Source organism: Ptychodera flava, chromosome 18 (genome assembly GCF_041260155.1).
Source record: "Ptychodera flava strain L36383 chromosome 18, AS_Pfla_20210202, whole genome shotgun sequence".
Classification (NCBI taxonomy): domain Eukaryota; kingdom Metazoa; phylum Hemichordata; class Enteropneusta; family Ptychoderidae; genus Ptychodera; species Ptychodera flava.
Window position 1 is genome coordinate 3,022,774 of NC_091945.1, and position 576,716 is coordinate 3,599,489.

Below are 576,716 nucleotides of genomic sequence, written 5' to 3' on the forward strand. Positions count from 1 at the left end.
TAAGTCCCCGCCGGACTTCGTCCGCGGGGACTAAAAATAAGATTTTTCGTAAATTGAAAATAGAGAAAACGAAAATAATGAATTGTTGGAAACAAAGTTTGTCAAAGGGACATTTGGATTGTTGCAAAGTGCCATCCTCATAAATTCATGACATCATTCGGCCAACCATTTTTTCACCCTGAAATAAAAATGGAAGTCGATATATGGGCAGATTTTTGTGATTTCATGTGTTCATAATTTTGTTTCTACTTCTTATGCTGTATGTGTGTTTTTTTCTAACATTTACAGATTCAGTGATATGTATCTTGCATTCAAGATCTATTACCTCGAGCATGTACAATTACAAAGTACGATTTTAAATTCCTGAAAATAAGCACAACTTAGTACTGTGAATTAAAGAGTAACTTAAAGAGTAACTCCATGAGAGAACACAGGTTAATGATACTTGAAAAGATATTTAGCAAAATGTATAAATGTACAGTTATGGCAATATTTTTTTTTCAACAGATATTCCAAATACTACTTCAATGGAGTTCACAGGAACGTCAATGCCGTAAGTATATATTAGCAGCCAATATGATTCAGAGTACGAAGTTGTCTCCCTCATCAATTTAGCTAGTAACATATCATCTTTCTCACTAGCACTGATGATACAAAGTCGCATGAATCCAACATGAGAATTTAGTAAAAGTGAATAGTAAAAGATTGATCAAAGCTTATAACTCTTTACAGTGTATGGCACAGTCACAAAACTTAACAAGAACTTGTCGCGTCGCATCAAAGCTTTCATCAGATTTCATATTTTATAGGAAAAAGGTATTTGCCAGGGGAACCAGAAGAACAATGGAAACTCCGTTGCGCTTTTACTGCATGAAAATCCAATAATACTTACTGTATTAGCATGGATATTGTCTGTATTTTAGCTGAATTTTAGCTGAATAGTGCATATACAGATAAATACAGTCAAGAATCCATTGCTTGTATTCAGCAAGTGTGTTATTCATGTGAATTCATGTGAATTCACGTGTATTATTCTATAATACAGGTAACTCATTAGTGTGAATTTATCTGTATTATTCAGTTTTCATGCAGTGTTTTATAAATGATGTTTGATTCAGTTGTACAAATTTTCACCTTAAATATATAGATTTAACATCTTGCTGCCAATCAATAAGATTAATCATTAACTAAGCTGTAGAGAGCTGTTTATCTCTTTTACCTACATACCAAATTTAGTTCATAGATCCCCTGTAATGACTGCTTTCTTATCTTGTTTGATTTTTTGAATGAGATGATATTTTTAGTCTCGTAAATTTTAGGGCAGATTTTTAAAATTTAGTTAACACGTAAATATAGCACATGTTTCAGTTATATTACACTGATTATATCCCGGATGGCATCACTGACTTGTATTAAGTTGTATCGTTGTATTTTTTGAAAAATTGCTAATTGCATTCCACACTCCCTGTCTTGAACCATCAGTACTATATCGCGTTGGCTCATAAAAGTAAATTTAAAATTAATAAGGACTGTATAGATAAACAAAAAAGGCTTTTCTTTATGTACTTTCTTTATACCACACAAGATTTCGAATTAGGTGACAAATCAAAGGTAGCTGACTCCCGTCAAATATCTCTCCTACCATTAGTCTGTAAACCTTTTTAGAAATTAGCTTATATCCACCAATACTACACAATCCAAGCATGGCCTTATGAAAGATCGACCCACTCAAACCAACTTAGTAAGTTATGTTGATTTTATTACAGATGTTAAGGATAAGAATTAAATGCACATAGCACATACAGATTTCAAAGCTTCCGACACTTTGTCTCAAACTTTATACTCACATAGACTAAGTGCATATTACCGGCAATGTTTTGTCCTGCCTTTAATTGTACCTCCAAAATAGGTCACAACTTGTAGTTTTAATGATCACGTGTCATCACCATGTGATGTCACGTCAGCTGTACTTCAGGGCTCACTAATTTGGCTCACTTTTGTTTAACCAATACGAAAATGACTTACTATATGTTGTCCACTGGCAGGGATCATTATTGCGTAGATTGTTTGCCGATGATGCCAAAATATATCGCATAATTACAACAAAACATGATCGTATTTTCTTTAAAGCTGACATAGATAATGTCTAAAAATGGTGCGATACATGAAAATGAAAGCCTCGTGTATGGAAATGCAACTACACTTACGAACAAAATTAATCTACTGACTTACAATTATAGCACTGATGACGGACCGCTATCCATTGTTCATTTTATCAAAGATCATGACATTTTACTCCATCAGACCATGATTACCACTCCAATATATATATATATATATATATATATATATATATATATATATATATATATATATATATATATATATATATATATATATATATATATATATTATATGTATATATATATGTATCCAAACGGACTTAATGACTATGAGCCATCAGGCATCCAAAATTAGCATTGTCATGTGACTTTTATGATTTGCTATGCAGACATGCGCATTACACCATGCTTTGTTCTGGTTTTATTATCATCAGTGCTTGAAAAAGGTGTGCTAGTCATACCGAAACGTCGCCGTCAATCAAATGTTGGGATTGGAAATAAGGTAGACTTTGAACATCTCATCAGTTCGTTAGTCACTACAAGTATATATATATATATATATATATATATATATATATATATATATATATATATATATATATATATATATATATATATATATATATATAAATAATATATATAAAATAAATTATAAATAAATAAATAACCCCTTTCGTTATATCGTTATATTATTTGATCGGATGCCACATTTTCATGATATGTCGTTTGCCCCTCCCCCTGTGTAACATAGAATTAGATAAACCAAGCTCAAGTAAGTTTATCATTGAGTTGTTTAGAAGATTATAAAATTACAAACATTTTGGTTATTATTGCTTTCAAAAATGGTAGTCCATTGGTGCAACTCGGGACGAAGACTGAAAATTATGAACAAGTTACGCCTGAAAAGGATGAAAGATTTCTGACCCTCGTTCAAAACAGTGACTATGCAGAGGTTGAGAAAATGCTGTCCATGTCATGCGTAAGTAGTTTTATAATATATGTCATTTCAATCTTCATGGTTAAAATATCACATGCATTTAGAAACCGATCACATTCAAAAATCTTAAATCTCAAGGTAGTTTCTCCAGAAAAATCATGATAAAATGAAATGGCAACTTACTACGTTTTCTGCACTAAAGGTGAAGAATTACGGATATTAAAACCTTAATCAGTCAAATGGTGAAGTTTAGTCATTGGATGTGGTTTACACCGTACGAAGAATTCAACTAATATGGCATGCTACATAAACAACATGTTTCAAAAGAGTCGATCCACATTGCGATGATGTACAATGGTTGAAGCTTGTTCTATATGTTTAACAGCTTATATCACAGCACTTACTATTCACTAACTGGATTGTGTTATACACTCACGGCTGGGTGACAGCAGACTTGAACGCCCCTAACGGTGTACGTCGAGGTTAACTTCGAGCACGCCGAAGCTACTCTTATGGATAATAGCATCTTTCGTTCGGGTGTTTCAGTACGAATCAAGCGGAAACCAGGGATTATTGAGACAGGGTATTTAGTTGGTGCGTACTATAACATCAATTTGAGTGAAAAGCCGGTTATCAAATGACTGGAAGTGCAAGTGAGACGTCGCGACATATTACACTCAGCCACAGCTACCATGCGGAATGAGTTGTTATTTTGTCAATATTCGAACATCATTTAAAGAATTCAGCTCTGCAAAATTTGTATGAAATTTTCTAAATTACCATTCAATATCTTTTACAAATTTATCAATTGTAGGTTTAATATTTTACGATTAAAATGATATTGTTTAAATATAATGAAGAACGGTGTTCGGATCTAGTTATGAAAGCGGTACGACTATAAGAGCAACGAATGTCTTGAAAGTCAGACGACAGAAGTTTAACAACAAGGTAAAATTCAGAAAACGTGATGCATAAATGAAACTGCATTTCTTCTGACATGTCTAAGTCCGGAGAAGAATCGTCGCTGCTGTCAGAAATAATAAGCGTTCGTTGATTCCGCGGCTCAACTTCTTGACTGTCACGGCAGTGTTTATCTTGATGTGTTTGCAACCCTCCAATGTTGCTCCAGAAAACATCCCTGCTGCTACAGCAGTCACTGAAAATAATCGCACTCATACCAATCCGTAATCTGATAACAGGAGGTCAAAACTCGTAATACAAATTCATGAAAGAAAGATACATGGACCTCTGGCCAAAAGACCAAGAAGTGATGTCGGGTGTTTCGAAAATAGAAGGCGCATCCTGCCCCATATGTGGCACCCACCATATATCAATCTGTAAGTCAGATGGGTAGTCTTGTCTTGGGTTATCGTCTATGCTTATCATGTTGCTGGTGTACATCGACGGAGCCTCTTTTGACGGGATAGACAAAGAATACAACCGCATAGTTCGACGGGGAATAAAAGAAACACGATCAGAATTGCAAAGTCAAATAAAATGGTAATAGCAAAAAAGTCCGAATCGACACTATTCTCACCAAAAGTTAACCTACCCCGACACCTACCACAACGCGATCACTCAATAAAAAAGAACATTCCTCTGTCTAAAAAAGTACTTAAACACACTCACTCCACACTAAAAAGAAGAAATTACCACCGAAATCTGCCAGAAGCAAACAGAAATCGTTCATCATGATTCATCATGCTCACATAAGCTTTCAGTATATATAAGGATGAATGCCCAACAGTTCTAGGCATGGGAATCTACACATGCCCTGATGTTTGACAAGATATTTGAAGCATATCTGTACCTATTGTTTGTGCTGATTCATATGAAATAGAATAGCATTTGCTTCTTATTGTGTCCTTTTCTTACAGGTAGACATTAATTTAAAAGGCAGACTTGATGGAATTGAAACCACAGCTCTAGAGACTGCCAGTGTAAATAATGACTTTTACATGGTGAAATTGCTTCTGGATCATGGTGCGGAGGCATTGGAAGATAAACCACCAAAAGGTATATTTTGAACTTCAGAAAGCGATAGAAACCGATCACTGATATATATGTCGCTTATCCTGTCGTGCATTAATGCTACTTCATCCTTTGAAATGATACGACAATAGGGCTAAGCAAATGGGCTCGTGAAGCTGCGAAAAGGACCTGTGCTATTCAATTGAATGGGACATTTCACTTTTAAGTTTCAAGTAGATAGTTTTTCGACAAAAATAGGTTTAAGCAAGTAAGTCTTCTTCCTTGCAGATGTTCTCAGCCTAGCTAACCATAAGTCAGGTAGCTGCCCAAGCCCTGCTACTGAAAATATTTTTTCGCTTTGACAGTGACTCTTGACAGAAGTCATGACAGCTGCTATCGGAATTTTATCTTATCGTATTTAAGCTATGCATGTTTATCCATGAGCATCTTGCGGCTACATTTGGCGACAACCTGTGTGAGCTATTAACGCTTTTGGTGCTGAAATTTTTCCCACGAAAATTTCAGTGAAACATTTTACCAATCTTTATGAATTTCTGTAATTTTTTGATAATTACGGACCAAATGGACGTAATATTTCGATATCTGCAATTTTTGACCTAAATTTTGGAAAAAATATGAAAAAAACTTTTCTAGATCTGAAAAAAGTTGCTGGCTATGTCATATTCTATAAAGGCAACAAAAATGACTTTGGCAGTCAAAGGGTTAAATACAGGTACTTTCCAATACCCACAAAAGTTAGCACACATCTTATGAAACAGCTGCTGTCACTTTGTTGAATAGTAGTAAAACAAACATAATCATCTAGATTAAAGTAAGACCTTTCCTCTTGTGCTGAATATTTTGGAATTATGTTTGAAGCTTACATACAATAATTGGCATTATTCTCCAGCACAGAAATAAAACCATAGGTTTTTGTTAAATTTGATAGTCCAAAGAGTACCATTTGCTACAGATAGACCATGTTGGATCCCCTTATATACGTTCACAATGGACGACAATTTAAGAGGCTGTAAATCATAAAAGCTGAGATGCACTAGAAACAAATTCCTTGATGGAGAGAGGATTGGGTAGACTCCCATTGTTTTGCGTGCTTCAAAATCACAATCTGGATTTTTTCAGTAACAAAAAATCAAAAACCTCAAAACCACAAAGCCATAAACGAATCGTTCCTCATGAAATTGCTACAAGTGATGACCCTAGTAATGAAATACCTATTGCAAAATTAGGAAAAGTACCTCTATTAACACTGATCGATACATTTGTATGAAATATATCATGTTGGATTTACATTTTTGGAACCATCTCCCATGGTTCTCGCGTTCTGTGTCAGGCAATGAATAAAATAACATCCGCGTTGGTATTCTTCATACATAATAAACAACACTGTATTCCTGAATTCAATTTCATATTAAGGAGTTTAGTACTGAGGGAAGGAGGTCTAGCCCCAAACCTGGGGAATTAAGTCTCTAGTTTTTATGACCGATGACCCCTAACTTTATGTGGAACAGTATACACAAATTGGCTTTCTCTGAAGTATCAATCCAACATACACTTCACTTTGTGCCAAGGTCACCAGAAGCATTTCTCTAGTATGGTCTCAAAATAAATGACTTTATGAGACCAATAGTGAGAGACCAAATTCAATCAAGAAAATTATGATTGTATTGTCGATCACTTGGTAACGTGTCTGGGCAGGCAAGGCTGGTATTCCGATGTCGAAGGGGTTCAAGGAAGATAAAATGCAAATACTACTGAGTCTAAAAGAAAATACATAACAATAAACTACTGTCTAAGTCGGGTACAGCAACCTGGGCAAACACCATTACCATAAGGGTTTAAAATTTAACAAATATGCATCTCAAATAACAGTGTACATCAGGTCGCTACATCCCTTTCACTACATCATTCATGCACTTTCACACACTACCGTTCGTCCGAGCTCCACAATCGCGACAATGCGTCTGCATTTATTGTTTCCGCTGCCCTTTCTATACTCAATATGATGCTTTTGCAGTATCAAAGCCCATTGCAATAACCTACGATTTTTACTAGACATTTCATCAAACCAAACCAATGGATCGTGATCTGTTTGAACTGTAAATTCCCTCCTGTACAAGTAAGGGTTCAAGGTTACCACGGCCAAAACAATGGCCAAACACTCTCTTTCTATGGTTGGGTAATTTCTCTCCCTCGGGAGGAGCTTCCTACTGATATACTTAACTGGTTGTTCTTCCCCTTTGTCATCAAACCGACTCAAAACTGCACCAATTCTATGATTAGATGCGTCTGTCTGCACCATAAACGGATAATAATAATGGGTTCTTATATAGCGCACATATCCACAAGTACATGTGCTCAAGGCGCTTTACAATTATTCTCTCTTTTGGCCTCTAATATTGGATAATTGACAACGACATCGACCCTATATGCCGTAGGTATTATTTGTCCACTTCTAGCACCATAATTATAAAAAATTTCACTGCCACCAAGACAGCATTTGATAGGTCTATCTTTCAGTATACAACTACGTAACCTATCAAACATGCTACGCAGAAGTTTGACTTGATTTTCCCATGAATAATCATGCAGACCCAAGTCATCCTTATATGTTTTCTCTCTCTCTTTTTTCTTTCTACGGTTCTTGTTCGTACTTTTTTTCTTACTCACGTTTTTTCTCTCTCTTGCTCGCGTTCCTGTTTGCACTTTTCCTTTTCCGCATTTAAATGTAATAGTTCAAATTCTAAACGCTGCACATGATTTGCCTGCTTTTATCTATACAACTACAATTTGAGCTTAATAATTTCTGTTTGGTGCGAGAGACTTTCCTCTTTTAATTCCCTTTCACTTGAACCACCAACGGCGTCATAATCATCATTAGGCCTTTGCTTAATTTCCAGTTCATTTTTGACTTCTTATACCGTACTGCGAAAATTTATGACACTGTCAGCGTCAGACATGTGATCATTCATCCGATAGCACACTCACACACGGCTGTGTAGTAACTCATACATAACTCACCTGTTTGTACTATCTCCAATAGAATGTAATGGTATCAACGACCTGTTTCGTGGACTGCACTTAAACTGGCAGTGAATGAAATAATTATAACAGCTGATTTCTCAATCAAATGCGAGTATTCCCCACGGCTTCCTTGACTTTGTGGTAGCCGAAAATTCAAAGATACACAATTGCACATTTACAAAAATTCAAAAGGAATGCAAATTTTCAGTTGTGCGGTTGACAAAGATACTTAATCAAGAGGTGTTCACCCAAGAAAAACAAGCTATCTTTGAATCTTTGAGGCTTTGTTCCAACAAGTGTTAAGAATACTTACAGTATTCCTCTGCAGCAACAGGATGTATGTTCTCGTGCAAAATGAAAGATTAATAATGACACCAAAAGGATTGTGAAAATTTTCCGCTCACAGAAAACTTTCCAGACATTCAAGAGTCATATAAAGTCACTGAGTTCTTAAGTATACTTTAATCGCATAACGCTGGCGTATTTGCTGAGAACACTGATCATTTGCAATCTGGCCTCTCCATTTCCCTTGCGAACGCCTTAATCTGTACAAGGTGTGCCTGTCATTCTTAATCTATCTTCGTCATAAGATAATAACGGCTGATTGTAATACATCAGAGCGGGCTGTGCAATATATATGTTATAGGTGGTGGTAACCAAACTTTAACTACGTGCTTATTATACCTGTCAATGATTTGGGCCATTGTATATGGGCAAAATCATGTGCTTGAATACTTGCAGGGGTGTTTACCATTATGGGCTCACCAGTCCTGCTTTCTATCCAGATGATGATGACTATACATCTTTTAATACCTGCGTCTGCCATACTTATATGGCAACTGGGAGGTTATATGGTGTAAAAATGTATGTATGTATGTATGTATGTATGTATGTATGTATGTATGTATGTATGTATGTATGTATGTATGTATGTATGTATGTATGTATGCATCTTTGTATGTTGTACTTATTCATATACTTCCTTTTCTTTCTTTCTTTCTTTCATTCTTCATTTATTTATAATTGATTTATTTTTGTGTACACAGATAATGAAGAGAGAACGAAGATCCAGCATTACTCTGCCTTGTCCAGTCCAGCATACATATCTTTGTCCTATTTAAGAGATAAGCGCAATGCGGAAAACAAGAAGAATTGTTTGGAAGTGGCATTTGAATTGGAACATAAATTGTCTATCATTGTCAATGAAGAAGCTTCACAAACATTGAAGGTGCTGTACATAATCTTCATCAAATTTAATGCATGATAATTTTAAGTTTCGTTACTGGAATATCATTATATAATCTTTATAAACATTTAAAAGATACAATTAGGTGAAAAGTTAAAACAATCGCAAGTATGAAGGTAACTCATCGATATCGAAAGAAAATTCCCGCGGGATACTCTAATGTAATTTAGGTTAGTGGACCGCCCTTGCTATGAAAGTTTCACCACCTATCCCTCAAAATGATTTACTTTCCCCATTTACTACAATTCATAATACTTTTACGAATGTATTTTATTTAATGCGTGGAAATCCACTTATGGATGCATTAACTTTGAGTAGTAAAGTAACAAAGTTACAAATTACATTTACTCAATAACTTTCACTTTCTTTTTTGAATGACGCATTATCTAGCGATACAAATAACTTCTGACTCCAAATACTTTTAAATTATTGCTCCTGCAAAATTATATTGATTGACCAAATTTTCATGCCTACATAGGGCCTTTATGACACATTGTAAAATGTCAACCGAGGAAAAGACTTGTTGAAATGGCTCATACCACTTTATAGCTCACGTGTTCACACACGTGAGCTAATGTAGCGATGTCTGTCTTTTTGTCCGTTTGTGTGTCTTTCTGTCTGTCTGTCTGTCTGTTTACACCATAACTGAAAAATGACTGAACGGATTCAAGTCAGATTCGGTATACAGGTATTATACGCTAATGGCAAGAAGTGATTAGATTTTGGTTAGTGTGGCTTGCATATCAATGAAGTTGTAAACTATCATTTTTCATATAATGGTTTCCTATGGAGACAGTAATGACAGTGTCAACATGTATTAAGAAATACTGCACACAATTTCATTAAACTTTTCTCAGATGACAATCTCAACAGAGTATGATGATACTGTGAGTGTCATGTCAAATATCTGCTCATTTTCATATTTAATATACATTTGTAATTAGTGGTATAACTCCGAAATTTTTACTATTACTCTGAAATAACTGCAACAAATTTGATGAAATCTCCTGCAGATACTGATCGGACAGATATCTGACTGTGTTGAGAAGCATTCAGTTGTGTGAAGGAAATTGAGGTTTCATTTACATATTAAATGAACTTTTTTAATGAGTGATATAACTCTGAAAACTGCTACAGATATTGATCTAATAAATATCTAATTGTCGCTTAAAGCACTGAGCAGTGTCAACTTAATTATTAGCTCATTTGCATATTTAATGAAGATTTGTAATTAGTCATATACCTCCGAAATAGCTACACCAAATTTGATGAAATCTGCTGCAGATGCAGATTCGACGGATATCTAACTGTGTTGTGAAGCATTTAGTAGTGTGAAGTTGATTAAAGGTTCATTTGCATATTTAATGAACTTTGGAATTAGTGATTTAACCCGGAAATTATGGCACCAAATTTGGTGCAACTTCCACATAGAGCCGTCCGTACGACTAAACCGGAGCGGTAGCCGCAACGACATCCCATTCTGTTCTTTGGAATAGCTACTAAAGCTTCAGCGACTCGAAATTTTGTTGGACATGCCTTCCATGTTTCGATGTCTGAATTCATCGCATCACCTTTTCTTAAAATTGTCATGAAAGCACGGCATCGATCGCGACAGATCGATCTGTGCACGCAAGCGTCAGCGTGCAGTGAAGGAAAAAAGTTCGGTAGATGACATAGAACATGGGTAATTCGGATCTTTTGTCCGTCCTGTGATTCGGACCATTTCATGTGATAAATGTACATGTATGTATGAATATCCACAGCAAAGACTTTAGAACAGCTGCCCAGGTCAAACTGATTTTGGGGTTATTAAAGTAATGTCATAGGTAATGTAGATGTGACATTCTTCAAATGACCATGTCAGCACCGAAAAAGTTGCCAATATTGGCTGTTTCCCTTTTTTAATGAATTTTTCCTCTATTGTTGCATTTGTTGGTATTTTTTTTTCAAACTATGATTCATCAAAATTATGGTGAAATTTGCTTAATATTTTTATTTTGAGTCATTTTGTCCTTTTTCCATCAAAAAATCTTCTTAGAAATCGTATATCCCATCACTTTCAAATTATGTTCCCAGGTCATTATGAGGTGAAGCATTTCATATCAACCGGTATATAAGATTGATTTGAGGTAGAATTTTCTTAGTAACTATTCTGTAGGAAATTGTATCTTCTATGGGAAGTGAAAAACAAAAATTTGATTCAAATTGAAGAAAACTTGACTTGCTGTGCATCATCTACATGCACGGCACAAAATTATATCAGCAAGTCAGTAGTTTTAAGTATAGTGCCTTCTATCATCGTATGCCTTTCTTGATTCCTCATACTTTCCCGTAAGTCTGCGAGAACAATGAAACAACAATGGCGGCGTCTTTCCCATCGATCGAACGCCAAGACAAGATACATGTAGTATCGCCGCAGAGACTTATAGAAATGACGTATTTAGAAATGTTTGACAAACACCTACAGGGAAACATGTTATCTGATTGAATTATGAACTCACTTAGCATTTCTTAGTATTGGCAGGTTTTATTCGCAGTTGCGTCAGTTAGGAATCAATAATACTTGTATTTCAATAAGTCAGGCAGGTTTACCCTGCTTCATGACGCGTCAAATCAGCTTAGCGGGCATACTGGATGCAATGTTATATGTGAACTAGTACTGAGTATTTCTGTTAAGTGGGAGCACAGTGTCAATGAACAATTTTATTATTATTATTATTATTATTATATTATTATATTGCTTACCAATAGGAAGAGTATGAAAAACTTCAACAGCAATTGCAAGCATTCACGCTCGAACTACTGAACTGCTGTCGTGATGAAAAAGAAATACCATTACTGTTGCGAGGCCACAACAACACTGAAGAAAAGCAAAAGCGTAGATTGAATTTTTATTGAATTTTACTTATGACTACTATTCAGAGTTGACTATTGCAAAATTGGCCATTGAAACACAACAGAAAGAGGTACGTCCCTTGTAATAGTATGGTTATCAATAATATTTGACATAGTAATGCATTAGGAACCGAAGACTTCCACACTTGAAAATCGGGAATCACACGATGGTATATGTTTGACGGATCTTTCTAATCCAGTGTAAAAAATAATTACGTTGCTATGTAGTTAATTCTAACATTGCTCGCAAAACGTTTGTAAACAAAGCAATTTATTGCACTTAAATTGACAGCCGTCTTTCCCCAATAACGAGAACACAAGGGTTTTTGCGTGAAGTGTATAATATATTCTAAGAATGCAATGCACATGTAAGATTTAATCCATTTCACCCCTATGATGCTTACCTAGTCATACCTTAATCAATACAAAATTTTGTCTCAATAACGATAAATGTTTTCTTACAGTTCATTACACACAACAAATGTCAGGCCTTTCTCAACGACGAATGGTTAAGTGGGCAACCAGCGTGGACGAATAGGAAGGGGAGAGGATGGGCATTCCTTTATGCAGTGTTTTCATTTTTTGCTTATGGCATTTTACCCATAATTATCCCAATTCACCTGTTTCTTTCTGTAAAACACACCACCAAGAAATGTCTGTACCACAGTCCTATATCGTCTTTTTTGAGTTACTATTTCACCTATTTCTTTTTTCTTGCTTTCATGTTCATCTATGAGGTGGAGGTGGATGTGACTGTGGAGGGTTCTGCTGTTACTCTGATTTCAGATGACAATTACTTGCCAATACTTTGCCTGTCGATAATCTTCTTTGCTACTCTGTCTATGATAGAATTGAGTCAGCTGCTATCTCAAGGCTATACTCGTTATTTACAGAATCACTGGAATAAATTGGATCTGTATATTCTTCTGTCATTTTTCCTAAGTACAATTTTCGTAAACCCTTTGATAATAGGACAGCTATACGGTTCTCCGCACATATATGTTTTGTGTAGTAAACTCACAACCATCACTTTCGTATGTGCGATACTACGTTTTGCTGAGCCGATTTACCTTACCCGCTATTTAGGCCCTATGTTGATTGTGGTTACGAAAGTGGTAAACAGCGTTATTCGGTTTCTTTTGATTTTTTGGCTCGTTGTTGTTGCATATGCCCTTGCACTCTACCATTTGTACGCAGACGTTGGTACATCACATGAGGGATTATCAGAGTAAGTATGACCTTTCTTGACCCAAAACGTACTTCCTATACATTTGTCGATCGTGCATTGTGCAAAAACGTCTATCACTTGAAGGGTTGTGCCTAACGCATTTGAATAACAGTTGTAGGTACTACAATATCCAAGCAAGGTGATAATTTTATTTTTACAGGACATCTACAGCTATTGATATGAAACTTTATGAATTTCTTACAAACAGTTAGCTGACAATTCAACCATCCGTTGAACGCATGATACTTTAACAATTTTGCCAAAAGTACACAGTTCACGCTCACCTTCCTCAAAATTACAACAATATATTATCTGCGTCTTAATGGTCCATTTGCGGTTGATTTCTCTTGTGATCATATAATCTTTCATGAATATGGCGAACCACGATGATGTACTTAAAAAATTGTAAATCCTTTTCATATTTTAAAAGTAATATTGGAGACCGATGGTCGTATTTACATTGTCTCTTTTTAGGATACAACTTGTCAACCGTATTCGATCAATAAGTCCTATGTCTCATGCATCGCATCTTTGAGGGAACGGGCACAATTAACCGCACTGGGCGCAAGGGAACATAGGGGCACAAAAACAACATTAACTGTTCAAGGGCCTTTTAAAATTCCAGAGTACCATGAGGGGGCCCTTACTCAATATGAGTCTGATAAATCACTCTTAACGGGCCTGAAAAAAATCCATTTCATAAACCAGTTTTCCGAGGTATTCTAACGAAACTGTTGTGTGTCTATGACTGATCATCAAAAGGAGTCTATGTTTGTGAACACTTTGATGCCGACCGTCAAAGTGTTGGAATCAGAATGACAGCAACAGTTGACCATCAAGGTAGACTTAAAAGGCAGACAGTGGGCAGGAAAAAAAGTTCAGGCAAATTAATCAATTAAACCATTGATCCTCGAGAAAGTTTATCGACGATGATTAAACAGATATATTTAGGTATATATTTAGGTTTATATTGAATGGTTTACATGCTTACTAGTAGTTTGCCAGGTATACTCATATATACGATACATTGCTATCTTTTGATCACAGTCCATAGAGGGACTGTGTTTTGATGAAATTTAATATCATATTTGTTGAATATCTAAGCACTTCTTATCACCTAATTCTATTGAATTAAACTTAGGTCAATTATCAAACGTATACGTATACAAATGCACTATTAAGGGAGACAAATTGTTCATAGTCTGTGCCATAGTCTAAAATGTATATTGAAAATGACACTTCAATTTCAAATTCCAAACTCTAATTTTTGTATACAAATGCCCTTCTAATCACCATCAGCTTGTCAAGTATTCTAATTCATACCTTGAGCCATGGACAACCATGTATAGTGAAATTGCGCGTTTTGGTGAAAATCAAAAGCAAAGTTCTTTTACACAAATACACTTCTAGTCAACATATTCTAGCGAAGCACATTTATATCAATTGTCAAACATACATAAATGTAAATATATATCTAGTTTTGAACGGGGAAAAGGTTGTTCATAGTTTGCGTCCAAAGCCGTATTCTATATCAGAGTGTATAGTCTCACGAGATTCTGAAAATTATTTCTAATGTTGAGGGAAGGGGGACTGCAAAGTAAATAAATTAATAAAATCTTTCCTCTTCCACCCGTTTCTGTTAACTGTGCTCGTTTCCTTATATTACTCAGCGGAAAATGGTGATGCCAAATCAATGTGTTCAATAGTAATCCCTCAAATTCTTTCTCCCATAAAGGCTTTTGACATCAATATGGGTATTATTAATAACCATATTCGGTGGAGACGGTTCTGAACTTCTGTACACGGATGACTGGATGTCGATGAATGTGACTGGTATCCAAAGCAGCTACACAAGCTTTACGTCACCCTATTACAGTTTTGTTGCCTATACTTTATACTCGTTGTTCGGGATCTTAGTGCTCATTATATTGCTGAACCTATGCATTGCAATGATGTCATACGATTATGAAAAAGTTCGGGTACGTTATTAGAACAATTCCATTTAGCTCGTATATTCTATCACGTGAGCTCCTGTCGCACCGATGTCTGTGTGCCTATTTGTGTGTGTGTGTGTCTGTCTGTTGGCATGATTGATTGTTGATTATAAAAGCGCTCATGAAGATTCAAATTCGTGGCAGTGATGTCAGAGAAAAGTGTAACTTTACAGACTACTGCAACATATACTGAAAGACGGGATCATTTTCAGGTCATCCATGGTTGATTCAGCTAATTAGCAGCAAAATCCACTTCCCCCTCAACCTCGCTTTAGAGATTTAGGTTTCCTTTGAGTGTCTTCTGCTTGTCAAGATCATCAGTTTGAAAAGTATAGTTACTGGTCCTCTTTCTGTATTAGACAATTTTAGATAAATAGCATAAAAGGAAATCGCCGTAAAGATATCGCAATTTTCAAAGGAAGCAATACAAATAATCTTACTATGCAACTCAGACAATTGGCATGGCAGTTAAAGCTACTATATTCTGTAGTTTTTCAAAGAGCATTTACAGTGAAATAGATGGGATTTTAATTTTTCAAATGTTAACGATAATATCTCCCGCATATAATTCTCAAGCATAACACGTATCGGACTAGAAATGCTGGCTATCGGCACACACCGACATACCTTTGCTCATTAATCGATAAGGTGCTTGATCTTTCAATAGCTGCGTGCAAGATTTCTAAATTTACTTCATTCTGTTCGATACTTATATTGTCACGTAAATTAACTAGATTGCATTTTCATACATCAAAGTGAAGGGTTGAATTTCAGCGTAAAAAATCGCAAACATTGACCAAGTAGGGTTTTCCTTTCGGATAGATACCTACTCAAGTTGATCATGAAAGCCATAGCAAATTTTCATTATGTAACATCCGAAATCAAATTTTCTTTTCAATGTTCCTAGAAAGCGATCACAATTGAAAGAACATTTGGGAGGCGTTAGTAGATCTGACCTCGATTTATAGTATAAAGCCTTGCATAGTTTCACAATGAAGGTAGTTTTCATGCTTGTTCACACAAGTTTTCCTGTTCTTAATTTGGCAGGACAAGATGGAATTAGAATGGAAATTTAATCGATCAGGAGTATGGATAGAGTACATAAATGCAAAACCTGTGAATGTTAATCTGTTGTCTCTGGTGATAGACATCGTTATTAGTACGACGATTCGCTTAGCTGGTGTAAAAGTAAGTTTAAGATTATGTTCAATATCGTTAACTTGTAAAATAATATAAATTATACTATAACCCAAACGGGATTCGAACCCCCACACACTCACGGCAACATCGCCTAGCTGCTAGGCCTCACACAAAACCAGTAATAAGGATCTTCTAAATCAGTCACTGCCAATATTACTTTGCATTGTTATTTTGCTTGCTGTTATGCATTAATTTTTCATCAACTGTGATAGCGAAACATTTGTCATAAATAGGTCCGCTTTACACAGGCATATCCATGGTACGCAATCAATGACACCACACCTGGCTTTATTTTGAAAATACATCAAAGAAACTGAATGTACAAAAATTCTTACAAACAGTTCTTCCCTTTGTAGTTATCATTAGTACTTTATTAGACAAGTTCCCGTTTCTTCATCTTCAAAACAGTTCTAAAATTACTGAATACAATATAATTACACAAATTAAATGTGTAATTCTCATGTCTATGTCTTTCATCTGCAGAACGGTAACAGTAAGGGAACACAGACTACCAACAAGTTTGAACTCGAGGTGAGTTGCGATTTAGATATATCATAAGAATGTTGACTATCATAACATAATGCTCCGTTATGTGAAATTGTGTGAATTCATCCTAACGCTCTAGCATTGTTTTAGCTCTTTCAAAGCAGAACGAAAGCAAAATTATGATTTTTTAACAGATAAGTTAAACGTATAGTTGTAAATGAGCCTGATTCTAAACGTATTCATCTGAAGTCTGTTGCACGATTATACTGTTCTGAGATTTTTCTATAAAACAGGTACAAAATGGCAAATCCATACAAGAAGAAAAACCCTCTGATAGCGGACAGATCGGCGTTAATATCTTTGAAGGTGGAAATTATGATTCCAGAACACACATTGCGCAAAATGAAGATGCTCAAGGAAATGGAGATCGGAAGGACATACTCAATACAGTAAAGGTAAAATAAAATGAATGAACCAAATTTCTCTCTTCTCAATTAATGTTTATTGCCAACTTTACTTCCATCGCCGTACCAAGTAATGTTTATGAAATCAAAAAAAATTATACCAAGGCACGTAACGCTCAAAAATGTGACATTCCTTGCCAAAAAAAGGCAAAAGGGTAAGAATTTCCAATACTTCCAATGTTTCATAATTAATGTTGACGGTACTGAAGAGTTTTTTATTCCATAGCAAATGCAACATTGTTCATTTTAACTGTCTGTCGGTTGGCATTTTATCCGAATCAGATTTTGTCAAGAGCTATGCAGCCAGTGCACCATGTTATGCGACTTGGCTTCTTCTTTGAATTGTTAGATATTGTATCATTCAGTTATATTATATTTAAGCTGAGAAGTAAATTAAAACAACTAATATATTTCTGCTTTATGTCATACGCAGACTGAAGATTTAAGCTTTCATGAGGTACGTACTTATACCTAGCAACGATCTCAGGTTGACGGTTATTTTAAAAAGGAATACTTAGTTGATGCACAGAGTCTTTGAAAGTGAATGCAAGTTAAAATTAAAGTAAGTTGAAGAAAACGTCCGAAAGATTACGAAATCATTGATGATGCAAACTATTTATAGACAAAACTCATGTTTTGCTCGCCTTATATGTCAGTCTGTGTCATGATCCGACACAAACAAACTCTGTGGCTTCAATATCTTCCTGAAGGTTATGATTCGTAATGACCGTGTCACAACAAGTACAAGACGAGTGATGAAATGGCCCAGTAGAACATGTCTGAATGACACCGTTGACTCGAACAGAGAATCCCATAATTGTATTTCCAAAGTCAGAGCAATATTGTTACGAATTTTACAATAAAACAATGTAGAAGAGGAAAATGACATTAAATAATTATTCGTTGACATTTATGTTACTAAATTTCATCCATTATTTCGTTAAATGAATCAATTTGTTACTAATTGCGCTTTTCAATCTAATTGATCGCATAGACTACATGATGTCACTGAAGTGAACACAACGGAAAATTACCACTAGAGGTAATTCTATCACAAGAAAAAGCTGTGTTCCCTCTCGAGAAAGCATAACATGTGTTAATAATATCGTTACAACAAAACATTATAATACTTTCATTCTGATTAATGTTTTCAGCTTTTGAAAGTCTTGTTGAAGAGATATACTGACAAACATGCAAAGCCGCTTACGGCTGAGAAAACTGGAAAGTAAGAAACAGGGGTAATAAGGACCAAGATTTGAAGACATCGCAAGACAATAGAAACTTTAAACCACGCGAATTTGCCCCAATGAAGTGAATGGAAAGCATATCACTGACAATTTTGAATGATGGGCATAATATCAAGCACATGTTTTAGTGCAGAACCGATTTATCGACCGAGCCCTTTCTGTTTTACAAAGGCAGATACCCATCTTATTTGAGTGTATCATCATGCGCAACATTGACCAAATTTCCCTCAAGCAGATAAAGCTTATCAGATCACGTTATGGCCTAAGGTTTGAAAAAAGCTACAGGCTCTAGATTCAATGTCGCAATTATTCATGCATACAATTGTTGTGGTTACCTTTACGTCATAGTACCTTTCGTCATTGTTACCATTCTGTTAGAGTCTGATATCGTTTTTATCAAGTACTTATTTGTTTTATAAAGGCTAAGTTTAATGAGGTTAATTTTTTCTTTGATTAAAGTTAGACTCGTATGTTAGAAAAGAGCAGACAAGGGAGAACTAGATGTAGTTCACATTTTCTAAAGTTTCCTAGAGAAAGCTAGTGTGCAGTACATTTTGACGTGTTATGAAGGTCATTTCATACTGCAATTATATTCACACAAACGTAGATGTAATTTGTTGCTAAAATCATGCTCGTTCAATCCTTGCTAAGCCTGATGTATTGTCCGAAACGTTCTTTTGGTCAACCTTCTGCTAAGAAACAAAGGCGTAGCTCAGATGCTTATCAGTGATAGCCATTTTTTGAAATAGGTTTTACACTCTATATTAACAATAATAGAATAAGGATAATCATGATACTAATTATCAACATTATAAACTACAAGTCATAATGTGTTTACTAATTGCCTGCCTAGTTTTTAAGATTAAGGCTAAGTGCTTGTGATTATATAAATAACTGTTTCATACACTATTAACCAAAATTATAAGATATCACTACATTTCTCGCATATCGAACGTTGCGCACTCGTGAGGAATTCAGTGGTAACTCCTCGATGACATCGCTTGCCCTACAGTCATCACTTGACTGTAAGAGAACCGGATCTACTTTCAGCTTGACAACTTTGGCATTGTAAAATGATCAAATTATATGTTTGATATAGAAAATCCCACGTTTTAAAAAACTTATGCATGAAAATTGATAAAACCCATAATATTGATTAAAGTATATCAATGCACCATTCGACGATAAAAAATGTTGTATTTTTAACGGATTTTTGTCTAACAAGGAAATAAAGCATACGACTGTTATTTACAAATAATGCAAAATATTTGGAGATGGGAAACAGAGGCGGGTAATAAAAACGTTATAGCCCAAACGGGTGACTATGTACCCTCGAGGCAGAGACCATTTGCCCCCCTGACGTCACATGTCCGTTGTTTCGGCTAATATATTGTTACATGACGTTTATTTCATATTTAGAGTTTTCTGAGTCAGTAAAGCTGAACAATGTTTCAAACAATGAATTATTCGACCGGCCATGAATATTATCGATAGGTACAATTTTATGAGATTATCTTTGAAACTATTATTGTGTATCAGTCTGAGTTTTTTTCACGTTTTAATGACTTTAATCACCACCAGCTTTTATGTATGTATTTTTTTAAAATATATCATATTGACATTATATATAATAATAAGCTGTATACAACAGTATAAACTGCACTTTCATTCAATATTTTGCATGGAAGTTTACTCACCTCGCTCTTGCTAAAATCTGTCGTGTATTTAATATTTGTAATAAAGGGAAAGTGGCTTCACACATCGTCCATGTTTTCTTTTGTATGGTTAAATGTGTTTTGTGTCGACATCGTAGTAGTGTAAATAAGCCATGGCGAGACGTGGACGTAGTCGAGCTAGTCTGAGACAACGGTGACTCTTTGACCCGTCGTTTCAAAATAATCAACGGTTTCTTCCTCAATCACCTACCGATACAAGTAGATATCTCTTTCTTATGTTATATTGTATTATGTTGTTGATCTCTTGTTCTACTGGTAGGGAAGCTAAAATATTAATGTTCGGATCGTTTTGTGTTTGTTTTTTTTTGCCTTGTTCCTAATGCAGTGAACTTCAGCATTTATCAATGTATCGCTGATGTTTGGATTTCTTTTGTATGCGATGATCGGTTTCGGGGAAATAAATTCCTGAATGTTTCGTCCTTTTCTATCTGTTCCAAGTTTTCACACAGCTTTTATAGCCTGTGTTTTTGTAAATGTGATCATTGTGAACACCAGTATGTTCTTTTCTTTTGTCGTTTTTGCTGGTGTTAGAGATTTCCTGTTGATTGTAGCCACGTTCGATTAATCATGCATTAAGTCTATTGACTCTATGGATAAAGTCATTTTCATTTTTGCAAGTTCTGACCTATCTTAGTGTTTCGCCTTTGATCAGGCTTTTAAAGGTATATTTCGTATGGCATGATGTTCTATGTAGGAACTGAAATGTGTCGGCGGCTTTCGTGTGGATTTTATGTACAGTAAGTTTGGCTGTAGTACCGTTGACCTTTGTATACCACTAGGTCAAGGTATGTTATCTCATGTGTCGAGCATTCAAAAGAAAATGTGAAAGTAGGGTGCGTTTGGTTAATTCCTTATTTGAATTCGTTTAGTTCGTGTTTTATTCCACTTAGTCTGGCAAAGACCCTGCGATTCGCGTTCTTCCCAGTTAGAACAGGCGCGCGCCCTCAGAGACGCGACGCGAATCCCAGGGTCTGGACGTTCTTACAAGCGATCGGTCGGATTTCTGCCTGATCCGGATACTTTATAGAACTCCACACATCCGTTAATCAAACAAAAATGACAAGTACCATAGCCAAATAAAATGAAAAATGAAAAATAAAAACAAACAGCGTATATAGGTCTACCAGCTACTGGTATATATTCTCTCTGCCCAGTGAGATAGGTGTTTCTTTTGACGTCACTACCCTTATGAATATTCATATAATTGCAAAAACCCGACAGTAGCTGTGTCTGGCAGCGCGTGCTCACAGCTGCACAGCATAGCCTCCGAATGCAGGTTCATCGAGGGCGCGCACAAAACAAGGCACAGCGACTGTGGAGAGTTAATGTTCCACTAAATATCACGAAAATGTAGTCTCGTATTATTTTCATTTCCGTTTCACGGAATGTATGTCGGCATTTTCTTGTGCGACTGGAGATCCTATGCTGCAACCATAAATCAATCTGTAGAATTCGTTGTTGAATACAATGTGTTGGTTTTCAGAATTAGGGTTAGCATGGATAACGCGACTTCAGTTAGGATATGATCGACGAATTCGGATATGTGGAATGTTGGGCACGAGTATCAACCTATGATAGGGCGACCTGCATAATATTGTAAACTACAAATCACGTTACTTCTTTATTCGAAACAAATCGGATTGTTCGTCATAAGTATGTGCGAGACAAGATTCATGAAATTTTAATAGACAAAAGTTGAAATTGAGTTTCTCATTACCACTATTATCATGGAAATTATGACGTTCACTAACAAAACTTGCATCTCTTGTAATAACAAGCTTAAGTATGAAAGGCTTATGCGAATGCTATCATAATAATAAATCTTTTGGACTCTTTAATAAAGAGAATGTTTATGTTTACTTCACAAAATCCATGTTTGAAGTCCATTAAAAGAATAAAACAACATGACAGCAAACTATCTTTCACTTATGTCTTGTTAAATGAAGATTTAACAAATGGATGCGGATGGTTATATTAGGTAATGTAATATTTCCTTGTTAATGCAATGTGTTTAAAAGTGGTAAACAGTTTCTGTGAAAGCAAGATTAAAAACAAACTTTAAATTCAGTCACCTATTAAACAGTTGTTTTATGTATTTGTCATTTTCTAGTAGGTTCTTAAAACTTACATGTATTTTTATTTACGTTGAACGGTCTAATTACTGGACATATTGTAAGTAAGATTGCTTCATTGTTATATAGACGGAGGAAAAATTGCAAACTAATACATTTTAATACGTATCTGGCCACCACGACACAAGTAAAAGTGAAAGATTGATTAATATATACACTTGTCGCATTTTCCGGTGAACTACCAGATAAAATCATTTACAAGCAAAAAATAATATGTCGTTACAGAGTGTTTTCTAGAAAAACTTAGTCGATTATTTCATGATACAGTGGTTTGACGTCACCACTTTGGTAAGGTATTTGCAGTTATCTGTTTGAGTTCCTCAACGAGTGTTTTGAAGTCAGGTCTGTCGCCTAGATAACCACGCCAGCATTGAAATATAAGTCCGTACCTACAATGTGAAGATAGATATGTGAAATGTCATCAAGTGGATATCTGAAACGGGAAACGAGTCTTAAAATTTGAAAAGTATCTGTAATATTTTAATATTTTTTTCCGTCTTCTATATTAGAACTTTTCAAGTGTTAATTAGCTTAGTTATTAGAGATATTAAACTGAAGGTATTAAACGTATTTAATAGATACAGCCATTGAAGGAGGGCGAAAGCAAGGCTGAACTACGGACTACACCCTTCGCTTCACTGTGTGTTTGGTGTGCTATTCTAGGTCGTTTAAGGATAATTTGCGGGCTGTTTCAGGCCTTAAAAGGTCACATAACATCCAAAGAGCTGTACCGAAGTGTTAATAGATAGAAATCTCCGACAGTTGGCAAAATACGGTAAAAAAACTATTGCACTGGAAGGTTCGAGCCAGTAACAGAGACAATGGCAGCCCGTTACGTAAATGTTTACGGGGAAGAGTGCAGAGGGTAACTTTGAGGAATGTAACGTGGAATTGGTCAACCCCGTCTTCCTGAAGCATTTCGATATAGTGCCACAGAAGGCAACTATACTACCTGGGCCAGAAATATAAAAAATGATGGCAGAACTGATGGAATTACGATTCTCCAGAGCATTAATTGTGTGTGGAGGGTATACGTACAGGAGAATGCCGACGGGATAATTTTGCTAACAGGTGGCATTAATATACGTGGCAAGTGTGTAACTCTCTTTGACGAAAACCCGACCGCTTGAGAAGAGAGTGTTGAAGCGAAGTAGTGTGTCGGCAGTGTGGAAAAGTCGGACATATTCTGGTGAATTGCCAAGAAAAGATTCAGGTTCACTTGAGAAGCGAAAGTAAGGCGGCAACTGCTAGGCAGGGGGAGCCTGAAAAAGAGAGATTAGATACGGTTGAAAAATTCTGTTGCCATAATGTCGCATAACAACTGCAAGAGAGCGTTGGAGGCAGTAGTGATAGGACAAAAGCAGTCAGCACCGTTCAACAGGAAATCACCAGTTTCACCAACGGACAGCGACAGCAACACGTGGAAATAAGTGTCGCAGATCCGAAAAGAAAACGCGCTAGCACATCTACTGATGTATCGTATCTGCATGGTGAGGAACTCTCTTCTGCCGATGGAGGAGACGTAGCATTCGAATCGAGAGCAAGTATGAGACAAAGTGCGAAGAAAAGTCAGAGAAGAAAAGGGAAGAGAAGAAACAAAAACAGTAAAGAGATAAGTTGTATTAGGCTAGGATAGATCTGTCTATCTTTACACTACACTAATCGCGGAATATACATCAGATAATGATCAAATATGTGTGTAGATTTACTTAAATGTTCAGGGAAAGGCCATAAGGTTTGAGTCTTATGGCAAATAGAAACGAGAAAATCCCTAACGTTAGACGGATTACCTGTTGAATTTTATAGAGTTGTCTGGGATGAGCTTGAGGAACTTGTCGATAATTCGATTTATGAAGGTTATTGTAATGTTGTTGGTCTTATTACCTTGATCCATATAAAGACACGAGGACAAACTTGCAAAACTGGAGGCCGATCTCGCTTCTAAACCACGACTATAAAATCTTTGTGTGTGTGTTGGCAATTAGAATTTAAAAAAGTTAAAAGGTCCTTCCAAATTTGTAGTGGACTGGTCGGATGTTTAAGGGCGCTTCGTGAGACAAAATGTTCGTTTCATAGAAGGCGTCATTAGTAGTATACAACTGATATTGATTTTGCAGAAATGTAGAAAAGAGAAGCAGCTATTTTGTTTTTAAATTGTTAAAGGCATTCAATTCTGTAGAACACAATTTCATGTTATTGGCACTGAAGAAATTTGTTTTTTTGGTCTTTTATTAGATGGATCGAAACACTTTACAGCGATTGTAGCTGCGCCGTAATAATCAATGGATGTATTTTAGAAAGTTTGGAGTACAGAGGGGTTTTGGGCAGGATTGTACACTGGCAGCTCTGTTTTCTTCGTTGTTGTTGAAGTTTTAGGACATGTAATTAGAAAAGAGCCAGAGTTGGAAGGACTCATCATTAAAACAGGAAAGACAATTTTTTTTTTAAATCTCACAGCTTGCTGACGATACACAATATATATTACTAGGGTAAAGTCGCTAGCAAGGATCCTTAATTTTATTGACGTGTCATTAAATATGCAGGTTTAACACTCAATAAAGATAAAACTAAACTCAATGTATTAAGTTGTGTAACTGGAAAAGAGAAAAGATACAAGGATGATTTCATGCCGATCAAAGCCTTTGGCATTTACTTTAGATATGACAAAGATGAGCTAAAAATGAACTGGGAAATTAATGTAGAAAGTAAAATGCTTGATAAATGGGAAAAGCACACCTCTTCGATATTAGGGGAAATTGCCACACTAAAATGTTAAGCTGCAGCAAACGCAGTCAGAAAAATGTAACAACTTAGCCCGGTTATTGAACCACTCTTTTTTGAGAGTGGGGATTTGGCCGAGCGGTTCTATCTTTTGCCTCTCCGTTAGGCGACTGGATGCCGTATGTTGTGAGTTCGAACCCGATTGATAAAAAGTAGCCGTATTTTATACTGTGCCTCATTATAGACATGTGTGACAGGATATTAGTAAGCTTTCCTATGATTATTTTATGCAAGTGGAAAAGTTAATAGAGCTATTGTGATAAACAAACTAGAAAAATGGGATTGATGATGATTGATGTACAATCTATGGTTAAAATCCTCAAGCGTAGATGGGTATCAGGAATCATTAATAGTCAGAATGAAATTAGGGCTTTATATAATGGCGAAGATTTTACCAACTTTTTATAAAACAATTATCACTAAATGGTTCGTGGGAAGAAACAAAAAAACGGATAATATGAAGTTAAGACCAAACAAAAAAGGGGAGCTGCAGATAATAAAGGGAAATAAGCTTATTAAATGTTAAAGCAAGGTTCTGTTTTTCAAATAAGTTATGGATTCTGAACTACTTTACATAGCATATGTATTTAGGAATTGAAACATTATCTCGCCTATAAGCTTTTTTGAGGTTTTGAAATGTAATAGAATGTTATTTTTCACAATTAAAAGTGTTGAGAATAACTATTCCAAAGCCTTGCTTTGCGTTGATGGAAAAAGTATAGAGAAAGATGCATGTAAAAAGACAAGAATAGACATGTCGATGAGATATGATGACGGCAAATACAGAATATGTTACATTGCTCTTGTAAAGAGTTTCTATGACAACTTTGCCATGGCCAAATCAGAAAAATCATATGCTTGTAGAATTTGGCAACGACCATGTACGAGAGACGCGTATATGGGAAAAAATATGGTGTTTTAAGCTGCAGGTGATGTATATAAAGACAGTGCCCAGTTAAGTTATTTTATGTTACATGATACTGTGAGCATTCCCTGTTTTGAGTGTATCACTACAATGCGTTTCTGGCAAAAAGTGAATGCTACTTTTAATATGGTGTGGAAAACGAAGTTTAAAATACTGTGGAAACGTGGTTTATTGATATATGTTAGATTTTGATAGGTGTGAGAAGATGAATATTGTTGTAAATATAGCTACGTTTGCAGCATACGAGACAAATATATTGAATGGAAAATGTACTGTACATTTTCTAAAAGAAGAACTAGTGTATTTGAAAATGACAAATAGAGTGGATACCTTGAACAAGTGTAAACTGTTTATAGTGGAATAGTTTTGTGAATGTCATATTTTTGTGGTATTGTTTGGCAAATTGTTATTTTTATTTCTTTTCCGAAAAGAATTGTTTGGAGAAATTATGTAGAGATATTTTGGGATGCACTACCTCTCTGGGCTGGTTTTTGATTTACACCTACCGCGAAAAATGGCGAAAAATGGTTAGGGGTAGGAGGTATTATATCCTCCCCTAGATTAAGTAAACCAACATGAAACAACATAAACCTTAAATTTCTTCTTTTTTTATAAATGTACGTTTAAAATATTTCTATAATATAATTTTGATAAGACTTATTTGAAAAATTTTCTATGCCTCCTTGTCCTGATGATACAGCAAGCATCACTATTGATCTATTAGGCCATGGGCTAAAGGGGGTCTACATGCACCTCCCTGCAGATCCTAAAGAACACAAAATACCTCTGTATTTGGTTTATTGAGGGATGCACGGCGGGCCCCTCCAGCCCACGGACTACATCTACTTCGAATACCGTTTCTGCTATTTAGGTTTGCCGTACTAAGACTTCAATGTTTTACCAGTGTATTAAGATTATATGTATCTCGAAAGTAAAAGACTCAAGCTTTGCTTAAACTTTCCTCAATGAAATTTTCAAACACTCTCTTACCAGGTCAAGAATAAATGTTGGGGTTCACTGTGCAAAATAATTGGTATTGGAGAAACAAACTACCAAGCACTTCCCGGTATTTGGAAATTCAAAATGGCCGCATTCCCTATGCTAACTCGATGGTGAAAAATACAAATTTCGATTTTCGAAACACTCAGACGATGACATTTTTCTTACTCTGACAGCTTAAAATCAACCTAACAAGCAGTGGACCTGAAAATTATTGAAAACATTTGCCAGTACAACAAAATGAATCTCCGAGTCGCACAATAAGTGTAACTTGGTAAGAAATAAAACACAGCAAAACCTGTCCTATCTCAACTTTGCCTAAATAGAACAGTAAAACTTTAAAGGTTTTTAAATTCGTTGCCCGTCAGCACAATGACAAATATTCCTCAATATACCAAACCCTTTTCGAAGATTTCCAGTCGAAGTGGAGTTAGACAGGGTTTTACTATATATGGAAAAAAAATTAAAAAGTAGAGGACTTTAAAGTTAGAAAGTGCTGATGCAAACAAACCCAAACATCTGATTCCAAAACATAGTGTCAATGACACTATCACTCAAATGTAAATAAGGTCATTGCCAGTGACAAGAATACATCAAGGCTGTCAAATGAGTTGTTATGAAGAATAATTTTTTTTCACTCAAAATTGCAAACATTGCTTCAATGACATTTAGCTCACATTTGGTTTGATGTGGCAGGCCAGAGTGAGTACGCTTAACTAAGTTTACCCCTTTGTATACAAAGTTTCAAGGCAATTGGATGAGCAAATTCAGAGATAATAATATTTTTAACCAAAAATGGGAAAATTGCCCAAAAATACAATATAAGAAAATTTTATCAAAAATTTGAAGACACTCAAATAAAGTTGTCCCAAGGTACATGCATATCAAGTTTCAAAGCAATCAGAATGGTTAATTCAGAGAAAATAATTTTTGACCAATTTGCTGGATTTTCCCCTTTTAACCTTATTTACATATTTTTGACACTGACATATTCATTTGAACAAATTCACATCTCTACCCATGGGTCTACCTGTACACCAAATACTAAGATGATATGTGCTGCCGTTTGAGATTTTTGATGTGGACGTACATACACTTCACTTACAGACATAGACACCGCCACCAAATAAGCTCTCTTTGGTATATATACATAAAAATAAACCAAATGTAGGCACAAAACCTGCCCAAGAAATACAAACATGCAAATCTCACCACAATCTTTAAACAAGCGACCTAGCAGCCGATGGAGCTCCACTGTATTGTGTAGAGACTTAACTATTTGTGGCATATTATTATTATTATTATTATTATTATTATTATTATTATATCTTTATTTCGGACTTGAGCGTCCATATAAATAGTCAAATAAGGCAATAGTATGAAAATTCAGTTACAAAATTAAATTACGGTTGAAAACATAGAAAAATTGATTATATCTACATACATAATCCAATGGGTTTCTTTTTAAACAGACATTTAAACAAAAAGTAACTTATTCCAGTGTTTTACCATCTCTGAGTTGAAATACAATGGTTTACATACATTCCGTACAATTGCATTGCTACTTTTCAAAAGTCTTTGTCTCATGCTGTTAATCTGATTTCTCAGAAGAGCATCAAAGTTGCTTATTCTGTTAGATACAAACATTAGACTCGCGCTGCTCCGTTTCTCATAACCCAATAACAGTCGTGCAGCATTATTGTAAGCAACTTTCAATTTTCTCAAGACATTTGCAGAATAGCTATTCCATATTGGTCCCCCATACAACTGATAACAATAGGCTTTAAATAGAATGCATTTAACATGAAAAGTACACATGTGGAATTTTCTCATTAGCATATTCGCTACTACGTAAAAATATCTCGTCTGCCGCTCAATGTCATCATCATCTCTGAAATGGTCAGTTAACATGAACCCTAGATGTTTTTTCTTAACAACAAAGGTTAATTTAACCCCGTTCAGATACACACATGGAATGCGCCGAATCTTACTGTGATTCGCAAAAACGCACATACAGTTAGTCTTTTTACTGTTGAAAATGATGTCGTGAGTATCACTATAATGAGTACAGAGATCTATTAACTTTTGTGTACCTTTGACAGAAGGACTAATCAAGCAGATATCATCCGCGTACATTAAGTGATTAACAAAAATGCCACCAATATTACAGCCAGTATTCAAGTTTGATAAGAGAACACTCAAATTATCAATATAGATATTAAAGAGCTTTGGTGATAAATACCACCTTGCTTTACACCGTTAGTGACAGTAAAATCCTCAGATAAACAGGTACCCCAACGAATAATAATAATTTGAGTTCGATACCATTTGACAAGAAATCTGACAAGGTAAATGGGAATTTTACGTTGAATTTCTTGAAAAGCGTCCAATGGTTCACTCTGTCAAAAGCCTTAGAGGCGTCCATAAATGTAATAAATACATTACTACCATGTTGTCTATAATAATTGATAATTTCCTTCAAAATAAAGACGCACATATCAGTGGAATGTCCTGACTTAAAACCAAATTGGTTATCAGTCGTTCCCAGATAAGAATCAATGTGACGCAATAAAACAAGTTCAATTATTTTAGAAGCAATAGTGGAAAGTGCAACAGGACGATAATTGTTTTTATCTGTAATATCACTATTTTTGTCTTTGATAATTGGAACTAGGATAGTGTTAGAAAGTCGTCTAGGGCAAACTACATGAACAAGCATTGTTTTGAAGAACGTGGAAATCTTTCATGGGACATGGGACTCATTAGGATGAAAGGCCAAGAACCTCTGCTCAGGCTGAGTGGCAGGAAGGATGACACTTTTCTGACCGACTTTGACATTGATTAAGATTCCCTAAGAAATTTCTACCAATATCAAGCTATAAGACAAGCGTTTTTAAAAGCAAAGTTTTTTGACAAAAATTGAACTAGAAATACAAAATTGCAGATTTCAGCATGATTTCAGTATATTACATTTAGATAATCACTGGGAACCTCCTTAATAAATATCAAAGCTATCACACAAGTAATTATTGAAAACCAATTTTTCTGATAAAAATTGCATCCTGAATACAAAATTACAGATTTCATGATAATTTAGATAAACATCACATTAAGATAACCCTTGGTATCTGTATAATTAATATCAAGGCTATCAGATAAGCACTTGTGAGGAAAAATTGACCCAAAATGGCTAAAATTACCCCTAAAATACAAATTGTAGATTTCATAACACAAATTCAATATATGGTACACATTTTGATCATCCCTATGAACCCTGTATGAAAAGTATCAAAGCTATCACAAAAGCGGTTTGGTAAAAGAAATTTTTGACCAAAAATAGCAAAATTAGCCACAAAAATAGACTTATTTCATCACAATTTGAACAAAAATGTATTAAATACTAAATGAATCCCACTGGCTGTTTTGAAGAGGAAGCTTGGAGTGTAAAACCTTGAAAAACGCTAGTCGAAAGACAACGCTACATATCCTAAAGCGTTGCATCACTAACAGAATAGCAAAAAAAACGAGGTCACCCCAAGGAATCTAAATGTCAAGTTTCAAACTAATCAGACTAGCTGATGAATAGAAAAAGGATTATTTTTACCAGAAACTGGAAAACTTCCCCAAAACACCTTTATACAAATTTCAATAACAATAATTAATGATAACAAATAAGTAAATAAATTCTAACGCAACTACGTAGCCTCTTGCACTCCTAGAATGCTACAAAACATAACTGAAAACAATATAACAAGCTACATATAAAAAAATTAACACTTGAAGCCAATAGTGAGAAAATATAACAAACAATGTAAATGTACATTTGTGAATTTCATCACCATTCTGAATCTTCAGTAAATTATTTTATTTAAGGAAAACCAACATTTCAGCGACAGGAATTCCTTTATCAGTGTTATTACGCTGGAAAAGGCGACTTGTGTGTCGCCGAAACGTTTGTGTTCTTTAAACAAGCGACCTATCTACCAATACAGCTCAACTATGTTATGTAGAGACTAAAAAATTTTGAGCAATGTGTTGATGAAGCTGGAAATCTTTGGCAGCTTATTTTAGGATTGCATGACAAATTATTTCAAACTGGCTTCAAAATTACACAATTAAAGATTTTATCACAATTTGAAAATATGTCATAAAAATTATTCCTAGAAACATGTCTACCAAAATATCGAATTATCAGACAAGTAGTATTGGAGAAACAATTTTTTTAACAAAAAACGGTAAATATTATCCCAAGAATACAAAATTGCAGATTGCATGATAATTTAAATACATAATATGAGGATAATACCCGGAAACCTGTATACCAAATTTCAAAGCTATCAGACAAGCGATTATAGTAAAGAACTTTTTTGACCAAAAATGATGAATAATGCGTCAAAACACAAATTGCATATTTCTTCACAATTTGATCAAATATCCTTAAGGACCTGTACTCAAAAGTTAAAGGAATTGGACAAGTTCTTTTGAAGACGCGACTTGAAAGTTAAAAGTTGACAAACACCTGGACATATTTTATACATGATTTCAACAGTACACGGGCAGCATATTGGGTTGGGCTTTGGCCAGGCATCTTTATTTTCTGTTGTTTGCTTTTGATTTTTCTGGCATTACTTCTGTCACCCTACATATTTACCAATCTTTCCATTCTCTTTCTCAATGTGTGATGTTTACTTTTTCCATGTCACTCGAATCTGTTCGGTCAAAAACTCTCCTTTGGTCCATCCTCGTCAAGGGATGCAATGCAGGGATAAACTCTAATAAAGTCACGGGCAATGGCATCATGCTCTGGCTTAAAAGGCTTTCTCTGCTGTTCCACCTGGATGAAAGATTGAGTACTTCTGCATACTTGTAGTTGTGCTTTCCAGGGCAGGTCTCTGGTAGTTTTCCTCTTCAAGAGCGCATCCAAGTGATCTTGCAATTTTGGATTGTGGAAAACTTGAAAGTCGCTTTTCCACATGGTTGGCATTGATCTTTTGCTTTTCTTTGATGGTTATTCTAACAGTAGTAGTGTTTATGGCAGGACTTGTGTCGATTTGGGGATGTGCATTCGTCTCGTTTGACAACATAGCGCACAGTACAATACATTACCAACAATGCTGTTTGATTTGCAACAATGACGTTAGTTTTCTTATAAATTTGTTAGTTCTGTATAAAAGCAATAATGTGAAGTCTCACGATAATTGATAGATTATATTTATTAAAAGTACGTTGAAATATTGTAGTATAAATTTCAAAGAAACCATTAAATAACCATAAAAGTCACATTCTGCAGGTACTACAAATGTCAGAGTTTTGGTAAGCAAGTTATGACCAACTGAAGGGTCATTCTCTGAAAAAAAGTTAGGATGTAAATTTTGTTTTGTCTTTTCTATTTGGAAAAAAATCAATATCCTTTTGTTTCATAAAACAGGTGCAACTGGTCTCCCTACTTTCATCACTTATTTTGTTTGGCTGAGGACACAATCGGTGGAAAATTTACAAAAATCCTTTCTCGTCTTTCAATCAAGCACAATTTTCTTAATCCTTTAAAATGGGAATTGAGAAGAAAGTTGTCCTTAAAAGTACGTTTTCAGAATAATTACAACTAGTCCAGGAATTTGTCTACACATAGGAGACATGGTAGACTTCACGGGGAATCTGCGTTGGTACAAATAATGATGTATTATGGGAAAGCTCTCGTGCTGTGTAGCGTGAGCAGTATTACGTTGGCGTAAAGTTACACGGTCACCGTAAATTTGCATATTCTATATATGGTAAAGGGAGCGGGGCTTAGCGTACGTACCGTCGACTGATTGTGTCAAAGAACGCCATTTTCTTCACCGGGAAGTTCAAATTATTTTCGTCGATACGATGGACCGGCTGTAACCCTATGTAGTGCAATTGGAGCCGGTACATCGAAGTAAATGAGGGTGTAAGGTGAGTGACCAAACTGTCGCAGAAACCCAGTCAACTTGTAGCTGCAAGGGAGCAGTCGGTCCTCCATATTGATACGTCAAAGGTTATACAGACGACTCTGCTAAGTATGCCATGACTTGTCGTGTGGGTGCCCTTTTGAAAAAGTGGCCACCCGCGTAAAATCTGTGATTGGCTGTTACAAACAGGTGACCGAATACCTTTAAAATGTGGAACTTTCTTGAATTGTTGTCGTCGCATTGTAGGAAAGGTTCTTTTGCGATGTAACAGGCAGGCTTGAATTCATATTCCTATCATAATACCCCTTTGCGATGAGTGCATGATGTTTGATGTGTGGGTTTCCCGAGGTAGAATTCATATGTGACAGTTAGAGTTCTCTTGATTATTAATTGCAAGAAAACCTGCATTCATGCACGCACGCGCGCGCGCGCACATACATACATACATACATACATACATCATACACATACATACAACATACATACATACATACATACATACATACATACATATTGAGAGAAGCAAATGTGCGAATTCAAGTGTCAAGTACTTTGTTGCAGAAAGAAACTTTTTCTGATACGTTGGCAGAAAACATGCTGTGTAGGTTCCCTAAGAATTCCGGTGTCAACCATTAGTCAAACAGACATTACAAGTGTTTCAAATAAAGAAATGGAAATACAATCGAAGGGAGTGCAAACATGACGCTCCTGACATCAGATCAATAGATTAAAGGTTTACAAAAGTAGCGCCTATATTGTGTTAATTGCATTTTACTATAACGTTTAAAATGCTATTGGAACCAGTTCCTCGAAAAGAAAGTTTGAAAGCAATTCCTTTTATAGTCACTATCTTCATTATTTGTGATATTAATTTATGCTGCAATAAATAATTCTAGATCAGAGCCATATGACTAATTTCAATTCGTAAAGAGTCGTTATCTTCTGATTTGCAAGCAATAGTCTTTAACGGATTTAACATAATAAACGTCAGTGAATGCTAATGGGCCACATCGGTAGAATTGGCTACTTCATTGGCTTCTGACTCATGATACAGATGACTGATATACAGAGTTAAAGTTTTAAATATTAGACACAAAAACGTCAGTCCTTGCCTAGCGATAGGAACAAGAAGTATAAGGTTTGAGTTTATTACTCCATTGGAAGAGGCGTATTTAATTGAAATATACCGACAGGATTTTTTACACTTTTCTTCATGTTGCACAATGATTTGACACTATGCTGATCGTAGCCAGCCATATATTTAGTTTTCTCTGTTTCCCCCCCCCGGGCTATCGCTGACGCTTTCTTTCCGACAAGTTGCAAGTTTGCTCGATATTATATTTAGAGTACTAGTATATGCAACTAATTAATCTGTGATCATATTTTATTTGGGTTTTGTAATAGCATTCTAAATTCCAGACATGCTGTATAGTTGTAAATTTACACTGACAAGTCAGACAAGTACTTGAAAGTACTTGAATAGTCTCACTCCTGGCGAATAAGTACAATAGTTTCGTTAAAGCGGATAAGAAATCGCATCAGCTGTACGGAAGTCGGCCACATCAGAATAAACAGAATAAACATTAATGAATGCTAATGGGCCACGTTGATAGAATTGGATACTTCATTGGCTACTAAGTCATGATACAGATGAGTGATATACAGAGGTAAAGTGCCCACTCTGGCCCCTGGTATTAAATACTAGGGGTCAGTTTGATGCTATTTATACGGATCTGATGCTATTTACATGGATTTTACAAAGCTTTTGATTTATAAATTGAAACATTATGGTGTGAGTGGCACAGTTTTAAACTGGTTGAACTCGTACTTGACCAATAGATTTCAACAGGTTCTTGTGCATGGATGTTCGTCGTCATGGAGCCCGGTAACTTCTGGTGTTCCCCGGGGGTCACTACTTGATCCCTTGCTCTTTGTAATTTTTATTAATGATATGGGTTCAGTTTGTAGACATTCTATATGTTATATGTACGCTGATGATGCCAAAATTTACATAATAATTAATTCAAGGGATGACTGCACGCTGTTAGCAGAGGATATTACACGACTAAATGAATAACACTAAATGTTCAATCATCTCGTTTACTAGAAAGAAAAACCCTCAGTTACCTTTCACTACTCATTAGATAATACTCACCTAGAAAGAGTTAATAAAATTAAGGATCTGGGGTAATCTTTTCTTATTAGCGATTTGAGTTTTTCTGCGCATGTCTCATTCATTATTGGTAAAGCTTTTCGCATGCTAGGTTTTATTAAGCGGAGTTGTAATACATTTTCTAACATCAACTCCCTCAATTCACTGTAAACACCTTATGTAAGGAGTATTTAGAATATGCGTCTGTACTATGGTCTCCTTGGCAAAAACAAAAACAGGAAAAAATAGAGCGAGTGCAAATGAAATACATTTAATTCCTTTGTTTCTAAACAAGGCATTCTTACAACCGAAATAATTATGAAGAATTGTGCCAGCGTTTTAACCTTTCGCCTCTTTATCATCGGAGACGATTTTAGATACTATATTTGTATACAAATGTGTTAATAACATGTATGATTGTCCCCAAATTATTTTTTGTATTAATTTTAATGTTCCCCAGAGAACTACAAGATCTCACATTGTTTTTAGACTCGCAGTTAGTAAACTAAATGTTTGTAAATACTCGGCTCTTCAAAGATGTATGGCTGCTTTAAATGAATTGTTCATTTCTAACCCTACCATTGATATAAGTTCATCTTATCGAAATTTCAGACACCTAGTCAGAATTTTATGTTTAAATTTGTAGATATTTTAATGTTATATTTTTGTCGTCTGTGTGTTGCTTATCGTTTTATCGTTTATTGTACTTTATGAATTTTTTTAATTCATATATTATGGAGCCTGTAAATGGGATTTGTTCCGGTGGGCTTCCGTGAAATAAAGACTCTCAGGTATTTTCAGGTTTTAATTTTGAACAACTTATAAATTGTTCAACTAGAGTTTTCAAAACCTTCGTCAACAATTATAGATCATATGTACACAAATGTTACAGGTAACAAATCACTGCAGTACAGTACTTCCAGATATTTCAGATCATTTACAAATTTTCGCCTTTTTACAAGAAATTTCAGTTACAAGCCTTTGTTGATGAGATAAAAGTTGAAGGATGGAAAGAAGTTCTAAATTCCCAGGATATTAAGTTGGCTTACTTTTATTTCGTCAGTATTTTTCTCGCCATTTGCAATAAACATGCTCCTTTAGTACAGAGAAAAGGAAAGTTTGAGAAGAAAGCAGGATACACCCTGGATGACAAGTGCAATAAAAATGGCGACTAGGAAAAAACATAGGCTACTTCAGAAATTGCACAAAAAATCGTTCAATGAGCATACATCTACTCATTACAAAAGATACAGAACATCCTGACGAGTGTTCTTAGAAAGGCTAAAAGCAGTACTAGCAGATTACTTACAGAATGTAAAGAAATGTGAAAGAGACCTGGGAAGTTAATAAACGATTTACTTGGGAAGCTACACGCAAAAGATCGGTACTTTCAGACCACTTGGAAGTTGATATTAGCTGTAAAAAAGAGGTTCATTCAGACATTGCAGAAGATTTTATTCTTTCTTAGTTGACGTTGGAAAAAATTAGCTAGTAAAATTTCTCCTACAAAAAATGTTACTTTTCACTTTTTCTGAAAAATAGGTCCGCAAATATTATTTATTACACCAAGTGTCAAGAATTTAAATTGAAAATTTGATTTCTGTCTTAGATGTTCGCAAAGCAACAGGCTGGGATGATATTCCCTCTACACTTGCACAAGCAGCGAACACTTACATCTCTAATCCACTGTGTCATATTTTTAATCTTTCCTTCACTACGGGTAAATTTCCAGACCCCATGATGGTTGCACGTCTATTGCCTTTGTACAAAAATGGAAATGTTATGGCATTGGTAACTATAGGCCTATATCTTTTATCAGTTCTATGTAATTCTTTGAAAAGATGTAAACACACGCATTGTAAATTATTTACACAAACACAACATTCTGTATTAGAATCAGTGTGGTTGTAGGGAGAACATAGTTGTAGAATCTCTCTAATAAGTCTCATACAGTGTTTGTTGGATGGTATGGATAATGGTAACCTGTCTCTTGGTATGTTTATAGATTTTTCTAAAGCGTTCGACACTGTGAACCATGACATTTTATTATCTAAATTAGAACATTATGGAGTAAGAGGGTACCTTTATTGTGGTTCAAAAGCTATCTAAAATCAAGAAGCCAGTTCGTCAGCCAGTGACAACACTGAATCGCTGAAGCAGGAGATTAAGTGTGGTGTTCCGCAGGGCTCAATACTTGGCCCTACACTTTTCCTAATTCATATTAATGACATACTTCCAAACTCATCTGTCTTTTTCAACTTTAGACTTTTGCAGATGATTCTAATCTGTTCCATTCTTTCCACAACAATTCAATTAGTATTCCTCTTGCTGATCTACATGTAGAATTTCAGAAGGTTGTTAAGTGGTGTGACTGTAACAAATTAACCATAAAGGCTGACAAGACAGTTTATATGGTGAGTGGAGGCAAGAAAACTCTACGAAAAATCGAAGGATCACTTTATCTGAAGGGCATTGCCTTAAATGAAGTTGATTGTACATTTTGTGTTGGGGTCAAATTGACAACAAACTGCGTTGGAAACAGCATGTTGTTGATGTGAAAAAAATAGGTTTTTGTAGATTTACCGGTATATTTTTTAAATGGAGATTTAAAGTTAATTGTTGTACACAATATCAAATAATCTCAAAAAATAGTTAATTGTTGTACAAAATATCAATAATCTCAAAAAATAGTTTTGACCAGTGCACAAACTGTATTTTATGTTGATAGTATTGACAGCTATTACTATAGATTTAACGGGCGACGCGCTGACCATGAGTGTTTAATGACGGGCAAGGGCAAAAGGAAAACCAAACATTAACGGGCGATTTTGGCTTTCCTCGAGCGTTAACGGTCAGGGCGGAGTCTGTTATTTCCATTATATTATCAATAAACCCCCAAAACAGTCAAATTTACGAAAATTTCCCACGCGAACGACACCGGGCCCGAGAACTTGTCAGCGAGTAGTGCATGCGCTGTAAAAATTTTGCAAATTCAGAGATTTTTTCAAAAAACACTTTCTTAAGTTGAGCACAAGTGTTCCATTTTATTTTGTGATTGATTATGATCTTTGTTCAAATTACAATTTACGTTTTAGCTGAAAGTTACGATGTTTACGATATTATTCATATTCACGGGTACATAAACAAACCATAATTGCGTATTTGTGGTCGGTTTAATCGTTTAGCTCGACCAATTAAATGCGACGGACAGGACATGGTAATTTAATGTAAATACTTACCTATCTGATGTATAATTTGAAAAGCAACTAATACAGTATTTTTAGGTCACAGTACCTTCCGTGACACATGCGGGAAGAAAGTCAGTTTCGCTATTTCAAGTGCTGGTTACTATTATTATGAAAGGCGGGACTGAAAATGTTATGTCGTGTAGAATCGTTTGCGTTGAAAACAATTATTTCAGAACTGCAGCTTTTATTTAAGAGAAGTAGTCGGGAATATCTCTTTTGTTTAAATTTTAGCCAAGTTCAGTATATTTTGGTTAACTCATTTGGTGAATGAATTTCAAAAAGTTGTTCGGTTTCCCAAATTTAAGGAGACTACAGAAAATTGGACCGCGGAGGTTAGTTGGTGTCTTTTAGAACTGCAGTTCATCACGTAAATATGTAAGCTAACGTATTTGCTTTAAGTCTAAATGGTCCTACAGTGTACTGACATGCCATAAAAAGGACTTTGAAACTGCACCTTACGTCGAGTGTTTGTAACGTATATAGCATTTTCATGATGAGGTTTGGTCAGTTAAAGTGTCTGTTTTAAAAGTAAGATGATCGAGGACAAGTTTTGGAACTGGCGTTATGATTCTAATTGCGTCGTCATTGGCTACGCATGGCCCGTCACGCTGAGAAACCATAGTTGTGTAAAAACAGAAAGTGATCTGTTTCTCTTCGCCAAACTCTGTTAGTATTTGTACAGGATTTTCATGACTAGAGTGCCAGACGTTGTACATCCAATGCCAGAACTGTTGCATTTTCCACCTGCACCAGCGGTTTCGCCTGCGATGCTTGGTGAAGGGACGTGCATTGTATAAATCAGAAAAAAATCATATGATCCGTAATGGATTACCAAAAACAGATGTTCCGGTTTCGATGGATCGTATCATGATAACTGGTTCTCTGTGAAACATGTCCGTCATTTACATGTCTCTCTAATTGACCTCAAAGTCAATAAGCAAAACAGTTAATTGAGAGTTTTTTAATGCACATCGTACTTTGTGTCCGAAATCTACTTCAATTGCAAACGTAAATTTGCCTTTTTCATCCTGATAAAGTCTCCTTTAATCGACGGTGACATCATAATTACAATACCACAGTATGTAGACTCCTTCTCTCATTACAAAATAATTCACGGCGTCTTTGTCACCCCATCCTTAATCAGCATTTGTGTTTGTTATTTATTATAGCACATGTTACAGCCATGTCTACCATTATAATTATTGATGCAATCAACCATCTGGCCACACTCACCTTAACACGTCAACTTTGTACATTTGAAAACCAGTGAGCCATGTTTTATTGTCTGATCCCTAGAATAAGAAATAGGATATAGGTATATACTTGTCGGTATGATGAATGTTGATAACATGATTTCACCTGTTTCATCGTTACTAAAGCCAATGGTTTTGGTGTCATATTTAGCAATACAGAATAGGGGTTGGCTTTCATGGACATTGTAGCTGCTAAACAATTCACTGCGGTTTCAACCTTGAAACTCGTTTTGTGTATCTTCTATAAAAATTCCTATTGGCGGTTTGCGTTTCAAATGCGACGGAATTTCAATAAACTTCAGCTTTGGGTTTGGTGGTGAAAGAATCCTCTGACGCAATCTTATACTTCCTCCCAGTGCTGTTGTAATATAATACATAAGGAATATAAGGAACAAAAGTGTCTCACAGTAAGTCATGTTACCCATAATTGTCCATTGTTTTGTTCCCTAGGACATTGTTTGCTAAAGGCAAATTCAATTTTATCATTTCCAAACAATTTGAAAATGGTAATAAATTAATTCAAGATAATTTGTTAAAAACATGCTCAAAGATTGTTATGTTTAAATTCAAAGAGTAAATTGAATAAGAAGGCGATGGGGTAGGTGCTAAATTGTTCACTTGTCAAGATAAAGTATAGCAGCAGAGATGGTCTAATGATACCATCTGTTAGACATGTAAATATGTTCTGTAATGAACATTGAAAAAATCAATAACATTTCTTTTGCCAACACAGATGCAATTTCTTCCCTTAGTTTCCGTGGAAATATCGTGTAGGCCTACGGCTGTCAAAATATATGTTGACAAAACTACAAAAATGCTATCTCCTTCGTGGAAAGGGGTCGATCTCCACATTGTTCAAAGTGGGAAATAAGAAAATTATGATTATCAAAAAATGTTGTCAGAATTTTGAAATATGGACCGAGCTGTTCTTTGTACTGAAGTAATTTGCTTCAGTTTAATGTAGTGTGCGACTCGAAAGTGAAAAGACTTAGACTTTTGCTCAAACTTTCCTGAATAAAACTTTCAACCATTCTGTTTCTAAATTAACAAGAAAAATCGGGGTCACCGTGCAAATTTCGGAACTAGCGAAACAAATTACCCTACAATGGCGATATTTCAAATTTAAAATGGCCGCCATCCCAGTGTTAACTGTACGGGGAACATTAAATTTGGATTTTTGAGAAATAAGACTGTGTGTAAGTTTTTCTTTCTCCAAGAGCTTTGAAATGAGCACCAACAAGTGGTAGATCAGAAAAGAATTGTAGAAATTTTAGAATCCGACTATCTATCCCCGATTCGCGTTCTACCTTAATGAATGATCTCCGTGTGTACGGATTATCGATCATTGTGGGTAAGTTCACGTACTGTGCATACGGCTGAGCCAACTTGCAGCATCTCTGGTTGGTTGTTGGTAATGTTGTGGTGTAGAAATTGTTGTTGCCCCTGGTTAGTGGAGTCAGAACGGGTTGGATCATTGCTTACCTCAATTTCACAATTGGTAGCTCAGTCTTCTAGTTCCCGCAGGCGGATGTTCATGATTAGTTTGCATACTATTCTGGAAAAAATTCCAAAACGGTGGCTAAACGGTAACTTCTATCATACTGAAGATTAATAATTATACTTAGGAAACGTTTTATAAATTTTGCGAAACAAGTCGGTGACTGTAAACATTCTTACAAATTCATGGAAAGACACGTGAAGACTTTCAGGTTTAAAATTTAATATAATAGTATCGAAAACCAACGGAAAACATTTGCATATCAATCTAACATAAGTCTACTAAATAGTTATCAATAAATGTTTAACACCTCAACTTAGACTCAGGAGATTAACTATAAAACTATAAGGACAGCGAATGAATATACAGTTTATCACTCTGATATAACTACATGGGAATCAAAAGCTACATTTTGTTAAGAATTATAATAAAAGCCGTTTATGAAAGATCCCAAAAATAAGAAACAAAAGAAAATAAGTCAACATGAAAAGCCACATTTGTTGAGAATAAAATAAAAGCCGTTTATCAAAGATCCCAAAACGAAAACTTAAGGAAAAAAGCAAATATTCTTTTCACAAATAATCTTATAAATTTACTATAAACATCGATCTTTCTCTTCGTCGTTTGAAATATTTGTTTTCAATTTACTCAACTTTGATAACACATGAACCGATGCTTTATAGTCTATAAAACTGTCACTAATGCAACCATTCAGCGGAAAACTCTCTCATTTGACTATACACAACAACAACAACAACTGGATGTATATATGATTTTTCATAGGTATTATGATATATATAATGATAGAATCAGTCATCTAGAATTTCACGCTTTTCGAACGTTGAGTAACGTTTCATGAAATCTTTTCAAGAATAACAATTGCCAACGATCATCTGAGTAACGCATTACTTGCCAAAGAGGTAGAAAACTGGAGAATATTTTGAAGAATGCATTCAGTTTTCACAAGCATGGCAACATCACAGAATATCTTTCACATATATCACATCCACAGTCGTATGAATAACATTACCATAATTAGAAATGATGTTCTCATTACAAATACATTCCTACTTGTTTACAAAAAGAACCTTTAAAGGATCTTTTTGTAAACAAGTAGAAATTACAGCCAGTTTTTCGTCGTTTGTCAGTTTGTGACAAACGAACATAAACTTCCCAAAAAAGAGAAACAACTTTTAAAATTACAGCACTGTCGCCAAATGAAACTATAGATATAACACGAATAATGTTGCCAATATCACATTTTACCCAAATTGGGAATTGCGTTGCGATTGGCTTTCTGAAACAAGCACGGAAAAGCCAACCTTCGAATCGACAACGCAACATTGAAGCACAACTGAGACACAGCTCATTGGCATCAAAATTACTGAGACAAGGATACACGACAAAAAGACTCTTTAGACTTTGAAAAAGTTCTACGGTCGATATGACGACATTGTGGCCAAATATGACACCTCGGTCACTCAAATGATTAACAACAGCATTCCCGACTTTGCCGTATTACAGTGATTCATATCCTGTATCATTGCATACAATATTTAGACAATTTTGGGACCAACCCTGACTGTGTGTAGCATGCTAGCAGTGTACGCTTACCCATTCCGGACACCTGGTACCACCGCTAAACTATCAGTGGTTCAGGATGGTCCTACTTAAATTTGTAAATCACAAATATCCTATGGACCTGGTAATGTATTACCTTGAATGGAAATGATTATTGGACCAGTTTAATGTCATATTGCTAAATAGGAATATATATCTGGATTGGCTTGATCAAAATTGACGAAACTTGCTATGTACAGCAGGGATATTATGTTAAAGCATTCATAAAAGTTGTGTTAGCATTTATAAATAAACTAGTAACTCAATTGCATAGAGCCTAACAGACTTGATCAAAGTTGACAAAAAATGTTATGTACATTAAAGATACCATGAAAAATATAACTAAAAGCGTTCAGTATTGTTACACCAGTTTTTTTACTAATTTGCTTCCAAAGTTAGGCTATAAGACTGGCAGGGCGCTAAAAAACTTTATGAAACTTAATATGTATATTGATGAGACATGTATATTGTATTAGTGAACGATATTTTACAATTCGTGTCAGCTAATTTACAATTTGCGTATCTAATGAGCTTTCACATAGCTACAATAACAGAAGTTAAAGAACTTTAGTATTTTATTTCAAGTAATTACGACCTTTGGAATTAATCGCTGTTGGATATAGTTCGTGATGTTGATTATAACAGTTTCAATTAAGTTGCAATCTAGTCGCTAAAGTTTCAATTTACAGACAACTGCAATATATACCGTATCACGTGAGCATTTTTAATAAATATCTGGTTACTAAATTGTGGTACGTAGAGTGTGAACGAGTGAAGTCTACCGGTACAAAATGTCGGCTCTACAGGGGTTTTCAAGCATTGAACATATTGTGCCTGAAAATGACTCTAAGTTCGCACTTTCACGTACTCTAAAGTTGTGATGGTATTATTTGACTTGGTACTCTATTTTCCCCAGTATCACTAAGCATAAGCATTATCTACTGTTGCTCCGGTTTTCAAAGTCTTACGCAATGCTGCTTTCTTGTGAGCAATTCTCTTTGACAGAGTTTCCAAAAGCTGCCAAATATCAGTATCATCTTCATTCCAGGGCTCACGCGGTTTTGCATGTTCTTGTGTGTATCTAAATAACAAGACTTGCAATAGCTGAAAATGTTAAGCAGAAGAAAAGTAACATATTATTTCGTTAAAAGTAAAGATATTGGTTCATCACGTGTGCTATGAAGTGAGCATTAACAGCAAATTCATCCTACGTTGCAATATTTTCTTATCTTGTTATAACTGTCATTGGTATTTCTTTTGACTAATTGAACCAATAAAAGTGCGATATAATTATTATTTCGTCAGGTGTAGGTGCTCTCCAAGCTTGTTGCATAAGCTTAGGCCAAATTTAAAAAATGTAGTATTTCCTTATGTCCAACCTGCAGAAACCCGACACCATTTTTTTTCTCGCGTTTTCAAGCAAAAAACAGTGAATACGTTTAATTGTTCTGCATGTTATGGGTCTCAGCCGACAAAAATAAAAAAGTACTCCAACCCACTACCCGAGTATAGGAGGCATGTTACGGAAAACAAGCATTTGTTTTTATTAGGACTAAGTTCCAAAAAGGCAAGTGCAGAGTATTTGAGTTCAATGCGGAACATTCCTTATCTTAACAAATTGCCGCGCATGCACTTCACATGGATGGTAGAAGTGTCAACTGCAATTCAAGTCAAATAAGACAGTATTCTTGTAGAAATAAATTGTGCGTACACGGTAAAAGCTAGATATCATGTGTCTTTTTTTCCTTAAAAATATTTAAAACATTTAAATATGGTTCTCGAAAAATGGAACTGTTGATAGCTTAAGTCTCACGTTTTTCATATTTTCAATTACCTTTTTAATCTAACAATTTTCTAATGGTTAAGAAGCTCAGAACCCCCGCAAAGTGTACATATTCTGAAAGCCTAAATGTAGGAAAACATTTTGGTAACCACAGTGTCACCATTGTTTACATAACTATCACATGACAGGTAATTTGCATCACCTTTCAAAAAGCGGGTTTCCCTATGTTTTGTCTCAATACTTCAAAACATCTGACTCAAACTACCTGGAATGCTAGTTGTCACAACGCTCTTCCAAAGCATGTCTCAGATTTTTTATATCTTGCTTAGTTTTTTTTGTACACAATTTTAAAGAAATCAACTACGGTTAAATTAACCGCTCCGGAAGTGTTTCTGGCATAAAAATTGTTTAAGAAGGTTTAAAAAATTCTAAAACACGCATTGTAAGATCCTTAGAACAGCTTGCACTCACACAAATTTCAGCCACATATCTCAAAGCACTGAAACAAAACACATAAAACCGATTTTCGAAAGGTTATGCAAATTACCTGTCACGCGATAGTTATGTTAACAATGATGACACTATGGTAACCAAAATGTTCCCTATATCAAGCTTTTGGAAAATATATAATTTAAGATTTAAGGGGTTCTGAGCTTTAAAAAGGTTTAAAAAGGTCCATTTCTTGTCTTGGAACCTTAACATTATAGAAACTATGGGGCAAGGCCTGTGAGAAAGGGACCATCCCTGTGTCGTTTAGCGAATATAAAACTGAATATGACACCCCTTATGATGGAGAATTAAAAATAAAGGCAATAGCTGAAACTATGTTATATTGAAGAGTAATTAATGAGGAGCATATGCGAGTGGACATTTCCTTCTGGAACAGCAATTAAAAAAATAGTCACAATGTCACTGTTCGCTCCCATATAGTTATCAAATCAAGCCAACAATTGTATGAAACATGGACATAATACAGGCAGACTGACATACAAAGACTGGTACAGAGTGATGACATTGGCCCTCAAGTGTGCCTTGGCCGGGGAGAGTGATAAAGATATAACAAACAGGTGAATGTAATAATAAGACTAGTTAAATATTGACAAACAGGCACTCAGGGTGAATATGTAACAGCAATTTGATTAGTTTCTTTTCCTTTTCTACTTCTGTGATAATTTTTAAGACAATCAATCTGCAAGGCAGTTTATATATTGACAAATATGTTATCTTTCACAAGCACACAGCAATTGTTCTTGATTTTTCATTTACAATATTTGACAAAGACTTAAATACATAACATGCAACCAATGTTTACATTTTGCCCTTACACCAGTGCATTGAGAGATTTCAACATACAATCATTAACGGGGAAAAGTAAAATTGTTTTCGCCAAGAATAACTGGTGCATCCACATCCGGGACAATTTACAAACTGAACCAATTACACATGGATGATGACACAAGAGATAATGTTCAGAAATTTAACTGTGGTGAACTTGACTATTCCTTTCAAATCCTTACCTAACTTAAACTAATATACACTGCATGGTTAATTGCCAGCAAAATACATCAGGGGTGGACCATTTGATAAAGGGGGGGATGGAAGATTGATGAGGTACATTATCTTTTTAGCCGATCCATTGTACATTCTTTTTCCCGCTCCCCCATCTTTTCTTTTGTCATACCTTCTCTGGCTGATTTCTTTCTTGACATTTGTTTGGATTTTTAAAATATCCCTGTAAAATTGACAGTTTCGCAAAGTTGCCCCAAAAATTCAAAATTCCAGATTTCAATCTTATTTCAATATATCATATTAACATAAATCCTTGGAACCTGTTTACTAAATATCAAAGCAATCAGACTGGTAAATATTGAGAAACAAATTTTTGACCAAAAATGACAAAAATTGCCACCCGAAATACAAAATTGCAGATTTCATCCCAATTTCAATATATCTGAACAACATAAACCCTAGGAACCTGTACACTAAATATCAAAGCTACTTGGTCAGCAGTTATAGGAGAAAAAAATGTTTTACCAAAAACGGCAAAAATTGCCCCAAAAATAAAAAATTGCAAGTTTCAACCTAACTTCAAAACATTTTATCGAGATAAATCTTAGATACCTGTATAGCAAATATCAAACCTATCAGACCAGTACTTTTGGATAAAAAAACTTTTTGACCAAAATTGGGGAAAATGCCCCAAAATTACAAACTTGATAATATCAATACAATTTGTACAAACTTGACTGAGGTCACTCAGAGGAACGTGAATATTAACTTTAAGAATGATCAGACGACCGATTTCAGAGAGCATGATTTTTTGACTAAAACGGACAAAAATACCCTAAAAGTACGACGTGCAAATTTCACCTCAATTTGTGCACATATAATTTAGGATACCTAAAGGAATCTGCATACTAAGTTTCAACCCAATCTGACCAATGTTTACTGAGTTTTAGCCATTTGCAGGATTTTTCCATTTCCCCCTCATTTGCATATTTGTGGCATTGACATGTTCATTAGAACAAATTCACATCTCCACCCCTAGTGTGCACCTGTACATCAAATACTAAGACGGCAGCCGTTGCGGTTTAGGAGTTTTTGACGCCATTTTGCCACCTTATAAGAATACCTCCAATTTGCATATAGACATTCTGCATACACAGGAGCTAAAAGAGTGTTGATGCCCTTTGCAATGTAGAAGAAAATGGATGTAACCTTTTCTGTTTACAGAATGTAAGGGGTGTAATTTCTGCTTTAGGAAACATAGTATGAGAGGATGTATCTCCCCTCTTATACTTGAGAAATTTAATCAATTTTGATGCCCTTTGGTACGGACGTAGAATGTCTTAAGAACTGTTGTAAATATGATCTGTTTTTAAAATCATACAGATGAAACTTACAGGGGAAGAGTACAAGAGAAAGAGCGTTCCCGTGTCCTATGACAATCGAAAAAAAAGTTGCGATGGTCCTGTTGTATATATATTTGAATATAATATTTGATTCGGTCGCGACATTTTGAAATCAACTCAGAGCGTTTGTTTAACAGTGTAGATTTGTCAGCATTGATAATATGCAGCTTTTCTGATATTCAAAGATTGCATCGCTTGCTTATGTTAGAGTAACTCGATGCCTCGTCAATATGAGACTTGTCCTTGTCTTTTAAGTTCCATACATATTCTGACAATTTTGTGCTATTGCTGTATTTGTCTTTACGGGACGATTGCATGTGGTTAGTGTAGCGCGTCTTGAAGGTGTTATTAGTGAGGCCGATGTAAACCTCTGCGTTGTCCTCCGTTATAACCTTGGCCTTGTAAACCGCGCCTTTGACTTGACAATCACCCTTCAAGGGGCATATAGACTTGTTCGGCAATTACGATCAGCTGGTTTATCCTTAATACGCTGATCTCCGTTCATTACCCTCTTATTATGAGATTTGATTATACTAGCCATATTCTTCATACAGCTGTACTCTTGTTCTCAGCTCGACACTTAATAATATGGTCAGGACGTACCATTTATTTGTAGCTGGTATAAAGATTTGATATAATTTTTTTGTTTTGGTGGCGATATTTTGAAACCAATCCAGAGCGTTTGTTTAAACAGCGTAGATTTGGCAGCATTGATGATGTGCAGCTTTTCTAATATACAGGGATTACATCGCTTGCATATGTTAGAGTTTGTTCCTATCGAAGATCTTGTGAAGTTCAGAACTCTTTGGAAAGTGTTTGTCGACAAGTTGAAGAAATTTCTTATCGATATTAGTTTCCACGTTCTTGCTCAAAGGGGGTGGAACCACGTAATGTTACGTTTCCTGTTATTGCTTCTCCTCGCTGATTAGTTGGTCTTAACATATTCAATTTGTTTGTTGTATCCGCTTGTCTTCAGCGCCGTATTGTAGTGACCTTTGTATTTATCAAAGATGCTCTTATCACTGGATATGTTGAGTCTGACATAACGTGGTCAATTATTGACAATGCATCGAGTTACTCTAACATATGCAAGCTCTAACATACTCTAACATATGCATCGCCGATACGCTGCAATGTCCTCGTGCATCCTTTGCGGTATTTTCGTAATGACCTTATTATTATACATCTTACATTCGTGACTTGGGCGTCAAATTGTCAGAGTAGTGACCGTTTTCGTGCAATGTCAAAAATTTTTCTTCCGATTTATAGCGCTAGTGTACATGTTGAATGTATCTCGGACGCGCTTCTGCAAGGTCTGGATAGTGCGTATACACTACAGAGCGCGCGCGAGATATATTCTTGCACTCGTCCAATGGGTCCCTTGAAACCGTTCAACAGTGAACGCGCAGATACACCGACAGGGAATGGGGCGTCTTGAAACCGTACATGTTACGGAACTTGCGTTCCGTACGGCTTTTTAGCGCACGCAGAATTCTATTGTCGTCGTGGTAGATTTTATAATATATATATATATATATATATATATATATATATATATATATATAATATATATATGTATATATATAATCCCTGTCGTAATAACTAATATGTACGAATGTATGTATTTACGTATATATGAGTATTCAAGTGTCTATGTAAATATGTATGTATGTATGTATGTATGTATGTATGTATGTATGTATGTATGTATGTACGTGTACATATGTATTTCCAGGTTAAAAATTTTTGGCCGAAAACGTTATGGACTTACTGATAAGTAACAGATGTGACACAAAAAGTCATCGGTAAGAATGGTATTCCATGTCATATTGAAAAAGCTTCACATATTTAGTTCTGACGCGTTCTCGCCGTTCAACAATGTGAGAGCAAACTGACGCTCTAGACATCCAGGAATTTTGTATTTCAAACGTTTACGATGAGTTTACACATTTGCTTTCAAAAGTACGTACCTCATCAAACGTTAGATCTGGTTGTTTTTTCTCAGACTGACACACCTGAAAAAAATAATCAGTTCATCTTTTAAGCCATATTTTGAAACTTTACGATTTGATTTCTTAATATACAAGTGTTTATAGTTTTGCTGATAAATATAATGGCATTTGCGGCTTATCTTTGTGCTTAACAGTAAAGTACCAAACACGATTGCAATATCTTGTTGGGGTGATAAGCAAAAGTGACTAAAGATAACAAAAAGAACGGAGAACGTTTCCTTTGCTTTGTGATGATAAATCTTCAGAATCATCTATTTATCTTATCTAACCATGAAATCGAAGGAAAATAATTGCCCTATTGCCTCCTTTCATTGGCAACATCAAATATTTGCCTGTTAGGTGCATATGTCCTACCATTTGTTTACTTCTTAAGCAATACATCATAAAGCAAATGAAGCCTTTTGGCGATTAGAAAGCTCTTATTTTGCTCATTTTGGTATTCACTTACATCCTGTTTCTTCTTCCTTTCATCGGTAAGCTGTTTTTCCAGATCGTTCAGGATCTGCGACAGATTCATCTTCACCCTCCCCAGCTTCATTCATTTCGACTGTGACTTCTTCATTTGCAGCAACTTGTTCTTCTCGTACATCTTCGCCATTTTTCACCTGTGAAAGTTTGTGAATATTTTATCCCGAAAATACTGTAAAATATTGTAGCTGAAAGCGTTTGAAGTATGATATATGTGTGTGTATATATGTAATCGTTAAAGAAGTTAAATTTATTATAGTTACGTCACGTTTCACCGTCAAAGAGGTTTATCAAATTATATCGGGATAAAATTCGTAGAAAATTGTTCACGTCGTTATCTGGACTTTTTCTAGATTAAAACAGTTTGCTTGGCAGACAGCCTGATGGCCTAGAATGAATGAACTTGGACCAGAAGCTTGCAGCAAGGATTAGGTCAAGTGCCGTGCGCAAGAAAGATGGTAGCTAGATAGCAGATGCTAAGTTGTCTACGTCAGCAGATGAGTAGATAGATAACCAGTAAAAGATGTCTACGTCAGCAATGCAAAGTGACTTCAGGACATGTTGTTCTGCAGGCAGCCTAGCTCCGTGGACTTACAAACTGGATTTGTGTTAACACACAATTCCTTATTTTGTAAGCACACACCGCTACACAGGATATGGTGTTAAAAGAATTTAATAAGCGACAGTGGACAAATACAAAGCAGTGATAACCTAACTACGGAAAAATACAATGTCAAGCAAAACTACGAAAGTAAAATCTAGGCAAAAACCATTTCAAAACTAAGCACAAAATAACTCAAAGATTGGAAGAGGGTCTCCGCCAGTCTGCTTCCTGGCAAAGGTTTGGGTTGCAAAGTTGTGTTTGCAGACCTTTGGAAAGCCGAAAGTGAAAGTGGTTCCACCGGGCCGGTGGAGACCACCTTCTTGAGTGGGGGTACATGCAATGGACGGCCCAAGCGGAGGACAGTCAAACAGACTGGACGGAGAGACCCCCATGAAAGTGTATGTATGAGTGTATGTTTGTAGGAAGTATGGATTGGTGACGCTCGAACCAAGTTGACTCGCTTGGTTGGAGATGAAAGTATGGGACTCGCGGCCCAAGGGGCAACAGCACGGCTCGGGGGGAGTTGTGGGCTCACGGCCCGAGGGGCTGCAGCACGGCTCGGGGGGAGTTGTGATCTGGGGGGACAGGTGCCCCTGTGCGGCCCCAGCATGAGGGTGCAATGATGTTTGGTGCTTGTGCAATGGGGGTGACGCTCGAGACCAAGTTGACTCGCTTGGTTCGAGATGAGAGTATGGGATAAGAGCCCCGAGGGGCGGCAGCACGGCTCGGGGGGAGTTATGGGCTCACGGCCCGAGGGGCTGCAGCTGGGGGACAGGTGCCCCTGTGCGGCCCCAGCATGAGGGGTGCAATGGCGGCTGGTGCGTGTGTAATGAAAGTATGGGATACGAGCCCCGAGGGGCGGCAGCACGGATCGGGGGGAGCTATGGGCTCCCGGCTTAAGGAGCTGCAGCTGGGGGAACAGGTGCCCCTGTGCGGCCCCAGCATGAGGGGTGAAATGTGGGTGAAGCTCAATGGACTCTGGTCCCGAGGGGCTGGCAGCACGGCTCGGGGGGAGCAATGATCTGGGGGGACAGGTGCCCCTGTGCGGCCCCAGCATGAAGTGGTGATGTGGGTGGCAGGTGGCCCTCCATGGGATGGAGGTTGAAGGTGGCCCTGCGCGGTCCCGACAGGTCCGAAATGTGGTGTACGTGCGAGACCGAAAAGAAAGTGGCTACCGAGTGGCTAGTGTCTCTACAAAAGGCCCTATGGCATAGTCATTGATTGAGATGCGTGACGCAGAAGGCTTTCTGGTGTCCGAATATAAGTACGGTAACAGTCACTGGACCACCTGCCGAGAGTTTGGATAAGGTGGTCTGGAAGGTGGGCGTGTGCGGCCGTGGTGGCTGCCCCAATGCGAAATGAATGTCCAGCGTACAGGTGGGGCTGGAAGCCAAGGCGCGAAAGTAAGGAACGAAGCAGCGCAGTGAATGTCTCGCGGTTTAGCGGTACTCTTTCTGGAAGGATGAAGAGGGGTTCCTGAGGCGAAGAACACATTTGTCGGCGGACTCTGAGGAAAGGATGGATTGTTGTGACTGGGCATATCATTGACTTGGTGGCGAATAGATGAAGCTTAAAGCCATGGCGCATTTGATCTGTCTTGGATGCCTTAATGTTCATGGAAAGAGCATCCGGATAGCCCTGAGTGTCGGTTTGGACGTTGAGGTCCCGAACACACAGGTTATATGCAGGGTTAAAGGAGCGTCCAGAGCAGGTGAATTCGCTACAGCGGAGAAAACCAAAGAAGGCTAAGACGAACGCAGATTCCAGCAGGAGGTCTAGATATGGTCCATACACAGTCGAGCGGAGCAGCGAGCACAGTTGTCGCAGGATATCAAATGTTATGGGTAGCCGGGGGCGTGACGATGGTCCTTGCAGCCGTTGAATTCCCCGTAAGGTGTACTGGAGACGAAGCGAGGAACCGAAGAAGGCTAAAAGGAACGCAGATTCTAGCAGGTCTAAATATGGTCAGTACGCGGTCGAGCGGAGCAGCAGGCACAGATGTCGCAGAAGATCAAATGAAATTGGTAGCCGAGAGCGTGACGATGGACCTTGCAGACGTTGAATTCCCCGTAGCAGATTCCTGGACGAGGTCTATGTATGGTCCGTACATTGTCGAGCGGAACAGCAGGCACGGTCGGCGCAGAAGATCAAATGTAATGGGTAGCCGTTGGCATGACAATGGTCCTGCAGCCGTAGAATTCCCCGTAAGGTGTACTGGAGATGAAGATGGGGCTGGTTGTTAGTTGAGGTGAGTGGATTTGGCAGACCAGCCATTATGCAGTGATGACGGGTGATAGTTAGATAAACTTTGATGGTGGAGTACTTTAGGTGAAAGTAAGTATGCAGTGGAGGACGAAGAGAATCGCAGGTCTTCGGAGATGGGCGGATAATGAGGTGTCTGTACGTGTGCTGTACACTGCAGAGAATTGTAACCAGGATCGTACTCGAGTTGCGTAAGATCAATTGTCCGGGTGCCCAGTGCAGCAGAGGGAGCTGCTTGGCAAAAGTGTGTCATGCTAAGGTATATGGTAGAGGTGAAAGGAGCTGCGGTGAGTTGTAGTGCTTCCTGGACGGTGCATATGTAGTTCTAGCTGAAAGGAGCAATGGTGCCTGTCGTGTGTAGACTGAAGCTCAGCTGCAATGGGTTGTAGGGCTTCATGATATGGCATCTGTAAATGAAACAACAACGGAAAACAAAAACAGATTTATTAATGTACCTGCCCTGTGGGGGTGCAAATACACCGGGTCACGTCTAAGGTGTACGCTTGTGAAAAACAAATGCTCGGAAGAACACTCTTTGCAAGGTGGCCAAAATAACGGACTGAAAGAAACACGGTAGTGCAATAAAAAGGTAACATGAGCAGCAAACGAAGGCACCAACGAATGGGTAGCCAGTAGACGGTTTTGAACTCGAGATAATTCATGTGCAACGCTGTAGACTGTTGACATGTAAGCATGAGGAAAATGACGGTTTCCAATGACAAGTCCGCCATAATAGACAAAAACCCGATAAAAACAAAAACATGTCACCAAGGTGTGAAACGACAGTAGATATGGGACAGAGAACAAATGACTGTTCTTGATCTCTTGCTGTAGATCATCTTTATACTCCACTGAGACCACAACACCTGGAGTTTGCAACAGGGAAAATTCGTAGAGTGGCATCCAGTGGTTGCAATTGGTCCAGTAACAACAAATTTCTTGTCAGGATGGTTTGACAGTTCGGCTTCTGCCCAGCACATTGAATGGCGATGAGGTAATCGATGCTGGATACTTCGTCGTTGTCATGAGGGGATGGTAAGTCGACGATTAGATGCTTTTTAGTTGGCATATTGTGGTGTAATGAACGCCCGGTCAGAGAGCCTTTGTAGTTTGGAAACAATTGCTGTGACGTGAAATCTGGATCCTGTTGGGCCAAAGATGATTACTACTGATGAGCGGTGAATGAGGTCGATGATGTGAGCAGGTATTCCAACAAATCCTTGTCGGGGTGGTTTGAAAGTCCGGCAACGAGAGTGTCAATATTAAGTGGTGTTGATGGAGCCATAGCATCGATTAAACTGGGCGTTGATGGGGTATCATGCAGTAAAGCTCATTTAGCTTGGTCTTTCGGTTGTCATTTTCCTTGTACTGATGAGTGTTCGGATGAGTGGCACGTTAGACACACATAGGAAAAAACTGCAGTCTTTTCTTTGGCAGCCTGCCTGGGAATTAGCGCTGTTGCACATTTCTATAACCTGGTAGATGACGCGTTTTCACCGCTTCTACGGACGATCGATGAAGGTGATTGAAATCTAAGAAGTTGCTGTCAGGTTTCTTACTCTCATGATGAGGGCAGACTTCAGTAGTGTGGGTTATGCTATTGCATATGTTGCATACGTTGGCCTTGAGATCGGAGAGTGATGACGTGTATATGAGCGTATCGCGAACCGACAAGTTCACTTTGATGCCATGATTTATCAAGAGTGCAGCTGCCTTGGCTGAAAATGCGATAGTGTTCGTAGAGAGGGGAACCGCTGAATGCGTTTCGACATGCCGACAATGTCCTTAACGTATGCATGCAGTTCTGCTCGACGATTAGGGAATGACTCACATACGACGTTTTATAAACGGGGAAAGCTTGAATAAATGGGAATAGTGAGAGGTCTATTTACCCTGCTATCCTGGAGGGGTTTGCGACAGAGTTTCATTGCGGATGATAATATGCCGTTCGCCATCATTATAATCGTAGCCGAGTATAAGCATTTTTACATCCATGGTATAAGTAAGCCGGCGAGATCTCACAGTGACGTCCTTGCCTGCAAGAATATCCCAGCGAATGGCAGGAGAAATCCGTTCGACGTTTGGCAGCTTTCGGAGGGTACGCCGCGGCCATGAAGGAGGTTGTTACCAGTAAAGTTCGAGGCAGGCGGAACCGTGTTTTCCCCTGGAAGCGTCGTTTGGACGGTTGTACGTTGCACGGGCGCCGCCATCTTGGCTCTGCTTGGCTGTTGTTGCCGGAAGTAGAGGCTTGTCCAAGGAGGTCAGTGAGAGGGCGCTGCTGTAGTAGATTTGCTATGTTGAACCAATGGTCGGACTATGACGGCCATGTCGGCCATCGAAGTCTGCGGGGTGGACAACGTTTGGGCAGGATGCGCTTACTATTTTCGAAACACCTGACATCACTTCTTGGTCTTCTGGCCAGAGGTCCATATATCTTTCTTTCATATTATGACTTTGTTTGTGTACCGTCTATTTACTGTCTGTTCTGTCCTGTTTTGTGTCTATGTTTACAAGTATTGTCTTGCGAATTCTAACCTACTGTCATTGGATTATGGATTGGTATGATTGCGATTATTTTTCCAACGTCACGGCTCCAGTTTGAGAGAATGCTTCGTTGGTTGATAATGCAGTTCCGTCCCATGGCGCTGTAACGGCGACTGAAAGAGGGTGTGTTAGACCGAGAGCAGCATTACTACGCTACGGTGGCCAATGAAGATGGGTTTGTGGCGGCGAGACGGTCAAGTGTGGTAGACGCCCCTTTGCTTTGCGTCGATCTTGAACGGGTCACTATAGGCGGACGTACAGTGTTACGCGTGGTGCAGACTTCTTGCGCGTTTTCGAGGAGGCATTGTCGACGTTGGTATGTGGTAAGATAGAATACGGCAGTGAATGGAAGGCTGGATAACGAAAGGACGAGCGGCAGGGAGTATTGTAATAGCTTGGCAGACAGCCTGATGGCCTAGAATGAATGAACTTGGACCAGAAGCTTGCAGCAAGGATTAGGTCAAGTGCCGTGCGCAAGAAAGATGGTAGCTAGATAGCAGATGCTAAGTGTCTACGTCAGTAGATGAGTAGATAGATAACCAGTAAAAGATGTCTACGTCAGCAATGCAAAGTGACTTCAGGACATGTTGTTCTGCAGGCAGCCTAGCTCCGTGGACTTACAAACTGGATTTGTGTTAACACACAATTCCTTATTTATTTCCATTAATTAGAGTATGAATTTTACTCCACCGATTAAAATATCAACTCACCTCAAGTTGTAAGTCGTCCGAAGTTTGTGTTTCAACCTCATTGTCCTGCAATTAAACGACATATGGATCGTTTAAATTCTTAATAATTATGTGTTCAGAATTTTAACGCCTTTGCTGTGAAATTATGGGATCAGTAGAAATTCCCATTAAGTATTTGTGAGATTAGTAGAATCAGTAGATGTTCTTATTAAGTATGAGTGAGAAAGAAATATAATTCAAAGACACTTCAGTCTTTATCCTGCTTTCGTGTTCTTGCAAATGTCTTTTGGGATTAATTCGAATAAACCAGAAACTAGGCAAACTCTTGATGAATACTGAGAATCGCTCTCATGCACTATTATTTATTGGCGGCGTTGTTGATCGTCAGCCCATTTTAACCGTCTCTGTCGATTTTATCCTTTTTACAGTTTTGCCAGTCCATTTCTTAGCAAACTTTATGCCGTACAGGCTTTATATTATTTTCTCCCTTTTATTCAACAAAACTTGGAGGTTTACCATGTTTGTAAGTTGTGTTCATTCGTTTGATGTTTGGCAGTGCCTTGGTGCAAGCAGAAGATCTTTCAATATGGCGGAAGGTATCTCCTTATCCAGCAGTGCCGACTAAGTTGTTTTGTTGACCACGCAAGCATCAAAACCCAAGGTATTCAATTCGATTTCAACAAAGTAAGCAAACACAGTGCTACAAGGATTAAACATAATCTTTCACAGGCAAGATTTCTCTTTCATTCCAGTTTTTTTACAAAGAAAATCATACAATAATAACTCAACGGCCATTCAAATTGTACTCAGCACTGGTTCGCGCAAGCAAATGGACACAAACGAAACTCCGTACTTGCCAAAATCAAAAGGGCATCTTGCTGCCACAACAAACTGCATTTGAACGCTGCTCTGTGGAATGCACTTTCTCTTTTCGGTAAAATGGGGCAATTTCATCTACCTGCTTGAAGGGAATCTGACATCTAATTGTCTGTGACTAAGACCTGGCACTATGACTCCGTCATTGATGAATTCGACTCTGCAATCAGCGGATATTACTTTAATCATCGGTCCCGGTCTTAGCCCAGAGGAGGAGTTCAACCCTAAGATTTGTGGAAAAAACGAATCACGGTTTCCCAGTCCTTCGAATCATTAGACATGAGATTTAGCTCTGCCAGTCAGTTTATACCCATCATAGCTGTCTACTCTCCTCTGAACTCAACGAAAAAAAAATTACAATCGATTACTTTATTTCAGAATTTTTGGCCCTTATGGAAGCATCCGTACTTTCCCGAGCGATCTTTTTATAACGTAAGGCTTTAACTTTTCATGTGATGACGCTAATTCATCTGACACTAGCAAGTTGATGAACTCTCTTCGCCCAGTTGGCTTAAAGTAGCATGTTAAGATATTAATATTTAGGAAAGGTTCTATATTTGATTTGTTTATGACGCGATCATCACTCTGTCACTCTATCATATACGATGATTCACTCAACTCTGATCATAGCCTCTTACATTTTAGGCTAAATGTCCAATGACCACCCAACACAAGGTAACAATTTGACACGGGGACCTACGTACAATGAACATTGACAGTCTGGCATTTTATCAGCCAAAATCAGTCATCCTCGTAATACCAAACCAGACGATTTGCATAATAATTTCCAAAGGTTTGTTACCCAAACTTATGCAAAATGTTGTTTCCACCGAACGTTGAAACTACATTACACTGAAAAATAATCTGTTTAACTTACTTGTATTTCATCACGGCAGCAAAGGCAGCCAAGCACAAACAAACTGGGATGCATAATACAACACAATGGGTACTATCATCGACAGAGCATTCAAATTTGAACCATTTGCACCTATGTAGTCCATCCAAATTTCCGACCGCTTAAATTTCCATTCTAAATCCATCGAAGCCTGCCAAATTAAACACAACATATCTTTTATGCAGGCAGGCATGAAACTTCTAAACTGTAATGATATACAAGGCCGCTATTTATCTTGCTAAAGCTACCTTTACCATATTTACCAAGGTAAGATCTTCCAAAGACATTCTTGAGGGGTCTTTGGAAACCTTGCTAATCATCTCATCTCTCTCTTGTCACACAACCGATATTAAACTAGCCTACGGGTTCACACACCGATTCTAGTAATAAGTACGGTTTCGAGATAAAACTTACATATGTAGTGTTTGCAAGTTTTTATCATGCAATTCATTATTTCACAATGTGATGTATAAAAAAGAGTGTTGATTTCTGTTCAAGTATACCCATTGAACGATATATTGCGAAGTATCGATACTCTAGGTACAGTGTTTAAATAGTTCGGCAAATTTCCAGTTGAAAGGTACAGACTTCAGGTTTGGTTGGCCTCGAACATTCCCGTCTAATCCATTTTTTTAACGTTTCTGTTATTTTGAGGGAATATCGCCACGAAATACCATCTTTAACGTTTTAAAAAATTCAAATCGACCTTTTTACAGATACTTTTTAGATGTTGAGTGCATTAAATGAAATATTTGAACGATAACTACTTCATTGGAAAATATCAGAAAGCAATAGGGCAGTTATATATATGTCTCGTGTTAAACTGCGTCGATACCATATGCACTAAGTTACGCTGGCTAACATACCTGAAGTCGTTCATATCTGTATGTCATAACTGCAATGCATAGATTCAGCAACATAATGAGTACGATGATCCCGAACAGACAGTATAAAACGTAGCCCATAGCAGTGTAGTAGGGTGCAGTGACAATTGTAAAGCTGTTATGATTACCAGACATGTTCACCTGTCCCATTTCACCCGTTTCTAGATGTTCTGAACCATCTCCTCCAAATATAGTTGTCAATAAGATTGTTAATGACGATGAAAACCTATGTCGAAGGAAGAGTTTAGGAAATACACATGAAAATGTTGAACGGGTATTTATAGTTTTCGATCGAAACACAGTAATAAGGTAGGGTTATGTTTGTCAACATCACATTTTTGACAGTACATGATAGTTTACAGCTAAAGGCATGTGACCACTTGCCCGATGGCAGGTGGTCCTACCGCGAGACAGGTACACTAAAATTATTGGTAGAAAATTATAAACTGTCTTTATAAACTGAAACCCTCGAATCTATTTCGCTATCATAAATTGCACACAAAAGTGACATATGTTATGACATTCATCAAAGCCTACAAAGAAAAATTAAGGTTATCTGAAAATTAGATATATTTTTTCGACTTCACAGAGATATTCAATGCAGTTCTATGAACTATATCAACATATCATAAGTACACTCTTAAGCTCGTGTTAAAACAAGCAGTCCTATGAGAAGAGTATGATACATTTTAACACCTGCGCAATATCGTTATAGTGTCATGTACTCTGAGGAATGTTTGAGCTGTCGACGCATTGTTTGTAAGTATAATTACATTTCTCAACTAATAGAGGCGACACATTATCGTTACACATGCACCGGTTATGACTAACGTTTTTAGGAGAGTTGCATAGTGTGTCACTGTACGTAAAATTTTACTGTTCTAGGCTCGGGACTGAAAACACGGGAACGTGATGAACATGTTCTCTAAAGCAAGACGGAAAATGCATAGTCGAGGAATGTACAGTTGTTCATCATGGTCATACTTACTCTGCAAATCCGGTATTTTCTGTCCCAACATCAGCATAGAAATAATACATAGCAAGGGCATACGCAACAACAACGTAAGCAAAAATAAACAGAAAACGAAGAACGTCGTGTCTCATTTCAGTGAATGCAAGCAAAGTTGGACCGAAAAATCGGGAAAGGTATAACGGCTCAATAAACCGTAGTAATGCGCCAACGAAAGTGATGGTTGTGAGCTTACTAAACATAACATAAACATGTGGATTGCCGTACAGCTGTCCTACTATCACTGGGTTTGCAAGTATTACGCTGAAAAAAAAGACAGAAGAATGATTAGATCTAGAATATTCCAGTAATTCCCAAAATAACGAGTAGGGCCTTGAAATAGTAGCTGACCTAATTCTATCATGAACAGAGTGACAAACCAAATAATCGACAGACAAAGTACTGGAATATAATTAATATCTGAAGTAAGTATAACCATAGAACCCTCGACAGTACATCCACATGTATTTCATAGAGAAATACAAAAAGAAGAAAGAGAGCATAGTGAAAATAGTGACTCATGAAAGATGATTTGGGGCTACCATAAAGTCGGTGTAGGCTAGTATCTTCGCAAAAAAACAAGTGAATTGGGATAGATTTGGTGTAAAATGCAAAACATAAAAATGCAAAAACAGCGTTAAGGAATGCCCATGCTATTCCTTTATTCCTCGTCCACTTTGGTTGCTCACGGAGCCATTCTGTCTTGAGAAAATGCTGGCATTTGTCTTGTGCGATGAACTGTAAGAGAATATTCATCATTATGAGTGACATCATTACAACTGTAAAAATAGGTTGCTTAAGTGAAATGTATAATAATTACCATTAAAGTACTTAACAAAGGGATTGTTTTCGTTGTCGAGATTTGTTACATCTTACATGGGTACTGTATTCTTAAAACTGATATTTTACATAGCACCAAAGTTGATTTGAAATCGGAATAAAATACTTTGCGTCCTTAACTTAAATAGAATATTTCTTTACTGACACACATAAGAGAAACAAAAAAACACTAGCGTAGAATTGTAACTATTCGTTTCATTTGACAAGATCGCATTAGCCAGTGTATGATTCAAGATTTCCGTGTTGAAACTAGAGACTTATGATGCTTTTGAAACCCGTTACATGCCTTGACACAGAGTAATATCAGACAGAGTGGCAACAGCTATTGTTTAAGGCGTGAAGCGGCTACGTAAGCAATCCATGTTTGCCTCGCCTCACGAAGCTCTTGGCTCTCTTTCCGAAGAGTGCCGACCATGCACCCTTCGGTAATTTTCGGATTTCACCAATTGTTAAGCGAAAGTATGTTTGACAAAGCTTGTGTTGTAGTTGTCGTGTGGTGCTGATCGGAATTGATGTGCTGGCGAAAACGCGAGTGTTTTGAGCTTCAGGAAAGTGGGTTTTACCGTTTTAAAAATTCCTCTCATATTTTTATGAATATATAATGAGTGTGTTTGAACCAAATTTGAAAGTCTTTTATCGATACTGTCTGGTTTTACTCAATGGTTTACGGTCAGTCACACCGTCTTTTACACGTGCCCAAGAAAGGACATGGTTTATGAAACTGCTGGCGTGTTATGTTTTGATTGGCGTGAGGCAGTGTTTCTGGCCTGAGAGCTCACAAAGTAACTATGGTTGCTACGCGACTGGCAGTACGATGCCATCTCGTCGTATGTTTCGCATAATCTCGTGTAATTATCAACCACAAACCAAGCCTCCAAAAAGTTTAACACCTTTGAAGCTCATTTTAATATGAAAAGCCAATAGTCTACCGAGACGACCATGGAACAAAAGGCATGCAAGTGTTGCCACTCTGTCTATGATATTACTCTGTGCCATTGATAACCTTTTCTAAGCTAGGGTACTTGCCTCTTTCTGGCCTGTTTCAATTGCATTTTCAGCGATTATCAACTCTTAGGACTGCGATCGAAAGTAAACATCGATTTCCAGGTTTCATCTTTATCGGTGTCATAATTGTGACCCCGCAATAGTAATGATACATATCTGCTCGGACAGTAGTTTAATAATTCAACCGTAAAATCTTTCAGTCTTGTTCGAAGGGTTTCATACTTTTCCTGTTTAAAAGTAAAGATTGCAAGTAAATAATAATGATAACAACAACAACAGCAACAACAACAACAACGACAACAATTATAGTAGTATTAGTGATAGTATTAATAACAACAACAGCAACAAAAACAACAACAACAACAACAACAATAATAATCATCATCATCATCATCATCATCCATTCATCATCATTATTATTATTATTATTATTATTATTATTATTATTACAAGTTTAGGGGCTATAAGTATTATATAGAAATCTAATAATAGTTCATTGAGGCTGTGTGGGAATTCTGATAAAGAGGTGTTATATATTTTAATTTTGTCAATAGGGGTGACTTCCCATTGATGTACGTGCAGCGCAGTTTTCTTCCATCAAAAGTCACGACTATGAACAAGATTTCCAATATAAATTAACTCTCTCTCTCTCTCTCTCTCTCTCTCTCCTATGAAAAAGATTTCCAATAGGCCTATAAATTAACACTCTCTCTCTCTCTCTCTCTCTCTCTGCAGTGAAATTGCTATGCTGCGACCACCGAACGAATATTTTCCATACATTAGGAATAACATTAAAAGTTCATTATATAAATCTAACCAGTGTAGTCTGGCGTTCTTCGCGTTCTTCTCTGTTGGAACACGCGCGCGCCCTTCAGAGGGACGACGCGATTCCCAGAGCATGCGCAATTGAGAGTGCGTGGCGTGACATTTAGAACGTCTCCGATCTCGTGCTATCGTGTCGTTAGCCTTAAAAATGATGGAATGTCAACAGAAACTGGAATTACTGCAGAGAATACTTTTCAGGATATCACATGTGAGTGTCTAAGGTACCAAGTAGGACGTTTAGGAAATCCTTTCAGAAACTTCACGCCGCCTGTGGCCATTTTGTTGAGTATAAGCTTATGTAACTGCAGCGTAACAGTATTTCTACTGTATATATTGCCGGAACATATGCGATGGAAATGTTTGCGTTTCACGTCTTTCAATTATTCAGATGGAAATGCCGCCCTCTACTCAAAACTTTGAAAAAAATGGTGACAGACTTTAGAAGGCTAACTCTTGTATAACAATGACGTAATTTTATGGGAAGACATTTGTATTCGAGCACGGCTACAGTAGAGTTTTTGATTCGAGAACTCTCATCATGTCGGATTCACTGAAACAGTCAGTTGTATGCTCAACAATCCAGAGGGTGAGTCGAACTTTTTCCTATGTCCATGTAGAACTTGTACATACTCAGCTGTGCAAAAATAAGCGAATCCACAGGCCTTTGGCGAATCAATAAATGCGTTTTTCACCAAGCTAAAAGGTGGAAAGATTTATTTTTTGTAGCACGTCAGTAGTTTGATATGACTAACGCCTTTCACAATAATACTGGCTATTCCATTGAGCATCGTGCTACAGGTCAAAATCTTATTCCTCAGGTTGATATACATATGTAGAGATTTTTATAGAAACTATTCCATAGCTATTTACATTTCTTTATCACTTTTTGCGGTTTTGCGGTTTCCTGTTTTTTGTTAGCCGATTAGCCGGCACACGCCAAAACGACTAGTCTTTGCGGTTTTCTATAATTTTGGCACGCGCCAAAACGATTAGTCTATTGCGCTCGTATGGGCACGTTTAGTCTCACTGTTTACCTCCGGTTGGTTAGCAACCACAGTTTAATTGACAGCCGATTCTTTATATTTAGGGTAAATTGTTGCAATAAGTGTTTCCTACGACGTTCGCACAAGTGAGAGCCCTATACTATGTCAAGTAGGGCAGTATTAAGGTGAAGTACTACGAATTACGTCAAAATTAAGTTGTGGTGTCATTTTCTTGAAACTTTGCACAAATATCCTTGGAAGTTGTGCAAGTGCAAAACTGAAATAAAAAATGGGGGTCACCACGCTTGTTTCCATGGAAACGGACGTTAAAATGGCGTCGTTGGAAATGAATAAAAATGATATAATTCACTTAAACTAAAGAAAGCAATCATAAAACGCTTAGCGAATGAGTTAATTTTAATGAATAACAAGACTTAAGATCCATATCTATCGAATGTATAGTTTTCATGATGTTTGTGAAGAAATTTTGACATAAGTATCGATTACAAAATGACGATATCGAAATTATATCACTACATAATTTTCGAACTTTCTTCCTGTCGCTTTGAATGGTGTCATTTTGACCAAACTTGGCGAATAAACTCCTGACATAATACCATTTAGTTTACACTTTTAATAAAAGGGTGTCACCACGCTACTTTTTACAATATCTCCAGGTGAATGGGTAATTTGCGCCATATAAATGGGAGAGAAATGTTAATTTTTCGCTCATATTGAATAAAAACAAGCTTCCTAGGGGTTCAAAATATGACAAGGTTATAGGTCACATGTATTTCTAAGACACTTGGTCAAAAAATTAGGTAAAAGCGCAATTTCAACAATGACAGGTGATGTTAAATACATGCGCTACAAAATAACCCATTTGCGGCAGGCTGGAGTTAAATCTGCGCAGAAACGTTCTAAAGCGTGTGCGCGTCCGAATTCGTCGCCCTTTACCTTAAACGTGATATCTTGTAAAATTTCCCCCTTATCTTGGCCTGCTGGGTTTTTAAAAAGTGTTTAAAGGTATACAGGCACCATGTTCAAATTAAGCCGTTGCTACCATGGAAAGGGATCTAGCTAGACATAGAGTTTATGGGGTCACGCCAGGTCACACTTAAATAATGCCCACTACATGGTCATAATTTTACTATAGTTAAACAATCAGAAATAATTTGTCTTCATTACTCTTCCTGGAATGGGACGAAGAAATTATTAATTGTCAATCCATAAAATAAATAAGTACCAGTGAATCTTGAGTGCTAAGGGGAATTGGGTTCACAAAATTAATTTGAGATACTAGTAGAATTAATTTTATCACATAAAATTAATTTGAAGGCATAGACTTAATTCGATGAATGCGAAGTTAGTAATATACTACATAATACTTATTTGAGATGACTGCATGAAACAAAATTAAAAATGCTTGAAAAATTATTTCTGGTCTATATAAAATTAATGTTAACACACTAAAATTAACGGAAAACATAATTTTGACCAGAATGGCCCCAATATACATTATCTTTATCATTATACACCTGCGTCTGCAATCTTTGGAGTTTTCTTCGTACAGTAAATTTCGGTATCAGAGGACGCAGAGTCCAATACCTTTGCCGCGGAGTACAATAACTTTTGGTGTTATTGGACGCTATTTACCTTTGACCTCAATGCGGGGAAATACTTCTAAATATTGGGTACTTCACGACGTTAGTAGTGGTGAATCATAAGCCTGTGAATTCGGGTGAAATTATGCTGCTGGCCTACAATTTCTCACACGTACACTGCGCTGCGCGGGTTTGAAATTTCGTTCTGTGCGCCTAGCGGACGCGCTTAACGCGTTCTCAGTTTGCTCGCGATCGCTCAGTGCAGTGTGGACGGTCATCCCCAAAAAAGCTTTAATTTTGATTTTTTCGAGGTAAAATTGGATTAAAAAAGGTGTATAATAATGAGGTTATTCCCAAATACCGGGATTTATGTCCGAGTACATTTTAAATAGAAATAAGGGAAAAAGGAACATTTTCAATGCCAAAATAGTTACCATGGCAACTCGAAACATTAAAATAAGTCTGGTTTTTGTGTTCTCTGACCCGAATTCCCCTACTAGATAATTGTCATATCAATCAAAGTAACTTTTCTATGGATATTAGAAAAATTGATATTTTCAACCCCTAAAATGGTTACCATGGAAACATGGGGCAGTGAAATCGATATCATATTTGGTCTTTTCGACCCAAAATACCCTACTTGTGAAATTTTCACGGGAATTGAACCTATTATTATTCGCGTTATTATTATTGCATATGCACCACAGTTTACTTGCATCGAAGCGCGCGTACTACCGTATTTGCACTGCAGGGCAATACCAAAAACGTATGCCATTTATTTACGTTAATGAGTATTTACCATTTTTAACCTGGAAACTATTTTCGCTTGTAATTACAAAAATTGTCATCCACAAGATTTCATTTCTTTTTGATTAGGTGCTCTTCATCGTAAATGGATGACATTACCATAAAAATTATGACAGAAAAAATTGCATGTACTTATCGCAGTGTGAGGATGATTTTTATTTATTTGGAAGAGCACTTTGTTGTCAGTGAAGCGAAAAGACAACGGGCGACGTCGGTGCAGCCACAGTTACGTGTGGTTCGATTCACGGTGGGCTCAGTGGCCATGCATGGCCACGGCGGCCATTGTGTAACGAACCACTAAACTGTGGGCGCAGCAGAGAAACACTTACATCTTCAGCGCCGGGCGCAGAGACTTTTTTGCCAGTAGTTTTCTCACCGAACATTCCCTGTTACCAATCTTTACGAATATTTAGAACGTCATTTCTTCCTGTGAAGTTTACTCTGTGTTTGCATGGAGGTAGCTACTACGTCCATTGTGTTTGTGTGTCTTACACGCTATCGATAACCAGTGAGCGCTTGTGTGCGTGGCGAAGACAGAAATTTGATCGTTTGACAAGTTGCGTTTGCCGTACCTTAGGCCACAAAATATAATTTGTTTCTGGTCATCGCGCGCATCATTTCAAAAAGTGCACGTCAACTCTTTCTTTCCCTGTTTTTCATTTGTCCCTATGGAAAAAGGGGAAAACGTATCAAATTCCACCAAAATTAAAAAAAATTGAAGACAAAAACCGCGTCGCCGCATCATTTTTTGCCACATTTCAAAGACCAGAAACAATTTTTTTTTTGCCTTACTCTTACAATTTCCATAAAAATCTTTAAAGTGCTATTTGTATCGGATTATTTAGAAGAATTTCAAGCTCAAAATGTTCAAAGTTCTCTTCCTTTGACTATCTATGGCAGGGCTTGAAATTAACCGTAGTCCCGCATCCACACACTACCAACCTTTCTCTGGAGCTGCCAAAATCTATGACATGGTAGCCCACACGGACTATCAAAGCCTTGGGCCTGAAATTCAGTCAGTACTTAGCATGCCATGTCCTGTCCGTCACTTTGGGACGAGCTAGCTTTCAATCGGCTACGAACTCACAATATACGGCATCTAAATACAGTCATACCCAGCTTGACACAGAAAGTCCATACTATGACTATGTTAATCAAATTACGAAGACGACCAGCTATGCGACGGAATTTTACAACAAAGTTTCAATATCTGAACTGACGGACTTGAATTATAGACACAGGAAATGATGGCAATAGAAACACATTTTCGTTGCATTTTGATCATAATGTATCAATCACAATTACACGGAAATTGTGCCTCCTCCCTACAGAAAGCCAACGGTCTACTTTTAGCCCTGCTACAGTATGTCTCAGTGCTGAGAAGGTCTTGTCGTAGTCATGACGACTATTAAAATTTGCATACAACTCAGAGTGAAACGAGTTGTCAAATAGGTCATCAAACTTTTAATTATCACTATCGTTTAACAAACTTTTAAGTATCACTATCGTCTGTTGTACCTGTTTCCTTTGGGATGTACAATATTCACATCAAATGACTGGAAAATTCACTCCATCGGCAGAATCTTGAAAAATAGCCTTTTCGTGTCGGTGAACGAAAAAAGATATCCCTGAACTAAAATTTGCATGGGCTAACAGCCATTGTCACTGGGCTAGCTACTTCAGAAAAAGGTAGGCCAAGTGGACTACCAAGGAAAAAAGTTAATTTCGAGCCCTGTATGGCTTATGTAAAGTTGAGACGTATGTGTGAGCGATCACGAGCAGAATTAGAGCTCTCCGAATCAAAATAGAGGGAATGGCGGCGTTGATCAATCAAAAATGAAAGCTGATTCGATGCCTCATTACAGTGATGTCACTCTGCAGGGGTGCGCTGAAGCTTATGCAGTCGCGTTAAAGGTTTCGACAAACAAGTAGTACGCACGACTAATCGTTAATTCTCTCGCTGAATGATGGAAATAAAGATATAACATATGTAATAATAACACAACCCCATGACCTCTGAGTGCAAGCGCGGCGTACTAGCGGTATTTGCACGAGTGCTGCGGTGTATTCGGCTGTCCTTTCACTCGTCTCTCGCTCGTTACAAACTGCCGCCAAATACACCGCAGCACTTGTGCAAATACCGCTAGTACGGCGCGCTTGCACTTACAGGTCATCGGATTCTGTCATATTATTATTATTATTATTATTATTATTATTGCCTATGTAGTCTAAGTCAGAACCACACCCGAAGAGTAGGACTTGTTGAATTCGAAATTATATACGCTTGTGTCAGGGAAAATAAGCATGTTAAAAACCATGACTTTTTCGTTTTATTCTTTTTTAAAATATTCAACAATGTTATATATAATGAAACAAAATAACATAAGCCCGATAACGAAAATCAATGTTCCTTGGCTGCTGTCTGTTAGTCATAATAAGATTATAAGATTTATAATTTTTATAAAATGCATTGTGATCATTCCAGGCAGAAACAATTAGCTCAAAAATATAATTGCGCCATAAAATATATACCAGGCGCCAAATGTAAAAAATCTATTTACACAATCACTCTTATTTAAGAGATAGAATAGAAAATGTATTTCAATGTATAAGTAATATATATATATATATATATATATATATATATATATATATATAAATATATATATATTATGAGATACCTATATACATATACATACGTATAGTGTATATATATATATATATATATATATATATATATATATATGTATATAATATATACATACGAACATACATCATACCTAAACACGTACGCACATACAAGCATATACAGATGTATACATACATACAGACAGACAAACAGACAGACAAACAGACAGACAGACAGACAGACATATGTAGGGAATATTGAACATGTTAAAAACCATGACTTTTCTGCTGCATATCTGGATATTTTCCTTGAATTTAGCTCTAATGGCCTATGGTCACCCTACTACTAGGCTTTAGTATTATCAATTTCCCACAACTCAACAGTAATGTTCCGATCTCAACAGCTTATGGGGTATACATTTCCCAGCTTATTCGATAACCATGCGCCACTATGTGTTGTTGCATTGTTTTGTCGCCCTCTCGCGTCGGCTCTTTACTCTTCACTTAGTTGTTATGCGCATGCGTTTCTCTCTCTCTCTCTCTCTCTCTCTCTCTCTCTCTCTCTCTCCGCATCGCCATGTTGTAGTTGTGTTAGTCTTGTACCAGTCGTAATAAAGGTCGACGTTTATCTCCGACATCCTGTGTCTGGTTGTGGTCTTGACCTGATGGTTAAACGGGGATTGTCTCCTCACTGGCGTGGCGGCAGCGATTTACGGACCTACACGCCATTTACGAAATAATGAAGCTTTTCGAACCGACCTTTCCCGTACCAGCAGCCGTCTAGACTTCACGCATAGGTGGACAACCAGTCAGTAACCATAATATTACTGGGTAACGCGGACGTTCGGACACTCTCAAGCTACACTCGACATGGCGAACCTCCACCGCGCTCCAAGGCAGTGGTGCCTGAGTAAGTCAGAAAGATGGCGCCAAAATCTCAGCTACACCTTGCACTGTTCTTGGGAGAGAGCACCACTTGGAAAGCCAAAACCAAGTCTTCTCCTCTTAGAGGATTTAGCGACGACGATGACGAAGACACCCCTGCTGCTTCACGTCGTACAACACTACAAAAGGTCAAGGCCATTGAACTCATGCTGGGTCAGATCGCTAACTATTGCCCCATCATCTCTCGTAACACAATAGTCAGAAAGTCAACATCAGTGGACCATATCTGGCAAATCGTACGTCTTCACTACGGAATTCAATCCACCGGAGCACATCTTCTGGACTTTTGCGACATTCATCTTCAGCCTGACGGGCGGCCAGGAGACCCCCTTTTTCAACGCTTGACAGCATTTGTCGAGGACAACCTGCTTCATAAGGACTGTGGCATTTCTCATTATGAAGACGACAGATCCAACTCCTTGCTCATCAGAGCCAGCCTGTACCGACAATGTTCCATGACCACGTGCACTTTCAGGTTTCAGTCCCTTTCTTGACACCTCCAATGATGCCAAGGACTGTCAGATGATCTTCACGCCAATACAAGCTCCCATGACACTTAAGTGACTTGACCCTTGACTTTGAGTTGTTTTGCGGCAAAGTTCTACGCGTTTCCCCCTTGTGTCTTGAGGCAGGACCGTAGTTTGTAGTTCCTTTTTATTTTTCTTTCAGGCGTGCTGACTTGTTTTGTAGTAAAAAAGTGGTCACGCCACTATGTGTTGTTGCTTTGTTATGTCGCCCTCTCGCATCGGCTCTTTACTCTTTATTTAGTTGCTATGCGCATGCATTTCTCTCTCTCTCTCTCTCTCTCTCTCTCTCTCTCTCTCTCTCTCTCTCTCTCTCTCTCTCCGCACCGCCATGTTGTAGTTGTGTTAGTCTTGTACAGGTCGTAATAAAGGTCGACGTTTATCTCCGACATCCTGTGTCTTGTTGTGGTCTTGACCTGATGGTTAAACGAGGATTGTCTCCTCACTGGCGATGAGCATGGAGTTCATATATTGATTTTGTAGAGAGGCATAGCCATCTCTCTTACAAACTGTTAAGGTAGTGACTCAGGTTCGTGGACACATATTTTCAATCAAGCGTTTCACATAAAAAACGGGGTCTCACACCCAACATGTAGTACATTTCCGTTAGGTCTATATTTGAAGAAGGTAAACATTTTGTTTAGTTGTCAAAACATGCATTCTTATGTTTGTTTAAGTCAAAAACGTGTAATTATGAGTTTTTTTACTTAAAAAAGTATAAGTAAGAATTGGGTGATCTGTTAACGGCGCTAGACAGCTGGATATACTTGGGGGAAAAGCGTCTTTTGGATTTTCGAAATTCGCTTTTGTTTCTGCACAGTGAGCCTTCGAAGTGTGAACTGTCGGATTTTCGCATAAATTATCGGCTTTTGTTCTCGTTTGTCAAGTTATCGTCACTTCGGGGGGGGGGGTTATCAAAAATCTAAAACACGGTTTTTCAGGTCTAATCATGAAATGTTAGCATGCGAAGAATTGGGGAAATCTGCCCACGCGTCGCCAACTTACACTCATTTGAAGGTGCGAATACATAGCAAAAATCGGAACTGAGAAAATCGACGATTTGGGTAAATGTCCCATTTTTCACACAAAATCGCCGAAAACGTCAGATTTTTGTGTGTTTAAAAAAATTCATTCGATCTGGGTCTAGGTTAAATATTGGGCATCAGATTGGAGAATTTCTGACAAGTCCTGAACACTAGTTCCCCTAAAATGATGAAAATTGTGCGTAGAAACGTGAGGCTGGTCAGCGTAACCGGTGGGTACTATTTACACGATAAACACTAGAAAGATAATTCAGGGCACAATCTGTTTGTCAAATACGTATCTAGCTTATTATTATATTAACTGTACACTGTTTGGTAACGGTTAGAGTCTGGTTACAAGACTAGAAAAGTTTAAAAAAATAAAGCGGGAATGGTTTACAGGTCTGCGTTCTGCCGACGACACAAGGGCTCGCTTACTCGCAAGCGCTCGACTTCCGGTCTCATAGCCCGTAATTTGTGCATGTACATACCAAGTGTGAAATGGTTGCCCAGTTCATTTTAGCGCCGATTTTTTGTGTATCTATAGTACAGGACGTCACTTGCTTGCTTGCTTTCGAAGATGGCACGACCAACTCTCGATGCTCTAAAAAATTCTGTAGTTGAGAAGTTCAAGGAATGCCGATAAGTCGCACTTGTTTTTGTAGTTTTCACATGTGATCTGCTGCAGTCTTTTGGCTCACCATCAGGAATGATACCATGTTTTTCTTCGACAAATGATCGCTGATGGCATCAGTGAAACTTGACCTTAGTTGGTGACCACTATCTATTTGACTTTAAGATTGATATATGGCGGGTGCCACATGTTGGGCAGGATGCGATTACTATTTTCGAATCACCTGACACAACTTCTTGGCCTTTCGCCTAGAGGTCCATTCATCATTCTTTTGTGAAATTGACTTTGTTGCTTGTACCGGTGCTTTACTGTCTGTTCTGTGCTGTTTTGTGTCTATGTTTATAACAAGTGTATTATGAATTTTGACCTAGTGTTATGGATTACTGATAGGTATGATTACGATTTGTATACATACATACATACATACATACATACATACATACATACATACATACATACATACATAATGCGTCGACTTTGATAAAGCTCGAAAATTTACGTTCAACCTTGCTTTCGCGACAGCTGCAAACATTTATATTTCGCCTTGATCTGACACAGCTTCAAAATTATATATATATATATATATATATATATATATATATATATATATATATATAATATATATATATATATATATATATATATATATTAGAGATGTACAGATAGCTCCAAATGTTGTTCGTAGCACGTGGTTTGGTAATAGCGGATGAATAAAATTGCACACGTCTACTGATCTGCTTGTATATTTTCTGTTTTTCTGTTGGTAATTACGGATAGGTATGATAAACAGAAAATATACAAGCAGATCAGTAGACGTGTGCAATTTTATTCATCCGAGATATATATATATATATATATATATATATATATATATATATATATATATATATATATATATATATATATATATATATATATATATATATATATAATCTGACACAGCTGGAAAATTAGGCCTCGTTTTAATATGGCTGCAAAATTTTATGTATATAGAGCCTCCTTCTGATACAGCTGCAAATATATTAAATATATGGCCTTGATCTGATACAACTGCGAAACTTTCAATACAGACTCGTTCTGGAGAAACAGGTAGCTGGCAAGTTGTACATACACACTCCTCTTGGATTGAGAGTCACATACGAATCAAGATTTGATCAGTTTGGTGTTTTAGTTTTGCATGGTTAACATTCACATTGGCTAGTGAAGAAGCTGTAAAGTACTTCGCAGCAAACATTAACCTAGTGTAGGAAAAGTGTCAACAGTCCGAGTTCTGAAAGAGTTGTTGCTACACGCAAAAACGTTCGCTCACTGAAACTAATGCAGTCAGCTGTGCAACGACCTTTCGCGATATACAGAGTTTAGAAAATAAAGACAGATATTTAATACTAAAAGTTGGTACAATAAACCCATGCACAATGATAGATGAAAGTCAATTTGGATAAAAAGACAGCAATTATTGATCTTGGGCATTCCTGAGACATTCGCAGAAGGAGCATGGGTACTACAGTTGAGTTTACAGGGAATTAGATTGATCGAAAATTCCAATTTACCTGTCAATCAGAGACACTCAGCCGACAGAGTACATGAGATCCATTGAAGACAGCATTTAGGTAGAAAGAGATCTCTTACTACCTCCATTACTGTTTATACATCGAAAGTGAATGCTCGCTCACCGACGGACATTGACGAAAATCACTGATCATTTTTTATTCTCAAAACTCGAAACGTTATCAGGAATGTCGTGCGTCGTCACACTCAGCCAGTGTCTGGACTCGCCCATTGTGACCGGTGTAGCCCTGTTCTCTCTGGGCTAATGCTGCCTGCCACACTGGCTTCGGAAGCGCGAGGCTTCACCAACTCAGCCGGCACAATTCAAGTTGCTGAGCCAGGCCATACAAATGTGCAGCCAGTGAGGGGCTTTGAGAGAGTCCCAGCTACTAGAAAGGTTAAATGCACTTGTAAAGCACAAGCACCAACATTTTGCATGTTTAGTGTTAGTCATGCAATGGTCCCTCTATGGTCTTATGAAACACACAAGCGCTGCTGTATATGCAGTGTTGTGAGCGAAACGTTTGGTATGTAAATCCAGTTGCAACCCACATTACAGTAACATTGGAAGTTAGTATCTAGTTTCAAAAACGATTATATATATATATATATAATATATATATATATATATATATATATATATATATATATATATATATATATATATATATATATAATTTTCTAGTCCCAACTGTCTCCAGAACGAGTCTTTATATAAAACGTTTGAGATCGAGGCCCCATATATAAGACATTTTCGGGTTTCCGAGACCAAGCTGTCTCCAGAACGAGTCTCTGTATCATAGTTTGCAGATGTAGCTTAACCAGGTAGAAGCCGTATATATATACAATTTTTGCAGTGGTAGCTGTAACCAGGTCGAGACTCAATGTAAAATTTTGCGGCTATATCAAATCGAGGCTCAATGTAAACGTTTCGAGGCTGTATGTATGTATAACATACACATACAAATATATATATTTATTGTTTTATATGGATATATTTATATATATTCCATCTGTTCTATCTTTTGAATAAGCGTGATTTTGATTAATATGTTAACATTTGGTGCCTTGTAAATATATTTGACATCAACACTTTACGGTACCTTCCATGTTGAGGAACTCTCATCGTGTACAAGGTTGGATATTTATGTTCTAACTCAAATGCTACTTGCAAGCAATTCTTCGTTTCTTTTTCATTGCCGCCATTTTCGTGGTCCTTAGATCGTAAATAGGACAAAGATATGTACGCTGGACTTGACTTAGCGGTGTAAAATTGAATCTTCTCTTCAGGACTAACATCATCTATGGTGTAAACACACAAACATACTTCTGTGATTACCTGCTCTTTATGCGATTAACTATAATTGCCATATTCTTAATGCAGCCGTAACTGAAGTTAATTATGTTGTTATTGAAGATCTAGTGACGTTTTTCATTTTACTAAGGATACTCCATTAAAATTAACAGATTGTTTGTATAAGCAAACCGTTTGACTGTTTTACATTAATGATTACAAAACATTAATCATTTTATGCATTTCTTCTGTACAGATTCCGTCTTAAAGGCGGAGCATCCTTTGAAAGGATGCAAAGTTATGGCGGCATTCATTGTGTAAGTGGACACCAAACAGGCAACACGCGGGCACACGCTCCAGAAAATGCAACTTTTTAGTTTTCCCCGGCCACAAAAACACAGACAGACTGCCAAGCGGTGAGCGTGAAGTTGCTGCCGATCGGACTCTGTGGTTATATTTAAAGTCTAAAGCAACTGGAAGACAATTCTTTAGGAAATTCAAGCGTTTGTGGTGGGGAATCAATGACCGTTGGCGATTTGAACCAACCGTCAATCTAAAGCTTGGCAAGCATAAACTCTGTTTGCAGGATTAGCAAAATGTGACAAAAGGTTGAGATCAGTTTGTGTAATCAATGTTATAGAAATCAAACATCGTACAGGCCAAGTGTTTGACTTGGAGGAGAACTCCACTAATGCGAATACCTGGGATTGAAAAGTGCGGCTTTTTATACTTGAATTTTATACTTAAATCTGAGAATCATATCGTTCTTTAAAAAAACACTTTCAGGGATTTTGAAATCTGTCGCCCAATATTTGTAGATTGACCACTTGCCAGATCTAGTGAAGTTTGGACCTCTTTGGAAACAGCATTTCCAGCACCCTTGTATCATTTATAATTTGGCCAAATATTGTATTCTCCACTGAACGAAAGCAAAAACGTTGAAGAGTACTGAAGAACTCACTCAACTCGACGTTTCAACAAATATTTACATTGCTTGGTGGTCCATATTTTATACATGAAAAGGTTGGTATAAATTCGGAAGGATATGTCACAGTCAATAACAAAAAAGTTGTACACTGGTATTGGCACGATCTCTCTTTTAATCAACGTGACTGAAAAACGCATATTTTATTGTCAAACAAGTTTAAGAATATGTACATTTTTGTTCTAAAGTAGAAATTCCAAGATTGTCCTCGATTACCATCTACTGCTTTCCGACAATGGGCTACTGGGTCAGGTCTGTCACTGACACCGTCCATTGTCTCGTTTCACTGTAATAAGTAAGTGGTGGAATCTTGGTTGAATTTTCCAATTTTAAAGGTTTTTGGAGATGATCTACTGATACAAGCATTAATAAGATGTGTAACATGAAAGTAAGATCATGTAAAGTAACATACAGTAGTACAGTCAAAACATGGTCATCTGTGGTCCTGGATCAATCACATTTTTATGCTTAAACTTTTTTTTTCCAAAAATGAAATACGTGCGATTTTTTATCATTGTGTCATAAAGATATCATAACCAAAGTCCTTTGCGTGATTGCTGCAATACCCCTTCAATTTCAAATGGGTATTCTGAAAATATCTTCTTTCACACTGCCTATCGATGTCTCGGCTTAGTCCTAATGGTGGTTTAGAATCCATTAGATCATAGTGCAGTGCAATAAATTGTTGAGTAACGCATGTCGAAGTCCAAATACACATAGCTGAAAATAACATACAATCAAATAATAATTTCTATAACAAACTTCGATCTCCTTTTGAACTCTGAAACTCTGATCTCCTCTATAAGGTAAAATTAGCAGAAAAATAGGTTATCTTTGCTAGTTTGCAGTGGCGGTAAATTCTCACATATCAACGATAGAAGCTCACTAATAGTATCACATGACACAATTTAGCGATCACCACTTGTTGACTATTACCAACACTGACGAAAGACTGCATTCAATGTAACCAGGTCAGTGTTGCATTAGCAGCCTGGCACTCGGATCTCATATCGTCTGAGTATGTTCGTCGTAATTTTCAAATAATTTTCAAGGAGGCAACAACATGAACAGCATATGTTGAAATTTATATTGACAAGTTCAAAATATGCTATTCGATGTTTTTGCGGGAGTAGGGGAGCACACAGGGAGTGTAAAAGGCCATTTATTAAGACGAAAGCGGTGTTTGTAACATGAGGGTTAAAATAGTGCACTCGCCTTTTCTGCTGATATTAATAGAAATCTGCTTTGCCACAAGGGATTGGTGAGTAGAGGGAGGGCATAGGTCCATATCCCTCCCTCCATTCCCTTAGTATCGACTCAATGCTAATCCCAAGCCTTCTTGGGTGGTGCACGACGACAGATCAGCCACAGACTCACCAAAGAGGTTCGGGACCTGGGGAGTCTGAAGTTCCGGTTGGCACTGAGGGTCCACCTTAGGCTAGACAAGACAAGATAGTAACTCAGATCACTAAGAGCCTGTGCTCCACAACATGCAAGAGGTACTCCTACAGGCCAAGGAGATTGGTGAGGCGCTAGACGAAGTTTTCCAAACTCTCCTGGATTTCTTGGAAAAGTTGAAACAGAGGGGCTCAGGCTAGGTGGTTAATAGAGTTACCGCCCTCTGGACATTGCTCAATACCAGCCCCTGAGAGATGGCTCTTACATCCCACTACCAGCAGCTCTAAGAAACAAGATGGCAATCATGAACAATATCCTTGACATGGTGAAATTACTACACGAGTGAGAGGAAGAAGATTTGCCGTGTTTCGTTGCCAAGGATTTATGGAGACTCCCTCCGGTAGATGTTACTCATGTAGATGTTTCCGTTCTTCTCGGTGACCTAAGAACCTTGAGAGGGGAAGTAAATCAACTAAGAGAGGTGATTAGTCGACCAGAATCAAGTGGCTTTGTGAGTGAAATTGAGTCTTTGCGGTTAGAAATTTCTCAGTTGAGAAATTGCATGGAGAAATCACGGGTGACACGTGCCAGAGATGTCGAGTCGACATGGGAAGAACGCCCCGCGTCAACAGGTGGCAACGTGCCCGAACAGCTGGGTGATTGCGCTGAGGAGGCGATAATATGTCATGCTGACGTGCCTAACCCTGAACGGCCTAAAATGGTTTCCTATGCTGAGGTGGTGACTACAAGTATGCCCCCTACAATTCATGGTAAAACGACCAGTCGACGTTCGACAACTACAAACAGGGAGACTCCTGGCAACAGAGGTACGGATAATTCTGGTTTTACAACAGTCATGCGTCGCCGTAATAGAAAGCGTTCGAACGCTACGGTCGGCACGGCTAAGGTAGGGGATTATTGTGTAATCAAGGTAGCGAACACTGTTTCACCTTTTAAAGTTTTGTGTCGCGGTTGGCGCCGTCGACTTCCAGTGAAGAAGTAGCAGTGTCTTGTGAACATTTGAAAACGAAGTTTAATACGTACTCTTCCTTTGTGATTGAGACAACACGCGAATCTGCGGACACTATTCTTGACCCGTCACTGTGGCCACCATGGTGTTTTGGTTCGGAAGTATTATTGACATTTTCTATAGTACTGTATGGTGGTAAATTTAATTTCATATAATTGTCGAGGATTTCAATCATCCATTGACGTTATTCAAACTATGTGTGGAAGTAATGACATTATTTTGCTGCAAAAACACTGGCTTAAGAAATCTTAACTTAGTTTAATTTCTAATGTACACCGAGACTTTGAGGCATATGGTGTATTCGCTATGAACGATGAACTTGGCATACGAATCGGTCGACCATATGGCGGGGTTGCGGTTATGTGGAGAAAGTCGCTAGGAAAAAGCATCAAGACAAAAGATTTGAATGACAATATAGACTCATTGGAATTGAGTTAACTACGGACTCTGCTACTTTATTTATAGTTTGTGTCTATCTGCCGACATGCTCTAATGAGAACTTTGATGAATATTTGCGTTATTTTGCCAAGATTAACTGTATCATTAAGGAAAATGAAACCGCTAACACAGTTGTGCTTGGGGATTTTAATGTCGATTTGGGGTCAATGTTTGGGAATGAATTAGAGCAACATTGTAAGGATAATAATTTGTTTATTTCTGACTTCGATATTTTGGGTAGGAATGGAAACAATTTTACGTTTTATAGCGAAGCTCATGGGAATACACATTGGTTGGACCATTGTGTTAGTACTCACTCTGTGCATAGGGCAATTAGTAATTTAGATATTTTGTATGACTTTATTTCTTCTGATCATTTTCCTATCCGTGTTAGTATTGAAATGTCGGGTATAACATGTTTCAACTCCGATTCTCGTAATGGCATCAACGCTAAGCCAAATTGGCACAAAGCTAAGTATGAAAATTTGACGAGTTATCAGACTCTTACAGGAGAATTACTCCGCGACATACGCATTCCGTATAATACCCTAGAATGTAGAGATTCAAATTGCAGTAACAGTGACCACCTTGCGGATTTGCATTTGTTTTATTCACAAGTGGTTAGTGCTTTGAAACAGGCTGCGGATATTAGCATTCCACGTACAAATATGACTAACTTTAGAGAAGTATCGGGGTGGACCTGCATGACAGTGCACGGGATGCTTTCAAAATATGGGTGGGAAATGGTAAACCCCATTTCGATCCCCTATGGGAGCTTATGCGTACAACACGTGCCAAATTCAAACTAGTTTTTAGGGCTTGTAAACGGAGCGAGAAAACTGCTAGGGCAGATGCAATGGCTCACAATCTTGCACAGGGTAATTCTAGGAAATTTTGGAATTCTGTTAGGGCTTGTTCTGGTGCAACTAACTGTTCTTTACCTAGTAGTGTTTGGGTTGTATTGGGCATAGAGAAATTGCTAATATGTGGAAAACACACTACGAGAGATTACTTAACTCGGTCACTAACAGTCAGAATAAGGAATTTGTTCAGTCAACTCTGTCAAATATCGAGTTTCATGACGGAATGATTGTTACACCCAATGAAGTAAAAGAGGCAGCTCTAAATTTGGAAAAGGAAAAAGCTATGGGAAGGGATGGGATTACATCTGAACATTTCATATACGCAAATCCTGTTGTGTTCGTTTTACTCAATATGTGTTTCACGGCGTTCTTTGTTCATGGATGGCTTCCGAATAATTTATGGATGCCACAATTGTGCCAATAGTAAAGGATAAAGCCAAGGATCTCTCTTCGGTAGATAATTATAGGCCGGTAGCCATAGTTACAGCAGCCTCTAAATTATTTGAGATGTGTATCTTGAGTCGCATTGAGAAGTACATATGGACTAGTGACTTTCAATTTGGGTTTAAAAAGAACCATTCCACTGACATGTGTATTTCGTACTTAAAGAGATTGTTGATTTTTATAAAAGACACAATTCTCCAGTTTTCTCCTGCTTTTTAGATGCAAGAAAGGCATTTGATAGGGTAAATCACTGGACGCTATTTAGGAAATTGATTGATAAGAAAACACCTATATTTATTGTTCGTATCCTGCAGTTTTGGTATTATACTCAACTGTTTTTTGTACGCTTGGGCTCAACAGACTCCAATCATTTTAATGTCATTAATGGGGTACGTCAAGGTAGCATAATTTCCCCAAAGTTATTTGTACTTTACATTGAAAACCTTAGCCATAGGCTTAAGTTGGCAGGAGTTGGGTGTCACATAGCTGGAAGGATTTTGAATCACTTGTTTTATGCGGATGACATTGTATTGATCTGTCCTTCGATTAAGTCGTTGCAGAAATTACTTAAGATATGTGAACAGTATAGAGATAAACATGACATTCTCTTCCACACAACTAAAACAGAATGTATGTCGTTTTTCCCCGGCAGTGGAAACCTGTTAGAACGCCTTGTGTATATTTATATGGTCAGCAACTGAACTTTGTCACAGCTAAAAATACCTTGGATACATAGTGACTTCCACGGGTTGTGATGAAACAGATATGCAGAGACAATTAAGAGTTATGTATGCTAGGGCAAATTTCATTGTTAGGAATTTTACAAATTGTTCAGAGCGTGTGAAATGTACAATTTTCAGAAGTTTTTTATATAGTGTTTATTGTTTACAAGTTTGGTGTAATTATAGTACCAAGATGATGCACAAGCTTCAGGTGGCATATAATAATACGTTGCGAATAGTATTTGGCCTAAGAGGGCCAGTAAGCATAAGTAACAATTGTGTCAAGAGAAATATTTTTAACTTTACGTCATTACAACGTAACCTGCTGTTCAAGTTTGGTAAACGGCTACAGGAAAGCAACAATGGAATAATTGAGACGTGCATTTATTCCGATACTTTTTTTATGTCCAGTTTTGGAAAAACTATCGTCTTTTATTATATAATTAGTTTTATTTTAGTGTTTTCTTTTGTGTGTGTATATGGGACTTTTGTTGGCCTGAAATAAAGACATAATAATAATAATAATAATAATAATAATAATAATAATAATAATAATAATAATAATAATTAATGTGATCCATGCTGACTTTTAGTTCCTGATCACCAAGATGGAGGGCTCTGAGCTTAACCCGTGGCTGGTAATACCCTGGTGACCAAGCATCATGAGCCCTGCAGCTCCTACTACATGGTCGTGCACTGTTATGGCATTACAACCCCCAACTGTGGAGTACAGAGGGCCCAGCCCGGCAGAGCATTTCCTCAGAGCTGTCCAGCAGAGGAACGTCGGAGCAAAGAAATCCTTGGCAACCCAAAAGACTTGCAGATTACTCTAGGCGACCCTAGAGGACTACAAGGCCCATCGCCCTGACATGTCCTGCCACTTTAGCCAGAAGCTTCTCGCCAGAGACTCAGTCCACGACTTCTACCACATACTGTGGTGTCGCCCACAATGCTTGCAACCTCAAGCAGTGGCTGAGCCCCCAAACCACGGCCATACCAGTTGTCTTCCACAACCTGTGGGGCTATGACTCCATTTCGTATTGCAGGCCATCTCGAAAGTACAAGGCAAGATCACCTGCATCCCTAACAACACAGACAAAAATATCTCTTTCTGCCTTGGACAGCTCTGGTTCATCGACAGCGCCCAGTTCTTGTTGACCTCCTTAGACAAGCTTTAGGAAGCCAACCCGCCTGAGGCCTTCTGCATAACAGTGAAGTACAAGCCCTGCAAAGATTGATGCACCTTCTTGCATCACAAATGCATCTACTCGTGCGAGTATAACTAGGAATGAACGACTAGAAAATTTACTTCTTTGGCATAATTATGAAAAATAGGTCTAACTACCAGTGGGTAAGGTTAATTTTCGAGCGGACCTACTGGCCTGCCAGTCACCGCCCGTAAGAAAAATTAACTTCCCAATCACTATATCGGTCGATATTTCAATACCAAGTCCACTACTATTTACATAAACCTACAAAAGAAAAGATCTTACATTCACCAGTGCCGGGATCCTGAGAGCTGCCATTAATAGTTCTTTAGTTAACAATATGTCATATGACAAAAGAAAAGATCTTGCATTCACCAGTGCCTGAGTCCTAAGAGCTGTCATCAATAGTTCTTTAGTTAACAATATGTCATATGACGGTACCATGGTAAATGAGAGTGCCATGATAGGACGTGTACGTATGATGAAAGGTATCTACTTTCACATTAGGGCGTTGTTTTTATACCTATTTTAAAACCAAATACAAAGACTTAGTGCCAACGATGGATACTGATTGTCCTTGCAATATAAGAGTGGGAAATCCCCTATATTGACTTTGCACGCTAATGGCCTTGAGCACAGGAAAATAGTTCCAAATAGTATGTCCATATTAACTAGTCATTTTGCAATTTGTGATGTTTCATCAAATGTAATTTTACTCTAAAAATATTTCCTATCACTGTAAGTGATCAGATGCATCAATACCCGTTTATGGTCAGAAATTCATCACTTCTAATATGCATGTAGAAGTCTTACGCACTGTGATATATATATATATATATATATATATATATATATATATATATATATATATATATATATATATATATATATATATATAATCTGAGAGACATATTTCAGGGGGATCACACCATAGACAAAATGCAGTGAGCATCGCGATTTTTGGGCTGCTGATTTTAGCTGATTTTGGACATTAGTGAGTTGCAGCTCGGAACCGAACAGCTACTAGGGTTGAAGTGTGTATGTCATCCTGTTGTAAGAACATTCCTGTGAAGTTTTAATTAGAGTTGGTGAATTTGTGGACCTCTGAAGTCAGATTTTGTGCCTTGAATGTGCTAACCACGGACACGTGTATGTTCAGAAATTGCTGTCCCATTCAAAGGTATGATTATGCGATCATGAAGTCCACGTACAGGTGGTGAGACTGTGCTGTTGGCAAAACAACCCATGCAAATTAGTCGCTGTGTTTGAGAAACCCTTTACTTGAATTAAGAAATTGGACAGCCAGAGTGTGAGTCCCTGACCAGTGCCTAACAAAGAGTGTATGGTCTGAAGTTATTTCCTGCCACGTGTGTGTAATGTATGTTGAATCTACAGCGGTGCACCTGTTTCAACCTGTTTAATGAAGAGAAGTTGAGAGAGAAGAGAAGTTGACCCTACTGCATTGAGAGACTGTGTTGGGAAGCAAATGACAGTGTAACTGTATTGTCGTGTGTACATAAATTATTTGATTATAATATAGAGATGATTATTACAGGAAACTTGTGTGATTCTTCAGCCACTACAATATTTATCAGAGTCTATAGTATAGTTTTCTGTAAATTGTTTCGTTGTTTGCATAATTTCATTGGTTTATAAGATTACTGAACGCGTACCACATTTATTCAGAGATTGAGAGAGATTGTAGATACATTTGAGTTTTTGTACTCATTACACAAATTGTAATTTAGCAAATAGCCGAGTGTTTACAATTGTGTATTTTGAGTTCCTTGAAAGCAAGTTGATCCAGTGACACATTTACTAGTATAGTACGTACAATTTAGTGATACATAGCGAGTTCATGCTGACAAACAGTTGCCCGTTTTGCAAATCATTACAAATCATTCTGTAATATCTGTAAATGATTCTAGTCAGCTGTATTGAACGCTGCACTTATCTGATGTATTATTTATTTGCTGCAAAATTTGCTGTGAAGTGATTTTACTGTACTGAATAGAGTTTTGGGAGATAATATATTCACATTTAGGTATTATACATCTTCGCTTGTCCTGTCTACCCCTTCCTGATTCTGAACAACCGTAAGTTATATAGCTCGGTACGTATCAACAATTAAATTCCGGCCCAGATGCCCCGGAGAATAAAAATTCTTTATCTAATTTATGCTGGTTTCGAGTTATTCCAGCAGAAATTGGTTACACATGAAAAAAACGTCATCAGGAAATTTTTACATTGTAACACTTTCAATAAATTGGGAACAGAACAGTGAAGTACACAGATAATCTGTGATTTAATCTTGTGCATTACACTTGCCGGAGCAAAACGGGTTTTAAGGTCAACGATCGACTCTGATCTGTTGACAATGGCATGCCCGTGTCTTGACACATTTCTATATGTTAACGCAGACAGTATAATCAACGTTGGTAGCGATACTGCGTTTTCGCTTCCGATAAACTGAGTGCTACGACCAGCATCGAAACAAATGTATATATATATATATATATATATATATATATATATATATATATATATATATATATATATATAATTATATATAATATATATATATATATAGTGCTCATAGTTGAACTAGAGCTATAGGTAGATGAAAGTCCGGAGCTGGATTATTAGATTAAAACATTTATTCGCTACTCAGAGTTTCGTGCATCTTGCGATGCAGTCATCAGGCAACTGCCAAATACAAACAAATACATTCTAGAGTAATGAGGTCAGATTGGTCAGATGACGATTTCTTCTCCCATGGTATGTCGGTTTCGAATAACATATAACATCATAACATCATGCAGGCCAGGCGCTCATTGTTATTCGAAACCAACATACCATGGGAGAAGAAATCGTCATTTGACCAATTCGACGTGACCATGGGTTCATTCGACGGAGCGGAAATATGTGAATTGGTCGGTTGCTTTATACTATCTCTACTCATTGAAAAGTACGGCCAAAATGTCGGACTTTATAGGGACGACGGGTTAGCAGCTTTCAAGGGAAAACCACAAGAGATTGAAAACATCAAGAAAGGAATCTGCGAAATCTTCCGCAACACGGTGAAACCGGGTAATGTCCATTGTATGTACACCGCAAATCTAATCATCCACCATCCATCCTGAAAAATATCCCTGAATCGATCAACAGGAGACTGTCTAAAATATCATCAGACAAAGAATCTTTCGACAACACCAAATCTGCATACCAGGATGCCTTGGATAAGAGTGGATACCATTACTATCTTACATACAAAGAAGAACCACCTAAAAGGAAAAGAAATAGACAAAGAAACATTACGTTATACAACCCCCTTACAGCAAAAGCGTGTATACTAATATAGGAAAATGCTTCCTTAGTCTGATCGATAAGCATTTCACCAAATCAAATCCTTTGCACAAAATCTTTTCGAGAAATACACTAAAATTAGTTATAGTTGCATGAGTAATATTGGTACAATAATAACAAACAACAAGAAGGCTAAATTAAACAACTTAAACCCCAGGGAAGAGAATAAGACAAACTGCAACTGCAATAATAAATGCCCGATGAATGGTAGTTGCAATGATGAACACATAGTATACCAAGCGGAAGCCATTACATCGGACACAAAACAAACTTACATCGGACTATGTGATACAACATTTAAATTTAGATATGAACACGATTGGAAATATTTTGGGTTTATAGGATTTTGAAAAGTTTGTCAAAAAGTATTGAAAAATAAGGCACCAGACCATAATTTGTTGCTACAGACTAAGGTAAATTTCTTAATTTTGTTCAATCTACTTGGCAACAAAGTTAAGTTAACTGCTTTTACTAAATCTAGTCAAATTTGCTTTTTTTTTCAAATGTAAATACAGTGAAATAACAAAAAATTGCAAACTGTACTTATCATATAATTCTGCAGAATGTTTTGAATCTTACAAATTTTGATCCTTTGCCTGTTTTTGTTACATCACGGTTGTCAAATTGCGATTTTTCGAACATTATAACCATTACTTTGTTTGACTGCTGATAGTACATTGTAAACTCTCCTATTTTGTAAACTGTCATTTTCATTGTGTGGTGGATGTTCAGAAAATTAAGGTATTTCATACTTTTGATGTTAGTACCTCAATAAGGCAAAGTAAAATAGTTAAAATTGTATTTTTTTATTCTATCTACTTAAAAAATACGAGGAGTTCAATTAGCTGGTGAAATATTTGTATTAAAAAGATATTTTGAAATTGAAATGTTGAAAATGTCTAAAAATTGTTCATGACAACACTACCTTATATTTTCAAGGCCACCTTGAACGTGACCCTCTATTTTTCAAGGCCACCTTGGACATAACCCTCTATTTTTCAGGGCCACCTTGGACATGACCCTCTATTTTTCAAGGCCACCTTGGACAGGACCCTCTATTTTCAGGGCCACCTTGGACATGACCCTCTATTTTTCAGGGCCACCTTGGACATGACTCTCTATTGTTCAAGGCCACCTTGGACATGACTCTCTATTTTCTCAAATTACCAAAACTTGGGGAATGGACAAAACAATAATGACAATTTCAAAGAAAACAATAGGATCTTTCGAAATGGTAGAAATCTATTTATTGTGCAAATTTATCAAAAGTGTCGGACACCCTATAGCTGAAAGTTACAATATTACAGATTACCCTTAAAAACATGTGAATTGCAAAAACAGAAGAGTAGATGGGCTTAAGTTTACTGAATAAACAATATTACTACAATATCCTATTATCCCAAAATATTTCCAATCGTGTGTATAGAAACCATATTTGCTCGTTCAAAAACCAACGCTATAAAAATGCAACTGAGTTAAGTAAATATATTTGGAGCTTAAAGACCCGAAATTGAGTATGAAATCAAATGGAGAAAGGTAAAACAAGCTAAGCCATACTCCAATACCAACAAGAAGTGCAACTTGTGTTTGTGCGAAAAGTTTTTTATCATATGTAGACCAACCATGGCAACGCTCAACAAAAGAAATGAGTTAATTTCGTGCTGCAGGCACTCTAAAATATTTCTGCTATCCCACATACATTAAACACGTATACGCGCGCGTAAATACGCGCATCACGATATGTTCCTTTCAGAATGCCTTTGTTCTATTTTCTCATTACTCTAGAATGTATTGGTTTGTATTTGGCAGTTGCCTGATGACTGCATCGCAAGATGCACGAAACTCTGAGTAGCGAATAAATGTTTTAATCTAATAATCCAGCTCCGGACTTTCATCTATATATATATATATATATATATATATATATATATATATATATATATATATATATATATATATATATATATATATTATATATAATCCCATGGTATTTTTCTCTGTTTGACGTCATCGTATACGAGTGTTTTTCGCGGAGCCGTACAACTTCGAGCCGAAGGCGAGAAGTTGTGCGGCTCCGCGAAAAACACGAGTATACGATGACGTCAAACAGAGAAAATTCCATGGGATTATATATTTATCACATGAACAGTCTTCTTATTTTTCTTTGATGTGGATGGATCAAAATTATTGTAACAAATTGCATGATTTTTATCGCGATTTTGTTTTATTTACGCGGATTACTTACATTTAATGAGTAAAGCGGTCCGTCACCCAGGAGATGTGCAAATGTTTACAGGTATACTTTCATTCATAAATCCCATTAAGCTAAAAATTTGATACATGGAATGGTATCTCCACCAATCAGACATACGGATTCGGTCACGTGCGCGTGTCAATCATTGTCTCGCGCTGGAGCGATGCCAAGGCAAGTCTGCCATCGGCGGACATAGCTTTCACCGCGCTGGCGACGGATAACGATAGTATTTTGAGTTATTTAGAATATTTACAATTATATTTATAAAGCGAATGCAACGGCACGATCGAAACAGTAGTTATCATTCTTAGAAATGCTGTGGCTTTTAAAATATCAAAAGTTTATGGCCTTGGCGAGCCCGAAAGTTTCAGATCGATGACACAGTACACACACAGTGTACGCTTGTAGGCCTACAGTGGGCACTGCGCGTCACCGCCTCCGCCGGTGGCCATCTCAGTCGTCAATGTTTTCGTCATACGGACTTTGATATTTGCTGTGACACATATATCCCCCGTAGGTACTTCCCAATTTTGTTACTTGACGGGAACTCTGTTCTGTTGTGAGTGTTGTCAGAGTCAACTTTCGAAATGCATCGGATTCTACAGCGCTGCACTGCAGGGTTTACGCTACAGGTTGACAGCTCAGGTTTGATTCCGATCGAGAAACAACGGAATAATTTGTGTGATGAAGGAAATTTATCGTTGTTCGTCGATATTTGTGCCTTCTATGTCGCTTTCCCGAAGTTTATACGGAATTCATTTATTAAGTTGAACTTTCGTTGAGGTGTGTCTTTCGAGTTTATCGCCAACCGGGATCGCCAGGTACGACTTCGCTTGGCGATCGCCAGGTATAGTACGACGCGACGACGTCCACGTCCACATTGAGCCTTGCGACTGGAGCCGTGACGTTACTGAGCCAAACGATCGACGGTATCCTCATTCGATTCTTTGGGATAGCTAAAGCTTTAGCGACTCGAAATTTCGTTGGGCATGCCTTCTATGTTTCCGTATCTGGATTTGTCGGGTCACCTTTTTGTCAAAATGTCATGAGAGCACGGTATCGATCACGACAAATCGGTCTGTGTCGCGACGTGCACGTACGAACGGTACCATTGCAGGAAAAAAGTTCCGGTTGATGACGTACAACAGCAGTAATATGGATTTCTTATCCGTGCTGGTGTACGTCACACAGGTGGAGATACGGGCCAGTTCATGTGATATATATATATATATATATATATATATATATATATATATATATATATATATATATATATATATATATATATATATATATATATATATATATAATATATATATATATATATATATATATATATATATATATATATATATATATATATATGAAAACACTGCATAAGTTTTATTTCTACGATCGAGTTTGGCTCCTGTCAGCATTTTCCAAATTTGGAGTGAACCTACTGAAGTATATCCTGACCCTTTACCAGCAGATGACAGTGAGTACACTGCAACGAGATTACGGTAGAGAAGACACCTGTCTGGTGATACAAATTGTTGTCCCAAACAAGAAATGCATCGCCAGTAAGTTCCAAGAAATGAAATTTCTAATTCTAATATTTACAGCACTATAGGCTGCCATACAAAAATCTATTCGGAGGGAAATAAAGAAAATTTTCTCCTTTTTGCTATTCCAGTTACTGAAACAAACATTGACAAAATATTCCCTTAGACTCAATACTTTTGACCTCCAAAACTTTCAAGCTGCTGTTCCAACTGATAATAACTTTGAAGTCTGAAAACATTATGTGGGCAGGCCGCATATTCCCAGATTTTTATGAGATGCAAAACCACTCGCTTTTTGTCGCCTGAAAATAGTTCTCAGACATGTATAAACGTAAAAGAAGAGTAATGTATAATTACCCTAAAATCTACAAGATGTTAACTTCTGTGAAGTTACATATGGTGTTACAATGTTACATCATAACATACAAAAGTAAACGTACGAGACTCATTTTTAACAAAAACAAAGGTGACATACATACATTAACTTATTTCCAAAGTTTCTGTAGTAGCCTACCTTTTCGTAGTTCTTCTTCGAGCGCCTTCGCACCATGATCCATCAGTAATTTCACCATGTAAAAGTCATTATTTAAGCTGGCTATCTCCAAAGCTGTGGTTTTTATTCCATCACGTGTTCCTTTACGATTAATGTTGCATTCCTAAAAAGCAACTTAAATGACTCAAATGACATTTATTTTTCTTTATTTTTTATTAGTCACCATAGAACATAGGAAAATAGAGATAGAACAATATAAACAAAACAATACGCATACTAGTAAAGGCGACGACGATAGGAACGCAGAATAGAGCTCAAATAATCTCTGATTCGAAGATATTTAAAGAAGCAAAATAGGAATGCTTTCCAAATCGAGTTTTCTTCTCCATCATAAATTTTTTTCGTCAAAACATTTTGCTCTGGTCTCCATTAAAGTACATAGAAAGGGAATATTTTACTTGTCATAAACATCTATACAGGAACTGTCTCTTCGATAATATTACAATAATTGAAAAATAATGCCGACATCAAATTAACAGAAGTGACCCTTTTTACATGTTTAATTATGCCAGGATGTTTTGCCGGTCTAAAATAACTGAAACTGTTTACAGATCATAACAGGTATGATTGTGCCAAAAGAATTTTGTGGTAAACAAGTTATGAGTGTGTGAGTGTGTGTGTGTATGTGTGTCTGTCTATCTCTCTGTTTACACGATAACTCAAAAAGGCCTGAACAGATTCAGGTCAGATTTGGTACACAGGTACTGTATGCAAATGGTAAGAACCGGTTTGGTTTTGCTTAGTGTGGCTTGCATATTGATGAAGTTATGCAATATCTTTTTTTTCATATAATTGTTTCTTATGGAGACGGTAATGGCAGTGTCGACATATATCGAGAAATATTGCAATAAATTACATGAAACTTTTGACAGATGACAATATTAGAACATTATGACGATACTGTGAGCGTCATTTCAATTTTCTGCTCATTTACATATTTAATGAACTTTTGTTATTAGTGAAATTTGATGATACCCGCTACAAATATTGATCTGATAGATATCTAGCTGTACTTAGAAGCATTTGGCAGTGTCAAGTTAATAGGTAGCTCATTTGCATATTTTATGAAGTTATGTAATTAGTCATATTACTTCGAAATAAATCCACCACTTTGATGAAATGTAATGCAGATACTGAACCAACAGATATCTGACTGTGTCGAGAAGCATTAAGTAGTGTGAAGTTAATAGGCGGTTAATTTGTATATTTTATGAAATTTGCAATAAGTGATATAACTCTAAAATTAAAGCACATAATTTGATGAAATCTGCTACAGATATTGATCTGATAAATATCTAATTGTTGCGTGAAGCACTGGGCAGTGTCAAGTTAATGAATAGCTCATTTGCATATTTTATGAATTTTTGTAATTAGTCATATAACTTCGAAATAACTCCACCAAATTTGATGAAATCTGCTGCAGATACTGATCCGACAGATATCTGACTGTGTTGAGAAGTAATAAGTAGTGTGAAGTTAACTGGAGGTTTATTTGCGTACTTAATGAACTTTGCAATTAGCGATATAACTCTGAAATTAAAGTACCAAATTTAATGAAATCTGCTACAGATATTGATCTGATAAATATCTAATTGTCGCGTGAAGCACTGGGCAGTGTCAACTTAATAAATAGCTCATTTGCATATTTTAGGAAGTTTTGTAATAAGTCATAAAACTTTGAAATAACTTCATCAAATTTGATGAAATCTGCTGCAGATACTGATCCGACAGATATCTCTGACTGTGTCTAGAAGCATTTAGTAGTTTGAAGTTAATTATAAGACTTTATTTGCATATTTAATGAACTTTGTAATTAGTGATATAACTCTGAAATTATGGCACCAAATTTTTGTAAAACCTGGTACAGATATTGATCCGATAAATATCTAATTGTCGCGTGAAGCACTGGGCAGTGTCAAGTTAATAAATAGCTCATTTGCATATTTTATGAATTTTTGTAATTAGTCATATAACTTCGAAATAACTCCACCAAATTTGATGAAATCTGCTGCAGATACTGATCCAAGAGATATCTGACTGTGTTGAGAAGCATTTAGTAGTGTGAAGTTAATAGGCGGTTAATTTGCATAATTTATGAAATTTGCAATTAGTGATATAACTCCGAAATTCCTACTTCAAATTTGATGATACCTGCTACAAATATTGATCTGAGAGACATCTAATTGTACTGAGAAGCATTGGGCAGTGTCAAGTTAATAAGTTGCTCATTAGCATATTTAATGAAATTTTGTAACTAGTCATATAACTCGGTAATAACTTCACCAAATTTGATGAAACCTGTTGCAGATACTAATCCGACAGATATCTGACTGTATTGAGAAGCATTTAGCGGTGTGAAGTTAATTGAGGGTTCATTTGCATATTCAATGAACTTTGCAGAGCACTGAAAGTTAATTAAGGCATGATTTGCATATTTAATGAATTTTTTAATTATTGATAATACTCTAAAATTACAGCATTAAATTTCATGAAACGTGCTGTAGATGTTGATCTAATAGATATTTAATTGTCCCATGAAGCATTGAGCAGTGTCAAGTTAATAAACACCTCATTTGCATATTAAATGAAGTTTTGTAATTCGTGATTAAACTCCGAGAGTACTGTGCGAAAGTTGATGAAACCTGCTACATATAATGATCTGACAGATATCTGGTTTTTTTTGTGAAGCGTACCACTGTATGTAATGAAGCTTTTGTAAACCACGTGAGCACATTCAGTTCACATCTGTTCAAGATTGTCAGTGCAAGGAGTATTCTTCGTTTTACAGTCACGTAACTAAATGCTTTTCCTTTGTCGATGGCAAAAAAGTATAAAATGTTTTTTCTTTCAATTTATGATAAGGTAGTCATAAGATAAGGGAGTCAATCGCCTTCTTAAAATGTAGGCTTTAGGTCATAAGAACGTTTTTGAAATGTTCATAATTTGAATTACTTTCAGTAGATTTTCGATCGGATTCGAACTCACAACGTACGGCACCCAGTCATCGAACGAAGGCATAACAGTCAAATCTCTTCCCTTTAAAGTGTGTTCAATAACCGAGTTAAGTTGGTACAATTTTCTGACTGCGACCCTCATACGCTACATACGTCATGAAGCACTCGCACTCACATTCTCGCTATGACTCATCCCACACAAACATTATCATAGCAACGACTAAATCGCTTTACTGGGCAAAAGACAGCTTTGGGGAATGTTCTGTCCGTCAGCAAAGCTATCAATCCGGGTAGAAAATTCAGTAGCATGACCGGCATAATAGCCGGTCATTATCAATCAATGACATCAACAGTCTTAAATTAAACTATAACATAGTCATCCGACTTCAGAGAAAACAAGTTTTCCATTGTCATCATACAAATGTGGCATCAATTAAATCAAGATAATCAAGATTACACAATGACTGACCCTGAATTGCAATATTTAAGCTGCATTACCATCGCTCTTATGTCTAGTTACACTAATTCTGAAAATAAGTAACGGGAGAGTATGGAATACTTAACGCTCGAGTAGAGAGATTGAAGACACTGTGAGTTAAGATATTTATATTATTTAATTCTCTCAAGGACATAGAAAAATGCTATCTACGTTGATAGGATCGGACATTTTAACCACGGAATATTCTTCCATTTTTAAACTTCTACTACTGACAGTCCGTTGTTTTGGGATAACAAAATTATATATAATTAGAACCCTGAACTGTTTAACTGGGATAAATGATTTAATAGTTATATAATTCAACAATGAAACCATAGTATCTGTTCTTTTTTTCCCTAAAATTTGCATCTTCTGTAGGGCTTTGTAGCACTCTCCGAGAAAAAATTACCTTGACGTTTACAGTTCGTTTACTGAACAGGTGACAGAAAAGAAGGTCCAAAGTGAGCAAATATACTTTTTCTTGAGGAAAACAATGTACATTCTGTAACAAATTAGTTTCTTAGAGAAATATACAGAGCTGCATCGTCATTTCACTTCAGCACGTTACTTAATTCCGCATATTTTTGACCACAGTAATATCACCCAAACTATTTGAATTGCATAGATGTCTTGTTATATTTTCTCCATTTAGTTTCTTTACAGAACCTTATTTAATTTTGGCGTCCTCTTTTTCCATCAGCTGATCATATTCCGTATACTAGAGTTGAGTGTTTTTCATTATTTTAGGAAAAGGTATCATTGAAAGAATTTTCTCTTAAAAGGATACCACACATTATTTGCACACACGTTGAATATATATTAAATAGACCTATGCAGATGTTATTTTCATGGACCTTGCATTGGTCTAATCAATATTATATCTGTAATAACACGAAATTTAGCTGAGATGAGTTCCCATAAATAATTTTGACACATAAAGTCATCAACATAAGATAGCACTAATCCTGTGCACTTTCTGCCCTCCCTCCTTCTATCAAATACCTATGCTACTTAGCTACATGGGTACTGCATAACGGTCGAAACATATGCCATCAAGCTTAGAAACAATGTACATAGATTTCGTTTTGGATAAGCTTTCATGGCATGTAGAGTGTGACATTAAAATATTTCCACCTTGACCTAAATTTATGAAAAACACTTCACATCAACAACAAATCGTAGGACTGATTAAATAGAAGTCCATAATTTTGCATTCCCACAGCAACTGCGGGCGTTCATGCAAGCCTCTCGCATAAGGCTATTTGTCATACAGAACACATACACATCCGTTACATTCAACAAGTGACATCCTAACTGCGTCAGCATTATGAGAGACATCCCGTCCACTCAAAGTATTCATCATATGTTAGTGTGCAATCATGATGCCAACATTTATTTCACAGAATGTGGACATGAATTTTGGATTTCGGACGATGATAGTATCAAGGGATACAAGACAGACACATCCGAAGAACAGTGTGATTGTCGGATTGAACTGAACTGGTCATTTAACATGTCTGTGCAACAAAGTTCGAAAGATTCTACAACAATTTAAGACAATATCCCATTTTTTGTCATTGTAAACTAACCTTTGAATGTTTTAGTAGAAATTCAAAGTATGCGTTACAATATTTTCGGAAGCACAAATCTGATGTTAAAATTATTTCACTGTCTTCAGTGTTTATCTATCCAATGCAACAATATCAGTGAGTGACCTTTGTGTGATCTTTGACAACACCACTCTTGCCTCTGTTTATAAAGGATTGGTTGAGTAAATCAGCCCTGATCGCCAGCCGACATGGAAAGATCTGCCTAGTTATTCATAACATCAAAGTCATTAGTGCTGAAGGGACTCATTGGAATAAATTAAATACGAAATCGTGCTCCCATATACCATATTGGAACCTTGCCATCATAAATTACAGTCTTGCCACAATACTACTATGATTATATTCCAAACGAAAGACTTTTCATGCATCCATCGATTAATAGTAGTCGGTATTAAAATCAACTCAAATGATAGCTTGTATTAATCTCCTTTTCCCCACTGTAACTTATCTTAAATGTAATAGCTCCATCCATAGCATCCTTGGCATTCAAATATCCTTCCTTTAAATCATCATTGGTGTCTTATATTCTATATAATACATAAATAATACTATGGAAATAACGGGTGACGCGCTGATCATTAACGTTTATTTGTGGGCAAGGGCGAGAGGAAAGTTGCAAACATTTTCTACAGAAACGTCATCATGGTCGATACCAGCACGCAAAAGAATAAGTTCAGACTCAGTGACAAGAGTTTTAGACTGACAAACTCTTCTGAGATGTGCAGTGATGTCTCGAGTACACAATTCAAGGGCTGTTAGCGATCCATGGCATTCACTTCATTCCAACTTTTCCCCACACAGAAACTGGGCAGTTTGGATTATTCATACCTATCTTAATCCTACTGTTCGTAATGTTTATGTCGTAAACACATCTATCGCACACTTTTAACACCTTTCCCGGGTTCTTGAACCCGGTTGGTCAAAATTGGCTGTTCTGGCCTTTTGATCACCCCTCTTAAATGCTTGGATAGTTGACTTGGAAAACAATTAAAATTAAAAGTTTCATTAGCAATTAAGCCAAACACCGGAAAACACAGAAAACATGGCTCATTACGCGTTCTCAGTAGGTGAAAAAGTTGAGGCCCTCGATGACTGTTTGGTCAGAATGCCTTCCAATAAAGTTATCCTCCGTGGTCTACTGGCAGTCGGCATGCGTCACTATCGCAGTGGGCGATCCTCGGTATCGGTGAAGTGTTTGAACTCACCAGAGATGCGGCCTGTATGTACGACAGGAATGCGGTGTCCATAACATTAGGCGGCATTAAAGTTGCCAGCCTAAAAAGAGACGCTGCCAAGCTGTTGGCCAAAATAATGGATGCGCACTTGCAAAATGGCAAGATATTTTTAAAGGTGAAGAAGAAGGCGTACTTCCATTCCAGAAGAAGTGGCGTTGCGCAAGAGTGCAACGTTGGGTTCTATGCCGACGAAAGGGTGGTTGGAGTGGTTGAAAATATCCTCAGTGGTTCACCATTCCAATACGCCATCCTTTAATAGGCATAGGCACAAACAAAACGGCCCTTTTCCGACATCAATGCCGACATCGCAACCCACAGCTATGACAGAGATATCCATTTCATGACAACAGGTAGATCTGAAATTATTGTGAATTGAGAATTAAAAAAAATACGTTTCTAATGATTATTTGCTTGTACCTCTCTCAGACACTTGTACACACTCGCCTATTTCGAATCATGAACGGCTAAGCTGTCATACGAAGCATTTGATAATGTGATGCGTTGGTAGGTCTAATCATTCGACACTCAGGGCATTGCTAGCCAGGGTTTGCCCTACTGCCTCAATGTTTCCAGGTAAACCGTAAAGTGATTGCTGATAATGTCACAGCAATGCAAGATAGCAGTACATTGCTAGGATTCATCAAGTCATCAAGCTGAAATATGACATTGACTGACATTGACTCATATTTTGATAAATAAACATCCAGTCAACACACCGAGATCGCTATCACCAATTTAAAATTCCCGCTGTTTCAACCGATGCAGGTTGCCTGGATTTTATCACTGAATTTCACTTCCGGAGTTTGTAAAACTAAAGAAACAAAACTGTTTGGTGTGTCGAATTTATTTTCATTGATAATATCATGGATAAAAATGCCAATACTCACCAATTTTCTCGGAGTGCACGGCGGCTGCTTCCGGATTGCGGCAAGCGTGTTGCAGTATGGTTACATACCTTTGACCTTTGACCCCAATGCTACTTCAAGCTTACAAGGAAATGTGTGATCGTATTTTGTTTAGTTTGGAGTTTAAATTGTTCAAAATTTTTTTGTGTGTGTGTTAAATGTCATATTCCATTTTTTCGAAAGTAAACTGTTAGCAATAAACCGATGATGAAAATAATAACAAAGAAATTAATTTATGAATTCGTCACCCTTATACCCGGAGTATATGTATTCGTATGGTACAAATAAAACGTGTCACGAAGTTGCTACTTGTGTTGTTGTTGTTATTCTTCTTGTTTGTAAATTTGAAAATATGTTTTTGGGTTTATTTTTTTCAATGGTATAGAAAACAAACTTGTTGATAAATGATTAAGACAGGCTTTAGCAAAAATCAAAATAAGAAGTAGCAATATTTCATAACTTTTCATGACAGCATAACATAAAAAAATAGCTGTTTGCCCGCAAGTTTTAAAAGTGATTCACTATATATTAGTCATGTTATGTAACATGATGTATATGTCACTACAGGATCTCGCACAAGGCTTACCATTTTTAATTTTAAAAATTGGAAGTTTTTAATGCTGAAATTTGCTCAGATTTCACTCCTCCGGCATTAGAGCGCCCTCTACGGCAGAGAAGGGTCAAAGGTGAATATAAGGTTACGGACGTACTGAGGGGACCTTACTCATGACAAATATATATACTTATACCATCACTTTTTTTTAGTCAAAAATCTACAATATAGTGAATATGTTGCATTTTTACAGAATTTTCAACTTTTTAAAGGGGAAAACATAAGGAAATATTAGGCCCTCACCATATCACGTGACATGGCCTGTAACATCAAAATGAGTCCGTTTAAACAAAAATTAAAATTAATTCCTTCTTAGTTAAACTATGGCCTATCATATGTGATATGTTTCGTCTTAATTGAAAATTTGACCTTGGCCACCTTTAGCAGGTTTTTACAGACAGTGCCTCTTCAAAGCATTGACGAAGGAACCATTAAAGCTTAATGTCTGGGTCCCAAGAACACAGCTCAGTTCAATCCAACTAGCCCATACTTTCACCTCCAACATTGAATTGCTGAATACAAGCGCCGCTTGGTTTTTGTAAGTCTGGGGTCTTTCAACTCGTTGAAAATTTCGTCAAGAGAAACTGCTAGTCAAGTTCAATATATTAACATAATGCCACAAAGTTACTGCTTCTAATAAAGATTTTTCTAGAAGGTACTATCTGCGGATTAAAAATTTCATCCATCGCCATCTTGTTATACTCTTTTGTTCCATAAAGTACAATATGCCTGGTGACAATTTCATCGCTAATTCACTGTTTCTGAAAAACAAATTAGCGTCATGCTGTACTCTTTTGTTCCAGAACTTACAATAGTCATGCAATTTTTCAGGTGTGTCTGTCTTGTATCCTTTGATAATACCATTGTCTGAAATCCAAAATTCATGTCTACATTCTGTGAAATAAGCATTTTCATCATGATTGCACACTTACATATGACGATGACTTTGAGTGAACAGGGTGTAACTCATAACACTGACACATTTAGCGTGTTGTCGCTTGTTGCATGTACCTGATGCGTACGTGATTGTGTTTGATAATAGGCTTAAACGTGAGCCATATGAGCAGCCTCTGTTTTTTTATGGGAATGCACACTTTTCGACCTCTATTTTTGCAGTATTGGGTAAACCTGAAGTACATATTTTCTTGACATTTGCTACTCCCGAGAGTGCCAAACATATATACTATTACCATTAACTAAATAATATACGTTTACTATAAACTAAATTTCATTTATAAATGATCCATGTTGTCGCATTTTCTTTGCATGAAAGTAGGCTAACATGCTATTGTCATTTAAAACTTATTAATTAGATTGCTATCAAAAATGTAAGTCATGATATAAATTGAAATAGCGTACATAATAATGATACTTACACCTTGATGGGACAGTGCTTCTGAAACTCCTTTGTAATCACTTTTTTCAACGCTGGTCAGAAACCTTAGGTTGTCTTGGGATGTGTCTTGTTCTAGGTAAATTCGACTTCGATTACTAAGTGGCACCAATTGTAGATTACTGTGTTTGATCATTCGTTTTGAAAAAGACAATGTGATATTATCGTCAGCACACTTTTATTCTGTATATCTCATTTAAGTATTATAAATTTTGAATCAGCGATAATAATTATCCATAGTACAATAAATTATGATATTGAGCTATATTTCTGTACTGATGCATTGATAAAAGTGTAATAGTTCTGTAGGATTTATATGGGAATCCGATGTACAGGTCATATAGGACTGCTTGAGGATTTTTATAGTAAATCCTACAAAGTCCTTGTGGAACCATATAGGAATCCCTCATTCATGTATTTAGGACTCCTGTAGGGTTCTTGTAGGGAACACTGTAAAAGCCATGTAGGGTTAATACTAGGTTTATTTATTTATTTATTTATTTATTTATTTATTTATTCAGATCCAACAGGCGAAAGGCCCACTTATAGGTCTGACAATAAGAGCAAGGATAAAAATCTGATACAAACATACACGTATACGAACCTATTACACACAAACATTATCTGTACAAAATGTCTTTGATGGTCCGACGAAAGGCAGACCTAGTAGTAAAAATGTCAACAGTATTATATTTACATACTAAATCGTTATAAGCGGACATGGATCTTGGGAAAAAGGAATACTTCCTAACGTTTAGCCGAGATCTCGCGGGTTTTAGAGACTCAGAGTGACGAAGTGTCCTCATTGGAAAGTTGTAATTAACCTGTTCTACAAGATAGGGTGAGTCGACCTCGGAATGAACGCACTTGTGTAAAAAGTTAAGATCAGCGGCCTTGCGACGAGAGAATAGCTGGGGAGGTGAAAATATTTACATGTCTGTTCATGTTGTTCTGATACATAGGAAATGTTTCGTTTAAAACAGAGAAATTTAATAAATTTCAACTGAACAGTTTCAAGTCTTTCGACGAGATATTTTTGGTTCAGAGACCAAACAGTAGAAGCATATTCAAGATTTGATCGAACTAAGGAAATGTACAAAGTCCGCAAAGCCTGTATATTGGTGATAGATTTACAGGTGTGCTTAAGAAAACCTAGCATTTTGTAAGATTTACTGAAAATGGAGTTAATATGAGTTTTAAAGTTTAAGTCGGATGTCAGGGTTATACCTAAATCTTTAACTGAAGACACCCGTTGCAGCATAGAGCCGTTCAGTGAATAATCAGCGACTATTTTGTTTCTTTTGTTGGTGAATGATATAATACAGCATTTAGAAACATTAAGATTCAGTTACCATTTTGCACACCAATTTGATATATTGTTTAAATCTTGCTGAAGAAATATACAGTCGTCAGCTGAGTCCAGACATTTGAACAATTTTGTATCGTCTGCATAAATAGACAAGGTTGAATGAGAAATAACAGTAGACACATCGTTCACATAAAGAATAAAAAGAAGAGGGCCAATTAAAGAGCCCTGGGGAACATGAGAAAGAACTGGCTTCCAGGAAGACTGTTTACCGTTTAAAACTACTCTTTGAGATCTACCTGAGAGATAGGATTTCAGCCACATTAGCAATGAACCTGAAAATCCATAATATTTCATTTTATGAGTTAAAAATTCGTGAGACACAGAGTCAAAGGCCTTTCTAAGATCCAGATAAATGGAATCGACTTGTTGCATAGAGTCAAAAGCTTTAGACAAATGGTCAACATATGAAATGAGGTTAGAAACGGTGTCTCTGTTCTTAATGAAACCGTGTTGCTCAGAGATGAGAGGTAAATATATGTATTTTCTTGAGGGACGTGTGTTCAAAAGCACTTGTAGGGCACAAGCACTAGCACTATGCGTGTATTAGCGTTAGCCTTGCCAGGGTCTAGCTGCAAAATTTGAAGCTCATGGGCAGTGCACAGTTTGTTTCCGACCTGTTGACTGTGCAGTGCCGGTCTGCATCTCTTTTTTTCGTATCTGATCCACTGTTTAATTTTTTTTCACTTTCTGATTACTGGTAACTTTTTTTCTCGCACTCCTCATTTGAATACTGTTTTTTTCCAACAACAAATGTACAATCCTATACTGTTTGGGGAGTAAAATGTTGTACATTAGATAATCAGTTGGAACACAATACTTGTACATATATTTACCAGTTGCTCTTATGCGCGAAACAAAATCGAATATTGCAATTTGATACAGAGCCCCTCATTTTGGATATACGATTTTCGACATTGGTTTGGACCCGACAATGTTTACATTTACTATATCGGAAAATTTGAAATCAAGATCTGTTTCAAAAATAACATCTGCTAAAACTTTCGATTTTTCCACATTGTATATCACAATACCACACGATAAATTGATAGAACGCTTGAAAAACATCATCAACCAAACATTTTTCTACAAAAACGGTTCACGCCGTTACAAATATGTAGTTTATTTCAAGCATGTTGTAAAGTGATGGTATTTGCATCTTCTCACTTATTTCAGGTGAACAATGCATAGGTGCTGGATTCGAGCCAATACGCATTCAGTTCTTTTATATAATCATCAAATATAAGCTGGCCCCGTAATGCAAGGCGTTACATGTAAGATTCGATGTTGGATATGCCAACTGTAAAACGACAATCGCGTGTAAAGAAATATGACGATATTTCAGAATTGCTTCTTCGACTCTGACATAAAGGTCAGTTAGCATAAAAATGCCACAGATTCGTCCCAATCATATAAATCGTATAAACAAGACTGTTTGGCTAGGAATCCTTTCACCTGTGTCTGAGGATCGCAGGATGCATACGAAAGAACAAGTGTTTGACAGATATTGTTCTTCTTAGAAAGTTGACAACAATCATGAAAAAATACATTAACTCATTTAAATTGATGAATTTGAAGGTTTCTATAGTGACATAAGAGCATTTATAAAAGGTGAAGGGCACATCATATCAGGTTACCGCATGTATGGCAGATTATTATTCATTGACTCAGAAAATCTCGTTAGTAAACAAATCATGCCAATCCTTTTCCGAACGAAACAGAGTAGGAAAATTTAGTCTCTCTGTTCCGTTAAGCATTAGACCCTAATAATATCAATGGTGTATGTAATACATTTTCTGATATTAGATTAATATTAGATTTAATTTTTATTGCAACTATTCATTCACGATGGTTAACGAACATTTTCGTGTGATATACCCTGTGTTGACCCTGTCAAAATATTAAGAAATATCAAAGCTTCCCAGTCTATTTTGTGGGCAGGTACTCTGCCATTTCAGAAAGCCATTTTCAGTCGCCAAACATTATCATTAAGGGAAGATTCTTTTGATTATCCTCCTGTTCGACTCCATAATATAGATTTGTCTTCGAACTATGTTTCAGACACTGTGACCTTAGGTATAATACTCTGTTCCTGTGAAGGGATCCACCTTTACTTGGAAACGACCTTGCCGGGGACACAGTGATTTAAAATTCAATTGTAGCTGATAAGCCTTGTCAACATCAAGATCCAGTTTTAATGGCAGGCTTTCGAGTTACGCAGTTTCTGCTACCTTGATGCAAGATGGTGCCCTTGCATAATGTTCAATTGGCGTTGGTGGAACAACCCTCTTTTGTGCATAATAAGCACAGACAATAAAATTTGACCTGACCTCTGAAATCTCTAATGTAGATAATGACCATAGCTTTCACCGATATGAAGGACAGTGAGATGATAGGTTACTTTGAAGACATACGAATCTCTGCTGGTGACCAAAGGAAAGCACAGTTGGTCAGTTTGGCGCAGAAAGTAGCAAGTATGCACTTGCCGGTTAAGTGTACACCCGACGATTTTGGGCAGTCAATGAAGCGTTGGCGGATCGACAAAGTGGACTATGACACTACTCTTGAACTTCCTGATATTCGCGTTCTATCAAAAACGACTGGAGTAGTGAAATTTAACATTTACCATTAATTCAGCTTGTGGATGTGTTAGTTTATTTGAGTTCCGTTTGCCTTTCTAATATCGCTCGCCTCCGAAAATTAATGTCGGAAGATGGATACCAGTTGTTTGCCTTGAGACACGTAACAGCTGTGCATATTTATTCGCACTGGTAGCACATGATTATTATTGTAACGTAGCCATATATATGCTTAGAATTTAACCTTTGAATTTGACTGTAATGACCGACAGTAACCCTGCACGTTATCTCCCGTGTTCGTTTTCGTGACCTTTTATCGTTTCAACTCCTGAAGTTATCATCAATGCCTGGACGACCTTTACCTTGTTTGACATTGTACTTAACCAACAGCGATTTGACTTTGCCGATTGTTTTTAGTTAATTATAGACCCATGACTTTGCAGTTTCTGAAAGCCAATATAAACTGTGCATTTTGACTTGTTAGACGCACTTTACCGACGACGCCCCGAGACGACGTTCAACCGTGACCCTGACGACTAGTGTAGGTCATAGAAGTTTTACCGTGTAACTTATGTTACTCAGCTGAATAAAGTGCTACGACTTAGAATATATTTCGGTGTATCGTGCCGTCTCTTATACGTCTACTGCCCACGCTACGTGACATATTTGGTGTGCAGCGGTTTGGATCGACTCAAGCCAGCGCCTTCTGCTCGACGTGATATTTTGGTGCCGCTCATCGTTCAAAGGATTGGTACGTACATTTCTGTTGCTCGAACATTGCTAGTATTATAATGCCAGGCCGTAGACAACGATCAATCGACACTCCTGCTTCAAGATATCCTGATATGGCCGGATATACCGAAGCCCGAACTGTTGTAACTCCATCAAGATTTTATGGAAGACTTGGTGACGACGTTGAAACTTTTCTGAAAGAGTTTGATCGAGCTGCCAGGGCTAATAGGTGGTCAGACGAACGCAAGGCCGAGATTTTGCCCGCCTATCTACGAGAATTTGCAGCCGACTTTTGGAACGACTTAGACGATCAAATCCAGTACGACTATGACTGTGTTACTGAGGCCCTGAGAGAAAATTTCCTGCCAAAGAAACTCAGAGACTTTTCTACAACGAACTGTATAATCGCAATCAGAAACCCGGTGAGCCTGTGGAGGAATTCGCTAGAATTATACAGCGACTGACTCTGCGCGCTCACATGGATATGCCCCGTGAGTTTCAGTCTGAGCTCATGAGAGAACATTTCATCCGTGGATTGCGCCATCTCTGAAGCGAATGGTGATGTCAAAAGACCCTGCTACATTTGAAAAGGCCGTACGTGTCGCAAAAGCCGAAGAATGCAATGAAGAACTTGTCAACGGTAAGAGTGATGTTTTGTTATTCTCCACATTAGACCCCTTCAGTGCTAAATCAGCCAGCCAAGAAGACACGACCGTGGCTGCTGTACAACCGCCCACTTCCGACAATATAATGCAATCGATGTTAGAGACTTTGATGAAGAAAATGGAGTCAGTGATAGACGAAAAGATGGAGAAATTTAATGCCCCGTTAGAAAAGAATTCTGACTCTGCTGATAAATCTGCCCCAGCTAACCGCACAGCCAATCGAGATAGACGTTTTTCAACATAATAGAGGTGCGCCCGGCAGAAACCAGCGAACCACCGATGGGTTGCCGATCTGTAATATTTGCCACCGTGTTGGGCATGTGCAGCGTCATTGTCCTGATCGCCAACATCAGCGACAACAGCCGCAAATGTCCCAGCAAATGCAGCCGACCTCTGGATATCCATTTATTCAGCCACAGCAGCCTGCACAATTCAACCCACCGACTTGGTTCCCGCCACAGCAGCAAGCAAGTCAATTTCAACCACGACAACAGCAGAATTTGTCAAACTAGAAACTGCCGTCGGACGAGGGGATACCCGGATGGCAGATGTTAAATTTGATGATGTCCCCGGATTAATAGATACAAAGAAGTAGACACTGACTGATGATGATAATGAGGACGAAATACGGACTTATGTTATTGGAACAATTAATCATAGCTGTAGTATTGACGGAAAGATTGGTGATGATGATGTCAAGATGTTAACGGACACTGGATCCGGAACTACGATAATAAGTGAAAAGTTACGTCAAACTTTGCCTAGTTTGAGGAATAAACCGCTGTTGCAGACATCTGGAATTTGTGTGAAAACATTGGAAGGAAACAAACTAAACATCGTGGGAAGAATAGAAGTCGACTTCGAGATTGCCGGTAAGAAATTTCCCTATCCTGCTTATGTTATTGCAAATTCCATGTATGACTGTTTGATCGGAGCTGATTTAATGAATGATATCGGACTTGACATCATGTTCACTAAACAACAAGCCACCATAGAGGGATGTGATACCCCACTGAAAGTTAATGGTGGCCGTAGTAAAAGTCGTGTGAAAGACTGTTCGGTAGTCGCCTTAGAAACTTTAGTAGTTCCTGCCCGTTCACAAAAGAGGTTCATGGCAGCCATAGATGTAGACGATGGACATTGTGGCTTTGTGGAAGCGCGCCCAGGGGATCATGTTAAGTTGGGCGTTGGCTTGGCAAGGGCCTTCATGACTGTAAATAATGGCGTGCCCCTGTTCTAGTTGTAAACCCAAGAGATAAGCCTGTGAAGATGTACAGATGTACGAACCTTGGTGTGTTTGAAACTGCTGACGACGATAATGTTATTGCGTGTATAGCAAATATGGGTGCTGAAAATGACGACGAGTGTAATAATGATGATCACCCAGTGAATGCCGGTTCTAGGCAGACGTGCCTTGAAGAGGACCGAGGAAATTGCGACCCAGGCGAATTACTGGCAACTGGCCCGGATGAGGTGTTGCCCGATGGTGGTAATTCGAGGAGCCGCGTGAATCTGTGCGAGACGACAGATTTTCTGCCGAGCAGACAAGACAGCTGGACGAGCTGTTATTGGAATATGACGATGTATTTGCGAAGAATGACAACGATTTGGGAAAGACAAATATTGTACAACATCGTATTGACACTGGTGAGCATCCTCTGATTAAGCAACGCCCATATCGCGTTCCCACCAGTCAACGACCTGTTGTACGAGAACATATTAAGTCTATGTTGGACAATGACATTATTCGACCTTCGACGAGCCCATGGTTGGCCCCCGATTCTTCTTGTTTCCAAGGCGGACCAATCACAACGTTTCTGCGTTGATTTTAGGAAGATTAACAATGTTACGAAGAAGGATGTTTACCCGCTGCCGCGCATCGACGATAGTCTGGATGCCCTCGGGCAAGCACGTTATTTTTCGACTATGGATTTAGCATCAGGATATTGGCAAATTGAGGTCGCGCCGGAAGATAGAGAAAAGACCGCCTTTGTTTCATACAACGGACTCTATGAATTTAATGTTATGCCCTTTGGATTATGTAACGCGCCAAGTACCTTTCAACGCTTAATGGAATTAATACTTGCTGGACTTCAATGGGAAATATGCCTGATTTACCTTGATGACGTCATTGTGTTTTCGAAAACATTCGATGAGCATCTCCGCCATTTGCGTGAGGTCTTCGATCGATTTCGAAAAGCCGGACTGATATTGAAACGTAGGAAATGTCATTTCTGTAAGACTGAAATCGAGTACTTGGGACATGTTGTGATCCGAGATGGAATTAAACCGAATCCGAAGAAGATTGATGCAGTAAAGAACTATCCGCGCCCAAAGGATGTTCGTCAACTACGAAGTTTCCTTGGATTAGCATCATATTATCGACGATTTGTGCAGAACTTTGCCAAAGTGACGTCACCGCTAAACAAACTGTTGATGAAGGACAATGTGTTAATTGGAGTACCGAATGTGAAGACGCTTTCTGCACTTTGAAGTTAGCGCTTATTTCAACACCAATACTCAGATACCCTGATTTTGATGAACCCTTTGTTCTGCATACAGATGCGTGTGACACTGGCGTTGGATCTTGCTTAGTACAGGTACGTGATAAGAAAGAAGTTGTTATTTCTTATGCTAGCCGAACTTTAACAAAACATGAGAAACACTATTTGATGATTGACAAAGAAGCTCTAGCAATAATTTGTCGATTATGCATCAGTCCATACCTATATGGTAGGCGCTTCACTATTATTACTGAAAGTACAGCCCGCTGCAATGGTTAATGACTATTAATGAGCCTGCAGGACGACTCACTTGCTGGTCATTGACCTTGCAAGAATATGACTTTGAAATTCAATGACGCCCAAGGATAAAGTATAGAAATGCAGATGGACTTTCCAGACGACCGCAAGACGATGATGAAGACAAAAGTGCACGTGACTTCATCATCGCGGCGACAGACAGCCCTGGACTTCAATTAGACCGAGTTAGAGACTTGCAAAGACGTGATTTGACTTTGCAACCGCTTATATCGTACTTGATCGATGATGAACTTCCCACCGATACGAAGACAGCTAGGAAAGTTGTTTTATATGCTGACCAGTATGTTATCGACGATGGTGTACTGTATCATCTGTGGATGCCCGCCCCAGGGAGACAGCGAAGAGACGTGCGTAAACAGCTTGTCATTCCTCGCGCCCTGCAGGACAAAGTGATGACGGATCTCTTCAAGTATGCTGCCACGGAACTACCCGGCGGACTGTACCATTATTTTTTAGGGGTGGCCGACTGTTGTGAGGGGCTGAATACATTGGCAGGAGTGGCCGAATAAATTAACTACTAATTGAAGGGCGGGACTATGCAGGAGGATTAAAAATGGTCCTGAAAAGGACCATTTGGTTTGGTTTGGTATATCTCTTTTCAACTTATCCCTTTAGTGGATACTGCTCTGCAATATTCTTCAAAATATTGCGAACAGCATCCTCATCTGTCCTACCGTACCGCTCTCGCCACATATACTCATCCAGGTAACCAGGAAGCATCTCCTTCGATACACCATTCATCCTCTTCAACTTCGCCTTGGCTCGGTTCCAGTAGCTCTCGATGGCCTGGGTGTGCACACCGGTACCAGGGTCAACGAAGTGGCGGCTATGATTGACCGCGGCATACGTGAACCTATCATCAGTTGATAAATGCTTGTACGCGGCCCATTGATCCGAATGGATAATGGACCCCGGTACAACTTTATCTTCGATGATAGGCAGTAATGTCGCTGCATCACGCCTTTCCACAAGTCGCATGTACCCAACCGCCGGTTCGTAGAAACGGTCAACCATTCCAAACACCAATCTCTCTTCTGCCTCAGCTCGTCCTCGATGATGCTTGCACTTGTGGCAAAAAAGACTTTCGTCAATCTCAACCACAGTGCCCGGGCCGCCCAGATGGATGTCTTCAGTCAGTAGTTTGGTACTGCATACCTCTCGCAGGAAATTGCAGTAATCGACTAGCGATTGCTGCGACACTCCGGTCTCAGTAGCCATCTTTCGCAGTGGATAATCCATAGCCCATGTTAGAATTATTTTAAAAAGAACGTCCAAACGTAAACGAGACTTGGAAAAAAAAGATCCATGTCTTATTGAAAGTCTGTTCCGAAATTTTGTGCAGTCCTTTTCCTGACAACGCCATGTATACCCATCAGAGATATTTTTAGCAGGTTTCCAAACCATAGGCTTGTCACAAGAAAGACAATTTTGAGAAGATGCCAAAAGCCCATGCTCTTTCAGAAAGGCAATGGTGTCGTCTACACCCAGGACTGCAATGGCTTGCGCTTGCCGATAAAATGCCATTCCGAAACTAAATTGATGTCTAATTTGGAATAAAACCAAAAGTTTTGTGTTTTAGGAATATGTTTAGAATGATTTAGAAAAAAAGTCCAAACGTATGTATTCAGAAAGATTCCAAACGAAGCAGAACTTGAGTCAAAATGACAGAATTTAACGGAACAGGGAAGAGCGTGAGGAGTACCACTATCGCTGAAGGCCAGGAGACCAGTGACCAAAAGTCGAAAAGTAAGCCATATTTAAACCCGATGGTGTGAAAGACATATTCATCCAATGCAAAGTTTACCCACTAACATTATGTCTTTGTCGGGAATATATACAAAAACTGTCGGCATGTTACAGATTCTGGGACAAGTTTGTCGTTTTTGACACCCCACTTCGCACATTCTAACCGCACAGAACACTTTGTTTAAAAAGCTGTCGGCATGTTGCAGGTACTGCGACAAGCTTGTCGTTTTGGCACCCCACTTCACACATTCTATTACTGCGGCATCTTTTTGATAGTGTAGTTGAACATGCATAGTTGAGAAAGTTGAACTTGTCCGCAGTTTAACTTTGCAAATGCATCCGAACAACGTGCATGAATTTCCACCAAAAAAAGGGCGACCGGCTTTACATGTAATAACTTGTTTGTGTGTATTATTTGAACTAAGACGTGGATGAAGTGGAATAGACAGAACAAATGATTTATTGAAAAAGCTTATTTGGGTTGAAGAGACGGAACGGTACTAATGGTGTATGCACCGATTTATTGAATTGGACTGGAACTCGACTAATCGAGAAAAACTGAGAAAGAACGTACGTACGATTAATTACCTGAGCTTGTATGGTTTTTTCGCCGATTTATAGCGCCATGTTCGCTCAAGAACTGAAAACTAGAACTGGCCTGTGCGTAGGTGATCTTGGGTGAAGAGATAAAACGTCTTGAAGAGATCCCCCAAGGGATGAGACAAAACGTTTGCTAATTTCGCAGATTTGTAGAACAAAAACTTAAAACTGGAAATAGAACTGAAAACTAGAATTGAACTTGGGAAGTTGGGACTTTACGTAGCTGATCTAGGTTGAACGTTGTACGTTTATGCAAGAGGCAGAACGTACGTTTTACGTTTATTCGGTTTGTTTTTTCGCCGATTTATAGAACAAGAACTGAAAACTGGAAATAGAACTAAAAACCAGGATTTAACTTGGGCAGTTAGGACTTTACGTAGCTGATCTGGGTTGAACATTTGTACGTTTATGCAACGTGAGGCAGAACGTACGTTGTACGTTTATGCAACGCTCAGGCTATAAATAACTCGTTGCCATGTAGATTCCCGTGGGGAATTGTGGCGTTTGTCGGCGACCGAAAGCGTTATCGTTTTAATTCATGTCGGCTATTTCTTCTGTTTCATTTGTCGGTTCTTTCCAATTTTAATGCATGTACGCTATTTTTTTCTAGTTTCATTTGTCGGCTACCGAAAAAGGATACCGTGTTATAGTCGTGACAATCACCCGCCCTTTTGTCCCTCCTACAAAGAAACCCAATTAGCGCGCCAATGTATTCAGCCCCTCACAACAGTCGGCCACCCCTAAAAAATAATGGTACAGTCCGCCGGGTAGTTCCGTGGCAGCATACTTGAAGAGATCCGTGATGACGTCATGCCATGACGAGGTCACCTCAGGTCATCTAGGGTTCCACAAGACGTACAGTAAGATACAAGAACGATTCTATTGGTTGGGAATGTTTAAAGACATTGAACACTGGTGGAAATCGTGTGTTGACTGCTCTACGAAAAAGACTCCAAAGAATTTACCAGTTGCACCGTTACAGCCTATACCCGTTGATGGCCCCTTTGATCGTGTAGCTGTCGACGTATTAGGACCACTTCCAACTACTGAACGAGGTAATCGCTTTATATTGTGTTTTTCGGATTATCTTACACGTTGGCCTGAAGCCTTTGCCGTTGAAAAGACAACTGCGGATGTTGTTGCCCGACTGTTAGTCGATGAGATTATTGCCCGACATTCTGCGCCTCGGACATTGTTGTCTGATCGTGGTAGAAACTTCCTGTCGACATTGGTGCAAAAGACTTGTGAATTAATGAGCACGAGAAAGGTAAACACATTGGCTTATCACCGGAATGTGACAGATTAGTTGAAAAGTTTAATGGAGTCTTATTAACGATATTAAGTATGTACGTCAATCATAATCAGACTGATTGGGATCTATATTTGCCAATGGCATTGTTTTCGTACCGGACATGTAAGCAGGAATCGACTAAGGAGTCGCCTTTCTATACATTGTACGGAAGAGAACCGAGATTACCAATTGATGTTACCCTCACTAAGCCGACAACGACCTTTACTGACCCTAAGGACTATGGTGAGACAGTGGTTCAACGATTGTGTGAAATTCAGCCACTTGTCCACGATAATATTCAGTTAGCGCAGCAAAAGCAGAAGATGCAGTATGACAAGCGCGCTAAGGACATTAACTATGACATTTGAGATAAAATAAGGTTGTATACACCCATTAGGAAACGAGGATTATCACCGAAGTTACTTCACCCATGGCATGGTCCTTATCGTGTTGTTGAAAAAGTAACACCTGTGAACTATCGCCTCGCCACGTGTGATCTGTGACACAAGCAACAAGTTGTGCATGTGAATCCAATGAAACCATATACGGACCCTAACAATAGACCACATGAATTGCCGGACACTGACAATGGAAATATCGATACTGACTCTGTAAGTGACCCTACGGAAAATAATAACACTGTAACAGACACTAATGACATTATTGACCGTGATAATGTTAATGAGAATCCCATACTTGATACTACCGGAAGTAATGGCGATGACAACGAAACTGATGATGTGTATCAGGCCTTGAGAATTGTCGATCACCGAACTGTAACTAATTCGGACGGTCGTCATGAAACCCGCTATCGTGTCAGATGGAAGGGTTACCGCCCTAAAGATGACACGTGGGAACCGCCTGATAATATACTGGACAAAGGACTGATTACTGATTATGAATCTCGGACATAACGAACTCTAGACTAGTGAACTTAGAACTTTGCATCGTTTTCCATAAGAACTTTTACTATGATATATGATTTGATTTTTAGATCAAGCGAGGATGCTTTTCGATCTTGGTTGGGAGGTGTAACGTAGCCATATATATGCTTAGAATTTAACCTTTGAATTTGACTGTAATGACCGACAGTAACCCTGCACGTTATCTCCCGTGTTCGTTTTCGTGACCTTTTATTGTTTCAACTCCTGAAGTTATTATCAATGCCTGGACGACCTTTACCCCTGTTTGACATTGTACTTAACCAAGAGCGATTTGACTTTGCCGATTGTTCTTAGTTGATTATAGACCCATGACTTTGCAGTTTCTGAAAGCCAATATAAACTGTGCATTTTGACTTGTTAGACGCACTTTACCGACGACGCCCCGAGACGACATTCAACCGTGACCCTGACGACTAGTGTAGGTCATAGAAGTTTACCGTGTAACTAGAGTTACTCAGCTGAATAAAGTACTACGACTTAGAATATATTTCGGTGTATCGTGCCGTCTCTTATACGTCTACTGCCCACGCTACGTGACATATTTGGTGTGCAGCGGTTTGGATCGACTCAAGCCAGCGCCTTCTGCTCGACGTGATATTTTGGTGCCGCTCATCGTTCAAAGGATTGGTACGTACATTTCTGTTGCTCGAACATTGCTAGTATTATAATGCCAGGCCGTAGACAACGATCAATCGACACTCCTGCTTCAAGATATCCTGATATGGCCGGATATACCGAAGCCCGAACTGTTGTAATCTCTAATGTAGATAATGACCATAGCTTTCGACGATATGAAGGACAGTGAGATGATAGGTTACTTTGAAGACATACGAATCTCTGCTGGTGACCAAAGGAAAGCACAGTTGGTCAGTTTGGCGCAGAAAGTAGCAAGTATGCACTTGCCGGTTAAGTGTACACCCGACGATTTTGGGCAGTCAATGAAGCGTTGGCGGATCGACAAAGTGGACTATGACACTACTCTTGAACTTCCTGATATTCGCATTCTATCAAAAAACGACTGGAGTAGTAAAATTTCCCATTTACCATTAATTCAGCTTGTGGATGTGTTAGTTTATTTGAGTTCCGTTTGCCTTTCTAATATCGCTCGCCTCCGAAAATTAATGTCTGAAGATGGATACCAGTTGTTTGCCTTGAGACACGTAACAGCTGTGCATATTTATTCGCACTGGTAGCACATGATTATTATTGTAACGTAGCCATATATATGCTTAGAATTTAACCTTTGAATTTGACTGTAATGACCGACAGTAACCCTGCACGTTATCTCCCGTGTTCGTTTTCGTGACCTTTTATCGTTTCAACTCCTGAAGTTATCATCAATGCCTGGACGACCTTTACCCTTGTTTGACATTGTACTTAACCAACAGCGATTTGACTTTGCCGATTGTTTTTAGTTAATTATAGACCCATGACTTTGCAGTTTCTGAAAGCCAATATAAACTGTGCATTTTGACTTGTTAGACGCACTTTACCGACGACGCCCCGAGACGACGTTCAACCGTGACCCTGATGACTAGTGTAGGTCATAGAAGTTTACCGTGTAACTAGAGTTACTCAGCTGAATAAAGTACTACGACTTAGAATATATTTCGGTGTATCGTGCCATCTCTTATACGTCTACTGCCCACGCTACGTGACATATTTGGTGTGCAGCGGTTTGGATCGACTCAAGCCAGCGCCTTCTGCTCGACGTGATATTTTGGTGCCGCTCATCGTTCAAAGGATTGTACGTACATTTCTGTTGCTCGAACATTGCTAGTATTATAATGCCAGGCCGTAGACAACGATCAATCGACACTCCTGCTTCAAGATATCCTGATATGGCCGGATATACCGAAGCCCGAACTGTTGTAACTCCATCAAGATTTTATGGAAGACTTGGTGACGACGTTGAAACTTTTCTGAAAGAGTTTGATCGAGCTGCCAGGACTAATAGGTGGTCAGACGAACGCAAAGCCGATATTTTGCCCGCCTATCTACGAGAATTTGCAGCCGACTTTTGGAACGACTTAGACGATCAAATCCAGTACGACTATGACCGTGTTACTGAGGCCCTGAGAGAAAATTTCCTGCCAAAAGAAACTCAGAGACTTTTCTACAACGAACTGTATAATCGCAATCAGAAACCCGGTGAGCCTGTGGAGGAATTCGCTACAATTATACAGCGACTGACTCTGCGCGCTCACATGGATATGCCCCGTGAGTTTCAGTCTGAGCTCATGAGAGAACATTTCATCCGTGGATTGCGCCCGTCTCTGAAGCGAATGGTGATGTCAAAAGACCCTGCTACATTTGAAAAGGCCGTACGTGTCGCAAAAGCCGAAGAATGCAATGAAGAACTTGTCAACGGTAAGAGTGATGTTTTGTTATTCTCCACATTAGACCCCTTCAGTGCTAAATCAGCCAGCCAAGAAGACACGACCGTGGCTGCTGTACAACCGCCCACTTCCGACAATATAATGCAATCGATGTTAGAGACTTTGATGAAGAAAATGGAGTCAGTGATAGACGAAAAGATGGAGAAATTTAATGCCCCGTTAGAAAAGAATTCTGACTCTGCTGATAAATCTGCCCCAGCTAACCGCACAGCCAATCGAGATAGACGTTTTCAACATAATAGAGGTGCGCCCGGCAGAAACCAGCGAACCACCGATGGGTTGCCGATCTGTAATATTTGCCACCGTGTTGGGCATGTGCAGCGTCATTGTCCTGATCGCCAACATCAGCGACAACAGCCGCAAATGTCCAGCAAATGCAGCCGACCTCTGGATATCCATTTATTCAGCCACAGCAGCCTGCACAATTCAACCCACCGACTTGGTTCCCGCCACAGCAGCAAGCAAGTCAATTTCAACCACGACAACAGCAGAATTTGTCAAACTAGAACTGCCGTCGGACGAGGGGATACCCGGATGGCAGATGTTAAATTTGATGATGTCCCCGGATTAATAGATACAAAAGAAGTAGACACTGATGATGATAATGAGGACGAAATACGGACTTATGTTATTGGAACAATTAATCATAGCTGTAGTATTGACGGAAAGATTGGTGATGATGATGTCAAGATGTTAACGGACACTGGATCCGGAACTACGATAATAAGTGAAAAGTTACGTCAAACTTTGCCTAGTTTGAGGAATAAACCGCTGTTGCAGACATCTGGAATTTGTGTGAAAACATTGGAAGGAACAAACTAAACATCGTGGGAAGAATAGAAGTCGACTTCGAGATTGCCGGTAAGAAATTTCCCTATCCTGCTTATGTTATTGCAAATTCCATGTATGACTGTTTGATCAGAGCTGATTTAATGAATGATATCAGACTTGACATCATGTTCACTAACAACAAGCCACCATAGAGGGATGTGATACCCCGCTGGAAGTTAATGGTGGCCGTAGTAAAAGTCGTGTGAAAGACTGTTCGGTAGTCGCCTTAGAAACTTTAGTAGTTCCTGCCCGTTCACAAAAGAGGTTCATGGCAGCCATAGATGTAGACGATGGACATTGTGGCCTTGTGGAAGCGCGCCCAGGGGATCATGTTAAGTTGGGCGTTGGCTTGGCAAGGCCTTCGTGACTGTAAATAATGGGCGTGCCCCTGTTCTAGTTGTAAACCCAAGAGATAAGCCTGTGAAGATATACAGATGTACGAACCTTGGTGTGTTTGAAACTGCTGACGACGATAATGTTATTGCGTGTATAGCAAATATGGGTGCTGAAAATGACGACGAGTGTAATAATGATGATCACCCAGTAAATGCCGGTTGTAGGCAGACGTGCCTTGAAGAGGACCGAGGAAATGCGACCCAGGCGAATTACTGGCAACTGGCCCGGATGAGGTGTTGCCCGATGGTGGTAATTCGAGGAGCCGCGTGAATCTGTGCGAGACGACAGATTTGTCTGCCGAGCAGACAAGACAGCTGGACGAGCTGTTATTGGAATATGACGATGTATTTGCGAAGAATGACAACGATTTGGGAAAGACAAATATTGTACAAATCGTATTGACACTGGTGAGCATCCTCTGATTAAGCAACGCCCATATCGCGTTCCCGCCAGTCAACGACCTGTTGTACGAGAACATATTAAGTCTATGTTGGACAATGACATTATTCGACCTTCGACGAGCCCATGGTCGGCCCCGATTCTTCTTGTCTCCAAGGCGGACCAATCACAACGTTTCTGCGTTGATTTTAGGAAGATTAACAATGTACGAAGAAGGATGTTTACCCGCTGCCGCGCATCGACGATAGTCTGGATGCCCTCGGGCAAGCACGTTATTTTTCGACTATGGATTTAGCATCAGGATATTGGCAAATTGAGGTCGAACCGAAGATAGAGAAAAGACCGCCTTTGTTTCATACAACGGACTCTATGAATTTAATGTTATGCCCTTTGGATTATGTAACGCGCCAAGTACCTTTCAACGCGTAATGGAATTAATACTTGCTGGACTTCAATGGGAAATATGCCTGATTTACCTTGATGACGTCATTGTGTTTCGAAAACATTCGATGAGCATCTCCGCCATTTGCGTGAGGTCTTCGATCGATTTCGAAAAGCCGGACTGAATTGAAACGTAGGAAATGTCATTTCTGTAAGACTGAAATCGAGTACTTGGGACATGTTGTGATCCGAGATGGAATTAAACCAAATCCGAAGAAGATTGATGCAGTAAAGAACTATCCGCGCCCAAAGGATGTTCGTCAACTACGAAGTTTCCTTGGATTAGCATCATATTATCGACGATTTGTGCAGAACTTTGCCAAAGTGACGTCACCGCTAAACAAACTGTTGATGAAGGACAATGTTTAATTGGAGTACCGAATGTGAAGACGCTTTCTGCACTTTGAAGTTAGCGCTTATTTCAACACCAATACTCGGATACCCTGATTTTGATGAACCCTTTGTTCTGCATACAGATGCGTGTGACACTGGCGTTGGATCTTGCTTAGTACAGGTACGTGATAAGAAAGAAGTTGTTATTTCTTATGCTAGCCGAACTTTGACAAAACATGAGAAACACTATTCGACGATCGAGAAAGAAGCTCTAGCCATAATTTGGTCGATTAAGCATTTCCGACCATACTTATATGGTAGAAGCTTCACTGTTATTACTGACCACAACCCACTGAAATGGTTAATGACTATTAAGGAGCCTACAGGACGACTCGCCCGCTGGTCATTGACCTTGCAAGAATATGACTTTGAAATTCAACACCGCCCAGGGACAAAACATGGCAATGCAGATGGACTTTCCAGACGACCGCAAGACGATGATGAAGACAAAAGTGCATGTGACTTCATCATCGCAGCGACAGACAGCCCTGGACTTCAATTAGACCGAGTTAGAGACTTGCAAAGACGTGATTTGACTTTGCAACCGCTTATATCGTACTTGATCGATGATGAACTTCCCACCGATACGAAGACGGCTAGGAAAGTTGTTTTATATGCTGACCAGTATGTTATCGACGATGGTGTACTTTATCATCTGTGGATGCCCGCCCCAGGGAGACGGCGAAGAGACGTGCGTAAACAGCTTGTCATTCCTCGCGCCCTGCAGGACGAAGTGATAATGTCATGCCATGATGAGGTCACCTCAGGTCATCTAGGGTTCCATAAGACGTACATTAAGATACAAGAAAGATTCTATTGGTTGGGAATGTTTAAAGATATTGAACACTGGTGTAAATCGTGTGTTGACTGCTCTACGAAAAAGACTCCAAAGAATTTACCAGTTGCACCGTTACAGCCTATACCCGTTGATGGCCCCTTTGATCGTGTAGCTGTCGACGTATTAGGACCACTTCCAACTACTGAACGAGGTAATCGCTTTATTATGTGTTTTTGGATTATCTTACACGTTGGCCTGAAGCCTTTGCCGTTGAAAAGACAACTGCGGATGTTGTTGCCCGACTGTTAGTCGATGAGATTATTGCCCGACATTCTGCGCCTCGGACATTGTTGTCTGATCGTGGTAGAAACTTCCTGTCGACATTGGTGCAAAAGACTTGTGAATTAATGAGCACGAGAAAGGTAAACACATCGGCTTATCACCCGGAATGTGACAGATTAGTTGAAAAGTTTAATGGAGTCTTATTAACGATATTAAGTATGTGCGTCAATCATAATCAGACTGATTGGGATCTATATTTGCCAATGGCATTGTTTTCGTACCGGACATGTAAGCAGGAATCGACTAAGGAGTCGCCTTTCTATACATTGTACGGAAGAGAACCGAGATTACCAATTGATGTTACCCTCACTAAGCCGACAATGACCTTCACTGACCCTAAGGACTATGGTGAGACAGTGGTTCAATGATTGTGTGAAATTCAGCCACTTGTCCACGATAATATTCAGTTAGCGCAGCAAAAGCAGAAGATGCAGTATGACAAGCGCGCTAAGGACATTAACTATGACATTTGAGATAACATATGGTTGTATACACCTGTTAGAAACGAGGATTATCACCGAAGTTACTTCACCCATGGCATGGTCCTTATCGTGTTGTGGAAAAAGTAACACCTGTGAACTATCGCCTCGCCACGTGTGATCCGCGACGCAAGCAACAAGTTGTGCATGTGAATCGAATGAAACCATATACGGACCCTAACAATAGACCACATGAATTGCCGGACACTGACAATGGAAATATCGATACTGACTCTGTAAGTGACCCTACGGAAAATAATGACACTGTAACAGACACTAATGACATTATTGACCGCGATAATGTTAATGAGAATCCCATACTTGATACTACCGGAAGTAATGGCGATGACAACGAAACTGATGATGTGTATCAGGCCTTGAGAATTGTCGATCACCGAACTGTAACTAATTCGGACGGTCGTCATGAAACCCGCTATCGTGTCAGATGGAAAGGTTACCGCCCTAAAGATGACACGTGGGAACCGCCTGATAATATACTGGACAAAGGACTGATTACTGATTATGAATCTCGGACATAACGAACTCTAGACTAGTGAACTTAGAACTTTGCATCGTTTTCCATAAGAACTTTTACTATGATATATGATTTGATTTTTAGATCGAGCGAGGACGCTTTTCGATCTTGGTTGGGAGGTGTAACGTAGCCATACATATGCTTAGAATTTAACCTTTGAATTTGACTGTAATGACCGACAGTAACCCTGCACGTTATCTCCCGTGTTCGTTTTCGTGACCTTTTATTGTTTCAACTCCTGAAGTTATCATCAATGCCTGGACAACCTTTACCCTTGTTTGACATTGTACTTAACCAAGAGCGATTTGACTTTGCCGATTGTTCGTAGTTAATTATAGACCCATGACTTTGCAGTTTCTGAAAGCCAATATAAACTGTGCATTTTGACTTGTTAGACGCACTTTAGCGACGACGCCCCGAGACGACGTTCAACCGTGATCCTGACGACTAGTGTAGGTCATAGAAGTTTTACCGTGTAATTTTATGTTACTCAGCTGAATAAAGTGCTACGACTTAGAATATATTTCGGTGTATCGTGCCGTCTCTTATACGTCTACTGCCCACGCTACGTGACATATTTGGTGTGCAGCGGTTTGGATCGACTCAAGCCAGCGCCTTCTGCTCGACGTGATATTTTGGTGCCGCTCATCGTTCAAAGGATTGGTACGTACATTTCTGTTGCTCGAACATTGCTAGTATTATAATGCCAGGCCGTAGACAACGATCAATCGACACTCCTGCTTCAAGATATCCTGATATGGCCGGATATACCGAAGCCCGAACTGTTGTAACTCCATCAAGATTTTATGGAAGACTTGGTGACGACGTTGAAACCTTTCTGAAAGAGTTTGATCGAGCTGCCAGGACTAATAGGTGGTCAGACGAACGCAAGGCCGATATTTTGCCCGCCTATCTACGAGAATTTGCAGCCGACTTTTGGAACGACTTAGACGATCAAATCCAGTACGACTATGACCGTGTTACTGAGGCCCTGAGAGAAAATTTCCTGCCAAAAGAAACTCAGAGACTTTTCTACAACGAACTGTATAATCGCAATCAGAAACCAGGTGAGCCTGTGGAGGAATTCGCTACAATTATACAGCGACTGACTCTGCGCGCTCACATGGATATGCCCCGTGAGTTTCAGTCTGAGCTCATGAGAGAACATTTCATCCGTGGATTGCGCCCGTCTCTGAAGCGAATGGTGATGTCAAAAGACCCTGCTACATTTGAAAAGGCCGTACGTGTCGCAAAAGCCGAAGAATGCAATGAAGAACTTGTCAACGGTAAGAGTGATGTTTTGTTATTCTCCACATTAGACCCCTTCAGTGCTAAATCAGCCAGCCAAGAAGACACGACCGTGGCTGCTGTACAACCGCCCACTTCCGACAATATAATGCAATCGATGTTAGAGACTTTGATGAAGAAAATGGAGTCAGTGATAGACGAAAAGATGGAGAAATTTAATGCCCCGTTAGAAAAGAATTCTGACTCTGCTGATAAATCTGCCCCAGCTAACCGCACAGCCAATCGAGATAGACGTTTTCAACATAATACAGGTGCACCCGGCAGAAACCAGCGAACCACCGATGGGTTGCCGATCTGTAATATTTGCCACCGTGTTGGGCATGTGCAGCGTCATTGTCCTGATCGCCAACATCAGCGACAACAGCCGCAAATGTCCCAGCAAATGCAGCCGACCGCTGGATATCCATTTATTCAGCCACAGCAGCCTGCACAATTCAACCCACCGACTTGGTTCCCGCCACAGCAGCAAGCAAGTCAATTTCAACCACGACAACAGCAGAATTTGTCAAACTAGAACTGCCGTCGGACGAGGGGATACCCGGATGGCAGATGTTAAATTTGATGATGTCCCCGGATTAATAGATACAAAAGAAGTAGACACTGATGATGATAATGAGGACGAAATACGGACTTATGTTATTGGAACAATTAATCATAGCTGTAGTATTGACGGAAAGATTGGTGATGATGATGTCAAGATGTTAACGGACACTGGATCCGGAACTACGATAATAAGTGAAAGTTACGTCAAACTTTGCCTAGTTTGAGGAATAAACCGCTGTTGCAGACATCTGGAATTTGTGTGAAAACATTGGAAGGAAACAAACTAAACATCGTGGGAAGAATAGAAGTCGACTTCGAGATTGCCGGTAAGAAATTTCCCTATCCTGCTTATGTTATTGCAAATTCCATGTATGACTGTTTGATCAGAGCTGATTTAATGAATGATATCAGACTTGACATCATGTTCACTAAACAACAAGCCACCATAGAGGGATGTGATACCCCGCTGGAAGTTAATGGTGGCCGTAGTAAAAGTCGTGTGAAAGACTGTTCGGTAGTCGCCTTAGAAACTTTAGTAGTTCCTGCCCGTTCACAAAAGAGGTTCATGGCAGCCATAGATGTAGACGATGGACATTGTGGCTTTGTGGAAGCGCGCCCAGGGGATCATGTTAAGTTGGGCGTTGGCTTGGCAAGGGCCTTCATGACTGTAAATAATGGGCGTGTCCCTGTTCTAGTTGTAAACCCGAGAGATAAGCCTATGAAGATATACAGACGTACGAACCTTGATGTGTTTGAAACTGCTGGCGACGCTAATGTTATTGCATGTATAGCGAATATGGGTGCTGAAAATGATGACGCGCGTAATAATGATGATCACCAAGAATACCGGTTCTAGGCAGACGTGCGTTGACGGAGGAAATTGCGACCAAGGGGAACTACTGGCAACTTGCTCTGATGAGGTGTTGCCTAAAGGTGGTAATTCGAGGAGCCGTGTGAATCTGTGCGAGACGACAGATTTGTCTACCGAGCAGAAAAGACAGCTGGACGAGCAATCAATGGAATATGACGACATATTTGTGAAGAATGTCAATGATTTGGGAAAGACAAATATTTTACAACATCGTATTGATACTGGTGAGCATCTTCCAATTAAGCAACGCCCGTATCGCGTTCCCGCCAGTCAACGACCTGTTGTACGAGAACATATTAAGTCTATGTTGGACAATGACATTATTCGACCTTCGACGAGCCCATGGTCGGCCCCGATTCTTCTTGTCTCCAAGGCGGACCAATCACAACCGTTTCTGCGTTGATTTTAGGAAGATTAACAATGTTACGAAGAAGGATGTTTACCCGCTGCCGCGCATCGACGATAGTCTGGATGCCCTTGGGCAAGCACGTTATTTTTCGACTATGGATTTAGCATCAGGATATTGGCAAATTGAGGTCGCGCCGGAAGATAGAGAAAAGACCGCCTTTGTTTCATACAACGGACTCTATGAATTAATGTTATGCCCTTTGGATTATGTAACGCGCCAAGTACCTTTCAACGCGTAATGGAATTAATACTTGCTGGACTTCAATGGGAAATATGCCTGATTTACCTTGATGACGTCATTGTGTTTTCGAAAACATTCGATGAGCATCTCTGCCATTTGCGTGAGGTCTTCGATCGATTTCGAAAAGCCGGACTGATATTGAAACGTAGGAAATGTCATTTCTGTAAGACTGAAATCGAGTACTTGGGACATGTTGTGATCCGAGATGGAATTAAACCAAATCCGAAGAAGATTGATGCAGTAAAGAACTATCCGCGCCCAAAGGATGTTCGTCAACTACGAAGTTTCCTTGGATTAGCATCATATTATCGACGATTTGTGCAGAACTTTGCCAAAGTGACGTCACCGCTAAACAAACTGTTGATGAAGGACAATGTGTTTAATTGGCGTACCGAATGTGAAGACGCTTTCTGCACTTTGAAGTTAGCGCTTATTTCAACACCAATACTCGGATACCCTGATTTTGATGAACCCTTTGTTCTGCATACAGATGCGTGTGACACTGGCGTTGGATCTTGCTTAGTACAGGTACGTGATAAGAAAGAAGTTGTTATTTCTTATGCTAGCCGAACTTTGACAAAACATGAGAAACACTATTCGACGATCGAGAAAGAAGCTCTAGCCATAATTTGGTCGATTAAGCATTTCCGACCATACTTATATGGTAGACGCTTCACTGTTATTACTGACCACACCCACTGAAATGGTTAATGACTATTAAGGAGCCTACAGGACGACTCGCCCGCTGGTCATTGACCTTGCAAGAATCTCAAAAAGATTAGTTCAATAACCGAGCTAAGATGTTACAATTTTTCTGACTGCGACTTCTCCACAAGCTGTAGAGTTCGTGAATCACTCACGCTCGCACGCTCATTCTCACACATTGCAGACAAACTTTATTGAAGCGAAGCAATGAATACATCAGGGTAGAAAATACGATGGTTTCAAACGGGTTCGAACTCACTACGTACGGCACCCAGTCGTATATATAAGTTTACTAAGTGTTACCCTAGTTTTATTTTGGTGTAGTTCACAGGCTAGCTGTGTAGGAGCATACTCAACAAGGGCAATCACCAAATTCGTTCGATTTCGTGTGAGTTGGGTCATGGAATTTGTGTCAAATGCAGTTGCAATGTGGGTAGGGATATACCAAGACGAGTGTAGGAAATGGACAAATGACGCCGACTCTTTAAGGTGAAGTACTACGAAATATGTCAAAATTAGGTTGTGGTGTCATTTTCTTGAAATTTTGCACAAATATTCTTGGAAGTTGTGCAATTGCAAAATGAAATAAAAAACGGGGGTCACCACGCTCGTTTCCATGGTAACTGATGTTAAAATGGCGCCGTTAGAAATAAATGATTAAATGATATAATTCACTTAAACTAAAGAAAGCAATTATTAAATGCTTAGAAAATGAGTTAATTTTAATAAATACCAAGACTTTAGATCCATATCTATCGATATATAGTTTTCATGATGTTTGCATAGAAATTTTAGCATAAGTATCGATTACAAAATGACGATCTCGAAATTATATCACTACATAATTTTCAAACTTTCTTCCTGTCACTTTTAATGGTGTCATTTTGACCAAACTTGGCGAATAAAATCCTGACATAATACCATTTAGTTTACACTTTTAATAAAATGGTGTCACCACGCTTCTTTTTACAATATCTCCAGGTGAATGGGTAATATGCGCCATGTAAATGGGAGAGAAATGTTAATTTTATCGCTCATATTGAATAAAACCAGCTTCCTAGGGGTCAAAATATGACAAGGTTATAGGTCACATGTATTTCTTAGAGACTGCGTCAAAAATTAGGTAAAAGCGCAATTTCAACAATGACAGGGGATGTTAAATACATGCGCTAAAAATAACCCATTTGCGGCAGGCTGGAGTTAAATCTGCACAGAAACGTTCTAAAGCGTGTGCGCGTCCGAATTCGTCGCACTTTACTTTAAGTGAAATAAATGAATAAACTATAATGAACAATAATTCCATAATATTCATATTTACCGCTACAGAGTAAAAGTGTCGATTTACAATCTCGTTAACAAAAACTTACTATTCCTAAATCAAACATGCTCACTTCTGCACTCAATATGTCGAAGTATTATAAAATAAAAGATATTGATTCAAAAGTGCAAAATGATCCAAAACCTGGTACGTTGAGAACAAGTAGCACCTATAGTATCAATGTTCAGTTGTAACTACTCGCTGCTTTTCACTTGTCAAACAAATCAGATCAAAGGTTCTAAGGCTGTTACACAAACAGTAAAGTTTTATGGTAATAGTTCTTTGAATGCCTATATAGTAACGTTTATAACATAGGGACACATTAGCATTTCTTCAAGGGTATACGATTTTTACAGGAAATGGACCTAGTTTCGCCTGCCAAAAGTCACTCCAGGCGTCGTTCAAAACAAACGTGAGAAACAATATCGAGTTTCACCGATGAGGGTGTTGTCTAAAAAACAAGTCACGTCAATGTGCTTCCAAAATCAAACGGAAGGAGTTTCGAGTATCAATGAGAAAAACTATAACAGTATCTGCAATTATTCTGCGTCGATTTAGAAAGTATCGTCCATCTCAGTTAGTATGTGTTTCATGGGAGTAAAGTCGGAAAAACGTGTCTCAGCGTTAACCCAAAGACATTACACGTGGTTCGCTACGTATGAGTTTAACTGGGAAATTCGCTAGTGGTTGATGCTCAAATTCGTTCAAATGTAAAGTAAAGCTCGAAACTAAAACGTTGCTCAGTTATATGAATGAAAATCACTTAAATGGTCGAGTGGTTATGCTCGTAAAATGATCCGTCCTCAGTTTAGAAGTTGTTGTAGAGTTATGCGGCCTGTTGCATTCACGTTAACTCCACTGGAAAATGGCCATAATAAAATCTTTTCATTTTCAAGTTTTGCTCACCGTATTACACCAAACCTTCATAAAATACGCGCACGTCCACTGGGCAAAATGCTTGATATACAACAATATATACACATATACTGATTCTGTACATGTGTCAAATACGTTCAGTATACAGTACGTATGCTAATAAAATGCAAAACTACAGTGTACACTTAGTGTGCAAAGATCTGCATTACGTATACTCATGATCTGCATAGAAATACGCTACGCATATCACGTATTGGAATATTCCATATACATCAATATACGTAAATATGCTAAGCACATATCAAGCATTTTGTCTAGTGGTCTGCCTTGACTGAACTGATTTTACGTCTTGAGCAGCAAAAAGTCAATAGATAACAATAAAAGAGTTTTCATACAGAAATCACAGAACCCGAGGTTCAACACCACATAAGAATACAATCAAAACCTGTGGATTACTTTAATTCCACAATAAAAGCAAAAGTCAGTACTTAGAACTGTTCATATCAAATGTACGTTGGGTCATCTATGAGCCACTATGTCTTGAGGGGGATCGTATCCTATTACATCACACTCCCCAAAGTAAGCTTAAGGACGATTTACTATGCTTACTTCAAATGGTTTTAAGCAAAAGATCGAACATTGGAAAACCAAAGCAAGTTCAGGAAAATATCGAATTGCATAGGATATGAAACACAGAACACAAACACAAACATAAAAATAAACATTACATCAACGAGACTCAACTTTGAAACGTTCTCGTTGGCAAAGGCATGGTGCCTTAAAACTGAGTGTCTCAAGTCATCTCTGATGCACTTTCGATGAAACAACCGCCACTTTCCTGTCATAGCAGTAGGGGTAGAGTCTCGATCCATGATCTTGAAAGAGGATTCTGAAAAGATAAGTACGCAGAGGCCACTTGGCAACACAAGATTTGCAGGACCCAAGAGACATGGCTAAATCAAATAGCAAGTCTGCAAAGATGCACAAAGCAACTGTCGGTACACACCACCACTTACCTTGCATCAATCGCTACTGGTACTCAAGACCAACTTACCTGTAACATCATTGATGGTATCAGTATACACAAATTGGGCATAGTTAAAGTGTAGCTATGTTAACTAACTGTATACTCATATGCATCCACATTCATTGGTACTTACATATACATTCCATTGGCCAAGATTTCAAGTATTTTCATGGTTACGTCGTGGTCAGTTTTTCCTTGAGAAACTTCATCTCCATTATTAATCCGCATTATCACTTTTGCCTTGATCAATTGCAAACACCAACCATAGTACTTGGGTGGTCTCCGAGCTCTAGTTGATCGACACGGAGGGTGAACCTGCTCTCTCCTTCTTTGGCATTCGATGATTTCTCATCAGCATCTGAGCAATTACCATGGGTATCAGCTGGATCACTACAAGTGATCGCTGTTTGCTTCACCCCTATAGCCTCATTTCCAGTTTTTTACAGTTCCTCTATCAGTGGATGTGTCTGCGACATTCACAACTACATCACTCGATGGAATGCTCTGTTGTGCCACAGCTTCTCAGCAATTCCATCGGACCTCTCGTTAGATATTACTTCCATACTATCTTCATGCATGCTTGTCGCAGTGTTATCTTAGCCTCGTATATGGTCAGAAGAATAACTCACTACATGGCTGATTGGTTAGGAGAATCTTGCTAAATGACCACACACTCGTTTAGGTCATTTCTGTCCATACATTCAGCAGTGGCTTCACTTCAACCTTCTAAGCTTACAGGTCTAACACTCCTAGGTCTAAAGGGTGGCGATTCAGGGCTCAGCTTATAGTCTTGTTCACTTTCTGTGGATGAACTTCCTTCAACTTCAGTAGTCTCTAGGATAATCTTATCCTGGAGGTGTTCATTCATCTTGTCTTTGGTATAACTCGACAATGGTCGATCACAGCAACGTTTCACCAGATTTCTATGAACCGTTTGTGTTTTCGAAGTTTTTGTTGACCATATAAAATATACTGGCAGATCAGGACTGAGTCTTCTCTCAAAAACATATGGAGCTTCCTCCCACCGATCGGCGATTTTATGTTGACCTCGTACATCTACATTTATGTGTAATACTCGATCACCTTCTTTTAGCATAACCTCTCGAACTCTTACGTCATATCATTCTTTCCCTGTTTGAGCTCACTTCTCTGCAGCTTTTTTCTCTATCTGGAATACATTGTCCATTCTGGATCTCAAGTTGGCAATTCATTTTGTTGGCGTTGTACACCTGTTTCAGGTGATATTCCAAATCATACATCCAAGTTATCTTTGCTTGCCTTCCGAACAACAGGTTATATGGCATGAAACCTATTGTGTCATGACCGTGCAGTTGTACACATGTACCAATGGCTTGACATAGTCCTTCCAGTTGGGTTTTTGTTCATTTTAGATTGTACTCATCATATTAAGGAGCATACGATTGAATCTTTCAGTCTGTGCATTCCCTTAGCGATGATAAGGCTTGGTACGTGACTTTTGATGTTCAACAATAGACACAATTCCTGTATTACTCGTATCTCAAAGTTCCGACATTGATCAGAATGAAGTCGTTCCGGCATCCGTATGGTAGCATAGTCTTCCATAAGTCTTGGCTGTTGTTTTAACTGTCTGGTTGCATGTAGGTATTGCTACAGCAAACTTTGAGAAATGATCAGAATTATCAGCAGGTCCTTTATCCCTCCTTTACATTCTTCAAGGCTCAAGAAGTCCATGCAGACAAGTTCTAGCGGTAGTGAAGTTTCAATATTCACCATCAGAGTATGTGAGAGGGGGAATTTGGCCGAGCGGTTCTGTCTGTTGCCTCTGCGCTAGGTGACTGAGTGCCATATGTTGTGGGTTCGAACCCCGAATGAAAACACTGTCTTCAGCCCTCCTTCGTCCTTCCTTCGACTACATCTTTTACATGTGCGACTGCATTTCTGTATATTGGCTGACATAAGGGACTAGTAAAACCTAGGTCTAAATTCATCAATTGCTCGATCCTGTCCCAGGTGGCTACAGTCATCATGCACTTATTTCATGGCTTCCTGGTGTAATTTATGAGGTAGCACCAAATGGTAGTAGACTTCTCCATTGGATTACGTCCTGGCTCTATACAAAACATCATCAAGGAAGCGGAACTTATTCCAATCCCTCAGTGCTATTCTTACTTCTTGCAATTTGTTTGCTGGCTGCTTCCTAGTCATCTTTTCTTTCCATCAGTTGGGTCCCTGTCCTGTAACTTTGTCCACTGGCTTGACGTAATCATAGACAATGTCGCCTCTCCTGGCATCTCCGGTGGTTCAGCAATTTCCTTGGGTATTGCTCATTCTGAGGGCAGTTACGGCTTCAACCCATTGTGTATCTTCATCACCATCAGTCAGAAGTGGCTCCCCGCTGCTTAGCACTAGGTCAGGAGTCATTGCTATAGTTTTCTGGTAACTCATCTCTGACTTGTCAAATCCGTAGCTGTGCTATCAGGTCGTCATGACAGTCCGTCAGCATCACCATTCCTTAGATCAGGTTGGTAGTCAATCTTCAATTTACATTGAGACAAAGCATTCCACCATCGTTGTCCTGTTGCATCCAGTTTTGCAGTACACGCTATGTACATTGATGGATTATTATCGGTCAATACAGTGTATCATTGCAGAATCAGTGGTCGTGAAACTTTCTGTAACAGCCCATTTCAATGCGTGGAATTCCATTTTGTGAGCAGGGTAGTTATTCTCGTTGGCGGTCAAACTCCTACTCGTATATGCTACTTGGTTGCAATTGTTTCTGTCCATCTGTATTTTTGACAGTTTGGTACAAAGCAGCTCCTAGTCCCATCAAGCTTGCATCTGTGTGAAACTCAAAGGTTGCATATATTCAGGGTAGGCCAAAACTGGATCCGTAGAAAGCTTGTCTATGATCAGCTCAAAGGCGTCTTGGCACTCAGCTATCCATTCATATGGGGGTGGTCATTTTCTTTCTCCCCATTCTTCCTTTTAGTTGGATGCCCTGCATCAAAGCATGCAATGGACGGGCGATTGATGAATATCCCTGAAAAAATCTACAATAATAGCCAGCAAATCTTAGGAATGTCCTCAGTTCTTTTATGTTGGTGGGGATTTGCCATGCCTTAGTCTTGTCAGGGTCTGTCTCAACTCCATTTGAAGATACAACATGTCCCAAATACTTTTCTTCTCGCAAAAGAGCTGACACTTAGCATGCTTAATCTTCAGGTCACATTGTCTGAGCCGTTTGAGAATCTTATCAACTTGGTCCAGATGTTTCTCAAACGTATCTGAAAAGACGATCACATCATTCATGTACACCCCACAAATCACACTGTTAAACAACACGCTGACATGTAGCAGCAGTGTTCATAAGTCCAAATGGAATGCCAACAAATTCGTAGAAACCAAACAGGGTTTCAAATGCTGTCTTAGGGATGTCCTTCTCAGACATCGCTATTGCTAAAATCCACTTTTCAAGTCAACGATGTGAACAATTTCGCACCTCGTAACAAATCTAGTCTTTCCACGATTTGAGGCAGAGCGTACGCATCTGGAGTCGTCTGTGCTTTTAAACGTCTATCACTTACACAAAAAGGGGCAGGTCCGTCTTTTGGCTACAAGGACGAGAGGAGAAGGCCAGAGACTTTTACACTGTCTCATTACTCTGTTGTCCAACATTCCTCTTATCTGCGCTAAGATTTCCTCATACAAGGCTGGTGGTATTCAACGATAAGGTTGTTTACTGAACGTCCGCAATTATTCTCCATCGATAAGAAAATATCGCCCATCTCAGTCGTGTATTTCATGGGCATAAAGTCAGAAAAACATGTCTCAGCGATAACTAATAGACATTACACGTGATTCGCTACATATGAGTTCCATTGGGAAATTCGCTTGTGGACGTTGCTCAGAGTCTGTTTAAACGTGAAGTAAAGCTCAACACCAAAGCATTGATCAGTTGTGTAAATACAATATTACTTAAATGGTCAAGTGATCATCGTCAAGAAATGCTTCGTCCTCAGTTTAGACGTTGGCGATAAGTTATGCGGCTCATTGCATTCATCACGCCAGGTTCAGAGAACTTCCAATAGCCGTAGCTTCATCAAATTTATCCCGATTTTCATGCGACTTGCATCAATCGAATTGCATTTACATCAGCTGCCGATACGTGAAGCATAAGCATTGAGAAGCCTGTGCGAGCATCCCTAAGCATCGGATCTCGGCAATCGGTGTCTCCAAAATGTGGTCGATTTCGGCAATCACCCACGCTCATATAATTACAGCTGACTTGACATTGAAAAGTGTCAATGAAACATTACTTCACATGCAGAGCACTTACAAAGGCCAGCTGAAATAATTTCAGTTAACATCCAGCTCCCTCGTGTCTCTTTTGAATTCCATTTGATCACATGATTCTGCTGATGCTTTGAATTTTGTGGAGACTTCCACTCATATTAACTCCACCGGACATGGCCATAATATAAGTCTTTTCATTGCCAAGTTTGCCTCACCGTATTACACCCGCAAAACCTTGCCTTTTTTCACTGACCAAAAGCTTTCAGACCAAGCAGTCCTTTCTTGCCGAAGCATAGGTTTTTATCGGCTTACCAAATGATGAAAATTATGTACACTGTTTCATCGGAAGTTCACAACTGGTTTTTTTTACCCATGCTTACATCCATGAACCATTGTCGGACAGTGACTATATCATCGATTGAGTCTCCAGTACTGCACTATAAAATCCTTAGTGAATATGAGTATTTTGGATATCGTTTTAGTGCTGCAATTAATCAATAGCAAGTTGTAGATATGAGTCTGTTTTCATAATTTCAGACCACGGTACCCCACTACTCAAGTCATTTCGTTGTTTGCTTAATCACAATCAGTTGATTTATTTTCATCCGTAGACCCAATAATTTATAGCGGTGTTAAAAGGTCAGCGAGTCGCTCAAGATAAGCTTAGATCGGCCAAATAGTACAAACAGATATGCATCTTCAAGAGTATAGAGTATTGTTTACCACAAGAAATCCGTGACTCGTGTATGCTTGCATCCCAGAAAAGTGAAAGCAGATTATCAAAGATAGGAAATTGCCATCCATTACTCCAGTATTTAAATGTTTCAGTACGCATGAATGACAATCCTTTTCTGCTTTTCGTTAATGAATCTCTTGTATCAAATGAAGTCAAAATTCACGTCGCTGATGTGCATTTTATATCAATGACGTCATCCTGTGGTCAGGATACTCGCCGTCTCTTCTGTATGCCATTTGGCCAGCGTTGGTTGACCTTAGCATAGTCTGCCCACTTGCGGTACGTCGTCGGATGCGGACACAGCCAGCACTATCTATGTTGCCGAAATTTTGGCAAAAATGTATTTTATGCATACATTAATTGTAGCAACTAAACTTGGTAAACTATGACTGCCTCATTCAGTAGTATAAAAGCTATTTTTCCATTTGATGCTCTCACTCGCAGCTAGGCTAATGTTGAAGGGAATTTGCTACGGTTCCCCAAGCTAGGAATTATTGTGTTCAGTGGTGACTGCTATTCTACCCGTGAAGACAAATCCCAAGGTTGGCTGTTTGCATTATATTTAGACAGTAAGTAATAACTGAATGCTCATACTTCCTGGTGCGTAACAGATAGTGTTTACATCCTAATAAACCATCGCTTCACGAGAATAAAAAAATCCCGTCCACTGTATACAAATGACCTGTGTCATTAGGTAATTCCCCATCGTCCACCCAAAGTCCTGTATATTTCCGTTTAAGGTCTTGTTTACTGAGAGTGGATATAGTTTTTGAAGTCTAGCTAGCAAATCAAAATATGTGTTTTAGAAGATGTGATAGCACTTTAAATAAAATTTCTTAGTCTAATTATGTCTGGAAGTTTCCTATAAGTAAATGGCAGCAAAGTTATTTATTTAGACTCGGGGATTGTCACTCTGGTATCGACTTCGAGACTTTCACTCTGTACACTTCATGCTTATCCAATTTAGTACTCTGTTCAACAGAATTTCAATATTGCCTTTACTCTGAAAAGGACGCATTTTCCTAAACAACAGTGTCGGTCTGAACTCAATTTCCTCGAGATTCTTTTAAAAAAGTGACAGTTATTACTGGTAACAATGTATTTTATAAGAAAATCGCTGGCTTTACCATCTTCTTCTGTAACAGACTAGCTAAATGTACCTTGTATTGTTTCAGGGATGCAATATTTTGATACGTTCGTACATAAACAACAAGCTCGTAGCTTCATGAGAAATAAATATTACCTGCAAAGTTGACCACAACAATAAGCCTACTACAGATATGTTGTTGAGATAATCACCTTCGTATCCCTTTTACGTTTGTCGCTAAAATGAAAACTGTCAATCTAGTCATAGTCTTTTCACACGATTATAAATACTAACCAAAGGATACCAGAACTTTGAAGTCCAGATATTTATGTAGTAACAACTATTAGATTCATTTCAAAAATTAATCAAGTGCGAATAATTTGTTATCCTCAATACACTTCTGCGATGCCTTTGTCAACGAATGCTGCTAATTTGAGTCCAGATACCTATTTCTCAAAAAGCAAAATAAAATAGAAATACACATATTTTGCAAGACAATACCGATTCCATGAATTCAACACAAGCATTTATACCGATAACTTCAATAAACGAAACTTCTGTTAGCATAACTTTCTATAACTGGACGTTCAAGCTAGCATAAAGTGGAATACATCTCAAACCAGATGGTTACAATGTGAAAAACTGATGGCAACTGAGGCAAACAAATGCCATATAATATCAACTACATGAAAATAAAGCCCATGGTAAATCATAAGCTCGCGAGAATTTCTAAGTCAAATCAAGAGAGCTTTTAATTGTTTTGAAGGTCATTATCCCTATCCAAGACCTAAGTTTAATCATTGACCCTCGAGACAAACAGGACAGGCTGGGGTAAAGATCAAAGGGACTTTAGATTAGCAGAGTACGATCCTTCTTGGAATAATTCAAATGTGATACTGGGTCTTGGACGGAATGGTGCTTGACACGATAGACTGCACGACGTCCGGTTCATAGACGCTACATGTGCGTAAACGGTAATAATGTTTTACGATTACAAATTATTTAGGATTACCCGTAAGTCCATTTTTAGAAGGAAAAGTGTTACAAATATTTGAGAAGAATTCATTAAAAAGGTTTAAAGTATTTTAAATATTAGTAGCGAGATTCGATGCAAATAGAAGTCTACAGGTAGTCAGTATGTTGCTGTAAAGTGACAAAGTTTAGCATAAAAATCCAAAACACATATCACTGCAGTTTCAGACTTAACAGCAGTTGACATCACAGAGTTGTTTTCATTCTGCAATCGTCCGTGTTTCTCAAAATCTTCCCTCAATTTTGCAGTTTTTTAATGGTCGCTGTGCGAGGAGTGCTCCATGATCGGTAAAGTTTGCATGATAACTACTGAATAGTTGTTGTTTGAAACTGTGAACAAATTTGCTAGAAAAACGTTTAGCTACGTGTAAATGCTTGTCTACCTTACCGCTTCTGATTCCATCAACCATTGTTGAGTCCCGATTTATTGCAAGGTTTCGCCTGACAGCGAAAGACATTGTTATAAATGTTTTTTTTTCTAGTACTTTGTGATTGTAAACATATGTAGCATATCCGAAATTTGGTATTACCTGAGGCTACAGTGTTATAAATGTTTTTCTAGTACTTTCTGAGTGTAAACATATGTAGCATATCCGAACTTTGGTATTACTTGAGGCTAAAACAGTTCCAAAACGTTAGAGGTCGCGTACATGACCTCCGATGGAGTAGTCATTTTTGTATACCCTGATTTTCGTCAAATTTTGCGTGACAGATGAAATAAAGGTCAGATCTTCATTTCTCAGGACTGGGGAAGTGTAGACTTGTCTAACTTGTAAAGGTTTGTTGTTATCAGAGATTTTTCTGGTCGGGAATGTAAACTTTTGATGCCGATACCTAGCAAGAGTTGTCAGATCTTCATTTGTCAGGACTGGGGGAGTGTAGACTTGTCTAACTTGTAAAGGTTTGTTGTTATCGGAGATTTTCTGGTAGGGAATGTAAACTTTAGATGTCGATACCTAGCAAGAGTTTTCTGTAGCGTCTATGGCTAAATGTACACTGCTTTTATCATCTGGTGTTTTCCTGTTGGCTTCGGCTAGAATCCAAAACGTGATCTTCATCGTTATCAGAACATTCACCATGACTGGTATCAAAAAACCCTCAAAAATCTCTGTGTCATTACTCGGAACGTGCCATGCAAGAGCAAACTGTACATATGCACAACGTCAGTTTGATCGTTAATGAGATTAAATGTACGTACGAAGTATTGTTGTCGGGGACCGCTTGGCAAATAAACTTACAATATTCTAAGATAGATCGTTCAAAGAACAACAGCAGTTGCCTGTCCCGTTTTTATCGGACATTCTTCATGGGAAAACATGCAGCCAGGAATTGTCTGGTTTCGCAGGCTCGTTATGCATTCAAATATATGGCATAAAATCAGCATGATGAGGCGTTAGCTGATGACGTAGGACTATCAAGTACGGTTTCCCTGGATTAGTGTAGGAGAACTTTGATGAGGTGCTAAATAGCCTCGTTAATTGGGATTAGTTGATGAACAAAAGCGCGCTCCAGATCCATGACGCTCTTTTGTACTCTTTGTATAAACACAACTGCTACTTCAGTCGACTGAACGATGGTAAAATTGTAGTTCTTATTCCATTATTCTCTGTGACAGCGAATTCTCGAGTTCAACGTTTATGCTGTATAAGAATTAACAAAAATCGTAAAACACAACAAAAAAATACAACATTAAATAACAAAAACAAAATGATAAAACACCGTAACAGACAAAATGGCCGTGGAAATAAATCAGCTATCTTCCAAAGAAAAGCCGACAACAACATGAAATTCATCAAGAACCTTCCATCGCTCAAACTAACAAACACCGAAATAATAGCACTAGGCAAAGGCCTAAAATTCATTCCGATACCAACAAAAACAAGCAGATAAAACTGCTTCAGGATATAGTCGCAAAGTGAGACTGCGCTACATCATGAGACACAAACAATCGCAACAACACCAATTCAAGGAAAAATCAAGCTGGACTCCCGGAACAACAAAAACACAGAACTTGAAAGCTATTTGAAGATGCTGAACTGCACTTCTAGAGATATCCTTTCAAACAAGGAAACAAGAAATGTCGCGTGCCCAAAGAATCGCGATAAACCAGCTTGCAAACAATAGACAAATTACCATAAAAACGTACACGAATGCGAAAAGCAATTACGCAACACTCAGTATGATACTCAACTAGACAGTGACGACACAAAACAAACAGTAAACAAAATACACAAAATGTTTAACGAAATGTACGACAAGCAACACATCGACCATGATACCTATAAGTATCTTGATTAACAAAAAAACCATAAAAATCCGTACCCCGCAGTGGTACTTATTGCCTAAAAGTTCACAAACCGCCGCAAAAAAAGACACACTAGTCTAAACAAAATTTACAAAAGTAAAGAAACATAGAACAAACGAACCGAACCACCAAACGGACTCACAACGAGACCCAAACATTAATATACTTGCCTCGCTACTCGAAGAGTAACACCACTAAAATGCATTAAAATAAATTTTCAGAAACACAAACTGAGGAAAGAATCTACACTGCGACTGATGAGAAACCACACTCGGGTTTCGAAATGCAAGCGTCAAAGGGCCACTCTATCAACATTGTAACACCATAGGCCCGGCTGTGTCACGCCATAAACTTTCCCCACACAAACAAAACATTACCGTACACACTAATCCAAACTTCCCTACAAATATCCGTAGCGAAACAAACATTTCATTAACACAAACAATCGGATAAGAATGTAGGAACATATTTTCGAAATGAATCAAACACAAACTCAACACAATAAACATTTTGGATAGTTAGGTGGGGAGCCTCTTTCAAATTTTTACATACGAAAGGTTTGGATTTTTTGCTTCACTCAAGGATTGACACTGATACTTGACTTCTTTTGTCACCAAAGTAAACAATCACTGTCTTGAGCGACAGCTTACGCTCTGCATATATGCATAGAAAATGACACGTCATGGCTAATCCATGCATAAATGCTGTCAATTAAGCGGGTTCCCCATGATTTTCACGGGTTGAAGGGGTTTGAAACCGGACACTTCCTGGCGGTAGTACTTGGCATGTAAGGTCATTCTTCTCCATGACCTTGATTCAATCAGTCATGCTTAGAACTATCTGGAAAGTCGATTCGTCGTGTTTACTACAGGTGAAGATATTTTAGAACGGTAATTAGCATATCAATAGAAGATCTAGATTGCCCTTATGCTCTCTTGGTAGAATCATTTAGTGTAATAGAGGACGGCACAGTTTTTCAATCAAACATTTGGGATCGTGTCATCAATGTGTCTACTTCAAGATTTTTGATCGCTCGGGCAGTCTTAATATCACTATTTTTCAAGACCTTCACAGCCACACTGGATTTATTCTGCTGACTTTGCGCGGGCAGCCCTCAAGCCTGCAAGCCGAAGGATTTCTCACTCATCAGTCTGTCTTACTCTACTCTAGAGCTTTGTACCGTCCCAGCTTAGATAAGTAGCCAGTAAACTTTTACAGTTTGTACTATCCCTTGGCTTAGTGATTAGATAAGTTTTTTAATAAATGTTATTTTAAAGAAAATCGCTGACTTCACCATGTTTCCTAAGTCACTTACATTTGGGCTCATCCGAAAGCTGAACATTTCACCAGCCTTTACCAAACTACTGTCTATTGTGAACTCAGCACATTTTCATCATGTCACATTCAAGTCCGACGAATTGGAGGACCTTGATCAGGACACATTTAATTCCCTCAGAAAGATGACCTAATTACACTAGCTAATTTTCTTTAAGTGCAAGTAAAAAGATGTATGCGCAAGAAGGAAACTCAGTACAACATGGCAAATATTTAGTCTGTTTAGGTAAATTTGACGAATCAACCTTAAATGATTATGTGCCTGAATCCAACATAGAATTCAAGAAATTACAATTAGAAATGCAGACAAATTCGGAGCTTCAGAATCATAAATTAGGAATGAGAGAGAAAGAATTACAAATGGAAGAAGGATACCAAGAGAATAAAGAGAGGAAAAAAGAAAGGAACGACAGGGCAAAATAGAAGAGCATCGACTACTAATGTATGCAAATTTCCATTGAGACTCCACCACGTGTCAATATCGTTAAACAAAGGCGGTATTGTTAAGGATCCATTTCCGAAGATAACATACCGTATCTTGACTTCATCAGCCTAGTACAACCACCTGGAGATTGTAGACAGCCTTTGCTGACTATACGAAACAAATTTGAAGTGTGAATGTAAACTGGTTGATACTTGTAAAAATAGTAAGATACATATACATATATATATATATATATATATTATATATATATATATATATATATATATATATATAATATAAATTACTTCAAGTACAAAGTAATAATGTCTGTTACTTAAGTTTTAGGCATGCTGCAATCTTCAGACAAAAGTGAAAGGATTCTTAGCCACACTCGCATTTTATGTTTGGGACGTATCATTGTATTAGCAGGTGGTGTTAACATTTGATTATATTTGTTTTGGTGGCGAAATTTTGAAACCAACTCAGAACCTTTGATTAGCAGCGTAGATTTGTCTGTGGCCTCTCCGCTAGGCGACTGATGCCGTATGTTGTGGGTTCGAACCCGATTGAAAACTAGCCGTATTGATAATGTGCATCTTTTCTGATATACAAAGATTACATCGCTTGCTCATGTTAGAGTATCTCGATGCTTTGTCAATAATTGACCACAAAATGGCAAAGATTTGGTCCTTACTTTTTAAGTTCCATACATACTTTGACAACTTAGAACTGTTCTTATATTTCTCGTATCGAAATGATTGCATGTGGTTAGCGAAGCGCGTCTTGAAGGTGTTATCAGTGAGGCCGATGTAAACCTTCTCTGTGTTGTCCTCCGTTGATACTTTGGACTTGTAAACCACGCCTTTGACTTGACAGTTACCCTTCAAGAGGTATGCAGACTAGACCTGGCGATTACAATTAGCTTGCTGATCCTTACGCTGCGATTTGATAATACTTACCATATTCATCATACAGCTATAACTCACTTTAATTGTGTTCCTATTGAAGATCTTGTGAAGTTTAGACCTCTTTATATATATATATATATATATATATATATATATATATATATATATATATATATATATATATATATATATATATATATATTTGTGTGTGTGTGTGTCTGTCTGTGTGTCTGTGTCTGTGTCTGTCTGTCTATCTGTCTGTGTCTGTGTTTCTGCCTGTGTTGTGTGTGTTTGTGTTTGTGTGTGTGATGATATTGCGCGCAAGGGTGATGAATTAGTGAGTTCCAGGTCAACGCTTATGTGCTTTGATTTGAAATGATACATGTAAAATTACTGGGAACCTGACGCTTGAACAAGTTGTTTATGGAATACGATGATGTATTTATGGACACTTACGAAGATAAAGAGGACGGACATTGTGGAACATTTCATGGACAATAGGATTCACTGACGCTTTCTAATGTGTGATTATGTGCTCTCCAGTGACCTGATAGACGAGAATACCTCCCTAATGTGATAGATAATGGCATTTAAAGCCCCATAGCTGCGAATTTTATGCATTATTTTCATGGTTTTATTTTCAAACCAAAGTTGGTTCATGTAAATGTGCCAACTGAAGAACATGTATAGACGTATCACTACTCGTTGGTTTGACCCATGCATACGCGTGTTAGCAGGTTAAACCGGTGTCATACAGACATATAAAATGGCACCCAGCGGAAAAGAACAAAAATGTAGTATTTCTTGAATACACATTGTGTTCATAAAGGAAACAATCATGCTCCCATATACTTAAATGTACAACATACGATGGCCAACATTTTGTTGTTGTAATCTATATTTTCTTTATCACATGATTTTGTATTTGAAATAGCGGGAAATCTTATATTATGCTAAAATGTTTGAATTTACATGCCACTTAAGACACTGATATCAGTGTATACACTTTTTCAGTCTATAACGGGTCGTATTCAAATAAACATATTGGGGGATATTTGGAGATTTGTTTATTAAACATTCGCAGGTATTTGAGTTTTAACGAACAATAAAAAGATGACGGAAATTTCAATGATGTAACCAAAGTTTTCGTTGTATAAATAAGATAATTTACGGTAATGTGAGCTTACAAAAGTGTTTTAATTTTATACACTACCGATGGTTCAATGGTGACTATGGTGGAGACGACCGGCGACAATGACCTGCATGAGGCACCTCGTCATAGAAGTTGTACCGCATAACTTTTGTTCTGCACAGTAATAAAATAAGACGACCCAAGAGTATTTCCGTTGTATCTGGGCCTATCTATTCCGGTCCGAAAGTCTACTACAGAGTGTAAGTACTAGACAATAGCCACACTCGGCAACATGACAGTTTTTTTACCGAAACTATACATGCATAAACATAATATACATTTATTTGTTTTAAACGTTTGCCAGATACGTGGATAGGCATAGTTGCATTGATAAAGAGATAGAGTGATAAATACGTCTGACACCAATATTTATCGGGATGGTTTAATACTTACTCGATTATCATTCCCGTAAACGCCCTTGAAGTAGCTTCAGAAATACCTGTTGAAAAAATTGCCATTTTAAATGTCATCTTTACATTCAACACCTATGGTTTAAAGTCTGTACATCTGTGGCATTTTTGAACAATGTATAATTTGTTATCGGATTCGAAGGATATGATACCTATTTGTTATCCTCATTTTTGTAATATTTCATGTTAACATACATCTACCAACGATAAAAATAAAACGAAATTGCGTGAGATAAGCAGATGTTACGGAAGGCCAGCTCAGTAAGATTTACCGTTTCCAGGCAACCCCACCCTGCGGCTGTATATCTGTGCGTTCATTGTTGAACGGTTTCAAAGGACCCATTGGTCGAGAGCCAGACTACATATCGCACTCTGTACGTGTAGTGCAAACGCTATCCAGAAGCCCCTTTGACAATAGCATTCCAAACTGCATTTGATAAAGATAATATAAGAAAAATCATCGACATTGCACGAAAACGGTCATACTCGGCCCATTCGATGCCCCAGTCACAAATGTAAGATGTATAATAATAATGTCATCAAGAGAATGCCGCAAAGCATACATTTGACCATTTGTGCCATGCATAACACTTTGCTTCGTGTCAGGCGAATACTGCACCAGTGTACTCGTGCATTGCTTGCGGTATTTTGTACTAGCAATTGTGAACGTTTTTCAAGTCATGTAAGAACTAAAAACAACATTGGTCCTTGTTAAGTACGATTAATAATGTGTTATGTAGGTCATTCTTCTAAATGCCCAATTAGCCTAGAACATTCTGATGGTCATGTTTACTAGAAAAACAAACAAATTAAAAGTGCAATTGGTATATCAATGGAAACTTCACACATCGTCCCTACCTTTGTTAATGATGCGGTATAGTGAGTCGATCAATGTGGTGTCATGACAATGACAAATATGGCAAGACACCGGTGAATCAATAGTGCTTTGGTGCTGGTCATGTGATACGGATCCCTGGGAAAACCGGTTGTATGTTAGAGTGATTCGTCTTAACGGTGTTTCGAAACCAAAGTACGGTTCATTCATCAGTAGCTGGAATTGTTTTGTTTTCCGACATGTTCGTTTGATGGTAGTGATTATTCATAAGAGATAAATGCTAGTATGGTTATTTTGTGGTCTGAATTTTGAGTGATTTGTTGGTCAGACTGTTCAAGGTCATTTGGGTACTCTCATGTTTGAGTTTTGCCTGAACGAGGTTTTCTTTTTATGTTTTTATTCCTTTTACATGCTATAATAGCTTTTTCTCGGAAAGTTAGGCCATTGTTTGATCGGCCTTGATTATTTTAAAGCTTTATTTAAACATTGTTGATTGGGCCAGTTTGGATGAAAGGACTGAAGGTCGTTTGGTATAAGGCTTTGTTGTTACGTCTTTCCTCTATTGTTATCAATGATGTATGCTGATGCTTTGTTATTGTTAACTTCTTGTCTGATACGAGATATTTATGTTTTTCTGTTATCTCAATGTTGAAGTTTTCGTATGAAAAAGTTGGTCTTTTCATGAAGTCCATGTTGTTGTTGCATGTGCGAGCATATTGGAGGAGTTCACCTTTAATGAAGACTTTGAGAGTATTGCGTGACGCGAATTTATCAATAAACATTGGAACGTGTCGTTTTTTGTGTATGTTGGTTTTGAAATGAAGTCTTCTCTCTCAGTTATATCTCTGACCTTTGGAGACCGTTTAGCCAATGTATGAAATTTTGTCGATAGAATGTTCAAACGTGAATTTGAACGTGCGCTCCTCAACAAACGTTTGAAGTTAATATTCTTTTCCTGTGTAATTCATTAAAAATGTCGCCTCTCAAACGTTTCCATGGGAAAATTTGATCGGACTCAAGATATAAAGTACCTTTTTCCGTTTCATGGAATGTGATGTCAGCTATTTCTGGCAAGGGTAGTGAGCCCATGCTGCATCCACAGTTTGTTTATAGATTCTCCTATTAATCCAAATATGTTGTGTTTCAGAGTAATCCACATTAGGGTTTGCATGTAGCTACTAGGTGGTTTTTTGATATCACATGTGTTTGCTTTACAGTTTCTGAGTCCAGCATTATGGTCACTGCGTTAATGGCTTCATTTTTGTGGCATGTTTTGTAACTGACAATTACTTTTTTTAAATGCAATATGTCGTATCCATGATTTCTATTCCTCTTTCTTTATCAAAGCGCTTTATTGTGATTTGGTTGTTTGTCAGTCAACAGACTGTTCAGCGAGTCATGTTATTTTTGATTTTGGTATTGACAGAAATTTACGCTATCTCAATTATGGTTGCCTGAGATAGTTCTATGGTTTCCAAGTATCCGTTGTTAGTGGTGTCCACGTGGACCTATCTATGAACGGATGTCTTATTGATTGCTTGTTTCTCATAACGTAAGGCAATCTCATGATGCGAATAAATTTGTTTATGTCTCGGACATGACTTTAGCTATCCGGGCATTTTTGGGTGGAATAAATTTCAAGCCTTTGCGTAATGCTTTAATTATAACATTTGTTAGGGTGTGATCTGAAAGGTTTTTAATTAATCCGAGATTCCTAATGAGTTCTTGTTTTTGTTTGAGTTTTCTTTTCTTTTTACGATTCTGACTTCTCGCTTTTTTTGCTTGAGAAACTTTTTCGTTTGTCGAATTTTTCTGCCTGTTTTTATGTCTTGGTGTGTGCAGTTACGGACATGTGGTTTTGACTCAACTGTAGTTCTCTTTTAGGAGGATGTGGTGACCTTGAAAAACGCCGTTTGGTTTTATGAAAATTTTTTTATATTTCTTGCCTTTGGAAGCTTGCTTAGCTTGCCTTTTGGAACTTCCGTGAATTTTGTGAAAAGCTCCTTTGCATTTTGTTTCTCGCCTCGTTTTGCTTTTTCATCGATTTTCTCGTTTTTGGCCATGTTTTGGTTTTGTTTTCATGTTTGACTTTGTGAATTGGCAAGTATTTCAAGACCAGTTTGGCAAACTTGCACTGCATCTTTGTTGTTTCTGCCATTCATTAAAGAATTCAGCATAAGTTTAAGTCCAGGCAGTTTTGATTTAATACTGATTTTCAGGCCCTTCCGATTTTCTTCTTGGACTCAAAGTAGCCTTTCAGACACTTCATGTCGGTCGATATTAAACATAGTAGTATACAGATTCACCAATTTAGATTTCGCTCGTATTGATGTAGTCCAGGTTGTAATCGATTTTTTTAAAGGTGGATTTACCTGCGTTTGTTGAGTGGTTTCTTTCCCTTCAAAGTAGAATACCGTTTTCGTTATCCTTGCCTTCAGTCTCGATTTTGAGAGTTGGTATGGTGTTGGGTGATCGTCGTCACAAGAGCTGCCACAGACAGACAGTATGGCATCATATGTGATCTCGTTTGTTAGATAGACCATCTTCAGTATATTCTGATTGCAGGCATGAGACTCCCTTACTTTAGGACGAGGCCGGGTGCTTTTATTTGAAGTAGCTTCTGTAGATACCGTTATTTATGTTTTTTATACTTGGTTGAAAGCTAGTCTGTTAAGTTAGTTTAAAAATGTTGAAAGCAGTAAGCTGTTGATGAAGTTTCATCTATACTTTGTTTTCGCTAGAGGCATGATTATTTTACGATAAAAATCAGATTATTTATTTTTATTGTGGTTGATAAACGTGGTTTTGTATAAAACGTTCACTGAGGTAGTAGATTGAAACACCGAAGAGTATTCTCATGGCATCATGCTTGCTAGCCCTTGACTCAGATCACACACGGTATTTTAATAAAATTGAGTGTCCGTTCTTGTAACGAGACCTAAGAAAGCAATGAATATAAAGCAAGATGGAGGCAACTTTACACATTGTTTCTACCTTTGTTAATGATGCGGTATATTAGTCGACTACTGTGGTTTCATGATAATAAGAAACATGGCGAGACACCGGTGAATCAATAGTATTTTGACTTTGGTCATGTGATTTGGGTCCTCAGGAAACCGGTTAAATGTTAGAGTGATTCGTCTTAAAGATGTATCAGAACCACAGTGCAGTTCTTTCAGCAGTCGCTCGAAATCTTTTGTTTTCCACATGTTAGCTTGACGGTAGCGATTGTACATCTAAAAGAGACGCTAGTGTGGTTATGTTGTGGTCTGAACTTTGAGTGGTTTGTTGTTCGGACCCTTCGAGTTCATTTGTATTCTCGTGTTTGATCTTTGCTTCAACGAGGATGTCTTTTATGTTTTATTCCTTATATATGATATAATAGTTTTCTTGAAAAACTTTGGCCGGTGTTCATAGCCTTTATTATTTTCCATTTTATTTTTAACATTTTTGATTAGGCTGGCTTGGATGAAATCCTGGTGACAGTAGTTTTGTAAGAGTTTATATTGTATGTTATTAATACATTTTGGTGTTAAATAAAGCATCGTGGTCAAAAAGTATTGCTGTGGAAAGAGTGCAATTCTTCGCAACAGTTGGTTGGTTGATTTGGTGCAACAGCTCAATATCGATCTTAAGATTGTGTACTGCACTTGACAACTTTCTTATGAAGTTATTATCTGAACACCTTGTGAAGAACTACCGTCTAGCTTCAGTCCTGAGGTAGAATTCTTATGATTTCCTGTGACATGCCCTACGCTCTCCGCACATGCTGTGTGTGAAGTCAAAGCCTATTGATCTCGACATTGTGATAAACAGCCACGATAGACTCGGATTGGCTAAGTCCGTCATCCACTCCTAGTAAAGAAATTAGGCTGAAGTATTTTTAAATTATCGATAATCTTCCTGTGGCGAAACTCAGATCGTTCTCCAAGCGGAGAATCTCCCCTCACCAAAATTGTGACAACACAGATAAAGTATATTTCAAGAAAACTGGTTTCTACGAGTGCCCATACTTCTATAAACTCAAAAAATTCTCCGCCTTTCTTCCCATGTCGGGAGCTGGAAAAAAAAGACTTAAGAGGAAAGCTCCAGAATCTCCTGTCAAAATATCTAGTAATGCTTTACATTGCGTTCCATCTTGCAAACACAAACTATGAGGAAGGTGATATGAGTCGCTGTAGTTTGTTCTGGCAATGGTTTTACCTTGACCACCTGGACATCAAAGACGAAGAAGCTGACATATACCTTTGGCTATGCCCTGAATGTCGGTCGTTATTATAAAGCGACTGTAATGTATGTCATTTTCGATCTGCGAGGGGGACACAGTAATATTAACGCTGCAATATATGATGAAACTTAACGTTTGCAAGATGAATGTAAAACACTTCGCGAAAAAGGTATTGTTGCAGAAGTAAAAAATGTGACATCTCCTAATAAGCCAACAGATGTCTCTCAGAAGAACGCTGGTTTTTCGCAAACTGTATATTCAACTACAAGTGCTGAAAATCACGGTATTCGAACGACTACAGATACCAGATTATCTACGTAGATTAACACCAGCGATAACATTGATCCATCATCATCACCAACCGTTCACATTTTAATTAATAGGGATTCTATTGTTCATGTCATTCGAAAAGCCCAGTCCAATTCTACAGTGGTTTGCTTGCCTGGCATCACAATCGACCAGTTACATCTGCATCAACTTGCTACTCTACTGGTGTTATTCAGCCTCGGGAGATAATCGTCGAAGTTGGGACAAATATTTGTGTATGAATAAACATCGCAATCACATTCTGGCGGATTCTAAAATGCCACTGAAAGAAGTAAAACAGATTTCGCATTTTTACTGTGACGATTTCGAAAGTACTTACGTACCAACACTCCACGTGGCAATTTTTCAGGACAAACAAGATATTTGTACGCGGTCCCTTTGGCGAGTATATGGAAAGATGTGTATGAATTTTACTTAGGGTCGAGCACTTTACATTCCGTATCGATGTTGAACGCTGATTTCACGTAATGCGGTGACTTGATATGGAGTAGTTTCGGGGAGACAATCGACTGATAAAGATATTAGTCTGGTTTGACTGATCCACTCAAAGAATAGGGCAATTAGACATGATAGATGTTCCGATAACCGTTTTACGACATAATTGTTTTTCTTTGTCACTACAGTAAACGAATCATTTTCCGTGAATGCATTTTGACTATGTCGCTTAGTTTTCACATCATCAGCAAGCGATTTGGCTGTTGGTACATCATCAGCTGTCGATTGTACTTAATGCTTGTTCTTGGTGGCAGGTTTTCCCGCTGGCTGCACGACAACATCAGTTGACTAACATGGTTTCCACTACCCTGTTTGTATCTTCGATGTTTATGGACGGAGTGATTTTTTGCTGATTTCTTCGGATGTGGGGTGTAAGTAGTGCAGTCACCTTTGCCAAAAACTGTCAGAACTTGGGTTTCATCTTTATCCATACGTGGCAACATTGAACTATCAAAGTATCAAATACTGGTTTCAACTAAATTATGGCTTTTGCGTGTTAAAATGCCCGTTGTGAAACGCTCTTGTGCTTGACGGATAGAACAAAGTTCTGACATCTGTTCCGTACGCAGATCAGTAGATAACTTGGTTGAATCTTTAATGGACGCTATTTCTGATTTGATCAAAAAACAGTTGCTGAATAATAACTGAGATGTCAACGTGATTTTGAGTTAAGGGTGGCAGGTTGTCCAGATCATGTGCTGTGAAAGTGGGTATCGAACTAGGGTCAACTTCTTGCAAGAGGACCCCTATTGGTTTCATGTGGTGTTTTTCTTTCTTCTTCTTTCTTCTTCTTCCGTCAATCTTTGCCAGTCTAGATCTGGAAAACCGCTGCAGTTACACTTTTCAAACTTGGCTCATTGATCAGGGCCAATGAGAAGTGGTGCACCTAGCCCTTGGTTTTTAAATTAGTCACGTGATCTGGCGGCCATATTGGATTTCATGAAAATCTACAATCACTACTTCTCAAACACCACATGGCAATCATCTCCAAATTTTGTGTGTGGCATGTTTGCATTTGGCCCTTTAAAAATTGACCAATAAAACTCTAAGCGGTCGAGTGACCTTGGCCTTCATATTGGATCATCGAAAAATACAATTTTAATCTTTAACAAGTCATTGACAATGACATAGTCCCCACTTGTAATAGGAGTATTAGTCTTGATGGGGCAGGGAAATGTGGTCATTAAGAAGTATCACTGGAGTGTATATGTTGAGATCTATGGGCACATAGGTCTATGTCGTTGTTCCCAATTTGAAACACATGAGGCATGTCTAAGTTATGGTTCTAAATCGGGAAAAAAGATCAGACCTCTAGCTGTATTGGCCAGCCATGAAATACATATGCGCATAATAAATGAGGTACATCTTAAGGTCTAATATCCTATCAAAATTGGAGGGTATAGAACTTGTGATTACAGACTTATGCATATATATGTAAAATCAAGGTCAAAGGTCATCGAGGTCACGTGACTTTTGAAAAAAAATTGTATATCTAAATAATTCCTATATGCCAAAAATCAGACCTCTAGCTCTATTCGCTTGCCCAGAATTAGATATGTGTCATAAGGTCTCCCATCCAACTAAATATAAAGGACATAGGACTTGTGGTTACTTATTTATTGACATAAACATATATTTTAGGTAAAAGGTCATCGAGGTCACATGACATTTTGTCAAAAAATTTCTATCCTATAGTTATCCCTATATACCAAAAATCAGACTTGGCTTGCTCAGAATTAGATATGTGCATAATTAATGAAGTACAGTATGTGGCGTCATAAGATCTCCCATCACATGAAATATGAAGGGTGTACCACTTGTGGTTACTGAGTTATGGACAAATATGTATATTTGAGGTCAAGGTCATTGAGGTCACGTGACATTTTGTCAAAAAATTGTATTGCTAAGTTATCCCTATATACCAGAAATCAGACCTCTAGCTCTATTGGCTTGCTTAAAATTAGTTATGCGCATAATTAATGAGGTACAATATGTGGCTTCATAAGGTGTCCCATCATACCATACATGAAGGGTGTAGCACTTGTGGTTACTGAGTAATGGATAAATATGTATATTAGAGGTCAAAGTTCACCATGGTCATGTGACATTTTGTCAAAAAAAATTGTATTGCTAACTCATCCCTATATACCAAAAGTCAGACCTGTAGCTCTATCGGCTTGCTCAAAATTAGATATGCACATATTAATGAGGTACAATATGTCGCATCATAAGGTGTCCCATCATACCATATATGAAGGGTGTAGCACTTGTGGTTACTGAGTCATGGACAAATATGTATATTTTAGGTCAAAGGTCACCGAGGTCACTTGACATTTTGTCAAAATATCTGAGATATCTGCGTGAACTGATGGATGAACGGATGGACGAATGGACGGACATGACCCAATCTATAAGCCCTCTGGACTTCATCCATGGGACTAAAAACTGTGTCACTGCATCCTATTTGCAATATGAATACGATGAGAAACTAAATTTTTATTTTGCTTGGCCTAATACATGGGAGTCTATGGAGAACTGCCTTATACATGGAGTCTATAAGGTGTAAATTAAAAGTCCTCTTACACGGCCAAATTTGATCGCATTGTGGAAACAAATCGACGTGCATCAGTATGGGGTAGGGTACTATCCTTGTGCAAAGTTTGAAAGAAATTGACCTGGGCATGTCTGAGATATCTGCGTATACGGACGCACGGACGCACGCACGGACGCATGCACGCACGCACGGACACACGCATGCACGAATATGACCAAACCTATAAGTCCCCCCCGGATGGTGTCCGTGGGGACTAAAAATCTTCTTCTCCAACTAACCAATCGAACTGAAATTTTACATGTAACATCTGAAGTTTGACTCCTTTAAAGTTTGCGAAAGTTATTTGATCGGTCACATGGTTTGGCCGCTATATTGGATTTTCTAAAAATCGCAATTTAATGTTTAAAATCTTCTTCTCACGAACAAACTCACCGATTCAACTGAAATTTTACCTGTATCTCCTATAGTGTGATCTCTTTCAAGTTTGTGAAAGGCATTTGGATCGGTAACGTGGGTTGGCCGCCATGTGGATTTTTGAAAAAAAAAAATTAATCTTGAAAAATCTTCTTCTCCAGAACCAACACACTGATTCAACTGAAATTTTACATACATTATCTAAAGTGTGATCTATGTCAAGTTTGCGAAGGGCATTTGGATCGGTCACGTGGTTTGGCCGCCATATTGGATTTTGCGAAAATCGTGATTTAATCTTTAAAAATCTTCTTCTCCAGAACAAAACACCGATTGAGCTGAAATTTAACATATATCATCTAAAGTGTGACCTCTTTTAAGTTTGCAAAGGGCATTTGGATCGGTCACGTGGTTTGGCCGCCATATTGGATTTTGCAAAATCATGATTAAATATTTAAAAGTCTTCTTCTCCTGCACCAACACACCGATTCAACTGAAATTTTACACATATCATCTAAAGTGAGATCTCTTTAAGTTTGCAAAAGGCGTTTTGAAAGGTCACATGGTTTAGCCGCCATATTAGATTTTCGAAAAATTGCAAATTAATATTGAAAAATCTTCTTCTCCAGAACCAACAAACCGATTCAACTGAAATTTGACATGTACCATCTATAGTGTGATCTCTTTTAAGTTTGTGAAAGACATTTTGGATATGTCACACGGTTTGGCCGCAGTATTGGATATGGCGAAAATCGAAATTTAATCTTTAAAAATCTTCTTCTCTAGAACCAAAACACTGATTGAACTGAAATTTTACTTGTATTGTCCTCAGTGTTAGCACTTTAAAGTTTGCAAGAGGCATTTCGATCAGTCACTTGGTTTGGCCGCCATATTGGAATTTGCGAAAATCGCGATTTAATCTTTAAAAATCTTCTACTCCAGAACAAAAACACCGATTGAGCTGAAATTTACATATATCATCTAAAGTGTGACCTCTTTTAAGTTTGCAAAGGGCATTTGGATCGGTCACGTGGTTTGGCCGCCATATTGGATTTTGCAAAAATCGTGATCTAATCTTTAAAAATCTTCTTCTCCAGAACCAACACACCGATTCAACTGAAATTTTACATAAATCATCTAAAGTGTGATCTCTTTTAAGTTTGCAAAATGCGTTTGGATAGGTCACGTGGTTTGGCCGCCTTATTGGATTTTCAAAAAATCGCAAATTAATATTGAAAAATCTTCTTCTCCAGAACCAACAAACCGATTCAACTGAAATTTGACATGTATCATCTAGTGTGTGATCTCTTTAAAGTTTGTGAAAGACATTTAGATAGGTCACGGTTAGGCCGCCATATTGGATATTGCGAAAATCATAATTTAACCTTTAAAAATCTCTCTTTGGATTGGTCTCCGTGTTTGGCCACCATATTGGATTTTGCAAAAATCGTGATTACATCTTTAAAAATCTTCTTCTCCACCAACCACAACCGATTCAACTGAAATTTGACATGTACCATCTTTAGTGTGATCTCTTTAAGGTTTGTGAAAGACATTTGGATAGGTCACACAGTTTATTGGATATGGCGAAAATCGTAATTTAATATTTAAAAATCTTCTTCTTAGAACCAAAACACTAATTGAACTGAAATTTTACTTGTATTGTCCTCAGTGTAAGCACTTTAAGGTTTGCAAGAGGCATTTAGATCAGTCACTTGATTTGGCCGCCATATTGGATTTTGCGAAAATCGCAATTCTTCTTCTCCAGAGCCGAAACACCGATGGAACTGAAATTTTAGCTTTACTATCATTTCATTCATCTTTGACCTAATTCAGCATATTTTAGACGGCGCAACATGAAAACACCTTGACTTATCTGCATGTCTACTTGTACTTTTAAATTGCTGATCGCTTGGGCCCCGCCAAGGCTGCTTGCAGCTTTGATTTTGTCTTTACCTTTGCTGTGAAACGAGAAGTTATTGACGAGAGCACAATCAAAGAATTCTTTTTTAGCGTTTTCAATTTGAAGATCATCATAGAATTCTGCGCAGACTTTCAACATTATATCGTTGGGCATCACATCCATTTTATTTACAACAAACACAAGACTTCATTGATTATTATGGCAGGGTTACTGGAAGTTTCAGTCGGCCTCAGTGATGATGACATTGAAATACAGTCATCATCCTCGTACCATACATGGAATTGTAGGTGTTACTACCAAATGTTTCTTGTTACATTTTTGACAAAGATAACCTATCACGTCCAATTAAGGCAAAAATTTGACAGAAGTGACGTGGCCGCATGCTACGTATGCTAATGGTTTATCTATCTATCTATCTATCTATCTATCTATCTATCTATCTATCTATCTATCTATCTATCTATCTATCTATATATATATAATATATATATATATATATATATATATATATATATATATATATATATTGTGTTTTTGGTATAAATATCTTCTTCTCTGAAACCACTTGTCCGATTGCTTTGAAATTTGATATGCAGTTTACTGAGGGTGACTCTAGTCAGATTTGTTCAAATTGTGGTACAATTTGCATATATGTCATTTTTGGTTAAAAAATCTTTTAACATCTTCTTCTTCAAAACTACCAGTCAGACAGCTTTGATATTTGGTACATATGTCCCTAGGGATTATCTATTTCAGATTTGTTCAAATTGTGCAGAAATATGCAAATTTGCATTTTAAGGCAATTTTTGCCATTTTTGGTCAAAAAATGTGTTTCTAAAAAAGTAATGGTCTGATAGCTTTGAAATTTGATATACAGGTTTCTATGGATGAACTAAGTATCTGATGAAATCTGGAATTTTGTATTTTGGGGGCAATTTTGCCATTTTTGGTCAGAAAATGTGTATTTCCAAAACTACTGATTTGATAGCTTTGAAATTTAGTATACAGGTTCCTACAGATGAACTAAATGATATGTATTGAAATTATGATGAAATCTGCAATTTTGTATTTTTGGGGTATTTTTTTCCATGTTTGGTCAAAAAATGTCTACTTCCAAAACTACTCATCTGATAGCTTTGCAATTAGGTATATAGGTTCCTACAGATCACCTAAATGATATTTATTGAAATTATGATGAAATCTGCAATTTTGTAATTTTGGGCTTAGGTCAAGAATGCGTTTCTCAAAAAGTACGGGTCTAACAGCTTTAAAATTTATTGTACAGGTTTCTACAGATGAACTTAGTAATATATGTTGATTCTCTGATGAACTCTGTAATTTTGTATTTTGGGGGCAATTTTTGCCATTTTTGGTCAAAAAATGTGTACTTCCAAAACTACTCATCTGATAGCTTTGAATTTGGTATACAGGTTCCTACAGATGAACTAAATGATAGTTTTGAAATTATGATGAAATCTGCAATTTTGAATTTTTGGGGCAATTTTTTCCATTTTTTGGTCAATAAGTGTGTTTCTCAAAAGTACTGGTCTAACAGCTTTGAAATTTTGTATGCAGGTTTCTATAGATAAACTAAGTAATGTATATTGAATTTCTGATGAAATATGTAATTTTGTATTTTGGCGGATATTTTTGCCATTTTTGGTCAAAAAATGTGTATTTCAAAACTACTCATCTGATAGCTTTGAAATGTGGTATACAGGTTCCAATAGATGAACTAAATGATATTTATTGAAATAATGAGGAAAACTGCAATTTCGCATTTTTGCAATTGGGGCAATTTTAACATTTTTGGTCAAAACATGTGTTACTAGAAAAGTACTGGTCTGATAGCTTTGAAATTCGATATGCAGGTTTCTACAGATGAACTAAATTTGAGCTTTTGAAATTATGATGAAATCTGCAATTTTGTAATTTTGGGCTTTCGTCAAAGAATGCGTTTCTCAAAAAGTACGGGTCTAACAGCTTTAAAATTTATTGTACAGGTTTCTACAGATGAACTTAGTAATATATGTTGATTCTCTGATGAACTCTGTAATTTTGTATGTTGGGGCAATTTTTGCCATTTTTGGTCAAAAAATGTGTACTTCCAAAACTACTCATCTGATAGCTTGAAATTTGGTATACAGGTTCCTACAGATGAACTAAATGATAGTTATTGAAATTATGATGAAATCTGCAATTTTGAACTTTTGGGGCCATTTTTCCATTTTGGTCAATAGTGTGTTTCTCAAAAAGTACTGGTCTAACAGCTTTGAAATTTTGTATGCAGGTTTCTATAGATAAACTAAGTAATGTATATTGAATTTCTGATGAAATATGTAATTTTGTATTTTGGCGGATATTTTTGCCATTTTTGGTCAAAAAATGTGTATTTCAAAAACTACTCATCTGATAGCTTTGAAATGTGGTATACATGTTCCAATAGATGAACTAAATGATATTTATTGAAATAATGAGGAAATCTGCAATTTCGTATTTTTGCAATTGGGGCAATTTTAACATTTTTGGCCAAAACATGTGTTACTAGAAAAGTACTGGTCTGATAGCTTTGAAATTCGATATGCAGGTTTCTACAGATGAACTGAATTTGATCTTTTGAAATTATGATGAAATCTGCAATTTTTATTTTTGGGGGCAATGGTTACCATTTTGGTCAGAAAATTTTAGATAGCTTTGGTTGACATGTTCTTAGGGATGATCCGATGCGATATATTCAAAGTATGATGAAATCTTCAATTGTGTATTTTTGCAGCTATTTTGGCCACTTTTTTCTCGCCACTGGATTGAGCCATCAAAGATTTCCACCTCCTTCATCAACATGTGTTTAAAAATAATTATTCTCTACATAACACAGAGAAGCTATATCGGCCGCTAGGTCGCTTGTTTAAAACATTCAGCGGCATGAATCCTCTTAACAGGTATTATGTCAATGCCAACTTGACAACTGATGAATTTTTCGTGTGGGCAAGTCCACAGGAATTTTGAGATGAAAATAGCGCCTTAGTGGTGTTTTTGACAAAATTTAGGTTTATTGTTATGATTTATATGGGCCCTAGAACTCATATAAATGAATGCTTCAGCCATTATTCACAACAGTCTGCATTTTGATTCACGCAGAAAAATATCTTAACAAAATGCTTGACATTAAAGTTCAAACTAAACATGCATCTATGCAGGTATCAAAACTTCAAAGTTTCACTATTTTTCTTCCGAACTATCTCCGTGAAATAAATTAGTGGTCTTACTACCTAACTGTGCACGACCATATTATTTACGTCCTCAGCAAAGTGTGCCGGGAGAAATGCCCAGATGATGCGGTAAAGCTTTGGGGTTTGGTGCATTGGCTAGCGGGTCCGATTTCGGACGTCTCCTCAGATATAATAGTTCACAGTATTACGGAGTAACTATTACGGATGTACCAATAATCTTGAGCGAGATTTCGATTAGGCATTCTGCATGATTCGAAACCCTAAGTGAAAAAGCCTCTACAATTGTTGCCGGTAAGGTTGGCATTGACATAAGTTTTCAGAACTTAGTACAGTGCAAGTTTTTGCGTATGCGAAGACCATTTGAAGAGAAGGACTACGTCGGCAGTTGGACGATCCATAATCATATAGTGATTAGGAAAAGACTTCAAGATGATGCTGCACCACAAAACTACACTGGAAGCAAATGCATCCGTGAAAAGAAGATATCAAGGACGATTGAGAGAGACACTGTCCGTAACAAAACAGAGATTTATAGTTTAAAATATTTATGATTTTTCTGTACCACCGGAGAGCTTTGCTTTGATCAACTCCTCACAAAAAGTTTACTTACCTTCTTACTTACTTGTCATCCTTGTTATTCTGATGATATCGCATTGGTATTTTAAAACATTATAAAGTTCGCTTGATCAACTGAAATCAGAAACTTTTCCATTTGCTCGGTCATGTTTAACCGCATCAACGCAACTAGCGTCCACGTATCACAACACCGGAAACGAACCATATGTTGAAATGCGTTATCTGAATCCAAGACATGCTGCCAAAGAATTCGGGTAAAAAATCAATCAAATAATTTCTTGTGCATCCGAGTCACTGAGACATTTTGTCTGTAGCGTGCTATTGCTAGTGCTACATCATAAACTTTGCATAGATGACAAATTTCATTGATCTCGGGAAAATTTCTGACATAAACATATATGAAGTCTTTTCTTCCTTTTAGAAAAAATATAGGCACCTCAAAGTTAACTTTATTATCAGGCCTTTGTGTTGTAGGTTGAATTTTTTTCTACGATACCACAGCGCATGTAGCGTCGAAAAAATACCGAGAGATTTCGCCGATGAATTGTATAATAAACAAGTAGCAGTAAGTGAAGTTCATTACTTCGTTACCGGTGCGGAATTACAAGAAATTTCCAGAAACACTGTTAACTAATCACATTTATTTCAATACTTGGCCCAAAATGAACCAATGTTTTATATGAGCACACTTCACGAAGACCGGTTGTACAACCATGCCATGTTTGAAGTGAAAACGAGGCTCTCTGCAGCAAGGGTTAAGGTGTCAAGGAATTTCCATAGGTAGAGATCAGTGCATTATTGTAATTACAACTCGTCAATCAAGTGCAGCAGCACATAAAGTCATTGATGAGCTAAAGGCTGGGAACTTTAAGTTCAAGGGTGTAAAAATTAAATCAGAAACTCAATATATGTGATCGAAGATTTTTAGTTTGTCTCTCCTCAGTCAGATTGATTATTTTCAAGGCTGCTTTCTCTCCACATTGCTATATATAGTACGTGGATTTTAAATTTTGCCATATTGTCTCTCCTGATCCGTCGAACGGTAGTTTATTTCATTCTTTTTTCCTATAATTTCTACTCACGACCGATCGCAAGGTCGTGGCTGTAGTGTTGGATTTTGCCGACACTTTTCTGCAAGACCGGTTGTGAAGAAGTGGCTTTCAGTTTTATGACTTTTTTCATTATTTTTTTCTCCAACACCGCTCGTGAGGTCGTGATTTTGAGGTTTCGATTTTTTCAGTATTTTTTCTCCATGACCGGTCACCAGGTCACGGCTTTCAGCTTTTTTAACTTTTTTCTCTTTTTTCTTTCCACGACCGGTCGCCCAGTAGTAACTATAAGTGTTGAATTTTTCCAGTCATTTTCTTAATGACAGGTTGTGAGATCGTGGCTTTCAGCTGTTCGACGTTTTTTCTGTATTTTCTTTCCACGACTGGTCGACAGCTCGTAATGGCTGTAAAGTGAAGAATTTTTCCCGACTTTTTTCCACGACCGCTGGTGAGGTAATGGCTTTCAGCAGCAGCAGTTGATAGCAGACAAACGACGACAAAATCCAAGCGCGCGATCACTCTTTTTCTACCTCCATGGTGGTTTCTAAGTATCGGTAGCTCGCGACCAGGTGAATGAAATTGTAAGTGAAGGAAAATTTAGTGTAAGTAATGTGACTGCACGTTGATAGGATAAATTGAAATTTCGTCTTAGTGCCTCGAGAAACACTACAGTGTGAACGGTGCTCGAAATTACTTCGTCACATTAGGGGAAGACTGCATTAACTTGCATGGTACCTGAAACCCGAGTCCTTGCCTGACCAACACGGGTGACAAACAGAAGACTTTTAATCCCTCGAGGTGTGATTGTTCCATTGTTATATTTATCTAATCCAGCTGGTGCCATTGTAGTGCCATTGTAGGAAAGGCAGGTCTGTGAAATTGATCCTCATAGAGAAGGAGGGTATTCGTAAGTTATGGAGCCTTCCCGTAATGATTCGTTCACTTCTTTATGTAGTTATTTATATAAACTGAAAATTAGCACTTTGGATTAGCATTGTTTGATAAACGTTCTTTGTTATAAAAAGATTTGTCAACATTTTGAACCAGCGTTGCAATGGCCATGGCGCCAGCTCCATGCAATGGCTAACAGGTGGAGCAATTTCGTCATCCAATTCTCTTCGGGCGTTCGAAAACCAACATCGTTTGTTGTCAAGTCACAATAGCTAGCTTGCAATGCTGATCGAAATGCACCAATTTGGGTAAGTTAGAGTTTGTTTCGTCACCAGGCGATATCGAAAATATGTAATAAAATAAACATGGCCTCCTGTCACGTTGTAACAGCTTGTGCAGCTTCCTACGGTAACAGGTGGAGGCACGTTCCTTTGTTTTACTTGCGATTATGACGATATGTCCGTGTATTCATTGGAAACACCAGGTTGGAAATCCTGGAGTTAAAAATCGCTGAATTCTGGTTCAAAGTTATAAGGTTAAAGGCCTGGTGTATCCATAGCTATAGTGCAGCAGCTCAATACAAATGTATGGTAGATCAGACGCCCTAGCGATACCCGCTAACTTCCTCAACAAAACATGAAAACTTTACGTCATCAACGGTGAAGCCCTTCTGTGGAATTCCGATAGGTTGTGCTTCCATACCGTGAAAATGGCGTCACGTACAGCAGTTAAAAAACATTAATTTCTAGGAGATGAAATAGCCATTTCTTGTCTTTTCATCATAAATGTTACAAAATAGTCTTCTTAAACTTTTAAAGGCAGGTTGACATTTGGGTTGACTATTTCTTTAGGAGAAGCCTTCCACTCATTATGCAAGCACGGTCACATTAGCGCACTCACCTGCAATATTTCTCTTTGAACTTCTTTTTCTGCATTAGCCATCGCTCAAATGTAATGTTTGCAGTTTGCTTTCCAACGTGCACATAAAGTTTGAGTAGATATTTTGTCAGACGTATCACAGAGCCCTATTTATATGATTTCTTCTCACCATTGGGTCAATTTAAGTGATCTGTTGTGGAAATCAGAAAAGTCATCTGAAGATCATGGGTTACAATACAAATTACTTTGTTAGATAGAAAGTGGCAACAGAAGCAAAATGACACTTGAATAATCAAAAGCGCTTGGGAATTTAAAGGATATTGATCTTCAATGTATTAGTTAAACTTTACGGATTTTCTTCCGCCCCTTTTTTATCTTAAGAAAACGCATATTTTCGAAATCCAATTTATGATTTTGAAAAGGATGATGGCACTTGTGTCATTTGTTTTCTCTTGTCATATAGAAGTATTGCTTGACAAATGATTATTTTTAATGACTGTCACTCACAACACTGATTTCTTTGAACTGCGCAAAGTCTCAATCATTGCAAAGAGATACCGTCATCGTAAAATAACTAAGTTATTATATTATCATATAGGCATATTTCATGTATGTACCAGTTTCTGTTCCTTCTTTACACCATAAAAATTGCTTTTAACAGGTTTCACAGGGTGCAACATTACATCAAGATATCACAATTATTCTAGAATAACACAAATCGATATAATTTGAGCTCCCACGTGCAATACGGTAATTACAATAACACGAAACCAGATATGGTGTTATGACCGCTCTCGAAGTTCAAAAATGATCTCTCACGGTACTTTCTTAATGTAAACGCATGATATTGCCACTTTTTAGAAATAAATTGAGGTTGTCTTTTTTCTTGTTTGTGTGCTGCATCCGATCTAAAACCAATGGAAAACGTTTTCATAACTGTCAAATTAGTGTTATACGGCTATTTATAACCATCACAGGGCTTTTATCCAAATGCAGGAATAATTTACCTTTCCAATGAGGGGTCATATGTCTCAAGAAAGTGTCACTATAAGTTTAGAATTAAAATCTATTTAGGGTTTCTGAGAACAGCCATTTTTTGCATTCACTTAATGAGACAAATAATGATTTTAAGTTCTTAATCTCCATACGTGTAGTTCTCTTGCATACGACGTGTACACTATCAAATATTTGTATTATAAGGAGTCAAATGGTTCAATGATCAATAACATGAAGGCATTATTCCTAGAGATATGGCTTCTTTAAGATTCGCCATTTGCTCTATGAACTCAAATCTATTGGAAGACTGACATCACTACCGTAAATATGTCATAATAATTTATAACACAGGACTATCTGTAGGCCAGTTTGTTGTCTTTGTTCTACCTCTGATGCTTATTGTGAGCAACTCTAATTTCTATGACATTGCTTTCAATGTATCGTTTCAACCACAAACTAAATAGTGGACGTAACTTGTGCAAGTAAGTAGTTTGGTGTGATTAAGGAATTGCAAAATGAGCATTAAAGGTTAATAAAGAGGGTATGATTTCAAAGGCTGCCAGATACAGTGGAAGAAAGTAGTTATACACTACCAGTTCAGGCGCAATTAACTGATTCTAGCTTTAATTTTAAATATAAGCCCACCATCGCTATTTAGATGATGAGGAAGGGGTCTGACCCTACCTCTACTTCCCAAGCCATTCTGGCAAGGCAAACTTCTATTGATTTGCAGAATATTTTTAACAGTTAGGTATATGATCGATGAAGGGTCTACTTTATGCGATAAAAACATGTGCAAGTGGCTGCTGGTGGGCTCTTGCAGCAGTGCGGCTGGAGCTGCATGAACGAGAAATGTAGGATCCACCTTGCTAGGGTATGACAGTAAAAAATGAAAGCCTTGCAGAGGAAAGGAAGTGGTGTGATGAGGCAGAGAAAACAGGATATGATAGTTTGGAAGAACGAGTTGGCGTTTTGGGCGACTCATGGTGCTTCCTAGCCCCCGACTTAATTTGAATTATATATTAAAAAAACCCTACAAATTATATATTACGTATAATTGTGCACAATAGCTATGGCTTATAACTTTGGGTCTGGTCTTGGAGATGACCTTACTTTCTACCACACATGTCATGCTTGTCGAGAGGCATCATATTGGAGCTGAATCCCGAGCCTTCTTTGGTGGCTTTACGACCGCAGATCAGCCAGGGATTCATCAATCGAAGTTCGGTACCTGGGAAGCCTGAAGCTCCAGTTGGTGCTAAGGGTCTGTCTTATGGTAGACAAACCAGATGGTAACCAAGATCACCCAGAGTCTGTTTAATGTAACAGGCAAAATGTACGCCTACAGGCCAGTGAGATGCATGAAGCACTAGACAAGGTCTTCTCAGCTCTCCTGGAGATGTTGGAAAAGTGGACACAGAGAGGCTAAGGCGAGGTGATTGATAGAGTTACCACCCTCTGGCCGGACATCACTTAATACCAGCCTCTGGGAGGCGGTTCTTACATCCTACTAACAGCAGCCATTATAGACAAGAAGGCAATTGTTAATGTGAAAAACAAAGACGACAACACCTTTACAGGACATTTTGCTAGCTTTGTTTCCTGTGGGAGAAGATCCTCAAAGGCCGACCAAATACCCTTTAATATTAAAGACAAACTGGGTCAAGCCTTCCGAGGGGTAGTTGCCTGTCCCACTTCTCCAAAATAGGTAAAGTAGAGAGACAGGGAGGCCCGTCCATCAATATCTTTGGCTGGGACAGAGGCATCATCGTCCTTCGTATCAAAGAGCAGCCAAGGGGAATTAAAGGTCCTATGACATGCCCATACAACCAGATGTAAAATCACTCTTTGGGTCTTGAAGTTAGCTTACGTCACTGCCTTGCATTACGTAACGCCCCATGTGTTCAGATAAAACGCAAGTAAAAGTTACGGGTGGGCGTGTACCCCTAGCCCAACTCGTTTGACTTTTCTCGGCTTTTCGAAGTTCAGCGACGACATATCTTAATACAGGCAAACAGCCTTTCACACCTTCGCAAATCTCATGTCCGTAAGGGTGTGAGGCAAGGGCTTCCTTAATATGAGGTCACATAACTTGTAAAATGTTATCATTACGGAGTGAAGTGAGTACGACGAACAGCATACGATTGAATGTCCGAAAACTGAGGTCGTCCGAAAACTGTCTCTGTGGCGGAGTCCAGTTACTTTTATATCCGCTAAGTTCCAACCACTCCAAGAAATAACCACCCTCAGTTGCTTTAGTTTAGGATAGGTTTATTCAAGAAGAGGTGAAAACTAGATAAATAAAGAGATTAAAATACAAGGTCATTCATTGTCTACGCCGGAGAGTCGAGGTATATCAAGTCCAAAGTAAATGGAAGCAAAGAACTAAATTCTACTAAATTATCTAACCACTGAATTCAAATGGTCATCGAAATAATTGGAAGGCCATGAAAGGAAACGACTTACATCATTGCGCCTAAGGTCCTACTTTTGGCCGGAGTGTTTGTTAGATCCATGTGGCATGTCTACTTGCTTTAAGACAGTGCAGAAAAATGTGTCTGCGTAGGTGTAATTTAATCTGTAACCTTTTAATTGTTTTGCCAAGGAGTTTCTTAACCTTTCTGTCAGAGGGCCTTAAGATTGATAGAGGGCGATCTTCTGAAAATAAAGTTAGGGTCATGAAAGGTCAATCCAACAGTCACACTGAGTGTACTGTACTGCAGCTACAACATGCAATACTTTGAACCGAAACACTCAGGGGTGGGATCGCTCCACTCTTTATAAAATAAAATCAACCGTGAAAAGTTAAAACTGAGACTGATACTGTCTTATTTCATACAAAGAAATGAAATGTACCTAGTCGTACTTTCCAATCCGTCCCGAGCATTATAATTGCTTGTCCACTCGCGCTATGTCTTTCAGAGTCAGAATCTGACTCTGATTTGGAACCACTCGTCCCACATGCCTTGGGTTGCCTATGCGCCTTCAGGCTAATTCCCCTCAAAATCACTTTCTGAATTCTGGTCCTCGCTGGAAGCAACTTGACAAGTCCCTGCAGCTGGACTACCGGAACGGCTTCCTTGCCAGTGTTTACTGGGCATTTGTGAGCACTATTTAGCTGATTTTGTTTGTGGTCCAATTTATGCAAGGACCGCTAAATACTCTTTCGTGTCAATAGCGTTGTACAAATGACGTTAATTGAACCTGTTGGTTAATATGCAAATACTGCTGCCTGGCGTGGGTGAGAAAAGGGCCCTGATCACCAGGCATGAAAATGGAGTCAAATTTCGCCATTCGCGCACGTCTTTCCGAACTGACACAATATGCAATCCATAGACAGGTCCCCTAGCTGACTTGTGTGCTTTGATCTCAGAGCATTCCCCACCCTCCCTCCCTACCCTAATAGCTGGCAATTGATTGATTTTTTTTCTCTCTCTCTCTTTTCTTTTTCCTTTCGGCTTTGTTGTCTTTAGAACATGTATCTTATTACGCCTATAGTGGCGGAAATCGGCTCATAGCCGGTCAACATCAGAATAAAGTTGTTGACCTTGACCTCCAACACTTGTGTCTGTCTGTATATTGTCAGTATAGGCATTATTTAATGAAGGGAAAAAAAACTTTGAAAATGATGCCAAAGGCCCTTTAAGGTGGCTGGTTAATTGCACTACACTAGGGTTAAATAGCTCAACCACCTCTTGAACGACCAGTCAAAGGCGGCAAGCAAACACAACTGCGTACACTGCCTCGAGGATCATGACCCGTACACTGCTTTGGTGGCTACATCAGGCAGGACCTGCTAGAGGCCCACAGGCCTGAGTGCCAAGGGATTGGGGAACACGGTTGCGAGGGTAGAGATGCCAGAAGATAGCCAAAACAAGCTCACCTTATAGAACCACCACAAGCAGCTCCCTGCCCCCTTTGTGATCTATGCTGACTTTGAGGCCCTGATCACTAAGGTGGAGGGCTAGGGCCCAAGCTCAACCCTGCAGCAAGTCACACACGGGCTACCCAGCATCACAACCTCTGCACCGTCTGCTATGTGGCTGTTATGCACTGCTATGGTGAGACAAACCCACCGTGGAGTAAAGAGTGCTCAACCTGTATAGCATTTCCTCAGAGCTGACAAAGAAAAGTGCCATATCACAAGTGCCCGAAGTCACTAGACAGAGACTCTGTCCACTGCCATATTAAAGGGCAGTACTGCGGAGAGGCCAAGAATCTTCCAACCTAAGCTGTGGCTGAGCAAAAAAAACACGACCATACTGGTTGTCTTCCATAACCTGTGGGGCTATGACTCCAATCTCCCGATGTAGGCCATCACTGAACTAGAGGGTAAAATTGCCTGCATCCCTAACAACATAGAAAATATACCTCCTTCCCCATTTGCAGCGCAGGTTAATCGACAGCACCCATTTCTGTTGACCTCCCTAGACAAGCTTAAGGCAGGCATCCCGCTGAAGGCCTTCTTCTATAACCAGATGAAATTCCAGTATGGAGAGAGCTACATGGATACTGACTTGCTTCTCCTCGAGGTCCAGACAGAGGACTTCTACCAGGACATGGCCAGGCACTGGCCCCTCTACGACATGTTAAATTACCTGCATGATCACTTCCTCTACAGCCAAGAGAACCAGAAGGTGCTTGGCAAGATGAAGGACGAGTGTGCTAGGCACCCTATTGCCGAGTGTGTGGACCTGTTTCCCAAGATTTACTCATTCCTAGAGGCAAGGGGAGCGGTCATCAAGTGTGCTGACACAGCTTATCTGCCAAAAGAAGTTCAAAGAGACTCTTCCAAAGTGCAGAACCGAATCTATAGACAGTATTTGGACAACATCTCTCTGTCCACCCTGCGATAGCAAGCACTGGATCACGAAAATGGGGTTGACAACCTCGCCCATGGTCACATGAGAGCTGTCCAAGAAGTGGCCCCAAAGAGGTGGCAGCAGCACATCATACTCACGAAAATGGGACGGCACAACTAAGAGGCAGTGCTGCGCCTACAATGGCTACTATATTTTTCAGTCTAATAGGGACAAGCTAGAGCTAGAGCTACCTCAGGCAGGCACGCTCATTCAACTCAGCTATCCAGCCACAAACAATATGATAGAGGATCGTCACACCACTTTAGATGTGCTCCAAGAGGATCGAGACCTTGAGTTTGCCAGTCTTCTCAGGGATGGCAGGCTTGTCCTCCTCCATATCTATCTGAGCCGTCCTGCCAACCTCTGCCAATAAGCCAGGCATCAGCAAATGATTTGCATCAGTCAAAGGAGAAACACCATAAGGCTGCCGAAAAAGCATAGATCAATTTCCATTTTTGCTTTCCAGCGCTTGGTGTGTAGTACTCATGAATCTTGGGCTCATCAGCCATAAGAGGGGTTGCGTCCACATCTCTTGCAAAAAGAGAGCTGCAAGTAGTCATCCATCAAGGACAGCTCTCTCTCAGTCTCCAGTTTTGGCTCAGTGTCTGTCTTTTCCAGTTTTAGATTCACTGCATCTGCTCTATCTACACCTCTCTTTCTCGATTGATTTTTTCCTATGCCCTCCTTTTTTTCTCTGTTTTGAAGGCTTTCTCCAGTCCAGACAGTTTGTTGTTAAGCACATTGCGACTAGTGAAAGCGGTTGTCTTGAGAATCACCCTGACAACCGCCATCCAAACTGCCGCTGCCAAGCTTTGAACTCAATGAGTGGGATATTTTGGAATAATCTTTTTGTTCTCAAGCACGTCTTCATCGTGAACAGCTAATGCCAAGGCTGTATATTTTCTGCATTGCGACTGACATCCTCGTTGAGCTTAGTCAGGTAATCTCGCAACCGACCATCATCCTCAGAGGCGAGTTTATTGGCTTTATTTTCCAGAAGTTCTCTTATGATCTCAACGGAGTCAACATTGTCTGCATCGGTGGCTGGGGAATCACCCTCGATGTCTGGGTCATCTCCCAGGACATCTCTTAAAAGTTCTCTCCCAACCCTTTCTCTGCTCAATGTCACATCTTTGTATTGTCTCCTTCCTCCTCTGAATGTCGAATTAAGGCCCTTGTAGTACATCTCTCTATCTTTAACCCTTTCATTGAGCCTTAAGTGTTTTACACCTGTTGGGTTGATGCCCCTTTGGAGTGCATAGTTTCAAATGCCTGTTGTAGGAGCTCTGCTTGCTATGCTGTCAGTCTATCTTAGGAGTAGCCTACATTGAGGCTACTCCCAAAAAGCAATCTCTTCCTCAACGGCTCGTTTGCAGCATCCTCATATGCTTGTACCCCAGTCTTCATAAACCAACATTTTGTCTACCATTTTATCATATGTATGATATGCAAAAATGCTATACAACAAATCTCTGACCCAACTTATAGCCACAAGAGTCTGTGAGGAACAAAAGCAGTGAGGATTCATGTCGTCCCTCATAATCCCAGCCAAGCACTGCCGGGCAAGACACTTTATACCTGATGCCCAAAATTGGCATCATATGTCGTGCTTTTGCCCTATTCTTTCAACCTGTTGTTTGACCTGGAAATAAAATAAGGCCATGCAAACAACAGCGTGGTGAGGAATGTTTCCAAAACATAGTCAGCCGGCTAGTCCTCAAATTCGAAAGCGAGAGCCTTCTCAATTTCTCACAATTCCACACGATAGAGACATAAAGAGATGAGAAATTCAGAAATGATATGGCCCTTTACAGCATCCAGATCACGAATATAAGAAAGCTCAGAAGCAGTGTTGGCGATGTCAATGCAAAAGATGAAGACGGAAACTGCTTGTATGGCATTTATAAGAAGAAGTATGCATCAACCTCTAACACCTGCTCACAAGCGGCCATGGTGCCACTTACCCCACTGCACTCGGTAGCCACATTGAGTGGAAACCTCCCTTGTGCCAGTCGTTCAACCAATAGTCTCTGAGGACCCTGCTGATTTGGTGTTCTCACTGATGAATATCCAGATGAAGTACGAAAAAATCAAAGAAGAGAGCTTGACCCGAGATGTCGCTGGCTACTATAACAGCATCAAGAACTTCTTGTAAGGGCATGTCGACCATTTTTGCACGATCCCCTTCTCAAAAATTGACACATCATCAATGAGAATGTCAACGTCCCTTGGTGCAGTATGAAAGGGCGGCTTATTCTGCTTAAAAAGGCAGAGTGGCAAGCCCAGCTAGACAGCGAGCTTTCCATTAATCCAAGCCTTGAAAGTGTTAGTGTGACGATCAAAGATGCCCATCAATACTTTGCAGATGGCATCGAATACCTCCTACTTCATAAGATCGAGTTCTTGAAGAACAGCTTCTGGCTGTCTGTGGGCTTGAGAAGCTTCGAGCACGGCATTTTCCTAGGCAATGGCCTGAGAGTGATGAACACGAAGAATGGAGTGCAGCTGGAAATACGCCACAACAAGTCATCGTTCATGACACAGTCTCCGCTTGTTAATTGGTAATTTGATTACAGGTGCTCAGAGAGCGAGGATAGAGTCATGTACATTAATTGGTTCTGTGATTAAAAATAGTGTGATACAAACAAGGCTTAATTGCCAAGAATGAGCTCAATGGTGGTGAAAATCCTAATTACAAAAGGTCATTAATTGATTCAAGCAGAAATTAATCGGCAGGATGTTGCCACACATATTTCATTACATTATAACACTGACAGATTATCACCTGTACCACATTTCACACAATTGATGTAGTGTAATGATGTGTGCAAATTAGCAATTAATTTAAACAAAACAGCTAAGTGTCACTGAATTGTATTACAGCACAGTGAGATCAATTTCTATACCAAGTTTTATGAAATTTTATGTGGTATTTCTGGATATATCACTCAAATCAGGAAGTTTATCAATTACGCAAATTAAAAAGTAATTAACATGGCACTGTTACGATGCCCCATAATTCATTTTTTGTAAGCTTGTTCGAGAGAGATTAGTAGCTTGGCTCGAGAGTTTTATAGTATGTCGTCACCTGTTGTGTTCCAAGAGTTCATGTGAATTTTATACGCTGGACATTTTAATGTTGCTGCCGACCAGGTGTACACCGAATATATATAGACACGTTCTCAAAGTACATGAGGAGACTGCATAACATCTAAAAGCTCGCCTGTCTGACTGACATTGCGGTACACGCCTGTCTGACCTGAACGTATGCTGTACAACTGAGTTTACAGAAATAATGCGGATATTGCAGGACAGTCAACGATTGTTTCTTCAGTTACGTAAGTAAAGGAGGAAGAGGAAAAAAACGCTTTTGCAAACATGAACACGAAGATGTTGACTATGTACTGAATGCCACGTTGCCCTAAAGACCGGACTGTTTGATTGTAACCACACCCCGCTGACTTTTTTTGAAAGGACTGGTTACCAACAAAGCTCTCGACCATGCAGGGTAACTTTTGCATAATGTTTAATTATTTGTGAGTATTTTAGTTTCTATTAAATAATTTTGGTTACTATTGAACTCCATAGTGCGCTTCTCGTGTTCACTGACTGTGTGTGGTAATTTCTAACGTAACAGCACTGATAAATGTCATTACACTGTTAAAGCAATGAGAGCACAACATCTTGACCAAGCTCCATGAAATTTGATGAACAATCTCTTGTCACATCATCACTTATTCTGAAAATTCATAATATATGCAAACTAGCGGTTAATTTAAATGATACTGCTACATATCTTTGCACGCCATTACACTATTGGAGGATAAACATCTATACCATGTTTCATCAGTTTGATTCAGCGCTTCTAGACTTATTACACTTATTATGAAACTTCATCTATTTTGTAAATTAGCAATTATTTGGCATTATGCTTCTCAGTGTCTTCACACAGTGTTACAGTTCAATGAGATTAACATCTGTACCACGATACTACATATCATCGCACACTAGTATACTACTGGAAGATTTACATCAGTACCAAGTTCGCAACACTTCTAGACACATCATACTAATTATCGAAGTTCATCAAATAAGCAAATTAGCAATTAATTGACATGATACTACTTGATGTCTTTACACAGTATTACGTACTCAGCGATCATAATCTTTACCATTTTTCATCACATTTGATGCAGCATATCTGGACATGTCACTCTAAACAGGAAAGTTCATATAATGTACAAATTTAAATTTATTTATATGAAACGGATATCTTTCTTAGTTCACTGTTAAGGCAATGAGAGTTCAACATCTGTACCAAGTTTCATGAAATTCATTGTACTGTGTCTTGACATATCAGCCTAATTATGGAAATCCATTAAGTATCCAAATAAGCATTTAACTGACAGAAACTGCTGCATATCTTTGCACGCGATTAAACAACTAGAAGAACAAGATCTACACCATGTTTCATCACATTTGATGTAGCATTTCTAGACATATCACACTAATTATGAAAGTTTAAAAATATTCAAATTAGCAATTTATTGACATGACCACTCAACATATGCACAATGTCATCAAATTTAAAGCAGTATTTCTGGAGATAGCCAACTAAATTGGAAAAGTCATGACATATGGAAATTAGCGATAAATTAACATTGTACTTGCTTGTTTTGATAACTATATAGGAGCGAACAGTGACATTGTACTGGTTTTTTTATTTTTGGAGCCAATATTTTAGTCTTAAACCTTAAATGACCTATACTAACCCCGAATACCTTGTAAAACAGTTTTGAAGACAATGAAAAGAATGTTGTCTTATTTAAAGTGAAATTTGATGAAGAAAAAATTGTGAGTCTATGTTTTTGTAGTTGACCAAGTTTAGCAAATATTTCATGGATGAAACCCAAACATTGATGAGGGATTTTGATCCACAAGAAGGCATATGGCACGATGCACCATACCGTTAAAATTAGAGTATATATATGAGTTACAATCATTTTATTCCATAATATCAAAAAGCTGTCATGTCATCACTTGATTCAGTAAATCATCACAAAGATGGGGGCCAGCCAAGTGAAATCATGTGACGAATGAATAAGATGAGTAATGAAGGATAATATGAGGTCACTTCACCACACAAACAGAATAAACAACAATGTTGACTATCCCTATCCCTCTGACACATATTGATTTTTAATCAGTATACTGCATGTATTTACTCCATCCAAGGTTCAAATTGATCAGTTATCATCGACCAATACCAGTGGTTGTCTACTTTTGATTACAACTTTGAACTTGCAGTAGACAATGTTGGCTTACAAAGTATTTTGCTTGCAGTAATTGTCAAAATATAGTTGTACATTTTCATCTGAAACCAAGTTTTCACATTTAATGTAACACGTACTACTCGTACAACAAAGTTTATATAATTGAAATCTTAAAATTTTCTCTAACATCCAACATTGGAAAGTTGATAGAGCTGCTGTAAGTTTCCTTCTCACCAGTTGTTGATTTTGTGTGTATATTGCATATTGTATTCTTGGCTTATCTGTGTATTACTTAGCTCTGAGTAAATCATCCAAACATTTCAAGCTGGGGGCCATCAAATTTTCAATGTTGATCTACAAAATTGAAAAGTGGTTGTTAAAATGGAATTCTGCCTAAGAAAATTGAAAGTTCAAACTCTTTACAAACATGATAGCACTTTTATTGAACAAGTGGAAATAGGAATCTCTCTTTTTGTTTGTCGGATAGGGGCAACACTGTGCCCTTGGTGGTATACTTTTTTAAATGGCTTGAAGGAATTAATGTGTATTACTGATGCTATTATTGCTAATTTTGTTTTGGCGAAATCAGGCACACAACTAGCTTACCACTGGATTCCTTGAATATCACAGCACAGCTACATGAGCGACCAAGCTGCTTATTGAAACACCTATTTTGAGGGGATTTAGCTAACTGACTGCTGAGCTAGGTGAATTAGTATTGTATAGATGGTGAGTTCAAGCCCCGTAAATTTAATGCATCAACAAGACTGCATTAAAGTGACCACACTTACTGTACATATTGTTCACAAATTTTTTTAAGGCCATCAATAATATTTCTACGTGATCTTTTAGGGTCATTAACATAAGTACAATTTTTTACCAAAGTAAAACGTTAATTTCATTCACTCTTTGTGTTATGTAGGTCACTTTCCCCCACACTCATCATGATCTGAGTTCAAGTAGTCTAGAACATTCTCAAGGTCACTGCCCTTAATGACCTCACAACCTTGAATTCAATTAGTCATGTCTATAATGTTCTGGAAATTTACTGAGTTGTGCAACCCAACTCTCCAATGTCCCTCAGTAGAGAACAGTCCATCGGATGTCCCCTCATTAGAGAACAGTCCATTGGATGTCCCCTCAGTAGAGAACAGTCCATCGGATGTCCCCTCAGTAGAGAACAGTCCATCGGATGTCCCCTCAGTAGAGAACAGTCCATCGGATGTCCCCTCAGTAGAGAACAGTCCATCGGATGTCCCCTCAGTAGAGAACAGTCCATCGGATGTCCCCTCAGTAGAGAACAGTCCATTGGATGTCCCCTCATTAGAGAACAGTCCATCGGATGTCCCCTCAGTAGAGAACAGTCCATCGGATGTCCCCTCAGTAGAGAACAGTCCATCGGATGTCCCCTCAGTAGAGAACAGTCCATCGGATGTCCCCTCAGTAGAGAACAGTCCATCGGATGTCCCCTCAGTAGAGAACAGTCCATCGGATGTCCCCTAGTAGAGAACAGTCCGTCGGATGTCCCCTCAGTAGAGAACAGTCCGTTGGATGTCCCCTCAGTAGAGAACAGTCCATTGGATGTCCCCTCAGTAGAGAACAGTCCATTGGATGTCCCCTCAGTAGAGAACAGTCCATGGATGTCCCTCTCAGTAGAGAACAACCATCCAATGTCATCTCAGTAGAGAACAACCAGTCCAATGTCATCTCTAGAGAGAACAACCCATACAATGTCACCTCAGTAGAGAACAACCCTTTCAATGTCACCTCAGTAGAGAATAACCCATCCAATGTCACCTCAGTAGAGAACAACCCATCAAATGCCATTTCAAGTTTTCCAATATCAAATTGCAAGAGGATAGTCATGGGATAGATCATCCTGTTTGCTATTTTCACGCAAATTTAACAAATCCCAGAGAAACTACTCTACAATTGAAAAAGAGTGTTTATCTTTGATATTAGCTTTACAGCATTTTGAAGTTTATATTACTTCTTCAAATCAGCCAATAGTGGTTTATATTGATCACAACCCTCTTGTTTTTCTGCAGAAATTAAAAGGCAAAAATCAGAGATTGCTAAGATGGAGTTTAATGTTACAGGAGTTTAATCTTGACATTAGACATATCAAAGGCAGAGACAATTTAATTGCAGACTGTCTCTATCGTATTAAGAGTTTATTGTTGTTCACACTTTTAAGATTACATTTGTAAAAGAAAGATTTTTCTTTGAAAAATTTTCTTTTTTGAAGAGGGGGTGTGTTATGTAGGTCATTTTCCCCCACACTCATCATGACCTGAGTTCAATTAGTCTAGAACATTCTCAAGGTCACTGCCCTTAATGACCTCACAACCTTGAATTCAATTAGTCATGTTTGGAATGTTCTAGAAATTTACTGAGTTGTGCAAGAGAGATAATTTTAGAACAGTAATTAGCATGTCAATAAAAGTTCTAGATTGTTCTTATATGCTCTTATGTAAGCACATGGGTATAAAAAGGGACGTGCACAGCTTCCAGTCAGACTTTTGGGATCGTGTCTCTTGCGTGTTACTACAAGTGTTTCGAAACTCCAGCAGTAGTCATTCTCAAGACTTTTCAAGACCTTCACTGCCAACGCTGGATTTATACTGTGGACTTTGTGCAGCTTCAAGCCTGCAAGCCAAAGGACTGTTCATTCATCCGACTGACTGTTACAACTCTGAGACTGGAGCTTTGCCGTCCCAGCTGAGATAAGTAGTCTGTACACTTTTAAAGCTTGTACTCTATCCCTGACTTAGCAATTAGTTTTATTTTCGTAATAAATTTTGTTTAAACGTTAACTGCTGAGTTCACCCTTTTGTTCGTTTTCTCTGCACGTAACATTTGTTACCTTCGAAAGTTCGATCATGTAAGATTGTGTTGTTACAAAGTTGTAGCATGTAAGATTGTGCTGTTACAAGTTATAGTGTTAAATTGTTGAAATGAATAAAATCTGGGAAAGTAAACAAGATCCTGTGTCACTGTTGTTCCTGTTTTGTTTCCCCATCAGAAATAAAAAGTTAGACTTTAACAAATTCACTCCACATTGCTCTACCAAAACTGAATAATTTTTGCCAGTTTTCACAATCAGAAATAAAAAGTGAGATTTTAATGAATTCACACCCATTGCTCTACTAAAACCGAAAAATTACAGTCATTTTTCGGGCAAAACACGAGACGTTTCACCGGTTAGGCCTGTATTAAAGTTCAAGGCTACCCATGTTCGGACGAGAGAGGTAACCACAGAGGGCCTACATCACATTTGCACTCCTGTGACATGTTTGCACTCACATGACATACTCCCGGTGCGCGCGTACTGGTTATGTGTATGAAACTAGCTAAGTTTTCACTTCCTGTATCTTTTTGTTTGATTTTCAGTTAATCATCTCAACACGTGAACGTTCCAATACGTTCTCAACGTTCTCAGAGAATTAATTATTCTCAATCTGGAAGGCATGCTTATATTCGAATAAACCACGTGAAACATAGATCGGATATTTGCTTCTTCTTATTTAATAGGGGGACGCATTATGAATATCAGCTGTAGACGACTGTTGCACAAAAGTTGCAGACAAATTATTTTGAGTCATAAGGAATTTGTTTGCGCGCTACAGTGGGCACACTTGAGTGCTGACTGCTCATGGCAAAGGCGGAATGGTTTATTGTATATGTGGAATTGTATTAGGAACTGTATAATTTAGCATTTATAGACTGTATTTGTGAACAAACAAATAAAACAAAAAATACACTGTTTTTTATTGACAAATATGAACACAAATACAACTCTTTATTAGTTCTTTATCGTATATGAAAATAAACATATGCAACAAATGAACAAACACGCATAAAAACAACAAACATTGAGCCTGAGTGCCCTATGGCAACTCCTCCATTGGCGGCATGTGCCTATTGGGTCCTTTCAAAGCTCTTTCAGCACCCCTCCGACTAAGGGATGATGACGTCATTATTTTCCTACAAATAAAGGGGAATCCAAAGTAGTCCTGCCGGCCATCTTTCTGAAATTTTATTTCGTACCAAACATGCTGATTAACTACCATGACTCGGTGAACCACCCTCCCAGTTCAATAGGATGAAGGAGCCGGCCTTGTGACAAGTCTCTGAAGAAAAGGGAGAGGATGGGCTGCAGCACGACTCGAAGGCTCACTGCTCCCATCATGCGAGCTTCTTAGCAAACCCCAACACTCTGACCAGCTTGCTGGCGATGTGTCCAATCTTTTCGACAGGGCTGAGCAGCGCTACTTCTTCCTTGCCCCTGCCAATCTCCCTCGCCTCCTTGGTACCTTCCATTGCAGTCCGGCATGCGCACCTTCGAAGGTTGTCTAGTTCTTGTGGGCATCTCTCTCTCTCTAGGCGATGGGTCGATCTGAAAGGAGAGCCCAGGCTCTATCCACATAGCGAAAACACAAATAGCTAAGCCAAAAATACGCTCTTATTACTTGTACAGTGAACGGGCCAGTACACAATACAATGATTTTTGTTATGTTGTATTGACCCTTGATTTTATTTTTTATTAGTTTATTTTTTAAACCTTGTTTAACGAGTGAAGCCTGATAAGCTTCAGTAAAGATGCTTATCTTCCCCAGGGCCCTCAAATGACCATACAAACTGTTACAAAGCAGAACTACATGAAAAATGACAATCAAAGTAAGGACAATACAATGCAAATTTTAAAAAGTGGCTAGGAGTGAACCAGCGCACAAGAGGCGAATGAACGCACACACTAAATGACAAAAACAAATCGACAAGAAGACTATTCAAAACACATAAATTATTCCCGATACCCTTTCAGGTAGGACTTTTTAAGACTTCTCAATGAGTCACTAGATCTTATATTTAAATCAACATTATTTCACTTGTTTGCACTATTTATAGTAATCCTATTCGGTAAAGATCCTTATTTGTTACAGAAACCAATAACAATTTTTGCATCTTAGATCTTGTAACTCTTTTATGATCAATTTCGGTAAAAAGATTTTCATATGTTGTGGCGCAAGATTATTCAACATTTAAAAACCGTACAAATACCGGTAGCAGCATTATATATATTGCTTTAAATAACTCTTAACTCGAAGCATTATACTTTGCATCTCACGTCACTCTGATAGCACGCTTTTTAATCTTATGCAACCTTTTCCTAAACGGTGATGCTCCCCATAAATGACAACAGTAATCCAAGTGTGGTAAAATATAATTATTTTTTGTATTCATAGTAAAAAGTCTTATTCTCTAACTAAAGCAATATTACAATTTTCTTAAAAATCTTGTCATAGTACTGTTTCCATGTCAGGTTTCATCGACAAATGTACCAAGAATCTTCCCAGTGTACTGCTTGCAATTCCGTTTCGCCAAGCTTACAGGTTTGTTTATTCAAATATCTGCGTTTAGTTGCGTCGTTACAATCATTGAATAAATGCATAAGTCAAGCTCTATCGATACGAATAAAGCTAGAATACAAAATAGTCGCTGAACACAAAAAAAAATCTTTGCATAGCCGATTTGTCGAGCAATGTGTCCTTATTTTAATTAAAACATCTGCGAGCATCATGCTTTCCTGTGACCCTTTAAGCAGATCTAAAACATATAGGTTTGCATTCCTTGATATTCAAGAAGCCAAATAGCTCTATTGGTAAGGCTGAGCGCCAGAACTGGTAGTGTATAAAACCCGTCCTTTTTTCTCACTCAAAGAACACAGACTGTTACAAATAAACACAAATAGTATTGTAAGAACGGGGATACTATGGGTTGTTTACATGATTGGAACGCAGTTATTGTGGGCACTAACTTTGTGTAGATGCATGGGAATGCGTTGCTCACCTTACCGCGTTCATGCAAGAACGCCGTTCGCTGATTTCCAAATTTCACAGGAGGACTGAGAAAAGTTGTATCGTGTGCTGCTCATGAGATCTGTACGTTTTTGATTTATTTTATTACTTTTCAGACCTATCATCAAAGTGTTTCCGAACAGCCAGTTATCTAATATAAAATTTAATGCTAGTCGGAGGTTAGGAAGCACCATAGCTCGCCCAAAATGGCCACGCCGCAACGGCTTTGGGAGTTGAGGGAGGGGTCACATCCCCCTCCCTCGTACCCCGATCGTAATGATGGGCTTAATATTTAAAGTTAAGCTTAGAATCAGGTACGTGCACTAGAACTGGTAGTGTATAACTACTGAAGATTTTTCGACTAGGTCTCACATATGTGGAGCAGAGTCTGCAGCGACACTCTAACGTTGGCAGGTCTGATAACATTGTTGGCATACTGAACCTATGGTAGCAGCTAATCGGCTGAAATTTACTTTCAGGAATTGACTGCTTGTGATTTATTGAAGCTCTCTTCTGGAAAGTTTTCGAGACTCACCTTTATGTATGTACTATCGATAATGTCACAACCGTGCGTGATATTTTTGAACATCAAAGACACCGCCAGATGGAGTCCCTGAATTTATACAATAGCGATACTGTTTAAGAAAAATATCATGTAGCAACATGGCACTTGGATTTACGTTCGCGACAGAAAACTTCGAATTACGACTGCCATAAAGTCAGTTATTGGTGCCTTCGTCATTCATAGGTTGTTTGCATTCTGATTTGAAGGAGCGTTTGTTCTGAATGGTCTGTTGTAAATATAAAGTAAATTGTGCTATCACGCACACAACACATCTTAGTATACTTGCTTGTCATACGCATGTGAAAATGGCTTTGATGAAGTGAAAAGACTTATACTTCGTAAAAAAAGAAATTTATTTTTTCAATTAATGACTTACAGCTTGTATTGGTATTTCCCACAACACCAACTCCATGTATGTATGACATATAAGTTAATTTCAATTATATGATTTTGAAAAAAATAGGGATTAGGCAAACATCTATCCGATAAAAATCTGTAAAAGTAGTACTTACTGACACAGCCGAGTGGGTTCAATCTGTTGACAAGGTCGTTCTGCTTTGATCACGCATTTATTCTCTGTCAGCCTCAGAAACTTTGTAACCTTGTCAGATAGTCATTAGAAAGGGGTTTAGAAAGGGGTTTATTACTGCTGCTGCTGAAGGTAAATTTTCGAAAAAGAATAATCTAATATCTCAACCATACCTTTACCTGTTCACTCCAATTCCCTGTAAACAGGTCTACAATCGCCATTGATAACAATGGGGTTGGAACAAACCATGGTGGTGAAACGGTTAAAGGTAGGGGGTAGTCAGAACTGCACGTGTGCGACTTTCTTGTTTACAAACAATGTATTTCATTAATGATATTTAGATGCATCACGTCAACATATAGCTGCAGCATTTAAATTGTACGATTTTCATTGTTAAAAACATGTTTTAACTTGCATTAATCGCCAACATACCCTAGATACAGTGTTTACATCAGCCGTGGAGGTACCTGGCAACCTTGAGCGAAGTTCCGACGACCCCCTCGCGATGTTGGTTTATGGTGCAAACTCTGCGGCGACACTCTAATGGTGGCAAGTCTCATAACATTTGTGGTGATACTCTAACTATAGTAGTACTTATATGCTTAAATTTCCGATGAGAAACTGACTGTTAATGATTTATTGCCGTTCGATTCTGCAATGTTTACAAACTAACATCATATGTGTATTATTGATAATGTCACGAACGTATGTAAATTTTGCACGTCAAAGACACCGTAAAAAGGGTCACCAAATTTTTATACAACAGTGATACAGTTTGGGGAACATAAGTAAAAGTATAGCACTTGAATTTAGATTCGCGAAAAAACTTCGATTTACACCTGCCATAAAGTGAATGATTGATGCCTTCATATATGGGGTGCTTGCATTCCGATATGAGGGAGCATGGAATCTATATGGTCGGGTGTAAATATAAAGTAAATCACGTTATCAAGCACAAATACGTCTCACTTCACTTTTTTATCGCCCAATGAAAATGGTATCGGCGAAGTGAACGCACAATGTCTTACAACTAGTAAGGATGTTTCCCAATAAACCGGGTCTGTCTATATGTGACATAACAGTTAATGTACAGTAACGGACTGGTCAGTTTTTTGGCCTGGGGGTTGGTGTTTTTGACTTTCGTAATTGGGGTCACCATGTTTGTGAAACGCCCTATGGGGTCAGTTTATTTTTGAATTTCAATACAGGCTCATACATGCCGAATACTCATCGTGCCAGCCACGAATTTCATCATTCAGTTTCGGGCACGTAACTTTAATAATTAGACATATTTTTCAGCACTCCATTCGGGCGCGTGACTTTAATGTATTTAAGCAATAAAGCACACCTAGCGAGATTTTGACCAGTTCATGACATATATGCACGAGTGATAGCGAGTGCATATATGAAGTGAACTGGTCAAAAATCGAGTGGTATTACCGTCGCTGGGTGTGATTTATTGCTATTATATCATAACAGTATATTGAAATTCTGCTGTGGAACGTCATAAGCGGATTTTTGCGAAAGCTGAAAGCTCGCGCGTATGCCAGCCTGGTATAAAACAAAGCCAATATGCCACGGTTCTTTTCGTGTCTCGACAAATCAGATCGCTGTATTTGGGCCACCAATATACCGGTATGATATAATAGAAATATATATCAGAGATTCTGGATGTTTATATTTTTCGGCGCGCCCTTCGGCCGCGGTACTTTAATAAATCAGAGATATATGTCAGAGATATCTTGATGTGTCTAGGGTAATATATTTATTAGCGTAAAGTAATAATTTATTCATGTACAAAATTTATCACGCCTCTATATAATTAGCGCTTTCATATCCTCTAGCAGGGTGGTAAGTTTTACTCATTTCGGACTTTTTAACGCAAGAGTTAGCAAGACAACAGCAAAAACTGCCAATGATCATGAACTGAAAATTCGAAACACTACCAAACACGAGCCTATATCGAACATTCTTCTGATAGAATATTACTTGCGACCAATTTCACCTAAAAGAAATTGTTGAAAGAATATAGTTGATTTTAAAGGTTTGGGCGAATTTCGTAATTTATCCCTGATCGGGTAGAGTCACATAGTCATTCTTTGAATATGACGCTGAAGCTTACGCTGAGTAGCGTCATTTTCAGCGTCAGCTAGAAACGACGCTTGAAAATGGGGACGAGATCTGACACTAAGTTTACGCTCTTGATTTGTTTACACATATCGATCACGTTAACTTGAATTGAACATTCTGAAAGCCAAAGGCTTCTTGCTGCAGCTTCCGTCTGGCGGACGTCCTCAGGACATTGACTCTACTGTTCCTAACAGTATTTTGTAGCTCAGAGAAATAAAGAGCTATAAAGTAAGCTATCACTCTGTCAACATGTAGGTAAGCTTTCAGCGTTTGTAATATAGGGAAGTGTGTTTTGATAAATTAGATTTCTCTGGAAACGGCCTTCCTGAGTTTCTCCCCTTTGTTATACACTTGCTGGCACGTTCACTGTTAAATCTGTCAAAGTTAGTTTGGTGATATGATAATCGGTGACATCGTCCATAAATTAGTAACTTACTGCTTTGACCAATTAGGCAATCAAGTGCACCATTAGTAGTGCCTTTCAATGGTTGAGAGGACATTCCTATAGTCTGAATTCAGATTCCGGTCCTCCAGAAACAACTTTTCACACCGATACTAAATTAATAGGAAACATAATTGACACCTCACCAAGAAAGCCTTACGTGCATGGTACGCGAGCATTACATCTGATGCTTTCATGTCGTCATTGCTATGGTATATTCAGTCGAGCACAGTCTGGTGTCAATACTGTGTGAAGGGGTACAGTTCGTTTGGCGATTAAATTTCCAAATCAAAAATGGTCACTTACCAAACTTAAATATTATCATGAAAGGGTTTACAGGTTACATCAGTCACGCACGATGTCCTCTCTCGTTTGGTTCTGTACCGGCGGTGTTCTAAACGTCGACTAACCCTATTTTTCCCGGCCACTGAGCGCGGTGTCGATACTGTTACTAAGTTGCAAGCTATGATTTCCTAGTAGGCTTTCTTTCAGTTCTGTTTTGTTTATTTATGAATACATGAATATAAAGTGTTCACTGATTTTACAGATGTCCTCTGGGCACGGCCATTCTGAATTTCGTAATTTTTTTTCTGTAGTATATTTGCTGGTGGTTGCTGGTACTTGCTGGTTCGCATTCACCTTTGACAACGTTATTCGGTATAAGTTCGGTGACAGCGTCTACTGATTAGTAATTCACCCTTGCTTGCGTTAACACATTAGTCCATAACACAATCAGATAATAGGAGCAGCATAGCAATAAAATCTTACTTATAGCTATCACAGGACAAATACATGACACAATAAAGGAGAAATAAAAGAAATCTTCACAAAATAAGTTCTAGGACCAAGACATCCGATGTTATTAGCGCGAATTTTTACAAGGACTATCACAGTAAAAATAAACAATAGTAACAAGAAACCACTGGTGACAAAAGACACCCCAAATCCTCGTCATAGACATGTATGGTGTAACCTGTGGTGACACCACATTCCATATTCCGAGTGTACCGGTTAGCCTAAGGGTTTCAAACCACATCCATGGCCAGTTATACTGTAAACTTAGAGATCAAGTTGTTGGTGTAGACATTCATTTTCGTCAAAACTGAGCGTGTTTGAATAATAATAAATAATACTATATTATAAAAACTAATAATATGAATAATACGTGGGTCCTATTTCAAGAACACTTTCTGCAAAAAGGTAATTCTTGGTGCTGATATCAAACATGCCATCCATTATATGGGCAAATATTACCATGGTAACCGTTTTGGCTGTCAAAATTGCAATTTGCTTAAAATCCTGATAACGGAACTTATTGTTAAACAAACTTACAGTATAAAGGTATTGCGGATAAGATATATCTATTTTGTTAATGTATGTTTCAATGGCAACCGGTCTGTGCATTCAAAGCTACATGTTCTTGCATGTGTGATAATAAGAACTTGGATTTTCATGAAACTTGGATTTTCATGAAACTTGCAGCATAAAAATATTTGATGTTTGTGATTGCAAATATTGAATCCATTTTACGATCATATTTTTTTATGACAAAGTTTCCCCATTATCAAATTAAAATTCTCTTCAAATGACACTATCAATGTAGTGCATAGTCATTAAACTCACAAGATAAAGGAATTTGAATTTATTCATCACGAATTCATTTGTATTGAAATGGGAAAGAGGCTCCCTACCTTACTATCCAAAAGTATGTGTTGCATTGGTGTATGTTTCATTTCTATGAAAGCCCATAGGGGACATTTTTGTGAGAAAAAAAACTATCATCTCGTGCGCACGTGAACGTATCTGGTGCACATCAGATACTTTCTCGTGGCCACGAGATAGTTTCTCATCGCACGTGATATTATCTAGTGCGCACGTGAAAATATCTCGTGGTTACGAGATAGTATCTGGTGCGCACGTGCAATGAAGTTTCTCGTGCGCACGTGATAGTATCTGGTGCGCACGTGATAGTTATTGAACCTTCTAAATCCTAGCTAAGGTGTCCGAATTTCTGATTGTTCATTCGTTGACAATATTGGTTTTCTTTATGTTTCTTAAGCATTGCCAGCAATTTTGAAGCAAATATGGAACTTTGTTCTACCTCTTGTTTATCATCAAATGAGCGGTTTGCTCTGCCTTTGTGCTAAACAAAGTAAAGACAGTAAAGACGGTAAACAACGGGAATTGTAGAGTTTGTATTAGTTCATATTTGCCAGAGCAAATCAAATGTCGATAATTGCATCTCATCAAGCTTGTATCTCATTGACAGTTCAATTTATTCACCTGGTCACACTTTGCCGATTTAAAGGTTAAACCACTTTCTTGTCTTCTTTTGCAATTTAGTCAATAAGTGGCAATCATCCTTAGTGCTCAAGATGATTGTTACTGAAGGAACATCATCTTTTCAATCATTTTTAAAGAAAATTTGGTTTTAAAACTCTTTTTATCATGTATTTAATTCAAAACAAAGCTATTTAATTTACGTCTGGTTTTTGAAAAATTCATCGATGTGATGCATGTTTTATTTCATGATGAGTTATCCTTTCTGAAGTGTGGGATTTTAAAATGAAAGTATACTTCCGTCCTTTATGGCAATATATGTTATTGATATCGAATGTTTGACACTGAGAGAAATTACCAATGTCACATTTTATCCCCAAAACGTACCTTTCGACCAATATTATACCATAGGAAGATGTGCAAATTTCAATAAGTGTTTTATGAGGTTTTGAATCTGTTGATAAGGAAATGTCAGTCTGAGGAATCATCAGTAGACTTGACTACCTCAAAGGTATTGTATTCTGGCTCTAATCAGTTAATGTTTTCTAACTGGTTTCATTAAAATGCCCAGCAACACAATCTCAAAATTACAAGGCAATTTTTAAAGATTAGTTAAAAAGCACGTGATAGTACCTCGTGCGCACAAGAAAGTATCTGGTGCGCACCAGATAGTATCTCGTGCGCACGTGATAGTATATGGTGCGCACCAGATAGTAATCTCGCACCAGATAGTATCTCGTGCGCATGTGATAGCATCTAGTGCGCATCAGAAAGTATCTGCTGCGCACCAGATAGTATCTCGTGCGCACGTGATAGTATCTGCTGCGCACAAGATAGTATTAACTATACATTTGGAGTCAAGCAAGGCTCTGTACTTTCTCCTCTTTTGTTTAATATTTTTATTGATGACATTGCAGTAACGCTGAATAGTGGTCTCTATATAGTGAAGTGTATGTTGGAATGTTAAAGCTATTGTATTTATTATTTTCTGACCATTTAATTATTTTTTTCCCCGTAATGTAATTGGTTTGAAACGACAGCTAGATAAAATTATGGTTTTTAGAAATGGAGGAAGGTTGAAATATTATGAAAAATGGTATTTTGAAGGAACACAGGTTGAAGTTACTAGTTTCTTATTTTCAATTACCTTGGTTTAATATTTCCTACTCAGATATCTGGACAAGTGACCGATAAATCTTGGCCATTCAGGCTAAAAAAGCAGTGTATAATATTAAATAAAAGTTGCATGAATATAATGAACGTGACATTAATATGCTTTAAGAATATCAGACTGTAAAGTCTTACCAATTCTCATGTATGGATGTGAAGTGTGGAGTTTCATAAGGCTTTTATATTGAAAAAGTTCATGACTAATTTTGTAAGTACGTCCTTAAAGGTAGTACAAGAACATGTAAGCTGTTATGGGAGAACTTGGTCGATTGCTATTACAATTAGTGAGATTGCCTCGTATTATTAAAATACAGGCTTAAATTGTCAGGCAGTGACAATGCTACATAATATGAAGCAATGTTATAATTATCAATTGATATGGCAGAAAAGGGGTACTGTTGCTTGGCTAAAAACGTTAGAGACTTGTTCTCTCGTTTTTGTATAGTATTGTTTAGGTAATGCGAACCGTAGGTAATGAGGTCACTTTTCTTTCTGTTTTCAAACAAAGATCCTCTGAAATTGATTCCCAGCGATGGAAAATGAATCTTGATACTGTCTTCGGGCTGTATACTTATCGACTGTATAAAAATAACGTTGTTGTCGAGAAATATTTATGTGTTGTAAATATTATTTTATTTAGAAGGGCACTTTGTAAATCTCTGCAAAGAAAGTGGTCGATTTGAGAACATGCCACGGAAAGACAGACTATGCCTGTTATGTGATATGCGTCAATTTGAAAATCAGTTTCACTTCTGTTTGGTGTGTCCTGTTTACACGGATTTGAGAGAGAGTTTTCTTTCACCATATTATTTTGTAATACCAACTCCCAGGAAATTTATAAATCTGATGAATTTTCTACACCATCATACAATATTGAATATACCAAGGTATATTTTGTACAGTTTTGCACATGGAGAAAATTAACTGTAAATATACTATTCAAGCAATACTTACAATGTTGTTTAATTGTCAAACAAGTATATGTGTTAGCCCAAAGTTTGTCTCTGTTTATTTTCCTGTATTGTAAAAAAGGCACGTGGTCAACAGTACCGAAAAATATGTATATATCCTGTCCTCATGAGAAAATCTTATCTGTGGCACTAGATATACTTAACACTGTCGCAAGTCTTACTATCAGGTGCGCGTAAGACGGTATCTGGTACTTAGTGCGCAACAGATAGTATCAGGTGCGCACCAGATAGTATCTCGTGCGCACCAGGTAGTATCTGGTGCGCACGAGATTGTATCTGGTACGCACCAGAATCTATCAAGTGTGCACCAGATACTATATTGTGCGCACCAGATTGTACCTAGCACCAGAAATTTTAAAGATAAATGAATAAGTGCCAGCGTGTTACTATCATACTTGTGTGAACATAATGCTATAATGTTTGCTTTTGCCTTTTAAATAGTTTAATCTTGTTCTTCTAACAACTTGCGCTAACAAGAAAGATCATTGTATTCAAAATATACTATCTTGTGGCGGCAAGCTACAACAAGAAGGTCAAGTTAAAACAGAATGTGCATCATTACATCCTTCTTTCGTATGACCACGCGGAAAGCAACAGGCTTATCATATATTATCACTTTATAATGAGACAAATTAAGCATCACAGTAAAGTGCTTGAAACATCGTTTAACTACTTCAACAGGTGTTAGAATCGATGGGAAGACTTGTTGTTTGTGCTCGGGTAATATGTGATAAGAGAAGTGTTGTTTCTTCAAAGAATGTACGTGTAGTACCCTTTTTTCTGTAATGATTTTGATTGAAAAGTGAAGTGATCGTCACACAAGTTCTTTGAACTTCACGCGTACCAATATTCCAGAGAAAGACAACAGTCGTCTGCGCAGCATTGATGGAAATGAGAGCTTTGAAGGTGTTATATCAGCATACCCAGAGGATTCATTTTTACACCGTAGATACTACGTTTCCAAACGAATCAAACATCTCCGCGCACCGTCCAGTACAGACTGGTAGACAAAAACAATAATGTCTTTGAAAACTATTCATACACATGAGATCAAGAACAATTTATTTCATTGCACTTTGAGATATCAAGCGCAAACATGCTGAGCTCAACCAGCTGAGGTGACATATCGAAAATTAAATGTTTGAGTGAGTTTTAACTCATGATGATCGGAAACAGTAACACTGTTTCAAATGGTTTTCCTCAGTTTATATATGAGGAGTGTTACGCATGACGACTTACATCTTGTAAACTGAGTAGGACGGTTTATTTTCGTCATAAAAATATGAAAAAACCTCACATCAGTAACTATTTGTCCCCTCGAACAAACAAGTAATAATGAGACAAAGTTGTATCAATAAATTGCATTATACTGAAAGTTGGAAGGTTTTTTCATCATGAAAATGAAATAGGCCATGATATTGCTATATCCGGCCTGACATCGAACAAAAAAGGGATAGATGAGAGTAAAATCATTTTTCAACCATCGCTGAAATGAAGCGGTATGCGTTCCCAATACCATACATTAAAAGTACAGCTGTATTACACTGACCATGGAACATCAGCCTGGTCGGAATGTATAGTTTTACAAAAATGAAGATTACGCGATATCAGACCCGGCATCCCACACAAATATCATAACCGTGTTATAAATATTATTCTCATGCAGAACTAATTAGAAAAACAACACGACAAAATATGTAGAAACATTTTACACACAGCTGATAACTCTGCAGCATGACTAATAATGTAATGACAGCCCTATCACAAGACACATTTCTTCGTTAAGAGGACAGGATATCGACTAAATGGAAAGTCTGGATATGCATAAATAAAATAAATCGAAAGGTGTTAGCAAGAAAGGACGTCAAATTGGCAAATTTATTCCGGCATTATACATTTACGCAAACGTGGTTGTGTCAAACTGTCGCAACTGAGATATAATTTTTGGTTTGCAATTAATAATTCGATTTGTTCAACAGAAAAATGACACAATCAAGGCGTATTGCACAGTAAGTCAGCCAAATGATCAACGAGAGGTAGAATTAAGTTCCATATTTGCTTCATAATTTTTTTCAAATGCACAACAAACATAAAAGAGAACCGATATGGCCAAAGAATAACTAATTAGAAATGTGGGCACCTTATAGCAAGGCAATGAAAGATTCAATATACTTTGTGCGCACGTGTTAGAATCTAGTGCGCACGAGATACTATCTTGTGCGCACGTGAAAGTATCTGGTATGCACCAGATAGTATCCCGAGCGCACCAGATAATATCTCATGGTCACGAGATACCATCACGTGCGCACCAGACACTATCTCGTGGTCACAAGAAAGTATCTGGTGCGCACCAGACACTTTCACGTGCGCACAAGATAGTATCTCGTACGCACGAAATAATATTTTTTTCTCACAAAAAAGTCCCCTATGGGCTTCCATTTCGGATATGTGTGCAACAGGATCCCCACGTTACTATCTAATTGTCTGTGTTACAACAGTGTTTGTTTCGTTTAGGATATGTATAATGAAGTTTATTTTAATGTGTACGATAGCGTTTGTTTGTGTGGGGAAAGCTGATGGCGAGACGCAGCCAGCTCTATAGTGGTACAAGAGTAGATAAAGTAGCCCGAACTCGAGTGTTTCCGGATACCTCAAAGCGCACATGTCGCCATATCGAAATCAGGAAGTGAGTCGCTTAATCTAAAATACCGCGTCCTTTGCGTTCGTACAACTTCCATATTTGGTATGAAGTATCTTTAACTTTTCAATATCACGCGACTGAAGTATCATTCTGGCGCATTACTTAAAACTATCGGATATTCCGTGTACCTAATAATTATTGTATCCTGAAACATAAAAATGAATTCAGTTTTTACCTTTGACTTTTCAATTGGGAAGAACACAGTTAAAATGTTTATGTCAGCGATACGGTACCTAGTTTGTCATCTTGACAACACCCCCATATTCGAAAGCATATTTCCGGCTATGATACAATGTGCAAACTTGCTTTCCAGTTTAGCTTGTGAAACTGTTTTGTAAAAGGCTGACTACACCACTGTCACCTACAATGCTATTCTAACTCTCATCCCGGCAGCGAAGCACAGTAAACGTAGACACAAGCACTGTTGCATAGTCGATTAGCTCCTCTGTGGCCAGACGTTGAACATGCTGTTCTAGAAATCTAGAATATCCTCCTCTCCATCCTATTTTTTCATCAGATATATTCCAGCTCTATTATTTATAGGGTTTAAGAAGCAGCCTCTTAAACTACACATTCCTGTATCCAACGCAAATAAGTTCTTTATAGTCAGTACTTTGCTTAAACACCATATCCATCTTAAAATTTATTCGGTGTACCTGAACCCTAAAGCCATAACTTTCGATCTGCCAGTTTCCACATGGATTAAGTACCGTGTGCCATGCCTATGGCTTAGCCTCAAAAGTTGTCATGGGGTCATCATTTTAATAGACAACGCTATTAAAAATCCGGACAACGAAAACATGAATGTTAAACTCTTATACTCGACAAAAATAAAGGGAACGACAGTCGGAAACAACAAACTCACACGCTTGGGGCACTTGTACGTTGGGATCCGTGAGGATTTTCAGCGGTGACCATAGCATCGGTATGACATAGACATGGCATACATGCGCAGAACATGGTCTTGCATTGCTGTCTTTTGAGTGCGTATGTTACCACAAGATAAATGTAAAAATTAAATCTTAACTGACATAATGTACTAGCAAGTGCATTACAAGGTGAAGTAAAAGATAAAGGCATTTACAACTAACGAAAGGGGGACATATTGTCCTTACAGGATGTTTTCGTAGAAAACCTGTTTATCGCTTATTTCAAGATACATTGGTTTGACGTCACTACTTTGGTAAGGTATCTGCAAATCTGTTGGAGTTCCTCAACTAGTGTTTTGAATTCAGGTCTGTTGTCTGGACCACTATGCCAGCATTGAAGCATAAGTCCGTACATATGTATGAGACATGTTATCAAGGAGATATGTGAACGGGAACCGAGTCTTTAAGATTTGAAAAGTATTAATATCTCTAATTCGTTTAGGAATTATATTCTTCTTCTATAAAAGTATAAAGTGTAAATCATTAGAGGTATTAGACTTTCAACAATGATTTGAAATAACTATCTATACGTGAAAGTATACCTAAACGATTGTTACTGCCCATACTATGAGTTGCGGCAGCGCCCTCTTTTGACATGCACAGCTGAAAGATTTACCCATTGCTATGAAATTGCTACAAAGAAATCAATTGATCGAAAGGAATCAGAGCATCATCCCCTCAATCCACAATCATTCATTAAACGACGAAAAAGCAATATTGTATCCAAACTTCAAAAGTTCTTCATAATTTTCACACATGTTTTTCTCAATTTAGCCGCATTTCCAATCCATAGCATTTAAATTTTGTATACATAAACATAGCTACTGTAATTTGCATTAATAGACTACTTACACCTCGTCGGGGGCAAAGTGAGGTTGGTTTAATCTTTTTCCCGTGTCAATGTATCTCAACAAATCCCAATTATCAACGGAGCCGTATGGAATCTCACCCCGAGTTACAAGTTCCCACATCAATACACCAAACGACCATTGCGTAATGAAAATACATATGATGAACAATACCAGCATAAATTCAATGTGATAGCATTGTGTGTTGTTTTGCTGTTGACTACATTAATTTCAAAGCAGTTTGAATATAAAAGGTTTTTAAACTAACCATCATTTAAACAATGAAGAACACGAAGCATGCATATATAAAGTAACGTTATCTTACTTACAACGTCTGTTTTTGTCCTGAAGATCTACCTACGGAAGCTTTCAGGCGCCATCCATTTCACAAGCAACTTTACAGTGCTGTCTTTCGTTGAATAGTATTCCCTCTCGTATATGTCTCTGGACAAGCCAAAGTCCGATACTTTCACCATATTTCTTTCATCTACCCTGGGTAAGGCATCAGAGAAATATTTATTATTAGTTCAAATGCTCTTTCAGCTGTTCAGGTTTGCAGTAGTGTCGTTTTCGAAAATCTACCTCGAAAGTGAAAGATCCAAACTCTTGATCAAATTTCCTCTATAAAACTTTCAACCATCTTTTACCAGCTCAAGAATAGAAATCAGGGGTAACATGTAAAGTTTTGTACTAGAGAAACAAATTACCTTGTAATTTTTAATAATAGAAATTCAAAATGGCCGCATTCCTATGCTAAACGGGGAAAAATAAAATTTTCGATTTCTGAACACAAAAATGGTGAAAATATTTCTTACTCCAGGAGTTTCAAAATCAGCCTCAACAAGAGATTAACAAGAAAAGTATTGAAAATATTTGAGAGTACAAAATAATAACTGTCCCCGAGGTTTACTCTACCTTGAATAATTTTAAGGTAGATCACTAATTCCTGTCATGTAAAGAAACAAACAACGAATCTCCCTATGGATAGGCAAATGATAACGTACTTACACGCAATTCCTGCTAGCCAGATCTCAGTGTACAGATTTTCTCTCGCTGAGATATGCCATTCCTTATGCTACATTCAAGGCAAAGGCAAGTAAGTCCTTCAACGTGAATTCCTTCAACGAGTGAAAAAAGAAGAATCAGAGTATGGATTCGGATTTAAGAGTCTAACACTTATATGATGGTATATAGTCATGATTTTGATTGACGTTGTAGATGTTAGTAGAAGTATTTCTCTTAAATGTAAGTTCCATTAAGAAACAAAATGAGAAAGTAAATTGCATTTGTTCATCTCGATAAATTCGATTCATACAATCTGTCATTTTCTTATTATATCATAATATCATATATCTAAGTATGCAGAAAAGAGATTTATCAGTCAGCAATCAAACTCATATTGTACACTAACCCTTGACTGGGTCGTGATAAATGACTTCAGATCGCCGTTTTTCATGTACGGCAATACGATTAAAGGTTGTCCGTCCCTTTGTATGCACACGCCGATCAGGGATAATACATTTTGTTGATCGAAGTCTTTCATAAGAACGCCTTCTAGAAGAAAGCTACAGAGATCATCTAGCGCCACGTCACCTTGTAAACAAAACGTTCAAAATTAGGTATAAGAAACAAGAGTAAACTTAATAGATGTTTAGTCTAACTTTTCTTGAAAAGCTGATATGCTTAACTAAAATTGTTCAATTTTCATGTGTAATAACACCCTCATACATTCCATAGTTTCAAATACTCAATGTAAAATTAACCCTATCGCGATTTATAATCGAAGAAGCCACAATCTGACTTTCAGAGTAAGTATCAACCGTTTACTTTCTTTGGAGAATACAGAAAATGTCAATCATGACTCAGCAATGATAATGAACACTGTGTATATATTACCTCGAAGCATTTTCACTGCCACTTCCTGTGGTGAACGCCTGGTCTTAAAATTAAAGTGAGTAGTTCCTTTGACGACTATGCCTTTATGACCTGTCATTGTTTTAATAAAAATGAGAGGAGAATCATCATGCGGCCAAATTTCCAAATATCGGGAAGTGTTTGGTAATTTGTTTTACAGTACCAAACTTTGCATTATGAACCCCAATTTTATTCTTCAGTGAAACATTGAAGTCTTATTACGGCAAACCTCAATAGCTGAAACGGGATACGAAGTACGTGTAATAATTGATTTTTCTCTGATGCCGTACCCAGGGTAGATGAAAGAAATGTAGTGGAAGTATCGGACTTTGGCTTGTCCAGAGACATATACGAGAGGGAATACTATTCAATGAAAGACAACACTGTAAAGTTGCGTGTGAAATGGATGGCGCCTGAAAGCTTCCGTAGGCAGATCTTCACGACAAAAACAGATATAGTAAGTAATATTGGTAACTTTACATTATGCTTTCCGTTTTCATTGTGAAGATGATGGTTAATTTAAGAACAGTTGTAATTCAAACTGGTTTGAAATTAATGTAGTTATCAGCAATACAACAAGCAATGAACATCACAGCATTTAATCTTACTCTTGCAAAGTATGTCACTTGTATTTTTCATTACGCAGTGGTCGTTTGGAGTATTGATGTGGGAACTTGTAACTCGGGGTGAGATTCCTTACGGCTCCATTGACAATTGGGATTTGTTGAGGTACATTGACACGGGAAAAAGATTAAACCAACCTCACTTTGCCCCCGACAAGGTGTAAGTAGTCTATTAATGCAAATTACAGTAGCTATGTTTATGTAATGCAAATGGTATGGATCGGAAATGCGGCTTAATTGAGAAAAAACAGGTGTGAAAATTATGAAGAACTTTTGAAGTTTGGATACAATATTTGCTTTTTCGTCGTTTAATGAATGATAGATTGAGGGGATGATGCTCTATGATTCCTTTCGATCAATTTATTTCTCTGTAGCAATTTCATAGCAATGGGTAAATCTTTCAGCTGTGCATGTCAAAAGAGAGCGCTGCCGCAACTTATAGTATGGCCAGTAACAGTCGTTTAGGTATACTTAACACGTATAAATAGTTATTTCCAACCATTGTTGAAAGTTTAATTTTCACTTTATACTTTTATAGAAGAAGAATATAATTCTAAAACGAATTAGAGATATTAATACTTTTCAAATCTTAAAGACTCGGTTCCCGTTCACATATCTCCTTCATAACATATCTCATACATATGTTTACATTGTAGGTACGGACTTATGCTTCAATGCTGGCATAGTGATCCAGACAACAGACCTGAATTCAAAACACTCGTTGAGGAACTTAAACAGATTCTGCAAATACCTTACCAAAGCAGTGACGTCAAACCAATGTATATTGAAATAAGCGAGTAAACAGGTTTTCTACGAAAACATCCTGTAAGGACAATGTGTCCCCCTTTCGTTAGTTGTAAATGCCTTTATCTTTTACTTAACCTTGTAATGCACTTGCTAGTACATTATGTCAGTTAAGATTTAATTTTTACATTTATCTTGTGGTAACATATGCACTCAAAAGACAGCAATGCAAGACCATGTTCTGCGCATGTATGCCATGTCTATGTCATACCAGATGCTATGGTCGCCTAACGTACAAGTGCCCCAAGCGTGTGAGTTTGTTTCCAACTACTGTTCGATTTATTCTTGTCGAGTATGACATTATGCTTCCGTTGTCCGGATTTTTATTATCGTTTTCTATTAAATAATGGTTCCATGACGAATTATGAGGCTAAGCCATAGACATGGCACAGTACTTGACCCATGTGGAAACTGTTTACAATTGCAGATCGAAAGTTATGGCTTTCGGGTTCAGGTACACCGAATAAAATTTTAAGCTGGGTATGACTGTAGGGATACAGAATGTATAGAGTTTAAGAAGCTGCTTCTTAAACCCTATAAATAATAGAGCTAGAATATATCTGATGAGAAAAGAGGATGGAGAGGAGAATATTCTAGATTTCTACAACAGCATGGTAAACGTCTGGCCACAGAGGAGCTAATTGACTATCCAACAGTGCTCGTGTTTATGTTTACTGCGCTTTCGCTGCCCGGATGAGAGTTAGAAGTAGCATTGTAGGTGAAAGTGGAGTAGTCACCCTTGCACAAAACAGTTTCACAAGCTAAACTGGATAGCAAGTTTTTATCAAAGCCGGAAAACATGCTTTCGAATATGGGGGTGTTGTCAACATGACAAACTAGATACCGTATCGCTTACATAAACATTTTAACTGTGTTCTTCCCAATTGAAAAGTCAAAGGTAAAAACAAAATTCACTTTTTATGTTTCAGGATACAATAATTATTAGGTACACGGAATATCCGATAGTTTTAAGCAATGCGCAAGAATAATACTTCAGTCGCGTGATATTGAAAAGTTAAAGATACTTCATACCAAATATTGAAGTTGTACGAACGCAAATGACGCGGTATTTTAGATTAGGCGACTCACTTCCTGATTTCGATATGGCGACATGTGCGCTTTGAGGTATCCCGAAACGCTCGAGTTCGGGCTACTCTCTCTACTCTTGTAATACTTCGTCTCGCCATAAGCTTTTCCCACACAAACAAACACTATCGTACACATTACACACATCCTCAACGAAACAAACACTGTTGTAACGCGGACAATTAGATAGTAATGTGGGGGTACTATTGCACTAATATCCGAAACGAAACATACACCAATGCAACGCAAACTTTTGTAAGGCTTGGAGCCGTTTTCCCATTTCTTTAAAATGAATTCGTGATGAATAAATTCAAATTCCTTTATCTTGTAAGTTTAATGACTAATGCACTACATTGATAGTGTCATTTGAAGATAATTTTAATTTTGATGGTGGAAACTTTTGTCATGGAAAAATATGATCGTAAAATCGATCCAATATTTGCAATCACAAACATCAAATATTTTTATGCTGCAAGTTTTATGAAAATCCAAGTTCGTATTATCACACATGAAAGAAAATGTAACTTTGAAGGCACAGACCGGTTGCCATGGAAACATACGTAAACAAAATGGATATCTAATTTGCAATAAAAAACATTAAATACCTTTATGTTCTAAGTTTGATGAACAGTAAGTTCCATTATCATGATTTTAAGAAAATTGCAATTTTGACAGCCAAAACGGTTACCGTGGTAATATTTGCCCACAAAATGGATGGCATGTTTGATATCAGCATCCAGAATTACCCTTTTGCTGAAAGTGTCTTGAAATAGGACCCACTATTATTCACATTATTATTCAAACACGCTCAGTTTTGACGGAAATGAATGTCTACACTAACAACTTGATCTCTAAGTTTACAGTAGAACTGACCGTGGATGTGGTTTTGTAGCCCTAAGGCCAACCTGTACACACGGAATGTGGTTTCACCACAGGTTACACCATACATGTTTATCCCGAGGATTTGAGGTGTCTTTTGTCACCAGTGGTTTCTTGTTACCATTGTTTATTTTTACTCTGATAGTCCTTGTAAAAATTCGCGCTAATAACATCGGATGCCTTGGTCCTAGAACTTGTTTTGTGAAGATTTCTTCTATTTATCCTTTGTGTCATGTATTTGTCCTGTGATAGCTATAAGTAAGATTTTATTGCTATGCTGCTTCTATTATCTGATTGTTCGATGGACTAATGTGTTAACGCAAGCAAGGGTGAATTACTAATCAGTAGACGCTGTCACAGGATTTATACCGAATAACGTTGTCATAAATGCGAACAACCAAGTACCAGCAACAACAAGCAAGCATATTACAGAAAAAATTACGAAACTCGGAATAGCCGTGCCCAGAGGACATCTGTAAATCTCGTGGGCACTTTATATTCATGTATTCATAAATAAACAGAACGGAACTGAAAGAAAGCCTACTAGGAAATCGTAGTTTGCAACTAAGTAACAGTATCGACGGCACGCCCAGTGGCCGGGAAACTAGGGTTGGTCGACGTATAGAACACCGCAAAGAACGAAACGAGAGAGGACAGCGTGCTTGACTAATGTAACCTGTAAACCCTTTCATGATAATATTTAAGTTTGGTAAGTGGCAATTTTTATTTCGGAAGATTGATCGCTAAACGAACTGTACCCCTTCACACAGTATTGACACCAGATTGTGCTCGCCTGAATATACCATAGCAAGGACGACGTGACAGTATCAGAAGTAATGCTCTCGTGCCATGCACGTAATGCTTTCTTGGTGAGGTGCCAATTATGTTTCCTATTGATTTAGTATCGGTGTGAAAAGTTGTTTCTGGAGGATCGAAATTTGAATTAAGACAATAAGAATATCCTTTCAACCATTGAAAGGAACTACCTATGATGCGCTTCATAGCATAATGCGCCAAAGCAACCAAAGATAAGTTACTAATCTGTGGACGATGTCGCCTGATTATCTAATCACTGAACTAACTTTGACAAATTAAACAGTGAAGGCGCAGGAAAGTGTATAACAAAGGGGAGAAACTCAGAAAGGCCATGGCCAGAGAAATCTAATTTATCAAAAAGTCTTCCCTGAACGCCTGAATCTTGCTAACATGTTGACAGGGGGATAGCTTACTTAATGACCCTATGGCTTTGTAGGATACTTCTTTGAGCCGCAAAACACTGTTCAAAACAGTAGAGTCAATGTCCTGAGGACGTCCTCCAGAAGGGAAGCTGGAGCAAGAATCCTTTGACTTTCAGAATATTTTAGGCAGTGTCTATAATTTCCAGTTCATGATCATTGCCAGTTTTTGCTGTTGCTTTGGTAACTCTTGCGTTAAAAAGTACGAAATGAGTAAAACTTACCACCAAGAGGATATTTAAGCACTAATTATATAGCGAACATGAGAAAATTTGCACCCGAATAATATAACGTTACGCTCATAAATTACCCCAGACGCTTTTGGTCATGGGTCAATTACAGTGCTTTATACGATAGCCACTTAAAACGTTTAGGGAAAACCCAAGAACATCAACAAAGCCATCCGTTTTCCGTATGTTCTAACGTCCTTTATATTTTATTTACGGTCCATTTTATGCGTTTCCAGACTTGCCTTTAAGAGATATAATGTCATGTTATCGACAAAAAATGTTTCTTCCGACCAGATTGTCATTAGAGCGGTCAACTTTGTATACACTATTTGTACAAACATTTTTAGATGTTATATTATTTTTTATTTTAGGACGAAAATACATCATCTTACCAGACTTATTATAGTATAATAATATTCAAAACACTGTTATCCCTTTTCTGTTCTATGGAGGGACAAACTTGGCTGTATCGCGTTGATGTCAGTTTCGTGACGAAAATATAGCGTCCTACCACGCTGAGATAAGATTATCAGTGTAACACAATTGTTATGCTTACATGTCATGTGTGATATAGAGTAAAATAAACGGACATCGCTTCCCTTTAACCTTCGGTCGAAAAATTAGATAATTCGTTTTAGAAAATTTACCTTCAGTAGAAGTAATAGAAAGCCGGTCTATCGAAAATCAGACAAGGTGACATGCAGTCTGAAAGTTTTTGTGGCTGACAGAATACTGTGTAATCAAACCATAACGATGTTGCCAACAGATTGAAACCAGTCAGCTGAGGCAACAAAGTACTGCTTTTATAGATTTTGATCGGGTAAATGTTTACCTATTCCCCATTTTAAAAGGTAACTTAGGGACTGGTCAGTATCTCCTGCCTGGGGTGGGAGGCGGTTCATTATTTTTTGCCGACGTCAGTCAGTGGCTGACACCTCCCCATGCCAACTTTCAGAAACAGGGTGACCACCTTATTCCAATGTTCAAAACCACAAAACAAGGGTTATCCCCCGCGGTACAGGTGAAACAAAAGGAGGAATATCATTTATGTATGTATGTATATATTATATATATATATATATATATATATATATATATATATATATATATATATATATATATATGTGTGTGTGTGTGTGTGTGTGTGTGTGTGTGTGTAAATTTAAATTTAAAACATTCAGTCATTCTGTGTTTTAATGACATTGTTGATATGTCAGTTAATATCAAAGAGAGAAAACCAGTAAATAAAAAACTTTGATTGGTGTTTAGACTTGCCAGCCATACAATTACATCTCCCGAGAAGCCACAGAGAGCTATTTTTATAAGTTGCAACCAATGCCGATATGCGCAGTGTCTGAGAGGACCTTTTGTTTAACATTGAAACCAAAATGCACAGCTTATAATGACAAAAATTGCCTTTCGTTAACTATTATTTTAGTCATGAAAAAAGCGCCTTGTTACAGAATGCCTGTAACACAAAATAGTTGCATCTATGAGAACGGAAAATAACTTCTAAAATGTCATTGTATCAAATATATTGTGAAATATAAGTGCATGTTGCTTTCTCATACTGAATTCTCATATACAGAACAGTATCAGGAATTCGTCATCCTTTTCATATGAACTGCAGATTTCATAATAGTAAACTTTGCAATTTGTAAACAGACTTTAACTTTGCACACATATAGATATCTCAGACATATATCTCTGATTTATTAAATTATCACATGAACTGGCCCGAATCGCCACCTGTGTGACGTAGAACAGGACGGATAAGAAATCCGAATTACCCCTGTTGTACGTCATCAACCGGAACTTTTTTCGTGTATTTTACCGTTCATACATGCAGGCGTCGCGACACAGACAGATTGTCGTGATCGATGCTATGCTAACTCTCACGACATTTTTACAAAAAGGTGCCCGATACAATCCAGACATGGAAACATAAAAGGTATATTTGTCCGACGAAATTTTGAGTCGCTACAACTATAGCTTTTCCCGAGAATCAAATGGAGATACTGTCGATCGTTTTATTTTAATGGCTCAGTAACGTCGCCTCGAGTCGAGTCGTCTAGGCTCAATATGGACGTCGTACATGGCGTACCGTACCGAAACCTACACCGCAACGTAAGTTCAACTGAATAAATGACTACAGTAAAATCTTCGGGAAAGCGACATAGGAGGCACAAAATAAAGTCATTCAACGAACAACGATAAATTTCCTTCATTGCACAGAAATCCGTAAATTCTAGCTCGGAATCAAACTTGCAGCGCGGCGTAAGGCTGTAGCGAAGACGTCAGCTGTTGCGCTGTGTGGAGTCCTGGGAATCCGATGTACTTTGAAAGTTGACTCAGACAACACTCAAAACAGAGTTTCCGTCAAGTAACAAAATTAGGAGGTATCCACGGGCGAGATATGTGTCACTGCAAACATCAAAGTTTGTAAGACGAAAACATTGACGACCGAGATGGGGATTGACGAGTTGACACGGCAAGAGACCAGTGACGGCAGCGATGTGGGCACAAACATGCATACCCTGTGTGTCATCGAACGGAATCTTTCGCGCTTGCCAAGATCGTAAACTTGTGTGATATTTTGAAAAGCAATGTCATCTCTCAGAATGAGAATTACTTTTTCGATGGTGTCGTTGCATTAACTTCATAAATCTATTTGTAAATATTCTAATAATTCTGAATACTATAGCTATCCGTCGCTAGCACGGTGAAAGCTATGTCCGCCGATGGCCGACTTGCCCCAGCGTCGGTACAGCGCGAGACAATGATTGACACGTTTGGTGGAGATACCATTCGATGTATCAAAATTTCAGCTTGATGGGATTTGATGGGATTTATGAATGAAAGATTAATGCATCAATCATTCACTGTATGGCATGTGTAAATAGAAGTTTCTTTCGCGAATCTAATGTCAAGTGCTATGCTTTTATTCATGTTTCTTAAACTCTATCACTCTTGCATAAAAATTCCCTTCTGACGATGTCATTGATGTGCATAAATTACATAGTTACGCTTTTGACATTATTAATAGTATACACATTATGTTAGTGTGTAAACATTCCGGAATCGAGCTGCAATAAATTACTAGCAGTCAGTTTCTGAAAGGAAGTTAAAGCATGTAAACTACTAATATAGTTAGAGTATCACAACAAATGTTATCAGATCTGGAACCATTAGAGTGTCGCCACAGAGTTTGCACCATAAACCAACATCGCGTCCTTTTAAAGGGAGGGGGTCGTCAGAACTTTGCTCAAAGGTTGCCAGGGACACCTACGACTAATGTTAACACTGTATCGTGGGCACACTGGCGATTGATGAAAGTTAAAACATGTTTGCTAACAGTGAAAATGGTAAACTTTAAATGTTGCAGGTATGTTGACGTGATGCATCTAGATATCATACATGAAATACATTGTCAGTATAATGTTTCTTTAAGACAAGTAGTCAATGTTTTTCAACGTTTTGAGCTCTCGATCTGTCATGGACGACGAATCTTATCAGAATGACAAAAAAGAAAGAAATATTTATTGTTGACCACTAGATGGCGGTGTGATCAACTGTTTGTAAATATGGTATATTTCAAGTCTCTCATCTCAGTTGACGTCTAATATCAATGGCTTCTCGGCTCTTCCATGGTAAGTCAAACTGTGCTGAATCGATGATAATAGTGGAATTCCAACCGCTATCGTGATGTAATCGCTGCACATATTGGGATAATGATGAAACTTGACGCTCCCCAAGCCAGTTTAATAACATTGTTTCTATTCATTCGGATAGAATTTTATCAAACACTGTCAAGACGTTGGTTGATTCTATTTCCTGTGATTGGAAAAACAAAATCCAAAGTTATTTTGAAGAGGAAATTGCCTTAAATGACGTTCATTCTTGTCATCGTCCTTCGTATTCTTTCAAACTTATTTGTAAAGGCACTGATGACCATATTATTCTGAATTGCCCCTTGTATAAATTTGAAAAGGGTGGCATATAAAGTTCTTGATTATGTCAAATTTCCATGGGAACAACAAACATCAAGATACAGTTCGGAGAGACCTGCTTTCACTTCCTGAAAATATCAAATCTTTGTTCACTTCTTTTTATCTCAGTCCAATTCAAAAAAAGAAGGAGATCTTCAATGGCGTCTTCTCCAGTTTGTAAGATTACTCGTCGTTCCTTCTCTTCTTCAGTTTCAGGCTTGAGATCTATTTTGTACTCACGACAATTACATACGAGATTTAAACATTTCCCATAGTTCATTTTACGTTTAGGAATATAAATAGCTTCCGGCTCTTTAAAATCACCCAGTTCTTGGTTTTTGCCATCAGTTCCTTCGTCACTCATGATTTTTAATGTTTGCTTCACTATTTGAGTATCGTGAAAATACAAGTCTTTCATAACAAAACGAGCCTAATCTGCTCATATACTGATTCCATCACAGCTGGCTTTTCACTTTCACCTAAATTCTTACCTTGGTACATTTGGGAAATGAGTGCCAATTCACAACTCAGGGATCCGGCATGTTTTAACATCCGGCATGTTTGAACATGGCCAGCAAGATGCAGTGCCGGTATATGAAAGTCCTTTGCCTGTGGGTCACTTGCATGTTTCAACGAATGAGCTTATTGAAAATAGTTATCCGTAAAACATGTTTTGTTTGTCCTCATATAAATGGCTTTCACTGAGTGTAGCCCTCTTGAACAAGATTTTGTTTGTTCGCATATCAAAATCTTTCACTAAGTGCAGACAGTTACTTAGAGGCTAGGAACTGTAATGGGGTTAAAGCTGTAAGTGTTCCGCATTTGATCTCAAAATATTGATTTTCTGACAACTATGCAAATTCTTGCATAAATGATACATTTATGCCACTGCTTACAGATTAGCATTGCTGCCACGTAAAATACACTTACTGTCTGTTCTTAGATCCGCTTTGGTCAGTTTTCGTAATCATTCTTCAGCTTGCTGACGCCTTGTTAGTATCGGCCTTTCCAGTGTGCACGCAATCGTTGTGGAATATGTTCAGGTGCAGCCAATGAACAGTGCACTTTTAAAGGGGTCCTTACTATGATAAGATATATTGTACGTGACAAGTAATGTGAACTGACTAATTTTAAGTCAAGAGGGTAATTAATTACCTGTTCATATATTTGCCCTCCCACTGAAAATTTTTCGACTTACCCTGCCGCACTCAAACTTCATTTTTACCCGCTCCCCAAATATTGTTGCCTCTTTCCCCCTCCCCACTGTGAATATTGAAGCGCCCCTGCCCTGTGGCGAAAAAACACTTGCCAGTTTCCCCTGCCCTGGAAAAAATTCCTCTCGAAATTTTGTCATTCCATTTCCCCTGCAGACATGAAGCTACCCTACCCTGTAATGAAAAAAAACTGTCGATTTTCCCCTGCCCTGAGAAAAAAATTCTCCTGAAAATTAACATTCCCATGCAGAAACATACTGCAGTGGCCTTCTATTTGGTTTCCATCTCGCAGTACATAGAGTGAGATGTTGGGTCAATCGATAGGCTAAGTAGTCTGGGTAACCTTTAAAAGGTATAAGTACTTGCCCTGTGTCCCCATCCCCGGAAACACCATGGCTGAAATTCCCCTGTCCCCGTTTTAAAAGTAGCTTCCCCTCTCCTCGTTTTACGCCAAGTCCTGCCCCTGGACAATAAATCAATATCTGCCCTGCCCGACAAAAAAAACCTAAATTTTCTCCCCTGCCACCTAAAAATAGTCCCCTGCCCTTGTAAAATTAAAATTTCCCCTGTCCTCAAAAAATGCTTCCGGAATAGCTTTTTCAAAAGAATAGCTCCGTGGCTGCACCTGTATATTACCTGTAGAGATTCTTAATGCTAAAAATGTTGAGTCTTTTAAAAGCGGTTTGAAATCCTATATTTTTAATCTGTATTACCAGTGATATGTTTATGCTTTGTGGTACATTTATTTTACCGCAGGACTGCTCGTGTGGTGCTGACACTTGCATAAAGTATTTTTAAATTTGCATATTTTTGTGTATTCTATAGAGAGCAATGCGTATGTATAGAGCGTTTTTAAAGACACTTTAAAAATAATAATAATAACAATGTATATTATATTCAAAATCTATCACCTCGACCGAGATGTACAGTTAGAAAGTACTATTTTAAATTCCAGAGAAGAAAACACAAATTTGGTGCTGTGAATCAAAGAATAATTCTCTTAGAAAACACAGATGAATGATACATGTAAAGATATTTAGCAAAATGTATAAATGTACAGTTACGGCAATATTTTTTTTCAACAGATATTCCAAATACTATTTCGATGGAGTTCACAGGAACATCAATGCCGTAAGTATATATTAGCAGCTAATATAATTCAGAGTACGAAGTTGTCTCCATCATCAATTTAGCTAGTAACATATCATTTTTCTCACTAACACTGATGCCACAAAGTCGCATGAATCCAACATAGGAAATAAGTAAACGTGCATAATAAAACATTGATCAAAGCTTATAACTCTTTACAATTTATGGCAGAGTCACAAAACTCAACAGTAAATTTGTCGCGTCGCATCAAAGCTTTTATCAAATTTCATGTTTTATAGGAAAAAGGTATTTGCAAGGGGAACCAGAAGAACAATGGAAACTCCGTTGCGCTTTTATAAATGATGTGTGATTCAGTTGTACAAATTTTCACCTTAAATATATAGATTTAACAGATTTTTACAGTTTAGTTAATGATTAACCTTATTGATCGGCAGCAAGATATTTGCCTCTTATACCTACGTACCAAATTTATTTCACAGATCTCCTGTAATGACTACTTTTTATTTTTTTTATTTTTAAATGGATATTATATTTTTAGTCTCGTAAATTTTAGTGCAGATTTTGACATTTTAGTTAACACGTCCGTATAGCACATTTTTTAGATATTTTCACGATTAGAGGTATCGATAAGAAATTCCTACACTGATTATATCCCGGATGGCATCACTGACTTTTATCGTTTTATTTTTTTGAAAAATTGCCAATTGCATTCCATACTCCCTGTCTTGAATCATCACACACAATATCGCGTTAGCTATAAAAGTACATCTGACATCAATATGGTACAGATAAACAAAAACGACTCGTCTTCATATACTTTCTTTATACCACACCAGATTTCGAATGAGGTGAAAAATCAAAGGTAGCTGACTTCGTCAAATATCTCTCCCACCATTAGTCTCTAAACCTTTTTAGTAATCAGCTTATATCCACCAATACTTTATAGAATTAAAGCATGGCCTTATGAAAGATCGACCCACTCAATCCATTTAGTAAGTTATGTTGATTTTATTACAGATGTTATTGATAAGAATTAAATATTCATAGCATATATACAGTTTTCAGTAAGGCTGTCGACACTTTGTCACATACTTTACAGTTACATAGACTGAGCGCATATTACCGGCAATGTTATCTCCTGCCTTTAAAGGTATACACTTACCTGTAATCTAGATATGCCCATTTATGGTCAAAGGGGCATTACTTGATATTCAAAATGCCCATGTGAGGGCGTGTTTTTAAAAAGCTGCCACCCGCTTAAAATCTGTGATTTGTTAGATTTTATCTTTCCATGGTAACTGTGGCAAAATTAGAAAAGGTGACAGTATACCTTCGATTGTGCCTCCGAAATAGATCACAACTAGTAGTTTTAATGGTCACATGTCATCACCATGTGATGTCATGTCAGGTGTACTTCAGGGCTTACTAATTTGGCTACTTTTGTTTAAACAATACGTAAATGACTTCTTAGATATTGTGATAAACAACTCCTTTCGTTATATTATTTGATGGGATGCCATTTGTTATGATATGTCCTTTGTCCCTCCCTGTGTATAACATTGAATTAGATAAACAAAGCACAAGTCAATTTGTCATTGAGTTGTTTAAAATATTACAAAATTACAAACTTTGGTGGTTATTATTGCTCTCAATTATGGCAGTCCATTGGTGCAACTCGGGAAGAAAACAGAAACTTATGAACAAGTTACGCCTGAAGAGGACGAAAGATTTCTGACTCTCGTTCAAAACAGTGACTATGCAGAGATTGAGAAAATGCTGTCCATGTCATGCGTAAGTAGTGTTATAATGTAGTCATTTCAATCTTCATGGTCAAAATACCAAATGCATTTAGAAACCGATCACATCAAAATCTCTTTAATCTCAAGGCAGTTTCTCCAAAAAAAATCATGATGAAATGAAATGGCAGCTTACAACGTTTTTATGCACATAGGTACAGAATTACGGACATTAAATCCTTAATCAGGCAAATAGCGAAGATTAGTCATTGGATGTGGTTTACATAGTACGAAAAATTGAACTAATGTGGCTTGCTACATAAGAAAGAGGGTTCAAAAGATGGGCGATCCACATTTTGAGAAGAACAATAGTTACAGCTTTTTCTAAATGTTGAACAGCTTATATCAGAGCACTCAACTATTCACTAAAAATATGGGAGGAGATAAACAAGAAAAAAACTGTTTCTGCTTGATATGTCATGACGTATTTGCCAACTTGATTGTGTTATGCAGTCATACCTGGGTCACAGCTGAATTGACCACGCTTAACGGTGGATGTCGAGGTTAACTTTGAGCACGCCGAAGCTGCTCTTATGGAGCCGTCATTATTTACGGCCTGGGGGGTCGGAAGAATTTCATCCAAAACTCTGAAATTTCGAATGACCCCTAGCCAACCATAATGAATTTGAGAAATCCCCCTCTCTAACTCAGAAATGTTGACTGACCCCCTCCCAAACTTAGTAAACTTAAATACCAATACATGTATTTGTAAAATGACATAAATACAGCAATAATAGTAAAGACCTTTCAACCCTGATGTACCCTGCTAGGTTATCGTCGGATATCTCATGAAGGTTGAAAAAGGTGTAAGCAACAAAACGAAATTCAAAGTAACAACAAAAAACAGATAAAAAGCTCACGATATAGTCAGTATCCCACCATATAGTATTGTTTAATTTGAATAGGTATCATGACAGGTTTTTCACTAAGATATGTGACTGCATGGGCAGGATTTGAAAGTACATGGGGAGAAAAAAAAGGCTGGGGAAAACGACAGAGTCAGAGGGGGCTGTCCTCTATTGCATGGAAAATTTTGAGAAATTAATGTGTGCAATGGTGCAGTCTGGTGCAAACTGAGAGGTGTTTTTAATTTTTTATTGAGTAAAATTGTTAGAACACCCCAGGGGAAAAGCACGAGAGGGGTCCCCCTCTCGTATCGAACATTTTGATGTGTGTAAAGGTGCCATCTGAGACGGGTTTCAATTGTTTTAAAGTTACGTTGAACACTGATATTTTTTTGACAACGTTTGCAGTATCAGTGTTTGAGTCACAGTATTCAAAAGCCAAACAATGACAATACATTTTGTAAATAAAACAGTTCTCAGTTTGTCAGAGACTGAAGACCAAAAAATATGCAGGAATGGAAAATCTGTGACCTTCTTGTGTCATTTCTCCAGCTGCCAGCTTCTAATGAAAAGCCTGAATACGGTATGGTTAAATGTCAAAATGGTTATTAAACTGAAGTCAATGAAAATATATGTTTCTGTGATAATAAAGGATGAATTCACAACAGTTCAGTTTTATCCTAGATCCTGTGAAAAATTTGAGAAATTGATGTGTGCAATGGTGCAGTCTGGTGCAATCTGAGAGGTGTTTTTGATTTGTCTTTTACTAGTAAAACTGTTAGAATATCTCAAGGAGGCCCCTCTCGCATCAAAAATTTTGAGAAATTGATGTGTGGAATGGTGCAATCTGAGAGGTGTTTCAGTTTATTTCGCATTAAAAATTGAGTACCCCTTCTTCCTCTCCACGTTTTGATTACCCCCTTTAAGTTTTCAGTTTTTTGAGTGACCTCCCTCACATTCCTTCGACCCCCAGGCCGTAAATAATGACAGCTCCCTAATGGATAATAGCATTTCTCGTTCGGGTGTTTCAGTACGAATCAAGTGGAAACCAGGGATATTTTAGACAGGGTATTTAGTTGGTACGTACTATAACATCAATTTGAGTGAAAAGCCGTCATATCAAATGACTGGACGTGCAAGTGAGACGTCGGATAATATTACACTCAGCCACGGCTACCATGTGGAAAGGGTTGTTATTTTGTCAATATTCAGCAATAACAGCATTTGAAGAATTCAGCTCTGCAAAGTTTGTATGAAATTTTCTAAATTACCATTCAATATCTTTTACAAATTTATCAATTGTAGGTTTAAAATTTTAAGATAAAAATGATCTTGTTTAAGTATATTGAAGAACGGTGTTCGGCACTATTTATGAAATCGACTATCAGAGCAACGGGTGTCTTGAAGCTCAGACGACGGATGTTCAACAACAAGGTACCATTCAGAAAATGTTATGCGTGAATAAAAACCTGCATTTCTCCTGATACGTATGAGTCCGGAGAATTATCGTCGCTGCAGTCAGAAATAATAAACGTTCGTTGATTCCGCGGCTCAACTTCTGGACTGTCACGGCAGCGTCTATCTTGATGTGCTTGCAACCCTCTAATGTTGTTGCTTCAGAAAACATCCCTGCTACTACAGCAGTCACTGAATCTTGTCTTGGGTTATCATGTTCCTGGTGTACATCGACAGAGCCTCTTTTGATGGGATAGACAAAGAATACAATCGACTAGTTCGACGGGGAAGAAGCACACGTCAACTAAAATGGTAATAGCAAAAAGGTCCGACTCGACACTATTTTCACCAAAAGTTTTTTGACCAAAATCTACCCGACGCCTACCACAACGCGCTCACTCCATACAAAGATAACTCCACTCTCTAAAAACTAATTAAACGCACTCACTCCACACGAAAAAGACGAAATTACCTCCAAAATCTGCCAGAAGTAAGCAGAAATCGTTCATCTTGATTCATCGTGGTCACATAAGCTTTCATTATAAGGATTAATGCCCAACAGTTCTAGATATGGGTCTACACATACCCTGATGTTTGACAAGATATTTGAAGCATATCTGTACATATTGTTTATGTTGATTCATATAAAATAGAATGGCATTTGCTTCTTATTGTGTCCTTTTCTTACAGGTAGACATTAATTTAAAAGGCAGACTTGATGGAATTGAAACAACAGCTCTAGAAACTGCCAGTGTAAATAATGACTTTTACATGGTGAAATTGCTTCTGGATCATGGTGCGGAGGCATTGGAAGATAAACCACCAAAAGGTACATTTTGAACTTCCGAAAGTAATAGAAACCGATCACTGATATATATGTGGCTTAGCCTTTCGTGCATCCATGATATCTCATTCTTTGAAATGATACCACAATAGGGCTGAGCCAATGGGCTCGCGAAGCTGCGCAAAGGACCTGCGTCATTTCAATTGAATCGGACAGATCACTGTTAAGTTTCAAGTAGATAGGGTTTCGACAAAAATAGGTTTAGGCAAGTCAGTCTTCTTCCTTACAGATGTTCTCAGCCTCGCTTAAGATAAGTCAGGCAGCTGCCTTAGCCCTGCTATCGAATATACTTTGCACTGCGAAAGTGACTCTTGACAGAAGTCATGACAGCTGCTATCGGAATATTGTATTTAAGCGATGTATGTTTATCCATGAGCAGCTTGTGGCGACATTTGACGACAACCTGTGTGTGCTATTAAATACAGGTTCTTTCCAACACCCACAAAAGTTAGCACACATCTTATGAAACAACTAGCTGCAGCCACTTTGTTGAATGATAGTAAAATGAACATAATCATCTAGATTAAAGTCAGACCTTTCCTCTTGTGCTGAATATTTTGGAATTATGATTGAAGCCTACATACAATAATTTGCATTATTATACATCTAGAACAATAGAATTTTTCGTAAGCTAAAAACCCGTAGCAACGCCTGTACCGTAACACGAACGGTTTCCAGGCGCTCCATCCCTGCGGCTGTATCTGCGCGTTCACTGTTGAACGGTTTCAAAGGACCCATTGGACGAGTGCCAGAACATGTCTCGTGAGCTCTCTGTACGTATGTGTAAAGTGCTTGATCAGGTTGAAGTTCACTTCAGCACCTTTTTACGGTTAATTTTGCAAGCTAGGTAAAGCTATGTTTTTTGGGGTTTTTGACAATATGTTTCATTTTTTTTTGAAGGTTCGCTGTCAGCGACGCGGAGCTTATCAATTTGGCTAATTTTCCGTCGTCGTCCGTCGTTGTCGTCGTCGTCATCGTCCTTCCGTCCGTCCGTCCATCGTCCGTCATCCGTCAACACTTGCCTTCTACTCTGACACTGCACGTCTTATTGCTTTGAAATTTGATATGCAGTTTACTTAGGGTAACTTCAGTCAGATTTGTTCAAATCTCGGTGTAATTTGCATATTTGCATTAAGAGGCAATTTTTGCCACTTTTGGTCAAAAATCTTTAAAAATCTTCTTCTTCAAAACTACAGGTCAGATAGCTTTGATATTTGGTACATAGGTCCCTAGGGATGATCTATTTCAGATTTGTTCAAATTGTGCAGAAATATGCAAATTTGTACTTTTAAGGCAATTTTTGTCATTTTTGGTCAAAGAATTTGTTTCATCAAAACCGCTTGTCTGACAGCTTTGATATTTGGTATACAAGTTTATAGGTATGAGCAAAATGTGATATATTGAAATTATGATGGAATTTACAAGTTTGTAATTTTGGGGCAATTTTTGCCATTTTTGGTCAAAAAGTTTATTTCTCAAAAAGTACTGGTCTGATAGCTTTGAAATTTGGTATACAGGTTCCAACAGATGAACTAAATGTGATATATTGAAATTATGATGAAATCAGCAATTTTGTACTTTGGGGGCAATTTGTGCCATTTTTTGTCAAAAATTCGTTTCTCCAAAACAACGAGTTTGATAGCTTTGATATTTGGTATACTGATTCCTACAGATAAACTTAAAATGATATATTTAAATTATGTCGAAATCTACAATTTTGTATTTTAAGGCAATTTTTGCCATTTTTGTAAAAAAATTTCTTTCCAAAACTATTTGTCTGGTACCGTTAAAATTTGGTATACAGATGAAATAAATGTGATATATTGAAATTATGATGAAATCTGCAATTTTGTCTTTTTGGGGCAATTTTTTGCCATTTTTGGTCAAAAAATGTGTTTCTCCAAAACTGCTTGTCTGATAGCTTTGAAATTTGGTATAAAGTCTGCTACAGATGAACTAAATGTGATATATTGAAATTATGATGAAATCTGCAATTTTGTCTTTTTAAGGCAATTTAAGGCAGTACATTTATATGAAATATATCATGATGGGTTGACATTTTTAGAACCCTCTCCCCATGGTTTGTGCATTCTGTGTCCGGCAATGAATAAAATAACATCTACCAGTTGGTTTTCTTGTGTAAGGAATCATTGACAATCCGGTCTCTCCATTTCCCTGGCGAACTCCTTCATCTGTACTGGGTGTGCTTGTCATTCTTAATCTATTTTCGTCGTAAAATCATTAAGGCTGATTGTACTACATCAGAGGGGCCTGTGCAATGTATATGTTAGATGTTGGTATAACCAAATTTTACCAACCTGCTTATTATACCTGTCCATAATTTGGACAATTGTATATCTGCCAAATCATGTACGTAAATACTTCTAGGGGTGTTTACCATTATGGGCTCACCAGTCCTGCTTTATATCCAGATGCTTGACTGTATATTTTTTTAAATAGATCCCGTTTGCAATACTTATGTGGCAATTTAGAGGTTATGTCTCCTTGTATCAATGTATGTATGTATGTATGTATGTATGTATGTATGTATGTATGTATGTATGTTTTACTTATTTATACTTTCTATTCTTTCTTTCTTTCTTTCTTTCTTTCTTTCTTCTTTGTTTCCTCTTTCTTTCGTCGTTCTTTATTTATAATTGACTTATTTTTGTGTAAACAGATAATGAAGAGAGAACGAAGATCCAGCATTACTCTGCCTTGTCCAGTCCAGCATACATATCTTTGTCCTATTTAAAAGATAAGCGCAATGGGGAAAACGAGAAGAATTGTTTGAAAGTGGCATTTGAATTGGAACATAAATTGTCTATGATTGTCAACGAGGAGGCTTCACCAACATTGAAGGTACTGTAAATTTAATTTATGATAATTTTTAGTTTCGTTACTGCAATATCAATATACATTCTTTATAAACATTTAAAAGATATGATTGGGTAAAAAGTTAAAACAATCGCAAGTATGAAGGTAACTCATCGATATCGAAATGAATTTCCCGTAGGATACCCTAAAGTAATTTAGGGTAGTGGACCGCCCTTGCAATGAAGTCTCGCCACCTATCCCTCAGAATGGTTTACTTTCCCATTTACCACAATTCATGATACTTTTACAAATGTATTTTATTCAATGCATGGAAATCATTTATGGATGCATTGACTTTGAGTAATAATGTAACAAAGTTACAAATTACATTCACTCAATAATTTTCGCTTTCTTTATTCAAAGGACACATTATCTCGCGATACAAATAACTGCTGACTCCAAATACTTTTACATTATTGCTCTAGCAAAATTACATTCATTGACCAGATTTTCATGCCTACCTAGGGTCTTTGTGACGCATTGTAAAATGTCAACCGAGAAAACTATTTGCTGAAATAGGTCATACCACACATGAGCAAATGTCGTAGCGATGTCTGTCTGTCTGTCCGTGTGTGTGTGAGAGTATGTGTGTGTGAGTGAGTGTGTTTGTATCTGTCTGTCTGTCTGTTTACACGATAACTCAAAACGTCTGAACGGATTCAAGTCAGATTCGGTAGACAGGTACAATACGCTAATGGCAGAAACTGATTTGATTTTGGTCAAGGTGGCCTGCATATCAACGAAGTTGCGAAAATAACATTTTTTCATACAATGGTTTCCTATGGAGATAGTAATGACAGTGTTAAGATATATCAAGAAGTACTGCACAAAATTTCATTAAACTTTTCACAGATGACAATCTCAGCACAGTATGATGTTAGTGTGAATGCCATGTAAAGTATCTGCTCATTTTCATATTTAATGAACTTTTGTAATTAGTGGTATAACTCCGAAATACCTACACCAAATTTGATTGATAGCTGCCACATATATTGATCTGATAGATATCTAATCGTACTGGGAAGCATTGGACCATGTCAAGTTAACAAATAGCTCAGTTTTCTAATTAGTCATATAACTCCGAAAAACTGCTTGATGAAATCTTCTGCAGACACTGATCAGACAGGTATCTGACTGTGTTGAGAAGCATTCAGTTGTGTGAAGTAAATTGAGGGTTCATTTGTATATAAAATGAACTTTGTAATTATAGTGATATAACCTTGAAGTTATGGCACCAAATTTGGAGCCATGTCCACAGTTAGCCGTCTCTACGACTAGACTGGAGCACTAACCGCAACGTCATCCCATTCTCTTTTTTTGAATGGCTACTAAAGATTCAGCGACTCGAAATTTCGTGGACATGCACTCCATGTTTCCATGTTTGCATTCATTGCATCACCTTTTCTGAAAATTATCATGACAGCAGGGCATCGAACGCGACAAATTGGTCTGCGAAGGAAAAAGTTAGGTTCATGAATAGAACATGGGTAATTCAGATTTTTATCCGTCCTGCGATTCGGGCCAGTTCATGTGACAAATGTACATGTATGTATGTATATCCACAGCAGGAATTTAGAACAGCTGCCCGGGTCCAGCTGATTTTGGGGGTTATTACAGTAATATCATAGGTGATATACATGTGCCGTTCTTCAAATGACCATGTAAATGACCATATAAAAATTCAAATCAGGTAGAAAAAAGATGAAAATGATCACAAATCAAGAAATCAGGAACTACTCATTTGATCATTGTCATGCTTGGTTTTGAGGTACCACGCATGTTCAGCCGTATTGACTTGGTGCCAATATTGGCTGTGTTCTATTTTTTAATGAATTTTTCCTCTATGTTGGTATTTTTTTTAAATCTTCTTTGAAACCAATGGTCCGATTCCTTAAAATTAGGTTAGCAGGTTCCTAGGGCTGACCAAAATAGAATTCATTGAAATTATTGTGAAATTTGCTTAATCTTTTTAGTTCGAGGGCATTTTTTTTCGTCAAAAATTTTCTTTAAAATCGTATATACCATCACTTTCAAATTATGTTCCCGGGTCATTATGAGATGGAGCATTTCATATCTGCCGGTAAATAAGATTGGTTTGCGGTAGAATGTTCTTAGTAGCCATTCTGTAGGAATAGACATCAAATCAGGTCCAATAATTGTTATCATTCAAGGTAACTAAGCAATTTACCAGGTCCAAGGAACATATTGAAAATGACAAAGGCAATGGGGTCATCTTTAACCACAAAATAGTGGTGGTACCAGGTGTCCGGAATGGGTAAGCGTACCCTGCCAGCTAGCCGCACCCGTCAAGATTGACCCAAAGCGACAAATCAATTGTTATTTGGTGAATTCACCAAATTACTTTTGTGAGTCAAAATTTGGTATGCTGTCACTCATCATTTGAGTAACAGACAGGTCATATTTTGATACAACATCTCCGTATCTACCGTAGAACTTCTTAAATGATTTCACTAATCTACTTTCTGAGAATCCTTGCCTCACTAACGTTTGAGCTAATAGGCTGTGTCTAACTCGAAAGTCTTCATATGAATGGCATGCTCTACTGTATCTAAGGAGTTGTGAAATATACACACCATAAGCTGGAGATGATGGTATATTGCTCGACAAAAAGGGGAAGTTTATGATTTAAAAATTGAAATCGTCTCTTTTATTATACAGCTTAGTATATAGTGTATTTTGTCTAACTTCAAACAATACGTCTAGGTATGAAGCCGAGTCTACACTTTCATTTATGCCTTTTATTTCCAAATCATCTGGGTAGATGTGGTGTAGATAATTGGATATACCAGGATTGTTTAAACTGATGAGATCATCGATATATCTGTGGGTGTTGTTAAATCGCTTGGCAATCCTTTTACACCCAGATTTCTGAAGTGATTGTATGAACTCTGCTTCATACGAATACAAAAATAAGTCTGCAAGAAGTGGGGCGCAGTTTGTACCTATGGGAATGCCTATGGTTTGCCTGAATATCATGCCAGCAAACTTGATAAATATGTTGTCAATTAGGAAATATAGCATTTGAATCACCTCAACATCACTGTATTTGAGTTTGGCATCGCTGTTGTTGGTGAAATAGCCCAAGTTGCGCTTGATGGCAATGTATTCATACCTATGACTACCATTCTTGTAAAAGAAGGCTTTCTTCACGAGAGATGATAGCCTGTCTTTAAGTTTGTTATGTGGAATGGCTGTGTACAACGTTGAAAAATCAAATGTGTGGATTGAATTGTACATGTTTTTGTTATTTTGTAAAATATGTAACAATTCTTTGGAGTTCTTTAATATCCACATTTGATTGGCCCAACTAGTTTCATATACTTTGTCTCAATACCGTACCAAACCAGATTTAATGGTTGATAAAATGATGGTTAACAGTCGTGACAAGCGTTTTGTTGTACACTTACTGGAACCAGCTATGAAACGTTGTTTATAGGGATTCTTATGGATCTTAGGAATCCAATATAGATTAGGTAATACCTTGTCATCTTGCGCTAACTTGATGCCAAATTCACTCAAAACTGTTGAATGGTTCTGCAATATTTCCTCTTCAGATAAGGTTGAAAGAGAGTATGTTGTGCTACTCTCATCATCTGAGTTAATCTGAAGTTCGTTCTTTACACATTGAATGTAACATTGCTTGTAGACAAAGATGATGTTGTTTGATGCTTTGTCTGCAGGCACAACAACATATTTATCGTGTAAAGCATCTAGACATTCCCGTACAGAAGGGTCATCAAAGGCAGATGTAGTGTTGATGACAGTATGTGAAGAACGGGGACGTGAAATGAGAGATTTTACCTTATCACGGACTGTGCGAAGCCAGTCTGAAAGACATCTAACGTCTTCGTCTTCGAGGGCAGCCCACTTCTTAGCATAAGCCTCAGCAGCATCCATGATTAACTTGAAGTTAAAGTTCCAGTTTAATTTGGGTGGCTCGCGATATTTTGGGCCAAACTGAAACAGCTGCCGATCGGAAGCTTATGATGTGTAACGATCTTCATGTCACCTGTTATTATATGACCGTGAGGTTTGTAACAAAAGGGAGATGACATACAATCACAAGTACCATCATGAACATTGTTCTTAATATCAATTTCTTTCAAGACCCTATTTTAATTAAATAATTTCCTACCTATGGTCTTAGAATAGGTATAGGACACTATAGGAGGGTCTTGAAATGTAAAATAAGGTGGTACTTTGTCCATAACGTCCTTGTTGTGTAAGATATTGTTGATGTTAATCATTTCAATCCCTTTGTTAACAAACCTCAAGGGGAAAAACATTCTCTGCTGACTTTTGATGCTTTCTGTCCGAACAGGCTTGAATAGGCGATATAATTTTGCCTATATCCACAATAATTTAAATTAACCGGTATTCGGGCAGCAGAGGGTCGTATACATTCATAGCTTCAACAGTCAGGAGAAGTGATCTTAACTTCTGAGCATGCACACAATGCAGTTTTTACTTTGTTAACACCCAAAGGTTGATTTAACATGGGTAGTAGATCACTGAACTGGGGATTACTGGTGTTATTGCTGTGTCGATGGCCATGACTTCGTCGTCTTCTCTGGTGAGAATTAAACAAGCCCATGACATTGACAGTCTTTCCCCTGGGCCCCTTCTATTGGAAGTGAAAACAAAACATTAATTCAAATTGAAGAAAACTTGACTTGCTGTGCATCATCGACATGTAAAAAATCATATGAGCACATTAGTATACGTAGTTGTAAGTATAGTGCCTTCTATCATCGTATGCCTTTCTTGATTCCTCATACTTTCACATGAGAACAACGAAACAACAATGACGGCGTTTTCCTATCGATCGAACACCAAGACAAGATACATGTAGTATCGCCGCAGAGACTTATAGAAATGACGTATTCAGAAGTGTTTTGACAAAAAACAACAGGGGAACGTGTTATCTGAGTGAATTATAAATTCGCGTAGCATTTCTTTGCATTGGCAGTTTTTTTGCAGATGCGTCAGTTACGCATCAATAATACTTGTAATGTCAAAAGTTAGATGGGTGTGTCCTGCTTCATAACGCGTCAAATCAGCTTAGCAGCACAATGGATGCCATGTTATGTGTGTACTAGTACTGAGTATTTCTGTAAAATTAGAGCACAGTGTCATTGAACCATATTATTATTATTATTATTATTATTATTGTTATTGTTGTTGTTGCTGTTGTTGTTGTTGTTGTTCTCGTTGGTTTTACTAATGATAAGGTAATTGCTTACGAACAGGAAGAGTATCAAAAACTTCAACAGCAATTGCAAGCATTCACGCTCGAACTACTGAACTGCTGTCGTGATGAAAAAGAAATACCATTACTGCTGCGAGGCCACAATAACACTGAGGAAAAGCAAAAGCGTAGATTGAATTTTTTATTGAATTTTACTTATGACTACAATTCAGAGTAGACCGTTGCAAAATTGGCCATTGCAACACAACAGAAAGAGGTAAGTCCCTTGTATGCTTAAAATAATATCTGACATATTGATGCATTAGGAACCGAAGATTTCCACACTTGAAAACCGGGAATCACACGATGGTTATGTTGACCGATCTATCTAGTCAAATGTAAAGAATGATTACATTAACTAGGTAGATAATTCTAACATTACTCTCAAAACGTTTATGAACAAAGCAATTTGCCCCAATAACTAGGACAAAAGGGGTTTGCGTAAAGTGTTATATATATTCTAAGAATGCAATGCACGTGTAAGATTTAATCCATTTCACCCCAATGATGCTAACCTATTCATACCTTAATCAATACAAAATTTTGTCTCAATAACGATAAATGTTTTCTTACAGTTCATTACACACAACAAATGTCAGGCCTTTCTCAACGACGAATGGTTAAGTGGGCAACCAGCGTGGACGAATAGGAAGGGGAGAAGATGGGCATTCCTTTATGCAATGTTTTCATTTTTTGCTTATGGCATTTTACCCATAATTATCCCAATTCACCTGTTTCTTTCTGTAAAACACACCACCAAGAAATGTCTGTACCACAGTCCTATATCGTCTTTTTTGAGTTACTATTTCACCTATTTCTTTTTTCTTGCTTTCATGTTCATCTATGAGATAGAGGTGGATGTGACTGTGGAGGGTTCTGCTGCTACTCTGATTTCAGATTACAATTACTTGCCAATACTTTGCATGTCGATAATCTTCTTTGCTACTCTGTCTATGATAGAATTGAGTCAGATGCTATCTCAAGGCTGGACTCGTTATTCTCAGAATCACTGGAATAGGTTAGATCTATATATTCTTCTGTCATTTTTCCTAAGTACAATTTTCGTATACCCTGTGATAACAGGACAGCAATACGATTTTCCACATGTATCTGTTTTGTTCAGTAAACTCACAACCATCACTTTCGTATTAGCAATACTACGTTTTGCTGAGCCGCTTTACCTTACCCGCTATTTAGGCCCTATGTTGATTGTGGTTGCAAAAGTGGTAAACAGCGTTATTCGATTTCTTTTGATTTTTTGGCTCGTTGTTGTTGCATATGCCCTTGCACTCTACCATTTGTACGCAGACGTTGGTACATCACACGAGGGATTATCAGAGTAAGTATGACCTTTCTTGACCCAAAACTTCCTTCCAATACAATTGTCCATCGTGCATCTCTTAATAAAAAACATCTATCACTTGAAGGATTGAGCCAAACGCATTTGAATAACAGTTGCAGGAACTACAATATTCAAGCAAGGTGATAACTTTATTTTTACATGACATCTACAGCTATTCATATGAAACTTTATGAATTTCCTACACAGTTAGTTGACAATTCAACCATTCGTTGAACGTGTGATACTTTAACAATTTTACCCAAAAATACACAGTTCACGCTCTTTTTCCTCAAAATTACCACACAATATTATTTCCGTCACAATGGTCCATTTACGGTTGGTTTCTCTTTTGATCATGTAATCTATCATGACTATGGCGCACCATGAGATGTAGTTCATAAAAAATTATAATCCTTTTCATATTTTAAAGTAAGTAATATTACAGACCGATGGTCGTAATTACACTACCTCTTTTCAGCATACAACTTATCAACCGTATTCGATCGATAAGTTGCCATCTTGTCCAATGCATCGCATCTTTTAGGGAACGGGCATAATTAACCGCACGGGCGAAACGGGCATAGGGCACAAAATCAACATTAAGTGTTCAAGGGGCTTTTAAAATTCAAGAGTACCACGAGGGGGCCCTTACTCAATATGAGTCTGATAAATCACTCTTAATGGGCCTGAAAAAATCCATTTCATAAACCAGTTTTCCGAGGTATTCCAACGAAACAGGTGTGTTTCTATGACTGATCATCATAAATAGGTTGTGTTTGTGATGAACACTTTGATGCCGACCGTCAAAGTGTTGTAATCAGAATGACAACAACAGTTGACCATCAAGGTAGACTTAAAAGGCAGACAGCGGGCAGAGAAAAAAGAAGTTCAGGCAAATTAATCAATTTAACCATTGATCATCGAGAAAGTTTATCGACGATGATTCAACAGATATAGTTAGATTTATATTGAATGGTTTACATGCTTACTAGTAGTTTGCCAGATATACTCACATATACGACACATTGCTATCTTTTGATAAAATTAAATATCATATTGTTGAATACCTAAGCACTTCTAATCACCTAATGCTATTGAATTAAACTTAGGTCAATTATCAAACATATACGTATACAAATGCACTATAAAGGGAGACAAATTATTCATAGTCTGTGCCGTAGTCTACAATCTAAATTGAAAATGACACTTCAAGTTCAAATTCCAAACTCTAATTTTGTATGTAAATGCCCTTCTAATCACCATCAGCTTGTGAAGTATTCTAATTCATACCTTGAGCCATGGACAACCATGTATAGTGAAATGACGCGTTCTTTACACAAAGACACTTATAAGCAACATATTTCAGTTAAGTACATTCATATCAATTGTCGAACATACATAGATGCACATATATATCTATAGTTTTGAACGGGGAAAAGGTTGTTCATAGTTTGCGTCCAAGGCTTATTTTATATCAGAGTATATAGTCTTATTAGATTCTAAAATTAAGTCTTATGTTGAGGGAAGGGGGACTGCAAAGTAAAATAATTAATGGAATCTTTCCCCCTGATACGGTCAAAACCATCATTTGTTTCATGCGTCCATCAATGTTAGACATAACACAGCCTTGAAGATATCAACATACCGACTTTATTCTGCAACTTCTGTGGTCAGACAACAAATTCTACATCTGTGGTGTCCACTGTCGCCGTTACAGGGCCCGTGAAATTGCTGTCCACCAGTTGCGCACTTTCAATTCCATGTTTTTCCAAAAAACTTCCCCACTGAACCTATTTTATATCGTGAATACTGATATTCGTCCCAGACAAAGCTGCGATTCTAACAAAGATATTCGCGCGCAGCTTAAAGAGTATTTAGTGTATCAGTAAGTGAATGATTTTACTATCAAGATATCAACGATTGAAAGTTTAAATCAACGAATATTAATTTGGCAGAATATGAGCGAACAGTGGACTGACATTAAACGACTACATAAACAATGATATCGATGACGTAATGTTCTGAGTTCGTACTTGGCAGCGTGAGAACGTAGATATCAGCGACAAATCATTTTGCGTTATGTAAATTTAACTTTGAATACTCATTGAAACAAACAAAATTGCACGGCTCAATTTTGGCCGTAACACGCCGCCCCCCAAATGCGTCCTTAGGGGTAAGCATTTCCAAAGTATTACAATACTTTCAATAAACTATGAACAAACGACAAAAATTTAGATGTATGAATTTAGTTTTGAACAAGAAATGTTTAAATTTGGATATAAACACTTGCTATGATTATCATCGAACTGTGACTATCTCATCAGTCCTCTTCCTTTGAAGCCTCTAGTAGGCAGATCTTTGCTACGGGTCTGCACACGTTGTCCGCATATGCAGTTTTCACTTCAACCGATCTCACAGCTCCATCTTTGGCATGAAAAACCCTCTTTACTCGAGCCAATGGCCAATGCATTCGAGGCTGTGATTCATCAAGGAGGATAACCACATCACCAACCTGGATGTTTCGCTTTCTGGAGATCCACTTTGAACGGTTTATCAAAGTAGGGAGATACTCCTGAACCCAACGGCGCCAAAACTCATTTACCACAAACTGCACATGTCTCCAGCGTTTTCCATAGGCATCCCTAGTACCAAAAACACCTGGTGGTGACATGTGGCCTTCGCCAGGACGCAACAGGTCATTTGGTGTCAATGCAGGCGCAACTTTACTGTCATCTGATACAATTGTAAGTGGACGACTATTGACCACATTCTCTACTTCTGCAAATATTGTATCCAGTCTTTCATCATCCAGTACTTGATTTCTCAGCAAGGATACTAGGATGGATCGCACAGTGTGAATTTGTCGCTCCCAGACTCCTCCCATATGTGAGGCAGTGGGTGGGTTGAATTCCCATTCTATCTCACGGATTAACAATTCTTGTCTAGTGCTGTTACTATCATTCCACTTCTTGATTGATTCTCTCAGTTCTTTATTCCCTCCAACAAAGTTACTGCCATTATCCGAGCGGATCTTCTTTGGTTTACCTCTCCTCGCAATAAACCTAATTAACGCATTGATAAATGAATCTCCATCCATGGAATGCAGCTTTTCGATATGAATTGCTCTCATGGTCAAACATGTGAACAGACATCCGTATCTTTTCTCTTGTGACCGTCCTCTTTTCACAAAGAATGGTCCAAAACAATCAACTCCTGTGTACGTGAAGGGGGCACATTGTGGAGTGACTCTGTCAACAGGTAGATCTGCCATTCTTTGCTTTTGCAAGTCTCCCTTTAGACGCTTGCAGATGACACATCCTCGCAAGATCCTTTTCACCAATGGTCTCGCCCGAGGAATCCAATACTTCTGACGGAGCATAGCCATTACAAATTCTCGACCACAATGATGAGATTCCCGCACATGAACATTTCTGACCAAAAGCTCCGCAATATGATGATCTCTTGGAATGATAACTGGATGTTTGGCTGCGTCAGCTATTGGAGCCCTTTCTAATCTTCCTTTGATTTTCAGCAAGCCATCTGCATCATAGAATGGCTCCAAGCTGTATAGACAACTCTTCTTGGTAATTGGCTTTCCCAATTTCAGACATTGTATCTCTGAAGCGTAATTTATTTTCTGGATGTACGCAATGATAGCTTTCTCAGTAGCCCCTATCTCTGCCACAGTGAAAAGGCGGTTCAACTTTGGTTTCCCACAGCTCAACCATCGACCAAATCTTCTATACCATGCTACAGCCTTACGAAGCCGGAACCATTCAGAGTAGTAATGCAGCAGTTGATTTGCTGGGTCTTCTAACTTTACGACTGCAGCGCATGCTTTAGTTTCCCTTTTTACCTCACTGTCACTGTCCAACGTAGTTGGGCTGTATACTGGCACTAAGGGCCAACTACGCTGATTCCTCCACAGGAACTTAGGACCCTCATGCCATCTACGTCTCTCCAACATAGTTTTTGCTGTTAAACCCCTTGAAGCATCATCAGCTGGGTTATCTTTGGAGCTTACATATCGCCACTGTGATGGATTTGAACCGTCATGGATTATAGCAAGCCTGTTTGCTACAAAGGTTTGAAACCTTTTGGTCTTACTCCAGATGTAATGAAGAATGGTTGTGCTGTCAGTCCAGAATACTGATTCCTCTAAAGACATCCGAAGCTCGCCTCTGAGAAGACTATCCATCCTTACAGCTGTCACCGCCGCGCACAACTCCAGTCTAGGAATTGTTATCTGATGTATGGGGGCTAACCTTGATTTGGCCATCACAAGAGCACAATGTACTTTCTTTTCGGCGTTTTCTATTCTTAAGTAAGAAACAACACCATAGGCATCTTCTGAAGCATCACCAAAATGATGTAATTGCCTATGCGTCACTTGGCCAAATCCTTCTGGTATCAGACACCGTGGTACCTTTAACTTCTCCAACTCAGGCAATTCCATCAGCCATGTTTTCCACTTCTGGGAGTTAACAGGGTCGATATCATCATCCCAGTCCTTTCCGCGCTTACACTCTTTCTGAAATATTTTCTTTGCCTGAAGCACATAAGGACATACAAATCCTAGTGGGTCATATACGGAACTAGTAATTCTCAGAACTCCACGACGAGTGAAGACCGGAACCTTTTGACGTATTTTGATACCAAACATATCAGTTTCAGTATCCCAGTGAGTACCCAATGCACGCTCCACTGGCAAAGTATCTCTGTCTAAGTCAAGATTCTTCACCTTCTTGGCTCGATCTTCAGGTGGCACAGATTGTATGACCTTCTTCCTATTAGAGGACCACTTTGTCAGACGGAAACCTCCCTTGAATAGTAACTCACTCAGACTGACTATCGTTTGTTCAGCCTCGTCATCCGAATCCAATGACCCAAGATAGTCATCGACGTAAAAATCTTTGTTCACTGAGTCTAACACTTTAGGGGCAAAGTCTTGCATATAGTCTTCTGCTGTCCTCCTAAGAGCAAAACTGGCACAGCTTGGACTCCAAACACCTCCAAATAGGTGAACTGTCATTCTGAAAACTTCTAGTTCAGCACCAATCTGTCCATCTTTCCACCACAGAAATCGCAAGACATCTCTATGTTTGTTGGGTACTTTCACTTGAAGAAACATGCCCTCTATGTCTCCCATGATAGCGACTGGCTTTTCCCTAAAGCGCAATAGTACTCCTATCAAGTTATTGGTGAGATCAGGACCCTGAAGTACTTGCTTGTTCAGGGAAGTTCCTTCGTATTCTGCAGCGCAATCAAAAACAATCCGAAACTTATCTGGCTTATCCGGATGAACCACATTATGGTGCGGCAAATACCACTCATATCCTTCTGGTTGATTTATCTGATCTTGAGATACTCGCTCTGCATAACCTTTGTCAATTAGCTCTTGAATACCTTGTTTGTATTTCTGATGTAGCTCTTTGTCCTTTGCCAGTCTTTTCCCAAGACTCTGTAGTCTCCTTTCTGCTAGTTTCCAATTGTTAGGCAATCTTGATGTTGAGTCTGTAAATGGAATATCCAAATAATAATGTCCGTCCTTCATGGAAACAGACTCATTCCAAATCTTTATTGCCCTCTTATCATCTTGCGAAGGGTGTGGTTTTGACTTGGCTAGAATTGGCCCACTATCTAATTTCCAAAACTGCTCCACCTGAGATTCCAAATGGTCATCTGTGCTTTTCAAATCTGCCTTAATGAAGTTGCTCACTACAGACTCATCTGATGATCTTGCAATAGGTCCATTTAACATCCAACCCAGAACAGTTCTGGTTGCATAAGGCTCATCAAGTCGGCCATACCTAACCTCTAATGGGATGAGTGCGGCAGGAACATCTTGACCAATGAGAATTGATATATTGTTTAAATCATCTTGCTTTAACTTGAGATCTCGCAAGTGACTCCGTTTGGCAATATCACCATTCACCACATTTCCCTTCAATGTCGGAAATGACTGTATGGCATAAACTCTAGGCAGGTTGATTATCTTGCGTGTTTTATGCCGACCTGTTGTTGAAGTAACTTCTAACTGCACTTCGACAGCAGCAACAGTCTTGTCTTCTCCAAGAGTTTCCAAGGACAAAGCAGTTTCTTGACCCTTTAACTGCAACTGTTCTGCTAAAGCCACTGAACAAAATGTTCTGTTACTACCAGAATCTACGAGTGCTCGTGTCTTGATAAACTTGTCTTGTCCCTTTCCTCTTACATAGACTGGCAAAGTAGGTAGAGCTATCTTTACTGAAAGTGTATCACGCTCTGGTTGCCCACAAGCATAGCTTTTTGCTTCTTCCTGTACCTTCTGGTCTCGATTATTGCTTGGCCCTTCAGTTGACTTTGTTTCAGTTGCCGATGAAGCAGAGATGAAACCATCATGAAGCAGGACTGCATGTTTCCTACCACAATTCTTTACAGGACAAACATTTGCTCTTTTGCACTTGCGGAGGCCGTGGTTACTATAGTCTAAGCAGCCAAAACACAGACCTTTTTTCTTCACTGCTTCCACTCGCTGCTGAGGAGTCATCTTCTTAAACTGATCACAAACTGTCAGGGAGTGTCCTTGGCCACAAATATGACAGTTGAGTTTGTTCTGTGACTTTGAACTCTCTGCTCTGCTATTAAATGATCCTTGTTCATCTCTAACAGCATCGGTTCTAGCACCTTGAACGCTGAAGCTAGTACCCTTTATCTTTGTTCCAGATTTGCGACTTTTATCTACTTTCCCCTTTGATTGTAGTTCAATCTTCCCAAATACAGGATCACAAGCTTCTTCAGCTACTCTTTCAAGAAATTCAGCACACTCTTGAAAGTCAGGATATCTGCCTCTGTCTCTCTTGATTTGATATGCCTGCTTTCGCCATCTTGATTGTAGATACATTGGTAAACGTGTCATAACCTTCACCATTCTCTCCTGAGAATCTATGTCACCTGTTCTGTCCATAGCTCTGAGAGTTTCCAAACAACCTCTGATGTCATCCGCAAAATCGCGCAGGGCTTCACCATCATTTGGCTTTATGGGTGGTCCACTGACTATCTTACTGACCCATGCCTGACTTATAGTGTAAGGATCCCCAAAGCGTTTCTTCAGCAATTCTCTGGCTTTCTTGTAACCCGCAGAGGGTTCCATGAGTGCACAAGGCTCAATAACTTTGCCTGCCTTGCTAACACAATATTCCAGAAGGCAAGTAAGTTTGTCTGCATCAGTAACTGTAGAATTGTCAACAAAGCTGTCAAAAGAGTTCATAAATACTGCATATCGCAAGGGATTGCCATCAAATTCCATAATCTTGGTTTTAGGTAACCGAATGGCGTCAACAAGTTGACGTTGTGCAACGGTGTTGTTTTCCTGAGATTGGAGAGTGTTGTTTACCAATAGACCACTTGTTTCCCTTACCCTGGGCTTCTCAGATGCTAGTGATGAGCTGGCTAATTGGTTGACGACGTCTTCATGGGACGTTATTGTTGATTCGGGACACGGGGAAAACTTAGTAGCTTCCTGAAACGTACAAGCTTGTTCTGAAGGGAAACGTGTGTCGACCTTTGACATTGAAGGAGGCTGGACTTGTGAAGTGGGCTTCCACTGTGTTGCTGCAGGGTTTAAATTTGGAATATGAAGTATTTTTTCCATAGATGTCTTCACACCATTTGCAGGCACATCATGTGACCATGCGGCTGGTTGAACAGCAGGTTCTTCAATTTTCATAGCCGACAATGCAATCTCTTCTCCTATCAGCTTCGCTAATGTTTCTTCTTCTATTATTGTAGTTTCCAACTCAACTTCCATGTCAAGTTTCTGCATATCTGTCAATGCCCTCAGTTCCAAGCACTCCCTCTTAACTTCCGCTTCCATTGCCTTTTCTTCCGCATCTCGTTTCCTTATTAGTAATTCTCTTTCGGCCTCTTGAGCCTTCTCAATGGCTGCAGTTTGCCTACGATGTAATTCCAACATCATTTTTCCCATCCTCTCTTTGATTTCCACTTTGGAAGTATATTGATCTTCCATCAATTTTGCCTAAGTAGCTAATGCAGTCTTCTTTGCAGTGAGTTTTGCAAGTGTACTTGATGCAGTACTGCTGGCTTTACTAACCTTTGAGCAGTTATCCGAGCCTGCCATGGAAACATTATCTTGAGGGGTTATGTCGTCATCAGTAACTTTACACTCTCTGGTATATGCAGCTTCACATCGATCTCTGGCCTGTGTCATAACATCTTGCATTTCTTTGTAGTGACTTGTGCATCGATCGAATTTATCTTTATCTAATGCTGCGATAATACCAGCATACTGAATATGAAACACTTTAAACCTCTGAAAGGCAACTTCCAGACAGCCATATAATCCTTCAAGCTCTTCCACTGACTTATTATCATCGTTTGCTTTGCAGAATCTAGTATAACAGACAGTAACACGAGAGGCAAGGCCGGTCCTTCCACGACCAAGAAATAGAACTTCATTTTCATCCCACCTTGTACTTGCAGCAACGTCTTGCCGATCACGAGGAACTTCGTAATTAATTTTGTCGGGCACCCCAGCTTCACTACTTGGACTTCCATCGGTTGCCATGACACAAATTTGTAAGTACTTTCCAATCCAATATTCGTATATTCCAAGTCGACTGATAACAAAGATTTTATACTTGAAACACTTCTCCGCGTACTTCAAGTCCAAGGTAATATAATACTGTTTTCAATCCAGACGAACTTGATACGAATCGGAGTTAGGCCTAACTTGTTACGCTATCTTTGTTAGAATGTGATACGGTCAAAACCATCATTTGTTTCACGCGTCCATCAATGTTAGACATAACACAGCCTTGAAGATATCAACATACCGACTTTATTCTGCAACTTCTGTGGTCAGACAACAAATTCTACATCTGTGGTGTCCACTGTCGCCGTTACAGGGCCCGTGAAATTGCTGTCCACCAGTTGCGCACTTTCAATTCCATGTTTTTCCAAAAAACTTCCCCACTGAACCTATTTTATATCGTGAATACTGATATTCGTCCCAGACAAAGCTGCGATTCTAACAAAGATATTCGCGCGCAGCTTAAAGAGTAGTTAGTGTATCAGTAAGTGAATGATTTTACTATCAAGATATCAACAATTGAAAGTTTAAATCAACGAATATTAATTTGGCAGAATATGAGCGAACAGTGGACTGACATTAAACGACTACATAAACAATGATATCGATGACGTAATGTTCTGAGTTCGTACTTGGCAGCGTGAGAACGTAGATATCAGCGACAAATCATTTTGCGTTATGTAAATTTAACTTTGAATACTCATTGAAACAAACAAAATTGCACGGCTAAATTTTGGCCGTAACACCCCCTTCCACCCCCTGCCGTTAACTGTGCTCGTTATTAAACAGAAAATGGAAATGCCAAATCAATATGTTCAATCCTAATCCCTCACACTCTTTCTCCCATAAAGGCTTTTGACATCATTATGGGTATTATTGATAACCATATTCGGTGGAGACGGTTCTGAACTCCTGTACACGGATGACTGGATGTCGATGAATGTGACTGGTATCCAAAGCAGCTACACAAGCTTTACTGCACCCTATTACAGTTTTGTTGCGTATACTTTATACTCGTTGTTCGGGATCTTAGTGCTTGTTATATTGCTGAACCTATGCATTGCAATGATGTCATACGATTACGAAAAAGTTCGGGTACGTAATCAGAACAATTTCCATTTAGCTCATATATTCAATCACGTGAGCTCCTGTCGCACTGATGTCTGTGTGCCTGTCTGTGTGTGTATGTTGGCATGATTGATTGTTGATTATAAAAGCGCTCATAATGATTCAAATTCGTGGCAGTTATGTCAGAGAAAAGTGTAAATTTACTGACCTCTACAACATATACTGGAAGACGGGATCATTTTCAGGTCACATGATTAATTCAGCTTATTGGCAGTAAAATCCACTTTTCCCCTCAACCTTGCTTTGGAGTTTTAGGTTTTTGCTTTAAAGGCGGAGCCTCCTTTTAATGGACGCGAAACTAAGGAGGCGTTCATTGTGTAAGTGGACACCAAACAGGCAACACGCGGCCACCGCTCCAGAAAATGCAACTTTTCGTTTTTTTCCGGCCGCAAAAACGCAGACAGACTGCCAAACGGTCAGCGCAAAGCTGCTGCCGATCGAACTCTGTGGTTATATTCAAATTCTAACGTGACTGGAAGACGATTTTTCAGAAAATTCGAGCGTTGGTGGTCGAAAATCAAAGACCTTTGACGATTTGAACCGACCGTCAATCAAACGATTGTATAGACTCTGTTTGCAGGATTAGCAAAAGTGACAAAAGGTTGAGATCAGTTTGTGTAATTAATGTTACAGAAATCAAATATCGTACTGGCCAAGTGTCTGACTGGGAGGAGAACTCCACTAATGTGAGAACCTGGGATTGAAAATGGCGGCTTTAAGTGGCTTTTGTTTCTCAAGATAATCAGTTTGAAAAGTATAGTTACTGGTTCTCTTTCAGTATTGGACAATTTTAGATAATAAGCATAAAACAAAATCGCCGCAAAGGGAGCAATACAAATAATCCTACTATGCAACTCAGACAACTGGCACGGCAGTTTAACCTACTATATTCTGTATTTCTTTAAAAGAGTATTTACAGTGAAATAGGTGGGATTTTAATTTTTCAAATGTTAAAGATAATATCTCGCGCATATAGTTCTCCAGCATAACACGTTTGGGATTAGAATTGCTGGTTATCGGCACACATACCAACATATCTTTGCTCAGTAATCGACAAGGTGCTGGATCTTTCAATAGCTGCGCGCAAGATATCTAAATTTACTTCATTCTGTTCGATACTTATATTTTCACGGAAATTAACTACATTTCAATGTCATACATTAAAGTGAAGGGTTGAATTGCAGCGTATCAAATTGCAAACATTGACCAAGTAGGGTTTCCTTTCGGATAGATACCAACTGGAGCCGATAAAGAAAGTCGCAGTAAAATTTTCGTTATGTGACACCCGAAATCAAATTTTCTGCTCAATGTTCGTAGAAAGCGATCACAAATGAAAGAACATGTGGGAGGCGTCAGTAGATCTGACCTCGATTTATAGGATAAAGCCTTGCACAGTTTCACAATGAAGGTAGTTTTCATGCTTGTACACACAAGTTTTCCTTTTCGTAATTTGGCAGGACAAGATGGAATTAGAATGGAAATTTAATCGGTCAAAAGTATGGATAGAGTACATCAATGCAAAACCTGTGAATGTGAATTTGTTGTCCCTGGCGGTAGACATCGTTATGAATACGACGATTCGCTTAGCTGGTCGGAAAGCCGGTGTAAAAGTAAGTTGAAAATTATTTTCAATATTGTTAACTTGTAAAATAAGGATCTTCTAAATCAGTCACTGCCAATATTACTTTGTATTGTTATTTTGCTTGCTGTTATGCATTATTTTGTCATCAACCGTGATAGCGAAACATTTGCTTTACACAGGCACATCCTTCCATGGCACGCATTCAATGACGCCATACCTGGGTTCATTTTGAAAATACGTCAAAGAAACTGAATGTACAAAAATTTCTTACAAAAAGTTCTTCCTTTTATAGTTCTAAGTAGTAATTTATTAGACCAGTTCCCGTTTCTCCATCTTCAAAACAGTTCTAAAAATACTAAATACAACACAAATTAAGTGTGTAATTCTTATGCCTATGTCTTTCATCTGCAGAACGGAACACAGACTACTAACAGACTACTAAGGGAACACAGTCTACTAACAAGTTTGAACTTGAAGTGTGTCGCGATTTAGATAAATCATAAGAATTTTGACTATCCTAACTCAGTGATTTGTTATAACGAAAGCCAAATTATGTTTTTTAACAGATAAGTTAAACTTACAGTTGTAAATGAGCCTGATTTATCTGAAGCTTGTTGCATGATAATAGTGATGAGAGATTTTTCTATAAACAGGTACAAAACGGCAAATCCATACAAGAAGAACAACCGTCTGATAGCGGACAGGTCGGTGTTAATATCTGTGAAGGTAGAAATCATGATTCTAAAACAGATATTGCACACAATGAAGATGCGCAATGGAATGGAGATCGGAAGGACATAGGTAATACAGTAAAGGTAAAATAAAGTGAATGAGCCAAATATTTCTCTTCGCAATTAATGTTAATTTCCAACTTACTCCCATTCCCGTACCACGTCTATGAAGTCAATAGTGCTTATGAAGGGTAATAGTTTCCTGATACTTCAATGTTTCATAATAATATTGACGGTACTGAAGAGTTTGTTTTTCCATAGCAATGCAACATTCTTCCTTTGAATTGTCTCTCCGTCGGCATTTGTCCGTATCAGATTTTGTCAATAGCTACCCAGGCACAGAGTTATGCGACTTGGCTGCTACTTGGAATAATTAGATATTGTATCATTCAGGTATGATATTTGACCTGAAAATTAAATCAAAACTCAATTTATATATTTTCTCTTTATGTCATACGCAGACTGAAGATTTAAGCTTTCATGAGGTACGTACTTATACCAAGCAACGGTCTGAGATTGACGGTTATTTTTAAAATGAGTAATTAGTTGATGCACAGAGTCTTTGAAAGTGAATGCAAGTCTAAATTGAAGTAAGTTTCAATAAACTTTCGATAAAAATAAATGTATGTTACGAAATCATTGATGATGCAAACTACTTATAGACAAAATTCATGTTTTCCTCGACCTATGACGTTGTGTGTCAGTCTGTGTCATGATCTGATATAAGCAAACTCTGTGGCTTGAATTTGCTGAACATTTTATAATTTGCTGGCCTCTACTTTGATATGATTCGTAATGACCGTGTCACCACGAGTCGAAGACGAGTGATGACACTGTCCAGTAGAACATGTTGTCTGAGTCACACCGGTGACTCGAACAGAGAATCCCATAATTGTGATTCCAAAGTCAGAGCAATATTGTACGAATTTTACAACAAAACAAGGTAAAAGAGGAAAATGGCGTTAAATAATTATTCACTGACATTTATTTTACTAAATTTCATCCATTATTTCCTTAAATGAGCCTAATGGTTACTAACTGCGTTTGTCAAACTAATTCTTTGCACAGTCTACGTGATATCAAATTTTTTGCTTGGAAACCTTATGTGAGAATATGAAATTGTCCTTAGTCGATACGAGATTATGCAATAACAATAATAATAATAATAATAATAATAATAATAATAATAATAATAATAATAATAATAATAATATGCTTTTATAGATACATTATATCACTGAAGTGAACACAACGGAAAATTGCCGCTACAAGTTATTCTATCACAAGAAAAAACTGTTTCCCCTCGAGAACGTATAACATGTGTTACTTATATTGTCACAACAAAGCATTATAATACTTTCTTTTTGATTAATGTTTTCAGCTTTTGGAAGTCTTGTTGAAGAGATACACTGACAAACATGCAAAACGGCTTACGGCTGAGAACACTGGAAAGTAAGAAGCAAGGGCAATAAGGACCAAGATTTGAAGACATCGCAAGACAATAGAAACTTTAAACCACGCGAATAAACCTCAATGAAATGAATGGAAAGCATATCACTGACAATTTCGAATTATGAGCATAACATCAAGTACATGTTTTAGTGCAGAACCGACTTATCGACCGGGCTCTTTCTGTTTTACAAAAGCAGACTCCAATGGTATTCGCGTGTATCATCACGCGCAACATTGACCAAATTTCCCTTAAACAGATAAAGCTTATCAGATCCAGTTATGGCCTAAGGTTTGAAAAAAGCTACAGGCTCTTGATTTATTGTCGCAATTATTCATGTGTACGATTGTTGTGGTTAACTTTACGTCACAGTACCTTTATTTCCTTACTTTTTACTATTCTGTCAGAGTCTGATATCATTTTGATTAAGTACTTATTCGTTTTTTCTTTGATTGAAGTTAGACTCGTTTGTTAGAAATGAGCAGACAAGGGGGGACTAGATATTGTTTACATTTTCTGAAGTTTCCCAGAGAAAACTAGTGTGAGTACATTGTTAACGTGTTATGAACGTCTATTCATACTGCAATTATATTAACATTAACGTTGTTTTATACTGCCATTATATTCACACAAACGAAGATGTAATTTGTTGCTGAAATTATGCTCGTTCAATCCTTGTTTAACCCTGATTTACTGTCCGAAATGTTCTCTTAGTCAACCTTCTGCAAAGAAACAAAGGCGTTCCTCAGATGATAATCAGTGATAGCCATTATTGAAAAAGGTTTTACACTATATATAAACAATAAAAGTATAAGGATAATCATGATACTAATTATCAACATTATAAACTACAAGTTATTTGTGTTTGCTAATTGCCTCCCTAGTTTCTAAGACTAAGGTTTAGTGTTTGTGATTATATAAATCACTGTTTCATAGACTATAATCAAAATTATAAGAGATCACTACATTCCTCGTATATCGAATGTTGCGCACTCCGTAGGATTCAATGGTAACACCTCGATGACATCGCTTGCCCTTAAGTCATCACTTGACTGTAAGAGAACCGGATCTACTTTCAGCTTTATAACTTTGGGATTGAAAAATAATCAAATTACATGTTTGACAAAGAAAATCCCACTTTTAAAGAAATTATGCATGAAAAATTGATAAAACGCATAACATTCTTTTAAGTATATCAATGTCCCATTCGACGATGAAAATCGTTTTATTTTAACGGATTTATGTCTAACAAGGAAATATAGCATATGATTGTCATTTGCACATAATCCCAAAAATTTGGAGATAAAACTAGCTAACAGAGGCATGTAATAAAAAAATAGCCCAAACAAGTGACTATGTACCCTCGAGGTAGGAGACCATTTGCCCTCATGACGTCACAAGTCCCTTGTTTCGGCCATAGTATTATGTTACGTGACGTTTATTGCATATTTAGAGTTTCCTGAGTCACTAAAGCTGAGCAATTTTTCAAACGATTAATTGTTCGATTGGCGATATTATCGATCGTTACAATATTATGAGATTATCTTCACATTATATTTGTGTATCAGTCTGAGTTTTTCACATTTTAATGACATTTATCACCACCAGCTTTTATGTATGTATTCTTTAAAATATACCATATTGACATTCTAAATTATAACAAGGCAGTATTGCTGAAGGCAATGAGTACTTGGGCCGTGATAGAGTAATTTTGAGGACAATATATACTACTATTCAAATATGGTCTTGAATTTCCTCCTGTCAATTAGGCATTTGATTAATTGGTTATTAAACGAAGCAATGGCATGACAACGGCAAAATATGTCTAGCAACTTTTGTAGAGTTTGAGGCAGGGGTTCTTTATTTATAGTGGAAATTGCTTAAACTCCTTAAATATTCAAATTACAGCAAATTTCTTTTGTTCTCGATGGTAGATGTCTAATATTTAGATGGGCATATTTAGATTTCTACCCTATAGTTATCCCTATATACCAAAAATCGGACATCCAGCTCTATTGGCTTGCTCAGAATTAGATATGCGCATAATTAATGAGGTACAATATGTGGTGTCATAAGGTGTCCCATCATACCAAATATGAAGGGTGTAGCACTTGTGGTTACTGAGTTGTGGACAAATATATATATTTGAGGTCAAAGGTCATTGAGGTCACGTGACATTTTGTCATAATAATTGTATTGCTAAGTTATTCCTATATACCAAAAATCAGACCTCTAGCTCTATTGGCTCGCTCAAAATAAGATATGCGCATAATTAATGAGGTACAATATATGGTGTCATAAGGTGTCCTATCATACCAAATATGAAGGGTGTAGCACTTGTGGTTACTGAGTTGTGGACAAATATGTATATTTGAGGTCAAAGGTCATTGAGGTCACGTGACGTTTTGTCAAACAAATTATATTGCTAAGTTATCCCTATATACCAAAAATCAGACCTCTAGCTCTATTGGCTCGCTCAAAATAAGATATGCGCATAAATAATGGCGTACAATATGTGGCGTCATAAGGTGTCCCATCATACCAAATATGAAAGGTTTAGCACTTGTGGTTACTGAGTTATGGACAATAATGTATATTTGAGGTCAAAGGTCGCCAAGGTCACATGATATTTTGTCAAAATGTCTGAGATATCTGCATGAACCAATGGACTCACTGATGGACTCACGGACGGATATGACCCAATCTATAAGCCCCCTGGACTTTATCCGTGGGGACAAAAAACTGTGTCACTGCATCCTTTAGGCAATATGAATACGATGAGAAACTAAATTTTTATTTTTCTTGGCCTTATACATGGGAGTCTATGGAGGTGTAAACTAAAAAGTCCTCTAACACGGCCAAATTCGATCGCATTGTGAAACAAATCGACGTGCATCTGTATGGGGTTGGGTACTATTCTTGTGCAAAGTTTGAAAGACATTGACCAGGCATGTCTGAGATATCTGCGTGAACGGACGGACGGACGGCCGACGGACTGACATGACCAAACCTATAACTCCCCCAGGACTTCGTCCGTGGGCACTAAAAACAACGCAACAGTTATTACAGCTACACTGGCGGTAGTTTCATATCCAGAGCCCCGTACGGTCTGCCGCCGTCGCTTGAAAACAATCTCATAAACCTGGCCATATGGGCAACTGTGTATGTGCAGCTAGCTGGATTCGATGCTTGACTTCCCGGAGAAGGCGAGCTGTCACGTTCAAGCTCAGGATTATTTGTCGATCAAATTCAGTAAATTTACCTTACCTAAATGAATTTCGCCGAAGTTTGACAAAATTGCATCGATTTTTCAGGTTCATATCCGACATTTTTGAGTTTTGAGTGCAGACAGAAATAAGTTTTGAGGCAACATGGCTGCGACCCCATGTTGACCCCTAGCCCTGCGTACGATGCTATGTGCTACAGCTAACACACAGCATCGTACGCAGGGCTAGCGAGAGAGTTGCCGACATCGACGGTTATTTACGAGAAGTGAATAAAAGACTGTCATTTTTGGAAGCGATCGAGTAGCTGAGGTAGGCTGGGATACGACTTGGGCCCAAGAACGCTGAATTTCGGCAGTAATTTGGCTTTTTACGTCGTCCCAAAATGGATTTGAAGTCACCGACCCTACGTACGGGTCTTTGCAGGGCTGTGGTGAACGGGGCGATTAGCTGTAGCGGGACACAGCATCGTACGCAGGGCTAGTTGACCCAACGTGAAAATGTGTTCGCGATCAAATTTTCATATATTTTTTTCAGAATTTTCGACAAAATCATTGCTTCTTAAATCTTTTGTAAAATATAAAATACTAAAATAAAAATGCGATGTGCCATGTCTCCAGATTTCTAAAATATCGTTCGTTGACCGTTCGACGGAATACTCATTTTGCAAACTTGTGACGCAGTTGAAATTCAATACTGACCGCCAAATAATCTTAATGAGACGAGATCATTCTAGACATCCTCAAAATTATCCAACCATTTGCGTTAGAGTTCAGCTTGCTTAGAGTATCATAACATTCTTCGGCCTTCGTTTAGATCGACCCTAATCTCTCCCATTTAGGAAATAAATACACAAGCCACCTTGACTAAACTTCCTGCGCCATCCAGGACCAAACGCACTGCAAATCTGTCTTGACGTCATCATCTTCTTACATGGTAATTGGCATACCGTATTTTTTAGCAAAGGAGACACAGAATACGTCGGAGTATTCAGTTTCAAAACGTATTACATTGTGTGATGTTGTCAAAAAAGGTAATGTTACTGCAGTGGTATAAATTACAAAACACAAAAGTTCAAATCAGTTTATTTTGGACTGGCTTTACCCAACATTTCATATTGTTTCTTATGCCAGATTTGACCACGTGCTTACTGGAGACCCCTTTACATGCAAATTTTGTGTCAAATGGTGTGTTCTCCTGGAAAAAACAAACGTACGATTTCTATATGGAGGCGAAATTTGCCCTCAAAACTCGAAACCACCCCTTTATATGGGGTGTACCTAGCTATTTTGAACGAGCTTCTCGAATCTGCAGCTCTATTTCGAAATGATGGTCTGGTTTTCTCAGCTCAAGGATAAGTGTTCTCCATCGCTGTGGGCATTACTATTCTCAACTGGGGGTACAGTTTCCAGTCATAATGTTTTTCATTGTGTCCGGGATATAAAACCTTTCCTTTTCACACTTTTACTTGGATTAAGACTAGTCCACATCTTGTCAGCGATTAACATGTTTCAAGTTTAAATGTTAAATTCTGGTCTCGAGGCCTCCTGTTCAACCAAACTGAAATACCCCTCCCACTTTGGCTCGTCCAGTGGGTGTAGCAAGGGTCGTGCCATCGCCTAGGAACGGAGGGTGCATTAATTGTTGCATTTCGATGCACATTTTGATTATATTCAGAAGATTTTGTGGCAAAAACTCAGATAGAGAAGCATTAATATTCACATCTCACTTATTCAAGACTGGCTGAGAGCATCACTTCCATTCAGTTAACATCATTACGCCATTTATTATGCCAAGAAAGATGAAGCCCAGACATTTTGCCCTCCCTGGTCTCAGCCAGAAATGGTTATACCTTACAGAGTTTTTTCCCACGGAATGAAAACAAATGTACTTGGGCTGAGGCCCAAGTACAATAAGCTTTGTACAACAATGTAAACTGCACTTTCATTTAAGACTTTGCTTGCAGGTTAACTAACCTTGTCCTCACTAAAAACTGTTGTGTATTTAATGTTTGTAATAAAGCGAGAGTGGCTTCACACAACGTCCTTCTTTTCTTGCGTGTGGTTCAAAGTGTGTTGTGTTTATATAGTGGTTCTATACAGTGGTTTGGCTGTTAGTGTAAATAAGGCCATGGCGAGACGTGGACGTAGTCGAGCGTGTCTGAGACAACAGTGACTCTTTGATCCCTCGTTTCAAAATCAGTGAGCGGTTTCTTCCTCAGTCGCTTATAGAAGAGATATAAATAGATATGTCTTTCTTATTTTAAATTGTGTTGTTGATCTCTTGTTCTTCTGGCAGGCAAGCTGGAATGCTTATATTTGGATCGTTTTGTGTTTGTTTATTGCCTTGTTCCAAATGCAGTGAACTTCAGCATTTATCAATTTATCGCTGATGTTTGGGTTTCTTTTGTATGCGATGATCGGTTTTGGTGGAATTAATTCCTGAATGTTTCGCCCTTTCTATCTGTTCCCAGTTTTCACACAGTGCTTGTTATATAACTTGTGTTTTTATATATGTGTTTTATTAAGAACACCAGCATGTGTTCTTTGTTTTGTCGTTTGTTTGCTGGTGTTCTAGTTGCGTTCTTCCTGTAGCAAATTTTGTTTACGATGTGATTTTAGATATTTCCTGTTGTTTATAGCCACGTTCGATTAACCTTGCATGAAGTATATGGACTCTATGGATAAAGTCATTTTCATTGTGACAAGTTCTGATGTATCTTAGTTTTTCACTTTTGATCAGGCCTTTAAAGGTATGTTTCGGATGGCATGATATTCTATCTAGGAACTGAAATGTGTCGGTGGTATTCGTGTGGATTCTTATGTCCAGTGTTTTTTCACTGTTGTACCCTTTACCTTTGTATACCACTAGGTCAAGGTATGTTATTTCATGTGTCCAGCTTCCAAACGAAAATTTGAAAGTAGGGTGCGTTTGGTTAATTCTTTATAGGAATTCGTTCAGTTCGTGTTTTGTTCCAATAAATATCACTAAATTGTCGTTTCTGAATCTAAGTGAGAGTAATATTTTCGATGTGTGTTGACGTATAATATTCATTTCGGTTCATGGGAAGTAATGTCAGCAATTTCTGATGAGCTGGGAGATCCCATGATGTAACCACAAATATGTCTATAGAATTTGTTGTTGAATTCCAACGTGTTGCTATTTTAAAATAAGTGTTAGCATGCCAAACACGACTTGTGGTAGAAAATGGTGGACGAATTCGCATATTGGGAATGTTGGGCTTGAGCACCCACTTGAGATAGGGCGACCTGCAAACCGTTATGATAACATTGTACACTACAAATTACGGTACTTCTATGCTTTGTTCCAACCACTGTCGGATTGCTCGTCACAAGTGTGTGCGAGAAAAGATTCATGAAATTTTAAACGACAAAGTTTAAAGGTGTTCGTCACTGCTATTATCATAGAAATTGTGACGTTCACAAAACGCGATCGGAACTAATTTGGGAGAATTGGATCTTATAATAGTTAGAATTTATCAAAATCCTTAGGTGCCTTGTAGCTTAAAGTTGCAATATTAAAATTATCCATAAAAATAAGTGTATTACAAAAAAGGAGATGACCTTATATTTGCTGATTTAAACCGACATTAATACGCTATCCAATTATCCCAAATTAGTTCCAATCGTGTTACAAACAAACCTTGCATCTCTGGAAATAACAAGTTTGAGGTACAATAGGCCTTTGCGAATGCTTTCGATAATAATAAACTTTCTACCTTATTGTATTGTCATCTTCCGTACGAGAATTCTTTTTAAGGTTTATCTCATATTCTATACTTTCAAGTCAATTAGAGGAATAAAACTGAACTTGACGGCAAATTAACCTGCACTCGTGTCTTGTTCAATATGTTACGTTTGAACAAATGGCGAAGTCAACGATTTTCTTGAAAATAAAATTTATTACAAAAAAACTGAACTGATCACTAAGTTAAGGGATAGAGTACAGACTGTTAAAGTTTACAGGCTACTTATCTCAGCTGGGACGGCACAAAACTCCAGAATTTAGTTAGACACTGAGATAGACCGATGAGTGAGCAGTCCTTCGGTTGCAGGCTTGAGGTTGGTTCGTGCAAAGTCTACAGAATAAATCCAGCGTGGTTGTGAAGGTCTTGAAAAGTCTTGAAATCAGAACTTCTTGAGTCATCCAAAAGTCTTGAAGTAACATGTCAGTGACACGATCCCAAATGTCTGACAAAAAAACTGTGCCGTCTCCTACTTATACTCAATAATTCAATCTACAGAGTATGAGAACAATCTAGAACTTCTATTGATATGCTAATTACTTTAAAAATAGCTCCACTTGTAGTTACTAATTGACTAATTGAATTTCCAAAGTTCTAAACATGACAGATGGACTTCAAAGTCATTGAGGCGAATGACCTTAAGAATGTTCTGTTGTAATTTAACTTAGAAATGACCTACATAACAAATAAAAGACTTAACTAATGGATTCGGAAGTGTTAATATCAAGTAATGTAATATGTCTTTATTAAAAGTGGTAAACTGTTTCTGTAAAGGCAACATTACAAGCAAACTCTAAAACCCATTACATCATTTAACAGTTGTTTAATTGTATTTGTAATTTTCTAGTTGGCTCTTGAACCTAACATATAGTTTTTTTTACATTGAACGGCCTGATTATTGGACATATTTCAAAGTAATATTGCTTCATGGTTATATAGACAGAAGAAATATACGATTGGAACTAATTTAGGATAATTGGATGGTGAAGTAAGGTCGTTTTAATCTGCAAATGTAAGCTCATCTGCTTTTCGTTTTAAGTTACACACTTGTTTTTATAAGTAATTTGTAATATTGCAACATTCAGCTACATGGAACCTAACACTTTTGAGAAATTTGAAAAATCCAATATCCCAAATTAGTTCCAATCGTGTTTATTGCAAACCAATAAAATTTAATACCTATCTTAGCATCACGATACAAGTAAAAGTGGAAGATTTATTGATTGATATATACTCGTTGCATTTGCGGGTGAACTACAAGATATAAGCCTTTACACGCAAAGAATAGAATATGTCGTTAAAGGGTGTTTTTATAGAAAAACTTAGCCGATTATTTCAAGATACAGTGGTTTGACGTCACTACTTTGGTAAGGTATTTGCAGAATCTGTTTGAGTTCCTCAACGAGTGTTTTGAAGTCAGGTCTGTTGTCTGGATCACTGTGCCAGCATTGAAGCATAAGTCCGTACCTAGGATGCAAACATTGATATGTGAAATGTTATCATGGATATATGTGAAATGGGAACAAAGTCTTATGGACTGGCAAACCGTTTATATCTCTAATACTTTAACGGTTTGCGAATTCGAATTATATTCATCCATATCAATATTTTTAAGTGTTAACAAGCTTAGTCATCACAAGAGATGATTTCAGTGACCATTTGAACTTAATGATTATATGTGTTCAGTATTCCTGTACTTCTGCCATTGACGATATTATAAATTGAGGCAGCGCCCTCTTTAGGCAGGCACTGCTAAAAGATTTACCCATTGCCATGAACTAGTTACAGAGAAATCAGTTGATCAACAGGAATCATACAGCATTATCCCTCAGTCTACTATATCATTCATTAAACGAAGAGAAAGGTAATATTGTAATCAAATTTCAAACTTCTAAAAGTGACCAAAATTCTCATATCTGTATTTCTCAGATGAAGTCCAATTTAGGCGCATTTCCGATCAAAAGCATTAGCATTAAATAGATATAGCTACTTACACCTCGTCAGGGGTAAAGTGAGGTTGGTTTAATCTTTTTCCCGTGTCAATGTATCTCAACAAATCCCAATTATCAACGGAGCCGTAAGGAACTTCACCCCGAGTTACTAGTTCCCACACCAATACACCAAACGACCACTGCGTAATGAAAATACATATGATAAACAAGTATAGGATAAAGCCCAAGTAGAAGGGCTCTTCTGGTATATAAAGTCCAACCCTATGATAAAATGTCGAGGCCGCAGGCCGAGACATTTTATCATAGGGTTGGACTTTATATACCACAAGAGCCCGAGTACGAGGGTTTTATCCGACTTAAAAACTATCGCCCCTAACTGATATATTTCGTTTTCAATGTGTTTACATCAACCGTGTCCTTTGTCAATGTAACATGTTTAGGATATGAATTAAAACTTTTATTTGTGAAATAGCCTTCCAATGTAATGGAACATCCTATAAATGTCCTAGGGCACATTATATAAATGCCCTAGGGCACAGCAGATTTTGTGTTGCAGCTGGTTTCCGCTGTGTTACCAAATTTGAATATTAAAACGTACCAGATGTCTACAGAATATGACATGTTCACTTTTGATTGGACAGTACTTTACTATGGCGCTGTCATTCGTTTCTGGAATTTGGTGACCAAGGCTTTACGAGTAGATAAAACACCTTGAATTGAGCACTCTGATTGGTCAATCAACAGTAGATAGTTTTTAATACCAGCATAAATTCAATGTGATAGCATTGTTTGTGTGTTGTTTTGCTATTGACTACATTATTTTCAAACCAGTATGAATATAAAAGCTTTTATACTAACCATAATTTAAACAATGAAGAACACGAAGCATCCATACATAAAGTAACATTTTCTTACTTACAACATCTGTTTTTGTAGTGAAGATCTGCCTACGGAAGCTTTCAGGTGCCATCCATTTCACAGGCAATTTTACGGTTTTGTCTTTCGTTGAATAATATTCCCTCTCGTATATGTCTCTGGACAAGCCAAAGTCCGATACTTTCACTACATTTCTTTCATCTACCCTGGGTAAGGCATCAGAGAAATATATATTATTAGTTCAAATGCTGTTTCAGCTGTTCAGGTTTGTAGTAGTATCGTTTTCGAAAATCTACCTCGAAAGTGAAAGATCCAAACTCTTGATCAAATTTCCTCTATAAAACTTTCAACCATCTTTTACCAGCTCAAGAATAGAAATCAGGGGTAACATGTAAAGTTTTGTTCTAGAGAAACAAATTACCTAGTAATTTCCTAATAATAGAAATTCAAAATGACCGCATTCCCTATGCTCCCTGAATGGAGAGAAACAAAATTTTCGATTTTCTGAACACAAAGATGGTGAAAATATTTCTTACTCCAGGAGTTTTAAAATCAGCCCCAACAAGAGATTAACCAGAAAAGTATTGAAAACATTTGAGAGTACAAAATAATAACTGTCCCCGAGGTTTACTCTACCTTGAGTAATTTTAAGGTAGATCACAAATCCTTGTTATATTAATGAAACATACAACGAATCTTCTTATGGATAGACAAATGATAATGTACTAACATGCAATTCCTGCTAGCCAGATCTCTGTGTACAAATTTTCTCTCGCTGAGATATGCCATTCCTTCTGCTACGTTCAAGGCAAAGGTAAGTAAGTCCTTCAACGTGAATTCCTTCAAAGAATAAGACGAATCAGAGTATGAATTCGGATTTAAGAGGCTAACACTAATATGATAGTAACATAGTCATGATTTTGATTGACGTTATAGATGTTAGTAGAAGTATTTCTCTTAAATGCAAGTTCAATTAAGGACAAAATGAGAAAGTAAATTGCATTAAAAGTTCATCTCGATAAATTCGATTCATGTAATCTGTCATATACTTATTATTTAAGCGATAAAGCACATCCAGCGATGGTATACCACGAGATTTTGAGCAGTTCACGACATATATGCACGAGCGATAGCTATCGCTATCGCTCGTGCATATATGTCGTGAACTGCTCAAAATCTCGTGGTATACCGTCGCTCGGTGTTCTTTATTGCTTAAATATCATATTATCTAAGGATAAAGAAGAGAGATCAAGCATTCAGCAATCAAACTAATATAGCACACTAACTCTTGACTGGGTTGTGATAAATGACTTCAGATCACCGTTCTTCATGTACGGCAATACGATCAAAGGCAGTCCATCCCTTTGCATGCACACACCGATCAGGGATAAAACATTGGGATGATCGAAGTCTTTCATAAGAACGCCTTCTAGAAGAAACCTGCGGAGATCATCTAGCGCCACGTCACCTTGTAAACAGAATATTCAAAAAAGGTAAAAAATATGAATTAAATTTAAACTGCTTAATTGAAATTGTTCAGTGTTCAAGTGTAATAATATCTTCATGCATTCCACAATTTCAAATGAAAAATTGACCCTAAGCCACCACGTGGCTGACAGAGTAAATATATCAACCGTTTACTTTCTTAAGAGAATACAGAAAATGATAATCATGACACAGAAATGATAATGAACACTGTGTATATATTACCTCGAAGCATTTTCACTGCCACTTCCTGTGGTGAACGCCTGGTTTTAAAATTTTGATGAATAGTTCCTTTGACAACTATGCCTTTGTGACCTGTCATTGTTGAACAAAATCGTCATCATGAAGGGTATAAACACATGTAATTGCATTTACTGCATGCATTGATAAGGATTTAAATAACAGATTTTTCTCACAGACACATGTAAAAGCTATCCAAATTGTCTTTGTAATTCAGCATTTTAATTCCTAGTGATTCGCTCTTCAGTTTATGATATATAGTCATGTTGTAAATTTATCGAAATAGTTTATCTATGTACTTTTAATGTGAACCAATATGTAATACAGAAATTATTGAAAGGCAACATTAGTCTGAATATATCTCCCAATCGTTTGTATTGACTCAGCCGTATGATATGAAGTAGTTGACAACTTACAAAAACTTTATGGTCACTTTAACTGCCATTTAAACCAATGCCAATAGATCAATGCACCACAAGATTGTTATTGGTCACATTACGCATGAGCGAGGACGGGCCGAGTAAGTACATGAGTAAACTGGTGAAATCGAGTAACACCTCTGTATTGGTCAAACCGAGATATACCAGTATATATAAAGTTAAGCATGAAACGTTTTTAATGTGTTTTATTTTTACTGTTTTTTCCTTTATGATAAAGTGCGCGTATTCAATGGATACCGAAATTTGACTTTTCATCTTGTATTCTGCAGAAATCAGACAAGCGCTTATCGGTAACTCGCCGTTGCTGACGAAATCACAATTACCTCAAACTTTGTATTTGGCATTGTGAGTACTGATTACAGTGAAAGAGCTATTGTCACTGTTCATAGATTTATTCAGTGGATGAATCCGCATTTCCTTTCCAAAACAACCTATTGCTTTGTATTTATTGTCACTTGGAAAGGTTGCAGCTTTTGTATACCGCTAATATTGTTTTGCTACCTTCCCTTCCCTGCCGATCACAGTGTTGCATTTCCTCCACCAATATAACTGGTTTAAATTAACATCGCAAAACATATCTGAAGGTGGCATTCTTTGTCGTGATAAATTCCTTAGGCACGTATTGTAGGTAAGGGAGGGTACTGATGATGAATTAATTTAATAATCGGCAAGTTTTGTGCAAAGATTATTTTAGCAGATACGCATTTTCAAATCGGGTAAACGGACTGCCTTGTACAAAGAAGGATGCCATATTGAATGGCAATTTAGGTTACTATTGGAACAGAGATGTCATGATATATCTATCTACTGCCATGATGCGGCGATGACAGATTTTACAGTTACCTGTCCAGGATTTCCCTTTCGTGGATTTTCAAGTCCTTTCTGTCGATCTCACAGTTTCAATGTCATGTTTCATGTCTGTATCCAGATAGCTGTAAGGATCATGTCGCCAGTCATCGCCTATAAACACTTCAGACAGAAGAAACATGAATTTAATATGTGCAATACACTGTTGACATGATAAGTATTTCTCCATGAAACTACAAGCTACCTAAAATATTCTCAGCTAAGTTGCGCAGTAATATTTCGTACATTGCGGCTGGTGATATTTAGTGTTATTTATATTATTATATTCAGAACAATTCATAAAACTGGAGAGAACCGATATTGCTGTTTCCAGATAAAATAGCGTAGGACTAGAATATCAGACAGACAATATAAGCTTTTAAAAACATTTTTAAGGTAGAACACGCCTCGGGGATAGATATTCGGACTCTCAATTTTCTACAATTCTTTTCAGATATACCACTTGTGGGCGCTCATTTTAAAGATCTTCGAGAAATAAAAACTTTCATCGTCTTAGTTTTTCGAAAATCCAAAATTTAATTTTCCCCCATAGAGTTAACACAGGGATGGCGGCCATTTTGAATTTCAAATATTGCAAAACGTGGGTAATTTGTTTTGCTAGTTCCAAGCTTTGCATGGTGACCCCGATTTTTATTGTTGATTGGTAAGAGAATGGTTGAAAGTTTCATTGAGGAGAGTTTAAGCAAAAGTTTAAGTCTTTCACTCTGGGAACGCATACTATCTTAACAACAATTATTCACATCACTATGTTGAACAAGAAGAAAGAAATACTCACGTGACGTATACACGTGATCAATCTCAACAGTCTCGATGACTCGACGTTTTACATGTTCTTTATTACGCCAACGTAGAAACAAGAAAATGATGACAGCGATCAATATGATGAGAATCAAAAGGAATATCAGCACAATGATGACGACTATCCATGGATCCAGAAATGGGTCTTCATTTTCAACGTACTGCAGATATCCAATAAAATAGGAGTTCTTTTCAAAGGTCCCAAACTGAACCTGCAGAGAAAGAAAATCACACTTTTGTGCCTCGAAGAGATAAGTGGCATGTGGATTTAATTTGATATTTCTGAAAAGGTGTGAAATAGGATGCATTTTCATTTAAAAACCGTACACGATCAGTTTATGATACCAAGATCAGAAAGCGTAAGGAAAGTACTCACGTATAGAATTATCAATAACAGATTTTGGAATTAAGATTTCGTGAAGATCTACAGAGAAATACATTGTTGATAGCATTCATGATCTCGGAAATTCAAAAAATCAGTTTGCTGCTGTGTTATACTTCTAAAATTCTTCATCTGGCTATGCACTAAGAACTGAAGCATTCCGCTTACCAAAACCTGTGGGTGTCCGTGGACCCTGCGATATTCATTTCTCACGGGTGGTTTGTGTTCAGGAGGTATACATGCCATTTCATTGGAGTACAGTGATATTACTCGGCAGAAATCTGTTCCTATTTGAACTTCCACGTCTGTCTTCTGGGCCCCACAGTCCATTCCTTTCCCCTTTCGTTAAAAATAAGTTGAGTGACGGACTTATGAATGGAGCAAGTAAGAATCAAATAACATGTGACCTTTGTGATGAAACCAAAGGCTTGCAAGCATGCCTGTGAATTTGTAGAACACGCCATTTTCAAATATTTTAACAACTCATAACAAAAGGAAATAACTATATGTTTCAAGGTCGGAAAGCGCTTGAACGCGTTTTTCTAGTTTTCTATTTTGTTTCAAACTACCGTGTTTCCGTACTCCCATTCAAATGGAATTCGACACTCGTAGCTGAATATGTTTTTCTTCAAGGGCTACTTGTCGTGTAAGTTTTAACAATGCACATCGTGTCTGGTCTTTGGTGTTATCTGATCATCATTCAAAATGGAAATACTCATACCTTAATAACCAGGTAGGCCGACTTCTCTGGGTCAAAGATCAATATATCACTGGCACTAGAAGAAGGGTATTGTGGGTCTGAGAAGTTGTAAACGATTGGATTCCAAATCACATCTATGTGGGTGTATTTTGAAGAAAGATGACGAACGATGTTTTCAGGAAGCCATCTCGAGTCGCCATCTAAGACAAAGCCAACGAGGAAGAGTGCATCTTCTCCTGTTATTGGATCAGAAGTGAGATAAGGACACGAATCTTCATCCTCTTCGCTGCGTCGTCTCCTGCTGATGGTGTTGTTGCTGTTGTTGTTGTTGTTGTTTTGTTCTGCTGTTGTGTTGGAGTAAATTGTCAGTTCTGGTGTGGGGCATGACATGGTTGTCATGGTGACTTCAATACATATCTGCAAAATATCATAACAGATAAAATTGCTGAGGATCTTTTCCAAATACCAATTCGTACAATATTCCATGGTTTGTGGATTGACCATGGGCATTCAAACAGTTCCTTATGTGAAGATAACTGTACACGACGATCTTTGACAAATAAAAAGGCATCGATTGATTCGACGTATATATTTAATGGTGAGCAGATTTATGAGTTGCGATATCGAGGTCTTGCAAAATCACATTGTTTGGTAAGCGTAATACCTACCGAATAAAAGTTCTGTACTGAAGAATTTGTTACAACGGATACAACCAAGAGAGGGCGTGCTATTACGTTCAGATTCGTCCCCGTGACCATCTGCATAATACCTCCTCTGAAAAAAATACAAATTTAATTTGCTTTATTCATAAATATGACGAGACAAATTGTTGTTCAATTTGAACTGCTGTCGAAAGGAGAAATTTGTATTTACATCGATGTAAATTACACTACACTATCTTTGGTATAATAATCAGAGTACTGTCTGTTTAGGCAACTATAGACGGAAAGTGAAAACACTGAAATTGAGATCCAACGTAGACAAATACTCTTACAGTGTGTAAACATCTATAATGTTTGAATTAATGTTGCATACCTCTACATGTAGGATAGTCAGGCCTAAAATCGTTATGGCCATGTAGAATTGACTGATCTTAAAACAGAGTCAAATCTATAACTTTCCTGAAAGACAGTGTGTCTCTTCCATGTTGGATAAATCAAGTAATACCACATAGTGTTAAGGTAGTATGCGCCTCGAAAGTGAAAGACTTAAATTTTTGCCCAAACTTTCCTAAATGAAACTTTCAACCATTCTCTTACCAAATCAAAAATAAAAATCAGGGGTGACCGTGCAAAGTTTGGAATTAGCGATACAAATTACTCAGTATTTTGCGACATTTCATTTTCAAAATGGCCGCCATCCCTGTGTTAATTCTATGAGGTAAAATTAAAATTTCACGATTTTCAAAAAACAAGGACGGTGAAAGTTTTTCTCTCTCCAAGAGCATTAAAATGAATCCCCACAAGTGGTAGCTCAGAAAAGAATTGTTGAAATTTAAGCGTCCAAATATTTGTACCCGAGACGCGTCCTGCCTTAATTTGTTTTTAACTACTTCTAATTACCCGATGAATGTGCTAAGAGGAAAATTGTTTCAATTGTGGGATCTTCCTGATAAAAGTAATTTCTGACACTTTGTCTTGTGTATCTTCCATCAAAGATGACGCTGATAAGTGATTCGGAAGGCTCAGTTACAGGCGATGTGAGACATGACAGGTAGGTTTCAGCTCTCCTGTAATGTTGAGATTGAATGGCAATGTTATTACTTGTATTGATTTTGAAACCTTTCATATGATAACTGTAAAATATACAAAACAAAACAGTGTAAGAAAACATTCTTGGCATGACATACAGCAGACGTTAGTTTCTTAAATAACCTGCAATCACAAATGTACGTGTACACATACATGGTAAACCATGTTTACATATTAGCTTCAGTAGCATGCACTGTATATTTTGTCACGTGATCATCGAGTGAACTGTTTATATTGATACAGGTAAATCGATTCTTTGTTATTCATCGTTCCATACTTATGTAGTTGTTCTTAGTTAGGTCATTGTAATATCGACGGAAGAAGTTTTAAGTAAGTCGTTTTTGGTAATCATTACATCAAACTACAACTGCTTTACCAATTAATTTCACAAGGCTGTCCACCAATGATCACATCGACATTCCGGGTTATGTTCAAATGTTGCCCATAGATGCTCAATGTCGTTCCACCAGCACGTGGTCCCTTAGATGGTTCAAAATCACCGATTTCTGGATCCTTTTGTGGAAAAAAAGAAATCAATCCCCATTGTAATTTATTTTTATTTGAAATTATCTAGGTGCTGGAGCTTCTTTACCTTTGAAATTTAATTTGCCGTATTTGCTGACATGACATGCATGACCGGTCATCTTGGTATTTCATCGATGTCAAATAACCATATTACAGTAAAACTGAAGCATCCAATTAAATGAGATGATTTTGCACAGAAATTCCTGTATCATCAATTTTTAAGAAAAAATATTTAATTTCAAATATCATGCACGCTTCATAAGTGTAAGCATGTACGGTCATGCAGCGATTCTGAAGATGATCACAACATATGGTAAACCTACACACCTACTCCTGTAGATGTGCTAAGGTCATATTGGAATGGAATCTACACGAAGGAGTTGGGATACTTATTTACTGTGCAGTTAAATATAGGGAACCGACCTTTGCTTATTAGTATGTAGAAAACTAATAAAATAAACTAGGTAAATATATAATTCTCTTTAAAATTTACGAAGGTGAGTAAATATAATAATTTCTAAACCAATAGCAGTAGATATAGAATAGAACTCAGAAATTTTGGTAATGGTGAAAGTTTTTTATTCCCTTTTTCAAATAAAAAGGGTTCAGTTTGTTAGCGTATGTTATCATTAAGCATGAATCAGTTGGACGGAGATATTTAGAAAGTCCTGTTAGACTCCGTTAGCGGCTGGCATTAGTTCCCAAAATCCATATAACAGTACCATCATCGATACGCAGTCTGGGATCAATGGCATTTAGCGATGAAAAGGTGTAATCTGCGATGTATTTAACATGCTTATTTCTACCATAGACACTCGCGGGTCTATGTTTGTACTCACGACATAAGTAAAGTTGCTGTCAGATGTTAGAGCAAGTGTTGATAGTCCAACGATAATGTTAATAGTCACTGGTCCATTTGAAATAACTGATTGTTGTGTTGTACAGTTGAGATCATGACTGAAAGACAGAAGAGTGAGAAGGGAGCTCATATCATGATGAGAAAGAAAAAGTTTGGGACAAGGTTTTATAACGCAGTGTGTTAAGCGATTCGAAAAACACATTTCCTGAGTACAACAAGTTGACTTTCATCTTCTTTATAGTGTAACTTTTCAGCGTCAGTATGTTAGTCAAAAGGAGGGCTCAAAATTATAGATATCTACCCTATTATCTATGAACTCATTTATTTCCATGTAATAACCGTTCGCCGAATTTTTATTGATTGTGAATGAAAAAAACAACTTACGCTGTTGACGTTGAGTTCCCAAGCAGGTTAAACTGACCACACGGAACGCCGGCGATATGAATGCTTGCCAAATCCAGCGACACTATTTTATCAGTCCTCAACGTAAGATCCACGTCCGTGTCACCATCTATGATACCAACATCAGGTTCAAACTGTAACAAGTAATAACATCACGTATTACCTTTAGAGTTAATTTTAAACAGTAGACTTCAACACGCACTTCAAAACATATGAATATTGCTACGAGTACATTTGGGAAACATAAATTGGCAAGTAATTTTCTAAGAATACGCATCTGTTGAATGCCAGAAATCTTTAAAAGAACCTGCATTGTACATATGGTGATTTATTAAGGTGTTGAGAAAAGCTTATCTAAGTGCCTAGACACATCGTTAATACACTGTAGAGATTGAACGATCTGTTTAGCGTTTGTCTATATTGCCAGCAAGTCTACTCGTGTTTTCATAAGTTGACAGGTCTTATGGGTTGATCAATTTTACCCATTATGCATTGTGCGATAAACGCTGACCATGAAGAGTTACTGTAACGCTTAAACACAAACTGCATGCGGCAATTTTCTGGCCATACCGTAAAAGGATAAAAAATTATGCTGAGCAGCATACCTCTATGGTGTAGCCATCAAGTAGATCTATAATTGCGCACTGGTTGTTGAGTCGTGTCTGAGGAGTGTCACCATTTTTCAACCAATTCTCAACTGCACAAGTTTCATCAGAAAGGCATCTGTGGTATATCAGATTGATAAATTGATTCAGACTTTATGCATTATATTAATTTTTCTTATTTTTGCCTTCTGCCAATGTACACAAAATTTCGTGTAACTATTACATGACAAATAAAGAATGAATGAATGAATGAATAAACTATTGTCAAAGCAGAAACAGATTGTCACAGGCTGAACTTTTTAACAACTTTGATGATTCTCAGTGTTAAAGCAACAAATTGTTGTAGATGGACAACAATTAATCAGTTGCTGATTCACTCTGAACCAATTTGTCTTTCAAGTGAAAGCAATTTGATAAGCGTAACAAAGATGAGCTTATTAAATCCAGTAGTTGTGATGTTTGTTTTAAATTCCCAGACCTTTGAAATCCTTGTGTCGTAAAGAACGTATATCTCGAACAGATCATACAATTGGATTAGTTTGTGATTTAATCCAATCACGCAATGTCATCAGTCGATCCAAACATCCATCCGTCCATGGATAAATTCAACCACTGCATCCAACCACTGCATCCATACAGCCTGCCGGCCATTAATCCGTCCCTCCATCCTTCCATCCACATGTACCAACCATCTATACATTCGTCTATCAATCGACACATTAATCTACCAAAATAGCCATCCGCGCATCCATCAATACAACCAGCAATTCATCTATATAATCTACCAAGCTATCCTTCCCCGTCTGTCCATTCATCGTCCTAAGCAAAATTAAGGTAGTACGCGCCTCGAAAGTGAAAGACTTAAACTTTTGCTCAAACTACTCTCAGTGAAACTTTCAACCATTCTCTTACCAAATCAACAATAAAAATGGGGGCCATCGTGCAAAGTTTGCAACTAGCGAAACAAATTACCCAACATTTTGTGATATTTGAAATTCAAAATGGCCATCCATGTGTTAACTCTACGGGGGAAAGTAAATTCATGATTTTCGTAAAAATAAGCCGGTGAAAGTTTTTCTTTCTTCAAGAGCTTCTGTCCCCGAGACGCGTTCTGCCTTAAATGATAACCTTTTGTTTTCAAGTGATACGTTAGTGGGAGACCAAATGTTAATTCATTATCACCAATGCTTTATGTGACAGAATGAAGCATTATACTTGCAAGTGTTCAAACATTCGGGAACATATTTCATTTGATAAACATAGGTCCGTAATGTAAGTAATCCCTTTAATTATCTGAATATATCCTACCTTGTTTCAGAGACACACCATCCACAATACAATGAATTAACACAAGAAAGGCAAGTGTTGAACTCGGAGCAACTGGAATTTCCCTCTGTTGACAGTGAATAAAACAAACAAAATGGTGAACGGTTTAGTAAATCACTTCATTCGTAACAGGATTTTACGAGAAATTGTCTCCTTTTTGGGAGAAAATATTACACGTTTAATAAAATTGTTCTGAAGTCAGAATTTGGAGGTCAATATGAATTCATCGCATCGGGTTTTCATGAAATCTCCGACTAATAAGAAAAACAGGGCTGATTTTTCCGAGGCATCGTCTTGGAAGGAGTATCAGAAAAGATTTACGTGAAAGATTATATCAGTGTGTATTGGAGGTATGATAAAAACATGAGCTTAATGAAGAACTAGATCTTGCCTGGCATTTGATGTAATATCAAACCTCGGGCAGTCGTACATTTTAGTTTTAGTCAAGATGGTTCTTCTGAAGGATGATCTTTAAGATATACATTTCACAAAAAGGAGAGAAGTACAATTAGCAGAAATATATCCATTCGTAGTAATGACCGTATCGCCGTGAAATGAGACTATTCATTGGTACTTAATTCATTACATTTGAGAAAAACTACTTTTAAAATCATTAATTTTCAAAAGATCATATGGCATATCTATACCTGTTCCTGGTACAGAGGTAGTCATAAGCTGTGGTTGTGTTACCATTTGCCTAGCTGTGGTGGTCTGTGTCACTTCCTGTGGGAATGTTACCGTCTCTTGATGTGCAGTGGTCTTAGTAGGTATTGTTGGTGGGATCTCAGTCGAAGGTGTTGTGAACTTAGTAGTTTTCGTTTGAGTTACGGCAGTCGGGTGAGTAGTTTGCTGTATCATGGACGGTGAGGGCGTTGTTGTCGGTCCTGTGCTTGATTCCGCCGTTCCCATTTCTGTGCTTAATTCCACCGTTCCTATGTCTGTGTTTGATTCTTCTGTTTGCATTTCTTCTGTTGACTCATATTGATGAAAGGTAGTCAGGTCAAAGGTAGCCGGGTCAAAGGTCGACGGTTCAAAAGTCGACGGTTCAATAGTTGAGTACATCGTTGTCGCAGTGTCAACTGTTGTCTCGTCAGGCATCACCGTTTGTTCATTAGTATAGGGCATATTTATGGCCGTTGATACGTCTACCATAAGAATCAATGCGAAATGGATGTGTAAGCTAAAGGAAAATAACCGTAGTATCACCTTGCTGGATCAAAGTATAGTACTTTATGAATGCAATGACATTTATATGTATTTACCTTCATTCACTTTTTGAAGTAGTATACAAATTATGCCAACTTTTACACAAATGTTAATAGCAAAGTATCTGTCTCTATGTACATTTTTCTTTAGCAAGATATCATGCAATTTTACTCTTAGTTACTCCAAAATACAACTATAGGCAATACAAGTTTTGTGAGTCAAATTAAAACATGACGATGACATGTTACTTCAACAAGTATAAAACCATGCAGATACTTATTTCGCAATTAGAATAATAACATGTCATAACATTTTGAGATGAAATCCTGAAAACATATTGAAAAGTCGTAGATACATATCTTAACGGAATCTGACAGCAATCTCACTCTAAAGGATACAGGTTTGCAATGTCGGCAGCTTGGGTTAGGAAAAAAACAATAGCAACACGCTTGAAACTTAATACTTCAAATGATGAAAACTAATCCATAATCCTGCCTCATTCACACTATAATCTTTCTCTTCCTCTGAGCAAGCTTTAATTCCCCAGGTTATTATAGTACACAAGGCCATTATAATTCTTCAAGGAAATGGGCCTTCAATCTTTGGTTGCAAGATTATACGTCCTTATATCACAACTGCATTCTATACAGGCTAACATAAGATAAAGTCTTATCGCTATTCGGAGACCACTACCAATACAAACATATTTGACAAATTAAGTGTTGTAATAAATTGGTTGCCGAGGACTATCAAACTCACACTTAGGAAAAGCACATTATACAGACGGGTGAGTGAACAAAGGCATGGATTGTGAGATAGATTTTAATTGCTAACCGGCAAGCAAGTAACCAAGCTAGCTAGCAAGCCAGCTAGCTAGCTAGCTAGCTAGAGATAGATAGATAGATAGATAGATAGATAGATAGATAGATAGATAGATAGATAGATAGATAGATAGATAGATAGGTAGGTAGATAGATGTGCTTACCGAGAGACTGAAAGAAATGCAGACATGCTGGCAGGCAGATAAACCTTAGTCCTTAGAAAATGACAGGAAACGAGAGGAAGACGTGCAGATTGTAAACGGACGTCAGATTTTGGTACCTGTTTGAAAATTCTCAGTGACACTTGCACTTGGCGTCATCTCCTCCGTTGTATGCTCTGTATATGCAGAAATCTGCGTTTGAACTGCGATAATGAAATATAAAATGTCATTATTATAAGACTTTTTTGTCTGATTCAGTGTATGCATTGCAAAATGATTGAACATTTTTATTCAAAAGGGTCTGTAGTATAACTCATGTGAGCTGTTGAGGACCACAGGATTACAATCTTGTGTTTGATTGCCTCATTCATAGTTGACTTATAAAAATACATATGGAAATAGCACTATCCGGATTTTGCATTTATATATCACAGAATTTGTCACAGATCAAGCCATGCGTCATTTGTCCAAATGAACTATCGCCAGCTATTTGAAAGACAATGAAACTATATGTATCTATATTTCAGGGCACTTACCAAAACTTAGGAGGCCAATGACAATAACAAGAACGCCAAGGAACATTCGCCAACACATTCTGTTGACTTCGGAGGTACCGTGTAACAACCGTGCGCTGTTGTAAAATGGACGTAGATGTTCGGGTTCCGTATTTCGTGCCACTTATTGTCGTAGTGATGGTCTCTGGGTGTGAGAGCAACGCCGAGTCGTCGATTGTTTCATTGACCGGGAGAATGCATGGCGTGAAAAGACAGTTATAAAGGGGTGCAGTCCACGTCGTTTAATGCCACAAAGGCGTTTTGTTAATGAGATAATATAAACTTGGGCGTAGCTGTACAGCTGAATGAATGCGGCACAAAGCCTGAAATTAACTGTATGTTCTAGATTTAGAGGCTGAAGCATATCAGATTCGCCAATATCAATATAGACCAGCTGTAACCTCCACAAATGTAGTAATCTCCACAAATGTAATATCAACCACAATTGTAATAAAATCAACCAAAAAATGTAATAAAATTGTCAACCATAAATGTAACAACCCGCAACCACAATGTAATAAACAAATTAACCATAAATGTAATAAAACTCAACCATAAATGTAATAAACTTGAACTTGCATATGTGGTCATTTGTTTATCAATGCCTGAGTAAATAGTAACTTTAATAAGACTAGCGTAATGTTATTGCATACTTTCCTGAAACTAGGTTTCCTTTCCGAAAGACAGAATAGAATACTTTGAGAACGCTATCAGAAAACGGCGAGGTACTGATCAAACCGTTAGAAAATGGAAGTGGAACAGCAGTTCTAGACACTGATAATTACATGATAAGGAAGCGTCAAAATAACTCGTCAACCAGTGATACCACACAAAGCTTATGACAGATGACTCAGAACAAATAACAGAAAAATATAAAACCTTATAATAGAAACTTACGACACATAACATGTTGACGAGAACATATATTTCAATCTAGTAAAAAACAATACGAACACTACCTTGAACACAGTAGAACAAAATTAGACATCCTGGCATCCCTAGTGAAGGAACAAACTTCAAGTGGGACAACATAGGAATACAGACAATCTATCGATTATTGCACACAATTTATCCACTGAAGACGAATTTGAGACAATTGATTAAAAAAGTACGGCAATTTTCGAAAAACCGGCGTTAAAGGATCGTAGTGTTATACAGTCTTCCCCACTCTGGAGTAGAGACTGCACTGACGTTCAGATTACAGCTGTGTCTAGCCATGGCCAATCAGTTCTGTACACAAAACAGGGAAACGTAAAATACACTTTCAAATATGCAAAACACACTAAACGCAAACAATTAAGAAATGAATAATGTGTGGAGTTGCTTTCCTTATTACATAGATCAATATTTAAGGGCTAATTCCTCAATTGCAACGACAAAATAGATTTATTACATTTATGGTTGATAAGTATTACATTTATGGGTATTTTTTTATTACATTTATGGTTACCATTTATTACATTTGTGGTTGGTGTTTTTATTACATTTATGGTTGATTTTTGTTACATTTATGGGCGATATTACATTTATGGGTGCATTTTATTACAATTGTGGTTGATATTACATTTGTGGAGATTATTACATTTGTGGAGGTTACACCAGCCACTGCATAGAGTAATCTGTCCGATAAGCCTACAAGTCGACGGTCACTAGGCCTGCCCCCTCTCTCTCTCTCTCTCTCTCTCTCTCTCTCCTCCCTCTCTCTCTCTCCCTCTCTCTCTCTCTCTCCCTCTCTCTCTCTCTCTCTCTCTCTCTGGCCAGTCACCATCAAGCCCGTTACACGTAATCAAAATCTGCGCACACAAACTAAAAGTCAAAATAAGAAAGCCTCTGACTGTCGGAGCTTACATATCCATATCCGTATTGTATCAATCAGTGTTTTGCAATGCCTTTCTCCGCGTGCTTCTTCTGGAGATGATCGCGACATTAACGATGCATCGAGGATAATTACACTCTTAGGTTTGAATTTTGTCCAGTTATCATGACAGCAATACTTGTTCGCATTTTTGACTTTGCCGGAGTGGTGAATGTCCTTTGAACAGGCGTGAATAGCATTCCTCAGACGAGGTCAAACACGCTTCACGGAATGTTCTTAAAGTATCGCGCCCTCAACCAGATGAATGTTCAACTCTTTTTTCTGCTGTGAATTCGTGAAACTCATTTATTACCCGTCCTAAAGAGGGTATGTGTCTGACCTTCATACCCTGCTTGTTCATTCTTTTGACGTCAAGAGCACACAGAGCTCTTATAAATGTCGTACTTATCCAATTTAGTCAAAGGGCTCTTCAAACAAGCCACCGATCACTTCATATTGATTTGTTCGTTAATAAAATCATGTGGACCGTGTGTTGGCGAGTTACTTGCCGGTCAGTGAACTCATTGTGTTGCTATATGTCGTTGTTTTAGGGGGCTGTGTGTGTGGTTTTTGTTTGTTTGTTTGTTTTGGGGTTTTTGTTTTTGTTTTTTTCTTTTGTAATTAAGGAGATTTTACCGGTAACAGTACTGAAAGCCAGTGTTCATACTCACAATTCCTTGAAATAAAAAACCATTGAGTATATAATTGTGTTGCCGCTAGCTCAAGTTTTATGTGGAACGGCGACAGAAGTAGAATGATCTCTGTTATATGTTACCGCCGTTGTAAAAGCTTTTATTTATCCTTCAAGTAGTTTTCAGCTAATGCCGTGATGCATTTTTACATCCAGCTTTCTCTCAGAGTACATCTCCCCTTGCCGAACACCGCAAGTATCCTATGAACGGAGTAAGTACTCGATGCAAAATTTATCCAATTTTAAATATCCATCCATCCATCCATCCATCCATCCATCCATCCATCTGTCTATCTATCTATCTATCTATCTATCTATCTATCTATCTATCTATCTATCTATCTATCTATCTATCTATCTATCTATCTATCTATCTATCTATCTATCTATCTATCTATCTATCTACCTATCTATCTGTCTGTCTGTCTGTCTATCTGTCTGTCTATCTGTCTGTCTATCTCTGCTTACCTATGTGTACACATGCATGTATACACATTGATATTATATATCATAAATATTATATTATATTATATTATATTATATTATATCATATTATATTATATTATATTATATTATATTATATTGTATTACGTTATCTTATGTTATCTTATGTTATGATACATTATATTACGTTATCTTATATTATATTACGTTATCTTATGTTATGTTACATACATAGATACATACATACATACATACATACATACATACATACACACACACACACACACACACACATACATACATACATACATACATACATACATACATACATACATACATACATACATACACACACACATACATGTTATATGATATATTTTATGTGTTGATGGCTTGGTAGAGACGGGTCAGATATATAGGGAGTTGCACATTGATATATGAACTGACAGCTTGGTATACAGGCGGAATAACTACTGCCCTCGCGATCCAACGTGAGCCCGCGTATTCCACCAATGATGAGCTAGGCTTATCTTCAACTGCAGTTTTTGAATAATTCAAGTATCCTCTGGGAACTCTAAAAGTAAGTTTTGGTCTCGTTCAGTAAAATGTGTACGTTTTGTGCGGAAATACCGTTTTCAATGCCAACGCAATAAACACCACTTACCGATCGCCGAGTGTATAACCTTGCTGGCACAAGTCTTATCAACGTCTGTCGCTTTGCGGCAAGATGAGTAATTGACCAGATTCATGATTTCGACGTGAAGCTTTCATGTTGTCAGACCGACTCCTGTACTAGCTGCCAAACTGTGTGAACGATAGCTATCTGACGCTTCCAAACATCGGTGCTATTTTTAGCGACAAACAGAAAAATGCTTTCAAGCTACGTGAAGAAAGAAAACCGAGAATAGGTCCCGCTAAGCAGCTGTTATTTTGCTAAATTATTGATCCCTGTGTGTCTGATTTTAATAGCGTACTACAAGAGGCGTGTGTCTTCCCCATTCACTCCCGCGTTCCTGAACGAGGCTGGTATGGCTCGCTTTACGCACAGGATCCACGGCACCACTTTTCCCGGGATGGTTTATCTCAATTCTTAAAACCATTACGACACATACAAGACATCCTGTGCAAGCATGGAGAGAATTCTTTCAGTGGTATAAATCACATTACTCTTCGGGATATATTAAGCGCTATGTCATATGGTATGTGAAATTAGTAGGACAAATTTTGCGACTATTTCAAGTGTCGAATATTTCATCGTGCATGCGTATGTCGCTTCGTATCACTATCAACAGTATAATACTTCAGACAATATTTCAACTTTGTAATAATGATCAAATTACAACAAAGAGTAACAGAAGACAGACAATTGGCTTCACTCATTATAGAAACGTTGCTTGACCAGCATTTTAATTCCAAGTCCACTTGACTAAAAACAATTATATAGAAACTCAAAAAATGTCGTTCACTGAAATCGAACAAGAGTAACCATGGCAAAACAAAATAATCTAACAACGTAAATAAACTAATTTCAAGGAGAATTCAAGGCGTTGCTCAAGGCTGTGCTGGTAACCGGAAGTTTGGTGAACTTGAAGCAATCTTGATCTGTATTATTGAAGAGTGTGTGAACAAAATACTTCGGTTACTTCAAGGGCCACATTCTCTCTCTCTCTCTCTCTCTCTCTCTCTCTCTCTCTCTCTCTCTCTCTCTCTCTCTCTCTCTCTCTCTCTCTCTCTCTCTCTCTATATATATATATATATATATATATATATATATCTCCTAGTATACAGATGTCCTCATGGGAAATTACAAATTACAAAATTACAGTGCTCGATGCCAAAGCCGAGCGTGATAAAAAATAACATAAATTACTTAACACTAAAATAATAACCATGGTTACAAACTTGAGAACTGTCACAACCTAAGTGCGTGTTCTCAATTATCGGTAAATATGGCATCACATCATTTTCATGCACGTCATATAAGATGACAAATGATAGAGGAACTTACATTAACAAACATCAACGAACATTAATGTGCTGTCGCTAGGATCACTCTTTTGACGTGACTTATACTGTGTTGTTATACGTTCGACGTCATCGTCGCAACAAGTTCAGGTTTTCGAAAGACAATGCACTCTCACATGTGAAGGTAACTATTTATCATTATTATTATTATTATTATTATTATTATTATTATTATTATTAATCAGAGCTTAAACACTCACATTATGCGCTGTATATTTTTACTTGACGTTTGTTTTCGAAAATGAGAAGAAACAACGTATATATGAGATCAAGAAAATGCTGCGTGTTTTAATGCTATACCCTCTGTAAATTCTGAATGCGATTACATATAGTTGTTATTCACTTACATTTTTGCTCCAAACATTCAAAACATTTTATATATGATGAACACATGTTTTATTTTGATATGTACAGTTCCAAAGTGAAGCTAAAAACAGGAATTTCATTGCACGCATATTTCTCAGTTCTGATTTCGTCACAATGGAAGACCAATAACAATTTGGCTTCTGTCAGACAAATTACGAAGCCTTGTTGTCAGTTGTACTGCTCACTTGAATGGCAACGGTCTCCCGGCCACGGAAACGTTTACACAGTCTCGCAATTTTAAATAAACTCAGGCCGGTAAATCCACTACTAAATTATGCTGCTGTCACATTTATTCGGGTATGTGTCATCCCTTAATGACTGATGTATGATTGACAATAAAAGATAAACAGAAACACGAGCTCCGCTTAGGACGACGCCCTGCCTCTTTTTAATCACGGGTTGTAGAGTTCTTGTAATCGATATACTCCGGTTGCTCAAGTTGAAGATTATTTCCGCGTGAGTCGTAAAAACTACGGCGCCCAAGTGCACGTATGGTCCCAACCCCTGTGATGCGTGCCTCCTAAAGTTTACGACTCGTGCGTTGCCCCGGCAACGGATGTTCTTCTCACGAAGCTGACCATCGGAGTACGTGGGATGTACACGGAGACTGTGCCATGTATCAAAGATGCTTAGACAACGAACATGACTAAAGCTGTTTATTCAAGTGTCTTAGAACTCCGAAGCATATGTTTCACTGGATGTCTCTTTACGCCCGTGTCACGTACTTCAGCGATGCGGACACGCACAGGATCGTAGACCGGGACCGAATACAACACTGGCCGTTGTAATTAGGTGACAATATTGACTTATAAATCATTTAGATTGATGGGTAACCATTATCGCCATCCACCACATGTAAACAACCTCTGAAATCCGGGGAATGGACGCACAGCCTTTCCCATGACTAATCCAGATATTCGGATCCAGACATCCCCCCCCCCTTACGTTGTCCAGACCCGGGGTGCAAGGAAGTCACGAGGGGTTACCGTAGACATCAAGTCATCGTGACGTTTCAACAGGGCGACTCCGTTGATGGGAGTTTGAGTCGACTCTGTAATGCTAGGTCCAAGTGGAGTAAATGATTTAACGATGCATCAAGCCAGTTTCACATGTGGTTCTGATAAAATCACGTGGTCTGGACGTCTTGGCCTGCGGCGGGTAGAGTTTCCACACATCACAAGTTGGCGCACTGTTCATTTGACTATAGAACCCACCAACCGCAGCCATCCATCGTACACTACGTCAGACAACGAGATCGCTTGAGCCAGCAATCCTTCTTATCTTGTCGTCAGAGGAATCCTCGTTCATTCAGAAACATTTGTAGCTCATCAGTAGGTTTTTTTTATTTATCTCTTAAACCAAACTTTTTTTGAGTCAGTGATAATAACGCCTGGACGACATCATGGAGCACTCGATATACAGCGTCGGCAGTGCGCCTGTCTTACAGCATTTCCCACCGTCGATCACGTCAAATGTATCGGCCCGTCATGTTCCCTACCAGGTGAGAATAACTCTTCATACATCGCCTTGAGACATGTGTCGGGTCTCCTAGACCTACTGTGAAAACGTTAGTTATTCAGGAAGTATTGGGAAACGCAACTACCAACTCAAGCTTCAGTCGCCTTGTAAATGGATCTTGGATTGGTTTGTTATTGTATTTTGCAAGGTTCGATCGACTTCCCTTGTACCATATCGACATCCAACAAATTTGTTAAGTGGTACTCATAGATATTTTATGGTGTTCGCTTTCAGTGAAAGGTCTTTCATTGAACTGCATGAATTTCTGCATTCAAAAACCCCCGTCACATACGGCAGAATCGCCGACTTCATTTGCTTTCTTACTTTAATTTTGTAGAGAAATATACCAAGTTATCATATCCAGAGTATTTCGTCGCCGTTGTATGCTACCTCACAAGCCCAGGCTCGTTCACAGTATCAGCCAGAATGGAACATACACAACGTGCCCAGAAACACTCTCTCCTCACAGACCAGTGCATCTCTGTACAGCCCCAGCTGCAGCATCGCATCGTGTAACGCCACCATTTCGGACTATCATCAGCCGTCGGTGGCGAGCGTGGCCGAGTCGCCGGCTAGACCGATCGCTATCTCCGTCAACATGGGCAACAGCAGTAACGCCAATAACAGTATGGACAGCAACTGCTGCCGATCCACGAAAGGAGCCTCTCTATCGACGCAGCAGACGAGCAATCAGAGCAATAACAACAAGGCCAGTAACAGCGCCACTGAAGGTAAACCCATGTTCAAAAAAATCTCCGACTCTTGTTGTGCATAGGTTTGGTTTCCACTTTCGTGACTTATCAGTTTTGTTCAGAAGGTGCTAAAGACTTAATCAAATAAAGCACTTTTGGTGGTCTAATTATGGACGTGGAGCGTAAGGACGAATTAGTAAATACCTCAGGCGACGACGGCTTGACTTTCATTCATAACCCCAGTACAGCTTTCCTTCCAGTATGACCGCATCCATGGGCAGTCGAAACATAAAACGTTTGTCAAAATTCCTTCACCAGTCCGTTCTCCTTACAGCCACTACTTCACTACTTAACTCGCTGTTGTGAGAGTTCCTCAGATGATGAACCCAATAGTGCATCTTTTAAACCACACAAAACACAAAAAGAAACTACATTTCCGTGTTAATTATTAGGTACACATCCGGGTGAAAGATATGATATTACTCAAAACTGTTACTTTTACTTTTAGGACTTCACAACATACTTTGTGGAGTAATACAATAGCTGATCTTTTGAACACGAGTGGTCAGAATATCGATGGTAATACCGAATCTGCGTTTAAAGAGGTTCTAAACGAGTGATTTAGGAGGTTGAGGGGCACAGTTTATGGGTGTAAATACCATACATTTATTAATTTCTCCAGTTTATGGAAGATACGGCACCGTAGTAATTTTTAAATACCTGTCGGACAGGGTTGGTTTACAATGTCGGGCTATGGCAGCTTCCAATGATGAACGGAGCTGCCAAGTCATAAAACCTATTTTAACTTTCCGTATTATTGCTATTTGTCTGTAAGTACTGCTTTTGTTATGGCCAAAGTGGGGTCTGTTTTTCTGTAAGGCGGAATATATGTCAAACTTCATTAGTTTTGATGAATGAAGCAGGTATTCTGGCTGAAAAAATTAACGCGAGACATTGAGAAGAGCCATGAAGTCGCCGATGACTGGCTCCCAACATTATCTCATCGATCTCTCAGGAGACACTAAAGTGCTAGCAACAGAATTTTTACCGGACATTCTTTTTTCCCCCTTTAAATGCCGATCCACGTCTATCAATCAGTTCACTTTATGCTGGACCGGCTGCGCTTTCCTGTCTATGGCCATGTCCATCGGCTGTCTGGCATACAGATGTGGTGGTCAGTGGTCACTTTGCTTGTAAATAAGCCATTTCTACACCGTGGCAGAACGGTCAGTTGTCCAATGTGGGGAGGGCGTACGCTGAACTTCCTAACAATACTTTTCAGTAGCTTTGCTCAATTTTTTCAGAGACCCCCCTCTTACTTTGCCCCGTATTGCAGACAAATTTGCTAACCTGTACTGTAGGTTCTGTTTTTTCATACCAGTAACTCCAAAGTTATGCACTGGTTTAAATATTTAAACTTTAAAAATTATAGTTAAACCGTCTGAGAAAAAAAAACTTGTAAGTTATAAGTCATCAGCCGCTCTGTTTTAACAATAATTGGCAAATCATAATGAAATAAACATATCTTGTAGAGATTATTTGGATATAGAATTAAATGTCTCGTTCGGGACAGATTTGCTGATGAAACAATCATAGTGTAACTTGATTATGATCCCTTCTAAGGCACCTCCATGCCAAGAGATGATATTGCCAATGCTCGTGTACATTATCCGTCTTCTAGTTTTTTATCTTAATCACAGGCTAACGCTAAACTCATTATAATTAACGTCTCTCATTACTTACGAGTTTCTGTTGCTCATAAACGAAAAAAGATCGAGAAACGGAAAGCGATTTTATCCACAACCCACGTGCTTAGAGTTCCAACGTCACAAAATGGTTCGTTTTCTCCTCACTTTGGCAGAGGAATCGCAAATAGATCTCTTTGCCGACACATGTCAGCGGTCATTCCCTGAAAAAATATTGCTTAGCACCCATTTTTACACCGTTAAAGATGTAAAGCTCAGAATAATCTAATACCAACAGCAACCATTGTTTATTATTGTGCTCGTGTACAAATTAAATCCAATCTCGGTCAATTGGACAAACCAATTTCACTTCTTACTGCGCCGATTCCCGCTCGCGGGAAAAACAATAAAGTCTGATTGAATTACAAACCAGGAGCAGAGATAAGGTAGCAAGCATAAGAGAGAATCAGTGACAATGATCCATTTTCTCAATACAGTGCACAAATCATTCCATCTTATTTTGTGAACACACTGAGGCCAAAGTCGTGTATATTGGGAAATTTACGCGCTCTTTACGCGCGCTTTGCGCGTAGGAGAGTTTAAAATCGAATGAGAAGGATCTCCCCTGAACTTGAGATGACGAGTCCGATGTTGAATAGATTTTGCATAAAGCAATTACGTTCTTAAGGAGAAATTTTGGGAAAATTTTTAAGATTCGGGTATGTTTCAAGACTTGTTTTTTTCCATTAGAGTTGCCAGATCTGCATTTCATTGCAATATTCTGCTCTGCTGTAACCCCTGATCTGGATATTGTTATCGTAAGGAATGACACGACACGAACGACAACGTTCGGCTTATAAAACACAATTTTCTAGAATCGGCCGACTAACTTTCCTAACTAAAATCTAATGATATACAGGAACAGGTGTAGATCACACAAAGAAAGTTTAAAAACTGGAAGCTGTGTGACCTTACAATGGAACAACCCGAGTTTCGCTGTTTAATACAGAGAAAACCGAGTTGCTCAAAGCCTGGAGACGAGGTTGTGTTCACGAACAGCTGAACCACTTCCAATGAGTTGTAAGGGTAAGCACGTCCACTCTTAGACCACAATCCAAAAGTCTTATGTTCTCACAAAGAATGGTTCCCACCAAACCATATTGTGAAGACTTGAAATCTGTTTTGTTGTTTTCACATGTAACCCTCTACGCAATATCGGCATTGGGCGGCTGTCCTAGAGACACAATCAGCGAGTGTCTTTAAATGTACATTCTACACTCGACCTTCATTTTCTATTTCGCTACAATATCACTACACATCCTCACTTCTTTAAATTTTCGACACCGTTGCATTCACCGTTCAAAAAAATAACCCGGACACACTTCGTCAATAATTTCTGATACACATCCTGGTATGAGCAAGATTATGTGGTGTCATCATCCTAGTATTAAACGGAAATCTTTGTGTACTGTTTAACTTGTCGTTCTACCCATGATATGTTTTCTTATAAAAACCATGGTCATTAAAATTAAGGCGACTGCAGAAGGGTGAAGAGACTGTCGCGTGCCTGGTTAACATCAAGCCGCCAACTTATGTTGGCACATCCGCTTGTAGCCGTCGTCCGACGAGTTTCCCCTCCTCGAGATAATGTAATCCAGAGGTGTTATCCTGGTATTCGTGATGTTGTGTCGAATACTGAGGAAGCGACTCTTCGGTTAGACCAGACGTGATTCACAATAGGCCCAGGGCTTCCTATTAAAAAATGAAACCCTGATAAAAATATGATCAGATAAATTCGGAAGATAAGGTAAAAACTCGATCAGCATCGGTTACCGCCCCTTGCTGCTTGTTGTGATGGTGATTCAGATCGATATCCGTTGAAAGTATCCTGATAAAATCAAAGTCTGTAAACACAATAGTGGAAGATGTTAGTCTCTTCCGAGTTTCACTGATAAAGAAAAGACTTAACTCTAAAGTTCAACCCCCAACCATTTGTGTTTTTCTCTCTCGAAGAGGTTTCATTGTACTATAAGTTTTAAGCAACTGACGCCTGTTCTGTATTTGACTGTATAAAATGTTGGTTTTCGTCTTAAAGTCCGCATTCTCAGGCATCTAATAAAGATAAAATTGAAATATAATAAGTATCAGTTCTTCTTTAAATGAGTGAAGATCCTAGGGAGTGTAGGATGATAAGATAGATTTGACTACTTGTAAGTCTTCTTAGTAAGGTACACACACGTACGAAAAATATATTGTGTACCGCATATACGTATGGAAAGTTTACAGTCCAGTTTATAAGGAATATTAGTGTACATCTGGACGAAATTTATTTAGGATGAACTGGTCATATCGAAGCATATTAGACTGTATCAGATATATTTATTGAAATCGGCATGGGTTGGGCGAGCTGTGTACATTTCATCAGCAGCAACGCTTTGTTACCCTATCCCTGAGAAGTATATGATCCAAATATATCGTACACACATGTTCATTTCTGTGTGTGGCTGTGATGTATCAGTGTAAATTCGACATGAAGTGTGGCGATTACAATCACGTCTCACACAGTGTGATCTCGCATGCAGGACAACGATACCCTTTCATTTTAATTAAAATTAATTGCACATGGATGTCGCCAACACACTGAGAACGTATTAACTGATATCATAGTTAATATCACGGGTTAATCAAAGCAGGTACGGCGGGAAGCGAGTCCGATTCGCATAGAATGGAGGGAGTGGCTGCCAAGCTTACATACGGAACGAATTGTAGTCTTGATGTTTCCCATGGGGGAGATGCCATGTTTACTTGTAAGCTGCGGCGTTCTCTCGACAACTTAAATTGAGATGTGGTGATCCAAGCGAAAATATTATTGACTCTGAAGCACTTTACGCCACTTGGTGTAAACACTTTTTATTGGTTTCAGAAACTCCATTGAGTAATTTTAAGATAAGAAGTTTTCTAAAATGTTTTTTCGGACCATCATCAAATTAACCTCATCAAATAAAGCCGTTTTACTTACTTAGGAGAGAAAAGTGATAGTGATAACAGATTGATATAAGGTGTATGGATATAGCACCGCTGTACTTGGTACTGTTATTGTTTATGGCAACTTCAAAGAGAGAATATTTCCGTTCCTTTGATGAAAGTCCTTGCTTTGAAAACAGGTTACCTATCCTCCCTCGTCGTGTACTGCATTTAGGTTCCGATGACACATTGTGAATAATTTATCAAAGGCATTGTAGCTTTAGAATCACAGAGGTTTTACTGTTGTGGTTAGCTTGTAGTGTCTTGGCTAGACTATTTTGTCATTAATAACACATTAATAACACATGCTTTTCGAGCGAACAATCGGCAAAGAAAATGATGAGTTACGGTCAGAACTATACAAGTAAATATTTTGCTGTGAGGAAGAACTTCATCAAAGTTGTATTTACCCGACTCCGGAAAAGAAAATTTTTTAAACCTTAACAGACGGAATAAACTGAAATGCATTGTGTGAAAATTACCAAACATTTCAAAGATATAATCCCAGTGGAGAGAAACATCTGGGAGAGCTGAAACGCTAGATCATATCGACTTCTTTGTCCACCGTAACCAAGGTTGACCTTTGCCCGACAACTTATCATTCATCATATCATTGTGAGTCCGACAGGCTCACCCTAATTATGAGTATAACGTTTCTAATTTTGTTTTCATTACTGAACGAGGTCAAAGTTTATGGGACCTAGTTATCGACGAAAAATAAATAGAGTTATCGATCGAGTGTTGAAGAAGGGAAATCATTTCAAAGCATGCCGTCTGTCCTAGGGTCTATTGCTAGTAACACCGATCCCAGAAAGTCTTTCCTTAATATCAACTTTATAACAATTTTCTTCAGAATTAGTGGTTCGTTCAGATCACAGATAGTACTATTGCAAGTAACACGATTAGGATAATTGGATCTTCATATTTTTCAAATTTCTCAAAAGTGTTAGGTGCCCTACAGCTGAATGTTGCAATATTACTCATAAAAGCAAGTGTATAACCTAAAAATAAAAGTAGATGAGCTTACATTTGTAGATTAAACAGACATAACTTCACCATCCAATTATCCCAAATTAGTTCCAATCGTGTTGAGTGTAAATAGTCAACAAAAGCCTTTTTTCTTTTAACTTTATCAATATTTTCACAAAACAAACACGGATCAACGTTCAAAACAATAGAGACATCTCAGAATGCTTACTGTGATGTGTAATAACTTTCTTACCGGTGAAATGTCTAGTTCTGCTTGAGCTCTGTGTGTGAATGATCTCCTTATAACTCACAAAATACAATCTTGGAATCCTCGCAATTTTCAACCTTTCATACCGACCACGTACCTTTCAGAACTCTTTTTACATCGTTCATACGTGTGATTACAAAATGAAAACTGCTCAAATCGAACACGCATGGATTTCGTCACCTCTGTCCCTCCGATGATGTATACAGTTCTCTTGTAATACAGCATTGCCGTCCATCCATGGAAAGATGAGCGTAATACATGAAGTGTAAGATTAAGATTAAGTTTTAGTTCAGTGTTCTATTACTTAGTGCAGTACTTTACATTATATATATATATATATATATATATATATATATATATATATATATATATATATATATATATATATATATTTATATGGATGCATGTAAGGAATAGAATGAGAACAATTAAAACTAGACAGCAGAGTAGATTTAAGCGTGAAAAATTAAAATTCTTATCTCTCAGTTGACAGATCAGTTAGGAGAAGTTACTGACAGAATATAAATGCTCCTGTAAAGAGACGCTGGTGTTCCGATTCGTTTTACTAATGATCGACTAGTTACACTCTCTACCTCAATGGTAAAAAAGTATGACGGCTAACTACAACGAAAAACAAGACACGTATATGTAGTCAACAGAGCAAACTTGAAAAGATGTGTTTCAATTATAGGCATAAAGCTTGTATGGGAGACAAAAGGGCTTTCCGCCAGATAATCGGGCTGTAAATTGTGAATCACACGGTGCAAATAACGCTTTTCGAAAGTCATTTTGTGTGTGATCGAGTTATCTTGTTAGATAGTACAGCGTACAAGTTATTGTCGGATCTGAACATTGAGGCAGCACATTGCAATGAGCGGCAGATGCACAGGATCCATGCAACTGATGCAAGTTAAACTTGAACTCAAGTCTGCCACTGGTGAAAACGATCCTAAGTAAACCAGACAATCTGTGCAACGGCAGTAATACACAAAGGAACACTATTGCAAGTCGTTGTTATAGCAACTATGTTCTTGATAGATGTATGTTGATTTTTCGAGGATAACTCGAACTTACAAATTGAAGTTTTCGATTGTATATCGCATTGGATCATCATGTCTGATGTACGCCTGACAACAAAGCTTGATCAGAATGAACGAAACATCTTGAAACCTGTCTCTTCACGGCGGAAAACGTTATTGACATCGCGACACCTTGTTTACAAACTACAACAACTCGAAAATCTTAAGGTGAATATAATAGCAAAGTACAGATTTCACCCATGGTTCAGCCATTAATTGTTACTGTAGATGATCTACATTGAAGAGACATTTTTGATCCTTGCCGTTTCTTTAATGTCAACTTTCTGTACTCATCCAGTGACGTGCACTTTTTATTTGAAAGATTTAGTCACTATAAATATCAATTCAAATAAGACACCTTATTTCATGAAATTTATTCGTTCAGTCGGTATTTTCACGATATTGACTATTGCGCTAGAATTCATAACTGTATTACTTCTCTTGTCGGCAAAGTTGCACTAGGTCTGTTGATGTTGGTGAGGTGTACATTTAGCGTATATGCTTGGAAAAGAATTTTCCAGTAGCATAGGTAGACAGCAATACTGCAATTGCTGCCAAACATGTGCATAGAGGGAACCGTGCAATCATTATCCTGCTAGAGATTCCGTTATTACTGGATTATAGACACTGCCATCTTTATTCGCTGATAAGCTTCATTTAATCCAACATTAAGCCATTTTATCGGCATTAGTGTCAATTCCTACGCCTTCTGTTTCAATTTTAGCTTGAAATCAGTATATGTGAATTTATTCAATAACAATGACCGAATTTATTCAAGAACAATGACTCGTATATTTCGTTTGAATTCGAGAAGTTCATTTCCCGAGTTTTCCCGAGTGTACCTTCGATGTGAAATGGTGATGGAGTGATCAACCAAGTGAGCCGAGTGGGGTGTTTTTTCAGCTAAATGACAATGTTTCCCTTAACAAGACGTCCTCAGACACAAAACCTTCTGACAGACAGTCTTACAGTACAAATGTACTCGATGTACAATAGGATCATTTCATCACATATCGTTATGACAGAAATCCAACGATAGTAATGAATCGAAGTGTTATGAAAATTCAAAAAGCTGTAACAACAGTCACGCCATCGTCGAAATAATGTTGGTGTGCTGCCTTTGTGATTTTCTGCACTTTTCTCGATCAAAAAATTCGCAAATACTTGATTACGATATTAAGTTCATTGTGACGATTAACATCCAGTTCAGGGCAAATCATGATTGGTGACATTTGTAAGACAATGACTTAACGTCTTGTTAACTGTGCTGAACGTCGACCAGAGGAGTGCAAAACTGTAACTGTCAACAAACCTAATGTGCGATTCAACCCTGAGGCCAAACCAGTCATGACTGTGGAAGAACTCAGGAACCATGTGTGAACAAAGTGTCCATCATGCAATCCGAGTCATAACACCAAAGCTGTAAATACGACCGAAACGTTTGTTTTGCAAGTTAAAATGGCATTATTGCACGTTTTCGACTTTGTGTACTCCTCAATAAAGTTTACTTTCTATATTTCTTGAAGGCGATGAAAATAACGAGGACGGGTACAAACTTGATCTGAATGGAAAACCAAGAAAGGAACGGACCGCTTTCACCAAGGAACAGATACGCGAGCTTGAGAAGGAATTCTCGGTGCACAACTATCTAACAAGGCTCCGTCGATACGAGATTGCGGTCACTTTAAATCTCACAGAGAGACAGGTAAGAGAGATGTCGGATTTCGGCGCCATGGCGTCTGGCTCGATTTTATGCAAATATCTGTCCTGTAGTGTTGGGTTACTCGTCTAGTTTTACACTTTCAGGCTATCAGCGGGGGTTTCTCCATGCAACTCAGGCAACTCCCACAAATGCTTGTTTATTTTCTTCTCGTTTCTCTCTGATCTCGGTTGCCACCCATCTAGTATACCGACTACCCCTTACATCGATTCCGCTCGGGAGGATGTATGAAAAACGAGGCCAGGTCGGATAAATTGAGTGAACTCGCGCATGATTTTGAGAAATGTACATGGCAAGGTAGAATTTAAGAATGAGTGAATTCACAGTAAGCGACTCGTCATCAACCTCTAAGATTAACGACTGGCATAAGCTATAGGCTTGAATCCATTATAGACGGAATTACATCCCTGGAATAAGAATCTGCCTTAAATGGAGAGAGTAGCCGTTTTGTTGTATCTTTCTGTGCCATGAAATGTCTTCTCGAAATTAACCATGAATGCAATCAATGATAGCAAATATGTTATGAACGTAAAAAGAATTTCAGTAGTGCTCTATGTTGAGCTTTGTTGTGTGAATCTATATAAAATTATCACTTATGAGTATGAATTTTCAGTTGATACAAGAGACTATGTGTGTTGTATTCTGTTTGTCAGTATGCGGTATTGTGGGTCTTCTCTGTCTTCTCAAATAGTATACGGACTGAATAAAATCCTAAGAGACCCGCTTTTACTTTTGATGTACTTTCCGATAGTTTTGAACTGTGGCTAAAATGCATCATTTTGTTCTAACCCAAAAATCACCGTCGAAATGCTAAGTGTCAAAGCTGTCAGCAAAGCCTGGTATTATGTTCAGTGCTATTGTTGACAACCTAATTCTTCTCCGTACTAAAATTCATTTGTCAATAACAACATCGCACATTGTACACTATACGTAGTGTTTGCTGGATCAATACTTTGATTTAATTTAAACACATTTGGCTGAGAGAAATGAAAGTAACACGATTGGAACTAATTTGGGATAATTGAATGGTGAAGTAATGTCTGTTTAATCTGCAAATGTAAGTTCATCTACTTTTCCTTTTAAGTTACACAATTGTTTTTTATGAGTAATTTGTAATATAGCAACTATCGGCTACAGAGCACCCATCCACCATTTTTGAGAAATTTTAAAGTATGAAAATCCAATATCCTAAATTAGTTCAAATCGTGTTAAATGCACTGTTCAATGCGCTCAAAGTTACACCTTATTTCCCGTTGAAGCGAAATGAAAACATCGGGCGGCAAATCTGCTTTTCCGCACGCCAAGTTCGCTTCTCATGCACATAGACTGTATACTAATCAATACCTAATTCAACCGTTTAAAATCCACTCAAAGTCTGTTTTGCCGCCTTCAAATACGAATACATTGCGCGTAATTTTGAAAGCTGACCCGATCGCATGCTAGATCTGATACTATCGAACAGAAAAAGGTTGAATGGCGGTCTGATACCATCGAACAGAAGAGGGCCGAATGGCGGTCTCGCAAGTTTGCGTAGAATTTTCCCATTTCTTCACATTTCTTTGCAATAATAATAATAACATGTTTATTATTTTGCGTAAAACCGGGGAGTAAAATTTTCAAAATCAATGATATTACATCTCCGGACGCGATGCGGGCCGTCCATTTTATGTTTAGCTGTTATTCATTAGGAAAACCTTTTTTTTTCGTCGTGGCGTCTGTTCGTCTGTCTGAAGTCAATCTGTCACTTTGTGCGTATTCTGGTCTCTGTCATCAGTGACATTACCACACCATCATAAATTACTTCCTTTCCTTCTGTCACAAAAATTGTCCTGTCAATGTAGACAAACTTTAGGACATCCAACAAGCGGTGTACATTATGTACTATGTAAATCCAACGCGTTGTTCTATGGCCGTTCAAATATAGGTATCTGTTATTTCTAAAATTTGTAATTTTGCCGATCTCTGGCTACCATGTGCTCGGTTTAGGTCCTATCGCTTGCTGTTTTCGTTTTATTCGTGAAGAGACAGATAACAAAACGCATGTGCAATGTATAAACAGTCGCAGATGCTTCAGCATGCATAAACGGTGAACTTTCAACGCACTGAAATTTCGTCTTTACCGAGGCCTGGGTCTGGTGATGAACTCCACTGGACGTCAGCGGTCGTTGTGAAGGTGTGCGACTACGCACAGCACAGGCCAGGATAGAATAGTAAGTAGTGGACCCGCAGAAGAGGCCTGCAAGCGTCCCAAGTAGAAATATAAATAAGACTTACTGGTTTCCACTTGAAGTTAAAATAGATCTTGTTTGCATTGTGCGAATAAATAAACTGGAGAAACTCAATCCTGTCACTTCGAGAGTAACTACTCTTCTAATCCTGATTTTAGAGCGTTATAGCCGAGTTTTGTTCGTTTTTCTCTTTGGATGTCAACAATCAAATGAGGAATCGAGAAAATCGGAAAGAATTAATAAAGATGGTATTTCTTATGAACAATCTGAACATTGTAGTATGACTTTTGCAATGCAAAGCTCTGGCCAAAACTCGTATTTTCTATTTGTATTAGCCGCCACTCCAGTCGTGATTTTTGCAATTTCTTCTGTATGCCTGCCTTCGACTTGACTGATTTCATCCATTCTTTGAGACACATACACAGGCAATGCTAAAGAATCATTTCCTTTCCCAAGTCAAGCTGAGTTTTGTCCGCTTCAAAAACACCGTTTTTTTACTCCCTGCAAAATCTGTAAGCTAACAACATGGTACGTCGAATCATGTACGGACGACTGCAAAGTTCTGAAATATCGATGAACAATTGAAAATTTTACTTTCAAGATCTTTCCAATAGGCTATTTTCGATGGACTATTTTCAACGATTCATTTGCGATATTTAGCCGATATCTCTCTCCGTGCATTCCTGTTGATAAAAATTGTTTACCAACTTGAAACTATCGTGATTCCTGCACCATTTCGGTAAAAAAATAATCCGATAATATTCCGTTCGCGCAAGTCACAATCGCTTCAGACTAAGCAATATTACCAACACGATTGTCACCTTTCCGTGTTTCTGTAATTTAACAGTGAACGAAATGAAATTACTGAAGTAGCGGCTGTTAACACCCTAACAAAATAAAACAAAATAAAGGAAAGAGACCGGAAACTCTCAAAAATACTAGATGCTTATATTCGTCCTCGGATACAAGATAGGCAGCATTTGCCATATTAAGAAGTGTTCAGTGTGGTTCCCCTGACGCGTCGCATACTTTGGAAACTCGACTTCTTTCCATAAACGCATACTTCTTTGAAACTTGTCTGGAAAAAAACACCAATATTTTACACGGAATGTCTTGAATTTTATTTCCCACCCGTCCATATGTCTATTGGTGCCTGGCGCACAGACTGTGGTAGTCGGCGTGGCATACTCGGCTGATCATCAAAAGCAAACGACACTCGTACGATAATTTTATGCGTATAACTTAACATATTTTTTACGACAGTAACGGCCGTCAAGACGGATTATCGATGTCCATAAGATGAGACTGAACATACAATTTTGGATCGTAAATCGTGTAAAGTAATATGTACCAAGGATGACTATGGTACTGCGTAAATTTAACCATTTACCACTTCATCCGTGGACAACTTCTTGAGGAAACGGAAAAGTATGCCAGTTTTTTACAGGATTTGGTTCTCGCAACGCCGCACATTGCTCGTAAAATTTTTTTGTTCCTTTTTACTTAAAAAATTTGTATTAAGTACTAGCTAAAATCATCGAAAGTATATTTTTAGATTTTTCAAATGTCAAAGTGGTGTTTTTACGTCCGTTTGGGTGTAATACGTGCATTTATCTATATTTTCAAACACAACTTTAGTTTTAGAGACATGACTGACTGCCTTTGCGTTGTTCTGCGGTCTTTAATTGCGTAGTCAAATCCGCATCTTCGTTCTGTACGTCGTATTGTCCCATGATTCAGTGAAACTTTTCAATCAAGCTCACCATGCGTCTCACAACATGATTTTCACAATAACAGACAATTCACTGTGACAAATGTAAACAAGAATAATGAGATATAGTAAATTTCACACGGGCGATTGTGGTCAAAAACAAGAAAGCTGTTTTTAGTATCTATACAAACTATATGCCGCGCAGCCACATGTACTTTGAGAGTAACACACCATATGTTTGTTTCACAGTTCGCTCCATAAAATCACCACGTCTGCCCAACAGATAATGCAACATCATTTTTGTCTGCAGTTGGACAATCGAAGTTATAAATTTGCAATGGTATTCTCTCGTTTTTATATAACAAAATACAAAACCTTTCATTTTACCAACCTTGTGAGATCTTGAAAATTTACCAAAGTCGTTGGCAAACGAAAGTTACTGTTTTTCTTCGTCAAGAAATGCTCCCATACCAGTCTATGCAATGATACTCTTGAACTTACTTGATGCTGCCGCTTTCCAAGCTTTGGTCAAATTTGTCCGCATTGGAGTTGATTTTTCGTGTATATTTGAAGACACTTCTGTTTAAATCCTGGGTTATTTGCAGGTTCAAACCGCTACAGAAGACAATGTCAAATATAGATCATCTGTATCGAAGCTTGAATGTGACCGCTACTGCATGTATTCACAGAAAAATGTAATTAATTTTGACAAAAACAAATTTAAAAACCCAACTTTGTGTTGTAGAAAATGTATGTGGCACGAGACTTGCTTGAAATATTTTCTGTCTAGGAAATTTGAGTTAAAGTAAGACTGGCGATATTTTTCTGAAATTCTAGAAACTTTTCATGGAGAATTTTCCAACTTTTGCAAGCTTTATTATTTTTGGTATTTCTGTATTTATTCTAGGTGAAAGTTTGGTTTCAAAATCGTCGTATGAAGTGGAAGAGAGTAAAAGGAGCTAGGGATAAGGAAATGGCGGCCCGCAGACTACATGAAGTTGAAGCCAAATATGGCGGCGCCAGTTCCCTTCTGGAACCCACCGGTTCGTTGCTCGGACTCGATCGATCTCCAGTACCATCACCGAGCGCCAGATCCAAAAATTCCACATCTGTGTCCTCGGCGGTCATAAGGGCACCTGGCTCACCGCGCGAGCAAACTGATTTCGCAAATTTGAATGTACGGATGTAGACGACATGGCCGAGTCAAAGTGTTCGGACAGACGCACGGCTTTTGATGTTTGCCATCTGAACGTGAATTGAAAGTTCTTGAGATGATTGGGGCAACAAATCTGTTTATCTGTAGAAAAGACGGTCTTACGATCTCACTGATTCGATGGACAATCAAAGTCAAGATTATCACCAAGGATTGAGAGTACTTGTGGTTTATACGGCGCCAGTGATATTCGGCTTACCTCTCTGATCAGCTGACTCGAAGTTCCGAAGATTTCACCCAGTATAATGAGTGAAAATTTGACAGATACTTTTATAACTTTTTTCTACTCAGAAGTATTTTGCACTTTTTCTATCAACAAGATCATTTTAGCATTATTTGTGAATATTTCAACGATTTTCCTGCGAACTATGAACTGTTTACATGTTTTAAATTTTTAAGTTTTGTAATATATAGAAAAGTTGATGGGATGAAAGAGTCAACATCGTACGGTTGGGAGGCTGTATAGAGTCGCCTGTATCGCCGCTGTATTTGTGCCTACTTGTCTATGACGACAATTCTAATAATCGGTACAGCATTATATTGTAGTTTATTTGGTATTTCTTTGAAATTTACGGGCGGGATGTTATTTCAATAAAAAAGTGTCAATTTTTATCCAGAACAAATCCCTTTTTCTGTGTACAGTTTCAAGTCGCACACTGGAATAACATTCTGTCGCGAAAATCGCTTCAACATTGTCCAATGCGTTGTACTGGCCGTACTATCTCACATCTGGATTACGCTGGTAAGACTAAATAATATCACATCATTTATTTCATGCTTATCGAAAGATTTGCCGTAAAAGTTCATTTATGTACGTGTATTAATTCGTAGATCTAGACTTTTGCAACAAAGCGGTGTAGCGTAATCTATCAGCCCCTACACTGCCCTAACTTTGCCGCTGTACGACCATTGCGAATTCACTACAACCATATCCCCATGAAACTTAAACCACCTGGTGCAAATCATCACTCGATGTTTTTATTTTGACAATTCGCTGATTGACGATTGTATCACTTGCCGCAAGTTTTCGAACTGTCTATCCCCACAAAGTTTCAGATTCTCGCAAAGTCAAATATTTTTCATTTCTCTTATGTTATATCATCAATCTTTTTTTTTCCTTCGGAAGTCCTGTAATATTGAGAAATTTTGTTTCTTCAACCTTCAAAATTGTCAGGTCGATACATTTCGCATCTTATGTTAATTTAACCGCGGCGACATTACAACTATCTTTTTTCATTGAAGGCGACAAAGTTTATTTAAAGTCAAACCCCTTTACCCAGAGGTGAGTTCTTCAAAGGACGTGTACCAGGATAAATATTTGGAAAACCAGTCTCAAATATTTGGTCCAGTTTTACACATAGCACTCGCAGCCCTTTTCTGCAGTTATTTCCGGTTTGAACGCTGTTTTTATTGCCAAATCTGTACTCGTTTTATATTTAACACGTGGATTTCCGTCGTACTGTGGTCGGACAAACACTATTCGTCATCAATATGCCAGTATCGGTGTACCAATACATGGTCTCTGGCTAGGCTAACGTCTGACGAAAAAGCCAGCTTATTCATTGTAGGAGTTTTACTTCGCTTTCGTCGAGTTTACTGACCCTCTAAATATAGAGAAGTCTCCTAATTTTCCATTTCTCATTGTTATTGATGACAGACATTAACATGATCTGTGTCACATCGGCCAAGGGTCAGTAGCCGTTTTCGTTTCTCTTTTTTCGTTCTATGTTCACACGATTTGTCAAGTCAAGAAATTGCATGGAGATAACCAAGGACTACTTCTCAGCAGTAGAGTTTTGTATTAAGATTTGGTCAACAATAGTAAATAGCATCGTGAAAGACACGTAAACCATACCGAGCATGGGATACGCGGCATAAAATCTTCGTGTGTATATATGCATGCTGTACGCATCAATCATTCTGTCGAAATTCACCGTTCTGTTTTGTTGCATTATTTTGATATCTATGCTCTTCATCCTGCATGTGCACGAAGTTCACCTGGTTTGTGCGTCCGGGTTCGCTTTACTTACAATTATTTCAAACAATCCAAAATATCTCCTTACTCCCATCAGCCCCCTTGCATTTATACTTGCAGTTTACAGTACTTCACAACATCAGTTTTCACGTAGCACTGTACCACTTATCCAGACGGACTTACTGAAGAAAGGATCAACATCTTTGAATGTAAGTAGGGTTAGGGATTTCAAAACGTGTCTTCGCAAGTTTCATATGGAAGATCGATTTCGGTCTCAGTTGATGGCTTCAGGAACAATCAAGATAACACAAGATGAAGCTGTAACTTTGTTCTTGTCAAGTTATCTGATAAACTGGAAATGGCTTCCTGTGGGATAATTTATTGTAAGGGTGGTTTTAGAGTCGTAAAGTTGACGATAGGGCAGTCAGTCACCCCAAGATCATATGTATCTGATCTCCCAGTGTGATAATAGCCTTGACGTCTCACACAAATTTAGAACGACCGCAGTGACAGTTTTGATGAAAATCACCGTTTACTGAGTAAAGGGATTGAACTGCTTATGTTATATTGTACGCCATTTGTAGAATAGTTCGTTTGGTTTGTGTATGTGATCGTCGTATCTCGCAAATTCTTGAAAGAAAAGATTGTCAACAGATGTTATATTTTCTCGACCATGTAACAGTTTTGAACGCCCGAATTCTAGAATTTTGCAATTGTCGACGTTATTTGTGCAAATTTAACCCACAAACTACAAGACAGATTTCTACTTATTCAACTGCTCATTTAGTTATATGTCCTTATAATTATGACACAGCCATTATGACGATCGATGCTATACCACTGCTATATCCAGCTTATCTTGACCTGTGTTTATCGCTGACACTTGGTTACCATGTAAAAGTTTTCGACAGTTCTCTCAGAAATGCTTTCCAAGTAACCACAAAATGGGAGTGTGTGAAAAAACCCAACGCAAAACAAACAGAAATAACACAAACTACAATATAAGCTTACGGGAGGAGACAAAATAGACTTGGATGGCTTGAATTGAATTTCACATCTTAGTGATCATTCCCAAAATCAAAATGTCGTAAAGGACATCAACAAGTGAACTCTATCAGCATCGTTAAATAGTAATCATCGTTAAAATATGCTACAAATTACCGGGGCCATACTCTATGGTGGCTCTCGTCGCGCGACCTCTAACCTTTTGAGGGGTCAAATATACACCATGCCCCAATATGTGTCATAATGACGGAAAGGAATTCTTGGTCACGTCGGGCAAATACTGGTCTGTCCTGTGCGACTAAAAACATGCCAGAAATCTCCAAACTTCTAGGGTATTCATACTCGGTCACGTACGGTTGAAGCTTAATTATGTGTGTATCATCCATAACGTATCTTTATTTTCCGATAGCTGCCAAGAAATACGATAAGCAGGATTATTTTCCGAATGTGGTGTTTAGCAGTCAATTTGTAATCCCTATGGTCATTTACACCTCACAGTCTGATAAAGTCGTTAACAGTGTTATGTGCAGGAAGTAACCAATGCTTGTAACCCAGTGCTTCCGTCGTAAAAAGCACAACGACTGGCTGAAGTCGACGGCATTGTCTCCTTCATATTTACCAGCCAGTGTGTGGAATTTGCCATAGACGTTTTGTGTGCCCAGACCTCTCGTTAGCACCATCCACCAATATCCATTAATTTTTTATGACGAGGCATATTATAACAACAACAGACACTGATACATTTGACTATCAAAATGTGTCGCGGTGCATGGCGGGATGGCGGGTCGTTTCTAAACTTCACTTTCATTTCGACCTGTGCACCATTTATTCGCTTCTTTCACCAAAAAACTTACCGTTCAGTCTGTCTGCCTGTCTGTCTCCCCGTCTTCCCGTCTCCCTGTCTCTCTGTATACCCCTCTTCTCCCCTTCTCTGTTTTTTTTATTTTCTCCTTTCTCGGCTTCGTCATCTTCCTTACGTAATATAATTGGTTTTCTTAAGTTCCATGGCTACCTCTCTCCTCACTTTATTTCTTTCATCATCATCATCATCATCACCATCATCATCATCATCATCATCATCATCATCATCATTGCCATCGTCCGCGTTTTAATTTGCTGACAATATCATCTGATAACCAAGGCTTCATACAGTAATCAGTGAGAATGCCTTGGTCGCTGATGGAGTTATCTTTCTTCAAGGACAATAAAATTCCCTGAATGTTTAAACAAATTGTTTAACCTCTGACATGAAGTCAGTGAATGTAAAGCCAAGGAGATCAAGTTCAAGTTATAAACTAAGCAATCCATAATACATGAACTACTAAACAACAGACGAAAACAATTGTGACTTCATATTGAATCGTCCTCATTATACTGCATTTAATTTCGTGATTTCCAGAAAAACAGTGAAAAAATAATTCCACAAAGGCCAAATAATCATTAACTATTCGAAACTGCGCCACCAGGATCATAAGAAATATATAAAAATCTTTTAAACGGGATATTTTGTTTACTCTGGTTTTGCCTTCTCGTGTATGTTGTTCTCTTTTAATCCTTCTTAGCTATAATAGATGTCTGTCCGTAAGTCAGTCCGACTGTCGTCTGCCTGTCTGTCTGTCTGTCTGTCTGTCTGTATGTATGTATGTATGTACGCAAGCATGCATGCATGCATGTATGTAATAATAATAATAATATTTTTATTGCTTGCTTGTAAATATAGGATTTACATCACATTTGTGGCAATAAAAGTGTGATACAAAAATAAGTTAAAATTTTCTTCAATAAAGATAAAGTATTACAGTATAATAATAGTAGCTAATAATAAATATAACTAGGTATTTCTTTGTTTATATAAAGTAAAAATATAATCACAAGTTGTTCATTAAAAGATAACTCTTGTTTTGTTAGTAGAGAAATAAGCTGATTTTCAGTATCGTCGTTTGGGAAATTGATTTTACTGAAAAGTACTTTCTTGGACTTTGTATTTCTGACAGACTAATAAAAAGTGTGTTTCATCTTCAATACTGTTGGTGTTACACTGATTGCAGTATCTTTCAGTAATTGGGGTTTTTGGAACAGTGTGTCTCCCTTTTTCAATTGCTAGATCATGATTGCTAATGCGAAGTTTGGTGAGCAATTTCTTTTCTCACCTTGCAACTGTGTTAAGTAGGTTTCTAATCTAAAATTACGTTTTATTTTGGCATACATTCTTAGTTTACTATTTTCATCAGTGATCAACTTTTTCCAAAAGACTTCATAATTGTTTGTTAAATTTGTTTTCATTAAACCAGTTATAACTTTGTGGTGTTTAAGTGATGGAGCTTTATCAAGGAGAAAGTCCATTCCATTGTCTTTAATTAAAGCACTTAAACAGTTAAACCATGATCTATTGTTAGTGTTGTTTACCATTTGCTCCAGAAAAGCTTCTTTAGCAAGATTACAATGTGGCAGTTGTACGATATGAAGCCAGTGTTTAACAATATTAAGTTTGATCTCAAGTAGAAGTGGAAACTGTCCTAGTTCACCCCTCACAGCGGCATTACAAGCTTGTCTATTACACTGTAAAATGTTCTTACAAAATTTGAGGTGAGTTTTTTCAATTGCTGATTTATCCCACTTCTTGTAATCCATGAAATCTTGTCCCCAAATCTCTGATCCATACAGTAAAACAGGTTTAATGAAAACATTGAATAGATGTAGGGAAAATTTTATCTTTTTGTTGTGCAATAAAATCCTTTTTAAACTATACAAAGATTTTGCTGCTTTATCAGCCAAATTTGTAATTGTGTCACTAAAACTACCGTTTGATTTAATTGTCAGTCCTAAGTATGTATAGCTCTTAACAGATTTGATGCATGTACTACCATAGTTAAATAAGTGTTTATCTACCAAAGGAGATTTACTAAAATTAATTGCTTGGGTTTTCTGTAAATTAACATCAAGTTTCCAATTGGAGCAAAATGTGTGTAGTGTATTTAACTCCCTTTGTAGACCTTCTTTTGAAGTAGAGATTAAGACTAGGTCATCAGCGTAAAATAATGAGTTAACTGGGGTATTATTCAACACTGGTGGTTGAGTATTTACTTTGTCTAGATTTGTTTTCAAGTCATTGACATATAAATTGAACAGACTAGGACTTAGAACACAGCCCTGTTTTACTCCTTTTTCAACTTTCAGGCTGGGCGAGATAAAATTATTTGTTTTGATGTGTATTTTTGTGTTGGTGTACATGTGTTTTATAAGTCTGTATAATTTGCCATTAATGTTATTTTTGAGAAGTTTATGGAAAAGACCAACTCTCCATACCGAGTCGAAAGCCTTAGCAAAGTCAACAAAACAAACATAAATGTTCTGCTTATTGTTAATATATTTATGTATTATTGTCTTCAGGGTAATATGTGATCTATTGTGCGATGGTTTTGCGAAAACCAGCTTGATTATTATGTATAATATGATTGTCATCTAAAAAACTATTTAGCCTTTCATTTAGAATGTAAGAAAAGACTTTTCCTACACAACTTCCGACAGAAATGCCCCTATAATTTTTCGGGTCATATTTATCTCCTTTTTTAAATAAGTGTGTCATAATGCTTGTATTCCAGATGTCTGGAAAGTTGGATGTATCTAGAACTGCATTAAATAATTTAGCTAAGGGTTTACAGAGAAAGGGGGAACCATGTTTTAACAACTCTATACAAAACCCATCAATCCCTGCTGCTTTTTTACTTTTTAAATTTCTAATTGCTGATAACACTTCATTAGTTGTTATTGACTTATCCAGCTGCTGATTAGCCTGATTCTTAGTTTCTTCAGATGTTAAACTATCAATAATTTGCTGTTGGAAATCATTATACCTGTCATTTTCAAGTATGTATGTTTAGTATGAATGTCTAGTAGGCATGTCTCTCCCTTCGTTGGCACGTACTATTCTGATGATATCTTCCTGGGATACCTGACTAATGTCCGACTTGGAACCTTGACTCACATTCTGTACTGAACGAGTCCAAACAGGTGTGAAGCTGTTTTTACCTTTGAAAGAAGCCTCATTATTCTACCGTGTATAAAATCCCCGGACACGGCGCTACTTCTAGTCTTTCGAAGTAGGATGAGTCAATGGATTTTGCAGGTACCACCTGTTCGCAACTGTCAAACACCCCTACGGCAAATAAACGTGTCATTACCTTGCTTAATGATAGAATGACATAGATCATAGTTACCCTGATTTTCAAACTTTGAGGAAACATGTAAAACTTAATGTTCTACCTATTCTGAGTGATACATTTCCCAAGACGTGTCGTAGCAGCAAAGACTGACCAGAAGGACAACTCCGCATAACGACAGTTGCCGAGAATCGGAAATCCCTGGAAAATGTCGTAGCAAGGATGATTGTCGTGTATATCGATCTGTTTGTAAGGTTAAATCATCGGAGTAAAGGTTACCACACCCGACAGAATAACTGTTTGAAGAGTCTCGCAGGAATCGGCAGGGTCTCTCGTTTTTGTTGGGTTAGAGGTCGGTTTTGTTTCGAAATAACAGTAAATTTACGCCGACAAGTTGCCGAGTGTACCGCAACAACGTTGTCAATGAAAGGCTTTAACTGCAAACTTTTACCATGAAACTTGATGTTATCGAATACTGTAACATGGCGGTGTTGACCAATCAATAAACACACTAACACAGTATTATTTTTATGAAGTTATACGCATTGTATAATTATGAGAAAATGGCAGTTCTTGTCACTCATTTCTTGTTCTACCGTATTTTACTGCAAGCGTGCACGAGCTGATGATGAGTTGAGCATCAGTACCCGTACGTGTCTCCAGTCGATCGGACGCAAATATCTGGAAGTTTTGTCTCACTCTATGGTCTTACAGATAGTTGAGAGTTTTCGACAGTTTTTCTGTCTCTCCAAAGACAGCGTTTTGACATGCCGGGAATTTACGACAGATGAGCGAATGTGCCCAATGCCAGGCTTCAACCCCGGCGCAATACGGATTCAATTAATTTCGTGTGTGTGACATTCGAGATAGCCACGAACACACATTTTGCAGCAAATTTCGCTGCAAACGCACGTCCTCGCCGTCAATGAAACTTGTAAGGAAGCAGCGATCCTGGTGGTGATAATCAGCAGTTGCACAACATAAGCGTGCAATTCTGATTAACGGAATTCCCAACAATGTTAATTAAATGTTAATATTGTTAATTAATTGCTTACAATGAGTGACGGTGTGTCGTAGTTTGTTTTCACATGGAAACGGGAAAACATTCCGCAAGCGTGTTTACTTTGGTTTTGTGTAATCAAACTTAGCCCCAACCAGTTCGAATAGGCGTCGAAAGAATACTTTAAGATTGAAACCAAACTTTCACGATTTGTTTCAAAATCATCATAACTAACATTTTACTTCTGCAAAGGTACCCACTTGTTACGAAAACGATGACAACAATAAAATTAGCGCGAGTCAGACTATCTTTCGTTGTTTTACAGAATAATGTTTATTTCAGTAAAATTAATTTAGAGAGCAGTGGCAGAGAAAACGGTCATTCATGTCTCTTTCGGCAATGTAAGCACAATCAAATGGTACATGTGATAAAAGCTATTGTAATGGAATCTGTATAGTAAATGAAAAGTAATATGAGTTACGAAGCACTTCTCGTTTTTGATAGTCGTACGATAGAAAAGACGTTTTCTAGGAAAGCCTCGAAGCTGACATGCAAACATGCTGGAAACTGCACTGCTGACATACGAATTGCACGCCCATTTATACCTTCACTGTATTTGTTGTTATCGTTGTTTTAGCGGAGGGTACAATAACAGTCAACTTCATTAATATTTCCATTGTTTTTGTCCGGGAAAGCAAGCAAGCAAGCTTACATTTTCTTTTCTTCCTCTCCAGAGTACGTTGAAATACTCGGTATTGGTCTTCATAATACAACGCCATTGTATACAAGTTGCAATGCCATCGTCTGCATATGAATCATAGTCACTTGTCAGCAATAACACTGGGACATATTAATATTAAACACACATAAAGGCTGACAAGTAAAACAGTCGACATTTCTACATCATAGTTTCTTGACTTTGACAAGTAACAGAACAAACACAGTGAAAAATACATCAAAGTTGTCCTTATTGCAGCTTTAACATACTGTAAGCAAATATAGATCCAATACATCTCACTCGACTTAAAACTTCACACTGATACGAGGACATCCAATCATCTATTCTCTATAAAAGTGTCGCTGTAGTTTTTCTCAAGAATCCTGCATCATACTCAATCCTTCATGGAAGCTCTTATAACAAAAAATAAAATAGCTTCTTCGTTTTCCACTTAGTTTTAGGGGAAAATATTTTCAAAGCTCAACTAAATAAGCCTAACAGCTACGATACTTTAAATTTGTATCACTTGGTGTCAATCTCTATAATTACCGTTTTCCACCATATCCGCTTCGAATTACAACACACCAAACCAAGAGACTTATAAATTTCCGTTATTCCACACATGTCATATCTGCAGGAGTGATATTTTAGCAGAAATATAATTGTTTGGAGCTCATTGACAGCGTTGCCACTGATGTCCACGTACATAAAAACATCTTTATTTTGGTTCACCCTGTTTCAGGCGTAAACAATTTGAAATGCCTATACAGAAAAGTGTGCATGTTTCAATGTCATAACGGTGGCTAGAGATTTATTAGAGACTTATCAGAACACGGGTTTGTAAATTTTCGTGAATACATTTGAAAAAATCACAACAACTGTTATTTTACCCCTCTAACCAGTCATCTCCAAGTGCGAGTCTGATCACAGTTTATTCATGACAGTGGTGAAAGCTTGATTTCTCTCTATGCATTGACCACGATAAAGCACAGGGGTTAATCGGGAAATTTCCTGTCATGAGATAAAAATATAGAACTTTATCAAATGTCATCAGGGCAAGAGAACTTTACCAGTAAATGTTAAAGATGACAGAGTTGTGAAGAGATGAAAATAAATCTTATCAGTACAACAGATGACTCTTATTAAATGATCACACACGGTCACCGTTATCGATTCCATGTTTGATGGAATGTTTGACGATATATACCGTTTTATCTGTCAATTATGGTGATTTAATTTTCTCATTTCCTCATTTCTCATCCACATCCCCGCTGTGTTTGTGAGTGTCAAAGGTCAAAGATAACACTGAACGTCAGTTGCGTGGTGTTTCCTTCATTTCAGACCTGATCCGATGGCCGAAAACCGAGCTGCTGTTGTGAAATGTGTGCAAGATTGATGTCGTCACCTCCTCGACGGTGATAATGATTTTTGTGCCTCAGCACATAACATCATCAAAATCTGCCGGCCAACATGTCACAGAGATTTGAGATTTGTGACGCATCTTTTCCTTGTGTTTCACTCACCGGATTAATTTTCGCAAAATACTTGTCTACAGATATTTAATACCATGATGAAATAAATTTTCATGGAGAAACGCTTATACTTTTGTCTAATATAAAGTCTTGTATTTCAGTGTGATGGTTGTTGTTGTTGAAACACTAAAATTCCAGTCGTTTATAGTCACCCATATTCCATGCTTTTTTTGAGTTTTCCATGTTCAGATTATAAGTTGTTAGGAATTTTTCAAAGGAAATACCATGAACTACATAATCCGTACTTTCTTGGAATATATGGTCTCTTTTCGAAGGACACATGTGTGCTTGGTGGACGTTGTTAAATTTTCTAAAAAAATGCTCCTAGATATCGCAGTATCGTCGTGTTGTTGATGATGGTCATATGTTGTTGTCTTTGTTTCTGTTTTGAAAAGCATTTCACTGACACTGATCTCATTTCCAGGTGCTAACGGCATTCATTCATATGAATTTCGCGATTACTAATGGTCAATAGTCCTGCCATGTTTTGTGGGACATAGATATCTGCTGCAATATTATACAACCACAGCAAAACTCAAGACATTCTGCATTATGACAGACCGTTAGATTTACAACGACACTAGTGAACTCTACAGCTCCATCAACGGTAACTTTTGATGTCTTGTCCATTATTTTTGTTCACTTGGTAAAATACAGCTAGCTTGTTCTTCTCCTGACATCATGTTGAAATACCGAGTATTCAACTTTGTCAACCAGTCTGTCTGAGTGTGATTGTAGTGAATTCCAGTCTAGACTAGGATTCATTTTTCAACAATAGCATCTCATTCTGTACAATTTTTGCAAAGTACCAATAAGTCAAGAAGATCCTTCCATGTCACACACACGATTTCGAAGAATCAACCATTGCTAATTCTCCTAAATAACAGCTTTTCATTTCTTAAGTATGATAAGTAGCTAAAGTTGATCACGATACATGGTCGTTGTATCGTTTCTGCATGTAAACATTGACCAGGGTCAGTGCTAGTTACGAATATGAATTTTTGGCTCATCTTTTTGTGAGTGTTTGAGTCAGCTTTCTGAACAATATCGCGTCGTGGCGCTGTTATTTTGGATCCTGTCCATAAAAATAACTTTCGTTCAGTCGACAAAGATCAGTTACTCAGATAGAATTATAACCAATTTCACCCAGGAGATGTCATGCACGAGTCGTTTACCAACGTGCTCACAACAGTAAAACCCAATAATGAAAACAACGGCTTTCCACATCAGATCAGAACCAGATCCATGCAACTTCGTTAACTTTTGACTCCGTTTGTTTATGTCGATTCGTCCCTTGTTCTCAGGCAAGGATCGCTTACTGGTGCCCAGAAAATTGATTTGCTATGGCAAAGAAAACGCCGTCAAAGTGAGGCGATGTGATTTTGCGTGTGTTTGAAATCACCCCCGTGGTAAGAAACCCCTTGCCTCGGCAGTATACTTTAAAGGATCGGGTTTCCCCGGCAGCTTCGCAGTATGCCGATTATTCGACTGGGGAACGGTTATTTGTAACTGCATCCCAATAAACCTCTTTGACATCTGCACCACTGCCGTGTTCCATGTTTATTGTGTGAAGGGTAACCACTGCCAGTCACTGCCAGAGGTTTATTCGGAATAATGCTTAAACTTGTTGGCAATACTGGACCTAACAACAAATCGCTGTATCAGCATTTCTGGTTTCGATAAAAAGCAAACAAATACCGAGTCACCATGCCGCTGTAGCCTTTCAACTGTAAAGAGTGTTATCTGTTTCATCTTCCATCTTTACCGCTTTACTCCAAATTCACGCAAGGATCATTCAAGACATAACAGAAAAGTTCTGCCGACGTTCCTAGTCTTGTCGAAATCTTTACCTCAGCTCTGCTGACCCTTCTTGGCGTACATTTACTCTCTTAGTAGAGTTTTATTTATAGAAGGAAGGTGATAAATCTGATGCTACCGCAAAATATGTCTTTAATAATGCTGTTCCATGTCGAAGTTTCGGCTTTCAGGTTAAACGCAGAATTATGAGTTCACTAGACGCGCGATTGTGTCTATAAATATGTTACGGGTTTAGTGTCTGCTGCGGGAACGACGTTCCATTCGGGGGGAATGTCCACGGTCGAGGGTCAACCCAAGAAAAATGTGCAATTGCTGGTGTCACTCATATGATTTACTTGTCAAAAACACTTTGTTTTTGGCAGTAAATGGCTGATTTATCGTTCTCGGTTCAGGAAAAATATTAGCTTGATACATTCTGCCATGCGAGTTACCATCACGTACCAAATGTGGAGCATTTACCCGTAGATAAGTGTTCCTTCAAATGGTTAAGAGATTATACCTTAATACAGACACTGAAAATTCCACACGTGGCCAATCAGTCACTTAACTGTCGCTGTTCGCCTGAAATTTGAACACTTCTTTCTTGGCGCTACAGTAACAGTACAATGAAGAGGATGAAAACCCGGGTTTTCTGTCACGTTGGAGAAACTTTTTTCTATCATAATGGGATCAATTTTCTTTTAAAGTTCAAGTTGTGCAATCTGCTAAGCAGAAAGAAACAATTGAATTTAGTTCTTTTTTACGACTGTCACACCGTGATGTGTTGTATATTTACGAAACGCAACCAACCTTTTAACACTCAATATTGTTTAACCACGCTTCTTTGAGTTGGAGCATGTTTCTTTGGTATATCGCAGCATTACAGGAACAGTGTTTGGAGCTATAGTCATACAGATTACCGTGAGTATTCGCCGCGAAGTCTCAATATTTGACTACAGAAGACTATGAGTAAGAGTTAAAAGTCGTTCAGCATGAAATGTCCAGCATGAAAGGGTCGGATAACTTTGATCTCTAAAGTTTGAACTGTTTTCATTACAGCTGCTGAACTACGTCATGACCTGTATAGGAGGGGTTTATATTGCGTTCAAGTCCTTTTTTGCTTCTGATAGAAGTGATACTGTCGATAAATGATGATGATGATGATGATGATGATGATGATGATGATGATGATGATGGGATGGATGGTGGTGGTGGTTGTTGTGTTGGTAGTGGCAATTATGACGATGTCGATGACAAAGACAATGATGATGACGACGATAACGATGATGACGACGATGACAGAGATGACAACTTTAACGCGATGCAAGGCTCACGGATGGATATGTTACTTCCAAGGAAAAGCGTCTATCCACAACATCCGTAAACAATATTGATCCATGAATAGCTGTGGAAAATGAAAGACAGAAAAGTTTGATTAGTTTATTGTGAAAGAAAGTGACGAATTATACCGAAAGCTTGCCATCAGTGATATATGTAATTACTGATTGTCTTTGTGGCCAGCAGAAGGAATTCACAGTATTGAGATTTAGGAAATCCACAAATATGTCAGCAATGGACATCTACCTTCCTACAGCAGTAAGCTATATGCCTAGATGAGATGGAATCGTCATGCTAGAGTGAAAAGAATCATTCAACGTGTTGATTAAAAGTTGGGACGCATAAAATTCGTGAGTTTGTTATAACAATTACACGGACATGTGCTGCCCATAGTCCACGCCAAGTTTAAACTAGAATCAAGGTATTTAGTAGGGTATCATCGGATAAACAAAAAAGTCTAATTGAAAAGGTACACAATGATAAAAATTCACTAATTGTACAACTGAAATCCTCACTTTTGTGCGGATCTTGCCATTTTCACAATGGGTAAACTTACTTTTAATTTAACACTGCCTTGTCAAGGGAGTTAAATTGAATAAAAAGGAAAAAAATACTGCAAAGTTTAATCGTTAGTACAGGTATTAATATCAGGTACAAGTACTTTGTCTGCAATCTGTTACATGTCAGTGTGTCATTATAGTTTTGTATGTTGCCTTAAGTAGTCTCACATTGACAGAAATGCTGAAAGTCAACCACATTTTTTGAATTCCCAAAAATGAGGTTACGAACTAAACTTACACGACACGGCCACAACAATTTCATCCAGGAGCTCGTACCGTATACCAGAAACTTTCATTTGCTAAACTTACAAAGTTGAGTCCAAGACGCACACACCATATAGTGATTTATCTTTAACAGGACATTCCATAGCGGGCTTAACAAAACAGGATATTCCAATTTGCCGACATCCTCGGAAATCCGCATGGATCTAACGCACTTCTAAAGTCAAAACTTGGCTCACTATTGTTTATTCTAGCGACAAACCAATTTAAATTTCACCCCAATTCTTATTCTTTGGCAGGAACTTCTGAAATGTGGATTTGGAAGTGTTTGACACAGCCACATTCTGCGTTTTACCGTCCGGTAAACGTGTTTCCAAGTGAAGCCACCGGTGAAGTTTACGACTTTCTTGTGATTTATGTGAGGAAAAGTTTGCCGGAATGTGTGCATGTCTGTGTTCGTTCTGTTACAAATAAACTTGAATTGCAAGATTCTTCAGGTAATAAGGTGGAATATCACCACAACCCACTGGCCCAAACCACTGAACAGCTGACGTCTCCAATGCTCCAACTTTGTTGTCGCTATGATTTAGTTCACACCCGATTAATGTCCGGACTGAATGGAATCTTTTCTGTGTTTACATGTTTCATGATCACTGATATTGAAAGTTTAACTTTGAGGAATCAGATGTAAAGCAAATCTCGTTCCCCAAAACGTAACAAACGCTTTTTGTGAACCTCTTTCCACCAAGGGATTGCAGGAGGAGTGGTGAAAGTGACACCAACGGCACAATGATATGAGGGTATATACAATGACAAATTTACCGTAAGAACATACATACGATGGAATAAAGGCATATCAAAGCTGGTACGTTCTGACTCCAGGGAAGGAAGCAATATTTGATACGCCACAATGCCTTCATTTTATTTTCTGTCAAGTTAAGTGTGCTTCCACTTTCTAATTATATGATTGCAAGTTATTGTAAAGGTAAGAATAAACTACGAACGTTATCGGGATTGTTTTACCGTATTGCAAGCCATCGTTAAAACGTTTGCATAATTGAACCATTCTAATCTTGGGCACGTCCTACGTCATTCATGGTTGTTTTGACCAAAAAATCTTGTAAACCATGAACGTGCAAAATATTTTATCGGTCAATGTCTCAGGAAATCCGCTACATCGTCTTCCTGGATCAAGTTCACTTCGAAGCACATGGGAATGCTACCAAGGTCAACTTGACTGGTACATCACGCAGTGAAACTACACCAGATTTCGTCAAATTTTTCAATGGACTTTGACTCTCGACATTGAAAGGAAGTCATCCTTTGCTCCTGAACGTTCTAATGTAGAATGTAATACCAAAGTCTTGTCGGAACAATCTGTAGACCATAGTCGCATCTTGATCGAATAGTTTCCTTTTAGCCTGGAATGTCCAGGGGGAAACAGTTGTGGTTTACCGGTAACGTGAAACCTGTTTGTGTTCCATCGATGGTGATTGGCGCCCTCCATATGACCATCCACTGCCCGGTGGAAAACTTTGAAAAAATAAAGAATTGATGCATTTACGCATGTGGTTTTTGTTTCTCTTTGTGATAGCCAAACCGGAGAGGCAGGTGAGGAACGGGAAGAGAGGGACAGACAGAGACACAGACAGACAGAGACACAGACAGAGTAACTGAGAAAGAAAGTCACTACGTTTAGCAAAGGAAGCCAGAGAGTATCTTATAAAGATATGTGCTCATACTCTTACCAGCTGCTTTATCAGTTACAGTAGTCCTCTACCTTAAAGGACCAGAAACTTTAACTTTTAATGATTTTAATATGTTTATTTTGTATGTCCATTGCAAGTTCTTATATTACTCCCACAAAAATGTTGAAACGCCCACTATTTAGCTTGTCAACATTGCAGCTTTATGTGTAAAATGCACCATGATTGTTTACATTTGAATTGTAGTCCAGACCAGAATTGACTTGTCAACAATAACAGCGCACTTTACACATGTACAGACTGAGTTGACAATCTGAATACTGTATATATCAACATGCTTTGCGGAGTAGAATCATAAATTATGGTCGACACACACACAAAAAAACAAATTTGAGAAAAATCATCAAAAGTTAGCATTACTTCGTTCCCTTACTTGTTTTTTCGGCATACTGACCTTACTAAAGTTGATAACTGTGTGCGATAACAATGTGAGCACACGTCAAGAAAGCCTTATTCATAAATCATTATGTATTCAAATTCTATACTTTAGAATATCAGGCCTAAGTTATCCCTTTGTCACGAAGCAGAATAGAAAAGACAAACTACGGTAAGTTTCTAACCTCTATTTAAGGGGACAGATATTCGGAGTGACCTTAGACCCTATAGTTTTTCTCTAGGGTCTATGGAGTGACCGACTAACAAACATTCGCAATTATACATTTTTGATTAACCACTTGTCTGCGTTGATTTTAAGCTCATGGAGTAAATAAACTTTTTACCGGCTTATTTTGTGAAAATCAAAATTTTATTTTACCCCATAAAGTTAACACAGGAATGGCAGCCATTTTTAATTTCAAATGTCGGTACCCTGGTAATTTGTTTCTCTATTGTTAATTTTTGCATGGTGATCCCTGAGTTGTTTCTTGATTTCGAAAGAAAGTTACAATTTTCCTTGAGGAAAGCTTGGACAAAAGTTTTAAGTCTTTCAATTACGAGGCGCTTATTACCTTAATAGAATCACTGATACTAAAACCGTATCTTTGCCTAGTGACAAATTACAAAAATTGTCTGTAAATACATTTCAGATAGTTTGAGATTTGTGCCTCGTTGATGTTGAGAGATTATTTACTAACATAATGACTTTACCTTCTTCGTTTTCAACAAATTACATGAAAACGTGACAAATCTTCTGTCGGTTCAGTGGAGCACTTGTGGTTTTTACGGAGTCTGTTTACTCAGTTGTTGGCCTTATGTGAGAAAGGCGATATACTCAAACCAGACATCCCGGCGCCTAGCGACCCTTTGATGTCGCCGCAGTCACGTGATTGAAGATCCTGAGCAATAATCACGTCTGCTGAGAGATGCAAATAGCGATGAAATTGTTTAACTTCATTGTCATGTGAGTTTGGCAGTGAATGTTGCATCGACAGTGACAGTACGGTGACGTCATCTGAAATTTCGTGTCAAACCATGCAATTCAAAACTGACCATGAAGGGGAGCATGTGGAATGTATTGGTGTTTTTGCAGAAGCCTCATATCTATCTATCCAACATTGCGATTATATGGTTTTTCTGCCCTGTAATGTGGCTAACTTCTGTATTGCATAAAGAAGGGAGACCGGCCCTCTAGTACGAGTAAATAGATATCAAATGTTATTTTGTGTGCGAATTGAAGATTGTGGCAGTAGTGGTGCGTTGTCAAAGTGAGGCCGCTATTCCATGACATTATAGCAGCATCATTTATCGATAGATTTGACGAGTGTTTCAGTCCACTCGTAGACATCTAAGCAAACACACTACAATAGAATGATCTTATAATTGATGGCAGTCCAAGAGACAGGTAGTATAATGAAATCAACTGGGTAGCGAATTGAATATAGCATGTATACGAAAGCCCATGCTATATACCTATGTCCAATTGATTTTATTGTGATATTGCTATCTTAGTTTATCTTCCATTGAAGATCGATAAAGCTACACCTTGATATCGTCTCTTACACAGACTGTTACTTCTGTCAAAAAAATTGACAGCAACGACTTTGCCAAAATTAGAAAAGTTAAAAATCAACGCATAGGCATTCGAATAAATATTGTAACGCCGAGGGAAATATATTTACCGTAATATCGGTATTGCCTATACGTTATATGACGGGACTTTATTAAACAATCAATATTTTTAGCTTTTGCTCTTGATATTCGTAATTTATCCTAATTGCTATTCATCATGAATGAAATCCATTGAATGATGAATTGACCTAAAGCAATAAATGAAATGAAGTCATTACAATGATACAAATAATTTCCTTCAAAAGTTTTCGACAGTCACCCTATTTTAGTAATCGCCTTCCCTCAAAGGATTGTATCGACCGCTCTCGTGCTAGAAACAAAACGAGAACACCTGTACATATTTAGAAGAGTCTTGAGTGCAGACCACACCAGGGTGTTTTCTGATTTCATAACGGGCAGTGACCGATATTCTTGGTAAAGGGCGCCCTCATTGGCCAAAGCATGGATTTATAGTTTCCACCGAAAATCACTTTTGGACCTGTCAGGACCACATGGCCATAAGGCGCTATCAGTCATAGCAAGAGTGTAAAAAATTAATAAATTTATGATTATGAATATGGTCACAAAAATAAAATTAAAGTACTTCTGCCATTATTGTACTTTTACAACAGAACTCTACTGCGAATCTTGAATGATGATCACTTTCCATGCCGAATTCGCGCAGTTGTAGTACAGACCTTGTTATTAATAAATTTACGATTGTAATATTCTCGATTAAAAAGTCAATATATTTTCGTTATTGTATACTTACAAAAGTACCCTACAGCACTCGAATCCTAAATGATGACCAGTATTTATACCAAATTCACGCAGTTGTAACACAAACCATCAGTAATATGGTCAGTATAGTATCACTGCAGCAGCACTGCGCAGTAACTTTATGCGAGGTCACGGTACTGTCTCGACAGTCTCTCCTAACAGTAGTAAGAGTCTACCGTGGCAGTGCTATGACCATGCATGATGATTCTAGATATAATCATGGAGAAATCATTTTGCGGCCATTTTGAAGCCAATAATATCGTGTTCTGGGCTTCAAAATAGACTGCTTTTCGGACAGAACTCGCGTTTACAAACTCTCATAACTTTCGAAACCGTACGACTTTAAAGCGTTGTTATCGACTTAAAGTGAGTGTTATTACCCTACCCGAGAGAAGAATTTATGTTTTTATGGCGGCAGAGAGGGACTCGTAGTCTGTCAGCCTCTATGGAGGTCCTATGATTGTGAAAACAGTCTCTCGAAAGTAATGGTCGTACATGCAATTTATAGATAGAAGTGCGGGACAAAGTTAGCGCCTCGAAATCAAAATACTTCAATCTTCCTCAAACTTTCAAAACGGAAACATAAAACTATTTCGAAATCAATAATAAAATTCAGGGCTCACCGTGCAAAATTTGGTAATAGATAAACAAATAACCCTACTTCTACTACCGGCACTCTAAATTCAAATGACCGCTATCCCTATGTATAGTGTACTCTACGAATAAATAACATTTTTGATTTTCACAAAGACAAGTCTGTGAAAACTTTATTTACTCAATGAGCATCAAAGTTAGGCCCCACAGGTGGTAGACCAAAATGTAAAAGTTTGAGAGTCTGTATATCTATTCCCCGATGCGCATAAGTAGCCCATGTGACTCGAAAGTGAAATACATAAACTTTTGCTCAAACTTCCCCCGAGAAAAGTTTAAACCATTCTCTTACCAATTCAAGGGTAAAAATCAGGGGTCACCGTGGAAAGTTTGGTACCTAATATTTATCGGTATTTGAAATTCAAAATAGCTCCATCCCCCGTCCAAAAAATTTGAGGCTCCGCATATTTTCTCGAGGCGCATTCTATCTTAACTTAACATTATAATGTAGCTTTTTCAATACCTGTGAATTTTGTGACGTCATACCCTCAGATTATTACTGATAACGTATCCTATTATTCAGCATTGTGGCCCCAGATGTTTTCAGATCTACAAATTCACTGGCATCACGAAAACTATAAAATAATACCCCTTCCCGGCCCATGATGGACTCAAGCAAACTTTGCACTCCATAATGTACAGAATAAAGATAAATACTTCGCCTCGTACATTATGTCGTGCAAAGTTTGCTATCGTCCATTATGGGCCGGGAAGGGTACATTATTTCACGCGTAAGTTCGGTTTATGACGTTGTCTGCGGTTATAGCATGAGTACCCTTAAGCCTAGCATAAATCCAATCGCAACGTTTAATTTGAGAAGATGTGAAACTAATCTCTCATTGTATGTTTTCACATACGAATGGACGCCTGTTGTATACGTCTCACGTACACTTCGTCAAGTTGCCCTCTTCAAAAGAAATTGCGTACTATCTCCATGAGGGCGTACTCCTTCCCACTTATATGTGGCTATTAAAAACTTAGTCCAAAAAAGAGAGAATTATTTCTGGTGCTTGACATTCGGCAAAAGTGATGAGGCGACGCGGTTTTCTTTTTTCTTTTTTCCCCTTTTTTTCTTTCTTTTTATTCCTAACGATGCTGGTTTGGCGCTATTGATGCAACAGTTATTGTCTTTTATCACTGGCTGCATAATACTATAGAAATAACGGACGAACGCGCTGACCATTAACGTTTATTTATGGGCAAGGGCGAGAGGAAAGCCAAAAATTAACGGGCGAGGATTGCCGAGCCCGTTAGGGAACGAGCACAATTAATGGCAGGGGGCTGGAAGAGAAAATATGTGGTGCATATATTTTTTATAGGCCCCCCTAACACCAGCAAAACTTTTAGTGCCCCCCCCCCCCCATCACCGGCAACAACATTTTGTGGCCCCCCTCCTCAAAAAAGAAATATTACATAGGTACAAAGTTGTACACATATATATAATCCTTATAACTTTTAATATATGCTTTAGGGAAAACAACATTCTTGCATTCTTGAAATAAATAATAAACAAATAAATATATAAATAATAAACTAACAAAATAACATATGTTCAAGCTTTACTACTTGTAACACCTAAAGCTACTTTTCAGTATTGTGTTGTGTTTCCTGTGTACGTATTCTAGTTCTTCCTATAGCATGATGAAATAACCAGTTGAGAACCTAGCCTCTGTATCATTACCAACCATTATTATTGTTGCCAGATGAAGTCAATTTTCAATAATAATATTGCTCATTTTAAACATAACGACTGCATTGTGAGGTTTAAGACTTGGTATTTCATCGTGCTACAAGAAGTTTAACAAGGAACTCTAGCTTCAACAAGGAACAAAAATGCTGAAAAATATTTTATGTCTGTCATGGTGTAAATAATTTTGATGGCCCACCCCTTACCTTCCCTGGAATTTTCATGGCCCACCCCAAGAACACTCATTTTTTTTCGTGGCCCCCATTTTCTCTTCTGCCCCCCCCCGCCGTTAATTGTGCTCGGTCCCTTAATTTGGCTTTCCTCTCGCCCGCGCCCATAAATAAACGTTAATGGTCAGCGCGGAGTCTGTTATTTCAATTATATTATCAACGAACCCCGAAAACCGTCAAAATTTACGAAAATTTCCCGTACGAACGACAACGGGGCCCCAGAACCTGTCAGTGAGTAGCGCGCGCTGCAAAAATTTTGCAAATCCGGAGATTTTTTTGAAAAAAGCGTCTAAACTTGGCCCACAAATGCTCCATTTTATTTTGTGGTTGATTATGATCTTTGTACAAATCACAATTTTCGTTTTAGCCGTAAAGTTACTATGTTTACGATATTATTCATATTCACGGGCATGAAAACAAACCATTACTGTGTATTTGTGGGCAGTCACGTGGTTCAGCTCGACCAATTAAAAACGCAATGGACAGCGCATGGTAATATAATTCCGTTTTCTTTTTAGCATTTTTGGACATGCAAACAGGGATATCAAGGATAGCTGTACTGATGAGTATGTAACTCCCAAAAAGCCATGACAGGTTCTGAAATGACCAGAAACGATCTTTTTCTGGGGCCTTAGAGCTGAAAGAGCGAAATGTTTGTATGTATACTTAATTTACGAAGCAACTGTTTTCAAAGTTTTTAATTCAAATGACTTACTCTTATTGGCCACTGTCTTAATTTCCTCTTGCACATGCCTATTTGTACCTCCTCTAATTTTTGCAATTATTTCCCATCATTCCAGATGTCCTTAAGCCTTAAAATTCTATTCTTTAACTATTTTTCATAAAAGTGGACACTTTCTTCATTCTTAATATTGTCATTATACCACAAAACTTCATTAAGAAGATTCCGTTTTGATGTTGATAAATTTACTCTTGTAAGTCTAAGTGACTTCCAGGTATTCAACATATTCCCATACACCATTGTTGTTGACTTTAAAATTGAGATGAAGATAGTGATAACCACTTTTCAGTTTATTGTCAAAATTTGCAATGAAATACTTTGATAAGCTGCCCATTTAGGGGTCCCTTTATCTGGATTTTTCTCAAATAATTTCGTAAGCCACTTTAATTGGAGTGCATTATTTTTTCTTCAATGTCGACAGCTTTTTACCACAGTCATCATATCTTTGAATGAAAATGCCCCTTTTTATAACTTCTCGTTTGCCTCTCCAAATAAAGCTCCATAATTTACTATTTGCTTCAGTAATTATTTCTTTCGGTAAAACGTAGAAAGGCTGTCCTGACGAGGAAACGTGGGAGCGCCCTCGTACGACGGATAGTCTACGGTGCACTCAACCGTTAAAAACGCTGAGTCAGCAGTCCTCTTATTTTGTCTTGAATCAAAATATAGACAAATCACTATTTAATGTAACACACCTTTTTAAAAGTTTTTAGTGAAAGTGTTAAGAAATAACATCATTTACGACAATATATTTCGGTATTTTAGAGAAAATATGGAACTATCTGTGGCTAAACTACGTTGGACGGCCGCTGTCAACTGGGCCCCAGAGGTAAGCTTACTTTTCAAAGAGAGTAACACTACTCTTTTCCACCAATTGTAAGATTCCACTCCATCCCGTGTATATTGCACGTCATATTAAATCTTGTGGCGATCGACGGTTGTGAACAAAATCAAGCAGTCATTCCACCACGTGCACTACTAGAGTTTACGCATGATACGAGCAACATCTGGATAGGTGCCAGGACACATAGACGTGGGTTCACTTTACGTGACAAAAAATGCTCTGGGTGCCGGAACAGCTATAAATGCACCGGAACGGAGAGATACACTCTCTACAGTCTTAGGGTCAAAATACAGTTCATGAAGAAAATGTAAAGTGAAATCTTGGGCCTCGTCATTCAAAGAACTTGTCGCTAGGATGACTATCTATCCCTCCAGTCAGTGTCTTCACAGTTCTGTTTGTATGAGCTCGGATGTACGTACGGTCAACTGACCTCTTGGCCTTGTACCGAATTTATAGATCGTACGGAATTCATAGATCTGGTTTTACACTGGCCGTTTTTGTCCTGGCTCTGACTGTACTATGGCAAAGGTCAGAGAGAGAGAGAGAGAGAGAGAGAGAGAGAGAGAGAGAGAGAGAGAGAGAGAGAGAGAGAGAGAGATTTCTATGGGAAATACTTTTCTGTTACAACAAAAATATTCAGTAGGCAATGAAACAACCGGCACACGGCAACCGATGGGGCTATTACAGCCTGGTTGTACTGTTTCCAAACAACAGTATACTGCAATTTAAAAATTGGCAGAAACAGAAGCAGCGATCATTCGAGGATCGTTTCTCCTGTGCATCCAGCGCCATAGCCCCTCCCCTCCTTTGAAACCATTACAGTACGATGTAGGGCATAGCAGGACTGGACCACGTTTTATGGTGTTTCTTTATTTCAATGAGACCTTTATTGTAATTTTAATCCCGATAGGATTGAGATATCAATATATTATGCACACGATTGGAACTACTGTAGGAGAATATGGTCTTTTAATTGTTCAAATTTATCAAATGTGTTTATAATCGGCATCTCTTTAGAGAATCACAGGTCAAAAAATAGAATTTTAAACCATTACAAACACGTTAATACAGCCGTAATATTCTCTTATCACGCAGACCCAACAGCACATTGTGCTTTAGGTTTCTGTGTCACCTTCGATGCTAAGTCAATGAACTCGATGCAGAACAAATGCTGCATTGCCTTTGTTGCTGGGCAGCGATAGTCGTTTGCATATCGCCAACCTACTTTGGGTGAAAAGAATGCGATCACGTCTGCTGACATTACAATTTCCGAAAGAAATTGTGAGCGTACAGTTGCCATTTTTTATGATATCACTTTCAAATTTCAAGGAAGAAATGAAGTTTGTGAACATTTATAACCAGACGACGGACCAGACAAAAGAAGTTTGAAGTCATGTCAAAAGCGATTATAGTAATTGCAATGGACTTAGTGCAGCAGAAACTTTTCGATCGTACACACTGAGTGACTGTCAATCACAAATTTGTTAACAAAGTCTTGTTATACGTGCATGACCTGATCGTGTGTAGGTGACCCGCTGCATCTGTTTAAATTCACGTACCGCCATAGAGCCAGAGATTCATCTAGTTCCATAGGCTCCTCAGTCTCCGATGATGATGATGATGATGATGATGATGATGATGATGATGATGATGATTAAATATTTAAAAATGAAGAAAAATAAAAATATATTTGGACTCATCATCATCGGCGACTGAGGAACATATGCTAGTTCTACCACTGGCTGGCTCTAAGTAAAGCTAGCTACACGTACCAGTTCCTTTCGTTCATCAGTTCAAGAAATTACTGGACGTATCCCGTACTCAGGCTGCATTGCCCTTTAGCCATCATTCGGTAGAAAACATAGACAACAGATTATGACAAGAAATGTAGATATTTGCATCCCCCTGCAAAGTTAAAGAAAAAATTGTAGAGTTCATGTTTGTAAATATTGCTCGTTTTCACTCATACCGTTCGTCCATAATATTGACCGTGACATGTACAAACCCTTCATAAATAATAATTACACATTCCTAAACCAGACGTGGGTCCAATGGAACTACTACATATCCCACCTTCAACAGAATTCAACTGTCCAACTCTTCATAAAATCTTGATTCGCATCCTATTCGAAACTCTCCTATATCTCCAATATACTTCATATCCTTTTGTGACGTCTTTCCCAGATTATTACAGATAATTTGTCCAATTATGCAGTCTCGTTGCCCCTGCTGTTTTCTAATCTACAAATTCCCTGTTTGGCATAGTAAAAAATGAAAAAAAAATATTAGCAATAATGTACCCTCATGATCCCATGATGGATTCAAGCACACTTCAATTGCAATCCATAATGTAATCTGTTTTGCCTCGTACATGTGTTGTGAAACGCTTCCTTTCGCCTTAGGGTCATGGACAGGCATTATTGCGTAAATCACGTGTAAATTAATTCTGTTATGCCTACTACAAGCTTAATGACTTTAATGCCAGAACTGGAAAGCTGCAAGATTTTATTAAACAGGAGGATGTAAACGTTTGCCCTATGGATTAGGTACCTGACGGTATTCAGGAAAGGATTTCCATGGATAATGGGAAATCTTGTATTAACTATTTTGGTGGACAACTTTCTGTACTGTGTATTAAGAACAATATATTAACTTTGAATGGTTAACTGTTGGTGATTAAATGGTTAACCCACTTGAGATAAAATAATGGATGAAGTACAGTAGATTAATTGTTGTATTGTTGCTAAAAATCTTCTTGATGGTATTCAATATTTTAGAGTATATGATTACACACGTTTTTCTGATCATTGTCCGATTGGTATTTCTATTGCTTTAGATACTTGTTCCTTTTCAGCAGTTGATAGCACTGTTTGTAATCGATGTCCAAGCAGATATATTTGGAATGATGATGCAAAACAACAATTTTTAGAATCTTTGCAGATTTCACCCATTCAAGCTGAGCTCAGTAATTTTAGTACTATCTGTACCGGTACTACTTTCTCATGCGATGAGTCTGTTGCTAGCTTTGGCGCTATTATCCACAAAGTCTCTGATTGTTCTTTGAAAAAATTTACACCAAGACCTAGTTCCAAAAAGTCGAAATCAAAAACGAAGAAAAAGCAACCTTGGTTTGATAATTCTTGTTATTCAGTACGCACAGAGTTAAGCGAGGTTTGTAAATTTTAAGTCGTTTCCCTTGTGATCCTTTCATTAGAGGTAGATGCTTTACATTAAAAAAGCATTATAAAAAGCTTATCAAGCAAAAGAAATATATTTACAAAAGAATTTGCTTGAACAGTTAGAGAATTCTCATTCTGAAAGTACACAGAATTATTGGAAGTTATAGAAAGAAATCATAGGCGATAGTGTTACTGACAGAAGTGACGTTCAATTTCTCAAGGGGAATGGTTTAATCATTTTAGAAATTTAGCTGATGGTGGTCATGTTTCTGATAACATTTCTGAACAAGTACTTTCTGATCTACATTGATGGTAAAGAACAATTATGATAATGTGTGTTCTGTTCTCAATTGTCCTTTTTCTGTAAGTTGAAATCAAAAAAGTCCCCAGGTGCAGATGGTATCTTGAATGAAATGTCGAAATTTGGTGGACAAAGTTTGCGTACTCCACTTTGCTCTTTATTTAATACCATTCTTAGATCCGGTAAGTTTCTCAATTCTTGGAAATCGGCTTTTTAGTTCCTGTTTTCAAGTCAGGTGACAAAAATGATCCATCAAATTATCGAGGAATCTCACTTAACAGTTGTCTGGCAAAATTTTTCATATCTGTTCTCAATAGTAGGCTTGAACGATAAGGGAATTTACACTCCATTTCAGTCTGGTTTCAGAGCCAAGAGATCTACTTCTGATAATATTTTTGTTTTGAGATCTGCTGTTGATAAGTATATTTATTCTTCGTATATGAACAAAGCTGATTGCAACCAGAGAAACAAGTATCTTTTTTGTTTTATTGATCTTCATAAAGCATTATAAAGTTTTGAGACCAGGCTTGCTTTTGAAACTTAGGAATTATGGTATCAATGGTGTTGATTAAGTCTATGTATGAAGATGTCAACTATTGTGTTAAATCTAACAATAGCCTCACTGACATGTTTGAATCAAAAGTGGGAGTTAAACAGGGGTGTAATCTGAGCCCTACGTTATTTAACATTTACATAAATGACCTCCCAGGTACTTTTGGCTCCAGTGAGGACAGCCCAATTATATTAGATTCATTTCGCATCAACTGTCTTTCACATGCTGATGATCTGCTGTTGATTTCAGGAACTCCAGTAGGTTGCAAAGTTGTCTTGATAAATTGCACTGTTATTGTTTGAAGTGGAAGCTTTCTATTAGTACAAAGAAGACAAAAGTCATGGTTTTTAACAAAAGTAACAACTTACTGAAAGGTACATTACTTACCTATGATGGACTTGCCTTGATGTTGTGAAAGAGTATTGTTATCTTGGTTTGTTGTAACTCCCAATGGCAAATTTTAAGCAAATTTTCAAAGTCCTAAGGTGAAAGCTACTAAGGCTCTGTTTAGTGTTCATAAAGGTAAGCTTATTTCTTATAATGGGAATTTTTCTGTGAAAGTTACTTTAGATATCGATCTTTTTGATCATTTGATTGTCCCTATTTTGACCTATAGACGTGAAATTTGGGGGAATGAAGTTAATGATAAGAAGTAATTTTCTTAAATGATGTTAGCTTTTCTTTTTACAGATATTTACTGGGAGTTTCGAAATATGAACTTGGTAGATATCCTATATCAAAATTGTCATAGTCAAATGCATGTTAAAATATTGGCATAGTTTAGTTATCAGTGATGACATTCTGTTACGTTCAGGTTTAGCTGTAAAATCATCTTCTGTTAAAAGTGACCCTCTCCCAAGGTAAGCTTATAAAAAATGACCCTCCCTTTGGACAGTTTTCTAAAAAGTGACCGTCCCCCGAATTCCCACGGCCCACCCCCTGTAATTACTGAAGGCTCCCTTAGGTGCCCTATTGCCAAAAATAAAGAAAGAGAAAAGAAAAATAGATGAGCTTGGATCTGCTGATTAAACCAACATTTATCCTAATCTCCCAAATTAGTTCCAATCGTGTTTTATGACATACACACTATATGATATATTATAAGAGCTCGTGTTCCCGCTTATACAAACGGACTATGCGCTGATCCAACCGAAAACGGAGGTCAGACAGCGGCACATTAGCCTAGACCCTCTTCGTCGCTTTCGGCCTTCGATCGTCCCCGAAGGCGACGAATAAGTCTAGGCTAGCGGTACATATGTGTATACCTTTCGACATAGGCAGTTTTCCCCCGAACCGCTTCTACCTTTATAATGGCAAAACCATTGTATATCTGCGGCCTTGCCCTTCACGTATGGCCTACGTCTAGTCTGTGCCCAGCCCTGCGTACCGTGCTGTGTGTTCCCGGCGTTATACGGCCTGCCACCACACCACGACCAACGCCCAGTGACAGCACTGCTGTGAACACAGGCCAGATTTTAAATTGAGGACAGCATGCGTCACGAATAAGCTGGGCTACGCGATACAATACAAATGAAAGAATTCGTTGGAAGCAAGGCAACAATACACACATAAGATTCTGGGATACAACCTGCACGATGACTGGTATTACCCTTACCTCGAGTAATAATGGTGTGTGGAGTGTTGCCACAAACACTGAAACCATAAGCTACTTTGGTTGCTCCATGCTGAAATCAGAGTCGGCGTCGTGCAATTCTATTTCTAGAGCTAAGCCTAGCACTGCGATCATGTAGGCCTGTTTAATATATGGTGGGTCTACTTCCTGCACACCGAGGACTTATTTGATTTGTGAAATAACAAATGGCAGCCTGTTTTCCCTTCCTAGCATTGCGTATGGCTTCAGACTAACTCTTATAGGTTCTCAAAGTGCAGGCACGGAGGTACCGTACCTCCATAAGTGGGTGTAATTAATGAATGGGGTTCCCATTAATTTGTGTTGAAGTACACGCCCACTTAGTTTCTGTTATTGGCCTTTTTTCTCGAGGTCCAGGGTAAAGCGTAAGAACGCGTACGACATCACAATTTTATTCAATGTGCTGATATTCACAGAACACAAGTAACAGGTAAGTCGTGTTCATAGTCCCGCGAGGGCGCAGTTCTTGGAGTGGAATGGCTTTCTTCAAACAACTCGTTATTTCACACACTGTGTGAACTGTCCATCATGGCCGCACCAAAAACCAAACAAAACAACTGCGCTGGGGACGAGTAAAAACTTGTCCGCTGTTGCAATTTTTATTTTCCGTGTTCGAATGAGCATGTTCCCCAAAAAGTGCTCTGTTTGAGTAGTTACCACCATCAACTCTGTTCATTACGTTGTCCGTAGTAAAGTCAAACGCGCGGTTCTGTCTTGAAACTAAACGCTGCAACAAGGTGTGTTCGGATCAAACGCTTGGGTGCGACGCGCCGACAAGGTGTAACATATATTTTCCTTTAGTAGGGCACCCTAACTCGGTTGCATTAATAGCAAAACAAGCGTTACAGGGGAATTCGCCACCCGGCAGAAGTACAACACAGGAGGCATGTCTCAGCGTTGCTGAAGAAAATGTCCAACCATTACAAATTTCCCGAAAAATTCGAGAAAATGTGTCACCACTGAGCTGTCTTTTAAGCAAAAGAAGCCAACATTCAATACGATTAAAGTCAAACGGAAGTTCTTTTGTCCATCTTCAACATTTCCGGATTTTACCTGCTGTTCAATATACGTCCATCACTTTTTTTTGGTGGAAATGTCACAGTATATGAGAATCAAAAGTCAGAATCTGATTTCAATTTTTAAACTCAAAACAGATAATCCATAAATCGTACCAGTGATTACATTTCTGGAACTCTGTTTTGGTCAGGGAACGGATTTCTAGTAACCTAAATAGTCTCTGTGACCTCTCGGTGTAATGGCCTTGGAGCTATTGTGGATATGCAAATTTACTATCGCGGGGGTTTAAAAGATGGATTCATCCGCAAGTGGAAACGCCCTTATCATCGATGAGAGGGAACGTTGCGTTTCCGTTCAATTTGCCGAACAAAATATCTGTACCCCTACATATAACTGTAGAACATACTAAAATGTGAGAATATTAAAGGTGTTTCCTTTATACTAAAACAATGCCTTCCAAAATAAGAGGGGATACGGGACTATTTTTTCCAGGGTGTTTACTCGCGGGAGGTCAAGGCGAAGTTAGGCTTTTCAAGATGGCGGCCGTGTCGTTGTTGGATATTGGTTCGATGGTTAGTTTCTATATCTAAATTTACCCGACAGACGAGAAATTATTGAGCATATGATTTGTTTGACCGAGTGAGAGTAATATCTTCTTATATGAGTGAATTTTGCGGAAAATTTCAATCCCTGCCGTTGAATATATTACCAGAGGAAGATTCGTCGGAGCGGGCTGTGTGGAGACCTGCTAATTAGCTCTTGATTATAGCCTCTTTCTTGTTGTGTCGATGCAGTATTTGGGAAGCCAGGGATCGTCGTAAAATCGCTGCAGTGCTGGTGTCAAGTCTGTGCGGGTCAGCGTAGTTGTATTTTATGTATGAAGAGAGGAGCCTGTCGACGTATCAACCTATCGTGTGTTTCGCGGCAGCGTATTGTAGAGTTGATTTCCACATTTTGGGAGCCATATTCGAACCGAGTATCCATCTTTTTAGCTGGATCGTTTCATTTTTAGTGGCTTTCGGCAACACGGCGGTTTTCTACTATGCTTCTGCATCGTACGGAAATATAATCGAATCCTGGAAATTTAGAGTAGGATGTCAGGTAAGTTTAAATTTTCTAGTGCATGAAGTTAGTATTCACAACGGCCAGACCGCCCGCCGGTCGGCTGTTTAAAAATAGCGTGTGTGAAAACTGTTTTAGCAACACGGTGGTAGAAGTAAGAAATGACACCCCTGTGAGATACTGAAAGCATCGTAGTTGGAGTCCATGATGTGTGCTGAACTCGAGATATATTTGAGTTAGCATCTTATTCGCTTTCATTTGGTGTCGTTTTCGTGTGATCGTACTGTCCTTGGGTTGTGCACAGTGTTTGTTTTATGCGCTTCGCCCGCGGTACGCGTGGCAAAGCTACCATTCTGATCACGCTCATAACCCAAGAGCGATCGAGAGCAGCCATATTCTGTACCGTCGCATACTTGAGCTCCGATTGAAAATGCCGATCTCTGAACGTTGAATAACATACAACATAGTCTGCCTGGTAATAATTTGCATCAAAGCGTCTTTTTCTTTAAGTGGCAAGTTGTTCGTCCGTTGGCGAAAAGAAAATTTTGTAGGGAATACCTCGGCATTTTGTGGTTAAATATAGTATTACCCATGAGCCCCTGCTTTTCTATTTCTTTGTTGGAATTTCAATTCATTCGACGAAACAATTATTAAAAAATAGAGAAAATTTTGCAAACAATTCGTGATTTTTCATTTCATTTTAACAAAAATATGACAATAAAAATAATATGTCATGAAGGCCCATTACTGTGTTCGGGAGATGAGTAAAGCAAAGAAAATATGGCAGTGTGTGTAGCTGTTCCGACATCATATCATCGGTATGAGACACGACCAAACAAGAAGCCAAAAAAAATATCTCTTCGATATCACACGGAAGTTTTAATAGAAATGTTTCATTTAAGGTATAGAATCGATTCTTGTTCATCAATGTTGCTGTCAAGTTACAGACATATACAGAGGATTTTGTATTGTTATGTTGGCAGCATGAGATGTGCTGGTGTGTTGTGTTATTGGCTTTGACCTTTGTGTCACAGGATGACACCATATTTAAAATTTCTATCATGTGTACATGGAATCATGTTCAGTAGCCAAAAAATATCTGAAACTGAAATGATGTGTTCTTTCCGTCACTAATGAGAGGTAGATTTTGGATTCCATGTTGCTCTCTCAGTGTTGTTTTCCAGAAATATCACACCAAAAAGGGTGTTTTGTATGTTGATCAAGAGAAACAATAGCTCTCAAATGTCTTTGTTTGATCAATGTCTTCCCATGACCAATTCACCAGAAACCTGTCAGGCTTTATAGGCGAGGGCTATTGTCCAAAAAAAGTAATTTTCTGTTGTCATGATCAACAAGGTCAGACTCTGTATTTTTACTAATCGCAATTCGATGTGGAACGTTTTGTTTAAGTGGACTTCAACTCTTATAATTATAAACATTCCTTTGTTTTGATATGTTGAATTTCCATTTGTGTTTTGTCAGAATTTTTATGTGCAATAAGTTTAATTACTACTTTGGTAATTTTAGGCAAATTTACTGTCCAGGGGTTTCATTAAGTTTTGAAGTAGGGGGCCAGAATGAAAAAGTAGGCGGCTTGCAGCTGCCATGACCACAAAGCGGTCGTCGTGGGGGGGAGGGTCATCCCCTCCCGGCCAAAGGCGGGAAACCGTGAAAAATGAGTTAAAATTCACTTTTTACAGCTCACAGTCACTTGAATTTCTAGTATTTTCAGGAGAATTGTCAGCAGTGTTCCAGGGCAATTTGTGTTCATATCATAAAGCCATTTTCCTGGGATATTTGAGGCTCAAATATGATAATTCATAATTAAAAATGAACCTCTATGCTTTAAGGAGGTAAACTATAATAATTCACTATTATTAATGATATAAATTTAATATTGCAGTGTTCGAAATAATCGGTGGCAATGGTGGCATTTGCCACCAAAAACTGTCAATCTGCCACCAAAATTTTTTTCTGGTGGTATTTTTCTGCCACTAAATTTTGGGTCATCATATCATCGATCCTACGGCTGGAATGAAGGAACACTGAATGAACACGCGTTGTCTGACGGCGGAAAACTCATTAGCAAAAAAAACCAAACTAATTGCGACATTTTGGCATGAATGAAAACATAGCGTGAATCCAAACTTGTGATTGGCTAATCTCCATATCGATGACAGCAGCTTTTGTACACTTGACATGTTGTTGCCCTCTGTGATAGCCGCATATGCAGTCATACGGCACAAGATAAAAGCATGTTGTGACATTTTGAAAACAAAGCCAAACTGCAGCCTGCATGAATTAAATAATAATAAATACTTGCAATTCATTAGCCAGCACAGGGCTCAAAAATTCCTATCGCCCGACGCCCGTGGCTAGTGAATTTTGCGTTCGGGCAAGTAAAATCAATATGCTTCCCGTCCGGCGGGCAAGTGCACCAGCGGTTGAATTAACTAAGCTCTGGACAATTCAAGCTTGAAAACGTATTTCATTAGGTCTGTGCACGCCTACAATCATTGTAAGTCCTTCAACTCTCAGAAGTTTTTTTTTCTGAAAACCCTTGAAAATCCGCCCGACATCGCAAAATGATCGTTCTTGCTGTTGTAAAACACAAAAAGTCGTAAAAATAGAGTTTTGCGACATGTTCTCTCCGACGACACGGAGGTGAACTCACTGTTTTGTATGTGTGCCGTAAAAGGGTGTGCTCTTGACAGTGGTAGCCGTTCTCTTTGTGCAAGTGTTTGAGTCGTATGACAGTCGATCGGCTTCACGCGATAGTGTAATTGCACCATGTGCTTGGTAAATGGATGTAAACTTATTCGAAGCCATGGATCTCGGCAATGCTTACTGTTCAACGTAAATCAACCCCCAGTTGAAAAAGTACAATTCACATCATAGTCGAAACGGGCTCAGTCGACCAAGCTTGCAAGGAGGCCACATATTGCAGCTACGTATTGCGTGAGTTGCAGACAGTTTCAAATTACGTGACCTTGGTTGTTAGGGATCGGCTCTCACTTAGAGAAAACAAATCTGCACTGAATAGTAACGAAAACGAAACTTGAATCTGCTCTCTTGACGAACATTTATCGAAATAAAACTTTGAAGGCCTGCTGTGCTCGGTGAGCAAACATGTAAACAGGTAAAAGGGTTGCAGATGTACCAGTACATGTGCGTATGCATTGGCAGATAAACACTAGCAGAGCAGTTGTTTGTGATCTCAGCTTGATAATAAAGTGCAGCAGCTAGCCATGCACATTGTAAATCACACAATCTTATTAATCTTATGCAAAGATTTTAATTTGGATTTGGTTGTGGAAAAATTCCAAATTCAAAGATGTTTTCTAATTGGCCAAATCTATAGAAAGGACTAAAGTATTCTCACATATCTTCTGCGACATTTCAGATTTGGTAATATTCCTTCATTTTAACAAGATATAGTTCATGTTTGAATCTGTTTTTTCACTCTTTGAATTCATTTCATATGGCCAAACTCTTGCCCTCTGTTACAAATTACTGGTACAGTTATTAGAAATTTAGGGCAAGTAATTTTTCCTCTCGGGCAAGTAAAAATGAAATTCACGTGTCCAACGGTTAGTAAGTTTGAAAAAAAAAATTTTGAGGCCTGCAGTATGAGTTGACTTTTTGTGACGTGTACTCACCATATTTTCAAGAATTTATAAATTAGAATGAGTATGTGGCAATGACAAAATGTTGTATTATACCGATCACATGGTGTGTTAAACTGCCACCAGATTTTTCATAATTGCCACCTGATTTTATATCCGGTGGCAAACTTTTGCCACAAGAAATAAAAAAGTATTTCTATCCCTGTACTTCTGTAGATGATATTATACAGTGTTACATCTAGACAGGGGATAGGGGATTCCCCCTCTGTTGAAATGTTGGCACCCCAATTAATTTGTCCAGCGGGACCACTCCCAAAATGAAATGATGCCAGTCACATCTGAAAGAGTTACAAGTAGAACACATGAACTGAATCCCCCCGAAATTTTCTGGTAAAGGGGGAAAATCCTTCCTGTTGATGCCATCCTGGATGAAACATTCAAATTTTAAGCCACAGTAAATGAGGAACTTTTCTATGCATAAAATTAAGAAGTTGCCCTGATGTTTGGTATGGAAATCTTAAGATGAAGAACTTTTATAACACTGGGAAGGTAAAAAGGACAATTTATTTAACAATAATGACAAAATGACAATAATTACCATATTTCGCAAATAGAATCAAAGACCCTCAAGGTTATTTGACTATATGGGTATGCAAAGTAAGAACCTTGATACAGGATATGAAAATTTGTACGTTCAGAAGCTCACATTTAGATTTAACCCGAGGATCGTTTTTGAAGTGAATTCAGAGGTCTGATCGCATTTTAACCACTCTGGGCGACGTGTTCTTATTTGCGTCGATAGACCGAAAAGCAGTGCATATCATTCATCCCGCATATACCTTCACATTTCGCCTGCCGCGGTGCAACGCACGTCGGCTTACTAAAATTCGAACTGTAATCGGGCATTTTTTTCGTGAGAAAAAATCTGGTCTTTGCCTTCGAAAACAGTTTAAATCCACGTAATAATCCTCCTCTTGTTTCTTGGTCCACTTCAAAACCGAAGATGGTACAGCGAAGCTTGACCATGAGATCGTTTCCGTCGTCATTTGTTCATCGACCATTTTGAATTGAGTTAACGACGGCCGACTGGTGTAGTACGCACGTTTTCATTGGCGTATATATAGGTAACCACATAGGAAACGGCAATTCAGTTAGCCAATAGAATCGTCCGTTGCAATTCCGATTTTTATTGAGGCAGTATACGCAAGACCGAGCTACATCGTAGTACAACTGTACAAGGCGATCGTAGTAGTCGCTCGTCTTCTAAAGTTTGTGTCACATAAAAGCCGTTGGAAAGTTTGATTACACACTGCTTGAGAAACTTGTCTGTATCATTTCAGAAGGTAAAAAATATTTTAGCGATGAAAGAGTTCAAATTTTCCGAAAAAGTAGCCGGCGAAATCGTGAGAGTAACCGGTCAATTCGCCGGCTGCGGCTCTTAATGAAACCCCTGCTGTCCATATACATATTCAAGCGATAATCTTGTCATAAGTTTAGTTTGTAACTAATATTTCTGTTGAACTGTGGAAGAATCCTATCTACACAGAGTTGGCTGTCACAGTTGCAGAGGAAATGAGTGGCCATCCAATATCTAATCTAAAAGATAGGGTAATGGAAAGGTGAATATTGTGTCCTCTTCATTGTGTGGGATAGCAGTTCCAATTTTCTACACAGAAAGGCATGGTGAACAAAACAGATTTGTATCTGTGTTAGCTGAGGATGAACACTTGGTACAGTAATCTGAATGACAGTACTGCACTGTGTGTGTGAAAAGAGCAATTCAATAGTATCTCACAGTCGTTATCTATAACATCAAATCTTCTGAACCTATCCGGATCCAGCGATTGTTTCTTCTCTGAAATAAAACCAAAAAATCCAATGTCCCAAAATTGTTCTGTTGGATACATAATTCAATTGATTTTTTAAGCGTTCACCTATGATAAAGATTTAATTGATTTTTTCAGCTATTGCAGTTTATTTAATCATTTAAACGATCAGATGTGCAGAACTTTTCCTGTTCAAATGAAAATACATGAATCTATGCCGGTGAATTTGTTGTCTGGCGTAGTTGTAATTCAAGTGAAAGCTCTTTGATGCCATTCAATATTCACTGTCCCCAAATTCTCTCCTTTTGCCATGACTAATCACAAGATTGCTTTGGCAGGTAGTGTTGTAATTGAAGTCATAGCCAGGGCTTCTATGCTTTCACAAGTGGAACTATTTTTCTCAGTTTTGTCATGAAATCATATTGCTCTTGCTTTCTGGTGCAATACCTTTCCAATTTGTTCATTAAGCAGAATTTGTAATCATGTTCATTGCTGTCTTTTGTGTGATGGTGTGACTCTAATAAAAATGCAGTGCATGACTGAATTAGACTTCAGTGCTTACTAAGTTACTTACAGCATTCCGGTATAAAGGCTTCAAAACTTACACAAGTACATTTATGGTTTGTTCAGCAGTTTCTCCCCCATCAAAAATGTGGCCCTTGTAGTTTTAAAGTCTGGCGTGCATCTGGCACAGTTTTTCCATAAATCATAATACTCTCAAGGTAAATATGTACATGTATCTGTCTATCATTTATTATACATGTAGGCCTACAAAAGCACCATATACAGGTACACCAATGAAGTTGAATTCTATTCTTAGATCTTGTAACCGCCAATTGAGCCAATATACCTTGCAAATTCTGTAAGTGCTTATATGTATAATGTGTACATGTAGGTTGTACACAAATAAAGTCCATGTTCTGGTTACTGGGTTCTTTACTTCATTATAGATGGTGAAATGTTTGAAATATAAAAGTATTTGTATCAGTGATATGTGTAAATGATGTACATGTGGTTTGAAAATGGCTGAAAAATTGACAATCGCTTACAATGCCAAAGCAGCAAGTCTTTAGCTTTGTGTGTTAAACCTCATTTATCATCCAGAATCATTGTTAATACCAAATTGTCTTGAATGCAGTGTTCAGAATTTCAAAAGTAAATATTAATTTAAGACAATTGAAGTAGCATCAGCATTCTGGCCTTATTTCTTTCAATTTACAAATTTAAAGAAATTGTCATGTGATTCATTTACAGTCAGCGTAATACGACTTTTTCGTAAAGAGGTTCAGCTTGCTGCCTCTGTATGTGTATCTTCTGTCTGGCTGGAAGGCCAGCAGCTGTCTACTACTGTCTGTTAGTCTGCAGTCTTGCATCTTGCCTGCAGCTTATATTATGAATATGGAGTGTCTCAGTTGTGAATCCATTGAAGTCTGTCGTTTTCAAGTTAATGTTTGGTATGATTGTTTGTTCAGGTTTTGTCCCTCTTAAAATATGTCATGGCCAATGATTAGATCTCAGGGGTTACCTGTGTTGCAAATTCAAACATGGAAGATGGGCAGTGCATCATATTTATTATTGTGTCGTAACTTATTGTAATGAAAGGTCTGACATATGGATATTATGTGTCTATGGTTTGATATTCATGTAGAGAGGTACATGTAAGGGCACATCCACAGCACCTAGTACAGTACAGTTTTGTTTATAATGTCATTTCCCAGTTCATTTCCTGTCTGGAATTTCTTGATTACACTGTTTATTGCTGAAGGTTCCTTTAGTATTTTTATTGTTTTTATCTGAACTACATTAGGTATGTACTTGCAATATTCAGATAGTGAAATCGTAAACATTTTAAATCTAACATGCACCTCTTTTTCATTCACATCATATTCTTAGGCAGTAGAACAATGGCTGCTGTAATATCTAGAAAATTTATAGGATTTTAGTTGATGCAAATATATCTGAATAAATTATGAATGTAACAGTGTACTTTGTAGCTTCTCTCTGCATTAATTTATGCAATGGACAGAAGTAGGGCTGTACTCAAACCTAGATCAGGACATGCTTTTCAAATGTCAAAATTTTAAATTTTGCCTTTGTTTATTGTTTTTGAATAAATTGATATTGCTGCCCATGTGTTTGCAACATTACCTAACAGCAGGCTTAAAAGTTAAAGGGACAAAGTTGGCCATTTTCTGCAAGTTTTTCATTAATTTTGTTTGATGCCAGTCACTATTTATATAATTTGACATGTTGAAAGATACTAAATGAATGGGTGACCATGCTTATCTTCCATCCTTGTTTTGGACACGATACAAAGACATCGGCAGAAAAAATAATAGGTGTGTACCATTAATTTGACTGCTTACCGCTGTAAGCATCTGTGTGTGACAAAAGTGACAGGTCATGTATATAATCATATGGCTCTAGATGGAGAACACAGTGCTGCAGTTTTGGGATTCTCTACTGCTGATGCCATTTTCTGTAGTTACATTTTGATGGTCAGCTTTGCATGCACACCTTGACAACCAATCTTGTTCTCCGATATCCTGTTCTTTGCTGCAAAAGAGCATATTTTTGTAATGGGCATTTCAGCTGTCTACAAGATGCAACAGTCATGGCGTCGACGATATGGCGGAATTGTTTTTGCTTGTTTGTACCTCTATATCCTATTGCCCAAAGCCTGTTGGCATAGAAATATCAAAACAGAGTAAAATGAAGGAATAAACTTCAGTTGACAGTCACGTTAGTATTGAGGTGATCGCGGCATTGAAGCAATACTTTTGCGACTGACGCGAACATTATAGTGTACACGGCAGTAACTGCATGCTGTGTCCACCCAAGAAAATCCCAAGTCGAAGCGACTACTCAGATTAGATGTCAGTCAGTCTCATCTCCATTGTCCAGTACACATTGTTGACTGCAAGTCACTGCATTGGTATGAAAGCATGCATGGGTCCGTAAGAGTGCTGGTCAGATGAATATATTCGTGAACAGCGACCGTTAAAATGATACAGTGCGCCTTGGAGCTGGAAACGCATCATCAGGTTGCAAAGTTCCTCACTGACTTCCCCGGTCCTCTTGTCAGTAATGAGAATGACGTGAATACGTCGTACGATTCTGTGTCACTCCAGAGACATTACTCCTATACTAACATTTTCTTATTTGTTCTAAAGAACAACGTTAAGATAAAGAACTTTGCCCTGAGAAATGTGTTTCACTCCAAGGTCTATGTTTCAACCGGGCTTCAGCTGAACGAAAATATTCTGTAGTGCCAGTAGTGTGCATGTCTCAGGGAATTACCGTCTTATGTTTTCAACCTTACGAATGCAGACTTGTACAGATAAATAATATGTTCGTGTTCATGACATGAATTTCAGGTTTTCACGGCAATCACTGATCATGGCAGATTTCCTGTAATCGTTAGTCAGCAAAGAGTGCCATACGAGTGACCAGAAGACAAGGGTGACTGCTGCCATCTCAAGTCACTGTCATTGCAATGTGCTGACGTTTGGTTGAAATGCTATTGAACTGATACAAGTAATTATAAAAGTACACGATGCACAGAGAAATCCTGCGTTCAATAACATTAGAATAGATCTTGTGTGTTGAGAGGTAACTACAGTAACAATCGTGAGCAGTATCAATTGACAGTACGTGGTATCACGATGATGTCAATGAAGCTACACCGTGCGCCGTTCAGTCTGGGTGTGATGTTTCCAAGTCCAACAAGTGATCATATCCTGTTTGAAAAACCCAATGGAATTGCAAAAAAATGCCCTAAAAATCTTCAAAGTCGATGAAGATTAGGTAAATCAAGATTTGCTCGTGACAATATGCAAAGAAAATGTATTACACTGTACCTGATTCACTATCACCACAGAAATCTTCAACCTTTTTAGTTTTATCATAGACCCAGTGGGTCTATGGTTTAATTTCTGTTTCACAGTCCATGTCATTAGATAGTGAAATCAAACTTACAAGCAAATGCCCTGCTAAGTTTCATTATTTTTAGAAGTTTGTAGGACGTGCATTTGTTTATGCGTGTGCGCCTCGATATCCAAAATTGTGCTGAAGTTAGTGTGCAGGTCACAGGCCACTCGCGCACTAGCTCTACAGCCGCTCATGCGCTAGCTCTACGTTGACGTAAAGTAGTATGCATAGTAATATTTGTTATGTGCAGGAGTTCTAACATGGCAGTTCGTTCAAATGGCACTGACGTCCTGACAAACATTGAACCTTGCCATAAAGAGCAAGAAGGTGGTTTTACATTATCCTTGAAGCAGTCTATGGTCACCTTGGTCGCTTATTGATTTGACTGGTGTTTTAGTCATCGAGAAATTGTAGAATTTGGCCGACTTTGTCCCTTTAATCTCAAGTGCTTTAATTCAGGTTTAATCATGTGACTTCACACAAGGTCTCAGAGATAATTTTGTGAAACCGTAGTAAAATATGGTTAAGGATGACCATGTGAATAAAATAAAGGAAAATTCATGTTAATATTTGTGTGCATGTCTCTTTACTTTACCTTACTTTTCCTCTGATTTGATAAATTAGATAAATTCTTTCCATTGAGCATCACACATGTCCTCATGTTACTCCTTTGTTTAAACTGCTTACTATAATCATAAAATTTTTTAAATAATTTTATCCTGCCAAAGTGAGCATGCAACTTTGATTCAAAGCAAGGATGTTATGGCAATACAGGATTTGAAATATCCCAGTGAACATTGTACTTTGCACATGAATGGTGCATGCTTGAGGATTCTACTATGGAGGTTGGAAAGATATATTGAACAGAGATGTGTGAGATTTACCACAATACTGTCAAACACATTATAGAATTTGTTTCTACCAAATTTGTGTGAGAAATAGATATAATTTGCCAGATCTGAATGAATTTCAAATATGTATATATCATATCAACTGGAAAGTAGAACTGGTTCACTCTCAATTTACAGGGCCTCAAAAATTGTTAATTCAATAATTTGTTTTCGTGGGCTATTTACTACTGTAGTGTATCGCACATAGTACAATGAGAAAGAAAAACCTATTTTGATTGGTATGATACTAGTAGTAAAAGAATAGCAATGACTTTGTGAAAATTCCTGCTTTGAATTTGATGTACAAAGGAACTGGTGGTGTAATGCAAGAACATGCTGTATAGAAAATTAAGAAATACAGAAATTTTCAATTTTACCACATAATTTTGGTTCTGTTTTCAAAGTGATTGCAAAGTAGGATGTGAACGATGTTCTGGACCACAGTAGTGCATTTTTTGTGATGTATTTATTGTGTTTATTATCACAGTGTATGAGAAATAGGTAGTCTATGTTAAGGAAATGTTGATTACAATTCCACAGCATTAGAAAAAAAAATTTGCTATCAGGGTTCATATCATGGATATTGTGAGGGTTGTTTTTTTCATGCAATCTGTTCATATGTTAATGACAATTCAAGGAATAAATTTTCATTTCAAAAATTATATGCAAATTATGATTGTTATGTAAATTACTGCCCCTCTATTTTTCCAAGAAGTGGAAAACATGTGAACACTGGCCATGACCCCTTTACTGTATCATTACAACAGTCTGTCTGCTTTAAATCCTACTACCAGCCTATGACTGGCTATTTATTGCATTACAAGGCCTCAGTCAGCTTTATGTATATACTTAACAATTAAAATTTTACTTTATTTTATTGGTAGGTCGCAAAAAGAAATTTCCACGAGCCAAGCAAGACCCTGATGTAAGTATAATCTTACTGCTGTGTACTTGTGTGAAATTAAATGTGTGCTGTACTACAGTCCGTAGTAGTTTAATTTTTGATTTCCTTTCCTCTCCTAATCTTTCACAATTTTGTCAATTTTGTGAAATAATACTAGGGATACGAATGCATTAGTTTTCCCAGATACTGTATTTCAAATGACATGACTATGTGTTGATCCTTGAAATAAGTTGGAAACATGAATTTCTCATGCTACATGTACGCCCTCAAAGACTTACAGAAACAAATTTCTACTGATGTACCTGGCAGTGATGGTGTTTATCAAAATATGTGTCGTTGCATCATAACCACTGTGCTTGCCTGGGTACTTTGATTTTTGGATGAATTGTGAATGACTGAACCAGAAAGAAGTGTTAGCTATAGTCTTGCATTGGTTATGAACATCGATACAAGACATACGTGTAGCATGGAGCAATTTGCTGCTTTGTGATTGGTCCACAGATACTGATTCTAAAACACAACATTTTATTATTAGCCAATAGATATAAATTGTGATAGGCGTTGTCAATATGAGGAAATGTTTTGATGAGGTTTACAAATGTTGTGTGTTGTAGTGCACCAGTACATGTATACGATAGACAAGCGATTCAGATATAGGCTGATTGTGCCGTTAAATTTATGTTGATTTTAATCTAACATTTTAGCAGATTTACAGAAAAAATGGAGACCAAATATTTGTTTGTAGCTTATTCAACAAAATCACATCTAAGTATATGCCACATTAATGTCGTAAATGAGACTTACAGTGATTTAGTGATTTCAGTGAAGATTCTATTGTAATATACTGTCAAGTAAATCCATGTGAAATTAATTTCATTTCTCCAATCATGTATCAGTTACTTGATGTAATGCTTCTGATTTGATGAAGGTAATGCACAGCATGTCACAGCATGAGAACTCCAAGTATTCACATGAATTGAATGTGCTGTCTTCACAGACCATTTTGTACTTGATGCAGCGCTCTCTCTCTCAAAGTCTTGAAGTATTGCAGTCCATCATTGATAAGGATTTGTTTGCTTTTATCTTCACATTCATTCAAGGATAGTGTGATAGCAAAAGGGCAAATCCTTACAATGTTGATTTGAAGGTAAATCAGTCCTTCCCACCCATATGAGAATGTGAGGTCTCTCTCACAAACAAAAATCTTCAAAACTAAATATTGAGTTGAGATGAATACCAGTATTGTGTGTAGGAAATATTGAAGAAACTGATGTGTATTGTTTGCAGTATGTAGCTGAGGTTGGCATGGGAGAACCGTCAGTCCAAGGCCCTGCCACTGGGACAGGCACTGTCAGGAGAGGAAGGGGACGACCACGCAAAGATGGCTCTTCACCAATCCCTAGAAAGAAATTGTAAGTAAATGATGAAATGTTACATTATGTCAAAACTCTGAAAGTACCAGTATGTACTGCCTGTAGTATCAAATGAGCTGTTGTAGACTTATTGCCAAAATGAAATTTACAAAGTCAAACATTTGATTTTCAACCAACACTTAGGTTTGAGTTAGTGTATTGTAACCATGGCATTTTATAAAAACTAAAGAGTATTAGGAGTCACCTGAAAGTACAGTAGGTAATACCTTCCTATTAGTTATTAGTACTTCATAAGTTGGGTATAAATTCTTCAAAGAAAGTTATAGGTATAGTTTCCATTTCTCAGCTCTAAATAGCTTGTCAATACTGTTATTGTTTCAGTGAAAATCATCAAAATTGAGCCCCAGTTGGTGCAAATGAATATTTAATGTTGAACTGGGGGAATAATTTCACAGGCAAATCTTGTTCAATAAGATAAGGATCATGGGACAGTAATTAATGTTAACTGGAGAAGAATGGTAATTGTTGAAGGTCAAACAGGTCAACCTAGCTATTACCTTGAATTGACAATAAATAAAAGGGTATAGTTAGGTAGATTTCTTCATTGCCAATGAGCCAGTTTAACCCTTTTCCTGCCAAGTCCATATTTCACCACCAGGACAAGATGATTAAAATTAATGAAACACAACGTATTCCATATGATTTATTTTAACATAATACTGTACATTTGAAGGCTGTTGAAAACATAATACTGTAAACTAATTTTTTTTGGACAAAAGATGCTATAACATACCAAGCCAAGCGGGTGAAAATACGTCATGTTTTGGCTCAATACCGCTTTTTACTGACTTGGCTGATGGGGAAGTAATACAGTTATTACTGTCTGGCAGGAAAAGGGTTTAAACAGATCAGCTAACGCTGGTGTCTTATCCAGCCAAAATAAAACATGAGGTGACCTTAACCTTGCAATTCAAGGTCTTTGATTGAAGACGCCCTTACAGCATGTTTTGATTAACATACAGTGTTGAATTGTCCACTGTGAGAATCCACATGTACAAGTGTCATTGTCAGCTTTCCTATTCTCTGTACCTTTTGTAAGGGAGGGAACCTTTGTGAATTCGTAAGGTGTGCCGTCTTACCAAGCTGACTCAAATGTCACCAACTGTAGATGACAGGATTCAAGATCATGGTGCATTATTTATGGCCTGGCAGGCCCCCTAGCTTCGTGCAGGCCCCCTAGCTTCGTGCAGGCCCCCTAGCTTCGTGCAAAATAATTTTCAGTTGAAAGTAATATTCACAGAGTGCAGGAATAGTAAACAGCACACAATCTATGATGTTAGTAGTGTATCTCTCTTGCCCCGCCTTTTGTGTCTTCACAGTCTAGAATAATGGCTGATGACATATCTTGCTCAATGTCATAGTAAAATCACAATCTCATGCATCACTTCTGTAACTCACACAGACTACATCCCATGCTTAAAGAGCGATACCCAGGAGGAGCTGACGATGACAGTCATGTTGCCATGGTGACAGAGGTGAAGGCTGAAGGACAAGTGTCCCTTGAATCCCAATCCCAGAAGCCCTTTCAGGGAGTGTTGAACTACAGAGTACAGAAATTAAAAGTCAGTTTGATGACGGACAGGTCATAGGTTCACGTAGTATAGACACTTTGTCATTTCAAGATGACGATAGCAGAACGTTTGGTGACATGGGACAGTTTAGTGGTCTTAGCAATGATGCAATCTCCAATGAGGACTATTCCTTTCACTCAAGGTTAGTAGTACCCTTCAAGTTGTGTCAGGTCATCCTATTCTGTCAAAGGAGGTCAAAGTTCACGTTTGCCTGTCTGAATTCATTGAAATGTTCATCAGTTCCAACAAACTCTTTCAAGTTGTATTTGATTGATATGTCACCTGCTCAATCTCGATGAGTAGTCTGAAATAGATTATTATTCGTGACATATCAGATTTTTGCCAGTGGTTTTAAACTTGAATTTGTAATGTTTTTGGAGCAATCACTGACAGAAAACAGAAGTTCAAAGAAACGGCCAAGTTAAAAAATTAAAATATACTATGCGTATCAAGTTACAAAAGGGTGAACTGTACTTTTCACAATACAGAAATATTTGGGTCAAAGTCAATTTTACACACAACATCAGTAGGGATCAGCAGCATTATATTTATTCCAGAAGAATTGTATGGCTTTCATTGGCACCGTGCTCTTCTTATCTTATGAAGACCTAAGAGGGGTATTGATATTTCTTTTAGAAAAAATGATGACCTTTTTTGTATTTCCTTTGTAGGAGTGAAGGGTCAGACAAGTTTTGTGCGTTGTGTTGCTGTGGCGAGAAAAGTTTACTGGGTCAGGGTGACCTTCTCCGATTTGACCCCTCGCCTGGTTTTAATCCTTTCAAAAAAGCAGTACCAAAACAACGGAAGCATGTAGAAGATAGTCTTGAACCACACCCCAATGAGAGAAGTCCAAAACATTGGACATGGAGAAGGAAAAGAGGTCCGCCTAAAACAACAAGGTATTAATATTTTCTAGTTTCTCTTTCAGTCGGGATACAGAAACATCTGAGCAATCAGGCAATCTGCATATGAGTTTGTGATAGGAATAGTTTCAGTGTTGAGGAAAAACAAAGTAATGCCATATTTATGTATTAAGATAAACTTCTGTGAGTTGTTTTATGTCTGTAACCTTTGATGTACTTTGAGTTCAAGCGTATCCAGTAAGCTTTATGCTGTTGTAGAATACTGACCTGGAAACTGTGATTTATGCCATTTACTAGCAGGGAAAGAAGTAAATCTCCAAGGAGGTCAAATCCTCACAGTGTTGTGATAGGGGAGAATGGTAAACCACCGCTGATTGTAGATGAACTCAGTACAGTGGGTCATCCAGAAGAACCAGACCTTAGTGTTGTCTTTGAGCAAACAGGTATGTATCTCTACATACATATACAGAAACTGTATCAGAAAATTGTATGAATTGACTGTGGTACGAAGTTTGATTATTTTTATTATCGATCCAAACTTTAAACAAAACTTTCTGAAATCAGGTATTTTTCAATTTATGTTTCTGAAGGCCTATACTTGCAAAAAAATGAATGAAGGAATGAGTAAGTAAGATTAAGAGGGATACAAGGAAATAATTATGTTTCAAGAATAAATTATGTGCATATATGTGAAAATGGAGTATTTTGTTTCATGTGTGATTAAAAGCTGTTTCTGTTTGTAAACAAACACATTGTGGCTTTGTATTTTAAATTGGTTGTCAAAGGTGATTTTATTCAGATGATAGCCTTGATTAGCCTGCCAGTTTTCAATGTCCATAGTCTCTAAATTTCAGAAGATAAGGGTATGCATCCATGTGTTGTTACATGTTAATCTCTAAACTGTTGTAAACTTGGGATGATTAACATTTTGTCAAAATGGAACACAGTCGCTTCTCATAACATGCCTTATATATCCAAAGTCACACACCCCGTAGATTCAATGGTAACGTGTTGATGAAGTAATGGCTGAATATTTATCATTTGACTGAAAGTGACTGGAACACAGTCGCTTCTCAGTACATGCCTTATATATCCAAAGTCACACATCCCGTAGATTTAATGGTAACGCGTTGATGAAGTAATGGCTGAATATTTATCATTCGACTGAAAGTGACCCTGAACTGTTTTCAACTTGACACCATCAGATTTAAAATGATCAAATTACACAGGTTTTCAGAAAGTTGAGCATCAAATATCAATAAACAACATGAGAGTGATTAAAATTATCACTGTTCCGGTCCAGAATGAAAATATTCTATTTTTTACATGTTTCCGTCTATCATGGAAATAGAGCATATGATTTGTCATTTGTAAATAAATCAAAAATTTTGAACAAAAACTGAGAGAAGCATGTCATAAAAATAGTATAGCTGATAAAGGGATTATATAGTCTTTAGGCAAGAGACCATTTTCTCACCTGATGTCGGGCAAATGGTCACCTGCCCTGGGGCATGAAGTCCCTTGTTTTGGCCATAATTTATGTAAGACATATATGTATGTATATATAGTATGTAACATGTGGCCTGCCTTATCTACAGCAAGACATGCTCCTGTTGCTCATTTTGATGACAGTGAACACAAACTAACCTCTTTTGTAATCGCTCAAGGAAAATTTGAAATAATCATCTGTTTCATTGTGCACATAAATTCATCTATTACCAAATGTTCATCAAACAAAAGTTATGATGTATTGTGAATGACTGACTGATGGATAAGATACAAAACATGTGTGATGGTCCCTGTTATAGCTGTATCCATGGATAGCCTTTATCACCTTAACAACTAGTACCTTTCATCTGCAGCATTAAACATATGCAGTAATGATTGCCTGCAATTAACACATCCATGCAGGAAATGACAGTTATTGTCAAGGCCAGGTTGAAGAGCTTCCATTGTTGTATGATGGATAGAATTCTTGCATATCCAATTAGCCTTGTCATACCCAGGGTCAAGTCCAACCCATTGTTTAAGAATGACTCATCGTTAGTTGATTATTTGTTAGTGTATTTTGTATAATAAGCAGTAGAGTTGAAGCAGGGCATTGAGAGGATACACCCAGCATTCACTTGGTTGTTTTGTGACAAGGAATAATGGGAGAAACATTCATTTGATCAACCCTTATCCAACCAGACCTGTCACTTCCTCATCTACCATGCCAGTGAAAGGTTCCATTCAGCCAAAACCTACACATATTTTCACCTACTTGACAGGGTATCATTTGTAAAACTCACATTTACAGTATCTGTGTTTTCAGGGGCAAGATATGGGACATGTTTTGCATCATCAGTTTAAACCAACTTGACCAGATAGTAACTTTGAGGGATAAAGGTTGAATTGCATTCTACTTTGGGGAATAGGACAATGTTATTGAATCCCAGTACCTGAATTTCAGTGTGGCTTTATGTCTTCAGACTCGGAGCTGAACACACAGTCTTTCTCTTTCAAAAGCTACTTGTCAGAATGTGTGCTGTTGTGCTGTGCTTTCCTAAAAAGGAAGATTTCTCTAACATTGGCCGGTCACCAAATATCTGTTGCTAAAAGTTCATGACAACCACTGCATGATGGAAGTCTACATCAGCTTTACCTCCATGCGTGGTTCATGTTCCCCTAGGTGTTAAATGCTGATCTTTTCTTTCCACACTGCTGGTAACCATGAAAACAGTCTACCTCCATGCTATATATAGTACATGTAGGCAGTAACTAAAGAAGTATATGGCTATGCATTGGCAGGAAGCTTATAGTTTGGGAGTGATATATGTTACAAAGTGTAAAATGAAGTGAAAAATGTGTTGGTGAAAATCCAATATCAAAGGATCTAACCACTAGCTGTGATAATAGAGGTAGCTGCGTAAAGACAAATTTTGTCTGAATTTCTTTAACATTTGCAGCTTGAAGTGTTTTTAGCATGGCGCTATGTTTTGTGACAGACTTCGAGTGTGATCAGCATTATTTGTAAAAGTTGTTACAGTTGTCATGTACGTGTCTTTCTGCAGGTCATACAACAGCACATCACTGCTGTGCTGCGTGGTCTGAAGGTGTATGCCAGAATGAAAACATGCAACTCATTAATGTGGATAAGGCAGTCCTCTCAGGGATATCACAAGTATGTAGCTATTGTAAGAAGCATGGTGCAACCATCGTCTGTAGGATGGTCAAGTGTAATAAGATGTATCACTATCCATGTGCTGCCAGCAGCGGAGCATTCCAGGTGAGCTAAGCATGGAAAATGATGATTTCCTGCAAGATGTATCTTATATGACCAGATTTGCTTTCATCAGCAGGTATTTCAAACCAACTGAACAAAGACTTGAACATTTCAGAATTACAAGAGTAGATGTTAAGTCTTTCAACTGAGAAACATGTCGAAGGACGTAACTCATATCCATTGTTATCGTTAAGTCATATTGCATTGTCTCTTAGTTGATAATATCAAAAATAATAGAATTGAATCTGCTGCGAGTCTGAAAATCCTTTTAACTTCTCACATACAAATATTAATGAAAAAAATGACTTATAATATGCATATCAAATCAGCATTTGAAAAGATTATCGTGTCTTTTGCAGATGCTGAAAAAAATGTTTTGCATTTGTTGCAGCCATCAGTGTTTCATCTTGGATATTTGCTGTTGATTGTTTATGTAATCTGTTTGTGTCTTTTGTTTCCACTCATTGCAAGACATTCACACTGTTAGCACTGCATCTCTTGTCAGAGTTTGACAAAGCTGTTAATGTTTTGATTGTTTTTCCACTTCAGGAAATCAAAGACATGTCCTTGTTTTGCCCAGACCATCTTGATCAGGCCGAGGCAATAGGTAAGCAAATGTTCTGTAGTTATCAGAGCCATGTCATTCAATCCAGTGTGAGAGTTTTGCAGTTTGTTTAGAGAAACATTGCAATATGGAGGAAATATAGTATGATTTGTTCAGTGCTTACAGTTCAATGATAGTTTTAGTCTACAATGACCATTGATACACATTATGGAAGACAAAGTTACATGTGTGGTAATAACACAAGAGATTTCATACCAAAAAACAGCACAGTTTTGCAAATTTTTAAGGCCGTAGGATGTCAAGATTGAATTTAAATTATCATTGGTAGATTTACTGCCAAGATGAAAAATGAATGAAATTCTCATTGACATGTAATAGTGTATATTCATTTAGATTAGGAATATGTTACAAAATTCCTTCACAAACTTGATTGTATTTGAACAGACCATGTGCAGTCTCCAAAAGCATGTCTGTAGTTGAATTTACAGTAGTCAAATTAATGGCTTTGGTGCAACATGGCATGTTTGTTATGATGTGGTGTGAAATTTTATGCGCTGTTTCTTGAAATCCTAAAAATGATACTTAACCAAATCTGATCATTTATGAAATAGCTGAGGAGGAAGCCAACTGTGTAGTGTGTGACAGCCCTGGAGATATGATGGAACAGTTATTTTGTACAAGCTGTGGCCAACACTATCATGGGAGTTGTTTGGATCCGGCAGTGGATGTCAATCCAGTGGTCAGGGCTGGCTGGCAGTGCCCTGAGTGTAAAATCTGTCAGACCTGTAGGTAAGTTAAACACATATGTAAATTGGCATGCCCCCTCCCCCACCCTCGAAACAAGAAAGACAAAAATCTTTAGATTACTTTTGTGTGGTCTTGTGAGATGAGTTCAGTTTCAGCTGTTATTAAAAAGGCAGGGGTGGTGTTGACAATGTGAGGGAAGTATGGGTATCTCTTTTGCCATGGGGCATGGAGTTGCATTGTCATAGAGGAAACTCATACAGCATATGGAGTGAGTGATAATATTGTAGAGACTTCTTTTTACCAATTTTATATTGCCGGAAATGAATCCCTATGTTGTAAAATACTTGTGTTCTGCCCTCCAGCCAAGAGATCTGAGAGAAACCTGTCAAATAAAAAGTGTTCACCCTTGCTCATGTGTTGTTTTGTTAAAAACAGTATTCTGGAAATTAACTCTTGATGTTACAGTATTTCAGACAGACCTTTAACCCTTATCCTGTCAAGTTTGTTCACCATCAAGTTAGCAAAGACAAGTGAAACATGACGTGTCCCATATGTTGCATTTTAAAAATAAATTAACATTTGAAGGCCCCTGAAAACAGAAATACTGCAAACATGATTTCAACAAACTAAAGCTGCCATAACATACCAGTACATAGCCAAGTGTATGAAAATACATATGGTTTTGGCTCACTACCACTTTGTACTGACCTAGCTGAAGGGGAAGTGATACTGTCTGGCAGGAATAGGACTAATGAAACCTGTGAAATCAATGACTGAGTTGTTGTTGTTGTCAAGAAATAAATTTCCTCAAAATTCAAATTCAGATAGCTACCTTTCTGTGTGACTTTGTAGGAGAATCTTTCTCTGTACCAATATGAATGCATTGTTATGCTGTATCAAGGGTTAAAGTTACACCAGACACACACAGTCTGTTATCTCGAACCACCAAGATAGATCCCACTTGTAGTATTTACTGTTGTGTCTGGAAACAGGAAGAGCTTTAGCTGTCCATTCAGAGAACAATAGAAGGGACATCCATGGGTCTATTAATCCCACAGGAAGTTAGTCTGCCCTCTATGTCTCATGCATAAAAAATGCAAACGTTCCCAAAGCTATTCAGTGCATAGCTGCATTGTCTTTCTTAGAGTGGTAATGCTAACAATTACTGTACACAGCATAGCATTGGTTTCTTGGTTTCTAAATATGTCTTGACTTGACTTCCGTTCTAGGCAACCTGGAGATGACAACAAGATGCTGGTCTGTGATACGTGTGATAAAGGCTACCATACCTTTTGTTTACGGCCTGTCATGCAAACCATTCCAAAGAATGGATGGAAGTGTAAGGTAAGCAAGTCTTTCTTCTTGATGCTGGTGTTGTATAATTGATCTGTCTCTGTCTGAAAAAGAGAGTCTATCCTTGAACATTTCCTAGGGCAGGCAATGAAATCAGGTTGTTTGACATTCACCAGTTTATTGCACAGGCTGCTGGTGTGATGTGGTTTGATTCCAAGTTTCAAACTGTTCGACTAGTTCAGTGTGATTCCAATTATCAAACTGCTTGACAAGTTAAGTAATGGTATCAGGGAATTCACTTCAGAGCTGATCAGATCTGGTGGTTTTACTTAAAGTTAGCTCAGCGTGGTGAAAATGCTGTTCTGTCTGTCCGACAGAGCAGTTAATACTAATGCACATGTATGGAGAAGACTATGTGTTTCTAGCAAACTAGACTGTGGATCATAGAACTTGAATTTCAACTGGTCCTAGGACCACCAAATACTAAATAAATATGTTCCATATTTATTGCATTCTGATTAATTATAGCTATAACAGTTTTGTGTATATTTGTCCTTTCATGTTATAGGTTTGCGTTATGTTTTATGTACAATTGTTGCTAAAATGATGGTATAGTTGTGTTTTCTATTCTGTTACTTGACAGAATTGCCGTGTTTGCACAGACTGTGGTTCCAGGACTCCAGGCAGTGGGGCCTAGCTCCAGATGGCACCTGAATTACAGTGTCTGTGACAGTTGTTACCAACAGAGAAACAAAGGACTGTGCTGTCCCATATGTGGCAAGGCATACAGACAGCACACCACAGCAAACACCATGGTCCAGTGTGATCAGTGTAAAAAGTATGTGTTCTTATGAAAGGCCTGTTATTTTATAAAGATACTGTGAACCATTCTACCACCTGTGTTGGTTATTTAAACTCCATTCATAATTTTTCTCATGTCAGACCAATACACTGAAAAACTGGGTAGAGTGACGAAATCTACTTTCATTTAAACCTTTCTCTCTGATTATCAAAAATAAAATCATTGGTCACTGTGGCAAGTTTGAAGTAAAGAAATTATCTAAAATATGTCGATGTTTGAAATCACCCAGTGTTAATCCGTTGGAGAAAATATTCAATTTTCAAAAAAAACAAGACTGAAAACTTGACTGACTCCTCTGGCTTCTGTGATGTATAAAATGAGTCTGAACATCCAGTGGACCAGAAAATTATTGTTATAATTTGAGTTTTTTGTAAAACTGGCCGAAATGCGCGTACTGCTTCAATGAGAGGTAACAGCCATGCCTGGCATTCACAGTCTGGTGTCCTTATCCTGTGTTATTTATGTTTCTGATGTTGTCATCCAAGGAATTAATCATGCTTTGCACTATCTCTTTAAATACCAATGCTCTAACAGATCATCATCAATAATTACTAAGGCAACTGTTTTCTAAAATATTATACATCACTTTAAAGCATTGTACTACTGTCCATTTTTGCTATGGCGATATAATGAATTTATGAGTCTTTGTTGTCAAGAGCAGAGTAACTGGCAGTTTTGATCCAGCATTAGGAAAAGGATCAGCAATCTTGTTTCAAAAATTTTGAAATACTCCATGGAAAAAGAAAGCCCTGATCTTTCAGATAAAATCAGTGAATGAACGCCCAGACTTGATGTTTTCAAGACAGTGAACATAGTTGGTTGCTGTTCATGTCACCAATATAACGTGCAATATTACATGAACAGGGGTAATTAAATCCACTGGTCTGACTTTGTGGATTACCAACATATTTGTGGGTACTTTTGGATTTGCTATGTTCTTGGCATGTATGCATGTGAGATGAAGGATATAAACACAAATGAAGCTACGTTACAGAAATACATGATTAAAGTTGATACCATTTTGGTCACTGCTAAACTTTGAATGAGTATTCTAACCCCAGCTGAAACTTTCATCAGATAAAGGCATCTTTTTAGTTTCAGGGATTCGGTTTGTTTCAGATGATAAAAGAAGTCTGACAAGAGGGTTAAAGACAGTAGACTTTCAGGAATTTCTTGAATGTCATTGAGTCAGCTCTATTTTGTATTTTTACTCGGCAAAGAGATTGCTCTAGAGTTATTGGTTTGATGCATTGCATTGGCTGTAGTTACAGAGATGTTATCTGTCTTGTTCTCAATTGAAACCATAATTTTATATGTAAATTTTTAAACCAATGCAAGAAATATTACAAAGCTGCAAAAGTAGCTCAGCCTCCAGTTTAGAGTTTGTAAAAAGTAATGCTTTACATACACATCAGATGCTGCTATTCTGAATTGTGTGGAATTTAATTTGTCTTTGCAGGTGGATTCATGCAGGTTGTGATGACAGTGTTGATATGACAACATACCAACAAATGAAAGCTGAGGGAATGAATGCCGTCTATAATTGTCTAGACTGTCGATCAAAAGACCCAGGACAGGTTGGTGTTTTGCTCTTATTTGTGGGAACTGTGGGAACTATGTAAATGACAGAATGAAATGTTTTCTCAACACTCATTTTGAATTCTTATTCAGTATTTAGTCAAACTGCATCATTGTACAGTTATCGGTGTGAATTATACTATTAAATTTCCCACTTTTCATTTCTGTTTTTGATCTCGGTACGAATTTTCAATTGGAAATGAATTTCTTACCTTAAATTTCACATTTTTGACAACATCTTACATTTCCCAAAGAAGCAGACTGAATCTGTCAGACTTGCTGGTGTAGCGCAACTTCGTTATGAAAGCACAAGGGAAAAATGTTTTTCAAGTTGACATTTTCGGTAACATCCTCAAGTCACAATTCATGGAAAAATTTGGGAAGTCTGGCAGGGTCTATTTCCAAAAATCACTCTCACCAGTTGAATCATACTTCTTTCATTCTATCCAAAGTTTTGATGCCAGTTGATTGTGTCATTCATCATGCTATCACCAACTTTGTCATGTTACTATTTTTAATGTTATTCCAGACTGGAGAATCAGAAAGCCCTACTTGTAACTTTGTTACTTATTTTCTGCTATTGGATAGATTAACACAAGTAGAACAAACATGGTTGTGTGTCTAAGTCTTTCTTAACATATTACCAAACCTCGTAAACAATAATTGCCTCATTTCTTGTTAATGATTAATCCACAACATGGCTTGGGTCAAAGGTCAGCACTGTGCTGAGTTAGTGAGTGCATGTGCAAGCAACCATGGATAGCATGCCATGTGAGAGGGAGGCCCAGTGTGTTACTGTGGTCTAAGAAATGACCGCATATTGCAATGTCACCCACAGGAACAGTACAGTGATGGGGAACAACCCATGGAGCACATGGACAACAGTTCAGCATTTGCAGCGGCTGCAATCGACACTGACAGTAACTTCACAGAGACGGACGTCATATCGGACACCCAGCAGCAGGACGACGACCCTGATTACATCCCGCCTGGAGTCAGGATTGACCCTGTGAAGGAGACTGCTGTGGTGCCTTCGGTTACCCTGGAAGACAGCATGGAAACAGAAAGCCATCAGAGCTCCCAGGACACCTTGATCAATGAGGACAGTATCAACAGTGCAGATGTTGATCTTCAGCCAGTGGAAAAATCTACGTTTGCACCGGTAAGTTGAGAACATTGTGCTCGTTTGCACCATGTGTGTATGTTATCTTGACAGTGCTGTGAACAATGCACTGTTCATTACAGTTTGATCAGTTAAGTTTCAAAAAATTCCAATAGCATATGCCATTTTAAACTGTCATTCATGCATTTGGAAGATTATGTAAGGCTGTTGGAAAACGATTGAAATTGTCAAAACAAAAATGATAAAATGTATGTACTGTAACATCACTTAAACATAACTAAACTATAGGTTAAACATAACAGCTCAGCTAAACTATAGGTCAAACATAACATGCTCAGCTAAACTATAGGTTAAACATAACATGCTCAGCTAAACTATAGGTTAAACATAACACGCTAAAATATTGCTCAATTGCAATATGCTTAAAATATAATGAACAATAAAAGTTAAATCTATTACTGACAGTAACTTGAAGTTACCAAGAATAAAATGACTTTGATAAAAATGATTTTTGTCATGTAGGATTTTCAGTGTACCTTATTCAGTGCACATGGTATAATACTGAATTTACTTACGCGACTTTAATTCTTTGGTCAAAAAATGTCATAAAAAGTCTGCTTATTTGTACCAAGTATCTCTGCATAAAGCTTACATTTTACCTTCAAAAATCAGTTTACCACAGAGCCAAAACCTCCAAAGACTGTACAACACTTTCTTCCCTGACTTCAGAGACTCACCAAAGTGTGAGTTATCTACCTTATTAGCTGAGGATGGCTGGTTTGAATTGTCACTGTTATTAGGTAATTAGTGTGTAGTGTATTCCTCTTGCCCTAATGTAAGTAGTGAAATCAACATAGTGGTCTTTGTCCATTCAGCCATGTCATCTTTTCAGCTTCATTCAGCCATGTCACTTGTTAAATTTCCAATCAAGTGGATTTTTTAATGTGCATATAATGAGCCGTGACACTGTGCAATTCATGAAGGGATAAAAGTGACAAAAACATTACCAGTACATTGTAGCCTATTTCACGTGATGACAGGAAGTTTTTCAAGTTCAAGGTTGTAACGTGCGATCCATTTTCTCCACACTGACTCAGCATTGTGACCACAGAACACCATGTGCTGTCCTCAATCCAGTGACCTTGTTTCTTTGATCCAAACATAAATTACCAGTTTGTTTGTTTACTCTACTCCTTGACATCTCAGTCAATCATTAACAGGAGGTTATGTAGCCATGGTTATCAGTGCAGTAGGTGTGACATATGAATGGCTTGTCACTTGGAGTTCACATAGTGCGCCCTAAAGTCATCAGAAAAGGTCTTGTCAGTGTTGACACTTTGATCAGATACCAATGTTGTAAACATCGTAAATAACAAAATTGCATTTATAGCAGTCACGTGATATGGAAATGATCTCTTTTTATCACTTTTATCACTATTTTATGTCATGAATTATTTAATAGCTAGTCATGTCTGTTTATGATGTTTACATACTGTTTCTTTGTTTCAAACCTTTAGCAAAGGGAAATGTTAGGTGTGAGAAGTGCTCCATCAAATGTACCGGCAACATTGAGCAGCCTAAAGGCCCTGGTATTGGAAAACCTGCCATCATCAAGAGGATAGGTGCTGGAAGACCAAGGGTAAGTCGATGCTTTGAATGTCAACATTAGGTGTAGTCAGAGAAATGATTGATAGGAGGCCCCCTAGGTCTGCTGTTATTTTCAGTTTGAATAAATGTGTAGGCATTAACATTATGAGACTGAAATTTGAATTTTTAGCTACTATAGACTATAGTCTATAGAAGCTATTGGGATGGGTATCCGTCCGGCGTCCGTCGTCAGTCTGTATGTATGTATGTATGTATGTATGTATGTATGTATGTATGTATGTATGTCCGTTTGTGAGGCGTCCGTCCACTCAAATATCTTGAGAACCGCAGTACTTACTGATTTGATATTTGTTGTGTAGATGAAAAAATATGATTTTGAGAAACTATTTTTTTTAATTTTTTGATATTGTTGAAAATAGGCAAATTAATGCCAAAAAAGGTGTTTTTGGTAAAAAATCTTCTCCTTCATAACCGCTGGTCAGACAGCTTTGTTATTTGGTATACAGGTCCCTAGGGGTAACCCAACTTAGATTTGTTCAAATTGTGATGAAATATGCAAATGTGTATTTTTAAGGAATTTTTTTGTCATTTTTGGTCAAAATTTGACTTACATTGTATGTAATTCTTGTACTGTATAAACCCTATCAATTCAGCCAGAAAAAAATAATTAATATGATTTTAAATAATTGAATTAATTAGGAAATCATCAAAGCCTAAATAATTTAGTGTAGAATTATCAGAAAGTTCAACTTTTTTGACAGTTCATAGTGAAATGCTTACCATCTTGGAGGATTAAAACATGTAAAGGCAACTTTCCTGAATCCCAACTTTGACATATTCTGAACCGTCATTTATTGTGCCCTGTATGTTATCTAAAAGAAATTGCTCAAAATAGTCAATAAAGACAGAGATAGAGAAAGTTCTAATTTCCATTTATGATTGACTTGGTAAGGATAAAATAAATTACTTTTGAAGAAAAAAAAGAGTGGTCAATTAAAAGAATGGTCAAAGTGATAGGGTTTTTATGGTAAAGCTGGGCTGTAAGATTCCTCATGTGCTATTTATAGCAATTATGCAATCTGTGTAAACAGTGCAATGAAAGTTACATGATTCCTTATATGCTTTTGATGACCTTGAACTTCTTAAGTTTCAAACATTTGTCTCTTCAGTGTGCTTTCTCTGAGTATGTACAGTCTCAACTTATTCAACATAACTCACTTACAATAATCAAAGATATCCACCTTCTTCATCAATACATGTGTCACAAAAGGTTATTCTCTACATAACACAGCAGAGCTCTGTCAACTGTTGAGTTGCTTGTTCTTTCAAAACCGCTGGTTAGACAGCTTTAATATTTGGTTTACAAGTCCCCAGGATGACCTAAGTGAGATAATTTCATACAGTCAGGAAATACTTAATTTGTATCCATGTCTATAGTAGCTTCAGGGACTTTGGCCCTATGTTTTTTGATACCTCAGTAGTACAGAAACCTTAAGTTGTTATTGGTTGCTGTTTTTGTGCACAAGCATTTCAAAGTTGCCCTATTGCAGACAGGCCATGTGCACATGGGAATATGTTCAAGTACTGTCATTAGTAAGGCTGGAGTTATTCACTGTAATCATTGGCAAATGCTACACTGTAAAGTTTAACCGTAGCTAGAATAGGTGGGATAGAATTTCATGGATGTCATAGAAGCTGTAATTTATCATGTGTACAAAAACTGTACTGCAGTGAAGTAATGAGGGTTGGGACAAAGATAAGCAGTTCTTTTACCAGTGCCATGATGCAGTGCATGGTAGGGTATACAAAGCATACGTTACTCATAGACCTTTTTTATCCATAGGGTATATGCAGGGTATGTTTCTTGTAGAACTCTATGGCAAGACCCTGCAGACCTACTTTTTTGTCACCGATCGATACAAAATACATGGGGCATTCTTTGGCACTGCAAATGTGTGTCATTTTTGTATAACAAACTGTCATATAACACAAAGTCAGTGTGTTTCTGTTTATGTATTGGATGTTCAATACATCCACAGCAATCCACAGGGAAAAGGTCTATACCATATTGGAAGACTTCTTGCCTAGTGGATGAGTGTTATTGTTCATTCTACCATAATTTGACCTGTTACTCTTGAAAGTCTGTAGTAAAGTCAAATCTTATAGTGTTTTTGTTAAGTGCAGTAAATTGGTAAATATACAATGAAGGCTCTCCAGGCACTCTACCAGGGTATCCCCAGCTATATCAATGCAATCAGATTGGGGGACAGCAGAAATTTTAGCAGAGTTCCCAACTCATTTACTGATTTTCCCCCACTTAAAGGAATAGTCCACCCAAATGTAATCTGCCTTATACAGGTTTCTATGTATGTCATAAAAGCATTTATCATTAGTTTTTGCACAGAAACAGCGATTTTTTGAAGTTATCTATGAAATAAATATCAAAATCAGGCAATATGGAGACCTTTTTAGCCGACTGTGCGCGACCATATTGTCTACTTCCTCGCAAAGCATGTCGGGAGAAATGCCCGGATGATGACGTAAAGTTTTCGTGTTTTGGTGCATTGGCTAGGGGGTCTGATCTAGGGAGTCTCATAAATAGCTTATGCCTGCCTGTAAGTATTACGGATGTACCAATAATCGTGAGCGAGATTTCGATAAGGCATTCTGAATGATTCGAACCCGAAGTGAAAACACCGCCTCTAGAAATTGTTGCGGTAAAGATTGCCACTGACGTAAGTTTTCAAAATTATAAGTGCAGTGCATGTTTTACGTATGCAAAGGCCGTTTCCAAGAGAAGGACTTCGTCAGCAGTTTGACGACCCACAATCAAATTTGGATTAGGAAAGACTTCAAGATGATGCTGTACCACAACTTACACTGGAAAGCAAATGCATTGGTGAAAAGAGGACATACAAGGGCGATTGTGGGAGAGACTCTCCATAAAAGAAAGAGGTTCATGGTTAGCTCCGCTGTCAGCGACGCGGAGCTTATCAAATAGGTTGATTTTCCGTCGTCGTCCGTCGTCTCCGTCGTCCGTCGTCCATCGTCGTCCGTCAACAGTTGCCTTCTCCTCTGAAACTGCAAGTCCAATTGCTTTGAAATTTTATATGCAGTTCACTTAAGGTGACCTCACTTCAGTTTGTTCAAATCGTGGTGAAATTTGCATATTTGTAATTTTGAGGCATTTTTTGGTGTTTTTGGTAAAAAAATCTTCTTCTCTGAAACCGCTTGTCCGATTGCTTTGAAATTTGATATGCAGTTTGCTTAGGGTGCCTTCAGTCAGATTTGTTCAAATCATGGCGAAATTTGCATATTTGTATTTTAAAGGCAATTTTTGTCATTTCTGGTAAAAAAATCTTTAAAAATCTTCTTCTTCAAAACTGCCAGTCAGATAGCTTTGATATTTGGTACATAGGTCCCAGGGATGATCTATTTCAGATTTGTTCAAATTGTGCAGAAATATGCAAATTTGCATTTTTAAGGCAATTTTTGCCATATTTGGTCAAAAAATTTATTTCTCAAAAAGTACTGGTCTGATAGTTTTGAAATTTGGTATACAGGTTTCTATCGATGAACTAAGTAATATGTATTGAATTTCTGATGAAATCTGTAATTTTGTATTTTTGGGGCAATTTTTGCCATTTTTGGTCAAAAAATGTGTATTTCCAAAACTACTCATCTGATAGCTTTGAAATTTGGTATACAGTTCCTACAGATTAACTAAATGATAGTTATTGAAATTATGATGAAATCTACAATTTGTAATTTTGGGGCAATTTTTACCAGTTTTGGTCAAAAAATGTGTATTTCCAAAAATATTCATCCGATAGCTTTGAAATTTGGTGTACAGGTTCCTACAGATGAACTAAATTATAATTATTGAAATTATGATGAAATCTGCAATTTTGTAATTTTGGGGCAATTTGTGCCATTTTTGGTCAAAACATGTGTTTCTCAAAAAGTACTGGTCTGATAGCTTTGAAATTTGGTATACAGGTTTCTACAGATGAGCTAAGTAATATATATTGAATTTCTGATGAAATCTGTAATTTTGTATTTTTGGGGCAATTTTTGCCATTTTTGGTCAAAAAATGTGTATATTCAAAACTACTCATCTGATAGCTTTGAAATTTGGTATACAGGTTTCCATAGATGAACTAAATGATATTTATTGAAATAATGATGAAATCTGCAATTTTGAATTTTTGGGGCAATTTTTCCTATTTTTGGTCAAAAAATGCGTTTCTCAAAAAGTACTTGTCTAACAGCTTTGAAATTTGGTATACAGGTTTCTATAGATGAACTAAATTTGATCTTTTGAAATTATGATGAAATCTGCAATTTTTACTTTTGGAGGCAATTGTTGCCATTTTTGGTCAAAAAATTTATTCTCAAAAACTACTCATCAGATAGCTTTGGTTGACATGTTCTTAGAAATGATCCTATGTGATACATTCAAAGTATGATGAAATCTTCATTGCGTATTTTTGCAGCTTATTTTAGCCACTTTTTTCTGGCCACTGCATCGAGCTATCAAAGATTTCCACCCTTCTTCATCAACATGTCTCAAAAATAGTTATTCTCTACATAAACACAGCGGAGCTATATCGGCCGCTAGGTCGCTTGTTTAAATATTTATGATTTTTCTGAACCGCCGGAGAGTTTGTTGAGATCATCTTTCTTACAAAAAGTTTACTTATTATTCTTGTTATCTTTATGACATCGCATTGGTATTTAAAACATAATAAAGTTTGCGTGATCAGTTGAAATCAGAAAGTTGTATTTTTGCTTGGGCATGTTTAACCACATCAACGCAACTATAGCATCCACGCATCAAGTCAACGGAAACGATCCATATGTTGAAATGAATTATCTGGAACCAAGAATTGGTGCAAAAGAGTTCGAGAAAGAAGTAGATGCGTAGATGACAACTTTCATTGATGTCGGAAAAATTTCAGACATAAGTCTTTTCTTCCTTTTAGAAAAAATAGGCACGTCAAAGTAAACTTTATTATCGGGCATCCATGCTGTAAGTTGAATTTTTCTACGATACCACGGCAGCAAGTCATATTTTTGTGGCGTCGAAAAAAATAATGAGCAATTTTGCCACTAAATTGTAAATAAAAACAAGAAGCAGTAAGTGAAGTTTGTTACTGCATTGCCAGTGCGGAATTACAAAGGATTTTCCCCAAATATATTATCACATGGATTTCAATAAATGGTCCAAAATGAACCAACGTTTCATATAAGCACGCTGCACGACCGGTCGTACGACCATGTTGGATTGTAGTGAAAACGAGGCTCTCTGTTGTGGGGTTTCTAGAAATTTCCATGCAACTACGCAAAGATTTGAGTGCATCGTATCGTAATTCAAAGACGCCACTCAACCTCAGCAAGCACATAGAATAACATCATTGAGCTAAAGCCTGAAAACTTTAAGTTCCAAAGTGAAAAAACGGAATCAGATACTCAATATGTGTGATCGAAAATATTTAACGTTTCTCAGTCAGGCTATTCAGACACCATTGCTCTTGGAGCATCATAGAGTAACCGTGATTCAGATTTGTTTTCTCAGAGCTGTTTCTCTCCATATTGCTATATAATAGTACATGACTTTTTAATTTTGCCATCATCCCGCTCCCGATCTGTCGAAGGGTAGTTTATTTCATTCCCTTTTTTCTGTAATTTTTCTCTACGACCAGTCGCGAGGTCGTGGCTGTAACTTTAGTGTTGAATTTTTGCCGAAATTTTTCTCCAAGACCGGCTGCGAGGTCGTGGCCTTTCCGGTTTATTTTTTCGGCCGTTTCTCTCCACGACCTGTCGCCTGGACGTTGCTGTAAAGTATTGAATTTTTCCCAAAAGTTTTCCCAATGACTGCTCGTGAAGTCGTACTTTCAGATTTTGACCATTCTCAATTATTTTTTTCCAAGATTGCACCAAGTTGACAACAGCAACGGCTACTAGGATTCGCGATCTCTTCCCATGGCGGTTTCGAATTACCGGTAACTTACGTGTAAAGTTCAATGTGAGTTGTGAGAACAGGAAAATTTTAGTGTGTTTTATGACTGTACGTTGAAAGGATAAATTGAAATTTCATTTAGTACTCCTAAAACATGAAAGTGTGTTTGAAGTTTAATTTAGTGCCCCGGAGAATATGAAAGTGTGTATGTATAAATGTTGCTTGTTAGATGAGGGACATACCATTTAGAGTCGGACAGCTGAGCCGTTTCCGGTCGTCCGCTTTGTCTCTCCTCCCTCCCCCACGGAGAACGGTGCTTGGAATTTTTTTCTCATTCGTTCATTCTTTTTCTATATGTAACTGAAAAACTAGCACTTTGAATTGGCAATTTTCGCTAATCATTCTTTGTTATAAAAAGAGTTAACCGTATTTTAAAACCAGCGTTGCAATGGCTAAACATGCGGAGCAATGTCGTCACATACAGTTCTCTTTGGGAGTTTGAAATCAAACATCGTATTTTTCAAGTGATAACAGCTAGCTTGCAATGCTGATCAAAATGTTCTACCCAAAAGTACAACCATTGTGGGTAAGTTAGAGTTCGTTTCGTCACCAGGCGATATCGAAGATGTGTTCAGCCACGGTTGAGGGACCGTGGTTCAGCTCCAAACATGGCCACGTAACAGTGAGCTACCAAAAGAGCCATACTTGTACAGCTTCCTTCGGTAATTGGTGGAGCCACGTGCCCTTCTTTTACTTCTGAATTTATCGATGTGTCCGTCTTTTCGTCGAAAGCACCAAGTTCGAAATCCTGGAGTTCGGTATCGCTGAATTCCGGTTCAAAGTTATAAAGTTGGAGGCAAAGTGTATCCATGGGGCAGCAGCTCAATACAAACGTACGGTAGATCAGACCCCCTAGCGATACCCCCTAACTTCCTCAACCAAACACGAAAACTTTACGTCATCAAAGGTGAAGCCTCTCTGAGGAATTCCGATAGGTGGCGCTTCCATATCGCGAAAATGGCGTCATACACATCAGTTAATAAAACATTAATTTCTAGGAGAATAAACAGCACATTTTTCATCTTTTCATCATAAATGTTACAAAAATAATCTTCTTCAACTTTTAAAGGCAGGTTGATATTTGGGTGGACTATTCCTTTAAGCAAAAACACTGTCTGATAGGATTCTTGAAAATGCAGCAATGGTTTTCACATTGTTCCTTTTCTTTCTTTCAGGGGAGGGGTGTTCATATTGGCAAGAGGAGACGTCATCCGGGTCCCCCAGGGAAGAGAGGACCCAAACCAAAAATGAAACCAAGTAATGTACAGCCAATTCAACAGGTAGGCACTCTTCTTCCATGTGAATGCAGAAGAGTGAAATACAGGGTGATTATTGTAAGCAGTGATTTATTGCCTACTTGTAATATAATTTATATGAGAGGTTGAATGTTGTGCAGTCACCAGCTAACTGTGATAAATCAGACAATTCATCAATTTCCATGTGATGGATTTCCCATCAAAATGCTTTGGGGAAATCATAACTTCCTTTGATGAGGTTTCTCTGACTAACATTCCAACATTTTTAAGTTGTCATGTTTGACCAATAACAGTTTACAAAAAGGCCGTACACCACACACTCAAACTCACGTTTTGGTATGTGATGTGATCTGAATAGACTAGTGGTGCTATCCAGACCCATGAACTCTAGGTTGTTTTAGACTGTATGTTACCAAACTGTCAGCATACTGGCTGCTATAAATATGATAGCATCCTTATGCATTGCTGATAATATCAGATGATTTGAATCTCTTTGTTCTTTTTAGTTATTGATCAAACTGGGTGTGGAGGGACTGTGTGCAAACATACCAGGAGACCATTTCATTAATCATCTTACATCAGAAAGACTAGGCTATATTATGATGTGCCTTCTTTCAGGGCTGTCTACCAGTATGTCTGTGTTCTCAGTCCAACTTTGTCTTGATAATGACAGGATTTCTGTGAAAACAAATTATCTTGTCAGTCATTTACATTCTCAACTTTGTTATATCAATTTTCTTGATAGGCCTTGATTATATAAAATGTTGTTTGAGATCCAGATGAATTTTTAGTAACTGACACTAGAAGGTCTCTGTGACACATGCAGTCAGTGTTGCTCAATAATAACCACTATCGTAATGTAGGACTGTACCAGACAAGTCTCTGATAATAATCATGTTTCATTTCTACTTTATTTAAGGGCCTCAGATTTATTAAAATTGATGCACGACATACTTAATTCCCTCATTTAGGGGATGTAAAAGACCTTAAAAACTATCTACTGTTAATTGACCAATCAGAGTGCTCAATTCAGGGTGTTTTATTTACTCTTAAAGCCTTGGTCACCAAATTCCAGAAACGAATGACAGCGCCGTAGTAAAGTACTGTCCAATCAAAAGTGAACATGTCATATTCTGTAGACATCTGGTACGTTTTAATATTCATATTCGGTAACACAGCGGAAACCAGCTGCAATACAAATTCTGCTGTGCCCTAGGGCATTTATATAATGTGGCCTAGGGCATTTATAGAATGTTCCATAACATTGGAAGGCTATTTCACAAATAAAAGTTTTAATTCATATCCTAAACATGTTACATTGACAAAGGGGACGGTTGACGTAAACACATTGAAAACGAAAATATATCAGTTAGGGGCGATAGTTTTTAAGTCGGATAAAACCTCCTACTCGGGCTCTTCTGGTATATAAAGTCCAACCCTACGATAAAATGTCTCGGCCTGCGGCCTTGACATTTTATCGATGGGTTGGACTTTATATACCAGAAGAGCCCTCCTACTCGGGCTTTATCCTATACTTGTTTCAGTTTATGTGTATCAAAATTGCGTAAGGCTTTACTCAAGTAAAATTTGTAGAAATGCAGGGCATAGGGCCTGGAGTGGAGTGACCAAAAATGAGTTGCAAGATAAATAAATTATATATGAAACAGTTTGTTTGAATTTAATCCCTGATGAAAATTGATACTTAACGATATTAGCATTCAACAAGATATGAAAACAACAAATACAGAGACAAAAGAACAGATCTGGCAAAAAAAACCCTATATTTGAAGTGAGAACTGCTATGCTAGATGATGTCACCATGTTCTCTTACCTTGAAAAGTGAAGCCATTGTGATTTAAGTTTGATTAATTTCATTAATTTTGTGTGTGGATGTGTTCAATATCCATGATGTGTAAGGGCATGTGTACGTGAAAGTTAAGGCTTCATACTGGCGTCATTCATTTTTCCATTTTGTGTAAATACTTTCATTTATAGGGCAAGGGAAGAAGTCTGAATTAAAACAAAGGAATTACATTGGTTCTGCACTGGCTTTCATTATCAACAGCCCCTAAATTGTAATTGTGTTGTGGTGGCAATGGCACATAATGCACTTTACTGGTTTGAACCTACTTGACCCGATGTAGACAGATGAATGCTACAGGAAAGGGTTACAGTCAGATGTCTTGAGATTTCAAAATAGGATCATGGTTTCCTTGTAGTCTTGCTGCGATTTTGATAGATTATTTTTCTGCTTTCAGACAACAACTACGGCACAAGACAGTGGCAATGAAAAGAAAGACGAGGAAGATACAGGCATGCATACAACAGTGGTGTTGTTCTCTGTCAAAGATAGATTTACTCTTACTCAGGTATGTCACAATTACATGGTTGTATATATCAAAAATTGAAAAAAAGAATCACTATCTTGCTGAATTACATGTAGGATTTTGCTGCATATCACAGTGGATGCTTACAGCCAATTTTTGCCAGCCATCTAGTTTATTTTGTCTTTTATGGTCTGATTGACTAGTAGATAATGGACAAAAATAATAAAACTGAACTAAAAATGAAAACAGAACCAGCAGACAAAATTGCAAGACCTGTGGATTTATGTTGGTCCTTGCACCATACTCTCACCCCAGTATCAGGATGATTGCATACAGCCAATGTTGCACAACTTGTTACTCATTAAAATGAGATGTGTACAGCCAAATTGCAGACTGTGCTACAAATCAGAATGGATCCATACAGCCAAGATTGCAAAATAGGCTTCATATCAGAATGAGATTTACATATATCCAGAGTTGAGATATTTGCAGTACCATAAAGCAATTCATAAAACCATGGTCAGCATGTTAGAGACTTTCTTCACATTTGTGAATGAAGTCTGTTTATCACAGAGCAGTCATGCATGCTTCCTGTTCAGGGTTAATTGGTTTTTGGACCTTGCGGTGTAATTCAGCAAGTACAGGGATAGTTTACTAGAATAGAGAACTATGTGTATGTCATACAGTCATTACCCAGACGTCTGTTAATCAATACTGTGAAAGGAAGTAGAATGGTAGTTATCACTGAGTCTGCAGTTTGGGATTTACTTTATTCCTAACATGTAAACTGCATTCCATTTATTGCATTACGGAGGACCAGGAATGTTATATCATTGACTGCTACACTCATTTCATCTATTTCAAGCATCCCTGCCAACAGCCATTGACATTGCTTTCTGAATACAAAAATTGCTAAAATTTTAGCAGAATGTGAACTTTGTTTTACTCTCAGAAAGTGGTCAAAAGCCTCGCCAAAAACCACTCTCCTTGTCCCATATAAGACATCTTGATGGACTGAAATGTATTTACTCACTGGACAATGTCTGAGCTTTTTTGTAAATCAGCAAGAAATGTTGTACTAGATTTATTTCTGCCACGTTAATCATCCTTGCCATTATCATGTAAAGCTTATATCATGACATTGAAGATCTCAGGAACATAACTATTGTATATTTTGGGTTTTTTTCCCAGGATATGTGTGTAAGTTGTGGTAGTTTTGGACGTGGTGCCGAAGGAAGGCTTCTAACCTGCTCTCAGTGTGGACAGTGCTATCATCCATACTGTGTTAATATCAAGGTAAGTGAAAAATTGATGTCTGTTTTTGTAAACCCTCCAACACCATACATCATTTGGTTTGAAGATACTGTATGCGTAGAGATCAAGTATTTCATGAAAAGGTAAACTACAGTCAGCTGTCCCACATAATTGTTCTTTCTTGTATTTTATTTTCAAGTTACCGCGTTATTTTCACTTTAGTGCTTTTTCAAGCAACCTAGAGTTCAAATGCATTGGCCAGAGTTCACATGTATATTGTGTTTGATATGAGGTGTGTGTGTGAGTGTATGTATGTGTGTGTGTGTGTGTGTGTGTGTGTATGGTTGCTTGTTGAGCTGTTGTGGCAATAGGCAAAGTGTCATAAGCATTTATACAAAGCTACAGATAGTGATACATTCTGCCATCTTTTCTCACAAATCTCCTCTCTCACTGCCTGTTTCAGATAACAAAAGTAGTTTTATCCAAAGGATGGCGATGTTTAGACTGCACAGTATGTGAAGGTTGTGGCAAAGCCAGCGATGAGGGACGTCTCTTGCTCTGTGATGACTGTGACATCAGCTACCACACATACTGCCTGAACCCACCTTTAGAAAATGTCCCCAAAGGTGGATGGAAATGTAAATGGTATGAGTTGTATCTTTATCGAATATATCTCGGGGGAAATCTGCGTGAATATTGAATATTGTTAATTCTTAATTTGATGTGGGATGATGATGCACTCTGTTTCAGTGGCTTGTAGGACCTGTTTTATTGAAAGCTGTGGAATTATAATCATATCCCTTAGTTAGAGTTATTACCATTGCAGAGCAGTTCTTGTCTTGATTGAAGGAAGAGCCTAGGTGATGAGTGTGACACTCCCTACATTATTTAACCTTTAATATTTTGTTCTTTGAAGCAGTCAGGAACATGATGGTTAATTATATTACCATTCCTGCCCCTGGCATTCTGATTGGTCGAGCTGAACCACGTGACTGACCACAAATACACAGTAATGGTTTATTACATGCCCGTGAATATGAATAATAAGATTAACAACTCGAAGTATGGTAACTTTACAGCTGAAACGTAAATCATAATCAATCACAAAATAATATGGAGCACTTGTAGGTCAAGTTGAGATACTTTTTTCTGAAAAAATCTCCGGATTTGCAAATTTTTACAGCGTACGTGACGGTGCGTCGCATATTGCACTAGTTCTGAAGCCCTGTTGTCGTTCGCTCGTGAAATTTTCGGAAATTTTGACGGTTTTCTTGGGTTCGCTGATAATATAATGGAAATAACAGACTCCGCTCTGACCATTAACGTTTATTTGTGGGCGCGGGCTCGAGGAAAGCCGAATTAACGGGCTCGGCAAGCCTCGCCCGTTAATTTTTGGCTTTCCTCTCGCCCTTGCCCACAAATAAACGTTAATGGTCAGCGCGTCGCCCGTTTGTTTCTATAATATCCCATGTTTAAAGGGGAAATTTACCCAGACTTTCTTAGGTAATCAAGTCGTTATTTAGTGAAAAATAAACTACCGTAAATTCCCAATTGAAGCCGCGGCTTGTATTAGAAACATTTTTGAGGGACCCCTAGGATCATGCACTGAAGTCCCGGTGCGGCTTCAATTACGTACATTTCCTGTATTTCGATATTTGTCTCAATGCTCACCAAGCACTGCAGGGGCAATCGCTATTGTTATGCAAATTAGTACCAATGAATTCTGCGTGAATAAATTACCCGCATAAAAAAAAGCCCCTACCCTAGTGTAACTCCAATATAGAAACGTTAGGAGAGTGTATTTGGTTGTTAAACTTGGTAAAATTCCTTTTAGATAATAAGGAAACTATTAAAAGATGTCAAAACAATGGGAAACTGGAGTTCCCTTGACAGCATCGTAAGGAAGATGGCACGTTTTTCCAGTACTTTCTTGATTCTCTGACCCTGCTGACCCCTGTCCCCTAAATAGAATAGTCTCACTAAGGTCGGCCATGTTGGCCAGCTAGCGTCATGCATGATGTCTTTGTTTCAAGTTTAGGGGGTTTTTTTGACGCTGAAATTTCACAAAATGTCACTTCTGTATTCAGAGATTGTACAATCAATTTCTTTGGACGTGTAAGTCGATTTTGAAAGCAATAGAAGATCAAATGATGTTGAAAAAAATCGTGCATAAAATTAGCATAAATTAAGCGTCCATGGCAAATGGGTCCCCTTGATTTACAGCTGTCTTGTGTTGCCGAACCGGTGGCTCATACTCGGATAGTGCAATAAAGGCAAGTGAATGACCTTTGGTAACTTTACTGGCATGTTTTTGTGAACTGTTTTGTGGTCAAATTTTATTTTCTCATGATCAAAAACGGAACGTGTACAAGCTTATATGCACCCATCATAGTCATTCAGCAGCCACAGTACAGTATAGGCAGTTCATCGTGTCAATATGATGCAGGTGGTGTTGTTGTAAATTGTACGTCAGGCATCGGTAAGGGTACGTGGGTATTGAATGAAAACTACGTATTTGAAACATGATATCTCAATCTGTCCACTATTTTAACTTGTACACAAACACCGTTGCTTCAAAATTGTTGCATCAGGTATGGCGGTGTTTACCACACTGACAAACACTGCCGTGTTCAAACATTCACACAAACGTGCCGATACATGGGGCATTGTTTGTACTTTTGTTACTATCAATGACAAAATGCACAATGGTAGAAGTGTTAAAAAGGAACTTTTTATTGGGTATTTTTTCTGTAAGAAAGACACCTGTCAATCATTAGCACAAGTCAATGACGCGACGCAAGCCAACTGGTGTGAATTTCAGCATGCATTGTTTCGGGCTCAGAGAAGGGGTGCGGCTTCTATTATGGTACAATTCAAAAACCCCAAATGGGCAAACAATGAGCCAAGACAATGTTTCAAAGTCAGGGTGCGGCTTCAATTAGAGGTGCGGCCTCAATTGGGAATTTTAAGGTAAATAGCGTTGGTTTCATTCACTTTCACTTGCGCGTATAAGCGCAGTGGCCGCAAGCTGAACGCACAGAAACCGGAAGTGACGTATCAAACTTGCTACTCACAGCGGGTTCAAAGCGAGGTCACTTATAACCATGCTCTTCCTATTAGTGCAAGATGCGAGGTATAATGATATTCAAATATGCAGATTACATTAATGAGCATTGTTTCGGTATTAAAATTCTATGCTAATGACCCTTTATCAATGTGGAATATTCATGTACCTCGGATCTTGCGTTGTATATGCTCTTCTACGCCAAGTAGAGTACACGTACGTGGTACGCAAACCTCAGCGCTCGACTGAAAATCGCAATGGCGAAGATAATCGGTAATAACTTGAAACCTGAATGAGCAATCGATGATCCAAGACTGACATCGTCAGAAAGTTACAGCGACTGACTATTCTAGCTCCAATGACGAAGTTCAAATTACTCTCGGCGATCAATTATGCCTGTCATTGTCAACCCTATCGCTGTGAAATCATGCCGACACCGAAGTAATGCCAATGCTCTAAAGAGATCGACATTAATTCTAAAAGTGCAAGCATTTTTAATGTGTTACAGAACACCCTGATGTAGCCATGATTAGTCTAGAACCAGCGGTCCTGTCTACAGTGTTCCGTTTCTAGTGCCCGAGCGTATGTACAGTCCCATATGTACAAGCGTCGCACTTGGGGCTGGATATGCCCCGGACAGTTTTCTTTATGCATGTAGTTCAGTAGTTGGACTTGCAACTTTCGCTAAAAGCAGCCCTTCTCAAAGTTGTATTTGCAGAAAACTTTATTGATTTCTGCTCGACTTAGACTTAAACATCGACACTGAGTGCTTGGCCCTATATTCTGTAGCCTATATACTGTAAGTGGAAAAGCTTACAGTTGCATACGTCGACTGCTTCAATGACCAAGTTTACGACGTCACTTCCGTATTTTAGTACACCGCTGTTTGTTAGCCAGTGAGTGAAAGTGAATAAAATCGACTTGAAAGCTTTTCAATGATCATATCAGTTTAATATTCCAAAATTAATTTTCAGGGTAAATTTCCCCTTTAATTTGTTGGTTTATCCATATAATTTGTATTTTTCTTGTCAAAACAATCTAGAATGTGATAGTCTTTGATGATGGTAAAATGTAATAAGAGTGATAGTTAACAAGTGTGGCAGTGTTTATCATAGCAGAATGACGTGTATGTCCTGACAAATTGTGTAACTGACAGCTATATCTTAAATGGGGTTCTGGAAGAATGTTGTCATCGTGCATTGTTTGTTTGTTTGTTGCCATTCGAGAACTTTGCTAGAAATGTAATTCTAACACAAGGCGGATGTTATTTACTTGCTTTGATAGGTGTGTTTGCTGCACGCATTGTGGTGCTACCTCACCAGGTTTCAACTGCAGCTGGCAAAATAACTACACACAGTGCGGTCCCTGTGCAAGTCTTATCACATGCTGTGTCTGTCACAAAGATTACAAGAAGGTGACCTCATTATTCATTGTGTACAGTGCTACAGGTGAGTGTCAAACAAATCAACTCTGTATGTATATCAGAGTCCATATATCTCACATTTATCATTATTAGGGGCAGCATGCCCTCAAACTTATAAGATTTCTTAGTTCAAGGATTTCATGAAATTTCTTCAGTCAGCTCCATACCAACATGCATAATATGTCAAATTTTCATAAGTCAAAAGAAACCAACCTTTGGACAGTGGTGAATCAAATAGATTCAGAGGGGTATACTTTCATGGGAACAGTGTTTCAATGGAAGTCGTAAGAGTGAGATATGGAAAGTAAGTGATAAGGAAACTTCTGCAATATTTCTTTTACCCTTTCAAGTGATGGCTACTGAACTGTGAAAACAACATGAGTGTAGCAATAAGATGTCTGTTTGTAGCTATAAGTACCAATTTTGTGTTTTCTTGATGCTCAAGCGTCAATTTTAGAAAGTTGAAAGACTAGTTATACCAACTTGGGTATAAGTACACACTTATAAATGCACTACACACTTATAAATGCACTATAGACTCGTACATTCTTGACTCCATTCTTTTAAACATTCTCAGACACCATACATGCTTGTTATGTGTTTTTATCAAATGCATGTAATTTTCAAGGCATTTGCCATGTTACGAAAATTCATATGAATTTAAACTTTACAGATAGTACTGTTGTCTGTACCCTACGATGTACGACAGCCATCATGCTAGAACTGCTGGCATAGACTGGAAACCAACTTTCACCAGGCAACTATGTAGAATCCATGTGAGAGAGAGAGTGCAGTTTTAATGATCATGTGATCTGATTGTCTTGTCAGGTGGTTACATTCAGAGTGTGATGGATTTCAAAATGAAGATGAGATTGAGAGGGCTGCTGATCAAGGATATCACTGTCTGCTTTGCAGACCTGCAACACAACCAGCTTTGAAACCACTACCACCCCCTGAAGACCCACCACAACCTTCAGTTCCTCATGGTAAGATTAACCCTGTACCTGCCAAGTTCATATTTTCCCGTCAGGTCAAGTTCATTAAACTAGTGAAGCACAATATGTCCCATTTGGTGCATTTTAACAAAAAATTGAACATTTGAAGGCCCCTGAAATCACAGATACACTGTAAACATGATTTTTGTGGACTAAAGCTGTTGGAACAGACCAAGCCAAATGGGTGGACATACGTGTGGTTTTGACTCAATACTGCTTTTCACTGAGTTAACTGATGGGGAATTAATACTGTCTGGCAGAGATGATATGTTATTTGTTCACTGATCTCTAGCGGGGGTGATATTTATTTTTCCAAATATATGAAAGTTGCTTCAAAGATTACAGCAGATTCTGAAAGGCAACCATGACATCAAAATGTTTATAAACTGAACAACCACCTTGATGGACGCCTCCATGTTTAGTTTCCAAGATGCACTGTCTGTTGATTTAAATTTTGCATGAGGCGATTTTCACAGTGACAGGCAAATATGATTACATTCACCATGGAAATGAATCTGTCAGTAGTGTCTTTTGAGAACATCTTGTTTGCTTCCAATATCTGAAACAACATGGAAAACAAACGTATTCAACCTGGGTGAATAATTCGGTAATTTGAAATATCTTATTCAGAAATTACAGTGAAATTTAAAATGGCATCTTTTAGTGTGTATGTAAGAGTAAGAGAGAGAGAGAGAGAGAGAGAGAGAGAGAGGAAGGGGGTTTGAAAGTTTTGCAAGAATTAAGAAGACAACAGTGGAGGCTTGACCATAGTTTGAATGTGGTCGTGGTGATATGACTAAGACGATGTGATGTTTGAAAATAGGATCCTCTCTTTAAAAAGAAGTTTACTGGTTCATTTCAGAAACAAGCAAAACAATTCAAACTCACAATCAACAGTACTCAATGGAAGGTGTGTATCTGACAGAGTCTGGTTTCAACCAGATCAAGAGCCTAGCTATCACACCGCCACTCAAGAAAAAGCAGCCACGCAGTAGAAACAAATTCCGTCCTGGCAGTCTTTCAGTCTTGAAGGAGTTACAGAAAGCAGAGCAGGCAAAGCTAGCAGATCAGGATGTGACTACAGCCACAGCTCTTGGTGAGCCAATGGTCTGAGTAGAGGTGAGAGATTTGCTCATCTTGTGTCCGAAATTGTCATAATGCAGCCACAGTTCAAATTAATTTAGTGATCTCAAATTTGCTACAAACTTTATAAATTTGATGGCAATTTAATCAGCTGAAATTCGCTTTTACCAAAACATGAGGGTTAACCTCGTTCAGTTTATTTGAAAGATTTTCTTGTGTTAAAGACTCCCTCTGCAAGAGAAGTGTGTCATGCGTCATACAACACAAATAATTTTCTGATAACAATTCTGTCCTGATCTTCAGTATCTTCCTGCTAGTATCCTAAGAAATTCAAAGCAGTATTGTCGTAAACTTTACATTCATTGCTGTTTGAAGAATAACGTTTTTCAGCACTTTTGTTGTCATGGCGTCTTTGAATTATTTGATACAAAGTGCAATATGGAATGTTTGTGTTCTCCAGTGTACAATTGTTGACTCAATAAGTCAGGTTCTTTGAATTATTGGTATGATTTCAAACCATTGTTATATACATGTTCTATATCCATTCAGTGAAAAGAAATAAACATATAGTCATAGCATTATACACTGAGTGGCCAAGATGTGGGTCTGTTTCATGAGCTATATAATGATCATTCTCATAACTGTACACCAGATTCATTCATTTAAATTATTTGTTTCAATATTTCATTTATTCACCGCTCATCTCTCCATCTTAGATACAATATACAGAATCATTTTATTCTCTGTTGAGATATTCTCTTAAGTTGAGATAAAAGCTACATGCATCATCCAGTGTTTGCCTCATTGCTACTGCTGTCTTCAGAGTGATTTTTAGCAGTAATATGTGTTTGTCATTTTGAAAAATATTGATTTGCGACCCTGAAACTGTGTGTCTTTGAAGTTTTGTTTCAGTTTTAGTCTAACAACATCAGTACTGTAATAGACTTCCATGTATACACACTTTGCTAAAGGTGAACCGTCCACATGGTGAAGTGAATAATCACATTAATGGCTAACAAGATGAACAAAAAATAACACTGACAAGGCTTTAAGGAATATAATTAATATTCTGGTGTATGCAGGCTGTGAATGGGACAAATAACAAGTCATGAAAGCTTACCGTCTAATGCTCGGTATCATAAATATATTCATTTATGCAAAATGTATTAATGAGCATTGTTTGAATGTGCACATAAAACTGTAATGAATAATTTCACGGGAGAGTATTGGCCTAAAACCGTGCACTATGTAACAATAATAGTAGGAAACCATTGGTTTATTATGAACATTTCGCACCTCAGATTCCGCTGGTGAACATGACGAAGACAAGACGGAAGGCAGTGGTGTTGATGACAACACAACTTTAACTGATCCTAGTTTACTAAAGAAGAGAAAAAGGAGGGCGTACCGACCAGGTACAATTTGTCTCGTAATCGCCATCCCTTGTTAAACTTGAAGTGGATTTCCCTCCTTGTCTGCTGTCTTCTAACTTGCCTCTAAACATCATCCTGTGCATTGTAGTGTTAATGTGTGTGGAATGGCTTTGATTCTGCTCAGAAAAGAAACCCTGGTTTTGTCACAACAAGTTCTCTTTCAAGGTCGCAAGTTGTCAAGATCACCTTCTGAAATTCAGAAGTCCATGCATGTTGTCATAACAACCTACATCATACTCCCACATGACAAATTGTCATACATGACAAATTGTCTTCATCACTGATGAGGTGACCAGTTCCTTTGTTGTCTCTCATAGTTACATTGTCAGGGACACATCTACTTCACCTCAGACCCTGTACACAATGTCTAAAAAGATGTGTTGCGCTTTATCCATCAGTTGCTTTTTTGTGGATTTAATTCTAATATGTGAGATGTTGCTCAAAAGCAATCCGTGTTGCCAAAATATGCAAATCAGTTTGTTCTGCAGCAAGTTTCAACATCACAAGTGGCATTATTTTGTCAGTCTTTGTATTGCTACATTTCCATGTCCAGAGCAACTACTCAGACATACTGGAAATGATATCTTCCTTATGTGTGCCCAGGAGATATCACCTTCCAATGGAATATTAGCCCAGAAGTGTTTCTACAGTCCAATATTGCTGCTGGTTGAAGGTCTGATTAGGCTTTCCAGCGCCGAAGTCAGTTTTGTTGCCTTTATAAAATATCATCAATGTTTTGCAAATTTTTGATAAAATTTTGATAAATATCTGTAGCCAATGAAATGTGATGTTTATTTGGTTCAAAATTATCACATAAAAATTCAAGAAAAATTCATAAAAATTGGTCAAAGGTTGCACCAAAATTTTGGTGGGAAAACAATTACAGCACTCAAAGGGTTAATTGTCAGATCAGTCACAAGATATACCCAAACCAATTTCTGTCAAAGTAACCTTGACTAAACTTGTGCTTTACAAATAACATAAGTATCCTGGATATTTGGTAACTGGAAGCCAAGAGTTAGAGCAAATATTCTGCAATTCCTTACAGCTGAATGAATCCATTTCTTTCAAAGTTGCATTTTACAAAATGGTGTCTTCAAGTTGTTTAGATTTTGGCCACCAGACGTTGTGTTCTATCCATTCTTTGAACTTCTGCCCAGATATTCCAGAGTTGAAAATCAATGCTTGTAGAAAGACCTTTTCACTACAAATGACATGCAGTCATATCCGTACATTGAATTATGAGCATATTATTTTTCACAGTCAGTATCCAGATATATATAACTTGATTTCATACATGGTTGGTTCTAGAGTAGGGTTCTAGAATAGAGGACTCGTGTCCACAATGAATTTACATGAGAATCCATGAGAATGGCTTACTTAAGCCATATGAACAGACCAAATAGATCAAGTTTAGATTGATATCAGCCATACTCTGTTCAAAGTCATGGGATTGTACTGTGTTTGAATTCAGTAGGATTACATGAAATGACCACTGAGGGCAGTGTCATGTATGACTTCATTCCACTAATACCAGCTTTGCAGATTCAACTTCCAATAGAAATTCTTTGTCTGTCATCATAAAACTTAACCTTCCCCTCTTTTCTGGAAATACCTGTTTCTTCCTTGAGTTTTCCTTGGTTTGTTGCTTGTGGAAAGTGTTGTGTCTGCTTTTTGCTTAGCTTGGAATCATTCACCTGCATTGCTCTGTATCTTTGTTGTGGTAACTAATTTCTTTTAGCATGAAATGGAAATATCTGTGTATTGCTGTAGCCATTGGTGTCTGGCACAACTATGCGGCTTTGCATCTGCAATCACTCACGTCTCTGAATATTTCTTAAAATGCTCATTCAATAACTGTGACATTTTGTGTTTTTCTCTAGGAATTGGAGGCTTTGTAGCACGTCCACGTGGGCGAGGCGGCTTACTCAATCGAATGGCAAATAGGAAGATCTCTGCAATGCTTGATGTAGACTTCCATCACCAAAATGCTGATGAAGGTATTATAGCAATGGAATGCACTATTCAAACAGTTGAAAATCAACACATACCTTAAGTATTTCTATGGCTGATTCTGTTGGAAAGTTATGAGTCAATATCTCAGGATATTATGTTTGATTTAATATGTCAATAAAGGGTAATATGTTTTAGGTGTTATGAATTTTTTTATCAGCTACAAAGGGCATTACTATATTAGAACTTTACTTTTATCATTACTGATGTTTAAGTTATCTTAGGTACATTTCTCATCAATGAAAGCTACAAAGAATGTTAATTTTCAAGAATATTTTCGCTCACGATAACAGTTGTAAGAAGTAGATTGACACTACTTCTATCACATGGAGAAGTATGGATGAAGCTGTTTCAAAATCATTTATGCACAGTCTGCTGTATGTTGAATCACTGACACATTTGTCATTGCTGTCATTTTCAGGTGAAATGGGCGGTGATGAACAGGGCAGGCCAGAGCCGGGGTCGGAAATCGTAGAGAAGAAAAAGAAAAGGAGGAAACGGAAATCACAACTTGAACATGCCTTTCCAGCTTATCTCCAGGTACAACACAGCAGCAAAAATACCCAGGCTTTCTGTTGATAATTCAATGATAAACTAGAAATCAACAATGACAAGACAGTTTGGATCCATAGTGCTTTCAGTTTATCTATGAGAAGGCTTGTAACATTGAAGACTGAATTTATCTCATATTATTGTTTAAAGATATTCTCATGAAAATAAATAAATTTAAAGAGTATTGCCATCAAACATTTCCTGAAAGTTGAGTTATAGGGCAATGCTGAACATTTTGAACAATTTAATAGAAATTTCCCCAGTGTTAAGTTACTATCTTTTGTATGTTATTCACATGTTTGTAACCAATATTGAATTTGAATGGTGTGAAGAGATGATCACAATATTGACTCAGCATGACTGATTTCTATTTCATCACCCAATCCAGGAGGCTTTCTTTGGCAAAAGTTTGCTGACATCAAGTAAAAACAAGGCTGATGGATTTGAGAGTGCCTCTGATGATGATCACAGGACACAATCTAGCTTAGCTGCTATGCAGCCACACAAGAGTCTACCAGTGACTGCCGTTGGCTCTGTACCACCGACTACAGTTGGAACAACGGTGGCGTCTCACGCAGAGAATGTTGACGGCAATGACCTTGGTAACACCGATGACCCTTTGAACTTTCTGCCTCATGATGATGAGCTGTTGGGGATATTGATGAGTGGAGACCTCAACAAAGGTACCGATGGTAAGTCGTGTTTTTAGAGTCCTCTGTCAGGTCACAGTGTTCTGCGATTCAATAAATAGAAAATGTTGAAATATGTGGTTGGGTCAAAGTTCAGATCAATCATGCTTTTGTAATTCTCCTCTTAGTAAAACACTCTACATTTTAAGTTTGCATAATCAGAGAATGCTATCTTCAATAGCTTTCCTAAAATATTTTAAATGGTTAGTGTTTTGCAACAACTGTCCTGTTTCCCTCTTGTCTGCTTTATGTACAGGAAACATTTTTGTACCATGTTGTTTTAAGATATCAAAATGGCAAACACAGTCACCGTTAGACTGTGTGCTCATCCTGCACAGTCAGCATCATGGACAAATTTATCTTCAAAACATCTCTAAACTAAAATATCTTGAGACAGGAATTTCCCCTTACATATCAGTAGTGTAGCATTTGGTGTACAACTCATTATAATTTATGTACTTAATGCCTATTTTCAGGAATTGATATCAGTGCAGTGACGGAGGATGGACCAGGCACCACTGGTGTGGCAGCTGTACCAGACAGGACTGGCACCAGTACTGATCACATAACTGAACTTGATGCGGATGATATTGATAAAATGGTTACTGAAGGTAGGGAACTATTTTTTTGTCCACTAAACATTGATAATGTACTTGCTTAGGACAAACAAGCAAACAGGAAACATCCCCAGATCGAAGTTCTACTGGAACTTGCAGATTAAGAGCTATTTCAGTGAATGTTTTCAATTCGAGCATAATTTGGAGCAGTTTTACCATCACTGACCTTCGTGCTTGGTTACTAGTAGTTAGCCTCTGGAAACATATTTGTTTGATTTCATTTTCATCGGAAAGTAAAGAGTAAAATGATATGTTGTTATGAAAGTTGGTTAAAGGTTTTATTCTCAAAGGTTATTACTTGTGGTATATTGTAAGAAATTCAAATGTTTGCACTTCCATTTGTTCATATAGAGGCCTAACTTGCCATTGAAATCAATAGGGCTGTACCACAAGTTGGCTGTGGAAGGGTATAGGCTGCTTTGTTTGCAAAGAGAAAACGCAATGCTCAAGAGTACGTGCTAAGACAAGTTATACTGGAGAAGCAAGCTGTATATCCTTCCACCTACCAAAACTGACTTTATTATTCTATGAAATCTGTGTGAGATATGAAGTAATTGCTGCTGTATCTTTTCAACAGAACTTGCACAGTTGGACGGTAAAGAGATGGATGAGTTTCTGTCAGGTATGCTGAGCCCCCATGAGCAGACACCAGGACAACAGCTGCCCACTGAAGGTACTCAAAAATTGAATTATCTTATGTAATTACCTTATTTTCACAACACACTACTAACTCTCTATTGTACTATTTTTCATACTGTATGCTATCTTTCACTGGTCAGAGTTATCCTTCATTCCTCTTTCTGTCTGACTGTAAATTTACCTCTGTCTTGCGCTATTTATATTGTGGTAAATTTCATCTCCTGTATCTTGAGAGTGAAGTAAACCTGTTGATGCAAGGCTGAATAATACTTGATGTCCAGGCCAGATTTCTGTGGTGCCATCATTCACTCATTCTTTGGTTACTTGCAAGAATGTTCATACATGTGAATTGCCTTCTCCCAAAGATGGATCACGTTGTTCACGTCTCTGTGCACTAGCCAACTCATAACTACTACAAGTAATATTTCATGTAGAATTTAACTCAAAAACATATGAGTGTATGACAACACTACTGGCAAGTGAACTATTGATAGGCGTTTGATAGATATCATACCACATCACATCTAATGTATGGGAGTTGATCTGCAACTTGATTGTTGCATTGACGAAAACTCAACCTGCAATGTATAGCACAAAACGAGTTGGATGTAGTAAGGGAATCAGACAGAAAAAACTTTGAGGAAGTGTAATACTATATATTATTGCCTGAATACTTGGGTTTATATGCCCGAGAGCAGGTGACAATTTGCCTGACGCCAGGAGGACATATTGTCTCCTGCTGCGAGGGCACATAAACCCATGTATTCAGGCAATAATATTTTTATAACATGCTTCTTCACAGTTAATGCTATATGACATTTAGTTACATGCAGGGCCTTTTCAAACAATTTTACCATTATCAACCAGCATCAAACAAATTTTAACGAAAGTCAAAGTAGCAGCGTGCATGGATATTTTACATCTAGTGTTAACTGCCTACTTTGACGTCGAAAATGTCAAAGGGCTTCACTGGACCGGGTAACCATGGAAACCGGTCAGTACATCGTTCACCGGCCCGCTAACATCCCAGATGTTCCTATTCAAATCAATGCACTGATTTGCACTCACATCGAGGCATGTAATAAATGTAAGTGATGGAAACTATGAAAAATTACAAACATTTTCTCACAGTATGCTCATACATAACATTAAGATAACTTTCTTACATGTTACAATCTCTTTCTGCATTAGGTACAGACATCCCATTTCCAGGAAGTGAAGCCACAACAACCCAACCAGGTGCATCACCTGTGACATCGCAGTCCTTGCCACCAAACCAGAGACCAACACCCCCTGCTACGCTACCACTACAGCCATCTTTCCCCCCGCAGCACCCTCCTCCAATGCCCCAACATCCAGGACTAGCACAGGATGTATCCAACAGCCCGGTTTTCAGTCCGGACTTTGCTGCACCCATGAGTCCCTGGCCTGGCACGCCGTCAAGTGAGCCAGATGTTGAGACATTGTCGTATAATCAACGGAATATCTTGAAATGGGAAAAGGATGAGCCGCTTGGAGATATGGCAACCATCTCACCAGTTTTGTATGCAAATATGCAACATCCTGATTTGAGGAATGAGTACCCAGGTGAGCATTTCACTGTGTAACCTTTGACCTCTGTACCAGCTTATCACTGTGTAACCTTTGACCTCTGTACTTTGTTTAAAAAACTTTCTGGCTCTTTAGAAAGTAAACACTGAAGAAATGGTAGTTTGTTCTGAGATCACATGACTGGTACATGACAGAATGTAAGAAAGTTTGTTCACTAGACATGACATGTAGGTTTCAAGGTGACGCAAAGTTCAGGTAATCAAACATGTAATACATGACAAAATGTATTCAATAAGCAAACAGCGTTTTGCGGTCTTCATTCTTCATTATTGCAAATTTTTGGTGTCAACTCACTGCTTTGATCGTAGTGTCAAAACTTCAATATTGCCACTAAGCATGTGTGAATTTTATATTCCGTATGTATGTATCATGTAGACTGGCCGACTAGAGCAAAGCAAATCGCAAAACTTTGGAGAAAGGCAACCTCAGATGAAAAAGCACCATTCTTACAGAGGGCTCGGGAAAACCGTGCAGCACAGAGGCTCAAAGACGCCCAAAAGGTATGGAGAGTGAGTATTGATTTGCCTAATTCTTGACTAACTTTTGGGTGTGTGTGTGTTTGAAGTGGGTTGTACTGACCGTACTAAAACAACCTCCTCACTAACACCGTGTTGTCTTTTCTCAAGATAAAGAACATTCTGCCACCACCATCTCGATTGAGTGTTGCTGCCAAAGTAAGTTTGATTTCACCTATAGTCTCCAGTAACTTTCGCAGCATGAGATCTAAGGTAACTCTGGACATGGGATTGGTGAAGTGTTTCATCGTCATGTTTTATAAATGTAAACTATATCAGACAGTGAAACGCCTGACATTTTGACATACTTTTACTGTTGTATACATAGAGCAACAGTGAATCTAAGTCTTCATACCCTCCGTTGTCCATGTGTCAGTAATACATTGACATATAGGGACATGGCTTAGTCTGAAAAAAGTAAAATTCTTCAGTGACATGTGGTCACTTGTTTGACCAATTGCAGAAACTTGAAACAAGCAAGTTATGGTTTTCCATGGAGGTCATTGTATCTGATGATATCACTATATGATGTAGAAACAGTTGTGGAATTATGAAAGTTTGAATTAGTAAGCATAAGCAATTGCAACTGAAGTCAGCTTTACAACAGTTGACAATAATGTAAATATATACATTGGGAATGAACACTACAAAGTTGGTCACTCAAAATGGTTTACTATGGACAACATGAAACACTTCACCAACATACAGTTGAAGTTAAATTCTATGCATGTGTACTTGCAAGAACATCATCTGCATGTGCATGGATCAAATCATAACATTGTTAGAATTGAAGCCTTGTTGTTGTGCTTATTGCCTATAATTTGTGCTCCACAGCTCAATGAAGGAATTCAAAGGAAAAAGGCTCAAGAAAAGCTTGGCGGTCATGATATGGGTGGAGATCAGATCGAAAATCCACAGTTGAGGAGTCCTATTCCAAGCCCAGCTCCAGTACCAAGCCCAGGACCAATCCCAAGCCTCATGACGCCAACTGGCCAGTTGCCCACTGGACCGCTTGGATCTGGACAGATGCCAATGGCTGGACAGATATCAACCAGTGGGTCAATGCCAGGACAATTGCCGACTCCTGTACAAATGCCAATGTCAGTCCCTGGACAGATGCCTGCACCAGGTCAACAACAAGGGCAGGGACCTATACCAGGTCCGGTCAGATGGGACAAAACCAAATGCTGAGCCCTCCAAATATGCAGGGTCGTACACAGGGTCAGATGCCAGGTCTTTCTAACTTGCAGGGGCAATTGCAAGCCCCTCCTGGACAAATACCACCTTTTAGTCAAATGCAAGGACATGGACAGTTACTTCATGGTCCTCAGGGACCTGGGATGCAACCTCCTCATGTAGGGGCCATTGACAGCATGACAATGCCACCTCCACCTCCTCCTCCACCTCCCCCTCTACCGATGGGGTACAATCCAGGACTGGGAATTGGTAGGGTGGTGCAATATCAAAGAAGGATCAACAGAAACTGCTGAAGGAACAGAAACTGTTGAGAGAGCAAGAACAGGAACGTCAATGGAAGCTACTTCAGCAACAGAGACAACAGCAGCAGCAACAACAACAACAAGAGCAAAAACAGAATACAGGTATTTGAAATACTCTGTTTCTATCAGGTTACAAATTTGAAATCAAAAAGGCCACAAACAACTCAATAATTTGACTGAAAAACAAATACTTAACTTTAAGTTTTTGGCCACAATTTGAAATGATTTGATCAGTAAGTAGCCTTTGCCTCTTCAAACTAGCAGTTTTGTTTCCAACAATTGTGGTACAACTCTGTTTGATGGCTGTAAATTTTCCGAGTCCGTATTTCCCTCGACATAACATTTGTTCAGGCATATTTTGCACAGAAAGTAATATCGTTCATCCAGTTTTGTACCACAAGATGTTATTTGTCTCTCTACCCATCATCTGAGGTATTTTCACAAAATAAGTAAAAATAAGAAAATTCACCTTTTCGTGAGATTTACATTTGCAATTAGAATCAATGTTGAAAGTTTGTCTGTACTGAGATTGGTTTCTTGTTGTCCTTTCAGTGACGGTAGTTAGACACAAGAAAAAACTACGAGAGGCTGAACAATCTGTATCTAAACCTGGAACTCCTGGTGCTAGTGACAACAGTGATACCACAGATGACAAAACACAGAAGCCAGAGACATCAAGCAACAACGAATCCAATCCTCCACATGAACAAGCTGCACAGTCACAAGCAGGCTCTCCATGGCAGATGCAGGATCACCTGCCTTCAGTCGGAGCACCATCCCCACAACATGACTCGCCTAAAACTCAACAAGCACAGCAAGAACAGAGTCAGTCCCAAGACAGCATGTCTCAAGCTCACTCACAGTCACCTTTGAATCAACTACCTCAGCCTCCACAGCACCAACAACCTGCTCTTGAGCATATGCAACAGATGATACAGCAGGCCCAACACCAAAGAGCACAGAATGACAATGGGAATGTAGTCCCACCGTCGCCTCAGTCCTTAGATCCAAGATTTGCTGCACCAGAAAGGTTTCCGATATCAACACTGCAGGATCAGAATATTGGTAACGAATTTGCTAAAGCCCAACTGCGGGAACTCTTGGTGAAACAGCAGGAACAGAAAAGACGCCGCAAGCAAGAACAGGAACAGGAGCAAATGATTCGAGATCAGCAAGCTAATCTGCCCCTACGTCACTGGTCACCAGATCAACCACCACCATCACAGCCACCACCTCCATATCCTAGTGGACCTCACTTTCCTGATCAGAGACTTCAGTTTCCACTTCCAAGAGAACCTTTCATGCCACCTCGTCAGCCTCTCCAGAGACCGCCATTCCCAGGCGATGGTAGTAGACCCCCATCTTCTCCCGGATTTCCCTTTGTCGGTGAACAAGGTCAGCCATTCCCAAGACCACCATGGCCTGATCAGTTCTCAGAAATGGGTCCAGATCAAGCAATGAGAGGTGGACCCCAGTGGAGGCAGCCCTTCCAGCATCCTCCTCCAAGGCATCCGAACCAGTTCATAGAACTCAAACGCCATGAACAAGGAGTGCCGGGACCTTCAATGCCACAAGGTGTTCAAGGACATCAAATGCCACCACAGGTGCCAGGTCCTCCACTTTCACAGGGAATGCAAACTCCTCCACAGCCAGTGCAGGGACACCAACTGCCACAGCAGGTACCTGGGCCAGGCATTCAGAATTTCCCCGGTGCAAGAAACAGAACTCCACAGATGGCTCTAGTACAAGAGAGGCTGCAGCAGAGGTCCATGTCACAAAATCAACCATCACAGATGCCAACTCCAAGACTACCACATCCACCAGGTGTTAATCCTCTTGATCCTTATGACCATTTAGTCAAACAGCATTCAAGAGGCCCGTTCCAGTCCACCCTTCAACAGCAGTCAGCAGGTCCTCCAGGTTTCATGGACGGAGGACCAAGACCAAGATACATGCAGAAAGATCCATCACAACAGCCAACTTCATTCCCACCATCCAGTACAACCACTTCATTCCCAACCATACCAGGGCAAACAAGTATACCTAGTGATACATTTGGAGGTCAGCCACGTCCACCCTTCAATGCACCAGCCCAACAGTCGGAAGGCCAATCACAGCAGCAGGCTGCTATGACTCCAAGTCATTTCCAGCAGTCTTCGCAGGATCAATTCCCAGGTCCCCATGATGACTTTGACAGCAATCCCCATGGAGAACCACCACTAGATGATGACCTGTTCAAAGACGGAGAGTTCAACATCCTGGAATATGCAGATCCAGAGCTGGACACAAACCGCCACTCTGAGGCAAACCAGCAACTCTTCAAAGATTTGGGTCTGAGTGAAGATCACGATCACAAAGAAAGTGAAACCAAGTCAGAGGCTGTCCCTGTGAGTGGCCAACAGAAGGCAGAGGAGCAAAGCGGTGAAGAGAAGAAGTCCGAGTCACAACAGTCAGAAGTCAAAGAGGAAACTGATGGAACTACTGCACCGAAGGGTAGTCCCAAAGCAGACAGTGCCTCCAGTGAGAAGTGTAAAGACGGAAATGGCTGTGGTGAAAATGACAAACCAGGGTGTGATGAGAAAGATGGCACCAAGTGTGGGAAACAGGATGGTTCTGGATGTGGTGAAAAAGAGAGCACGGATTGTGATGGTAAAGACGGCAACCATTGCGGAGAGAAAGAGGGCTGTGGGGAAGACAGCAAAGGGTGCAGTGATGGTGTTCATTGCGGAGAAAATGATGGATGTGACAACAAAGGCAGCAAAGAATGCAAAGACGGCAAAGGATGTGGGGAAAACGACAGTCCTGTATGTACTGATGGGAAGCATTGTGGAGAAAATGATGGTACAGGATGTGACGGAAAAGACGGCAAGAATTGTGGAGAAAAGGAAGGTTGTGATGGGAAAGATGGCAGGCACTGTGGTGAAAATGATGGACAGGGATGCAGGATGGCAAAGCTGCGGTGAAAAATGACGGAAAGGGTTGCGGAGAAGACGGTAAATGTGATAGTGGATCCGGATTGTGGCGAGAAAGAGAATGAAGGTAAAATCAAGGTTGAACAAGGTCAGCAAAACACAGAGCAGTCTTCTCAGCAAACAGCTGATCAGTCTCAGAGTGATTTGAAAAGTACAGATAACAAGAATTGTGATCCTGGTGCATCGACTTCAACAGCTGGGTTGTCAAAACAAGCAAGTGAACCACTCTCCTCTGTGAAAATTAAGGAGGAACCTGGTGTAGATACTGAAAAGATTGATGGAGTGAAAACACCATCGGGGCTCTGTGGAAAACCTGAGGGTTGCGGGGAACATGAAAATGATCAAGAGAAGAAAGGTGATGATGAAAGTCACCACCGGGAACATCACAGCAGGGTCAGTCTGAGAACAGTGGTGCAAGTACCCCTGTACCACCCACTGCAAGGAGTGGTAGTGGTGCTGCAACGCCAACAACTGCAGCATCAACACCAACTCCTGCATCACCAGCTCTGAGCAGTGGTAGCAATAGTGCAAGTACAACAGCAACCAGCTTAGGCAGTGCAACGCCGACTAGTATGCCAACAAATATCAGTGATCTCTTCAAGATGACCAGCGCTCCAGCAACGGGTTCAACAACTGCTACCAGCAGCACAACAGCATCACAGCTACGGCAATCACCACTGCAAGGTGCCATGTCAAGACGGCAAACTCTACTGCTACAGGAACAACCCTTACTGCTGCAGGACCTCCTTGAGAAAGAGAAAATGGAACAGATGCAGCAACAGCAGCACCCAGCATCACAACCACTGCCACCACCCCCTCCACCTCCTCAGAGTACAAACAACCCTCCTGTGAGGACACCTCCAACCGACCAGTTCCTGAATGATATTGACTTTGAAAAGTTGCAGAGAGAAGCAAAGTTGTTTGCAAGTAAAGGTAAAGAAACCATTTTTAGTAGGTGCTGTTTTATTATCACCTTTTTATCAGTCTGTGAAGCAGGTATAAAATGTAAAGCAAATAAACATTAACTGATGTAATATATACTTCAAAACTGAACTTATTAACCTTTCATAAACTTCTGCAAGCAAACATTAAACCGTTGTGTTGTATAGTAAAGAATGAAAAATAAGGGTCACTGTGCAAATTTTGATATTAAAAATACCAAAGTACCTTAAGCTTACCAATAATTGAAATTCAAAATTATCACTCTGTGTCTATTAACTCTGTGGGCAAACATTAAATATTTGATTTTCCAAAAAAAACCAATAATCTTAGACTTCATATGACCAGCAAACTTCAAAAATGAGACCACATCACAATCAAAGTATTGTAATCATATAAAAGTCAAAATATTATTTCCCCCGATGAATTGTACCTTAATTATAGATAATTCAATAATATATGTCAGTTTTACATTAAATAATTATTAAGTATATTAAACATTTATAGTTACAACAGAGCAAAGATATTTTATCTGTAGTAATGAAATGTCAAGATTTATACAGGCTGGACAACTCAAAATTTACACTTATAAAGGTCATCAACTTTGTGTGTAGTGTATATCCTCACAATTATAGAGTTATATGTACAAAGATGCTTCTAAGATAAACGCAATTATATAGCTGAAGCTTTGTAGACCATAATATTATTGTGACAGCAATTTTAACCATAATATCATTTTATAATTTTTCATATAGTTTATACAAATTTAAATTGGGAGCTATGCAGTTTTCTTGACTTTTTAGAAAATTAATATTGTGAATTTGATTTTTCAACCTATTTAATTTTATAATTTATTATAAGGATGTAAGTGCTGCTTATGATTTAACCATGTTTGTTGCACTCAGTTAATATTTCAAAGGTATTTGTTGTAATCAGTAGTTAAAAATCATTACAAGCCAAATATGCAGACTTTACTAGCATGCAATACAGTGAAATTATGTTCAAGAGGAGAGATAGTCAGTGTATTGTTACATATCATTGATTCAGCATCATTACTTCTCTGTTGACAGACACAGAAGGCACACCAGGCCCTCATGCCCAGCTGTTGAAAGCAATGACCAGACAACATCAAGAAAGTCTGCATCAACAAACATCAGCAATAACACCACAATTCCAGCCACCGGCAAGTTTCAGTGGAATGATGAGTCCGAGGTTCCCAGCACAAAATTACAAGGGGGACAAACTTCCTGGAGTCCCTCCTCCCCATCCAATGATTCAGTTTCCTGGAATGAGACCGAACATGCCGGACAAGCCATCCGTGTTTGAAGACGGAATGCCAGGAAATCAGATGATGGGTCCAGGTGGTACACCTAGGTTTGGCTTTCCACCAAAACAAGGAACTCTAAACATCAGAAGTCCAGGTGTACCAACCTCAGCAGGTGGCATGCATTCTCCTGCCGGAATGAATCCAATGGCACCGAACTCTGCTCTCTCCAATCAACTTTCAGTGCACCATCACCGATGAATGTTCAGAGCCCAGGACCTGGAGTGCCATCCCCTATGGGTGGCATGCACCCATCAAATCAAGCCAGTGGTGGGCCATCTCCTCTGGGGATGCCCAGCCCAACACCTGGAGGACAGTCTCCAAGAGGTATACCTGGAATGACAGGCATGGTACCATCACCCCTAGGTTTGCAAAGTCCAGGTCCAAGTGTTCCCCTCAGCTGTGCTTAGCCCTGGAGGCCCCCAGACATCTGGCATGATGCCACCACCACCTCCAGGCACAGTGCCACCACCTTTCCCAGATGGAGACAGGCAGCAGCAGGCCCAGTATGAAGAGTGGCTCTTCCAGCACCAACAACTGCTCAATATGCAACAGAAGTTCCTCGAGACTGAGGCAACAAAGCATCGGAAGAAGAAGAAGTCATTGTCGGCCAGACAGAGAGCTAGTAAGAAGAATGACAGACCTTTCTCTGAAAACGATGAGGCAGAGCTAGAGGCTATCACACAACAACATGGGCAGACGCAGAAGCAACTGGAACAGATCAGGAAACAACAGAAGCAGCATGGAGCACTGATTCAGGAATATAGAATCAAACAACAGGAGAAGATGCAACTATCCATGGCAAATCCTCAAATGCAAGGACAGGGACCATTTGTACCAGACGGAAATCTTGTCAGATTCCCTGGACCTCCGCCGCCGGGAATGCCACCAAATGTTGGTCCAAACCCGCAGCTACAGTCTCCACCGCCACCTCAAGGTCCTCGTCCACTGCAACCACAGGTACACATCATGCAGGATGATAACAATCCATTCAGTGATGAGTTTCAGCAGAGGGAAAGGAGAGAAAAGATGGCCAGACTCAGAGAACAGCAAGAAAAGCAAAGACTGCAGCTTTTACAGCAGGTAGACCATGCTAGGGCCATGCAGCGAATGGAACATGAAAATGCATTTAAAGATCAGGCTGAAATTAACCAGAGGAAACAGCAACTGATTGAAATACCATTCTTCAATGAAGGGGCAATTCCTTTCACACAAGGTGGGCCTCAGCAACCTCACCCAACTCAGCAAATGATGCCACAGGGACCATTCCCTCCTGGAAGGCCTTTCCCAGCAGGAAACCAAGGTGGACACATGATGCCAATGCAAGCTGGAATGCCACAACAGGGACCCATCCCTCCCCAAGGCAATACCATACCACCTATGCAACCAGGACATCCTGGCTTCGGAAACTTCCCACCAGGCAGTCAGGATGGTGGATTTCCAGTCCCTCCCAGTTACCCTGGACCGGATATGCGACCACCACCGGTAGAGAAGAAAAAGAAACGCGCCAGAAGGAAAAAGAAAGATGAAGTTGATCCGTATGATTTGCCGCCAGCTACACCCATGCCATCAGATGCTCTGGACTTTGGAAACACTCAGCCTTTGCGTCATCTTGATGATGGCGGTGTCAGGGCCAACCAACCAGGGATGATGCTGAACAATAGGACTCAAATGTTGCCAATGCCAAATGAAAATACCAACATGAATGTGCCTATGAATCCCTTGGTACAGAATGACAATCAAATCAGTGCATCTCCTGTTTTGGATATCCATACAACGAGGGCAGAAGGAAGCCAAGATAGTATGGCAGCAGAAGTAGCAAAACTAGAAATAGAACAATCAGACAGCCAGTCTGTGAAAAGTGATTCTACTAAAGAAGACAGCAATCATTCAAAAGATTGATAAGGGTGACGGAAAGAAAGACTCCAAACCGCTGCAGAATTTGTTGTTGAAACAATTGCTACAGGGTCCTGCAATTTACCAGAGTGGCCCACAACCACAGTCTCTCCCTAGTTCCACAGCGGCTAGTAGCAACACAGACACTACGTCAGTGACACCAACTACCAGTGTTGCAGCCACACCAGCAGATGCGTCAACATCCGATGCAAAAGAGAAATCAGCAAAGCCACCAGGGACAGCTGAGGATGAGGATGATGTCTCAAACGTTGTTCTTACTCCAGAGCAGCAGAAACAGCTTGAAATGTTAGAACAGTTGCCGTACGTCAAACCTAAAAACGACTCTGACTGGATAGCAAAGAAACTCAAAGCTGGTGTTTCAGATCGTGAAATCCTCATGGAGATAAATAGACAGGAACTTGAAAGGCAGAGAGAACAGCCAGCCATAGTCCCGGAGGTGACACAGAAGAAGAAGAGAAAAGTTCCAAAGCACAATAAAGTCAGCGACAAAAGTAAGAAGAGGAAAGCATCTCTAGATGATGAGGATGGTATCCTTGATGAATCCAAATCTCTAATGAATGCCATTAACAACTGCCATTGTTACCACTCTGTGAACCTGAAGTCAGCATCAATTTCTCCTTATGCCCAATCCTTGGCAGTGGAACACTCCTGGGGAAAACCAGCTACGCGGTCCCTATGGAAATGCAACAATAGATGGAATACCAGATTACTATTCCCACTTTCCATTTGGCCCACCACCACCACTGACAAATCCACCAACGCCGCCAGCATCGTTACCGCCATCACCCCCTGACAAGATATCTGTGCCCATGGTGAATGGCCATGCACATCCATCAGAACTATCACAGCGCAGGATGCTGGGTATGAGTCAGATGAGACAAGGCCATGATAATTCCAGTAAGTGCCCTCAACACCAATCAACACACTATTGTAAAGTGCTATTTATGTATCTTTGAACAGGTAGAATTCAATCTCAGTGTACATATGTCAGGCTGTCCATTTTTAACTGTATTTTGATTTTTACGTATGTCATAAACAGCATCAGTAATGATATTCTGCACATAGATTGGGGAATCTACAGTCAGAAGCAACATAGCAGTTTCTTTCATGTATCAAAAATGTTTGTGCTGATGTTTTGCTGAAGGTTTCTGTGCAAATTTCCTGTGTATTTTGTTTGATTTCAAACTTGCATTCATTAAACAACCTGTATGTACTGAAGAAACAACAGCCAGCCCAATCAGTGTTCACTTTATGGACATATTTTATCTATACCTATGTTGACCGTTGTGGTCATGTGAATCAAGTTTGTCCATTGTGTACTGTACTGTATTAAGCTCTCTTTAATTTGCACATTCATAGATAGCTCATCAATTTCCTCGCTAGCTTGTGTGAAGTCAAGCTCTTTTTCTTATGCCCCTTTAGCCTATTGTTTTATTTTTTAGAATTTTGTTTATTATTATATGTATTTTGTAATGGTAAATGCTTTCTTTGATTTCATTATCTACTATCTATCCTTCTGTAATGCATAACTATCAAATGCATGCTGTGTCAACTGCTTTTGTCATCGTGTGGTTGTATTTTGTTTTCTTCATTATTGCAATGTCCTTGGTGTACAGGTTTCCTGGGACCCAACAAAGAGCCAAGGCGTTACCAATTATCTGTCGTTCCAGGAACAGATATCACCATGACAACAGCGGATGAGGTGATGAAGGATTTGAGCGTTCACCAGAGGACAATCACCAAAACGGTCAACCCACAACTGAATGTTGGCAGAGACATTGACATTCCTCCATCACTGCCCACACCTCCGCCAACATCAGACAGCAACCCAAGGTAAATAGATAGCTGAGTTTACATCCAATCTTACATCGCAATAGACCTTTTTCCAGTTTCCCATAATGCATTGCTATGACTATATCAACCACTGTATATACTGTACACTCAAAACAACGAAAACATACTGATTTGTGTCGTACAATCGATTGTTATACAAGAATGACACAAATTTGCAATGCCAAATAATGCCCCGTGTATATTCTAACCATCAGCGACGAAAATATAGGTCAGGGTGTAATCTGCCATAGAGTTCTAGGAATACATACACTGCGCATATCCTATGGCTAAGTTCTATGCGTAACGTGCGCTTTGTATACCCTGGCGCACAGTGCATCATGTAACTAGTAAAAGAGCTATTCTGATGACCCTTTCCATACAGTCAAACTGTTTTCAGTTGTTACTCTTAGTGATGTACCAATCGTAAAAATCAGGACAAGGAGAAAGTATGTTGCTGTACCAACTGACGGATTGAGTAAGGAGCTATGAAAGAAGTTTAGTCCAGCAATCCATGAAATTTGTTCTTCATACAATCATTGTTGTACAAATATGGATCATGCTAAATTTCACTTTTGCATATAGTCCAAAATGTATGGAATCATTGTGTGACAAAGTATAGTGGGGTCAACTTCGAATTGACTACCCAAGAAAGAAGACCCGAAAATTATGTAGAGTTGACAATATTGCCCCCCCCCCCCCTATCAATCGCAAAACATACCTCAATTTACAAGAGTTCTTGTGAGAATGTAGACTGCAGTGCTACTGATCTGTGGATCAAATCTTTGATAAAACACTAGAATGTATTCTGTTCATAAACTTGCTGTTACTGATCCTCTACCCAGGAACCTTCCCTACAGAATTTACTTATGCTGTTCTTTTCATCAGGTTGTCAGGGAGTGATAGCAGGGCAGGCAGTACAGTACCATCATCATCACCAGAGTGTGTTGAAGATGATGAACCAGCATATTTGAAAGGATTGAAAGTGATAGCCAAGGAACTTGAAGATGCTGGCACTCGTGGTCCATCACCAACATTCCCAATTCTCAAACCTACACCAACAAGACGAGGTGAGAAACACTCCTAATATATATATTCACACACATAGCCAGGCTTGACCTTATCTGAGACATCCTATGCAAAGGCAGGTTTTTCAAACCCAGGGTCTAATTCCATTCTCATTGTTTATACATTACAAACAATAAACAGATCAAACATACGCTTTTAGGATTCAGTGTGTTATCAAAGCATTTGTTGTGTCAGGCTACCAATAGCAACTTAGAAACCGTAAACAATATTTGTGACTCTTACTGTGTAACAACGTTTTACTGATCTGTGCCTGTATGGATAAAGCTTGTTGTGTTTATCAAGTTTCTAATTCTTGTTCTTGTGAAAATCAGAAGTTTAATATTCCCCATAGATGTAAATATAAATATTTGTAAATTTTCAGAGAATTTGTTTCGCTAGTCCCAAACTTTGCATGGTCACCCTTGATTTCTACTCTTAATTATGAAAGAGAGTGGTTTAAAGTTTACATAACACATAGCAAAATGTTAAATTTTGTTTTGGGGGCATGAATTACCGTATCTGAGCTGAGCTATTCACAGGTGAATACCATGCCGATATTCCTAATGTATTCACAACAATGTGTACTGAATTCTGTAGCATATGTGTAGTGCTGGCACAGAAAATCTACCATTGTTTGGGTTTCTCCGGTAGATTGAGTCATTTCAAATTTGAATGTACAGTGAAGGCCATCACCAGTGCCCTTTTACATCTCTGTCTGATCAAAATGTTTCAAGATGTGGTCTGTGCATCAACATTATGAACAGAAAATGTACAACTAGAGCCAGTTAACTGTACAGCAGTAATGAAAAGGACAGCAGTAATGAAAAGTTTTGCAAAAAGTTGTCAGAGTTTTTTATTGCAAAACTATACCACTGAGAACATTCAACAATTCAACTATCTGTAGACATTGTGTGATTTTACCATGAAAGACTAAATTTGTCATTTAAAGTACACATTCTCATATTACTCTGTGAAAAATAGTAAATGCTATGGGGTGTATCATATGAAATTCACAATCCTGCACCAAGGATCATGATAACGGATATATTTTTCCTTTGGTGTTCATCATGAAGGACTGCCAATCAAAACCAGCACAATTTCACCCCTTGTCACGTCGTCACTGCCAATGACAACAGGTGACCAGTCTGTCTATGCCAACAACTACCTCTAGCAGTACACCAGCCAAATCAGAAGCCAACTCATCATCAGTTACCATAGAGTTATCAGTGACTGCAGCTGAAGATGTGAAGGGTGTGGTGGCAGCAGTCGCTGATCTGCTTCACATTCCAGAACCCAATAGTTATGAAGTCAGTGGTGAAACCACGGAAAAGCAAGCCAAAGAAGGTAGGTAGAGTACTGCAAGAGGTTAAGAATTTGTGTCATTTGTTTTGTGATGCAAACAATGGACTTGCGAGAGAGACTGCTTTGAATTGCTTTGATAGTCGTGACTGTTTTTTTTTAGTATAGCCAGGATTTATCTGTGATGAACAAGTGTATAAAGTAGCATTAATAACCGTGGAAATTTTGAAGAGAAATAATCATTGCCTCAGCTGAAGCGCCCTCAAACATTTCTTCTGGAGAAACATGGTTCTCCAAGTCAGATGCCTGCATAACTTTTCTCTGAGTTTGTTTTTGTGTAGTGTGTGATAAAAGTCTCGGGTCAGAAAAAGACTCAAATACTCAAGTGTCTTTGCACCTTATGATTGTATGCTTGCCATTTGGTGAACTAACCCTTTCATCCCCAGTGTATATGACTTTTGCTTTAATATTTACTATGATGAAAAAACTGTCTTAGGTGGTAGTTATATTCAAAGATCATTCACATTGCAGTCAGTCAAAGAAAGTAAAACATGGGTTAGACTTCAAGGGTTAAATACAATGGTTTACAACTTAAAAGTTATGAAAACTGTCTACAATGAAGTCTGTAGATGTTCCTTTATCAAGTATTGGATGAATACAGCTGACAATCTCTAAAAACCTTTGAAGACCTCTTTTCAAGATCTTACCTTGACTTGATTTATTTTTTTTAATACCAAACCATGACATTTTACTGAGAATTTTTTTCTTACTGTAAACCATGTCGGTTTCCCATCAGAATCACAGTCAGAAGCACAAACCTCCAAGAAGGACAAACCCAGTAATCTCCAGAGTCTACTTCAAGCCAAGACTCAGTTCTGTAGGCATTGTGATGTTGTCGTCCTTGGAGAGGGAGTTAGGAAGAAGCCATCTGACTTCCTGGCAATGAACGATAGAGACGCTGATATTATTTTCTGCAGTACTAGTTGCTACATGCAGTTTGCCATTGCACAGCAGACGCAGCGCAGCGTTCCTGAACACGCTGCAGCCGTGGTCAACCACACTAGCAAGGACCCAGACTCCAAGCTGCCAAGCCAAGAACAATCACAGACTCTGCTGAAATCCTCACTGAAAGGACAGTCAGAGATGATCTTGAAGGAGGAACCAAAACAGAGCAATAAAAGTCACTTCAGGAGGAGAAAGAATGGCTCAGAGGATGTAAGTAACAAAGTCTATGCAATCATTCTCAGGTCATCCACTGCAATGTATGTGTGAAACTGATACAAATGTACTGTTAATACCCTTTGACCAATCAGTTGTGGTACAGATGTGTTATTTTCATAGCTGATGTGAAACATATTATTAGCAATTGCAGTGTTTTTGTTAAGGCCCGTACCCCGGTAAATGTTACCGGGGTTCCTCAGTCATTTTACTTGGGTTCCACTTGGTATATCAATGCAATCAGATTAGGGGACAGCAGAAATGTTACCGGGGTTCCCAAATCATTTACCAATGTTCCCCAACCTTAGCAAAACATTGAATTGCTAAACTCTGTAATTTTATTCTTTTCAATGGCAAATCATAAATACGCATAAAGACATTCTATGTGGAGTTACTTCATGCTGTCAGTTTGTCTGACCTGGGAAGTAAATCCGTACACCCCTCTTTCTATGTATAAAGGTCCACCCATTCTATTGAAAACAATGGATTATACCAAAGTATGATGGCAGAAAGGGTTACAAACTTTCTACATAGGCTGTCTTATGTTTTGATAATAACAGACCAAGGCAGTAATAAACTGTCACTGTGATACACAGACAGACAGATACAGATAGTCTTGCAATGATGTTCATAATTTTGTGTACTCTTCTTTCAGATTTAAAAACTGCCATCACAATTGCTGACTCTGTTGTGAAATTCTTCAACAATGCATTACTGTTTCTTACGTCATTCTTATTACAGATGCATCCAATCATTAAGAAATGGAAGGATATCCGATGGAAGAAATGGCATATCAGTATCCTACCGCCTAAAAAGTACAAACCACACTGTGAGGAGGATATAGATGATGTGAGTGTACTTAACTTTCAATTCCTAACAGTCAACCAAACTTGAGCTGGCTCAGATGCTATCACTTCTTTTCCATGCTTCAGTCACACATTGCAAATTGATGAAAGTTTATCTTAAGATTGTTGCAGATTATGGAACACTGATTGAATATTGAGGACAATATGTGTAACAGTACATAAAATGTAATGAATTTTCACAGCTGTTGAGACTTGACTATTGTCAACTTAGGCACTCTTATTTCACTTTTTTCTTTTCAATTACTATGGGGTACTGGTGTTAGTACAGACACAACAATAAAGGGTTTAACATTCAAACTAAAGGAATGATCAAATTTAGTGCATGGTTTTTTGTCCCAAAAGCAATCAAATCTAGCATTGCGTGTCAGTGAAGAAAAGTGTTAAGATTTGTATGACTTCAAATCACAACTGGAACTCTTATCATGGTGTGCTAAGATGTGATTGTTTGGATTTCTTCCAATATCCATGGCATCCTGTCAAAAATTTTCCTGATCCTCCTCAACGACATGTCGAGTAATTTATCTTAAAAATATTGCATCTCAAGAATGCCTTTACCTGACATTGCCTCTGAGCACAGGTATTCTTCTGAATGCCTTATCTGTTGTTACATTAGAAGTACAACCTATCCAATATTTATTTTCCTACAGCTGATGAACAAGCTAGGCACATCCCTGCAGGCGTATGCTTCACTGGCTGACCAGAGGAAGTGCGTGTTTTGTGGTGAGTTAGGAGATGGTTCTACCGATGGACCAGCAAGGTATGCACATTTACAATATCCTTGATGACTTTACAACTGTCAGTGAACAACACTAGTTTTACAGTGTATATAATGCAGCTAGAGTTAAAAATGTCAGTGTTCTTGTTATATATGAAATTAATATGAGACAGGTACAGTTGTGTAAAGCCAGTGTTCTGATCAATATTTACAACTTTTAAGATTGTGCACATTTTAATGGTGTCTTCTTTTCTCTTCATGGGAGAGGATATCTGCACAGATGACAGCACTGCTTTTCAAACACATCAGTCCTGAAGGATGTTTGATAAATAATTGATAAAGTTTCTTCCAAGCTTAAATTTACCATATAATCATGTGTTGTCCCCATCACAGACTTCTCAATATGGATGTTGATGTCTGGGTACACTTGAACTGTGCCCTGTGGTCAGCTGAAGTCTATGAGACACTCAATGGAGCTCTCATCAATGTAGAACAAGCCCACAAGAGAGGGGTTGCCATGAAATGTTGCTACTGTAGCAAAATTGGAGCTACTGTCGGCTGCCATAAGTTCCGCTGTACTAATATTTATCATTTTGGATGTGCCATCAGAGATAAGTGTATCTTCTTCAAAGATAAGGTGAGCTTTCCTGACATTTTTCACCACTATTTTGTTTTCCTTGCCTATATCCTTCACTGCGCAGGAATCACTTCTCTAAATTTCAGGAACAGTCGCTGCACAGATTGAAATAAATTTTACTGCTTCAGTCATGATCAATGCTGTATCAATAACAGGAGATGATCATTCAGTAGTCAGCTTTTGCAAATGAAGAGCTCAGTATACTCTCAGTTGACATGGGTAGATCTATCTTGTCTGTACTCCAAGCCTGAGATAAGGGAAATGAGGATTGATGTCAAGTCAGTTGAAATTTTTCACTGCTTTTATCCCAAATCAGAGTGAAATAAACATACTGGTCATCATTATGACACCTAAAGCTTTTTATTCTGAATTTGTGTTTTCACCTTCATCACAGACAATGCTGTGTCCACTCCATTGCCCATCACGACAGAGTGAGAATGAACTCAGAACACACATTGTGTACCGTCGTGTCTACATCAGTCGAGATGAGAACAAACAGGTCGCAAGGTGAGTAATAGTGGTGCCAAATTTTATGACAAGCTGTGTATGTTATGATGTATGTTATGATGTAGATATACATGACTGTATTTCAGAAGATGGATGGATTGTGCCTACTTGAACAATAGGTACAAGCCCGGATTAATTAATATAACTTTTAACCCTTTCACCCCCAGTTCCCTGTATACAGGTCCAACTTTACCATAGAAAACAATGGATTTGGGACAAACCATGGTGGTGAAAGGGTTAAAGTGATATCTAGACCTTTGTCATGCCAGACCTTCAGGAACATACATCTTATATGATGTAGGCCTGAAGTGGTTAACTACTGAGATGGGTAAAATTCACGCTGTTTTTTGATTGACATGCAGGTAGTCCATATTTGAAATCATTGTCTGTCAGATTTCAGCATAAATCACTACCACCAAAGTCTCCTGCTATAGTAACTTCAATAGTTATGTAATTTTTTCAACGTCAAGAATTCTTCAAAATGTCAAAAAATTACGTAAGGTTGTGTCCTAGTCTTTTGAAACTATTCTTTTGAAAAGTAATTCATCACAATCAACATGAAAACAGTGTAAACAGTGAATGACTTGTCAATGTCTTGATTCACACAGTATTATGCACCAAGGAGAGAAGAAACATACACTTCGAATTGGAAGTTTAATCTTCCATTCTGTGGGACAGCTACTGCCACATCAACTCCAAGTATTCCACTCACAGACTGCCATATACCCTGTAAGTACTGCTCAGATCTCATAGTTACTGACCAACTGACTGACTGACTGACGGACTATTCTGTCTCTTTGCGTCAGTAATTACTTAACCATACAATAATTAACCCATAATGAAGACAAGGACCTTTGCTGGTCAAAAAATACTAAGTGGAGAACAGAGAGGGAGAACAGACAGACAAAGATTGGATCAGAGATAGTGAAAGGGAAACTTTGCTATTCCTTCAGTTTTTTCCTTCATTTCAAGTTCACAGTGATCCAGTCTAGTAATTCAAAACAACAGCTTTGTCATTGTGTAAAGTATATGGCAATGAAATGGCTATAAATGAAATAGGCAATGTGTTATTGTCAGTGTGATGAGCAGCTAATAATGATTTCACAGGATTAGGTGGTGTCTCCTACAAAAGTGTCAGATGACACTGACATGATCATGTAAGGATAATAAAAGAAACGGTCCACAGTGGGCAATCTGATGTATTTCTGCTTCATAAAGTGATCGTAAAATTCTAAACAAAGACCTTTGAAATCTTAACCCTTTCACCACCATGGTTTGCCCTGAACCCAATGTTGTCAATGATGATAGTGGACCTGTTTACTGGGAATTGGGGGTGAACAGGTTAAAATTCACTCTACACTATGAAATGTTTTGATCAGCGCTGTCATGCTGTTGTAAAATTCTTTACCATGTGCATTTCACAGTGACAAGACTGAATCAGAATCAAACTGAAATAATGTGATTACCAGTTGACTTAACCCTCAAAGTGCCATAGACTTTATATGCATCCCACCCCACTGGCCAAGGACTTTTTGAACCCAACAAGTCAAAATGCTACACTTCTTTTAGACACATGCAGTTCATTTTATTCATGAAACACCCTCAATAACCCAAATGAATTTTACACCTAAGAAAATTACCAAGCTCTCAGTCTAATTTACATGTTTGATTGAACACATTTAGGGTGGAATATTGGGGTAAAAGTGCACATTTTTGGTTCAAAATTCAATAAAAATGATTAAAACATTCTAAAAAAATATATCTAATTCCTCAGAAGACTTGAAACTTTCTTTAAATTTTCTCCTTGTGTAAATACGCAAGTTCAGGTAAAAAAAGTTTACAGATTTATCATCGATGTAAACAGTAAACAAACAAACAAACAAACAAGTATTGGCATTTGTAAGTAATATAAATGCTCCCTTCACTCTATATAGGAACACAAACGCAGAAATGGTTTTTTAATACAATGTAACAATATAATTTGAAAACTATGGGATATGGAGCAGCAAAACAACTCTGTTGCCCAATATTCGTATGTTTCTTGTGTTTGTTTGTTTATTTTCTTTGTTTGTTTTGATGGAAAGTGAAAATCTTCCATTACCATCATTGAAAAATACACAGAAATATCTTTGTGTATACTCATTATATTGGAATATGTTTGACATCAAATGTATTTTCTGTTTTTGTCATGCATGTCATGTGTCATAAAAGTCTGAAAATAATCATAGTTGTTTGCATGGCATGTAAACACAAACAATTAATTTGAATACACAGGCAATCTGCTTCCATCTTACTATATGGTATATGCATGTGATCACTGGGCAAATGCAGCCATATCTAGCTATGGCATGGTGGGTGATGGCTATTGCACAAACAATGTAAGATTGAAAAGTTGAGGACAATAATGCATTATTATGACTTATGGATCAATAAAATTCAGTTTTGCAACCAGCTAAAATCAGTTTGAAGCCCGAAAACTCCAGTGTTTGGCTCTGAAGGCTTTGCCCCATCGTGTCACGATCGATCTTCAGTCAACACATACTCAAAACAAATGATCATGTCTTTTGACGAGAGTGCAACAAAATTTGCTAACAAAATTGAAAGAAACTAGGAGATATTGGCGGTAAAAGTTCATACATGATTTATTTCGATCAAACAATGTGTTGTGTACGTTGGAAATCTATCGCGAGTTCTTCACGTCAGTCTTCCCTACGGAACGTACACAATTCAGTGAATGCTATGGCTGTCTTCTATGTTAGGCCGAGCACGATGTAACATCAAAGTTTTCTTCACAGAAATATTGGGTTCTCGATCGTCAATCACTCAAAAATTAACAAGTTTGATTTAAATTTGATGAAAATCAGAACAAAAGTCTTCACATAAAGTGTTTTTGGCTTACAAACTTTGATCACAGAGCACTGTCTGGAGTGTTCACTGCGTTCAACACGATCAGCTGTGGCCGCCATTATGGATCGTCGCTCCACTTCAAATCACATTCGACTACTGATCACCAAACTGTCCATTCTCCGTAAATATTGTCTAAAAAACCTTATATCCGCTGTTTTTATCACTTAGTAGGAGATACACTGGCAAAATAATCACTGTTTTCCATGTACATGGCTTGTAACAGAGTACAAAATGCGTCCCACTGAGGACGTACGTGTGAGCGATCAGAGCGACCTAATTAAATATGCGGGATAAAAATGAGTGACCCGCTCAAGCTGAAAGGTTGCATAAATTACTGGAAATTTCCATACTCAAGCTAGATGATGTCATTATTTTAGTCCTTATATGGTACTGAAGTGGGTTCAAAGGGCAAGGATAGGATATTCAGTGTGATAGTTAGGCAACAAGTTGCTGAGTTAGGCATTACTGAGCGATAATGCTTGTCGATGTATACATCGACGTGGCGTGGAACCCGGAAGTGCACTGTCGATGTAAACATCGACACGGCGCTGTAAGGGTTAATAGTTCTTATCCTGTTCAGGAAAACTTTCTTAGCAATTTTCTGGTATGTTCTTCCAACAGGTTGGTTTTGAAACTACCAGACTGTACTGGAGTATGCGCTACACCAACAAGCGCTGTCGCTATGTCTGTAGTATCCATGACCACAGTGGAAAACCAGAATTCTGCATCCGTGTCATTGAACAGGGACATGATGATGTTGTCATCAAGGACTGCACATGCCTAGGTAGGTACAAGTCTACAATCTGGTCCCTCTAGGTTTTGACATCCTGAGTTCCCTGTCATTGGATACAGCTTTAGCCATGCTATAGGTGCCAGGTGGTGTTGAAAACAAAAACTAAAAGGAGGAAGTTTTAAAGAAATGTGGCCATTGAACACACAAGTAGGTTGTAGATAAATAAGGGACAGCATGGGGGTCATTCATAAACTGTTGCGCTTTGTCTTTTGCCAGTGAATGACATTAACCATAGCTAAAACCTGTCAACCACAATGCAGAACCTATAATTGCTGTGTGTGATCTGTGGGTCTACCTTGAGGTGTCTTTTTTTACCATAAAAAAGAAAGCAACAATTTTACAAGTAAAATGTATCCTGATATGATCCTTCTGGTTGTAATTCATTTCAGTGTCTTAATCCCAGAATTACTGACGTTCATAACCTGTGTTTTCCACATGGAAAAATTGCTGTGAATGATTTGTCCACATTACTGCTTTCATTGTAGAAATCATGACTGTGGTGAGATTCCTTTGAGACATCACAATCATTGAGAAAGCACCCTAACCATCCATGTGTCCCTGCATTTTACAGGTGTGTGGAGTAAAGTGATGGAACCCATTGAGAGACTGAGGAGGGATGCCGATATGCTGAAACTGTTTCCCAGTTTTATCACTGGAGAGGATCTGTTTGGTCTCACAGAACCATCAATACTCAGAGTGATAGAATCTGTAAGTAGAGTTGTTTAAGAGAAAGTTCTACCAATGGAAAAACATTCTTGCTGTATTATATCCAGGATAATATTATTTTGATGGCACTTATAGGTTCCTTTCTGCATTCAAGTACATATTTTGAATCACCTATGAATAAAATGTCTTCACTCCACTTAATACACAGACTTTACTGCATAAGAAAGAGGAATTTACACTAAGAAATTTAGTGTCATGTAGGCTTGGTGAAAATGAAGTAAATCAATATATGATTGGTTGGTTGTGAACAAGAGTTGCTTGATAATGGTTTGTCATTGGTTTACAGAGAAACAATATCTGAGCATTATGTGAATGTGTGACAGTGTATTGTAAAGGAGTAACTATTTCTCCTTCCTGTATAATGTTGTCACAAGTGTAATCATAGTATTTGCCGTTTGTTTCAACAGCTTCCTGGTGTGGAGGGAATCCAAGGTTACATCTTCCGCTTTGGTCGTTCACCCCTGATTGAACTTCCATTAGCCATCAATCCAACTGGCTGTGCTCGTTCAGAACCCAGAATGAAACCTACATCAAGAGGTGAGTGAATCTCATCAAATCTAGTGGTAAACTGTGTGTCATTGGTGTTCAGTATTAAGGTAGTATGTGCCTCGAAAATCAAAGATTTAAAAACTTTTGCTCAAACTTTTCTCAAACAGTCTTTCAACCATTCTCTTTCAAAATCAAGAATAAAAACCAGGGGTCGCCGTGCAAATTTTGGTACCAGAGAGACAAATTACCCAATATTTACCGATATTTTAAATTCAAAATGTCTGCCATCCCTATTTTAACTCCATGGAGAAAAATAAAAGTTTGGATTCTCGAAAAACCAAGATGGTAAAAATCTTTCTTACACCAAGAGCTTTAGAAGTGGTAGGTCAGATTTGTGAAAGTTTGAGAGTTCAAGTATTTAACCCCGAGGCACATTCTACCCTAACAGCCTGTGTGATGTACCTGTACAGTCACATAAAAAACTTTATTCTCCATGCTGGCAAATTCAATCAGAAAATTACTTCTGCTCCGTCACTTAAGTTTGAACTTGTCATTACCAGGCAGTGTGACAAGACTGAAATATACTTATTCTACACATTTCAATCCTAGCGGGTCCAGTTGCTTTACACATTTAGGAAACCCTTTGAGAAAACCAATTTGTATTCATTACTGAGATAGGTGTTATTGTGCTTCAGGTGTCACTGATCTCATATCAAGTGTGTAGAACACCCAACGGTATCATGGGAGTCATGTATACATGGTCACCTCTAGAATGGTAAACTTCCTGATTCTTTTTGATAGGGGTGGGGTGGGGGGGGTTGACTTGTGTACAGGGATATGAATAAATTGGTTGAATGAAGTTAAAAAGATGTCTCACTGAAAAATAAAGATTTATTCAAAGGACTTGGTGTCACATTTTGAAACCCTTGATGATATTCCTTCTTTACAGACCCCATACATTGACCAGTAACAGCTCATCAGGTTCATACCAATCCACCGTTACTGGAGACCTGGCGTCTCCCTACACCAAGCAGTTTGCCCATTCCAAATCATCACAGTATCGTAGGCTGAAACAAGAATGGAGAAACAATGTCAATCTTGCCCGTTCCAGAATTCAGGTCAGTGGAAATTGTATAACACTGGTGTACATTTCTGACCATTGTGCACATGCTTTGTCAATCCCTTTTCTGGCCAGGTTTGTATATGCCTATTACGTCAACTTGACAAAACTAGTACAAACAAAACATGTCCCATATCACTTATTTTAACAGAATTCACCACTTGAAGACTGGAAAAGAGTACATCAATGTTTTACTGACTTGCCTTGCAAAGGCATGTATTACATTGAATGTCACACATTCTATAGGATTCAATGAAAACTCGTAGATGACATTGCAGGCTGCATAGTCATCATTTGATTGAAAGTGAACCAGAACTGTTTTCAACTTGACAACTTTTGGATGTAAGAATGTTGAAATTGCATGTTTTACATAGGAAATCAGGTTTTAAATTATGCATAACAATATTGATGCGCTGTTCGATGACAAAATCATTCTCTTTTTTAAACAGTTTTTCGTCTAAAATGGAAAAGAAACATGATTGTCATTAGTATGTAAACCCAAAATTTTGGAGTGAAAACTATGGAAAAGAGGCATGTAATAAAACATAGCCCAAACAAGGGACTATGTACCCTAGAGGCAGAAGACTATTTGTGCTCCTTATGTCGAGCAAATGGTCACCTACCCTCTGGCATAGAGTCCTATGTTTGGGCTATGATATATAATGTTAACATACTGACTTGACCTGGCAGTGATAGTGTACGTCATAACAGTGTGTTTATCTGCCTTCATTGTATTGAAAACCCTGCAGTGATAGTATGCTGGCATGCATCTAACCAATGCTATTATAAATTGGTTTCAGGGTCTGGGTCTGTTCGCTGCCCGTGACATTGAGAAACATACAATGGTTATAGAGTACATTGGAACAATAATCAGAAATGAAGTTGCCAACAGGAGGGAACAGCTGTATGAGGAAGCCAATCGGGGCGTCTACATGTTCCGCATCAACTCAGACTATGTGATTGATGCAACACTGACTGGTGGGCCAGCCCGTTACATCAACCACTCCTGTGCTCCAAACTGTGTAGCTGAGGTTGTCACTTTTGAAAAAGGAGAGAAAATCATCATTATTTCCAACAGAAGAATTGCAAAGGGAGAAGAGGTATGGAACAGTGTTAATTTGTCTGTGTTTGGAAAGTAAATTAAAGGACTAGTAATGCTAACTGTTGATGATTTTTTGACTGTTTTTAATATCAACCATGATTTCTTGTTCTACTCCCCAAAGCATGTTGATATATACAGTATTCAGCTTGTCAGCTCAGCCTCTACATGTGTAGACTGCTTGGTTGTTGTTGACAAGTGAATTCTGGTCTGGACTAGTGTTCAAATGTAAAAAATAACAATGCATTTAACACATAAATGCTTTGTAGACAAGTTAAATAGTGGGTGTTTCAACATTCCTTAGGGAGTAGAATTAGAACTTGCAATGCATATACAAAATAAATAGAATGAAAAAATCATGAAAGTTAGCATTAACAACCCTTTCATTCAAGTCAGGTGTATGGCTTACAACCAATGCAAATAAGCAAACTGACAAACAACAGACCATAGTATTCTGAAAGGATAACCCTACTGTACCTAGGATGGATAACCCACTGTGTCCAAATTGATCTCCTTAGGGTGTTCTCTGTAAACAGAAATCAGTTCCTGCAGTGAATGCTCAGAACCTTAACCAGTTCACCGCCATTTCCCTCTCTAGAGTTCCAACTTTACCATAGAAAGCAATGAGATTGGTTCACACCACAATGGTAAAAGGGTTAAAGGCTAGAGGTCAGGATCAAGTTTGTTCTAGTCTGTAAGAGGAGTATGAAGGTGTTATAGCCTTTTGTTTTCCATTGAAATTTTTATGTCGGAAGTAAATTTCCTGGGCAGACAATCTGATACTGACACAGGCCTTTAATCAAAGAATTGCATTGCTGTAGTAGTCTATGACCATTCTTACTTACAGTTGTTGTCTGCTTGCCTTAGAGGGAGTACTTTGTAATCGATAGATATCAACATATCAAAGAAACTAATCATGTCCGTACAAGGCTAACTTCTGTCTCTCTTTTCCTTTCTTTTACAGCTCACATATGACTACAAATTTGACTTTGAAGATGACCAAAACAAGATTACATGCATGTGCAAGGCACCCAATTGCCGTAAATGGATGAACTAAAAATAACAGACTTCTGTTGGAGAGAAATTAAAAACCAAACAAGTGAAATCAGCAGCTGTGAATTTTTATGAACTCTATCTGCTTCTGTGAAATTATTCAGAAGTTACTCCAGAGAGCAAAGCAAAACAGTAAAATAGTAAAAACTAATCCCTGCTGCAAGTCGACTCATTCATAATACCTGTATCTCTTATTTGTATATACTGATTTTTCCCTCTTTGTTTTGTGCCAAACGGGTAAAAAAAATGACAAAGTCGGTAATGAATTTTTTTATAGTACATACCTTTCACTTTAAAAGCATAAAGACATTTCTTTCTATTTTTTTCTGTTCATCATTGTGAAATAAACACTACCACTAGCAAGTGTACAGTATATGGACATCATTGTCCCAGTGGGATGAATTACTATTTTCATAATAGCCACTTTTATGTAAAATATAATGTGGGGAGGACAATTGCAGTTTGGAATAGCCACTTTCTGTATAAAGTAATGTCTTCTCATCTTTTTCTTTTGGGGGATGATAATTCAATACCAGAAGAGCCACTTTTGCCTTATATGGTCGAAGGGAGAAGTGGATGGGAGGGAATGGGATTGGGGAAAGTCATTATCTGTTTAAAAAACATATTTTGTTCTATTGTGTATTGGAGTGTCTAATAGGATGCGTGTAATGTTTGTGAAGAAAAAAATTGAATGCCGATATCGATGCATGAAAGTGGAAATTTAATTTTTGCAGAAATATAGGAAAAAAGAATCATGAATTTGATTGGAAAAAAATATATACTTTGTACATGTAAAATAAAATTGAGATAAATTCAGATGATGTCAGTCCATGAAATTTAGTGGATTGAACTTGCTGACGTTAATTTTACTCAGAATTTATTGCTTGTATTTTCCTTAGAATTGATATACTTTTCATGAAATGTAAGGTTTTTTCTTTGTTTTTTTGTTCCTTTTTTTGTATGTTTATTTTTCTTCATGTGTGGTATTTCAATGTCATAGTCTGAATACTGTCTGTGTATCTTTTTTTCCCATGATTCCATGAGTAGTGTGATGGAAACGGAAAAACTTGAAATGATTCTGAGTCATTGACAATAAATGACTTTTTAACAAGTAAACCAATGATAGTTTCATGGTTTCATTCTATCTCACACATGTATGCTTGTCTCTGAGCTGGCAAACCAAATAGAAAATCTGAAATCCATTGTTCGCTTGATTCTTGAATTTGTATTTTCTGGTTGAAGTTACTCTGATGGCCTGTTAGTGTTGAGTTTGATCATGTGACATCCCAAGTGGCACAGTACAATAAATTACCCACAATTCTCTTTGAGTGGTATCATGAAGGTTACTTTTCTGATAACTTTTTCAGTTCTGCATATGAGCAATAATGTGCAGTGTCAGAATAAATGCCAAATAATATCTAGTAAAAGTATGTTCAGATATTTTAGTGAAAGTTTCCAAATAACCATTAAGTCACTCCCTCTATATTACCAGACCGTCTGGTAGGAAGAAGAGCCCCCTGTGAGGAAAGGAGTACCTGATTTAGAGTTTGGGACCTGCAGCAATGCTTATTTAAATTGAGCCTCAAGGTGTGAAAGATTCCTGCGAAAATATTTTTAGCCCCCAAAATGTTTTTCAATGTCTGTGGAAACTTTGTGGAGATTAGTTAGTTCACTACCATGAGGAGTACTTTGATTAACCATCAAGACAGTCGGTAAGGAAAGATGCACTTTATTTTGAGTTTTGAGACCTGAGCTTAAAAGGTAGGTCCCGCCATATTATGAGGCTTTATCGTTTGACGTAAAGCCTATACTCTAGTTCTGGTTGTCACTGAAATTGGCATAGATAAAACAAACATTTACACACTGAAGCTAATTTGATGGGATTTTAGACTCTTATATTGTGTTATTTGGACAAAAACACGGCAAAAGTTGAACGTTTTCAATTCGATCCTGGGCACATTTTCCGAAAATTGCCGAACCCTCCCCGTTTTGGCATAAGTAGCGCTGACGTCACTTGTAGAAAATACGATAGCGACTTGTACGGGCCATAGTGCATTAGCTTTGATGTTAGTGATAATTGCATGAGCAAAATCAATGCACCTGAGAGTGTCATCTTCGCCAAAGAAGACAATGCCAACTGGCATTACATAGATGATCTTCAGAATTTACGGACATGTAGATTTTAACGATCGGGACCTCAACGGAAACGAGAACAGGAGCGGAACTGGTCGACCGTCAATGACGAGCAGGTATGGTGTTGAAATCTATCTATTAAAACCAGTTCTGCATATATCACACTCCAATACACTACCGTACACACAACATAAACTACCAAATATGAACTAAGTGTGGAGATGCCATGCCAGCCCTTTATCAGGGCTCGAAATTAGCGGTAGTCCCGTGTCACAGACTACCAACTTTTCTCTGGGCTACCAAAGTCCATGAAGTGGTAGCCCACACGGACTACCAAAGCCTGGGACATGAAATACTTGGCGTGCGATGTCCGTCACTTTCGGACGAGCTAAATGCAGTCAACATGCAGTTTCATTTGTTTGAAGGAAATATCCTTTCATCTGTAACACGATTGGAACTAATTTGAATTGAGTTGCTTTTCCGTGTGCAGTCTTTGCATGACAGTTCACACCATGCTGTTGATCGACAGCATACAAGACGTACGTACTTGTGTCAAGTTTTAGAGTTTTGATGCTGAAATTTCACAAAACTGTAACTTCTATATCAAGAGATTATGTAATCAGTTTGATTTGAAATAGTAATACAAAACACTGTCAGTTAACTGAGTTTCGCTGTCTTATATCTATGGTTGTCGATCAGTATCAATGTATTACGTTCTGTATAGAGAGACTCGGGTGTAACAAGGCATGCCAGTTCATAAAGATCATGAGCATATTTTTTTTCTTTACTCAAGTTACAATTTCTTTGGATGTATAAGCCGATTTTGAAAGTGATAGAAAGTATTAAAATATACATAAATTAGCATAAATTAAGCGTTCGTGACACATAACATGGGGTTTCTCGAGTTGAAGCCCCTAGTTTTACTGCTATTTTGTGTTGCTGAACCGGGGCTTATACTCGGATGAGTACAGTATCCCTAAACTAAAATATTCATGGACTACCAGCCATTGTCACTGGGCTACCAACTTCAGAAAATGGTAGCCCAAGTGGACTACCAGGGTAAAAAGTTAATTTCGAGCCCTGCCTTTATTACTTCCCAACATAAACAGAAAAAATCCAAATAACGCCGTGAGGTATGTAAATACATGTTGTAAGACACCGCCGTCAAAGTACTATCGATTCAACGGTGTTTCGCCATGTTTCCCATTATCATGAAACCACGCTGATAGACTCACTGTATCGTATCACTAACAGAATAGAGCCGATGTGTGAAGTTGCCTTCATTTCCTTTAATATATTGCGGATTACGTGTTCATTTCCATAAAGGAAGAGCATCGTATGGAACGCCGTTGCTGCCTTCTGAGGTTTATTTGCTGTATTTGAAGAGATGACATCAATATATGATTTAGTAATACCTTTATATGATAAGGCCGTATCAATATATGATAAGGTGACGCCATTATATTATAAAGTGGTGTCAGTATATCATAAGGTACCCTTAATATATAATTAGGTGACATCAATATATGATTTACCGGTAGTAATGCCTCCATAGCATCGCCCATAAATTTCGTCATTTATCACTTTGTAGTTCTACCGTGATCGAAGTACGGTCAAAGTATTCTGTTATATATTTTATCCATTTATCAAACCCTGTAACTCAGCTGCTGTGTTCACGGATAATTATTTTATAATTGTAATATTTTATTGAAATAAATGTTTTTGATTTTGAAAATTTCGTCATTTCGTTATGTACCCATTTCGTTTTTTATCAAAAGCCAGAGTAAAGTGACTCACTGAGACTTGGATTGGACTTTGGACATAAACCTTATTCTAGGATGGTAGGACTGTCTGATGTTTTTTTGAATGTGCGACGTTAGATTTCTTGAATCTGTATCCCTCAGTCGCTGTCAATTGCAGAGTGTGACGACAGAGGAGCTGCTGTGCTCAGTGAACTGTAATGTGGTCTTTACACTGTTTTTGTAAGTTTTAAAAAAGAAAATCACTGACATCATCATCCGTTTCTGCCATAACAATTTTATTCTCTTGAAATATAAATAAAGTACAGAAAGTGTCTCCAGATTAATATCTAGTCCGTTACCATGGCCGTTTCAACGTCGTGCTTAGGAGGGCCCGTGATGACGTCATCGTTAACTACAACACGGTTTTCTGAACTTCAACTGCTGTGATAGAAACAGAAACAGTAGCGATAATTGAATAAAATGCAGATCCTGTTTAAAATATCTATGTCACTTCCACATCTTCCAAGATATGTTAATTCAATCGAACAATGTATACAATTAAATGCAAAAATTACATTTTCAATTCACAGTATCTTATAAAACTCAGACTGTCTCTTATAGCATATATTTGCTATATCTGTTCGGTGTAATGTTGCTTTCCACGGCCGCTGTAAACTTAAAAAACGCTGATTTCATCTCTCCCGAAATCATGATTGCTATTGTGACTCAAAAGAGTTAAGAATTCCAAGAACTTATTGAAGACTGCAATTTACGGTTGACAAAATTAACGAGAAAACCACGGCCATGATAAAAGCGCCTGGAAAAAACTTGCATCATAGACAGGTTTCTCTACTGTCTATGCTTGCATACACAACTCCTTGAAAAAAATGTACGAAACAGCACATACATACTTGGTTGTATTAACAGGGGGGACACCCAAGGATACAGGGACATCCAGCTGGACAGTGACCGTAGCCAGGGCAGTAAACGGGATCGCAACAATCGTCGTCGACATGAACTGGGCCTTCAGCTTGCATCAGATCATTCAGCAAAGAAGTCTGATTTCTCTTGGGGCGTCAAGTTAATTGCAGGGGTGTCTCTGAAATCACCTGAAAATGGACATGAACGATTATTATGGCCTAAAAAGTGAAAGGGAACATTTCCATCACACAATATCATCTTGGTGAACAAATGGCAATGCCAACCATTAGTCAGATGTTTCTGAAATCATCGGACGAACGTGTCCTTTATTGAAACATCTTTTTACCTTCATGATTGAAATTACGAAATATTTCAAGCAGATTTAATCAAAAGAATCAGACTGTATACGACAGAAAACAAGTGAATGGAAATAAAGCTCTTGCCTTTTTCATATAAAACATTTAATAATAGTATGCATATACCGTATAATTGATGACATAAGCAAAATCATAGCTAAGGAGCGAAGACCCGGATACCTGCATTTTTTGTTTATTATATGGCGCCTTAACACTTGGAAAGAATGCAACTGCTATCCCTTACGTATGGAGACCGTAAGTAATTGTAAGAAAGTAATCAATGGAAAAGGCATGGGGAAAAAACGATACACAGGCGAATAAAAATTGGGTCGAGAGATGTGAAATGTTTTGGTCAGGGAACGAGGCAAACTTACGTATACACAAATTTACACAAAGCAATATTTTGGTCATCTTGTCCCGCTTTTATATTCTGCTTTTTAATTGTTTTTACTGGCTCTTTGCCCAAACATATTTGCTTTCATCAGTAAAGCACTCTTTAAAGATATACCTTTTATTTTTGGCACTCTACCTAATATCACTTACATGTTTTTACTTGTAACGATGATAGAAGTAAACTGTTACAGGTATGTTACAGGAGGGTATGTTTATCGAGTGCATTGACACGGTGAGAGAGTAGGTAATTAATTCAGAGGGATAAAACCACTGTTTTAGGAGTAGATTCCTAAACGCATTAAACTAAACCCCGTGTCAACGCAGAACTTACCAAAACATTCCACTAATGCCATAACAACGCACAATAATCCCAATACAAAGATAGCTTTCATGATTACTGACAAGGAAAAACAAAGATTATTGGTTAGTGGTGGTCTTCATCTGTTTAGCCGGTTCATAAACACTTTGTGACGAAGAGCGACAACTAATTGTGCGTGACATGCATGAAACACTATGTCAAAATACCATCCCTTGGAAATCAATCGTACGAAACGATTAAGACTGTATCAATAGTCGACACCGATGATAAGTAATTGTGACTGACAAAGGATTATTACAAAATTCAGCATACAAAGTTCAGCACGCAATGATCTGCGTTTGTGTTTTGTTCTTTTGTACATGTTGTTTTCCCGACTAAGTTAAGTTGTCCAAAATGATAAAATACTCAAAAAAGGTTATCTGAACACAATTTTTATTTCTGCATATGTGGTACAAAGTGTTGAAAGGTGATTAAGAATATACAATGCCTTTCCCTGCCTTGTCGATCAGACATTTACCAGTAAAATGACCATTCATAGGTAAATCCATGTTTTTTCGTAACTGGACTAACGTAGTGCATTGTGAATAACTAGCAAATTTGTGGTAAGATGCAAGTCGGTATGCTGTATGGCGAGATCGGACTTGCAGACAACGGAGCGTGAGAGCAAGGATTGATTCGCAGAGCATGTTAGAGATTTAACCCATCCTTCCCAGATAAAACTAACTTTTTCAGTGAAACCGTGACGGAAAAAATAACACACTTACCGAAAATGTTAGAATGATCCACAACTCAGACGGCTGAAAGTTGTGTTGCTTGAAACTGTCTTCCCTTTGAGTTAGATGATTTTCGTTTTCTATCCTCTTTTATAGTGGGCTATGCGTGAGAGTAACATAATTCTGAAGTTGTCTCTCCTTCTTCAAAAGATTTATTGAGAATAATTTGATATTTTTATGTCTTAATTAATCAGCCCTATTATCGCTTTGAGAGGTTATAGATGTGGCCCTATCTACGTTTTATGACTAATTTCACGAATGTTGTCATTTTCTTAAACATGCTTTCCTACTTACAGTAATTTTGGTAACCTTGATAATCTGTACACGCTATCTAATTGATGACATGGCAGAGGTTGGTAATTTCGTGCATCACGGAAGGAGCTGCAAGCCTTATTTGCTTTCATACTGAGTAAAACTGTTTCTTTTTACCTGCTTAGGTACCTTGGCGGTCCGTAGACACAATATTCTTCAACGTCCATCCGCTTCCCCGACTGATCGGCTAGTTCAAAACCAATCTGATTAAAATCAAATGTGGATATGGCGACGTTTCAACAGTTTCTGTTTCGTCGTTGTTCTCATTTATTGGGTTTAGTGGCGTGACTATTGTAACTGACAAGAACAACAAAAAACAAGCAAATCAAACATGGATAGTCACCATCCCTACTATGATTTTAATCACATTGGTTCTGAATTAAGTTTAGTTTTCATTAACCCAATGATGACACTGCAGTGTGTATTAGCCCCGCTCAAACATGAACAATTATTTTCGAAGTCTGCCAATAATACATGTATACTACCGCACATGAATTCCATCTATTGTCGTTGAGGTTTTTATCACAAAAAGCCTTAATACACTAGAGGATGTGTCCTCATGCCCCTTCGCCATGAAACAATAGCGAAAGTAGAAATGATGTATAATAGTGATGTGATGAAAATGTAGAATTGTCTTTTTGTGTTAAATGTCACATTATTCATCAGATTAAAAATTGCATGTCGTATCATTTGTTATAAAAATTCATAATATCATAAAACTGTATAATTTGATTTATTTATCTGTTTCCAGTTCTTGTGTTTGTGCGGACACAATGGTTTTCCCGCACGCATGGATGTGGGTATCTATCAACGTCACTGATGTTAGTAGTAAAGTAAACGTGGGCAACTGGGATGAAGTAAGAATTTTACACCCCATTTTATTCATTTATCTACATGAAGCGAAGGAAAAATTAACCATCCATGTAACTAAAGTGTGACCCTGACCTATATACGAACTCACGCACGCGCAGCAGTGCATTGTCCTGAACTAAGCGGGGAAATTCCCTGCTGAGCATGTTTATACATGTACGGGAAATTCCGTGTGAGTCATCACCATCAAACTAGCCTATATAAAGGACCCCCGTTGTCAGTCAGTTGCGGAGTCTAGCTGATGTTGAACACGAAGTTCCTATCGGTGCGAACTTGTTCACCTGATAGATAAAATTTTAGTAATTTCCTCTGAACTTAAAATGTGACGGAAGACCATTACTTCAAATAATATGAGACGTTTCAGATGAATGGTACTGATATCTAAAGTGTTCACTCTTTTATCTCTACGTACAAATGTAGTTCCTAAGTCGTTCTCTATTCTATTCCCACCAACAAAACATTCAATACTCATTTCATTGCGATCTTTATCAATACTTATGATAATATCACAAGTTGTTCTGTTATCTGTTTTCATAGCATAATATCCAACCAAATCGTCAAATTCATCTCCAGTAGCTAACTTTACACATCTAATGAGAACTGTACCATGTTGAAGTATTTCATATTATCAGTCATCTGTTGATTTACAGTCTGTAAAGTTAATTCAGCTGCCTCATCACCGACACTTTTAAGACCCAGTTTCTTTAAAGTTGTGTCCCAAAATAATCTTACTGGAACTCCGCTAGCTGTATACGAGCAATAATTCTCCCCCTCGTTTATCCACCTTCTTAGTGTATTATCTGCCTTCATTATTGTATTAAGAGGACTAATTTTAAGGTGAATCGGTATACCAAGAAGTGCAATGTATGGATTCGTAGGAGTAAGCCAACTACGAAAATCTAACAATTTATATTTGTTTACATTGCTATCAAAATAAATCACATTCGGAGTTCCTGGTGGTTCAGCAACACCTCCTGCAATTTCACTACCCAATATATCTAAGATGTTACGCGGCACATTATAAGGCATGAATTTCTGACTAGCCGAATCCCATGTCAGAGCAAAAGGAGTAGAATCATTCGAAGCCTTTGTGGCGTCAATTACAGTTTCATCAATGTCTTTAAGTTCGGAAAATTCTACAGCATGTTCGTGGGGTGGCGCCGCGGCATTGGCTAAAACGAAATATTTTTCGCGGTCTTTATAACGAAGGACGTAATCCTTATTATGATTAGCAGCCATCTTAGTATTATTGTTAACTTTAACATCACTCAGATCTTCAAGCTCAAGATTTTGCATACGAATTGTACCTAGACCGAAGCCACTTGGATCAGACATACTCCGTAGGGACCTATATACAGTGAAAATTAAAATAATACCTTGTAATATACACAACCATGGCTTCAGCTATAGGAATGACAGTTCTCGGTGCTGTACTAAATGCAACGGCATTCACAGGAGGAAATATTATCGGACAAAAGCTTTCTGGGAATGGTGACGCTCTTATTGAAGAGAAAGTCCGACATGATAAAGCATTAGAAAAATTTGAACATGATCGCAACGTCTGGTCAGAAAAAAGATTACTACAGGCTGATTGGGAAAGAGAAAATCAAGCAAAGGATGCACATGCTGCGGCAGAATTAAGAGATACAGATGCAGAAATCCTGGAAGAAGCAGAAGCGGTGCAAAGCAACTCTACGTCAAGTCCAGTTCAATTCTCAGATTATTATCAACCCAGCCCTGAGCAAAAGAAATATGAGATGATCTATATTGCTGGAGGATTAGTCGTGGGATGGTTTATGTTACACCGGTAGGCGGAACGACTACAATAATTCAATACAAAAGCTAATTGGCCAGTTATTGAAATCGATCATGTTCCCATCCTGATCCGTTATCCAGATACGAATTGAATTCATGTAATCTCCCCCTTTTCTCAATGGCATAGAAATTGCTCCGTTTTAAAATCGTAAGTAACCTTTTCACTATTTCTCTCGTATCCCGGATGGGAAGTATTTGTAAACAGTTCGATACTTTCCCCTGTATGTATCCTCCGGAGGCACCCGAACCAAATGAAACATAATTTCAGTAACATCGACTACATCTGAATGAACTATATATTTAGTGACTGTTAAGAAATCCACTTTCTTCGGACTCATAGTACTTTTTATAACTGGGTTGTTCTCAGGTTTATCTGAAAAGCCGACGACGTTGGCGAAGCTACCTGTGGCATTGAAATAGACTTTAATATCTTTAGCCAAAGTTAGATAAACATGGTTTGTCGGCAGATGTTTTTCAAAATTAATTTTTGCTTCAACCCGATTGCTTTGTTTAACGTATCGATATTGTAGTTACCTGGACGTATTGATTTAGTCTTCTTCGGTTGGTCACCTTCTTGATATTTTATTACATTATTCGTCGATGTTATGTTATGCCATGAATTATATAGTCCGCACTCTAGCAGTCTTATCTTCGTAAACTGTGTCGTGTCAATGCAAGGGTAAAAATTAACAGTGACTGGTTCACCTGTTTGGCTTTCAATCCAAATGATCATTGTTGTGCGCTGTATATATTACTAAGTATAAATGTTCGATGAATAATATCCGAAGGTGCCCATTACGAAGTATAAGGTTCTGCAGGAATAATATTTTTCTGTTCAAGGAGATCTTTGGTTGCTACCGCGGCAGCAGTCGCACCGCCTAATTTTGCCAATCGAGTCAAATTTGGACGACTTGGATCGCCAACCTCTATTTTCAGAAATTTGCTGGAGATCATAAGATATCCCATCGCAAGTCCTGCGATTACAATACCATCGTACATTGTGTTTACAACTGTTTTAATATCCATGATTGCTGACTAGTATATAAAATAAAAAATAAAAATAAAAAATATGGGGAGTTAATCCATCTCATACAATGTAGAGGAGCTGGGTCCTCCCTCCCCTCCCGTCGGAACTGTTCTGGAGGGAGCCGCTACTGGCTCTGTTTTTTCCGCTTTCTTATTTTGGGGAGGATCTTTCCGATCTGGACTCGATCGATTAACGGGACAGGGGGTATGCCGAGCACGCCCCCAATATAGCCCTAATGCAGTCAATGAAACTCCCACAATTCCTAAAACAAGATAACATTTATTATACCAGCGTGAATTATTATCACACTGTTCTTTCATTGTAGGCGGTAGGTCTGCTACCGCATCGATCCCCTCCCCCCCCTCCCTCTCCATTGCTTTTAGTTTCTTCTCCCTGTTTTGCCTGTTCCATTCCGCTAATTTCTTGCCCGCAGCAACTCTCCCTGGATGCTTCGTCGGTAACGTCATTTCTCTATGTTGCGCTGTGTCGGAGGTGCCGGTGTTGGTGTTAGGATCGTCCCTGGTAAGGTCGTCCCTGGCGGAGCCGTTTGCTGAGTCGTCGAAGTTGAATCCATTTATTTCAGGTACTATATTAAACCCGATTTTTTTAAAATTTAAATGTTTACCCGTAATTAAACCGGTGGAAATTAGAGCAATCAGGGGCCCCCACGTGTACCCTATCCGTCCTGATAATCGTTTTATTTCACTGTTTAGAATAAAATCCTTTTTAAGATCAGTGGCATAGTTATCTCGATCATCGATTGGAACTACCTGACTGATTGCACGGGCTCCTAGATCTATGAAACTTTGAGTGATGGTATCACTTATAAGAGAACTGTATTTCGCTTCGTACATTTTGAAGGCTTTAACCACCGTTTCATCTTTCCATTTTTCTACGTCAGCAACTGAAATCTCCTTACCAAAAAATAACTTACTTTGACCACTTGCGATGACACAGAGTATTTTTTCACGTTTCGTCTCTATTATGGATCGATTGTCCGAAGGCGCCGAAGCCCCTTCGGAACGCGTATTTGCCGCTGCCGATGACTTTATTAAATTCTCCATTGTTTGCAGTATGTTATCTATTCTTAGTAAAAAATAAAAAATTCGTTTAAACCTGAATCCGAAATAAAGTATTAACATAGTCTGGAATGTTAGTATCGTTCCGATAGGGATTCCGACAGGGATTCCGGGAAAATTCTCCTCCATTTAAATCTATATGTATATAGAAACACGAATAATGAGTACAGACTTATTCCCAGTTGCTTTTCAATTGAATAAGACGAGCGTACCGACAGTACAGCATGCTGATATTCCTTCCAAACCGGACGGGGGAATAAAACCTATTCTCATGGACTTAGAAATATATGTAACGCCGACAGATAAATTTACTTTCCATCCTCGGGATGTGTTCAAAGATAATGTAATCACTCATAGAACAGCAAAAGAAAGTAATGTCTGGCTGGGCAGCCCAAAGATGAAATACTGGGACCAGCAACTGAATTTCGCTGTATGGTGCAGCACTACTGGTTGTGGTATATCATTCGCCCATCTCTTTGATAAGAAATTTCCTCCGCAAAGACGATCATTCTGCCGTTTCCATGTATACTTTACAATACGTCGGATCCTTCACGAAATGGGCGTTGCACTTCCAGACGATACCCCCACCTTCAAAGCGGGCGACAATCCGTACAATCTCGTCCAATATGAACTTCTATGTACAGAATTTGGAAATATAAGTCCAACGAAGTCCGACTTTCGTTATCGAAAAGGTCAAAATAAAGGTCTTGGTTATGGATATGAATATTACACTAATCGTGGGCCTGTTCGACAGCCAAAAGCGATATACAACGGTCGGGACTTTTTCCTCTCCGCCGACGGAGGCGTTTTCTATACACATACCATTTTTGGAAAGAAAAAACATGTACTGCCCGACAAAGACAGACCACACTATATTTCTTCCGAAATGATGGATCGGAGGGACAATACAATAGTTTCATTCCTCTGAAGGGAGACTCGGGACTAACAAAGGCCGGTCTCGCCCGCCTCAATGAAAGCCTTGAAGCCTACGTATATTGCATACTTGGCGCACAAGCAAATATTCGTAGTACCATAGTGGGTGATACTGGCAGTGCACAGCAAGTCCGAAAAGAATTCGGTGTTCTCCTCGAAGATGAAATTCGCAATACCGACAAAGTAATTAGTTATAGGCGATATCAAGACACAATAATGAATACTGGTGTCAAACTTGATATGGCAGTTTCACCCAATTTACTTCTCTTACCGTCTGAGATGGTCATTCTTTCAGGCCCGGCAATCTCGGGTTATAATAATGAATTGCAATACGCTACAGAATCTATGTCCTTCGGGGTGAACGGTGATATAAACACGGAAGTTCGAGAAAGTGCTGTACACGAGATGGAAGGAGGAGGGGAGGAGGGGGGAGATCCTGTGAAGTGGCAAGACGAGCCCGGAGAGTCACCTCACAATGACACGACTCGGGGGCCTCCCCTCCCCTCCCCGGAACGGGCAGCATCTGCAGACCCTATTCACGAATATGGTAAAATTGGTTTGTTATCTTTAGCAATATTCATTACTATTGTAGGTACTGGAATAAAGTCACTAACTATATAGTTCATTCAGATGCTGTCGATGTGACTGGTTTCATCTAACTCGAACCAGTAACTTAAAAGAACTAGAAGAGATTCATTAATTTACAGTATATAGATCCAGAGGAAATGTCAATATACGTAACCCCACCATTCAACATGATTATAACTGGACCGACATATTCTGGCAAAACAGAATTTATGTTGGACCTCCTCACCGGTCCGTACTTAAGGAAATTCGAATATGTGATATTCATTTGCCCAACATTCATGAATAATAAAGCGTATAATAGAAGATTCATTTTCACCGATGATAATGTGTTTATATTTCCGGTCGGACTCGATGCTGTGGATGATACATTAACCTACGTGCATAAAGAATGGGCTGGAACGAACACTTTAATAATCCTCGATGACTGCGCCTCGTCCAAAGATATGAAGAAGCGCAGTAACGTTTTAGTCCAACTTGGTTTCAGCGCAAGACACGATGGATTATCTGTCTGGGTTCTGACTCAACAATATACTAGTATTAGTAAACCATTCAGGGAAAACATACAGATGTTAGTACTATTTTACACACCGAACAAGATAGACAACAAAACTATTATAAAAGAATATGGAATGGAGGTGTCAGAACGGGAAGCCGTGGGCCTAATCAAGCAATTGAAAAGTAGGCCATTCAGTAAACTAGTATTTCGTTTACGGAATCCGTACGACATAAAATTATTCGTATATATAACAATTATGGAAGCTGAAGGTACTCTTAGAGAATTATATTACAACCCGAAAACTGGTTTTGGAGGTGTACAAAAATTGTATGACGCAGCACGCTCCAGCGGACTCCACGTTACTAAGAAAGAGGTGCAGGAGTGGTTAAAAACTCAGCTAACTTATAATCTACATAAACCGGTACCTCGTACTCGTGGCGCGTTCCGGAGGGGCCGGCGCGTTTTCGTAACATCGATAGACTCTCAATGGCAAGCGGATCTCGTGGAATTCCCTCCCCCGTTCGCAAAAGAGAACCGTAACATTCGATACATGCTAACAGTAATCGATGTACTCAGTAAATACGCATGGGCCAGGCCGATACAGTCAAAAACGGCTGATGATACGTTACAGGCGCTACAAGACGTGATTAAGAAATCCGGGAGAAGGCCCGACAAACTTCAGACAGATGAGGGGCGGGAATTTACTAATCGAAAAATGCAGGGGTGGCTCCAGGAGTCAGGCATTCATTGGTTTCACACCTACAGTGACAAAAAAGCTAGCGTCGTTGAACGTTTTAATCGGACCCTCAAGACGATGATGTGGAAATACTTTACATATAAACAGACACGAGAATGGCTTTCTATTCTACCAGAACTTCTCGAGAATTACAACAACACCGTTCATGGAAGTATCAAAATGAAACCAGTCGATGTAACGGAGGACAACGATTGGCAGGCATTTTATACACTATTCGGTCCTGAGTTGGCAGCCGGGGGAGTTGACCCTGAATTCAAGCCGGGAGAACGTGTCCGAATTACAAAATACAAGACCACTTTTAAGAAAGGATATTTACCAAATTGGACAGAGGAGATTTTCGTAGTTTCAAAAGTTGTGTACGCAGCTGGCTTGGGAACACCACCAGTTTACAAAATAAAAGATCTGAATGGAGAGGAAATACTCGGCACTTTCTATTCTGATGAACTTCAGAGCGCCCTTTCGGACGAGCTGTACAGAGTAGAACGAATTTTGAAGACGAAAAAATTAGAGGAAAGAAATATTATCTGATAAAATGGAAAGGTTATCCAGAAAGTTTCAATAGTTGGGAGCCGGAGGAAAATGTTATTAGAACTTCGTAAGTTCCTGTGCTGGTACTACGTAAGTACTTCGTAAGTTCCTGTCCATGGTACTTGTCAAGTACTACGTAAGTACTAACGTAAGTATTTACGAAAGTTATTCAATAAGTACCATGGAAAAAGTCTTAATTTCTTGAAAGCCGAAAGTGTCAGTTTACCACCCCACTTCCACCCCCACCTGGCCAAGTATTTATCATGTACTGTCGTAAGTAATGTTCACTTACTGCATCTTTTTCGGCCGTATGTGGATGAGGTGGTAACTCGGTTCCTGAACATATTAAGTTTGCAAGATCTTCAAAACGACTTCTCATGTTACCACAGTCCGTTCTTTCGAGTCCCCCTTGTTCAGCTTTATCTATAAGTTCTGGTTGAAGTATAATGTACACAACTGACATGAGCCATAGACAAGTAACTTCAAAGTCCCCACTTTTCATAATGTCAAGTGCTCGTAGGTCAAACGAAGCATTATAAGCACACACAGATTCACAAGCGTTAAGAAGTTTGTGTAGGTTCTTTAGTGAGACTCGAGGTTGTTCTAGTTGTTCTTGACCAGGTGGGAAGTACGCTTTTTCAAGTTCCTCCTCCTTGAAACCGTCTATTAAAAATCCCTGGCTGCCGCCGCTCCATGCAATTCCAAAGTCAAAAGCTCGTGGATATTCTACTGGTCCGACTGTCTCGGTATCAATTGTTGGATTAAGTATATTCTTGAGAACGAGGGGGGTAAGAGCGTTCCGAATTACCAAACATGGAAGTCTGTAGTCGTGGCAAATTTCTAAGAAAGTCTGTTTGAACTTATTGTGAATCTCTTCTAGTTCTTCTAAGGCGGCTATTTCGTACGACCTGGCTCGAGTCAACACATTCCGCCTGCAATAATCCCAAGGCATATCTTTGAATATGATAATGAAACTGGGTAAATGGTCAAATGCTCTAGAAACAATCTTTTTTTCTTCCGTTGCCACGCCCCGGATTCGAGAAAAAGTCAGATGTTGAATTATGGAAGAGTCACAAATAATGTATTGTTCTGAAGGGAGGCCCCCTCCTCCTCCTCCTCCCAGCCTGACATTGTAAACTAAGCGTATGTTCTATAAACTGGTTCTGAAAATCGGCAATCGAAACGGGGGAGCGCCCATTATAAAAGTCGGCAATGTTGCTGGAAAAACTAGTGTCAAATTCTGGTACGTGATACGGATCCAAATTTATTGCATCGTAACTCTTACCACTTCCAGTTGGTCCATTTATGAATATGTATGACATTTTTGGGATACTATATCATAGAAATTTTTTTAAAATTTTTTTTTTAATTAAGATATATACGATAAGACAATGACAATCCTTTCTATTTCAGATGCAATAAAAATACTTGAAACCGGAGAAAACATCAAAATTGATGATGGAGGCAAATTAGTATTTGGTGAATATGTAGATCCTTTCATATACGTAGACAGTGAGCTAGAAGTAGTTTTCAACATCGGACCTAAATATGGTTCTAAAGATCCAGCTACATGTGATGGGGTGTGTGTCCGTTGGCAACCGAGTCTTCAAAAGTTTACTGATTTAATAATATTCCGTACCCTAGGTGAAAGTTTCGATGCAAGCACTGCTAAAAGTTATGCTGCAAGCCTGGCCGCTCACTCCAAGAATAATTCCTGCGGATTTTACAATCCATCTAAAGTGTATCAGAAGCGAGGGAGTGAGGGGCCTCAGCCTGGGCGTATTTTAAATTTCAGTTTAAAAGAGGGAGAGGGAGAGGGGCTCACGATTTCGCTACATGTATTGATATGGTTCAAGAAATTGACTGCGGTTTTAAAACAGTGAGTCCATTGCCAGTCCGAGAAAATCCTGCTATTGTACCTCGTAATATCCGAAAAGGTAGTAAGATAGAATTCTTAGCATTTAAACCGCGCTTAAGTAAGCGTGCTCTTTCTTTCACTGTTGAGAGATTAATATTTTGTGCTGCGCCTAATAAACCAGAAATTCAAGATGTGGAAGAACTAGTCGACTTAGAAAGATTAGGCGAGATATATAAACAAATAAATGCTGCCAAAAATATTATAGTGGATTTTGATGACCTATCATAGAATAATTATTTTTCATTTTAAAAATTTTAGGATAGTATATATCATAAAGATTATTATGTCCCGTCAATTACATACAGCATTCAAGGGAGCAGTTTTACGAAAAGAATTTCCTGAAGTCAAGCGAGTCAAGGATATCGGGAGCTGGTGGATATTGAAGGTATGGTTAAAGGGGCCGAAAGATGTACTCTGTTTATACCGAAATGGAAGTCAAATTATCGGATCCGAAAACTGGTAATACACAACCGCGTTCATTGTATGTTAAATTAAATGATACATACACAAAAGATGTAAGAGGATCAGGATTGGATGTGGGGCAACAATTAATAGATCGCTACGATCGTATGCTTGATACAATTGAAAATGTTGAGGGTTCTGGTCTCGTTCTCGAGGAGATACTTAATTTTGAAGTAATTCTAGTAGAAGTTTTACTCGGGGCTGGAACGCGTTCCGAAGGGGGGGCTGGCGCAGTCCAACTTCCCGGATGGTTAAAAAATAAGCATTGTGTTAGCGATCTGGTGCTACCTTCGGGCAGCGAGAACTGTTTTCAATACGCCATCGTAGCAAGTTTAAAGTTGACCGACCCCGAGTTTCGTGAAAAGAAATGTGGTCAGGTAAGGAGAAAATGGAATACGTACGCCCCATTTATGGCTGACTACTGTTGGGAAGGTATTCCCTTTCCTACGCCCGCCGATATGACTGTATTCAGGCGCTTCGAGCAGCAAAATCCAGGCATCAAACTTCAAGTATTTCAGATCTACGAAAATGATCCCGCTCCCCCGTCCGACATAACTGTGTTATATAGTAGCGGAGCCCCTGTCGGAACGGATCAAATAGCAAATATCTTACTGATAGTTGGCGAAGACGCGTCCCGAAGGTGCCACTATGTACCAATTACTGCGTTAAATCGCCTTCGTAATTCTCGTACTAATCGAAAGAATGAGCGCAGACAGAAGTGTATTTGTATGGTTTGTAAAAGAGGTTTTAAGTCAACAGAAGAATTAGAAAAACATCAGGTATACTGTGGAACAGACACCGCCCAGCCAGTTTTTCCTAAGGAAGTGTGTCAATTTGAAGGACATCGGAAGAAGGTTCCTTCTCCCTACGTCGTCTATGCAGATACTGAGGCAATTATTGAGAAGGGGACCGGTCGACACATTCCAATTTGTCTTTCGTATGTTATGGTGGAACGGGGGTGGGGACCTTCGGAACGAGGCCCGGGCCGACCCACTGTTTTGGTAAAAGAACATTCACAGGTCTCTCCTGTGTTACAGACTTTCTAAAGGATATGAAAGAACGGGCCGAGTATTATTCTAAATCGTATTATTGGAAAATAATACCGATGAGGGATCCTTCTAATTACCGGCGCGACGGATGTGATCCAGTCTGTATTGCATGTGGAGAGCCGGCAGGATACCGAGTAGTGAAGGAGGAGGCGACCTTCTATTGCGAAGGATGCCGGCCGTCGAGAACCATTCCTATCTACTTTCACAACCTCAAGGGATACGATGGTTCTTTTATTTTGAAAGAATTACATGAAATCGTTACCGAAGGAGATGATGGGGGTTCCGGACCAGAGCCTAAAATTATAGCTAAGACGAGCAATGGAGGAATTATGGGTCTCTCGAAAACATTTATTTTTCACGCCTCAATTGTTGTTGCCGGAGGGAAGAGGGAGATAAAGAGACGTTTCTTTTCTATAAAGTTTATGGACAGTGCTCAGTTGATGATGGGGTCATTGGCGAAGTTGGCAAAAACTGTGCCGGAGGATGGGTGGACGGCGGCCCCACTTTCGTACCCGGACATTCAAAGGGCTAAAGGTTTCTTCCCCTACGAATATTTAGACTCGGTTGACAGACTGGGAGAGGGGGAGCTCCCGGAGAGGGGGGAATTTTATAGCGAATTGACGGAAGAGGGGATTTCAGAGTCCGATTACGAACATGCTTTGCGAGTATGGGACGAAGTTGGATGTAAGACGATTCGTGATTATATGGAATTCTATTGTGAGACGGATGTTCTCCTTCTTGCTAATATATTCGAAAATTTTCGCGACACATGTTTAGAAGCATATAAGTTAGATCCGGCCCATTACATGTCAGCGCCTGGCTTGACATGGGATGCTATGTTACTTTACACGGGTAATAAGTTTAAACTCATTCAAGATGCTGAGCAGATGACTTTCGTACAACGGGAATACGAGGAGGTATCAGCCAGTGTAATATTCATTATTTACAGACAAATCATCCGGCTTACGCTGGCCCCGCCGGCGGGAATTACGATCCGGAGAAACCGGTGACCGAAATAAAATATCTCGATGCAAACAATCTCTACGGCTGGGCAATGAGTCAGGCAATGCCTACGGGCGGACTTCATTGGATGACGATGGAAGAGTGGGAGGAATGGGAAGAAGGGGGCGGAGCCGGCGGAGCGGGGGGCGGAGCCGGAGCGTGGGGACCTGGTTCCACCTTTCCACCAAGTTTTCTAGAAGTAGACTTAGAATACCCAGCCGAATTACATGAAGAACACAGCGATTTGCCATTAGCACCGCATCACTATGAATTTCCGAGGCAGGGCGGTCGACTGATTACAAGTGTGATGGATAGAGAGTCATATGTCTTACACTACAAGTTGCTGGAATTCTATCTTCGGATGGGAATGAGATTGAAAAAGATTTATCGGGTGCTTGCTTTCGATGAAGCTCCATGTCTCGCGAAATATATTGACTTTAACACTAAAATGAGGGCAAAGGGGAGGACAGATTTCGAAAAGAATTTCTATAAGCTGATGAATAATGCAATGTTCGGTAAGACAATAGAGGATGTTCGAAAGTACAGAGACTTTAAATTTGTTTCGGACTGGAACGGCACGGATAGTGGACGTAAAAAGATTCAGAAGTATAATCCAAAGATGAAACATATAACTTTCATAACTTCCGAAGAGGATGGCGATTCCTGCGACAGTGCCCTACTGGAACTGAAAACGGATGAGCATAGATATGTAAAACCAGTTTTCATCGGCGCCGCAGTACTGGAACTTTCTAAGCTGCTTATGTATGAGACGCATTACAATTACTTTCGGGCCCAGTTCCCTGGAATACGATTAGCCTACATGGATACTGACAGTTTTGTTTACAGTGTACCGATCCCGGACCCGGACGTAACTTTCAATGATATAGTCCGAGAAGATGTTGAAAAGAATGGTGAGAAGTCTATATATGATACTAGTGGGATGAGCGGCCCCGCCCCCAACTTTCCGAAGATTAATAAAAAAGTGATAGGTAAATTTAAAGATGAGTTGAATGGTGAACCTATTCTTGATTTTGTCGGCATACGCTCGAAAGTGTATGCTTTTCGAACTCCAACTTCGGAGACGAAAAAAAATAAAGGGTGAAAGATGTTTGTGTTAGAAAACATTTAAACTTTGAAGATTATAAAGATCTATTTGAAACTGGGAAGAAGCCGGAGCCGGCACAGTTTGTACAGTTTGTACGGAAAAAGGCTGGAGAAATCCGTAGTGAAAAGCGTAGTAAAATCATGATGGCGCCAAATGATATCAAACGTGTGCAGCTATACAATCCAGACACGGGCGAATGGTTGGCAGAAACATGGCCGATAGGACGGACGACGGGTCATGGTTAAAATTGTAAAGACATTAATCTACTATTTTCAATAGAGACCAGGGCATCACTGATAACATAAATGTGGGCAAATATATTATCATTGTGAGCGTCATCGCCACCCCACGAGGCATCTTTCTTCAGGATCTCAAGTTGAATTCCGTCCTTTGTGTTCATTACTTTTAAACCATTTCCATGAAACTCAATATCTTTAAAGCTACGCAGATCGATAAACAGACAGAATTTATTCTTCAAATAATCGGCCTCATCTATATCAATTTCACACCAATCTTTATCTTCAGCAAATACCGTCGCACCTCTCGCCAAAATTGTCTTGGTATCATCTTCTGAGCGTACACTTTATTTGCAATGCCTTCGATTGATACAGACACAGATTCAATGGATGGATTAAAGAAAAGTTCACTGTTCAGTTCTGTCTGATTCTGATTTTTAGTGAAGAGTATAGCGATACCTCTAATGCTACGTCGTGGTACATTTATATTTTCATTGATAACCGTGTCCGATTCTTTGAATGGGATTGTTCTAAAATAATGTATATGCTCGTAAAGGTACTTTTTCCACCGTTGTAATAACCAGCAGTTGACCTCGCGAGATCGAGGTCAGAAATTGTCTCGTATTCCATTTGAATGTTTTTTAATTTATAATTGGTTGTAACAACCTGATTACTGACAAGTAATTGGGGGGCGGGTGCCAACGTAATTTCCCATTCAATATGACTCCCTAACGCTTTTGGATATGCAACTCCATGACCTGTCACGAAGGGGGTGAGTGAGACGAATAGCATATTTTGTTTTATATGTGTCGAAAAGTAACTTATCGCCACGACGTTTTGATCTCCATCGGTCGAACCGCTTCTTAATTTCTTAGATTTTCGTTCTGAATTCCGTACAGTGTCATGTTCGTTCTCTCCTTTTTATGTTTGAAGAGATCGCGATAACATTCAATAAGGTTATATTTATTCAAATCGAAAGTGTCTGACCCTCAAATGTGAGTTTCATACGCTCCACCAAATTTTTTGCAACATTTTGTACTACTCGGTTATATTCATCTCCCATTACTTCGAGATCAAAAACCAGGTCGAAAGTATCTGGAACTAAGAGTACTCCGCTTTCTAACTTCGGACATCGTATGATAAGTGTCTGGCCTGGATCTGCCTCACTTGGATTATGAGCAATCACATGATGAGTTCTTTCTGACTTCGTTCCATTCGGTATTCGGTTGGTGAAAGTCGGTGATAATGTTCTATCGTACCCCATTTTCGTGTAATGTATATAGTAGAAGAAAAAAAGAAATTACATGTTAAAAAGAAAATTAATCACATCTTAAGTTTCACTTCGTGTATATAATAACTTAGAAGAAAAATTCAAAAATCACATCTTTACGTAAATATTTCCATCTGCCTGAAAGATAAATCGATTGCCTGTGTCGCGAATCAATCGAAGAACCCAATATTCTTGGAGATGATGAGCCTCTTGGTCATCCTCAGTATCCTGGAATACAGCTATGAATTCTAGTCGCTTAAAGAAGTTAGTCTTTTGACATTCCTTCACGAAAGCTAATATGTTATGATATAGATTATCATCTTTGAGTCGGACACCTGGATTTGCTCGAAGGATATGTCGATTTACCCGCCGAAGTTTGCACCATTCCAATTCGACAGAGAAACCAAACAGGTCTTTATTTTAGAAAGAAACTTTGCAATATTCTTTTCACCAAACATGTTGATGCCGTAGGGAGTGTCATATATTAATACATAATTTTATTTATAATTACTAATGTTAAACCAGTTAAAAATATCCATAGCTGTTCTCCGACAAATCCGACAACCGATCCTGCTGTTTTTAATAGAAAACTGACGAGGGAACCGATTAAACCTGGTATTGCAGCAGCACTTTTGCGGCCAAGGTTTTTAACCATTCGCCAAATTGTTTTACAATTTCTTTCGCTTTTGTATATACTTTGGGCGGACCTGAACCAGACCCGCCAGTTCCTGCTCCTCCTCCCCCTGCTCCCCCTCCTCCTCTAGTCACAGCCAGGGCAATTGTTGATATTGTCATTCCAAGTGCAGTCAGTATTTTGCAGCGATTGTAATACCATTTCGTTTAAATAACTCTGTCAGCTTCAGTCTCAGTGATAATTCTGGATCAGAAATTACATCACGAAGAGACCTAGTCGACGCCAGTCTTTCACGTGCCCCACTGATCATATCATGTTGTACTTCAATTCGATTATTAATTTTAGCTAGTCTTGTTCTGAGTTCAGGTGTAAGTTCTGTCTGTTCTGACATAATTTTATCTCTTCACTGTAAAGCTCATTAAGACGCATATTTGCCATCTTTAATTCATCAACAAAAGCTCTATATTCAGGGTTTAGATTGTTCCATTGTTCGATTTTATTTTCAAAAGCTTGTATTTTATCTGCATTACCAGAAGCATCTTGCCGTAACTCTGTCAGTTCATCTTTGTATACACCCATGTCTTCTGGCGTCATCTTCTCAGCCGGTATTTTATCATCTATCACATCTTTAGAATGCGATGTATGACTCACATTTTCGGGCTCTGCGCTAGAGTGATATTCGACTCCACTCCAATTGTATACTTTATTTACGAATTCAGAACCTCCTGCCTTTTTTTAATGTGGATTTCTCTAAAAATCTACTTCCTTTATCTGTTGTAACTCTATTTTTTTATAATACAGATCACCACCTTTAATCTCAGCATTTAAAATCAATTCGGTTCGTGCATACGGATTAGTAATCCTATATTTGTTTAAGAGTCCTTCAGCCATATTTTTTGTAAGTTCTCTTCTCTGTTTAATTAAAATATCCGACTGTGGGCTATCCACTGAAGGATCTGGGTTTGCAAAAGTATCATCGGTAAAAGATGTTTCAGCAGTAACATCGTCATCATTAAAATATGATTCATCGAAATCCTGGAGTGGTATATCTTCTCCTCCTTCTGCCATATTGTATTTTATATTACTACAATTATTTTTTATCCCCCCTTACATATACAGTAAAAATGCACATCTCAGTTGTTGAAAGCGTTGAACAATTGGCTGATTACATAGAAAGAACAAGTGCTGCATATCGACGAAGTTACAAATTAATGGGTCGAATGATATGGCTCTCAATATTACTAAGGGAATTCTTGTAAGCTCTGCTGTAATAGCAGCAATTCCAACAGTTCCGGTACTGTTAGCCTTAACTCCTATACCTGGCGTCGTTATTGATGTAATACAAGGGAAAACGGGAGTATCAAAGAGGCGAGAGAAATATAAACATTATTATGTTCAATATAAACAGCTGCTTACACAAATACAAGAAAAAGGCGCAACAACAGAGGCTCCGGGGTCAGAACTTATTCAGGACATATTTCATCAGGCGCTAGAAATACAAAAACAAGAAGGATTTAGTCCACCTCTGGAAAGATATTTAAGACATTATGGATTGAATGGATATGAAATTTAGTTCGTACCGATAGGAACTTCGTGTTCAACATCAGCTAGACTCCGCGACCGGCCGGCCGGACTGACAACGGGGCTCCTTTATATAGGCTAGTTTGATGGTGATGACTCACACGGAATTTCCCGTACATGTATAAACATGCTCAGCAGGGAATTTCCCCGCTTAGTTCAGGACAATGCACTGTTGCGCGTGAGTGAGTTCGTATATAGGTCAGGGTCACACTTTAGTTACATGGATGGTTAAATTTTCCTTCGCTCCATGTAGATAAATGAATAAAATGGGGTGTAAAATTCTTACTTCATCCCAGTTGCCCACGTTTACTTTACTACTGATGTTGGCCAACATAGCACTCAGAGATTATCACTGCATCGTAAACCCCCTTGTTCTTAAAACTGCAACAAAATCTGTTTCGCAGGATATATGTCGGAATTAAGACATACATCAGCACTGAAGAACATCACCTGTGAGAAAATCAAACTCACCGATTAGTTGAATCTGTTTGCCGTCATCTATAGATCATATTGTACAAGACTTCCGTATGTTTAAGAACAAGACAATTTCGTTGATTTCGATATTCGATTTTGTTCGTCGATGTAATAATGTTAGTAACAACAGGGAGCGGAGGAATTTAGTTATTATGTTATTCATTTACTGCACGAGAAATCTACTTACGATATGCATTGTTTACTTCATCAATAAATTGGCTGGATATGATTATAATGGCGTTCTCACTACAACGTTTTCGGTGGCCCAGCACCGCCCCTAATCCGAGTCCGACTCAGAAAAGTAAATGAGAACAGTCCCAAACGCCCCTGGGCCACTTTTAATTTAGGACGGAGTCGAGGGGTGGACTTAGTCCGAGCTCGGACTTAACTTCGGCGCTTGAGTCCGTGTGAACCCGGCGGTTGGTGGGTACCCATGCTTGTTACCCAAGTTTGAAAAGTACCCCCTTTCCTAGAATATTTCTGAGAAAAACACCCCCTATTTGTGGCAAATCTGGGAGAAATTAGCTGTAAAAAACATACCCTTATTTTCGAAATCTAGGACGTTAGTATGTTGACTTCCAGGGTTGACCCTGGAGGTTGATTTTGTATACATGTACATACATCACAAATGTTTGTCCTCGCCTGATTTTAGGTGATTTTAGATTTTAGATGGATCCTAAGTGATGGGCATGTATACGTCGTATGTACATACAAACGTACGGTACTGTTTTTCATTTCTTTGTGAGTGAGACTTAGACCAGATTTAGTGTCCTAGGGAGATTATGAAAGGACTACCCCTAATCTCGGAGGTTACTCTGAAAAAGTACCCCTTTTTCTCGATTTCACGGACCTAGAATCTCCGAGATGACTGAAGAAAAACAGCCCTTTTCCGTGAATTTGGTAACGCGCATGGGTACCCACCAACCCGGGACTGCCACCACCGGGTGTGAACGCATCGAAAATAAACTCACCAACGGCGAAAAACGCCCCAACGCGGCGACTTTTGGGCACATTTTGGATGTGAGCTACAACCTTTTTTCAGTTGCCGCGGCGAGTTCAATCATATATTAAAGGAAAAGCGGCTCTACACATCGTCTATACTATTTTTTTCATTCTCTGTGTTCATGTTCGATTTTGTGTGTTTGGCTACTGGTGTAGATACAAGCCATGGCGAGAGGTAGCCGTAATCTGGCTGTCGAATGACAGCGTGATCTTTTGACGCTACGTTTCGAAACCAGTGTGTGGTCTCTTCCTCTCCTTGGATTTTTGTTTCAATGTTTGTTTGATAGCTTAAAACTTGTCAGTGTTTGTTCGACCAGTAAGGAGGCTAGGATACTAATATTTGGGTCAGTTTGTTGTGTTTCGTTTTGTTTGTTCTTTTCTGTAAGATTGTGTACTTGTGCATTTATGAGAGTGTCGCCAATGTTTGGATTTCTTTTGTATGCGATGATCGGTTTCATCGTGAATAAATCCTTTAATGTTTGGTCTTTTTCTTTTTCTTCCCAGTTCTTCAGGAATGTTTGTTTGATGGCTTTTGTTTTGATGTGTGGGCTATATGTAGTTAAAAATATCACTTTATTACTGTTGTTGTTGTGTGTTTGTTTGTGATTTAAATGTGTTCTTCGTGTTGCGTAATCTGTTTCCGCATTGATGTTCGATATTTCTTGTTGTGAATATCCTCGTTCTAGTAATTTTTCATTATATATTTTGACTTTGTTGTTAAGTTCTCTTCGTTGTTGCATGTCCGTATGTACCTTAATGTTTCGCTTTTGATAAGGCCCTTGAAGGTTGATTTTGGATAACATGATTCCTTATGTAAGAACTGGAGTGTATCAGTTTGTTTTGTGTGTGTTCTAGTGTCTACTATGTTTTCGTTGTTGTATCATTGATCTTTATAAATAACTAGGTCAAGATATATTATTTCGTGTGAAGAACTTTCATATAAAAATTTACATTTTGTTAATTATTGTTATGAATTCGTTGGGTTCGTGTTCTGTTCCAATAAAAATTAGGAAAATGTCGTCTCTGAATCTACACCACAGTGACATTTTTGTTGTGTTCACGTATGATTTTCAGTTCTAATTCGTGAAACGTGATGTCGGCGAAAAGCCGATGCATTTTCGATTTGTAGATAACATTCATCACTTCTAGACCGTCAAAATGGTCATGAAGACGACGGCGAAGTCGTCTAGAACGCATATTTAGGAGTAGAAACTGGAGACATGTTTGGCTGGTTATGTGAGACGCAGTGGTCAGCGAAGAGACATGTGTTCTCGCCACCTTAATTTGTTGATGTTGATGTCCAATATGACCGTAGAAGGCTTTTAGGTCGGCGTCAGTTTCAAAACAAAGGCCTACACTTACGAGTGTGAACGCTCACAGTAATCTCGGGCTAATCCCCTGTATTTGCAAAGCTTCAACACAGACTCTGCAGAGCCCAAAAAACTCACAGTGAGATCAAGACTATTGGTTGTAAGCAAGAAACATAATATGCTTACAAGAGAATGAACGGATTGATGAATCCTTATAAGTCGACTGTAAAATTGTTTAGATGAGACAGTCTGGTTTTCGCATAGAACAGAATCACACAAAAATTGATGAACGCCTTTTGCGCACACTCACAGACACATCGACAATGTAGATGGTGAGAGCAAACAATTTATTTTAGATAAGGTCGGATATTGTAGTCGAGTGTGATTGGGGTTTATCCAAGGTATGAACAGTATTTACACACATTGAATGGAGGGATCATGGCGAGTCTATAATTTGTACATACCAGTGTTCAACAGATCTTTAATGGTCGCCATTTTGTATTTCAATCGAGAAATGTTAGGTCATTTATTAATCTGGCACTCAAGTTGTCATGGTGACATCTGATTCTTATTCTTGATTTGGTAAGAGAATGATTGAAAATTTCATTGATTAAAAGTTGAGAAAAGTTTAAATCTTTCACTTTGGAGGCGCATACTACCTTAACATTGAAAATTTATGACGGTTTGAGCTTGACCTCAGTCTTGGAACTCGTGTCGGTACGCTGCGATCAAAACAAACATCTTCGTTTACTGCCGAACGGCGAAGGGCTTCACCGGACCGGGTAATTGTGGAAACCAGTCAGTACATCGTTCACACGGCCGCTAACTACGCGAATGTCCCATTAAAATCGATGCACTGGTTTGCACACAGGCCAACTGGAAATTAATAGTCTAAAATATTATATTTTCTCATAATTATTAAAAATAATAAATCGTAATAATGAAATATAGATGTAAACTGTAGGTAATTTATCTAGCACTCAAGTTGTCATGGTGACATCTGATTCTTATTCTTGATTTGGTAAGAGAATGATTGAAAATTTCATTGATTAAAAGTTGAGAAAAGTTTAAATCTTTTACTTTCGATGCGCATACTACTTTAACATTGAAAATCCACGGCCGTTTGAGCTTGACCCTAGTCTTCAAACTTGTGTCGGTACGCTACGATCAAAACAACATCTTCGTTTATAGCCGATGTCAGTTTTCCGCTATGCAATTCTGGTTACTCATATGTTTACAACTCTTACATGTTAGCGTTATCAGTTATTTTTAGGAACAAATAACGAAAACAACACCAAATATTGGTGTTAACTGTTTGACGAATGAAGTATATCTCACTTAGTGTAATTCTAATGGTTTGAAATGATTACTTTCTTGTGGATACATTTCCTTTCCAAAATCATTACTCAATAAATTCCAGAAATACGTTGTTGAGAAAACTATTCTAGTGGTATTATCTTTCTTTTCAGAGTATATTCACAAATTTCTGTGGTTGAATACTTCCTTGTACATGCTGTAGGGTCACATATATTCAACACTCGCCATCATTTTGTAATATAGAAAGCTGGCTTAATCGTTCTTCGGCGCGTTCATGAATCTTGCGGTGATGTTGTTTGTTGAATACTATCAAATGACTCCACAATGCTGCTGACTCTGGCACACCTGGTCATCTTAAATCATCGTCCTATCCAAAGCACCAGACGATATTGTATCGGATCGCCGGTCGATGAAAAACGCAGCGCTGGAACAGAAACAAACAAGACGGAAGGTCTTGATACGATTGTTTTGTTAGCCCAAGATATGCCTTACATCTCTATTACATGGAAATTTAGAATACCAGTATGAGTGTTTAAGGCAGTACGTGTCTTGAAAATGAAAGGCTTACACTTTTGTTAAAACCTTCCCCAAAAGAAAATGTCAAACATTTTCTTACGAATTAATCAACAAAAATCAAGAGATTACAATACAAAACCTATATTTGCAGACAGTTTAAAATTCAAAGTGACCGCCATTCCTGTGCTAACTCTGTGGGAAAAATTTAATTTTTGATTCTTCAAAAACTTAAGACGGTGAAAAGTTCCTATACCTTAAGAGCTTCAAAATGAGTCCCACAAGCGGTAGATCAGAGGAGTATCGTTTGATTTTCAGATTTTGTCACTTCACCACTTACATTTTTGATAGTTTTGTTGAAGGCACCGCCGTCCCACTATCGCAATGTTGTTGTAAACTTCGGCTTTCTTGCATTTGAAGTGACTTGTACGGTTTTAGGATCGCAGGAGGGCGCCAGCCAAACACACGTGGAAACTCACAGCCGCCAGAATTGAAAGCATACCTCTCCATCCATAGTTATCCACAAGCAATTGATCGACAAGTGCTAGCGAGACTTGACCAGCTCCGGTACCAGACATGCCGAGTCCAAGTGCAAGAGATAGTCTCCTTTTAAAATATTTACCTGTCATGTCAACACAAGTCATATATGACATTCCCAGACCAAATCCTGCAAGACAACAGACAATTTACAACAGCGGGTAATTTTGCTTTAAATCAACGTTTGATGACTTATAGTTATTGTTTCACCGTATTTGTATTTTTATCTGGTAAAATAAACAATATGTGAGAGTTCAGGTGCATGCTTTTAGAAAAATATGTATGGCTGCTACAACAAAATAGGTTTACGTTTCAACTATTTAGTAGCTCGTCACCGTCATGGAAAAATAAAGCATCGTAGCTTTGATGTTTTCTTCACCGTTGTAAAATCATTGTCAATGAGTAATTTGTAAAAACTGAAAAGTGAAGCATGAGTGAGGAGATAACCGTTAACAGCTTGCATTACAAACTGAATTATTCAACGGCAAGCCCGCAAGAGAGAGAACAGCCCATACAGACCATGCAGTGTCATCAATTGATGTAAATGTTGAAATGCGAGAACATGTTATATCGTAATGTTGTTGTTTTCTTTTTTCACAACTCAATGAGATAAGCTATTTTCAAAAATATATTCAAAATTTGATTTCGCCGACGGCAACTAAATCTCGACATAAAATGGCAAAAAACGTGTTTCTTTACAAAAAAACTCGTGAAAATACCGACTGCATTTTTTCACAGTGCTTTTGATAAGTATTATCATTTTGTGTCTCTCACTGCTTGGTCAGAAACTCCCTCATGTCTCACACACTATAAAATATTTGTGGTGGAATATCTTAGCAACGCTTCAATCTAAATCAGCTTCTTGCTTCTTTGAAGGTTGATATTTGTAATGAAGTTGCAGAATATCGAACGACAATTTGTATTTGATACGATATATCTCAAAAAGTATGTCAGAAGACAAGATTCTTTACCATCGCCTGTATTTTTCCATCATTGGTATTTGAAATAAATTGAACTGAAAAGAAATTCCGCTATTCTAACCACTATTATTACCTCTGTTGTCCTCTACCGAAATTCTTTCATCGTTCTATTCTAGACATTAATCAAGTCTTTCATGCTATCAAGTGTCATTAAACAAGTAATTCAAAAACAAATGCTATGAGCTGCTAAGGAGTTATGTGGTCAGGGAGAGAATTTCCCGCGTTGGTGATCGATAAAACAAATTAACACGATTGGAACTAAAATTTGGGATTATTAGATAATGAAGTTAGGTTGGTTTAATCTGCAAATGTAAGCCAATCTGCTTTCTCTTTTTGCAATACACTTGTTTTTATGGGCAGTGTGAACTATTACCTAACATTTTTGATAAATTTGAACAAATTAGTTCAAATCGTTTTGATTAATGAAGGGGATTAGGGAGGGTAATTAACATGCAGATAAGCTTATGGACTGTTTTCTTTGAAATACTCTACAGAGATAGCGAGGGTAAAGTAACAGGCACACACACACGACACAGGCCGGGGTTGTATGATAAAAGAAGTAATTACATATCACATTTATTGATCATAACTCGTAAAATATTGCGAGGTATGATCAATAAATATCATGTATTAAACTTCTTTTATTGATCATAACTCGTAGGTCGGACAATTGTTTTTTTGCTTTGCTATATTTTTGTTGCCGTTCAATAATTTGTCGTATGTCGATGGAAACTGCATAGAGATTTGATCAATATCAATATCATATCGGTTTTTCTCATGAAATTCAAATTTGTAGGTTGACTTTAAACCGACCAAAGAAATAACAGCGCGTTCTTTACCATTTAGCCACGAAACAATTGGGCATATTTTAAGAGTTATTATCAAAAATGACATGTAATGACTTCTTTTATTATACAATATTTTCCCAAAATTAGTCGGGCCAAAAACAGCAACTTATGGCACGTGTGAAACTATTCTCAGACCCTGGTGAACTTGTATTGTTTAACTTGAGCTTAAGATGTGAAAGATACACGGTAGAAAAGGTTTATGCTTCTACCAATGTGTAGAGTGCGGTGACGAATCATATTCCTCGGAGTACGGAGCCACAGCCTAGGCCGTGTGAGGGCGCTCTTGGTTGGGCCAAAAAATTAAAATCGCCGCCGGAACGCCCGAATTTCAAAAAAAGTAGTCGAATCTTTCCGTTTTTTCTCTTGAAATTCGAATTTATAAATAACTTTGCTTTACAGATTTGGCTTATTTTCAAGCAAGTTATTGACCTTTTCTGAACATACAGACGCATACCAGGTTAACCCCATGATGAAAAGCCTCTACATGTGTCAAGGCTTCAATCAATCAGAGAACTAACAGTGCTACATTCATTAAGGAAGATTATTTAGCTGCGAAACAAACAAGCATTGGAACAATATTTTCCCTCCAAAAACATAGTTGTTCTTCTCCTGTAAACTAGCAAGTTTGATGACACTGAGTGACCCTATGTCAATCATGTCGATCAAGTGCAGACAACTGTTTGCTGTTTTGTTTTGTTTTGTTTTTGCAGCCTTTCTTAGAAATATTCCATTTTTGTTTGAACTTTTGTAGACATTTGTTCACTAGTACTGTCATGCGGAGTGCTTTGGTTATCAACGAAGATAGTACGTTAAGAAAATAGTAGCTAAGTTTGAGTTTTCCAACCTGAGAAATGCTTGCTTAACTTGAGCTTCAGATGTGAAAGATTCGTGAGAAAACAGTTTTTGCTCTCAATACGTTTTTCGATGTCGCGGAAACTTTGTGGAGATTTGTTCACTGTTAGGAGGAGCGCTCTTGTTACCAACGAAAACAGTCCATGAGGAAAGTGGAAACTTTTGAATATTCTGACCTGCAACCATTATTGTTTAACCTGAGATTAAGATATGAAAGATGCATGAAAACAAAGTTTTATGCTCCCCAATGTGTAGAGTGAGGTTACGGAATTCGCATTAGTAAAGATCCCCGGGTAAAGATCGTCCTATTCCTGGAGTACAGTCACTGACACGGCCGTGTGCGGGCGCTCTAGGCCCCCAAATTAAAAGTGCCGCAGGAGCGCACGCTTTCCAAAAAGTGGCCGAATCTTTCCGTTTTCATCTTAAAATTCACAAAAATAAACTCGCTTTTCAGATTTGGCTTATATAAAAGCATACTACTGACCTTTTCTGAACATACATTCGCCTAGCAGGTTAACGTTTGGATGAAAAACCTCCACACGCAGGTAGATTTTGATCCAGCCAACGGTATACTATGAACAGCGCTACATTCACCTTAGAAGGCAGTTTGCCACAAAACAATCAAATACAATACAAATAGCAAACCATGGCTTGCATGAAACTGTTTGACTCCGGTGAATTTTTTAGGTTGATGACCTTGAGTGACCCATTGTCAATCCAAATTGAAGACAATTATTCGCTTTTGTGTTTTGTTTTTGTGGCATTTCTAAACGTTTTCCAATCATGTTGGAACCTTTATGGAGATTTGTTCACTGCCATGCGGAGTGTTTCGGCAACCCACGAGGATAGCCATAAGGTATTTACCAGAGTTTGGTTTTCTAACCTGCAGTAGTCCTTGTTTAACCTAAGCTTAAGATCTGAAAGATTCCTAAGATATAGTTTTAGTTCCCAATATGTGTTTTAATGTCCGATGGAACCTGTCGAGAGGAGTGCTTTGGTTACCCACAAAGTAGACGAAAGTAGCACCTGAGGTTTTGTTTTCTAACCTGCAGCCATTGCCATTCGTGCTTAACTTCAGCTTACGATGTGAAACATACATGAGAAAATAGTTTAATGCTCCCACAGATGTGTAGTGTTAGGTCAAGATCGAATGTCAGAAAATGCTGTCCTTTCGTGGCGAGTAGAGTCAGGAAACCCGCTAATTTTGAGGAAGTTCTTAGACCCCAAAAATTAACAGCGCCGCAGGAGCCTATGAATTTGAAAAAGTTGCCGGATCTTTCTTTTTTTTCTTGAACTTCAAATAAATAAACTTTGTTTGCAGATTTAGCTCATAATCAAGCATATTATTGACCTTGACCCTTTCTGAACATACAGTCGCGTAGTAGGTTAACGTTTGGATGAAAAGGTTAAAGTTAAAAACCTCCAGACATTAAATCAAATCGAAGAAAAGAAGACATTCAGCCAAAATTGTGAAATTGTTTACTTTTGTGAACTTATAGGTTGACTCAGGTTGACTCACGTCATCCAAATTAAGAGACATTTTTTTTTTGCTGTTTCAGACTTTTGCATATGTCGGTGAAGCCTTTTTGCAGATTTTATCACTCTTCTATTACCCGCGAAGATAGTCTTTCAGCAAAGTAGTACTTCAGTTCCAGTTTTCCGACCTGCAGACATACTCATTTAGATTTAATTTGAGGTATGAAAAATGTTCGAGGAAACCATTTTATGCTCCGATCGAAGTGTAAAGTAAGGCGAGTGAGCGTCAAAACGTTTTGCCTTTTTCCCGGGAGTAAACTCAAAGATTCAGCTATTCAACCGTCGACCTCAAACTACCGCCGGAGCGAAAGAAGGACGCTCAACGGCTAAATCTTACCATCTTCTCCTGGGAACTTCAAATTCATAAATTTTGGACTAAGCTTCAAAGAAATGAAAAAGTACCCATTATCATGATGCATTTTTTATGGTTGCTGTGATCACACACAAGTCTAGCTATCACTAATATCTGTCTGGCTGGGAGAGCATATTTGGTAAGGTGCCCATGGTTTGCCTTCATAAATTTACTGATATGACATTTCTCAATACATTGATGGAATTTGATGGATATGGTACCTCACTAGTAAGGACTTCATCCAGGTTTATCAAAATAATCATATATTTCATTTTTTGAATTTTCAAGGATTTTGTCCTAAATTGGGTCCAAACACGTTTTGCTTTGATACCTGTTCGATAACTTTTAAATTTTGTTACAAGGCGCCAAGGGATACTTCAATCTTAATTTGTCAAACGATAGTAAAATTTATGTAAAGTTTAAGTTTTTCATACGGTTTTCAATCGCTGCACTTCAACGTATTTGTCTTCAGGGGTGCGTTTAGTCAGTGGTCTTTAACAGACATCAAAATTTGCATTGGGTCAGTTGTCTCACTTTTGGTCAGAAAATCATTTCGTCTGCAGGATACAGGCAAATATTGAGATATGTTGAATTATTGATGTCGCAGACTTGAGGGCGCCCTCAATGGCGGTAAACGTAAAACGAATTCCTGAAAATTGGCAAATTAGGGAGCCTTCAGTTATTATAGCCCGGGGGGGGGGTTAATTTTCAATGACAGATATATATTACTCAGGAACAATTCTTCCGTATTTACCTTCTCATTACAACATGTTCTGTAACTTTAATAATTGGTTTACTTTGCAAATTCTTCTTGCACCTCCATTAGAATAGTAGAACCCCAACTCACTGAAAACATGTTTGACGACCCCCACATTTAGAAGATGATGAATATTTAATTACCCCCACCCCCCCACACACACACACATATATATGCCATTACCAGAGGAAAATTTGGTATTTCAATGTTATTTGTGTAAAAAGTACCTGTACAGTAACTCTATCATTTGACAATCTTTCTAAGGTTTTTGTTCCTTGTTTGAAATGCAGTTTCGTGGTCTACTTCCTGTAGCATTTGAAAATACCCAGTATTTTGTTCATCAATAGAGCTTGTCAGTGTATCATGTGCATTCTCATGTTTAAAAAAAACCTCATTGAAATATTGGCCTGAATTTGATTATCAACACTATCATTGCAGCACACTGATTCACAGTCAATGTTGACAAGCCAAGTACTTGGTATTTCAATACACTGTGGCAAGTAGACCAAGAAACTGTTGCTGATACATGCAATGAAAACAAGATAAAGAATAGGCAAAAGTCACTCTTACTAGGCCTTTGATTACACACTTCTAGGAATGAGCATTATCATGTGTGGTATCACAGTCTGTGTATTCTGGTACAGTACTGGTATACTCACTGCTACCTGTACATAGAGACTTTGTGTTGACAGGAAGACCTTTGTTTTGCGTAGTAAAGGGCACTTTATCAGTAAACCTGTACTACACAGCTTACTAATTTTCAAATATTTAGCATGCAACTGTTAACATCAAAACTTCAAATAATGTTTTAATAAAGGTATCTGAAATCGGTTTCACTATATGACACATGCAACATGGAGTAAAATAAATATTAGAGTCAAGTGCCAAATGGTCTGTGCAACATTGGCCCACACATACATTTACAGAAAGACTGCATTAACTTGCATGGTACCTGAAACCCAGGTCCTCGCTGACCAACTCGGGTGACAAACAGAAGGCTTTAACCCCCCAAGGTGTGAATGTTCCATTGCTTTCTGGGCTGATCTTGTGTACAAATATGTTTCACCGTCATGAGTGTCACATGACCCGAACTCTTCTTAAGTCAGAGCTATCTCTGTCACTACTGCTATAGTATACAGTAACAGTGACACTGCCTGTAGGCAGTACCAGGGCAGCAGCTGTATTAACTTTGATAGTTTTGACAATAATTTTGTTCAGTTTATACAGCTGCATTCTTATTCTACTCCCTACAGTGTGTTGAACTGTCCAGTATTCAGCTTGCCAACACAGCCTGTGAATATATACCCAGCGTTTGTATCTTTGACAAATACTTTCAGTCTGGACTCTGACTCAATTATCACCAATATTCCTATATGCAGGCTTTTGTCGACAATCTGAATAATATGTGTTTCAGCATACTGTAGGGAGACAGCGAGTAACTTTATTTGATATATTGCATAGAACTATTGAAAAACTTATCAACAGTTCCAACTTCTGCCCCAATACTATGCCTACTTGTTTGCTTTTTAACAGAAATTCATACATTTTTAGATTTTTTTGAGACAAAAGTAATGAAATGATATAAAATGGTTCCAGATCTTTTATAATTATTACTAACATTAAAACAATTGAATAAAATGTTAATAAGTTTCATTGAATTTCCAACCAAACTTTCAGGTCCACCCTGTAGGTAGAGCAAAACTTTCAAGTCCCCCCCCCCTTTACTATCCCAAAATTTTTCGAATCCCCCCTCCCTGAATTCCTCCAGCCCCCCCCCCCCCCCCCCATCTGTTTTTTTTGTGAACGCAGCCTTACTACTACTCTACGGTATCATCAAAACCTAATGTGGCACAAACCAAGCGCCTGCCCTAGTCTTCCGAACAAGGAGAAGACTAGCTGCAACCTTCAGCTACAGCACTGCAGACATGTGCAGAATTTGGGAAGACCAAGCTGCTGCAGTACTGTAACTCCAGGTTTTGCCTGAGTATTGTGGTAAGACGGGCATTGGGAAGACGGCGATGGCGTGAAGACGTGCTGTTGTTTCTTTGCCGACAGCGTTCTCTTTGGTTTGATCGAATGTTTTGAAAGTTAGCAACTGTAAACGCAATCCATGAAGTTCTACCTTCATGCTCTATCTAAAGCTAAAACTGTACTATACCTGACCAATAAATTCCCAGCAACGTTACTTAGGGAGGTGTGTCGCGGACGACACTCCAGCTGATTACTGAAAAAGCGCACCCTCTATAGACAGCTTTAAAAAAACCTTTGTAAAGCGCCCTCTTTCGACAAAAAATTATGATTTTACTATTTGTTTTGAAAAAAACAAACCCTCCCCAAGGGTATAACCACCAGCAAACGCTGCCTTATATGTGCAGGCCCGGTAAGGGAAGGATGGACCTGATCCTGGTACCACACTCTCTATAGAGGCTCACCTCAGTCCAAGACCTACCAGTGAGTTAATTCCGAGAGAGCGGGTCCACCCCTGCCCCTGGCTTTAAATGCCCTTGGAGCTCCCAGGCAAGACAACGCTTACAATTACCTTATGAATTTTGTGCCTTTTTATGGATCACTCCTAATTCACAAACCTTACCTACGGTGAGTGTGAAAATCGAAAAACTAGAAAAACGAATAGAGTAGATATCGGTGGAAGTTAAATTTTCTCAGGTCGTCTTTATTCGAAAGAAATAATATTGTAATGTAATAATATCTTCAATCGTGAAATATTTTTTGTACATAATAGAACGAACCTCAATCGTAGTAATAGATTCATCGATATGCAAATATTGCATCATTCAAATTATGTTCATAAACTATTGTTATGTAAAGAGTGAAAGTGATTCACATCCAAGCAAATATTACACGTCCATTCACACTTACGGCTTACACTGAATATCAATAGCAAGTTGACCACAGAGAACACTTCTTGAGCCATGACCCTTCGAACGTTACTAGAATTCATACCGTGATTCTTTACGGATGTTTTCTTTAGTCGAGTTGTTTTAATCGCTGTCTTATTTGCTAGGTGAGCAGAGTTGTATCTGGTCGACATACAACTGAATTCTGTCAGATGTTTTTTATTTCTTTTTATTTCTTCGAACGGGCAACGCATGAGTCTTATTCCTGTGTAATTCAACATTCTTGTCGTACAAGTAAAGGACTCAGATTTGGTTTACATCATGTATTTTCATGGACTGATACAACTTACCGTCAGTTTTGTCATTTTTTTCTGACCGATGCGCCTCGGGGGCAGATATTCGAACTCTCAAACTGTTTCCTTCTTTTCTGATCTACAACTTGTAGGGTTCATTTTAAAGGTCTTGGTGTAAGAAACCTTTACACCCGTCTTAGTTTTTCTAAAATTGAAAATTGTATTTTTCCTTAAAAGTTAACTCAGTGATGGCAGCAATTTTGAATTTCAAATATCGGTAAACCTTCAGTAATTTCTTTCGCTAGTACCAACATTTGAACGGCGAACCCGATTTTATTCTTGATTTTGAAAGAGAATGGTTGAAACATTCCTTGATTAAAATTTAAGCAAAAGTTTATGTCTTTCGCTTTCGAGGCGCGTAATACCTTAATTTGACGTCATTTTTTGAGACCTAAAGTGGTAAAATTGATAAATAAATCTCAAAGAGGAAATTCGATAGTCTACTGACATTCACTTTTTGTATTGTTTACACTGTCGTCTTGTCAATCGTTCTTCCTAATTCAACTCGGAAAATAATTCCTAGTATCAAATGAACGTTTAAAAGTGTCACAGTTAAAAATTGCACATAGGTCTAGTTTATATATTTGTATTTTTGTGATAAAAAATGTTGAGGATGAATTTTATTTATGTCTGGTATGTCCATTCTAAACATAACTCAGGGAAAATGCCTACCTCACAACATTTATCATTTTCCATCCATTTAAAAATTTACAATGTTACTACAGTCTTATAATGCTGCTTTGTTAGATAACTTGTCGAAATATATTTTTATGCGATGGAAAAACGCGTAAATGTATCTCCCCATCGATGTAAATAGTAATAATATACAGAGATGTTATAGTCAAGCGCTCATTTCAAGATACGTTTGTACAGCTGCCTTCCAAGAGAAATTATATTTATTTATCCATGTATAAATTAAGCTGGTGGCCTATTGTATGGTAATACAATGTTTATAATATACTGTTTTAAAATATATAGTGTATTTTCAATGTTTGCAAAAGTACACAAGTTTATTAGGACGGCTTTGCGATAAGATTGACTAAAAACAGATATCAGCTGGCGAAATTTGTCAGCCAAGAAATATCATGTTATAAATCTTAACTGTGACTGAATGTTTCCAATTCTTCAGAAGATATCATTTAGCTTTCTTAATCGATTTGTGATCAATCGTTTTCTTCAGAGCAGTGGTCTTACAGCGCAGCGAAACGTCAACGTTTTCCGTCACTGTATAGTCTCTGTACTTTATTCGCAAAGCACGATTGTTTAAAAAAATAGATACTAGTTCGAGCGATTTCGAATATATTTCGAGATATCGAATTTTCCTCAAAAGTGAAGCTGTCACAAAAACGACACAACGTTAATATAACCTTGATATATGAAGGTACAACTTTGCTTCTATCGTAAAAATTTACCAATTAAACTTGAAATCAATTTCCAAATGACAAGATCTTAAACTCTGCATCAAAGGTTAGACCATGCAAGCCTGTGCAATGAACACGGCATATCTGTTCATTTACACCTATGTTTTACACCTGGTCGAATAACTGAACAGTTCTCATTTCTGAACTAGGCCCTTTGCCCCTTGTGGTTTCGGTGATCAAGTTTAATTTATTGGCATTGCTTGTGTAACGCCTTAAATCAATGACATTTTGACCTTTCATCGGTATTTGGGATTTTATTTCTTTGACCTTTTACCGACATGATTTTATGATTTTATAACTTATCACGTTGTAAGTACACGAGTGACATCACGTGCAATGAACGTATGTCACATGAAGTCAACACGTGTTATGATTTTAATTAAATGTATAAAAGCTGATGATTTTATTGATCTTGGAAGGATTCCTTTGGGAGAGTACGATAAGTTTTGCTGATCAATCATTGTGTCCTGAGTACGGACTTGGTGCCGCTCTGCCTTAGTAATAAAGATCTGAAGTGGTGAGTTAAACTGACAACTTGGTGTGCGCTCAAGTTACTGAAAGTATTACGATTCCCGTAGTACCTCTCGGCTGTATGACTTTGAGTGAGTGTCGATCTGTCGATAACTACAAGTTACGAAAAGTGAGTCGTAACACTTGTATTGTTTGTATTGAGATGTTAGTGATCTATTCCAACCTCTCTCAGAAATGGATCGTTTAAATACTCGTAGTTCTAGTAATGGTAACCTTTACCCACCAATGTTTAGGACAAGCATGGGTCAAAGATCATGTGTATATCGAGCTACTAAAATCTGGAATTCCATTCCCCAACTATCCGTGACTGTGAAGCCTTGTCGACGTTTAAATCAAAACTGCATTGTTATCTTTTCATGAAATATTGTAATGAAGGCTCTGACTTAGACTAGCCTATTTTTCCTTTGTCTTCGACATCTTCTATTCGTCTATTCCATACGTTTTGTTTATTCGATGATTTGTTTTGTGTATTTTGCCTTCTTTTCATGAGGGCTCTGATGGAAATTACAATTACTTTACTGTAATCAGATTACCCTCTTTAAATAAAGTGTAATAATAATAATAATAATAATAATATGTGTTTATTTTGACAATAATGAGTGCTTTTGTATGTTTTCATATATTGCATGACGAATTTGTGATTTGATGTTTGATATTTTTATGATAATATTGACTCTGGTTGGCCCAAATTTTAGCAATTTTAACTTTGATGATTTCTGTTCTTATTGTAAAATCCACGTCCTGCTCTACTCAGCAAATCATGTTGCAATACCTGGTATTTTACTTGTCAACAAAGCGTTACATCGGCATGTCCAATGTTATATTTGACATCTGAATTTCAGTCAAGGCTAGAATTCATTCGTCAACAAATAATAATTAGATATTATTCCCTAATATTTTGCTTCGTTCGGCGAAGGAAAACACAAGTGACGTAATGACCGTGTCGAAGACGAGTCGTGACATTGTAATTACGTCACGAGTATTTCATTCTCTGAACGAAGCAAAATATCTAACTATCACATGTAAAGGCCAAGAATTGATTATTTGTTTGCAAAATAAGAGGACTTTTTCTCAACAATTCATGCGTTGAAACTTCTGAACTACTTTTGGAATAATATCAATACGCCGTGGCTCGAATACTTTGCCAATCATTTTTAGTTGTCGGTCGCTTGGCCCTTGAGCGAGGTACACGGCGCCGTGCCTTCATCATTCAACACGTACCTTCCGCGAAGTTATTCACGATTTCAAAGACCGAGTTTGTTGTTTCGGAATATTGTTCACGAAATTCTTTCGGAATATACATGCGTTACACTCTTACGTGTTCGTATTTCGGATTATTGTTGTTTTAGTCTTTGAAAATATTGACGACTTTTTAATGCTCAGCATGCAGCTTGCATGAGCACTTGACTCCCCTGTTGCAGTGGAAACTAAGGCAGCGATGTATATACGAACCAAAATTAAAAACCTAAAACAGAATAACTCAAAAATATAATAATTGGATGTACTTTTTCAGGCTGTTAAAATTATGACTGATTTTTACAAATTTTCATGTACGGGCCGCTATGTTGTTTGTTTACATTGACGAGCACATCGAAGGATGACGCAAAAAATGTCGTAATTCCGACGCACCAAACTTGATGATATAGACGGGGTTGTCCCGGTATTTTCGATTCTGAGACGACAAACTTCGCTCGTGCATGTGGCAACATTGTATAATGTATGTGTAGCCAGTATGTGTGCGACACTTAAATCATCTGAATTTGTGTCCAAACCTAGTTTCCCAAAATTCCCCCAGACGCGTAAAACCTCAAAAGACGTATATTGTCCATTTTATTTTTCATGATGAAAAATATGCAACAGACAAAAGGCGTCATTCATCTCTGTTTAGGGAATTCTTAAAACATATGCACAACTTCTCTTTTTTGATTTTGGTATTATTCTTTTATTGACTAAGTTGTAGTTTTCTGGCTTAAAATAAATCTTGACATGCATAGTAACTTACGCCTTTTGCATTAATGGCCTTACTCAATTGTGTCAATTTTCAACCTGTACGAAATATTCGAGTTCATTTTATGCACTAAATATGCAATGCAAACTTAAGTTAATCTTCTATACATTGAGTTGATCATCTTGAATTTATAAAATTGTTTAAAAAATTATAAGAAATAATTGAATGTGCACTAAAAACTCCAAGATATTGTGCTGTGACGTTGAAATCGACAGTTTTAGTTTGAAGACTTAATTTCAGCGATGCGAAAATTAAAAATAACAGGCTACTGACATAAATTCACAATTATTTTAAAATCACCCTATCTCTTAGAAGAATCTGGAAAATCATATTTTCCCGCAGCAATGTCCTATGTATTGAATAAAAGAATCTGTCATTTCTCATCACAATTTCCACCGTAAGGTTATTCAACTTGAAAGTTTGTAAATATTCAAACGATGTTCCCAAATACCGCTTTTTCTGCTTTTAAACATTACATAAGTCCGCTAATGATAAATATTGTTGCAGTTTTTGTAGTTTCGTTGCTTACATTCACAATACATTTAATAAGATGGGCCAAGATTAAGGCAATGTGGTGTAATTTGTTAGCATGATGATTGTATCCACAAAAGCAAAAAGCAGCACGCAAGCCCCTCCCAAACCTATGCTAATCCAACTTTGGCACTTTTCAGCTAAAGTAGGCTGAAAACAAAATCTCACGATAATGAATAGCACGGAAATCTGACGTGGTTGACACAATATGTAAATAAGTTTTCTTTATGATATACAGATGCCAAAAAAGACTACACAAAAATATTCCGGTTTAGTGAATATCTTCTTTAGAAATTAGTCATTATTTTCTTTGCAAGACTCGTCAAACTTCTACTTTCACTTTTCGATAGTGCATGCTCAGGCACCAACTATTTTAATCTTCGAAGCCGTTTAATGTTGTTACACTACGTAGAAATTTCATTTGGTGAGATTAAGGAAGTACAAATTGGAGAGTCATTAAAGGTATACTGTTACCTGTTCCAATTTTGCTACAGTTACCATGGAAAGAGAAAATCTAACCAATCACAGATTTTAAGCGGGTGGCCGCTTTTTAAAAGCAGCGCCCTCACATGGGCATTTTGAATACCAAGGAACGCCCCTTTGACCATATATGGGCATATTTAGATTAAAGGTGACTGTATAACTTTAACACTAAGACCCTCTCCATGTCTCTACTGCATGAAAGTGGTAAATGATTCAGCTTGAGAAGTCTTCATTTTAGTTCCTAAAATGGATTGAATCGTCCAGATTTGATTCCGAAATTACAAGTTTTATGTAGAAAGTTGCATTGATTTGATTTGAATGAATTTGATTCAAAACAGCTATTGTCTACATCATTTCAAAAACAAAAACTCCTTTAACAAATGGATGTGAATCGTATACATCGTCAAAATATCATGCTATTTATACCTCAGAAAGACTATAGATGACTATATATATTTTGAAAATGACGAAGAATTAGCGTTTCACGACTTTTTAAAGAATCTTATTAAATGAAAAAAGATGTACCACTATAGATATTAGAAGGCTACAAATGTACTGTGGTTTTCTGAAATATGTAAATATTCGAGTTTACAACAGTAACGATGAAATAGTTCTTCAAGTGTTACGTGATTAATTTAATTCTGTCTAGTAAGCTTTTATCGTTGTAAGAATACATTTTAGCTATTCATGGACGGGCTCGTAATATTGGATTCATATCGACATTGTTTACTAAAGAATGTCATGCGAGACAAATCGTGATACGATAAGACGAGAGGAAGAAATACTATTGATATTTGAGTCATTCAGGTATGTCACAACAAAACTATGCAAATTTTCATGAAAACTGACCGATAAATTTAGGCTATTGCAAAATTCATATCGTGTCATCGATTAAATACAATCTGTATATGCATGCATTTAGAAATACAAAATAAACACAGAATATTGTCTGAATTACATACAATACATGACTGAGTTTCAATGATTGATTCTAAAGACAAGGTTTGTCTGACGAGTGAAATATCATAGGTATTTGAAATTTAATTAATGAACTAATTTGACAAAACCCGATTTGAAAATTTGGGACAATTGCTTGTTATCAAATGTACATATTTTCATTTCTTATTTTGAGATGCCAAGTATTTTTATCAGCGTCGAAATAATAGGAATTGTGGATTACTATTTTTCTACTCAGAGTACTCCAAAAATATTCCTCATATGTTTTATATGATGCACTTATCAATAAACAGGCACGAGTAAATAAACAAACAAACAAACAAACAAACAAACGATGTTATCATAATTCTAATCCTTGACTGTTTATACTGTGCTAATTGCACTATTATGAACTGATCACGAGTTTCTGACTGATATAATGTCGTCTGACGAGGGTAATTCAGCACAAGTGCTCAAAACACTCTGTGTATCTTCTATTGGCTATGACAAGATGACATTGACGACGGCACCATTCGGGTGTTCACTACATCAAATTTACATTCTGCAAAAACGAAAAAATGAAAGCATTGTTAAACCCGATGTTCACAAAACGCGAACGATTAAAATAAACTCACTTCCTCAACATTAATAATAGATCTCGATTGTGTTCTCCAATTGTTTATAAAGAAAGCCAGACGGTTGTTTTGATCACGATACACTCAAAGCGATCGGTTTGCCAGTGGATATGAACTTATTTACATACCTAGTGACATGCCTGTTCCTTTCACCTTTGTGTGACTTACATAAAGTCATGTAGGTTGAAGTTTCTTGGATCCATGTTGGCTGCCTCTGAATATGCTGCATACCGGGAACCATCCATTTCAGGTGCATGGACATTTCCTGCAGCTAAGTTATGCGACGTGCCACCAACAGTTGAACCACAATCTGGACATGTTGATGTTTCGGTGGCACCACCACAATCGCCAATGACATAATAGTGACCTTTCGGACACTTGAACCAATGACCCTTTCCTAAGTTCAAAGCTTTGTTGATTTGTGCTTTTAGTTCCTCGTTCAGCGGTTGCAGAACACTGTAACTGGAGTGGACTTTCTTTACATACTCACTCCATGCATCAATCTTGGATTGTGACATCAATGCCCCACCGTTTAATGTAACACGCAAACGATGTAGAGCTTTCTTCCTGTTCTCATCTGTCTCGAGGCTGTATGCTCTGATTCCTGCTTCCAGAATGTAGAAACGGGCGATCAGATTGATCCTCGACAGTTCAGTGGCACAGTCTTTCAGTGCTTGATCTGTTATTTCATACTTCCATGTCATCAACCACGTCACAAATTCATCAACTATTTCTTCATACTTGTTCGCATCCATACGAGCTCGCAGGTCAAGTCTACCCTTCAGTGCAAATGCGTCTCGCAATTCACGGGAAAAGTTGGCATTTAATTTTGACACAACTTCCAAGTTCTTGATTTGGGCTTCTAATGCTTGGACATTGTGAAGAGACAAGTAGTCTGGCCGCACTAGCAGATTTGAAATCTGTAGTTTCACTGAATCGTTGATTTCATCCAGAAATTCTGAGGTTTCCATTATTTCTGTCAGTTCTTCAGCTTTTTCGAGTATTAGAGACTGGTTTCCCAAGATTTTCTGTTTCACCTCTCCAATATCTGCAAGGAGTCGCTTTATAATGTTACCATAACGTAAATTCTTGCGTATTGGTGTACTGCATAATGGGCATTTTTTCAGCTGGATTGTCTGAGACTCGCCTGCTTCCAATTCCATATGGCGATCAAGACCTGTAACTAATATAACATGTTTACAATCTTCCAATTCTACGAACCTAGCATTAGGTTCATCTTCATCTCCGAAAAAAATTTCAGTGACTTCCTCCTTGTCACATATGCGACATTTGCCTGGACAGGGTTCACCACATAGACCAATGCACTGGTGTCCACAAGCAAGTACATTGAAGCAAGGCCGGTTGCAAGGAGGTCGATTACAGAGGTCACCACAGAGATTAGTGCATTGGTAGTGTATGCAGCTCCACTCGCACGGCTCTGCACATTTTTTGCACTGCATTCCACATTTGTGTCGACAACTGCTATGTACACAGCGATTTTCACAAGGCTTCATGCAAGGAGGACAGTATGCTGAGCAATTGTTCATGCACCCATGTGAACAAATCAGTGTACGACTACACTTATCCTGACATTGAACGTGCAGCCGGCCACGTTTGCATTCACCGCAAGTACCAGCGCAGGGATGTTCACAACCAAGGATAGCTTCACATTTTGTAGGGCAGGGGTAGTTCTCTGGTCTACGGTAACAGTATGTAGAGACCTCATGTCCACATGGCCATTGTCTTGTTACTTTCTCCCGACAGCTGGATGTGCATGTAACACCACAGATGTTTTGACAATTGTGACCACATTGTAGGATTTTGATACATGCTTCCAAACACATAAAGTCCTCTGGCGCTACACTGCATGGCACATCTTGAATGTGCCCACATTGAGGGATCACCTTCTCCACTTTTGTCATACAGGGTCCACACTCTTCAAAACATCGCTTAGGACATTTATGCTTAAGATCACACACAGTCTTAATACATGGTTTTCTACACTTATACTTCTCATGATTTGGGTCACCGGGATGGCAAGGATACATACAAACATGACCACATGAAAGGCGTGCTTCACAAGGCTGGGTGCATCCACCTTCAGGGGCTCCCTTAAAATCGTTGCTACTTTTGGCTTCAATCTTTGTGTTTGGATGATTTTGGCAATGAAGAGACAGAGCTTGTCCAAGATATCCTCTACCTGTCATGTCATCTTTAATACGCTGCCAAAGGTTACTATGCTTGGCCAGTAATGATATGTTACCAATACAGTAGAAACCAACACGGGCCCTAGATAAGGCAACACAGACTCTGTTTTCTGTCGCAAGAAATCCAATCCTTCCATCTTTGTTGCTTCTCACCAGGGAGAGTATGATAATGTCATTTTCTTCTCCTTGAAAGTTGTCAACCGCAGTGACACGAACATTGTCAAAAATATGTCTGTTTTTCATCAATCCTTTCAGTTTGAAGAGTTGTCCTTTGTAGGTTGTCAACACTGTAATCTTCGAAGAATCGTACCCCTGAAGGAGCATATAGCGACAGAGAGCTGTCACATACAATGCTTCATGGTCATTTGCATGGCTAAGAAGTTCTTCATTGTCAACCTCTAGATAGTCGTGATTTATAAAAAAGATATTTGACGCTACTCCTTTGACAGTTTCATAGTTGTACACGGATTCGTGGTTCTGTAGGTTGTCATAGATGTGATCCATCAACACGGCGATTTCTGGTCGCATTCTGTGCTGTATCTCCAAGCTATCGCAGTGCATACCATTGCTCACCATCCTTTCAAACAATGAATAGTCTAGATTGAAATCCTTCGCCAGTTTGTAAACTGTTGGGTTTGGTCTGAGTTGCTTGTGGTCACCAATGAGTATGAGCTGTTCACAGCTTGATGTAAGTGTCGTAATGACATGTGCTTCTAAAACCTCAGCTGCTTCTTCAACAATGATGATTTTTGGTTTGACGCGTTGAAGTATAGAACGATATCGTGCTGCTCCTGTTGTGGTCATTCCAACAACAACAGCCTGTTTCAGAATCTCGAGATCTTCTTCAAATTTTATCTCCTCCAGTTGCTTTGCTTCACCTTCATACTTCTTCTCTAGTTCTTTGATTCGATCTTGGAAATACTCTGTGTATCTACTGACCCAGTACCGATACAATCGCCATTTGTTCTGATTTGTAAGTTGCCACACATTGTGTACACGGGCTGTTTCAGTATGGAGCATACTATCTTTCCCTCGTAGACCTGCAGTGATTCTTCGTTTAACTTTCTTTTTGTTTTCGACACGCACCCACTCGTCTTCTCTTCTTCCTTTTGATAATTGTTTTCTTGACGAAGCTTCAGCTTTTGCTGTTTTTGTCTTTTTCTGTTTATTATTTGTCGAATAGACTTCTATATCTGTGTCCGTAAACCTTTCGGCTTGAAGCATGCCTGCTTCTGTATCAACATTTGCCCCAGCCCCATGAATAGCATCACTGGCTGCATTTTGTACGTCACTTCCGTCATCTTGCTGAGTTTCATTTTCATCCTCAGAATCTTCATCACTTTCACTGTCATCTTCACTTACTTCAGCCTCTGCAAACTGTTCAATGTCAGGTCCTACTATTCCAAGCCAAAAATGCAAGACAGAATACTTTGTTCCTTTTGCAAGATTCTTTGATTGCTTCAAGACCATGTAGTGTTCGTCCTTCATAAATTCACTCAATTTTTCCAAAGTCAATAGATTGCGCCTTGCGTTGTCTATAACTTCTCTAAAGCTTTCTATTTCTGATTCGATTCGTTTCATCTTTTCCCTTGAGGCACGGCCACTTGTGTAAATTGCTGTTGGCACCACTCGATTCTCACGATTTCTATGTTTTATTTCATTCAACATGAAATTCTTCAGTTTTTCACTGCCACTTCTCGTCCCAGCACGCACAATACCCTTCTTTTGAAATTCGGCTATGCCTTCAAGAAACTGATCCAGTGCATGGTTGGTGTAGCAGACTACCAAAAGTGGTTGGTTGACGCCTTTGTTCCACACGCTTTTATTGTGCAGAAGGACATTGGCAATTTTCAAACCAATGTAGGTTTTGCCAGTGCCGGGAGGACCTTGTATCACTGAAATCTCTTTTGTTAGTGCTGTTTTCACTGCTGCAAGTTGTGAGGTATCAAGTCCAAGGGAGTCTGCACTTGGCCATCGCGTTAGATCAAGCAAGGGAACATTTTCCGCATTAACCTTTCCCTTAAGACCAATACTTCTCAGTTGCAATGAAAACCAATCATCATCTTCACTGTCAGACGAACTATCAAAAAACATTTGTGTAGACTTTGACAACTCTATAATTGGAGTCAAGTCAAATTTGGTAGATTTATTCGTCCATTCCTGGCGCATATATTTTGGAGGTTCTACTTCATTTCGGCAATGTAGGAAATACTCTTCGAAAGGAAGTTCACCTTCTTCAATGTTTTGCAAACCTTTCAACACGTGGTGATAGGCTTCAAAATAGGCTGATGTTTCCACCATTGTGAAGGGTCTGTCTAAAGCTTGCTGCATCAGTCGAGATACAGTCTGTGTCCCTCCGACAAACTGTACATCAATCATACCTTTCTGTAGCTTCTTCACCGATCGGTTTCCAACAGTTGCAAAAAACAAACTCTTGAAGCCGTCATTGGATAAACATAGGAAAGCGCCGAATATGAGACGTTTGGAAAATTCCCAATTCACTCTCTTCAGTCGGGAGATGTCAAACTGTAAGGTGTGAAAGAGACCTTGATTGGTACAGACTGGTCCGAGGATCTCAACATTGGCATACACACGTATATCTTGTATACGTTTGTGTCGAACATTACCCCTTTCCTGTTGCTGTATGTATTCACCTATACCTTCCCTTAGTGGCGCTAGGAAGTCTTCTCTGTACAGACGGAATTGCACATCTAGATAATGTTCTAGGTCTTGGTACTTCCCTCTGACGATGTTAGCTCTGATAAAAGGCTGTTCTTTCGTCAGTACATCTTCACTTTCAGGGTAAATGTTAATTTCACGGAAATTATTCGGAGGGTCATTGACTACCACTACTTCCTCAACTCTCCTTCGTGATCTTTTCGATTGTTCGCGTCTTGGCTGTTGATCTCTATTGATGACCCCAGTCCTTTCTTTCATCATCAAGTCACCCCGTAGCAAGATGAGCTCCTCCAAGCCTTTCTCGATGCTTTCATCATTCACAATATTCAGTTTTGTTAGCATTGGTACTGTCACTTGCAATGATGCAAGCGGTCCAAGCAGGTTGTCATAGGAACTCGGCAAACGTTCAAACATTTCTCTTAGAACGCGGATCACATTACGAATAGAGTCTGGAAACTCTTCCTGTACCCTTCCTGACTTCTCTGTCGGCATTTTGTTAACATAGTCTACAGTGTGTTTTGAGAGAAAAATTGAATCTTGAACGTCATTAAGAAGCACTATAAGTGTTTGTGACATGGGACAATCACATGCTTTTGCGAGAACTCGCAGAAGAAATGGAATAATGTGACTTGGTAAATTATCTGAATTGATGGTGTTGACAAAGCCATTTTGTGGAGAGCTTAGATACATTGCTATTTCAGACGCCTCTTTCTCGATCAGTTGTCTCAGAATCATCACTGAAAGCATCCTTGGCCTATCTACACCACTGCTATCTTTGCCAAAGCGATGGTGCCCTCCATACATGCCCCTCCCTCTACCTCTTCCTCTCCCTCTTCCAGGTCTCCAGCCTCCTCCAGCAGAATCTTGAGGTGAGATGTCAAAATGTTGACTTCGATCTCCCCTTCTTTCATTATCGATGTGAGGGTCTCTCCAATTTGCCCGTTCACGATTGCGAGTGTTGGTTTCCGTGTCACCACTATCCCGTCTGTTGTCGTCCAACCTTCGCCTTCTTTGGTGCCATGTATGAGGAGTGGCCGCGCGTGGACGAGCGCCTCCAAAGGCAGATGGTGGAGCGTGCTCTCTGTTCGAATCTGAATTTGTGGATGAAACTCGTAATCCACTGAAATCTCTTCGTATATCATCCATTTTGAGCCTCGTCTGTGTACGATACAATAAAACAAATGTTTGTACAACGCATACGAGAAAGGCTCTGCCACTATAGGGAAAAAGTGCGTGACTAGAGCGAGAAACTGACGCTTTCTCGCAATCGGTGAGAATCTGTTCTTATTCTCACCGCTGTTGGTGAGAAAATTTTAATCTCCACTGGAGATTGGTGAGAAATGCACTCCTTGGCGAGAGTCAAGTGTGAGAACAAATTCTCACCGGTGAGAATGGAAATTCTCACTAAGTACAGCGAGAATTGAAATTCACTGGCGAGAATCATCAAGACTCGCCGTTCATTGGCGAGAATCATAAAGACTCCGAACGGCGAGTCTTGATGATTCTCGCCAGTGAATTTCAATTCTCGCTGTACTTAATGAGAATTTCCATTCTCGCCGGTGAGAATTTGTTCTCACACTTGATTCTCTCCAAGGAGTGCATTTCTCACCAATTTCCAGTGGAGATTAAAATTTTCTCACCGATAGCGGTGAGAATAAGAACATATTCTCACCGATTGCGAGAAAGCGTCAGTTTCTCGCTCTAGTCACGCACTTTTTCCCTATAGTGTCCCTTTTTGTTTTGATTTCATAGCAGACACACTGCCAGAGTGCCTCAGCAAGTCCCCATGCATAGCCGTTGTCCTCTGTCATACAAATCGAAAATGAATCAATAAAATGTAATTCCATACATGCAATTTTGAAAGCTTGGAAACAACAATCCCTTCTTACGTCATAATGCTTTATGTCTATGTGTATTGAAACTTGGCAGTAAGTCCTTCAGGAAACTGCATTTGCTCCATTGTTTCAATCACAAATTGTATTGGCACAATTGTGATGCAAAATGGTATATTTCCTCGCGAGTTTCTACTTTCAAATTTTGAGGGCCTTTTATTGCAAGTTCAACGATAATTTTATTAGTATACTCAAAGACGGACGTATATTGACAATATTCATGTATATTTTATAGGAATCAGTCGTGGCATTGAAGAACCTCAGAATCACAGGCGTTCTGTTTACTGGGTACAAATAAGTGTAGTTTATGCTACGTTCCGACGTTCTCTTCCGTAGGTGATAAGGCTCCAGAACAGAACGTCGGAACATAGCATAAATACACTTTTACAAACTACCCAGACTCCAGAACGCCTGTGCTCAGAATGCATTATCAAAGAGAGGACGAACTAAGGAAGCTAGAGCGATACATCTGCGCTTTGAGATAGCTTCAAAATAGGTTTTTGTGTGATACATGAGAAATTGTCTTCGTAGAAGTAAAATTATAATGGTAAAATTCAACTTTGAAGTGAAGTAATATAACCTACGGCAATTTCTTGGAAATTATCGTTATCGCCTTCAATTCTGCAAAGTATCCGTTTGACTATTGAATCAACGTCGCTTGAAGGTTATCAGAGTTTGACCTTTGACACATAGAAATCACGAAAATCTATATAAAAGTTGGTACGTATATAACTTTCAGGACTCTCACCAGTGTTTGATGTGATGTCATGTAAAATGGCAATTGTGCCTACCTCAAATTTGCATGGATAACAGTTCTTTTTACCGACTCCATGATGCAGAGTATACAAAGTGTACGTTGCGCACAGAACTTAGCCGTAGGGTACACGCAGGGTATGTTACTCATAGAACTCTATGGCAGATTACATTCTAATCTATATTTTCGTCGCTGATGGTTAGAATAAACACGGGGCATTATTTGGCATTGCAAATTTGTGCCATTCTTCTTTAACAATCCGTCGTACAATACAAATCTGTATGTTTTCGTTGTTTTGAGTGTATATACGGTGTTCGATATAGCCACTGCAATGCATTGTGGATAACCGAAAAAGGTCTATCGCAAAGCCGGGGTTTTTACAAAAATCCACTTCTTTAGAACGGACATCCCTAGAAAAATCATTTGCGATCAGTATGGTCTCACTGTATACAACGCATTACTGTAATATTATTCAGGAAAAAATCGCTACAAGATGTCTGTCAAAAACGGCTGGTTCCGCTCTGTAGTTTAGGGTTAAAATCGACGAGGATACACACAATATAAGATTAATCAGTAAATAACGAAACAATCGCACAGAAAAGAGAACAGAGCTATTGTAATGTGCGAACTTCCAAGATTGCCGTGAGCGAATATGGCGTTGTTTTATACGTAACTACAGGATACAAGTAGAGAATGATTTTTCCTATATTCAGACTCGAGTGTTTCACTGACACGTCTATATGATAGTGCCGATGAAAATTGATTTTATACTTTAGGCGCAGAGTCACTCCATAACCTAAGATATTCAAGGAGTTCGAAATACCATAACAGACCGAGGGCGTTGCTAAGATTACTCGCCTCCGCTCGGAGTGAATCGGCTCCGATCGGATTCACATAATCTAGACTCAATCACACATATCGAAACCGAAACATCGACAAAGGAGCACAATTAATGGTTAACGTGTTGGTAACCACGACTGTATTTCGTACGAAAGGCGTTTCACTCGTTGAACAGAGATCATGTGATTTTGCTTTTCACAGTGACGACAGTTAGGTAAATTTAAGAAGTAGTAGGCTGACCTACACATACTCTGAAATTTTATTGGGGCGTTGTCATCGGACACGTTATGTGAATCCAAAGTATAAAGTTTCGCATAGGCTAAATGCACAGTCTTTCTGAATATTGAAAAATCGCTTGCTGGCTTCAATGCGCTTAAACAATTGTGCATGAGCTTTCGTTTTGCTTCAAAGCATGGCCACCACATTACTCGTTTCACATTGCTCCCAATATAAAGGTCGAGTGATAACTCTTTAAGCCTATATTTCAGTCGGGTTACCACCGGTATTCAAAATACAGCGACAATTTGAAGAAAGTCTAGAATCAGCTCGTTTTAAGATACTCGAACAATTTTATGTAAAGATCGAAAAAATCGTTGAACAAAACGAGGAATTTTCGAATATGATGATGATATTTCCGCAAACGGCGCTGAGCAATCGAACACCTGCTATGCAGTCGAATATGTATGTTCCGACAACTAATGGACACTCGAGTCTATACTTTGACACATGTAGTCTCCGGTGCTTTGAAGAATTTAAAATTCCGACCGGCCTACGCTTTAATATCTCGATTACTGTTTACTCCATTTAGGAAGCGTTAATATTCAAAGCTGGATACGTAAAAATCGACTGGCCATATCATGTTGATGAATGACGGAGGCGATACATTAACAATCAATCAATCAAGCGATCAATCAATTAATCAATCAAAGGCTAGGCGTACTTGTTCATTGGTTGTTATGATACAAGCATTGTCTTGATTCTACGAAATCGGTAATGGGATATTCAATCACTTTGTTTGAGCTGTTTTTCGAAGCAACAATACAGATGTGTGCGATAAGGTACATGCCATAACAGAGCAGTGAGCATGTTTCTATTCTGGGCTCAGTGTTTGATCGGTACAGCTTAACGAGTAAATCATTTTGTCAATCTCTCTCTCTCTCTCTCTCTCTCTCTCTCTCTCTCTCTCTCTCTCTCTCTCTCTCTGTTGAGTCTCACACACATACACACCCATGCACTTCATACATATACACGGGGATTCCCGGTTGACTCGCCTGAACTGATCTAAAGAGAAATTACTAAGGAAAATTCCGTTAATATTGAGTAATGGATAGTCCTGTTTTTTTGCACTCTATTGTTGACTTATTTTACAAATGTCTTAGAAATCTGAGTAGTTAATCTCACTTTCATATCTTGCATCTGGAAAATCCAAAAGACACCTCGAAGTTTTTTTCTGGTGACTGTGTGTGTATTCGTTGGGGACGCGGGAGATAATGTTATGCCTTATATATATCGTCTGATGATCGCTACAGAGAACACATGTAGTGTGAAACTCTGAGTAACGCCTAAGTCCTGTTTTCTACTTGTTATCAATTTTTATCGTATAGATATATTTTTACCATATATTATATATATATATATATATATATATATATATATATATATATATATATATATATATATATATATATATATATATATATACACCTTCATATATTCTCCAGAAGTGTCAAGCCACTTACGTACTGAATCAGCAGCTGAGGGTCAAAGTTTACCTGATTTAATTTTAGAAACTGTCATACTAGCATATGTCTCGTATCAATATAAGCTTAATATTTACATAGAATTCGCATTATTTTATTTCCTTTTTGAATTTTTTATTCATATGAACCGTTTTATGGTCTAAAATTCCAATAAAAATCATTTCACTGTTCAGCAAGTCTAGCTTGGTTGCTACGGACAGAGGCGGGCGTTGTGATTCGTGTGGGCCAACTATGGATTATAGATTTATGAATGACTGCACACGTTAAGAATGGTGGCGACCTCTATCAGAAAACCTCAAGCTGAACATACACAATGCCATGGAATATTTTTTGTTGTGTTGTATTTCTCTGAACTGAACACACCCAGCTTGATCATGCAAACCAGCTGGTTTACAGAATCACGATACATGCCACATAAATGCGTATTAAAATTGTATTCTAAAGTTGGCCGTCTCTATCGGACCTTTGACAACGATGTAACAGTACATAATGGACGGTAGGACGATTGTCCACTTACCTTTGCTGAGGACACAACCTCAGTACAGGTTCATACACCTTCCTTCGTATGTGTCCAGATGTGCAGTAACTGTTACTGCCCACGTACGGATTTATGTCGTCAAATGCAGCTTTCGTTTCTCTCCGCCAATACCGTGGCTTCCCCTTAGTCACGTGAACGGGAATTCCCCCGAAACATTCGTCATGGATATTTCCCAATCTTTGGTGCGTCAGCAAGATATTCGGTTGATAATTGACACAGATGGCTCAGCAAGTCTTCCCTGCACTATACACATTACAAAAAAGGAATTGAGCGATCTAGTAGAGGTAGCAGAGTTTCCAATGCGATCCTCACGATACGCCCAAATCAGATGCATGTTTTTGCACGGGCGGTCGGCGCACTTCACCGCGCACGGCACAGGCCTATTAAAACTAAAGTCGCGTGTGGTTCGGCGGCCCATGGCCTAGTACATCTCTGGGTGCACGGTTTGAGGCATATGCTCAGTTAAGGCCCAGCGATTGCAATGTAAAATAATATTAATGGATGGAAAACACAAGATGGACTTTCGTTTTCAAGGCGTTGCAAGCATGACTATTGGCAAATTAGCGATAGGGACGATAGAGAAGAGCGCCGACACAGTTTAAATGTCAGGTGAATTAGCATCGGTTGTGCTATAGCGCCGACCGAGAATGAACTGCTGAGCTTTTTATTTCCTAAAGCGCTCAAAACTGCAACGTGCATAAAATATATTGCGCTTGTGCATCTAAGCTGCGTCGTCACAGCGTTTCCGGGTTCAACGATCGATCACTTACACACGGTGCACCCTAAACAGCGGTGGCGGCGCCCTCACTATGCCGTTTGCACTGTTCGGGATACATAATGCTAAAGGTAGGCCCGTGAGGTAAGGCAAGGTTTGTTTATCTGTTTTAATACAATGGCCATCTGAATTTTGACTTTGTGACATGTAGAATGTGTCAGTTCTGAATTTTTTTAATAAAGTATTGTTGAAACCTACTGAAAAGCTTCAAATCTCTGTTAATTCTGTAATTTTTATCATGTTTAATAGTTCTGACTGTGACGGTTTAGAATTGAAAGTTTGACTACGGTGCACGATGTTCTACCCTGTATTTCGAACTGCGATCGGTCCATGAAAGATGGCTTTTGCAACATGAGATATTTCATATTATTCAAAGGTTCATTGATGGCATGGTCCTCAGTAAAGTCGCCACTAAATTACATCGACAGGGTGTGGTTGTGACATGTATGAAGTTATCGTCTTTACACACGTGTACAGCAGGTAATACTGCATGTATGATGAAAGCTGGTCTGATCCAAATTCAAATGTTGTGGTACTCATAGGGATGTGTAGCCCTAACCTGTGTCACATCATTGCCTTTTGGTAATTTTTAATGTCAAATAATTCGCTGACATGTTAACATACTTGCATTCTCCATTTCATAGCTTTTGCATGATCCCCATGCATAATTAATCTAGTGGTTCTTTTGTCGCCACAACATTTTATTTTTCTCTACATGCAATTAACATTTCATCTAAATCTAGTCTGCATTTCATCTACTCTTCATCTACATTTAGTCTAATGATGATTTTCATCTACTCTCTGAACTATGACCTCAAAAAGTATATTAAGCAGCAGATCTACATCTTGTCTACATTTCATCTACTTGAGATCTACATTATCTCATTTTTCATCCACATTTTGTCTAGATGTGGTCAACATTTCATCTACTCTCTGAAATATAACCCCATTAATAAGCAAAAACGTAGATGAAGCAGTAGTTCTTCTGCTTAATTAAGTCTACTGTAGATCTACAGAGAACAAGACACAGATCTAAATTTTTTGACTGGAAAGTGGCGTTTATCGATAAGTCTCAAGAAAACGAAGACTATGATCTTTAATGCAAACTTTAATCCACATATAATGTTTACATTTATGATAAGAGACAAGATATTTTTTCCTTGTGTACTTACTTATGCATCACTTTTATCCCATCTGGAAATTTAAAAGAGCAAGGTTTTCTTTAAAAACAAAGCTCTGCGTTTTTTATTTGCTTTTATGAAAATCTTTAACTCTAAAAATGGGACACCAGTGGTGGTACAACTGCGTCTTTTTGACTCTCTAGTCAAACCATAGCTGTGGGTCCATAGCTGTGTTGTTTTCGGACGGGATTTCCGCCTTTTACGGGCTGGTTTTGACTTTTACGTCTTTTTACTTTTTGGCGTGGTTAAAAATCGTAAAAGTCAAAACCAGCCCATAAGAGGCGGCAATTCCGTCCGAAAACAACACAGCTATGGACCCACAGCTAGTCAAACCAGTGTTGCTGTATGGACCAGAGAAAAAGGGAGTTACTTATTTAGACAAGTCATCGTTGATGATACAGTCCCCACTTGTTAATGGGTACTTTGATTACAAGTCCTTGGAGAGGATAGAGTCCTGTGCATTAGTTGGGTCTGTGATTTAGCATGAGTTCCATAGTGGCAAGAAAGTAAAACCAATGTGGGTTGCTACCCTAACAAAAGGTCATTAAACCAGTCAATTAGTAATTAATCGACAGGATGTTGCCAAACGTTTTTGCATTCTATTCAGTTTATAACAGTGACAGATTATCACCTGTACCACATTTCATGAACGATACCGCTAAGTGTGAATGAATTGTATTGCAGCACTTTGAGATCAACATCTGTGCAAAGGTTCATCAAATTTGATGCTGTGTTTCTGGACATAGCCGACAAATTAGGAAAGTTCATTAAATATGCAAATTAGCAATTAATTCGAATGACACTGATAAATGTCTTCATTCAAATGTTAAAGCAGTGAGAGCTCAACATCTGTATCAAGTTTCATGAAAGTTGAGGAACCATTTGTCTCCTTGCTGTAGCATTTAAACTTGAAAACATTGCATGAGAATGGTCAATCTCTATTTGAGACTTTATTAAATCTGTCTTTGCATTCTGTACCAATGTCACGTACGTTTACCCGGCTAAGTAAATAAATACTATTGTGTGGAGTGCATACAGCAGATGGTAACATTGGGATGCCCTTGTCGACAGCGAAGCGGTCATCAATATTCCCGTCATGAACACAAGCCCATGAGCAGAGACAAATCGTGATCTTTTCTTAGGTATCTTTGTTATCTTTTCCTGAGAATCTTTAGCAAAATTACATAGAATAAAAAGTTCATAAAAACTTCTAACAGAGTAGCACCACAGGCACTTGGAGTTGTTATAAATGTTGTATACGCAGAATTACGTTTAACATCGATCATAAAAGCTTGTATCCATAGTCTCGGTTACTCAGCCTGTTATATGGGATCTCATCAGTATGGGTAGCTGTGACTAAAAATCTGACGCACTAGAAGGGTAATTTCGAAGGGACCCTTCAGTTATAATGAGGGGGTGGGGTGGGCTGGAGGAATGGAGGGGAGGATCACGTTTTACAAACTTGCCCTAGAGAGACGTCACATTTTACAAACTTATCGGGGGGGGGGGGGGGGGGTCACATTAGACTTGGTTCAAGTCGGTGAATTTTAAAAAAATAAAATCATTTATAATAGTTTCTCTTGTGTCTCTCCTATTTCGTACAAACCTATCCGGAATTTGGCAGCTCACGCCAGGTTTTCCCAGCGATTGAATGCGTCACGTTTGAGTCTGCGCAGTAGTGAGTTAGTTTCTGCCGGATTCCGGGTGAAACTCCGCTGTATAGCGTTCACTCCACTCATCGCGTTCACCCTACTCATCGCGTCCACTCACGCGCGCGTTTCACATGAGAGCAAAATACAAATCATTGCGTTCACTCCACTCAAACATTCACAAATCACAGACTTGAACCAAGTCTAGAGTCACATTTACATTGCGAAGTTTCTGATGAATGCAAAGTTTGTCTGTGTCTTACGTGTAGTGTATGGTTCACATCCTTAAGGTATGATGAAAATGAAATGCCCAGTTTTTATCTTCTAACCATATCCTTCAGCTGTACAGTCAGCACTGTTATTGTTGAAAATTTAATTCAAGTCCGGACAAGCAGTCATTTATCATCAATAACAATAGTCATTACAGGTTTATGGGCTTTGTTTACAAACAGAATTCTAATTGCCATACCATAGCAAGTAAAAAAAGATGCTCGAAAATATCACAAAAAACCTATTGCCATGACAAGTTTTGTGACTTGAAGACATTATCGTCTCAATATCACAAAAAAATTGATAATACTTCAAAACACATTCAAATCAGAGACATCCGTAGTTGATATATGTATTACAAATTCTTTTATTTCCATGCTATTAAATGTGGACATGCAATGTATTTTAATTTTCAAAATACATTTGAAGTGTTATTGTACAATGAGTAAAACTGCAATGAGTTGTATAATGATCACTAAATAATTGGATGATAATGTACAAACTATCAATTCTACTGCCCTATTAATTTGACCACCAAAAATATTCTTTTTCTATTCCATTACCAGCCAGTTCTATCCCATTACCAGCCAGTTAAATTAAAGTTCATCAATGTAAAACTATTGGCTCAACTATTCTATCAGCTTTTTACTACAAATAATTATTTTTTCAATTATCCCATTACCAGCTGGCGAGCTGCAGAAAGTACAGCTTCCATCCACTACAGTACTGAAACTAATCTCATACAGGGAAAACAAAATTTATATTTTCCTTTATCTTAGTCACAGTACTTTATACTCCATCCCCAAAGCAATTTAACCACATTGTCATAATAATGTGTGTATCTATAGTTTTATTTTCTTGGAGTGGCAACGAGAAAAAGAAGAAATAAACACAAGGTCCTGTCAGGCTTCTCATTGTTGTCAGCAATGCAACAGACACACTCCATAAGTTTTCTTTCACTTTGGCCATACTATATTCAGAAATGATTTCCTCAGACTATTGCAGTAGGCAGCAGGAGTGGCAAGGTTAGAAATCACTTTATATTCATAGCACTGCAGTACAATATAAATCTCTAAACTGACTACAAATTGCACTTTTTGCCTCAGAATAAAGACTTCAATGGAAAATGTAAATAGCTTTTATCAACAGGAATACTGCAGCAAGCAGAGTGTTTATTTTATCATTCTGTCATCACAACAAGCCATTCAATTCAATTTCATTTCAATGAAAAAATTGTTTACAATCAAATCAGCTGTAACTTTAGATTTGATTTCCAGCATCTTTGTTCTGTTTGGAAAATACTGTTTCTTGTTCTACTCCCTTTATCACATTGTAAAATGCCTAAACATTGCACATGTATGGATCATGCCAAATATTATTGTTGACAACTGAATTTTAGTCCAGAATAGTATTTGTCAACAATAACATTGCATGATGTATGCAATGCATTGTGCTGGTTAGTACCCTGTCTTTTCATAAACTTTGGGAAGAAGCAAAAGCTAATCAGTGCATTGATACACCTAGGGGAATTTACTGGAACTACATAACCCTTGCTTTATCAGAGTTCCGTCCAAACTATTCTTTCTATGGAACTGAATTCTACTGTAGTTGTATTCTATGGGCAGCAGGTGATAGCAATAGTGACAGAGGTTTGTTCTCTGTACATGTAGCCATGTCTAATACCACTGTCATGGCAAGGCTGTACATGAACAACTAGCAATGCTACAATGCAAATCACAGGTGAATACAACTCATTATTACACGTATCATTATTTAAGATATCATTCAATTATTGTGATTGGCTTAGACAGTCACATGGCATATTACAAAAGTGAAAAAACGTGGTTGAGAGACTCATGCCAAATCAATGAGGTGATCTTGACCACTGAGGATGTACCTAAGAATGGAATTTTTCAAAGCAGCTATTCTCTACCTGTGTAAGTTCTGCAGTGATCATGATTTGTACGCACAGGTTTGGACTCAGAAGGTTTTGTTTGGTGTAATAAAATAATTAACATATGCTGGTAGGGGTTAGATAACAATATGTTGCCGGCTCTCGGGTTGGTCCTCCTGACGGTAATAGTGATAATACTATCCCTTTTTGCTGGGACATCATCAATATAACTGTTGCGAGCACCATCCCTTTGGTGGTCAACAAATTGTGATCTTATCCTTGCAATCATGTCTTATTATTTAAATATGCAAGGCAATTAGAAAACAGACTTGTCCTTTACAAAATGTGCTGAAACTCACTGTGATATTTCAGATATATCAATAAATCTTTCATCAAAGTCATGCTAGCTCTAAAGCCATGAGACTCTGATTATAACACATAAATTCACAATACAGAAAAAATCATTACTGGAGTATTAAAACTTTAAAGGTGATAATGAATTCTTGAGTTGCCCCTGTGTCATACAAACTACTAAACCCTCAGGGTCCAGCAAACACTACATGATTTATTTTTTATGATAAAAAATTGCGTAGTAAACATTTTTATAACACAAGCCTGAACTGTTCTATAACTAAGCCCTCACTATCTGTGTATGGTATTTCAAGGAATACATTCCATATCTATTGCCCATCCATTAGTTATTATTATCATTTAGAAACATAAAGGACTATTCTCCAAACTAAACAACTCATTAGCAGATCATAAGGTACAACAAGGTACGTCTTTGACCTTATGACCTGATAACGAGCTGTTTAGTCAGGGCTATAATCTTCAGCATTGGTATTTGGTAGCAATAACTTATGGAAGGGATCAGCGCAATTAACAAACATGGACTGTTTTCTCTGAAATACTATACAGAGATGGGAGCTAGATCTCTGCATACTCTGTGCTATAAAATTTTAAATATATGATAGCTATTTATCATCATTAATAAATCATATTTATTATTAATAATTAATATTATAAGGGTTTGGATGGTGGCCTCAGTAAAAATTGAACTACAATACCTGGAGACACAAAAAGACCAACTGATTCAGTCTCACTGATAACTTTTAATACAAAACAAGGCCAAAATTTATTGTGTTGTCTTTCTATTTGTTTTCTATGATGATCACTTTACAGATAGAGAATTGTCATTTACTATGATTATTCAGTCACTCTCACTTTATTCATTGTCACTGTCACTATATTTATTTTCACTGCCACTATATTCATTGTCACTCTCAATATATTAATGAAGTAAAACATACAAAAACATGAAGACATGAAAGCACTGTGGTGTTATTGGGTCGGGTTCTATTTCTTGTGACAATTTTGTGTACAATAAAGAGATTTGCATAAAAGTTAAAACTATTTATAAATCTGTGTCAAATTTGGCAAGATTATACAATGACACACCCTGTGAGTTGAGAAATTAAAGGTATACTGTCACCTGTTCCACTTTTGCCACAGTTACCATGGAAAGAGAAAATCTAACCAATCACAGATTTTAAGCAGGTGGCCGCTTTTTAAAACAAGCGCCCTCACATGGGCATTTTTAATACCAAGGAATGCCTCTTTGACCATATATGGGCATATATAGATTACAGGTGACTGTATACCTTTAACATCTGAAAGAAGTAAACTGTTAGAATGAGAATATGGAATATTGATTGGTTACATGGGAGTGGTGGTTGCCAGCATAGTCCCTCAATGATTGAGGGACCATGTTGCTAGGTAACATGTTGCTAAGTGTGCATAGCTTGATGGGTGCCCAGTTACAGGTCAACTGCTCCACTTGATGGGACACTGGAGATGAGCTGTTAACTGACATTGGACTGCTGATTGCTTGTTGCAAGAGTGCAGCTGATTGGTTGAACACAATTGCTTGATACCCCAGATTTATTGAACACTGATGTGTTCACATGTACTTGATCAGGCTGTGGCTTGGACTATAGACAGTACAGCAGAGACTATCTCTGCTTAAACAAGTACAGATACTGGTTAGATGACTGGTTGTAACAATGAAAGTGGTTGGATGGTGACTGGTTGTAACAGTGCAGCTGATTAGATGACGACTGGAAAGATGTCTAGCTGTTTGTTGGCTGTTTCTCTGATAGTTTACAGATGTAACTGAGTGCTGTCAGTAGTGAAGTCAGACAGTAGCCTTCCTCGCCGAATAAATACCTACAGAGGAATCATATCAAACATGAATACACATAATGGTAGTAGACATCATGGTGGGAGAAAGTTGATGTTATGCCTAGGGTGCACTTCAACTATTTATTAACCCCTTGACTACCTATGGCGCCGGATATTTCCGGCGCCATATTGAATTACCATATACCTTGAGTGCCGGAAATATCCGGCACAGTTAAATGGGCGTATTTGCTTCGTTTTTGTCGCTAAAAATCCCGTAATTTCGGCGCCTGCACGCAGCCCAACTAAGATTGATGTATTCCGATCTGGCCTGAATGTGATTGCGCCCCCGTATGTCCGAATATGGCCAAAATCCGGAAGCAAATGTCGTGACCCATGACCTCAACCCTGAAAGGTCAGGCTGATCACTGAAGCGTCGCGCTGATTGTTTACAGTTTTCAGAAGTACGGACGATCGCGAAGATGTTTATGGGTTTTTTTTAATGAAATGAAATGTTTATTTATTGAAAACAAATGATTTATATGTAAATATGTTCTATTAACAGCAATATTCGTGAATGAAACTAGAGGAAATACAGTGTTTTACTATAAGCCAGTGAAATTTTCTAGCAGCCATATTATCAATATGACTGGTCACATGACTGGTCATGTGTTTGGTCATGTGATATGTTGTTCCCTAAAATGTATTTTTAAATATTGTGAAATATTTTTTGATAAATCATAACCATTTTAGATGCATGTTTCTGCAAGGGAGACTTAAAGCAGGTGTTTACAAATATAAAATGTGTTGATTTTCAAATACAGAATCATGTCAGATGCTGATGTTTATGGTTTATTTACTCTGCCTTTTGTAAGAAAAATCTTAGATAGGTACATCTATAAATAAAGTAAAGGGTAGTTATTATTACATATATGTAAAGACAATGCCATGAAAATTGCAACTGTATTCAAATTTGCATCATTTTATGGATTCAAAACACGTCCTGATGCTTCAAATATTCATATTCTTTGCCAACTCTGGTCACATGACGTGTCATGTGATCAGTCACGTGACCTGGAAATACAAACTTTATGTATGAAAAAGTGGAAAATTTCATGCTGATTCAGAAAATATATGGTTTATTGGTACTTACTTAATTTTTACTCTAAGCAGTGTTCATGCAATGACCACACCCCAGATTTTATCAATATTTACATAAGGGGCCTGGTATATAGGAATACATTGGCCTTGGTAGTCAAGGGGTTAATACCAATGCATGTCACACATTACAGTGGTTTTTTTCAGCAATATGGTTTAAAATAGAGTACATGTACAAATGTTTTCTGTGAAATATAGCCTCTAAAACGAACAACAGTTTTGCGGTAGGCTTTACTTTCATCTTTCTGTGCATGTACTTAGTACTAGCCCCATAATCCTTTGCGAATTCAACCGGTATGACTTTTGACCTGGGTATGAAATTGGATTGGGTCCTAAATTACAAGAGTTTAGGTCATATATGGGATGTGGATTTCTTATGTGTGGCCACACATGTACCCCTACCATAATCTCAGAGGGGTGTTATGGCATGTTCAAAAGAATACTAATACAAATGTACTAATGTCAACCTTCTTGTACAGATAAAAGACAACCATTGAAAGTTAGCGACGAGTAAAATGCATTTTTTCGTATTGGTACCGAAGTACTTCTAGTTATCTTGAAAAGTTCAACTCTCTAAAATCAAGGCAATACTGAATGTTTCCAGCAATGCAAGTACATATTAACCCTGTGCTTTAGTGTCAAAACAATACACAGTACAGTGTATCCAAAAGTTTTTAAAATGATGTCATTTTGCATTCCAGGGTAATAGTGATAGATTTAATAGCTTTCTGTTGCTCAGGTCACAAGGAAGGGATTTGAGGCTTAGCTAGTGTCATAAGTGACAGATTTGATGCAAAACTTGCCTTGTTGTGGTAACAAGGAATAGATTGGACAGAAAGCTTGCATCAAACTTACCCTTCATGGATAAATTCTTCCAAAGCAGAGCATTCTGACACAAGCTGTGGTAGTTGTGATTTGATGACGACATAGCTTAGAATTGGTAGCAGATCATCACAGCCTCTGTAATGGAAAGTGTTCATGGTTAACCAGATGAACACTCTGTAGTACAACAAAGACTGAAAATCTGCTCCATAATTCATTTCTCAATGAAATGGACAAGTTCTGTGACAAGACTTTAGATGACACTGTAGTTATTGCAGTCACAAACTGATATTACTTTTGTTAGGACACCAAGAAATGATACTGGTCAATAGCTTTGATTTTTGAAAAGCATTATAAACACTAGAGAATAGACTATTTGCAGTTTGTGGCAAGATGTTGCAAAACCACACTTTAATTCCAGTGATGGGATTAATAGAATCTCACACACCCAAGGACCTGGGATCAGATTTCTCACACAAGTTGGGGATATTTTGTCTCACTAGCCGCAAGCAGTGTGAGGCAAAATATCCCCAACTCTGTGAGAAATCTGATCCTAGGTCCTTAGGGGTGTGAGATTCTATTTCTCACATGACCAAAAAATGCATTAAATTCACATTGGACAGGTACCGGTACAACATTATCCAAAATCGTGACAACTCTGTCGTCTGCCACTGTACTATGACCTGCTCACATTATAGTTCTGGTCCATGTGTTACTCATCGTGCCATTGGATAACATTTTGCATGCAGAACGAAACAGACTGTTTATCATCCAATCAGAGCTCCTATATTTACTGCAGAGTGTGGGACGATTTCTGAGTGTGGGATCACATTTCCCACACCGTCGATACCGCACTCCCAGCGGCCAGGAATGTGAGAAAATTGTTTGGCAGTAATATTTGATATTGTGAAATACTGGAACCAAAATTGTTCCTTATGGCATAGTAATGTCATAAGCATACCTAACAATTTTTGAGAAATTCAACTGAGCTGGCTCTTACACGAAATACACACACATACCATAAATTCAAAACTAGCTATTGTATGGATACACATCCCATATATAATGTACATGTATTACCGTTAAAGTCATCCTATAAGATGTGTCTTTTATTATGATGTTGAAAATTTTGAACTCAAATTGTTTCTCCAGATATGGTTGCGACTTATAATATGTACTTTTAGTGTTGTTTTAGGTGGGCATGACACCAATAACATGGAAATTCTCAATTTGTTTGTTTGTTTGTTTGTGGTTTTTTTTTTGGGGGGGGGGGTGGTACTGATAGAAGTTATCTTTAAAAGATAATTAAAAGAAGAGTTTGATTATGGTAGTTTTCTTTTGGAGGGTGTGGTGGCCCTGAAAAAGGCCATTTGGTATGTGTACCATAGCAGTACAAGAGATGGTGATTGTAGTCCGACTACTCAACTTTTGATGAACAGAGCCGACCTAAATGGTGGCCAGTAGTGTGACTACTGTGGTTGAAAAAGGGGTGGGACTTATAATGCATACATTTTCCGTTTTCGATTATTAAGGATTTCATCTGACACTACTCAATCAAAGGAGGGTGTGACTATAATGCAGATGCGTCTTATAAAATGACTGTAACAGTATGTTCAAAGAAGAGAGATAAGCTTGACTGATTAGAGACAGAGGGAGTCTTGGACAGTATTGAACTTACATGGCTGTCTCCGGAGCATGGCGTGGTTTTCCTTGACTTTCATAGTAATCCTCAACACATGTACATACTATACGTGACATATTGACTGAAATGAAAATTATCAGAAAACAAATATTTGAATGAATGATGATCAACTGAAATTTGCATGATTTTCCTCAGCTTTAATTTGTGTGAATGTAATAACTGATAAATTTACGCATGATACTTGTCTGAATGAGGTTTCTTTCATTTAAGAAATTACTTTGGTAAGAATTGTTATTTCTTACCACTCCTATACATTTCTTACACACTACACCAAACACTGTCAATCACTTATTAAAATGTGTTGCATAGATTCTTTCACTATAAGTTTATCAAATATACCTAAAGGTACTGTACCGTAACATCCTAGAAATAATGGGATTAAGTGAACTTTTGTGTTTAAAGGTATACTGTCAGTTGTTCCAATTTTGCCACAGTTACCAAAAGAAAATCTAACCAATCACAGATTTTAAGCAGGTGACATTTTTTTAAAAACAGCACCCTCACGGCCTCACGTGGACATTTTGAATACCAAGAAACGCCCCTTTGACCATACATTCTGTAGGCATATTTATATTACAGGTGACTGTATACCTTTAAACGGCTATAGTTCTGGACCTGATACATCCATTGTGCTCTGTGTGTACCTGTCTAATTCGATTGAATTTTGAATTGTTTGAAAGGATTTGCTTTCTGTTTATTCTAATCTGGAGCATGCCTCTTTAAAAGGGTAAAACTCATGATATGCCCCCCCCCCCATGTCAATGCACAGATAAATCACTACATGTATGTGTACTAATTGTGAGATGGTAACCCTTACAGCTATGTCGTCTCAATGTATCAATGTGATATGTATTAAAACTGTGTCAAAAGGGTATTGTGAACAACTATATTGTTTATCAAGGGAAAAATTAATACAAATGCATTTGTTTAACCCTTTACCTGCCAAGTTTATATTTCACCATCAGGTCAGTTGGTAAAAACTAGTGTAGCAAAACATGTCCCATATGGTGCATTTTAACAAAGACTTGAAGATTTGAAGTCCCCTGAAGACAGAGATACTGTGAACATGATTTTTACAGACTAAAGCTGCTATTCATATCAAGTCAAGTGGGTGAAAATACATATGGCATATGGTATATAGCACATGGCATATGGCATATTGCTCTATACCACTCTTTACTGACTTGGAAGATGGGGAAGTGACACTGTCTGGCAGGTGAAAGGTAAAGGGTTTATCTACTGGGAAGGTATGTTAAATGTTCAAATCTTTAAAGTGCAAATATATGGCTATATGGATATGTTATGCCTCACTATTTAACCAACATGGCCTGAAGGTCACCTACACATATGAACTTAGGAATATAAGGTTAAAGGACGTGATGGTATGGTGAGTTTTCAACTGTGAGCTACAGTGAAACTGGATATTCTTACCGATACATTCCAGTTTGTCCAACGGAGATTGATAACTTGGTAATTTTTGGATCTCGATAACAGCCGATTTGTATGGATAACTATCGTCAGATTCTCCAATCAGTGTATCATTCAACCAGAACTTTTTCCGCACACCAATATGCTGTGGTAATGCATTCATGTATTGTGTCATACTGGTTGCAGCTAAAACTTCTTTCTTCAAATTTACAAGTCTGTAAAGGCAAGGATAAAAATTCTGATTTTGTGACACACAACCTAGATCATGTTAACACAGCAAAGTTTGACTGTACTGGTTCATTTGATACACAAGTTTCTGTCTGGGACAATATGGTAAAGCGAGTAAGGACTATCATACACTGTCCACAATTACAGATATTTTATGAAGACAATAATACAACTTACAGGATGGTTTATATAATTCTGGTAAGTAAAACTAAAGGAAAGGTTTCTGATCCACCCTACGACAGAAACAGTATCCCTTGATACGATACCTTGTATATAAGAAACACGATTGTAAAGTTTCACAATAGATTCATGTATATTATCACATTCCTTAATTTAAAAAGTTGAGAAATTTTCAAACAGTATAAGTTAATATCATGCCTTCAGTTTTGGTAAATGTCTGTCCCCTATTTACACATACAGTCTTAATGAGGAGTTAAATCGTACAAAACCACAAAACAATTGCTTTTGACACTTTTCATGAAAAATGTGAATGACTGCAAGACATTCTCATTCCTATCACTCCTGGAAAGAAAAGTGAAAATTTACCTGAATATTGTGAGAACTGATTGCCATATTGGTTGGAAGAAGTAAGTCTCGGTGGATGCAATACACTGATCTCTTGCTATGGCAGTATCCATCTCTTCATAGGCAACAACAAACATTATTTGTAGTTTATCTGAAATTGGAGAGGCACAAAAAAGTCATGTGATGTATGAGCTGAATTCTGAATTTCATACCAAGGATAGAAAAGTTATCTGTGTCTTGTCTTACCAAGGTACTTGTGAACATCTTCAGTGACAACATCCAAGTGTCTTTTCAGAGCTTCTTCATTCATCAAGTCAATCTGCTCTTCAACTTGATTGAAATCAGACTCAGCTTTGGATTTCTCTTCAGCCACAAACTCATCAATCAAGTCACTTCCAGTAAATGATACGTCACTGGACACAGATATCTGTCTCTGAGTTGTCCTGTCATCATCTAATGTCTCTTCTCTGGACATTGTGTCTGATGATGCTCCATCATCATTAGCACTTTGTTCTGTTGTCCGGGAAATATCCTTCTTTCCGGTCTCATCATCACATCCATCATTTCCATTCCTGTTATCTGCCGATCCTCCAGTATCAACAGCACATACAGGATCTATTCCTACATCTCCTCTTTCTGGTTCCACAGTTTCAGCTGACAAATTTTCTTGATGTTGTGACACTCCATCATTGTCACTGCTGTCCGACTTTTGCTCCTCATCAATCTGCTGACTCAGCTGTTTGGTGAGTTTCTCTCCCTTTGCCATCGCCTCCTCCAATCGACCTTGAACTGATTTAGTCACATCAGTTAAAACATTGCCATCACTGTCATCCTCCGCATCCACATCTGGCATACCCTCAGCATTCTTCATCTCATGTGATATCCCATCATCCTCCTGCGTCTCCAAGGCAACATCCCCATTTGCATCATCAACATCCCTTTTATTGAGATCTTGCATAATTCCCATGAGATCTACAGCATACTGAGATGTTTCCCTATCCTGAGGTGATTTCATCTCTTCCAGAGTCTCCTGCAGTAACTTTTCCTTGATATCATTATCAGTGTCCGTATTCTCGCTGTCACTCACAGGGAAAGTCAAAGGTTGCTCATCGTCAAATGGTACCTTGATGTTTTCAAGTCTGTGTGCATTCTGTTGTATGATAGTGTACAGTTTTTTGTAAATGTTGTATTGGTATTTTTGCAGTAGCTGTGTGATTGGATGGTCCTTACAGCTTAGGATATGGTTGATGAGTTGGTGGATTAGATTACTGTCCTGTGGTGAACCTTTCAATTTCTCCCTCCACTCAAGCAACCAAACCTGTCAGTTATGAAAAAGATCAAATCTTTAGATTCTATGCGCATGAGGTTATTGTTCTCGTAAAGAACATTCTGGGTTTCTTTTGAATAAAGGTTTGGCTTCATTAAATCAAAATGAAATTGATCCTATCTAGGGATACACTTTGCACAGGCCTGTGACCATAGACATCATTTTGTCCAGGTCTGTGAAAACTTAAGTTATCATGTGCTCCCTTTTTAGATTTCAACACTGAGATACTCTGCTGGTCACTACACTACTTCACTTAACAAACAGTTTTTTAGGACTTTCAAAACAAGTTAAAACAAAAGTCATGCTACAAAGCAAACAGTACAGGAACAAAGACACTACAATAGGCAGTGTACAGTTGTACATCAAAGTATTCCAGACCAAACCAATGGCTGAAATACCTAGATCATTGCTCTCCCAACATTGATCCTAACGATTGGCCTAATCTGTGAAAACTGCACTGAACCACAGACCCTGGGGCCAGACCTCTATGGTTAACAAAGTCCCTCAACTCACTGTGATGGTCTTTGTGTGGCTACAATCCACCAACTGTGTTAGAGACTTTGCAGTGAACAGAGTCCATCCACCCTTTGTGGTGGAGAGACTTTGGCTTGAACAGAGTCCCTCCACCCTGTGCGGTGGAGGGACTTTGGCTTGAGCACAGCCCCTCTATCCGACATGGTGGAGGGACTGTGACTACAACAGAGTCCTTCAACCCACTGTGTTGGAGGGATTGTGGTTACAACAGTTTACCTCCACTTTGATGGAGGGACTCCTTCCATCCTACACGGTGAATGCAACGTGGCTACAACAGAGTCCCCTCTACCTACAGTAGCTGAGGGACTTTGGCTTAAATAGAGTCCCTCCATCCTTTGTGATGGAAGGACTTTGGCTTGAACACAGCCCTTCAACCCTACATGGTGGAGGCACTATGGACATGACAGAGTCCCTCCGCCCACTATGGCAGGGAGACCATTGGTTTGTACATACATTGACAGAGTCCCTCCACCCACTATGGCAGGGAGACCATTGGTTTGTACATACATTGACAGAGTCCCTCCACCCACTATGGCAGGGAGACCATTGGTTTGTACATACATTGACAGAGTCCCTCCAACCACTATGGCAGGGAGACCATTGGTTTGTACATACATTGACAGAGTCCCTCCACCCACTATGGCAGGGAGACCATTGGTTTGTACATACATTGACAGAGTCCCTCCACCCACTATGGCAGGGAGACCATTGGTTTGTACATACATTGACAGAGTCCCTCCACCCACTATGGCAGGGAGACCATTGGTTTGTACATACATTGACAGAGTCCCTCCACCCACTATGGCAGGGAGACCATTGGTTTGTACATACATTGACAGAGTCCCTCCACCCACTATGGCAGGGAGACCATTGGTTTGTACATACATTGACATTGTCCCTCCACCCACTATGGCAGGGAGACCATTGGTTTGTACATACATTGACATAGTCCCTCCACCCACTATGGCAGGGAGACCATTGGTTTGTACATACATTGACAGAGTCCCTCCACCCACTATGGCAGGGAGACCATTGGTTTGTACATACATTGACAGAGTCCCTCCAACCACTATGGCAGGGAGACCATTGGTTTGTAATACATTGACAGAGTCCCTCCAACCACTATGGCAGGGAGACCATTGGTTTGTACATACATTGACAGAGTCCCTCCACCCACTATGGCAGGGAGACCATTGGTTTGTACATACATTGACAGAGTCCCTCCATCCACCATGGCAGGGAGACCATTGGTTTGTACATACATTGACAGAGTCCCTCCACCCACTATGGCAGGGAGACCATTGGTTTGTAAATACATTGACAGAGTCCCTCCACCCACTATGGCAGGGAGACCACTGGTTTTGTACATACATTGACAGAGTCCCTCCACCCACTATGGCAGGGAGACCATTGGTTTGTAAATGCATTGACAGAGTCCCTCCACCCACTATGGCAGGGAGACTATTGGTTTGTACATACATTGACAGAGTCCCTCCACCCACTATGGCAGGAGACCATTGGTTTGTACATACATTGACAGAGTCCCTCCACCCACTATGGCAGGGAGACTATTGGTTTGTACATACATTGACAGAGTCCCTCCACCCACTATGGCAGGGAGACCATTGGTTTGTACATACATTGACAGAGTCCCTCCATCCACTATGGCAGGGAGACCATTGGTTTGTACATACATTGACAGAGTCCCTCCATCCACTATGGCAGGGAGACCATTGGTTTGTACATACATTGACAGAGTCCCTCCATCCACTATGGCAGGGAGACCATTGGTTTGTACATACATTGACAGAGTCCCTCCACCCACTATGGCAGGGAGACCATTGGTTTGTACATACATTGACAGAGTCCCTCCACCCACTATGGCAGGGAGACCATTGGTTTGTACATACATTGACAGAGTCCCTCCAACCACTGTAGCAGAGAGACCATTGGTTTGTACATACATTGACAGAGTCCCTCCACCCACTATGGCAGGGAGACCATTGGTTTGTACATACATTGACATAGTCCCTCCACCCACTATGGCAGGGAGACCATTGGTTTGTACATACATTGACAGAGTCCCTCCACCCACTATGGCAGGGAGACCATTGGTTTGTAAATACATTGACAGAGTCCCTCCACCCACTATGGCAGGGAGACCATAATTGGTTTGTACATACATTGACAGAGTCCCTCCACCCACTATGGCAGGGAGACCATTGGTTTGTACATACATTGACAGAGTCCCTCCACCCACTATGGCAGGGAGACCATTGGCTTGTACATACATTGTTGTGTTCGTATTCCATGACATTTGTGTAGATTTGTCTTCTCTCAATCTCATCTCTTGTTGGTAACATGGTCGATGATGAAAATCTCTCAGCTGCCTCTTGATGGAGTCTCTGTTGTCTCTCTGCCATTTTCTTTTGTAACTAGAATGTCATCATGGGTTAAAGATTTCCCAGACAGTGTATGTACATCACAACTATATAACAGGTAACAGGTACATATAGGGGAGGCTGCTTCACTTATTGAATTTATTATGTGCTAGAAGGGATTCTCCTGTGAGCTAAGGCATTAATTTTGTGTTGGATATTTGATTTTTATGCGCCTGTCAAAATTTGGGAAATATAAGGAATTTACATGAATAACATATATCTTGAAATATTGATGATTCTTTGAATCGTTGATCCCTCATTACTCCATTTCACGCTCCCCCTCCCCTCCCCCTCCAAAAATAAATCTGTCTAATCCCTTTGTTTCTGTGACACAGGTTAAGGTGGCGGTAAAGGCTAGAGCGTCAGTTATAAACTTCAATAAAACTATTAAAAACTATTAAAACTATTAAAATATAAAAGTAGTCAACATTCTCTGTTGAATAAAAAAATCTAGACATTTGGGGTCAAAGGCATTGCAGAGTTATAGCCTGTTGAAACTTCTGAAAAAGTGACCAAATAAGAGGAAGTTGGGGAGTCCTTAATGTATTTTACGGTAGAGGTCCCCTAGCTTTTAAAAAAATGTTTGAAAAGGGAAAGTCATTTTTTGCTGTTTTTCAGGAAAGTTTGACAAGGCAGTGCTTGCATTCAGAATGCGTGACTGCTATTGTAAATGCATTTTTAGATTCTTTGAGTGTCAAAGAGGTGTCAAAAGTGAGCTTAACCAAAAAGACTGCTCTGTGACTTCAAACGAGGGGTGCAAATATGGCTTGTTTTCAACATTTTTGACAGAATAACAGTTTTCCTACATAATTTTATGCCAATTTAATCCAACCTTTGAAATGAGATATGGACATGGAATTTTTACAGCCTATTAACAAGGTTACAGACAAGATGACAACGGCACAATTTTCCTGTATATGAAGTACTTTTTGAAAAATCACACTTTGAAATTTGAAAGAACTTTTTAATAATTTTTTGATATGTAAACCCATGTAAAATCATGAAAATAAATTTTATTTACAAATCCTGCCATACACCTCTTACAATTAATAGTGTCAACATATTTATAACTAATTTGGTAGTATTAAGTACTATCCAATTATTATTAAATTCAAATATGTAAAACAATGTGAAAAATTAAATTTTAATATTTACTGGTGTCATATTTCAAAACCATGGCTGCAAATATACAATTTTTATATTCTTTGAAGAAAGTATTAAGTAAGGGAGTTGTCCTGAAAATTTGAACTAAATATCTTGATTCTAACACTTGAAACTTGACATTAACTCTGAGAAAAGAATTTGTGCAAAAATAGCCTTTACCGCTACCTTAATCCATATGTCATTCTATTTGGGATGACACCATTGCTACACTAAAGGATACAGCTTCTTGTCTGGCCTGAGCTATAGCCAGGTTATCCATCAATCGTCTTTGGAGTGTTAAATTCTGTGGAGAAAATAAGAATCCAATAATACATCACATATCTGATCAGTGTATGTAAGCACTGCCTGATACTGAAATATAAGAATAGTCACTTGACCAACATAACTAAAACTTACAACATCCCTTTCAGGTTGCATGTAACACATAATATTTAATTTCATTCATTTTCTCAGCATTCAATACATGTGGTTGTCAGAGATGTTGATGTTTGTGATAACGACTACACGGACTAACACTGCAACATCATAAAAGACAAAGTACCTGGATACAGGTTTCAATTCCATCTCGTTATTTACACAATTTATGAGTACACATTTGTTTACACATTTGGTTTAATGTTGACTGTTTTGAGTATTTGCTCTGAGCCGCACTTTTCGTCACTTTGATGTTATGGTCAGTGGCAGTGGATACTTGCAGGGGCTACAAATTTTAGTACATAAGTTTAGTGATTTGGTTGACAACATCTCCTCACAGGACACTCTTAGCAGCCATTTAACCCTTTCACCCCCAGTTCCCTGTATACAGGTCCAAGATCACCATTGATAACAATGGGTTTGGGTGGAACCATGGTGGTGAAAGGGTTAAGATACATTTTAGTACGTGCCTCGAAAGTAAAACACTTTGGCATAAACTTTCCTGAATGAAATGTTTAACCATCCTCTTACCAAATCAGGAATGTAAATTAGGGGTCAACCATGCAAAATTTGAACTCGAGAAACAAATTGCCTAATATTTACAGATATTTGAAATTCAAAATGGCCACCATCCCTGTATCAACTCTGTGGGGAAAAATAAACTTTTTGATTTTAAAAAACTAAGATGGTGCTAATTTTTCTTTCTCCAAGAGCTTTAAAATGAGCCCCCAACAAGCGGTAGATCAGAAAAGCACTGTAAGATTTTGAAAGTCTAAATATCTGTCACTGAAACGCATTCTACCTTAAATTAACCAAGACTCACCACAGTAGTTTTGTCGCTGGCTGATCTGCCCTGTATTTTCTGCATCCTGGCTTTGTATGCAGCTATCATGTGTTGATTTTCTATGTAAGCCCTCTCCAATGGACTCATGTACTTCAACCTGACAACAAATCATGATTACGAAGTTTTGTGTAAATTTTTGATTAGGCTTGTAGCAGATTAGGATGTACATGTATGTTTCTTGGCATTGAAAATAACAATACTATGAGGTTATTGTATTTTTCCGCAAATCGATAGAGTTTAGGTCATTGATAAGGCCTGTGTTGTGTTGACAATGGTATTGGTATCATTGTATTAACTTACTACACAGTCTTGCTGTCTGTACATATATGAACGGGCACACCTCAAGGGAATACACAATGCCTTGTACTGGATAGATCTCAAACAAATTTGGATTTTAAACAATCTGTGTCTCACACTTCATTTTTTCATTTCTAGAGTGTGCATAAACAGTGTTGATGTGCATGGCAGTTTACTGCTGTGATCAAGCAGACACCATGTACATCTAACATGACGGTCATTGTAAGGAGAATGACTGGAGGCAAGCATCATTTTTAACATGCTGTTGATGGGCCATGACGTAAAAACTGACCAAAAAATATGAATATTTGTTGTTGTGCAATTTGAATGTCTGTTGCCATCCAATATGTTTGTTGCCATGCAATATAAATAATTGTTTGTGGCCATGCAATATAAATGCTTGTTGCCATACAGTATAAACTTTTGATGCCATGCAGATCAGTAAATGACAAAATCTAATTTGGAAAGGAAAAGCGTTTGAGCGAAGCTTGCTAATCAAGGATTGACTAAGCCACATATTGGGATTATATTCTCAAGATCATCATGTGATTTTAAGTAACATAAAATTAGAATGTATGTATATATGCAGGCAATCTAACTATCTCCTGTTCAGTTTACATACAGCACTAAATGCTTTATATCAACAGAGCTATCAGACAATGGAACAGACTCAAATAGCTTCCCAAATTTTTTTTTTGCCAAATCACTTTTGTGCGCTTTTTATTGAGTTTTGCTGAGTGCTGCCACGATTTTTAATACCGGTACTTGTATTTTAAATTATCAGTTTTGCAATTGATGTACCTGCCCCAATGCTAATTGCCCAAATTAGGATAATACAGATCTATCTATTCATTGATTGAGATATACACTATATTACATGTAAGCAAACTTGTCAACACTTTGCTGCCGTAGTAATCCCATAATATCAATTTCAAAGTTTTGATATGGCCTAGCATATTTTATTTTACATATGGTGTTGACACATGAACGCCAGGCGTTAAAATTGATGGTACTGTAAGGGTATAGCATGATGCTATACCCTTACAGTACCATCAATTTTAATAACCAGTGTTCATGTGTCGACACCATATGTAAAACAAGCGACCTAGCGGCCGATATAGCTCCGCAGTGTTTATGTACAGAATAACTATTTTTGACACATGTTGATGAAGAAGGTGGAAATCTTTGATAGCTCAATGCAATGGCCAGAAAAAAGTGGCTAAAATAAGCTGCAAAAATACACAATGTCATCATACTTTGAATATGTCACATCGGATCATCCCTAAGAACATGTCAACCAAAGCTATCTGATGAGTAGTTTTTTGAGAATGAAATTTTCTGACCAAAAATGGCAACAATTGCCCCCCAAAATAAAAATTGCAGATTTCATCATCATTTCAAAAGATCAAATTTAGTTCATCTATAGAAACCTGTATACCAAATTTCAAAGCTGTTAGACCAGTACTTTTTGAGAAACACATTTTTGACCAAAAATGGGAAAAATTGCCCCAAAATTTATAATTGCAGATTTCATCATTATTTCAATAAATATCATTTAGTTCATCTATAGAAACCTGTATACCAAATTTCAAAGCTATCAAATGGCAAAAATTGCCCTAAAATACAAAATTAAAGATTTCATCAGATATTCAATATATATTACTTAGCTCATCTGTAGAAACCTGTACACCAAATTTCAAAGCTATCAGACCAGTACTTTTTGGGAAACACTTTTTTTTACCAAAAATGGCAAAAATTGACCCACAATTACAAAATTGCAGATTTCATCATAATTTCAATAAATATCATTAAGGTGATCTGTAGGAACCTGTATACCAGATTGCAAAGCTATCAGATGAGTAGTTTTGAAAATACACATTTTTTGACCAAAAATGGAAAAAATTGCCCCAAAATTACAAAATTGCAGATTTCATCATAATTTCAATAAATATCTTTTAGTTCATCTATAGAAACCTGTATACCAAATTTCAAAGCTATCAGATGAGTAGTTTTGGAAATACACATTTTTTGACCAAAAATGGCAAAAATTGCCCCAAAAATACAAAATTACAGATTTCATCAGAAATTCAATATATATTACTTAGTTCATCTATAGAAACTTGTTTACCACATTTCAAAACTATCAGACCAGTGCTTTTTGAGAAATACATTTTTTGACCAAAAATGGCAAAAATTGCCTTAAAAATACAAATATGCAAATTTCACCACGATTTGAACAAATCTGAAATAGATCATCCCTAGGGACATATGTACCAAATATCAAAGCTATCTGACTGCTAGTTTTGAAGAAGAAGATTTTTAAAGATTTTTTTACCAAAAATGACAAAAATTGCCTTAAAAATACAACTATGCAAATTTCACCACGATTTGAACAAATCTGACTGAAGTCACCCTAAGTAAACTGTATATCAAATTTCAAAGCAATCAGACAAGCGGTTTCAGAGAAGAAGATTTTTTTACCAAAAACAGCAAAAAATACCCCAAAAATACAAATATGCAAATTTCACCATGATTTGAACAAACTGAAGTGAGGTCACCCCAAGTGAACTGCATATAAAATTTCAAAGCCATTCGACTTGCAGTTTCAGAGGAAAAGGCAATTGTTGACGGACGACGACGGACGACGACGACGGACGACGACGGGAAATCAACCTATTTGATAAGCTCCGCGTCGCTGTCAGCGGAGCTAATAAAATATGCTAGGCTGTTTCAAAGCATAAATTTTTAATATGATCTGCTACGGTGATTGGTTGAGAGACAACAGCCAGAAGATTGAGAACAGCAACAAAAAAAAGTCAACTTACTGTAAGAAAGAACTAAACTGATTGAAATTTATTGTTTCTGTACTCTTGAAACTTTTCTGTTAAAATGTCTTCAACACATTTACCTTTCTCGGAGAGATACACCTGTCACATTGGGATCAGATGGAGCCCTTCGTCTTCCACCGTACTGAGCTTCCACCGTTGTTTTGTATGACATCATGACACTGGCACTAAATCCACCAGCTGATTGTCTCCTAGCAACACCATCAAAGGAAGACCGTGATGATGTCATCGTCTGATCTGCTGCTCTGCTTGTGGGAACACTTGGCAACATTGATATCAAGTCTTCTCTTCTTCTATTGGCTGTCTGTGGTGTGCCTGGACCAATGCTGCCTGAGTATGCACTATCATTTGCATACTGGCTGACCCCAGGTACTCCTGCTGTGTTCCTACTGGATGAATGAGGACCTGTAAATAAAAAGTTACAAAAGTTAGAGTGCAAAAAAGGTGCCAGGATAATGGTAAGAACTGCGGTTTTTGAGTTATTGATGTGGAAGGATACATACATCCATACATCCATACATACATTATACATACACATTATACATACAGACATACATGTACAGACGCTGCCGATTTACCATACAAGCTCTCTTTGATATGTATACATACCAAATTTGAGCTAAAAAGGTATTACTTTCCATGGCCAAAGAAATAAAGAGATTAATCTACAAGATGAGAAAAAATAGCGTCAATGACACTGTAGCTCCCATCCTGGACTATTTAGTGTTTGTTCTCTGGTCAGATATTTGAACATGTGTGAAAGGGATAAAGTGCATGAAGTGAAAATACTTAAATGAAATGTACTGGAGACAGTGAAATATGTTTAATGTAATTATTCAGAATATAAAATGGAAAAAATACAGAATGAGATATATCGAATACTGTGATACAACCATTAACTCAACAAGTCATTTACAATGACATAGTCCCCACTTGTAATAGGAGTATTAGTCTTGATGGGGCAGGAAAATATGGTCATTAAGAAGTATCACTGGAGTGTATATGTTGAGATCTATGGGTACATAGGTCTATGTCGTTGTTCCCAATTTGAAACACATGTGGCATGTCTAAGTTATGGTTCTAAATCGGGAAAAAGATCAGACCTCTAGCAGTATTGGCCAGCCAAGAAATACATATGCGCATTATAAATGAGGTACAAGATGTGACATCTTAAGGTCTAATATCCTATCAAATTGGAGGGTATAGAACTTGTGGTTACTGAAATAGCATATAATATGTATAATCAAGGTCAAAGGTCATCGAGGTCACATGACATTTTGAAAAAAAAAAATTATATTGCTAATTAATCCCTATATGCCAAAAAATCAGATCTCTAGCTCTATTCGCTTGCCCAGAATTAGATGTGTACATAATTAATGAGGTAAAGCGTGTGTTGTCATAAGGTCTCCCATCCTACTAAATACAAAGGACATAACACTTATTTATTGACATAAACATATATTTTAGGTAAAAGGTCATCGAGGTCACATGACATTTGGTCAAATAATTTCTCTCCTATAGTTATCCCTATATACCAAAAATCAGACATCCAGCTCTATTGGCTCGCTCAGAATGAGATATGCGCATAATTATTGAGGTACAGTATGTGGCGTCATAAGGTGTCCAATCATACCAAACATGAAGGGTGTAGCACTTGTGGTTACCGAGTTATGGAAAAATATGTATATTTGAGGTCAAAGGTCACGTGACATTTTGTCAAAAAAATTGTTTTGCTAAGTTATCCCTACATACCAAAAATCAGACCTCTAGCTCTATTGGCTCACTCAAAATTAGATATGTGCATAATTAATGAGGTACAATATGTGGCGTCATAAGGTGTCCCATCATACCATACATGAAGGCTGTAGCACTTGTGGTTACTGAGTTATGGACAAATATGTATATTTGAGGTCAAAGGTCACCGAGGTCACGTGACATTTTGTCAAAAAAATTGTATTGCTAAGTTATCCCTATATACCAAAAATCAGACCTCTAGCTCTATTGGCTCGCTCAAAATTAGATATGCACATAATTAATGAGGTACAATATGTTGCGTCATAAGGTGTCCCATCATACCATACATGAAGGCTGTAGCACTTGTGGTTACTGAGTTATGGACAAATATGTATATTTGAGATCAAAGGTCATCAAGGTCACATGACATTTTGTCAAAATATCTGAGATATATGCGTGAACGGATGGACTTACGGATGGACGAACAGACGGACATGACCCAATCTATAAGCTCACTGGACTTCATCTGTGGGGACTAAAAATTGTGTCACTGCATCCTTTTTGCAATATGAATACGATGAGAAACTAAATTTTTATTTTTCGTGGCCTTATACATGGGAGTCTATGGAGATCTGCCTTATACATGGGAGTCTATGGACGTGTAAACTAAAAATATGCAAATTTCACCACGATTCGCCCAAATTTGGGAAAGGTCACTCCTATGCACTTCCATACCAAGTTTCAAATCAATCGGACTTGTGGTTTCAGAGCAGGAGATTTTTGACCAAAATGGGAGAAAATTACAAAAAAATTCATGAAAAATAGCAAGTCCAAGCTACAGACCCAAGATGTGCACAATCATTTCATGTCAGCCCAAAGTACTTACATGCTAATTTTTCATTTAATCTGCTCAGTGGTTATTGAGTTTTTTCAATTTTGACTGTTTTTACATTTTTTCACTTAATTTGCATATTTTTGGCAATGACAACTTCATTTTAACAAATCTCATCTACAGCCCATCATCCATTTACACACCAAATATCAAGATGAAATGTACAGCGGTTTTGGAGTTTTTGATGTTGACGGACAGACATACAGACATACAGACATACAGACGTACAGACATACAGACATACATACATACAGACATTTCCCTAGCCTATAAGAATAGCTTCCATTGCCATATATACATATGGCTATGGGAGCTAAAAAAAATTCCTCAGTTAAGATATTGGTAAACATAACTGTATACAAAACATAAAGTTGGAACATCTGTCCCTTAGGTGCAGTCTATCCATAATTAGAAATTAATGAAAATGGAAAGGTCACAAGTCATATCACTTACCTTGCACTGGTATGTTTGGATAGAGCTGTGTTTGTCCTGTTGGTAGTGGATGGGATACCATGGGTGCAATGGGGGTGTAGGGTGGAGGAGGGGACACAGAGACTTGGCTAGATTCATCGTCTACACCATCGCCTATGAAATAGAGTTCAATGGATAAAACACAATCTTAAACAACCCCTCATTGAAGAAATACCAGTATTGTTGGACTGTGTGGTTCTTTGGAAGTTTTTCTTGTGACATCAGGACCTTACTGGGTCCCAATTGGTCATACTGGAATTTGAATGGACCACATTACAAACAAACCCACATGTGCAAACATGCATAGAAATTTGTGTATTTCCATATGCGTTTGTGCACATGGTTTGTACCGGCATCACGTGATCTCTTGGGCGTACTGAATCTATAGAACACATTGTATCCTTTTTATTCTGGAGTACAAACCTTTAAGCCATACATGTAGGAGCTTTCACGACGCAGTAATGAGAGAACTTGTACAATCATTGACAGCAACTGGAAGTGACATATGTTTTATAATACCACAAGGATGACTTTTTCAAATTTGCAATCTTGAGATTGTAATATCACTTTGAAATCTCATCTATACACACATCTATATCTATCACAAATATGATTCCACAGATGATTCCAAAAGACATGATTCAATATATACATGCAACATACCAATTTTTTCTGCAACTGTTTTGATTCTTTCCATGCACTGATCCATCAGTTTAAACATTTTCTGTGTTTCGGCTTGTTGTAGGCCTCTGCAATCTGAGAAAGCAATAAGGTACAGCGAAATTAAAATATGTTATTTCATATGCGAATTTTAGTCCACACTTGTAACAGAAATCAAAACTGTAATATTAGAAGCATATTTGTATATGTACAGTTGCATAGTTCAAGATGAACTTGCTTTGAACCTGACTTACAGTAATACCAGGTAAATGAATTCTGTTCATGTAGCAAAGTTTTTTTGTTTCCACTGTCAGCTTGCTACTCACCATAAGCACATAAAAAGTGAATTTGGAAAGAAAATTTGCCTCTGAATAACCACACTGATATTACAAAATTACCATAAAACTGCCGACACACTGGTAATGACTCAGCTGACAACTTTGGCCAAACTTGGCTAAATGAACAATTGCTAATCACACTATAACCAGCATATAAATGTATGGAACACCCACCTATAAACAACTTGTTGATGGTATGTGTATGCTGAAACATCCTAATATATTTGCTTAAACCTCAGAGTTATTTCTTTTGACTTATGTTTTGAGGCAAAAGTGACAGAATTTACACCAAATGTTACAAGTAATGACAGGCAATGGAGCTTCAAGCAAATAGAAATTGATCAAAATACCGGTAGCAAATGTGAGTTTATGATAATAAGAAATGGAAGGTATAATATCAATCTTTTCATGATTGTGTGTACAGATGTTAGTTTTGGCAATTCAATGGGACTATTTCATCATGTTTTACAAATGATTATGAAAGTTCTGGTACAGAAATTTGATCTCTTCTGGCCACATGGCTGGGATATTTTCAGCTCTGGGAAACACAAGCAAAGAGGGTACTGTAATTTTGCTTGTCTAACACAACATGGCAGAGCAGCAGCTACAGTATGTCAATTGTTAGCTCTCTTGACTGCCAAAGGCACAGATGAGGCAAAAAATATTAAAAGTTTGTAGTTTATCCTAGGTTTCTTGCTAAATTGGTGAAACATGATGGCTTTTAATTTTTTGAGCTGGTTAGATCCAACATTAGAAAACTGGGACATTTACCAAAGTAAATGTAACATGCAGAAAGACGAAGATGACAAGTTCATAGTTGAAAACTGAGCAGTGCATAATGTATGACCCTAAAGATATTTTCTACAGTGCATACCTTTGTCATCGTTTCAGAATTGTTTTACAATTATTTTAAGAGGAGTTGGCAAAAAATTGTCCAGATCAATGTACATGAGGATGAGAAATAAAAAAGTTGCCAAAAGATGATTTTCACTAAGTAATTTTAGTAAGACAATGTAACATGATATTAACAAACTGAACAGTTCATATCACATGGGTGTGTGTCACAGTGATATGCTGAGTGTGTGTCACAGTGATATGCTGGGTGTGTGTCAGTGATATGCTGAGTGTGTGTCAGTGATATGCTGAGTGTGTGTCACAGTGATATGCTGAGTGTGTGTCACAGTGATATGCTGGGTGCATATCATATGGGTGTGTGTCATAGTGATACAGTATGCTGAGTGTGTGTCACAGTGTTATGCTGAGTGTGTGTCACAGTGATAAGCTAGATGCATGGATTTATACTTGGAATCAAAAGCCTTGACATCAAAAGTATTTATCATTGTGGTGTGAACAAAGTAAATGATGCTCAGCTATCTTAAAGATGTTCATTTGAATTTATGGTTTCCTAGATCAATTAACTTACCATTTTGTTGAGCTTCTCTGTTCAGTGTCTCAGTTATCATCTGCATACAAGTAAGGTATTGCACATATGCCTCCTATGGAGTTGATCATAAAATGAAATCTGTTAAGAGCAAGCTATCATTGTCATGATACTTTCATTTTTTTGAACTTTAAGTGATTTTATTGGTAACATTAATGAAAGCTTACAGTGCCTGTCATTAAGGTGCACATTATACAGTTCTCAGTTATTGTTGGTAGTATTTTAACCCTAAGTTCCCTGCAAAGTTCATAAAACTAGTGAAACAAAACATGTCCCATGTGGTGCATATTAACAAAGATTTGAAGACAGAGATAATGTATACATTATTTTTACAGACTAAAGCTGCTATAACAGACCAAGCCAAGTGGGTGGTACAGGGCTCGAAATTAACATTTTATCCTAGTAGTCATTTTGACCACCACATTTTAAATTTGGCGGTCATTTTAAGGAAATTGGTAGTCAATATTTTTTTTAAACTGAATCATATTATCAGGCTTTTTGTATTCATGAAAAGAGAGGTCAATGTTATGGTGGGAGTCTTTGAACATAGCTGTACCCAAACTCTACATGTCTGTACAGTGGATAAAAAAAATAATACCTATTTTGGATAAAAACTGATTTTGCCAACAACTTCTCATCTGCTGACTCATGCTTTATTGGAAACCAAATAACATGCAAATAGGTGGCACAATTCGTTCATGTTGTCTATCTTGCAATCATATTTTTATACTTGCCAGAGTTCCAAAGTGATCGCTGCGATTGTCTAATGTTTTGTAATGATAAGTAGAAGGATTTTGAATTTTTTTCTGTTTAGAGAAATATTTGCATAAATGTTGCAAAATGAAATTTGGTTTATTGACACCTGTGAAGGCCCTGCGCCACAAAAAGGAACGAAACGTTATGTGTATCAATTTCTACAAGGCCGATTGCAATGTTATATTGATGAAACGGTACCCTCGCCATCAGACAAACCGGCAACTGCTGAGATACTAAATTTTTTTCACGGTGGTCAAAAAGACCACCGCTAATTTTGAGCCCTGTGGTACATATGATTTTGGTTCAATACCACTCTTTACTGACTTGGCAGACGGGGAAGTGATACTGTCTGGCAGGTTATCTTTTTTCAAAGCAATTTTTGTATTGTGGAAGCCAATTGTGTTTGACCTGTGACAAATACATACATGTACTAAATGACGATTTCCTATAAATCACTTTCATGTGGATAGATATTGTCAAGCATGTGATGATTGTAAGATGAATTGTGTCCCAAAAATAGTATCATAAAGGGTGGCTTTCACAACAAGCATAAGAGACTCTTTGTAGGAATTATACACTTGTACTTGAAGATATCAGAGAATTTACATGAAATGTTTTTGACAACTTGTCACTGCAGTTACAGAAATACTTTTACTTGAATGTTACTGGAAATGCGTTAAGAAAGTAGAGTTAAATTCAGGTTCAGATTCAGAGAGTCATCCTGACAGCAGTGACCTCATATTCCGCCTTTGATGACTTGTAGTTTTCCACTCAATTTTCTAATCATTTAATCAGCTGTGTTACACATTTACATTCTGGTACAATGTTTTCTCTAGGGTTTTCAATAACATGTACAAATACAGTCTTATCACACTACCTGATAGGAATATCATTTAACATCATCTGTTGTGTATTGTATTAATAAGAAAATTTCTTCAGGAAATTTTAAAATGTTTATTTTGAATGTATAATATTGCTTAGATGACAATTATAATTTATCATGAAGGATCACATTTTCAAAATTTTTAGCAATCATGTTTTCCTCTCATCTCACCGAGCAAATCAAAAGTAGAATAACATTCTCATATTTGAACTTTGCTATGTACTGTACCCAGTATTACTACATGTATGTGTGTTTACAAAATTGTGTCCTTATCTGATTCTGAAACGTTTGGATATGTTGAGGTCGACTATAGATAATTGCATTGTGTCATAGATGCCAGCCTAGCCTTGAAAGTAATATCTGTAGGTCATTTCTTTACATGGTTCATAGTAAGAGAGAAGAAAACGGTCTGCCATCTCTGACTGATCTCAGCCACTGTGGCTGACCCTCGACCATGACTTCCATGGTCAGATCGCCAAGGAGCTCCTCAAGCCACCGATGCAATGGTATTAAGCAGTACATCTCTCCGGCACGAATATTTTCATGTCATTTCACGGTTGATATTGTTTACATAACAAATACGGCTACACGTCCGCCAGTGCTATGATCTCTGCTTGCTGCTGGCACCTACTACATGTAGCTGGCGCACATCTGTGGACGTACTATCTCAATGCTATACGAACGGTATCAGACATGACAACATATTAGGAGATGGTATAGCGGTCTGCTTTAGTTTGAACATGGACGTACATTACGGCCATGTCGATAAAATATAAAGAGACGTTGACATTACCTTGCTTTTATTCTCTGCGTCCAACTGGAGAGCTAGGACCACCCTCTTCATTATGGACTGAAGAGGGCTAGCTTCTGCGTGTTTGGACTCCATAATGCTCATCAGTTGTATGATCGTAGGCGTTTCTCCATCCTATCAGAAGACACGACACAGGAAACACTGTACGGCAGGCATGTCCCACGAAGTAGTCGTCCTGTCATGTGAGGTCAGCTGGCGATGCGTGGGTTGTAAAGTGTACTCTTTGGCTCTTGATCTGTGTAACCTGTCGTGTGTGTATGAGCGTATATGGAATCCCTAGCGTGGCGAAGATAAATATTTAGGACCCTTTATCCATGAGTAATAAATGAAAAGTATATATAATATGTACTTGAAATCACAGGCGTACGGAACGTTTCCTAGATCGTCGTCGGATGGAAGTGACGGACACTGCATGCATGCACCGTGAGGCCGAAGGCCGAACCTCGGTACTGTAATAACAATATTGTTATTGTTATTGTTATGGTATTGTTATACAGTACCGAGGTTCGGCCTTCGGCCTCACGGTGCATGCAGTGTCCGTCACTTCCCATCCGACGACGATCTAGGAAACGTTCCGTACGCATGTACTTGAAATGAAAATGCCGATTATTTTAAGGAAATGAAAGCTGTTTTCGTTTTGCTGAAGTCAAAGAGTGTGGCCGTGCTGACATACAGCTACACAGTTCGAAGCCCTGCTTACCGTGCTGCTGTGTGGTGGCCGTATATAACACACAGAACGGTATGCGCAGGTCTTACACCAATGCACTTCCGGATTGGTGTAGGCCTATATAAACGAAGCATTTCGGCATTGTCAGAACGCTTGTTCGTCAGATGTGAAATTATCGTTGTACCGCTCGATGCACGAGCGATATAGGAGAAATTTATTTGAAATAGTATAAGAAATATGATCAATATTATAAGAATGAAAGATAAATATCATCAATATTGCAACAGGGTTTTAATAGCTCCCTTTGACTCCAACCAAGTGTAAGCTTACTTCAAAACTTCATTAAAGCTTAGGCTGCGTTCACAAATAACAACTGGGGGGGGGGGGGGGGGGGCTGGAGGAATCGCCATTGAAATATTTTTTTTTTCAGATGCCCCCCCCTCAATACCCTAAAAAATTTTCAAATGCCCCTCCTCTATATGATCAAAATTTTTCAAGTCCCCCCCAAACTATCACAGGCCCGCATATTTGTAAAGGATTTGCTCACTTCATATATGCACTCGCTACCGCTCGTACATATATGTCGCGAACTGGTCAAAATCTCGTGGTATACCGTCGCTGGGTGTGCTTTATTGCTTAAATATTTCATAATTATATTCTTAATATTATACCGGGATATTATACTTCTTGCATTTTTCTTCTTGAGTTCACCCATGAGTTGGATTCACATACAGGGCTATATTTATCATACATACAAGATGATTCGCAGAACCCTGCTGAATGATATAGTTCCCGATTATATTGTGTAAAACCTTAGTGCGCATGATAGAGAAGCGTCAGATCTTAAATTGCTGAAGTGCCTCCATTGCCGTGCCTTGACATGATGGGTTAATAAAAGGTGAAATTCGTCGCCACCGTAGATATCCTAAAAGAAAATGCACATACTTTCACAGTTTTCTTTGAAAATTGTAAAGTCAGTTAGTGGGTCATTTTCATCAGCAAGATATCTCACTAAATGGTTATCCCCGCCTGAAATATAAATTAAGGTGACTACAAATTTGCATATTATTTCAAAACAGCAATTTAACGGCTAAACCGTTTTACAGAATTAGCTTGGAAACCATGACATGATTAAGCCATTTTTAGAAATAGTTGGGGACTTTTGAATTTTCCCTCGATTCCCTTCCTCGTCAAACTTTAACTAGTTGTTTAAAAATGAAAAAGAATAACTGATCTAATAAATTAAATTTTCGTTCCATGGCATCTCAAGTGTCTAATCTGTCTATGGTCAATGGTACTGGGTGGAGCGCATATAAATGTGGCTAGAAATCATATCAATACTTCCACACCTTGACATTCATTCATTTCTTCTGCACCAGTTTTGCGAAAAGCATACCAAGCAACAAATAATTTTCATCAAATATTTAAATCTAGGCACACTACATATTCCATTCGATGACAAATTTATTTACACTATATTTGTAAACTTGGTATCTCTGAATACATCAGTATATTTCGGATATCAATGAATCATATATTCATTTTTGCCCGCATTCATTTGTAGAGGGGGCCTATTCAGTTATGAATTTAGTATTTCAAATTTTATTATAACAAACAACACTATTTGCTACACCGTTTTCTAGTTCTTGTCATCATTTGTTTTGAGAGAGTGGAGGTACCATAGCCAAAGAAAAGTGAATTGTGTGTTGAAGAATGAATTATGCAGAGGATGATGCGGGTCAGTTTTTGCTAAAGGAACGAGTCAAGTGTTGAATTTATGACCTAAAATGACACAGAAGTGTTGAAAAATAAACTGTCAACAAACGACAGTTCAAAGGTCAATCCTGGATAGCTTCGTTGAAATGTGTCAGAACTTTCCCTCATTCAATATTTGCTTCATCATTTTTTTTGGTGAGTTATATTTATACATGTATAGGCCTAATACTTGATCAGTTGAAAAATGATCAATTCATTAAAACCTAAGTTTATGACAATGACCTTCTGTCATATAATTTTTGTTGGCATGTCCAAGAAACCAAAAAAAACTGAATACCAAGACTAATTGGGTTATGGAATGGAAAAAGCTTTTAAATCTCGTTCTAAAACACTGGAAACGTATTCCGAAAGACACCCGTCTTGATCAGATGCGTAGACAATATGATTTTGTGTATGTAAACGGAAAATGTTTCTCTTTTACAAGGACTGAACGCTTTAACAACTAAGATTTTTATGACATTTTATTGCCAAACGTTTTATACGTCTGTATTGTGAAGATATGTGGAATTGTCATTTTAAGACTTACACTCAGCTTAAATGGAACTCCATTTGGGTAAATCAAACAATCTCTCTTTCAACTGATAGGAAGCCAGCTGAATTCAATTTCAAGATTGTTCACAACATCCTTTTAAATTGTGTGAAGTTTTTCCGTTGGAAAATCAGCGACACCGACAAGTGTCTCTCTCTCTGTAAGGCTGTAAGGTTTCTGAGACATATCAGCATGCATTTGTTTCTGAATTGCAAAGAATAAGAAATCTTTGGGACCGTCTTTCCATTTTATTTGGCATGTTAGATATTCGGTTCAATATTAGCTATCAAATCATTGTTCTAGGTTACAAGCCTCTTCTAAACATGCCCTTATTTCGATTCATAAACTTCATTATTACAATAGCAAAATATTGTGTTTTCTCTGCATGGGTAAACTTCAACATCGATCCAAATATCCAGATCAATGACGTGCTTCAGTTTATTTTATAAGTATCTGCTCTGCACTTATCATATTCAGAGAATTAACAAAAGCAAGATTTATTTGAATTTTTTGGAAAACCCCTTTGTCTTAAGATTCAATTCCTTTTAATTACTATTTTGCGATAATTGAATGGTGAAGTAATGTTGATTTAATCTACAAATGTGATCTCATCTGCTTTTCTTTTTACATTACAAACTTGTTTTTATAAGTAATTTGTATTATTGCAACACTAAAATATCTGGCACCTAAGACTTAAGAGAAATTTAAAGATTATGAAAATCCAGTTATCCTAAATTAGTGCCAATCGTGTTCTCTGTAGATTTATGCGACATCTGTTATGCAAATCTTTGGGGGCTATTGCCTCGGATTGTAACCTTTCGTTTTGAACTCTGTATCGAACTCTAATTAGTAAATAAAAATGTGATTATCTATGAAAAAATAAACAAACTTGCTAGAATAATGAACATATCACCATTTTACGACAATATTCTGTTTATATTCGCCTTAACCATGAGCGTATGACACAGATTTCTACGAATACCTTCATTACACAGTGTTAAGTAAGACTCGAGTTTCCACGTTGCTTGGAAATTATTTAACATCTTCCTTTAATAAATTAACACACTCAGCATCCTGAATTTGGTAAAATATCAGAATTCTGCATAAAACAGTATGAATGAGATAAAAAGTATATTTTATGAATTCTAAACCATTCGACAATCTTTAAATTTCTACTCTCAGACAGCGCTGTCTACTCGTTCAAAAACATTGACTTAATGAAAAGTGTCGATGTCGGAGAAAGAGTCGGGACTCGTGTCAGCAGTTTTCATTCTGGACTGTTTCAACTGAGAGAGGGAGACAAGATCTACATGAAAGCTTAGCTACAGAGCAGTGAGGTTCGGTTAGACTGCCGACAGGAATCGACCTTCATGTGAGTGTATATTGTCAGTGAAGAAATATCCGTTTAAAAAGGCGAAAATATGAAAAGAAGAAGATGGCGTGTCGCATCAGCTCAATTACTTTACTCCAGTATCATCTCAGCTTATACTTACTCCCTTACAAGCCTTTGTCGAATTGATAACCAAGTGTGCCCGTCTTTCTTAATGGCTTTTTGCACAGGAATCCAGAAATGTCTAGTGAAGTTGTCCAACCAATTATATTTTACCGTTCTTTCTCTCTCTCTAAAGTAAATCTAACTCGCAGCTGTTGGGCCAGAACTTTATTAGGCTTTCCTTCCCGCTCCAAAAGAATAAAATTGTTCTTTGCTCAGGCTAAGAAAAAATGCCCGCCCGCTCATCAAGAATAATCATGTGAGCACCTTTTCTCGTTTACCCCCGATATATAATTGCAGAGATCAACAGGTACACAGAAATAAGACATAGCAATTGATTGCAGTCCTTTGGATAGAATATAAATTTAATTTTAGCTTACGAAGCAAGCGAAGAAAAACACGCAAGAAATTATTGTAGAGCGAAGACCTTTCAAATTGGCAGTTAGGCATGGTTGTTCAAAACTATTGCAAAGTACAACAGAAGTTATTACATCAAAAATTCACAGAGAACTTGTTCTTATCATTAGCGCCGTATATATTCTAATTCGTTGGTTTGAGGGCAAGCAACTACTGCATCCCCAATTTATCAATGATTTGATTAAAGCCGCAGTAATGCTAACTTTCGATGATTTTTTTCATTATTTGTATTTTGTACATCAACTGCAACTTTTTATTCTACTCCCGAAAGAATGTTGAAACACCCACTATTTAGCTTATCAACTTATCGTCCAAAATTTGTATAATGCAGTTTTATTGTTTACATTTGAATTATAGTCCGGACTAGAAGTCACTTTTCAACAATAACAATGCAGTTTACAACCATAGCAGCTGAGTTGACAAACTGGCTATTGTGTATAAACATTCTTTGGGGAGAAGAAAAAGGAATTATAGTTCACATTCAAAATAAAAATGGTGAAATTATCATCAAAAGTTAGCATTACTGGGGCTTCAAGTCATCAGTTATTTAAATCTGAATGCTTGTATTACCGAAAAGTCTAATAGGTTCACTGTTAGCATTAAACTCCAAGAGAAGCCGTTTAAGAGCAAGTTTATGGTACGAGGCCGAAACTATGTTAAAGGTTACTTTCAATAAATTTTAGACCGATAAAGCCCAGTTTATCGGTCAAATAAGCCCTTTCAGTGAGAAACCTCAAACATGTGGTGGCCTTCATAATCGTACACTCCTTCAGACCTATTTATCCGATTACTAGGTTGATCAAATCTTATGACACTGTGTATTACACTTTACTGTGGTATTGTTCATCAGCATTCTGCTGATACTTTTGATCTCAGTGCTACTAAATCTTGAGTCAACTCAAGCCATGGCAACTCTCCACCAAGCTTCCAAATACCTCCTATCGATAACGCACTGTTGATTTTGCTATCTTCCAAACTTGAGGATTTCTGCCCCGTGTATTGCCGACTCTGTTGCTGATATTAATCGTACCAAGCCTTGTTTGTGTGGTTATAATTGGCTGTTATAGTTTTGTACGGTTTATACCCTTAAGTCTTTTTCACAATTTAACAGAGCCGTTGCCGGTAATTATGAATGAGAAATGTGACACTATATGTACCATGCTATTATATTACCCTCAGTCTATTTATTCTGTCAAATTATTTCCATCATACTTCTATATCCGCTGAAAGAATTTTGTCTGTTGAAAAAACAGATTATCTACCTGGGATAGAGTAACCATGAAAAAAAAGAGAATATATTTGATTGTCTGGACATGAATTTCACTGTCGGGAGAATCAAAGGAAATTGTTCGCCCACGAGGGAGTGTCTACCTGTCTGTCTGTCTGTCTGTCTGTGTCTGTCTGTCTGTCTCTCTGCCTGCCTGCCTGTCTGTCTGTCTGTCTGTACTAGGAATCTATAATTCATACTTTGGAAAGAAAAATAAAAAATACGATGAACAAATTGGAAAGAACGGGAAAAATTCGTATATTCGATGTATGGTTATGCGACAAATCTAAGTCCATTCAATTTTCTGTGGACATGGTCTGCATGTTTGTATTCCACGTTAGTCGATTCAGAATGGGAATATTTTCATTGATCGCAAATTTCGAAAAATATGACATAAGCATTATATAACAATACAAAATACAATAAAACCTAGTGCATTTTTTGATCTCCAAATGATATGATAATATTGAAGAACATCGAGCACATCAATCTCATGAAGAACTCGTATTTAAAGAACTCATACAAGAAATGTCATGCTAAGTGTCAAGCAACCCTCCCTGAAATTACATGTATATAAGTAGATTCCAAATTTGAAGAAATTCCATGTTCAAGTCAAACAACCCAAATGGAGTTATGTACGTAACTTCCAAATCAAAAAGAAAGAAATTCTTTGTTGAAGTCAAATATTTTCAATGAACTCAATAAGTAGATTACTATTCTAAAGAAATTCCATGCTAAATGTCAAACAACCTTCACTTACACGCAGACTTAATCCAGGCTAACTACTCTACGGCGCTATGGTAATCATTGGTGTAACTTACACAGTAATGATTCGATTTACGTAATTGAGAATGTTAAATCGTAATCATTAAAATCCTATTTCTTGTTGAAGATCTGATCGTGTAAAAACATAGTGTAAAGGTTTTCCACTCTACATCTTTCATCATGTGAATACCTCATATTTTCTAGCCATGTCTCATTTTTTATTTGCAAGTTGTTCTGTATCAATTTCCAAGTACTTAATAATGCTGATCGAATCTTGCTTGTACCAAATGACTTGAGTAATGTATAAATAGATATGTCAATATTTCATGCAAACGCTTAAGGTAATATGCGCCACGAAAGTGAAAGACTTAAAATTTTGCTCAAACTTTTGTCAATGAAATTTTCGACCATTGTCTTACAAAGCAAGAATAAAAATCATGGGTCACTATGCAAAACTTGGTACTCTTGAAACAAATTACCTACGATTTCCCGATACTTGAAATTAAAATGGCCGCCATCCCTGTGTCAACTCTACGGAGAAAATAAAATTTTCGATTTTCGAAAAAGTAAAGTACGACGGTGAAAACTTTTCTTTCATCAAGAGCTTTAAAATGAGTCCCCACAAGTTGCAGATCAGAGGAGCATTGCTAAATCAATTTGAATGTCCGAATTATTGTCCCCGAGGCGCGTTCTACCTTAAGATGCCCCTTCCCCAATCAATCAGCCTATTATTTCTTCTGGTGGATTTCGTTATGATTCCCTCGGTGGAGACATTGTCCTGGGACGAGTGATTGTGAAATCCGTGTGCCACGTCCATGAACCGAGTAGTTGTGAATGCGGCTAACTTTTGGCGCCGTTTATGGATGCGCCATACAATCACTGGTATGACCACCACGACAACGATGACAGCCTCCACTATGAGGATAATTGTTGAAATATTGACACCTGTGAAAGAAAAGTAGTATCGTCACAAATCACTATGCCGATTTAAACAAATCAGGTGTTTCAATCAGCCTTTGTAAGATATCCATCTCAGCATATACAATTTACAGATAGATAAACATTTAATTGAAGTAACTGAGTCTCTAAAATCTTGAAAACTTTCCATTATACTTTTGTTCCGTTGTAAAGTGTTATAAGTAGAATGTTGAAGGATGTCTTCAACAAAAACAAACATGACCAATATCACTGACTAGTGGAAGACAAACATCGTTTACTTTGCTTTAATATCGAAAATACGGTGCTTTGTTTCCCTCCTTTTCAGATAATATGAAATATATTTTTCATTAAATAGATCTCCTTGGATACTTAAAGAGAATAACATGATCTCAAATCTCTATCATCCCCAACTTTCCAGATGTTTCAAACATGCTAGTTCTGATTGTGCAAAATGGGGGTTCTTGTTCTAATCTTAAAGCATGTCAAGTCCAAATGCCTTCTGTTCAACTTGTGAAAATAGTCCCGGGATGTATGTGTGTAGTCCCAGAGCAAACCTTGACGGCAGAATAGCGCTGTTCACGGTTACAGGTTTGTTATTAAATATAACTGTACGCGCGCGATATCGGATAATGCTGCTTGAAATGAGGACAAATTTTATCAATGTTGCATGCATGGCTGTTTTTGCAGCTTGTACTCTGAGTCGTGAATATGTCTCTAAGTATTCATTATTACACTAGCACTCGCCTACTAAGATGAATTTTCGTCATTCTTGCATGCTTAATTTTCAAAAGAGTAATCGGAAAATGCGGGAAAATGTTTATTTTTGCTTATTGTTGATATAAACAATGACGTCAATTGTGAACAGCCCCGTTCTAGTACGGACTGCTATTCACATACCAACACGCGCAAGGCTAATGCATAAGGAACAAACGGCGACAAGCCCGGCTGACCGTTAATATTTAATTATGGACAAGAAAGAGCGGAAAGCTAAAACGCCATTTAGGGCTACACATGTTAATTTTAGACTGATAGCTGTTGACTCTTTAGCATATCGCAGTTATGTTTTGCAAGCAAGTATATAGTCCCTCGCCCTACAATCTCTTTGCACACTTTACCTGTTGAATCTTGCTTCTTTTCACCAAGTTCAGTGATACTCGTCATTGTCGTCGTAAGAACAACTGCAAAACCATAGAAAAATAAAAGTACATGAGCGAGGAAGTCATGGTAACACATTTTGTAATAATAAAGACTCAAACTGCTCGGATGTACTTGTATGAGAATGAAAGTAGTCCGGCATTTCATGAGTACACTAATGGCCATTAGACGTAGTGTTTGCTGGTCACATGTTCCTGCCGTCACTTTCACCATTTTCAAAGTTGGTTTTCATATACTGTTGGTATCAATGCACTTTGATTGACCTTATGATGTAGGGTTCGGCTGAACGGTACAAATGTAATTCTATTTTCATCATGTATTCAATTAACTTATGTATATCGTATGCAAACCCAATGTTGAATAAAGTCTTTTTAATTTATATGTACATTCAATTACACATTGGATAATAAAATAGCATTGCAAGATATGTGTCTATTTTATTACACACTATAATTAGCCTACCCAACATGCATTTAATTCTTCACAGACAATCCGTTATGATGCCCTACTTAGTGAGTATAACGTTTGACAGACATTCCGTTATCTCAATTTGTGTTAGTCGAATTGAGTAGTTCATGGAAATATGTAAGTCCTGATCGCAACAGATACACGCGTGGAGGCCTTAAAATGGGTTTATATTTGTATTTCTAGAAACACTGGTCCAAGGAACAGATAATTAAAAAAATCCTACGCAACTGCTGTAATCAGTTAGTAATGTTGTTATTATGCTTGCTGGTGAATTTTTTTAACTTTTGTTTTGGTTATAAAGCAATGAGCAATCATTAGCGTCATTCTGTCCGTCAAACAAACGAAAATAATGTTCGATGACAAGGTCATGGTCAAATAAGCAAGATCTGTTTTACGTATCCATGGAGATCATATTAGTCTCATTAGTCGTGGTGACGGCGTTTATCATGAAGGAGTAACAATACAAATTCAATCATTGTCATTGTTGGCAGTATTCTAAATCCATATACAACGCTGTGTCTGGACTCATCTTTCTCCACAGCCATTTTGAATAACGGTGGTCTTTGTATATTACTTTATTAGATTTACATGTCATTCAGGCTGGGTCTCACACACATATGAGTGACTCGTAACAGAAGTTCTAGTTCTTGTAGTTCTGTTGTCTTCCTTTGTGTATAAGAATTGGTGAGGGGCGTTAACGTAGCATATAGCTTCAGCATCTATGGCAGCTTTTTGGTTTTTCTTTGTTTTATTTATCTTTCCCTAGATCTTGCCCTGTAATTGCCAAAACAATCATGATCATCATAACCTTGAGAAAAATAAACGAATCTTTTAAATTTGTTGGCAGCTGAGTGCACGGTCATATCTTTTCTTTTTTTATTTCTGTGGTCACCTGTAATCATAAGAATTTTGTGCTGGTCCGTTAATTCCTTTCAAAAAGCTAGGTCATGGTTGCTAAGCTTTTTGTCTCTTGCTGGGTAATTACATGACCTAAATAGTTATCACCATCTATAATTAAACCAAAAAACTTATAAAACTTTGTTGATAGTGAAGGGCGCAGCCTTGAATTCTTAGAATATTATTTTTGGTTTATTTGCCAAGTATGCCAAGTTTGTTGTGATCAAATACCGAGTTGTTTGATTAGCATTACAATTTGGGTTCATTTTCATTGCACGTCGACGATTTTCATGGTTTGTCACTGTCAGGTGCATTGATTTGAAATGCCGCAATCTAGAGAGATTTTCCTGTACAGACCCTCAGTAATGACGATAAATGTCATTCAAAAGACACATTAGCATGTACATTGAAGGAGCTTACTTTTAGGTTTTTTACAGACGTATCCTTTAAGATTGGAACACCTTTGGTCATCCCAATCACCACTGCGTCGCTGCAGTACCACGCAGTCTTCTGTGCCGAAGTCATCTACGTGATTGGGTTGTCCCGCTGCCCATCTGGCGAATTGTAGAGGGGAATTATCGATCCATCGGAAGCCACCTTCAAGATGCATTGACAACATCATTTTAATCTAAAAAACTGATTCTTCCCCTTTTCAGACAACACACCTTTTGATAGCTGTAAAAATAGACAACAACAATGATATCTCCCTGACAAAGTTCCTTTGGTTGAGCACATCTTTATTACTTTTCGTGTAAATTCAGCACCAAGTTCATCATTTGCTCATCAAAACAAGCTTTTAAAACCTAGAACCAATCATATTTGCTCAAAAGCATTCAAACGCTTCCTTTCATCAGTGTAAAACTACTGGTAGACTTAGGTTAAAATTCGTGGCAATGCAGCAAAGAAACCGGAGAGCCGTGTGGCGAGAAGGGGGAATTGCTGATTCATCAGGAGTGACTGTCTCACTGCGCATGCGCATCTGGGAATGCATTGACGGTACGGTTTTCTTTTAGAAAACGTTACTGTGAAGTTCAAATTCTTCGATAATAAATTTCAAAGTAGCCGACCATACTTCGTGGTTATTCTATGATTTATCATTTTAATCATACAAACCAAGATCTTGAAGTCATAGCATCTCCTTGGCAGTTACGAACCACTCCATCGGAGTAATAAACCAGAGCAGAACCATAAGATTTGAAGGTCTTTAAACCCGGAGGTCCAATATTCTTCATGAAAAAATGTCATATGACACTTAGTATAGCCAGAAAGTATTGACAGGTAGAATATAATTTTTAACGAGAACTTACCATGACCTTTGACCAGACCAATCCAGATGTCCTGACTGATTTCCAGCTGTGACAATATGAATTCACTCTCCTGGTCGTGGTGTATAGTCACTAATGTAGAGTCCAATTGCATGCAATTAAACTGAGCCTGCTGAGCTCCAACACGACGACCTTTATCGCCGAAGAAATAACAATCACTGCCATAGGGTATCCACCCAACTTCAACTCCACAGTGCCCTTCGATGTGTTCAGGGGTACTTGGCGGCGGTACTGCAACAAACCAAGGTGCCACGTTTAAAACGTTATAGTACTACTTACATAGATACTGCAAAGATACATTTAAATGGACGGTCAAATGGATAGATAGACAGATAGACAGCCGCCGGCATGCACAATTACGAGTTCATGAATTCCACGCAAATGCGAACAACCACAGGGGAATAAAGTCACTGTCCTGGGAAGGCTATACACATAGGCATGGCGAATTTGACACTGCCCCCTTGTCCGCCTTCTCGAGACGTCTGACGAAGAAGACAACTATTCAATGTAAACTTTTGATACCGTTGTTGTTTCAAGAACAATTATGACCCTATAATGCACTTTTGAGATACCAATTAAAAAAACATAGTCTTGACTTTGCCCAAAAATGTAGGAAATTGCTCCAATTGTGGAGCTTGCGCTTTGAAGTTTGAAATACGGAATGCAGGGAGGTGTGTGCCCATCCGGGCAATAACCATAGCAATTTGTATGCAGAACATTACGTACCGATGTAAATTTTACAAATTGCTCCCAGGAGTTCGTCGCAATTTGTTGCCTCCCAACCATCTTCTGTAGCTTTTACACAACTATTGGTATAACCACCGTCTGCATCCTCGCCAATTCTCACAGATTTCCAACCGGTATAAAACAGTGGTGAGCCATCCCTCCATTCATACTCCTCTGTCTGCGGAAAGAAACCATGTTCTGTTAAAGGCTTACATTAAAGTAGTTTGCGATTGTTATAATTTCAGCTTTTCAATTGTACATGCACACAAAAATTGACTTTATAGTTACAAATTAAACTCCAATGACGAAGGCGGAGACGGGATATTACACTTCCACGTTGTAATACAAGACATACATTGTTCGTTTAATTTTACTTAATGTATTTGTGTAAATGCATGCGGGCAATATTAGCTTCCGACACTGCTACTTAATTTACTACCAGCAAACTGTGTGAAACTTTCAAAGATTAATTGTAAAATACCTCATTATTTAATTCAATCCCGATCCATAATGGAAAACCTTGAATGTATGCCAAAGTCTCCACGTAGGCCTCCTCGAATGCATTCATCAAGCTGGCTAAGTTTCCACCATCTTTCCTACACTGCATCGACGCTTGCTGAAACGTTTGCAGATTTTTGTACACTTTATAACAACCTCCGTTGTAATAGGTGTAGCTGGCAATGCATGCTTTGTCGTCAGCTTTGGTAGGATCTTCAGGTTGTGGTTCGACATCTGGTGGCAAATGTAAACAAAGTTTGATGTAAAAGATGGCCGTTTGGGCGTTTAGTTGTGTGAGTTTGGTATTCAGCTTTGTCCTCTTGCTTTTTTACCGCCCTCTTGAACATCAACTTTGTTCATGGACTCACCGTGAAACTACTGTAGACAGAGTAACAAACACTACGAAGCACACGCGTTTGCTTATCCCTGATATGAATAACGATAGAAGAACAGTGGCCTAAAAGAGATGCCGCGACACATTTAATGAGACCTGTGAAAAGAAATTTTGCAGATATTTTTCTCCTTAAAATTAGAGCAATTGCAACGAAATCAGAATTTTCTAAATTTACAGGTTACGTTTAAATGGTATATGTAAATATTATCAAATTCAATTGAGTTATATTTCTTTTCAAAATCGATAAGTGCATGGGCAGTTTGTAAGGTAGAAGTGAAGTTTATTTTACTTTGAAATTGTAAAACTCACAATGATATGTGCATATCAGTTTACCTTTATCGCCTTGACATAACCAGGCACTTTCTGAGTCACAGCGTTTTTTCCTCCATTCTCCACTGTCTTCGCTAACTTCCACACATGTCTTTAGGGGAAGAACATTATTTCCATTTTAAACAAGAGTTGTTGTGGTATCAATTTCATAAACAACAGTAAACGCCACTTGTCAGAGTTAACTATTTTTGCCCAAATATTTGACGTCCACCTTTAACACTAAATGAGTTCTGTTTGTCGAAGAAAGAAAAATAAACTAATTGTGATGCATTGACGGTTCGATTGTGAACAACTTAATTTACATATTATTATTATTATTATTATTATTATTCACGTATGTTTTAACGGTTGTGATGATAAAAAATTATGGGAATACATGCTGTGTAAAGAACTTGCACAATAATTCGACGTAGACACCCTCGCTTCGAATTCTACAATTATTTTTCAACCGCATGCAGTGACATCAAAGATTGACACTGTGATAGTGTGAACCAAAAGCAGACGCATTTGCTTACTGAATGGTTGATAACATACCATTCCATATACATATGGTTGGTTATTGCCCCAGTTGGTATAACTCATTGTTGCTTCACCATCACTCCATCTGAACGGCCATTGTCTCCGAGACTTCCTCAGGCCGATCCAGATCCCAGATCGAGCAAATGCCATCTTGCTATATATGAACTCTGGAATGGACCATATGTTTTATGTAGTCGTATTTGGTTTTTATGATACATTCGGAAAAAACCTAACCTGACAAACTGTAAATTTTGTATAATTTGTAATTGTTAACGAAAACTTTAAAAGTAGACGATATCACTGAATCACCATCTCACTCTCCTACTTACGTTGAATTTCTCTGGTATGTACCGTTGCTAAGTGACTGCGCACACTCCCACACGCAGTTATTGCTGCTGACCAGTTCCGTCTTTCGTTGACGTCATCCAGTCCAAAAAACTTGTAACATTATAATCAAACTCTGTCCATCCTGTTGGACAAGGTCCTAGCATCGGTGTTGTTGGAGGATGCGTTATTGGGTCAACACTGTGATTGAATTTCTTGCAGATAAAGGAAAACTTTAAAGTACAATGATTGTCATTCCACGCTGCATTATCTGCATTCATGAGTCAGAAAAGTACAGGATTTTAAGATATGGTGCCAAAGACTCTATTATCCTTAAGGTAGTTTGCGCCTCAAAAGTGAAAGATTAAACGTTTTTGTCAAATTTTCCTCAATGAATCTTTCAAATGTTCTCTTTAAAATAACAGAATAAAAACCGGGGTCCCCGCGGAAATTTTTGCACTAGAGAGACAAATATCCCAAGATTTACCGATAAATTGAAATTCCAAATGGCCGCCATCCCTGTGTTAAGATTCCAAGACAAGAAACTGACCTTTTTAATCTAACAATTCTCTGGTGGTTAATAAGCCAGAACCCCAGTAAATTATATATTTTCTAAACGCCTAGATATAGGGGAACATTTTGGCAACCACAGTGTCACCATTGTTTACATAAATATCACGTGACAGGTGATTTGCATAAACTTTCAAAATTAGTTTTCCCATGTTTTGTCTCAATACTTTAAAATATCTGACTCAAACTTACTGGAATGCAAGCTGTCACAATGCTCTTCCAAAGTGTGTCTCAGATTTTTTATGTCATACCTTGGTTTTTTAGCACAATTTTAAATAAATCAACTAGGCTTAAATTCACCGCTCTGGAAGTTTTTCTGGCATAAAAATTGTTTGAGACGATTTAAAAAAATTCTGAGACACTGTTTGGAAGATCCTTAGAACAGCTTGCTCTCACACAACTTTCAACTACATATCTCAAAGCATCGAAACAAAACATAGAGAAAACCGATTTTTGAAAGGTTATGCAGATTACTTGCCACGTGATAGTTATGTAAACAGTGGTGACACTATGGTAACCAAAATGTTTTCCTTTATCTAGGCTTTCCAAAAATATATAATTTACGGGGGTTCTAGGGTTATTTACCACTAGAGAATTGTTAGCTTAAAAGGGTCAATTTCTAGTCTTTGAACCTTAACTCTATGGGAGAAAAATATAATTTTGGATTTTAAAAAATCTAAGACTGTTATTTCGCTTGCTCAAAGGGCTTCAAAATGAGCCCCTTAAAGTGGTAGATCAGAAAGACTTAGGAAAGGTCGTCCAAATCTCTGTCCGCGAGGCGCGTTATGCCTTAAACGAGAGTCACAGTCACTGACTACATTGCTATTGTTTGGCGTGTTTTACTCGATTCAATCATATGTCTCCATTAAATGATACATTACTCGCTATATCATTTTTCAGGAATTGTCAAGGCATGCAGTAATATCAATTTCTACTCATTAAGGGCCATCTTAATGTGACTTACACAACATACACGTCACAGCAAATATGCAAAATAGAGTCATGTTTGTTTGAAGGGGAGCTGCTTCAACTTTAAAGGCACTTTTGGCGATCCCTGGGATCACCTTTTTTCTAGTCTGTACGAGGATTATGGGGTGTGCTAGCCTTTTGTTTTCCATTGCAATTGTAATTTCGTAAGTAAAAGTTCTGATTAGACAATCTGGCACCAACATAGGAGTTTAAGAACTAAAAAATTATGTTATAGGAACACATTGTTGCACCTGAGAATACAGCTATGTGAACGCATTCCTCTTCGCCATTGTAGTCATTTGGTTCATTTGGTTTCCAGTTTTCATAATCCAAGGGTGTACCATCAGACCACCTGTTTTAATGTACACAATTGTGATTGCCTTGTTACGTTCATATGCTTTATGCCCTATTCACGAGACACTTGCAAAGATACCCTTCATAATTGTGGAAATATCAAATGTAGCGAATATTTCAGTATTGAGTTTAACATTCGAAAGGTAAGTCCGGTAGTCTACGGTTAAACCTTTAATAAAAACCAACGTTTCGACCTCACACAGATCTTCTTCAGGGTAATAACAGAGAGGTATGAAGACGTACCGATCGCACTATGATGGTGAAGAGAGGCGACTTCAATATGAATTCATAGATATGAACATCGATCCTGATAACAACTCGGACTATAACGTTGAACGGGGACCATTTCAAATAGAAAAACCCCACTACAATCCACCACCTTATGAAAATCTCATCCTCAAAGCTTTCCTCTCTGCTGTTGAGCAAGACATAAATGAAGACAACTGCTGTCAAACTTTTGATAGCATCGATCCTGACGAACGTTTAGCTATCAAACAACTACGGAATAACACTGCAATAATATAAAAGCAGCGGACAGAGGTAACGGTATTGTTGTCATGGACATGCAAGACTATATCTTAATAACACTGACTACTATCAAACCATGGACGAAGACCCCACTGAGGTATACATAAAAGAACTAGAATCCAAGCTAAGAAGATGGCAACAAAAACTGGATCACCAAACCAACAATGATATGGCTAAGAAACTGTTTCCCAAAGAAGCATCACCGGGATATTTTTATGGGCTCCCGAAAGATCATAGAGAAAACATTCCTCTCAGCATTATCATTCAACAACGCAACTAGATCACTACTCCAATGAACAGCTTTGTCAACTTTCATCTACAACATATTATGATCGCTACCGTCCTTCATTAAAGAAACCATCCACCACCTGCAAGATCTGCAAGAGATATCACCATCAGAGGGCGCCATTCTAGTTACAATGGATGTAGTGTCACTCTACACCAATATCCCACACAGCTACAGCATTCGAGCAGTCAAAGAAATGATTGAAGAACACAACACCGTAAGAGTCAACCAAGAACTTATTTGTGAGATGTTGCAATTCATTCTCACAAAAACTACTGTGAATTCAGCGGTCAGTATTATATCTCCAGATATGCGGTACTGCTATGGATAGTAAAGTCGCCCCATCGTATGCTATATATTGCGATGGAAAAATCGGAAAAGCAAATTGTAGACAACTACACAACGGCACAAGACAACTGGAAACGGTTCATCGACGACATCAGATTTTTGTGGCAACATGGTCTAGATCAACTTAAACAATTCCATCAATATTGTAACGCTATCCATCCCACTCTACAATTTACCCTGGAATACAGCGACAAAGAGATCTCATTCCTGGACACACTGATCATACTCACCAAGGACAAGATAGGAACAACAGTATACAACTAACCCACAGACAAACATTCGTATCCATGAACAACCTCATGTCATCCCAGCCACACATTCCAAGCTATTCCATGGAGCCAGTCCCTCCGATACAGATGCACCTGTTCGAATTATGATTAATTTCGGACAGAGGCTACCAAACTCGTGAGCCACCTCATCAAAATTCACCTCTGTTCACCATCATAGTGCGATCGGTATTCAAAGGTCTCCGTTACTGCCCTGAAGAAGAACTGTGTGAGGTCGAAACATTGGTTTTTAATAAAGGTTTAACTGTAGACTTCCAGACTTGTCTCTTTTACCGAACCCAAGTTATTACATTTCAAGTCCATGTCTCCAAACTGGTGCATCACTTTTGTAGTTGGAGTGATTGCAGTTTCGTTCCTAACAAACTTAGTCAAAAGTGCATCCATTTGATGAAATGAGTCAGTCCAAATATGGCACGTTACATGACACATGGAAACTATTAGAAACTCTTACCTAAAGTGTCTGTCAAAACCATACTCCCTAAGTCCAATCCACCAACCTCGTCTTGTTCTAACTCCAGCTGGAGAAATTGAAGGAGAAATTACATTGCAATATTTATCGCATAAAGAGACTGAATTTCACACAAAATACAGGGTCATCATCAGATGTCACTAGATATGCGAGAATGCCATTATATTACTTTAAAAACAATTTACTTTCTCATTCTGCGTTGTTTTTACAACAAATTTATTAGGGTAATATTCTCCTGATAAACAGGGGACTAGAAGAAGAGTGATAATATGAATTTGAAGATGAAGAAAGAGTATAAGAATACCTGTCATAAAATTATGATTCATTGCCGTACGTCCAAACAATTAACATGAATACAGTCCACCCTGAAGTGTTCATTGTATCAATATAGTTTACTTTACTGCAAATTGTGGGGAGTCAGTTTTACAAATTGACCTGCACGAACGGTCAAGGATTGCAATCAAGATATTTTATTTGAAGGTGCCAATCACCTGTATAGACCACGTTTCTCTGCGTCAACTCTGAGGCGATCTAGGCCGATGCTATGGGGAGGGACGACTGTGGCTTCTGAAATCATGCCAATGTTTAGTTCCCTTGATTTTTTTCGTTTTGCCTCTAGAGAATGATACACGCATTTCCGTCCAAGGCAAATAACTCAATGAAATAAAACTCTTTTTGTACTGGTATATTTAAATCTAATTCGACGAGAAAACATTTGTTTCTGCCTTGTTTACATTTTCAAGTTAAAACAAGATGGTGGTGCTTTCTGTCGACCAATCATCTCAGACTGTAGTACGAGGAAATACTGAAATTGTCTTATCCTGCGATTAAACATTAGGGTCTATGGTTCAACGTCTTTTGGATCATTATATTTAAGTAAGATGTATTGAAAAGTTCCATTTGAATTATTTTGTAGATTTTGATCCAACACACGAAATCGTTCTATTCCTTCGATGGCCTTGTTTTTACATGGTGTCCAGTTGACTTTGTCTACTATGTGTGGAGCTGGCACTATGCTGATTTTGCTTCCTGTTATTACCTCACCTTTTTCTGCTCTGACCATCGTTTAAAGGTGCCAAGTACGTTCCAATTTATTATTCGCTATTCTAAAAAATCGGCAACCGTGTTTGCTACGCCATTGTTTTTGCCATTTGAATACATTTGATTGCTGAACCAAAAGTTTAATTTCATCGACCTTACAAACTTTTCAAACGTCATTCCATTCTACGGTACCCTACAAGTGCCAAGTTATGTTTGGTGAATTCGGTGTTATACTTTTACGACTTCGCCTACCTCGGTATAATGACCGCCTTCCAAAATAGAGCAATGTGACAGTCGTCATATAAAAGTAGACGAAATCATGTCCGAACTTACAACTGAACACTCTGTCAAGATTCTTCGCTGAAGACATGTCAGGATAACAGATATATGTGAACAAACTTTTTCCTTCACGCCTTGTGTGCCTATAATTAACGCAAAACATTCTAGGCAAAACGCCAAGAATGCATGTTAATTTTAGGCGATTTTAACGTACGTAACTATTCTCCTATGTACCGACAAAAGCAAAAACAACAAAAAGTGCGACGAAACGAGCCATAGACGAGAGAGAGAGAGAGAGAGAGAGAGAGAGAGAGAGAGAGAGAGAGAGAGAGAGAGAGAGAGAGAGGAGAGAGAGAGAGAGAGAGAGAGAGAGAGAGAGAGAGGAGAGAGAGAGAGAGGGGGGGGAGAGGGGGTTGGGAATTGATGCTTGACCGTTTGAACAGGGACCATAGTTTAAGGCATGTCTTATGATGTATAACCGTGCCGAAATGACTCCGAAATAGTGCTCTGTCAGTAAAACTGATAACAAATATTAACACAAGACTTACCCTAGACACAAGCCAAGAAGTCTCGTTTGTGTCATGTACTGACAATAATTCACCGCCGACAGAACGACAATATTCCTAGATTCAGTCCATGTCTTAGGTTCTATCTGCAAAGCTGTGCTGAAAAAATAGCACGTGTTGTCTCCATAGTTCAGCCATGAGGTGTCATTTTCGTAACAGTAATCTGGAGGAGTGTGGTGGGGGCACTGTTAGAGGCGTTACGCCTATAATTGAAAGAAAAAGAAGAACATTAAAAAAAAAAGCCAATAGATTTAATCATTAATTCACGTGATTCGTGAATTGTCTTTTCAATTAATCATCAATCACAAAAACATTATTAAGAGAAGGTAGAAACTTGACAAAGTTCTATCTGTATATGGATCTTGTAAATCGCCGTAAAAGCATAATATAAGATTGATGTCACTATGTGACATGAAAATTTATTTCTTCAAATATGAAACATGCCTAAATTAATCATATTAGTGTCTAATCAAATGGTGCCTCAGCTTTAAAAATACTTCAACAACACTATACTAACACATTAGAGTATTTAGATGGCAAACAAGCAAGTGGGTGAGATAATTTGCCCCGAGACTTTTCATTGATGCAGACATTGTCATTTCAAAACATCTGGCCCATATCATAAATAGTTCTCTTTCAAGAGGTGTGTTCCCAACCACTTTAAAGTTTCCAAAGGTACGCCAATCTTTGAAAAGGGAGAACGGAACTTGTTTGGACTAGTGTCTATACTACCATTGTTCAGCAAAGTCATCGAAAAAATAGTTAACAAACAGGTCACCTCATACCTTAATAAGTTTAACATAATGTACAAACATGAGTATGGTTTTAGAAAGAAGCACAGCACAAAGTTAATTTTGACAATATTAGTAAACCATTTGCTACAGGAAATAGACAAAAGAAATTCTACTTTAGGGGTATTTCTCGACTTTATTAAAGCTTTCGACACTATAAACCGTGGCAAAACTTGAGCATTATATATTTAGAGGCCCTGCCTACAATGGATACAGCAAACCGTTCTCAATTTGTTCAATCAAATGACAATGTGTCAGAGAAATCTAGCATTCATCAAGGTGTTCTCCAAGGATCAGTGTTGGGCCCGACTTCATTTTTTTAAGTATATAAATGATTTTCAAATGCTTGTCCTTTTTTCAATCTTCGTTTATTTGCTGATGATTCCCATCTTTTATTCACACTTACTGTGGTTCATATGGTATTGACCTTACTACCGATTATTTTACTTAAATGATGTTCAATTGTGATGTGGTTCAAAAAAATTAACAATAAATAGGAGCAGGACAAACTTTATTATATTTAGAGACCGTCGTAAGAAAATGAATGTCTCAGATTCTATTTACATCCGTGACGAGCAAATCAGAGAAGTTGATGTTTCCCTTTTGTTGATATTTGTTCGATAAGCATCTCTTTTGGTGTGAACATTTTGATAGGATAATTCGGAAGAACAGGCTCAGATCCAATTTACCTTTACACATTTTGTTACTTTTGTACAATGCATACTTCCCAATACAAGCTACGCCTAGAAGTCTGGGAAATTACTTACTGTACTCTAGCAGAGTAAAACATGATTGTTCGCACTATGATGTTCAAATTAACCACAGACCACACAGCTCCTTGTTTTACTCAACTTAATATTTTAGATGTTTTTAAACTCAATAAATTCCTTCTAGTTTACTTCATTTACAGCTTGGTTCACAATATACATTATCAAATTACGTCTGTGTCAGTTGCCATGACAATGCTAGAAACTGCCAACTTCAAAACCTACGTCCATACCATGCAATGACAAATTCAAGCCTGTTTTCTGTTTATTTTTCTGGAGCAAGAGTTTGGAACGACATTCCTGTTCATATTAAGTCCACAAACTCTTTACATAACTTCAAACGAATTTAGTGATTTAATACGATATTGTAATTAATTCAACGATTTTCGTCTTTTTCTATAAAGAACAATTTTTCATTGTTATAATGAGCCCTCTTTGCTAACTTTTATTTTGTGACAAGTTATCATGACGGGGTTTTGCTCGACTAGCTGTAAGCTATTGTCCAACTCCCCATTTACCCTCTACTGTCGATTTGATGTGCTATGTAACTGCCTTTTCAAACCGGTAAATAAACCAATGATTATGGTTCGCGTCTTTTTATATACTCTTTGATGTACTCTTAAAAAATCATAGAAAGTATTTGAATTAGAACACATAAAAAGACGATGAACAGCTTGATGTATGATCATCACCTGTTGGTATTTTGCATATCCATGCCGACAGGAAGCTCCAGCAAGGTTTCATCTGCCAACGTTGAAATGCTCGGGCAGCACAGTCTTTTGCGTCGTCGTTCCTGTTATATGCCCAATTGAAGTAGGTCAAGGCAGAACCGTCACTCCAATTATACACTAAAACAAATAGATAAAGCACGAGATAGTATCTTGTGCTCACGAGCTTCTTGTGAGCACCAAAACGTTCTTGCGAGCACGACATAGTTTCTTGTGAGGATGATAAACTTTCTAGTGAGCACAAAAAAATATCTTTATGTCACGAGAAACTTTCTTTTGATCACACGGTACTGCCTTGTGCCACAGACAAACATAGCCAGATTCGCAACGGGTATTGTTTAAGGCATGAAGCGGTTACGTAACCCATCCATGTTCGCCTCGCCTCAGGTTGCTCTCGCCTCTCTTTTCCGAAGAGTGCCGACCATGCATCCTTCGGTAATTTTCCGATTTTCGCCAATTGTTAAGCGAAAGTATGTTCGGCAAAGTTTGTGTTGTTGTTGTCGTGTGGTGCTGAGCGGAATTGACGTGCTGGCGAAAACGGGAGTGTTTTGAGCTTCATGAAAGTGAGTTTTACCGTTTTAAAAATTCCTCTCATATTTTTATGAATATATAATGAGTGTGTTTGAACCAAATTTGAAAGTCTTTTATCGATACTGTCTGGTTTTACTCTATGGTTTACGGTCAGTCATACCGTCTTTTACACGTGCGTCAAGGAAGGACATGTTTATGAAACTGCTGGCGTGTTATGTTTTGATTGGCGTGAAGCAGTGTTTCTGGCCTGAGAGCTCACAAAGTAACTATAGTTGCAACGCGACAGGCAGTACGATGCCATCTCGTCGTATTTTTCGCATAATCTCGTGTAATTATCAACCACAAACAAAGCCTCCAAAAAGTTTAACACCTTTGAAGCTCATTTTAATATGAAAAGCCAATAGTCTACCGAGACGATCATGGAACAAAAGGCATGCAGCGTTTCCAGTCTGTCTATACTATTTGTCTGTGCTTGTGCCAACGAGAAAGTTTCTGGTGAACATGAAATGTTTTTTGTCCTCATGTGAAACTATCTTGAGCTCCACGAGAAGTTTTTTGAGAGCACGAGAATAACTATCTTGTGTCTCGTAGGCACGATAAAATATTCTCGCGAACACAAGATTCGATTTTTCTCGTCAACCATAAACTACTTCATCTTATGCCTGCAAGATCATGTCATTATGAGCTAGATTTGCATTCCAACAATCATTATTAAATAACAGTTGATGCGAAACATCAAATTTGAATGGCAGTAGTTCAGTGCTGAATCTTAAATGTTGATTCACGGTATGGAATCTTCAAAGGGCGTGCAAAATATTGACCTAATGGTGCCCTTGAAAAACATGAAGGTGTAAGGTTATAAATTGTATGGACGCGACTCTGCTAAATATTTTTAGATTGTTTACGCTACAAAGAAATGAAATGTGTGGAATTGCCTTTACTCTCTGTTGAGACAGCAGTACAGGTGTGAAGTGAGCGTAATAATATCAAGATATAACTAAGAAATAGACATGCAGCAGACAACTTGAATAAAGTCGTTTTCAAAATATATAAACTCGGTGAAATGAAATAGAGTAATTGGACTGTAATTAAGCCTTTTGTGTTTGGTCTTCAGAAAAATATCGAAGAATATTAAATATGGGCCGTGGCTGTGGAAAATTGTAGAACAACTAGACTGATAAAAAATGTTTAGCTTTTTTCTTTTGCACTTAGGACTGGCCCAAAAATATGCCACGCTCCCATATCTTCAATGGGGCGCCCTTGTGTCCCAAAGTTCCATAATCACAAAGTCAATCTACTGTCTCATGCTTTTACTAAACCTCGCAGTGTGTTATATCACGACCAATTACGCAATTTTGTTTGAATTGAACCTGACTTTATGAATACGATGATACACATAGAGAAACAGTGTGGAATAAGTATACAAAATTGTACAGAGAATTAGTTTTTACTCCGACTTTGTCTACAGGTGGAAACTAAATTTATTCACGTGCCAGCCAGAAACAGGCTCTCTCAATAACACAAATGAATTAGTTTCCACCTGTAGACATCGAAGGAAATTTCTATTGTGCAAACAGTGAGAAAAATAGCTATACCAATGACGTAATCAGTATCAATCTAATATATGTAAACTTCCATTGAAACTCCAGCAAATGAGCGTATATTTAAACATATAATTGTAATGACAAAACATCTTACCTCCTTCTGTAGAGATGTCATTTAAACCAATCCAGACATTTGTATTCCTAGTAACAAAATGCAGATCAAAATAATAAGTCAAATGGGTCTATGTCAAGTATGTATCTGTCCTGTGTTTATAGCTGCCGCTTGTCAACAGAATGCACATTTTAGTGAATAATTTTGGATAGGCCTGGGTGTTTGACTTATGTACTAATTCTTGCTTGGACTATCATGTAATAGAAGTGGTTATAGGGATGTTGTCAGAAGTTAGTAAAGTCGTAAATCCTCTTTCAAGTCAGTCATTCGATTGATTGAACATTTTTTCTGGTGATGTTTTACCAATTGTCATTTATAGATACATTAGTGGTTTTTTGGTAGTCCGAGCCGCCCTGGGTCAATTCAAATCAAGTTAGATCGATTATAGCCAGTAAGCCCCATACACACAGTATACTAGAGCTGAACGCACGCACTTTATTGAATGATCTACCAAATGGGGTGATTTCCGTGATTTTCATAGAGTATCAGATTTTATATTTGTGGTTTTCACATGTTATTTGCCTGCAGAAAATTCACCTTGGGGAAGAGACGCCACAGGTTTTTTTGGTCACCTATTGAATAAGTTGTACGTTCTTGATGATGTTGACTCTGTAATAATATGCGGTGACTTCAGTTGGCGCATTACATGGCACAATAAACGGTGTTGATGAGAATATTCCAACTAGACAGGTGATAGACAGAAATGTAAATCAACATGGTCACTCTTTTGTTGAATTTCTGAATGACGCCAAGTTGCATATAATGAACGGTCGATATTCAAATGAGCATAATGATTTCACCTCAGTGTCTGCTCGAGGCAAAGCTGTAGTTGATTATATCGCTATGCCAACGAGTCAGTTAGTCTCTGCACAGAGTTTGAAGTCCAGAAAATGTCAGATTATGCAGAGAACCAAGATTTACTTCACTTTTGTCATGAGCGCTGGAAATATCAAACCATTCTTTACTGGGATTTAAGTTTTTGGCCAAACCAGCTATAAATGTTGAGCCTACTATCGAACTGAAGGCGAATCTCTATATAGAAAGTACAGGTTAGATTCTATTCCTGTTGATTTTATGCAATCGAAGTCTACTAAAAGAGCGCTATTGTTTATAATAGATCAGATAGAAAATAATGTTGAAAGCCAAAACAATATTGATGCTATGTATGCTAGTCTCTGTGATTGCATAACAACTAATATGGACGAATCTATTCCGTACTTTGATTGCACAAAACAAACCAGAAAGCGTTTTAAGTCTAAAAAACCCTTTTGGAATGACGAGTTAAGATCACGATGGCAGGATATGAGAGAAGAAGAGAGAGAGTTTTTGAAGTGTAACAAATTTGATACGGGTTATCATTTATTAAGAACACACTTTAAAAACGCCCAGCATTTTTTTGACAAATGTTTACGTTTCCATGAACGAAACTTTATGAAAGGTTTTCAGTTAGAAATTGAGATAATTCCCAGACAATTTTGGGATCAAGTGAGGTGTATTGTTCCTGGTAAGAAGAACAGAAAAAAAATATGACAATGGAAGTGTACAATGAGAAGAATGATATTATTTCTGATTCCAACTTGGTCTTGAATACCTGGCAACAGGATTTTTCTTCTTTATGCAATGGAAACAGAAATGGCCAAGGTGAATTTGATTAACAGTTTTATAGGACTGTTGTACATCATAAGAATGTCCTGGAAAATGGTTTATGAGACCCCATGTTTGAAGAAAATCAAGAGATTAACATGAATGTTACTTTTTAGGAAGCGAAGAACATTGTCCTGAAAAGTTAAAACAAAAAAGCTCCTGGTATTGATAAAATACCATATGAGATATTAAGACAGGAAAATGTCATTGAAGTATTAGTTCATCTTTTTCAATTGTTCTCCATATACTCAGGTATGATACCTAGCATATGGAGAAAAAGTATTACTTTACCTATTTTGAAATGTAAAAAAGTGACACCAGAGTTCTACTCAGGGGTATAAGCTTATACTCGGTTATCTAAAAAATATATAGTTCCGTACTAAATAATGGGCTGATTTCTTTCCTTGATAATAACAGTCTGTTAGTGATGAACAGAATGGCTTCCGTAAGGACACATCTTGTGAAGATCATGTTTTTACTTTGACTTCAATTATCAGAAATAGGCTGAATGAATAATAATCTCTTGACTTCTGTAACTTTCATAGACATACAAAAAGCATTCGATTTTGTTGACAGAAATTTACGTCTTTACAAACTCTTAATCAACAATGTGGACGATGAGATCTACAACTTGATTTCTGCAATGTACTCAAATACTTTGGCAATAGTAAAAGTGAACAATTGTTATTCTGGCTGGTTTAATACAGAAACCGGAGTTAGACAAGGTGACAACTTATCGCCAACATTGTTTGCATTGTTTATTAATGATATGGCGAAGGGTTTACAGATAGGTTACGATAATGTGTCAATCCTGCTATACGCCGATGACATTGCAATCATTTCAGAAAATGGAGAAGATATGCAACGAATGTTAGATTTCATTACTGGGTGGTGTAAAAAGCGGAGACTTTGATAAACATCCAGAAAACCCAAGTTGTGCACTTTCGGGAAAGGTTGGCCGAGAGAATTGTTTTCAAATTTCATCTTTCCGGAGCACAACTAGCTTATGTTAACAACTGTAAATATGTTGGTGATATCTTTAATGAGTTTCTTGATTTCAATTTTAAAACATTAGTCGAAGCACGGCAAAGTTTCTCGCCAGGGCTTATGGGAAAAGACAATCCATCTTATATGAAAAACGATAAGAATTAACCTTTGTCATTGACCTTTTTCCAACTGTAATAATATAAGACAAGAAGTCTTTGTAGTGTTTTCTTTTCCGATGTATTTGGGCACAGTCCCTCATATGAAAATGTAACACTTTTGAAAAGTGACTAATAAGCCCGTTGAGGCTTGGTGTAATTTCACTAGTCACTGAAATAAATACCTATCTTTCTATCTATCTATATATCTATACCCTCTGAAGAGCTCCCCAAAAGACGATCGTCAGAGAGCATGCAATTTTTGAATTCCTAAATTTGTCAAAAAGTTGAAAAATTGAGTACTGTGACAACCTAAAAAATATGTTTTTGAAATGTGCGAAACAAGACATTGAATCTGTAAAAGTTTGACAAATTACCAAGACTAGAAGATTGTAACATTCCTTCAAATGAAGCTTTAAATCTCTGAAATTTTGAATGTTATAGTGGCAAATTTGAAAATAATGATTTATTAAATCGATTCACATATTTTTTCTTTTAAACCAACGATTTTTGCTGTTAGAAGTTTTAATTTTGTGTAACTGTACGATAAGGATGTTGATATTTCCATTCACTGCACGAACTTGAAATAAATGGCTTGTTGTATCGATTTAAAGTGATTGTCTTGAAAGAGAGGTGACTTTAAATCATCGTTTTGCAAAAAATCAAGCACGCTTACCCAGTCTATTATCTTTAATTTTAGATTATTCTAGTATACTGGTATTCAAAATTCCCTAATCCATAGGTACGACGAAAGTTTCAATTTTAACGCAGACATAAAAACAGGTCCAATAATTAGTATTGTTCAAGGTAGGTTAATAAAGAACATGACAATAACAAAAGGGTCATCTTGAACTACACCTCCGTAGTTGTATCAGGTTTCTTGAAGGGGGGAGCTTACTATGTTAGCATGCTACTGACACTCGTCAAAATTGACCCAAAAAGGTAAATTTAATGTAAGGAGTTTTAAATAAAAACATTGTTTGTTGTCCGCTTGCTGGTAGGCTTTCAGAAAAAAATAAGAAAACAAACACAATGTTAACACTTTTACAAAAAAAGTGTATTATTTTTAAAAAAGAAACCAAATAAAAATGAGCTTATGTTAATACACTTGTGGTTTTGTCGGTGTCTCTTTTCCCTGGCTGGTAGGTTTTTTAAAAATCCAAGGACGGCAAACAAATAATTTTCTTTAAATGGCCTAATCTGGTAAAAATAACCAAATTACTATTGTGAATCAAAGCAAGTATATTATTATTATTATTATTATATTATTATTATTATTATTATTATTATACTTTATTTCAAGAGGGTAATCTGATTACAATAGATAAATATTGTAATTTACATCAGAGCCCTCAAGAGCTGTACAAAAGCTCAAGAAGATGCGAGAAAAATACAGTTCGTATAAATAATAAATACAAATTTAAATGATCTAATCCAGATCAGAACCTTCGTTACAAAATTTCATGAAGAGATAACTGTGCAAAGCAGATTTAAATGACAACAAACTTTCACAATTACGAATAGACACAGGAATAGAATTCCAAAATTTTCGTTGCTCGAAAAGCAAACGACCTTTGACCCATGGTAGTCCTGAACCTTGGTGGGTAAAGGTCACCAGCGCTAACACTTCTAGTATTTAAACGATTCATTTCAGAAAGAGGTCGGAAAAGATCTCTGATATAGCCGGTGCTAGGTCATTAAGAGCTTTGAAAGACATAATAGCCGTGAAGTACACAATGCGAAGATCAACTGGTAACCAATGCAAACTGATAAGCAGAGTTGGAGAGGAAAATGTCATGTCCACACCAAGAATGACTCTGCCAGCTCTTTTCTGAAGTTTATACAAACGTTGCAGATTTGTCTTAGACGTATTCCCCATACAATACAGCAGTAATCAATCAAAGAAAGAAACAGAGCATTATAAACCAATAAAAGTACATTTCTTTGGCAAGTAGCGCGAAGTCGTCTAAGAACACCTATTCTGGTCGAAAGCTTTTTACAAAGATCATTATGTGGTCGTCCCAACTTAAAGTGTTGTCTATTTGTACACCAAGTAGTTTGTGGCTAGTAACATCGTCTATTCTAGTGTCATTAATATGAATATAAAACACAATGTCAGAGTCAAAAAAAACTTTGATTTTGGGGGAAGATGCAACAACCATACACTTTGTTTTTGTAGTATTGATAGCCATGTTATTGTTATGGACCCAATTTGAAACTGGAAGAAGATCTCCGTTCATACGATTTTCAATGTGATTAATATCAATACCTGAAACACACATGGTCTGGTCATCAGCAAACATATTCAAACTTCCCGAATTGAGACAAAGCGGAAGATCATTAATAAACATTAGGAATAAGAGGGGGCCTAAAATAGAACCTTGAGGAACTCCACTTGTAATCGGCATAACATCAGAGTGTGCTCCCATATACGTGACAAATTGTCTACGCCCAGAAAGGTAGGAGGAACGGAACCACTTTAGTGACATTTCGGAAAGCCTGTACATAGAAAGTTTTGTAAGCAATATTTCATGGTCAACGAGATCGAAGGCTTTACATAAATCTAAATACATAACACCACTGTATAAACCCTCATCCATATTCTGTAACAGCTGATCAGTAAACTTGAGTAAAGCGGTGTGACAAGAGTGATGTTGTCTGAAACCTGACTGTGAATCGACAATAAGTTTGTATGACTGCAAGAAATTATAAAGACTAATATATACATGCTTTTCCAGAATTTTAGAAAGAACTGGTAAAAGGGAGATAGGTCTATAGTTGTTAACATCGTGCTTAGTTCCTCCCTTATGTATTGGAATAACCTTGGCACATTTAAAACAATCAGGAAAAACACCACTGTTGATAGACATATTAAATATATCGGTGACAGATTCTGCAACACAAGTGACACCAAACTTCAAAAGCTTTGGAGAAATATTATCGCTACCAGCTGATTTAAATTCATTCAATAAAGAAAGCTGCTCTTCAACAAATTTAACGGAAATCGCAGGGATGTGAAAATCGACCATGTTACCACCAGTTTGAGAAATAACCCAATCGCCAATAAGGCTAAAATCAGGTGTTGGACTGAGAGAATGGCGATACTTACTAACAATACCAGTAAAGTGAGTATTAAATGCCTGGGCAATATTCTTATGAGTAGTAAGTGTATTCCCCTCATACTGAATGAAAGGACTTTGTGATCTGGAATCACCATGTGAGAGAATTTCGTTGATTGAACGCCAAATAACTGAGGGGTTTCTGGAATTGTTCCTAAAATGTCACGATAATACTCTCGCTTAGCATAGGAAATCGAATGCACAACTCTGTTTCTCAAAGATCTATAAAGTGACCAATCATTGGGGGACTTTGAGCGGGTTGCTTTAACAAGATGGTAATCTCTTACATGAATAAGATCAAGAATGTCTGCAGAAAACCACGGTGGTTGTCTGAGTCTTTTCACTCGCTTTTCAATAAAAGGAGCATGCGCATTACAGACATGATTGAAACAATTGATCCACTGTTCAAAGAGAACATTGACATCATCTATAACAGAAGCTCGAGGCCATTTGGTAGCCTGTAAAGTATGAATAAAATCATCAACGGAAAAATTACAAAACTGCCTGCATTTAACAGAAATATGTGATCCAGTGGAAACGTTGTTACCATGGAGACGTCTCACTACACAAACAGGATAGTGATCGGAAATGCCTACTTTGGGTACAAAAACACTTGAAATATTCATTGCACAGTTCACATATATATGATCAATAAGAGAACCCGATACAGGGCGAGTAGGAACATTAACAAGTTGCTCAAAATTTAGGGACTCCATTGCTTTGTAAATAACATGTTTTGTTGAAGCGGGGGCAAAAAGATCTATATTGAAATCCCCTAATACAATAATTTCTTTGTTTTCAAGATAGACAGACTCTATAACAGATTCAATTTCCTTGTCAACAGAAACTGTGGTACTGGGAGGTCTATAAACCCCAACAACAATAATTGAGTTGGCATTTCTAAGGGCAATTTCAAGTACAATAATTTCAATATCACTCCGTTCTAAATTATGTCTACGAGTACAGTGAATGTCAGTATTAATATATGCCAGGAGGCCGCCACCCTTTCCAGAAATTCTATCCTTTCTATGCAAGTCATATCCAGGGACAGCAAAATCTAGACTTGCATGAGATTCCCCAAGAAAAGTTTCGCCTAAAATTAAAATATCAAAGGGATTGCTATCGTTACTTAACAGTATTCTGAGTTCGTCGACCTTGTTAGTGATATGTTGAATGTTCCAAAAACCGATACTTAGACCCTTGACTTTGGAAAGTTCTTGAAATGGTCGGAGGCAATTCGTCGGTGGACCGGAAAGAACAGAGACCTTAGGTTTTTGCTGCACGGCGCTCCCTTCTTGGCCGACGTCTTAGGCACGGGGACAATATTTCGACTTATGTCCCGGATTACCACAGTTCCAGCAGCGGATTGCATCACCGTGTCTACACACCTTGCAGTATGGCCCTGCTCACCGCAGTTGTGACATCTGATCTGGCTAAAACGATCACGAGAACTTCCCTGTAGTAGAGGGCACCTGGATCTGAGATGGTCAGATTTACCGCATTCAAAACACCGTTGGTTCTGCTGTCTATGGCGGATGCTGGGTCCATCAGCGACGTTGCTGTACATTCGATTCCACCTCAAACTTGATGATTGGTAACTGCGGGGTTGAAGTGGTCTTCGGGTAGGAATACTCATATCACTGCGTTGTTGTGGATCTTCCCATGCTGGTCTGAAGGGACGGTTACCATTAAACCGATTTGCGACAGTATACAGCTGGTTGAGATTGGCGTTTGTCAACATTCTTCGAAGCCCTTTCACACTTAGATGAATGCCATCGCCATACAGTGTTGAGGTGTCGATGGTATTGTCCCGGAATTTGAAGGTGTTATCATTGTTGACAAATGTGACGTGTTCTTCTTGGCAGAGTCTTTCAATATCAGTGTTGACAGCGTCAATATATTGTTGTAGATCTGGATTGTCTGTCCGTGGTGGGATACTTAGTGCAGTGACATGGCCATCAGATTTAGTGTTTGCAAGCTTCAATAGTTCCCCGTAGCTCGACACGATTTCATCTGTTTGTTTGCCATTGCTGATATCATTTGTACCAACTTGTACAATAATTTCACCAAAATTACTGTTCCGGTTTGTCAGTTCGGTTTGTATGTCGTAAACGGTTGCACCTGGTATCGACTTGACTGCGGCTCGTTGGTTTGATGGTGATATCAAACGCAGCAATGAATCCCCAATAAAAAGTGTGTCTTTAACGGGCAAACGCTGGTCGGCCGAATCATTTACATCGGTATCTTGGTGTACGATTTTGTCAGTCTGTGAGGATGAAGACGACATTTTCTTTGGCATTTTCTGAGATTGACTTTGCGTAGCGTCATTCAAATCATTGAGACGGAGTTTCAGTTCGGAATTCTCTTCGCGGAGCAGAAACACCTTTTCCATCAAATTTGTGTTTTCTTGGGTAGTCGATGAGTACAGAGAAAGTAGAGTAGCATTTGTCTTCTGTAGCTCCGTAACTTCTTGTCTTAAGACGTTCATGTTCTGCGATAAGAGTCGGCAGTCAGTACACGGCCAGAAATAGCGATTGGCTTCTTCGCTTGTTGCTTTCATACATTTAAGATGGAACCATTTGTAACATAGACTGCATCTTACCATGTCGCCTTTGCCAGATCTATTAAACTGACAACTTTCGATGCAATAAAGTTCTGTTAGCGATTCTGACTGTACAGCTTGGGTCTTCTTAGATTTACGCTTTTTCTTAGATTTACTAGTTTTCTTTGATGTCTGCTTCACTTGCGTGTCAGAGGAGCCAGGACTGAATTCAATGGTATCACGATCGTGATCCGAGTGATCAGGTTCTGAGTGGCTGAAAGTCTTCATCAGGGACTGGATGGGTGATGTGACAAAGTCAAGAAGGTTATTCGGTGATTTGGACTGTCCGGTACCGCATTCGTTTATGCGCGCTTGTGCACGATTGTTGAGGGCATTGCCAATGTAATGACATACAGTACTGATCTTGCTGGCAGCAACATCCGGCAGAAGATTGACCATTTCGCTGTTCATTTCATCCACAAGAGGCCATTTACTGAAAGATCTAAGTTCGTTCAGAGACATCTTATTTACCTTGGCAATGTACTTGTCTTTGATGGTCTTCTCCACTTCAACTGGAACCTCGGACATGTCCGATTTCTTTTGTCCAGGCATGGTGTATTGATATGCAAGTTCCTCCAAACAAAAGAACTCCCGCCAACGGAGAGTCTGATCTGAACGCTGGACGACTTGACGCACCGGCGAGAAGCAACTTGAGAAAACACAGATAAACACAGGGACTTACGGTCTCAGAGTGTTCCCAAGTGTAGTACACACCAACAGCTAACAGCAATAAAGCCCGTTTCAGTAAAAATCGCAGAACAAAGTTGTAAAATTTGAAAATCAGACGAGAGCTTCTGTGGAGACCTGTTGATCGTTCAGACATGCGAATATATCAAAGTTATACTGTCACTCATCATTTGAGAAACAGGTATGTCATATTTCCAAAAATATCTCCGTGCCACCTTATAACTTAAAATTTAACTAATCTACTTTCCGAGAATCCCCGCCACACCAGTATTTGTGCCAATAGGCTGTGTCTCATTCAAAAGTCTTATTCATATCAGTTACAAGCTCTACCCTATCTAAGAATTTATAGGTAGCTATGTATTTACGAACGATCAAATTCAAATTCTCGATGGTGTCGATGTATCAACTGCCTCAGTCAAGTTCGTAACATTATTTTGAGACCAATCATGGTGATGTATTTCAGTCGAATGGACAAAGACGGCTGGTTATCTCGCATGCCATTCAAATATACTAAAGCTGAGTAACAAAGGATTTTACATCTGCACAGATGAATCTCAATAATTGTGACATGGTTTCAAGGTAGTAGATGCCCATAGATTCTGAAGCATGCGAAAAAAAGACTTACCATCGAAGTCTTGTGGCCCTGAAGACAAACGTTTCTTGCTCTTGGTTGCTAAAACTTGCCAGGGTAGCATTCCTCTCACGACAATAATCTGCTGCAGCATTCCAATTTAAGGTATGTTTTCGGACTTCATCTACTTGAAATATCTGCACATAAACAGAATCAAATATGCACCCACGTATGTAAAATAATCGCAATCATACCAATCCATAATCCAATAACACTAGGTCAAAATTGTAAGACAATAGTTGTAAACATAGACAACAAAACAGCACAGAACAGACAGTAAATAGACGGTACAAACAAAGTCAAATTCATGAAAGAAAGATATATGGACCTCTGGCCAAAAGACCAAGAAGTGATGTCAGGTGTTTCGAAAATAGTAAGCGCATCCTGCCCCACATGTGGCACCCGCCATATATCAATCTGTAAGTCAGATAGGTAGTGGTCACTAACTAAGGCCCAATGTCACCGATGCCATCAGTGATCATTTGTCGAAGAGAGATATTGTATTTATCTACCAGCTTGCGATACCTACCAAAAAAGCGTTTGAATGTAGAGACAAGTCTTGCTCTGGTGTAACCTTGATTTAACAGTTTGAAAGAGAGATGGCCATGTCTCTCTACAAAATCACCATATGAACTGCATGCTCTTGCATATCGTATAAGCTGGGAAATGTATACCCCATAAGCAGGTGAGAGTGGAATATTACTGATGAGGTGTGGAAATTAATTATACTAAAGTTGAAATCATCTCTCTTGTCATATAGCCTAGTAGAAAGGTGACCATTGGAGTCAAATTCAAGTAAAATGTCCAGATATGAAGCAGAAGAGGCCGTTCTGTAGTTTCTTTAATCTCCAATTCTGGAGGATAAATCATAGCGAGATATTTACTGAATTCAGAGTTATTCAATGAAATAACATCGTCTATGTATCTAAATGTTAGGTTGAAAGTACGAGCTACAGAGACCTTTTTCTGCTTGATAAGGTTCTGGATAAATTCTGCCTCGTATGAGAACAGAAATAAGTCGGCAAGTAAGGGAGCACAGTTAGTGCCCATGGGAATTCCTATACACTGTTGGAAAATGTGTCCTCCAAATTCAACAAATATGTTGTCAATGAGGAAATCAAGCATACTGATAATGTCTTTCTCGGTATAAAACACTTTAGCGTTAGTTGTATTTTTAACAAAATATGTAGAATTATACCCTAATACCACATATTTGTAACGGCGTGAACCGTTTTTGTAGAAAAATGCTTGGTTGATGATGTTTTTCAAGCGTTCTTTCAATTTATCATGTGGTATTGTGGTATACAATGTGGAAAAATCGAAAGTTTTAATAGATGTTATTTTTGAAACAGATCTTGATTTCAAATTTTCCAAGAGTTCTTTCGAATTTTTTAATATCCACATTTGATTTATACCACTCCGAGAAAAGACAACATCACAGTATGATTGAAGTCCCCGTTTAATAGTACAAAGAACAGAAGTCAGTATCTTCGATAACTCTGTTGTTGAACATTTTGAAGATCCTGCGATAAACCTAGCTTTGTAAGGTGTTTTGTGGAGCTTTGGTATCCTATGGATTTCGTCGTCCAGTAAGTTTCGGTATTAGAGGACGCGGAGTACAATAACTTTTAGTGTTATTGGACGTTATTTGACATTTGACTCGTAACAGCTTTGTGTCAACACGTGGTAAACAAGACAGTATTTCAGAAATATTTTTCAAAATATTAATACCTTACAATCATAGTCACGCAGAGAATAATGGCTAGTCCAAACACTATGAATTTGAAGTGAAATTTGGTTGCTGAACTACAATTTCTGGCACGCGCACTGCGCTACACGAGTTGAATTTTCGTTCTGTGAGTTTGGCGGACGCGCTGAACGCGTTCACAGTCTATACTGACTATCACGCTACTAAGTCTACGATGGCCTATTCACAAAACTGGTGTATATTAATAAGGTTATTTATTCACAAAATACCAGTATTCATGCCTTAGTACATCCTACGGTGGAGGTATTGTCCGAGACGTGTACGAGGACATAAATCACGGAATTTTGTGAATAACCTTATTTTTATACACCTTTTTAGTCCAATCAAATTTGTGGAATACATCATACGTTATGGCCGTGTCACACCTTGGCGATTTAGCCAGCGCATGCCAACGTATTTGTATGAAAAATGTGGCAAATACGCTGGTCTTACGTATACGTTGAAATGTTATGGGTAAGTTTGTATAAGTTAAGAGCACGTTGAAGAACGTTGGTATACGTCGTGCGGCGAGGTCGTCGAAAACTTTTGTGCATATGCACAAATCATTTCGAGTATGCCAACGTATGGCTCATACGTCCCGCTCACGCGGGCCATAAGTTGTAGGTAGGTTATGTGCTCCTTGAGACACGTTCACACGTACTTGCATTAAGTTACTCATAAGTCAAAATACGTCTAGCTTACCAAAACGTATTTTTAACCTGCAGTACGTTTTGAATACCCTATGTATACGGGCAAAATTGAATCGTTAGTTCAGCAAGCCATCATTTTAGAAAAATTTGATACGTCGGCATATGCTTGCTAAATCGTCAAGTGTGACACCGACCTTACAACGACTTTGTACAAATAAGCACTTGGACGTCTCTGTGTTTTTAGTCTCTGCGATTTGCAAGTGTTTTATTTCCCTCTGGTCGGTCAGTATTCTACTGTATTTGTTTTAACTATTGCAGTTTTTATCCTCTGCCTTTTAACAAGTATTGTACCTCCCGCTGTTCCGCCAATGTTTTACTGCATTCATTTTCACTTGCTGCATTTTTATCCCTCTTTTGAGGTCGTTGGTAAAAGCTCTTTGACGGTTTCGTCATTCCTAAAGTTACCTCAAAGTGATAATATGACCCTGTCTGTCTGTCTATCTATCTATCTATCTATCTATCTATCTATCTATCTATCTATCTATCTATCTATCTATCTATCTATCTATCTATCTATCTATCTATCTTTCTATCTATTTAGAAAACATCTTCTTCAGTGTCATATAATTCGTCTCCGAATTGTACCAGCCCAATCAACAGTAATAACGAAAGGTCCCTAAATTCATAGGCTGTGATTGGTTTGGTTCACTGTCGGATTTTCCGATGTTTTTATAAGATAGCTACAAGGTCAATAACATACCACAATGTCAATTGTGGCTGGACTTCACATTACTATTATTTGACTCCGCATCCCCTGACACCAACAGTGACTTTACGATAAAAATCTATTGGTTATAGATGCAGGTGTAAACTATCAAGTGGGAATTTTATTTAAGTTGTTTGAACTTTGTTACAAAATGAGTTATTTCAGAATCTGCGGTCGAAATACCTAGTGTCAAAAACATCAGCTTTACAGGGTCATTTCAATTTAACAAAATTTCTGAATCTTAGACATCTGATAACAACAAACAAAAAGCTGTTACCCGGATAAATACGTGATATGTTGACGATTCATTGACTGACCTTGAAACAACTATCTTGAGATTTAGTCCATCCTGTGGCACAATCTGTAGACGCTCCAGAGCTTTGGCAAATTAGCCAGCATACTGTATAAACAAAATTGTGAAAGATGTTTTAGTGGATTAGAGGCGTCTGGACTGGGCGATTGAGGGATGGCAGAGACGCCATACATACATACATACATACATACGTACATACGTACATACGTACATAAGTACATACATACATACATACATACATACATACATACATACATACATACATACATACATACATACATACATACATACATACATACATACATACATACATACATACATACATACATACATGTGTGACTGTGTATATCTGTAGCTGCATAATATGTATCTACGTATGCATGTTTGTCTAATGACTTGTATAAGACAGATTGCGGTTCTGACGTGGGAGGAAAGGTTATTGGAAACACTGGTTGGACCATTCTATTCCTACAAGAGGGAATAAAGAATTTTTTCACTGTCGTGAACAAACCAAGAAGACTTGATATCTGTACTGATCACGACACTGTGCACATACTGCCTCGCATTCTTCTCGAAAACAATGAAAATGCCCTTGAACTGTAAAATCACTCGATGAAAACTTCGAAATGTCGTAAACTATCGCCTTCTTTGACACAGATTCATTACAAGCAACAGTACTTTGACAATTTCTGCAACTCATGGTGATCATGTGTTCAAAGGACAACACATTCTCAAATGTCTCTGCAGGAGGCACCATAAAGAAGCATTTGAGACCTTAAACTATTTTATTACCACTGCCACAAATTTCTCTCAAATAAAACTGTTTCGTCAAAGTCAATATCGTCAATTTTTTTCACAAATAGGTTAAACCCAAAATTCCGATTGACCATGGTACAAATAAAACCACATGTACAAATGCGCACAGAAATACGTGTATTTGTTTACGCGTAAGTACACAGGGGTTTGTTTGTACTGGCCTCACGCTTGAGAGCACTGAGCCTGCAAAACACTGTACGTCCTTTACTTGGTTAAGAATTCTAGAGATTGGTTGACGTGTTGTGTAAGGGACGCAAAATGTCAATGGACTCGCCCACGCCCTGAAAACGTGAAGGCCTTCCCTCTCAGAACATGAAGGGAATGTATTTTGTCAAATTGCGGAACAAAAAATTGATATTTTAATTAAAACTTCCATATTTTTGTAGATTGTGTTATAGATTGATGATTTTAACTTTTGAGAATGTTTTACTATTTTTTCATCTCTGTATCAACAACAGTTTGTTGGTCTACTTCCTTCAGTATTTTGAAATACTGAGTATTAACTTTGTTTATTCGACCTGTCATCACGTGACCTTCATAGTTATTGTTGACCATCAACTTCAAGTCTTGATTCCATTTGATTATCAACACTAACAAGGCAGCACACTGATGTACAGTCAATGTTTACAAGGTGAGTACTTGGTATTTCAATACCCTGCAGGAAGCTTTGGATATGTTGCGACAAATGCAACAAAGACATAAGAAACAAGTATAAAAAATTACAGTTAGTTACGTTTCCTTTAATTCTAATTCCGTTACAATGGGCAGTATTTTGGCATCACAATGAATATTGTATATTCATGTACAGTCTGATTGAATCAAGTGTCACGGTTGTACTTTCACTCTCTCTGGGTTGAGGTACCGGTCTGGGATCGTAATGCTTTCAGTAACTGAAGCTTGACACCAAAGTTGTCGGTTGTAAGCACAACTTTAATCTTTATTACTAAACACCGTTCTCAGGTCTCTACTCCACGGTCTCTGATCTACTTCTACAAAGTGTACAACTTAAATAGTTTCCAAATCTACATATTATAATGAATGACTCAAGCTACAATTTTAATTAAATACAGATCATGTCGGAAAATATTAAAGGACAGGAAATATTGTCAAAACAGGACGAAGTGTTCTTTCAACACAAAGTTTGAGTCAACGTCAACCTCCGGTCACTTCTAATGAGTTTAACATCTGTTAAAACAATACATCACTCAACACAAGACAGTGACGGTTACTTCAAGGTTGTGAACGTAAACAGTCTTAGTGAGTAATAGGAAACTACAATCGTCAAGGGAATAAGCATAGGAACTCAGTGTAGTCTTGGAGGTCACTGTGAGGTTACTAGAGGTCAAGTGAATTACTACAAGTTTAAAACTATGAAATCCTGGGAAAAGGGAAAAGGAAGCGAAAAGGAGGGCGTTACACTCTCCCACCTTTTTAATAACCAGCGTCCTCGCTGGTCAAAAGCAATGACGCTGTACAAAGAAAGTAAAAGTTTCTGTCTAAAGAAAATATCTAAATAAAACAGTGTGATTAAAATACGAGAAAATACATAACAGGCAGTGTTGTCATCTCTTACTCAAAATATTTTCATAAAATAATCTATGTCTAAAATGAAAATTACAAGTCTAATGATATACTGTTATAAGGTAACGTAAAATACAGAGTAAAATACTAACTTATCTTATCTTGTTACAATAAACTCTAACTAAATATATACGTTTGTCTAATCCCATTAATAATTTCTTAAATCCTAATAAAGTTACTATTAATAACAAATACAATACTGTGAGTGTCTGTTGAAGACCGGAAGGTGGGTGATTTATATAGAAGGGTGATGTAATCGTGACACTGGAATAGTGAAAAGGCATTATTTGTGTATGGTCGCTATAGCAATGACTGCTAGGCATAACCAGACTGTAGCACCAGCAAACTTTTGTGCCAAAATCCGAGATTCTTTCTCGAACAATCTCCATCAAAACGAAACAACAACAGAAAAGCATCAACACATAAAAAACATCAAACAAACGACTTCAAAATAAACATCAAAACCCTGCGATAAACCTCATTATCGCTATCTGTATCACTTCCTCAGGCCATTCGGTCAAACAGGACCATTGTATCACATACGGATCACTAGCTCTGGCATATTTAGCCAACTGAGGAGAGAAACAACAAACATCCTAACTTCTGTACGCGTACGTCTTCATAATAACAACAAATACAACACATCATCTGAACAACACTTCAAAGAAAGAGATACCTCGTTTGTATACAAGTCTATAGCATTAGCCTATAAAAATAGGTGATTTCGAAGTACCAAAAATAAATCCACCAAAAACAGAAAAGTGTACATTCTTATTTGCGTTTCTTTCTGATTCTATGCATCGGTGAACCTATAATCGGTACTGGATTTGTCTTTAAACTTTGTAAAGCTGCTTCATTAAGATTTTCTTCTGGTTCCCATGTATTATGTTTTGCATCGTACCCATGCCATTTTATCAAAAATTCACGCTTTCCATTTCGATATCGACATTTTTCTATTTTCTCTATACCGAAGTACTGATTCGTATCATCATCACCGTCATCCTCGGTCTGTGAATTTGAGAGCTGACTTAACCTCTTCTCAGCACGCTCGCGAATCTTGCGGCGACGTTGTTTGTTATTTTGATTACTATCTAATGACTCAATGGGTGTTTCACTCGCACTAAAGTAAATTTCAGTATCCGATGATAAATGATAGTCAATTGTATCACGGCGTCTTCTTTCATGTATGTTACTTACGTCATCGTGCGTCTCACTTTCATCAGCACTGTATTGATTTGACTGTGGTTCTAAAAGTCGCTCTGGTCGTAAATGCGCGAACTTCAATCTATTCAAATGAACAACCTTTGGATACGGGCGTCCATTTTCTATATTTTCTAGGCGATAATTTACCGGCGATACTTGTGCAGTAATTTTATATGGACCTCGATATGGATGGGCGAACTTCGGACTTTTGCCAACTGCTACTGCTGGAGTATACAAATATACTGTATCGCCTACTTTGAATTTTGTAGCTTTACGCACTTTCTTGTCATGTCTTTCTTTCATCTTATCTTGCGCTCTTTTTATGTTTTCTTTGGCTAAACCTACCGCTAAATTTCTTTTCTGTGCGAGATCTTTCAAATGAAAATCTATATTCTTTGATCTTGACGGCTGTGGTAAAATTTCTACATCTACCGGAAGTCTTGCTTCATATCCGAACATTGCCATGAAAGGACTGACACCAGTCGTCTCATGCGGACTTGATCGATAAGCGAACATCACTGAAGCCAAATATTGATCCCAATCATCTTCTCTTTCTGATACATACATTGATAACATGTTTAGAAGACTTAGATTCATTCGTTCACATTGCCCATTTGTGCTAGGATGATAAGGGGAGGTAAATTTCTTTGTAATGTCAAAATATCGACATATTTCCTTAACAATTTGTGACATAAATGCTGGTCCTTGATCGGAGATTAAAATACTTGGGAAACCATAAACACATAAAACTTGTTCAAACATAATCCTAGCTACTGTTTCAGCCTTCATATCAGAGGTTGCAAAAGCTAAACTGAATTTCGTCAAATATTCTGTAAACATCAAAACATACTTATTTCCTTGTTTCGTTTCTTTCAATGGACCTAAGAAATCTACGCCGACTCGTTGCATAACTGAGAAAACTGGGATGGGGAGTAAAGGAGCTTTACCCGCATTAAATTCAGTGCCCATGACAACAATGGTCAATACCAGTAATATTACACTTGTTATTGGTGAAAACATCATTGGAAACTGTGAGCTTTTTTCCCCGAGACTGCGCTTTTCTTCCTCCAAATCTAGTACAGACTGCACCGTGTCTCAGATATGTCATTATGCATTCAATAGTGCTGGTGCAAATTTCTTTGGTCGCATTATCATATCCCATCAAAAGTGTTTTGACAGTTTCCAAATGATATCAAGTATCTGTCTCTGTCATCCTGATGTTCTGAGTACACAGCATACAATGTCCAATTGATTTTACTTTTCTATGTTCCGTTATGAATATAGAGTTTTCCGATGCAAAACTTGAATTCTCATATCACAAAAATTGCCAGAATGTCAGGTTGGGGTCACAAAAATGGTTAATGGACTGAATGCCGTAAACCTAGATACCAGCCCACGCTGTTCCGCGAGCAAATGCATATTATCGACCACCACCACATGACTCTTCCCTCCTGGCAGCCATCACAACTGATTGCTCCCTTACTGTATTCTTCTATCTCGACTAGTCACTTGATGTGATAGGTGTAATGGTGCCTGAAAATATTGTGAAGAGGCCTCGCTACTTCCACAAGAAGCTTGCATACACGCGTCTTTTGCATGTGCACTGGCACTTCGCTCAAGAGAATCGATCATCTACTGTTTGCTCTCTCTTAAAACATTTAAACACCAAAATTTTGTAGCTATGGCTATGTTGGGGCTCTCAGAGTAATAGTAAAAGTATTTGCTATACACTTACCAATCAAAAGAACCGTGACGGTCTTCGATGCGGTTTCCATCGTTGAATAGCAGTGAAAGAGTGGGAAGACACATCGTATATCGTGATTAAAGTATTCAGATGATTTTAATAATTGCCAGATCTATTTCAAGTTTCAATGACACCACTTCCTGCCTCCACTCCAAGTTTCACAACAGCTTTTAAGAGAGGAAATGGAGGTCTCTAAACTCGCATAAATCATAGTACTGACATTTTGTTGTTAAAAAACAGAAAAAATCAAAATATACAGCTAGTAACATTGACGTTATTATATTTTTCCAGGCTCTAAAATCAATGGTTGAAATAAGAAACTGTTTATGACAACTACTTATACTTGGGTTGTGCACTTATTTCCAATATACGGCTTGTGTGGACTGTGTTGGCGTTTACAATTGGGAGTAAATACAGTTTCCACCCTCTTATATTTATGAAATCGGTCTGATGATTTCCCCGCAGAGTTGACATAGGGTAGGGTCATGTCTAATTTCAAAATGTCGGTAAATTTAAAGGAGGCAATTTGTTTCCATGGCACCAAACTTGCACGGTGACCTCCGTCCAATTTGCATTCTTGCCAGGAAAAGTTTGAGAAAAGTTTAAAACTTTGAATTTCGAGGTGCTTGGTGCCACAGGGACCACAGACCTGAACTTTCAGATAAGTAGTATATCTAGGTCTCTCCATGGTATATTGCAAGATGTTCACTGATTTAAATCCCCAGATAAAAGATAGGAGAAATTGATAAAAATACAGTTTTTCATTTGAAATATCAAGTGCATCAGCAACAAGATATATGAATATCTTGATTTTCGTACTGGTCCCTGTGATGAGTTGATAAAAAACACGGTGTGCGGTAGAACCACTTTTCACTTTTCATAATTTTAGACTAGTTATTTTCTTACAAGGTTACCTTTTCCATTTCATGACTCGGAGCGTATCAGAATGACTCGAGCGTATTAGAACAACTGGTAGATCTGTCCTTTAAACAACATAGCTGGAAGTGTCGCAGAGAACAGAGAAGTGGCACAAAGTCTTCAAATATAAAACTGTTCATTTCGTAAACATGGATAATAAATATTTGCAGGAATTGTCCTAGACTGTCCATAGTCGCTGTGACATAGTAACCTTGCCTTGTAGGACTAAGCAGCAAAGTTTACTGTCTATAGACATGACAATTTTTGTGAATATACTTATGTTATCCTGAATCTTGTAAATGAAATGCTGGTTGTTCACAAGATCTGCATAACACTTCTTGTACATTCACTCATGGTGACTTCAATGCAACACTTTTGTACAATATAGCATGTTGGCTGCCTTGCCAAGACAATCTGACCAATTATTACTGAGAGTTAAGTTTACGCTTTTGTTGCTCATTAGCATATTATTTGGTAATGTTGATTTCATTGAACAAATACTCATTTACAGTTAAGCTTGTATCTACCACAAATACAGGTAAAATATGCAGCAATTCTCAATTTGTTGCCATTGCACCATGGACTTCAAGAATACCATACTTGGCACTTTATAATAAAACAGGCAAAACTTTACTAGATCTGTAACCCAAAACGTCTTTTAAACACAACATAGAGATTTCCTATGATATTTTTTTTGTAAGATTGTGTCAGATGCACAGAATAAATATTAACAATAGCAAAATTCTGTCTTCCAGTTTACTCATCTTGTCTTATTGACTTATCCAAATTTTCATCGATATCGTTAACTTAAAAATCTAAAGTTGACACCTGCTATCTGACATGTAATTCCTGAATACGAGACTTAGACCAAATATCGAAAAAACCTCAAAAAATCATATATACCAATTTTATGCTTTTCAACAAAAATATCGCATACATTGTCCACCCCAAAATATACACCAAATAACAAAATAACAACTCTCTTAACAATATAATTATTGCAAGGACGATGACATTCAGATCAACTTCAGAAGTTTACTGAGGTGAACTTAACTACTCCTTTCAAATCCTAACCTAATTTCACATCTTCAACTGAGATACACTCCACTGGTAATTGTGTCCACAAAGACATAAGGAGAGGACCATTTGACATCCAGGGATGGAAGAATGATAAGGTAGCATTATTTTTTGTAATCTGATCCATTATACATTATTTTTCCCACTTTCCCATCTTTTCTTTTTGTCAAGCCTTCTCTAGCTGCTTTTTAACAGATATTGGCTTGCTGGGAAGCTTTTTTTTCTCCTGAAAATCTTCCAGACCCCCACCAAGGATATAGAATGGTCCACCTATTGGTATTGACCATGTTTACATAACGAGATACAATGACTAGATGTCATGAAGTGTTTGAACCATTAACAACCTTAATACTCTTAAACAATGAAAAAATTATGGTGTATATTTGTTGGAGACCAAACCTGCTAAAATCACCTTCAGCTATGCTTTCTTATGATATTTTACTCCATTTTAACTCCAAATACAGTTTACCTTATTAAACTTTTGTTTCAAGCATATTGTACTATGTATTGTTCGCATCTATGGCGTCTCTGCACGAACAAGTGCATAAATGATGTCCGAGTTGCATACAACAACGTTTTCAGAATCCTGTTACGGGTTGACCGAAAATTGAGTATAACGGGTACTTTTGTATATAATAATATCATGACCTTTGACAGCAAGCAACGCACCTTGTGTTCCAGGTTTTATTTAAGATTGGAAAAAAAGTGAAAATCCATTGATTGCTGCTGTGTTGTCTATGTAGTTGCGTATTAATAGTGCTTTTTGGAAAATATTGTACAGAGATTCTTGTCGCTCCGTTGGTTTGTTTTAGTCTTTCTTTTTTTTTTAGTTTTTTCAGTGTGACATATGAGCTGGTTCTCGAAATAAAGTTTATTATTATTATTATTATTAAATACTTACTAAATCACCACATTGCTGTATGTACTCTAAGTTCCTATAGGTATAAAATCGCTAAAAATAAGAAAATCTCTTCTCAATATTTATTAATTTTGTTCATATCAACACAATCTGATTGAGTTATATAGTGGTACTACCACTTAAATTGAACCTTGATATTATTTTTTACCACCATACAAAGAAAAAAATTCTGACATGGCAATATACGTATGAGAACATTTTTTGGGATATACAAACCAAATTTCAAATCAATACAGCAGACTATGTATGTAATTTTTTCCACCAACAATCAGAAAAACCTTTACCAAAACACGAAATTTAAGATATTTCTCTTAAAAATTGAAAATAAGCAACCCAGCAGCTAATTGAGCTCTTCTGTGTTATGTTGAGAATGTTATTTTGTGACACGTGTTGATGGAGGAGGAAATTTTTGATTGCCTACTTCAGGTCGGCCTGACAAAAATGGCAAAAATAGCTGCAAAAATACATACATCAATACATACATGTATCAATTAAAGATTTTATCATAATTTGAAAATATTTAATTAAAATCGTTTTTCGGAAAGTGTCTGCTAAATATCAGCTATTGAGAAACACATTTTTTGGCCATAAATGGCAAAAACTGCCCCCAAAATACAAAATTGCAGATTTCAACCAAATTGTAATATATCATACTAAGAAAAACCCTGGAAACCTGTTTACTAAATACCAAAACAATAAGAGAAGTAAATAAGTTAAAAAAAATTGACCGAACACAAGAAAATTGCCCCAAAGATATAAAATTGCCGATTTTAACCTTATTTCAATATATCATATTAAGCTAAACTCTAGGAACCTGTATACCAAATGTCAAAGCAATCAGACGTGTAATTATTGACAAAAAAATTTGACCAAAAATGGCAAAAATTGCCCCAAAAATACAAAATTGCAGATTTCATCAGAATTTGAATACATCACATTTTGATCAACCTTAGAAACCTGTATACCAAATATCAAAGCTATCAGATCAGTAGTTTTTGGATAAAACAAATTTTGACCCAAAATCGGGCAAATTGCCCCGAAATTACAAATATGAAAATTTCAATACAATTTGTACAAACTTGACTGAGGTTGTCCTGAGGAACATGAATGCCAACTTTCACAGCAATCAAACCAGCGGTTTCAGAGAAAATTATGTATTTTTATTAAAAACTGAAAAAATTAGCCCCAAAATACAAACATGCAAAATTTACTGAGTTTTAGCAATTTGCAGGATTTTTCCTTTTTCGCGTATTTTTGACACTGACATGTTAATTTGAATAAATTCACATCTCCACCCCTAGGTGCACCTGTACACCAAAATCAAAGATAGTACATGCAGCGATTTAGGAGTTTTTGATCTTAACGGACATACATCCATATATACATATATAATAATAATAATAATAATAATAATAATAATAATAATAATAATAATAATAATATTTTTATTGCTTGCTTGCTTGTAAATATAGGATTTACATCACATTTGTGGCAATAAAAGTGTGATACAAAAATAAGTTAAAATTTTCTTCAATAAAGATAAAGTATTACAGTATAATAATAGTAGCTAATAATAAATATAACTAGGTATTTCTTTGTTTATATAAAGTAAAAATATAAATACACACAGATATATACATGGGATGCTAATAAACTAATTCACCTTATAAGATAACCTCTCTTTGGTATATATACATATATCAAATGCGAGCTAGAAAGGAAAATTTTCTTGATTTTTTATTTGTAGACCATTGTACACATATACAGGCGAGAGATGTATATTATCGTATAGTGTAATACACTGGTATTTAAAATTATCAATGTGTGATACTAAAGTAGATGATAACAAATGGATCACACCAACCTGTAGCAGACCACTAACTGATCAGAGCCTGAAAATTTCCTTTTTTCCCCACAGGTCCCAGGACCAGTGACCTGTATATTTCACTGTTTCATTTTGTGTGCGTGTCTGTCAATCCGTCCATCCACTTGTATGTAGATCAACTTTGTAGAGCTCATGAAAAGTACTATACCAAATGTGACCAGATTAGGTAGGTGAAATGCGTGGATGATTGGAATCTTCCAGGCCAATGTCATCACTCTGCCAGTTTAACAGTGATGAAAAAAGTTTTGAAAATTACTGTGATCTTCATTTTAAACAGAGTCCCACGTTTATATCTATTGTTTTGTTGCCATACACTGGAGAAAGCTAAAACCAATGAACATCGAAGTATTAAATTCAGATAAACTGCACTTATAAGCATTCAAACCCCTTAAACATAAACAAACACATATGTAAATGTGAAAATCTACTACTATACTAATTTCTCCCCGAGATTGCTTCATATTTAGTTATGAATGGTCTTTGGGATAGTACTGGTTATACAATATTGTTCACTTATTATTTGGAGGACGACGTCAACATTGTATTCCTGTAACCAACATGGTTTGAACAAAGGTTATTGTTTATAATTAAAAATACCGTCCATGACGCTGTAGCTTCTCTAATGTGTGTCCAGGTCAAGTAATTGGTTGTTGGCATGGAGTTGTTGGCAAATAGTTTGGTGATGTACTGGCATGAGGTGGATATGGACCCAAAGAACCCAAAAGATAACTAAATATAAAAATCAGAAAAATTCTAAGCTGCTGTATAAACTGCCTACAGATAGTTCAATTTAGGAAGAAGTTAAATAATTCAGAATTAAAAACTATCTACTGTTGATTGACCAATCAGAGTGCTCAATTCAGGGTGTTTTATTTACTCATAAAGCCTTGGTCACCAAATTCCAGAAACAAATGACAGCGCCGTAGTAAAGTACTGTCCAATCAAAAGTGAACATGTCATATTCTGTAGACATCTGGTACGTTTTAATATTCAAATTTGGTAACACAGTGGAAACCAGCTGCAACACAAAATCTGCTGTGCCCTAGGGCATTTATATAATGTGCCCTAGGGCATTTATAGGATGTTCCATTACATTGGAAGGCTATTTCACAAATAAAAGTTTTAATTCATATCCTAAACATGTTACATTGACAAAGGGGACGGTTGACGTAAACACATTGAAACGAAAATATATCAGTTAGGGGCGATAGTTTTTAAGTCGGATAAAACCCCCGTACTCGGGCTCTTCTGGTATATAAAGTCCAACCCTACGATAAAATGTCTCGGCCTGCGGCCTCGACATTTTATCGTTGGGTTGGACTTTATATACCAGAAGAGCCCTCGTACTCGGGCTTTATCCTATACATAAGAAATAACAATCCGTAAATAGTAATGACGCACTCCCTGGTGACCTGAGTGTATGTCAAATACACAACCTGGCGTCTGTTAATTAAATGTATACCAAGTGAACATTTTATGTAAAATTTTATTAACTGTTTTAATGCAATTTCCAAAGAGTCCTATGAAAATCATGAAAAATGCTTATCTGGGCTTTGTGTTTGTATAACCTTACGGCCGATAATTGTCGTAGTATCGAAAAACAATATGTGATGAAATTACTGTTTAAAAGGCATATTTTCCTTGAAATACATGACAGTGTAAAGAATATAATTTTATTCAAAAAGTGTTTAAAAGTAAATTTCTTAAAAAAAATTTATCTGTGACTAAAGCTTTTTATTCTTTGAGTTTAGTACATTCAAACATTGCAGTTTCTTCAATGTTGTGCAGTGCAAACTTATAAAATGACTGAAAAATACAAATTTTGGCAGAATTACAGACTTTGTGAGGTAAATTATGGGTTGACATAACAATATTACCGAACCATGCTACAAACAACACACTGGGAGCTATTTGTAGAACCTTGTAAAGGTCAGTTAGGGTAACACAGGGTCTGCCCATACCCGCATGTCCATTATATGCTAATCAGATTTCTGTAGTCGTCCAGTGGATGATTAGAGATAAATTGTGCTATTCCTAATCTTGGTCTTTTTGATACGTAGCAATTAGTAGAACACGAAGAGTTTAGGTAAGTTTCAAAATGTACATTTTGTATTGTACAGTACTTCACATCGATGGTTTGAGTTTTGAATATGGGTCACTGAAGGTAGAGAAATGTTTTGTCTTTTGAAGGTCACCTATAGTATGGGAGGACAGTGTACAATATGACGCCATATTACTTGTTCAGAATAGCTGCAATAATTGTAGCCCTGGTGGTGCTGGGCCTTGCGGCTTGGGCCTCTGTTGTAAGGCGTACGTGCCCCAACCAGGGCTACAGTTATAACAGCTATGTCCGGATATGCTTATATTCCAGGTGTTACTGCAACTTTCCACTAAAATATGCCAAACAATAGCTGTTGTATGATTCTACATTAGCAAGAGGTAAAAGTTCAACTGCACAGACATTCAACAGGTTCATATACAAGTCATGTTATGAGTGTTTCAACGTTAGTGTTAACCGTTATGGGAACAACACACCCAATTGCCAGTCACATATAGACAGAGAGATAAAATATTAAAACATGATTAAGATTTTCAACATATCTTGAACTAAACTTGTATCATTGGGTTGGAAAAAACGTACGCTAGGATAGTGTTCCAAAGCACAGGTATCGGTAACAATTTATTATAATGGGTTGTACCATAGGTTACCAATGCAGATTTTGACATGCATAATTACCAGGAAACAAATCGCTAAAAATATCTGCAAAGCTGACCTAAATACACGCCTTAGACAGACACATAAAACACAAATCATGGCTGCAAATTGAGAAGATTTTCAACATATCTTAAAAGTTCAAAAATGCACGGTGTTGGTAGTAGTAACTGAACTACATGGTTTGAACAAAGGTTATTGTTTATAATTAAAAATACCGTCCATGACGCTGTAGCTTCTCTAATGTGCGCCCAGTTCAAGTAATTGGTTGTTGGCATGGAGTTGTTGGCAAATAGTTTGATGATTTAGTGGCATGAGGTGGATAACTTAATATAAAAATCAGAAAAATTCTAAGCTGCTGTATAAACTGCCTACAGATAGTTCAATGTAGGAAGAAGTTAAATAATTCAGAAATAAGAAATAACAATCCGTAAATAGTAATGACGCACTCCCTGGTGACCTGAGTGTATGTCAAATACACAACCTGGCGTCTGTTAATTAAATGTATACCAAGTGAACATTTTATGTAAAATTTTATTAACTGTTTTAATGCAATTTCCAAAGAGTCCTATGAAAATCATGAAAAATGCTTATCTGGGCTTTGTGTTTGTATAACCTTACGGCCGATAATTGTCGTAGTATCGAAAAACAATATGTGATGAAATTACTGTTTTAAAAGGCATATTTTCCTTGAAATACATGACAGTGTAAAGAATATAATTTTATTCAAAAAGTGTTTAAAAGTAAATTTCTTAAAAAAATTTATCTGTGACTAAAGCTTTTTATTCTTTGAGTTTAGTACATTCAAACATTGCAGTTTCTTCAATGTTGTGAAGTGCAAACTTTATAAAATGACTGAAAAATACAAATTTTGGCAGAATTACAGACTTTGTGAGGTAAAATTATGGTTGACATAACAATATTACCGAACCATGCTACAAACAACACACTGGGAGCTATTTGTAGAACCTTGTAAAGGTCAGTTAGGGTAACACAGGGTCTGCCCATACCCGCATGTCCATTATATGCTAATCAGATTTCTGTAGTCGTCCAGTGGAAGATTAGAGATAAATTGTGCTATTCCTAATCTTGGTCTTTTTGATACGTAGCAATTAGTAGAACACGAAGAGTTTAGGTAAGTTTCAAAATGTACATTTTGTATTGTACAGTACTTCACATCGATGGTTTGAGTTTTGAATATGGGTCACTGAAGGTAGAGAAATGTTTTGTCTTTTGAAGGTCACCTTTAGTATGGGAGGACAGTGTACAATATGACGCCATATTACTTGTTCAGATAAGCTGCAATAACTGTAGCCTTGGTGGGGCTGGGCCGTGCGCCTTGGGCCTCTGTTGTAAGGCGTACGTGCCCCAACCAGGGCTACAGTTATTACAGCTATGTCCGGATATGCTTATATTCCAGGTGTTACTGCAACTTTCCACTAAAATATGCTCAAACAAATAGCTGTTGTATGTATTCTACATTTGCAAGAGGTACAAGTTCAACTGCACAGACATATTCAACAGGTTCATATACAAGTCATTTTATGAGTGTTTCAACGTTAGTGTTAAACTTTATTGGAACAACACACCCAATCGCCAGTCACACATAGAGAAATAAAATATTAAAACATGATTAAGATTTTCAACATATCTTGAACTGAACTTGTATCATTGGGTTGGAAAAAACGTACGCTAGGATAGTGTTTCAAAGCACAGGTATCGGTAAAGGGTTGTACCATAGGTATGCAGATTTTGACATGACTGGTTACCAGGAAACAAATCGCTAAAAATATCTGCAAAGCTGACCTAAATACACGCCTTAGACAGACACCTAAAACACAAAAATCATGGCTGCAAATTGAGAAGATTTTCAACATATCTTAAAGGTTCAAAATGCACGGTGTTGGTAGTATAACTGAACTACTGCGGGATCTCAGACGGTGATTTCAGTTGATTCACACATTGTAGGGATAGGTACTGGCACTAAGTAGGCAAACTCTATACTTATAGACCTTAAGGTTGCCGGAAAGCCTATTTTTGATGCCAAATGATATGTAGCTAAAAGTATTATTTTAGCAAGTTAAAAAAAGATACGTACTTCAAACTTTCAGTGTAGCTTTGTTATATATTAGTATCATTCAATGAAATTACCATAGTATACATGCCATCAAGACTGTGTACGGCACAATTTCTGTGTCGATACTCTAAAAATGATAATATCCATATGAAAAAATATGGATTTTTATCAAAAACATTATCAAACTTTGAAGACGTGTTGCATGCCAACCGCCCCAATACGAAAAAATCCTGCCGTGCAATTTTCGGAAATAACCTCTAAAATGCGTGGGAAAAATATCAATTGCGTATGTTGTTTGGTTAGCCAGAAAATTGAATTCTAAAGAACATGAAAAATGCACTAAACGAGTTGAAAATCGCTGTTTACGGTGTTTTTGGCGCCGTTGAAATCGTCCAAAACTTCCGCATTCCGATCAACTGGGTCTTTCCTGATTCTCTAGAACACCCTAGGATACGATTCCCGTGCTTAATATGGCAGCTCAAAACATTCTTCCCTGGTTCAGCTTGCTTCACAATTTGACTGGTATTGTTTTGAAAAGTCAGAAACAAGAGCGTGTGCTTAGGGGAGCCGTCTCACTGCGCATACGTCTTCGCAGAATGACATAGTGACTCGCAGTCGTGGCCGTGCTATGAAAGTTTGGCGCGGGTTCGAAGAGAACGTCTGTATAAGTTACATGCTCCCCACTGAAAAAAAAAAACCAAGTCATGTCTGATCTGTTCTGCTTGAGGGTGCATAAAAACTCCTTAGCAATACAGACAACGGTAACTTTCATAAAATATTGTTGCTCAATTTTTAATATTTTGCCATGTATTGCCTTCGTATTTTTTTTATAAATCATCTTTTTATGTAACTATCATGCGAAAAATGTTGTTTTTTTAAAGATTTTATCTGACCCCCTAGGCTTTCTGGCCACCTTAATGCATGCCATGCTGATAGCGAAACTTTTAGCTGTATATCATGAAAAGTTGTTAACTAAAATGAAGTGTAAGATATGCAGACAAATGCGACAATATTTATAAGACTTTATACTAAACCACTTTTTGTTTTGTTATTTCCAGTGAGGTTCTTTGACCAGATACACTCATGCATTCATCGATAGAATCCAGAGAAAAACTGCTGACTGTCATTGATGACAAGGTATTGCTGTGTGCAATTTGTATGGTGCGTTTCAAGTCACCAAAAATACTGCCTTGTCAACACACATTTTGTGAACATTGTCTCACAGAATGGGTCAAAGCAAACAATGGTCAGCTGATATGTCCAACATGCAAGAATCAATGGCCTTTACCCTCCGGAGGGGTGCCAGCTATCACGAACAATCGATTTCTAAATGACCTTTTGGAGGTTATCAGCAGCAAAGTCCCTCCTCAAAGGGTCGGTGATGCGGTGTGTGAAGGGTGTAATAAATCGGCCAAGTATTGGTGTGGTGACTGTGGTGGACATTTTTACTGCAATGTCTGCATAAAAACACATAAAGTAGCAACTGCAGTCTTGCAAGATCATGAACCAATGACAATTGCAGAGTACAATGAGAAGATGTCAACACAGCAGTTCAAATGACTCAGCCAAGATTCTGTGCTAATCACCGCAGTTATAAATTAGAATTCTACTGTGATACCTGTCAAGTGCCAATATGTCATAAGTGTACAGTCGTTGACCATCCATCACGAAATCATGAGATGTTGTCACTTGAGTCAGCACTGGAGAAGTATATCCCAGATATGAAAGCATACTCATTGAAAATTGCTCAGAAAGTTGATGATTTAAAATTAAGAAAGGAGAGAGCATGTGGTGTTCGACAAGACCTGGATGTCACTAGGTTTACAGCTGAACATCAAATTAATACGCTGTGTGAAATTAATTGATGAAATTAAAAAGCAACAGATGAAAATGTGGGTAAAGTTGATGATATCTACATACCAAAGTGTAAACAAAGTGATGCCAATATAGAACGTCTTGAACATAAAATTGCCAGTGCAGAAAGTATGCTTTCATATCTGAACCATCTCTTGACTATTGGTGGAGCTGTAGACATCATGGCGGCACAAAAACAGATGAAAGATCAACAGCAGCACTATGATGATCTGACCGATGTACATTGTGGTGACACTGACAGTGACCTGGTTTTCACAGAAAATCCTGACTGTTTAAAGATTGATCTTGGTGTTGTCAGAGGAAAGCATCTGACCAAACAAGGTATGTTACTACCAGTAAACTTTAAGGTAATTTTGAAACCATTAGGCGAAGTCATCCTGTATTTGGTGTTGAGCTGTGTATTGATTTCAAACAGATCAAAGAACATTTCAGAATGAAATGTGTGGATTTTGTTGTTCATTATCTTAAAAGCAAACTTTGTACCTGAAAAGAGACTGTCATAGATATGCCACCCATAGTTCCTAACTTCAATATGCCACCTATAGTTCCTAACTTCAACATTAATTGGGCCCTGATGTGGAAAACTTTAACTTAACACTGGGAAGGAATTCAGCTAAGCAAGTATGCCTACATGTATATCATGTACATCATTGGCCGTAGGTTACCTCAGATGCCAGAGTTCAGGTGACTTTCTGACCTACAATACACAATGTAACTCATACATCCAGCTCTCTCTCACCAATGTTAACTGTAAACTTATGCTATATATCCAGTGATACTTTTAACAGCACCAAGACAGTTGGGAGAATGTGAAAATGCAATCTAGTATCATGTATGTCATAATGTAAGCAATTATCAACTGGATTGTCTGCAGGAGATGTCTCATACATCTAATGCATGTATGTCGGTCGAATACATAGCATGGTGAAACTACATGTACATTGATGGGCCCCCTAAGCGGAGAACAATTAGATTTTTACGGGAAGGATCGGTGGACGGAGGGACTTTGGAAGCAATTTTTATTCTGTCATCATGACAGTTAGTACTGCATCAAATTATTTTTTCAATGTGTGGAAACAATGCTAATTCCCCCCACCCCCGAAATTTGTAGAATGCACAACATGATTATACCTGCATGTCACTGGTTAAAGGCGGAGCCTCCCTTTAAAAGGACGCCAAGGTATGGCGGCGTTCATTGTGTAAGTGGACACCAAACAGGCAACACGCGGGCACACGCTCCAGAAAATGCCACTTTTTAGTTTTCCCCGGCCGCAAAAACACAGACAGACTGCCAAGCGGTCAGCGTGAAGTTGCTGCCGAACGAACTCTGTGGTTATATTCAAAGTCTAACGCGACTGGAAGACAATTTTTAGGAAATTCGAGCGTTTGTGGCGGGGAATCAATGACCGTTGGCAATTTGAGTCGAACTGACTGTCAATCAAAAGCTTGTATAAACTCTGTTTTCAGGATTAGCAAAATGTGACAAAAGGTTGAGGTCAGTTTGTGTGATTAACGTTATGGAAATCAGACATCATACTGGCCATGTGTTTGAATGGGAGGAGAACTCCACTAATGCGAGAACCTAGGATTGAAAGTGCGGCTTTAACATTACGTTGTACTGCATTAAAACAATTTGCAGTGTTCTAAGTAGATGTAGCTATTTGTATACATTTGCTATTCATGTTTCTGTTATTTCAATTTTATTTACCAAAGACAATTGTAGAACATCAAGGAAAAACAGACTTGTACAGAACTTATTGTTGTTATTATTGTATCAATGAAAAAAAGAGTTGTTTGTTTGTATACAAATACTTGTTTTTGAATCGATGATGTGATTTAAATTTTTCACTATTACAGGGTAATCCTCATTATAAACCACGCATTTTAATACTCGTACTTTAATGATTTATGTTGCAATGTAAACTGTGGAATATGTTTTCCAGGGTGTAATTACAGCAAAAATATTGAGTAAAATGAGTTTTGACAAACTTTTGCCATGTATTTATATCATAAATGCTGAGTGATAAATCATATTAGCCATACATATCTTCAGAAAATGTGAGAGAATCAGATTTTACATACTTTGACATAATTTTGAACACTTTGTCAATCATTCAAATAATCTGGTCCAGTACTATATTTGAAAATATCATTCGTGGTAATTTGAGCTGAGTAGGGGCTTTTTCAAATTACGTTTCCTACAAATTCAAGATAAAGAAAATTGACATTTGTTCTCGTATTGAGCTCTTTCTTTCCCTAAGTAGCACCAGATTTCGGTTAATCACCTAAAGCTATCCATCTATTACTTTAAAATGTGTACAGGTAAACCAGTAAAATCTGAAGTAGAGAGAAAAGATGGCGATAGGATGGAAACAATCACTTGCAATCAACTTCGGGTGCATCAGGAAGAGAGCAGTGTGACTAAACAAACTGGTAACACTGGATTTGGAGTGATTGGAGGACGTGAACTTGGTGTTCTTAAAAGAAACAGACACAGCCTGAGCCTCTTGTAGTGCAAGCCAAACATCGTCAAGCAACAAAAGAAGTCCAGCCAACAAAGATAGAAACAAAGGCTACTAAAACAAGAAATCAAATCTGCGATGTGTGTTTGCAGATTCACCAGGTAAATGTACCGGATGAAGTTGATAGTTACTCAGTACAAAAAGATACTTTTGATACTTTGACACGATTTTTCACATATGGCAATCTGAAGGGGGAAGGTGAATATTCAGTTCTGTGATTTATAAAAGCAAAGTTAATCAGATTGAAAGGAATTAACGTTTCTCACTTAATGTTATGCACGGAGTGTGTTTAATGTGGTAAGTTACAGTTGTTGTTGTGTGGTGCATACGCATTCTGTAATATAAGGCCAAAGTAATTAAATTATTTGTTTTGCGTCCACTCTAAATGGGAAAAGGTATGCGTCTAAGCAGCTGAAAAACACACACAAGAAAATTAACACAATGTAATTTGATTGCAGCAAATAAAAAATTGTAACAAAATTTTAGTTAAGAAAAGCTAAGCGGTCATGGCCTAAATGTCCTATTCAAATACACTGTGTGTGTTTTTCATGAAAACCTAAAAACCTAAGCGGGTGGGGACGCAAAACAAAGAATTTTATTACTTTGGCCTAAGTTGATAGCACCACAACTATGCAAAAAGAGAGGACCCAGCAGGGAATTATTGAAGCAGGTTAGTTTTTCAGGTTAAGCCGGGTAAATAGGTTGGTTACTCTTTTTTTAATTATAACAAGAGAGATATTAGTAATTATATCATACCAATATATTGATGGGGCAAATACAGCGATCTGATTGGTCGAGACGCGAAAAGAACCGTGGTGTATTGGCGATATACCATGGCTGGCATAAGCGCGAGCTCTCAGCTTAAGCAAAATCTGGGGTTTTTTGTTGTTACTCACCAGAATATCAATATACTGTTATGATATAATAGCAATAAATCACACCCTGCGACGGTATACCACTCGACTTTGACCAGTTATATGCACTCGCTATCGCTCTTGCATATATGTCGTGAACTGGTCAAAATCTTGTGGTATACCGTCGCTGGGTGTGCTTTATTGCTTAAATATTTCATTTTATACTGAGATCTACACAAGTGTTGTCATGGAAACATGGCCTTCCTTAATCAAGTGAATGTAAGCAGAACTCATGAAGTTTGTGGCATCTGTTCCAAAAACTAATGAGTTCTAGGTAAGAACAATGCCATTTCTTTATTTATCAAAGTTAGTTTTGTGAACTATAAATGAATATTGTTGCCATGGTAGATAGGCATTAAAATATCCAAATAACAAGAATGAGTCAAGATTATAATTTACCATGTTAAATTGCCATTGTGCAGCAGTTTAATTTATATCAATCTATTCTCAATTTAAAGCAACATAAGCTAACGCAGTTTATTCTTATGACATTTATTTGAATTTCACTATGTTTATTTGCTTTTGACTTTTGACCTTGCAGTGAACTGGACAAAAGCAAGGTTAAAATCCAGGACAATAGATTCATGACCAAATAGGTTTTGCCAGCCTTCCATAAAACTTTCAGAGATATGTATCCATAACGTCTTGCAATAAAATCTTTACAGTGTTACGGTAGAAATTACCACACACAGGTAGTGAATACGAGGTGCGAACTATGGAGTTCAATAGTAACCAAAATTATTTAATAGAAACTAAAATACTCACAAATAATTAAAAATTATGGGAAAAATTACCCTGCTTGGTCGAGAGCTTTGAGTGTTAACCAGTCCTTTTCACAAAAAGTCCGCGGAGTGTGGTTTCAATCAAACCGTCCGGTCTTTAGTGTGACGTGGCATTCAGTACACAGTCCACAACTTCGTATTGACATTTGCAATAGCGGTTTTCCTCTTCCTCCGTTACTACTGAAGAAACAATCGTTGATTGCCCTGTACAGTCCGTTGTGCAGCATACGTTCAGATCAGACAGTCGTGTACAGCAATCTCTCAGTCAGACAGGCGAGCTCCTTTCAGATGTTGTGCAGTCTCCTCATGTATTTTGAGAACGTGTCTATATATATTCGGTATACACCTGGTCGGCAGCAACATTAAAATGTCCACCGTATAAAATTTTCATAAACTCTTGGAACACAGGTGACGACGTACTGTAAAGCTCTCGAGCCAAGCTATCAACCTCTCTAGACCAAGCTTACAAAAAATTGAATATGGGGCATCGTAACACCTTCCCCTTTAGAAAAAGTTTGAGTGCAATGAAAACTTCAATAGCACAAAATACAGTACATAACTACCGATGCATTTCACAGTATGCAAGTCACATTATGACAAATGTTAAATCACGTGCTCATATTTTTAATCACTTCTTGATAACGCATGTGCAATTACATTATCTTTACCTTTTATATGAGCTATCTCTAAATCATACTCTTGGATTGTTAAGCTCCATCTCATTAATCTCTGATTCTTGTTTTTCACCTTATGGATGAACGTTAGGGGGTTATGATCAGTGAAGACCATGATTGGGTGCAGTGTGATATTCAAGTAAATATCAAAGTGCTCCAAAGCAAGCAGCAGGGCTAAGCATTCCTTTTCAATTGCAGAATACGTTCGTTGATGGATATTGAATTTCTTTGAGAAATAACAATCGGATGATCAATCTGATCTACCCCCCTGTTGCATTAATACTGCACCAACACCAACATCACATTCATCTACACATAGTTTAAGCTGCTTGTCAAAGTCTGGCATCACAAGAACTGGAGATTTTGCAAGTATTGCCTTAATTCTAGAAAATGCTGATTGGCAATTTTCTATCCACACAAATTTATTATTCTTTTTTGGTAATTCCGTTAGTGGCTCAACAATAGTTGCAAAATTTTGACATTAACATCGGTCATAACTGGCCATGCCAAGAAATCTCATTATTTCTTTCTTATTTCTTGGAACTGGGAAATCTAGAACAACTTAAACCTTTGCAAGAACAGGATTACTTTGACTCCTGCTTACAACATTGCCAAGGTATTAATCGTACCATGGTAAAATTTACTCTTTTCAAGATTTATTGTGAGTTTGGCCTCTGTCAATCTTTCAAAGAATTTGCGCAATCGCTGCAAGTGCTCCTCCATGTATCGCTGTAAACACTGACGTCATCAACAAACCCTTCGCAGCCATCCAAATCACTTATGATATGGTTAATTTGGTGTTGAAATGAGGCTTGAGCATTTTTCATACCAAATGGCATGACTTTATGAGACCATCAGGTGTAACGAAAGCTGATATTTCTTTGGCACGCTCAGTGAGTGGAATTTGCCAATATCCCTTCAACAAGTCAAACTTACTTACAAATTTTGCCTCACCAATTTTATTGATGCAGTCATCTATTCTTGGCAATGGATATGAATCTGTCATTGTGACTGAATTCACCTTCCTGTAATTTGTACAGAAACGATATGAACCGTTCTCTTTCAGCACAGGTATACATGGCAAACTCCATGGACTACAACTTGGTTCAATGATGTCATTTTGCAACATGTAGTCGATTTCACTTTTGACATATTTTAACTTCATAGGGTTAACTCGATAAGGGTGTTGTTTAATTGGAATTGCATTGTTTACATCAACATCATGACACAGTTTATCAGTTCTGCCAGGCACATCTGCAAACAAGTGTTTAAAACTCTAATATCAAACTTTTCAACTCTTCCCTTTGTTCTTTTGTCTGATGACTGAGTTTGTCATCCAAATTTGCAAGGAAGTCTGAATTTTTCAACTTGATATCATGATCAAATTTCTTGCCTTTGCTCACTTCATTTTCTTGGCCACAACTTGCATGATCGTCACTAAGGTGAGTGGAGGCAGAAACTGATTGAAATTCAGTAACATTTCTTTCAATGTATTCTTTCAACATGTTAACATGACACAATTGCTTTTCTTTACGTCTTCCTGGAGTCTTAACAACATAGTCAACATCATTCACCTTAGACTCAATTTCATAAGGACTGTAGTATCTGGCTTGTAAGGGACGCCCTTGGATTGGAAATAGTACTAAAACCTTATCTCCCGGTTTAAATACTCTTGTCCTGGCATCACTGTCATACCATTGTTTCATTTTGCTTGACTTTTTTCAGGTTCATTTTGCTTTTCAGGTCTTTGGCGATTTCACAAGCCTTACTAATTGTATTCTTGAAATTAGAAACATACTCCAAAAGATTCATTTCAATCTCCTTACAAAGCCACTTCTCGTGCAGCAACTTCAATGGCCCGCGAACTGAGTGTCCAAAAATCAACTCGAAGGGCTGAAACCAATTGATTCTTGAACAGTTTCTTTGACAGCAAATAAGAGTAAGTGAATTCCTTCATCCCAGTCCTTACTTGTTTCAAGGCAAAAAGTACGTATCATATTTTTTAAAGTCTGGTGGAAACGTTCCAGAGCCCCCTGGGATTCAGGATGGTACGCACTTGATTTATACTGCTTGATATTTAGCTGGTGCATAACCTGCTGAAACAAACCCGACATGAAATTCGATCCTTGGTCGGATTGTATGGATTTAGGAAGACCTACAAAAGTGAAAAACTTGATAAATGCTTTCAAAATCTTCGGTGCGCTGATATTTTTCAGAGGAATTGCTTCTGGAAAACGAGTAGACGCACACATAATTGTTAGCAAGTATTCGTTTCCTGATTTAGTTTTCGGCAATGGACCTACACAATCTATCAAAACCTGACTAAATGGTTCTGAAAAAGCGGGTATAGGCTTGAGTGGTGCTACCGGAATCTTTTGATTGGGTTTGCCTACCATGTGACATGCATGACATGACTTACAATATTTAGCAACATCCCGTCTCAAATTGGGCCAGTAGAAATGATTAAGAATTTTGTCATGAGTTTTATTTATTCCAAGATGTCCACTCATAGGATTGTCGTGGGCTAAACTAGTTATTTCTGTACGATATAATTTAGGCACGACAATTTGATTAACAACTCTCCATTCATCTTCAGTTGATGCATGAGGAGGTCGTCATTTTCTCATGAGTATGCCATTTTTTGTATAGAAACATACTGGTACTTTTTCAATTTCACTGAGGGACACTGACCTTTTCCTTAAATTCACAATTTCGGGATCCTTGTGCTGTTCTGTAATAAGTCTATTATGACTGAAATTCTCCTTGATAGAGTTCTCATCTTTAGGATGCATTTCATTACTCTGATTTGAGATATCTTTGACTTTATTAACAGTAGAGTGACACTCATCAAGTCGAGAAAAGAACGTGTCCTCTAGCCCAATATCCAAGTCATTAAGGTAAAGGGCGACGAATTCGGACGCGCACACGCTTCAGAACGTTTCTGCGCAGGTTTAACTCCAGCCTGCCGCAAATAGGTTTTTTGTAGCGCATGTATTTAACATCACCTGTCATTGTTGAAGTTGCGTTTTTACCTAATTTTTTGACCCAGTGTCTTAGACATACATGTGACCTATAACCTTGTCATATTTTGACCCCCTAGAAAGCTGGTTTTTATTCAATATGAGCGAAAAATTAACATTTCTCTCCCATTTATATGGCGCAAATTACCCATTCACCTGGAGATATTGTAAAAAGTAGCGTGGTGACACCTTTTATTAAAAGTGTAAACTAAATGATATTATGTCAGGAGTTTATTCGCCAAGTTTGGTCAAAATGACACCATTCAAAGCGACAGGAAGAAAGTTCGAAAATTATGTAGTGATATAATTTCGATATCGTCATTTGTAATCGATACTTATGTTAAAATTTCTTCACAAACATCATGAAAACTGTACATTCGATAGATATGGATCTTAAGTCTTGGTATTTATTAAAATTAACTCATTTGCTAAGCGTTTTATAATTGCTTTCTTTAGTTTAAGTGAATTATATCATTTTTATTTATTTCTAACGCCGCCATTTTAACGTCCGTTTCCATGGAAACGAGCGTGGTGACCCCCATTTTTTATTTCATTTTTGCACTTGCACAACTTCCAAGAATATTTGTGCAAAGTTTCAAGAAAATGACACCACAACCTAATTTTGACGTAATTCGTAGTACTTCACCTTAAATCTATTTGTCACATCCTTTCTATTAATTGCAGCCTTTTTGGCTCATGGCCCTAGTTACAACACAGCGGGAAATATTTCACTTTCTTCATCACAAATCCCATTATCAATGCTAGGTTTTTCAGTTACAATTGGATCGGGGAACACCTTTCCTCCAGCCAAATCATTGCCTGCAACATAGAAATACCTTCAACGGGTAGAGTGGGTCGTACTCCCACTGTAACAGGCCCTGAAACTAAGTCTGACTGTAAATTTATCGAATGCAATGGCATATTCATATAACCTAATTCTACACCCTTTATTAACACATCTGCTTTTGCAGAGCTCATTTCAGATAAAGGTAACACACCCTCTAATAATAAAGTTTGTGAGGCTGCTGTATCACGCAATATCTTTATGGGTCGTAGATTAGCTTCATCCCCTATTAAGGATACAAATCCCTCAAAGACAAAGGGTTTAAATTTGTCTATCATATCAGACGTTGACCTTTCAACAAATTCTCCAACTTTAAACACATTGGATATTTTAGGAAGATTTTCTGCAATCGTGCAAGCAGTTGGTTCAATTTTGCTTTATTTTGCTTTCTTTGAAAAACCAACATTCTGCAATGACATGGCCTTTCTTTTTACAATAGGCACATGTGGGCGTAGTCTTAAAGACTCCAACTTTACCTTTTTCTGCGGAATTAGTATTCCCCTTGCCTTTATGAAAAGATGGAGATTTCTGTTCAAACGTTTTGGAAGATTGAAAACCACTCGACTTGGCTTGACCGCTTTTGTTAAAGCTAAGTTTGTGGGTCAAAGAATAATCATCGGCCACAGTGGCTGCTTCATGCAAATTCACATCTTTGTGTTCATCCAAGTGAGTTTTAATATCAACATGTACACATTGTTTGAACTCTTCAACCAACATCAATTCCCTAAGCTTATCATAGTTCTGATTTATTCCTTTCGCCTGCAACCACCTGTCAAATAATCTTTCCTTTTCTCTTGCAAATTCAACATGAGTTTGATCGCCTCTCTTTTGAACAGCTCTGAACTTTTGCCAGTAAGCCTCTGGTACCAACTCGTACGATTTGAGAATTGCTTCTTTTACAAAATCATAGTCACTACTTTGAGCAATGGGTAAGGCAGAAAACACTTCACGAGCTTTACCTGTTAGGACACTTTGCAACAACATGGTCCAAACATCTCTAGGCCATTTGAGACTAGTTGCAATTTTTTCAAAATGCTGGAAATAACTGTCAACCTCCTTTCTTGAAATTGAGGAACAAGCCAAATATACTTTGCTGCATCAAAACTCTGATGGTATGGCCCTGTTGACAAGTTATCAGCTTCCATTACATTGGATTTTGTTTCTTGATCCCTCTCTAATTTCATTTGTTCAAGGTCCAGTTTTCTTTGCGTTTCCCTATCAGTTGTTTCTAATTGCCTCATTCTATACTCGTGATCCAACTCTATTTGCCGTATTCTCACTGCATTGCTATCGATCTCAGACTCAATGAGTTTCAACGCATCCGCACTAAATTTCCCTAAGTCAATTAAAGCTTTGACGACAACACTTTTAATCTCCTGCTTTTTCATTGATGGACTAACAGTAAGCTGAAGATGCTCGGCAAGCAACAACAAATCCTGTTTCCTTAACCTCTTGAAATTTCAAAAGAAGGTTTTTCTAAATATTTATCTGGTTTGAACTCCATTGCTGGCTTCACTTTCACGTCAATTTAGTTACACGTTTAGCTTTTTCTTACCAAGTTACAAAATACGCTAGCAAATGTCCGTTCTCCCGGACGAGCCCCCACTTTCTGTTACGGTAGAAATTACCACACACAGGCAGTGAATACGAGAAGCGCACTATGGAGTTCAATAGTAACCAAAATTATTTAATAGAAACTAAAATACTCACAAATAATTAAAAATTATGGGAAAATTACCCTGTTTGGTCGAGAGCTTTGAGTGTTAACCAGTCCTTTTCACAAAAAGTCTGCGGAGTGTGGTTTCAATCAAACCGTCCGGTCTTTAGTGTGACGTGGCATTCAGTACACAGTCCACAACTTCGTATTGACGTTTGCAATAGCGGTTTTCCTCTTCCTCCGTTAGAAACAGTCGTTGATTGCCCTGCGATATCTGCCCTTTTTTCTGTAACCTCAAGTTCTCTATACAGTCCGTTGTGCAGCATACGTTCAGATCAGACAGGCGTGTACAGCAATCTCTCAGTCAGACAGGCGAGCTCCTTTCAGATGTTGTGCAGTCTCCTCATGTATTTTGAGAACGTGTCTATATATATTCAGTATACACCTGGTCGGCAGCAACATTAAAATGTCCACCGTATAAAATTTACATAAACTCTTGGAACACGGTGACGACGTACTGTAAAGCTCTCGAGCCAAGCTATCAACCTCTCTCGACCAAGCTTACAAAAAATTGAATATGGGGCATCGTAACAACATGAATATACAAAATATGGTATTTTTTACATTCTGAGACAAATATTTAAAAAAATGCAAATTTATCTTGTCACTATGGTAAAAGGACAGTAAAATATGGAATGGCAAAATTCAGTAACGGTTTAGGATTTACTCTAATGAATTGTCATATTGATGAACTTTGATTTGTATCACTATATCTGTTTAAAATTTCAAACTACTATCAGCACAACACAGCTCACTAATTCAGAAACTGTTTTGCGTGTTTTGACCTTTGACCTCTTTGACCTTTTAGTCAGCTGGAGAAATTTAAGTCTGACAGGTCAAGGTCCTAATTCCAGACAGATAACCAAACATGTTTATCCTTCCAAAAATCAAACAAACAGAACCATAGTACATGTACTCTGCAAAAATGACACTTCTGTTTTCAGTCTAGCATGATGAAAAAGCAAGTTGTCCTGATAGCAATTTACATTTTTGGCATGGTATAAAGGACATTAAAATATGGAATTACAAAAATTTATAAAATTGAGCGTGTAACTTGACGAATTGTCATTGTGATGTACTATCGATTCTCACTTTCAAGCTGTCTTTGTGAGAACAGTTTGTTACACAGCAAATGCATTGTAATTGCACTCTGATGATGTGCTTGTTTTAATCTTTGACCTTACAGATGGCTGGTCAAAATTCACACAGGAGGGTCATGGTCCTAGTCCAGGACAGAAGTTCAATAATCCATGTGGTTTAACATTTCACAACGACAAACTTCTGGTATGTGACAAAGACAACAATGTTGTTCAGATTCTGAACCAAGACTACACATGTGAAAGGGTGCTAGGAAGTTTCAGCGGTCAGTTGGCTCAACCATTCAAGCCACAGTCTGTAGCAGTCTCTCAGGACAACCACTTCTACGTACTTGATGACAACAATTTGCAAATTATCGTCTGTGATCAAAATAATAAAGTTATAAGAATAATTACTCTACCCGGAGACACTGATCCCTGGTGCATAGCTCTCTTGAAAGGGTTTGTTTGGTCACCGATGTCAAAGGTCATAGGTTACTCAAATACACCACGAATGGTCAATATGTTGCAGAGATTGGTAGTTATGGTAATGGCCATACAAAATTCTACTGCCCCCGCTTTGTCGCTGTCAACAGTAGGGATGTCATCATGGTGTCTGACTGTTACAATAGCTGCATCAAGTGTGTTGATTCTGATTTCAATTACATGTACCAATACGGTGAGAGAGGTCACGGCGAAAGTCAGCTGTACTTCCCATACAGCATTGCCGTTGATGGCGCTGACAATGTTTATGTCTGTGATAAAGGCAATGCTAGGATTTCGATGTGGAGTAGAGATGGAACGTGGAAACATCATCTATTCCAAGGTGAAGTGATCAGCCCCTGGTACATCGCAGTCAGTCAAGACAGAATCTGTGTTAGAGAGTATCAAGACGTACACATTACAGTGTTTTCTAAGTAGACAGAAAAACCAAGATGATGTGTTTGTCTGCATTTCATCAAAATATTGCATTTCTGTCAAAACCTTTGGCACGATGCAATTTTCCGATTATCACTCAAGCGTGACGACGAACAAATCGCACCGTTTACATCATGTTTACATTCCAAAAACCATCTGTTTCTCACATTTAGAAAGATAGTTTTGGCAAATTGTTATTCTATGTTGATGTCGTCTCATGTCTAGAGTAGATATAAGCCCAAATGATGTTGTTTTCTGATAATTTTCACTCAGAAAATTTAGGAACTTTGAAAAGGTGAGTTAAGTTTCCGTTTTTGACACACAAGGCCCAAGGGTGCAGCGTGATGCAGTTCTATGAACCAATGATAGTGAGTTGAAAGAGTCACATTTAAAGACAAAATACTGAATGAATGCTGTATATTTGCGACAGTCGCGTCACGTCTTCGGTTCAAATACCCCATAGGTGAGTAATTTTCAACAATTTAAATATACAAATATGTATAATTTTGAAGTGATGTGTGTCTGAAATGTAGTGCACACTGCAGTTATTACCAGTCCCATCTTATCCAAACTCCAGTAGAAATCACAGTCACGAGTGTTTCCATACATAGCGGCCGCCGTGTGGTATGCATATTGAAAAAAATTACCAATGCATCCAGTGATGTCTCTTTTGATCAGGCATGGCACTATTTCCACCCAATAGTCATTGATTCTGTCATTGCAAACGATATAAATGGCAGAGCCAGCACCGATCCGACCCCATCGTGGTTTATTGAGCAAGCGGCAGAACTCAAGTTCACGATAGAGGGCGCTGGCTGTTACCCACATGCACAGGACTATGACTGAGCCAACAGAGTACTGAGCTGAGAGGTGGCACACGTGTACCTTTTGAAGCTTGGGTAGCAATTTTCAACGTTTAGACGATTTCAGTGCGCAATATTGTAGTTTAAATAATAGTGTAGATGTACGATTCAATTTCTGTCACATAATATGAAACATGACCTTGTTTACTTTTGTTTTTAATTCGAAACTGTAGCTAACTTTTTTGTGAAAACGGTCTGAACAAAGTTTCGCCAATATTGAAGGTAAGGACAAAAGGATCCGTCTGAACAACTCAAGAAATATGATTTTTTTTAGCTAACACCATTTTAGTGACTATCTTCAAGTCTAGTAAGTTTGCTTTGAAATGTGACGTAGCCTTCAGATCAGAAGCTATGTTCAGGTCAAATCGCTCTTTTGAAGTTGTAGTTGACATTTTGTCGCAAGCAAGAAGCATTTTATTTTATATTAAAAGGTTTTAATATTTTCTATCGATCGAAAAGATTCTAACTCATGCCTCTCACCATAAAGCATTAAGCTGAGTTTCGGAATTTCGCTTTCTCATTCGTGAGGTGTGTAAAGTCAGGAACTAACTGCTCGTCGAACGGCTTTTTATGAATAGCGCCCTCTCAAGTTCAGTTTCTATAAGTGCTTTCATTTTTGGATTCTAAGTTTATTTAGACAAGATGCCTTAACGATAATATCATGCCTTAAATGTTAAATGATGTCACTAAGCGTACTTCACAGTATAGGAATATGATACAGTTGGAGTGCAAGTGTAGAAGAAAACTGTATCATTATGACTAGATATGATGAATACAACATGTAATTTTAGAACTAAGTAAACGGTAGTCTAGTCCAGTTAACGGTTGATGGTTAGTTTCTACAGTTGTCCGGTTATTTTTCAGTCTGTCTGCATTTATACCTTTGGCATTTTATTTCTATTGAAGTTCCGATATCAAAGTTCATATAACTTTAAGTATTAGTCTAATGTTTGTTGTATATCCTGTACTTTCCTGTTCTTTGTTGAATTTTTCTGTGAAAGTGTTTTATAATGTACACTAAAACAATGCTCAGTGATGTCACAATCTTTAGGTCAAAGGTGGCCTTGCCTGTGCGAGTGGAAATTTAAGTCAGTACAGACGTTTTAGAGGTTTATCTTGGCAATTACCTTTCTGTAATATTATCTCTGTTACCTGATTATTGAGACTTGGTGTTGAGCATTGGTGACTTTGCTTTTTATCATAAAATTTATAACAGGTCTTTCTGAATTATATTTCTGATGTATAAACTCTATATTTAAGCAATAATGCACCCCCTCCCGGCCCATAATGGACGAAAGCGAATACAACAAAAGACTCGTTAGGACTTTCAAAAAGTTCTACGGTCGATATGACGACATTGTGGCCAAATATGACACCTCGGTCACTCAAATGATTAACGACAGCATTCCCGGCTTTGACTTATTACAGTGATTCATATCCTGTATCATTTCATACAATATTTAGACAATTTTGGGACCAATCCTGACGGGTGTAGCATGCTAGCAGGGTATGCTTACCCATTCCGGACACCTGGTACCACCACTAATTATCAGTGGTTCAGGATGGTCCTACTTAAATTTGTAAATCACAATTGTCCCATGGACCTGGTAATATATTACCTTGAATGGAAATGATTATTGGACCAGTTTAATGTCATATTGCACGACATAATGTACGAGGCGAAGCCGAGTACATTATGGAGTGCAAAGTTTGCTTGAGTCCATTATGGGCGGGAGGGGTGCATTATTGCTATTATTTTATAGTTTTGGCAATGCCAGTGAATTTGTAGTTGTAGAAAACGAATAAAAAAGGAAATTTAAACTGAGTTTGAAGCCAGTGAGCGTCGTCCAGTACCATCGGCCCTGACTCTGTACATATTACATGCACTCCACACTGCACAGTGCACTGCACTGAACACGCGTTCAGCACAAAAAATGACCAGCACTTTCACGGTTCATTTTGAATTGAAAAAGTAAAACGATGTATTTTCGAAGGAAATGAAATTTAAGTGCATCCCTACCGTCTATATCGAACTTGAAACATCACCTTTAAATATCATGCCATTCAAAAAGCCGACACGGTGAAATGCCAGAGATGAAGAAAACGGAATGTTCATGCATCGACATCAGCATGATCAGCGAGCTGCATGCCAGGGGTATCAGCTGATGAATACGATCATTATTATGTCGCTAGTAGTACAGCATTCATTGCAAACGATATCAACAGAGTTCAACATTATATTCAAATGTTTATATTTCAATTATAATGGTGTCTATAAATTTAATTTTCGATGGCTTCTTGAGAAGAGCTACTTTATTTCGGCGAACAACAGAACCTGACGTAAACGGGTGCTTGAAAGGTACAGTTGACAAATATACTAGAGGGTTTCGGTACCGTGGCGATATCGAGAACAAGGCAAGGTAAAATCACAGACATGAAGAAAAAAACGATGAATGAAAGTTGTCTCCGATTACAGTCAGTGCATCAGAATTAGGTGGCCGAGATGTTAGATCAACGGAGAGTCAACGGTCGTCTTGAACGGGCGAGTCCCAAAACCCGGACCGAGACGAGTCGAGACGAGACCAAAAGACCTCCTATCTTACTGATAGAAAAGTTACGGTTTTTTGCACATAGGCAGCATCTGTATCAATGCCACGGGCGTTGTTCCACTTCTGTCTTAGTTAGTCAAAGAAGTGATATCCCACTCCTACCATCGACTTATGCTTGTTCATTTTCGTACATTCTAGTCAGTGGTTAATAGCCCTACGAATCTGAATCTTAATCTGAGGCTGCCTCAAATTCCGCACACATAACATACATGAATGTACTATCGGTAATGCAGAAAAATGGTGCAGCCACTGTATTAAAATTAAACATATGAGCTCTCAGTTTACTTCCCTTAATGTGTTTATAAATGGTGAATCTAATTTCTAAAAAATGATTACTTAAATCTCCTGTATGTATGTTTCTAACACAAGGTTACCTATTTTGAATTCACAGTAGATATCATAGTAGAATCTGAATCTGGCGCTTATCGCTTATAAGCCAAAATGTTGACGCAGTTCGCATGTTTCAAGCTCGCCTTGAACTCAAGTTGAAAAACCTCAACAAATCTTTTTTCAGTTGTTCCAATCGTTGATTGTGCTATATCTTGCTTTGTGCATCAATCTTTGACACTATCAATAAACTGCAAGCTTACTGCTGTAGTGTTGTATATATGATGTATTTACAACGCTTGGCCTGAGGGGTCATTATGGTCTCGTCTCGACTCGTCTCGGTCCGGGTTTTGGGACTCGCCTCATGATTGTTGGTATTAGCTGACCTTGGACCGAGACTTTGAATGGCTAGTATATCCGTAGACACTTCCGGTCAACTGCCGTTGTTGGCCCGTTCACGGCTGGTTAGAGAAGCCTTTCATGCTTGCATCGTTTACATGGCCACTAACATACATAATATGCCATGTGTCAAACCCAGTATTGTCTAGGAGTTTGCAAACGTACTGAGTTCTGTTTCACCTATATGGCAATGAACCTAACCATGTTGTCAACAAACGTGACAACCAGCGTATCGGACGGGGACATGCTGAGCGCCAGCCAGACAGACAACAAGTGCATGCGTGAGGACTCAAAAAATGTGATAAATCGTTCAGTAAAACATTATTATCAATATTGTGCACCATTATCAAGATTTATGGTTTGGTGTATTATACGGTTTATCCGACACTTTCCCTCCTTTTAAATGCGCAGTCCTTTTTTCGTTTTCCAAAACAAAACTTGCTCGCTGTGGGGCCGCAATGCTGAATAATGGAATAAATTATCAGTAATAATGCATGGGTATGACGTCACAAAATTTGCTGGTATTGACAAAGCTATAATATAATTAAGCAAATAAAACCTCTGTACGTTGATTTTCAGTTTGGTTCATTGACACATACACAGCAATATATTAACGGGTGGTAGAATTTTTCTATATTTGTATCTTTTGACTCCACAATAATTGATACAGCCTGCATTGGCCATAGCTTGATTCCTGCAAGTTCTATAGCTTGTCAAAGGTTTTTACTATTATTAATTATATTATAGCTTTGTCAATACCAGCAAATTTTGTGGCATTACCAACAAATTTTGTGACGTCATCAACAGAGATATATTATTACTGATCCGATTATCAAGCACTTGGGCCCAAATGTTGTCTACATCTACAAAGTCACCAGCACCGCCAGAGCTATAAAATGGTACCAATAAAAATGCTCCCACATACCGACCCATGCGGACTCCAACAAGATTTGCACTCCATAACATATCCGGCTTCGCCTCACACATTACATCGTGCAAAATTCGCTTTTGTCCATCTTAGGCCTGGAAGAGGTACATAATTACTTAATCATATATTATCAGTATTATTACTTTTAGCGATTTATCAATATGTAAATGTCATTTGATTGTAAAATAAGAACTTATACTGTGTTCTGGCTTACATCTCTTCTGTTCTACTTCCAATATGCACAGCATTCATGTTTCTAATTTCAACAGACAGTAAAACCATCAAACTCTGAAGTCCAACTTATGTATTGATATTTGAAGTACCTTTAGGACAGATTGCTTGTTTTATGTGTTCAGTGACCTGATTTCCATAATTTACCATGAAATTAGACATACAGGAAAGAAAGTTGAAAATAAGTAACTTTGTAACGGTCAGTGTCAACAGTGGAATACAAAGGGCCATTTGCATAACAATAGCTGACTGACCGACATTGTCAGACTGAAGCAGGCAGCAGAAGTTGCAACTGAAAAATGACCTGAGGGCAGCGCTGCCCCAAGGGCAGCTCAGAGTGGAGGAAACATGTACACAACATTCAATGACGTCACTGATGAACTGTATATCTGCCCTGAGGGCAGCTCAAATATATTGCTGCCCTCAGGGCAGATTGATAGATATACAATTATGCAATGATGTGTGAGCATAGGAAATGTATGTCTGCCCTGAGGGCAGCTCAGACATATTGCTGCCCTCAGGGCAGACATATTTATATATCCTATCCTTAAAGTATTGCATAGTGTAATCTACCAATCTGGACTTAGAGCAGCAATAAGTTTTGCATAGTGTATATCTACCTATCTGCCCTGAGGGCAGCAATATATTAGAGCTGCCCTTAGGGCAGACATACATTTCCTATCCTTAAAGTATTATGTATATCTACCGATCTGCCCTGAGGGCAGCAATTTATTTGAGCTGCCCTTAGGGCAGACATACATTTCCTATCCTATCTGCCAATCTGCCCTGAGGGCAGCAATATATCTGAGCTGCCCCCAGGGCAGACATACAGTTCCTCAGTGACGTCATTGAATGTTGTGCACATGTTTACTCCGCTCTGAGCTGCCCTAAGGGCAGCGCTGCCCTCAGGTCATTTTTCAGTTGCAACTTCTGCCGCCTGCTCAGACTGAAGAGACCAGAGAAAAAAAGAGACCAGCCTTTTCCACCTAGCAGATAAGCTGTTATTGTCATATAAATATGACAAATTGGGTGCTAACTAGGATGTATGTGAACAGAGACTTCCATTCTTCCGTTTGTCTAAATTTTGCATTCTTTTAATGACAAACAACTTATCATACAATCTGGTTACTCTATGACTTAAAATACATCAGATCAAATTGAGTACAAGTGATGTGAGTTTTGACATTAGTCAACAGCTACTTAAGGTCACAGAACATTATTGATTTTATCTACTTGTTAGCATTTTTTGCCTTCTGTCCTCTAAATTATTCATGGTTATACAGCCTTTAAGTAAAACACACCATCTCACAATACTGTAGATTTCCCATAATCATTATGATTTGTATCCTAAGAGATTCCTCAGTTAAGTCTACCATGTCTCCCATGTGTAGACAAGTTCACAGACTAGTTGTCAGAATTTTGAAAACCCACTTTTAAGCACACCATTCTTTTCCATTCTCATTTTAAATGATCTGGAATATTATACATAATTGAGAGGAGATAGCATTATTGTACAACTTTCCACTGATTGTGTCTTCAGCCATACAGAATAATGTGATGGAAAGTAGGGAGACTAGTTGCACCTATTTTATGAAAAAAAGGATATCGATTTTTTCCAATGGAAGTGACAAAAGACATTTTCATGGCAAGCTTTCTCAGAGAATGACCCCTTCAGTTCGTCATAACTTGCTGCCCAAAAAATATGGCATTTGTAGTACCTAATGAATGTGACTTTTATGGTTGTTTAGTTGTTATTTTGAACCTTTCACTAAAATATCTAAATGTACTTTCACTAGATATTATTCAAAAATTATTCTGATGCTGCACATTGGTGCTTACATGCAAAACTGAAAAAAAGTTCTAAGAAAAGTAACCTTCGATGTTACAAATCAAAGAGAATTGTGGATAATTTATTGTACTGTGTATCTGGACAGATGCTTGAACTCCAATTTTCATAATTCTTTTCTGGGCTACTTCACCGGACTGGTCCTGTGTGGTCAAGCGGTCTTTCGGTATAGTCCCTACACGGAGGGACTGTGATCAAAACATCGCGTCTATGTCCCCTTAATCATTAATTTTTTTCTTTATCCTACTAATACCTCTTATACTAATTACTCATGGAGAAAATAAACCATTTCGTTACACGTGTGTATTTAATTGTCCTACGCCAACCTTTTCAATCATAATATTTCAACTCTTTTCAACTATTTTCCTTTAAATAACTAAGTTTTTACTCACCTCACCTCACCTACTGACGTCATTGTCTTAACACATACTGTAAGTAGATTGGTAAAACTTACATCTTTAAGTTTGCTAGTATTGTATGTTGCCATCATAACAGTAAGCGGATAATGTTAATGGAGTAAATTTTCAAGAACAAAACCATTGTTGTCAAAGCTGTTCCCAAACGTAGCGTACTGTCTACTTAAACTTTCGTCTTATCTCTACAATCTCTTTAAAATTTATTCTACACATCCGAGTCCGTACGTTCCTGTGTACGAAGAAAGTCTACCACGGCAGTGAGTACGTCTAATGACAGTGCATCTAAAACAAGCCGATAGCAAATATAACCATACTGTTTCCCTATGCCGCTGACCGTGTCAACATCCAGTGTTTAATAAACATATGAAACTACGATCTAAACCTAGAACTGACTGACTGAGCACGGACTAATCTGTTTTTGATTGGCTGCGGTAACGTTTGCATTCCTCCAACGACTGGTCTTCAAAATTATTCTATTTCGCACTCTTTCCACAACTGCGGATCGACTGGTCGCAATAATTTAAAACGAAGCAGTTTGTCTAACAGCTTCTTTGCGTATAGCTAGACGTCATTCTGGAACAGAACCTAACGCTTTGCACCGTTTCCTTTTGCACGTTTATCGGAAATCTTTGCAATCCTTTAATCAACATAAATTAATATTTATTGTAAAGTATTCGTTGAATACTTTTGATTACCGTAATTACCATAATTGTTTTGTTTTGGCATTGAGTTTTTGATGATCTATGGTAGTACTTAGTCTCAATCCACTATTTGCAATATCTTGTCTGGCTTTGTCTATTTCCTTCAAGGGAAATCAAGACATACGAGAAATCATAACGTTTGCATGTGATTTTTCTTCCTAAATTTCTAATATGTGTGTGATGCAAGTGAAATAATAATCTAACAAGTAAAACACGTTAACTTCGACGATCAGAAAGCCGAGATAATTTGCGTATGCCTGAACAAACATTTCTGTAGAAAACTTATCCAAACTTGACCAAAGTCAATAAAATTTGTGTCGCAATATGCAAAGCGTGTCTTGTATTGTCTTTTATTGTCAACCTCAGCCAATGAACAACTTCTGCTTTGGAGTGGCTTCAGCTGACAAGCTTCCATCAAATCACTTTTTCTTCTTTGTTTTTTGTGTACGTGGGCTTAGTGGTTACACAATGAGACACCAACCCATGTTATAATGGCGGTACTTGTGTTGACTTCATTGGAAGCTGCCAATGTGTCTGTACTAGTGATTACAAGGAAGTCTGCTCCAACTCGACCAGTGTCGGGTAGTTAACTTGATCACATTTATAAAAATAGCCCCGGTAACATTTCAAGTGTATGTATCCCAAAGGTCGGTCTCTCCGATCGCTCCCCTGTCTGTGATAGGGAACGAGCACAATTAACGGCAGGGGGGGCCGGAAGAGAAATATGTGGTGCGTATATTTTTTACAGGCCCCCCTAACACCAGCAAAAATTTTAGTGGCCCCCCCATCACCGGCAACAAAATTTTTGTGGCCCCCCCTCCCCAAAAAAGAAAGATTACATAGGTACAAAGTTGTACACATATATATAATCCTTATAACTTTAATATATGCTTTAGTGAAAACAACATTCTTGCATTCGTGAAATAAATAATAAACAAATAAATATATAAATAATAAACAAATAAAATAACTTTACTTCAACTGAGTATCTGTATGATGTTTTCAGATGTTGGGGAAAATGTATAACATGACCGTTGTGATTTCAATGCACTTTCCACAACCCAGTGTCTGCCTTTCTATGACTACCCAATATATTCAATGTTACTCCACTGTAATGACTGTCTGCCATTGGAATAGTCCTTCATGGGCTAACTATAAAAGACCCATTAATGCCATTTTTTCCTCCCTTTTTTCAGTATTTTTTTCCTGTGTGTCCACTACGTATTCTAGTTCTGAACTGCCTATTAGCCAGTCCACATTCCTGTGTGGAACAGGTTGAATGGTTATTTGAGGAAAAATAGGCAGTCCATAGCAGTCCAACCTGCCACATGCCAGTATTGGAAGTATGACATGTTAAAATTTGAACATTCATCACTGGCTATGAATGTGAAATCAGACTCAGCCATGTGAAGTAACCATTCATTAGCAGTCCTATTGAATTCATGATAGAAGGGAAGATTGTCAATGGATTGAATGGTAGCTTACACCATGTGGCGGTAAAAATTTAGACATGCATTAATAAACTCCAAGGACTGACTTGTTGTCAATTCTCATGTTTTCACATCCCTATTGTCTATTTAATTTAAATAAATTAGGCGGCACTCATGTGTAGAGTTGATTTTACTTGGGTTAAGTTTTTCAGGTGAAATTACTCATGTTTGCACTATAGAAATGCAACATGGGTCACATTTACCAGTTAAATTGTTCTCAGACTTAAATATTTAGTGGCTACAGAAGCAACGGTTTGCCATTTTAAAGTGACAGTATAAGCTGTAAGTTTTTGATTTTGTTAATATTTTTGTTATGTATCAACTGCACTTACTTCATTGGTTCACAAATTTAAGTTGAATTAGCTCGTTGATATATCAATACAACCAACATACACTTTGTGTGCATGTATATTATAAAAGTTCACTGTTATTGTGTTCAATTGAAGTTTAGTCCAGACCAAAATGTGTTTACCAACAATAACAATGCTGACTGTACATAATACAGGTTGTGAAGACTGGATATTTGAACGTATTTTAGAAAATAGACTAACATTAGCAATACTGGCTAACATGATTTTGAAAAAGAGAGAAAAACCTGTAGTCGATGTACGAAGAACACAATGTCTGCCAAAATTATGAAGTTACAGCCTCATAATATAATTAGCATTAGTTTCATTCATCTCCATTCAAAAAAACGAGACCAGGGATTTTCAGTATAAACCACTGAATATGACAAGAGGGAAGTCATGCAGATGGCTACAAACGTCTGTGAGCAGCCTCTAAATTAAATCAGCACAGATAAAATTTTAAACATCGTTTATTTTTATTTTCAAACTGTGCAATAATAAACACATGTTCACCGCTAAATTCCATATGATCGGAACCTGCATTCTATTGAAAGGTACTCACATTTCCAGACGTAATATGGTTGGATCTGTCATTAAATTTTTCTCATACGGTCCATGTTTTCGCGTACGTCCGTCAGCTACTGGCTATGATGTGCAGTCATGTACATGTACGTCAGATCATCACACAACGACGAACACACTTGCGACGGTTCTGCATCTGCCATTGTAAAACTTTCGCGATTACAACTTACATAAAACTTAATGGAAACGCAGTACAGGTACTGTTCATCCCCAAACCGTTCAAAAGTCGAGCCGGATGAACTAATGGTTCTGACGATGTATGATGTCGTGACTTTGGAAAGAGTTGTGTTGGAAGAGTGGACGGGACGCAACAGGGTATGAACGTAAGGGTGCCGTAAATGAGTACGCTTGGATTTAACGAGGCTGATCAGAATTGCAACAGGGTTCACTTAGTGTGTTGGACGTCCGTATTTTAACTGATCTCTTCATATAAAGTCAATTTTTGCTTATTGGAAAAATCTAAAGGAACAGTTTACGCGTACTTGAAATGTCAAAATTTTGCGACGATAACGACCCTTGACCTTTCGAATTTGACCAATGCTTTGTGTTCCCACACGATCGTTGTCGGATATCACATTGCATCTCTCAAAAAATGAGATTGCGCAGATTTTTTTGAAGTAATGGCTGTTCAGACCAGCTGAATCTCACGAATTATGGCTGATTTCTCGGTCATTTCTTCCCCCAGTGACGACACTTTTGAGTCAAAACAGCAAGTGAGTTAGGTCTAAGTGGTAATGTTTCAGTTGGCATGAAGGTAAAGTGTATTTCCCCGCGACAGTGTTGGATGCAGTGGCCGAGATAGCAAGTCGTCGTGGACGATAATTTCCATTCATCCGGTAAGTATTTGAAATGCATATTTATAAAGGGCAATTACGAAATTAGTATGCCTTATAGAGAGGCTTTTCTCTGCACATTGATGTTTTCCTGGGAAGCTTGGTTTTGTATATGGCCCGACATTTTTAACCCGAGCTTTAGGGGTGAAAAGAAAGTACGTATCTGTATACCTGGACAGGGCGGAGGGAGGTGTACAGTGTGGCCATTAACGCAAAACAAAGCTGGGCTTGAACAACGCCTAAGCTTAGTTTGCGTCCATGGTCTCACTCAGTGCAAAAACACTGCTATAAAAAAATAGGCGAAATGAAAATATTAAAAAAAAAAAACTACCGGTAGATCGTAGGATGAACATGGCTATGTAAACTTATGATTGTTTGTACCACCCGGTCTTACTTGCATTTTTTACTTCTTTTGTACATGGTTACTTTTAAAATCCATTGTTAATATGATATTGCCAGGTAAGAAGCCTTGTCTTGAAAGACAGAAAAAATGTTTAGAAATGTGATACGTCTTAATTTTCAAGGGACAGCAGCTGTAATTTTTATTGAGTTCAATAACTTGTTTGCCTCATGTATTAACATACTTTCTTGTATTGATTCAAATTATGAATTGTGATGCCCTCACTTTGTAAAGATTAATAATAATCGGTATAGTGGCTGTGGCAACTAGTCAAGTCAATACAACGTACAGAAGCACATTTCTAGACATATATGTTACATTTTCAATGTATTAATTTTGCACTCGCAAAGATGTATGTAAAAAATTCCTCTATGTGTATGTAACAAATCACACACATGTTCTGAAACTTTATTGTAAAGTTGTCGTCTTAATAAATGTTGCTAAGTTCATTCTCTCCTTTCTGTTTCATTTCAGTGTGCATGTCAGCCAAGGCCCAAGAGAAATTTGGCAAAAATAATCATGACTTACGTAAAGAAGTCTTCAATGTCAAATTTCAAAACAAAATAGGACATGAAAGACGAGACTTGGCCAGAGTTAAATGAACTCTTTTAAAAACTAATCTTTGACTAAATCACTTTTCACTGTGTCTATGAATTTTGTTAAAGCCAAAAATTTATTAAATTGGTCATCAGACTTACAGATATGTTTTGTGCTTTTTATTTTGAACGTTTGGAAGGTGAGTCTGCTTGTGTTTGCTGTGTTCAGGTGAGTCAGAGTTGCTTTTAACTCTGTTTGGCCTGTCTTAGTTTTAGGCCAAATATGGTTAAATTACATATCCAACTAATTGTATCTTATAATTCACCGTAAGAGGCTGTGTAAAAGTACTTGATTTTACTGGAATTTGATTTCACTTATTTGATGTTTGCTTACACCTTGCAAACATGCAAATGTAACAATGTTTACCAAATTCATAACGGCAACATCAAAATAAGTGAAATCGGGTGTCAAATCAGTACTTTTCATGGTGCTCTTTTTCTGCCAGGATGACCCTGTCATTCATATGTGCATTCAAAATAACCATTGGTTCACATACATGTGAGTGGATTCAGAATAACCATTCATTCACATGTGTGTGAATGGCTAGCTCATTTAAATATTTCGGCCTATGCACATGTTACCAACGTGCTTCTGAAATGAATGTGGACTGCCTGACTGCCTATTCCCTATGCACATGCATTAGGCCATGCCAACTAGCCATGTGAATGCTAATTTCACATGGTACTGACAGGCATTCCTGTTCTATAAGGGATTCCTATAGCATGATGAAATAACCAGTTTCAACCGAGCCTCTGTATCATTACCAACCATTATTACTGTTGACAAATGAAGTCAATTTTCAATAATAATATTGCTCATTTTACACATAACAACTGCATTGTGAGGTTTAAGACTTGGTATTTCATCATGCTACAAGAAGTTTAACAAGGAACTCCAGCTTCAACAGGGAACAAAAATGCTGAAAAATATTCTCTGTCTGTCATGGTGTAAAAAATTTTGGTGGCCCACCCCTTACTTTCCCTGGAATTTTCATGGCCCACCCCAAGAACACTCATTTTTTTTCGTGGCCCCCCCCCCCATTTTCTCTTCCGGCCCCCTGCCGTTAATTGTGCTCGGTCCCTTATTAGACGTTACCATGCCATCCATTGTACAACCAGCCCAAATATTTGTGTTACGAGTAGATACTTTCACAATTTCGATACAAATAACTTATTTTCAGTACTAACATATACTTCCCTTAATTATGATGCACATATGTAAAACGGGAAATGTGGCATCGCACCTTGAGTGCACAACGAAACAAAAGTGAATATTTAAGACCAAGAAGATAACGTTTGATGGCGCTTTCCTTTTGTGTTGGCTCTACCATCTTTTTTCAAAGACATCTATGGCGACTCACCCTCCTTCATGACTCCTGAAAATCAAAAATCTTTCGGACCTCTTTAGCCTCCACGATATCACATGGTCTACACCTGGTCGCTTGAGGTTTTTCTACAACTGTGTGTACTGATGTATGATGTGTGATGTTGACCAATGTGTGTAGTAAGCACTCTTTTGAAATTCAAATTTCACTTCGATAGCTCTCCAGTGCAAAGTGTATGATCATCACCGACATATCATTAGTCCTTTTCATGTACCATACAGTAGTATTGTAGGTCGGTAAGTGTTACGGCGCCGCCTTTTTTATGGGAGAGCACTCAAAGTGCGTACGGAATACGAGTAACCCCTTTTAATCACTGTTTTCTGTATCTCACAAATTCATTGATCGTACACTCCTTCAGACATATTTGTACTAGGTTGATCAAATCTTATGACACTGTGTATTTCACTTTACCGTGGTATTGTTCATCAGCATTCAGCTGATACTTTTGATCTCAGTGCTACTAAATCTTGAGTCAACTCAAGCCATGGCAACTCTCCACCAAGCTTCCAAATACCTCCTATCGATAACGCACTGTTGATTTTGCTATCTTCCAAACTTGAGGATTTCTGCCCCGTGTATTGCCGACTCTGATGCTGATATTAACCGTACCAAGCCGACATTCAATACTAAGCACGAAAGTCCGAATATTAAAAAAATCTACCATCCTTCCAATAGTTCAAACTAAGCAGGAGCTATCGCAAGCAACGTGAACACTATTGGATCACTGAACTTGGTACAGCTATGCCCTATGGATGTAACGATAACATTCTAGGGGTGGGTAATTTATCCAGCCCTAGGGGGAGTCGTGTAAATGTGATGGGTTTATTTAACTCTCACACTAGAAGACGACGTAGCCATGGGCATAGACATGGTAATACCAGCAGTCCCCCCAAGTTCAGTGATCTATTGTCTATTCTTAATCAGCCATTAGGAGTTCACAAAATAAGAACTGCTTTGTTTGCTTGCTCCTTGCAGAAATTGAGATTGCTACTGTCAAGAGTTCAAACGATGAATATCGGCCGGGACAGCCCTGATTGTCGTTTGGTCCAAATTGTTATTGATATCGGCGGTTGCCGGCTGTTTAGGCCGGTGGGGACAGAACTCTTGAACAGTGACAAGCGTTTATTTTTCATGTACCATTTGCAAACAAGGGGATTGACCAAATAAACATCAGCAATATTTTGCATGATAAGAAAGTTGTGGAAAAAATACCTCCATATTTTAAATTTCAAGAACCACCTATAGTTTCCTACTCATACACAAACACCATTGGTAGGAAACTTTTTAACTATAACAATGTCTTGAAAAATTTCAACTTTCCATCAAACAACAGCAGAACTTGCAATTGCTTGTCATCCCCCTTTGCTATAAACCACTTGGTCACATAATAACTCGTGACCTTACCATCATTACCAACAGTAAACTTCGGCAACTCTTTCAATATGGCCCAAAATATCGAGAGCCACAAAATATTAATTGGAAATTTAATTTCAGAATTATCATGGATGCCGCCGAAAAATATGCAAGACAGTGGGCTGCAGTTGAGGAAGTTGATGTGGAATGCCTCTCTGACTGGCTGAGCAAAGTCAGAGATAAATTAAAATCACGTATTTCACATTTCCGTTCTCACAGTAAAGATGTAAATAATTCCTCAGTATTAGATGACCCATCGGTCAAAGCATGCCTCGATGCTTTACACAACGAATATGTTGTAGTTCCTGCAGACAAAGCTTCAAACAACATCATCTTTGTCTGTAGGAATTATTATATCCAGTGTATAATAGATGAATTAAACCTTCATTCAGATAAGAGTAATACCACCTACGCTCTTTCCTCCCTCACTGATGAAGACATTTTTGCAAACCATTCATCTGTGCTCAATGAATTTGGCATTCCTTTGAAAGAGAAGGACAAAAAACTGCCTATGTTGTATTGGATACCTAAACTCCACAAGAACCCTAACAAACAACGTTTATTGCAGGATCAAGCAAATGCACTACTAAACATCTGTCACAATTATTGACTATAATTTTAACAACCATCAAAGATGGTCTTTTTCGATATTGTGACAAAGTGTATGAAACAAGTGGGTTGAATCAAATGTGGATACTTAAAATTCGAAGGAATTGTTGCTTGATTTAAAAGTCAAGAAAAACAAGTTCAGCTCAATCGGAACATTTGACTTTTCCACTTTATACACCACAATTCCCCACGATTAACTTAAAACAAGGCTGTCATCTCTTGTGAAACAAGCTTTCCTGCATAAAAATGGCAGTAGAAGGTACCAATACATTACCATCAAACATAGGACAGGTTATTTCAGTAACAACATGGATGCCAAGCACAAATACACAGATGAAGAAATTATTAAAATGCTTAATTTCTTAATCGACAACATGTTTGTTGAGTTTGGCGGTATGACATTTCAACAATCTATCGGCATACCAATGGGTACAAATTGTGCACCCCTTCTTGCAGACTTATTTCTGTATTCATATGAAGCAGAGTTCCTACAGTCTCTCTACAAAGCAGGGTCTAAAAAACTTGCAAGGCGTTTTAACAACACGCACAGATATATCGATGATCTGATTAGTCTAGACAATCCAGACATATCAAATTACTTACATCATATTTACCCTGATGAGTTGGAAATCAAAGAAACAACAGAGGGTAGGAACTCTGCTTCCTATCTTGATCTGTTCCTACAAGTGGGTACTAATGGGCTACACACTAAGCTGTATGACAAAAGGGATGATTTCGATTTTGAAATCATAAATTATCCCACTTGTCAAGTAATATTCCATCTGCACCTGCTTATGGTGTGTACGTGTCTCAACTTCTCAGGTATTGTAGGGCTTGTGATTCCTACACTGATTTTCAACTGAGACACAGCTCATTGGCATCAAAATTACTGAGACAAGGATACACAACAAAAAGACTCGTTAGGACTTTCAAAAAGTTCTACGGTCGATATGACGACATTGTGGCCAAATATGACACCTCGGTCACACAAATGATTAACGACAGCATTCCCGGCTTTGACTTATTACAGTGATTCATATCCTGTATCTTTTCATACAATATTTAGACAATTTTGGGACCAATCCTGACGGGTGTAGCATGCTAGCAGGGTACGCTTACCCATTCCGGACACCTGGTACCACCACTAATTATCAGTGGTTCAGGATGGTCCTACTTAAATTTGTAAATCACAATTGTCCCATGGACCTGGTAATGTATTACCTCGAATGGAAATGATTATTGGACCAGTTTAATGTCATATTGCTTGTGTGGTTATAATTGGCCGTTACAGTTTTGTACGGTTTATACTCATAGAGTTTTTTCACGGTTTAACAGAGCTGTTGCCGGCAATTATGAATGAGAAATGTGACGCTATAAGGACCATGCTATTATATTACCCTCAGTCTATTTATTCTGTCAAATTATTTCCATCATACTTCTATATCCGCTGAAAGAATTTTGTCAGTTGAAAAAACAGGTTATCTACATGGGATAGAGTAACCATGAAAAAAGAAGAGAATATATATGTTTGGCAGGACATGATTTTCACTGTTGGGAGAATCCGAAGAAATTGTTCGACCACGAGGGAATGTGTGTGTGGTGTGTGTGTGTGTGTGTGTGTGTGTGTGTGTGTGTGTGTGTGTGTTTGTGTGTGTACCAGGAATATATATAATTCATACTTTGGAAAGAAAACAAATACGATGATGAATTGGAAAAAAACGGGAAAAATTCGTGTTATTCAATGTATGGTATAGTTATGCGACAAATCTAAGTCCATTCAATTTTCTGTGGATATGGTTTGCATGTTTCATGCAAATATTCCACGTCAGTTGATAGTGGGAATATTTTTCATTGATTGCAACTTTTGAAAAATATGACATAAACAGTTTATAATTATACAAAATTCAATAAAACCTGCTGCGTTTTTTTGATCTCCAAATGATATGATAATATTGAAGAACATCGTGCACATCAACGTCATGAAGAACTCACATTTATGAATTCATACAAGAAACGTCATGCTAAGTGTAAAACAACGCTCCCTGAAATTATATAAATAGATTCCAAATCTAAAGAAATTCCATGTACAAATCACCAACCCATATGGACTTAATGTACGTAACTTCCAAATCAAAACGAAAGAAATTCTAAGTTGAAGTAAAAAATCTTCAATGAACTCAATAAGTAGATTACTAGCTACATTAATGTCAAACAAACTTCAATTGCATGCAGACTTAATCCAGGCAGACTACTATACGGCGCTATGGTAATCATTGGTGTAACTTACACAGTAATTATTCGATTTGCGTAATTGAGAATGTTAAATCATAATCATTAAAATCCGATTACTTGTTGAAGATCTGATCGTGTAAAAATATAGTGAAGATTTTCCACTCTACGTCTTTCATCGCGTGAATACCTCATACTTTCTTGGCTAGCTATGTATCATTTTTCATTAAAAGTTGTTTTGTATCAATTTCCAAGTACTTATTTATGCTGATCTAAGCTTGCTTATGATACCAAATGGTTGTACATGCAACAGACTTTTAGTGACTTGAATAATGTATTGATAGATATGTCAACATTTCAGGGAAATGCTTAAGGTAATATGCGCCATGAAAGTGAAAGACTTAAAATTTTGCTCAAACTTTCGTCAATGAAACTTTCGACTATCGTCTTATCAAGCAAGAATAAAATCACGGGTCACCATGCAAAACCTAAGATTTCCCGATACTTGAAATTAAATGTCCACCATCCCTGTGTCAACTCCATGCTGAAATAAAAGTTTCGATTTTCGAAAAAGTAAGACGGTGAAATTTTTTTTTTTCGTCAAGAGCTTTAAAATGTATCCCCACAAGTGGTAGATCAGAAAGAGCATTCAATTTGCTATAATCAATTTGAATGTCCGAATTTGTTGTACCCGAGGTGCGTTCTACCTCCAGGGTACCGTACGGAAATTTACAGCACGTAAATGTCAGTTATTGTACCCTTCCCAATCAATCAGCCTTTTATTTCTTCTGTGGATGCCGGTATGATTCCCTCGGTGGAGATATTGTCCTGGGACGAGGTATTGTGAAATCTGTGTGCCACGTCAATGAACCGAGTAGTTGTGAATGCGGCTAACTTTTGGCGCCGTTTATGGATGCGCCATACAATCACTGGTATGACCACCACGACAACGATGACAGCCTCCACTATGAGGATAATTGTTGAAATATTGACACCTGTGAAAGAAAAGTAGTATCGTCACAAATCACTATGCCGATTTAAACAATCACCTGTTTCAATCAGCCTTTGTAAGATATCCATCTCAGCATATACAATTTACAGATAGATAAACATTTAATTGAAGTAACTGAGTCTCTAAAATCTTGAAAACTTTCCATTATACTTTTGTTCCGTTGTAAAGTGTTATAAGTAGAATGTTGAAGGATGTCTTCAACAAAAACAAACATGACCAATATCACTGACTAGTGGAAGACAAACATCGATTACTTTGCTTTAATATCGAAAATACGGTGCTTTGTTTCCCTCCTTTTCAGATAATATGAAAATTTATTTTTTATTCAATAGATCTCCTTGGATACTTAAAGAGAATAACATGATCTCAAATCTCTTCCATCCATAACTTTCAAGATATTTTAAACATGCTAGTTCTGATTGTGAAATTTGGGTTCTTTTCTAATCCCAAAGCATGTCAAATCCAAATGCCTTCTGTTCAACTTCTGAAAATAGTCCCGGGATGTATGTGTGTAGTCCCAGAGCAAACCTTGACGGCAGAATAGCGCTGTTCACGGTTACAGGTTTGTTATTCAATATAACTGTGCGCGCGCGATATCGGATAATGCTGCTTGAAATGAGGACAAATTTTATCAATGTTGCATGCATGGCTGTTTTTGCAGCTTGTACTCTGAGTCGTGAATATGTCTCTAAGTATTCATTATTACACTAGCACTCGCCTACTAAGATGAATTTTCGTCATTCTTGCATGCTTAATTTTCAAAAGCGTAATCTGAAAATGCGGGAAAATATTTGGTTTTGTTATTAATAATAGAACAATGACGTCAATTGTGAACAGCCCTACTCTAGTACGGACTGCTATTCACATACCAACACGCGCAAGGCTAATGCATAAGGAACAAACGGCGACAAGCCCGGCTGACCGTTAATATGTAACAATGGACAACAACGAGCGGAAAGCTAAAACGCCATTTAGGGCTACACATGTTAATTTTAGACTGATAGCTGTTGACTCTTTAGCATATCGCAGTTATGTTTTGCAAGCAAGTATATAGTCCCTCGCCCTACAATCTCTTTGCACACTTTACCTGTTGAATCTTGCTTCTTTTCACCAAGTTCAGTGATACTCGTCATTGTCGTCGTAAGAACAACTGCAAAACCATAGAAAAATAAAAGTACATGAGCGAGGAAGTCATGGTACCGCACAGTTTGTAATAATAACGACTCAAACTGCTCGGATGTACTTGTATGAGAATGAAAGTAGTCCGGCATTTCATGAGTACACTAATGGCCATTTGACGTAGTGTTTGCTGGTCGTATGTTAGAAATCTGATGTATTCTATCGCATTTCTTTCCTGCCGTCACTTTAACCATTTTCAAAGTTGGTATTTGTTACATTTGGCATCCTTGCAGTATAAATGTAAACTACACTTTAACTGACCTTATGTTCTAGGGTTCGACTGAACGGTTCAAATGTAATTCTATTCGCAGTATGTCAATTAACGTATGTACATCGTATGCAAAGCCAATATGTAATAAAATCTCTGTAGTACATTTAATTACACATTTGATAATAAAATATCATTACAAGATATGTGTCTATTTATTACACACTATAATTAGCCTACCCAACATGCATTTAATTCTTCACAGACAATCTGTTATGATGCCCTACTTAGTGAGCATAACGTTTGACAGACATTCGGTTATGTCAATTTGTGTTAGTCGAATTGAGTAGTTCATGGAAATAAGTAAGTCCTGATCGCAACAGATACACGCGTGGAGGCCTTAAAATGGTTTATATTAGTATTTCTAGAAACATTGGTCCAAGGAACAGATAAATAAAAAAATCCTACGCAACTGCTGTAATCAGTTAGAAATGTTGTTATTATGCTTGCTAGTGAAATTTGTTTTAATTTTGTTATGATTATGGAGCAATGAGCAATCATTAGCATCACTCTTTCTGTCAAACAAACGAAAATAATGTTCGATGACAAGGTCATGGTCAAATAAGCTAGACCTGTTTTACGTATCCATGAAAATCATATCAGCCACAGTAGTCACGGTGACATGAAGGAGAATAATACAAATTCTGCCATTTGTCGTCGTCGGCAGTATTCTTAATGCATATACAACGCTGTGTTTGGGCTTAGCTTTCTCCGTAGCCATTTTGAATAACGGTGGTCTCTGTATATTACTTGTAGATTTAAATGTCATTGAGGCTGGGTCTCACACAAGATGTTTAATATGAGTGAGGGGTCTTTAAGTACTACATCGCACAAGTTTAGCACCCGTAGCATCTTTGTGGTTTTTCTTTATTTATTTAGCTTTCCCTAGCTCTTGCCCTGTGATTTCTACAACAATCATTATCATAATTACCTTGAGAAAAATTAATATTTAATTTTGTTAGCAGCTGTAAGTAGGGTCTTAATTTTTCCTTTTTTATTTCTATGCTCACCTGTAATCTAAGAATTTTGGTCCGATCAACGGACATGTTGTTCGTTGCCAAGGTTGTGGTCATGGTTGCTAAGCTTTTTGCCTCTTGCTGGGTAATTAGATAACCAAAAGAGTTATCACCATCTAAAGTTAAATCAAAAGTAATACAACTTTTTTGATAGCGAAGGGCGTGGCCATGACTTCTTAAATATAATTTTTTTACTTATTTTGCCGAGTATGTCAAGTTCCTTGTGATCAAATACCGTGTTTTTTTATTAGAATTACATCTGCGGTTCATTGTCATCACATGTTTGATCATTACACGTCGACGATTTTCATGGTTTGTCACTGTATTGATTTGAAATGCCGCAATCTAGAGAGATGGCCCCTACAGACCCTCAGTAATAACGATAAATTTCATTCAAAAGACACATTAGCATGTACATTGAAGGAGCTTACTTTTAGGTTTTTTACAGACGTATCCCTTAAGATTGGAACACCTTTGGTCATCCCAATCACCATTGCGTCGCTGCAGTACCACGCAGTCTTCTGTGCCGAAGTCATCTACGTGATCGGGTTGTCCCACTGCCCATCTGGCGAATTGTAGAGGGGAATTATCGATCCATCTGAAGCCACCTTCAAGATGCATTGACAACATCATTTCAATCTTAAAAACTGATTCTTCCCTTTTCAGATAACACATCTTTTGATAGTTGTAAAAGTAGACAACAACAATAATATCTCCCTGGAAAAGTTCTGTGGTTGAGCACATCTTTATTACTTTTGAGGTAAATTCAGCACCAACTTCATCATTTGCTCATCAAAACTAGCTTTTAAAAACCTAGAACCGATAATATTTGCTCAAAAGCATTCAAACACCCCATTTCATCGGTGTAAAGCTACTGGTAAACTATGGTCAAAATTTGTGGCAATGCAGCAAAGAAACCAGAGAGCCGTGTGGCGAGAAGGGGGAATTGCTGATTCATCAGGAGTGACTGTCTCGCATGCCCATGTAGGAATGCCCGGGTCAGCGGCCGCTGGCAGATGAAGAGTAACATTTACGGTAAGCTTACGTTTTTTTTAGCAGAAAACGATACTGTGAAGTTCAAATAATAAATTTCAAAGTAGCCGACCATACTTCGTGGTTATTCTATGATTTATCATTTTAATCATACAAATCAAGATCGTGAAGTCATAGTATCTCCTTCGCAGTTTCAAACGACTCAATGGAGTAATAAACCAGAGCAGAATCAAAAGGTTTGAAGGTCTTTAAACCCGGAGGTCCAATATTCTTCATGAAAAAATGTCATATGACACTTAGTATAGCCAGAAAGTATTGACAGGTAGAATATAATTTTTAACGAGAACTTACCATGACCTTTGACCAGACCAATCCAGATGTCCTGACTGATTTCCAGCTGTGACAGTATGAATTGACTCTCCTGGTCGTGGTGTATAGTCACTAATGTAGAGTCCCGTTGCATGCAATTAAACTGAGCCTGCTGAGCTCCAACACGACGACCTTTATCGCCGAAGAAATAACAATCACTGCCATAGGGTATCCACCCAACTTCAACTCCACAGTGCCCTTCGATGTGCTCAGGGGTACTTGGCGGCGGTACTACAACAAACCAAAGTGCCACGTTTAAAACGTTATAGTACCATATAGATACTGCAAAGATACGTTTTAAATGGACGGTCAAATCGATGGAGAGACAGGCATGCACGTTTGCGAACTCACGACTTCCACGCAAATGTGAACAACCCCAGGGAATAAAGTCACTGTCCTGGGAAGGTTATACAAAAATACATGGCGAATTTGACACTGCCCCCTTGTCCACCTTCTCTAGACGTCTGACGAAGAAAACACCAATGTAAACTTTTGATACCGTTGTTGTTCCAAGAACAATTGTGACCCTATAAAGCACTTTTGATATACCAATGTAAAGAAAATGAAGTTTTAACCTAAGTATTTGCCCATAAATGTAGGAATTTGTCCCAATTGTGGCGCTTGCGCTTTGAAGTTTGAAATACCGAATGCAGGTAAGTGTGTGCCCATGCGGGCAATAACCATAGCAATTTGTATGCAGAACATTACGTACCGATGTAAATTTTACAAATTGCTCCCAGGAGTTCGTCGCAATTTGTTGCCTCCCAACCATCTTTTGTAGCTTTTACACAACTATTGGTATAACCACCGTCTGCATCCACGCCAATTCTCACAGATTTCCAACCGGTATAAAACAGTGGTGAGCCATCTCTCCATTCATACTCCTCTGTCTGCGGAAAGAAACCATGTTCTGTTAAAGGCTAACATTAAAGTAGTTTGCGATTGTTATAATTTCAGCTTTTCAATTGTACATGCACACAAAAATTGACTTTATAGTTACAAATTAAACTCCAATGACGAAGGCGGAGACGGGATATTACACGTTGTAACACAAGACATAGTTCCTTTAATTTTACTTTATGTATTTGTGTAAATGCATGCAGGCAATATTAGCTTCCGACACTGCTACTTAATTTACTACCAGCAAACTGTGTGAAACTTTCAAACATTAATTGCACAATACCTCATTATTTAATTCTATCCCGATCCATAATGGAAAACCTTGTATGTATGCCGAAGTCTCCACGTAGGCCTCCTCGAATGCATTCATCAAGCTGGCTAAGTTTCCACCATCTTTCCTACACTGCATCGACGCTTGCTGAAACGTTTGCGGATTTTTGTACACTTTATAACAACCTCCGTTGTAATAGGTGTAGCTGGCAATGCATGCTTTGTCGTCAGCTTTGGTAGGATCTTCAGGTTGTGGTTCGACATCTGGCGGCAAAAGTAGACAATGTTGGGCATTTAGTCTTGTGAGTTTGGTATTCAGCTTTGTCCTCTTGCTTTTTTACCGCCCTCTTGAACATCAACTTTGTTCATGGACTCACCGTGATACTACTGAAAACAGAGTAAAAAACAGTATGGGGCACACGTGTTTGCTTATCCCTGATATTAATAACGATAGAAGGACAGTGACTTAAAAGAGTAGCCGCGAAACATTTAATGAGACTTGTGAAAAGAAATTTTGCAGGTATTTTTTTCCCTTAAACTTAGTGAAACTGATACTAAATCAGCTAGAAATGTCTAAACTTACAGAATTTACGTTTAACTATTATGTGTAAACTAATCAAATTCACTTGAATTAAATTTCTTTTAAAAGTCGACAAGTGCATTGGGAGTTTGTAAGATAGTAGTGAAGTTTATTTTACTAAAACTGTAAAATTCACAATCATATGAGCATATCATTTTACCTTTTTCGCCTTTACATAGCCAAGCGCTCTCTGAGTTACAGCGTTTTTTCCTCCATTCTCCACTGCCTTCGCTAACTTCCACACATGTCTTAAGGGGAAGAACATCGTGATCTTATTTTCCATTTTAAACATGAGTTGTGGTATGAATTTCAAAAAAGACAGTAAACGCCTCTTGTCAGAATTAACTATGTTTGCACAAATATGTGACGTCTTGCTTTAACACTAAAGAAGTTCTATTTATCGAAGAAATAAATAATAAATGATGCATTGACGGTACATTTGTAAACAACTTAATTTGCACATATTATTATTATTATTATTATTATTATTACAAGTTTAGGAGCTATAAGTATTATATAGAAATCTAATAACAGTTCATTTAAGCTGTGGGAATTCTGAAAAAGAGGTGTTGTTTATGTTAATTTTGTCAATAGGGGTGACTTCTAATTGTCGTACATATATTCTCTCCGCCCAGTTAGGTGTTCCTTTTGACATCACTACCCTTATGATATTCATATACTTACAAAAACTGACAGTAGCTGTGTCTGGCTTCGAATGCAGGCCCATCGTGGCAGTCGTGGGCATGTAGAAAACAAGGCACAGCCACTGTGGAGAGTCTATGCCAGTGTAATTGGCCTTGTAAACGTACCTTCAGCGTGGCATTTGTAGTTGTGGCGAAAACCATAAACCCTCTCCCTATGCTGACGTTGTTGGTTTTATTTTGTTCATGTGCATTAACTGTAAGCAATCAAGGAAGTTTTGGGATGGAAATAGAGCAAAGGCATGAGCTTCCATGAGATCTGTGCTACAAATATAACTTTACGCATGCGCACTCTTTTGCCAGTGTAATCTGCCAATATGAGCGTGCGCAGTTGAGTGAACGTGCTCGTGAATGTGTAGTCTGCACACTACGTCTCGTGTCATTCAGCTTTGCATGTTGACAGAAACTGGAATTACTGCAGAGAATACTTTTCAGGACATCACATGTGAGTCTCTAAGGTAACAAGTAGGACGTTTAGGAAATCTTTTCAGAAAGTTCACGCCGCCTGTGGCCATTTTGTGGAGTATAAGCTTATAGTTATACGTACCTGGAGCGTATACAGTATTTCTACTGTACAGTGTACATATTGCCGGATAATATGCGATGGAATTTTGCGTTTCACGTCGTTCAATCATTCAGATGGAAATGCCGCCCTTCTCCAAACTTGGAAAAAAACAGGGTGACAGATTTAGAATGCTTACGATTGTATATCAAGAATGACGTAATTTAATGAGAAGACATTTGTATTCGAGCACGGCTACAGTTTTTGATTCGAGAACTCTCATCATGATGGACCGTGGTTGTATTCAACAATCGAGAGGGCAAGGGTGAGTCGAACTTTTTCCTATGTCCATGTAGCACTTGTGCAAATATAAGCGAATCCACAGGCCTTTGGCGAATCAATAAAGGCGTTTTTCACCAAGCTGAATGGTTGAAAGATCCGTCCGTCACTTTGGGACGAGCTAGATAAATGCAGTCAAACCCAGCTGGGCAAATAATGTGACTATGTTCTGGAAATTACGAAGACGACGTGCGGTGGAACTTTGCAACAAAGTTTCAATATCTGTACTGACGTACTTGAATGACTGGCACAGGAAACAATGGCCAATAAAACGCATTCTCGTTGCATTTTGATAATGTATCAATCACAATGACACAGAAATTATGCCTCCTCCCGGCAGAAGGGCCATGGCCAATTTTAGCCCTGCTATAGTATGTCCAAGTGCTGAAAAGGCCATGTTGTTGTCAGGTTGTCACGGCGACTTTTAAAATTTACATACAACTCTGAGAGTGAAACGGGTTATAGGTCACAGAACTTTTTAGTCCCACTGTCGTCCATTATACCTGTTTCCTTGGGTATTATAGGTGTGCAAGTATACACATCAAAAGACTAGAAAATTCACTTCATGGGCAGAATCTCGTAAAGTAGCCTTTCCTTGTCTGGTTAACGAAAAAGATACCCCTGATCTAAAATATGCATGGTTTTAAATAAAAAGCTGTGGTTACTGAAATGGTTACTATGGTAACATTAAACAAAAATGAACATGGAGTTCATACTGTTATAAATACACTTAGGAGAGCATTTGCATAGTAACTGGGATTACTTTTAATGGACTTTGGACAAAATTGAAATTTTAAAACGCAAATAGGGTACTATGGAAAAACAGGGCAGTAAAAATGTATATCATATTTTGTCTTTCTAACCCGAAACAACCCTTTGGTATATATATTTCTGTTGATTACTGGATTTTTACACTGGATATTTGGTCTTTCTAACCCAAAATATCCCTTGATATAACACATTCTGTTGATTCCTGGATTTTAGGTGGAATCTTTTAAAAACTGGTAATTTTAACTCCTGAATGGTTGCCATGGAAACATCTCACATTAAAATGAGTGTAATTCTTTTGGTGTTCTAACCAGAAAAACCCCTATTATCAATTTTTACATCAATCAATAGTTCTTTAATAGGAATTAGGGAAAAAGTAATGTTTTCAATCCAATAATAGTTACCATGGCAACTTAAAACATTAAAATAAGTCTGGTTTTTGTGTTCTCTGACCCCAACTCCCCTCGCTAGATAATTTTCATATCAATCAAAGTAACTTTTCATTGGATATTAGAAAAACTGAAAATTTAACCCCTAAAATGGTTACCATGGAAACATGGGGCAGTAAAATCGATATCATATTTGGCCTTTTCGACCCAAAATACCCTTATGGTGAAATTTTCACGGAAATTGAACCTATTATTATTCGCGTTATTATTTCTATATAATACTTATATTAATTATTATTATTATTATTATTCACGTAAGTTTTAAGGGTTGTGATGATTAAAAAATTATGGGAATACATGCTGTGTAAAGAACTTGCACAATAAGTCGACAAGAAACCCTCGCTTCGAATTCTACAATTATTTTCCAACTGCATCGAGTGACATCAAAGATTGACACTGTGATAGTGTGAACAAGTGAACCAAAAAGCAGACGCATTTGATTATTGAATGGTTGATAACATACCATTCCATATATATTTGGTTGGTTATTGCCCCAGTTGTTATAACTCATTGTTGCTTCACCATCACTCCATCTGAACGGCAATTGTCTCCGAGGCTTCCTCAGGCCGATCCAGATCCCAGATTGAGCAAATGCTATCTTGCTGTATATGAACTCTGGAATGGACCATATGTTTATCGATACAGGTTTGTGTAGTGGTATTGGGTTTTTATGATACATTCGAGAAAATTCCAACATGACAAACTGTAAATTTTGTATAATTTGTAATTGTTACGAAAACTTTAAAAGTAGACAATATCACTGCATCACCATCTCACTCTCCTACTTACGTTGAATTTCTCTGGTATGTACCGTTGCTAAGTGACTGCGCACACACTCTTACACGCAGATCTTGCTGCTGACCAGTTTCGTCTTTCGTTGACGTCATCCAGTCCAAAAACTTGTAACATTTATAATCAAACTCTGTCCATCCTGTTGGACAAGGTCCTGGCATCGGTGTTGTTGGAGGATGCGTTATTGGGTCAACACTGTGATTGAATTTCTTGCATATAAAGGAAAACTTTACCGCACAATGATTGTCATTCCACGTTGCATTATCTGCATACATGGGTCAGAAAAGTATAGGATTTTCAGATACGGTGCCAAAGAATCTACTACGCTTAAGGTTCCAAGACAAGCAATGGACCTCTTTAATCTAACAATTGTCTGGTGGTTAATAAGCTCAAAACCCCCGTACATTATACATTTTCTGAAAGCCAAGATAAAGGGAAAGATTTTGTCACCATTGTATACATAACTATCACGTGATAGGTAATTTGCATAACCTTACAATATCGGTTTTCCCTATGTTTTGTTTCAATACTTCAAAATATCTTACTCAAACTTGCTGGAATGCAAGCTGTCACAATGCTCTTCAAAAGTGTGTCACAGATTTTTTATATATTGCTTAGTTTTATTTGAGCACAATTTTAGAGAAATCAACTGGGGTTAAATTCACCGCTTAGGAAGTTTTTCTGGCATAAAAACTGTTTAATAAGGTTTAAAAAATTCTGAGATACACTTTGGAAAATCCTTATGACAGCTAGCACTCACACAAACTTCAGCCAAATATCTCATAGCATTGAAACAGAACATAGGAAAACTGATTTTTGAAAGGTTATGCAAATTACCTGTCACGTGACAGTTATGTAAACAATGGTCACACTACGGTAACCAAAATGTTTCCCTATATCTAGAATTTCGAAAATATATAATTTACGGGGGTTCTGAGCTTATTAACCAATAGACAATTGTTGGCGTAAAACGGTCGATTTCTTGTCTCGGAACCTTAAGGTAGTATGCGCCTCGAAAGTGAAAGATTTAAACTTTTTTATCAAAGCTTCCTCCAGGAATATTTAAAATATTCACTTTCAGAATCGAGAATAAAAATCGGGGGTCACCGCGTAAATTTTGGCACAAGAGAGACTAATATCCCAAGATTTACCGATAAATTGAAATTCAAAATGGCCTCCGTCCTGTGTTAACTCCATGGAGAAAAATATAATTTAATGTAATTGGATTTTTAAGAATCTAAGACCGTCATTTCACTTGCTCAAAGGGCTTCAAAATGAAGCCCTAAAAGTGGTAAATCAGAAAAAAACTGGAAAGCTTGTTCAAATATCTGTGAGCGAGGCGCGTTATACCTTAAACGAGCTAAGTTTTATAAAAGCCACAGTCATTGACTACATTGCTCTGGTTTGGCGTGGTTTACTCGATCCAATCATATGTCTCCATTAAATGATACATTACTCGCTATATCATTTTTCAGGAATTGTCAAGGCATGCAGTAATATCAATTTCTACTCATTAAGGGCCATCTTAATGTGACTTACACAACATATTACAGCAATATGCAAAATAGAGTCATGTTTGTTTGAAGGGGAGCTGCTTCAACTTTAAAGGCACTTTTGGCGATCCCTGGGATCACCTTTGTTCTAGTCTGTAAGAGGATTGTGGGTGTGATAGTCTTTTGTTTTTCATTGCAATTGTAATCTCGTAAGTAAATCTTCTGATTAGACAATCTGGTGCCAACACATGGCCTTTAAGGACCAAAAAGTAAGTTATAGGAACACATTGTTGAACCTGAGTATCCAGTTATGTGAACGCATCCCTCTTCGCCATGGTGGTCATTTGGTTCATCTTTATGCCAGTTTTCATAATCCAAGGGTGTACCATCAGACCATCTGTTTTAATGTAAACAATTGTGCCATATTATTGCCTTGTTACGTTCACATGCTTTATGCCCTATACACGAGACACTTGCAAAGATACCCTTCAGAATAGTGGAGATTTAAAATGTAGTGCGTAGCCACCCATTTCACCCGATTATTTCCACATCGTATAGTCGTAGCGAAAAGTGAATTATTGAATCAATAAAATATTCAAGAGTTTTACTTTACGTTAGCACGATCAAATCTGTGACTTTGGGTTTCAATTTGTTAATGAGCTTAGAGTTTCAAGGCCGTACATGAATCTTGATAAAGATCGACTGAGTTGCCAAAAAAGTTCATCAAACCTGTGAATAGTATTCCTTGGAACAAAATCAGAAATGTTGTTTTTATTATAAATGAGTTTTATTAGCTTCTTATCTAGCATGCACAGACTGATGGACAAACCGACCTACCGAAAAACCTACCTACACACCCACCTGCCGACCTACCTACCTACCCTGGCGACCTACCTATCTACATACCCACCTACCCACCCACGGTACCCACCTACCTACCTACCTACCCGCCTACCTACCTACCCATCTGCTTACGTCCCTACCCACCTACCTACCTACTTACCCACTTACCTGCCTACACAACTGCCTACATTGATTGAATTAGTCTATACTCACGCCATACACGTGTATAACCAATAGGAGGTGAAAATATACACTCGTGTCAAATGTCAATTAAATTATCCCCAGTGGAACACTTCAACAATGAAATTGAACTCGTAATAACAATACACTCATAATAAGTAATACAACGATTCTGTCCTTCAGTTATCCATTTTTTTTATATACATACTTCAGTCTTTAGAAACGCTCTCGGTACATCACGCTCAAATAAAACATAATTCGTTGGGGAGATTGCAGAATCCTGGACTTTTTATAAAGTCGATCGCTAATAGAATATTTCAGTATCAGTATTGAGTTTAATAGTCGAAAGCTAAGTCCGGTAGTCTACGGTTAAACCTTATTTAAGAAACAACGTTTCGACCACGCACAGGTCTTCCTCAGGGTAATAACGGAGAGCTATGAAAACCGATCTCATTATCATGGTTAACAGAGGCGACTTCAATATGAATTCAGAGAAAAGAACAGCGATCCTGATAACAACTTGGACTATAACGTTGAACGGGGACAATTTCCAATATAAAAATCCCACTACAATCCACCACCTTATGAAAATCTCATCCTCAAAGCTTTCCTCTCTGCTGTTGAGCAAGACATAAATAAAGACAACTTGTGACACACTATTGATAACATTGATCCTGACAAACGTTTAGCTATCAAACAACTACGGAATAACAATACAATAACTATATAACAGCGGAAATGATAACTGTATTGTTGTCATGGATACGCAGGACTATATAAATAATTGCTTAGAACATCTTAATAACACTGACTACTATCAGACCCTGGACAAAGACCCCACTGAGGTATACATAAAATAACTAGAATCCAAGCTAAGAAGATGGCTACAAAACAACAGGATCACCAATGTAAGGCTGAAAGACTGTTTCCCAAAGTAGCATCACCGGGACATTTTTCTGGGCTCCCGAAATTTCATAGAGAAAAGATTCCTCTCAGACCTATCATCCAACAATGCAACTCGATCACTACTCCAATGGCCAGCTTTGTCGACTTTCATCTACAACCCATAGCATGATCGCTACCGTCCTTCATTAAAGACACCACCCACCAACTACAAGATCTGCAACAGATATCACAAGAGGGCGTCATTCTAGTTACCATGGATGTAGTGTCCCTCTACACCAATATCCTACAGAGCTACGGCATTCAAGCAGTCAAAGAAATGATTGAAGAACACAACACCGTAAGAGTCAACCCCGAACTTATTTGTGAGATGTTGCAATTCATTCTCACAAAAAATACTTTGAATTCAAAGGTCAGTATTATCTCGTATATGCGGTACTGCTATGGGTAGTAAAGTCGCCCAGCCGTATGCTAATATTGAGATGGGTAAATTGGAAAGCACTGAAATTCTAGACATATACACACCGGAGTCAGACAACTGGAAACGGTTCATCGACGACATCAGATTTATGTGGCAACATGGTCTAGATCAACTTAAACAATTCCATCAATATTGTAACGCTATCCATCCCACTCTACAGTTTACCCTGGAATACAGCGACAAAGAGATCTCATTCCTGGACACACTGATGATACTCACCGAGGACAAGATTGAAACAACAGTATACAACAAACCCACAGACAAACATTCGTATCTATGGACAACCAGATGTCATCCAGCCACACATTCTAAGCTATTCAGTGGAGCCAGTCCCTCCGATACAGATGCATCTGTTCAAATCATGATTTATTTCGGACAGAGGCTACCAAACTCAAGAACCACCTCATCAAAATTCACCTCTGTTCACCATCATAGTGCGATCGGTTTCCAGAGCTCTCCGTTACTACCCTGAAGAAGGACCTGTGTGGGGTCGAAACATTGGTTTTAATAAAGGTTTAACCGTAGACTTCCGGACTTGTCTCTTTTACCGAACTTGAGTTAGAGTTTATTTCAAGTCCATGTCTCCAAACTGGTGCATCACTTTTGTAGGACTAATTGTAGTTTCGTTCCTAGCAAACTTAGTCAAAAGTGCATCCATTTGATGAAATGAATCAGTGCAAATGTGGCACGTTACGTGACACAAGGAAACAATTAGAAACGCTTACCTAAAGTGTCCGTCAAAACCATACTCCCTAAGTCCAATCCACCAACCTCGTCTTGTTTCTAACTCCAACTGCAGAAATTGAAGGAGAAATTACACTGCAATATTTATGGCTTAAAGAGACAGAATTTCACACTGTTAAAATACAGGGTGATCATCAGACGTCATTAGATATGCTAGCATGCCATTATAATTTACTTTCTCATTCGGCGTTGTTTTTGCACGGTCACGCAGGTCTGTAAGTCTCAACAAATTCATTAGGCTAACATTCTTCTGATAAACAGGGGCGGCGTAGAAGAAGAGCGACAACTTTGAAGATGAAGAAAGAGTATAGGAATACCTGTCATAAAATTATGATTCATTGCCATTACGTCCAAACAATTAACATGAACACAGTCCACCCTGAAGTGCACATCGTGTCAATATCATTTACTTTACTGCAAATTGTGGTGAGTCAGTTTTACAAGTTGACCTGCACGAACGGTCAAGTATTGCAATCAAGATATTTTATTTGAAGGTGCCAATCATCTGTAAAGACCACGTTTCTCTGCATCAACTCTGAGGCGGTCTAGACCGATGCTATGGGGGACTGTGGCTTCTGAAATCATGCCAATGTTCAGTTCCCTGGTGTTTTTTCGTTTTTTCTCTAGAGTGATACACACATTTCCGTCCAAGGCAAATAACTCTAAGAAACAAGGCTCTCTTTTTACTGGTATATTGAAATCTAATTCGACGAGAAAACAGTTGTTTCTGCTTGTTTACATTTTCAACTGAAAATAAGATGGTGGTGTTTTCTGTCGACCAGTCATCTCAGACTAAAGTACGAGAAATATGCTAAAATTGTTTTATCCTTCGGTTAAGGGTCTATGGTTTATGGTGTTTTGGATCATTATATTTAGGTAAAGATATATGGAAAAGTTTCATTTTAATTATTTTGTACATTTTAATTCAACACACGAAATCTTTCTATTCCTTCGATGGCCTTGTTTTTACATGGTGTCCAGTTGACTTTGTCTACTATGTGTGGAGCTTGGACTATGCTGATCTGTTATTACCTCACTTTTTTCTGCTCTGACCATCGTTTAAAGGTGCCAAGTACGTTCCAATTTATTATTCGCTATTCTAAAAAATCGGCAACCGTGTTTACGCCATTGTTTTTTGCCATTTGAATACATTTTATTGCTAACCCAAAGTTTAATTTCATCGACCTAACAAACTTTTCAAACATCATTCTATTTTAAAGAACCAAGTGCCAAGTTATGTTTTGGTGAATTTGGTGTTATACTCTTACGACTTCGTCTACCTCGGTATAATGACCGCCTTCCAAAATAGAGCAATGTGACAGTCGTCATATAAAAGTAGACGAAATCATGTCCGAACTTACAACTGAACACTCTGTCAAGATTCTTCGCTGAAGACATGTCAGGATAACAGATATATGTGAACAAACTTTTACCTTCACGCCTTGTGTGCAAATAACTATCGTGAAATATTATAGGAAAAACGCCCACAACGCATGTTAATTTTATAGTCCAGTCAATCTTCGAGATTTTGCACCTAATCCACCATAAACTGCAATAGAATTTTTTTCTTCAAAATGCATTTTAATGTGGTACCCAGAACAACATATTTAAAGTTTACTCGAATCCACCTTGGGGAAATATGTCTAATTTGCATAAATCAAATATGGCGGCCAACCATCCAACAAAATAACATAAGCTATTTCAGTGATTTCAAAATCTGACACTAGTAATTTGGCTCAGGGAATCATTTTAGAGGTATAATGTTTCATACAGGCACCTCGTTAATTTGCATAATTCCAATATGGCGTCCAACATTCCTACAAAAGACATTTTCGGTCATATACCACGTATTAAACAAACAATTTCAGTGATTTTAAAGTTAAAAGGATATTTCATAGGCATAGACAAACTATTTTCGAGATGCTATGATTTACATAGGTAATTTCTAATTTGCATAATTGCAATATGGTGGCCAACATACCTATAAAAGACATTTTTCTATCATATACCACGTATTAACCCTTTTGGCGCCAAGGTCTATTTTTGTCAACTTTATAAACTGTACCACGGTCAATTTTTCTGCTTTTTGCCAAAATTTTGATTAAAATCTGTAGCTCCTGAAAATGATATCCATTTGGTCCAAAATTATGGAAAAACGTACAGAAATGTTCACAGAAATTGGTAAAATATCGTATTAAAATTTTGGTGTAAAAAAATTACAGCTGTCAAAGGGTTAAACAAGCTATTTCTGTGATTTCAAAGTTAAAAGTATATTTCTTTGGCATGGTCAAATGATGTTTGAGGTGCAATGATTTGCGTAGGCACTTCGTTAATTTGCATAAATCCAATACAAAAGAAATTTTCTGTCATAAAATGTATTGAAAAATCTATTTCAGCCATTTTGAAGTTTAATTATATTTCTTGAGCATGAAGAAACACCTTTTGTGGTTCAATCTTTTAAAAGACACTTTGATGATTTTCAGAAACTAAATATGGCTGCCAAATTAATGCCCAAATAGCTTCTAATATAAATAAGGTATGGTAGAGTTTTTAGGAATAGGAATATCAAGAAAAAAACTGTCAAGATGGCACTGCACCCACCGCACTGTATTTTGCAAATATTGTTCCAATTTTTATTAATTTGTTAACCCAAGATTAAAAATTGGTTAGGTTCACCATATAGCTTGGCAAGCAGTCGTAAGTTACATGATATAGAAGGGTTTATGTATGCAAATGCATGCAAATCACCCGAATTCCTGCTTCCCTTTTATCCGAATTTCAAGATTTCCAAAGAATATAACTCTGTTCTGGCTGGGTCATATTTTCTGAAATTTTCACATTATGTTTTTAAATGCTATATAACAAAACAACTATTTTGTTTTGCAATAAAATTCTTACATTCTGAATTTGAGGCATTTTTATTTTGCTAACCATGATTTTAAGCACTTTTTTGAGTGTCAGTCATTCAGCCCATGCCATTTTAGAATGAAGATATACTCTTGTTTCAAGTGAAATATTACATTTCACAAAATAGTTGTAAGGGTTTCCTTGTCATCTTAGATAAGAAATATTCCTTCGAAAAAAACTGTGTTGGCAACGTGCAGCTCCACATTAAGTCCTTGAAAATTTATTTTTAAAAATGTAGAAAATATACAATAAATTTACATACAATAACGATCCATTTACGAATAAAAGTTTATTTTAATATGTATCTGTGATACCTGAATTCGTTAAAATACCCCATAAATATATTGTATTTTGAAAAGAATGTTAAAGCAAATTTAGTAGACTTACATATATGACTTCCGAATGGATTAAAATACGTATATGTTGATGTGCGTTTACTATTGAGTTGTAAGAAAGTCATGCAATTTTAATTATTTTTGATTTTTTTTAATATTAATATTTTTAACATGTTATCTTTAATGTTTACTGTTTTAAAAACGTCGTGGACAAAATCTTTAGTTTCTAATTTAGACTGAACCTCTTCCTTATGGACGAGTGCATCTTTGGTATACCCCCTAGATGATAGGCAAGAAGTCATCACATATAACAGCAAAAATACAATAAAGACAACAAAGATAATAACAACGCAAAAATAAAATAATGTGACCAAAATAACACACGCCACAATACAGAAAATAAAACTTAGCTCTTATGCAAACAATGTCAGACTCTTAAAAACTAGATCAACACGCAAACTCACAAAAATTGAAAATTGCATGCTTAGCAAAGACTAAAATTAATTCAAAGAACTCATTAGCCCAACAGAATCCAACTATTACACGATACAAACATGTACATATGGAAAAATGACTCAAGATGTACTTCTTTGTATTGTGTAATATTGGATTCTGTGTTTGGATTAATTGTAAGTCTTTGCTAAAGCATGCAGTTTTTAGATTTTTTGAGTTTGTGTGTCAAGAAAGTTTTTATGAATCTGACATTGTTTGCAATAGAGCTAAGTTTCAATTTGTGTGTATTACGACACTTTATTTCGGTCATATCATTTTTTCTGTTTTTTTAGCTTTGTTGTGTTAATAGTATTTTGCTGGCATGTGTGATGACTTCTTGCCTATCATCTAGGGGATCTTATAAAGATGCACCCATCCATATTAAGGGGGTTAAGTCTAAATTAAAAACTAAAGATTTTGAACACCCCTTTTTAACAGTAAACATTACAGATTACATGCTTTGACACTGTAGAGTGTTAAACACCCTTACAAATTACGAAAATGACACACACAGATGAATTCAATGTTATATTTAGAAACAGAATATATCATTTAGAAGACAAAATTCATTAACATTAACAGTCGTCATATACAGAAAAAGAAAAATTAAAAATGAATGTCAAGGACCTAACAGTTTTCTTCTTGATAGTTTCCTAGTGCTAAAAACTATACCAAAACCGTTGTTTATATTAGAAGCTATTAAGCCATGGGGCATTAATATGGCAGCCATATTCAATTTATGCAAATTTTCAAAGTGCCTCTGTAAAAATTGAGCCACTAAAAGTGTTTCTTCATACCCAAGAAAAATATTAAAACTTTGAAATCAAAGAAATAGCTTGTTTAAATGCGTGGTGTATGACCGACAATGTCCTTTGTAGGAATGTTGGCCACCATATTGGATTTATGTAAATTAACAAATTACCTATGCAAATCATAGCATCTTGAAAATCGTTTGTCCATGCCAAATAAATATACTTTTAACTTTAAAATAGTTTGTTTAATACGTTGTATATGACCGAAATGTCGTTTGTAGGAATGTTGGCCGCTATATTGGAATCATGCAAATTAATAAAGTACCTATAAGGAACATTAAACCTCCAAAATAATTCCCTGGGCCAAATTACTAGTGTCAGACTTTGAAATCACTGAAATAGCTTGTTTAACGTGTGATATATAGCAAATTATGTTATTTTGTTGGATAGTTGGCCGCCATATTTGATTTATGCAAATTAGACACATTTCCCCAAGGTGGATTCGAGTAAACTTTTAATATGTTGTTCTGGGTACCTGTTTGAAATGCATTCCGAAGAAAAATATTCTATTGCAATTTGTGGTTGGTTTAACCCTATTTCGACTGGACTATTAGGCGATTTTGACGTACATAACTGTTACTATTCTCCTACGTAACGACATAAGCAAAAACGACAAAACAACTGCAACGAAACGAGCCCCAGAGAGAGAGAGAGAGAGAGAGAGAGAGAGAGAGAGAGAGAGAGAGAGAGAGAGAGAGAGAAGGGGTTGGGAATCGATGCTTGACCTTCGAGCAGGGACATAGTTTAAGACTTGTCTGCTGATGTATAACCGTACCAAAATGACTCCGAAATAGTGCTGTGTCAGTAAAATTGATCCAAATATTAACACAAGACTTACCCTAGACTTAATCCAAGAAGTCTCGTTTGGGTCATGTAATGACAATAATTCACCACCGACAGAACGACAATATTCCCTAGATTCAGTCCATGTTTTAGATTCTACCTGCAAAGCTGTGCTGAAAAATAGCACGTATTGTCTCCATAGTTCAGCCATGAGGTGTCATTTTCGTACAGTAATCTGGAGGAGGTGGTGGGGACACTGTTAGAGGCGTTAAGCCTATAAATTCAAAGAAAGAGAAGAACATTAAAAAATTGTCAATAGATTTAATAATTAAATCACGTGATTCGTGAAGTATCTTTTCACTTAATCATCAATCACAAAACAATTATTAAGAGAAGGTAGAAACTTGAAGAAAGTTCTATCTGTATATGGATCCTGTAAATCGCCATAAAAGCATAATATAAGAGTGATGTCACTATGTAACATGAAAATTAATTTCTTCAAATATGGAACATGCCTAACTTAATCGAATTAGTGTCTAATAAAATGGTGCCTCAGCTATAAAAATACTTCAACAACACTATACCAAAATACTTCAACAACACCAATACATTAGTGTATTCAGATGGCAAACAAGCAAGTGGGTGAGATAATTTGCCCCGAGACTTTTCATTGATGCAGACATTGTCATTTCAAAACATCTGGCCCATATCATAAATAGTTCTCTTTCAAGAGGTGTGTTCCCAACCACTTTAAAAATTTCCAAAGGTACGCCAATCTTTGAAAAAGGAGAACGGAACTTGTTGGGAATTACAGACCAGTGTCTATCCTACCATTGTTCAGCAAAGTCATCGAAAAAGTAGTTAAAAAACAGGTCACCTCATGGTTTTAGAAAGAAGCAAAGCACACAGTTAATTTTGACAATGTTAGTAAACCATTTGCTACATGAAATAGACAAAGGAAATTCTACTTTAGGGGTATTTTTCGACTTTAGTAAAGCTATAAACCATGACAAAACTAGAGCATTATATGTTAGAGACCGTGTCTACAATGGATACAATTTATTTATCAAACCGTTCTCAATTTGTTCAATTCAATGCCAATGTGTCAGAGAAATCTAGCATTCATCAAGGTGTTCTCCAAGGATCAGTGTTGGGTCCGACTTTATTTTTTATATATATAAATGATCTTCAAAATTCTTGTCCTTTTTTCGATTTTCGTTTGTTTGCTGATGATTCCCATCTTTTTTCATACTTACTATGGTTAAGATTGTATTGATCTAACTACTGTATTATTTTACTTAAATGATGTTCAATTGTGATGAGGTTCCAACATATTAACTATAAATAGGAGTAAGACAAATTTTATTATATTTAGAGACCGTCGTAAGAAACTGAATGTCTCAGGTTCAAATCAGAGAAGTTGATGTTGCTCCTTTTGTTGGTATTTTGTTGGATAAGCATCTCTTTTGGTGTGAACATTTTGATAAGATTATTTGGAAGACGTATGGAATTTTTTACAGGCTCAGATCTATTTTACCTTTACACATTTTGTTACTTTCGTACAATGCATTTATACTTCCCTTATCAGCTACGCCTAGACGTTTTGGGAATTACTAACTGTACTTTAGCAGCGCAAAACATGATTGTTGGCACGATGATGTTCAAATCAACCACATGACCACACAGCTCCTTGTTTTACTCAACTTAATATTTAAGATGTTTTTAAACTCAAGAAATTTCTCTTTTGCCAAGTAGTAATTTAGTGATTTTCTACGATATTATAATCAATTCAACGCTTTTCCTCTATTTTCCATAAAGAACTATTTTTATTGTTATTATGAGCCCTCTTTGCTAACTTTGATTTTCTGACAAATTATCATGACTGGGTTTGGGCTTTCACTAGCTGTAAGCTATTTCTCAACTCCCCATTTATCCGCTACTTTTTTACTTTCTCCCTCTCTCTGTGTTATGTAACTGCCTTTTCAAACCGGTAAATAAGCCAATGATTATTGCTATTATTATCAGGTTTGCTTCTTTTTATATACTCTTTGATGTACTCTGGAAAAAAATCACAGGGCTTATTTGAATTAGAATACATCAAATAGACGATGAACTGCTTGATGTATGATCATCACCTGTTGGTATTTCGCACATCCATGCCGACAGGAAGTCCCCGCAAGGTTTCATCTGCCAACGGTGAAATGCGCGGGCAGCACAGTCTTTTGCGTCGTTGTTCCTGTTATATGCCCAGTTTGAGTAGGTCAAGGCAGAACCGTCACTCCACTGATACACTAAAATAAATAGACGAAGCACGAGATTGTATCTTTTGCTAACGTGTGTCTTGTCAGCACGAAAACGTCCTTGCGAGCACGACATTGTTTCTTGTGAGGATGAGAAACTTTCTAGTGCGCACATCAAAATATCTTTTCCTCAGGAGAAACTTTCCTTTGAACACAAGGTACTGCCTTGTGCCAACGAGAAAGTTTCTGGTAAGCATGACATTTGTTCTCGACAGTCCTTATGTGAAACTACATTGAGCTCACGAGAAGTTTTTTGAGAGTACACGAATCTTTCTTTTGCTCACAAAGTAAGTTTGTCGCAGGCAAAAGAAAGTATTCTAGCGAACACAAGATTAATTTTTCTAGTCAACCTTAAACTACTTCATCTCATGCCTGCAAGATCGGGTCATTCTGAGCTATATTTGCATTCCAACAATCATTATTAGAGAACAGTTGATGCGAAACATCAAAATTGAATGACAGTGGTCCAGTGTTGAATCTTAAATATGGATTCACGGTATGGAGTCTTCAAAGGGAGTGCAAAATATTGACCTAATGGTGCCTTCAAAAGCATGAAGGTGTTAGGTTATAGATTGTAGGGACGCAATTCTGCGCGAAATATTTTGGGATTGTTTACACCATAAAAATGAAATGTGTGAAATAATTTTAATTACAAAATATCTTACCTCCTTCTGTAGAGATGTCATTTAAACCAATCCAGCAACTTGTAAACCTAGTTACAAAATGCAGATCAAAATAATAAGTCTGGTGGGTCTATGTCAAGTATGTTTCTGTCCTCTGTGTATAGCTACCTCTTGTCAACAGAATGCACATTTTAGTGAATAATTTTGGATAGGCCTGGGCGTTTGACTTATGGACTCATCCTTGTTTGGGCTACAAAGTAGTAGAAGCGGTTACAGGGACGTTGTCAGAAGTTTGTAGAGTCGTAAATCCTCTTTGAAGTCATTAGATCGATTAAACATCTTTTCTGGTGATTTTTTACCTGCTGTCATTTGTTAGTGTTTTTTAGTGGATTATTTTAAACCCGTTAGTCCGAGCCACTCTTGGTCAATCAAAATCCAGTTACATGTATATCGATTAAACCCACTGAAGAGCTCCCCAAAAGACGATCGTCTGAGAGTATGCAATTTGTGAGTTCCCAGATACGTTTTGCCACAAAGTGGAAAAATTGACTGTACTGTGACAACAAAAACAACATATTTTTGAAATGTGCGAAACAAGACCTTGAATCTGTAAAAGTTTGACAAAATGCAAAGACTAGAAGATCGTAACATTACTTAAAATGAAGCTTCTATTCTCTAAAATGTTGAATGTTATAGTGGTAAATTAAAAAATAATAACTTATCGAATCGATTCACATATTTTTTCTTTTAAACTAAGTTTTTCGCTGTTAGAAGTTTTAATTATGTGTAGCTGTACGATGAGGATGTTGATATTTCTATTCACTGCACAACTTGAACTAAATGGCTTGTTGTATCGATTTAAAGTGATTGTCTTGAAAGACGGTGACTTTAAATCATCGTTTTGCAAAAAATCAAGCACTCTTACCCCGTCTATTTCTTTTATTTCGATTATTCTAGTTTACCGGTATTCACAAAATCCTAATCCAAAGGTACGACGATAGTTTCAATGTTAGCTTAGACATAAAAACAGATATTGTTTACTGTAGGTTAATAAAAACACGATTGGAACTATTTTGGGATAATTGGGTGGTGACTGCAAATGTGATATCTTTTTCTTTTTACATTACACACTTGTTTTTATACTTAATTTGTATTATTGCAACATTAAATTATCTGGCACCTGAAACTTTTGAGAAATTTAAAGATTATGAAAATCCAATTATCCTAAATTAATTCCAATCGTGTTTAAAGAACATGACAATAACAAAGGGTCATCTTGAACCACATCTCCGTAGTTGTACCAGGTCTCTTGAAGGGTGCGCGAACAATGTTAAATTGCTAATGAAACTAGTCAGAATTGACTTAAAAGGCAAATTTAATGTAAAGCACTTTAAATAACAGTTTGTCTTCCGTTGCTGGCAGGTTTTGAGAAAAACATTAAGAAAACAAACATAATGTTAAAACTTTTGCAAACAAAAATATATTATTTTTCCAACAGAAACTAAATAAAAAATAAGCTTAATACACTTGTGGTTTCGTCGGTGTTTTTTTTCCTGGCTGGCTGGTAGGTTTTTCAAAAGTCCAAGGACAGCAAACAAAGAATTTTTTAAATGGCCTAATCTGGAAAAAATAACCACATTACTATTGTGGAACAAAGCCAGTTGTACTGTCACTCATCATTTGAGAAACAGGTATGTCATATTTCCATAAATATCTCCATGCCACCATATAACTTCAAATTTCACTAATCTACTTTCTGAGAATCCCACCACACCAGTATTTGTGCCAATAGGCTGTGTCTCACTCAAAGTCTTCATATTAGTTACAAGGTCTACCCTATGTAAGGATTTATAGGTAGCTATATATTTACAAACAATCAAATTCAAAGTCTCGATGGTATTGATGGTATCAACTGCCTCATTCAAGTTCGTAAAATTATTTTGAGATCATTCATGTAGTACGTCTTTTAGTAGAATGGACAAAGACGGCTGGTTATCTAGCAAAAGATCTTGATAGAGAGTACTCATTACGTATTGTCGCATGCCGTTCAAATATACTGCAGCTAAGTAACAAAGGATTTTACATCTGCACAGATGAATCTCAATACTTGTGACATGGTTTTCAAGTTAGTAGATGTCCATAGATTCTGAAGCACGAGAAAAACGCTTACCAATGAAGGATTGTGCCCCGAAAGACA

General features: G+C 37.9%; 13 protein-coding genes, 5 long non-coding RNA genes and 1 pseudogene across 22 annotated transcripts in view; 9 read left to right on the forward strand and 10 right to left on the reverse strand.

The window, feature by feature from the left end:
- The first annotated feature begins 2,978 nt into the window (after positions 1-2,978).
- On the forward strand, positions 2,979-9,337 carry LOC139117884 (uncharacterized). The gene is made up of 3 exons (XM_070681118.1): positions 2,979-3,102; positions 4,938-5,076; positions 9,120-9,337. The coding sequence occupies exons 1-3, from the start codon at positions 3,085-3,087 to the stop codon at positions 9,335-9,337; spliced, it is 375 nt and encodes a 124-aa protein (XP_070537219.1). The 5' UTR covers positions 2,979-3,084.
- A 2,737-nt stretch (positions 9,338-12,074) lies between these two features.
- LOC139116675 (short transient receptor potential channel 5-like) lies at positions 12,075-227,744 on the forward strand. 2 transcript variants are annotated; one of them, XM_070679261.1, is made up of 8 exons: positions 12,075-12,285; positions 12,679-13,442; positions 15,178-15,421; positions 16,484-16,624; positions 17,120-17,167; positions 17,416-17,577; positions 226,397-226,420; positions 227,317-227,744. In XM_070679261.1, the coding sequence occupies exons 2-8, from the start codon at positions 12,937-12,939 to the stop codon at positions 227,389-227,391; spliced, it is 1,200 nt and encodes a 399-aa protein (XP_070535362.1). In that variant the 5' UTR covers positions 12,075-12,285; positions 12,679-12,936; the 3' UTR covers positions 227,392-227,744. The 2 variants fall into 2 exon arrangements, with proteins under 2 accessions (XP_070535362.1, XP_070535363.1); XM_070679262.1 differs by lacking the exon at positions 12,075-12,285 and having other exon boundaries at positions 12,383-13,442.
- Positions 107,409-110,006, forward strand: LOC139116679 (uncharacterized). Its single transcript, XR_011548354.1, has 2 exons — positions 107,409-107,663; positions 109,858-110,006. It is a non-coding gene; the product is annotated as an uncharacterized lncRNA (long non-coding RNA).
- Positions 207,114-214,104, forward strand: LOC139116681 (uncharacterized). Its single transcript, XR_011548356.1, has 3 exons — positions 207,114-207,278; positions 212,564-212,779; positions 213,138-214,104. It is a non-coding gene; the product is annotated as an uncharacterized lncRNA (long non-coding RNA).
- Positions 223,352-225,951, forward strand: LOC139116680 (uncharacterized). Its single transcript, XR_011548355.1, has 3 exons — positions 223,352-223,589; positions 225,080-225,232; positions 225,858-225,951. It is a non-coding gene; the product is annotated as an uncharacterized lncRNA (long non-coding RNA).
- Positions 227,745-235,205: 7,461 nt separating the features above from the next.
- Positions 235,206-238,986, reverse strand: LOC139116678 (hepatocyte growth factor receptor-like). Its single transcript, XM_070679266.1, has 6 exons — positions 238,914-238,986; positions 238,490-238,671; positions 237,934-238,043; positions 237,247-237,409; positions 236,370-236,506; positions 235,206-235,842 (listed from the first exon to the last, which is right to left on the reverse strand). Exons 1-6 carry the CDS (start codon positions 238,921-238,923, stop codon positions 235,698-235,700), a joined length of 747 nt encoding a protein of 248 aa, XP_070535367.1. The 5' UTR covers positions 238,924-238,986; the 3' UTR covers positions 235,206-235,697.
- A 1,253-nt stretch (positions 238,987-240,239) lies between these two features.
- LOC139117885 (plexin-B-like) lies at positions 240,240-242,851 on the reverse strand. Its single transcript, XM_070681119.1, has 5 exons — positions 242,784-242,851; positions 242,137-242,532; positions 241,584-241,754; positions 241,011-241,245; positions 240,240-240,337 (listed from the first exon to the last, which is right to left on the reverse strand). The coding sequence occupies exons 2-5, from the start codon at positions 242,512-242,514 to the stop codon at positions 240,240-240,242; spliced, it is 882 nt and encodes a 293-aa protein (XP_070537220.1). The 5' UTR covers positions 242,515-242,532; positions 242,784-242,851.
- Positions 242,852-248,165: 5,314 nt separating this feature from the next.
- On the reverse strand, positions 248,166-248,681 carry LOC139117886 (integumentary mucin A.1-like). The gene has a single exon (XM_070681120.1). The coding sequence runs from the start codon at positions 248,679-248,681 to the stop codon at positions 248,166-248,168; it is 516 nt and encodes a 171-aa protein (XP_070537221.1).
- Positions 248,682-256,113: 7,432 nt separating this feature from the next.
- On the forward strand, positions 256,114-272,436 carry LOC139116677 (homeobox protein MOX-2-like). The gene is made up of 4 exons (XM_070679265.1): positions 256,114-257,207; positions 257,562-257,955; positions 266,468-266,646; positions 271,508-272,436. Exons 1-4 carry the CDS (start codon positions 257,109-257,111, stop codon positions 271,787-271,789), a joined length of 954 nt encoding a protein of 317 aa, XP_070535366.1. The 5' UTR covers positions 256,114-257,108; the 3' UTR covers positions 271,790-272,436.
- A 22,504-nt stretch (positions 272,437-294,940) lies between these two features.
- On the reverse strand, positions 294,941-297,044 carry LOC139116682 (uncharacterized). Its single transcript, XR_011548357.1, has 3 exons — positions 296,880-297,044; positions 296,579-296,711; positions 294,941-295,312 (listed from the first exon to the last, which is right to left on the reverse strand). It is a non-coding gene; the product is annotated as an uncharacterized lncRNA (long non-coding RNA).
- A 4,979-nt stretch (positions 297,045-302,023) lies between these two features.
- Positions 302,024-324,316, forward strand: LOC139116676 (histone-lysine N-methyltransferase 2C-like). The gene is made up of 11 exons (XM_070679264.1): positions 302,024-302,608; positions 313,726-313,766; positions 315,033-315,157; positions 316,581-316,891; positions 317,421-317,648; positions 317,910-318,055; positions 320,666-320,880; positions 321,427-321,484; positions 322,054-322,231; positions 323,419-323,533; positions 324,126-324,316. The coding sequence occupies exons 4-11, from the start codon at positions 316,827-316,829 to the stop codon at positions 324,177-324,179; spliced, it is 1,059 nt and encodes a 352-aa protein (XP_070535365.1). The 5' UTR covers positions 302,024-302,608; positions 313,726-313,766; positions 315,033-315,157; positions 316,581-316,826; the 3' UTR covers positions 324,180-324,316.
- Positions 324,317-335,856: 11,540 nt separating this feature from the next.
- On the forward strand, positions 335,857-380,240 carry LOC139117887 (histone-lysine N-methyltransferase 2C-like). Its single transcript, XM_070681121.1, is given in 42 exon segments — positions 335,857-335,955; positions 338,190-338,300; positions 339,450-339,554; positions 339,976-340,157; positions 343,861-343,982; positions 343,985-344,024; positions 344,828-344,985; positions 345,857-346,101; positions 347,366-347,492; positions 349,394-349,510; positions 349,945-350,063; positions 350,464-350,767; positions 351,241-351,375; positions 351,959-352,054; positions 353,212-353,607; positions 354,007-354,140; positions 354,258-354,305; positions 354,981-355,332; positions 355,506-355,592; positions 356,198-358,593; positions 358,986-359,550; positions 360,627-361,078; positions 361,247-362,773; positions 362,865-363,386; positions 363,436-363,694; positions 364,414-364,630; positions 365,516-365,697; positions 366,376-366,434; positions 366,832-367,039; positions 367,791-368,209; positions 368,954-369,061; positions 369,726-369,835; positions 370,187-370,430; positions 370,825-370,937; positions 371,546-371,666; positions 374,466-374,628; positions 375,209-375,345; positions 375,771-375,881; positions 376,315-376,343; positions 376,799-376,970; positions 377,773-378,072; positions 379,036-380,240. Coding segments are annotated over 42 exon segments (11,418 nt in total). The 5' UTR covers positions 335,857-335,922; the 3' UTR covers positions 379,129-380,240.
- Positions 380,241-383,302: 3,062 nt separating this feature from the next.
- Positions 383,303-386,700, reverse strand: LOC139117769 (uncharacterized). Its single transcript, XR_011548572.1, has 3 exons — positions 385,001-386,700; positions 383,911-384,108; positions 383,303-383,440 (listed from the first exon to the last, which is right to left on the reverse strand). It is a non-coding gene; the product is annotated as an uncharacterized lncRNA (long non-coding RNA).
- A 35,111-nt stretch (positions 386,701-421,811) lies between these two features.
- Positions 421,812-434,972, reverse strand: LOC139118008 (NFX1-type zinc finger-containing protein 1 pseudogene; annotated as a pseudogene).
- Positions 434,973-438,550: 3,578 nt separating this feature from the next.
- On the reverse strand, positions 438,551-466,702 carry LOC139118010 (VPS9 domain-containing protein 1-like). 2 transcript variants are annotated; one of them, XM_070681333.1, is made up of 14 exons: positions 466,688-466,702; positions 465,970-466,293; positions 463,520-463,592; positions 461,081-461,212; positions 458,064-458,406; positions 454,838-454,955; positions 453,821-453,883; positions 452,287-452,430; positions 448,381-449,452; positions 448,156-448,285; positions 447,385-447,596; positions 445,930-446,014; positions 444,285-444,389; positions 438,551-442,319 (listed from the first exon to the last, which is right to left on the reverse strand). In XM_070681333.1, the coding sequence occupies exons 2-14, from the start codon at positions 466,069-466,071 to the stop codon at positions 442,223-442,225; spliced, it is 2,676 nt and encodes an 891-aa protein (XP_070537434.1). In that variant the 5' UTR covers positions 466,072-466,293; positions 466,688-466,702; the 3' UTR covers positions 438,551-442,222. The 2 variants fall into 2 exon arrangements, with proteins under 2 accessions (XP_070537434.1, XP_070537433.1); XM_070681332.1 differs by lacking the exon at positions 466,688-466,702 and adding an exon at positions 461,762-461,854 and having other exon boundaries at positions 465,970-466,357.
- A 4,089-nt stretch (positions 466,703-470,791) lies between these two features.
- On the reverse strand, positions 470,792-486,340 carry LOC139116691 (macrophage mannose receptor 1-like). Its single transcript, XM_070679281.1, has 12 exons — positions 486,155-486,340; positions 484,269-484,335; positions 482,266-482,366; positions 480,481-480,746; positions 480,167-480,318; positions 479,636-479,723; positions 478,892-479,142; positions 478,411-478,588; positions 477,667-477,915; positions 476,780-476,956; positions 474,955-475,017; positions 470,792-473,845 (listed from the first exon to the last, which is right to left on the reverse strand). The coding sequence occupies exons 5-12, from the start codon at positions 480,299-480,301 to the stop codon at positions 473,592-473,594; spliced, it is 1,395 nt and encodes a 464-aa protein (XP_070535382.1). The 5' UTR covers positions 480,302-480,318; positions 480,481-480,746; positions 482,266-482,366; positions 484,269-484,335; positions 486,155-486,340; the 3' UTR covers positions 470,792-473,591.
- A 31,566-nt stretch (positions 486,341-517,906) lies between these two features.
- The window catches only part of LOC139116693 (uncharacterized), a 559,130-nt gene continuing 500,320 nt past the window's right edge, over positions 517,907-576,716 (forward strand). The window contains exons 1-4 of one of the 2 annotated variants that reach the window (XM_070679284.1): positions 517,907-517,997; positions 519,998-521,135; positions 523,137-523,437; positions 532,474-535,405. In XM_070679284.1, coding sequence (XP_070535385.1) covers positions 520,925-521,135; positions 523,137-523,327 — 402 coding nt within the window. In that variant the 5' untranslated portion in view covers positions 517,907-517,997; positions 519,998-520,924 and the 3' untranslated portion in view covers positions 523,328-523,437; positions 532,474-535,405. Of the gene's footprint in view, positions 517,998-519,997; positions 521,136-523,136; positions 523,438-532,473; positions 535,406-576,716 lie in introns of those variants that run through there. The other variant, XM_070679285.1, reaches the window with a different exon arrangement.
- Positions 550,965-576,716, reverse strand: part of LOC139116689 (macrophage mannose receptor 1-like) — a 155,392-nt gene continuing 129,640 nt past the window's right edge. The window contains exons 11-17 of one of the 2 annotated variants that reach the window (XM_070679279.1): positions 558,233-558,320; positions 557,506-557,756; positions 557,035-557,212; positions 556,305-556,553; positions 555,392-555,568; positions 553,585-553,647; positions 550,965-552,480 (exon numbers count right to left, since the gene is read on the reverse strand). In XM_070679279.1, coding sequence (XP_070535380.1) covers positions 552,257-552,480; positions 553,585-553,647; positions 555,392-555,568; positions 556,305-556,553; positions 557,035-557,212; positions 557,506-557,756; positions 558,233-558,320 — 1,230 coding nt within the window. In that variant the 3' untranslated portion in view covers positions 550,965-552,256. The remainder of the gene's footprint in view (positions 552,481-553,584; positions 553,648-555,391; positions 555,569-556,304; positions 556,554-557,034; positions 557,213-557,505; positions 557,757-558,232; positions 558,321-576,716) is intronic. The other variant, XM_070679278.1, reaches the window with a different exon arrangement.
- LOC139116694 (snaclec A3-like) overlaps positions 561,752-576,716 on the reverse strand; it is a 60,942-nt gene continuing 45,977 nt past the window's right edge. Inside the window, exons 4-10 of the mRNA XM_070679286.1 lie at positions 576,690-576,716; positions 574,562-574,608; positions 573,732-573,887; positions 571,652-571,870; positions 566,249-566,316; positions 563,413-563,513; positions 561,752-561,888 (exon numbers count right to left, since the gene is read on the reverse strand). The exon at positions 576,690-576,716 is cut by the window's right edge and continues 115 nt beyond it. Of these exons, the coding sequence (XP_070535387.1) occupies positions 574,583-574,608; positions 576,690-576,716 (53 nt within the window). The 3' untranslated portion in view covers positions 561,752-561,888; positions 563,413-563,513; positions 566,249-566,316; ... (1 more) ...; positions 573,732-573,887; positions 574,562-574,582. The remainder of the gene's footprint in view (positions 561,889-563,412; positions 563,514-566,248; positions 566,317-571,651; positions 571,871-573,731; positions 573,888-574,561; positions 574,609-576,689) is intronic.

Bases quoted from the DNA above. Each gene is read 5' to 3' on its own strand.
- LOC139116691 (XM_070679281.1), bottom strand. From the start codon at position 480,301: ATGGCATTTGCTCGATCTGGGATCTGGATCGGCCTGAGGAAGTCTCGG. The intron at 479,724-480,166 runs GTATGTTATCAA...CTTCCCCTAAAG, and splicing joins AACCATATGTATATGGAATG to ACATGTGTGGAAGTTAGCGA. The intron at 473,846-474,954 runs GTAAAGTGTGCA...TTTCTTTCACAG, and splicing joins AAAGAAGCAAGATTCAACAG to GTGTCAATATTTCAACAATT.
- LOC139117885 (XM_070681119.1), bottom strand. From the start codon at position 242,514: ATGACAACCATGTCATGCCCCACACCAGAACTGACAATTTACTCCAAC. The intron at 241,246-241,583 runs GTAAGCGGAATG...CTTTCTCTGCAG, and splicing joins ACGGACACCCACAGGTTTTG to GTTCAGTTTGGGACCTTTGA. The intron at 240,338-241,010 runs GTGAGTATTTCT...TTCTGTCTGAAG, and splicing joins TGATCACGTGTATACGTCAC to TGTTTATAGGCGATGACTGG.
- LOC139116678 (XM_070679266.1), bottom strand. The intron at 237,410-237,933 runs GTTAGTACATTA...TGCCTTACCCAG, and splicing joins CTGGCTAGCAGGAATTGCAT to GGTAGATGAAAGAAATGTAG. The intron at 235,843-236,369 runs GTAAGTAGCTAT...TTTGCATCCTAG, and splicing joins CACTTTACCCCTGACGAGGT to GTACGGACTTATGCTTCAAT.
- LOC139116675 (XM_070679261.1), top strand. From the start codon at position 12,937: ATGTTCATCTATGAGGTGGAGGTGGATGTGACTGTGGAGGGTTCTGCT. The intron at 17,168-17,415 runs GTGAGTTGCGAT...TCTATAAAACAG, and splicing joins CCAACAAGTTTGAACTCGAG to GTACAAAATGGCAAATCCAT. The intron at 226,421-227,316 runs GTACGTACTTAT...TAATGTTTTCAG, and splicing joins AAGATTTAAGCTTTCATGAG to CTTTTGGAAGTCTTGTTGAA.
- LOC139117884 (XM_070681118.1), top strand. The intron at 5,077-9,119 runs GTATATTTTGAA...TTGTGTACACAG, and splicing joins GGAAGATAAACCACCAAAAG to ATAATGAAGAGAGAACGAAG.
- LOC139117886 (XM_070681120.1), bottom strand. From the start codon at position 248,681: ATGCCTGACGAGACAACAGTTGACACTGCGACAACGATGTACTCAACT.
- LOC139118010 (XM_070681332.1), bottom strand. From the start codon at position 466,071: ATGAGCATTATGGAGTCCAAACACGCAGAAGCTAGCCCTCTTCAGTCC. The intron at 463,593-465,969 runs GTAATGTCAACG...TCAACTCCATAG, and splicing joins ACGCAGAGAATAAAAGCAAG to GAGGCATATGTGCAATACCT. The intron at 458,407-461,080 runs GTAAGTGATATG...TTTTATTTACAG, and splicing joins TCCAAACATACCAGTGCAAG to GTCCTCATTCATCCAGTAGG.
- LOC139116677 (XM_070679265.1), top strand. From the start codon at position 257,109: ATGGAGCACTCGATATACAGCGTCGGCAGTGCGCCTGTCTTACAGCAT. The intron at 257,956-266,467 runs GTAAACCCATGT...TATTTCTTGAAG, and splicing joins CAGTAACAGCGCCACTGAAG to GCGATGAAAATAACGAGGAC. The intron at 266,647-271,507 runs GTAAGAGAGATG...TATTTATTCTAG, and splicing joins TAAATCTCACAGAGAGACAG to GTGAAAGTTTGGTTTCAAAA.
- LOC139116676 (XM_070679264.1), top strand. From the start codon at position 316,827: ATGGGACAGTTTAGTGGTCTTAGCAATGATGCAATCTCCAATGAGGAC. The intron at 320,881-321,426 runs GTGAGCTAAGCA...TTTCCACTTCAG, and splicing joins CCAGCAGCGGAGCATTCCAG to GAAATCAAAGACATGTCCTT. The intron at 321,485-322,053 runs GTAAGCAAATGT...TTTATGAAATAG, and splicing joins TGATCAGGCCGAGGCAATAG to CTGAGGAGGAAGCCAACTGT.